Consider the following 576,716-nt stretch of genomic DNA (forward strand, 5'->3'; position numbering starts at 1 on the left):
CACTTTATACACAGCCTTTGTACATTTAATATAATTAATTTTATTGTATTAATTTATAATGATTGACTTACAAACTACACGAAATGAGCCAATAGAAAATAGAAAATAAAAAATACTTTTATGATTAGAAGAAAAAAAATTGTCACATTTTCCGTTTATAGCGTGTCTAGAGTGTTGTAACTGTATAACAGTGTGACTAGAGTGTGGGCAATGCATTGGCAATCCGTAACACGGGAATATACACCCGTCTTACAATTATTTTGGTTTTAATTTGCCTGTATTTTGAACAGGGCTTTTTTGTATATTGTCTGTTTTGTAAATACAGGACTTTTTAATTTTGGCCGAGCACTCGCACTCGAAGGACCAAACGGTTAAACTCAACAAAGATCTGTCATTCCTTACCACTGGTGGGGGGAAATGAAACGTCTTATATCAAGTGAGAAATCTTTCGTTCTAATTTTTATTTGATATTTTCCTTGCTTAAAGTCTGGTGGCGTCAAATCTGGTGATCTCGGTGGCCAGTCAACATCACCATTTTTCGATATCAATCGCCCGGGGAAAAATGGTCGCAATAAATTGATTGTTGGTCGAGCTGTATGGCATGTAGCCCCGTCCTGTTGAAACCAGAAGTTATCCATGTCATTTTCGCGAATAATGGGTATCACAAAATCCGTTATCATGGCTCGATAACGCTCACCATTGACTGTTGTCGTGGCTCCATCATCGTCTTCGAAAAAATACGGTCCGATGATCATATTCGCGCAAACACCGCACCAAACTGTTACTTTTTGGTCGTAAAGAGGCTGTTCTTCAATTAATTGAGGATTTTCGGTGGCATAAAATCGGCAATTTTGCTTGTTTACGCCTCCATTCAACGAGAAATGTGCCTCGTCTGACATGATGAGTTTTCGCCAAAAGTCAAGTTCGTTTTCAGCCATTTCGATGGCCCAAGCTGAACAATTTCAGCGCGTTCTTTTGTTCTTTACACATATATGTGTATATGTACTGAGCTCTGGTTGCTCAGAGCTTCTTTATTTATAGATTTCCTTATCCTAATTCATGTAAGTTAATACCATCGTACGCTTTGAGTAACACACTCGTACTTTTATATTTCTTTTCTCGCGACTTCGCGATACTTGTTTGCATTTTTTTGTTGTTGTTTTTTTTTTTGTTTCGGTCAAACAGGAGTTTTACGATGCTCCTGCCAGGATCGCCAATTAATTATGTCGTTTGTTTTTGGGCAACTACGGGCAACTGCCCCGTTTTCTTTATTATATTTTCTTATATACAATATTTTGCTTAAGCCTAGATACAAATATTAATCTTACGTTCTAGGAAGTATATCTACAATCCACTTGAGATACGACATATGTTACAAGTGGAAAGATTCATCCTACAATGAGTTACATTTTTGGACCACCAAAGGCGGACAGTATTAGCAAAGTACTATATGGGTTACATATTTATAACAGATATAGAATATTGTACAGAAAAAACAGTCTTTGCTTAAGTCTGTACTGTGAGAGTTCACTTTTGACTCTGATTTTCTTTATTAAAATTTCTTCCCTCAATACATTTCTTAATTATGTATATATGTATATGTGTGTATGCTTAGTGTGCATACACATGTGTAAATATGTATTATATTTTTATTGCATTTTTCAGATACCAACGCATTGATATTTTATAGTTTTTTAGATTAGTGCATCTAACGCACTTATACACATACGTACACACGCTTGATACTTTCTTATCTGTTGCTTGTGTGCATTAATATTTCGAGTATGTATATTTTGTATTTTAATATTAGTATTATGTATACTCTAATTTATGAGTTTTCTTTTACGTGCAATGATTTTCACATTTTTATGAGCAAGTCTCATAGTACAATTTTGTTGCTTACCATTGCACTTGACATTTAGTGGACTGTATATACTTTTTAGTTAATTTATTGTTTACATGTATATTTTTATGTATTAATGTAGTTGTGTCAAAAATATAATTTTGTATATATAATTCTATCTTAAGGTTACAAAACTTTGAAGTTCATATCTTTATGAACAATATGTTCATGTAATCTGAACTGGTGGTATTAACTTGTATGCACCACATGCATAGTACATACACATATCTTAATACTAATCTACTGTTCTCTTTCATCATGCAGTTTCAAAGGCAGCGGTTTGATTTAATGTATAACCACCAAACAGCTGCAACTGTAAAAAAAAGTAATTTCATAATTTTATTAAGCTTTTGTCTAACTTTATTTGTATACTAATGTATCTACTAAGTGCCACTAAGTTTAAACAGATATCGTGTGATATCACGGCCAGCAATGTTTAATCGTTTTCGTAAATTTATTCCAATAATTTTTTCTCGGCTTGTTAATCTACCAAAAAGAGGGTTTTAGTTAAAAACATTCGCCTTGATTTCTATATATAGGTATAGTTAAAATAATTATTCGTAATTAAAATATTTATCAAATACGAGCTTACTTGTTGAAACGCCAAAATTAACCAAACTATTGCGCATTTCCCAGCTTCTGTTATTAATTCTTCTTCTTGAAAAATTGTGTATCGCCTTTTCACTTTTATCATATTAATATTTCGATAAACTCTACGCATGTTAATTTTTACATGAAGTAAAAATAGTCGAAAAAGATATTTTTGAGCTGCACCGAGATGTGCCCTTTTTAGTAAAAGTCTTAAGACTAACTTGTTACATGGATCTTTTCTATCATTCCCTTAGCTTTCAAACGATCTGAAATAGTTTGTTGTGCAACATTTAACATGGCTGTCAAATTGCACAAAAATGTGTACTCCCACAAAATCACTCGCGGTCACTAACCCACGCTACCCACGATCGCACAAACCATTTCACCGTACCGCTACACACGCGAATTATGAAAACAATTTTATACGACCGGCTCTTTAGAGTGTCAGAAAAATGTGTGTCTTTATTTCAAAGATTTTCTTGCTTTTATAGTTTTACAAAAATGCTTATCTTCTAATTTACAAAAATTCTTATCTGTGGGAAAATTCCACAGTGCTGCTTATCCTTTATTTGCATTCAATATTTATTTAGGATCAGTGTTTCTTCTCATATCTTAATTTTACATATCTTCTGGTTTTCTTAAATAAATGTATTTTCTTATCTACCAGACTATCTTCACACCATCTGTGTTTGCTGTTGTTCTTGGGTTAGCATGGGATGTAACTCGCGCGAGTTAATTTATTTACTCGTTATGAATAAAATAAATATATAATTTTAAGTCAGCCAATGAGATTGGTTCTGACTGATCCTTTATTTGTATAATATTTCAACGTATACACATGTACTACAATATTGAATATATTACACTTATCTGTACAAGTGTTACAAGTGGTAACTTGTTACTCGGCAGTCGATAATGGTAAAGTCCTCGAGGCTATTGTTCCAGTTGCTTATATAGGCTATGCTTATCGCTGCTCATACTATTGAGATGCTAGTTGTTTACTAGTAAATAACTATTTGGGTTGTTATTGTTTGTTGTACTGATAGAGCGCTTCTATTGTTCTAAGATAAAGTTGTTTTGATGATTTTTCTTTAATGTTTACTGAAAGACAAGGTTGTGGTTAAAGGTTAAAGTATTAACTCGCGCCAGGCAATAACGGTGCCAACCAAATCGCGTAGACAAATATCCGCACAAAAGGAAATCGTAAAAAATCACCGAATATTCACTTTGAAAATCACAACGATGCGCACGCACGTCTATCCGCGTCGACAGTCAACTAAGGAATGACGCTCTTCTTCTTACTGATGTTTCTAACATTCATTTACACTATACAGATTTACAAAAATATCTTATTTTTCTTATACAAGATATTTTTTTATTGTCTACATTTCAAACTTTTAATATAATTGTTTGATTTGTATCATCGAACATTGAACCCAAAAAAGAATTTGTCATTCCTTACCACTGGTGGGGGTAAATGAAACGTCTTTGTTTGAGTGAGAATTTATTCATTTTAATTTTTATTTGATTCAGTTTGATTACAACCATTGCAGCTAGTTTTGGCCTCTATCTTTGATGGTGTTTGAATTGTAATATCAAACGTGTTAAACCCAAATAAGAATCTTTAAGTTCTTATCGCTGGTTGTACAGAAAAACAGTCCTCAAATTTCTTCTGTACCGTGAGAGTTCACGTTTGACTCGTAGAATCAAACTGTTTGATTTGATTTTAAAACTTAAATAATGCATATGAATGCAAATTAATTATTCGGTTGGTGTACAAAATTTTTCCTTAAGTGTTAATGTTTTTTCTTTGTTTTATACTTTTCTGAGCTTTTACTGATACTTGTTTTAATTTCCACTCAAACTTCAGTATGCCCTTTCGCACAAGGTTTTACATACAGAGATTTTGTTTTCGTTTTTGTTATATTGTTTGGTCCGCGAGATAATGTTTACATTAAGTAAAAATAAGTCAAACGAATATATTTTGAGCTGCACCGAAATGTGTACTCTTTATTTATACTCATTCTTGCTTCAATTTATACAAACTACAATATTTACTTATTACTAGTTGATAGTTTGTTTAGATACAGATTATATTATTTTTTTAAGTTTGTTTGCATAAATCTTAGTGCTTATACTATTGAGATGAGTAAACAACCAGTTAATAGTAAATAGCTATTCGGGTTGTTATTGTTTCTTTTGATAATGCACTTCTATTGTTCCAAGTTAAAGTTGTTTTAATGATTTTTCTTTAATGTTGTTTGTATACTGAAACATAATGTTGTTTTGATGATTGTTTGTTTAGTATATTTTGAAAAGATAATATTATAAGGAATACGTTCCTTAACTCGCGGGAGAATTAGTTGAATCTCCTGGCAGGATCGCCAATTAATTAGTCGGTTTTGTTTCGTGGGCAACTCCGTCGTTTTATTTTATTTTCTCTTCTTAAATACAATATTTTTCTTAAGCCTAGATACAAATATTAATCTTACATTCTAATAAGTATATCTACAATCCACTTGAGATAGACCATATGTTATAAGTGGAAATGTTCATCTTACAATCTATGAATTACACCTTGGGACCACTTAAGGCGGATCGTATTAGCAAAGTACAATGTTTCAATAGCGACCATATGGGTCGTATTTATAACTCAACAAAGATTTATCATTCCTTACCTCTGGTGGGGGGAAATGAAAAGACCTTCATCGAGTGAGAATTTATTCATTCTGATTTTATTTTTAAATTTGTAAACCTTATGTTAATACTTCAATATAGTTTCTTACAATCCTTACCTCTGGTGGGGGGCAATGCAAGACTTTTATTTAGGGAGAATTTATTCGTTCTGATTTTTATTTGGTATTTTCCTTACTTATATACAAATTTTAAAGCTATCTTAAATCTATCTATGTAGTAATTGTTATTAATTGACGAATACTACGTTAGCAATGTGTTAATTTATTTATTAATACATATTTCGACAGTTTATTTTGTACAAATATATATATAGTAATTTCACTTTTATTTTCAATTTATTTTTAGACGTAAACTGCTATAAATACATGCCAGAGTTAAATGTAAAAATGTTCGGTATCGGTATATATGTGTTCTATTCCACTTTTCATTTTCAACTGCCGTCTTTTGCCACGCGTTCGTCAGGTTCAACATTGTCAGGGTTGCATTAAATATGTTCGTTCAACATTGTCAGGGTTGTATTAAATATCTAAGTCTTTCGACCACTGCGGTGTTGCCGTCCTACATTTATATAAATAAAAATGGATTGTTGTGCGTTAGTCTGATTATAACTCGAGAACGGCTGGGCCGATTGAGCTGATTTTGGTTTTAAAATGTTTGTCGTAACTGTAACTGTTGCTGTAACTTTTGCTACCGTGCTGCGCCCCATAGAAATGCAACTATCCTTGCCAACAGCCTTTTGGAAACCACCTTCTGCTAGGAATCTTAATGTTGCCGCGAGGTGTAATTGCACTGGAATAGACGTGTGCTTTATGTAATTGTCCACAACGTTAAGCAGCATAAGGAAAGCGTCTTTGTTGACCCTGTCACCTTCCGCCAAAAACCTCAGTGTGGCTGCCAGTGGTAGTTGCGCAGGAATTGATGAGCCCTTTATATGTGGAGCAACAACGTTCAACAATTCAAGAAACGCATCCTTGTTGACGCGATAGTTCGACACGAAACTATTAAATTTTTTATTAACAAAGCACTTTACAAATAGTAACTACATACTTACACTTGTTCAGGCACATCCAATGGGTTGCAATGGTCCCGTAGTATCCTCCTACTGTAAACTTCTTCTGTATTCCTTTCATTTTCACGTAAAATAACCGCCAATATTGCTAATGCACTCATTTTTCTTAAAAGATTGTTATTTATTTTTGGTAAATTGACAGCTATCAGCTGTTAAGTTCATTTTTGCGGTGAATCAAAAACGAGTTCTAAAATGAACAAAAAGTTCGGATTTCAGAACACCAAATCCAAATTCACTCGGATTGAGGTTTATTTTCAAATTCACTTTCACTCGGATTCCAGAACCTGCCTGTATATTTATATTTATATTTATTATTTATATTTATTATTTATATTTATTCTATATTTTTTTCCATTATATTTTGTTTTATTTTGCGGGGATGAACTTCGGCTGGCGTTGTAGAACATTTTCATTCCACAATATTTTTTCATAATTCTTCTTTTTTCTCGGCTGGTATAAATCTTCAGCTGCCGTTTTAGGACCTTTTTGTCCCAAAAAATTTTGTTTTTATTTATTTTTTTTTTTAATATAATATTGCCGGTAAAATCTTCGACAGGCGCTTCAGGAGTCTCTGCTCCCAAATAATTACATTTTTTTCCTTTAACTTTATTTTTTGGTTTTGTTTGTTTTTTTATATACATATATATATATTTGTGAGTTTCATGAAACAGGATATATAGTAATACTCACAGTAAACAATTTTTTATACTTAATATTAGTGGGTTTATTTCCAATTTAATTAATAAATATAAGCCTTACTTACAACTAATCTTTTCTCCGTTTTTACGGATACTTGTTTTAACTTTCACTCAACTTCAGTATGCCCTTCCGCACAAGGTTTTATATACAGAGATTTTGTTTTTTGTTATATTGAAATTTTTTTATTTTCGTTTATTATTTGGTCCGTTTGAGAATTAGTTGAATCTCCTGGAATCTTTTTATATAATACTACACATCTGATTGTAGATTTATGTTTCGAATTTTGGTGGTGCACTCTGTGAAGCTTGCATCAATTTCTTTCGTAATTCTTTACATTCTTGAGTGGTATGACCGCCTGTCATGAGATCATCCATATAAAAATCATTATTAATGATGTCATGCACGTTTTTATTATCTTTACAGTAAATGTTACCAATCTCTTGTAACGTTCTCACTGCTAAAAATGGTGCTGCTGCTGTACCATATGCCACTGTTGTAAGTTTGAATTCTTTTATTTTCTCTTGAGGATTTTCTCTCCATAGAATATAAATTAATAAGTTGTTTGATTTTTGAGTAACTACGGGCAACTGCCTGTGGTCGACTGCCTCGTGTTCTTTATTACATTTTCTTAAATACAATATTTTGCTTAAGCCTAGATACAAATATTAATCTTACATTCTAGGAAGTATATCTACAATCCACTTGAGATAGGACATATGTAGGACATATGTTACAAGTGGAAAGATTCATCTTACAATCTATGAGTTATATTTTTGGACCACCTAAGGCGGACAGTATTAGGAAAGTACCATATGGGTTACATATTTATAACAGAAATACAATATGTTCATGTAATATGAACTGGTGGTATTAACTTATACTCTCTGACTTTTATTTGCCGATATCTTTTCGACATCAGCACTCATTACATAACGCCACATACGCCAAGTTTCTCGATGGTTATATCTTCTACGCGCAGCTTCTCAAATGTAATTTCTTCGCTCAGCTTGCGAATGTGATCAACGCATTGCTTTTCGAAACGTCTATCTTCCGATATGTCATCAAGGAAATGAACTTGAAAGCGTATATCTTCTACGCGTAGCTTATCTTTACTATTTTCTAAATTATCTTTTTGTTTCTTTAATATTTTCAAAATGTAAGTGACACAAAAAGAAAGATCTTCTATTTCAACATTACGATAAGAATTGTTGTAATAGAGTTGCAATTCGTAGAAATTTCGTTTCATATTGCTCCATAAATACTTGAGACGTTTTTCGAAATGTTCGATGTCAGTTACGTCTATAGTATTTATATTTATTTGTGCCTCTGTAATTGTAGATCGAATTCTTTCCGATCTTTTTTCAATTATCTGCTCTATGAGGTCTATCAGTTGCTAGTTCCTTTTTGAACTCCTGGACTCGCTTCGTATAATCTTCAGCTCTTTTTTCTATATAGTCTAGATTTATTTCCTCAAATCGAATATCTTCTAGGCGCAGTTTCTTCTCAAATGTTATATCTTTTACGCGTAGATCGCCTTTCCTTTGTAACATGTCCGCAGTGTTCGAGATTTCAACTATTTTTTTAATGAACTGTTCTTATTCTTTAAAAAAGTCGTTGGAGGTAATTTTCTTGGTCGCCTGGTTGACCTTGCTGTGCCTCGATTCACAGCCGCAGAATAGTTTTTTAAATAACAGTATTTACACCGCGTTTAGTTTCGTACTAAAACGGCTTATGTGATCAAATGAATATGCGGGAATATGGACCCGTCTTACAATTTCTTATTCATTTGCCTATATACATTCATATATAATAGGACTTTTACATACAGATATTGCCTGTATTTTCCTTATACAGGTCTTTTCTTTGGCTGAGACCACAATCCGGCTCGAAGGACCAAATGTTTGATTTGTAAGATCAAACGAACTCAAGTAAGAATCTTTAAATTCTTACCGTTGGTGGGGGAAAAATAAAGACCTTATTTGAGTGAGAATATATTCATTCTGATTTTATTTTTAAAATTGTAAATCTTATATACTATTTTAGAAGTCTAATTAAATATATATATATATTTACAGCACACCACATAGGGTTGTTTTCAACTATACAATACAATGCATGTGTGTGTGTGTGCTGTCATACAAGTATAATTTATGTTGCTTGGTTTGGGTTGTTTTCAAGTGTACATGTGCATTTGTAATCAATATCTAATAGTAGTGGACCGTATGATTTTACAATAGTTAGAATATTTCTTATCTTATCTAAAGAATATAAAAATGTTTTTAAATACAATGTTGTTGTCCATCCTTTGGCAGCAACGAACATGTTCAATTTTGAACACATACAAATGTATATACATGTTACAAGAAAATCGACTTTGAACCTGTTAAATGAGACGCGTTGGGTTCGGTTATAAAATAGTACTCAGTTCTGGTTGCCCAGAGCTCCTTTATTTATAGAATTTCTTATCCTAATTCATATATGCACCACATGCAGAGTGAATTAAATAAATGATTAAACGCGGTGCTCTGCGCTCAGTGGTCAATTTATTCTCTTAGATAATAGGTATGCTTACATTAAGTACAGCTTCATGTCCCGTTGTCCTGGCGTGGAATTGTTGACTTCTTTTTTCTTCCCGATTGTCCTTGGCGTGGGATTGTTGACCTCTTTTTTCTTCCCGATGCAGGTATAAACCGTCTACGTATGCTAAATAATACGGCAATGATAAATACCTATTTATTTTCTCGCGAGTTCGCGATACTTGTTTGCGTTTGCGTTTTTGTTTTTCCTTTTCTCAGTTTTCACTGATACTTGTTGATTTTCAAACGGTAACACGGGGATTTTTTGTCCCCTTAAATGGTTACCGCCGAATCTTATTTTCACATTATGGTCCAACAAGAGTTTTGCGATACTCTTGGCAGGATCGCCAATTAATAAGTTGTTTTGTGTTGGGCAACTACGGGCAACTGCCTGTGGTTGACTGCCGTTTTCTTTATTATGTTTTGTTATATACAATTTTTTGGCTTAAGACTAGATACAAATATTAATCTTACATTCTAGGAAGTATATCTACAATCCACTTGAGATAGGACATATGTAGGACATATGTTATAAGTGGAAAGATTCGTCTTACAATCTATGAGTTACATTTTTGGACCACCTAAGGCGGACAGTATTATCAAAGTACCATATGGGTTACATATTTTGTTCTAAACTAAATATCCAATCCACTTATGACGGACCATATGGGTCGTAAGTGTCATGTTACATATGAATGACAAATATAAGATATGTTCATGTAATATGAACTGGTGGTATTAACTTGCACCACATGCAGAGTGAATTAAATAAATGATTAAACGCGGTGCTCTGCGCTCAGTGGTCAATTTATTCTCTTAGATAATACGTATGCTTTCATTAAGTACAGCTTCATGTCCCGTTGTCCTGGCGTGGAATTGTTGACTTCTTTTTTCTTCCCGATAGTCCTTGGCGTGGGATTGTTGACCTCTTTTTTCTTCCCGATGCACGATTTTTCGACTTCACTTAATTTTTTTTTTTTTTTTTAGGGTGCTGTTCTATTATCCTGACATAAGGATTTTGGGAACAGACTTACAAAAACTCGTTGGGCGCTATTTAAATAAATGATTAAACGCGGTGCTCTGCGCTCAGTGGGCAATTTATTCTGATTATTCTTTTTCAAACTACTTGTACAGAAAAAACAGTCTTTGCTTAAGTCTGTACTGTGAGAGTTCACTTTTGACTCTGATTTTCTTTATTAAAATTTCTTCCCTCAATACATTTCTTAATTCTAATTTCTTAACTATGTATATATGTATATGTGTGTATGCTTAGTGTGTATACACATGTGTAAATATGTATTATATTTTTATTGCATTTTTCAGATACCAACGCATTGATATTTTATAGTTTTTTAGATTAGTGCATCTAACGCACTTATACACATACGTACACACGCTTGATACTTTCTTATCTGTTGCTTGTGTGCATTAATATTTCGAGTATGTATATTTTGTATTTTAATATTAGTATTATGTATACTCTAATTTATGAGTTTTCTTTTATGTGCAATGATTTTCACATTTTTATGACCAAGTCTCATATTACAATTTTGTTGCTTACCATTGCACTTGACATTTAGTGGACTGTATATACTTTTTATTTAATTTATTGTTTACATGTATATTTTTATGTATTAATGTAGTTGTGTCAAAAATATAATTTTGTATATATAATTCTATCTTAAGGTTACAAAACTTTCATGTTCATATCTTTATGAACATACTTCTATTTATACTTATGCTAGTACCGACGCACAGGTCAGTTGTTTTCCAAATCTTATGTGTACCTATCTACTTCTAACAAAGGAAGGGAATATTTATGGTTTTGGGTCTATTTGTATTTATACTCTATTCTGATTTTTACTGATAATCATAAGTATTTGTACACATGTGTGACTATCTATAACTAGTACTTATAACTATACATAAATATCTATGTTTTCTCAGCTGCACTTAGGTTGTAAACAATGTATCTGTAAACATGTACATATATCCAAATACATGTGTAAGTAGAAAAAAAAACACACGAGATTTAGGTTTAACTCAAATTATATAACCTTTAATTCACTTCAAGTGCTTAAACAATAATGATTTCCTAATCATAAGCTTACTTATTCGCCACCCACACTACGAGCTCCTATCTCTGATTATAAGAGGCGTAGTGTGAGAGAGGCGTTTAGGAGTTGAGTTACACACGTACATATGTAGTCGACATATATAAGTATATATGTCACTTGTAACTGTCTATAACTCATTAAATATTACAGTCTCTAATGAATATACCTGTTCAAATATATTGAGCAGGCTTATCTTCGCCAGTGTTGAGGCAGTACAAAGCAAATACATAAACAAACGCATAGCGATACATACATTTATATGAGGCACGTATGCATTTATATGCAATACGTATGCACTCAACAATAAACAAACAAAGATATTTACTTAAGATAACTTATTGAGCCGTTTCTATACAGATTTACAAAAATATATTTTATTTACAATTGTAGCCGTTAAGAACTGTTCAGAATTCTGAACAGAACTTAAATGTAAGATTGTGGAATATTTCCAAATGCATTAACACGCCACGCGCTCGTGAGCAACTGCCATCGTTTTCTTTATTTTGTATTCTTATATACAATATTTTGCTTAATTAATTTACATTGTAAGAAGTATATCTTCAATCCACTTAAGGCGGACCATATTGACAAAGTACAAAGTTCCATCTTACATTCTAAATTCTAAAAAATACATCTCCAATCCTTACTAAACTTAATTTTTTGTAATTCGACATATAATATTTGAATTATACAAATGCTCCAAATGCTTTTCTATAATATATATTAAAACTTTTAATTAAACAGACAACATACAAATCACAATGCTTACCTTTTTCTCCTTGTTAAGCTTTTTCGTTTTCTATATATAATAGAAATTAATTATAAAATATCAAATTATCAAGTAACGAACTTACCTCTTTAAAATCCAAAATAAACTGCGCTTTTCGTTTTCTTCTTCTTGAAAAATTGGGTATTCGTCTTTCCTCTTCTACCAAGTTAATATTATAATATGTTTACAATGTCGGTGGCTTTTCTCTACCTTACTTACTTAGTGAGCAGCTGAAAATGTTTCAATATTTTAGTGCAATCTATTACCTCCGTTTTGCAGGGGTCTTGCAGGGAAGGTTCGTTCACAACAAATGTTCCCTACACATTTGTACCTTAACACAACCTACCTGGTATTTGTGTTCTAATGTACATGTGACAAAAATATCAGTTTCTGGCTCTGTCTCTTGGTAGCAATATATTAGTCGATGCTAGCAAGAATTACAGAACTTTAGATTACGGCAGTTTCTTCTAAAGACATGGCGGGTAGTGTCGGATTCGCTTGATTGTGCCTACCGACTAAAACCCCCCCACACCAGTTGTCAACTATATGATTATGAACCTGTAATGTATTTTGCGACAAAAGGAGAAAGATTCAGTTGTGAGCGGTAGTGGCCCTCAAAAGAATTTGACGCTAAAAAGCGAAGCTCGAATTTTTGGTTAGGTGAGAGCTGAAGGATTTGTCAGGATCCATGGCCTTCTTCAGTAAGAAGAAGAAGGTTAATTAACTTATATATGTTAAACTAATGATTTGAAGCAGTTTATTATCGATTGCTAAATGTGTGTTTAAAAGAAAATCGAATTTATACCTAAATATAAGATTGTGGAATTCTTCCAAATGCACTGTCGTTATGCTGTTATGGCTTTATGTCAACTTCAGTAAGATGAGATGGGGGGGGAATTCTTCTAAAGACACCCTGGCGGGTCGTGTCGGATTCGCTTGATTGCGCCTACTGACTAAAACCCCCCCACACCGGTTACCAACCATATGGTTATGAACTGTAATGTATTTTGCTGGAGAAGGAGAAAGATTCAATTGTGAGCGGTAGTGGCCCTCAAAAGAATTTGACGCTAAAAAGCGAAGCTCGAATTTTTGGTTAGGTGAGAGCTGAAAGATTTGTCAGGATACATGGCCTTCTTCAGTAAGATGAAGAAGGTTAATTAACTTAAATATGTTAAACAAATTATTTGAAGCAACTCGATATCGATTGCTAAATGTGTATATACAAGAAAATCGATTTTATACCTAAATATAAGATTGTGGAATTCTTCCAAATGCACTGCCGTTAACCATCTAGGAATTTTTATTCGTTTTATCTCTGGTATATGCTGCGTAAACTCTTGCCATTCTTTTGTTAAATTTTCGTCAAGTAACTCGTCCCAGTTGAGTTTCATCAACCAAAGTTTCTGTATAAATAACTTTGCTATAACGGTTGTTGGTGAAAGCCATCCCATTGGGTCGAAAATTCGCGCTAAATAAGACAAAGCTTGTCTTTTTGTAACCAGCTTTTCGTATTAAATCCAAACATGTCTTTGGTAGGATCCCATTGAATACCCAATGTCTTTATTGTTTCGTCTTCTGCTATTTTTATTACTTCATTCGCGTTATTTACCGGAATTGTTGCTATGATTTCACTGTTGTTTGACATCCACTTCCTTAAGTGAAATCCATATTTTTGTAGTTGTGTCAAAAATATAATTTTGTATATATAATTCTATCTTAAGGTTACAAAACTTTCATGTTCATATCTTTATGAACACTATCTGACAGACTTTACGCACTGATTTGATTTGATTTTATTTTTGTTGAGCAGCTCCTTTTATACAAAATTCTTAGCCTATGTTTTTAAATTAATTATCAGACCAACGCATAACACATAATAAGTGCGTTGGTCTTATCTAATACTATGTTCGGACCGACATTGAAAACATTTTGAAAACAAATTTGTATGTTGTGGAACGTAAATCGTTCGGACCGACCAATTTGTGTTTTCACTGAGTTTTCACTGACAGTTCACAAATTTATTTATTTGTTTACATTTGAGCAAAGAGAATGGTAAGTTTTGAAATCATTAATATTTGCTTATAATTATTCTCGCCGTGAAATGCACACCTTGTTGCTGCAACTCCATTGCCATTTCCTCTACTATGTGGCTGTTCTTCCTTGAACCGCGAAAAGCACTTACTTTGCTCTGCCACAATTCAATTAGTAGGGCTTCTGCCCTATCACTCCAACAACTTCTTTTTTTATATTTTTGTTTTTCCATTTTTCAAATTAATAACAAGTGACAGCAGCTCTATTTTTATTTGGAATGAAAACAAATATCAAGTGACAATTTAGGGCCGGCAAAATATGTCTTCCAAAAAAATCGATTAAACTAGAGCAGGCACCGATTATTATGAGTGGAATGTAAGTTTTCAATCAGTTTTCAGCGAAAACTGTGTTTTCGTTTGACAGTTTTTACATGGACGAAAACACAAGTTTTCATGCGAAAACCACTTTTTCCCACGAAAACATGTTTTCGCTGTCGGTCCGAACATAGCATAAAAGTACACGTATATACACGTACGTATACATTTGCTCGTGTGCATCTATTGCATTTCTACCCTGCCAACCATGAGCGGGTAAAACACCAGATAATCAGCGGGTAACATGGTGGTAAACGTGGTGGTAAACATATAGAGTGTTTCTTAGGCCGGGCGGATATTTTACCTACTCACGTACGTATACATGTGATCATACATCTCTGTTGCGCTCATTCAGCAGTGTCATATCAAAAAAGATATCTGTCCTGCTCTAATATCCCTAATCGACGGCTGATGCAGGGTTGAATTTTTTAATTCCTACTTTTAAAATTTCAAAAAAAAAAAACTTTTAAATTTTTATAAATTATATAAATAAAAATATATTACATTTAAAAAATAATTATTATCTGAAAAAAGATTGAAACAAAATAAAGGTTATTTATACCTGAAAATAAATAATAATTACATTGAATTTGTAATATCTAAAAGAAAAAGAAAGATTAATTGTATAAAATGATAATAATATCTGAAAGAAAAGATTAATATTATCTGAAATAATAAAATAAAATATGTATATTAAATACAAATAGAATTTACTCTGAAAGCAAAGATTAATTAAATAAAAATAGTGATTAAATCTGAAAAGAAAGAATAATTAAATAAAAATAATAATATCTGAAAGAAAAGATAAATATTATTTGATCATTTAAAATATAAAACAAACATTTGTTTTCACATATTATATATATGGATTGTGCAGGCCGCCTTAAACGCATAAAATACATACGTACGTACATATGTACATATTTATTTTTGCGTATTATATTGGACTGCGCAGTCCAATTTCAAACAACACACACTTTTTTCACATACTTACTGAACAATTGATATTTGCTGCTTCCGATGGTATTGCTGCTGCTGCTATTTCCAATCCATTCTGATTTCCAATGCTATAAAAACAAAAGAAATAATTATTTGCAAATTATTTAAAAAAAAATCACATAAAATTCACTTACTTACGAATGACATGCGTTTTTCAATCGTTTTTTTATTACCCTTTTTGAGATTTTCTTCTCGCACTATTGACAATTATGTTTTCTCCTTCGCACTCATTCAAATAAATCAAGAAATGAAAGAAACTTTTTTTCATCGCATTTAGGTAAACAAAAAATAACCCGAAAATGTGCATTGTTGTTAGTGTACAGAGAAAAAATGTGTAGTTGTATTGCCTACCTCAAGCGGGTAGCCGTGGTTGGCAGGATATTTGTTTGTTTATATAAGGATGTATGTGTGTGTGTGACTAAGCCCAGCGGGGCATAGAAGGCCTTCATATGGCCTTATTCATGTCGGAATTGTAAGGTAGAAAGCGCTTACTCCGCCATATAAGCTTCATATCTTTTTAACATTGCATGTCCTACATCGTGAGGCCTCACCTCAAGCGACGTAAAAAAGGAGTAAATGAGGCCTCACCTCTGCTATCTCTAAAAGGAGTAAATGAGGCCTTATTGTTTTAATAAAAATAAGCTGTTTAATAATGACACGAAAGACTTTTAATTCATCAATATATTATTTTGATTTATTATCGTAGGTTTTTTTATACACCCTATTTTTTATGAATTGTATCGACTTTTTAATATCATTTTCGTAATTTGGAAAGCCGTATTCGGGGGACTTCAGAGCATCTAAAATTAGAAATAGCAATTGTGAGTTGTGAATTTATACATTTAATTAAAACAAACTACCAAACACAAATTTTCCAAATAAGTTGGTTTTTTTAATGATTTTTTCTTCTGCAGCCCATCCCCATTGTACTCTAACAAGCACTCTTCTGTGATGATAAATTGTAGAGATTTTGTAATAGGTGTTGAACCTATACATTCTTTAATGCTACAAATCTATTGAAATCAGGAAAGTAAAGGGTGATTTTTTAAGAGCTTGATAACTTTTTTTAAAAAAAAAAACGCATAATGTTGACCGCGGCTGCGTCTTAGGTGGTCCATTCGGAAAGTCCAATTTTGGGCAACTTTTTCGAGCATTTCGGCCGGAATAGCCCGAATTTCTTCGGAAATGTTGTCTTCCAAAGCTGGAATAGTTGCTGGCTTATTTCTGTAGACTTTAGACTTGACGTAGCCCCACAAAAAATAGTCTAAAGGCGTTAAATCGCATGATCTTGGTGGCCAACTTACGGGTCCATTTCTTGAGATGAATTGTTGTCCGAAGTTTTCCCTCAAAATGGCCATAGAATCGCGAGCTGTGTGGCATGTAGCGCCATCTTGTTGAAACCACATGTCAACCAAGTTCAGTTCTTCCATTTTTGGCAACAAAAAGTTTGTTAGCATCGAACGATAGCGATCGCCATTCACCGTAACGTTGCGTCCAACAGCATCTTTGAAAAAATACGGTCCAATGATTCCACCAGCGTACAAACCACACCAAACAGTGCATTTTTCGGGATGCATGGGCAGTTCTTGAACGGCTTCTGGTTGCTCTTCACCCCAAATGCGGCAATTTTGCTTATTTACGTAGCCATTCAACCAGAAATGAGCCTCATCGCTGAACAAAATTTGTCGATAAAAAAGCGGATTTTCTGCCAACTTTTCTAGGGCCCATTCACTGAAAATTCGACGTTGTGGCAGATCGTTCGGCTTCAGTTCTTGCACGAGCTGTATTTTATACGGTTTTACACCAAGATCTTTGCGTAAAATCTTCCATGTGGTCGAATAACACAAACCCAATTGCTGCGAACGGCGACGAATCGACATTTCACGGTCTTCAGCCACACTCTCAGAAACAGACGCAATATTCTCTTCTGTACGCACTGTACGCATTCGTGTGGTTGGTTTAATGTCCAATAAAGTAAACTGAGTGCGAAACTTGGTCACAATCGCATTAATTGTTTGCTCACTTGGTCGATTATGTAGACCATAAATCGGACGTAAAGCGCGAAACACATTTCGAACCGTTATTCACCCGTTATTAATTATATAGTTTCGCGGGTGGGGGATTTCAAAAAAGTCTTTAGTCGAGCTGAGAATATTTCACTCTTATTTAACATTGTGAAATATATAAAAGATTTAAATAACGGGTGATTTTTTTGAGGTTAGGATTTTCATGCATTAGTATTTGACAGATCACGTGGGATTTCAGACATGGTGTCAAAGAGAAAGATGCTCAGTATGCTTTGACATTTCATCATGAATAGACTTACTAACGAGCAACGCTTGCAAATCATTGAATTTTATTACCAAAATCAGTGTTCGGTTCGAAATGTGTTTCGCGCTTTACGTCCGATTTATGGTCTACATAATCGACCAAGTGAGCAAACAATTAATGCGATTGTGACCAAGTTTCGCACTCAGTTTACTTTATTGGACATTAAACCAACCACACGAATGCGTACAGTGCGTACAGAAGAGAATATTGCGTCTGTTTCTGAGAGTGTGGCTGAAGACCGTGAAATGTCGATTCGTCGCCGCTCGCAGCAATTGGGTTTGTGTTATTCGACCACATGGAAGATTTTACGCAAAGATCTTGGTGTAAAACCGTATAAAATACAGCTCGTGCAAGAACTGAAGCCGAACGATCTGCCACAACGTCGAATTTTCAGTGAATGGGCCCTAGAAAAGTTGGCAGAAAATCCGCTTTTTTATCGACAAATTTTGTTCAGCGATGAGGCTCATTTCTGGTTGAATGGCTACGTAAATAAGCAAAATTGCCGCATTTGGGGTGAAGAGCAACCAGAAGCCGTTCAAGAACTGCCCATGCATCCCGAAAAATGCACTGTTTGGTGTGGTTTGTACGCTGGTGGAATCATTGGACCGTATTTTTTCAAAGATGCTGTTGGACGCAACGTTACGGTGAATGGCGATCGCTATCGTTCGATGCTAACAAACTTTTTGTTGCCAAAAATGGAAGAACTGAACTTGGTTGACATGTGGTTTCAACAAGATGGCGCTACATGCCACACAGCTCGCGATTCTATGGCCATTTTGAGGGAAAACTTCGGACAACAATTCATCTCAAGAAATGGACCCGTAAGTTGGCCACCAAGATCATGCGATTTAACGCCTTTAGACTATTTTTTGTGGGGCTACGTCAAGTCTAAAGTCTACAGAAATAAGCCAGCAACTATTCCAGCTTTGGAAGACAACATTTCCGAAGAAATTCGGGCTATTCCGGCCGAAATGCTCGAAAAAGTTGCCCAAAATTGGACTTTCCGAATGGACCACCTAAGACGCAGCCGCGGTCAACATTTAAATGAAATTATCTTCAAAAAGTAAATGTCATGAACCAATCTAACGTTTCAAATAAAGAACCGATGAGATTTTGCAAATTTTATGCGTTTTTTTTTTTTAAAAAGTTATCAAGCTCTTAAAAAATCACCCTTTATAATGTTGTTGTCCGTCCTTTGGCAGCAACGAACATGTTCAATTTTGAACACATATATTGCCTAGATTTTATCATTCCTTACCACTGGTGGGGAGAAATGAAACGTCTTATATCAAGTGAGAACTCTTTCATTCTAATTTTATTTTTAAATTTATTTAATTAAATATGTGTGTAAGTATGTATGTACCGCACACCACATTGGGTAGTTTTCAACTACATACAGTTGCGAGAAAAATAATAGCAGTCCCTTGAAGGACATACTATCTACCACTGTAGTTTTACTATTTTTAAGTGTTTTAATTTTTTCTTTTTGCTAAAGCGTTTACTAACACTAGTATTCGCAGTTAGTCATGTTCGAATAACGGTAGGTTGGCATCATATTTTGATATTTTAATTTCACTGACGCTAAGTGGTTTGTATGGCGAGCACATTAATAGCAGCGTTTAATTGTTCTCTGAATATAATTGAAAATTTAATATATAGGATTTTTAAAAGTAAGTAATATTATCATTTACAATATAATAAGAAATTAATTATTGTGTTCACGCAATTTATTTATTTAAAGTGGGTCGTGGAAAACATTGCAGCACGGAGAAACGCAATTTGATAAAAAATCTGATAAGTGCAGGTAAAACTTATAAAGAAGTACAGAAATTACTATGTTGTTCTGCAAAAATGATTTCCAATGCTCTTAAATACCAAAAATCATCTGAAACACGTGGGCGTAAAAGGATTTTATCAGCATCCCTGGTGAAACGCATAGTAAGGACTAGCAGAGCCAATCCATCAAAGGCAGCTACACAAATTAAAGATGAGTTAAATCTGCCATGTGGAGTCCATACAGTCAGACGATGTTTGAGAGATAATAATTTGTATGCTCGGAGCCCCCGCAAAGTTCCTCTTTTGAAAAAAAATCACATAGACAAAAGACTAAAGTTTGCACACGATCACTTGTTGTGGCCACTCCAAAAGTGGCGAAATATTCTTTGGACCGATGAAAGCAAAATGGTTCTCTATGGTGGGAAAGGATCAAGGGAATATGTAAGACGTCCACCTAATAAAGAATATGATCCAAGGTATACAAGGAAAACCCTTAAACATGGTGGATCATCTATTATGGTATGGGCATGTTTTTCCTATCATGGTGTTGGTCCGATACGGCTCATTGAAAAAATAATGGATCAATATCTGTATGTGAATATTTTGCAAACTAACATGCTTCCTTATGCCGAAGACAGTATGCCACTGAAATGGATCATGCAACAAGACAATGATCCAAAACATACTAGTAAAGTGGCAAAAGAATGGTTTCGAGAGAATAGGATTGAGGTTATGGAGTGGCCAGCTCAATCGCCAGACCTCAATCCAATTGAGAACTTATGGACTGATCTAAAGAAAGCCGTTTGGGATGAAAAACCAACAAATAACAAGGATTTGTGGGAAGTAGTTCAAAAGGCATGGTATAACATTCCATTGGAAAGATGTCGTCGCCTTGTGGACTCCATGAAGGACAGATGTGTTGCAGTCATAAAAAATAATGGCAATGCAACTAAATATTAATGTGATCAATAAAATTAAATATCAATTACCATTTATTTTTGCCGTAATTACCTCTAAGTTATAATAAACTGAAATACTGCTATTTTTTTGCTCCATTAATTTTTGTACTTGGTTCAAAAAAAAAATTTTAATAAATAAAATATCAACTTAGCTTAAATTTATTGTGTGCAGAAACTTTTCTTTACGTTGTGGTAAAACCCCCTGTGAATACGAAGTACCAATTTTGTAATGTAAAATATGTACCAACAGTTTTCGAAACATGGGGTGGCCACTGCTATTAAAAATCTCGCAGCTGTACATGTGTGTGCGTGTGTGTTATCATATAATTTATTTTGCATGGTTTGGGTTGTTTTCAAGAGCACATGTGTATTTGTAATCAATTGCCCAAACCTAAGTAGTTTGTTAGAGTTTTAATTCTGTTACTCAACTGAGCTATATCTCGGTTAAATTTGTGGTTTGTGTAGCATTAATCTAGTTACATACATAGTTACAGTAAAATTATTGACTACCACTTTCGAAAATTTTAGAATTATGTTGTCCACTTTACAAAAAATTATATGTGACCTCGTCTACGGAAAGGGGGCTTAGGTGTCAAAAAATCAAAAAGGCTTTTTAGTTGATCCGAATGGAAGATGAGATGCTTTTTCACGTGATAGAATCCAAAAAGTCATAACTTGTTTGAAAGTTCCCTAAAAATGTAGAGAAAGAAAAGTAAAAATACGAAAAAATATAATTTTTTTGTAATGAACAAAATACATTGAATTATAAGCTATAAAGACATGATTATACACTAGAAAAACGTATTATGGGCCAAAAATAATAATGCTGAGTAGTTTATGTATTTTTCTTTGTTGTCGTTTTCCTTGAGATCTTTTTACGTGTTGATCCTGAGGAAGATGGACCTGGTTCCTCGTCTGGTTTGAGAACATCTTCACTAGTTTTTGCCTTCCGTTTCTTCGATGGCAAATCTTTCGGCAATGGAGCCACAATATCTACTTTAGATATATCCGAAACTAAGCTGCGAAGATTGTGATAGATGTACCACTGACGATCCAAAGATAAACCGGCTGGTTGTATAACTTTCGGCATTTCAGGATCGATAAGTTTTAACAGAAGCTTAAAGGACTGCACTTCTTCACTGTCTGCGAATTTCTTTGTTTTTACACAATCCGTAGAGATTATGAAATGATGGTATTTCGTTATTCCAACAAGTGACTTGTTTAAAATAGCTGTCGCATTCATACCAGACGACTTTTTCAGGCGATACAGCTTTATTATAACCCCCAGGTGATGATGCCTCGACACACTGCAGTAAATCTGCATATGGTCGATGTTACTGACAGCATACTTACTTTTGAAAATACCGAAGTAACGATCAGGCGCGAACTTAGTGTGCCCTGTAAGTAGAAAATTTAATAAAATAGTTTTGTTAAGACCCCGAGCCAAACGCCATTGCAGGTATGATAGCACAGTGTTATTCTTATTCTGCCCAACACAATTGTCACAGAAAAGAACGAGTGTTTCAATGTCTTTATAGTAGGTTTCCAGGTGATAATGCAGGATGTTCACAACACAGTTCGGTCCTTTAACAACGTCATCTTTTTCATCTAGCTTGTAATTGTACTGTAAAAAAAAAAAATTATAAGTAAGATCCTGTAAAGGCGAGCAATTTGAGTTCCTATGATTCAGTTTGAAATTCTAACCTGAACTTTTTGTTTTTCGTCTGTAATTCCGAAGTCTCCGCACCTCTTGGTTGCTTTGAAGTATGCTGTACCAGGTTGTTGTGGACTGACAGGGTAGTGCACGGTTTGGGCAAAATCAAATGACAGAACGACTGCTGTAGGGTCAGTATTTCTACACCAACTTTGATAATATTCTCGTTGATTTCGGGCTCTGTGGAGGTGATCAAGAAATTGGTTAAGCTTCTGTTCGCGTTCAATGTCAGTAACACCTTTGGCTTGCGCAATCGATATTGCGTTTCCTATTAAAAGAAAAAATACTGAATTTAATCTCAACGTTTGATACAACTATAAAATGAGCAAATAATGAGCTACTTACCACGGCAGACATCGCAGAGATCATCCGCTGGTTGCATAACTGTAACGTAGGGTATGTATTTAGACCATATCCGCCGAAAACTGCGATTACTCATCTTCAATTCGTCATCACTAAGTGAAGAAATGTATTTTCGATAAATTGAGGACTTCGTCTCGCTGGATGACAGTTTCATTATCCGAAAATCCTTAATTTTTGGGAGTCGTCCGGGCAGTGGAAGAGCCATTAAATCGGCTAGAGACTCGATGAATTTAACAGCTTTTTCGATGTCAGTCGGTTTAAATGACTTTGGATGTGTACTCGGTTTATTTGCCAGTCCGTGTTGCCGCACTGTTACACCCTGTGCGGCAAAATGGCGTACTAAATGTTCGTAACGCTTCTTCCCACACGCATGTACAAAAAGGAAAAACGAACGACCAACAGGTACTCTGTAGAAGGTAAATGTAATTTTATGCCTCATAACTTCTGTATCCTGCCCTGTCTTCCGCCCAGCAAGCTTTGCGTATACACTTTCTAGCTTTTCGTTACTCATAATTCCAGCTTCGATGTGACTTAGTATCACTAAGTCAAGTTCATTTTTCGACATCTCTAAACAATTGTTCCGCGTACTCTCGATCATTTCCCGTGGTATCAGTGTATGACATTTATTATTACAACAATCTTTTGACAGAAATTTTGTTACCAGCTCCTCCTCCTTTACTTCAACAACAGACAGGTCAATCTTATCAAAAGTTTGTTCGGTATCATCTTCTGCCTGAGATATACATATACATACTTCGTCTTCATCATAATCGCTCTCTTCATTGTTTTCATCATCCTTTTCATGGAAATATTGTCCGTATACGGCACTGAACTCCTCATCAACACTCATGTTTCATTTCATGCGAAATGCGAAGACGATAATCAACAGAAACACTTACACAAATGTGATAACAGAACCTCCGGAAAGAGAGACGAATGAAAAGAAGACAACAGCAGCTGCGCGGTATTAGAATAAACGTCACTTCTTCAGTGTTACTTTTTTAAATGTTTCACACTAGCAACTTACACTATGAACTATAATAATATTCCGACCAAAAACAACACTTACTGAACGTCCTTGAAGCCTCTGGAAAGAAGAACAATTAATGAGATAACGAGAAACTGACGAAACGAGTTGACAGCTGTTTCGTAGAAAACTAGTTTTCGCACGTTAGCTCTCTTTTCGTAGACCAGGTCACATATAAAAAAGGTGCATGGAGTCCCTACGCGCGGAAGAAGTTATACTTCTTAGTGATATTCAGAAGCAAAATGCGAAACATTCATATATACTTATATGTACATAATTTGCATACATTGCCAAACAAATAATGCACAAGCATACTAACATACATATGCGTACACATATGAATATGTCACCAACAAAAAATTGATCTTCACAAGTCAATATGGCAGCCAAATTGGCGAAGAACAAGTGTAGTACATTTTACAACAAAAACGATTTCATTCATGAACGCAGGCGCAAATTCCACAAGCGATCTAGCTTCATTCATAAAAACAGTGGCCGTAACATCTCCCCGAGCATGCCTTTGCCAACAAGTCGTCTTTTCGCGACGATGGCAAAACCTAAAAATCATAAATTGCACAACTTTCTGGTGCTTCTCGCAAAAATCTGCGTCGATATGTATTCACGATCATACGTATACAAATTAATAGTTAGTTTTGTTTTCGAGTCACCGCGGGCAACTGCCTCGTTTTCTTTATTACATTTTCTTATATACAATATTATGCTTAAGTCTAGATACAAATATTAATCTTACATTCTAGGAAGTATAACTACAATCCACTTGAGATAGGATGTTACAAGTGGAAAGATTCATCTTACAATCTATGAATTATATTTTGGGACCACCTAAGGCGGAAGGTATTAGCAAAGTACATATGTATAATGTTTAACTACGGACCATATGGGTCGTAAGTGTCATGTTACATAGTTATGACAGATAAAGAATATGTTCATGTAATATGAACTGGTGGTATTAACTCCCCCACCTCTAAATTGAAGCGTCCCGATTCAAAGAGATATAGTACGTGAGGCTATAGAATATTTTATCAATTTAAACAGAACCATTTTAACATCTTAATTTATATGTACAATTTATTTAAATTTGACTCTTAGATACATTTTATATTATCTTTGACTTGTAATTATTTTTTGATTGAAGTCTTTTTAAATGTGACAATATTTAGACAAAAATTTCTTTTTCTTGCATATTAATTTAAGATTTGATATTATCTTTATGAATTATTATGTTTCTGTTTTGTATTTTAATTGTATTTCCTAAATCTTCTAATACTACTTGTTTTTTGTATTTGGGGTTTAATTTGTTTCTTTCCCCATAAATTTTTTCATATATAATATCTCCTTTTTGATAACTTTTTTGAAGCCTTTTCTTATTATGATGCTCTAGCATTTTCTCTTGTGCATTTTGCAACACATTTTTCATATTTTTTACCATTATTTTTTTCTTTTATTTTGCCGGTATGAACTTCGGCTGGCGTTGTAGAACATTTTCGTTCCACAATATTTTTTCATAATTATTCTGTTTACTCTGCTGGTATAAATCTTCAGCTGGCGTTTTAGGACCTTTTTGTCCCAAAAAAAATTTGTTTTTACTTTTTTAATAAAATATTGCCGGTAAAATCTTCGGCAGGCGCTTCAGGAGTCTCTGCTCCCAAAGAATTACATTTTTCTTTCCTTTAACTTTATTTTTCGTTTTTTTTATATATTTGTGAGTTTCATGAAACAGGATATATAGTAATACTCACAAAAATATAGTTAAATTTCTTTTGTATAAATCTATTCTAATAACTTCCTATTAAGAATATTTGAATGTTGTTGCCTGTCTGTATTTAAATATTTGTTTTGATCTTTTCTGGGAAAAGATACCCTTTTATTCTGGAGGGTCTGGAGTTCAGAATCGCAGAACTGAGTTTATATTATAAACCGGTATATATATGTATATTGCGGTAGTGAATCGCGGTTTTAAAAATATTTTATTATTTGGCTGGTCGAGCCTTCATTTAAAATTTTTAATATTTAATTTGATATAATTTGTATATATTTGATATACAATTTTTTTATTTTTATTTTTAAACACAGACAGTTGTGAGTGTCATGATTATTATTTTTATAATACTAAAACAACATAACTAAACATTTTGTACTTAATGCAATTAATTAATATAAGAGCTACTTACAACTATTTTGTTGTTGTTGAATTTGATGCTGCTGTTGAATATGTTGTTGTTGTTGTTAATCAGGTTGCTGCCTTTAAAGTTTGTTACTGCTATTTCTGTTGCTGCTTTTACTGCTACTGCTGTTGCGTACGTTTGTTTGCTGTTCGCCCGTAATACGTGGCGCGTTCGATTGGCAGTTGGCACAAACACACACTCGAAATTCTCTCAGTCTCTTTTTGGACTTAGCGTTTTTTCAAAATTTTTTTGTTTTTACTTTTCTCCTCAATTGAGGATACTTGATTGTTTTTCAAACGGTAACACGGGGATTTTTTGTCCCCTTAAATGGTTACCGCCGAATATTATTGTTACATTTTGGTCCAACAGGAGTTTTACGATACTCCTGGCAGGATCGCCAATTAATAGTTTGGTTTGAGTTTCGTGGGCAACCACGGGCAACTGCCTCGTTTTCTTTATTACATTTTCTTATATACAATATTATGCTTAAGTCTAGATACAAATATTAATCTTACATTCTAGGAAGTATAACTACAATCCACTTGAGATAGGATGTTACAAGTGGAAAGATTCATCTTACAATCTATGAATTATATTTTGGGACCACCTAAGGCGGAAGGTATTAGCAAAGTACATATGTATAATGTTTAACTACGGACCATATGGGTCGTAAGTGTCATGTTACATAGTTATGACAGATAAAGAATATGTTCATGTAATATGAACTGGTGGTATTAACTTACATACATACATATTTACGCATGTTTGTAGGCGAAGCAGCTACAGCGGGAAGGGGTGACAATCGAAGGCCATTACTTTACTTATGCCATAGAAATTCTATTGCTACGAATATGGAAACGACAACGAAATAATGCAAATAAATATGCATATTTCTAAAGGTCTTTAATTTTTTTTGAAGAAATGAAAGGAATGAATGATCCTGAGAAGTATAGTCTTAACTTTTCAACGGCCAACGCAGAGTATTTCAACCAAAAGGAATTTATTCATTAAAATTACCACTCAGAAGTCCGTTGTAATAATATAATTTATCTCGTTTTCTTTTTTATTTATATATGTGGGATTTGCCACCACAACACGCTTCCAATTTAAATGACGACACTACACAGTTTTTAGAAATACGCTTTATTGTTTAACTTTTATTCAAATTACAGTTTGTTAATTATAGTTTTTAATTACAGTTTTTACAGTTTAATTACTGTTTGTTTAAAATTGCAGCTCGCAAAGATATTTAAAATTATTATATTAAAGTAATGTGCGGATTACATTTTACTTCACAAAATAACGAAAATATTAGATCAGTAATACCGAAGAAACACCTTCCGCCGATGACACCAGTTTAACGACTGACTCTAGCTTTCTTTCTCATTGTCTTTCCCACCTACCCATCTTCGTTGGCGGAGTTGCCACCAATCTATATTCCCACATATATATTTAATAGATGCATAAGAATTTATTTTGTTTTCTTTTTTCTTAAATAAGGGCACTTCTGAGTGTCATGATTATTGGTTTTGCAATACTCACAGTGAAACAATTTTTCATACTTAATATTAGTGGGATTATTTCCCGTTTAATTAATAGATATAGGATTTGCTTACAACTAACTGTTAAGTAAAAGTTATTGTAGCGATGCGTCACTTATTCCTTACCTCGTATACAAAAAAACACTTCTTTTTAATCCGTACTGTGAGAGTTCACGTTTGACTCTTCTTAGCCATTATTTTGTTATGATTTGCAGTAAACTCTTTCATAACAGTCTGAATATGATCCATATATTCCAGACATGAAGCTTTTCTTATCTTTCCGCTCAGAATTTTCTACTCCTCCAACGCAGCTAGATCGTCCAACTCCTTCTGTCGCGTTCGCAAATTCTTCATATTTGCTTCTTTATAGTTAGTTTTTGTAGATATATATATATTTTTTTTTGCACTGTTCTTGTTGTTATAGCCACAAGGACGCTTTTAAACTTTCTTTTAACTTTTACGAAAAGTTATTTTTATATATGTATATAGCCTTTGCTATTCCGGCTTACATTTATTTTTATTTGGCTAAGTAATGCTCTTTTTCTTTTAAGAGGTTTTTAGTACTTGCACTTGCTCGATTCTTATTCAAAACGAGGATCGAAGGTCCAAAATGTACAGAAAAACACTTATTTTTAATCCGTACTGTGAGAGTTCATGTTGGACTCTGAAAATCTTTATTTAACCCATATTATCCCAAGGTGTGATATTACATAGAAAAATGTTTTTTTTTCTATGTCTATCTAGTGAGTAGGCTCTAAATAACATGAAAATAAGCTTTTATCAAAAATATTTTCTATACTGGCTGAAATTCAGGACCGCACCTTAAATGGGGCGCTGGGAAAATATGCCTTCGGGTTTTGTATGCGAAGTCGGTTATTATTTTGAATGGTTTTTATTAGTAAATAAAGAATAAGTACACAAAAATTATGATAAATCACAATATATAAGATCAATTATAAACGTAAGCTAAAAATCAAAGTTGATATGAGAGAAAAAAAATTACTTTATGGTATGAAAAGCTTGAGAACAATGTTGATGGAGGCCAACTCCACATTTACTGCATTTGAATTTCGTATTCTTGTGACATTCGCGGCATCGAATTTGAGTTTCGTTTCTAATGATATAGTGTTCCTTCCCATCCAGCCTTACCGAATCTGGCAGCTTACTTTTCGTAGTTAACGGTGTCTTGCCTCCAATGCGTTTTGCTATGGATGTAGAAGGTTTGCCAAGTATCAAATAAGTCTGCACAATGTATCTTGTAAAAGACAAGAAATCATGAGCGTCTTTAGCTTGGCCTGCTGGTGAAACTCGGTATAACTGAAAAGCATTATTAGCACAGGCATTTATGGGGAACATTATCATTTGCCAATACCATCTCTTCAGTCTTATTGAAATTCTATATTTTCCAACATTTTGGTCGAGTCGATCGACTCCGCCCATATATTTGTTATATAATAGATAGCAATGCGGTTGATCTACGTCTACTCTTTTATTGCCGCACCATCTCTTCACCTTACCAATCGGATGAACACCGCTTTCCGTTGAGGCAATAGTTACGATGTTGTTGTCGTTGTAGCGCACTAAAGTCATGTTGGATGATAAATCCGTAATTTGGTGGTGCGAACCCGTGATGTCTTTTTCATCTCCTTGATGTCTTTTAGCGGGGCACCTTCTGTTCTATTAGCACGTAATGTACCAGTGATAACATGACCCATCTGACTTACTTCGTCTAGTAAACGTAAAGAAGTGAAAAAATTATCAATATAGAAACTGTAGTGGTTATCACTTGGCAGTTTCGAAATCAAATTTGTCACTACAGAGCCTCCAACGCCTAGATTTGGATTGGTGTTACCAGTTTTAGCTCCTTGGTAAGGTTCTCCATAAATAAGATAACCCAATCGTGTACACAGTGACCAAATCTTATAGCCAAAACGTATTGGTTTACCGTGAATATGTTGTTTTGCGCCATGTTTTCCAAAATAAGGTACCATAGACTCATCGATAGACAAATGTTTGTCTCCGGGATAAAACTTTAGCCATCTCTCATTCATAAGATTCCACAGTGGCCTTACTTTTGCAAACTTATCGTCAGAAGGTAGGCGGTTGTTATCGCATGCATGAAAAAAACGTAAAAGCTCTTCAAAACGATTACGAGTCATGCATGATGCAACTCCTGGATGATGAGTGTCAATACTTTGATCCCAGTATAATCTATAGCGTGAAGCGCTATTGTAGCCTGACAAAAGCAAAATACCGATAAAGTTTTTAATTTCTTCAACAGTGACTCGAAAATTGACATGTCCTTTTGCAATTGCATTTTGTTCCGTGCTAGACCGCAGGAGCTCGAAAACTTCTTCGTCAAAAAACATCTCAAAAAAATCTAATGGATTATCCTTATCTAAAACGAAATCAGGTTGCATCGACTCCCTTTCAGGGTTTGCAGCTATATCTTTTTGTCTCCACTTCCTCGTGACAATAGTCTTAGATTTTTTTGCAGGTGGTTCATTTGACTGAGACGCGGACGGCTGTTGTTCCTGTTCATCCTGATTTATAAATGGAATTCCATCTACGGTTTCCAGGACCCCATCTGCTGATGGTAGCTGGCATCGCACCTCAGCTTCTGCTAGTAGTTGCCGACGCGTAAGATTACCTATTTCTCCCGCTTCTTCGCTTCCGCTGTCTTCATCGCTGAAGTCATTGTTTTCAGGTGGTGTGATAAATATATCTGCAGACAGTATATTATGATCATCTTCTAATGCCGATATAATTTCGTGAACGTTCAACCTGTAAATAACAAAACATATAAAAATACGGTAAAATAGTTCTAAATATAGTTTACTGAAGCTGGGAGTACAAGGGCCCGTAGCAAAAACCACGGTGCCTCCTATTCCCAGCGCACCTCAAATGGGGCGGTACACAAAACTTAGTAAAATGAACACATAAAAGCAAATTTTCGTCAAATTCATGATGTTAACTAATAGACTAGTTAAAACTTAAAAAAAAAAACGAAAACGGTAAAATTAATTATAAGTATAAAAAAAGTTTTTACTTACCCTCTCCTGGAATTCATGATGGCTGAAATTCACAGAGTTTAAATAATTCCTGAGAGATAACCGAAAACAATAATCACTTTCAACAAGTTTTAGGTGATAATGACATACGTCAAGAACCCAAATAAATTATAGCCTCTACCAACACAGAATAAAATTTGCGTAATCTGAAACAAAAAAGAAGTGCACCTTAAATGGAGCGCTGGGATAATATGGGTTAAATTTGTTTCGTCAATACATTTCTTCTAATCTCTTAACTAGATGCATATGTATATGTGTGTATGAATTAAATAAATGAAATAACGCGTGCTATTCGCTCAGTGGTCAATTTTATTTTATTTATTCTTTTTCAAACTACATCTATTTATACTTATGCTAGTACCGACGCGCAGGTCAGTTGTTTTTCAAATCTTATGCGTACCTATTCTACTTCTAACAAAGGAATGGAAATATTAATGGTTTTGGGACCATTTGTATTTACATTCTTATTGTTCTTATTTTTACTGATTACTAGTACTTATAACTATACATAAATATTTATGTTGTCTTAGCTGCACTTAGGTTGTAAACGATGTATCTGTAATATACATATGACCAAATACATGTGTACGTATAACTGTCTATAACTTATGCTTAGTGTACATACACATGTGTAAATATGTATTTTATTTTTATTGCATTCTTCAGATACCTACGCAGTGATATTTTACAGCTATTTAGATTAGTGCATCTAACGCACTTATACACATACGTACATACATACGCTTGATACTTTCTTATCTGTTGCTTGTGTGCATTAATATTTGGAGTACAAACGTGCGCCTATACTCTCTTTGAACCGAAACTACGGACTCCAGCGCGTGATAGCGGCGGACAATCCAAATTCTTGTTTCAGTGTCCCAGTTATCCATTTTTGTTAAATGTAAAAGTCAATCTGCAAAATAAAAAAAAATAACCAGATTCATTAAATAGAAAAAAAGTTATTTAATTTTTTTTGGTAGCGGCTGTCATCAGCCACCCTGTATGAATGTTTTGTATAGTAATATTTAGTGGACTGTATATACTTTTTATTTAATTTATTGCTTACATGTGTATTTTTATGTATTAATGTATTTGTGTCAAAAATATAATGTTCTACACATAATTCAATCTTAATGTAATAAGACTTTCATGTCCATATATTTATGAACAACCTTTCTTGAGCTGAGAATTATTCATTCTAATTTTATTTTGTATTTTCATTAGTTTTGCGAGTTTGCGATACTTGTTTCGTTTTACATTTTTTGGTCCATAAGGAGTTTTTTTGTTGTCCCTGGCAGTATCGCCACTCCCGTGGGTAACTGCGTGGTTTTCTTTATTTCGTTTCTTCTTAAATACAATATTTTTCTAAAGCCTAGATACAAATATTAATCTTACATTCTAAGAAGTACTACTGTGCCCAAAAAATAACGTGACATTGTATTTATTTTGAAAATTCTTTATTTATTCTTCCACATCAATTTCATCCCCTTCAAAGTAATCCCCTCCCGATGCAATGCACTTATGCTAACGGTTTTTCCAATCTTCGAAACACTACAGTTCCTCTGCTAATTTAATTTGGTTCTCCATTTTCCCAAAAATAAAATAACTAATTGTAGATGAATGAAAGAAAATAAAAATTGATCTTACCTTGGTAGAATGTGGATGTGATCTATTGCAGAATACTCACTTCCGTCCTGAAAATTTCGATGTGATGTTTCGGTCTGTTCGACACTTCGTTTTTTTTTTAATAGTATTATAATCTATATATAATATAATATATATATGTAGGATTTTATTTAAAAATGCCGTTTACTTTGTAATTCAATATAATATTTCTTTAACAAATTTAATCTTAAGTAGAGTGATCCGTGGCTGCCGGTGGTCTTGCGTGGTCTGCCTGCTTGTCTGTCTTATATCGTCTTCGTACCTACTGTTTCGTTGTCATTCCAGTCCGTTCGCTGCTGTCACATTTGTTCCTAGCGTTGCATTTCTGTTTTATTCTTATTGTCCGTTTACACAGTCCTACATATATATATATATTTTATTTTTTAAACAGACTCCCGTGTTCTTAAATCGTAGGGGTCACCAAAATGTTAAATGAGACGCGAAGGGTTTTAGTTATAAAATAGTACTCAGCTCTGGTTGCCCAGAGCTCCTTTTGTTATAGAATTTCTTATCCTAATTCATGTAAATTAATTATGTCGTTTGCTTTTGGGCAACTACGGGCAACTGCCTCGTTTTCTTTATTACATTTTCTTAAATACAATATTTTGCTTAAGCCTAGATACAAATATTAATCTTACATTCTAGGAAGTATATCTACAATCCAATTGAGATAGGACATATGTTACAAGTGGAAAGATTCATCTTACAATCTATGAGTTACATTTTTGGACCACCTTAGGCGGACAGTATTAGGAAAGTACCATATGGGTTACATATTTATAACAGAAATACAATATGTTCATGTAATATGAACTGATGGTATTAACTTGTATGCACCACATGCAAAGTGCATACAAATTAATAATTTGTTTTGAGTTTCGTGGGCAACCACGGGCAACTGCCCGTGAGCAACCCCCGTGGGCAACTCCGTGTGGTCAACTGCCTCATTTTCTTTATTATATTTTCTTATATACAATATTTTACTTAAGTCTAGATACAAATATTAATCTTACATTCTAGGAAGTATATCTGCAATCCACTTGAGGTAGGCCATATGTTGTAAATGGAAAGGTTCATCTTACAATCTATGAATTACATCTTGGGACCACTTAAGGCGGATCGTTTCAATAGGGACCATATGGGTCGTAAGTGTCATGTTACATATTTATGACAAATAAAAGATATGTTCATGTAATTTGAACTCGTGGTATTAACTCCCCCGCCTCTAAATTGAAGCGTCCCGATTCAAAGAGATATAGTACATGAACTATAGACTAATTTATCAATTTGAACAGTACCATTTTGAAATCTTAATTTATTTTACAATTTATTTAAATTTGACTCTTAAATATATATTCGATACATTTTATATTATCTTCGACTTCTAATTATTTTTTGATGGAAGTCTTCTTATATGTGACATCATTTAGACAAAAAATTTCTTTTTCTTGTATATTGAAGGTAAAAGATTTAAGATTTGATATTATCTTTATGAATTATTCTGTTTCTTTTCTATTTTAATATTTCGATTTAAACATATTAACGTTTTTAATTTCCTCCATATGGCCCAACCTTATGTATTCATTCATAAATTGTTTATATAGCTCTCTCACAGTTTTATTATTTTTCAGTTTTTTCTCCAGAGAAATAAATCTTCTTTTTGCTTGTAAAGAAGGGTCACCTAAATTTATATTTTCTTTTTTGAATGGAAGAGCTACAGTAAATTTACCATCTATATAAATTTTAAAATTATTATTAAAATGCTACACACTGGTCTGGTTAACACATTTATTTTCAACTGATTCTATTTCCCAAAACTTTTTAAGTTGATTGTCTAGTTTTTCATGGAAATATGTTACAACACCACAGTGAACTAATTTGGAGCTTAACTTGGCGTGCGCTGTCAAATAAAGCGTGCCTACCGAACCTTCTACGTCACTTTTAAAATAATTTTCTTTTGTATTTTTGGGATCTTTGGACAATTCTAAATAGTTTCGTTGAAACTCTGACCATTTTTTGTCCAAACTAGCTAAAAGTTTTTCCAAATTTTCTAAATCTTCATTTATATCCATACTCATGGACTTAAAATGAAGTTTTTGCAGTTCTTCTGCTAATTTTATTTGGTTCTCAATTTTCCCAAAAATAAAAAAATAATACAATAATAAATAATATATACAAATGAATTAAAAAAATGCAAAATGTTCTTACCTTGATAGAATGTGGATTATTGCCGGAAAAATACGTGCCGCCAATGAACACAACACTCACTTCTCACTTTAATATTATTATATAAAATGATATAATTAAAAAATATATATGTATATATATATATATATTTTTTTTTTTAATATTAAAAAGGAAAGTATTTTTTTTTTTTTTTTTTAACGCACTTTTTCACTTCAAAAAAAAATATTTTTTTTTTTTTAACACTAACTTTCACTGTTACTGCACTCGCGTGTTTCAAAAATGTCGGGGTCACCAATGATTAAAAATAAGACGCGTTTGGTTCGGAATGTAAATATGTACTCAGCTCTGGTTGCCCAGAGCTCCTTTATTTATAAAATTTCTTATCCTAATTCGTGTATGCACCACATGCAGAGTACATACACCAATCTTAATACTAATCTACTGTACATACCGAAGTATGTACACATATCTTAAACATAAGTGTTCTCAACGGCATACAAATTAATAAATTGTTTGGTTTTCGAGTAACTACGGGCAACTGCCTGTGGTCGACTGCCTCGTTTTCTTTATTATGTTTTCTTATATACAATATTTTGCTTAAGACTAGATACAAATATTAATCTTACATTCTAGGAAGTATATCTACAATCCACTTGAGATAGGACATATGTAGGACATATGTTACAAGTGGAAAGATTCATCTTACAATCTATGAGTTATATTTTTGGACCACCTAAGGCGGACAGTATTAGGAAAGTACCATATGGGTTACATATTTATAACATAAATACAATATGTTCATGTAATATGAACTGGTGGTATTAATAACACACTATTTCTTATCTTTTAATAGTTTAGGATCATTTCCGTTCCTTTACATTGCATGCATTAAATATTACAGTCTCTAATCAATATGCCTGTTCAAATATATTGAACAGGCTTATCTTCGCCAGTGTTGAGGCAGTACAAACAAATACATAAACAACGCATAGAGATACATATAATACATTTATATGAGGCACGTATGCATTCATATGCAATACGTATGCACTCAACAATTAACAAACAAACATATTTACTTGAGATATGTACATATTTAGGCAATTGAATACAAATGTGCATGTGCACTTGAAAACAACCCCATACCTTGTAGCATAAGCAATACCCAAAACATACATATTTATGTATATGTATTTTTGTGTGTTAGCGATAATGCATATAAATATTTGACATGAGATCCGTTTCAATACAGATTTATCTCATTTGCAATTGTAGCCGTTAAGAACTGTTCAGAAATCTGAACATACTGCCCACGTTGAAGTGTTTACACTTCAAAATAATTCAAGTATTTATAAATCTTGGGCATGTTAATTACATTTTTAATTACAAGATTGGCGGATCGAACTCGTTATAATTTTTCTAATATAAACTATTTTTATTGTATACATTTTAAATTTGTAATATAATTTTCATTTGCTAATATTAATAACTAATTTCTAAATATATATCCTCCTATGGGATATACGTTCCTTGCTGCGTTGCAGATGCGTCGTAGGATTATTATTAAGATTACACCACCAGCAATTAACAGGATTAGGTTGGTGGTATTCATGCCGTAATGCACCATATGATGCCATTCTAAGTCCAGTGGAAATCCCCAAATGGTAGTTGGTCGCGGGATGTCAGGTATCTTGAATGCTTGTATGGATCCTTTTAGCTTAAAATGTTTTAGGGGAGGGAGATGTGTTGTGAGGTTAGTTCCTGGTATTTCAAACTTTATTCCGGAACTTTTGAGATTGTATGCCCAAAGGTTTACGCTCTCCGTCCTCAAAACGCAATTGGTGTCTAAAGTTATGATGCCTTGTCCATTTAGAATGGTAGTTTGATTACTACCATTGCAGCTAGTTTTGGCTGCTACCTTTGATGGCATTGAAAATATCCATGTATTAGGTGAGGAGAGCTGTAACCAAAATTCTTGCGTTGGCATAATAGTGGTATGCCTGTTTTATTTTTTAATAATGACATCTCACAAGTCTGCATATGTCCTACGTTAAAGATAAGATGCACTTGTGGACATATTGTCATTCTCACCATACGTTGACATCTGTACAACATTTCATCAGTCATGCTATAGAAAACCGTTTTATTTTCATTGAAAGTAATGCGACGATTTATTTCTTTAATGCTCACGAAATACCCGTCATGCATTGTGGGGTATGGGTATATTGAGTACATTTGGAGTTCCGTTTTGACACATTTGGTGCATAATTTGTTTTTCATTACTGCATACCATTTGTCCTGTGTAGAAAGGGCTTTAAATTTATGACAATAAAATATATTGTGTGCAGTATTGCATCACATTATGCATTTAAATATTGGTGATGTTTTTGAAGCTTGTGCTGCTTCTAGTGCATTCCCTTCATGATTCAGAAACGATTGTAATGAATTTAAGCTAGGTATTTCCTTAGGGTTTTTAAGGGAATTTTCATACCTAAGTCTTAAATTGTTGTCTAATTTTTGCACAAGCGTATAATTTAATAAAGCTTGCAACAAATTATCTGCAGACAAACTGAGTCTTTCCAATGCTTGTGTACTTTCAGAAATTTTTCTTGAAATTTTCGTACACTAAAAGCAGTCTCAGTCACTACTGGTGCATCTAAAATTTGTTTGAAATAAGTGTTTGCGAGTAACCTTTTATTCGTAAATTTTTCATTAAGAAGGTTCCAGTCAACTGAAAAATTGGTCGAGGTTGAAGGCAGATTTGCAATGCAACTTGCAGCCGATCCTCTTAATTTAGTTTTTAAAATACACATTTTATATGTGTCTGAAACTTTTTGAGAGACTACGAGTTGCTCAAACAATTCTTTAAGTTTGCCACTGAGCGTAATCTCCTGAAAAAATGGGAATGTCTACTTGAGGCAGCGTAAAATTAGTAGCATTTTTTTGCTAATGGATTTTAATTTGAGCTTGTAAAATCTATTTCTTAAGTCATAGAATTTACTCGTTAACTCATCATTTTCGTGCTGGCTAATAAATTCAAGCACAGTATCACGAGTTTTTTCTATAAGTCTCTCTATGCTGTCTAGAGAGCATATTTCCTTCAATTCGCAGTCTTCAATATTCTTTTCTAATTCTGTTAATAAAAATTGAAGCCTGCGAACTAAACCAGGATTCGGAAGACATTCCATTTTCCTGAGAGCACTATTTGCTTGCATAATAGGGATCAAATTTTCTAAATCTTCATTTATGTATATCCATACTCATGGACTTAAAATGAAGTTTTTGCAGTTCTTCTGCTAATTTTATTTGGTTCTCCATTTTCCCAAAAATAAAAAAAAAAAAATAATATAATAATAAATAATATATACAAATGAATTAAAAAAATGCAAAATGTTCTTACCTTGATAGAATGTGGATTATTGCTGGAAAAATACGTGCCGCCAATGAACACAACCCTCACTTCTCACTTTAATATTATTATATAATATGATATAATTAAAAAATATATATGTATATATATTTTTTTTTTAATATTAAAAAGGAAAATATTTTTTTTTTTTTAAAACGCACTTTTTCACTTCAAAAAAAATATTTTTTTTTTTTAACACTAACTTTCACTGTTACTGCACTCGCGTGTTTCAAAAACGTCGGGGTCACCAATGTTTAAAATAAGACGCGTTTGGTTCGGAATGTAAATATGTACTCAGCTCTGGTTGCCCAGAGCTCCTTTATTTATAAAATTTCTTATCCTAATTCGTGTATGCACCACATGCGGAGTACATACACCAATTTTAATACCTACTAATCTACTGTACATACCGAAGTATGTACACATATCTTAAACATAAATGTTCTCAACGGCATACACACTATTTCTTATCTTTTAATAGTTTAGCTCCAAAGCAAATCCCTCCCATTTTGTTGCAGCCTGAACTTTGGTGCAAATCCCTCTTGCAAATTGTGGATTTTCTTCCATTAAAGCTACCAGTTTTTCCAATTGCTGTTTAGTGCTCACGACTTTCGACCTGCATAAAATTAACAAAAATAGTATAAATTAATTATTTGTTACCATAAAGCAATAAATAAACGCAAAAAACATTTTCACAAATTTCCATTCACTACGCTACGCTGTCGATAAGTAAATTCTGTTCGACAGCCATTTCGATGCTCAACGAAAATTTCGACAGGGTTGCATAGCTCATAATACGAATTTGACATTCGATTTTCGATAGCCAGCGAATAGCGAAGATCGAATGCAGCTCATAATAGGGGCCAATGACTTATTTCGAAAGTTCGGTTTGAAATAATTACTACACTGTTATTTAAATTACGAATTTCGTTTTCAACACGGTTAACTTCCTCAGTAATAACATTGGCTGTTTCTTTCACAAACTCGAGTTTTACTGGTCTACAAAATCTAGTGGATGATGGTGTTAAATTTTTCCAGTACAGTAATTTCTCATCATTATTTTCAGTTAAAGTGAGGGGCACAAGAGATGTTAAAAACATATGTTTATCAGTCATATTTCCATCAGTGAAGCTTTGTTGGTATACACTATGTCCTGACGAGCCATCACAACCCCATTTCGAAGTTAGCTTCAAATTTTTTGGGATATCTATTAAATAATTTTCAGATTTGGACATTAAAATTCTCTTAACTGTGTGGTTTAGCAAATCTTGCAAACCAACTTCACTGTAAGGTCCTCTGATCGCAAATTCTTAGGATAACATTTCTTCTTAGCAGCAAGAACCTGCAAAAAAAATATTTTTTAATTAATGTGTTGTGCTGTGTAATTAGTTCAAATAATATAATATATACGAGTATTTTGTTGTTGTTGAATAACGAGAGACAACTCCAAAAAATAACAACAAAGCAACAAACCGAACAATCAAAAAAACAAACAAAACAACGAAGCAGGCAAAAAGCAAAGCAGCGAAGGCAAAAAAAACAAAGCACGAATCAAGCAAACAAACAACGCAGTTGCAGTTGCAGTAGATTAAAATGCTAATTACTTATGAATTGCCAGCTAATTGCAGCTGATTTTTTTTTTCTATCGATTAAGGAGATTTTATAGTTTATTTTGTGTATGTAAGTGGCTAACCTGCGCGAGTTTCCACGATATGAGTTTAAGAAAACAATTTTATTTCTACGCCGAAATGCGTGTCTTTATTGATATTCTTAAGAACTAATTTTAATATAAGATCTTACAACTATTTATACTAATGAAATGCGGCTGCCTGTTATCTGCTTGAAACTTCTTTGTTGTAATTTGATATCCGTTATCTTGCTATCACTTGTTTGTTATACAAGTAGAAGAGATGCGGAGGTGGTTATCGCAGTGGATTATTCCATTGCCAGATGCTTGTCGTTTATATGTTGAGAATGCATTTCTAGATAATGCATGTTTGGTTGGTATTGTAATAATAGTCCATTTCTATTGTTCGACTGATAGTGCATGTCTATCATCGGTTTACATAGTTCGTTCGGGATGTATGTATATTAAAAGATAAGATGTATGTGAGTGTGTGTGTGTGTGACCCGGAGCGAGGCTATGTCGTTAACTCGCGCCTCGGTGTACATTACTTGACTCTCTATAACTTATCAGTTTTTCCTACTTCGTCTCTGTCTGTTCGTTTCATGTTCTGTCGTTCCTCCGTTCGCCTGCGTAGAGTTGCCACCTACCCCAATATCCCATTCCCACATATATACAAGGTAGATAAAAGATTGGAACCTTTGTACATTTTAAATCCGAGTCAAAACGGTACAAAATTTCTGGTTCTTCTTCTATCGTATAATCTTCTAACAGCACATCACGCTGAGGAGAACTGTACGTAATTTCGGGCTCTCCTTCTTTTAATCTCGATTTACAAAGTTTGAGATTTTGGAAATATTCCGCCGTTATTTCAAAATACAATTTTTCAACTTCAAGAAAAATGTTTGAAAAGTACATTGTGTCAAAATTGTGCATTTGAAGAAACACAATTTTCAAATGTTTAATATCATCACTTTTTATTTTCGTGATTTTGTGGAGATCATTCATTACTTTTCTGAGGATGTTAATAACAACGCGTTCGGGTTTGGATTTAAAATAGTACTCAGCTCTGGTTGCCCAGAGCTCCTTTATTTATAAAATTTCTTATCCTAATTCGTGTATGCACCACATGCAGAGTACATACACCAATCTTAATACTAATCTACTGTACATACCGAAGTATGTACACATATCTTAAACATAAGTGTTCTCAACGGCATACACACTACTTCTTATCTTTTAATAGTTTAGGATCATTTCCGTTCCTTTACATTGAGTGCATTAAATATTAGTCTCTAATTAATATGCCAGTGTTGAGGCAGTACAAACAAATACATAAACAACGCATAGAGATACATATAATACATTTATATGAGGCACGTATGCATTCATATGCAATACGTATGCACTCAACAATTAACAAACAAACATATTTACTTGAGATATGTACATATTTAGGCAATTGAATACAAATGTGCATGTGCACTTGAAAACAACCCCATACCTTGTAGCATAAGCAATACCCAAAACATACATATTTATATTTACGACTGTATTTTTATGTGTTAGCGATAATGCATATAAATATTTGACATATGAGATCCGTTTCAATACAGATTTATCTCATTTACAATTGTAGCCGTTAAGAACTGTTCAGAAATCTGAACAGAGGAGTTGAATTTTCCTCTTGAATATGAAGATTCCAAGATCCAAATCACATGTATCTGATTTGACTTTATTTGTCATGATGTTAATATGCGGGAATATACACCCGGCTTACAATTATTTTTGCTTTAATTTGCCTGTATTTTGAACAGAGCTTTTTTGTATTTTGCCTGTTTTGTAAGTACAGGACTTTTTATTTTGGCCGAGCTCTTTATCCGGCTCGAAGGACCAAAAAATGTTTGACTTATGTTGTCAAACATTGACCTCAAAAAAGAACTTGTCATTCCTTACCACTGGTGGGGGGAAATGAAACGTCTTATCTCGAGGGAGAATATATTCATTCTGATTTTATTTTTAAAATGTAAACCTTATATACTATTTTTAAGTTCTTAGTTATCTAATTAAACATACATATCTATGTATATGTGTGTAAATTAATTCCCGCTACAAGGGAATTAAAAAAAAATATAATTTTTACATCCGCGAACGCGCGGATTAAATGAGAACACTTGTGGTTATGGTGGATTGCAGGATACAAATCAAATCTTTATTTCTAAAATACTAGTATTTATACAATTTGGTTTTATTTAATTAAAGTTAAAGCTGAAGTGTAAGCATCAGCTTCATTGAATCCAGAACAAAGTGTTAAATTACAATTTTAGCTGTGACAGCAAATTCCAACAGAATGTTAAGTGGTTTATTTACGATTGTTATTGTTATGCCTTCTTGTGAGGGCGAGCGATATGGATTTTTGGATACAGAACGGAAAAAGCATATCGATTTCTTAAATAATCAAAAACGTTAATTATATTTCTAATTTATGAGGCAGTGTAATTGCAGAGTGTAAAGATTCAATTTTGTTTACAGTTATGGTAAGGTTTCTATGCGGAGGCTATCGTTAACTTGTATGCTTAGTGTACTGTTAATAACTCAATAAAGATTTATCATTCCTTACCTCTGGTGGGGGGAAATGAAAAGACCTTCATCGAGTGAGAATTTATTCATTCTCATTTTGTTGTGATTGTTAATATGCGGGAATAAACACCTGTCTTACAATTATTTGTGTTTTAATTTGCCTGTATTTTGAACTGGGCTTTTTTGTATTTTGCCTGTTTTGTAAGTACAGGACTTTTTAATTTGGCCGAGCTCTTTATCCGGCTCGAAGGATCAAATGCTTGTAACTTCACAAAGATTTTTAGTATTCCTTACCTCTGGTGGGGGGAATTAAAAAACGTCTTTTGTCAAGTGAGAATATATTCGTTCTCATTTTATTCCGTATTTTTCTTGCTTATATACAAATTTTAAAACTATCTTAAATAACTAAATATATGTGTATGTATACAGAAAAAACAGTCTTTGCTTAAGTCTGTACTGTGAGAGTTCACGTTTGACTCTTCTTAGCCATTATTTTGTTATGATTTGCAGTAAACTCTTTCATAACAGTCTGAATATGATCCATATATTCCAGACATGAAGCCTTTCTTATCTTTCCGCTCAGAATTTTCTGCTCCTCCAACGCAGCTAGATCGTCCAACTCCTTCTGTCGTGTTTGCAAATTCTTCATATTTGCTTCTGTATAGTTGGTTTTTGTAGATATACTCGTATATATATTTTTTTTTTCACTGTTCTTGTTGTTATAGCCACAAGGACGCTTTTAAACTTTTTTTTAAATTTTACGAAAAGTTATTTTTATATATGTATATAGCCTTTGCTATTCCGGCTTACATTTATTTTTATTTGGCTAAGTAATGCTCTTTTTCTTTTAAGAGGTTTCTAGTACTTGCACTTGCTCGATTCTTTTTCAAAAAGAGGATCGAAGGACCAAATGTTTAGAAAAAAACAGTCTTTGCTTAAGTCTGCACTGTGAGAGTTCACTTTTTACTCTGATTTTCTTTATTAAAATTTCTTCCCTCAATACATTTCTTAATTCTAATTTCTTAACTATGTATATATGTATATGTGTGTATGCTTAGTGTGCATACACATGTGTAAATATGTATTATATTTTTATTGCATTTTTTCAGACACCAACGCATTGATATTTTATAGTTTTTTAGATTAGTGCATCTAACGCACTTATACACATACGTACACACGCTTGATACTTACTTATCTGTTGCTTGTGTGCATTAATATTTCGAGTATGTACATATATTTTGTATTTTAATTATGTATACTCTAATTTATGAGTTTTCTTTTATGTGCAATGATTTTCACATTTTTATGAGCAAGTCTCATATTACAATTTTGTTGCTTACCATTGCACTTGACATTTAGTGGACTGTATATACTTTTTATTTAATTTATTGCCTACATGTGTATTTTTATGTATATAATGGATTTGTGTCAAAAATATAATGTTCTACATATAATTCAATCTTAATATAATAAGACTTTCATGTTCATATATTTATGAACAGGTCGTAAGTGTCATGTTACATATTTATGACAAATAAAAGATATGTTTAAGTAATATGAACTGGTGGTATTAACCTACATCTAAATGTGTAACTGAAAAATGTAAGCTTGTTGAAAGATATTTGAGCAATGTGTATATGTAGACTAAGTTATCAATTTGAATATTACAATTTTTGTATGCGATTACATCATTACCGTTAATAATAAAGTTGTTAGAATTACAATTATGATAAATGGTTTTATTTTTTGCATTGATTACATAAATAAGGTTTGTATTAATTTATATTACTTTTGATTGGTTATGGTGCCTGAAAATTATCCGGCAAGTGTTAGAGAGATTTCAATAGAGTTCGACATGTCTCGCGGGTCCGTTCGAGTGATTTTTGCAGATATTTTGGGTATGAAATGCATTCTTGCTCGACTCGCCCGATAAAGCATAATTTGCATAATGAATTTGTTCCGGAGGAATAGACGGTGAATAAAGAGTTCTATTTGGCCGTATTAAGGCGTTTGCGCAACATTCGTTGAAAACGGAATTGTGGAAAAGCAATTCATGGATTATAAACGATTATACGAGGTGTGTTCAAAAAGTATCGCGAATCGTAATTGACAGTTTTCTTCGATTGCAGGGGCGTGGTGCATCATAAGTTCTTGCCACAGGGAAGAACGGTCAATAAGGAATATTACCTGCAAGTTATGCGCAATTTGCGCGAAGCAATCCGTCAGAAACGCCCGGATTTGTGGATGAACAAAAATTGGCTTTTGCACCACGATAACGCTCCTGCTCACACATATCGTTGCTTGTGCGCGACTTTTTGGCCAAAAACAACACACTAATTATGCCGCAGCCACCGTATCCCCCAGATCTGGCCCCCTGTGACTTTTTCTTTTTCCCTAAACTGAAGAGGCCCATGAAAGGACGACGTTACGCTTCTCTTGACGAGTTAAAGACGGCATCGAAGGAGGAGCTGAAGAAGATAAAAAAAAAATGATTTTTTTAAGTGCTTCGAAGATTGGAAAAACCGTTGGCACAAGTGTATAATATCTCATGGGGATTACTTTGAAGGGGACAAAATAGATATTCATGAATAAATAAATAATTTTTGAAAAAACACAAAATTCGCGATACTTTTTGAACACACCTCGTAATTCACTATCGCATCGAGCCACGATTGTGACGGAATTTAAAGTCAAAGACGCAATCAATACCATCGATCAATCATCGTACTTTGAAGACGACAAAATAAATATTGATGAATAATTAAATATTTTTCGTTTTATTTACAAATTTCGGGTATTTTATTGCCTCAATGTATAACACGAATTTGATAAAAAGGTACTCTTTTACTGAAAAGAGGGGTATCTGTAGAATTTTGGTGAAATCTGTCAAATCTCTTTACAACTTTTACGTTTAAAATTATTAAAAATGTGGTAAGTGTCTAACGAAAAACGTCAGAAACATTAAATGTAGCGGCAAAGATGATTTAGTAGCCTCGCATGTAACGGGTGATTTTTTTGAGGTTAGGATTTTCATGCATTAGTATTTGACAGATCACGTGGGATTTCAGACATGGTGTCAAAGAGAAAGATGCTCAGTATGCTTTGACATTTCATCATGAATAGACTTACTAACGAGCAACGCTTGCAAATCATTGAATTTTATTACCAAAATCAGTGTTCGGTTCGAAATGTGTTTATCGACAAATTTTGTTCAGCGATGAGGCTCATTTCTGGTTGAATGGCTACGTAAATAAGCAAAATTGCCGCATTTGGGGTGAAGAGCAACCAGAAGCCGTTCAAGAACTGCCCATGCATCCCGAAAAATGCACTGTTTGGTGTGGTTTGTACGCTGGTGGAATCATTGGACCGTATTTTTTCAAAGATGCTGTTGGACGCAACGTTACGGTGAATGGCGATCGCTATCGTTCGATGCTAACAAACTTTTTGTTGCCAAAAATGGAAGAACTGAACTTGGTTGACATGTGGTTTCAACAAGATGGCGCTACATGCCACACAGCTCGCGATTCTATGGCCATTTTGAGGGAAAACTTCGGACAACAATTCATCTCAAGAAATGGACCCGTAAGTTGGCCACCAAGATCATGCGATTTAACGCCTTTAGACTATTTTTTGTGGGGCTACGTCAAGTCTAAAGTCTACAGAAATAAGCCAGCAACTATTCCAGCTTTGGAAGACAACATTTCCGAAGAAATTCGGGCTATTCCGGCCGAAATGCTCGAAAAAGTTGCCCAAAATTGGACTTTCCGAATGGACCACCTAAGACGCAGCCGCGGTCAACATTTAAATGAAATTATCTTCAAAAAGTAAATGTCATGAACCAATCTAACGTTTCAAATAAAGAACCGATGAGATTTTGCAAATTTTATGCGTTTTTTTTTTTAAAAAAGTTATCAAGCTCTTAAAAAATCACCCTTTACATACTTCAGTTCAACAATTAAAGAGCGGCAGTGGCATTGCTCACATTTCGGTGAAAATAATATCTCACCTACAAATTAATTTAATTCAATTTCGGTATTTAAGGGGTCAGTAGGGTAATCTGACCTGTTTTTTTGACATTTTTTTTCATAGAAATTTTTATTCTACAATAGAACTTTTTTCACATTTCATGAGGTATATCGTAGAGTGTAAAAATAAAATTTCGGAATTTTTTGATGACATCTGTCGGAGAAATGGCTGGGTGAATGAGATGCGTTTTTTCACTGGCGGACACGATTTCTCATGTTTGGTTCATCTGAAACACAAAAACCCAATTTATTCTAAAAAAGTACGTGAATGGTTATCGTCCTTACTAGAATCATGAAAAAATGTTTGTTTTTTAATTTTTCCCCATGGTTTTTTTACAAAAATTTTGTCATAACATTGTCAAGCATTTATAAAAAATTATGAATCTAGTAGGGACGATAGGCAGGCGTTATACGAAAGACAACTGGCGTAATTTCTATTTCCATCAAGCTCGCCCGCTCTCCGTCTGCTTTACAGCAGATTTAAGGTAGGTGAGAAATTTGTGGTGCGGAACTAGCATTTTGACTGATTATCATTATCATCATGATTGTATCATGTACATAATGTATAAAATAAGTATATAAGTACGTATACAATAAAGAAATGTTACTATTTAATCATTATTAAATCAGAGTTGTTATATCATTCTTGCCAATTTGTGAAGGTATCATAAATTATATTTTTTGAAATAAATTTTAGCTAGTAAATGAAAAAACGTTTTTTATTTAAATTGTAATTATACAATATTAGCACAAAATTCAAAAATTATCTCCCATTAAGTTATATACATACACAATTTCTCCTCCCAAAAATAAAAACCCTTTCCTGTTTGTCGAGAATAATTTCTCTTTTCCTGACAAAACTTTTCTTTTTCACCTTCTGCTTTTGGCCATTTATTTTTAATTTATTTGTTGTTGGTCTTGTTTTACCATTTTCACTGCTCATGCGATTTTATCACTCATCCGCTCCCGTTTAACGGTCGTCACTGGCGCTGAGCAGTTAGCGTTGCTTGTTGACCGTTGTTGTTTGGTGGCTGGAGCATACACACATTCGTAAGAAATTTTATTATGTTTCACTGTCACTTTTCATTAATGAAAATAACGACCATACATTAAAAGCACCAAAACAAAGTTTTAAGTACCACCGAGATCATTAAACAGAAATACTAGATATGGTACATACATACATATACATATGTACAAGTATGTATGCCATGTGAAGATATGTATGTATGTAGGAGAATAGAGCATTGGGCGCAACGTACAACTGGTTGTGATGGATTGGATACATAATATGTGTCTAATATTTCCAATTCTTTTGGTTTATTTTAATACAATTGATACTTCACCATGGATCAAATCATGGGAAAGACCCCCGAAAAGAGGATCGGCACACATCACCTCTTAGTCGATTTCAAAGATGCTTTGGACTGCACGAGAGCACGAAAATGAGCTGACTTTATGCCGCTATATCTGAATTTGGTATCTCCAGAGTGGATAATGAAGAGAAGCAAATGGATCTGGCAGTGAACGAGAGGAAGGCAAGAATAACGAGCTGAACATACCATGACTTCATCAATGAAATAAATCGATATTTTCCCTTGGATGAATATGTTTATCAACTGGAAGCTAACAGAAAATTGCTTAACATTAATATTTTGGAAGAACAGAATAACCAGAGGTGAGCTATTTTTTTGTCAATATGTTCAGTTCAGTGTTTTCTTTTTATCTCCGCTTATGTTTTATTAACAACTTTGTTCAGAATAAATGTTTCACCGTTAATAATGTATGATGCATGGTATATGTATAATAGTTCCTAGTGGGCTGAATATTTCTATAGTCGGTATGCCATAATCTTACTGAAACGAGCTTAAATTCTAGTGAATAGCTACCACATCTTATTATGGATTAATCGAATCATAAAGTAATAACTATTGAAGAATTTAACATTCATTGTAAATTGTGTGAATCACAGAGCTATGTATGTGGGAAACATATGTTCATTAATAGTCTTGTCGGCTTTTCTCATACTTAATATGCGTTAACGACTTTGTAGAATAGTTGAAATGCAAATGCAAAGCTTTCAAGATCTTAACAAGTTATAATCAATTATTAATTTAGTACATTGAACTGTTATAAACTGTCGTAAACTGACTTACCGCCATTAGCTCATTATCAATAAGACGTTTTGTTTTGCAAAACATTTTCCTTAAATCTTAATGACTCATGGCATTTGAACTTTAAATAAACCAATCATATAGAAACGATTCATATTTTTGCTTTCCAAGAAATATTTATTTAACATTGCACAGGGTACCTCAAAAATACGGTTTTTGGGGATTCAAGTTTTTGAAGAAGTTGATTACTCTATAGCACAGATAAATTTCTTCTTCATTATCTACTCTTACCATCCGGCAGCTTATTTAACGTAAGGCTGCAGGTAACGTTTTTATACACGTAACGTCAATCTATAGTCGGGATGACTATGATACATATTTAATTCGGGGTTCTCACGACAACAAATCGTGGTTCTCGGAATGATAAAAAATGCATCGACTCTATAACAAAACCAATATTTGCCAAAGATGAGTAAACTCGAGGTAATGTTAGCCAACAGTGACGATTATCCTAATAGTTTCTAAGAGCTACTCCGGCCAGTTGCTGTTTTTACAAAAGCTGTGTTTGTTGTACTATAAAAGATGTTGTTCGGAGCCAAGCGCAGCCAAGGCAACCATGCGGGAACACCCCTGATCTATACAAAACGGCTGTCCACGATATACATATTTTCACCTGAAATGAAAAATAACGTAACAACATTTACGGAAATTTATGTTGGCACTAATGAAGCACGAAATAAAATGGAACATGAGTGAAAAAAATGTTAATATTGGTTAAAACTGGTTTATATCTGAGTGCAGAACCTGAAAATGTTGAACATATGTAATAGTATGTATGTTATTTGAGGTAGTGAAGCATAATCAATAAGGCACTCAATTTCGAATTTTTTGATGATACGTTATTTTGCATTTCAGGTGACGATATGTACATACATACCAGTTTCAAGAAACACCTCCACGGATTATCGATGTCGATGTTCGGCTTGATCACGTTCTTTGAATTTATTGGCACGTAAATTTCTCATAACTTTTGGTAAGTATGCTCCGAACATCAGTTACTCAACTTGACAGCGGTCCTGTAAAGGGTTTTAAATAATTATACAATATTATTAGATACTGAGATGGAAGGAGGTTGGCTGTAGGTTTAAAGTTTAAATTTTTTACATACATTCTGTTCATTAGGGAGCATTGTGAGTCCATGAATTGTGTGCAATAGACCAAAATAATAAATATTGTTTTTGTAAAAGCATCGTATCTATAAATATATTATACATGGTACACACATCGAACGTCATAGAAACAGTCAACAGATACCATTATCATGAACACAAAACCATCCCACATCAATTTTATGCTTCATTGGTTTCAAATTCAATGACAACACCATTTCAAAAGTCGCAACAATGTGCATAATTACATTTATGTGTGTATGTTTGTATGTATGTGTGTCTGCATGCTAATCAGTTATTGTTGGTGCAAAATACAAATATAAAATCGGTAGAGACTTGGTCAACCACAAAAGCATGCGAACGTTGGCCAACATCGAATGTGCATTCAGAAACACACACACACATGTGTGCCTATGCGACGAGAGAGCGTTTTCAGCCGTCAGTGAGAGTGATGAAGTGCCTATAGCGCGCGAATGGGCGCCAACAACTTCGGCCAAGCGCTTTGAGCCGGGTTCAAATCAGTTGTTAACACTGCATGGCTGCGTGCAGTAGCGCGACTTTTAGCAAACGTTTCGACCAACGGCAAACGGTTAAACAATACGAGACGCGTTAGTGAAATTTATTCTACTTCAGCGAGTTAGCGAAGGTTAAAACGGTTGGTGTACATTTAAGAAATATAGTGTGATCTATAACGATTGTTGCGTGGTGTAAACTCGAGAAAAGATAAAAATCAGCACATTAAGCTCATTGGCATTGCTCTTATCAACTTTGTGTTGTTGTGGTGTTTTTTTCGTTTAACCTATGATAGTGTTTGCGCATGCGCGTGCTATTTAATCAGTGCGTTTTGTTGTTTATTTTTGTCGACGTCGAAGAGGTGCGTCTGTGGCATGTAATATTGACATCTAATTGACTGTGCGTGATCTCATTGAATTGTCATGATGGCTGTTTAGTGCCTGCGGCTGGCTGAAATTGCGTTGAACATGCACTGCAGTTGCTAAACGATATTATTTATCTATAGATTCATTTTTTGTTGTTGTAAAAGATTTTGTAGTGCCTATAAGTAGTTTGGTGTGAATATGTTTTTGGTGCGATTTCTTAATGCAGCAGCCAGTTGTTGACTTACAGCATAAACCGGCGTCTTTCACAATGGATCTACCCGCTTGTACATTCAGCTGCACATATTTGTATGTGATTACGGGCATTAATGTGGAACCATCTAGATTAAAATTTTTGATATTTCGTTTAATGGAGAAAACTAAGCTAGTTGAGTTAGAAGTACAGTGACCAAGAGCAAGATGTCTTCCAAGGCTTCGGAAGGGTTGGAATGCCGGCTTTGGCTAGGTAGCTGTTCACAAGAAAGGTGGTGCGAGCCGAGACGTTGTCATTGTGCAACTTCGAATCGGCTGCGATCTCTTGTCGGACCCGCTTGACCCTTCGTTTGAGTCTCTTGAGGACTTCCACGTAAAACTTGGCGTAGACGGTTTGTCCAGGACGGTGGCACATCTCATACAGCGATTTAAATGAAATTGTATCAGTGAAATTCAGCCAGACTCGACAAAAGAATACGTACATATGTGCATGGGAAGTCGGGGAGGCGATTTTCCTTATGTTTTTGTGCATATATAATCCCATTCTACGTACTTTATTATTATTGAACAAAAAATTGCAATTCAAAGACTATTCCAATCTTGCGTTAATTTTGAGGCACCTTTTATATGATGATGACAAAATCAGTATCATCGTTTTTCCACTTGTAACGTAATCAAAGTGAAATTTTCGTATGCATTTTGCAAAGTGTCACTATTTCTATACCCACATGTCTATGCGACGCTTTGTTTTGATGTAAGCGCACGATTGCTCTCGCTGCATTGACCGATTTTCGAGCTGAGTTTGCGAAACTGCAGACAGTGGAGCACCATCAGCCGCATTAACAGCGCCAACAATAAACAGTATCAGTTGTTTCTTTAAATTTGCAAAAGTTGCATGACAACTCGAGCTTAAAGCGATCCAAAACATTATACAAATATCTACTGCAACCAACACACATACACATTCGTATAAGTATATTTGTGTGTATTTCATTTGCTCGTTTTGCTGTGGTTGCATGCTGCGGCTGCGCCTTACCTTCGACTTCTTTCAACAAGGCAGCTCTTTGATTAGCGCGAAAAAAATTTAGAGCAAATTAAATCGACAATTAGCGACTGTGAAAGTTGGCAATGAAATCTAACAAAGAAAATCAACCGCTTGCAACGTTCACTCCCGCTGTGCAATAATTTAATTAATTTTATCTTTTTAATATGAAAATAAGTTGGGTACGAGTACTTCACATCGTTAGTAACCTGTAGACTTACGTACTTTAGGTCAAAAGTTCAACAATTGTTCATTTTCATGGTTTTTTACGCTTCAAAGCTGATAAAGCTGTCCTTCATTATAGCCCCAACGGTCGTTCGACTCAAGCCAAAGTTGGACTTCGTTGGCTTTTTTACAAAATCGGTTGCTGTTTGGTTTCGCTTTAAAACGCGTAACGCATATTAATTCCAATACGAGCAAAAATAAAGTGGAAATAAGAAAAAATAACATGAAAATACATTTAATTAAAAAATATGCTTTTTATGCTGTTGTTAATATGCCGCTGGCCACTTGACTTCAGTCATAGGCAAGATTTTCAATTACACCTGTCTGTCTCTCAGCAGATCGGATAGCTTGTCTTGTGTTGTAGCTAATGCAGCGATCCCGGTGAACTGACGAATAGCAAGACCTTTGTTTAAAAATATGATTCATACATGAATACATTTGCTTTTGTTAGGGCTAGTTAGATGCCTGGGGTCTGTGTCTAATTGAAGTTAAAAGGGTCGAACGAAAAAAAAATCTATTAATTATTTTTTACACGCATTGTAGATGCCACATCATTTAGCAATTTGACATGCTTGTTGCTTTATACGAGTACATAAAATGAAACATTTCATTTACATTATGAAAACGATACACTTAAATATGTGCTCGTATATTCTCAATGTTAGTGACACACCCAAAAGTGCAGCCAAAGCTTTATTTATATGAATAGGAAATGAAAATAAATATACCATATACAGAGGAAAGTAATATAACTGATTTTCTTCCACAGCGACTGTATTTCGGAGTTCTTAGCTATCGAACGAGCAGCTGGTCAGTTGTCTCCGAGGACCTGGAAAGTCAGGATAAACATTTTCCCGCGACGTGCTTCTGTGGGTAGTGCAAGCCGAAAATCCAGCGTTCGTTGGAGCAGAGATACGCGTTTAAGTTCTGTGTGAAACTCGATAAATCTGCGACAGTGACGTTTGAAATGATCAAGCAGACTTACACAGATGTTGCTTTAGCAAGAAGTGGTGTGTTTCGGTGGCACCAAGCCTTTTTGGAGGGCCGGGAAGAGGTCGCTGATGAACAAATCCAAAGTGAAAACTATGATCATTGTCTTTTTTGACATCAAAGGCATCGTCCACCATGAATTTGTTTCTGAACAAACCGTCAATGCCAAGTTTTACGTGGAAGTCCTCAAGAGACTCAAACGAAGGATCAATCGGGGCCGACAACACGTCGTAGCCGATAGCAAATTGCACCACGGCAACGTCCGGGCTCACACCATCTTTCTTGTGAACAGCCACTCAATCAAGGGCGGCATCCCAACGCTTACGTAGCCGCCCTACAGCCCAGATGTGGCCCTCCCCGGACTTTTTTATGTTTCCTTGCCTGAAAAGGCCGATGAAAGGCAAGCATTTGGTGACGACAGAGGGGATCCAAGCAGCATTATCTTGGCTTTCAAGGCTATTCTGGCGAATGCCTCCCGTGGCGCCATCAATACTCCGAAATCGCGCTGGCAGCGCTGCATCGACGCAGAAGGAGCCTATTTTGAAAGTTTTTAAAGAATTGTAACGATTGGTTCAATAAATTATTTTAAATCGTTTCCGGAAAAACTCTGTATCTTTCTATATACATACATTCCATTCCATTTTCTACTCATACAACTACAGATATTTGAACATCTCTTATTGCATTGTGGTAAAAATGATTACGTTAGTAAACCTCTGTTCGATTCGAGATTTCATCCTTTAGCTTATGCCAAAGACTAATCTATTTATCTAATTGTTGACAATTTTACGAACCGTTTATCTAACAATAAGATGAAATTTTCGGCAAGCATCTGTCGGTGTAGTATTTTATCAACTATTTAATAAATAAATTTGTATATGCTTTCTTAAGAACAATGGAAAAACTGGACATTTTCCGGGACAGAATACACTAAAAATCTGTTATTCTTGCTTTTAATTAGAAACTATGATTAATCTGTCACTCTGTGGCTTTAGTATAACACAGATACATATATGGATATATGGCTAACTCACATACAACTTCTGCTTCGCTTTGCTTCAGACATTTGCTTTGACAGATAAGTTCGATGCATACTTTTGGATGAGTTTGTTCATCGAAGCGAAACAACGCAATGTGAAGCAAAATGTTAGACAACTTTCTATGTTCTCATATTTTTACGCTTTGCAATGTAAAAATGTCATTTTTATAAAAGAAAAGTACGAAAAACAACTCGTGCATTCTGACACACGCTTTTCGTTCTTCCGTTTATTGTCAAAGTATGAACTGTCAAGCAAAGCGAGGAAAGTTGTATGTGATTCGACTACTTACTGCTGTTACCAGAGTACTGTATCATCCCACTACTTATTCACATAATCATAAACCCTCAAAAAGTACGCGCATACGCAAATGTTATGTAAACACTCATTAGTAAGCGCAGTAAAACTTTCATAACAATTACTTTCATAAAGTTTTCAAAGAGTATTTAGTTGAATGCAACCGACAGACTGTGAAATCTAGCGTCCGCCTCTTAACACTACACAAATGACCCCGACTGCTGTGGCGGCTCCTCAACAGCTTAACTCATACACACACAACAGTTTTTGGGGCTTTTCTCGTTGAACGCGCTTGGAGCAATTAACACACAAGTTTCATTCAGATTGTGATGCTGCAATTATAGCTTAAATGTGACACTTTTGCTGTTGTCGCACAGCGCAAGCGCTAATGCGAGTACATTTAGGCAAACCAAAAAAAAAATCAGACATTTGATTTTGTTAACGGGTGTGTGCAAAGCGTGTCTATTTGCGACTTACCAATTTGCAATTCGCACAACTTGCGAAACCGCGGCATTGCGCGAGTGCCAACTGATTGCGACGGTCGCTGGTATCAACGCTAAACGCGCATTATCGCGGTGACAGCGCTAGGCATGGTCAGTGCGCATGGGCCAAGTTACACTTTCACTTTGGACATTTTGGGCTCGGCGTTGACGCGTTGTGCGTAGATGGCTGTTGATTAGTGTGGGGCCAACGTGAAAAGCGTTTGAATAAATGAAATAAACGCCAAAAAAAGCCTCACCGCCGTACCGTACGTAATAAATGCACAACGAACACGAAAATTGAAATACTACTTAAACGCATAAAAGGCTTAAAATTGAAAAATCTGTGTAGAAGAAAGACGTGTGCATAAACGAAGCTAAACAAACAAAATAAACAAATAAACATGCATAAGTACAGGCAGACGAACATATGTCTGTATATATTTACATATGTATTAGGAGTAATGGAGCAGCTCCACAGTGACTGGGCGAAAAACGTAGACTCACTGAAAGTTTTCACATTTGTGTATTTTTTTCTTGATTTATGGCGGCGGTTTGTGATAAGCGCCAACGAGTTCGTGTGCCACTGCGGCCTGTTTTTGGGCGAACTGTGATCTTTTAACTATTAATCCAACTTGTTTTTCCGTCAATTAAAGTACGAAATGTTAAGTGTTGGTGGAGAAAACTAATATTTTTTTTTTAATTATTTGCCAGTTTGGATTACACTTCAGCTCTTAGAAATTAATACAATAACTCGGTACACATTTTAATTAAAATTCACTTGTCAAATAACCGGCCTTGCAAGCTTTAAGCTTTATATTAGAAGCTTTTCCATGATATACTTAAATATTTATATGCTAAACAAGCTTTGAGCAAAGCTTCCGAGGGGTTACCGCTACCAGAAAAAAACTGTTTCTTATAAAATTAGCAATAATTTTGGAAGCGATTGAACTCACGACCAGTAAAAAGTTAATTGGAAACGTGCAGGACAATAGTATTATATGGCATAGGTATAAACCACTTGGGCTCTCAATATAAGCCTATTAGATCATTGACTTTGATGTCGTTCGATAAATTAAGGAAGGCTTAAGGGCTTATATCCGCTTGAAAGTTAGGAAAATGCCGTTCTTTTTGTGACATTATTTTTAAAGAGCCATTTTATTTAAGGGGTTACTTGGGTTTCCTGGGGTAAAAACAGCCTGTTTTCAACAATTTTTTTCTCATATGAAAAACTAAATATTCTACTACACCTTTTTATTTTTACAAACTACTCTGAAATTTTTGGAAAAAAATATTTTCAACTCGGGCATTGTGACGCCATTTCAGATAACCCCTGCACAGTGGTTCCATTTGTATGGAGAATAGCGACAAAAATAGTTAGAATAGAGATACTGACCTGCAATATACATAGCATATTTCTGTTCATGCTAGTACGATATTCTGAAAAAATTGCAATTGTATAACGCCCACTTTTCATATTCTACATACATATATAATTCTAACGTTAAAATACTTGAGCATGTGATAAATTGTGTTCCAATTCCCGGATTTATTATTAATAAATAGAAAGGAAAACAGATGTGTCATTTAGTTTTATAAAATAAAACAATTTATTTTTTACAGTTCAAATAAAATTTTTATTAATTTGGAAGAAAAATAAGGACGTTGTAAACCTCAATAAAAAATTCCTTTACGTAATTAGTCTTCCAACAATTCTATTGGAGATTTTAATAATGCGCTTTTCTTTTTGCATGGCAAGTTTCGTTGACCTGTAATAAATGGATCTGAGCTCAACAATAACATATTAAGTAAATCCGTATTTGTTGCAATTCGAGAAATTTTCCTCGTATGTTGAAGCCTATACCTCTTAATATCCTTGTTTTTGGCTTCCGCAGCTTCCTCTGATAGTTCTCCAATAGATATTATTTCACTTTCGTTGACTTCGGAACCATGCACTAGGAAATTGTGAACTGAAGGTGGAAGATAGAACCAAGGGTACTTCTCTACAAGCCCTTTAGCAGTTTCAAGTGCGAATTGCTTAAATTTGTCCGCGTTTATTTTAATCTCAGAGAGAGATAGTGAGACAACAACAACTAATTCTACATTTGTTTATTGACATTACTTGCAAAAACCAATGCTATAACACGCACATTTGATGTACAAAATACACTTTGAAACTAAAAAGTTAGGTTAGTTTAATGAACTTTATTTAGAAACCTGCAAATCCCTGCACATGAACTTAATACTATTTTAAACTATATACAGTACTTGTCCAATAAATTACGAACGAGAGCAAAAAAACAAAAATATATATATATATATATGGCGACAAAATATTGAATATTATTCAATACAAAAATATAATAATTTAAGTTTAATGTATATAGCTTATAAAAAATAATTTTTTTCTAAAATTAGCCAAATATTTATGTTTTTATTAATGATTAAAGTTAGAACTATTTTTTACTTCGTTCGTAATTTATTGGACAAGTACTGTACTTTTATCAACATTTACACACTAATCCGGTCACTGTATTCGGTTGACAAAGTTACTAAATCTCCAAATACTTTTAACAAAGAACAAAAAAACTGAATCAAAAAGACACTTCATTAAAATTTGTTATTCTAAAAACAACAGTACAATTTAAAAACTTGTTATTACTGGAAAATAATACTATTACCATTTACTTTAATTTCCATTTTCAGTATTTTTATTTAGACACTATTTTAAATTAAAATTTTGCAGTTGAATTTACACGTTGCTTTCGCTTTTATTTTTGTCAACTATTTATTTCTGTGCAAGGCCGTACATATGTTGCTTTCACTCAAGAAGTTCCGTTAGAAATAATCAAAACAAACTCAAAATACATAAATTTGATGGCATATGCAACTATTTATTTAGCTACAAGCCCAATATATAAACATAGACTTTTTTATTTTTGTCGTATGGGAGGAACCACCGTGCCCTGGAAAAAAGGTTCGCCCGCGTTGCGTTGGCAAGATAATTTGGACGAAGGAAAAAAACTGAAATGGATTTTTAGCAGACATTTTAACAAAGAAACGAAAATTACGCAACATTTTTTTTTCAAATAATTGTAAGAGAAAAAAATCCTTCTTCTTCTTTAAGAATTGTATCTCAAAGACCTGTTATAAAGATCGGTTGATTAGTTCTCCAGAAATCTTGCAATACGAGAAAACCAGTTTGGAGAAAAACGCCTTTAAAGACGGCGCACTTAGTCTAGCTAGCCTAGAGCGCACAAGTTCTCAAAGCAGTATCCCTGAGTATTAACTATTGACACGGATCAACTTGAAAATTTAGGACAATATTCTAGAGGTGTTGTGGAATTTAATAAAATAAAATAAAAAAATCAATTTTTTGAAACCCACAAACCCATGTAACATCTTAACTCTAGTTGGAGGGAAGTCCTTTAAGCTGTCTCTAAACAGTTAATAAAACTAATGATTATATTCTCGGACGTATAATTATATTAGTTTTATTAGTTTATAATTAATATAAAATAAATATTATTATACATATACAGGTCTTTTCGAATCAAAAAGGTATACAAATGTAGTTTAGAAATTGATTGCCCATAATTACAAAGTTCGTACCATCAAATCAGTTATCAGGACACATATGAATAGCTTCCGGCAACATTCGCTATTATATTTTTGAAATACAATCCAGTCGGGTCAGAAGATATAAATACGAGTAATATATAAATTTATATATTGTTACGAATTTACTCTTGCTAGCTTACTTTGTTAGGTTCGTATCTCTGGATTGACAAATAAAATCAACACTGTTTAATTTAATTCAACAACTCTTTATTTCACAACTCGTCTACACTATAGCAGTTTACTCTTAGCACTGATTGATTACGTTGGCGCTGCCACGGCTTATATAGCCACGCACTTCTCGCTGATGCCGACGTGTCCTTCTAGAATATCGCGTCTGGAAATTACCAGAACATACGGCTATACGGCGCCAGACGCAAGCAGACAGTCGCGGCGCCAGACTCAGCAATTGTTTACTTAGACAAGCAGACAGTGCGGCGCCAGATGTCTATTGTTTCGACGAGCAGACAGCCGTGGCGCCAGATGTCTACAACAAGACAAATGCTATTCCATATACCTACAGCTATTGTTCATAATCAGGGATGCATATAGTAATACAAATATAACTTAATACTACTTTTGTAACACTGCCCTCCACTAAAGCCTAATCGTCCCGATTAGGCACAAATCCTCTTGAACCAAATGGGGCGAGCCTCTCCAAATGTACTACTTTCATTTTACATCGTGCTTTCCCATTTCTTTGTATGCGGTATACTACGTCATTAAGTCGTTTCATCACCATATAGGGTCCTTCCCAGGCTGTCTGCAGTTTCGGGGACAAGCCTTTCTTTCGAAGTGGATTGTACAACAGGACCAGATCACCTTCTTCAAAACCTTTTGAATTTGCCGCTTGATCGAACCGGTCCTTCATCTTATTGCTCATCAGATGCGTATGCTGTCTTACCATTAGATGCAATTCATTCATTTCTTCCTTTAAGGCAGAACAATAATCTCCATCATTTCTTACAGCTGTAGGATTCGTTCCAAACTTAAGATCAGCAGGGAGTCGCAGATCAGATCCGAAAATAATCTTTGCTGGCGTGTAACCAGTTGTCTCGTGCTTCGCTGAACGATACGCCAGCAGGAACATCTGGATGCACTTGTCCCAATTCCGTTGATCTTTATCGACGATTTTCCGCAGATGTTCTTCGAGCGTTCGATTGAATCTCTCTACCATCCCATCTGATTGTGGGTGTAACGCTGTTGTCCGTGTCTTGTGGATGCCCAATAATGTACAGACTTCTTGGAAAATGGAAGATTCGAAATTCCTGCCTTGATCTGAGTGTAATTCGACGGGCACTCCGAACCTTGTTATCCAATTTTCTACAAACGCTTCGGCTACTGTCTTCGCTTCCTGGTTTGGTAAGGCATATACTTCTGGCCATTTACTGAAATAGTCCATGACAACCAGTAGATATTTGTTTCCGGCCGTACTGGTTGGGAACGGACCTGCAATATCCATTGCGACTCGTTCAAATGGTGATCCCACGTTGTACTGTTGTAGCCTGCCGCAACTTTTGGCTTTAGGACCTTTAGCTGCCATGCACTCTACGCAATTACTTATCCATTCTGCTATGGAATTTCGACAACCGATCCAGTAGAACCGTTGTTTAATCTTCTCTATAGTTTTTGTTATTCCAAGGTGCCCTCCACTAGGTCCATTATGATATTCTTTCAATACTTTTGGGATCATGGACTTCGGTACTATGATCAGCAGACGAGAATGTTTGCCATCTTCGCTTTCCCAGGTACGATGAAGGTATCCATTAACGAGGTTTATGCTGTTCCATTGGGCCCAATATGCTTTTGCCGTTGGACTCTCGCTACTTATTTGTTCCTTTGGTGGTCGTACCCCATTTTCTTTGGCTATTATCAGCTTTGCAAGATCAGGGTCCTCCAGCTGATTGATTCTGATGCGGTGAGGAGTCCAATCATCTTCAGGTTCTATATTCAGTGATCGCACGTCGATTATACCTTCTTTTCCTTCTGATTTGGAGCAATGTTTAAATTCCAGTGGACAAGGGCGATGTGATAATGCATCCGGATTTTTGTGGTGAATCCTCTTTCGGTGTTCTGTTGGTTGTTTCCATTTTGATGGGTTTACTTTTATCTTGCAATTTCGGGCAAAGTGACCCGCTTTTCTACAGTTGAAACATCTGCTTGTTGTATTTACTCGCTGTGCAGCAATTGTCTTCAGAGTCTTCAATATTTCTTCCATCAGAGCCGGTTGTTCCATTTAAATCCTTTGTACTTTGTGTGCTGGTTTACTTAGTAGGGAAGCTGTTTCCTGTGTGAGGGCGTGCGAAACCGTTTCAGCAAACGTTCTTTTTGGCATTGCATATGTGGCGCGTTTGGTGTCCACATCACGAATTCCATTTATGAAACATTGAATTTTTACCCTCTCAATGTAATCCACAGGTGCATCTGCATTTGCCAAATGAGCCAGTCGTTCTATTTCAGTTGCGAACTCTTGCAATGACTCGTTCATTTTCTGACCCCTATTTTGCAGTTCGATCTGGTATATTTGTTTCCGGTGCTCACTACCATATCGTCTTTCTATCGCACTCATCAATGCCTCATAGTTGTCCCGTTCACAGTCTGGAATAGTCTGAAGGATTTCTGCCGCAGGCCCTTTCAATGATACAAACAAGGACGCCACTTTGTCCGCTGCATTCCAGTTATTGGCCATTGCTGTCTTTTCAAACTGAAGTTTGAAAATTTGAAATGGAATACTTCCATCGAATGTGGGTGCCTTCAATCTTGGATTATTTGTTGATGGTGCAGGGCCATGCAGTTGCAGTTCTCGCATACGATTACTCAGTTGAAGAAATTCTGATCTTAAATTTTCTTCGTCATTTTTTATTGTGCTTAATTCGTCTTCAAATTTTGAAAATTTCTCTTGCACTTGTGTATTATTTTCTGTAATCTGTTGTACCAAACGCTTTTCTAACTGCGTATTATTTTCAGTCATTTGTTGTGTAAGGCAAGACTTTAACTGCGATGTATTTTCAGCTATTAGCTGTGCCAGACGATTTTCTGTTTGCACTGCATTTTCTGCCATTTGCTTAATAGCCACTAACAACGTGTTCATGTCTACACTTGATGATGTTCGTTGTTCTTCTACTTTCTCTTCTACCTTTGTAGAAGTTTCTGGCCCAACAAATTCGAACTCGTCCACATTAATTCCATCCGCTTCCATTGCTTCACGTAATCGTGCCTGCAGATCCGCCTTTTGCCCGCTTATCGGCAAATTACGCTCCTCCAGTTCCTTTTTTAATTGCTGAATTCTCAATTCTCCGAATTTAACCATCTTGAATTTGGATTATTTGACAATCCCACTTCTGACACCAATTGTTACGAATTTACTCTTGCTAGCTTACTTTGTTAGGTTCGTATCTCTGGATTGACAAATAAAATCAACACTGTTTAATTTAATTCAACAACTCTTTATTTCACAACTCGTCTACACTATAGCAGTTTACTCTTAGCACTGATTGATTACGTTGGCGCTGCCACGGCTTATATAGCCACGCACTTCTCGCTGATGCCGACGTGTCCTTCTAGAATATCGCGTCTGGAAATTACCAGAACATACGGCTATACGGCGCCAGACGCAAGCAGACAGTCGCGGCGCCAGATTCTGCAATTGTTTAACTAGACAAGCAGACAGTGCGGCGCCAGATGTCTATTGTTTCGACGAGCAGACAGCCGTGGCGCCAGATGTCTACAACAAGACAAATGCTATTCCATATACCTACAGCTATTGTTCATAATCAGGGATGCATATAGTAATACAAATATAACTTAATACTACTTTTGTAACAATATGTATATAGGTTGATGCATATTATTTCTTATAGAGCACACATTTTTATGCTACTTCGTTTAATCAATTTGGCGCTCACTTTTCGCATTTTACTTTTGCTTTCGATTATAAATTTTTTTTTATTATTGTTTTTGTTTTTATTATTTTTTACTGTAGCTTGCTCGATCTATCGATATTTCTCGCTTCCTCTTTGTTTTCAGATTTCTAAATAGCATTGACTTGAATGGTGCTCCGAGCTAAAATTGCATAATTAGTTGCCTTGAATATGAACATATGTACATACATGTACATATTTTCTTATTGTGTAGCAATAAATGTGTTTAAAAATACGTTAGAATGGCTAGTGTGTCTCATTAAAAAAAAATATGTGAAAATTATAATTTTTGTGTGCCTTTCATCTGTCGAATGTTAAGGAAATAAAAACAGCAACAATTCAATTGGACTTTTTTGGCTGAATTAGAAACATTTTAAGTTTTCAAATCAATATATCAAAGATAGTTATAACATATAGAGCTAGTTATATTATATATGCATAATCCACCAACGAATATCAGTTAATATATTCCTCGATTTATTGTACTATAAATTTGCAATGATCGAGGTGCAATTAAAGGGAGAGTACTGTAACAGTTGAGGCTCGACTTAGCCTCCACCGTGTAGTTAAATAATTATTTTGCTTTCGAGCAAAAGGGGAATAAGCAGGCGCGTAAAAATGGCCTAGTGAGAGTAGACATATATTATATTGTAAGTTATGTATGTGCGAGCGGGGAATCTAGAACATCTGTCACCTGCCAAATGCCACACTATAAAGTATTCATGGTCGCATATACACCCGAGCGATTATTATTTTATATTCACGCGAGCCTTCTTCCACAAATAAAACGATATAAATGCGCATGTGTGCATGTATGTGTGTACATGCGCTTAAAAATATAATATGAAATCCTTCATGCCTGTTCTTCAGCGAAAGGCTTCAGTGTCACAACTGGCACCAGTATTGCACAATATTTCCAAGTGAGGCTCTATTCAATGAAATAATGTTGTAATGGTTTTTCACTAACTAATTTACATTGAAACGTTAATTCGTTATAATTCACAAACGTTATCAAGCAGAGTGCACGCAACTAACTCGGCGATTGTTTTAATTTCAGAAATAATAATAAACAAACATACAAACGAACAAGCGAATGCCTAAGTGTGAATTTGAACTAAAACTGAGTAGAAATGTGTTAAACAATTTTAATGCAATGCTTATTCCATTGTAACGACTGTGAAACGCAACAACGTGTCCAAAGTACTGCTGTGCACCTTCATAAAGTGATTGTTACTTTTTTCTAAAACAAAAAAAAAATCATTTTAATTCAGAAAAATGTTGAAATTTGCCGTGAAAAACAATTTGCAATTGTTTTGTGTCCTGTTGTGTGCGATCTGTGGACTTATCGGGAATGTCGCCACGAAGCCGACAATCAACTTCAGCCTGCCACAGAGCTTTCCCTCATTCGCCTCATTCACGCAGCAGTACTTCGAGAGTCGTAATTTGCGTCAGATGAAAACGTACAGGTGAGTGCTTGCATTGAACAAATGAAAATTGCCCCGTGTAGTAATCAACAATTAACAATTTAGACAATTAGATAGAATGATAAAGATAACAAGTTAAATGTTCTCACCTAATAAAAGGTGTATAATCACCTATGCATATTACAAAGTGAAATTATAAGTGGGCGTTGCATTTTAAGTGCACCATTTGCTAATGTCACATGCTCTCTATCCCTGCTGTGGTCTTTGCTGCACTAACCGCCCATTAACATACAGGTTATACCATTGTGTCAAATTGCATGTCATTATTTGGCTACTGAAAGCTCAAATATCACTCGATGTGTTGTGGAGGCGATTAAATGGTTAAACTATAGAGCACATTTATACAGACACGCGATTGTTCAAAACAAGATGAGGTTGCTAGCGAGACAGCCGCACTCATGGAACTAATTTCATATTGGTCCCGAGAAGTGGTAAAAAATATTTTTCGAAAATTCCCAATAAATTATAAATTTTCCAAAGTAAATGTTTCTAAAAAATTTCGCATTAAACCTTTTTCAATTCATATGTGTAAAGTGATTAATCTTTAGAATAATTTATAAATAGTTTCAACTAAATCGCAGTTGAGTTTATTGCAATGCCAAGTAACTTACATATATTTATAAAGAGAATTTTCATTTTCTTCCAATAATAATAGGAATATTAATCCTACACAGATAAGAGAATATTTCTTATTTTAGTGTTTTTATTTATGAAATGTCTTTATCACGTATTTACTTATTTTTACATTATTTATTTTTAGTGGAAAGCGGCTTACAAATGACTCGTTAATAATGATCTACTATCATGACTCTACCATTGCCGTGACCGAGTTGGGACCAGAGAAGCTGTTGTTGAGTTGCGAACTGATTGAAATTTAGTGAGTTTTAATATATATAATAATTTTTTTACATAGTATATTGTTTTAAAATGCCGATAAAAAAATAGCCTTTGCATAAGTCAATTAATTTATAAGTAAAATAAGTAAAATTTATCATATATGATTTCATGATTACTCGGTGATTATCCAAACCTTAAGAAAATCTTTTCAAAGCAAACTCAGCAGACAATCTTTTTAACCTAATAGAATGAGCTTAGTGTGGATTACAGCGCGAATCCAATATGTTTTGCTCCTACTTACTTTCATTAAGAGGTTACATGGGTTTCCTCGGGTAAAAAACAACATTTTTTTCCCCATATAAAAAATTACATACTTTATTAGAATTGTTTATTGTTACAAACATACACTATTAAAAACTCCTTACAGGATCATTTAAAGTGAAAAAATACGTATTTTGGAACTTGAACCAAAGAAAAAATGCGGAAAATTGGATTTTTGGCAAACATTTTTACAAAAAAATTAAAATTCCAGTAAAATTTTCGCGAGATTTTTTTTAATAGTTGTAATTGAAAAAAAAAATAAACCTTCCACCAAGTCTTTAAGAAGTATCTCAAATACCTGTATAAAATAAGTTTAAGTATCTCAAATGCCTGTGTAAAATTTCATCAAGATCGGTTGAGTAGTTCGAGAAATCTTTCCAACCGACTTCAAAAACAGTTTCGCGTTTAAAGCCGTCGCACTTAGTCTTGCTATCCTCGAGCGCACAAGCTCTCAAGGCTGTATCTCGGAAACTATTACCCCGATCAAATTAAAAATTTGGGGCGATATTCTAGAGTTGTTATAAAATTTAATAAGACGATAAAAACATTAGATTTTTTGAAACCCGTAAACCCAGGTAACCCCTAACCAATATTATTATGGGCGAGGCTAATAGATCATACGAAATTACATACTACTCATTCCATAAAATGGTGCAACTCTTATTTCAGTAGACGGCATATTTTCTTTTATTATTATTTTATACTTACCAATGGTATATTTTTATACTCTGAACAAGGTATATTAAGCTTGCCACGATGTTTGCAAAAAGGAAAATTAAGAGACTTTATAAAGTATAAATATAAATGAGCAGTGTGATGAGCTGAGTTGATTAAGCCATGTGCGTTCATCTGTATATACGAGCTAGTCCGTCAGTTTATGAAAAATCGATCTGAAAATTTTCAACCCGTCCTTTTCTCACCAAGATGCTGATCATCGAAATGGCCGATATCGGACCACTATAGCAAATTGGAAATACAAACTGAACGGTCAGAAAAAGCACTTGTTTCTGGAAATTAGGCGTGGATTATGGCCTAGGGCAATGATGCAAACTCCGAAGATTTTTTTCAGATCGAGTTACTATACAAAGTAGTAGTAGTTATATACATACATACGTATATAGTATAGTTCTTGTTCGGAATCGTTTGCAATTGGGAAGGGTATTATAGCTTCGGTGCAACCCGTTTTTTCTTGCTATTATACTAGTTAGATACACATTTTATCGAATTATTTCTTTTTGTTCTCAACTTCACAAAGCTTTCATGCTTATTGTACTGTGCAATCGTTTTTTACGAGGGAATAAAATCGCGTGACGAAAATTAATTTATATTTACTAGTTTTTGATAAAAAGCAAATATGTAACTCGTTGGCATTAACTTTCTAGAATAAAACCACAAAAACTATGATTTATGTTGCTAAAAAATGTTTTCTGCCCAAATGTTTTTAAAAAAATGGATCAAAAATATAGAATTTCGATATGTTAGTAGAATGTCTCTATGCAAAGAAACGTCTCGACTTCGGACTGACGTATGAAACGACTTGGCGCATTTTACGTCCAAATCTTAAATTGAAAGCGTACAAAATACAGCTTGTGCAAGAAGCCGCTCGAACTTCCCAAGCGACATCGCTTCACTCTATGGACTCATGAAAAGTTCAAAGAAGATTCGACGTTTTCGAATCAAATTTGGTTCAGCGAGGAGACTCATTTCTGCCCATTTCAAGAGCTGCCATTTCATTCAGAAAAAATAACGGTTTGGTGTGGTTTATGGGCCGGTGGAATCATCGGCCGCGGCCAGCATTTGAAAGAGATAATCTTAAAAAAATAAATGCCCAAGAATGTTCTTTCTAATGATAATAAACATTCCCCATTAAATTTGAAGCTTCTATGCTCTTTCTTTAAAAATGTAGTGAACCTCGAAATGGATCGTCCTATACAACCAAATTTCTGTCTGAAATCTAACTAAACTGAAAAACATCAACCTTATGACAATTAACACGTGGATCAATAAGTGCCGGGACTAAATAAGAAAAACACATTTTTTTGGCAAAATTCGACTTTATTCATCAATATAGTCTCCTTCAAGAGCAACACACGCAGTCCAGCGTTTCTTTAACATTTCAATACCTTTCTTATGGAACGATTTATCTTTGGTCTCGAAATAAGCGTTCGTTTTGACGATGACTTCCTCGTTGGAGTAGAATCTCTTTCCTTGGAGCATTTTTTTTGAGGTCTGCAAACAGGTAGTAGTCGCTGGGGACTAGATCCGGTGAATATGGTGGGTGCGGAAGCAATTCGAAGCCGAATTCATGCAATTTCGCAATTGTAGCGAGCGACTTGTGTCATGGTGCATTGTGTTGGTGAAAGAGCACTTTCTTCTTTTTCATATGGAGCCGTTTCTAAACGATTTCGTCCTTCAAACGCATCAATTGGCCAATGTTACGTTCGCTATTGATGGTCTTAGCTTTTTCAAGGTAGTCGATGAGCAAAACTTCATGAGCATCCCAAAATTCTGAGGCCATAACCGTACCAGCCAATATTTGCGTTGGCCGCTTTGGACACTTCTCACCGACTGCAGTCCACTCGGCTGACGACCGCTTTGACTTCGGAGTGTAGTGAACGATCCAGGTTTCGTCCATTGTCACATACCGACGCAAAAAATCCGGTTTGTTCCGGCGAAACAGCTTCAAACAGCGCTCAGAATCAACGACACGTTGTCGTTTTTGATCCACCGTGATTTGAAAATATCAAGACAAGCGGCACTTAAATCACTGTAACTCGTGAGCCAAACATCAGAATGACATGAAATTTTGACAGTTATCTTGTGAAGGTTGGTACTTATGCAAAATCATACGGAACTTTTGTTGGCAGCGCCATCTATACGTCAGTCCCGGGGCTTATTGATCCACGTGTTATGTAACGATTTTCTGACGGGGCTTTTATTGGCCCAGAGATTTTGTTTTATAAACTGATACTGGGTTTGCTGAAAATTCTAGTTGGTACTACTACAAATGTTTAAAGCAAAGTGAGCCAATCACCCTGTAAGACAGTCGGGAGACTAGTTGACTTTTTTGTACCCCAATACATTTCAACAATAAATATATATGAAAATTGATGTAAATAATCTTGTACCGTTTGTCATTCTCCCCAACTAGCAATGACAGCGATGGAAAAACTTTACTCGAAGGACTTGCCAAATACAATCGGCCGCTGCGAATAACATTCGAGGAAATGCTGAAACTCATGAACCAATGTGAGCGTGTCGACAAGCTGACATATGCTTCGCGCAATCGCGGCAAGTCCATAGATGTCAGTGCGAGCAACAACAGTCCCGCGAATAATGGTGCTTCAAATTTGGCGGCAAATATATTTCCGAAAAGTCCATTTTCATTATTGAGTGGCATCATACCGGGTAAGTAATTAAAGCACACACACAACAATAACAGCAACTAATGGAGGTTAATGCATGCCATAACAAATACTGCCCAAGTGTGACGTACGCGTACGCGATCTCCATAATTGTAGATAGACTTTGAATATTTCAAGCGAGTGCCGATCGTAGTGAGTACAACGAGTAAAATAAAATTTATTATTCCACAGGCACAAAATGGTGTGGCACCGGCGACATTGCGGAAACCTACAGTGATTTGGGCACTGAAATGGATATGGATCGATGCTGTCGCCTTCACGATCTGTGCCCGGTGAAGATACGTGCCTATCAAAACAAATACGAGCTGATGAATGACTCCTTGTATACAAAGTGAGTTTATATACATAAATGAGATTCGTACTTATATGTAAATGTATCTACCTCTATAAGCATATACTATATATATATATGTTTTTCTATATATGTATATGCATATACTACATCACTATTGTTTCTACAGATCTCACTGCATTTGCGACGATATGCTGTACTCATGTCTCAAAAGTGCCAACACGTCGGCGGCGCAACTGATGGGCTCAATCTACTTCAATCTGGTGCAAGTGCCCTGCTTGGCAGGAAGCAATGACAAATATCGCTTTCGAGCGGCCAAAGAGGGTTTCTAAAGTAGAAGCTGAGCGTCAGTCTTTGGTATATTTTATTTATAATAAATAAAATTATAAAAAACGTGCAAAGCAGGAATAGCCAAACTTTTGTAAAATATATTTATATTATTTTTGTACAAAACTTAATTTGTTGTTATGTATGATTTGCGTTAGCACTTAAGGACTAGCATAAAGCGGAAATACAAGTTTTTATTTATTTTATACTTTTTCACAAAAAATAAAGAGATGGTTATTTATTTATAAACAAAAACATGCATGCATATATAAGTTTTTAATGAGTTCCTTCAGCGAAAAGTGAATAACTTAACTGTCAAAAATCGGAGCTTTGAGAGTCGATTTACATTAGTTTCGTAAAGTAGAAATTGATCAGCTAAAGAAGAGGTGTTGCGGTGCCAAAAAACGGGCGCCATTGGACGCCCCAACACCGCGTGAGTCGGCCGAGCTCTTACCGAACTGCTTACTTATATTCTATCGGCTATACGCACTCTCCAACTATATTAAGTTTGCGTCGGTGTTTGTAACACCCAGGAGGAAACGCCGAACATCCTATAAAATATACATACAAGCATATCTAAATGATACATTACATGCATAGACATATCCCTCTTTGTGGTTCAGACGTTCTTATGTTAAAAATATATGGTTACATATATTGAAAAATCAACGGTATTTTTTTTTGGAGTTTCTTCTGCAGAACTAAAATAATACCTGTGTCAATTTTCACGTCTTTCCGTGCTGTAGTTTGAACGTTCTGCGGGCACATAACGAAAAACAGTTTCATTTTAATATTTATAATATTTTATTATTATTTTGTTTTAATTATCAACCATTTTCGTTTTCCTAACGATTAAATATTTGAAAAATTTGTCCCTCTAACCCAAATACAGTTAGCTTGTACATGTGTAATGAAAGTTCAAAACAAAATAAATTATTTAAGGGAAAAAACTGTAATTTGCTACTCCATTTGACTTTAAATTCCCGTTACGTTTTAACTTTCGCCCTTTCGGCCATTAAGAAACAAATTACATTTTTAATTTTAATTTCTTTATTATCATTTTCATTTTAGTTTTTTATTGCACAAATTAGTATTAAAGATAAATAAGTAAAAATTTTAACTGCCTCAACGCGTTTCATACCATTATGATTCATAAATGATACGCGCATACGTATGTATATGTATATAAGTATGTATGTAAATATAAAATATATTTTTGTAAATTAGTTAAAGCTTAGCTAGCTTTGGACTAATTCGTCTACAATCCTTTTTCCCTCATTTTTAGTTCTTCGATTTACATTTACAGGTCTATGGTTCGAATGTAGCTTTGTTTTATAGACTCCATAAATATGTTTGGACAAATTAGCTTATGAGTCTGTTAAAGCACTATGATTACTCTCGTAGGTGTTAGTTATTGCTTGAACACTTCGCAACTTCTTAAGCCCCCTAATAAATGTTTACTAAGCTTATTGATTGTTTATATGTAAGTAGGTACAAGTTTACAATGCTAACAACAACACGAGACCGTTGTTTATTCAACAATTTCCAATTCCGCCTTTAACAATGGTCATAACTTAAATTAGTTGTTAATAGTTGATTGTTTTGGGGTATTTACGGATGTTGATATAAGGAATTAAAATGGAATAAGTTTATGAAATTAACACATTATCAAAATACCGCAAACCGTGCATGAAGAGTTAAAATTTTAGTGAGACTGCAAGATGTGGTCTGGCTCAGAAACATTCTCTAAATAATTGTGCGCCTAAAAATATGCAATTTTTTCTGTTATGTGTTGCTAAAACTCGTTTATATACATAAAAGTCGACATACTATATTACAACAAAACTAGTTGCACTAATTTTCTAATTTTACAGGAAATAACACTGGCTAAACTTAACTTAGTGCTGTTAAGGAAATATAATTTTGTTGCAACAGTTAAAGCATATATAGTATATTAATATTTGATATAAAACAGCATGACTTATACATATAAACTAAATAATGATTATTTTACTATTTTTTACGATTTGTTTTTGTTGGTATACAATATAAAAAGGTTAAACAATTTGTTTTTGTTCAACGAAAATATTATGCAAGTGTTTTTACATATACTCAATTCCACAAACCATTGCAATTCAATGTCAAATGGATTCGAGCCCTTTTAAGGTAATATTTTCTATAACCGACCATAACATATACCGATACATACAAACATGCATGCACTCACATGTATAAGGAAACGTTAGAATTTTTGTTACATGGAAGTATTCAGATTTTACAATTTTACACATACTTTTCGCTGCTTCCACTTTTCATATAGTAAATAGCAAATTAACTGAATTATGCCAAAGATTTTCAGCTTTTTTTCTGAAATGTATCAGCGACCCTCCAATTGTTAACAATTCGTTTAGAAAATACTAGCGACATTTGGACCAGGCTGTGAGTTTGTGGGCGTTGGCTGTGTTGGCCGATCGATGTCCTGATAGGTGCGCTGTTGCGTGGTGGGGAAGACCGAACCGGTTTGTAGGCTGCCGCCGCGGGAATTGAACTCACGATACAGTAATATGACAGTTATTGGTCGTAGTACTAAATTGATGATAGAGAAAGCGACTGCCCAACCATCTGGAAGTTAATAAGAAGTTTAATTTTATGTTGCAAAATGTTACGTCATCGAAAATATATTGGTATGTAAACTTACTCATGAAATCGAAGTAGACTATAATGTTTATTAAATCGAAGAATATGCTTGAAACATTGATGACGAGTGCCTGCAAGAAAAGGGAAGTGAAAATTGCAATAAAACTTTGAATGTTTGTCGAAGAGAGTTTTGTAAACTGTGCAACCAACTGCAATCTAATCTTATAATGAATTGTCCCGATAAATACAAAATACTTTTCGTTATTATTTATATCATCAATCAAAAGTTATTTATAAAAAATTTTTCGATACAAAAAGAATTACTTATAATAGTCTACAAATACCTATGGATGTATGTTGTACTTATTGAGACGCAGTAAGCAATGCAGATGTAGCTTTCTAGAAGCTCAAAAGTAAAATTTAAAACTTTTAGTTGTTAACTCTGTTATATTTATATTTGTTATGCATTTTATTATTATTATCATACTTATTTATAAGTCATACTTTGTGAACATAAGAAAATATTTCACTTTTACCGCTGTGATATTTATTTATGCTTTTTGGGGCAGTCTCAAATTATTAGCAAACAAAACAGATTAACCACAAAAGATAAAAATGTGGAATATAAAGGAGAGGAAGGCACACTATGATAATATGTGATAATACTATTTTAAAACAAATATGAAGAGTCTAATGTTTGCTTGGCATGACATGGTGCTTAAACCAGCGCTACAAGCGCGTTCCAGTTTGGCTACAAATTAAGCAAGAAAGCAGAATATTTAAATTTTAAATATATAAGCGGTAAAAATAAAATATAAATTGATTTCAGTATATAATTACCCGCACTTAAACTATAAATGGAGTGAGCATGGCTTAGACGCTACGGTGTAAGTGCAAAGCGCCGGTGACGTTGTCGTCATAGCTTATACTGTAAGCGATACACCTACATGCATGTCCGTACGTATGTATATATGTATGTATATAGCACCACGTCATTGTGCTTACGTGTGAAATTTTATGCTCCACTAACACGCTTGCTCGTCACTTTGGTTATATTCAAATTCGAAAGTGGTAGTGGTAAGGAGCAGTGCGTTCAAGAGGGGCGGCAATAAATACAGTCACATTTTGTATATATACATATGTATGTATACAATAGCGTGTTTGACTGGCTTCATTAATTTAAGAAAACGAAAGTCACTTTTGTTGGTCGGTCTGCAAAATTTCTTCCCTTACACTACTAGGGACATGTAGCTCCCTCGCACTAGGTACAAGTGGTGTAAGGATTTTTAACGTCGGTTACCAAAAGCAAAGTGTGCAACACGCAATGTTAGCGATTTTCTTTCGAATTTATTAGCATTTCACAAGCCAGTCGACGGCCAAAGAATGCGATACCACAATAGTTAGGGGGTTTAAGAAAGAAGAAAGGTTGACCATTTGAATATTTCTCTAGCACCTTTAATACTTCACATAAATCAACTGAATTTCTCACACAAACAAAAATCGATAACAATAGTAACCCAGAGCGGAATAATACTTCGCTATTTCATTAATTAAAGCTATTTTCGAGTAATTTTATTAGAGAATATGCAAAGGCATGAATAAAAACAATTTATATGTAAAACACATATGCACGTAATTTACGTACGATGTAAACTGGGCACTTGTAAAGTGACTGATATCTATGTACACATACACAGACATATGTATGTATATATATGTACATATTGTCTTCCAAAACGTTTGAAGTTAAAACCTTAAAGTTGGAAGTTCACGTTACAACAAGTCTTTATTAACACCAAGTTGTTATCACCTGCGCAACACTAACCTACCTAAATATGTATTACACATTATGTACATATATACATACATCTATGAATATACACTTACGCATGTAATTCAATCATTGTATTTCAATGGAAGTGCTGCTAAAGATGCTACACTTTACATACATACATACTAATACGTTGTCTCGTTGCGAATAGTTTGAATAGTGTAATAGTAATTGAGAATTACTTTATTCATATGCAAGTAAATAACTGAGAAATAACCTTACGTTATCGAATAATGACTTTACTAGAACAATTGTAGGAATTCTAATTGTTGGCGTTGTTGTAAGCAAATACATTATAAGTTTAAATAAAATATAATAAAATTGAACAGTCCTAATTTTTTACAAAATTTCAAACGGTGCGTTTTTCATGAATTAAAATAACTTACATTTATTAGGTAGGTGTACAATACATTCAATAAAAAAATTGAAACTAATGTGTCCTCGCCTGTGTTCTAATTCACACGGGTCACATATTGAAGTGATTTGTAGTAACAACGATATTTACTTATGCATGTAAGAATGTCATATATGTATGTATGTATGTATATATAATATAAACTGCTTTTAAAGTGGCTGATCGGAAACTTACAAACATACTTACATACGTGTATATAAGGCGGACGACTTCATACTTACCACTTGTGCTGCTTCAATGGATTCCTTGCAATGTATTGTCCAGAACATGGCAATCATAAATAGGAAATTGTAAAACTCATAAGCACCATGGCCCCAGGTACCGAGCATAGCATTTGTGATGAAGAAGAAGTGCACGAAAGCGACCAGCTGTAAAATAAACGTGAAATAAAGTAAGCTTTAGAGATAAAACTTCGGTTACATTTAAACCGAGGCGACGTATGAAGGAAAATCCGTGGTGAAGCCATTCAAATTCAAGCAAGTTGAATGTATTTCCACACATGCATATACCTATGTGAATTGAAACTTCATGTGCAGTGAGGGTTGAGAAATTTGCATTTCAAACTATTGAATGTCTAGAACTACTATGTATTAAATGTTTGTGGCTGCGATTTCATGCACAAGCAAAGCCGCAAGAGAGCATCAACACAAATAATAATCGTAGGTGATTGCAATGCAGGGGGCCTTTAACGGTCGTTGTGGTCTGCACCACAATGTTATTCAATTCATTGCATTGAATGAATGCGATTGAGTCACCGCTTATGGACAAGCGCATTTAATTGTTGATGATTTAAATCCGTACTCAAATCAACAAAATTTGAAAAATAAACCCAAACAAAAGTACGTTTACTGATAAGGTTACGCCTCTTTCTAATGTTATTGCCTCTACAACGTATACTATAAATAAGTATGTAGATGACGTGTATACATATGTACATATGTATGTATTTATAATTCGGTGATGCATAATTCTAGTATAGAGTTGAATTATACATTGATTACTTCTTATCACTACAAAAAAAAATAACGTTCAAAGAGGTAATTTACATCCTTTCAATCTGCAACAACAACAAATAAAATTCAGTAACCACTTAACGGCTCAGTACTTGAGAAAAAATGAAGCTGTGGTTACGAAGAGCTCGTTTGGGCGTTATTAGCGAATTTTGTTGTTGAAATTTTATACATATGTACATTAGTGATGGGCGATGTTGTGATTTTTAAGGAACACTGCTACTTGTGACTGTGACTTTGTAGTAGCAGTGATTTTAAACTGTGACTGTGACTAGAATAAAAATTGTAACAGACATAGCCCAATAAAGTAGAACAAAATTGTTTCCTTTTTTCATTTAAGTACGATGTACATATTTATTAGAATAAACATAAATTAACATAGTAAATTTATTTTTAGAAAATCACCAAATACAAAGTATATACATAAAAGATAAAATTAAGTAGTGTTAAAAATATTTACATTAAATGAAAAAGAAGGCAAAAATATCACATTTTGCGAAAACAGCATCCATCTTTAAATAATTGCCACACATAACTCATTTTGGTTCTTTTTGACACAGACATCTTTAATTTTTATTAAGTATAAGCAAACTGATTTGTAACAGTTTCGTACAAAAATTAATGTAAATGATTCGTTATTTTTTAAGACGCACATATTTAAAGTCGCACTAAATATATTTTCTGAAGGTTTTTTTTCAATATAAGGATACTCAATAGAAGCTATGTAAAGTAAACGAAAACACACTTTTAAAAATATTTCGTTACTTATAAAATACTTTTTATAAGTTTTTTTAAATTACTATATAAATTGATGCAATTTTAAGATTAAAAGTTTTATAATTGGCTTTACTACAGCATTGAGGTGTCTGTAATCAATTTAATTTGTACATGAATATTACCCGTTTAAAGATAAATTCAATTTTTATATGTTAACCATTTATACTTATCTAAAACTGAAAAAATTCATAGCTTTAATGAATATGAATTCATCACAGTCGCAATTTTTTATATTCCACAGTGAATGCTATTTTGTCACAGTCGCAATTTTTCTTATGATACTGTAACTGCTACTTTGTCACAGTCGCAATTTTTTATATTCCACGGTTAATGCTATTTTGTCACAGTCGCAATTTTTCATATGATAGTGTAACTGCTACTTTGTTCGATAATTCCTGTCACTGCTACTTTAGGAAACTTGTCACAGCTGTGAGCAGTGATTTTTAAGTAGCAGTGACAAAGTCACAGGTACTCAAATATTTGCCATCTCTAATGTACATATATGCATACACACATTACTTACCTTAACCCGCACAAATGATGATCCCAATAATTCGTTTATGTCAGCCATTCTGCTTGCGTGTTAGTTAAAAAATTCTGATCTAGTTTATCTCAAACTTTTTAATCAACGCAACACTCTCGACGACGGTTCTTTTTTTGTCTGCTTGCACAGTAATCGGGAAAAAGCAACAGCTGTTTATATTTTTGCAATTATTTGGATATTGCTCCACTTTCTTTTTTCTCACGCGCGCGTTTAGACCGCACAATTTGTTTGCCTCTCAAACCAGCTACAGGTGTATACTCGCAAATTATTGTGGCGTTTATTTGCGCTCTTTACATACAATGCGCAGAATCTATAGCTAATAAATTATATATTTACGTACGTAATAGAACAATTCCAAATGGCACTAGAATGAATTAAATTAGCCTTTACGCGAGGAAGTCCAACTAGATTCTGAAATTTCTCGTTGAGAAATGTCGTAATCACGGAATTCATTAGCAAATGCGGCGTTGCCAAACAATAATAAATATTTTTCATACACTACGAAAAATTTATTCTTAAAATTTTTAGCACTCTGACTATTTCGAGATGTTCTGCTGATGTGTTCGGTTCTTATGCCATAAATGTCAAAAAAACTTCGCGCAACATTATTCAAAGATGCTTTACACAATTTAGATGTTTTCAGTAACATAATCACCATTTGAGGTACGAGTATGTAGGTAAAGTCCATCAATAACATAAATGTCAAGTTGCGTGCAGACCTCATATTAGGATATTAATTTATTCACAATAAATTATAAACAATGGAGTTTACTTGTCATTTGACATATTGTGTCTTATCAGAATACTTAACAGGTGATTTATATCACTCCAATTAGTTTTGTACTTTGTCCGTGTGTGTTTCGGTATTAGATATAATTTTTAAATTTATAAAATATTACGTTTTACAATATACTTCAGGAATGCCAGACATTAAAATCACGCAGCACATGCTTAATAATATCGAATACGATCGTGATTCCTCTGCGCAAAGTGAAAAAGTTTCTGGAAAGATGGCTGACGTTGGTTGCAAATGCACACCAACAGTTTTAATTGTTTGTGATAAAGCTGATCTAAATGCTGCCGCTTATCACTTAGCACAATCATTGCAGTCCCCTTTAGCTGCTGAAGTTATAGTTACTGTGCTTGTGGCTGAGTCGATTCGTAAACCATTTTTGGAGCGCTTGCAGCCGCAACTCACAGCGATTCCGGCTGAGGCTGCGCAGGATGTAGAACGAAATAGAGTGTTGGCTTTGATAAACAATCACAGTTGGGAAACTATTTCAGTCAACGAGTTGGGAGTCAATTCACCGGTGCTCGTATGCGATGTGACCCATGATCATCTGGGAACCGGTTACAATGGAATTGCCACGTTACACACTTTTCGCACTGTACAGGAAGCCATTAGCTTGTGTGGAAAAGAAACGTTAAAAGCCGTTAACGCATCCATTTGGACAAGCCATCATGCAAGTGCCTACGAAATAGCATTAAAGATTGCTTGCGATAATATATTCATTGACTGCCATCAAATATCTTTGGAACCATTGCAAAAAACATCTTCAGCTTCTGGTAATGCATCTTGTGCATTGGTTGAAAACAATTATCACTACGAAACACTTATATTAAAGAATGGAAGAAAAAATATAGTATTCCCTATTGGAACCGCTATCACCAACTAAAGGATATGGGAGCCACATGATATAAGCTCTGATGTTGCCTTGGATTTGGTATTTGTAATTGCTGTTTTTGTAATTTTGTAACTAACTTTTAACGATCCACAAATATAAATAAATTTTTGTATAAAATCTATGGTTATATAAAAAAATCTAATCGGAAATTAGTGTGTTCAAAATTTTTTACATCTACTTCTATGAAGAATTATAGTAACTCCCAATTCCAACTCCTTTTAAAACGTAGTAAATCAGATTTGTTCTTATTTTATACTAACATGATTAACTTTATAACAATGGACTTATAAAAGTAAATACACAGATCGAAATAATTAATGGGCGCTTGGCAACTCTATATTATCAGCTGTTATTGCTATTCAACTAGTTTTCCTTTCTCTTTTCTGTTGATTTTTTTATTCTAAACAAAATTTCATTCGTGTTCATTGAATTTAGTCAAGTTCGTAAGCTGATTGTGTGTAATATGTTTGCTAATTTCTAAATTATTATTTGATAAGTTTTAATTAGTTGAGTGGTGATAAGCCGAATATGTTTCGCACAAAGAACTCGCGTGGCGTCGCTACTGCCGTAGACGTTGATGTAAGTACTGGATTTGTTCGCAATTATGCAGCGGAAGATTACGGTGATGACGACAACACTTTCCATAATGACCCAGACAGCAATCGCAGAGCAGCGAACAGTAATGAAGATAGTGATGTTTCCGACACAAATGAAGGGAGCTCTGTAGATACGCCTCTTATTGGTGGAGTTGAAGGTTATTACTCATAGACATATGTATATACTAAAACGTACAAATATCGAACAAAATACATATTGAAATCGTGTGTATTGTTAAATCTATACTGTTTTTTTTTTTTTCAATTATAGATGATGGCGAATTTCCTAAAGCTCGACATATCTTCGGTTTAATGGGTTTTCTGGGTTTCGCAGTAGTCTATGCAATGCGCGTTAATTTGTCTGTAGCAATTGTGGCTATGGTGAATCAAACAGCAATACCTCAAGATAACTCTACCAGCGTCGATGATACGTGCCCAGTACCCACACCAACTAACACTACTACACCGTCGAAGGAGGGAGATTTTTTGTGGGATGAGGCCACTCAGGGTCTAGTTTTAGGATCGTTCTTTTACGGTTATGTGCTGACACAAGTACCTGGCGGTCGTTTAGCAGAGCTAATGGGTGGAAAACTGATATATGGCTATGGTGTGTTGATAACTGCAATTTTCACACTCCTAACACCTATCGCTGCATATTGGAGTCTACCAATGCTAGTGCTTGTTCGTGTGTTAGAAGGCATGGGCGAAGGTGTTACATATCCAGCAATGCATGCAATGTTAGCGCACTGGATTCCACCACTGGAGAGGAATAAATTCGCCGCCATTGTATATGCTGGCTCGAACATAGGTACAGTGATCTCAATGCCACTAGCAGGATGGCTCTGCTCTTTGGAGTTTCTTGGAGGATGGCCGTCAGCATTTTATATATTTGGCTTACTTGGCATAGTATGGTTTTTATTTTGGATGTATCTCGTGTACGACAAGCCAAGCGTACACCCGCGTATATCTTACAAGGAGCGTGATTACATAGAGCGCAGTATTCGTTCAATGCAACCACGCAATTATAACGAATTATTGACCGAAAACGAAAATGATGCAATACAGACAACGAATGAGGTGATACCATGGAGTTCCATTTTCACATCACTGCCTTTATGGGCGATCTTAATAACACAATGTGGACAAAGTTGGGCCTTTTATACACAATTGACAGAACTACCCACCTACATGAGTAATATTCTGCACTTTGACATCCAATCAAATGCAATGTTAAACGCGATACCTTACTTCACAAGCTGGATTGTGGGCATTCTGTGTTCCGGTTTGGCCGATTGGATGTTGGAACAACGCTATATTTCTCTACTCAACTCGTACAAATTATGGAATTCAATAGCGTCCATTATACCATCGATCGGACTATTAGCCACAGCGTATGTGGGTTGCAGTTGGGTTTGGGTAACAGTAATGTTGGCCGGCGTTGGTTCCTTTGGTGGCGCAGTATACGCAGGCAATCAAATGAATCATATTGCGCTAAGTCCACGCTATGCGGGCACTATGTATGGCCTAACTAACTCGGCGGCCAACATATGTGGCTTCTTGGCACCGTATGTGATTGGCGTAATCATAAACCATCACGAGACACTGGCACGATGGCGCATTGTATTCTGGCTGGCGGCAGCTGTAAATATCGGTGGAAATTTCATCTATTTAATATTCGCTAGCGCTACTGAACAGAGTTGGTCACGCAACCCGCGTCCTACTACAGCCCACACTATACGCTCCTAAATTGATGTCTCAAATCGGCATTTGGTTAAATTGTCGACAATTCCGTGATACACGAATGGATGCTATTATTTCTTGAGTACCTACGCAAATGTGTGATAATTTAATATTTCCATTTTAACGAAGGAATTCTGCAAGCTGTGTAGATATATGTATGACCAATATAATACCAAAAATTTCACAAAAAGAAAAAAACTATAACTACCAATTGAGTAGGTGTGCTCAAATTTTAAATTCCTAAATTTGTATGTATTGAAATTATTTATATAAAGTCTGTGGTATAATTTTACGTTGTAATCGTTTCCATCATTCATAAAGGAGAAAAATTGGAATTGAAAACTCACTGTAAACTATTATATATTACTTTTTCTTTGAAAGTATGTAAGGTTATGTACTCCTTTATAACTGTTGATAACGATAAATCATTCCAGTTATTTTATAAGTTTTAAATGAGAAAATAATTTATGCTGTTAATAAAGTGAAACTGTGCTCTTGTAAAAAATTGTTTAATACTGCGTTCAATTTCATTTGAAATCACTTCTGTACCTGCAAATTAGACTAATTTGCTGACGTTAACAGAAGAATGAATTTAGATTTACCGTTTTACTGCATTTCAAGGCTTTTTAGTGGCAAAGCAGGGTCATTTATACAAACTCTAAAATTTCGCCTACTTAGAAAAATAACCTGTTGCATTTTGCGCTTAATGTGTTGGTAAGAATAAAAGAATTGACACAAAAACAAAAAATGCAAAACAACGGCACCACCTGTTGCATTTTGCACTTACATAAGTGTTGACATTTAAAAATTATTTGACACAAAAAGAAAAAAAATTGCAAAACAATTCCAACTCATGTTCTCATCCATATACTCTTGCTCAACACGTGGCTGAGGCTAATTTGCAAATTTTTTGGAAACAAAGAAAACAACTCGCCGTTACGTTTGTGAAATTACGATATTGTTTCATTTTTTATTCTTCAGTGTTTGTTATCAATATACTAAGTACATAGTTTTTGTGTGTGTGAATGCATTTTTATCTTTACACATATACATGTATAGGTTTGTTGTTTTTTTATCTGCGCTGTGCACGACTTCATAATTATATCTTAATTTTTTATATTGAATTGTGCCGTTTTTAATCGTATGTAAGTATGTACACTTGTAGGCATACATACCATATGTATGTATGTATGAATGGTTAGATCAATGTATGTATGTGTGTATGTATTTGCGTTATACAAATTCGCAAATGAGGGTTTGTTATATTTATATCTTAGCTTGTTATGCGTGTGTGCGTGTGTGTGTTGACGTACGATATTTACCTAATTCATGTTAATTTTACTCACTCAAATTAACATTCTCTTTGTTTATTTTATCTTCGTATATATACGAAGTTCAATAATGCTTTAAAACATTTATAAAAAAATAAAATCATTAGATACTAATTCTATTCTGTAAGCAAACTGCTTTGAATATTTATATGCCTTGGCATTATTACACTGCGCTACCCAATCAAATTTATTGTATACATTCTCAATTAATAGCTTTTTTATGCTTATATAAATTACATATGTATATATATGTATGTATATATATATTTAATAAAGTTAGTTTGTTAGTACGTTTATGTACTACATAGCGAACTTTCTACCACACGCTACACTTTTCTACAGGATTCATCGGCGAGCCGAGTTTGCATTTGTACGCTTCGGCAAAGTCTTTTGAGTTCGAGAGTGGCGCTAGTACGCGTATGAAACCGGGTGAGTGCACCGAAGAGCGTATCTTCGTGACGGCGTCTTCGGGACGCATAGAGCCGCACCAGATTTGTGCGTAGTTCAAGAAAAATAGTTGGTCGTGCGTGAGATTTAGACCTGGTAATTCCGGTTCGGGTCCATGCCGCTTAACCCACTTTTTGTAGGCCTTTATGTGGTGTACAAAAATCATATTATATTTATTGTTTTTTTTGCAAATTATCATGGAAAAAGTGTTGCCTACCCGAAAAGCCTGCTTAAGTCCACCATTATCCGCTATGTTTTCACCTTGCGTCATGCGACCGTTCACATACATGCCCACCTCCTCAATCTTATAACGGGAGTACTGATCGATGATGCATTGCGTGCGTTCGCGGAAAGCTTCGATGGTGGCATTGTTCCACCATTGCATCATGTTGCCGTCCTTGTCGAACTGTCGTCCTGTGATGTATTATAAAAAGTGTTAGTATTGAGATAACATAAAGTTTAGAAAGACGCTAAAGTTTTGAACCATCATACAGTGTATTGATAATTGCACTTCAGTAGTTTGTTAAAACTTAAAAATATTTTCTAAAATTTTCTTTACCTTTATCGTCGAAGCCATGGGTTATTTCATGTCCGATCACGACACCAATGCCACCGTAGTTAACCGATTTCGGATAATTGTTGCTATAAAATAGTGGTTGGAATATCCCTGCCGGGAAGACTGTAAAATAAAAACGATAACAGATTTGTTTCAGTATGAACTTCAAATAGCGCTTACCGATATCGTTTTTGTTCGGGTTATAGAATGCGTTTACCACGGCCGGCTCCGTCGTCCATTTCTCCTTATCGACTGGCTGATGCAACAGTTGTAAATTTTTGTCCGAATCCCATTTCAGTATGTTAAGCACGTTCTCCATGAAATTATCGGGCACAATTGTGAGCTTTAGTTAAAAATAACAGCAAAGAATTGTAACAAAAACGCAGTTAAATTTTAAGTTATTATAGAATAATATTTGAAACTTAAATTGCACCTTTTCCAAATCATTTTTATCGCTACCGTATGTTTGTATGTATATACTCACAAACTCACATTTTCGTACTCTTTTTCCAGCTCCGTTGCATTATTGAGAATTTCCGGATAACCGATGCGTTCGTTCATAGCGTTCGCCTTCTCTCTAGCCACCGCTCGCGTCTCGTCGTCCATCCAGTGATTTTCCGTTAGTAACTCATTGAATGCTTCCCTCAGTGTATGTATCATTTCAAGCGCCGTATCCTTACTCTCCTGATTGAAGTTGTCCCGTATGAAGAGCGCACCCACCGCCAAGCCTAGTTTTTTATTTGTCCATTCAACGCACTGAGACCAACGCATACGCTCCGATTGTACGCCCAGCAATATTTTGCGGAACTCAATACGTTCGCGTTGATACTCGTCGATCATGTGTGCCATTATGGACATCACCAAACGCCAAATGACGTAGTTGTGTACCACGCGACGATCGGCATTCTCGAGAATTTTACCCATTTCGACGAGGTATGGCATGGCGTAACTGACCAGCACCTCATCTGGCAACAATTCGATATCGGGTCCTAGTACGGTTTTTAGAAAAACTGTCCAATTCAGTTGCGGCACTTGAGCTTGCAACTCAGGCAAAGTGAGTTTCGTGTAGATAGCGCTCGTGTCGTGTCGATCCGCTTCGGGCAATGAAGCATTCACCAGTTTGATTTCAAATTGCAACACGTCGTCTAGCTCTTGCGTTGCAGTCTCGGGATCAGCACCCAGTAGTATTGCGGTTTGCGTCATATACTTATGGTAGGCCTTCAAATCGTTTTCACTGCTCGGTTTCAGGTAGTAATCGCGTGATGGCAGCGCCAGCTGTAGTTGATCGATTTGTAAGATGTTAGCGGAAGAGTTCTTATCGTCGGCACCCACATATAGCTCGACTAGCACCGGTTCACTATAATTACCACGTATAAGTCCCATTAATTGCTCGATGGTCATATTGGGCGGTTGCCAGTTCGGTGTGATCACTGGCCAACCGCCAAGCGACTGGAGCACCTCTTTTAAGCGACCCTCGCCTATTTTGCGTATCTGAGCTAAACATGCGAAAGAAATGAAGGTTATTGTACTTAAACAGCTTCGAAAGGGAACGCAAAAAATGTGCTCAACTTACGTAAATCCATACAGCTCTTATAAAACTGTTTGGCCTTGATGGTGGCTTTGTTGTCGTCGACCTTAATGGACTCCTCCAGTACGCCCTTCAACACCACTTGCTGTTCGTCGGACAAAACCTGAAAATATTTATGAAAATATGAACATTCATATATACATACATATATAAATGAATATCTGTTTTTTCTAAATAGAAAATTTGGAAAACTTACATATTTACTTTGGTGATCGCTTACTGTTTACTTACCTCGAATGTGCTTATCGAACTGCGATCTTCGGGTATGATATGTATCTTATTCCACGTACCACATGCGTATTGAAAAAAGTTCGTACAAGGGTCCGCCGACGTGTCCATGGCCGAAAGTAAAGAAGCAGCTGAAATTATTCGAAAATTCTTGTTTAAGAAAATCGGTAGTTACTATATAGTTAAAACAGATTACGCTACAGTTTTTGGGAATTCTTATTTCTATGTATAATTAGTAGTAGTGTAGTTCTTCAATAAAGACAATCTAGACTATCATGGCTAGTTTCGATCGATATTGTCAGAAAGATAAGCTAATGCACTATTCCCATAAAATTATTAACTTAGACACTTCTTTAGCTCTTATGAGAAGTTGTCAGCTGTGAGTTTCTTCATATTCGAAAAACGATTCGAAATTCTAAATAGGTGAACAGCCTTCTCCTATAACTTTGACTGCTACAAGTGTTGGGGTTTGATCCAAGACCTTCCGGGTTGTCTTCATGTACTTAATCTCTTCGTGCAGTTAGTTGAATATGTGTACGATATTTTCGCACCAGTTTTTCTACGTACCGCACATCTAGAGTATGTTCATTAAGACAAAAAAGCACCTGGAAATTGCAATTAAATTCCCCGGACAAATGACGTTTAAAAATCATGTATTTTGCTAAATTGATAGGACTGTTCCTAATTACAATACCAAATAGAGCGCGATCTGTCAACCAGTTTGTTTATAGCAGCTTAAGTCGGTGCACCTACGTGGTGCGCTGCGATTTTTACAATGGATAAAAATATCGAACAAAGAATTTCTCTCAAATTTTGTATTTCTAACCAAAATTCCTTTGCGAAATACTAGTAAATGATGGAAAAAGCTTTCGGTGATCTAAAAACACAAGCCGAAGAGTGGTACAAAGGCTTTAAAGACGGTCGAGAGATCATTGAAGACATGCCTTGTTCTGGACCACTTCCAACCTCTTCAACTAGATGAAAAAAGGATATGGTACTTGAAATATAAGTGTTAGAGAGATGGTAAGAGAGCCCGACATCTCCAGCGAGTCTGTTCGTACGAGGTATGACAATTCAGTAATGAGACCGATTCCATAAAAACCGTATATTTGAAAATTATTCTACAACTCTGCCATCCCCTTCAAATTAGTCGCCTTGGGCAGCTATACAGCAATTCCAGCGCGGTTTTCATGCTTCGTAACATTTCTGGAACGCTTCGACACGTCACGGCCACCTGGATGTCCGTAATCGACTTAAAATGGGTTCCTTTGACCACCGATTTTCTTTTAGGAAACAAAAAAAAGTAACAGGATGATATGTCGGGCGAATAAGGCGGCTAATGCAACACGGCGATCTCTTTAGAGGCCAAATACTGGGACACGCTGAGGGCGGTGTGGCACGGCGCGTTGTCGTGATGAAGGATCCAGTTACGAGCGATATCTGGGCGCATCCAATTGACTTGTTTTCACAATCTTTCGAGTACTTGGCAATACTAGACTTGATTCACAGTTTTCCCCGGGTGGAACGAATTTTTTGTGGACGATTGCACGGCTATCAAAAAAGACAATAATCATCGTTTTCACCTTCGACTTGCTTATGCGAGTTTTTTTCGGGCGGGGGGCGCGACAACCATTGTGAGCCTGGGCACGACTAAGAGCACTATCACCATACACTCTTACAATTTTAGCGTACGTTTCCGAAGCTGTTTCGCCCAATCTGGCCTAAAATTTTATGGCGACGCGTTGCTCTTGATTTCATTTTTCCATTTTCATGATGAGCACTACAAACACACATCTACTCAACTTGACGCAGCAGGCGAACTAAACAAGCTAGAGCGATGGTACATACTATTATCAATGGAGAGGGGAGGGATGCCGAAAAAAAAAGAAAGGGTCACAGGTTTATCACAAGCGCGGCAATAAAATCAGTCTCATTACTTAATTGTCAAACCTCGTATGCTTTTCGTGGATATTTTCGAAAGCAGCTTTAAAATCAGTGAAGGCTGAAATAGCAGTTCACTTCCCTGAATATACTCTGTATTCAGTTTTTCACGAAGTTTGTAACACCCAAAAGGAGCGTCGGAGACTCTATAAAGGCCCTATTTAAATGATTAGTATGTTGAGCTGAGTCGAGTTAGCCACGTCCGTCTGTCTGTCGAACTAGTACCTCAGTTTTTAAGATATCGTTTTCAAATTATGCAAACGTCATTTTCTCTTAAAGAAACTGCTCATTTGTCGGAACTGCCGATATCGAACCACTATAACATATAGCTGCCATACAAACTGAACGATCGGAATCAAGTTTTTGTATGGAAAACTTTCACATTTGTCAATGTATCTTCACAAAAGTTGGCACAGGTTATTTTTTAGATAATAATCTAATATACAAGAAATTGTTTAGATCGGTTAACTATAACATATAGCTGCCATATAAACTGAATTATCGGATTTAAATGCTTGTATGGGAAACTTCCTCATTTGACGATATATCTTCACGAAACCATCGTTTTTACCACATTTGGCTCCGTGTGAATTTTTTTCATGTTCCCCAAACTAAATTGCCGCTCCGTGGAAACCGTTTTCAGTGGATCGAAGAGATAAAACAAAATTCGCTGAAGAAGCTGAAGGTCATCCCAAAAAGTGCTTATGAAAAGTGTTTCCGGGACTTGAAAAGTCATGTATCACATCTGGTGAGGATTGCTTTTGAAGACGACAAAATAAAAATTGTTTTGAATAATTAAATATTTTGCGTTTTATTTACAATTCGCGGGTATTTTTTTGTCAGGGCAGCCGCTTTGTTCTTAACCTAACCTCTGTGCGACTCTTTAGTACTGCCTCAAGTATTCACTACTACTTCTATTAATTTTCTATTCTACTTTTAATAAATTTAATTGAATACGAAACTAATAATAATAACAATATTGCAAAGTTTTAATGCAATAATTCAATATTAATTGCAGAGCAAATTTCTTAAAAGCGTTTCTTTTATTTTTATTTGTTCCTTTAATGTAATAAGTGCTGCAATATTTACGCATATATTAGATGTAGGAGAACAATTTTGTATGTACAGACCCTGTAGGAAAAGGTGGCAGCTTAGTTCGAGAGCACAAATCGCTATTATTGCTTCGCGTTCATACTATTTACTTTGAAATAGAAATGGATGAATTAAGCGGTCCCAATTGACCCGGTCTGCTACCTTTTCTATAGTTTGACTCTAGTATAAAAAGTCTAAAACTCGCTAATCTCGGGTGGTTTAGTAAATCAGCTCGTGCTGTTGTCACGAAGTAGCCGATAGCGTAGGGCATTCGGTGCTATGAGGACATCGTTCGAAAAATAGCAAGGCAAAAAACTGAAGATTTTATGTCGTCCAACTTTATCATATAATTTCTTAGTATTAATTTTCTTTTTGTTTTAACCTGTTTTAATTTAATTTTCCTTTATTTATTTTATTGCACAATTTTCTATTCAATCCAATGCTTAAAAATGATTAAAATTTCAACATTTACTCTATATTCCTACATTAAGACGTTCACATTTTAAGCCGACTTTAAACTGGATGCCTTGTAGTACGAAGCTCTAATCTCTGCACGACACTGGGCGACATTAAAAGGCTAGACCAAGTATTTGGCAATCACCTTGTAAAGCCTTTGTAAACATTTTAGTTTGAAATTCCATAAAACTATATGTTACTGGCGAAATTAGCCTAGTTCTCAGGCTCTACATTTGGCTGGTCAGTTTCTTTCGCTGCATGGCATTTGTGTAAGTTTTTACCTAACAATTCTTGCTTTGCATATTCATATTTATACGCGTATATACTCATAAGCACATATTTGTTTGTAAATAGCGCACGTCTGCTTGCTTCCCTCGCCGCTTTTTGAAATTTGTTATGAGCTAAAGTTTTAAAACAAGGAAATACGCAAGTGTCGGTGTGTCTTTAATCGAAAGAGGTCAGGGTAAATGGGTTGTGTTAGTTCACATGTGCACCAGATCCTAGTATATGCACGCAGCCAAATGCATATAAGCATTATGTGAGTATATACATATTTACAGACCATAGTGTGAGTGCGCTGACACAGAGCGCTTCTTTATGTTACTCATACGCCCAGTGGAGCTGTGGAACATTATAAGGTACGTGTGCGTGGATTGCAGTATGAGCAACGCACACACATATATATGAATAAATGTGTGCATGTGTGCATAATTGTTTATAAAAGGGGAAGTATTTATATTAGTTTTGTGCGTGCATGTTTGTGCAATTGCCCACTTGTCAGCATGAGAAACCGCCAGATTGCGACTGCTACATTTCGTTTGGCCGTTATCTTGCGCATCGTAGAGCAAAACGCTTGCGACAGGTACCACAGTTAAGTTTTATTTTTAAAGTTGCAAGTTCGCTAAGTAACTTTATTAAACGTGTGTCTAACTTAACTGTTGTTGGAGTCGATTTTTGCTCTCTATGCAAAAGTTGGCAATACGAGTGTTTAGAAAAGGTATGTGTCAGAAGCCTACACATGCTACATGAACATAACAAGAAAGATGAATGTTGCCGCTTTCAATTTAGGCAATCTGTGAGCATACAAGCGTAGCAAAGAAGACTTTGAAAATTTCCCACACACACACACACACACAATTGCAGGCGTTTTTACGAGCAAATGGAACATTTTAACATGACAGCAACAGAGGTAGGCGACAATAATAAAAACAACACGGCATGCCAACAACCTTTTGACAACAGCTATGACAGCAGCAACAACAAGAACGGCAACATTGACAACAATGGGCCGAATCAGTGGCAATGGCAACAACAGCCACTCAAAGCCATTCCCACACACGCATCCATATGTACATACATGCACATATATGTGTATGAGTGTGTAATTACGTGCATGTGTATGTCCGTGTGTGCAATCATCAAATAGCCCGCTGGAGAGTTGTGCTGAGGAGGAAATTACATGTTTGTGCCACCAATCAAAATCAAAATGGCTGGCAATGTCATGTTGGAACATATGAAATGCATTTTGAATTGGACGAGCATTTACCAGTTGTCAGTTGATTGTTGGTCGTTGGTGAGCGTATTCTTACTTCATCCATTCATTCGCTTGACGCCGCGGCGTACGGCCAGCTGTAGCGGAGGGCCAGTTATAATGAACAATGTGGCGGTGATGAACATTGTTGACAACAAAGGTTGTCGTAGTTGTCATCGTTAACATTATTTGTTTGTCATTGTTACTTTTTACTTGCTAGTTGTACTTTCTAATTCCTGGTTGCGTTGTGGGAATTGAGTTGAATGCTTTTTTGTTGTTTGGCGTGGATTCATATGTGTTGCAAGTTGCAATTTTATTATTGTAAATAATAAATTTTTTTTTTATTTTTTTTATGATTCCTATTTTGTTGTCTGCAACATGCACTTGGCAACAGTTTAGTAGAATATCATGTGCCTGTCAAGATTTGGACAATGGTGTACATTTCATGATTTTGCGTGTCTCTGCAATTTTTGTAGATTGCTATTTTCTGTTTATCTAAGTATGTTATAAGCCTATCCATAAGCCTTAGGAACACCACATGCGTTGTCATTATTATATATATTTTCTTAATTTGTAGGCGCTTCCGAGTATATGTAATCAAAATTTATTAATAACTTTTTTAATGTCTTACCTGTCCGTACACAATCCTCCGTTAAGCAAATATTTCGTTGAGGAAACTTCACATCTGGAAAAGATTATGAAATATATTAATTTATGACAAGTTAATGTTTTGTTAATTATTTAAGCTGAAGCTAGTACTACAATGATTTTGTTTTATAAAGTAATACACATACATTTTTTTATTTTAAATATTCATTGTTTTAAAATAAAGGGTGCTTTTTTTAGACACGTAGTTGTCATGATGAAATGAATGCATCTGTTCTTGTTGCAACCAAAGGTTTTCTACATCAACCTCCTCTAATTCCGGTACGAAAATTCCATTAATCATGGCTCTATAGCGAAGCCCATTGACTGTAACATTATAGCTGATATCATTTTTGAAGAAATATGGCTCCATAGAACCAAGAAAAATTGACTTTTTGAGGATGTGTGGTCTCAACAATAGCTTGTGGATTATCATCACTCCAATTGCAAAAATTTTGTTTAGTAACGTCCCCATTCAGGCAAAGGTGAGGTTTATAGCTGAACATTCGCAGTGCACGATACATGGCGCGAATTAAACCATTATCCAATTTTGCATGATACTTTGAAAAAGTATTTCACATGAGGGTATTTCATATCTTTTGGTCTCGGAATAAGATGACATGCAATCTGATAAAATTCGACCCGGATATATTAACAGCGCACGCAAATCGAATCAAAACCTATTTTTTTACAAGATTCGTACAATAATTTTTAGCAGAGGATCTCAATATTTCTCATTTCTCAATACATTTCGGTTAATGTTTTGAATATGATACGTGTCAATGCTGGGTTCGCACCATAAAATGGATTATTTTGAATAATTGGTTTGAGGGATATTAAACGCAGCCAAGGACCCTACATTAACCAACGCACCATACTGGTGACAAGGCGTGTGTTTGTGAACACATCCAACAATGATGCTTCAAGAGTGAGTTGAAAACGAAAAACCATGTCAAAGTCAAATCAAGATGATCTCTCTTTTTTTTTTTTCATTAACGTGGAATGGTTCACTATGAACTCATTCGGTCAATAAGAAATAGTGACCATTTTTAGGCGTCAACATGACGTAATTTGTCGTAAACAAACGAATTTTGTGGGACTGACTTTTTGGAAAAACGCTAAACGAAAGTTATCGCTCAGGTACCGAGTTTCCCAAATTTGGCACCCTGTGATCTATTTCTTCTTTCGACACTGAAAAATTCGATTCGAATTACGGTCCATAAGTTCACTGAAGCCATTAAAAGCCATTCGAAGTGTATTAGGCATGCTTAAATTGGCTCAAAACGAGATTATTTTTAAGGTGAAACAAAAAATACTTGTCAGTCTGGGTCTAATTTGATCATATACTACAAGTTCCAACAATACGTAATTACTGCACAATCAAATTTTTTATAATCGAAACAGGCAATAAAAATCATATTTTTCTAATTGACAAAGTAATATTTCAGAAATTGTGTTCGGAAAGGAAATTTTCAAGTAAACTGAAGTAAAAAATAACCAAAGAAAAGCAAACCGAAGCTTTCCAAAGTAAACAGGACTTTTTGAATCTAGCGCCCCAGGTGGCGCCAACTATATGTTGACTGGTGCGTTAGATTTTTCTATCTTTATTGATTGTCCCCTGACAATTTCATGACATTTCATTGATTGGAAGTGAAGTTTAAGTGTCAGCATGTTTGTGTTATCGGAGCGAGGATGAGCTTCGAACAAAGAGCCAACATTAAATTTTGTTTTATGCGTAGAAGAGTGCACGACTGGTTTCATCGTTTTCTAAATAGTCGTGAGCACATAAAAGATGATCAATATGTGGGCCAATCAAAATCCGTGATCACCGGAAATTCCATCGAAACTGTGCGTGAATTCATCAAAAATCAGCCGAAATCATTATTGAAATTCATGGAAATGAAATCGAACATCTCCAAAACATCGATTTATCGCATTTTGACCGAACATTTGGGCTTACGAAAGGTGTGTACACGGTTTGTTCCGCACAAATTGACTGACGACCAAAAATTGCTCCGAATCCAATCTCATCGATCGACGCTTGTGACCGATTATTTGACCAAAAATCATATTTTAACCATTAACCACTCCCCGCATTCACCCGATATGGCACCGTGCGACTTCGTTCTTTTTGGAAAAATGCATTTGCCCAAGGAAAGCTTTAGGCAAACGTAGAGGCCATTCAAAAGGCTTGCACCGGCATACTGGCGGTCATACCGTCCAACGAGCTTATACACTCGTTCGACATGCTTTTGAACCATGCAAAAAGCTGTATTGAAGCATAAGGAGGCTATTTTGAATTAAATAAATTGATTTTGCCAAAAAAAGCATTAATTCTGTTTTTTTGTTTAAGACCTGTTTACTTTGGAATACACCTTGTAATATCCTTCAAATACAAACTTTGTTATGACCGTTCAGTTTATATGGGAGATACATGCTATAGTGGTCCGATATTGGCTGTTCCGACAAATGAGCAGGTTTTTGGTGAAAAAAGGACGGATGCAAAATTACAGATTGATTTGCCAAAAAATTAGGGATTAGATCGTATACATGCAGGCAGACATCCAGACGAACAAGATTAAATCGGCTCAGCTAATGCTGATATATATTTATTTCAAATGATCTCCGACTTTTCCTTCGAGGTGTTACAAAAATTGTGGGAAAATTAATATACCCAGTTCATTGTTTAAAAAAGAGTAGTAACGATTATTAACCTATCCGAAATTCTTCGAAACGATTCAATTATCAAAGCTACATTTATATTATTTTCACTATTTACGAGTATATCATGTATTTTTTATTCTGTTTAGACAAATTTTCTACAATTTTGTGTTCCCAAACTTGCAACTCTCTCTAAAAAAAGTACATTTTCCTTCTCTCCATGCACCTTACTTCGTTTACTGAAAGTAATTTTTTGAGCTTTTATGATAATTTATACAAATTATTTGCTGGCCGAACACTCCTAACGGAATAACTCCCGCCGTGGTTACAGTGAAGTAAATGAACGCAATCTGGCCAATCTATCCTCGAGGATTTAAATATTATGGCATAATGTGCTCTACGCAGGCTTCTGGCAGAGTAAATGACAAGCGAATGCAATTATATTCCCGCACTCGTACACGTGCACCATTATGTGATCGGACGATGTGGCAAGTGACACCAATGGATATAAACGAGATTTTAATACTCTCGACATGAGCAAAAACAACCAGTTGGCGGCGAGGACATCAGCTGCAAGCTCATAACACACTGAGGGATGGCAAGTAGCCACAGCTTGACGCCATGGAGTCGGACAGGCATGTCAAAAACGTACATACATATGTATATAAGGGTAGTTTGATAAGCGCGTGACGTGGTTGAAGCTAAATGTTCTGAAATGAGCGAGTTCATTCCAATTTCCACATATAAGGTTATCTTAATAACGACTTTTACGAATCTTCATTAAACCTGGATATTTTAGCTTGTGGTTGATGTTATTTCATTACGATTCATAAGAGCTCTTGGTAATGTTTATAGGAGAGTATAAGGTCTATTTAACAATGTGGACTTCTTTACATAAAACCAAAGATTTTGGAAAGTTTGCAGTATAAGTAGTTAATATGAAGACGGGGTTGTTAAACAAGAGAGGAAAATGCAGGAAAGGGAAATCCACGTCGAACAAAAATAATATATCGGAAATAGATACTTTTGATTGAAAAAAAGCAAACAGTTAGTTCAAAGAGTCACATATGAACTTATAAAACCACCCTCGCAAATTGTCGGTCTGTCACCCGCAGTCTGTCACACACGCTTGCAATATGAAGCAGTGTCAGTTACTGAATGTGTAACAATGTTAAATTTAAACAAGTAAGGAAGGGCAAAGTTTGGGTGTACCCGAACGTTTTATACTCTCACAACTTGCAGGAATCAATGCCGTAACCTTCAGGTGCAAAAGATATATGGGATTTAGGACAAGTTTCAACTCGATCTTACCCATTTTAGGTACAAAGATTCACTGTTGTTGGAAAAATGCGCTCTTTCACTTTCATTAAAATAACTCCCACACTGCCTGATATACATATGTAGTATAAAGTCAACTGGAAATTCGAAAACCTTTATATTAGGCGTATGGAGGCTAAAGGAAGTATTGGTCCGATCCGCCACATTTTTGACTCAAGGGTATATTATTATCAAAGATACATGTTCCCCGAGATAGGCCGATACTTTCGCCAAAATGTCAGCCATACGCACTAGGGCCAACATATTCGGAATGTGGAGGCTGAGACAGTTTGGGTCCATTTTTCAAAATTTTTAGACTCGAGATGCCATATCTCAAAAGTTCATATTTTATATAATATTGATTTCTCGCACTTTTAGTATTTTTTAAGAAAAACGTTATATTATATGTGGAGAGGACGGGCTTAGGTAGCGGTTCTTATAGGATTTATTCTTAGGGAATTTTTTTATTGTAGCTTTAGTGGTTTAGGAGATACGTACATTAAATCTAATAAAGCGCGGGTCAAGCCCCTTTTTTTAATTTCTAGCCCGCAGGGACCTCTTGCTGCTGTAATCCCTTGTACTAAATTACAGTTTTGACCTTTTATATGTTTTAATGACTTTTTGTAGGCGTGGTAGTTGTCAGATTACGCCCATCTACAAATTCGTCCTCCATTTTTTTTTTTGCTAAGGAACACGTGTTCCAAGTTTCATCAAGGTATCTTAATTTTTATTCAAGTTACATGGATGGACGGACGGACGGACAGACAGTCACTCGGATTTCAAATCTATATTTATACAACCCTATAACTGTAGTTTTAGGTGATATAAACAACTGTTAGGTAAGCAAAACTATTGTACTCTGTAGCAACATGTTGCTGGAGTATAAAAACACAAACAGACATATACACATGTAAAACGCTGGTGGGATAGACAAGCAAACTGAGGCTATAACTCGTCGAAGGTGAGTTAATTGAATTGTTGTACGCATACGACCTGTCATGCAAACCGTTATATATGGATGTTTACTCCTCTCGAGAGTATCGCTTTAAACGATGTTGTTCATTGAAAATCGATAAAAGTACGCTCATACCTTACCAACAATTTATCAATGCGCTGCACTAATGGACAACAAACGCTGCTCCATGCACACATACATACATGTACAAATACATACCCTCATATGTCCGCTTGAGTGTGCACATGTACATGTTACAAACTGATCGGCACACTTCAGCTCAAACGCTTACCGGATATGAAAGTGGAATATTGGCTATGAGCATCCGCACACACTCACGCATGGATAGGTTATGTAAGTAAATGCTTATGTGTGCGCGTGATTGGCTTTGGCGTGTCGATGACGAGCGCCGTGATAGCAGATTGAGTGGTAGCGGAGCGTTCCGTACATTAAAATCAAATTAACTCTGTTTAAATTGCTCGAGCGTTCGCTGGGTGTATATCTAATTACGAGGAAACATATGGAATTCGAGCAACTGCTGCGTAACAGTGAAAACGCTCAATTGCATACGTGATTTGTTGATGAGTTTGCGGAACTTTTATGGAAAACGGTTTGAAAAATCAATTTTTTAATCTGAAAAAAAAAAAAAAATATTTTAGAATGTGTAAAAGTGTGCAACAACAATTGATTGATACTACTGTTGCGCAGTTCTGTGACGTCAATGATATTTAATTGGGCTGCTTGAGTCTCCTTCTACTTATAAATGTTTATGTATTATTCTCGCTCCACATTGAGGTAAAAAATAATAAAGGTGCTTGAAGTTTTCGTTCTGCGGTTGAAAACATATTAGGGTTCATCTATAAGGTCACCAAAAATGTTATGGATGACATATAAGGGAACAAGATGGAGTGAACCAAGGATTCCACGTTAGTCGGACTTCGTAACTGGAACCGATTCGAACCGAGTATTTATCTTAGCAAGGCTACAAACTCGACATTCCTTACAATTATTTGTGGTATACATTCTAGCACTCCAACAGAAGTTTTTTCTTATAAATGGGTAGTCGAAAAAGTCGTTTCGTATTTCATTGTTGGCTTGCGTGGCATTCTCCTCTTTTTATACAAAAATTTCAAAACTTTGCGAATTTCTTCATTATTTTCACATTTTTTTAAACAGCTGTAACTTTTTTTCAACTTCGCCGCATTTATTTTTTTATTTAAATAAGCTTAAAATCTTACCTTTCTAATACATATGGTATGACACTTTGTGATTGGTGGCACTGGAGATATGCGACTGCAACGACATCTATTGACAAAATACGAAAAGACTTTTTCGACTACCCAATATTATTATTAATTGTAAGTCATAGTTGTTACTGAAGGTTAGCTCTTTAAAATTACCATTAAATTATCAACGTTTTCACTTGGCACGTAGAATTAAATACATGCATACAAATGCACCTGCATGCAAATCTCTACTTCGCAGTGCCCTGTAAAAGACATTAAGGCAGATGCAAAGGAAATGGAATTTCATTCGATTTTCCGGCAAACTTAACCAGTCACGTTCACTCTTTATTGTACCCAACGCTGCTTTGATCAAAAAGTTATTATACTTTTTTTAGATTCGTTCGAGCAAAAGCCAAAATGTACTTTGCATTCGAGGTGACGAACGATGCACACAAAGAATCCAAGAAATCAAAGGTTCTAATGATTGTTTTCTTATATAAATTCCTGTGCACGCGAAACTTTGCTAATTTCCGTTTTTGAGAGAGTAAGAAACGGCACTCTCTTCTCTTGTGACTTACAAGTTTTGTGAGGGGACAATAGTCTTAACTGAGAAGAGAAGTAGCGGTGTTAAAAAGGGGCTTAAGTGACCACCAAAGACGTCAAGTCAAGGTAACTGGTCGCTGTGGGTGAAATAATAAGAAAGCGCAGCGATTTGTGTGAAATATAACGCAATTATCGATTTCAGTGTTGTTAATAATCTTTTTAATAATTTAAAATTTCTTTCTTTCGGTTATTGATTTCTTCTCTGACTAAAGCGACTAAGTGGAGTTCGCATTTTACAAGATCGTATATACATTATGTATATACTTATAAAAAGTTCTTGGCTGTCCATAAGCTCTTATATATTCGCTTCCGTTAAAATTGAATCTCGTGAAGCAATATTCGCCAGTAATTATACACACACATGTACAACTACATATATATGTATGTAAGTATGTATGCATATTTATAAAATGGAAAAGAGCTTCATTGCGAACTGTTTGTTTGCTACGCGCTCACAGCTTGGCTGTTTGCCTACCTGTTGGGCGCGTGCGACAACTGTTGCATGTGTCGTCATCAGCCCTTGTCAGCTAAGCACAAGCGCCAACGAAATGAGAAGCGGCAATAACAATGGAAGAAGGTGCGGATATTAAGTGTACGCTTCACTGGCTACCACAAATGTCTATATGTTTAGACGTCGCCTTTCTGACGGTCGCTCGCTTGCTTGCTTAGTTGCTTGCAGTTTGCATATGCATATACTCGGCTGTGTGTATGTGTGTGTTGGTATATTGAGGTTTGGTGATAAACCGATTTTGTAGCATATAATAGAATTGTGTTGAATGGAATGGAATAGAATGAAATGGAAAGGAAAGGAATGCAATTACAACAAATTGAAATGTTTTTCGATTTTATTGAGCACTGACCCAGTTACTTCTCCGACTGTCATCGGTATATATTATATATGCTATATGTGTATGAATGCAGTGCAATTTGAATGTTTTCAAGTGTGAAGAGTAACAAAATAGTGACAACATCAGTTAACGGTGACCTTAGTATATAGATGATATTGACCAGTTGTGAACATTTGCTGTAAAACGGAAAACAGTTCAGTTTGATTTTTTCGAAAAATATAACTAGATAATTTTGATCCTCACATATGTCAAACAGAGTTGCCAGTTAAACTGATCAAGTATCTATTAGATTCCCAATTTTTTAATATTTGAGAAAAGTTTCGGTTGAAAAACTTTTGAATAGAGGTTTTTCATTCATTATCACATAAAAAAAAGAAACCCTTATATAATATATAGCCCTTATATATAAGTATACCTTTATTTCTTATAGCATTCACTTCTTTTTAGCCAAATTGTTTGGTATTAAAAATGTTTGAAGTTGAAATAGGGTAAGTGTAAGTTAAGAAGGAAGAAAAGATCTTTTATTTATATATTGGTAGTCAGAAAAGTCTTTTCGTATTTCTAATCAAACTTCAACTAATTTTTTTTCTTTATACTAATAAATAAATAAATATGTACCATTTTGGTCAACCACTTTTTGCCATATTTCCGCTAGAGACATTATTCGATCAGTGTAAAACTTTTCTGGTTTCTCGGCGAAAAATGCGACAAGTAATTTTCACAGGCTTCTCTTGAAGCCAACTTTACTCCATTAAGGGAGTTCTGCATTGATTGAAACAAATGATAGTGGCACAAGGTTAGGGCTATATGTTGGATGCATCCAAACTTCCCAGCCAAGCTCTCCCAGTTTTTCCGAGTCATCAAAGATGTGTGTGGTCTAACGTTGGAAGACGAAGCCCTTTCTGTTGATCAGTTATGACCGTTATTTCGACTGCTTGCTGCAATCTCATTAGTTGTTGATAGTAAAATCTAGAATCAATCGTTTGACCAGGCTGGAGCAGCTCGTAGTGGATGATTCCTTTCCAATCCCACCAAACACTCAGGATGTCCTTTCGAGGAGTCAATCCTGGCTTTGCGACCATTTGTTGTGCTTCACCACGCTTGGATCATGATCGTTTTCGCACATTATTGTCAGATTTGAACCCCTTTCTGTCTCCTGTTACCATTCGCTTTAGAAATGGTTTGCAGATGTTAATTCGGTCCATTAAATGTTTCACAGACAATTCACGTAGTACCCAAACATCGATCTTCTTTTTGTAGCCAGTCTTTTGAATGGTTTAAAACCGTTTGATGATAAATGTTAGATTGCTTAGCGATGTCATGGCTGCTTATATGACGATCCTGGTCAATTTTTTCCATAAATTCATTGACTTTTTCAACGACATTACGAATTTCTTCATTCTTTTCACTCATTTTTGAACAACTGTAACTTTTTTTCAACTTCCCCGAACTAAATTTTTTTTAAGTAAATGAAACTTAAAATCTCCTATAACCTTTCCAACACTATACGTTATGGCACAGTGTGATTTGTAGCACTGGAGATATACGACTGTAACGACATTTATTGACAAAATACGAAAAAACTTTTACGACTACCCTATATTTTTTATAGGGTTTCCGAAGTTCCCTTCTGTATGTTACAAACTTTCTTGCAAACTTAATATACCTTATTTAGGGTATGAAGATACAAGGGTTGCCATCTACCGAGATCAGATGGATCTACTCAAGAAAGTAATGAAATTAATAATTTTATATTTATTGAAATTACGAGCATTTTCCTTTGAAGTTGGAACCTTTTTGAGTTAAGTGTTGTCATCTGTATAAAAAATTTCTTCATAAGTACGTAAAAATGCTATTTCTTCTTCTTCTTTACTGGCTCTCCAAAATATTAAATGTTTAAGCGAACCAGGAGGTGCATTATGCGTTTAGATAAGTATAATATATAAATAATGTTTATATTCTCTAACAGCCGCCAAATTTGTTTATATCCAACACGCAAATGCCGTTCGCCATAAATTGGCTGCTTATATTCTAACATTATCGGTTTGATGTCTGTCATATACATTTTACGCATTTGTTATATATCAACACCAACATATGTTCGCAGATAAACACACATGAGTACATATATATGTACCTAAAAGCTTTTTTATCTGTGCTTTGATATAATTTAATTATTGTACATTATATTTAAGTACTTATAAGTATATACATACATATATATAGACATATATGTATACAGTACAAACATATAGATGAAGTTTATGATCGAAGACCGAGGCAATGTTCCGTCATTTATTGGTGACATATTAACAAATATGTCTGTATATCGCTCATAGATTTGCGATTCGTCTATATCTATGTCCAAGCCCATTGATTACACATATTGATTGATGAGAATGGCTGAAATGTCGAGCGATGAGATACTCCACAAACAAGATAAATTTGCTTTACCCCTTTGTTGCAGATAACTTATCTTGATCGGAGTAAGAGTGTGTGTTTAGTTCACTGCCAGCTTTTATTAATTATTTTTTTTAGTCATTAACATTTTATACGATAAGGGTTATTGAACTATCATATTTGAATTTTTCTTTACTGCTCTTTTTAAAAAGTACACGAAAATACAAAAAAAAAAAACTTAAAACTTGTTAACGAGTTGCTTAGGAAGCTACTGAACCAATATTATTATTCATCTTCTGCGCAATAGCAGAGATTTGTAATTGGAACTACCTAATATTCATATATTTCTTCAAATAAAGTTATATAAAATATCTATATGATGTCTAGTTCTACTAAAACTCAAGCTCTTTCTTATTTGTTCGCTAAAAACCGTCAAAAACTACAAAGCATCTCCGGCAGAAGCATAATCGATTTTTCCCAAGAACAATTTAGCTTCGCATGGTGGAGTACTATCGACGTTAAAATGTTATAAAGCCATTTCGATGTTATAACTTCTCGATTTTTGTATTCTAGATGGCACCTGTGGTCGTACAATTCCTGCTTTAACCAAAAATATCGCACACTCGATGCATTAAAGTAAGACTGTGGTGGATACATGGCGTATACGCAACATTTATAAGCACATGAGTCCCCAACAAATGAGCATACATTTGGCATGTGTATGTGTGTGTATATAGGTGCATACGCAAGCAGTTTTTATACATTCATAAATATAAATAACATGAATTTATTTGTTATGATTAGCATTATCTGCAAACGCCGTCCTCAACGCCACTTACCTTTAGGTTCCGTGTCCTTACTACTGCTACTGACGCTCACCGCCGTGCCTGCCATGGGCAACGAATGACAACGATTACTGCTCGCAAAGTAGATCGCCAAGGCGCCGATCGCAGCGCCAAGCACCGTGAAGGCCGCAGCCAAAATAAGCAAACGCCGCCGCTGCGTAGGCTCCTTGGTCAACCAGTCGCTGTGCTGGTGGGGATGGTTGCGGTGGCTGAGATGCATCGGTGCTGTGGTGCTCTGATAGGGCGAGGGTACGTTGCGCTGTAGCGCTGTGCGTGCTGCGCCACTGCCTATACCGCCACCTAAACCTGTGCCCATGTTTGTACCACCAACGTCGCGACCGCCACCGCTATCACTGCCCAAGTAGACGACCATAGGCAATTTGACGTGTGGTCCGTTGTTCGCGGCACTGTTGTTCAGGTTTCGACTATTCTGCTGCAGGCTCAATAGTTTGTCGTCCGATAGTGCAGTTGTGGCGACGCCGCTGCTGTCCTCCAGCAGTGGCGAGTTGGCCGCTGTGGCACCGCTGTCATCCATGCTGCTGCCGGTGCTTAGGCCGAAGATGTGCGGTGTGCGCAGATAACCGTTATTCAGTAATTTATTTGTGTCTGGCATTGCGGCGTCTTGTTGCTGTGTTGTGCCAGAGCCGGTTGGCTAAAGTTATCTCTACGGCGTTGCTTGCACAATATTTCACTCCGAAGCGAGATTTGTTTTAGTTCTAATTATTTGGAACTTTCACAGCTGCGCTCATTGGTTGCTAATTATCTTAATCACTGTTCGGTGTCAGGAGACTGCTGGTTTGTGTTATTTTTTGATTTATCGAACGGTTGATTTATTACAAGTGCCGTTTTTTATTTCACTCGCTTCTACAAATAAATATATTTACTGTCTTTGATAGAACTTAGATATGATTAAACACATTTTATTTTCGGGTTTATGCTTTAAATTGTTTATTTTACACTTATGTACCATATGACATACGCGAAAATAAATATTTTGATGTGTTTGTGTTTTTTTAGTGTTTATGATTTCAAATTACGAACGATTGTTTTTGGTAATTAACACTTTAGAGTTTGTAATTAATTATTATAATTTAACGAGCAAATTAATTACCTTATTTACTAACACATATGCACACATTCACTCATGCTCTTATAATATATAATTAACTGAATTGATTGATCGATTCACATGCCGTTATTTGCTTCATTGAAAGCTTGAGTGAAAGTCGTAAACTTTAACCCCCAAGTCTTATTATATTGTGATTAAAGTTTCTTAGTAATTACAAGTGAATTTTAAATGTATCTAATTAATAATTGGTTTTAAACTTTTTAATAAATTAAAGAAACTCCTACAAAAAAAAATAAGAAAAAATATTTCATTAGAAATTCTAAAGTTCATATTATGAATATCTCAAAAACATGCTTTTGAAGAATTTTTTAATTTTTTGAATAATAAATTATTTTGGAAAATAGTTCCCGCGGCTACGCTAGCATTTAACCCCTTGAATAAATATCAAAGATTATTAACAATAATAACGCGCTCATCATCGAATTAACATTTTTTGTTTTGTTATATTTTGGAACACACATATCATATCTGCCGAAATAAATTTTTTCAATTCTGAAATTTATTTTACAAACAGCATTTGCATTTCAGTTTTTTAAATTGAAATTTATTTCACCGAATATAATTGCAACATTGAAGGTGATTTTGCAAAAAAAAAAGCGTTCGTTAGATCCACCAATAGGAATAAACGAATAACTGTGCCAATTTTTACGTCTTTTCGTGTTGTAGTCTGAACGTTCTGTGGGTAAATAACGAAATAACTTTTAATTTTTATGAGCAAAAATTAGTAAGACATTTCTGTCCAACGTTTTCCTCAATCCTCGAAACAGTTGTTAAACTCAGTTTTTGGAATACCTTTCAATGTGCGTAGCGATTCATCTTTAATGTCTTCCATTGCTTTTGAGTTTGAGTTTGTTGAACAGCCAGAAGTCACACGAAGCTAAATCGGGCGAATATGGTGGTTGCGGCACGATGTTGATGAAAATTTGGGGAAAAAGTCACGAAGATTCAATGAAGTATGCGACGGTGCATTATCGCAGTACAAAAACAAAGACTTTTCAGCCCATAACTCTGACCTTTTTGTACTAATAGCTTCGGACAAACGACGCAAAAAACAAAAGTATTCCTTATTGATAGTTTGGCCAGTCGGGAGCAATTCCACATCTCGTAAGCATAGATCCAAGACTCATTGCCAGTCATAATATGTTTTATGATATTCCGGCAATCGGAAAGTACTGTTTCACAGACGTTACAGCGACGCAGTTTTTCGAAAAAATTAAGCAATTTTGAAAGCAATCATGTTTTCACTTTTCTTAGGCCTAAATGATCTTTTAAAATGATTTTTACTGATCGTTTCGATATTCCAACGATGCCAGTAAGATCTTTGACTGTTAATCGTCGATTCCCAAGCACCAATTCAAATATTTTATTGACGTGTTGATCATCAGTTGATGTTGATGGCCGTGCTGGACGTGAATCGTTGTCAACACGTTCTCGACCCTACTTAAATAATTTCTACCAAACAAAATCATCTTGCTACCGATAGAGAATTATCATCGAAGCTTTTTCCAACATTCTGAACGTTTCGGCACCAGAAATTTGATTTCGCACACAAAATTTAATGGAACTTCTTTGTTGAATAATTTCACTCATCGCCGAATGCGCTTAATGTACTTCAGAAAGACAAACGTAAACAAAACATTAATGATTATTTTGATGTGAAATTTGGCAAAAATATCACTGACAATCACAACAACCTAAAAAAAAATATTTCGACGAATGGGTTTACGCGCGAAATTTAAATAAAGAAGTCTTACTACTTTTTTGCTCAATTTTTCAATTAAATAAATAAATTTTAACAGCAGTGGGCCGTAAATGTTCAACGAGAAAAAAGTTGAGCATCGAGATTTAATGAGTGAAGATTTTATATTTAATAATATTAATTATTATTAAGAGACGATTTTAAGAAGTACATAAGTAAGTTTTCATGACCATGTGTCCACTTGAAACGCAAAGTTATTTAAAGATTTAAAAATTCCTAAAAATCATAATTCATAAAGCGATTTCCAATCTACATATAATCGTGATTAGTGGCATATTTTCATAAAAAGCGCACTTTGATAAAGTAAAGTTCTTATTAAAAATAGCATATCCAATTTATAAATATATATTGCTGGCATGACTCTTAATTACGGGATTGAAGTCATATCTAACAAGTGTGTGTGTATAAGCACAAGACTCATAATTCTTCATTTTTAATGCACAGATTTTGTAGTTCACTTTCCAAATACGCAGAAATGCACGAAAAAAAATATTGAACTGAATAAAGGAATTCACTATTTATTTCCTCGCAATATATCTTCTCTTTCTTATGCTTTTTACTACATAATTCACTTCTCTTTTACTTAACGTTTTCCAATGAATTTTCCTGTAGCTGACACATCCATTTTAGTGCTCAGCAAGTTTATGTCGATTGAACACATTGTTGTAAGTTTGTGCTAAGTGACAGCAACAAATTGCTTTTGGTAAAAAGTGCTATTGTGACGGCAGTTATTTTCATTCCTTCTCTGAGCTCTGATGTGAGCATAACTAAAGCAATTCTATGCAATATACATTGGCAACAAGTAAATTAGAATTTCCTCCGAAATACTAAATTGAGAAGAAATATAATCCTTATCAATTATTGTGGTTTGCTTTGGTGAAAATTTCGGAACGAAAGAAGCGATGCAGAGGTCATATGAACTGCTGAACAAACCAATGACGCAAATTATAATCCAATTCATAATAATATGTCAACCAAACAATAAACAGAAATAAAAAATTTCGTTGAAAAATTTCACTTATGACTTAAAAACATTTGTTTGCGGTTAAAAAATACATAAAAGCAACTTAAAAGCTTCACTTCTAGCAGTTAAAGTAACAGCAAGATAAGATTTTATGCTCGATTTTTAAGCAGCGATCAGGGTCGACTTGTCGGCACAAAATTAGAATCGTATTGCTTAAAAAGCCACTGAAATACTAGAAGCCGCACACACAGCGATATAAAGTATATTTTCGAAAATTGCAAACAATATGTTGTCACAATTTAAAAAAAAGCCACGCGAATTTTTGTGTTCGTTTGGTGGGCGCGCGTGTGCGTGTGCATTTCAGAACTTGTTTCCAGTTGCAAAATACTCGTACATATAAAATAATACCGGCTGGAACTCGCTGTTTCGCTTAGCTGCCGGCACACATGTTCTTTTTGTTTTTATTTACTTCATATCAGTCACTTCAGTAAATCTGGTCGGAAGAGCCACCAATTAGCAGCACAGTTGAAAGTAAAAACAAAAAATCCAAAGCAGTGGCTTCATTGAATAACTCGAAACGACTCATGGAGGAGCGATCGCTCCATAAATTACTGACGGACACACAAGCAAAGTTACTGCAGCAGCCAGCCGCGGGCGCAATGAATAAATCTTCATTAATATTTGCGAAATTATACAATTGCTATGTTTTTGTAATCGTTGTTGTTACCATACATAGCTCGAATAGCATTTGTTTGGTTTTGAAATTTTGGATGTTGCCGCTCTTTTCAGTCGCAGCGTTTTGTATGTTAATTAGTTGTTTATTTACTAGTTCTTCATTAACGCTTTGTGGACTTAATGAGTTTAGAATTTAGAAACACTGTTTTCTTCAAATTTCATTTTCCTCTTAATTAGCGTACTACTAGGCTTGCGGCTTGCTTTACGGTAGCGGCTATTGACTCGCGAATCCGTTTGTATTCGTAGAAATTATGCGCTGCAATTGTTAAGCAACTTCGTTGGCTACTAAGTTGCTAATTAAGAGAGCTGGCTCCACTCACACAAATTCACCAAATGCACTCATTCACTTTAAAACTGCAATACTGTTGCAACTCGTTGCCACTGCTAGTCACCAGAATGAAAGATTGCTTGAGTTTGGTGTTCTCCTTTGCTTCACTTTCGGCGTACTGCACTCGCGTGGCGCTGCGTTGCGACTGAGTGCTGGCATGGCACATCCTTAGCTTTTAAATTAAAAGTGCTGAGAGCTTTTCTGAGTCGCGTGTAAGCCATATGGAGCCATTAAAACGACACAGCACCGCACTCGCCGCAGCAGTAGGAGCATAAAAACAACAAAGTGGCAGAAGAAGCAGCAGCGACAGTAACAGCACAGTGATAATGTTCACACAAACATATTTACATGTGTATGGGTGTATGTATGTTTGGATAAACACAGCGCACACTGTGTAGAAGAAAAAGTAAACAAGTCGAACTGGCAGTGAAAGCAGTGCGGGGCGGAACCAAGCCGAGTAAGCCATTATGTTATCCTTGCTCATTTATGTGCTGAGCAGAAGAGCAGAAGAGGGGGTCCAGTGTGGTGCCTCTGTGCACTGTGTGTAACTCGAGTTGTAATAAAGAGTTTGTTTGCGCATGCTTTGCGGCTGATACTATTTGTAGCCAATTAATAATATGCACATGTAATTGGCAAATTATACGAAGCTAAAGCAACAAATTCACTTTAATTAAAGTTTTAATTGTTTTATTTGAGAATATCGAACTTTTTTCATTATTCCATTTTTTTATTCAAATGAAAAGAAACGCATTTGTACATACCAATGGTTTGGCATTTTTTAGAAATATCAACAATATTGACATAGCCAGAGACGAAGCAATGTTGAGCCTTCTTAGTCTATGTTTGAAAGTGAAGTATTAGTTGCTTTTTACAAAATTATTAATTAATTATAATTTTTGCTTCCAGAACAATGCGGAGATGATCCAGAGTAATGTAAAAATGTTCGAATAATTTATTGATTTGGCTTAGAAACAAGAAGTCATAATAGGACATTATTATAATCATGAAAACTGGACTTTGCTGCAAAATTAAAGACTATATAGGGTCGACGAAAAAGTCTCTATGTATTTCTAATCAAATTTCAATACATTTTTTTATATTTATAATGAACTTTATTGAACCAAATATGTACCATCGACCACTTTTTGCTATTTTCCGCTAGAAACATTATTCCCTCACTATAAAACTTTTCTGGTTTGTCGGTGAAAAACAGCGAAAAAGTAATTTTCACAGGCTTCTCTTGAAGCCCACTTTACTCCATTAAGGAAGTTCTTCATTGACCGAAACAAATGGTAGTCCGTTGGTGCAAGGTCAAGGCTATATGGTGGATGCATCAAAACTTCCCAGCCAAGTTTTCCTAGCTTTTCCGATTCATCAAAGATGTGTGCGGTCTAGCGTTGTTCTGATTCTATCCGTTTTTTTCGATTGCTTGCTTCAATCTCATCAGTTGTTGATAGTAAAATCGAGAATCAATCGTTCGAATAGCAGCTCATAGTAGATGATCCCTTCCCAATCCTATCAAACACTCCACCAGCTTCACCACTTTTGGACCATGATCTTTTTCGCACATTATTATCGTATTTGACCGTTCCACTTTTCGTCTCCTGTTACCATTTGCTTCAGAAATGATTCGATTTCATTTCGTTTCAGCAAAGAATCGCAGATGTTAATTCGGAAATATACAAGTACGACTGCAACGACATCTATTGACAAAATACGAAAAGACTTCTTCGACTACCCAGTATTTAAGTAAAAGTCCTGAGTGCATAATTATGCCACGAACTTATAGATATGTGCATCTATCTTCTACACCACCAAATCATCTTGAACACTAACTTGAATTATATGTAGCAAGTGCTTAATGAATTGTTGAGCCACACTCAGAACAAAGCCAGTTTTAGATTATTCAATTCTGCTTGAGTTTTTGTGCTGACGTTCAAGTGCTTAAAGTGTGGTTTCATTTAAGTCCATAAGTGTTTTATATTTAGACACATTAATTTTGTTGTGCATTAGTTCCTTTGGTGAGTTGTTTATTAAGTGTTTGTATGAATTTAGAATTATTTGCTATCTTATTTTAGAGATCAACCTTGAATTATGCATAAATTAAATAAATTTGCTTTGTAAAATCAGCAAACTAAAAAAATATCAGCATGTTAATAATTCGAAATAGAGGACGGAGAACATAAGTAAAAAAATATTTTGGTGTATGAATTTAATTAACTAGAGAAGGAATTTGCTAACAAGTTTATTTACTTAACTCTAAACTACTTGTTTCTATTTTCCAACGCAAATTTTCAACCTTTCCTTCTACAATATCTGGTATGTTAGTGAAAAATATCATACGTCAACAACAAAATTTCAAAATTTTTTTTACTGCACGGAAACCGTTTTTAAAGTATACCTTATTGTTAATTGGATAGCCCAAATTTTTTGAAACGCTTTTTTCTTTATTAATGAAATCTACTCTGTTAACTCTATTATGTAGATTTTCCTCTGAATTTATTTTAACTCAATAGCGCCTAATTGTAGGCAATCCTTTATATTTATTCTTTCCATACTGTTGCCTACATTTCTGCGCCAAGAAAAATAAGCTAGATGAAGGGCGTAGCAAGCTTACTTCTTTAAGGAATTAGCAATACATTCAAAGAGAAAATGTGTTATCAGAAATTCCCCTAATATACTGTTATAACAAATGTACATGTATGTGCAAAATTTTATAATATTTAATAAATCACTCGCAAATTGTATAGATTACGGCGTTAACCATATATCTATTGCCTTGTGTTCGAAAGTCCCTATATAAACATTCTGAATGACAAGTAAATGTGTATTGTTTGTACTACCAGCAATACCCTAAAAATTTTGGAAACAAAAATACTCGTATCAACATTTAATTCTTCTTCTTCTTTCATTGCGTTTGACTTAATGCAGCAAGTTTGTTGCCAATGCTAGTCGAACATATTATTTATTTTAATATACTACATACTTAGTTTATAAGGTAATGTCTAAATACACATTTTTGAGTCTTGAATATAGAATCTGTTCAATGTTTATCGCACTTCTAGCGAATATTTACGTATGCCCGTGCATTTATTTTGACGGCGGGAACATGTTTATATACAAATGCCGTCTATTACTCACGACTATACATCTACTATATATGTATGTATACATACTTACATATATAAATATATACCGACATATGTATACATATATATACATATATATATTTTAGACTACATGCTGACTGCCGATAGAAAAATCTTATCGATTCTATCTCGTGTATGCGCATGCTTTAGGGATTAATTTATGGACTCATTGACAGACATTTAAAAAAAAAAAGTGATCACTCCCAACAGGTGCCAGTATACTATGTATATAGGTATACAACAATTTTGATTACAATAACAAAGTGAATCGATAACTGATAACGATATAACTGCGGTGATTTGTTAAAATAGCTTAAGTCGACTTCAGCTACGGCAGATATTTGATACCAAGCAAAGCTAAGAAAGCTTATCTTTGAACACTATTGCACGGAAATTTGAGGATTCCAGTTTAAAAGTACCGTTTAAGATGAAGCAGAATGTCAAATTTCATATAATTTGTTCATAATCACTAAAATAGTCTTCAATGACTTAAGTCGACTTAAACACTTTAGCATGTTGCATATGCTTACAAACAATAACACAGCACGACTAGTGATGGACAGACATTGCAAAGCCGCATCGTAAATTTGATTTACTGCAAAGACTTAACCGTAAGTACTTGTAGAAGCCAATACGAAAATAATGGGTGTGAAAAGGCGAAACCGCATAAATTCTATCTACTGGAATATCTATATGTTTATACCTATAGAAAGAAGATACTCGTATATACAAATGTACGTTGAACATTGTAGTTAACGACAGCGTATTTTATTATTATTTCTACTCTTGCATTATGGTCTTTTATATTTTTATAGCGGCACATAATGGACGTTTATACTTTATAATAATATAAATGTATATACAAGTCTTAAGGCAGTGTTTACAAACGTTACTTCATTGACTACCACATGGAAACGTGTAGCCGCTGCCACCGACACTTGACTGCCTAAGGGTACAGCCTCTTATATACATCATGCATACATACATACATACATACATATACTTTTGCGCTTGAGAGCCATTAAGCATGTATTTCGTTGCGCTTGTGTTAGTGCTAAGGCTCGGCCGATAAGGCAACAACCTGTGGGCTGGATTGTTGCGGCTGGTCGGCGCGCCCACACCAGTCTGCACGGCGTATGAGTGACTTTTTTATGGCATCATGAACATTCAACAATCGTCACTTACGGCACATCACTTTTTGCCGACAAATTCGCCGCATGCGGCGTCGCTGTGCTGCTGCTGTAAGCCGCCGCACTAATGCCAAATTATAGGCTTTGCATTTTGTTATCAAATCATTGCAGGCTGTCGTTAAAAGCGAAATGTGGTATAGTTGAGTGGATTCAAATAAGAACAAATGTATTTGCATTAAAATGAGGAAAGTCGTCATCAAGAATTTGTTATACTGTCACTTTTTGCCGCCACGTATTTAATCTGCACATAATTTATTTGTCTTTTGTTTACATATTTTTATATTTAATTCTTCTATTTTCTCTGATTTTTTTTCAACAAGATTTTCTTAGCTTTTGCGCCAAAGGTGATTTATTTTGTTTGTAGACGCCGCGGCTATTTTCGTCGCTGGTGCGTTCACTCTCTATTTCTTTGTGACATAAATAAATATTTTTAAATTTAATCTCTGCGGCGCTCGCTTTTTGGTGCTGGTGGTTGTGGCTGCCTGGCGCTACATGGCGCAGTGAGGGCACCCGCCTGACACCGACAAACATGTGTTTCAGATTAATCTCCGTTATATGTTTATACCGTGTCTGATGCTGCTCTTAACCCCCTGGTGGCAACAAATTAATTAATATTACTGGCGTGTGTGAACTGGGCACACATACATAAATACATACATACATATGTGTGTATGAGTGCGAGTGTGAAATCAATATGCTGAAGCAAATGTGGACTTACCATAGAACCGTGACTCGAGTTTGCAGAAATTGCTATGAAATATTTTACTAATGATGATTATTTATGATTTTGTGGAACAAAAATCTTCCCATTTCTTTGTTCCTTACATAATTTTGACAAACTTTTGGCATCGCCTAATTTAGTATCAAACCTGTGGAACTAATTTTCTTAAATGTTGTGGGTAAGGCTTTGTACTTACATACATATATGTATATTGCGAAAAGTTTCCATAAAATTTCATTATCAAAATTTTATTATCAAAAGAAGATACAAGTAAAATAGAAGAAGGTCATACTACTACACAAGTTATTCTCATAGACGCATTTATTGTACACCTTTGAACATGGACAAAGGACTTACACAACCTAGAAATAAAAATGGCCTATCCTACGTGTAACTTTCCAAGGATGAAAGTTAGGCTTGGAACATTTATATACATACATATAATAAACAGGATATAGTAAGTTTGCCAAATGCGTCTGTCGAACTCTATATACTTGTACATATGCGAGCTAGTCCCTGAGTGAGATATCGAACTGAAGTTTTGCTCTTGCACTCGTTCTTTTCTCCTCAAAAAGCTGCTCATTTGTTTAAATTGTTGATATCGGCCCACTTTAGTATAAAGTTTTGTGTAAGAAACTTTTTTATTTGACAAGATATCTTTATGAAATTCACATAGATTTTTATCCAAAACAATGGTGTCATCTCTGATCATTAAAATATATAGCTGTGCTACAAACTGATAGAGCAAACTCAAGATAGAGATCGTCATAAAATATTCTTTTTTTTTGTTAAGCAGCATTTGATGCCTCCGACGTTAACGTTTTTCTTTGTTTAATTTAACATTGACTTTTTTGTTGCAGGAATGACTCAGTTTAGAGAATTCATTACACTGCGCATTGTCAAGCTGTCAAAGTTGATTTATATACAAAGCTATGCAAACCCGTACATACTTCGGGCATATGTGCCTGATTATATACTGTTATTTGCATGCTCCAATATGTGCGCTGAGTATTAACAACATTTAATCACAACAATGAAGCCGAAACTTCACTGAATCGTTTTTGGCGCAAAGCAACGTAAATAAAACGCACAAAAACAACAACAACAAGTCAATGGGCCTTGGTAGGTCGTGTCCCTTGGGACACCCTTGCGACGGCAGCAGACACCGTACGCCGCTCGGCCAATAATGCGCAACAGGCGATTGCCTAATTTGCGAAACTGGTTTGAGTTGTTGCGCATTTTTCGCAGCTGTTTGTCCATGATTTATCGTCGACATATGTTTGCTTTTGTTGGCACGCGCTACGTGCCCCAGCGCGCTGAACGTGGCTTAAACGCACAAGCACCCTAATCTATTGCGGCTTTCAATTCACAGTTCCATTTAACGTGCATTTAACACAAGTTTTTGCGGTCAATAAAAATCGCTTCGAGGGTGGTGGGGGCGGTGGCGAATCAGTTACTAATCAGTTGTGTACCACACTTATGCCCATACAGACATATTATATGCATAGGCTGCTAGCCAGCCACCAAATGTATGTGTATACACACACGTAATATCATACGCGAAGCGGTATTAATAGATACATTTTAGGCGTACAAACATATGCATACTCATCCATACATACATATATACAAATTTATTATTTATTTTTTCACTTTGCTATTTTTTTGTTTTGCACCTAATACACATTTCACTCAATTTCATATGTTCGTAGACATGTTTTTACATGCATATATGTAAATGTAAGTGTGCCGCTCAATTCGCCACCGAATCCGAATACATACATACATACATATATAACAGAACTTCGCTCTATGTGGCTGTTATCCTTCGTGTTGGCTTATGAATTCGCAACCATATTCAAGCAATATGCATACACAAGCCTAAGCTTTCGGTTTTTACGTGCACTCTTTTAATTTTGATTATGAGTTTTACTTTGTTTTCACGTTTCACTATGTTTGCGTTTAAGAATTCATACAACTTTCCATAGATTATTATTTTAGCAATATTTACAAGTATATTTAGTGTGTTTTTATTGCTATTGGCTTTTGTTGCGTTCGTGAAGCCAAGCCGAATCGTTCAACCATTTCGCTCGATTACCCGCAAACGACTGATTCCACGGCAGCGCATCTCGATTTGGCTCAAAAGCATACAGCCATCGTTGCTGCCGTTTTTAATGTTCGTGCTGTTGTTGCTTTTGCTGCGGCTGTCGCTGTTCTGAGTTGGCCACGCACTTGGCCATGACATACACACACATATACATATGTAGGTAAGTACATACGAGTATATGCAAGCTTTATAAACGATAATAGTGGGGTTGGTCGTTGCGCGCCAGATGATTACACTTGTTTTCTATGTTTGTGTGTTCGTGTGTATTTAGAGCGCCCATATGCTATCTATGCAAATATTTAAATAATTATCAATGTATGTACATACATACATATATGCGCTATGAAATTTGTGGGGTTGGGGGTCAAAGTTATCGTTATAAGAATATAAAGACAGGTAACTAATGATATCATCAAAGTTTTTTACTATAACTGTTTTAATTTTCAGTCTAACACTTGCGTTGAAAATGTAGACTACCACAAAACACACGGCTGAATATTTTTTAAATTGCATTTGTATTTAATTATATACCAGATTACCGTTTATTATAATCTAACTTACTACATATGTATTAATTGAATCCTAACACTCTCTTTGTAGATGACAAACGTATCTACATTTTTAGAACTGTTTTCAATAGTTCAATAACTGTTAGTTAGTTACATATATAGAACTGTCAGCAGCAACCATACATCATTACTGTTTTAAGAAACTTGTCTAATTCATATACAAATTAGTTGATTAAAATTTAAATTATATATAATTATCTAAGTTTATGACTTTTTGTGAACATTAAAAAATAACTACAATTTGTGTACTTTTATTTATTTTGCATATAAACTTTAAAACAACATTTAAAAACGCTAACGCTTACCAGAATTCGCTCCGTAATTACTCAATATGCTTCAAGCCGGTATTTGCCAGCATTTCAAGTTTTGGATATTTTGTGGGAGTTTGTCACTTGTGTTACTTACATGTTTGTTAAGATTTGTTTACATATTTGACATTTCTTTTTATTCACTGTTTCTTGTTTCTTCTGTCGTGTGTAATTTTTATAATTTGTGTGTCCTCTCCTATTTTATAATTTAACTAAATTTCCTGTTTTATTTAATTGACAAATTTTTGCAACTATTCACGTGGAATACTGCAGAAATGATAAAGTGCCTAGTCCATTTGTTTTTGCTGATTGACATTGGGTGTTTTGTGCTACACGCCGTTGCTAAAACAGAGCAAGTTGCATCGGATTCTGTAGATCTGTTATTGGAGCCACGATGTTCACAACTAAAACGACATGATATCGAACCTCACCTATCTACGAAAACTCCTTATCGCGTTGTGGCAAACTTGGACGATAAACCCATCACGTATAGTGGTACGATAAACACAATATGGAAACTTGAAGCTACTGTAATAGAATTAATATTTAATTTCATCATTTTCTTAATTAGAATGTCGACCAACTCGGATTTGGTCAGTGATAAGGCATGGTACGCGTAATCCCAGCAAAGAGCACATTGAGGGAGCAAAATCAAAGTTAGGTCGATTGAAGGAGGAGATTTTAACGAACCCTCAAACTAAGTTATGCCCTGAAGAATTGGCTCGATTGCGTCGTTGGCGTTTTGATGTTAATAGCGAAGAAGAGAAATATCTTACCAGTGAAGGAGAACAAGAGTTGGAGGAATTGGCAGAACGAATGCAAAAACGTTTTCCAAACCTTTTAGTTGACGAGTATGATCCTAACCTATATTATTTTAAATATACGAAGACGCAGCGCACACTAAAGAGCGCAGAGAGCTTTACTTCTGGTCTTTTTGGAAGAGAAAACATTGCACCGATAGAATACCCAGAGGCTGTACATAAGGACCCAGTTTTACGGGTGAGTGTATATGTTTTCCTAAGACCTAATCTTGTTGAATGTGATAGTTTTTATTTTGGAAAATCTGAAATCCTATTCCACATTTATATTATAATAGTGGGATGGAAATATTTCTTTAAGTAGTGTTAGGGTTAAAATTTGTATGCTGTGATAAATAATGGCAACTCTACCGGCTAAACTCAAATGTTATTGACGAAAGGGGCAAGCAAACACAAAAGATGCGAACTGCCAATTAAAGCAGAATAACCAATAAAACTTAATACAAACGTCAAATGCGGTAAGGAATTAAAAGAATGCTGCGTATTTTTCAGTCTAACGTGGTTTTCAATTAAAAGTAAAAAAATTGTGGTAATTAAAAGTTAGAAACGCATTAAAGTCGTTAAGTGCATACAAAATGCGCAAAAGTGATGTGTTATAAAGTGAACGCAGCAAAATTTCTGCTTTGTTATTAGTCTCCATCTACAAATTGCATTGCTCTGTGTATTGAACAGTTACGGGATATCGGACTTAGGTGGGTCTGAGATATCCAAAAAGCGGCTTCAAAGTGTTGAGCATTATATACCGATCGACAAAAACTTTTGGACGCAGCTATATTTTTACATAGTGCAGAAGTTTTATATGCAACTCAAATTGGGAAGTTCAGCCTGCTAATTGGGAAAATAAGTGTCACAGGCAAAATCGGCCTAAAGTCGGTCAGGGTCATTTATAATCGACCTTTTGACAGACTGTTATTGATATTTGCAGTATATCAAAAGGAGTAAGCTGTTCCCGAATTTTTTTTATATAAATGGATAGTGTTCGCAACTATGGACGTCTTTCTACCTCAATGGTTAGCAGCAGGAAAACGTCGATGTCTGATAATCCACAAATGTTACCGATTCTGCAACAGTTGACAAATGGCTCCTTTGGTATTATAGTGCCTGACAAACACTGTCCACTCTGTTTTCAAGCTAAACGGCATCAAGAGAGAATAGAGGGCATTAAATGCAAAGCGGTGGCATGGCGCATACGAGAACGTATGAAAACCGCTAGTGTGGTGTTAGTGCTCTGCCTTAACATAGGCGTTGATCCACCGGACGTTGTTAAAATACAGCCATGTGCACGCTTGGAGTGTTGGGTTGACCCGTCTTCTGTATCAGCACCAAAAGCTATGGAACTGATAGGTAATAATCTTCAAATGCAATATGAACGATGGCAGCCTCGTGCGCGTTATAAGAAATGTCATGATCCAACATCAGAAGATGTAAAGAAGTTGTGCACTTCATTGCGGCGCAATGCGAAAGGTGAGCGTATACTATTCCATTACAATGGACATGGCGTGCCAAAGCCCACAGCAAATGGAGAAATTTGGGTGTTCAATAAAACGTTCACACAATACATACCTTTAAGCATATTTGAGTTGCAAAGCTGGATGGGTGCACCATCAATTTACGTATACGATTGTTCAAACGCCGGCATAATAATAAATTCGTTCCAGCAATTTGCAGAACAACATGAAAGAGACTTAGAGAGATCTAGTCAACGCATTGGATCTGGTCAGGCGTCTTCTCTGCTGACGCCATTTGTAAGCTATAAAAACTGCATACATTTGGCCGCCTGTTCGGTCAATGAGATATTGCCGATGAATGCCAACCTTCCTGCAGATCTCTTTACTTCCTGCCTAACGACACCCATCAATATTGCACTAAAATGGTATACAATGCAGGAGAAATTCGAATTAGTACCGCTCATTCAAAGTGAGCAGGTCGATAAAATACCCGGAAAAGTAAATGATCGACGGACAATGATGGGCGAGTTGAATTGGATATTCACCGCAATAACCGACACCATTGCATGGAATACCTTACCGCGCGAACTATTTCAGCGCTTATTTCGTCAAGATTTGCTAGTTGCCAGTTTATTTCGCAACTTTCTACTTGCTGAAAGAATTTTACGTTCCCATGATTGCACACCTGTTTCGCATCCAGCATTACCTCCCTGTTTTCGGCATCACATGTGGTCTGCTTGGGATTTAGTTGTCGACTACGCTTTACAGCAATTGCCTGAAATACTGGAGAAAGGTGCACCATATCGTCAATTACCATTTTTCGAACAACAACTGACGGCTTTCCAAGTTTGGCTCGATCGTGAATCCGAATCAAGGTCTCCACCAGAGCAGTTACCCATAGTTTTACAAGTTCTGCTGTCACAAGTACACCGTCTACGTGCACTAGAACTACTAGCACGCTTCCTCGATCTGGGTCCATGGGCCGTGAATTTAGCACTGGGTGTGGGCATCTTCCCTTACGTACTTAAACTTTTACAAAGCTCTGCGAAAGAGTTGCGTCCAGTGCTGGTATTTATATGGGCCAAAATACTTGCTGTCGACCCAAATTGTCAAGTGGATTTGGTCAAGGAGCATAAATACTTTCTATCAGTACTGCAAGATACATCAGTTTCCAAGGAACATCGCACGCTCTCCGCATTTGTATTGGCTTGCATAGTAAATGACTTCCTGCTGGGTAAAACGAGTGCTTTGCAGGGTTCATTGGTGTCGATTTGTTTGGAGCAACTGAATGACGAAAGCTGGCTGCTACGTCAATGGCTGGCCATATGCTTAGGTACAGCAATGATATCTATTTAGTTTTGTTTAAGATTTGCTTCTATTTTGATGACTCGGAGCTTCCTAGCTGATGTACTGTTAACCAAGCTCATCAAAAGCTGTAGCAAATAAAATATCCATACATTTTCCAATTTTCTAACCATTTTTTTACTATTGCACTCAGGAATGCTTTGGCAGAATTTTGAAAAAGCCCGGTGGTCTGGTGTGCGCGATTTGGCGCACGAAAAACTGTATCCTCTACTTAAGGATCCCATACCGGAAGTACGTGCGTCTGCTGTTTTTGCGCTGGGCACTTTCATTAGTTCAGTCACAGATCGAGAGGAGCACGCAAATAATATTGATCGCATAATCGCCATTACTCTCCTGGATACAGTGGGTGAAGATATGTCACCTTTAGTGCGTTTAGAGTTGGCGGCAGCTCTACAATGGATGGTGCTGTTATTTGAGTCGCAGTTCGTCACTGTTTATATGCAAGAGCAAATGAGTAGTTCGAATCCCGCTTTGGCACTAACCACATCCGTGAGCGGTAGTGAGCGCAGCGCCAGCATAAGTCATGGCATGACAAGTACACCCAGCCCATCGATTGTACACCACTCGACGCACAGTTTGGAACGCCATGTGTCTATGCGTCGAGGCGCTAGCTCCAGTTCCATATCAAACATGGTCTCCAGTGCCATACCATTTCAGTCGATATTTTTGCGACTATGGCAAGGTATTTACAATCTAGGTCATGATCCTTTTCCGGAGGTGGCAGAAACGGCGCAGAAAATCATTGCTTACGTTCGTGACAAGTCGGTTGATTTGATCACCGCCAAAGAAGCTACAAGTGACAAGTGCAATTCAAGTGTCAGTTTGCCACCGAGTCCGTCAACGCGTGGCAATTTTTTGAGTGGAGAGTCACCGCCAGTATGCGGTGGTGGTGTGCAAGTGGGACACCCAAATATCAGCAACTGGGCAAACAAGTTCCGCAATTCAAAGTTGCTACCTGCCAATGTAATAAACAGTGGCGAACGCAAGATGCGGACGACCTCGATGGGCGATGAAACGGACAGTTGCGCACAATTAAATGGTAGTCGCAGTACGGGCATGTTAGGCGTTGGCAATGCCGTTGGTGGAGTTGCCGGTTTAAGTATCAATGCAGTAGGTGGCAGTGGTAGCGGCGAGGGGTCACGTTCAGCACATAGCAGCACGAGCGAAAACAACTACGAGCCGAAGTTTGTGCTTAAGCCAATTCTGCAAACCGAGTTCATATCATGGGCCAATTCGTACTTCATGCGACCTGGAAAGAATCGCTACGCCTCCGCAGAAGGTACAGAAGGACAGCAGGTGTTCCCCGCCGACACGAATTCGCCTGAGTTACGCTCTCGCCACTTTCGTTTTCATCGTAACGAGCTGATACGTCGGCAAGCGAAAGAGCAACACATACGCGGAAGCCGCATCGATACCCAGATATGCATGCTGAAGACCCAGCACACGCCTGCCATTGTTAAATTACTGCCATACGAGCCGCAGCTAGCTGTAGCCTACAAAGAAAAGGTGCTCGTTTACGATTGGGCTCGGAATTCGGTGCGATCCTATATACCAATGGCGGGTAGCAGTGCGGCGACGCGTAACCATGTAGGCGAATCCGGTGGAGCGTCCTCGTCGCCATCAGCACACTTGCAGCATCATCAGCAGCAATATTTACAGCAACAACAACAAAGCTTAACATCTCGCGTTAGTGCCATTGAATTCTTGAATGCACAGGACATCGGTTTGATACTGGTCGGTCACGAGGACGGAGTGGTGCGAGTTTGGCAGCCCGGCACAGACGATCATCCAGAATCCCAGCTAATCACTGCCTTCGAGGGCATACCCGCAATGAACGCCGCCTACACTAGTTCCTACGGCAGTGGTGGCAGCGGCAGTGGCAGTGGCTCTGGTTCGTCCTCTCTGAAGCACCGTCGTGATATGATGCGCACGGGCATAGTCACTGCTTGGCAGCAATGTCGACAGCACTTGGTGGTGGGTGGTGGAATATCGCGTTACCTACGCATTTGGGACGTTGAACGTGAGCTGAAGCACTGTGACATACCGATTGGCAGTGAGACGAGCGTACAAGTGCTGGCACCATTCTCATACAATCTAAACAGCAGCATTGTGGTGGCGGGTTGTGCTGATGGGAGTGTGCGCCTATTCGACAAACGTCAATCGCCTCAAGAGTCGCGGATTTGTGTCTTCCGCGAGCACACCGGTGCCATATTATCTGCTTGCATGAAGGAGAATCAACCAATGCTAGTCACCGGCTGTTCACAAGGTCGAATGCGTGTCTTCGATTTGCGGCAAGCAGCTGCAGTGCAGAGCTGGGAGGCGAACGTTGATGTGGCCGTGATTGCTAGTCATCCGTCAGCAGATCTCTTGGCGTGCGGCAGTGCCCAGGGCATTGCGCTGCATCAGGAGAACGGCCGGGCGCTCAACACATTGCGCGGCAATGAGGGCTTTATGGGCACGAAAATAGGCTATCCGACCTGTTTGTCGTTCCACTCGCACAAGGCCGCGCTGGCGGTGGGTTGTGTCGACAACACAGTCGTCGTTTACGAACCTGCTGCAGGTACATGAATCGGGAGATGTGATGATCTGTCAATTTGACAGTTGGTTTGAACAGACTTTTGTGAAAATAAAAGTTTCATAATAAAATGTTTTCTTATGATTTTGTTGTACTAGTTCGGTGTATGTATGCATGGAGACCTTACTTAATTATTTGATTTTGTTGCTTTCTTTTTAGTTTTTACTCTAATCTCTTTGTTTCATTGCAGTTTTATAAACTTTGCAACAAATGGAAAATCGATGTTGATAAAAATCCAAGGACATTTGACAATTCAGAGCGTTTCCTGCGCGAACCCGAAATAATTGATGCCGTTAACTACATTCGTCGTCGCACTCAAATTCAAAATATTACAGCCGAAGACGCAAAGCTCATGTATACGATATGCGGTTTTGAGACAGCTTGGTATCGAGGTCAAGAACCTTCTGTGTGGTGCAGTCTATTCAATCCGGACACAATCAAAGCATTCGAATTTTTCGAAGATCTAGAGTATTTTTGGAATGACGGCTATGGTTATGAAATCACCCATCGCATGGCCTGTGCAGCGATGAAAAATATGTTTGAACATATTGAGTGAGTAGTTCTAGTAGTAGGAGTAATATAGTGTAGGGCGAGAGAAAATATTCGAAATTAATAAATAATGCATTATATTTTCCTTATTTCGGACACATTCTCAAACCCGTTCAAGTCTTTTAATAGTTTTTAATAAACATTTTCTAAAAAAAAAATTGCTAAAGATTCTTTTTGTAGTCACTTAAATAATCTTCTGTACTCTAAATTGATATTTAAATGTTACCATTTTTTTTCTTCTTTTTTGTAGTCCAAATTCCAACAAATCGAATGCTACATTTTACTTTACTCACTCTGGTACTTTGTTGAAGGTTTTGGCTCATCTTGGTCTTTATAAAGATGCCGAGCCTTTGACATATCGTGATTTTGGGCGTGAACGCGTCTGGCGTACTAGCCTGATCGACGCATTCGCCACGAATTTAGCTTTTGTGCTGTATGAGTAAGTCAACCGAAACACTAAAATTTAATATCTGTTTGAAACCAATAATAATCCCCTCCACGGCTTAGGTGCAATAATGAAAATGGCCCAATGGTATTAACGTTGCATCAGGAACGTCCGATTCGCTTGCCCGGCTGTCCACAAGATCAAGATCTCTGCAGCTTAAAAACGCTAAAAGAACAATATGAACAACATGTGTCGAGTTGTGATTTTGATGAGCTTTGTCATATTCATCGGCATGACGAGAACTAAACAGTTTATTATAAAGAATATAAAGAAACACCGATGAAAGTGGTTATCTGCGTACATATACTCCTTAAAATACCAGTAATTAAATTAAGTTGTTGTCCTTGAATAATCGGCTACGAATTGTGAATTAACTGTAATTTGTGTTGTGTGCTTGGAAACTGTCAAATGTCTTGGATTAACAAATGTGCAAAAACACAAATGAATAAGAAACTAAACAGCGACACAACTAATTTAGCTTATACACATACACATAATAAATTGATAACGACGCTGAAATGCATATACACACAAATAAGTTTACAAACATATTTACATAGTTATATAGGAATGGTTTATATAAAAAAAAGAAAGAAACACATGTATAACGAAACAAAAAAAAAAATTAATATTAAGCTAACATATACAATATGCATAAATATTTCGGCTCATATGTAAATATACGACGGCTAATGTACACTTACATACGTACATTTATGGAGTGCAATTAAGTTAAATAGTGATTGTAGTGATTATCTTATGCAAGAAAAAACGACAACAGCAGCTTTATTGTAACTTATGTTTAAGTTACCGCAAAGTGAAAAATTTGTTTAATTATTATTTGATAATTTGTAAATTAAAGTGCGTTATATATTCTTGAACACACAAAGCCACACCGAGTTTTTGTTTTTTTATACATATCACAAAAATTTTGTCGCATGGTTTTTATAAAAATTTGCCAGTATGCGGAAATTTATTAAAACTAATCGCTTAGTGTTGAATAAGAGCGATTTAATATATTCATAACTGCAATTCATGCTTCTCAAGATGAGTGCAAGTATCCTTTTAGTTGCTAGTGTGTGGTAACTTCATAAAAAAGCAGTCAAATTTAAAATATAACCTCAAAATTGCATTACGTGAAAAGCTTACATTTGGAGTTGTAATTTTTATATAACTATTAGACATAATTTGCGAAAATAGTATAAAATATGGGACGTGAAATATGCATAACTCTAAATTTAATATTTATAAACAATATTATATATTAATTGATAAAATGCCTATTGTCAGCCAAAAGTAGAAAGGCGCATTTTCGTTTAAGAGCAATTTGAAATTTTATGCGTGAGGTGCTCATGTATGCAACAATCGCCTGATTTAAAGAACAAAATATAATCATAAATAATGACATAAAATTGCCGCCTAAGCCAGCATACTCAAAACTTAACGCATACAGAAACCATAAGGACAACAGTTAGTGAGTGAACGCTGTGCAAAAGCAATTGAAAAAAATAATTACAAATTGACTTGAAATGAATGGCTGAGAAATTAAAAAAATGCACACATTTAATGATCCACTAAACTCGCAGTAAACCTTATTGAGTATTTGTTGCGGTCGAGTAATAGTCAAAATAGATTTTGTTGGTTATTATTTTTTTATTCTTTTTCAACTGTTATTTCTCAGTTAAACTGAAACAAATCGAACAAAAGCATAATATACACAAACCGTTACATTTTATAGAATTAGTTTCCGCCGTCAGAGTTTAACAAATATTTCATAACTGTTAATAGACCATTATTGTTTCCAATTCCCTTGTAAATTTGCCTCCCCATTAAACGCCCCCTCTAAGCTTACCGCCTAAAGCGTAAATAAAGTGTTCAATAATAAACCTGTAATAATTTAAATTCCGTGTAAAGTGCGCCTTTTATTGATTTATAAATACATATACACACACATAAATATTAATAAGATAAATATTATTTACTTGTGGTAATTACTTGCAATGTATAAACTACTTAACTAACATTTTTGAAAAATAAATTAAGAAACAAATATGGAAGCAGGTGTTTATATGAAAAATGAAGGAAATGAGGTCCTGGAAATAAGAGACTTAAGCACCACTCAAGGCTCGCAACTCATGTGGCCAAGCGCCAAAAATCCTTATTAAAAATTGCTGAAGTCTTCAGTCGTATGCTGAGCCAACTCAGATGAAATTGTTGTAGCGGCATAAGATAGTGCCCACATATCTACATATTATACAGGTATATACCCAGCCTTGTGGTAGGTTAGTCATTCAGCACTTTTGTCTGCCGTTGTCTATCCACTCGGCTAAGAGATCACAACATCTTTTATTATCAGCTTTCTCGGTTAGTTCCGTCTTTTCCTTTCACAATAAAAAACGTTTGTATTTTGTTATTGTTATTGTTGCCACAGTGCAAGTCTCCCACGTGTTGCACGCTCTTTCGTCTCACTAATGCGCAGTCGCTTACAAAGAGTAGAGGAAATGTCAAAATTTTCACAACAATAATCCTGAGGGCCCAACATTTTTTCGGCCCCAAATTGCTTAGTAGTTATTTAGTTGTTGCCACGAAATGCTGCACTTCAGAAACAAGTGAAAATCGTAGAGAATTTCTAGTATTAAATACTTAGTACTTATTATGCATATGCAGACCCCCAAAGTGGCATTTAGTGGTGGTGAAATTGACGTCGCAGCTAGTTTTTTGTTTGCCACATTTCGTAGTTTTCTTTTAGGCGTGTAAAGTGAGAAAGTTTCTGCAAATTAGAAAGCACTTCCGCAAATTATTGTATGCAAAGTTTTTCGGTCAATATATCAATTATTAGCACTCCTTAAAAGTGTATATACACATATACACACAAATACATACATATGTCTGTATGTAAAAAGAACTTTTCTTTGTGTACACAAAATAAAGCAAGAACTATGGCAGTGTGTGGCACAAAAAACGGCAACAATTATTAAACTTGAATTCGCACATCTTCTACACTGACAAAATCACACACATTTGCATACACATACATACATATGTATATGCAATATTGCTTGCAACATCACCTGACCTGTCGGGTGTGAATAAGGCTTCAAGGAAGTGGCAGTGGCAACTAGCAGAAACAAGTAATATAGAGTAATCGTAGTAAACTGAGTGACTAAGTGTGCTTACACTCGTACATTTATACAGTTATGTTTACATAAGCGTATGTTGTAAGTGTGCGCTCTTCCGCTTCCACTAAGCGTCAAGATGACACTGAAATGAAAAGGATCATGACCCACTTTTGATAAGCGCGAAAGAAAAGGCAAACAAATTGACAGTAAAAAGAATAACAAAAACAAAAAAAATCACTCAAATGATATTTGGAAGTCTAAAGAATAAGAGAATTGCTTTGGCAAGAAATGTTGTAAGTGCCACACACACATACAAATTCAAAGTCCTCGTAAAGTGGCACAACATTAGTGTAAAAAAATAATTACAATGTAGACTACACTAACGGTAAATTGAACTTACACTTGTTAATCTCCCACCAAATGCCAAAAAGCAAAAACAAAAACAAACGAAATTACAAAAGAAAATATTTTAGCAAATAATCATTTTAATTAATTGAAATTATACGGCAAAAATTACACAAAGTACAAAACACATTCGAAAAACAAAAGAAAAACAAACAAATTAAACCTACACCGTCAGAGTCACCCTTTGGTGGAGCCGTGAATCCTTTTTGATTGTGCAACGAAGCCACTGCAATGCATAGAGTAATTACAGTTTCGAATCCGTATTAGTGCAGCTAATTACACATAAGCCAACCGCAATTAAAAGTAACAACAATAACAACACAAAATGCTGTAGTGCAACTGCTCGCTTGTCACGCTAGCGCATAGAAAGGCAGCCGATCAAATAAAATTTGTTGCTCCTTCGAGTTGGTTCCGGCGCCGGTTTTAGCACGCAACTTCGGCTTATTTAAACACACAGACATCCACTTATATATAAGTGCATATATATAATTATTTATACATTTTGGTGATAAACTTATACGCTTCCAACTATGCTGCCTTGGTGGTGTTATTTGCTGATTACTGGGCTGGTGCTCTATGCCCTCTTCGAACTTCATTACTTCCTGCGAATGTGCCTTTGTGTGATTCTGGCGCGCTTCGTCAAGCGAAAGTGCCATATTTTGGAGACGACCATTGTTGGCGGTGAGTTTTGCTGAAAAACAACTAATATTTACTATAATAATGACAAGTAAAGTGCTATTTTCGTGCTCACCCGAATATTTATTATAGCACGAGCTTGTGAAGCCGTTAAGTTCATTTACTTAATTTGCAAAGCATATGCAGAATACGAGTAGAAGAGCAAAGCATAAGTTAGTATAGTTATTATATATTACGTCTAGGTGTTGACTAAGTTTTGGTCCGAAATTTATACACGAGAAATCCCCTTAGCTATATCCTAAACTATATCCATCACCGTTTCAGCTTGGCAAGTGACTAGTTCTTAGAGTAGGTCTGGGCGATGCAGGTAGGCGGCGTCGAGCTAAATCAAAGGTATATGTCCATATATAACTTTGTCTTGCATTTGAAACAGGAGGAGGAGGATGTATAGCCATCTCTGCCGTTGCTAAGGTACCTCAGTGGTAGATATTAAACGCTAGGGGTAGAGGTTCCCTGGAAAAGGGTTGTCGGTTCGGCATTAAAGACCAGGTCCAGGTCCAGGGGAAAACCCTTCAATGAGGCGTTGAACGCGAAAGTCCATGTTAGACTGAGCTGCAAGGCCAACGGGAAAAAGAAAGAAAAAGAGAGGTTGGCTTGGGCTAACGAAAAATGCGAAAGGCAGAGCTTACAACACATCGCGACCACTGCGCTCGTTCAAGGATCCTCGTACTACACGTTAGTGAGATTATTCTATCATAGTGGTGTTATTCCTTTCATTGAGGTTGTTTTTTACGTGGCGGGTTCCAAACCCAGCGCCCAACCCTGAGGAGGGATACACACCATCTCTTCGTCGATTTCAAAGCTATTTTTGACAGCACATTAATATCATTGAGATCTAAATTTGGTCGGAAATCGTCTGATTCTTCGTTTGGAGTACGAAAACTTAGCTTTGAATATATGGATATAAAATAATTTAAATGTATTATTCAAAAATTAAAATTATTGAAAACATGCCATAAATCTGCCCTCGAACACCCTAAAATTTGTTATAAGATACTTTGCCAGATGGTTGTCAATGATACTTTTGACTTATTTGAGCTTAAACAGTGGAATAAACATGTTTTTACGATACGTTCATTTTTAAAACTAGTGGAATTAGCATAGAAAACAGAAACGGGAAATGAAAAGGTTCTGACACATTTGTTGCAAAGTGCCATTAAAGAATGTGTACTAGACACTTTCGGTATTTCAGCTGCGGTTGCCACATGGGATTGACACGTGCACTTGCGCTTACGTAAGCGCCATTACGGGCAGTATTTGCCATCGTCTGCATTCTCAAAAGGGCCTATAGGCAAAGTTTAGTTTGCAAATAATACTGGTCTTTAATATTGTAATTAAACAAATATTCTAGTGTTCTTTATAATGCTATAAAATAACTGAGTATACAGATTATGTAGTTCCGCTTCTAATGAATATCCACAGTAATAAAAATTTCTCCAAACACTTGACAGTGGGGTGTGAGTATCGCATTCGTAAGCGTTACTTGCATGGCGCTATTCTCTGCTCGATTTCCATTTGCGTTTGCCTAGCAATAGTAAATGACATTCTATACTTCCGAGGTTTCACTTTTTATTTTCTTTGTTTGTGTAATAAACGAAAGTGTTCGCCATTTCGCCATTTCTCCATCAAAACCATATCTACATACATCTATGTATGCTATGTGTGTGTGTGTGTGTGCTTTGGAGTGAATATTTCTCAGCCACTTTGACGTTGACATTTATTATCCCAATCAGCTTTGGTGGCAAGCAGCGCGCGGCGTGAGCCGTAACCCTGCGAATGAGGCATCCTATTACTCATTTAAGTGATTAGTTTAGTCAAGTTCAAGGTAATGCCGTTGAAGGAATGTAAATTTATGAATAAATGTTATTATTGACACCAGCCGCGCTGCATTAGTATTTAAGTACAACACATTTGTATGCATGAGTGTTGTTGTAATACTGAGTTGTTACTTTTAAGCGCTAGGAAAGCGTAGAAATCGAGCAAAAATGTCTGTAGGGATTTGGCGCTTACACTGCGTATACGTAACTATTCACTTGCTGAGATGATGATTTGTTCGGGACTGCTATGCGTATACGTAATATTAGGGATTCACTTGATATATTTTTAGTACTAGCATTTTTAATAATAATATTATTTTTTTATACCCTGAAGAGGGTATATGATGTTTTTAAAACTCAAAATGAAACGTTTGAGATCCCATATATGTATACAAGTATATATTGTCGAACTAGTCCTTCAGTTTTTAAGAAATCGATCTGAAATTTTGCACATGCCCTTTTCTCCCCAAAAAGTTGTTCCAGTGTTTGTATGCAAAACTTTTTCATTTGACGAGGTATCTTTACGAAATTTGGCATATATTATTTTCTCATACCACGCTGTGATATCTGAAGAAATTTTCTATATCGGACTAATATAGCATATAGCTGCTACTGGTCGATGGAATGATAGTGCTTGTATTGGAAACTTTTTCATTAGACAAGATGATTTAACCATTTCTTTCTATTCATTCCATAATATTTTATTCGCGGATAATAATTTATAATTTTTATCTAGGTCTCTGCCTCACCAACGACATTGATTGGCTGCTCTATCACATGAACAATGCGCGCTATTTGCGCGAACTGGATTTTGCCCGCGTGGATTTCTACGAGCGCACAGATTTGTATCGCACCATAAAACGGAAAGGTGGCTCAGTTTTTCAGGGGGCAGCTACCATACGTTATCGGCGATTTATCAGACCTTATCACCGTTTTCACATACAATCGCGAGTGAGTACAAGCTATAGAGCAAAAAACTAATACCCAAATATATATACTTATTTTGTTCGCTTCCTCCTTCTTCGCAGATCATCTACTGGGACGATCAATCCGTTTACATGGAGCATCGTTTCGTGCGGCCCTCCGATCAATTCGTGCACGCCATTGCAATTTGCCGGCAACGCATAGTCGATTGCTCCGCGGAGGAGGTGATGAACGACCTGCTGGCACCCAAAAGTATGCAACTGCAAGCGTCGCACAACACGGTGAGCTCCACAGTGAGCCTGGACAATAGCGCGGTGACCACAACAAATCTGGATGTGGCCGAGAATGGGCAGACGCACGTCAAATTGAAACCCGATGTGCCGCCGGAGATACAGAAGTGGATTGAATATAATGATTTGTCAAGTAAAAATTTACGCTCGAATTGCTGATAGTTGCGTTTGGTCGAAATGCTGAGCACTTTGCTTATGATCATGAATGTCTAAATACTCGAGTAAAACCCTGTACATACATACATACATATGGAATATGTAACTGCACTTATTATATAGCAAGGATATGCCTAGATGAAAGAATTATTTATTTTTTGAGCTCATTTTAATATGAAAAGTCTTTAAGCGAAATATTTAATTAAGTTTATAGTTTTTAGTTAATCAATTTTTTTTATAGTGGAATTATAAATGAAGCGCTAAAGCGAAGTAGCTGTGTATGCCAATCTCTAATATAATCTACCTTTACTACTTGTATGTGTAAATGTATGCAAAAGAATACAAGTAAATTTGTAGGACATAATGCTAAGCGTTTTATTTTGAAAGATAATAGGGATGGGTCCATATTTTTTTATTTATTATTAATGTGTATGTGAATTTGTTTGTTCCGCTTTCATGCTGAAACGCCTTAACCGATCGTCCTAAATCTCTTTTTTATTTATCATACAATATTTGGCTTTCCTGATTACCACCAATTTCCTGATTGCAGACAGAGATAGAGAGAGGTCGAAATGTGTGAGTATGAAGAGCTTGATAAGCTGGTCGACAGGTGTAATACTCGAAAATTCTATGAAAAATGCGGCGTCTAACAGAAGGAGCATCTTGTAGAACCCCCCGAGGTGATGTAATAATCGTTGCCAAGAGAATACTATAATTATGGCTGGAACACTTCTCCAGCCTGTGGAATGGCAGTGAATGCATACCGCTAGGGCAAGGCGAACCCGTTTCCCTAATCGATAACGATGGAGCAGCCGTTCCGAAAATAGCAGTTCTTCTCGCCTGAAGAACAACAAAGCGACAAGGATCGATGGATTGCCGGCCGAGCTATTCAAATACAGCGGCAAAGACCTGATAAGGAGCATGAATCAGCTTCTTTCTGGAACATGGTCTCACGAAAGCATGTCCAAGGATTGGAACTTAAGTGTGCTCTGCCCAATCCACAAAAAGGGAGACCCCACAATTTTCGCCAACTACCGTGGTATTAGCCTCCTCAAATTTGCATATAAGGTTCTATGAAGCATGTTGTGTGAAAGACTAAAGCCCACCGTCAACAAACAGATTGGACCTTATCAGTGTGACTTTAGGCCTGGAAAATCAACAACTGACCAGATATTCACCATGCGCCAAATCTTGGAAAAGATCCCGTGAAATGAGGATCGACACTCACCACCTCTTAAATCCTTTCTCAACGAACAAAAAACAAACTCTATAAGTCGCTGCTATATAGTGCAGAGGCATGGACAATGACGCCATCTGATGAGTCGACGTTTCGAGTTTTCGAGAGAAAGATTCTGCAGAAGATTTATGGTTCTTTGCAACGGCAACGGCGAAGATCACTTTCGATGGAACGATAAGCTGTACGAGCTGGCTAGGTCATGTCGTCCGTATGGATGAAAACACTCTAGCTCTGAAAGTATTCGACGCAGTACCCGCCGGGGGAAGCAGAGGAAGAGGAAGACCTCCACCCCGTTGGAGAGATTGGAGAGGGACCTGGCTGCAATTGGTATCTCGAATAGGCGCCAAATTCCTAAAAGAAGAAACGATTGACGCACTCTGCTATAACCTCATAAGCGGTGTTTACGCAAATAAAGAAGGAGAAGAAAGTTCAATTCGAGCGAAGCGGTTAAAGTTAGTTATTTAACAATTAGAGTTTTGGATTCAGTGTCAGAAGAAAATAAAGATTGCAAATCGAAACACACAGCCCTTAGCCGATTCATATCAACATACAAATAACAATAATTGTGTAAATCAGCAGAACTAGAGTGTTATACAATCCGTTATCTTTGCAAAGACTATACATATGAAGGATATTTGGACGAATATATTCTAATTTAATATCTTCAATTTTAGCACATGCAAACTTATTGCTATCTAGGTGGAAGTAGGCACATTATCTAATAAATAGACATCTTAAGACAACTCGAGCTTAGACAAATCCTCATCTACATATGTACTATAAACACTTCGTGGCTCATAACCATGGTTCATATTTAAATAACTGATTAAACATCGATTAATCGCCTGGTTTCCTACATTTTCGATGGTTTCTCTGGATTCTGACCAGAACATTCCGTACACTACAGACTTTTTTGAACGGAAATAGTTCAACCTGCAGTTTTGAACTGTTGAGTATATCTCCGAGACATGAAGATGCTTATGTAAAAATTTTGTCAGTAATTTGAAGGCAGCTCAATACTGGTATGTTTTCTAATTAATAAGCTTATGACAGATAAAATAGTTGTAAGAACCCAAGTGATATCATCTTATATTTCCAGCAACCTAACAGTGTAGAGAATCATTCGCTTCCTACATTTCTTTAGTTAGATGGAAACCTACTTTTATATTTTAAGTAAGTAACTGCAATACTGACAGTAGGGTAGTCATAAAAAAAGAGAATCGTAAATCATGGTATTTCTCATCATTCATACTCATCAAAAAGTTAAAGGGGCTGATGAAGAAACTGGTTGCATCAAAAATGCAACAACAAAATTGTTTTTATTGGCTCGTATTGTATGAGAGAAGTGAGTAAACCACATACATACATACATATGGCAGCCGACGGTTGGGCACACAGCTGAAGAGCACACTCACTACACGCTCTCTGGACTTTTACTTTTCTTTTCAACCTGCTTGGTGCTATATAGTGCTGTTGTTATAGACTTGCTGCGATTCACTTAGTTTTGGCGTGTTGTGGAAAGCGGACGTGTGAAGAAGTAAACAACGAAACATAAAAATCAGGTAATTCACTATTCATGAGTTTAGAGACTTGAGTGTATAGGTGTTTACGTATTTTTTCGACGCGAACTTGACGTGTGTTGCAATCCATTTATTCGAGCTTTTTGAATTGAATTCGTATAAATTTCGAATATTAAAATAAATTTGGGGCAAATGTCAAATCGATTAATTAAGTATTGCAGCAATCGACTTGTTTATGCAAACAGCTGAGTTGAGAGTTCAGACAGGTGATTACAACAAAGAGCAAGCTTGTAGAGAATAAAGTGCGCCGGAATATAGTCAATATTTTTGTTGTATTTTTCGCTGATTTTATTAAAAAATAAACACATATTTCAATTTCTCAATTTACTAAATGAAAAGTTAGCAATTTTGCTGCATTTCATAAGAGTTGTGGCCACCATTTAAGGCGTGCATTATTTACGGTTATCTGTTGTTATGTGTTGCGACATACTCCAACTGCTGTGTGCACACATACGAGTAACACATCTCAGTTTGTAGTTGTGTGTTTTTGCTTGCTCATAATTGTTGCATTTATTTTATCTCTCTTCAGCGAGATGTCTTTCCTAGTTATACTGCTCATACTCTACATCATTTGGGATGTTAACTACTTCATTCGTTGCGTTTTCACTGTGCTGGCCGGACGCCTTTTCCAGAGTAAACGCAAGGTCACTGATACCACAACTATCTATGGTAAGTTCATGCATACAAAGTAATACATATTTACATATTAAATTTAATATTTATCGAACTTGCAAAAATAGGTCTCTGCACCTCGCAGGATGTGGATATCTTCATACGGCATATGAACAATGCGCGCTACCTGCGCGAGCTGGACTTTGCACGTTTCCACTTCTATGCGCTGACTGGGCTGTATGAGCAAGTGCGCGAGCGCAAAGGTGGCGCCGTCCAGGGCGCTTCGAGTGTGCGCTATCGCCGCACCATACCCATTTTCCATCCGTACAAGATCCAAACCAAGCTGATTTGGTGGGATGAAAAGGCTATTTACTTGGAGCAATCATTTGTCACGCTCTCGGATGGTTTTGTGCGCGCTGTGGCGTTATCAAAGCAGTGCATCACCAACTGTGACGTCACCGAAATAATGAAGACCTTCCCCGAAGCGGCAACACGTCCCGAAATGCCGGCGGAGCTGAAACTGTGGTTGGACGCGATTGAACTGTCTAGTCAGAAGCTGCGCAAGGATAAATGAGCGTGAGGCGGAGAGAGTGCTCTCCTTCTTAGTTTTATAAACTCACTATTTGGGTGTTTAGGCTTATTTTTGTACCTTTTTTTAACGATCCATTACTTACTAAGTGTGTGGACAGTGATATCGAAATAAAGTTTTTAATTATAAAAACAATTTCCTTTATTTTTTTAATGGGATGCAAAGTTCAGAGTCGGAGCTTATAAAGCTTTTAAATACCAAAATTTGTTAATTACGGCTGAATTAACAAACACCTTTGACTTCGAGCAATTATGAGGAAATGTGCATGCGTTTCACAGGTATTTACCATATATGTATTATATATGCGCATGCATTTTATACTATTAGTGTTTATACAAATATGTAATGGACGAAATGTAACGGGTGATTTTTTGAGGTTAGGATTTTCATGCATTAGTATTTGACAGATCACGTGGGATTTCAGACATGGTGTCAAAGAGAAAGATGCTCAGTATGCTTTGACATTTCATCATGAATAGACTTACTAACGAGCAACGCTTGCAAATCATTGAATTTTATTACCAAAATCAGTGTTCGGTTCGAATTCGGTTTATCGACAAATTTTGTTCAGCGATGAGGCTCATTTCTGGTTGAATGGCTACGTAAATAAGCAAAATTGCCGCATTTGGGGTGAAGAGCAACCAGAAGCCGTTCAAGAACTGCCCATGCATCCCGAAAAATGCACTGTTTGGTGTGGTTTGTACGCTGGTGGAATCATTGGACCGTATTTTTTCAAAGATGCTGTTGGACGCAACGTTACGGTGAATGGCGATCGCTATCGTTCGATGCTAACAAACTTTTTGTTGCCAAAAATGGAAGAACTGAACTTGGTTGACATGTGGTTTCAACAAGATGGCGCTACATGCCACACAGCTCGCGATTCTATGGCCATTTTGAGGGAAAACTTCGGACAACAATTCATCTCAAGAAATGGACCCGTAAGTTGGCCACCAAGATCATGCGATTTAACGCCTTTAGACTATTTTTTGTGGGGCTACGTCAAGTCTAAAGTCTACAGAAATAAGCCAGCAACTATTCCAGCTTTGGAAGACAACATTTCCGAAGAAATTCGGGCTATTCCGGCCGAAATGCTCGAAAAAGTTGCCCAAAATTGGACTTTCCGAATGGACCACCTAAGACGCAGCCGCGGTCAACATTTAAATGAAATTATCTTCAAAAAGTAAATGTCATGAACCAATCTAACGTTTCAAATAAAGAACCGATGAGATTTTGCAAATTTTATGCGTTTTTTTTTTAAAAAAGTTATCAAGCTCTTAAAAAATCACCCTTTAAATAGTCCATTAATGCTTCAATTATTCTGTAATTATGGATGAATATTCAAAGGGCATTGCAAAAGCAAGCACACATGACGATTACTAAGATCAGGAACTTTTTGTAAATGGAAAGTACTTTATAATGTGTACTAAAAGAAGGTTTTAATCATAGAACATACATTGTATTGTTAAATATGACGTTGCTTCAATACTTGCTCCGATCTCCCGTTTCTCTGTTATAGCCTGACAGCTTTTATGGCAACTTACAACTAAATCTTTCGCTCCTAACTTTCGATTCAATATTTTCTTGCAGTATTCAATCATGGCTATTTTGAGGTAGAACATTTCAGTAAACCCTTTTTATACAATTTTATAATTCCAACACCATTACAGTTTTCTGTGAAGCATCTCAAAACCCTAAATCAATGAGTGTTTAACACTCTTTTGAATAAATGTTTGTCCTTTTCTTAGCCGAACAATACAAAACCTGACGCATTTGTAAATACTATATTGTTCCAATCACTGTTGATGTTTTTCTGACCCAAATTTAACCAACACACATTGAAGCGTTTTTAAAAGTAGGCTTGATTACAGTCTTGCGGTTCAGATGATTCGTTAGAAAGGCTTACCGCGGCATGACACATTAAGAAAATAAAAAAAAAAATCACCGAATTGTATGCGTCAGTGATCGCAATTGATGTGTTTATTTCCAACAACAGTTTTTCGCGAAGAAATATTTTTTATAAACAATTTAATCAGAAATTTTGGTAAAAATCATTTTTTTTGAAAAACCGTTTTTCAAATTTAATCTTATTCCTACGATTAATTGCTAGATTTAACAGTACTTTAACGAAATATATTTGGGTTTTCAATTTCAGAAAATTCAGTTCAGAGATATAGTGGTCACCGCAAAAAGTCTTTTTTAAAAGGGAGAGAGAGATCAGCTATAGTTGCTTTCCAAATAAATATTTTTACTAATATTAAGTCTTAAAATATACTATAATACTACATATATTACATACACAAAATTTTGGATTAACAGTTTTAAAAGCTTTCTCTGAAAAGTTTTTGGAATTTTCGGTATTTTACGGCATTAGAAAAATGCCAAATAGTTTCAGAGATATGAAGGTATTTAGGAAATTTTTAAACGTAGTGTAATTGGCACCCAAAACTTAGAAAGCGTTTTTCTGGAAACGCTTCCGATACGGCTAGACCGATCACATTGAAGTTTTCACTCGGCCATTCCAGATATGTATATTGTTAGGTAGTGGTTGGAAGAATACGATTTTTGAAGCTACTCTGAATTGTAAAATTTCCTACTAAAAACAAAAGTTGTCAATTTTTTGTCAACAATCAAAAATTTCGTATATTTTTTCGATCATTACCTGTACTCGTTATTCGCGTAAATTATAATTTTTTGTTTTTTCGATTTTAGAAAATATTTTAAGTAGAAAAATTTTTGTCTCATAACCTTTGTTTGGATGTCCTCCTGGAGATCGACTATTGGAAATTCAAAAATGTTCCAATTTACCAACTATTAAGTTCTGTGAAATTCTTTAGAAGAATTTAGTTCATTTGTGCGAAAATTAGTTGTCCAAGGCACCCTTAATATCGAAAAATGGTCCATTTAATAAGAGTCAGGTTATCACAAGGCTGAATATGTCTCCAACTGATCTGTAACTGATACAGACCTTTATAGAGATATTATTTTCCTTTTCATTACTTTACAACGTTTTGATTACTAGTTGTCTGGCTTAAGCACATTTCCCAGTTTAAAATGTTGTAAGAGTTCATATCTTTAAAACATCTACATACATATGTATGTTAAAAAAATTGTTACACTTTTCATGAAAAAATGTTCGCCAACAATTGTTGGCCACTTTACAATATTGGAAAGTTATGTTGTTGAAGCTATACTTTTACGCTACAAAAAAAATATTGCTTACTTAAAACATGTTGGATGGTATGATCAAACATGTCTGATAAACACAAAAAATAACAAAACAACTAACGCTAAAAATGTTCGCTTTAGCAATTTTAGCGTGCTAACATTTGGGGCTTGATTTGGATGCGAGACATCAACGCCAACGTCAACACTGTCAATCAAGCAGCAAAAGAAAAAGCAACAACTAAGCGGTGCAAAAACAAATAGCACGCTACAGACAACAATGCGAGCGCTCTGCCAATGCAAGTACCCACAATGTCAACGTTATCAGAGGCAAAAGAGAGCAGCAAGCAAGCTAAACTGAAGTAACGCAACAGTCGCAGTGGCGACTATAACAACAGCGCCAGTAGCAGTGATGCGCGTCCCCCTTTGGCGGACTCACGTTGGGCATAATGCACACCTCGGCGTATAGTGGCTGCGGCGAGTGGAGTATCTCGCAAACGAGTATCTATTTATCTGGTCGACCGTGCACGCTGGCCGCAGTTGACTTTTGACGCTATCAAAGAACTTTTAATATATTCAGTTGTTGTTGAGCGCTCGAAGCGTATAGAACGGTGCGCGTGAAGCTGGCATATTTTAGCGGCTAATTCTTAAATAATTGTGTGGACATATAAAAATCTGAAAATTTGTTATTGTTTTTACGGTGTTCGATCGCAGTGATTATTGACGAGTGTTGGAGGCGTGAGTGTTGGAGGAGTGATAAAGTGTATCGAGAGGTAGGGGAGTTTAAGCTAAGATTAAAGTTGCTTGTTGTTTTTGTATAAAAAATTATACTTTCAATAGCATTCTATGAATAAATTGAATTTTATGTGAATGCAGATCATATTAATATTAAAATTATTCTGTTAAGCAGAAATTCAGAAGGAAAAAAAAACATAAAGTAGAACTATGGACAATTTTGTATTGCTTTTGAAAAATATATTGGTGCTGAATAGAGAAAATATTTTTGAAACTGTTGCATAAGCCTGGCGTAGATCCTCATCTCCTCCCTCCTCCTCAAAAATGAAATGTGTGCCTTAATTTTTCACAACAACTGGAGTAACCCCCGTGTTATAAGGCAAGTTCGAATGGATACAAGATTTTATGGGAAACTTTCTATGACAAAAATACGCTCGGAGCTTCCCTTCAACAACGAAAAGTATTTTTAGTCAGAACGTGGATTAAACACGGGTCCTTCGTTCTAGTAATGATATTTATAATAAAATTTTCAGATGAAAATATTTTTGAAAATTTCGAACTCTTATATCCCATAAAACTAAATAAAACAATTTAATATTTGTATCCTTGTTTCGCGCTTTAAGAAGCTCGATGTGAGCAGGCTTTCATTCGTCAATGTAGTAAGGCCTTCTGCTCCCGAGTAGACTGGAAATTGCTCCGTATGTGAACAGAAAAATTATTTTATTTTTAAACTGCGACATGCGAACATTACTAATCAGTTCTAATTAAGAAAAAATTAAAACAATTTTTTATTAGTTGTGTTTTCCTAGAATATTTTTATTAAATATTGCATTTTACGTCATCACACACACACGAACACATCCACACTCGCAATACAATTTTTTTCTGCACAGCTTTTGTTTTTCTAAATTAACGGATGCACTAAAGCGGATGCATCCCATCACTGTGTGCTGCATGCTGCCGTTGTGGTTACTGTTGTTGTTGTGCTAATGTTTGTTGTTTATCTATAAATATTAGCTTACCGCAGTAGCAACTGTTCATGTCGCCGCATCTCACTTAAATCACTCACATGTGCAGCTAATGCAGTTATTCCACACACTTAATAACACTTAAAAAACAACAACAAAAACAAAATAAATAAATAAATAAATACAAGTATATAAATATTTTCCAGCCCGTGTGTTAAGTATACGCCCCACTGTGCTCCCCGCCGCACGCGTTTCTTCGTGCAATATCCATTACGAATCTTTGCATGCATGTGTGTGTGTGCGTTTGTGTGAGTTGTCTTCGCTGATAAAAAATGAGCGAATCAGTACAAATGCCAAGATGCAATCAATTTATTAAGCGATGAGCGAACAGCCAAAGTGCAGTCACATCTTTTTTCCATGTCAAAGAAGCCATGCAAGTGGTTTGCTTGTATTTTTGTTGCCTTTTTTGAGTTTTTCTCTCGCATAGACGCTTTGTCAAATCGGCAACAGGTGCGGTTGATTGAGGAGACATAATAAATAAGCGAAGTTATGTCTCAATAAAGGCGCTTCAAATTTAATTAACAAAATTCAAGTAGAAAAAAGAAAAAAAAGAAGTCAATCTAATCAATTATTGAAAAAGAGGTCAGGGATTCTATTTTTAAAATACACTCTGCTGAAAATGTTTAAAATATTTGTGGAGTTCCCGTCAACAAAAACAACTTGTGCATTTCCTTCATAAATAACGATAAATTTCCATCAACTTTCACCTTTGCGGTGAAGTTTGGCATCTGCCGAATTTCGTATTTCCCTTGTTGTTGTTGGTGATCGATAAATTGCAAACAAGTCTGGTTCAATGCAAGCGTTTATTGCCGCCAAACCAGTTGCAGTGTGACACTGCTTTTCCGAAAGCAACAAAATACTTTGTATCGTACAAATAAAAGGCAAAAACAAAGCAAGAAAATTCAAAATAAAAGCAAAATGAAAGAAAATTGCAATGCATTGGAAAGAGCATAAGAGAGTTGAAAGAAAGTTGATTACTAGAATTTGCGTCAGTCCACCACAACTATTTGCTGCTTCCGCCATTGAGTACAGTTAATGAGGCTACTGCTTCTAGATCTAGAGAACCCAGTCGACACTATCAACGTCTATCAATAATTTTATAAAAAAAAGTAAAATATTATTTTTATTTTTTTATTTCACGAAATTTTTGGAAATGGTATAATAATACAAAAGTTGTTTCTAGATTTGCCCTACAAATTTGCTAACTGTCAAGATTGAAGTTTAACATAAGTTGTTGCTAGTGGTATTAGCACTAGCTACCCTGGTCTTGCACCATCGGACTACCATTTGTTTCAATCAATGCAGAACTCCCTTAATGAAGAAAAATTGGCTTCAAGAGAAGCCTGTGAAAATTATTTGTCGCAGTTTTTCGCCGAGAAATCAGAAAAGTTTTAAACTGATGGAATAATGTCTCTAGCGGAAAGATGACAAAAAGTGGTCAACCAAAAAGGGAAATATTTGGTTCAAGTTGATTAGAAATACGAAAAGACTTTTTCGACTACCGAATATTTTATGGTAATTTAGCCTTAATAGCTTTTAATTGAATAACAAACCAATATTTGCTTCTTTTTTGGGGCTTGATCTAACCTCATTTCGCTTGAGAGCGACTCTGTCCATTGTATCCTAACCTAAAAATTGTCAAGTTGTTTTTTACATCATTTGCCCAGGCCGACACTAAACAGTTGCTCATTTCGTACCCAACAACTACAAGATATTGGTTGGATGAACAAAAAGGTGAAAACTAAGATCATTTTTAAAAATCCGATCTAAAGAAAATTATTTAATTGCAATTTCTACTGGGCGGTGAGATATTATAAGACAATAACGCGATTAAAAGTGCTGATTTCAGCATTGGATGCTGACTGAACATTCGTTATGCCAAATTAAGCTGAAGCTTTTATCTGAGCACAAATAATAATAATAATACTTAAACGCAGAAAACTACCATGAAAATGTTATACATGACGTACAGACACGAGCACCCGCCAAAACAAACACTACGCTCGACCTTATTTCTACATAACTAGTTAAGAATTAAAAATTTGTTGCATGCAACAATATAATATGATTAAAAGCCATATTTGTGGTAGTTTCCAAACCATTATGGCAAATATGTAGAAAAAACTGAGCACAACAATAATAAATGCAAGAACTGACCAACCAACAAGCGAATGACCTTTCAAGTGCATCAAACAATTATCTTTCTTTGTGTGGCAATAGCGCACTTGCGCTTCAAGCCGCCTTATGAGTACGCTCTTCTGCGGTCACTTGAATGCACGCAGCGCAGAAATATTGTACGTAGTGCCGTGCCGCTAAAGACACTTGCATATTTGGACAACAAAAATGTGCTATTGTTGTTGTTGCATGCAATACTGTGGCAGCCACACATGCAGCTGCGCGTCCAAAGTGGCAGCTCCGTACATTGTCTATGATTGTGATAAGTTGACTTGACACTTGCAGTCTGAAACCGGTTGCGCGATTGAAGATGCCGCCCGTTGCTCAACGAAGCAAAAGGAACTGGAACGGTGTGTGTGTTGTTATACTTATGCTTAGCGGTCGTGGGCCATAATTGCTCAAAACAGTCGCCGCAAGAGTAAATACTCTCAATAATAATAACAACAACAATTACTTTTTGTTGATTATAAATTCTGCAAACAACGATTACAATTAGAGTACGCCTCCAGCTGAATGGAATTCCTTAACAGCACTTTTGCATAAAGTTAATTCACTCAGCTTTGAAGTGTTGAAGGATCTTCAACATTTTTGTGTGCGTACGAAGTCAACATTATTTACCGTACTTGTTTGCCTTTGAATAAAATTGTGTGTACATTTGGTGCTTGACCTATTTACGGCGGGTTACTGAAATTGCAAGGAAAAGTGTTTAAACTGCCGTTCATTTTTTATATTGATGGTAAAAATATCTTTCAGCTTTTAGCTTGACGAATATGAAAGACATAAAATATAAGTTAAGAATAGATTAAATAATTAAAAAATTAATTTAAATCTTTGGTATAAACTTCGCTGATCTTGTGAGATAGATAAGAGACAGGTTAAAAAAATACATTTCCATTCGAATGACCATTCTTTGGCATTTCTTTTTTGAAGATTATCTCTTTCAAATGTTACGTCTCGGGTGGTCCATCCGTTGAGTTCAACTTTCGATGACGAGTGAGAGCATTTCGACTGCTAATTGGCGAATGACACGCGTGATGTTTTACTTAAATGGCTGAACCGAAGCGATATTGTCCGCATAGACTTTAGACTTTACATATCCCGCATGAAAAAGTCTACGGTGTGATATCACATGATCTTGATGGCCTATCGACCACACAAAACATGAAATTATCTTCTCACCGAAGAGTTTCTCACTAAATCCATTCATTGATGGAAGTGGCGGCGTCTTGTTGAAACCGAATGTCGCTGAGATCACAACTTCCATTTCAGACATAAAATGGTCAGTTATCATGGTGCGTGACAGTTATGTTTACACCGGTTTCATTTTTGAAGAAATATGGACCAATGATAAAACCGGCCAACAAACCACACCAAACCGTTATTTTTGTATATAAAATGGCAGCTCTTGAAACTCTTCAGGTTGCTCTTTCTCCCAAATGCGGAAAATTTGCTTGTTTACATACCCATTTAACCAGAAATAAACCTCATCGCTGAAGAAAATTTGGCTCGAAAACGTCGGCTCTTCTTAGAACTTTTCAAGAGCCCATAGCCCATCACCTCGCTGATGTCGCTTGAGAAGGTCGAGAGACTTCAGTTCTTGCACAAACTGTATTTTGTATGCTCTAAATTTGAGATTTCGGCGTAAATGCGCCAAGTCGTTCCATATGTCAGTCCGAGTCGTTTCGAGCGGCGCCGAATCAACTCTCCACGGTTTTTCATGGAAACTCTCAGCTACGGTTGCTATATTGTCTTCACTCTGTGCTGGACGTGGTCTAGTTGATTGAATGTTATCCAATAAAGAATGAGGGTCTCAAGATATTTGATGGTGTTGCGAATAGTACGCACAGTAGGCCGATTATATTGACCATAAGTCGAGCGAAGAGCGCGAAACACTTTCTTCACACAACGTGAATTTTTTGTAATAAAGTTTACCAATTTTTTCAGACGTAAGGCTTTCCATAATTAAATGCCAAACAATACTGAACAAAAATAACGTGACAGCTTGACACCACTTACGCGTGATCTGCCAGAAATAGGCTTTGAAGAAAGTACCTTTACTTGGACTTCCCCCGTTATACGTCAAACTACAAAACATGGAATAAGGTGTAAAAAAATGAAAAATATCGTGGTTGAGATCACCTAGCAGGAATTGTTCGATTTACCTCACTCTAAGATTTCGCGAAACGGAAAACTGTGCAATCCAGTGGAACTCTCTTAGGATGAGTTATTACTTAATGGAGCACTAAAAAAATTAAATGCTCTGGTGGCCTTCTTGAAAATGTAGGAAAGTATAAGGCAAGACCTTGCTTATCTGCTATCAGCAAAACTAGTGCAGCACTCAACCTCTCTCAGTAACTACAATAATCTACACATATCACATATATATATATATGTATATAAGTATAAATGTGCGCATTTCCATTGTTTGTTATGACCCTCAAAGGCAGCCGCATCAGCGCGGACTAAGTCATGGCCACTCAACGTTGTTTGGAACGAGAAAATAACAGAAAAACACGACTGTTCTAGCTGCTATCTGCTCCCTTCATTGCGAATCGTAGTAGAAAAATGTTGTTGTTTTTCGCCAGCGACACTTCCCCGCCTTGGCTGGGCAAATTGCAATTTACAATGCTTAAAATGTTATTATTCCAAACTGTTATTGAGTTAAATTAGAAAATAAGCGAGTGAGCTCGGCCGCGATCAGCCGCGCTGTCGTATGAGCAACGATGGGCGGGCAACCGTACAAGCGCACAACCGGCCGGGTGGAAGCGAGTTAACGCTGCAGCATTCAGCAGCTGGCGACAGTTGGCGACTTTCGCGCAATAATTCCAAACAAACAGACGCACATATGTGTGTCGCTGTAGAAATGCGATTTTTGTTTCTAAAAATTCACAATTTTCTTTACAATTAAGCGCCGCTGTGTGTGCTTACCAGCACTTATGTCAACACACACACGTGTGTGTGTGTGTTCAAGCGAGCATATAAATTACACCGTGCAACTGGACGGTTGAATGATCAACTGAATTTTCGACTCGTCGCCGACTATGGCAGAGATTTTTCTTTTGTGACCGACCACCGGCGAGCGATCACAGACAGTCGCTGCTGACCTCTGGTCCGTCTGTTTAATCCGCCGAAAGCCGTTGCAGTGAAGAGTTTGTGCGCGCACGCGTCTTCGTTTCGCTTTATCATAATCAGCAGCCATCAGCCGCACAGTTGACTTGTGCTGTGGGCCGGGAGGGGTCTAACTGAGCCATCGCGTTTGACCATTAAATTTAGTGCCGCGGATGAAAGTGATTTGCGCTGCTCGTTTACCAAGTGTACTATACTTTACGCGTTTGCTTGCGGTTCGTGCACAGAGCAGACCTCGGTTTGAATTGCATCCACAGTTTATAATTACCTACGTATGTGTGTGTGTGTTGGTTCTGTTATTACTGTGCTGTAATTATTGTTATTTTGCGTTACTTTGCTCAAGTTCATAAATTAAAGTCAAAGAAAGCAGATTTTGTAATAAGTGTTTGAGAAAAGAGATATTACTTAAATGCTTCATGGAAATATACAAATATAATTATAGACATACATATACTATGATATGTATGTGTGTAGCTATGGATATTGCGTCTTCCTATAGAAGTTATACAGTGTTTATAACTGAAGAGAAATCTGAAAGAAACCAAACTGGTCAAATAGAACTGCAAAATTGAAGAATTATTTGCCTTCAAAGTGCTTTTGCGAAGTAATTTGAATACTTTGAACACGCAAAAGTCCCGTGATTCAATAACCTATAAACAAATGTTTTGAACTATGCATTATATAATCACTCAACTAGCCAAAGCAGTTAATAAATATTATTTCCTGCTTATAAATTAAAAAATTAAAAGTAGTTTTATGTTCTTGATTTTGAAATGCAAACACTTTCTGAAATGTATTGGTTGCGTTCAAAAACTGGTTCGTTTCGCAAAGCGATTAAATTATTTCCAGAAACCAGAAAGATTTTGTCTGCTATAAGCAATTGCACTTTGTACTTAATTTTTGCCTTTTAAGAATGCTGTTCGCCTGTTGCCGGGTAAGCTTCCGCTTTGCATTTTTCAAACGCGTGATAAAACATTAGATAATAAAGATAACAATTGTTTTTATTTTGGCATAATGATAATAATCTCTCTGCGAATTGTATTGTCCATATGCCGTGTACGAGATTGCTATGTTTTATGATTGTTTTCCATTTATGCGAGAACACTTTCCCTTAAGTCTTCAAAGGCCACTTTATTACCGTTGAAAATATAAAGAAATATATTATTGACACTCCTTAGGTTTCCAGTTTGTCATTGGAAGTGTTAGCAGTTGTTTTTTCTCTGCATTTTCTGAATAATTTTTAAGAAAATTGGACTCTAAATGGCTCGAATGTCCCTTACATTAGCTTTGAATGAATACAAAGGCTTCGATGCCCAAATTTAAGATTGTTTATACTCTGATTTAGAAATCAGTGATACAAAAGTCTGGCAAAAAATGTTAATACTAGTGAAGCTGATTTCCAGCATTTCGATTCCAGTAAAAATGTGCACTTAATTGTACTTGCAAGACAACACTTCAAACGTTTGGAGACCTTACAGTATGAAACACTGGAAGAGTTGTCGATAGTGAGGGCGCAGAACCTACTGAGTTCACGTTCACCTGAATGATGACTATTTCTCTTGACCTACGTAACACCGCTCTATAAGGACCATAACTGGTCTATGCGTGGCCCACAAGCCTACCAGATTAACCTAACCGTTTCTCGTTCGTTGTCGATTTTTTTGAAGCATTGGCTCGACCAGGGTGTGTGCTCTTGTCTGGCATTTATATCTACTTCCTAATAATTAATAAATACAATAAACTTAAAATCATGGGCATTTCGTTTTGTCACTTCGTATTTCATGCTTCGTCAGGAATCGAGCTCAATTGTTACAAAACAAATCCACTTTGGCTGCTCGACGTTGGTACCTTTTGGTCGATTCAGTAATCGCGATGAATTCGAGAAATATTGTCAAAAGTTGTCAAAGGTACCTTCACTAAGGTCTCATCTTGCTGGTACTTTAGATTAGACAAGTAAGTGAGGATACACCGTGACCTAGGGTCCATTGTGCCCTCTCCTAACTCACAACATCTTAACTATCCCCAGCAAATTGATAAGTTCCAATAAACTGATTCCTATTGTTTCCTCCTGCACCAATAGCGATTTTATCTCGTATGCAGAGATGGCTTTGAGTGCCGCTTGGATATCGCTTAGTATAATTGTACGCTTATAGCAAATGGTACTATGAGAGTAAAATTTGGCAGCAAGATGCATTCCACTTAATCAATTCACTTGATTGATAAGGATTTAAAACTGTCCAATAGGTTTTCACTGGATCAAACACCGTTTATCTGCTAGAAAACTATACAAGTATTCCTGTACCAATCCCCATCTCACATCTGGGTGTATATAACTCAAAGCATTCCTGGCGTTATTGGAATAAATATAATTCCAGCGCTCAATGTCGATATTTTTGTTATTTTTTGAATGCGTGTTGATAATTACTTAGCAAATAAATTACGCTTAGGTTGACTATATAATACTGAATTAGAACCCACTTGCTTTCAGCAACGGTCTTAGAGATAACTGCTACTTACTGCATATCTTATAAATATCGCAACGCTGACCTATTCAAAGTGATATGAGAGAGTAGTGATTTGTTAACGCACAGCAAGATAAATATTATATCAAATGCGGCTAATCTGCTAGTCTGCGCTGAAATAGTTCGCAGTCACGTAAGTGTAAAAGCGCATATTATCAGCTTAAAGCGTTTGATTAGATCATGAGATAGCTACATAGTTTGCAAATATAAATGAAAATGTAGACATATGCGTACTATCAGCGTAATAGGCGAGCTAAGCTGAGGTAATCGTAAGCACATGAGCTCGCTATCTGCACTAAGCACGCCTCCGACAACACCAACACCCACAAAGCGTTTTCGTGTCATACAGATTATGTAATAAAATATATAAAAATGTATAAATTTAAATTTGCTATCATAGACAGAATGCAGTACAGACCCCTAGTTTTCGCTGAACGGAAGTAATTTTTTACTATTATCGTATTATCTATTGTGGCATACACTCTCAAACATATAGGGCGTAAGTACTCCTCTGTTTTAGGGTGTCATCTACGTAAGTTCTAAATTCTATAAATTCGCACATAAATTTGCATTTGTTTGCATGTAAGTGGCAGCTGCTGCATCGCAGCGGAATCGCAATTATGATTTGTTTATGTTTTATGGGTTAATTTATGGTGAGTTGACCTTATTCTGATTGCTTTAGCTCACTTACGTGTGTGTGGCATCAGCGTTAATATTTGCGAGGAATTTATACTGCTGATGACGGAATTTATGTAATAGACTTACTTAAAACTATTATTTAGCGAATATACTGAGCGAGACAGATTATTTAATAGTGAATATGAGCAGATAAGTAAAATTCCTAATTTATTTTAAGCCTTATCTAAAATTGAACGCAAACAATTTTTTCTTTCTCTTCAGCAGTTTATCATATAATCTTTATAATTCAGAATGAATTATCATCTTTTATTTTCAGCTATATAAATTGAACAGATAAAACCACTTATTCAAAATGGGAAATGCAGGATACACATGCATTCGAAGAACATTCTGTTGGCTCAATATAATATTATGGGTAAGTTTACTGAAGAAATTATGAAATTATCACAGTTCAGAAAGAATTCATTTTATTGTAATGCTGTGTGATCTACATATAAACATTTCGGTCTTGGATGTTTTTTTGTGTTTCTGTTAATGCTCTCTGAAGCTTATGGTATCTGTGGGATTGCGGCGTATCCAACGATTGAGAGATATGGTCTTCGCGCTGCCTCAATAAATTTTTGGATTGGTTAATTTGCAGTCAGGCGACATTTTTGTAACCTTGCTATAGTCTTCCTAAGAGTATGACCTATCCAGCGCCATTTTCGTTTCTTTACTTGCTAGACTATGGTATCTACACAGATAAGAACGCTACAAAATAAAACAAAAACAGTTTGGAATAGCAATGAAATTATTTATTCCTGTGAAAGTATATAGCTATTTTGTATGGAACTCGATTTCTTTTTCATGGCCACCACGGGCACGTTTGCAGAAGTCCAGACGCTGAACCCAATTTTCGACGGTTTTCAAGTATAAATCGACCGATATTGCTGCAATTTCATGTTCGATATTCGTACTAAGTTCATCAATCGTCGATGGCTTGTTGGCATAAACCATAGTCTTGAAGTAACCCCTCAGGAGATAGTCTAATGTCGTCAAATCGCACGACCGAGGGTGACAATTGACTGGGCCTTTTCATGATAAATATGAAATCGATTGTGATATTCGCTGTCTGGCTTGTGGAGCCGTGGACCCACATTTTTTCCAAGTCCATATTATCCAATTTGAGGCAAAAATATTAGGTTGACATTGAGTGGTAGAAATTTACCATTCTCAGTAACGTGCCGGTCTTGATCATCACGGAAGAATTACGGACCAATAAACGGCCAGCCCATAAACCGCCACAAACCGTAATTTTTTGGGATGCAATGGTGACTCATAGAGTACGTGTGGATTGTTGCCTGACAAATAAGGCATATTTTGCTTATTGACGAAGCCATTCAGCCAAATGAGTCTCATCACTGAAGATGAATTTTAGATGAAAATCCGGATCATTTTCAATTTCTTGCTCAGCCCAATTCACGAATATACGACGATTCTGGTGGTCAAGCGACTTCATTTCTCCCGTCAATTTGATCTTGTAAGGATGTCAGCCAAGATATTGTCACAAAATTCGGCACAACGACGTCACAGAAATTTACAACGGTTGAGAACGACGTGTGAGAGACTGATTTGGGTCTTCCTAAATTGATTAGCTAACTGCAGCAATATTTTCGACGGTACGGGCACTTCTTTGTCTCACTGACACGGAAATATTTTGCCCTGTTCCTGTGGATTAAAATTTTTCCACTAGACTCTCAATTGTTGATCTGACAGAGCGATCTTAAATTAGACGTAGCGCTCTTAAAGTTGAGTCCACTGACTCCGAATTTCGTTAGTAAATTTTAATAATTTCGACTCGTCGTTGAATCATATATCTTTTTATGATGAAATGGTAAATCTTATTGAAGAGAAATGTCAAAAGAGCGCGAAAAAACATGGCGACGTTTGCTGTTTCTAAGGGTCTACTATTGAAATACCCGTCATATATTCGCTATTGTATTTGGATTAACTTTTAATAAGTAGTCACTTCTTCTCTTTTGGTTTTATTCCTATTTCGAAATTTAAAGAAAGCAATTGACTTATGATAATATCCAAAACAACAGGATGGGTTAGGCCACTTAAGTAAAAATGATTCCTTATATCCTTTATATTATGCCATTTGACAAATTCTGTAGAGTTGTCAATCTTTGGCCGCATAAAAATCGAAGCCCGTTTGGGTTACGTGGACCAAATTGTGTTTGGAACGATGGTAATGAAAAGTGGTTGGTTACTTTTTAAACATACGGTTGTTAGGTTTAAAAAGAACATTAAGAAACGTACGCGTTAACCAACAACGCAACCCATTTTGCTCTCGAATTACCAGAAATTTTCCATTTTTTGTAACTTTCTAGCATCCCTACAATAAGTAAGTTCTTCTTAATGGCATTCTGTGCATTATCAGTTTACCAATTTTACTATGCTTGGACAATGGCGGTGAAATGTTACATAGATGAAAAAAATATTTAAATGTTTTATTCAGATCCGAATTCTCTTAAGTAAAAAGTTAAAGGAATACTCCTTTGCGTACACACAGTTATCAGAACTTTTATAAGTTTTATTCAGATGGTCAACCCAATTTTTGAAAAGTTCTTAGAAAATATGTGAATTTAATAATAATTAATTATTTAATAATCAATGTGGGAAAAATCTAAACATTTTTGGATGTTGTGAGATGCTGGCTACAACAACTGCAAACAATAGTCAATACTAACACTGAAACAAAAGCGAGAAAAGCGAATCATGTATCCAATGTCAACTTAAAAATTCCCATCTATTGAATTATAATTTTTTTGAGTGATGGGAATTGTGCTGACGCTCTGCAGCAGCGAATTAAATGCCGATTCACTTGATTACAGCTCGCTGGCTGAGGTGCTATTCACCTTTTGTGCGTGTGTGTGTTTGTGGTTTGAGCAGTTGCTGTTCGTCTGCAGCGGAAATTGATGTATTTTCCGATTTTCAAGCTGTGGTGTAACACAAAGTATGGCAATAACAACAATAGTGCACCAAATAAGTTAACGAAGCAGAGCGCATATGATAATGTGTTAAGTGATGTGATATGTTATACAATAGTCGCAGAGCCGCCATCAACATCATCGCTGTGGCATTGTAAAAACTTCGTAGACTGCGCTTTGTGATGCCTGTTGCTGCGAACAATAACTTTTTTGGCCTGAGACAGTTGCATTGTTGCAATGACCGCCATTGACGCGTTGCCGCTAATGAGCGCCACACATGCGAAACTGCATTTCAAGCATTTGTTTAATTTATTTTTGTAACGAATTTATTATTTCATTGAATTATTACTCCTCACAGAGCTTGAGTTGCCGAATTTAGCAACAAAGCGGCATCATATCAGGCAGACGTGCCACCACATTGACCTTAACGACTTAAAATTGGGCAAAGCTACTTTGCATTTCAATTGCCTTTCCCCACAAATAAATTAAAATGTATTTTTTTTTTTAAGTAAAAATTTATTTTTTCGCTTCATTCACTTTTTGTTTCTGCTTCCTTATCGTTTCAGCTTTGCAGTTGTGCTTTCTTGGGTGTCGGCGTGTGGCTACGTCTGTCGTACGAGGGCTATGCCACGCTGCTGCCCGATCACCAGGTCTTGAGCGCAGACTCGATTTTCTTAGCGATCGGTGTGATCGGCTTTGTTGTATCATTCTTTGGTTGCTGCGGCGCTTGGGTGCAATCGCGTTGTCTCTTGGTGTTGGTAAGTTGGCGGAAGCGGAAGTGTTCGAAATGGTTTCGTTTCAATTAATAAATCTTTGACGCTCTTTTCACAGTACTTCCTGTTGATTGTCATGCTTTTCTTGAGTGAATTCCTCATCGGTGCGATTGCTTTTCTGTTCCGCGGCGGTTTGGGACGCACCTTTGCCAACGAGTTGCGTTTCGGTATTGAACGTCATTATAATGCATCGGATCGTGGCAGTTTGATTGCCCCATCTGTCGCCGCCATCTGGGATAGTGTGCAACAATCTGTAAGTGTTGCAAATATTTTTTTGTTAAACTTTGATTGTTACTCTTTACTTCTCCAACAGTTCGAGTGTTGTGGTGTGTCCTCTTATGAAGATTGGTACGATATTCAGTCGTGGAGCGGAAAACGTTGGGTGCCTGAATCATGCTGTCGGCCATCGGAGGCGCGTAGCATATTGACGGAGGGATCTGGAGATAGTTTTCTGCGAGTTGATTGTGGGAAGTGAGTATAACGTGTCGAAATATACCAAAAAAAATATTATTTTTTGAGTATTAATTTTCGAAAATTACATCGTTTCGAGGTGACTTGATTTCTGTTAAGTTTTCTTCAAAAACTCTTAATCGAAATTGTAGTGAGTAGAATTTTTAAAGCTATGTTTAGCTATGATACTAATGGTAGAATACTAATGGTAAAACTAAATATGCATCATTTTGGTCGACCACTGTCATCAGTGTAAGACTTTTCTGGTTTCTCGGCGAAAAACTGCGATAAGTAATTTTCACAGGATTCTCTTCAAGCCAATTTTACTGCATCAAGCGAGTTCTGCATTGACCGAAACTAACGGTAGTCCGATGGTGCACGGTCAGGGGCTATATGAAAGATGCATCAAAACTTCCCAGCCAAGCTCTCCCAGTTTTTGCCGAGTTATCAAGGTTGTGTGTGGTCTAGCGTTGTCCTGATGGAAGACGAAGCCCTTTTTGTTGATCACTTCTGACCGTTTTTTTCGATTGCTTGCTTGTTGGCAGTAAATTGAAGAATCCATCGTTCGACCAGGCTGGAGCAGCTCACAGTGGATGATTCCTTTCCAATCCCATCAAACACTCAGCGTCAATTCTAGCTTTGCGACCATTTGTTGATGATCTCTTTTGCACATTATTCTCGTATTTGATTCATTTTTCGTCTCCTGTTACCATTCGCTTCAGAAATGTTTGGATTTCATTTAATTTCAGCAAAGAATCGCAGATGTTAATTCGGTCCATTAAATTTTTCACAGACAATTGATGTTGTACCCAAACATCGAGATTCTTTTTGTAGCCAGCCTCGATGGCATGGCTACTTATGTGACGGTCCTGGCCAATATTTTCCATAAATTTCCAGAACGGAAGCGAGCGAGCGATTGTTGTGCTACATGAACTGATACAGCATTGCCTCCGTAAACTCCACAAATTTCATTGGTGGCTGGCGTGGCATTCTTACCTTTTTTATACAAAAATTTCAAAATATAGCGAATTTCTTCATTATTTTCACTCATTTTTGAACAGCTGTAACTTTTTTTCAACTTATCTGAATTTAATTTTTTTGGTTATACGAAGCTTAAAATCTCACATTTCCAACACTATATGGTATGACACAATGTGATTGATGGCACTGAAGATATACGACTACAGCGAAATCGATTGACAAAATACGAAAAGTCTTTTTCGACTATCAATATAAATTAACCAATAATTATAAAGTAACTGTGTCTTAACTTTCTCAATATTTCTCTGCATTTAGATCCGAAAATCCCGCGCTCTGGTGGAGTAAAGGCTGTGCCCACTCCTTGCAAGCCTGGTTCCAGGGGCAGCTGAATATCGTTGGCGCTGTCGGTTTAGGCATTGCATTCGTACAACTTTTCGGCTTAATTACATCGATGCTGCTATTCTGCACTGTTAAGCATAAACGTGAAACTGAAACATACAAATCCTATTCGCCATCGATTGATCCGCAGACACGAACGAGTAGCTGGGAGGACTGAAGCCGACTTTAGCAGCGTGCTAAGAGCAACGATAGTATTCTTATCATATCTTATTGATTAAAGACATTTAATTAAGATATTTATATAACACGATTTGAAGCAATGAATAACGAATAGCATAAGTAACTAAAATACTTGATAAATGTATTTAGTAGTAAACAAAAAAACAAAAACAAAAAGATATGTTTAGTCATACAATTTTTGCTAACTTGTATGCAAAGTGTGCCAAAAATATTTGTTAAGTGTCTTACCCTGTTCGGCGTAGGCAATTGTAGGCTATTTATTATAAGATACTCTTTAATGTTCGAGAGCAATACTCCTTCTAACTGGAAAAATAAGTGAACGGACGACGACATTTATTTAAATCAACTGCATAAACTGCCAGTTAAGATACGTACTAGATATTTGCAACAAAAGACGAGTATTATTAAAGATCTATGTTTAAACTCTTTATAGCGTTAATCTAGTGGGTGTCAAAAGTAAATTGAATTACTAGATTTATAAGTGTACAATCGGACTTTAAAAGTATGTTTTAGTTTTAAGTAATATGCAAAGCATCAATTTGATATTAGTTGTCTTCGATTTGCCAAAACTCAAAACTTGGAAAGTGGTGAATCGAACAAACTAGTTGCATAATCAAAAAGTAATAGAATATAAATAAGTTATATCAGGTTAATTAGTTATCCGTAATCCATCTTCGTTGTGCTTTTCCCTTTTAAATGTTTGAGAGAGTAGATCACAATAGTAATGTTGGTTGGCAAGTCGATTAGAGCTTTTTTTTAATTTTATGTTCAAAAAGACTATATAATATTTAGAATCCTTTGAAGCAATGCAAAAAAGTTATATAAAAGCAATTTATTAAATAATCCAAAACTCCAATTCTTAGCCAAATAATTGCAGCTACAAAAAGATAAATTAATTTAATAAATAAATAGTAAATGAATTTAAGACTATTCAGCATACATTTACATGCAGCTCGAAGAAAAATTTACCTGCATTTTTTTAAAAAGTGAAAAAATTTCATATTACTTTACAATTAACTACAATTTTAGAATAATTATTAACTTGATAATGGTAAAACATTCCTACTTGATTTGGTTCGGCATTGATGTTTCTAAAATAATATTTTGATTACTCAAAAAAGTTGCTCAATAACAATTGAAATTGCTTGTCTTATAGAATTTATCCATCTAAACCAAAAAAACAACAATTATATGTTAAAACAACTAATAAATTATTTATTGAAAATTAAAAATACAATAAAAATAACATAAACAATCAACAACTACTTGTAACTTAAAGATAACTAAACTTTACAATAATATCGGTGCTATTTTCATAATCCAACAATTTTGCCACCAATAACATCCAGCTGTGCCGTAATGCCCTTCGAAATAGAACGAGCGATATCCTTCGGTTTCTACAAAGACATGGAATTGTTTGAAATTAATGTCAGCAATTGATTTTTTTGTTTTGGTGAGTAATAAAAATATACAACTTCTGAACGGATTTCGAATAGGTATTAAATGATTGTTTGCAGCGGAGGGAACGATGTGGTACACAACTTTCTGAATAGTGCAGTAGTTGGTTTCTTTTTTTCATGGAGAGAAGTTAATCATAGGCAATATCAGATCACAGTCACCCCCAGATTCTGTTGAATGTGATTTTGAATTTCATTAACTTCTCTTAACTTAAATTGGATAATTAGAGCTTCTAAAAGAAGAAGCAAGGTAGCTATAATAGCTGCATTTTTTATAGCATAAAAGTGTATGTAAAGATCTTTATTTTGATCGATCAGTTTGATGGCCATTATATGCTGCAGTGAACTGATTTTAACTTGACAATATCTCTAACTGAGGAATTAGTTCTCGTATACACCGACAGTTTCTCCGTCTAAATCCGTTTCCTTCTGGGTATCACCAACTTCGTGGAAAATTTTACGGATTCTAAATTTTGAAGTTGATCCGAGAAATAGTTTCGGAGATACAGCCTTGAGAACTTGTGCACTCGAGGATAGCAAGGCTAAGTGCGACGTCTTTAAACGCGTTTTTTTTTTTGAAGAAATTTGGCAAGATTTCTCGAGAAATAATCAACAGATCTTCATTAAATTTTACAAAGGTCATTGAGATACCATTCCTAAAGACTTCGAAGAAGGATTTTTTTCGATTACAACTATTAAAAAGAAAAAAATGCGAAATGTTTACTGAAATTTTAAATATTTTGTTGAAAAACGTTCCAATTTTCAGTTTTTTTTCCGTCGTCCAAGTTCTTATTAAGGTTTAAACTAAATCACGTATTTTTTCGCTTTAGATGATCCTTTAAGGCCTGCCAACGCGGGGGTTACCGGAAATGGCGTGCAATGGCCGAGTATAAAATATTTTTTTCCAAAATTTTCATAATAGTGTTAATGGTGTATGTTTGTAACAATAGAAAATTCTAATAAAATATTTCTTTTTTTAAATGAGAAAAAAATTGTTGAAAAAAGCTTTTTATACTTTTTTTTTTTATATACACAAACATAACACTTTTAACAAATAATAGATTTTTCTCTACATTTCTAAAACACCAACTGAATATACTGAAATCTCCGTTTGAATCTTTCTGATAACAAAAGCTTGGGTGTTATATATGAAAATATATAGAATTCAGAGTAATTTTATCCTTATGACATGGAAAATCTTTACCTTCAATATTTTAGACCTATTTAGCTATATTTTTTTGCACTGAACTTTTACCGATATAAGCTCAGATGCTAAGAGCTTTTACTCCACTTATCAATTTACTCAAAATACTCACATACAATGGGTATTTTCGCATTCGTAAAGAGAATATATGTATGTTCATGTGTATGAGTAAATAAATACATGTTTCTTTCTATTTCAAAATTGTCAAAATAAAAGCTTCACTTACCTGTATTAAAGCGTTAAGGAGATTCGAAAAAGCCTCGTAACCGTTCACAATTGAGCGCGCTATGCCATCAAACATATCACCGTTATTGCCATATTTCTCATGCTCACTAATGGTGTCCACAATAGGTTCCAGCTGCAGAAACCAACAAAAAGTCGCATGTACATGTAATGTTACGTATGTATGTATGTATGTAAGTACACAAGCAGCAATTTAGCATTGACTTTAATAATTGGTTTGTTAAACTCATACTCACATTGGTCAAATCGGCCACCTTCTTCTGCGTCTTGTCATATGTGCTAAGCACCTTCGACGGTATGCCTTCTTGTTCCAGATTAACTGACTCGGCAGTCTTTTCTTGCGACGGCAACAAAGAGATCTGTCACGATACAATGTGGCATTATTAGAAAAGTCGATAAATGGCATGACGGCTCGTAAGCGCATCAAGTTACCCTAAATCCACCCGAGCTGCTGCTACCGCCTTCCTCGGCTTGCGAATGCACCGTGTACTCCGCCAACTGCGCTTCGTCGACGCGAAAGTCTGGACTACTGTCGCCAGCCGTCGCCGTGTCTTCTGCGATGGGCGTGTTTTGGACGGTGCCACCATTGACCTCAAACAAAAGCTTGGTATTGTCCACTGCAGATTGCGCAAGCGCTGCATCATTGTTGTTGGTAATCGGATGCGCTTGTGTGTGGAGCACAAAGAGCAATAAGAAAATCTTCAACTGTGTCACAATAGGCAACATGTTAAGCGCTTCAAAATCAATTTGGCGTATTTAACTGAATTAAATTTAAGAAATGATATATTTACTCTCTGCGATAACTGTTGCGATGTTACAGCGCATGCGCATGCGCACGTTCAAGCACGAAAATTCGACTGAGCCGCTGAAGGCAACGGTTTTATTGACTTGGCCCGCGACTTGGACATTGCCACACACGGTAAATATATTTCGGTAAATACATTGAGACTTACATCTGTATATTCATGTGTGTATGTTAGTGACATGGTATTGCAGTTTCGAAAATGTAATGCTTTTTTGCCTTCATTGTTGTTGTTATAAGGCTATTGTAAACTTGGCTTTCAGCTGCTCGCTTGAACGCGATCACATTACTTTACTGCTTTGCTCAAACAAACACACACACATACGTGCATGCATGAAGTCGCTTGCGCGTGCGCTGTGTACCCACTGACCAAGCTTCGAAAAGTTTCGCATCCGTAACGAGCTGGAGTTTCAGGTTGCTGAAAGTAGTTGGAAATGAGGAAGGAAATGCAATGACTTGCAGTCGGCGGACAATTTTGGTGGAAGTTTTAAATGAAATTTTAATCGCACAAATATTGCTCCAGTGGCCCACTGGTCTGGTGACTGTCATTATCAAGCAGTTTGACCAAAAGTGGTCAGTCATGAGCACTATCTCTGCTTTAAACGAAAGCAGGCCATTCATGCGCCATTGTTGTCATTATCATCATTACTTTACCGAGTGAGGCTTTTTACACTCATACATATGTTGGAGTCTATATATACATATGTATATATCTACAGTTGTGATGAAATGCGGAATTCACACATGATATCTGTTGTCAACAAGTTGCGTATGCTGCAAACTATCGCTAAGCTCTCTAGAGCATCTGCTCTCTCTGCATTTTACCTTTAGCTTCTATGTAAATACGTTTCTGCAGTCTCATTCACTTACTTTATCACACTTATATTTGCTTAATATATAATATATGTACACCCAAATATATGTATGTATATATGTAAATAAATGCTCACACACAGCTTTATTTTACTATGGAGTTTGCTGCTGTTGTTGTCACTGCATATGGTCATGCAAATTGCGATTGTGTAAACAGCTGGTTTGCCTCGGCGGCATCGTAAGCGTCGGAGCCGAGCGCGAAGCTTGAAGATCATGGCGCTCATGATCACTTACTTCGTGATGATCGTGATAATTGTGTACATCGCGATCATCATGACGAACGTTTTGTATTTTCTCATGCTGATGAGTGTGTTTGTTTCGAGTATTTTGTTGCATTCATTCATTACTTGAGCGTTTTTAAAGGCTTAATTAAGGGACTGATATTTAATTGTTTTCTATTTAATGACAAGTGATGTAATAACATTTAAAATTAAAATCCGTTTTATATAAAATCATTATATTTCCACCGAATGCAAATTTTATTTAATGATGGTTATTCTTCAGGTGCCATTCTTGAAATATTTCTATTGCAGTCTTTTTTTAAATAATCCATATTTTTTAACAGGTTTAGGCACTTAGGCATGCAAACTGATACTTAGGTGCCTAAACCTTATGCAAACTGATACCTAGGTGCCTAGGTATTAATTTCTATTGCACTTTCAGACTTTATCTTTTAGTTTAAGTTCGCTGATGAGCGTGTGAGCTTAAAAGAGCACTTTTGTGAAGAAAGCTTGATTTTGCGAGCTTTATCAATGAATGCTCTCTATTTACTCTATATACAGTAAACATACTTTTAACGGACATCATGAAAGTGCTAAATTTGAAGCGACGCGGTTTGATAGAGAACTTGAAATAGATGCTGCTTACAGATCCATCTGTGATATGTTCGATTGATATATTCTTCAGGGCTTATCCTGAAATTTTTTTAACATAGAAAAAATAGTAACTGGAAAAATAAGGAAAAGCAACGATACTCATCGCAACGGTGTGCTGATTTCAATTTAAAATTGGGATTTTTTCCCTATGTGATATTCCATTTCTAACTCATTCACTCAGCGTGATTCTTCAGAATAAATCGATCGATCTGACAAATCCATCAAATATGATACAAAAGCTGCTTGTAACGTTCCGAAATCGAGGACAAATATTCATACACGACAAAATTGACGAAAGAACTGAAAGTTGACGAAGAAAAACCAAGAATCTGCGGCCGACAAACAAAACGCAAAAATTTCTCCTTGAGAACTTGCGAAGAATACTACAGGATCTCAGTGTACATTCCTCTGTTGTATACAATCGGCGAAGATTTGAAGACGTGCTTTTCTAGGGAAGTATTGGATGAATTTCAACTCATTGTGCTTTGAAAACCAAAGAAAAGGAAAATATTATTGACTGTTTTATAGATAGATTCAAAAGCCTTTTGGTTAATCGTCCGACGTTTGAAGCTCAAAAGTAAACTTGAACTCTTAACACTCTTTTTCGACATTTCGCCGCATGAAAACGTGGCTGAGGGCGAACATGCTTCGAGATAAATTGATCGGCCTGACGTTGCTGAACACGCATCATGGCATTGAAGTCACTGCAGAAAAAGTTCACGAAAGATTCTAAAAACTTTGCAACGTTGTGTTTTGTAAAATGTTTCTATTCAATACACGAACTGCCTGTATTATCTGTATTATATGTACATTGCAATAAAGTATGTCACCCGCACGTTCACAATTTATAATGTGTTTTATTTTTAATTTAGCAGGATTTGATATTAGAAGGTCGATTTGAAATTTTTCCACAAAGATATTAAATTGTATAAAGACTATTATTAAATATTATATTTATTATTATAATCTTCATATTTTAAGTGAACCTATTTCTCGATCCGCTTGCGAATATACTCGGAACATTCGCAGTAGAATAAAAGTATATCTACTGTAAAGCAAAAACCTTCAGTACAAATGGCTGCACATCATGACTAACTAACAGTTCCATGAATATTTATTCGAATGGTTTTCCTATCACTGCTATGTATTTTGTTACAGGCTTTAGAAGTTAAAATATGATAGTAGATAAATTAAAAAGCTGTAATTCTTCGTCATATGCAAAAAAGAAAAAATCGTTAATAGATGAATTGGACAATACCACACCTTGAAGTGGCGAATTGATTCTAGTAATTTTAACTAATAAATCCAAATCAAAGTATAATGTCATATTCCTTTTCATTTCAATAATGCTACATTTCTGCAGTTTTTAAACATTTGCATATTTCTTTAAGAAATAACAGTATATTTTCTTAAAATCAAAATCAATACCCTGTATGTCTCATTAAAAACTATGAACTTCAATCAATATGTCTTTTGCTTGAACGAAAAACTCGAAAGCAAAACATAAACACAAAAAACCAGAAATGTTTCGTATACAAAAATTACTGCTCGAGGAATTTCGTGAAATCTACGAGCCTGTCATCGTGGAGAATCCATTCACGCAAGTGACCGATAAAGGGCTGGGCATTAGACAATACCACATAGGTGCGTTCACTCAGAAAGTAACGGATACAATATTTCAAACGTTTTTTTTTGTAACTACAAAGGTCTCACGCCAACGAAACTCGTATTCGGTTGCGACGACTTTGATCAGACCGATCTGGACGACGTCGGTTACCACAATATGGACCCGGAGATCGAAACCTTCCAATTGGTCAGTCTGCTGCCGCTGCAATTTCTACAAGTGAAATTCTTTCGCAAACAAGGACGCTGCATTATGCGTCTTTGCATTGTGGGCGACGAGGACAAGCCGATGTTCTTCGAGTTCGGCGGACACATGTACAAAAATGTGAGTATTCTTGTGCGCGGAAGTAACATTATTTGTATAGATGTATGTATGCATATGAGAGTGTAACTTTGCAGTTGTTCTGGAACACGTGGCGTGAGCGTATCGCCACCATACGCCTGGCGCAGCCCATACTCTTTCACATTTCCGGCTGCAGTCCGTTCTCAAGCACCGATGTGCTGCTCGAAGAGGAGGAGGTGCAGGCGCTGGTGCATTCGCCACCGCTATCGATAGCCAGTAATTGCGTGAACTACAGCCAGCAATGAATTTCGAAGAGAGTTCAATAGGTGGACATAAAATACGATCATTTGAGTGTATGTATGTATGTATATGGTTTTATTACAAAGTTACAAATGTGATAACAATAGCTTGTGATTAAGCTGCCTTTTGGAAATATATATTTTATATGTATTAAAGATACGAAATATTTAAATGTATATATTATATATTCTACATTATATACCATATGTACATAGATATATATTTTCTTAGCAAATTTGTGTGGAGCTCCAAGACTTCTTATTTATTTGTGGTTATTTACAGATATGCTTCATAAAATAGTGAAAGAGAAGACATGCACAACCGAAGTTTTGTGCATTTTTCGCATTTTAACAGTTTTAAGAAGCAAATATTATTTACAATTGCAAGTTTTTTTTTACAGAAAGTAGCGTACGTCGTTAAAATAATCCTCTACAACTAAACTTAACACTAAGTACAAGTTTTTCTGTGTACCCAAATATTTTAGATATATGGCTAGAAAACTTAGCAAACGACGGAGCGCAATTACTGCTTATATAATACAAATAATTCAAGCAAAATGTGGAACTACTTAGTTCCCTTTACAGCTTCGATTCCTTCATCATTGGACCCAGAAGTTTTCGCATTTTATATTTGCCTCAAGCTTCAATTCCCGAATGTGATGGTTTTATCCGAGTTCTTTGACCCGCCGCCCCCACTGCCGCTATGGCGATTTCCGTTCTTCAGAATGCCATTAGTGCCGCCATTTCCGGTACCGTTACTCAATCGCATGGGTGGTGGCGCGGTGTTGGCCACCTCATTTATGCTCACACCGTGCAGCTTTCTGGCCACATTCTCATAATTCTCGTAACTGCTGCGCAGCGGACAGTTGCTCTGATGCTCCAGCAGTTCCGCCGATTTCTTAAGCTTGGAACGTGTCAAAGTGTGTTGTAGTTCCGTTTGCAGTTGGTCGGCGGTGGCTTCTAACGCAGTGCCGTTACTGCGTCTCGGCGTGCCCACGAAGTCGAATTTGGCTGGCTCACGCCGCTGTTGTGGCTGCTCATATTCGCCGATTGTTATGGAGCCTGCGCGCAGGGTGCGTCTGTTGTTGTTATTATTATTGCTGTTGTTGTTGTCGTTGGTTGCATCGCGTCCATTTGTGACTATATTCGTGCTGGCATAGCCGTACGACGGTCGTACACTACTGCTTATTGTTGTTGCCTTCGTGCGTATTTCCACATTGTCGTAATCGGGCACGGGGGTGGCTGGCGGCTTCGGCGGTTGTTCTGTGGGTGCTTTAAGCGTCGTTACGCCATTATTGTAGTTGTTGTTCGTTTTCTGCGGCAATTGCTGTTGTTGCGCAGTGAACTTGTTGTTGTTGTTATTTGTGTTATATTGTACCGGTTGATTTCTTGGTGGTGAGCTGGCAAACTGCGGCGGCTGTGGGGGAGTAGACAAGCGGAAACTCATTAAAATTGTTGATTATTTAAAATTTAAAAGCTGATTAATTAAGTAAATATGCATAAATATGCTATTGGTTGTATGTGTGTCTTGTTTTTAACGTGAAACTGTGTTGTATAGCCATTTATGCTGAACACCTCAAACTAAGCCAAAGAGGCGTGAGTGTCCAACAGGGCGTATGAGTGTTTTTTCTTCGTTTGTTTTTTGCATAACATTTTAGCGTTTAAGTGTGTTAGTGTGTAGGTTCATTATCGGCGTTCGTGTTCAATGTCTAAATTTTTGTTATTACAAGTAAAAATATATTTTTATAGGTTTGTGGAAGCGCTTGAGTAATCAGTTGAGTAAAACTTAAACATTAAAAAAATGCATATTTAAATAATTGTTTGTTTGTACTGGTGGGGGAACAGGTATAATTATAAAAATAAATTGCATTGAAATGTCTTGTAGTTGTGCGCCACTTTGGAAATGTTTATTTTAATAAGTTTCTCTAAGACAGCGAAACTTTATTATAATTACGATTATAGTTAAGTATTTGTTGTAATAATCGAGACTTTCAAAGCAATTAAGGAACCTCTTAGGAAGCATCATGGTGTATTTTTGTAAGGAGATAATGCTACTTCCAAAAACGATTGAAAAATATTTCGAATTTATTATCACGAAATACATATATGTATGTATATCGTCACCTAAAAGGCAAAACAACGTATCTTTATCTTAAAAAAAAAATCGAAAATCGCTGTCAGCTGTAATAACCAATATATTGGGTAATCGAAACGTCTTTTCGTATTTTTAATCAAACTTCAACTTATTTTTTTTTAATCTATACTAATAAATAAATAAAAAAATATGTATTTTTTTGGTCGACCACTTTTTACCATTATCGCTAGAGATATTATTCCATCAGTGTAAAACTTTCAACAGTAAAAATTGAAATTTCGAAATTTTCAGAACGGAAACAAGGCTTCCGTGGCATTCTTCTATTTTTTATATAAATATTTCAAAATATAGCGAATTTGTTCATTTTCACTCATTTTTGAAGAGCTGTAACCCTTTTCCAAGTTCTCCGAATTTATTTTTTTTGTTAAATGAAGCTTAAAATCTCACCAAATACGAAACGACTTTTTCGACTACCCAATATAACAATTTTTATAACCCAAACTCAAATTTTGTTTCAATATGAGAGTATAACGTTTTTCTTTCGCCTGTAAACTTATGAAAAGTGATGTTACGTTATTTTGCATTTTAGGTGACGATATATAAGAGCGATTCAGCGCAGGCAAAAAATTTTACGGATATTTAAAAAATTACGGCACGTGTAAAATTTTTGTAATCCATTTATTCGAACGCTGATAACAGCTAACGGAAATTCCTCACTTGAAAGCGAGCCCAACTGGCGTTTATGAAAGTGTGTACTGCCGCTATTTCTATACAGGTATCTCAATCAATTACCCAATACATTACTAATTTTGTGAAACTTATGATATCAGCGGCAATTATACTGAGCTGAATGGTGTTGTTATTGGTAGAGCTCTCACTATTGCCGGAAATAGCACTTTCATTGCTAGATTGGTACATAATTGATAATTGGTGAGATATTGCTCGAGAATTGTGTTTGTGCTCACAGCACCAGTATTAGGAATGATCGGATATATGGACGTACGTTGAGCGGATAATGACATTTTAGCTTATGAAAAAGTGTTACTAAGATGACTTAGCATGAAACGAAAGGTTTTACGGTACACATTTGTTATGGAAATTGAGTTATATTGTTTAAGTAACCAATTGGGAATGTGAAGCCAACAGCGGTACTTTAAAGGACGTACATATCTGCGTGCCCCATTATATATTTTTACTTCAGCGCCTTCAATGAAACTACCTTCACTACCTACAAAGCTTCACTTTAAGCTCATAATTATGATCAATATGGCTTACCGGTGGCGGTATCTGGAATTGCGTTCCGTTTGCTATCGGACCATTGTCGTTGCGCAGCATGCGACTAGCGCGATGATTGACATCATCCTCCATCATGGTTGTTTTGCGTAGCGCCTCTTGCCGTTCCTGCAGTGGAGAGAAACAAAGTGTTGGTCAAAATTAATTTACAAGTTCATGCGATACAAAACAAGGCGAGAAAATGTAAAGGCAAGCAATTGTGAAGAGATAAATATTCATAAGCATAGATACTTTAATTGCTCGCGCGAACTGTGTGGCCACATATGTTTAGAAATGCATAGGTACATATGTACGCCAACACACAATCGCCTACTTTCAGTGGCTGTGCCGTTAGCTTACGTGCCTCGTAGGTGCTGAGTGTGACGAGACTGCGGCCGCCGCGTGCGGGACGCATTGTCGCATAGAGCGACTTTTCCTCGTCTTGTTGCATGGCGGCTACCGTGTGCGCTTGATGTGTACAATTGTTGACAAAGTGGCGGCTACTAATTAACTGTTATTAAGTATTGCAATAGATATGCGAGAAGCGTCGCCGCTTAGATGTTGAATTTGTCGACGCGTCGAGTCGCGCGGCAGCAACTGATTGACTAACTAAGTGATTGGCGCACTGATGTTGACTAATTGCAAAAGTTGACGCTTTTCCTCATGCCGATTGTGAAAGCACAAAACAAAAAAACAAATATGAAAACACAAGTAATGCTCGCAGTTTTAGCTTATGACACCAGCGAATTTGTCAATATATTTTTCAATTATTTAACAACAGCAAGAAACCATAAATTAGAATTTGATTATCGCGCACTTGTTGTTGTCGTTATTGTTGTTGTTAGTACTTGTAGTAGTGTTAAACAACTACTTGCGCTTGAGTGACTAATTACTCTGTTTGGCTTTGATGTTCTGCAGCGTATAGAACATGCGCAATGTTGGCAAGCAGAACGATGGAAAACAACAAATACAACGGAACTGCACTTCTCAATTTGTCGACTAGATTTTTCGAAATTTTCTGGTACACAGTTACACTTCTACTACAGCTGGCGATATTCGGTTGCGCGCGCGATAAGATAACGCGCAGTGCAATACACACAAACACGGTTATGTATGTGAACGCTCTTGGCGCACGAGCAAAGAACAACACGAGTCAAATTATGATATACAACTTATATATGCGCTGCACTGCATATGTGCGCGTTTGCCGAGAAAATACCGTATATTTCCATTGTCTATGATTTTGGCCAATATATTCGCTATTCACTGAAACTGTGCTTTGGCAGCGTCTGTTGCTGTTGTTGCCTCACCGCACGGCCGATCCACACTGAAGGTGTGCTTGACTGCCAACAAGCGCGTTCGCCTACAACATTCCATCAGCTGGCCGCACAGAATGATATCATTGTTTTTACTTAGTATATGAGCACTCGAACGCGCCGCGCCGTACACATGCGGAGTCTAGGCTTCTTCGCAAACAACTCGAGTTTAGCGCGAAGTAAATTTGAAAAAATCACAGCACAAAGATAAAAACCAAAAAAAAAACGCAAGTACATATGAAAATAAATAAGCGAAATATTTATTTATAAATATTGCTGTGCAACCACAACAAACACCTGTTATATGCCGCTGCACTGACACCCAAACACATGTCAAATAGACGCTGCGCTCTAGGCAATCAGCGCTCGCAGCTTGTTGTTTGTTATTTTGTTTTTATTTGCTTGCTTTTATTTTCTTTTTTATTTTTACATTTATTTTGTGCATACAGCGACCGACAATATAATATTTGTGTATACTTGTAGACGTAGTGGTACAAGAACAATGCGACTGAAAAAATCAGTTAACTGCACACGTCGTTTCGCTTTAGAATAATGCGCCAAAGTTAGTAGCGACTCGGTTGCAATTGTGCTTACAATGGGACGCGACGCGGCGCGGCTGTCGTGACTGTGTACCCCCAAGCCAAAACAACAGCAACTGATGCTCAGCGCTAGCGTTACACCGTAGACCCTATGCCACTAGAAAACTATTACAAACGGCGTATTTAAGTGCGCCACTGCTCAGCAACCTAAACGCCTCTGTGCGCACAACAATAGTGTAGTAGCGGCGATGCATGCAGCTATGTGGTGCAGTTAGCTTCTTGGCTCCTTCATTCATTCACTCAGCAGCGCTTTTCGCTTGGCTTGTTCGTTACTCACATATCAAACTGCTGTTTACCGTTTACTGTCGGCTATGTGACGCGCACAGCTATTGGCATCATAAGCAGGCACCTATGCACATAGTCAATCTCTCTTAGCTTGCAATGATTATTGTTAGACGGAATGGCGTTTGGTCAGGTGTTTTCGGGTACTTGTATTTAATGAGGTGTATGGAGTTAGTTCAGGATTGTTGCATACTTAGAAGATTATTTAAATTCAAACACCCATCTATACGGATGTGTCGAAAATGGGCGATGGAATGGGTGCGAGAAGATACTGTTCAAAGATAGGCATAAGACAACTTTTTAAGTTGTCGGACCTCTGCAGTATATTTTAAGCTGAGGTCTTTACTATTACAAAAGCCATGAAGCTGACCCATAATATACTTGCAGGCAAATCCAGAGTCAACACCTTCGTAGACAGCCAAGCCGCAATCAAGGCATTAAACTAGTATCACATTATCGGCCAGAAGTGTACTGGGAAGCAGGACCGCAGTGGAAAGTGTTGCCAGAAGTAAGAAATTTCATTTCTACTAGGTGCCATGGGCATGTGCAAAACGGTACATCTCGAGGTACACAAAATTCCTGTTGGCACTCGATAGAAGAGACTGTGGGAACATGATGGGAATACAAACTGGTCAATGTCTGGTGGCGACACACGCCCGCAAGATGGGGTTAATAGATCGAGAAGACTTCAAGAAATGTCTAGAGCAAAGCACCAGGGAACAATGGAGCATCTCTTGTGCACTTGTCCCACGTTGGCTTACGCTGTAAACATCTAGGGTCTCCACAGTATGATACACTAGAGGAGGTATCGATAGTGAGGCCGTAGAGTGTGTTGAAATTCGCGCAAAGCGAATTGGTCTATGTGTGGCTTATTGCGGATATCTCGTATCTCATTTTAAAAGAATTTCTAGTTCAATTTTGGGACCATCGTCTAATTTTGTAAGGAAAATTATTTAATTGTAAAACCTGCAGAAAGGATATTCGTTTAAAATCTTGAGCGTATTCAAACTTGAGAGTGAATAGAAATACATACTCGTATAATTGTCAACGTGCGCGAGCGAGAGCTAGACTAATTAACTAATTAAATATTGAATCTGCGTTTTCATTACCATATTTGTGCTAATTCTCAATTTTGGGTTGTCATAATGAGTCATCATTTAAAAAGTTATAGAAATACTATAAATTCGTGTTGAGTAGTAGATCGTATTGTACATCGTTAAAAATTTTCGACAACTCGTTAACTGCCATTTAGCATGTGTATATTTGTATATTATGATGTACAGAAAAAATCTGTCAATTTTTTTATTTATGTTTTTATTATGGCACAGCCTTTTAAGAAGAAGTATCGTTCTCTAAAAATTTTGCAATTCACCTTTATGGTAATTTGTAATTTTTAATAAAATTATATAATTATCTGGCATCGATACACAGTCACAAATTTTAACCGTTAACGCCTTTTTTGATACCCTTTTAATATTTTGAGAATTTTACGAAGTAAAAAAAATTTAAATTTCATAATTATTTTACTCAAAATTTTGAAACAGTTGTGCGCTGAGCGCGATGAAATTTTATTGCGGTCATTTCTAAAAATTTACTTAAGAAATCGTTCCACCATAATGTAAACATTAGTTGTGTAGATAAATGGCTTTAATTTCATTTGAAGGTACGCAGTTTACTTTTGCTAAGCTAATGTAAATAGTTTTAACAAATTGTATGTTACTTCTATTTGCAGCTCGAAAGCCTAACAGTACATTAATAATCATTAAAGTTGATAAATAATAACAAACTAACGAACTCATTGGTACATACATCAATATATACTATACACTCGCACTGTTTAGGTAGGCAAGGAAAAACCACTCATAAAAACACTTCCGTACAAGAAATTGGTTTTGTACGGCCAGTTCGTATGACACCTAAATATGGTAAAGGGGTTTTCAATAGGGACGCTATAAAACTATATCGACAAGAACAGCAAACAAGGCTATATTTTTCTCGCTCTTTTGACATTTCTCTTGACTAAAGTTTGCTTTTCCATCATGGAAAGATATGCGATCTAACAATGAGTCGAAATTATTAAAATTCAGTATCGAAGTTCGGAGTCACTGACCTCAACTTTAAGAGCTACGTGCAATTATAGTCGTCATAATCATCCTGTCAGAACAACAATTGAGCGTCTAGTAAAAAAATTTGAATGCACAGGCATAGTACAAAATGTTCCCGTGCCAGTGAGATAAAAAGTACTCTTAGTGTTGAAAGTACTTCCGTCCCTAGCGCATCAATTGAGGAAGACCCAAATCAGTCTCTCACACGCCGTTCTTAAGTGTTGGGCATCTCTGTAACGTCGTTGTCGCAAATTTTGCTAAAGGATCTTGACCTATATCCTTACAAGATAAAATTGACATAAAAACTAGTTTTGGTTTATGTGCCGGCGGCGTCATCGGGTAGTACTTCTTTCGTGACGATCATGACCAGCACGTTACTGTGAATGCAATCGCTACCGCTCAATGATAACCGAATATTTTTGGCTCGAATTGGATAATACGGACTTGGACAATATGTGGCTCCAACAGGACGGTGCCACAAGTCACACAGCGAATGTCACAACCGATTTATTGAAAACCAAGTTTGGTGAAAGTGTTATCTCATGAAATGGAATGGAAGAATTTCATTGTAATCCCAAACCGTTTTTGTTTTATTTTGTATTTATTTTGTACCGCTCTTATTGTAAAACTCGTTATATCGATATATATATATATATAGAGTGCTTCGATATTTGTGGTTCTGACAACTGAGCACGTTCTTAGGAAGAGGACGTGCAAAATATCTCGATATTTCGCATATATCCAGACTGATGGCACTATGGACATGGTTAAATCGACAGAGTTCGTTCCGCTGAACGAACTATTATGGGTAAGCGTAAAAGACCTACTAAACTTAATCCCGGGAGCCAGGCTACAACCAATGATTTTCTGCCATGAGCGCATCTAAAGAAACTAAGGTCAATTGGTTTTTGCAAATAAGCTCCAGCTGAGCTCATCTGTCTCCATATCTAGACTTTTCCTACTCATCGGTGGCAACTTAATGTATTACTTAGGCACAAGGTACGCCATACTGAAAAGCGTCAATTTTGTTGTGAAAGAGGAGATGAAAATGAAAATTGTGACGCGCTTACAACACTTACCTTGCGTTCAGTCTCTTGGAACCCGTTTTTGAACATGCGCTGGTGGGCACGTTTAAACTCGTCCATCAGCGCGCTGTGCTGATCACCAGCGCCAACACCGACACCGGCAATCGCTGAGGTACCAACTGTCGGAATGTTTTGACTACTGCTGTTGTTGTTGTGGCTGCTGTGACTGTGGTTGTTGCGCTCGCTGCCATTAACATTGTTGCTAGCAGCGCGAGCACTCAACGCGGCTGTCGTAGCGTTGGAGGCCGACAAGGGCGCGGGCGCAGGCGCGGAAGTCGCCGTTGGGGATGTTGGCGGAGCAGACAATGAAAGCGACGATGAAGACGGCGACAGTGGTGTGGTGTGATAGTGCGGTTGTTGTTGCTGTTGTGCCTTTAGTGCCAGCGGCTGATGGAGCGTGTTGTGATGATGAAGTTGCTGCTGCTGCTGCTGTTGTTGTGGCGGCTGTTGCCTACACTGGCTGTAATGGTTCTGCTTGCCGTTGATGTTTATATAATTGCCTTGGTTGTGCGCGTTGATATTGTTGTTGTTGTTTGCGTTGTTATTAGCTGTTGCCGCGTTGAGTCGCTGTTTCTGCGAGGCGATGCGAAAATTAAGCGTGCGGCGCGTTGCAAGTCGCGTTGCGTTGCGTGTAGATTGTTGAATTGAGAAATATCGAAAGTAGGTTTTTGTTATTTTTGTACATTATGGCTTTCGTAATTTACTTACACTCGCTGTTTCAGTTGCTAAATAATTCACTTACCTCTTTGCGTTTTTTCAGCTCCTCGGTTATGGCACTGGAGAGCGAGCTGCTGTCGGCTTGGCGCGTGTTGCGGTAATTCTGTGTACTTTGCTGTTGTTGCGACTGTTGAAATAGCGTGGTTTGTTGCTGTGGTTGCTGTTGTAGCTGTGTGCTGTTGTTGCGTAGACATTTGTGGAATTCCGGATGCTTCGTTGGCGTTGTGTGGCTGGGCAAAGAATGTGTTGGCTGCAGCGTGTTGTGGCGATAGTGACTGTTGAATTCAACGCGCTGTTGTTGCAACTGTTGAATTTGCTTTTGTTGCTGTTGCTGTCTTTTTGTCTCGTCCGCCTGTTGACGGTGCACTTCCACCGTCACCGTTCTGGTCTCCCGTTCCTCTCGCGTCATATACGAAGCGCCACTAGAGTTCATCGGGACCATTGGCGGTGGTATCGGCAATGCTTCGTGCGAGCCGACAGTGTTCACTGATCTTGGTACGCCATACTCACTTGTGATCCGCGAGCCATTCGCTACCGGTTGTGTGCTACTAACGAATGTGTTGTTAATAGATGTGCCCTGCTCCGACAATTTAATAATAGTTTTATTGACTTGTTGCTGGCTTCCGACTGGTTTCTTTTCCGGTGCATCTCTATTATGCTTGTTACAGCCGTCTTGCTGATCAGCACATCGCTGTTGATCGACGTACGGTGCTGCTGCTCCTGACGACTCATTCCAAATCGGTGCGGTCGTTGTTTCTTCGCGCACCGCTGTCAAACGCTTTGACTTCGCATCCGCCCAGCAGGGGCTTTGATCGCCTGTCACCGAACTGGCCGAACTGTTGTAGCCGCTTGATTCGCCCGGAAATAGATCGCATCCGGCTGCTTTGTGTACGATCATCTCCAATTTGCTAGCACTTTTCATTACCGCCACCGCCTCGCTAAAGAGCACATCGGAGAAGTCTATGCTATTGACACTGAGTATTTGATCGCCCTGACGTAGACCAGCTTCGCGTGCCACACTCTTTTCTTTGGTGAATTGCACAAAAATTCCGGGTTTCCACTCGGGACCTTTGCAAATACCAAGTCCGAGTGTTGTACGTGGTGCTACATCAAGCGTGATATTGACCTCTTTGTTGCGTGTTTCGCGTTCGGGCGCGACTTTATAAGAACTCTCGGAGGAGGCACTGCTGCCGTTCGTGAAAGTTTTTACCGCGTGCCAAGATAATTTGTCTGCGTCTTTGCTGTAAAACAGTCGTACCAGAAGTGAGTTTTTAGATTCAATAAAGGCATAAATAACGTATTTATTAAATGGCACTTACTACTTCTAGCGTTGGAGAATAAAATAGGCTAACCTTATTATTAGAAAAAGAGATATACGTTTATATTAGGTTGACCCAAAAACTAACCTATCGAATTTGTCGATCAAAATTTAGAAGTTTTGAAAACTGTGGATACATCCTATCAGATCAAACTGTACGCGCAAACCTAATCGATAAATATTTTTCCTTGGATTCATATCACCTTTTTTATGTTCTTGTGAAGTTTGTTGTCCACATGGCAATTGGATTGTGTTTCTACCAACAATAAGATTGCTTGAAATTTTACAGTTTCAATAAAATCACTACTACAGGGCCGCCGACATAGTTGCAGAAGTCTTTTGGGGAGTTTTCTTTGTCACGAATAGAAGTAATTGAAGGTCGCGAAGTATTCGAATAATTGCCCCATAAGAGTCCTCCATCCACGTCGATTAATGACGATAAGATCGGAAAAGTTTAAGCAACACATTTCGATTAATCTTTATAAATTATTAAGATTGATCAGGTGGGTAGTCATGTCCTAACAAAGTTTTTACTGGGCCCTTGTGTGACTCTTTTCGTACAGAAAACCCACATTATTAGCCACTTATTTTCATCCATAAATGGCGACTTGAACTGTTGCAATATTTTCATATACAAAATTAGTTCTTGGAAAGTCAATTCAATTGTTTTCAGATTAAACAGTTCCTTGGATGGTTGAGTGGCTAAAAGGGAGGCGTATGAGCGCCGGACCGTAGGTGGTCGCATTTAAACCATAATTAGGCCCATTGTTCTCCCTGGCAGTTTCTTCAGAGAAACGGGTGTGACAGAGTCCGACTCAATCAATTGAATGCATTGTACGAAGTGTGCCGATGTAAGAGAATATCAAGGTCACTTTTCGAATGAAGCCGATTAGACTGTCAATAATTTTAAAGGCAACACCAATACATACATATATTGGTAGTCGAAAAAGGTTTTTTCGTATTTTTTCAATAGGTGCCATCGTATACATATCGCCTATTGGAAAGGTGATATTAGCAGATTGCGATATACTGTGTGAAAATTCGACGTACGAGCTTACGTTCGATTCTCTATCTTTTTTATTTTTGGAAAAGTATCAAACACTAACTACTATTAAAATAGGTTGACCGACAATTAAAAATACTTTGAAACTTATAGTACAATAAACAGTTGTTTAATCGACTCCGCAACTTACTCTTTGATCGGCAACATTCCCACACTCCTCACTTTCATGGTAATTCTATCCTGGTTGGTTATGAATTGTATTATCTCCTTGTGAACGGCGTCGTCTACGCGAAAGCCATTTATTCGCAGAATTTGGTCACCAATCTGCACAAAAAATAAAAAAAACATAAAATACTAGTTAAAATGTCTACAAAAACACGCCGGCGCATGCGTTGGTTAAATATGCGGGTATGAATGTGTTTACGGCATCGCGTAGTGCCGTTTGAAATGCGAGAAGCGTTAGCTTTTGTCTAGAATGTACGCAGCCGCACGTGTGCCACATAAATTTTCACAAACAAACGGAACAGAATGTTAACACATATTCACACGAAATCAGTAAGCGTTTTTACCGCACAAACGATAGGCCCGACGTACGTGTCGGACGCACCCACGTAGCGACAGCTTGTCTTATTTCACTTTAACGACAGTGGCAAACTCACGTTTCTCACTTTTTCAGATATAAATTGCTGTCGCTTTGCCTGTTTTTTGGCTTCTTAGGTGTAATTTAGTTGCAGCAATCGCCCGAAAGTGGAGCAACCTGAGGGGCGCTGCAACCCGAATTCGCATACTTACACGCATTCCCTTAAGTTCGGCTTCGCTGTTCCGCTCCACACTTGATATGAAAAATCCGGTGCCAAACTCTTTGCCACCACGTACGGTGAACCCGAACGACGGACTGGTGTCGGGCGTGACCAAAATGCGGCGCGCATGCGGCCGTACGAGACGCAATATGCGCAGGCGTGTGCTCGCTACGGCCGCAGCCGCCGCCGCCGAGGAAGGTATGCTCATGGCGCACCAGGAAGAGGTAGTGGCCAGTGTCATAACGTCACTCGACGAGCTCGCCGTGGAGCCTTGAATGCTGCTACAATCGGTCAACATGTTGTATGCTTCAATAACTGTCTTCGTATGTGATGTTGTTGGCGTTGGGGGAAAATACCCGCGATATGTGATGCTGCTGGACTTGTGTTGTTTCGCCGTTTAACTGCAAATGGAAATTCGAAATTTGTTATATGGAATTAATAAAAATGTGCTGTGTGGCAGCTGCGACGGCAGCGGCGTCTGAAAGGCGTGAAAATGTTCGTGATAAAGAAAATTATAAATTGACTAAAGCGCATCTGCAGCTGTGCCACATTGTTTTTGTTGTTGTAAGCGATAAGTTGTTGTCATGGCAGACTCAGCAGCCGACAATGAAATTTCTCCCGCACAATTGTATTTACAATTGATGTTGTTGTTGCAATTATTGGCGCAGCGCACAGTTGTGCGGTGATGCGTTTGAGCTCTTTGTGCAAAATGCACATCTGTGCGCCAACATGTGCTCAGCGCCTGCGGCGACGGTCTATGGCGCGGGGTACAAATTGGCAGCGCGGTCTCGTCACTAAATTTGCAGCTGCATTCAGGCAATTGTTGGCGGTCTTGTTGTCGTCTGTCAATGCCCGCAATGTTGTTGACACCCTCACCGCTATTAATGTCCGTCTACCAAAATGACTTTTCGGCAATCGCGCTTGTATGCAGATGTATGCCCACATTAGCAACACCTTCAATGTATACAACAACAACAACAATGCAGCACACCCAGAAACAATAAAATTCAAGTTGTGGCAATGAGGGCGTATGCTGACCAAGTAGGTTGTTCGCAAACCTCATTTTCATTAGCAATTAAAAATCAATATGCAGAAGATTAAACAAATGCTTGCTAGTCTTAAGTCTTAAGTACTCATTTGGAAATGTGCGAGTTTTAGTAGGTTAAGTGGTCAGTTAATAGAAAACTGAAAATATTTGTTGATTCTTTAAGCGATAACTTGTGTATTTGAGGAACATAAATTTGTTAAACAATTGTGTCGAAGATTTTGTGGGTAGAAAAGTTGATACACTTTTCGCGTAAATATTTCAGTTTACTTTCCTTAATGCAGTATTTTTCAAACTAAAATTTCTTGAGAATTTTTTTTTTGCCTTACTTTAAAAGTAAAGATGTGCTACCTAAGTGTACTTTACAGCTAAAATAACATAACCAGTCCTTTGATAATTTATTCCTTCAAGGATAGCTTCTGATATTTTCTATTTTATCAAAATTTGGTCGAAGAGTTATCGAAAATCTTGTAAATTGACTTCAAAATAAACAAACTTCAAACCCTATTTGACTAAAACGAAGTGAAATTATAAAAATTAAATAAATTCGAGTAGGCTTGTTAATTAGGAGTCGAATCAATATTCTAGTAAATATGTAGTATTATCAATAAAAATTCCTTAGAGATGATTTTTTCGTAGCTTGACAAATTTTAATGAAATCTTTATTGTAGATATTGTATCGTTATTTTATTTAAATCGATTTTTAAAAACCGTTTCGAGTTCAGATGCCTTAATTATTTTACTGCTACACAACAGTCCTGAGTTACATGGGTTTACAGCTTTCAAAAAATTTATGTTTTTATTGTCTTATTAAATTCTACAACCTAGAATATTGTGGTAAATTTTCAAGTTGATCCGAGTAATAGTTTCGGAGATACGGCCTTGAAAATTTGTGCGCACTTAGGCTAAATGCGCCGTCTTTAAATGCGTTTTTTTCGAAACTGTGTTTTAAAAGTCGTCATGAAATTCTACATAAGTCTTTGAGATACAATTCGATTACAACTATTTAAAAAAATGTTGGAAAATTTTATTTTTTTGCAAAAATGTTTGGCAAAAATCCAATTTTCCAAAAATTCAGGAATTTCTTTGTTAATAGTATATGTTTGTAACAATAAAAAATTATAATAAAATATTTCATTTTTAAAATAAGAAAAAATTGTTAAAAAAGACCGTTTTTTACCCTAAGAAACCTATGTAACCCCCTTTCCACATATTTTACATCAACATACATACATTTAATTTTGTGAGGTTATTTTAAAATCTAAACGCAATTGGACTATAAATCACAAGTCTTTACGATGCCAAAAAACTTGTTTATTAGGATCTGATTTTATTATTCTAATTCAACTAGATGGCTAACGGTGCAAGATAAAACTCGTTTAAGTATTGATTTCACAATGTTGGGGCACTCTAGGAAAGGGCTAAAGACCACGTTCAATTTATGTACAAATCATTCAATACGAGTATATCAAATACTTATAACATTAGCGCTCGGAAACCGGTTGAATACTGATCAGTTGAAATCCCAGAATTAATTTAAGCAAACCTAGCTGAGGGCGAGGAGCTGACTAGTATTTTAAAAAGTAAGGAATTTGCGTATAACCGAATATTTCAAACTCCTGTAAATTGCACGGCAAACTTCTTTTCGAGTTTGAGTAATTTGGAACAGTTCAAAGGCATTATTTTGGCAAATTTTAAACGGAACACATTGTTGGCTCTCGATTTGTGTACTGGAAAGTGAAAGAATAAAATGAAATTTAAAATTGTATTATTTAGGAAGTATGTAGATATGGTTTTAGTCCGATTTCGCAGGTTTTCATACTGTAGTTTAGGAATGTCAGGATAACATCGTCTATCATATGTTGTTCGAATTGAAATCAGTCGAGTGGGATATGGGTTTTTAACTAAATGTGAGTGATGACACACTCCATCGTAAACTCTTCTAACATTGTTCTCAATCTGCTATACTCACTTCTGATTCTCTTAGTTAATGATTTTCTGCTAGATTGCTGAAACCCCAAATATTTTAAAAAGATGTGAAATAATTGCATGGCACGTAACCTCCGAGATGAGCACGATATCAGCAACTTCAAAAAAGATTTGACTACTCTTGAATGCTAGTTTCTTCACGTACTCAATTAACAGCGTTACTAAACATTTTTGGGCTCTTACTATTTGCATTTAAATGCTTTTTATAGTGGGGGGTAATAGAATTGTATGCTTCTGCCAAATTTCAAATACTTTGTTATGCGTGGTTCTGTTTTTCGGGAGAAATGGGAAGCTATGTATTTGATCAAACTAAATATTTCTAACTTTTTAGTGGCATAAACCGTGAGGTCAGTATCTTTACGAGAGTGTCATTACAATATTTTCACAATTTATCTATCCTTTTTATGGTAATAATATTCCATTAAAGTAATAAATTTTTGTAAACACATTGTCGAAACATATGTCGCATCGATGGATCCATAGAAAGTGTAAAAATATGATTAATTTTGCAAATGCACACCTGATATGGAAATAATCGTGTAAATGTTTATTTGCAAAAAAGCTATACTGCATATGATTGCATGGGCTTTACAAGCAGAGATGCCTCCAACTCTAACCGCAACATGCAAATATTTCGATAAATGCGAAATAAAATTGCAAAGACGATGGCCGGACAACAAAGACGGCAGTGCGATAGGCTGTATCTCGTTACTGTCGCCTCCGTAGAAGTCACTAGTTGGCTGCCTGTGCCGCCTGCTGTCGTGTGTCTGTTGTCTATTGTCCGTTAGTAAAAGTGAAAAAGTCACTTTCTCCGTGTCGCGCACATTTCTAACCTCGCCTGCTGTTCGTGTCATCCGCCGTGGCGCCGCACAGGCTAACCTCAATCAACAAGGAGCATCTGCTTTTCCACCATCCCCATTTTCCTAGCCAGTTGTGCGAATTATTTGCACAACAGTTGCTGCTGTTGGTGGCTGCCGTGGCGGCATCTTCGTTGCTGCGCCTGCGGTGGAAATCACTTTGTTGTTTGTTTAGATGAGGCGCAATAAAGTCACATTGTTGCGATGAAAAATGTTGGGGCAACACAAGGTGGCGGCGATAATGTTACGACATATCGGCAAAAACAAGCAACGCAACGCAGTGATGTATTTGCGACAGCAACAACGACAGTAATGGCGTGCAGTGTCGTCATCCGTTGCATGCGAGTACTGTCACAGCTACAATGGAAGCGTGAAGATAAGACGCTTACGAACGTTTTATTTCGACGAAAAAGACATTTTCGATAATTTGACTCTTGGCGAAGCTTGGCAATGTGTGGGCAGTATAATGTAAATATTTTGATGTGAAAGTAAGTGTTTTACGAGTCGTGTTGCGAGTTGCATCTTATTGATTTCTAATAAGGCGAAGTCCAACATAGTGGCTCCGCTTAATGGTTTGCTGCACATTTTCATCTAAAGAAATTTGCATTACACTAAACATTGGAAATGGATATAAATCTTATTTCGAATGTTTAATGGACTCTGTGGGAATATTCGACAACTCCAATGGAATTCGAAAGAGGCTAAAGCATCTCCTTTATGACTTTTAACACCGAAAAATAGACTAAGAGCTTCGCAAGCTTTTCCCACGATAGACGGATCTAAGTATGCCGAATGCATCCAAATTTACGTGCATTCAAGGAATGCTCTCAAAAAAGCATTTTACAAAACTACGCCGCTATAATTAAAGCAAGAACAGCTGGTTTGTGGTTTTGGGACTTTTGCGAATCCCATTGACAAAAGCATGATACCGCGAAAGATTTCTTATCACGAAAATTCACGTTCTGTAAAGAATGAATTTCGAGCGCTTAGCTCAACTTATGGTCAACATTAACGGCCTAATGAGTGTACTATTCGCAAAACCATCACCTATTTTGAGACTTAGCATTCATAATTGGATAATATGTGTCCGAATAGACCACGTCCCAGGACGTAGTGAATAAAATATAGCAGCTGTAGCTGAGATTGTCCACGAATCCGTGGCGAGTCGATTGGGCGCCATTCGCAGCAACTCAGACTGACGTATGGAAGGACTTAGAGCATTTTACATCGAGATCTTAAATTAAAAGCGTACAAAATACAGAACTGAAGCCAAGCCGAGACCTCTATGGGTTCTTAAAAAGTACCAAGAAGATTGGATGTTTTCGAGCCAAATTTTGTTTAGGGATGAGACCAATTTCTGGCTCAATGGTTACGTAAACAAGCAAAATTGCCGCAGAAATTGCAGTTCGTGATCTCGGTGACATTTAGGCGCCTTTTTCCACACATCGCATCAGTCAATGCATTTATTGAGAGGACACTTTGCTAAACAGACAATTTTCCGTTTTGGGGCAGGTCGATTGGCCAAGATAGTGTGAAATCACACCGTCAGACTTTTCCCTGTGGGGATAAGTGAAGTCTAAAGTCTATGCAGATGCTTCAATTCAATTTACCATTTGAAATGCTTGAACGAGTCATCAAAAATTGGGCTCAACGGATGGACACTCTGAGACGTAGCTGCGACCAACATTTGAAATATATAATCTTCAAAAATTAAATTTGATGTTTCTGTGTTTTTTCTTAAAAAAATAGGGAACCTCAAAATGGATAACTCCTTCAACCTCTATCAATTCTAATCATATTTCACTTAATCTGTCTATTTGATTTATACCAGTTGTCACGATTCAGCTTGGCGAATCGAAGACGCTGGTATTATCCAAAAAATAAATGATAAAAAATCATAATGTCCACCAAGCTTTACGGCCATTCGACAAAACCCTATAAGTTTGCCATATTAACAAAATTACTTATTCATTTCTTTTATGTATTCGCACTTGTGATCAGATAGAGATTTACTACATAATAGCTGTTATTATGTTGTAATAATATTTTCCAAAATAAAAGCACAACAATACATCACGACATGCTAACGATGGTTGTGGTGAAGCGACTTTCAATAACACCCCACACTTCACTCCCCAACGCGCCGTTCGTCGTGAGGCAAAACAACATAACCGCAACGTGACATTGAAACGGCAGAAAGCAATTGCTTATGAGCGTCACTGTCAGCGCGCGGCGGTCGGAGCCTGCGCGGTGAGCCGTCACACTTATCAACTAAATGACTAAATGGCTGCCTGTGACGGCGGGTAAATGCAAATGTTACGACAACAAGCGCGGAGACAGCGCGCTTAGCGACGCGAATGTGATTTCACCGATGAGCGAAAAGAAGAAGCAGAAACCCCGAAGCAATGTAAGCAGCGCGGCGCACATGATTCTGTCACGTCTGCTCGCGCGTTACGTGTTACATGCTACATGTGGCATGCCGGTGGCCTGTCACCATGCCCAGAGGCTTTATTGTCTGACTGACAGCAGCAATCTTTTTAATGCGCACATCTGCTTTTGATGCGCCACTGCCAGCACAGGCGCGCGTTGCTTGCATGCAACTTGTGGCGTGTGTGGCAAGTGCTAACGGCGCACCGTCAGCCATAAATTAAACGCTGATCACTGCGTTACGTTTCGCCTGTGAAGCGCGCATTGCTTCATAACTTTATTTATTTCTATTTTCTACTCGTCTACGGTTTTCGGAAGTAAAAGTCTATGTGCAACTGAAATATTTACCGTTTTTCGGAAGCGTGCTTGCACTTGCAACGCCTGCGGTTGTCGGTGCTACTTGTGCTGTCGTTGGCCTGATTTGTGCCGCTGTTGCAGGTGCAGAACGAGCGTGAGAGCCATCATCTAACCACTTTGGTTAGTGTAGAAACAAACAGCCGAGCTCGTACACACACACATGCAAGTACATGCGAGTGCGCATCATTTGACAAGCAGTAAAAGCTTTAAACGTTTTAGTCTTCACTTTGACTGGCTTGGCTTTCTCAACTGAGCGTTCTTCTTGTTTTTCTCTTATATTTTTCGGAAATTTCACTAGTTTTGCGCAATTGTCGAAAACCTCCCATAAAGCTGCCGACATTAATTCGAAAGACTTAAGCAACAAACTAAACTGCTAGCTGATGTATGCAAGCGGCGACAGTTGGCAGCTGGCAGCTGATTGTCTTACCACAAATCACTTCTGCCGCAATCTGCTTGTGTCTTGTTGTGAAATGCTGTTTAGAATGTCTAAAAATCCGAATTTAAATAAAAAGACGAATTGCCATTAAATCGTATTAAAAATTGTGAAATTTTGAAGAAACAACTGAGAAATACCTTACAACTGCACGCACGTACCGCAATTTTGGCAATAAAAAATTCCACGTAAAAGCAATTAAAATACTTAAGTTATGTCTTCTCGTTACGATTTGTAAACATAAATTGCTTATCTGCTTTTTTAGTGTTTTTGTGCTTTTTGGGTGCTGATTTTGTGTAACTCACAGCATCTTCCGGCTCTTTCGCAGCCGCTCATAGCACTAACTCGGTCAGTGGCCAGCCATTCACCGAATTTTCAGCAGTTTTAGCATTGCATACTTAATTGCCATGACCGAAAGCTACAATGAGAAAAAAAGCAATAAGAAAAGCAACAACAACAGCAGCCGGCAACGGCCACACATTTCTAAATGCAAATTGAGATTAATTAGTTTTGGCTCACTTGGATGTTGATGATATTACATAATCGCTTTGGAAAACGCAAAAAAGTAGCGAAAATTTGAAATGAGTAAAACTCGACCAAACAAACAGATTCAAAACAACCAAAAAAGAAAGACTTAAGGATTACGTACACTGTAAGCAAAATGAAACTGTTATGTAGCGCTTGTATGTTTCAGTGTATGTCTCTCTGGTGGCCGTTAGTATAAAGAAGGCAGCCAGCAATAAAACTTAATGTTGGAAATGAGAAAATAAAATTGAATACACTTTCAAAGCAAGAAATACATATTAAAATGGGAGGGAAAAAAGCTTAACTAATAGATGGTGAAATGGCATGGACTCAAAGTGGGTCTATTGTGTGTCTACACACCGCTTGTTATGCATTTAAGCAGTTACGCTTTTATTAAACGTTCAATGATGGAGTTTGAAAATGCGGCGTTAATTGCCAAACGGCGCTGCACGAGCGGCGATTGTGCGCTTTTCATGAGCGCTTCTGCCAAAGAGCCATTGTCCAGGCAAAAGCGCGTACGATGCATTCATTAGCCACTTAAAATAAACCAATTCCCAGACGCTTGCTGTAGCAGCTGCCTCTTCAAAGTATTGCTAAATCACAAATGTGAGTATTTACATTTTATAAGCATATATATATGACTATATATCTATATAACTAAAGTCTTTTCTTGGAAATAATAATTTATTTATTGCTTCACACATACATACATATGTGTCTATATCTGATATTTCCTTATTACAAAAGATCTTTTTATCACATGTGTGTTGGTAAGTACATGCAATTTGCATATCAAGTGTTGTTGTTTCGATCAGAAATCAATGGCTCTTATAGCTTCAAACAATTGACCTTTATTGTATAGTTGTGGCTTACATAAGCGTTTTTATGATTTCGCAAGAACTTGAATACTTTTAACTGATGATTGCAGCAATAAGTGACTTTGTATTAATTAACTGCTGTTGACTATTAATTAGTTTTCATCATTCCCTTCTTTATACGTATACTAAGAAAATAATTCCCAAGTGTTAATCGCAAGTTAATTGATTTTTTATCATTTACATACGTATGTACATATAACATGTGTCCGTATAATATATTACGTGATTTTATGGATTAATAATTAAGAATTTAATTTAATATATTATACTTAATTCATCATAATAGTACCGAGGAAGGTATTTCTTGAATCATTGGTATTTATTGCTAATCGCTCACTTTTATTGAGACACCAACCTATGCACAAAAGTTTGCAGTACCTGAAGAACTATATAAGCGATTTATCCATAAATATACTCAGGCCAATTATTGTTAGCACAAGTTGCCCATTCCATGGATATTTTTAGTATAAAGGTTCCGAAATCCCCATGTATCTGTGGCGGTTATACAAGGTATAGTTCAATGTCGACCATTTTCTGGTGAGAGTTGATACATGATATTTACTAGTATTCCGGTATTTTTATTGATGTTTGTATTATCCAATGTCGATTGGATAAATCTTAAATAATTTAAGGCGGTTTTCAATGCAAATAAAACATAATTATGATCCAAATTCATTTCCAAGTTGTAACATAAGCACTAACCAGATATTTGCCACACGCCAAAACTTTGGGTAATAACAAATGCTCCGTCAGAATCGGAAAGGACCTCTCGGAGCCGTGCGATACCAAACGAGGTTTCAGATAAGACAACTTCTTCAATATGCTGCTGTAGAAAATAATTCGGGCTGCAGACTTGAATAGAGAAGCTACAATATTTTTCAAGAGTATACAAATGCTGGCTGATATTGATTTCATTGATCTCAACAACCGCCACGTTAGTTCTGCTTTCTCCAGACTGGACAAGGAAGCAAAGCAAATGGGTCTGGCAATGAACGAGGGCAAGACGAAATATCTCATCAAACAAACAGTCGTTGCACTCGAGACTTGGCTCCCACTTCACTGACATACAGTCATAATTTCGAAATCATAGATAATTTCGTCTATCTTGGAACGTAACACCAACAAAAATGACAAACGTTACAAATTCTCGACAGAAAGCTTTTGCGGCAGTTTAAGGTCCTTTAGGCATTGGCAACGGCGAATATCGCATTCGATAGATTTATGAGCTCTATGAGATTAATTGACATTGTTCAGCGAATTAAGAGACAGAAGCTGCGCTGGCTAGGCCATGTCGTCCGAATGGACGAAAAAACTCCAGCTCTGAAAGAATTCGACTTCGTACCTGCCGGGGGAAGCAGAGGAAGAGGAAGACTTCCACTCCATAGGAAAGACCAGGTGGATAAGGACCTGGATACACTTAGAATCTCCAATTGGCGCCATGTTGCGAAACGTAAGAAGGGCTGGCGTGTTGTAGTAAAGTCGGCTATAAACGCGTAAGCGGTCTCTACGCCAATAAAGAAGAAGAAGAACATAAGCATGTAATGCAAAGACTGCGAACCGAATTTGTTGAAAAAGTGCGTTGCTATTTCCAATGTCCAGTTTTTGAACTGATGTACAATCAAACTTATGTTCATACCAGAAAGTTTGCTGAAACCCAAAACATCTTCTTCAAATAAGGATAACGTAATTTTGACAGGTTCTGGTGGCCATGTTTGTTTACGGATTTGTATAAAAGTGTTTCAGTAAGGTTACCCTTCACATTGGTACAACGCTTGGAAATTGTCCAAGATTATTACGCAAACTTATGTTTTCTAAAAAATTCTTCTCATTTTTTCTAAATTTTCTCAGATTCCGATCGACATTTGGTTAAGTCATAAATGACATAAAATTATCTGCATAACGAAAAAGAAGTCATTTTGACCAATTTTAAGTATTTTATTTAATTTTACCATCATGTCGATCTTTTTGGTAGACCCTATATGTAAATACTTTCTTGCTCAACTTCATGCGGCTTTCGATAGTTTCAATAAATTCATCGTTAATGTGTTTGTAGGCGACTGATAAATATATTTTAAGTTCATCAAACCTATGTAACACACATACGCATACGTATGTTTACTTATAAATATGTACATAGTGTGTATACTATGCATACTGCATTTGTGTATCATACGTACATATACATAAGTGATGCTTATACTGGCTACATATTTGACCTAAATCTTCTTTTTGTAATTCTAGATTTGCTATAATCCAAGTATAATAGAAAGTTCTGCAAGTTTTAAGCCGCCGAACGGTTAATTAACTTTAAGAGAAGCTTCTTTGCGGGATAGACACAAGCAGTGCGTGGCCATTACCTGCTGAGCTATTAGCTATTTAGAAGTCACTTGAAAAAAAAACAAAATATTTTTATGAACGGACAATCAATTTGGCACTTGCTACATCATAGCTCATGACTGATGATAAATCATGTTTATGAAGGTTTGTGAAGCTGAACTCTTTGTTGTCATAAAATAAATTTAATTTGTGGCTACGTGAAACAGAGAAACCAGCACTTTAATTACGATTACTTCTTTGTTGTTGTTTTTTACTTCGAAATACGCGCTGGCCACGAAGAAATTTTAGTGACACTTTCTACATTGCTGTTGTTGCTGTTGCTGATTAATTACATTTTAGAAATTGTTGCTCGGCCACGCTGAGTTATCTTACAATTATTATGCCATTACCAAGCAGAAATTTTCTTTTATTGTTTCGTCTATTTTTAACATTTGAATGGCGGACACAAAACAAATTCCGTAAATAGACGAAAATTCACGTACTTCCGCAGAAAGTTGCAAGTGGGGTAAACAAATCAGTGACGCACAGGCATCGAAACGTGGGACAATATTTCTGGGTAGCTGATACATACCTATGCATTAGAGTATATAAATACAATATATAATAAAATATAAGTATATGTAAGCAATGTGGACAGCCTCAGTCCAGCCAAGCGCTGAAACCAAGATATCACGCTTAAAGCTTTAATGTAATGTAATTGTAGTAGTTGTTGTTGTTATTGTGTTGCATTGAACTTTCACTTGATTTGCAAAAATGAATGAACGACCAAATGAAAACACGCTGTGACAGAGGAAACGAATTAAAAAGCGCAGGAATGCCATTTACCCTGCACTCGAGTGTGTGAAGCGAACGCTCAAGAAGAGAATAAAAATGAGCAAAGCTTGAAAGTAAAGTAAAGTAGCAGCCGGGTTGCAATGTCAACTGAAGGCGGTACGAGTAAAATGAGGCGAAGCAAGAGACAGCGCGGCGAAAACTCGCTTGGCCCACAGGCAAATTTAAATTGAAGTGCTTCTTAATTGCCAGTCGACGCGCAAGACTATATAAAAGTTACGCGACAGAACAGTAAAATATATTACGTTTTAATAATAAAAACATTTGCTATTTATTGCGACTTTTACAAGGCTTGCAATGAGTGACTGGTTTTCAGCCACAGCAAAAGCTATGCAAATTCCTAGACTGGTCGTGGTCGTGCTAACAATTGTTATACAATTTTTTCATAATTTGTGCTTAAGTAAATGCTGAAATCAGCCACTTAGGAATATTTAATAAGCAAGGAAAAGTAAACAACAAGTTCGCTGCTTGAGTCTTTCGTTTCTGGGGCCACTAAGAGAGCATATACGTACATATAGCTGCTTTTGTATGGTTGTACGTCCATAAAGCCGTATATAAAGCGATTTCCCTTTCTTTAAAATGCAGGCAAAGCTTTACATTCAATTTATTGCAGCATGCTTATGTGGCTATCGTTATACTTGCCGCAATATTTCTCTTTAATATTAATAATTGTTTTAATACAAATTTAGCTAATTCATATAATTTCACGCCGGTTGCCAGTTGACGCTTGAAATTACGTGAAAAAGTGAAATTATGCGCCAAGGCGGCCAATCAACAATATTGAAATGCGAGAGAAACAAGCTTTGGCCAAGCGAATGGCCGCCGCAGAACCAACTGTGCAGTAAGGCGTAACGGTGATAATAACGGTAGTGGCAGGAGTAATACGAATTGCAGTTGCAAATGAAGAACAACAACAAAAATATAGTTTTTTTGTTTTACTTTGCGCAGCATCCCTGCTCGCTGAGTTTCTCTTAAGTTTGTCGCACTTAACTCTATACATATATGTGTGCGTATCTTCGTTGCTACCTACTTGCTTGCAACTGATATTTATTTGCTTATTGTTTTATTTGTCTCATTTTATTTGAGTTGCATTTCGTTTCGCTTTTATGCGTGAAAGTCATAAAAATGCGTGCGATCTACATTCAAGTTCAAGTTTGTCGCTGCCCCCGTTGCTGCCGCTGTCGCCGCCGCCAGCGCCTTGATAACTACTGTTGCTGCAACTGCATTGCAATCAATAACAACAAGTGCATTCGACGGCAAGTCTACCGTGACAATAATATGCAACAAAACAAAAACAAACAACAACGTAAAATAATACCCGCCAATAATATGTTTGTGTGCGTGTGTGTGTGTGTATACACGACTGCTTAAGCCCATAATGACATTTGGCGTCGTCGCTCAGGTGTCGATCTTCATCGATGCGGCTGCAAATATATTTTATTTGTTGCCTTTCCGAATTTTTACTACTTCTCTTGCGCTTCCCCAAGCAATAAAATCCGTGAATAATCGTAAATATATGCGAGCGAATACGAAAATATGTATACATGTATGTATATTATTTCTCATGGCCTTTATTTTTCGTTGCAACATACATGTATACATGTGCTTATGGATTTTGTGTCAAAAAAGCGAAATCGTAATGAATGAAATTTGTGGAAATGCACAACAAAAACATAGTAATGAGTTATGCGCCTGCGTCTTCAGCAATAAGCTTGTTCTTCTTATTCATGCGCAAGTACATACATACATATATAAGTAAGTATAAGCACGTATTAGGTCAGATCGATTTTGTATGCAAAATATGACGATTCGTGGAGACTTTTAGTGTTCTTTTTACTACTTTCATTTACCTGGAAGATCGACATAGATCACTGCAAATACTTGTATTATATGAAAGTAAGTATTATATGTGCATGAATTTTTGAAAATTATTCTTATGGAATATTAATGAAGAAAGGAACTATAATTTGTATTCATTCGAGATGTTATTTCTGGCTAATTGACGAAAAATTAATATTTATTTGGTGTTATTAGGTCGAAATTTATGTGAACTTTGATGTATATGAAATCGGCAATTAGAGCTGTCTTCTATTCGCCGAACGCAAGAGTATAGCAAACCTAGCAAGTTAATGGGGTTTTCAAAATGAACGCTAGAAAAGTCGACCGATAGGGACAGCAAACAACGCCATATTTTTCCCCGCTCTTTTGACATTTCTCGACAATAAGGTTTGCCATTTAATCATGGAAGGATATACGATCCTACAATGAGTCGACATTATTAAAATTTACTACCGTAATTCGGAGTCAGTGGTCTGAACTTTAAGAGCGGGGTTTTCAATAAGGGTGCTACAAAAGCTTTTTTTTTAATAAAACAAAGATGGTTTGGGATTTAATTGAAATTCTTTATTCCTCTTAAAGTACGTTCATCCATACTACATTAGTGGTCATTGCTTCTCGAAAAAATTGCGGTTTGGTGCGGTTTATGGGCCGGCGGCGTCATTGGACCATACTTCTTCCGTGTTGATCAAGACCGTCACGTTGCTGTGAATGGGAATCGCTAACTGCTCACAATGATAACCGAATATTTTTTGTCCGAATTGGATGAAATATGTGGTTCCAACAGGACGGCACCACAAGCCACTCAGCAAATGCCACAATCGATTTATTGAAACCCATGTTTGGTGAACGTGTTATCTCACGAAATGGACCAGCCAATTGACCGCCTGGGTCGTGCGATTTGACGCCGTTAGACTATTTCTTGTAGGGCTACGGTAAGTTTATGGTCTATGCCAACGCATATTGATGAACTTCGTACGAATATCGAACGTGAAATTGCAGCAGTATCGGCCGATTTATGCTTAAAAAAACGTCGAAAATTGGGTTCAGCGGATGGACTTCAGCAAGCGTGCTCGTGGTGGTCATGCAAATGAAATCGAGTTCCATACATAATGGCATGCAATGTCCTTTCACAGGAAACATTTTATTGAAATCCCAATTATATCAATTGCTAAAACATAAACAGCGTTGCACTTTTACACTTGTGGTCACGCAAACCTTACCAATATACTTTCTTAAAATTGTTTAGCTTTTCTGTGCTGATACACAAGCGGCCGATTTTATTTTTTAAAGTGATACACCTAGTGTAAATGAAATTAAATTAAAAAAATTAAAAAATATAATTTTTTCATCGCATATCAGTGTCTTACATTTCGAGCTCATTTTGTAAAGCTCACTATCATTCAGTTGATTTATCTATAGGTGAATGTGTTTTGTTTTTAATTTTTAATATTATTGATTAATGACATATCATTAACTTATTTCGAAATTAAATATTTCTATACCGCAAAAAGTATCGCCATAAATTGCAGTCTAATATGCACAATGTTTGAAAATTTTGAGTGGTAAGGTTTGCGTGGCCACGAGTATAACTTAGTTCTTAGGAACCCCTCATGGTTAAAAAAAATGTGTTTTAACTTTTGGCAGCAATTTGCAAAATATATTATATTGCATATACTATATCTACGATATAAATATTTTACAATATTGTCCGAGTGGTTGAAGTTGGAGATACAAGATTATTTGTAAGAACAATTTAAATGAGAGTAATCGGCTTCCAAAACTTTAAACGAATTTTTCTTTCTTACGACTTTTTTTTAATAATTTTGATTTTTTAAGCCACTCCGAAGTTTCAATTTTTCAAAAATCTGAATCCGGATCATTAGCTGTAAACATTTATTACCACAATATATTTTGTTGGTTCTTGAATTTGCGATAATTTCAGGCAGAAAAATCTTCCTCACCGTCAGATGCCGTTTTTGGGAGATCCACCCAGAGATCGGCCACGTCTAATACAAATTTGTTTTAAATCAATCGCAGATTAGAAATGTACGTTAAATTTTGTAAATTAACATTATTTTGAATTATTTGCATTAATCCAACTTTATATGAATTCCTTTGAAATCATTATTGGGACGCAATGTGGCACTCATATTACAGACGCTTTCACTTTTAGCAATTTTTTGTAGATTTCCGTAAAGGTTTCCGAAAGCTTCTAATTTCCTCAACACAATTACTATTTTTAATAGGGTCTTGCTAATCAAGCGGCGCAAATATTCGACAATTTTCACCTGACCTCTTTATTCTTCTTGCTCAACCGGAAGTTTTGAAAATTTTTCGAGACAATAATGTTAGTAAAGCTCTCACTATTTTCTGTCTAGTGATAGCTCTCAAATGTCTTCAGTAATTATATATAAATTATTTCTATATTTTTTTCTGATTTTAGACCTACAATTACTTCTTGATTCTTCATTATAACTGCGCGCTGCGTAGCCTGACCGAAAAAAAACAAAAACAAGAACAAAAACATATTAAAGTAAAAGCTCATCTAAGTGAATTATCATTTTCTCCCGACATTTTTGTTTCCACATCCAACCATTTTAATATTATTCTTTGTCTTAACTACTTTCGTTGTTTATTTGTGTCGGTTAATTCTCGTACATCCGCACCAATTTGTGCTCAACGCTATTGCCCTTATTCACTATTTGTGCTTTTCGCCGGGTCATTCCGGTTTGACGCCGGACCGACGCATCGCACGGAAACACGTGAAAAGTCACGCACTCACACGCAATAATTACCGTAGATTCTGGGGCTGAGCGAACAGTGGCGAGAACAATAACCAAAACACCAATTGTGACTACTAACACCACATAACAACAACAACAATCCATTCGCACCAAATTAAATTTATGTTAAACAATTCATTTGCGTTGTTTTCGGTCGTTTACCTCTCGGCTTTTCTGCGGCTTATTTAAATTAATTTTTGTTTTTTTTTCACATTAATTTTCTATATTTTCCATTGTTTTAGTGAGCGCACTTCGTTCGTTTTTCAAATAGCACATATCTGTGTTGCGTTTTCTTCACAGTGCCGCTGTTATGATGGTTTATTGCCTCCTGTTGTTGTTGTTGTTGTTGACGTTGGTCACCGTGGTTTCTGGTGTTGTCATCGCAATGGCTGTCGTTGTTGGCCTCAGTCGCTACAAAAGTGTTGGCTGCCGCTGGTGTTGTTGTTGTTGGTGATGGTGGTGGTTATCGTGACCGCGTTGGTTTCAGCGGTTGCTAATTGTTGATTATACATTTGTTCGTTGGCTTGTTTGATGATTCGCTGAGTTTGTTTTGGTTTCGCGCATTGCGTGGTTTGCTTGCTGGGCTGGCGGTCATCGCTGACTATGCTTATTTATTCGTTTTGTTTTTGTGGTGGCAGTGAAATTACAACGCAAGTATTTGAGCATGACGGACGTTAACTGCGTATATAAGCATGTAAAGGCATTGATGGTGGCCATAAGTTGTGGCGGCTTTGTAAATACTTTGCATTCCAAATCACCGCAATGTACTTGAAACACATTTCCATGTCACGCCTTCAATAAAGTTCGGGAAAAGCATGGCTTCGGTGAGGAAATTAGGAAGCACAAATAATACGAAGGTTTTGTAATAAGCTTTATCAGCCTGAATGATGCACCATTGGAATAAGCAGCTTTAGTCTTAGTGATTTTCCAAAGAACTTTTAACTGAAATGACCACACTAGCAAGTCGCGACTACCCGAAACACCAATGCGTGGAAAGAAGTTGCTTGGAAACTAAAACATTTACATATTGCAGAAGGCTTAACTCGAATCCTCCTGGTACTTTTATTGTCTGGGATTTCTGAAATATTTAAAGCGATGACTTTTATAGGTCCAATGATCACTTACGTACCATCCTTATTTTAAGGCATCATTCCTAAACCGACTTTTGAGGTGTGACCATATGGTCACACTGGGCATGATATGGGGTAATTTTTCTCATGTTTTTATTTGCAGTAAAGCAAAGATTTATCCCACATATTTCAACTAAACAAGTGTGAGTTAAAAGAAAATGATTTCAACAGTTATTTAAGTATATATTGAAAACTATTTTTATTAAAATAATATACATTAAAAACTATTTTTCATAAAAACATTTTATACCGTATCGTATTTAATAATTAAGATGGCATATGATATTTCTCAAAACATTTTACGCAAATCCCAACGTTACATTTCGAGCACTCGGTTCTACCAACAGAAACGCACAAATCGGCAGCACAACGTCTTCTTTTTTCGCATGGACGAACGAAATGATTGAGCCCATCATGTATCAATGCCTCCTCTGCTGTTCCTTTCAAACACCTTTTTCGAGGACCCTTTGATTTGGGGCGGTCACCAAAGTGTTTACAATAGTAAATGGCTATTTGTCGCCGAAACTCGAGCTGAGGTATTTCTGGGTAGACTGATCTGTGTAGCAGCCAACTATTTTGTACCGAAACGTCAACTAGCCACGTAAAGATACTATTCCACCATTTCTTTCCTCTTATACTTATTCGATACAAGCCCACATTCTGATCCATACGATTTACGCCGCTCATATATTTATTGTACTCCCTGATAACTAATGGCCGTGGAACATCAATAAATTTTTTTTGCTTCTGTGAGTATCGAACTGCATTTGTTACCGGGTTTTCGCCATATGTAGTCGAAGCGATGCTAACAACTGCGTTATCATTCCATTTTGTGAGAAAAATATTAGCTTCTTTCAATTTTGTAGACTCAATATGACCACGCTCCTTATTTTTCAATATTTTTTTATGTTCAATCGGGCAACTTTTTCGCAGCCGATTTTCCCGGATCGTACCTGTTGCGGTATATCCTCGAGCTTTCAAGTAAACTAATAGAGAACACTGGTGAAAAGATTGTCAAAATAGAAGGAAAATGGTAGATTCTGAACCGCTGGTGTAAAAACGTCTATCATATTCAGAAGTGGAGCTGCGCAGTATCAAAATCTTTGCTCGTATGTTCTATTGACACGAGGCTTATTTCCTTGATAAATTTCAAAATTAACTAAATATCCCGATATCTTACACAAGGACCAAACTTTATAACCGAACCGTAATGGTTTTCCTTTGATGAACTGCTTGCATCCGTGACGCCCAAAATATGATATCATGCTCTCGTCAAATGAAAGCTGTTGTTCCGGATGGAAATGCTTCAGCATATTTGATTTTAAGTGGTCGGTTAAGGACCGCAGTTTCCACATCTTATCTCCGTCAGTTATTTTTTTACAACTATCCTCAAAGTGTAAGAATCTCAAAATTTCCTCGAATCGATTTCTACGCATAGCTAAGTATACCATCTCATTGCGCATGTCATTGTCAACGCTCCAAAATGATCTGAACGTACTTCGACCATTGTATCCACTGACCAACAAGATGGCTACGAAAACTTTAAGCTCCGCACTGGTAATTTGAGGATTTGGTTTACTAAGAAAAATTGCATATCTTCGCGATTCGTTTATAATGTGCTCTATGAGTTCATCGTCAAAAAATTTTTCAAGTTGCTCATGAGGCTTCACCTTACAGTCTTCAAAATTTCGTGAAGGGAAAATGGGGATCAATCCGTCCGAGTTATCTTCTACCCACGTAAAATGTGATTCCTTACGTAACAGTGGAGGTGGCACTGAAGACGGTGTAGGTTTCACTTTTCGTAAGCCGCTGACATACGTTTCAGGTTGTGATGAGGACGGTTCTATTGACATTTCGCCCTGTTCCTCTAACAAATTAGTTTGCAAGTTCTGAGTAGAGTTTTCTAATATGTCGATCAACACAGAATCAGCAACTTCCAAGTCATCCTCCTCATCATCATTATCAATCGTTAAAACCCTTTTGCCACTGCTCATCACTAACTCACAAGGTGCCTTCAATTGACCAACACATATATCCTCTGGCTTACCTACGTCGTCTTCATCACCATCATCTTCTCCACTGATTGCACCATTTTCGTTGTCCGGAAGTAAGATACTCGTATATAGAGCAGCGGACGAATCTTCTTCATCGCTATCACAAAAGTCATTTATATAGTAAATAACCTCTTGTGTGTTTAAACGTCTGAAAATTTGGAAAGAATTCACCACAAATTATAAAGTTTTCAATTCATTTGAACGAAAATTACGTTACATAAAATGAGCTTTTAATCTAGCCCAGCGTGACCATATGGTCACACCGGGAAAAAATACCGTTAATGGTCAACAAGAACATTTTATTTTTTTACAAAATATAGTTGTCATATATTTTCACTTTATTATTATTCAAATTGAAACTTAACTTCTTTTAAAAACAACACACTTCAAAAAATATTACGGTACTTACCTTTTGTTTCTATCAAAATTCGCATTTTTTGCCATCTTTTTTTGTTTCAACTTTTTCACACCTGCTCACTTCGAAACAAAGACACTTTATGAAAAATTTTAGACGCAGTTCGCTTCGCGTATGTGTATTTACATGGAAAAAGCTAGTTCAAAGGAAATTATTTGGGTGAGCTCTGATTTTTTTTTAAATTCAACTACTACTTCTTGCGTGACCACATGGTCACACTGGGGTTAACTGAGTTAACCTTATGAGTAAGAAAGGAATGAGTGATCACGCGTACATAAAAGTTCTGACAAGCATTAAAATATGCACGATATTTGATTTGCCGGGTCTATCCTCATTTGCTTCTTTCTATCAACTAACCAAAACTTAATACGGCTTTCACCAACCGAATGGATTTAGTGCTGATAGCACAGTATAACTTAAAATTGGCTCATAACAAGGTGAAAAAGAGGATAATTTCATAGCTCTACTACAAATTATATAGATAAATCAAATTTTTAGAGTGGACTAGGCAGGCTTGTTAGATATCAAATAAAAAATCCACAAAAATAATAAAATCACCCCATAAATTTCAATTGATTTTTAATAATAAAAGAAGGTATGCAACAGGTGAAAATCAACAGTATACTTAAGCTCACAAAAATACCCACAAATCGCCGTAATAACTTTTGTTCTACGTGAGTAATCGAATTACTTTGTTTTTATTTGGCAGGTTATTTTGATTGTTTTTTTCTTGTAATGAATACTTGGGATACCGAAAAGAGTGTTTGATGTTGGTAAACATATTTGCCGAATCTCAAAGTATCGCAAAAAGATCGAACCATTGAGATCTGTTGCATTGTCAATTCAGTCAAATCCAAGAGTTTCGACTCGCAACTTGGAGTTAGCAGACGGCCATTTCAATGGAAAATTCAAGATGGCTTTAGTCAAAAAATTATTGTAATGGCCGAAAAAGGCAATGATTATCAAATTGCCTGTCTATGTCTGATGAGGCTCATTTTGATCTAAACGGAAAGGTAAACAAACAAAATTGGCTTAGATAGAGTGATGTACCTTTTTCAATAGCGTTTGGTTTCAGCAGAATAAAGTAACTGCACGCATAAACAAAATGGTTAATGCGGAGTTCCAACAAAAATGTGAAAACAATTTAATATCAAGAATGCACTTTCCGCTGGTTCCCAAGGTCACCTGACCTGACTGCACCAGGCTTTTTTATGGTGTTATGTCAAGCAAGAGGTGTACAAAGGTTAGTAGGGTAGATGGCTGATCAAAGATCGCATATTGACTATATAATATATGTAGTCCTTTGTGAGGTCATATAACTCCTGTGTTCGAATTTACAAATTAACAAAAACGCTTAGTACCCAGTACCATTTTGCACAGGAGTTTAATTTATATTACCGCCAGCTCGGTGGGATATATATCCTCCCAACTTAAGTCTTGACCTTACAAATGCGGGACAGTCAAAAAGCAAGTGTTGAGTTGCTTCCACCTCTTCTTCCTCCATACAGTTTCTACAGATGGCATCTGGTAGAATTCCCAGACTTACTGCGTGGACTCCGAAATCCCCAAAACAAGGAGAAGATAGCCTTACTGAGGGGAGGTGTACAAACCAACCATCTAAATGAATTGAAACGCCCCATTGAATTGATAAATTGAACGATCCCGGCTTCGACCCTTCAGGCAGCAATGAATAATTTTCGATTTAGGTTTCGCATATGCTATACAATGAAAAAAGTGAATGTACCATAATGATTTAAATTGATTAAAAATAGTTATAACGGTTTGTTTTTGTAAAACGATTCATACTTCACTTTGTAGTAATATTATCTACTAGCCTGCACGTAAGACTTACAGAAAAGGCAATTATTAACATAAGCATCGCTAGACAGTTTTTCTACAGTGATACTAAAGAAATAATAGAACAGGGAAAAGCGTAAACTACGGCTGCTTCGAAGCTATAATCAAAAATTCAAAACATTCCATACAAGAACTTTATTTTTATTGGTCAGTTTGTATGTCAGCTATATGCCATACCCGTTCGATTTTGGCGGTTCCGACAACTGAGCGGCTTAGAACTTCGTTGAAAACTCAATAGACCCTGTGCAAGGTATAAAAAGTCTACGGAATTTTCTATGACTGATTGAGTTTAATACTTCTTATATGTATAAACATATTAATAATATTCCTAACTAAATTTCTTTAGGCATTTGATGTTGGATTAGACGCTGAAAAATAAATTAAATTAGTTCAACTCAAAAACAGTTTTTTGAGCGCGATATCTCGATATAGACGTTCAAGATGTAGTCCACGTAACAAGTATATTAAATGCAGCACTGAGTATCCACGTTCACATTAAGATATTGATGTTAATCTGCCAATATTAGAAACGAAAACCGATTATCCACAGCGAATGCGGAAATATTTCCAACGCATAGCACAAAAAATAAGTATTCGCCATGGAAAAAACACTAAACAGGAGTTTAATTTCATTAGCCGCAGAACAACTGTAAAAGTCATTTAATCATTAGTTTATAAACAAAAACAATGGGAATGAAGCGCAATGCTATGACGTTGCAAAAGCAGAATAATACAAACAACAACAAAAAACACCTAAACAAAAACCGCCGATTATGTGGAAATATTAGTGGTGGTATGCATATCATTTGCTAGCCGAGAGCCGTACCAACACACGCACAAGCTGCGCCTCAATTTCGTCGCACAGTGGAAGAAACAACAACAAATGCACACGAGTAAGCGAAAACATTAAGAATATCTGCCAGAAGCGCCTGGAGTTAGCAGTCATTAGTTGCCGGCATACAAATAAATAAACACGGCACACACTTGCCACGAGAAACGCCACCAACAAAAACAATGATGCAGCTACTGCTGCTGATGCGGCTGGGAACTTGAGCTCAGCTTTGCTTACATCTGCCAACAGCAGTGCCAGCAAAAGACGCGCCACGCCGCTTAGTAGCCAGCCAAGCAAGTATGTGAGTTTCTAGTCCGCAAGCAACCAAAGCTCAGGTGTGGGAATATTTTCGCGGCAGCCGCCACAATGACTCGCTGTCTCGGCGACCAAGCAGATTCGCTCTGGCTCTTTCTGTTGTGTGTACTTAGCTTGATTCCAAGCACGGGGATTTGTCGTTGCTTGGAGCTATCGCCATTGTTGTTGTTTTGTTGCTATAATTATAAGTGTTTTTGTTGTTTGGTGTTTTTGCCATTGTTTGTTAGAAATAATAATAAAAGTTCAATAACACTGCTGCATGCAACACATGTCATGCCGCGTTGAGTGGCACGCTGCACTCTATTGTAGTGGTTGTTGTAGGGTAGTTGATAGTGTTTGATTTGTGTGAGTGGAGTTGTTATTGCAGGTGTTGTTGCCGCAGTGTGCACGTACTTCATGCATGAGCGAGCGCTTTGGCGGGCGAAATTTGAATTTACTAAGTGACAGAAAAAATGCGCTCAGGTGAATTATATAGCCGTTACTATATTTATTGCTTACTTATCTGCTGTGGATGCGACTTAGGTGCATACCAATTCTGAATGAGGACTTCCCGGCGATTTATCTCTTCTTCGTGCTTTCATTGCTCACTTTGTTTTAGTTTTATTGTATGCTTATCACAATAACTATTTTTTTGTGTGGCGTGAGGATGGTAAATTCGTCACTTCAATTGCTTTATTATATCTTTCATTTAGTATTAATACATATGTACTTGTATAAGTCAGCCTTTCCTCTTCTTCTTTACTGGAAAAGAAAAGGCTTACGCGATTATCGCCGAGCTAAGAACAGCGCACCAGTCGTTTCTTCTTTTCGCAAGGTGGCGCCAATTGGAAGTTTTAAGTGTATCCAAGTCCTTACCGACCTGGTCTTTCCAACAGAGTGGAGGTCTTTCTCTTCCTCTGCTTCCCTTGGCGGATATTGCGTCGAATACTTTCAGGGTTGGAGTGTTTCCATCCAATCGAACGACATGACCTAGCCAGCGTAGTCGCTGTCGCTTAGTCCGAAGTAGCACCTGTTGGCAAGAGTCATTCTGCGTTGGATTTCGAAGCTGATATTATTGTTGCTGTTAATGCTGGTTCCAAGATAGACGAAATTATCTACAACTTCGAAGTTATGACTGTCAACAATGACGTGAGAGCCGAGTGCCACGACTGTTTGTTTGATGGCAGGAGATATTTCGTCTTGCCCTCGTTCACTACCAGACCTATTTGCTTCGCTGCCTTATCCATTCTTAAGAAAGCAGAACTAACGGTACGATTGTTCATGCAAATGACATCAATATCGTCGACGTACAGCAGTAGCTGTACACTCTTATATATAATAGTATCTTCTCTGTTAAGTTCTGCAGCTCGAATTATTTTCTCCAGTAGTAGATTGAAAGAGAGTCGCCTTATCTGAAACTTCGTTTGGTAACGAACGGCTCGGAGAGGTCCGGACAATATTTGAGTTAGAATGCGCCAAAAAATAAGCGTTTATTCGATGACGGTCTCGGCAATTTGTTTTCACAAACTAAGGACTTGATTTTGATCGCTCAGTTTGTATGTCTATCATGATATATGTATGTACAGCTCCGATCTGAACAATTTAATTCGAGTTTGTACCATTGTTGAAAATTGAACAGCTTCTTGTAGAGATTAGGGCGTCTGTAAAATTGATATCTTAAACAAACGGACGAACATGGTTAAATTCAGCTTGCTTCCTGATCATTAACACATTTATTTGAAAGTATATTCCACGTCTCTCCCTTACTTCTAGATTTTACAAACTTCCAGGCGAAATTTGTATAACCTGTTCACAATTTAAAAAGACGATAAAGAACTTATAAGACCACATAAGATTCACACTCAAAATAAACGAGAAAGTGACACTGTACATTGCCTTCTTCCTATACTTAGAAGTCGTTATGGGCATCTGGATAGTTTACATGAGTTGTCTGGTCTTCCAGCTACAAATTGAAACATGATAGTAAAATTCTTCTTTTTTTGATCTTTTGAGCTCTTCAGAGCAAAAAGCTTGCTCTAAATCGCATGAAACTAGCCCATGAGAAACATGAAATCAAGAAATTTTCAGCTTTCTTCAAAAGCCTTGTGAACCTACATGAGATGAGATTTGTTGAAACAGTACAAAGATTACTCAGCAGCTATCTTTTTTGAACAAGCGCCACTTTAATGTGCCTTTGCAAAAACTTATAAAACCACGAAAAACTTGCAAGCTCTATAGCTGGCAGGGGAAACAACAACAGTATGAATAGTGAATACTTGCTTTTTGAAAAGAGAGATGGAGCCCACGGCAAGAGGCGAATGCCTCAATATTGCGGCAGCTTAAAATTTTTCACTTACATAATGAGTGGGGAATGCACATTCACTAGACCACCAGACGGCCACAGACACAAGCACACACTCACAGAAATGCCACGTACAATCGATGTTGCACAAGCGCATAGTGCAACAGCCACACCGCAGCTGGCCGCCGGAGAGGGTGGCACATGAAAGAGTTAAGCAGCAAACTTTAAGTGACAAACAAGCGTTTCATTGCACCTCAGCCAGCGCTGGCGATTGTGAGAGGGCGCAAATGAAGCGAACTGATTGCCAACTGCTGCAGCAATAAAGTAATTGACGTCAATTTGCAACAAACTCAATAAGTACGTGTGTTCAGACGGCGGCATGTGGGACACAAGGCGTGAAAGTGCCACACAATCAGCAGCTGCAGTGGCGGCGCTTGTTGATGCTGTGCCTACGATAATTTTTATAGGTGTCCAACGCAGTTCGCTGACGACTGTTGGTTGTTGAAGGGAATCAACTGCGGTTTGTGGCAAGTAAAGTCAGCTGGGCGCAGCTATGCAACACGCTCAATTTTACGGATTTAGCAAATGGGTGTCGAAGACAGCAAAAGTTGCAACAACCAACGTTAAGCATAATCGAAGTTGTTCAGTAAGAAGGCACAATCTAAAATATTGGCGTGAAGAGAATTCAGAGAGTGCAATTCGTTGCTCACATAACAAATAAAATCTACTCTGCACTCGCACCAAAAACCAAATAGAATACTGGATGGCAGTGGCCAGCAGCCGGTTTGCGAAAAAATTTGCATGCAGCAGCACCAGTTGCTCCCCAGCTGCACAGCTGCAGCAAATGTCGCACCAAGCCACAGGCAGGCCGCCAGCTAGCCAAACTGGGAACTAGGAATACGCGCATGCCCAACGCGGCTCCCAGCACCACACCGCTTAGCTGCCTGGTTTCTGCGGTCGCACGAAATAAACTGGCGAACGAGCGCATTCCTGGACACAGCCACGCCAAAACTTGATTTCGCGCATAATTTTTCATTTCATGGCGTACGAACGGCAGCAGTGCATCCAGTCTTAGAATAAGAAGCAAAGCAGCAGCGGCTGAGCCGAGAATACATTATAAATAAATGCTAGACTATCTACAGCTGCGCGCAAGAGAAGGTCATTTGCCCAGCGAAACTATGCAGTAGCTGCAGAAGTCTAAATATACATATATAAATATTTGCATGTATGTGTGCTGCATATGACTGTGGAAGAGAGTTATGCGCATAAATTGAAAACTTTCTGTAGATTTAGCATTTCACGGCAAGGCGATGCAGCAAGAAGGCATTCGGCCAGCAAGCCAACCGAAGACCGAGGTGGACAAATGCTTACTGTATACGCGTCCGCTGAAGAGTCGATGCTTGACTGAAGTGATGTGAGAATGTGAAGATATAAAAAGGTAAAGGAAGAAATTTGCTTACTGGGATCTACCAGGATTCATAATCATACCAGCGAATGGTTGCTCTACTTTTCAGAAATCATTTTAATATGAGTAACTAAATCGCTGATTGCCGTTGCTGAAAAAACTTAACTAACTATCAGCAAGCAAAGCACAATAGACACGTGTTCAATTTTTCTATGCGGAAGGTTATATTGAAAACAACAGTGGCAGCTGTAAGGAAAAAATATTTAATAACCCGAAATATGCCACATATTAGAATATCTACATCAAAATTGTAGAGGTCGCAGCTGCGCCTTACAACTAGTTGGTCCTGTAGTTATTATTTTCGCAGCTGTCGATACGATATATTAAGGAATTATTGATCATATTTGATTCTGTTTTTGGGCTTGCTGTGAACAAAACAAATTCTGATCATTGAGACATTGTCGTCGGAAGAAATTAACATCCCACCAATTTTCTAGAAGATGTTGTTGTTATTTACTGATTTGTTTATTTTTGACTCTTTCCGAATTCCAATGACTTTTTTAACAAAAATAAAAGCAGCTTTGTTGATCGTTTTTCTTCTTTGTTTACCAAAATTTTCCACAGCTACATTAGGAAGGTACTTTGGAGGGGATGGAAGGGTCGAATCAGGTCTCTCAATGATAAACCCGTCAAGTATGCTTCAACCAGTAAGACGACAATTTTCCTCGAAACGTAATGTAAAAGTAAGCGCGACTGTCCATGGCAGGTACGAAAAGCTGGTAGAACGATGAAGTTGAACCTTCATTCGCTTCTTTGATATAGAATGATTTCGCATATACAAATATTTCTCAATGGGTCGGTTGGAACCGCCTAAACTCGGCATTATCTGCGCACATATTATTCGCTGCACTTTGGCTGCGATTCTTAGGCGGCATTTATAGATTTTAAAACGCGGCTGGCAATTTAATATACTCGTAGTAGCAGCACTTCTACTTGCTAAGACCACAGCTGCGCCTGCGTTCGGGTCTACAACTGCGCTCGTGTGTTGTACATATTTCTGCCTTTAATAGCTGTTGATGCGGCGGGCCTCACGGGTTGGTAGGCCAATGTGTTTAATGTGTGTTTTTGCGTCGTTGCGCAGATATTCGACAATCGCCGGCCAGCTATGCGGTTACTGGGCTTACTGGTTTTCCGAGTTGGCGCGGCAATTGTTCGCACGATTTTCGTTTTGCCCACTTTGCTATTTATGCATTTCAGTATTTATATCTGTGAGGTTTTCTTTGCAGCCTCTATTTCATTTTTATTTCTTTTCTCAAGCTAGTCGCAGCAGCATAAGTGTACGTGTGTGCGCGCGTCAGACGGAGTTGGTCAGCGTTTGGCCGGTGGACTAGTCGGCTGTTTGGATGCTTGTCTGTTGGCTGTTTGATTGCCGGTCTGGCGTGCGTTACAGCGAAAGGGGGAAGCCAAATGCAACGAATTATTAACCCATCAAGATTTATCTATTCCATATGATTGATTCGACTGTTCGGTGGCGATTTATAAGCGATTGCGGCTATAACAAATTTACTCATTCAGCGATCAATATAGCTGCTCACTTATCAATCGGGTGATTATTGATTGCTCGATAATTGAAATGGAAAATGCGAGTGAATATGTGGCACTTAGTGGAATTGTAGGATATATGTGAATATGTGGGGCGAGATAATTTTTGTTTTGGCAAACTTTATTATTTAATGGATCAGATTATGCTGAAGAACACAAATTTTATTTAATTTATATTGAATCAATATTGCTTAAGTATTTATCTCAGTATATTTTTTGAATATCTCTAACTATTTGTAGAATCAATTTTAATCAGAGACACCTCGAAGAAGACTAACGGTTTTTAAATATAATTTTTAGATTCCCTAGTATTATATGTGGTACAGACTATAACAGCTTTTTTAACCTAACGCTTGTTAGTAACACCTAAAACTAATCAATATACATAGAGTTATACATATACATATTGGGTAGTCGAGAAAGTCTTTTCGTATTTTTTCAATAGATGTCGTTGCAGTCGTATATCTCCAGTGCTACCAATAACATTGTTGCATACCACATACTCGTAATGTTGGAAAGGTGAGCTTTTAAGCTTCATTTAACAAAAAAACTAAATTTGGGGAAGTTGAAAAAAAGATACAGCTGTTCAAAAATGAGTGAAAATTATGATGATATTCGCTAGAATTTGAAATTTTGTATAAAAAAGTGAAGAATGCCATGCAAGCCACCAATGAAATGTGTGAAATTTACGGAGACTTTGCTGTATCAGTTTGTGTAGCGCAGCAATGGTTTGCTCGCCTTCGTTCTGGAAATTTCGATGTGAAAGAAAGATACATCTCGCTCTGGTCGACCTATCGTTGATAAAGTAGTATGAAATTATGGAAAAGATTGACCAAGACCGTCACATGAGCAGCCACGACATCACTAAGGAACTTAACATTGATTACCAAACGATTTAAACCATTTAAAAAAGGCTGGCTACAAAAAGAAGGTCGATGTTTGGGTATCACAAGAAATGTTTGTGGAAAATTTAATGGACCTAATTAACATCTGCGATTCTTGGCTGAAACGAAATGAAATCGAAACATTTCTGAAGCGAATGGTAACCGGAGACGAAAAGTGAATCAAATACGAGAATAATGTGCGAGAAAGATCATGGTCCAAGCGTGGTGAAGCTCAACAAATGGTCGCAAAGTCAAGATTGATGCCTCGAAATGTTATGCTGAGTGTTTGGTGGGATTGGAAAGGCATCATCCAATATGAGCTGCTCCAGCCAGGTCGAACGATTAATCCTACATTTTACTGTCAACAACTGATGAGATTGAAACAATTAATAAAAAAAATGGACAGAACTGGTCAACAAAAAGGGCATCGTCTTCCATCAGGACAACGCTAGACCACACACATCTTTGATGACTTGAAAAAAACTGCGAGAGCTTGGCTGGGAAGTTTTGATGCATCCACCATATAGCCTTGACCTTACGCCATCGAACTACCATTTGTTTCGGTCATTTCAGAACTCCCTTAATGGAGTAAAGTTGGCTTCAAGACAAGCCTATGAAAATTACTTGTCGCAGTTTTTCGCCGAGAAATCAGACAAGTTTTACACTGATTGAATAATGTCTCTAGCGGAAAAATTGCAAAAACTGGTCAACTGAAATGGTACATATTTGGTTCTTTAAAGTTTATTATAAACATAAAAAAATAAGTTGAAGTTTGATTAGAAATACGAAAGGACTTTTTCGACTACCCAATATATCAGAGTGATCAGCATGGTAACCCGAGTTTAATTCAGGTTATCTATTTATGCATCTATCTCTTCACACAAACTACGTGTTTCTTGGCCCCTTAAGGAGACTGGTATTGCAAAAATCACAATCCACAAATTACCGTTAATAGAAAAATATGAAGATATGATAAAACTAATGCACAAGTTAAGCCAAAACTTAACTTTGGTACAGAGCTTTCAAGGGGTGAGGCGTATCTTTGGTTTGAAAAATGAGCATGTTACTGTTATTTAATAGATTCAAAACAACAAGAAACTACTAAATCAATATCAACCAGAATAATATTTCTTTTTGGCATTTCATGATTCATTGTTAAAATTGGTGAATGGGATTAATACCCACACCGGCTTAAAGTAATTAAGATTTTTGTAAATTTGTTTTTCTCCGAAATATGTTCATAAACATTTCCGTCATTCGATTTTAATTAAGCTAATGTGAAAATTTTCGCATTGTCAGTTTTGGTCCAGCTTGGCTTGATTGGTTTTTTACTGACAAATTGTTCGGACGATGTGCCACATTAGTTGCACATTTACCTCAAACACAAAGAGATAAAACGTTGCAAAATAGGAAGACAATATCGGCTATTACACTTACATACCTACATAGGTGTACATGTGTGTGTGTGTGTGCGTTTTTGCGCTAGCAGTCAGGCAGCAGGTCATCAATGACTAAGGCATTTCGTGGCTGACGCCTATGAGCTATCGCCGTTTAGTAATCTTTATGCGCCGCTCGGCAGCCATTGCAACCGGCAGTTTGGAGTCACTCGGTCTGTCATTAAATAAGCGGGGTAATTAAAATGTAACTAAGATGAGGCGGCAGTGTGCGCAGTATTGCAACGCAAGCGGCTCACCGAGTGTGCGTAGACTTTTGCAACCGAGTGTGCGTTAACAACAACGCACACACAATTCCACATACAAATGCACGGTGTCCTCATTAACAATTGCACTTTTGACAACCGCGCTGCGTAAGATTTCGTTTTGACTTTTCACGCAGCTTAATTTGACGTCCACGCGTTGCCTCGCTTTGCTTAAAACTCCAGCTATAGCTATAAATGCAAACATACATACACACTAAACACATAAGGCGGAAAATCACACATCTGCTGGCGCACTGGCATGCAAATGTAAGCACTTGCGCGATTCGTTTTGCTTGCCTCATTTATAGACGCATTTATGGAACGGACAAAAAGTGATAAAACGCATTTGAAAAGTGCAGCAAAAGACAACAAAAACGCCAACAAGCTACACAAACACTGTGCTGCAGCAAATCTTCGTTCGGTTGCATGTGTGTGTGTTGACTTGTTGGTGGTGAAACCCTGCTCTTCGCAACTGGTGGTTAGCTGGCTTTATGTTAGCTTTGCGCTGCGGGTCTTCATGTACTTTTCCATAAATATTTTCTGCTTACTTTTATTTAATGATTTCCCATTTTAATTATGCATTTTTTACTGTTCTTTATTAGCATATTTTCTTTTATGTAATTGCTTCTAATGGCAGCGAGGAACTGGAATTTGAAAAAATATGCTTTTCTATAGAATCGTGTGTAGTTAAAGACTTATGCTGAGCAGAAGCCATTAATTAGAAATCTTATTAAGAACCACTGCAGGAGAGATTTTTAAATTCTACAAATTTTCCGTTATTTTAATAAAGAATGGGGGTTGGTGATTCTCGCATTCTTCATTTGGGCAGAATAGTTTACAATTTTTACGCTTCTTTTACACTTTTACTTTGTGTTCTTTCTATCACTACTTGAGGAGTTACAAGGGTTTCCTTGGGTAAAAAACAGACTTTTTTCAAACATTTTTTCTCATATAAAAAAGTAAATATTTTATTCGATTTTATTTGTAACAAGAAAATTCTGAAATTTTTGGAAAAAAATACTTTAAGATCGGCATTGCGACGACATTTCCGATGACCCCTATGAGAGAAAATGCTCCCGCGTTGGCAGCATAAGTCCTTACAGGACCATCTAGAGTGGAAAAATACGTGTTTTACTTAAAGCCTTGAACGAAGGATAAAATACTGGAAATCGGATTTTTGGCGGACATTTTTTCCAAAAAAAGAATAAAATTTCATTGAAAATTTCGGGGCATTTTTTTTGAAATAGTTGTAGTTGAAAAAAAGTTCTTCGTACAAATTTTAAGAATTGTATCTCAAAGACCTATGTAAAATTTCATGAAGAACGGTTGAGTAGTTCTCGGAAAATCCTGCCAACCGACTTCAAAAACACAGTTTCGATAAAAACGCGTTTAAAGACGACGCACTTAGCCTAGCTAGCCTCGAGTGCTCAAGTTCTCAAGGCTTTATCTCCGAAACCATTACTCGGATCAACTTGAAAATTGAGGGCAATATTCTAAAGGTGTTGTAGAATTTAATGAGATTCGATTTTTTGAACCCCGTAAACTCATGTAACCCCGTAAACAAAATTGCTTCAAAATTATATTTTTGTACTAAGAATAAGAAAAGCAGTCAGATTCCATCATAGAACTTATTTTATTTTGAAAAAAAAATCTATATTTTTGGCACAATATTTTATGCAGTTGATTTGCATTTAATTTTCCATTTTATGATATTTGTTTGACTTCCCTAATTTCTGCTCAATGATCACCCTTAGCGTCAATAAAAATATAAAATATTAAAGTTGTTGTAATTTTTATTTGGCAGTTGCACAAGATCGGTTTGTTGCCCTTATTTTACAATAGTTTAACATTTGAGCTATACACACATACATACATACATTCACTCACTGTAAGCAATTATCTAATTTGTTGTACATTTTATTGCACGCTAAAACGATTAGCGATTTTCTCAACTTGAGTCGAGTGTGTTGTGAAAATAAAGTTAAAAGTTATTAAATTCACTTTTCATCTACGGTCATAAATATATATGAGTTTATGTAACTGCAATTGGAAAAAGCCATAATTCGTGTTTTGACCTCGTTTAAATGAAACACTGGTAGAAAGTCAGTTTAGTGGGAAAGTGAGCAAACTTACAAAAATCTTTTAGTTTTGAAATTTTTTAGAATAGTAAATAATAATTTCTGTATTTTATATAATAATATTCACAAAATAATGGAAGGAAATCAAATCCAAAATTACGATTTTGTAAAAAAAATATTAATTATCGATTAATTTAGATTTTGAGCTCAATATCCATATTTAAAAATCGAACAAACTTCGTTTTCGAATAATAAAAATGGTGTGGAGTATCTTGAAATTCATTGTAATCGGTACAAAGTTATTCTTTCAATGTCTAAATATACTTATCTTTATTCAGGAGAATTGTGCAGTTAGATTGGGTTCGAATTCAAAGAGATTGTTTATTTTGAGCTTTTTCCAGACCATACTACGATTAATCCTGAAATATATTGTGATCAGCTGAATAAATTGAGCGATGCATTCAAAGAGAAGAGACCAGAATTGATCAATAGAAAATGTGTACTGTACCACAAGGATACTGCGAGACCTCATACAAGTTTGATGTTGGCTTTTGCAGCTTGAACTCCAAAATATTCTTTAGACTTGGAACCTTCGGACTATTACTTGTTCGCGTCTTTGCAAAATTTGTGGGATTGGAGAACGTTAACCTCAAATCAATACGTCAAAAGCCACTTGAAACAGTTTTTTGCTTGCTAAGAACCAAAATTGTATGAGTGTGGTATCAATCTCTTGCTCGAGAGATGGTAAAAGATATTCGTTTAAAGCGGAAAATATATAAATATAAAAATGTTTTGATATATAAAATGTTTTACACAATAAAAAATCGTGTTTAAAATTGCACTAAAAACGCAATTACTTGATGAACAACCTAATAAATCACTTGCAAATCGATTTTGAAATGAAACTAAGTAATTCTACTAAAAACCTCCACGCTAATGTTCTGGTATCTGGTCCACTCTTCAACTCTGCTTGGTGACCTCAATGTACTCACAACGATTATGCTTCATCGACACAAATATTGATAAATTTCAATAAATATGGGTTATGCGCTATAACTTTATAAGAAAAATTGGAAAGACGGAAATGCAATCGCAATTAAACCATGACTGTGAGATTATTATTTTCCAATAAAATAATTTGCTGTTGTTGGGGTAATTAATCACAGACAAAGTTAGTTAAGTCTTATGTTGTGGTGCCCGCCAGTTATTTTACTCTAAACGTTATCACCTTTTGTGGGCATTAGTGTGGCAATGTACATCGGCGAGCATTATGCGGCACAACTAAATCAAATAAAGCTGCTTGTAATGAGCATTTTGGGGCTGGATGTCAGTATGTGAGAAACAACAGCAACAAAAACACCAATTTGTTGGCACACGACCTCGGTCTGGCCGCAAATGCCTCCAAATGCGGACGACCTCGATTTTGTATTATTTCACACGCACACGTTTGTAAATATGTGTGTATATGTATGTACTATTTATGCTGTTGCATATGAATTTATGAGATGATGACTGCTTTTTGCACTTTTGAGTTCACATGCATATTTATATACAAAAAGTAAATATGTTTATATACATATATGTAGATGTTGACATATCGCCGTTAAAAGTGAGATTATTTGCGAAAAAGTGTGGAAATTATAGCGCATAAACTTACGATCTTCTATTTATTTTTCCTAATCAATTTACGAAAGATTGTTTATTATTGTTGATTTACGAAAAATTGTTTTTAAAGTCACAAATGTAATTAAACTTAAGAATTTTTCTGAAAATTTATGTCGGTATGTTTTTATTGATTTCTGAGAAACTCTATTTGACATTAAGGGGTTACATGGGTTTCCTCGGGTAAAAAACCGCTTTTATAAACAATTTTTTGTCATTAAAAAAATTAAATATTTTATTACAATTTTTATTGTTTCAAACAAAGCAATTCTGAAAATTTTGGAAAAAAATATTTCAAACTGGGCCATTGTTTTAGTTAATACCTTAACTTAGAGTTTGGACCCAGGAAAAAAATGAAAATTGGATTTTTGGCAGACATTTTTACAAAAAAATTAATATTTTAGTGAAAAATTCGAGACAAATTTTTTTCAAACAATTGTTATCAAAAAAATCCTTCGTCCAAGTCTTTAAGGATTGTACATATCTCAAAGACTTGGGTAAAATGTCATGAAGATCGGCTTAGCAGTTCTCGAGAAATCTTGCTAACCGACTTCAAACCACAGCTTTGAGAGAAACGCGTTTAAAGACAGCGCACTTAGCCCATCAAGCCTCTAGAGCACAAGTGCTCAAGGCTGTATCTCCGAAACTATTACTCGGACTAACTTTAACAACATTTAGGATAATATTGCAGAAGTGTTCTAGAATAAACCCAAGTAACCTGTTAAGGGTACACCTAGTGTGAAATAGAAAAAATCGATTTTTCCATATTTCGATATTTATCATTAAACGGTTTTTTCTGCATATTCTGCATGCAAATAGTATTCCACACAAAAACCTATCCTTGACTCATGACCGGATCAAAAAAATTATGGATGGATAATAACTTCTAGTCTGACGAGAGTATTAATATGGCAGTGGACCTGTTTTTTGGGCCTTCGTAGGAGAACTCAACATAATTTAATTTTTTTCTTCAAAAATGTTACCGTTGTCAGTCCAAAAGGTGGCGCTACTATTGATATAGACATATTATACTTTTTAATTAATACTTTTTACATAAATTTCCGAAACCCTGTAAACGGTTCGACGTTGTTGATCTGATATTATTTCATTGCCGCTTGTGGATTAGGATATTTTTGATGAACCTTGCAGTCGCTTTAGCCAGGTTTAAAATACTCTGCATTAATTTGGAAACGCGTTTTTTAAGCCGCCCTTGGAAATATTATTCTAAATTTCAAATGGAATACTGATTTTCTGCGCGGAAAAATTATTACCTATTTACTATTATCACTATCTGACTTGAAAATTTTGTAAGTTAAAGTGCTAACTAGCTATGCTAACTATCTTTAAAAGCCAAAAATGTATTATGAGTTTACAAAACAAGTAGTTTTCAAAATTTAGGGGCGTTTCTAAATGTCTGGTTAGCAGAAACCTGTCAGTTAAGTTCTGTTAAAAAAGGTTCTTTACCGAAAGAAAGAGTCTTGATTAAGCTCGACAGAAGTTAACTGAAAGATGGTTGCTAGCCAGATATTGAGAAAACGATCCTCACAGTTTCGAAATATTTGCTATAGAGTTGAAATAATCGTAGATATGTACATACATATGTTAGTTCTGAAAACATTTGCAAAAGTGACACTGATATATTTTAACCCAACTACCATTTAAGTTTTAAAAATTTAATATGGCGCGCTTCGCCGATATATACATATCTAATAAATTGTAATATGTACATTGTTTTCAGCAAAACCCCACACTGATGCAAGTGCAGCGTAATTTGAGTCGAGAGTCAAACTTACCACATTTGTCAAAGCTGTCACATGTTTGTTTGGAATTTGCACAAATTCGCGTTGACGCCAAATGGAATAATATTGCACAGCTTATTGTTGTTTTTGTTATTTTTATTACCGTTAAATGTGAGTCTAATTGGGTATTTCGCTATTAATTCAGCCAACAAGGTTTTTGCTTTTGTTCTAAAGACATAAAATTTTTGACAGTGAAACTGAACACCACTTAAATTACTAAATTAACGGTTTTAGCAGTATTTTTTTTAGCACTAATTTGACTTGCAACACTTTGGTTATCGTTGCTCGAATTCCAAGCATTTGCTGCAGTCCACTTTCAAGTTTTCGATGTGCAGTCAGTCAGTCTTTTATTGCACTCTTCGATGAGGCGCGCCGCGCCGCTGACCCCTTTGTTGCAGCTTTTATTGGCTGTGGCAGAGCAGCAAGTTAGCATTTGCAAATCGCTTTTGGGTTTTCGACGTTGCAATTAGTTTTGCTACGTTTGCTGCAATTCGTTACTCTTGAACTCGCCATCACACACTCGGTTGCACAAACTGCACCAACAGATTTTTTTAAGCACACAAACATTCTTTGCAATTCGATGATGTTTCGCTTCTAATTAATTACGCGACATACATAAGTATATACATATGTTTGCATGTGTTTACCACAAATTAAACACTGTTGTTTATGCTCTTTTTTGCACGTAACCCAATTTCGCAATGAAAAAATGTTAGTAATTTTTTTTGCTGATTATTTCTTCTACCACTTTTGTTATTTTAATTATTTCCGCAATATAGTCCAAATATTTGTTGAAACTTGTGTACACATGCGCTTCCGATACGCATCGTTAACGTTAAAATCCACCACGGCGGCTTTGTTTGGAGTTTAATGTTTTGTACTTGAAGGCTTGCTGCCACTGCATAGACCCATCAAAGTCGGCTCGCTACTTGGCTACTATTATGATTGTTGTTTTTGTGTTTCTCATGTGCCACTACAAGTGCTGTAGTGTTTTCCGTCAACTGAATTTCCACCTGCGAATGCGTTGAAATGTAACCGTCAACTGAATGCTGAGTCAGAAAGTCGAAAGAGCTCAACTCGCGCTTGGCCATCAGCGCCAATTTCAGTATGGGCGCCGAGCGCGCTGTTGCAGCTGAGTTCGGTTTACATTTGGCGGCACGACAGACTTCGCTGTTTGTCGCCAAACAACATACCATCGCGTCTTTGGCGTGGTTGGTAGCGCCGAAATCTTGTAAATGTTATTACCATGCTCTCCGTTGAGGAAAAAATAGTATGCCTCGCTTGACCACTACTTCTTCTCTTCGTTCTTCATTTTCCGCTACTATTTCTCAATAAACCTTTCTCTTCTTGTTCTTGAGCCGGCAATAGAAATTACCTTTGGCTTCTTCAGCACGGTGCGTTAAGCTCCCGGCCCTTGTTGGCTGAGTTGAAGTCCGGTTCATATTCCTTTTTTTCTATTAATTTTAGAAACTTTTCTTAGTTTATTACGCTCATGTACATATTCAATATTTTATTACAAATAAATGTTTCGATTTTAATTTTTTTTTTTTTGAAAAGTGATAAACCAGTGGTGTTTCATTAGAGACTTCAGTGCTTGCGATAATTTTCATTTAAACAGAAAGGATGGAAATTATTATTGGTTTTGGTCATTAGGTGACAGTCAATCGCTGAAATTCAGCTATATTCTGACAATTTATTCTGTGAGTAACGAAAAGTTCCATGATAATCTACGAATATCATACTCGATCGATTTAAAAAATCGAGTTTACAGAAAAATGCGTTTAAAGTTTGGGGTGCTGAGCTGACTGACTTGAACACTTTGACACAAGTGACGGACGCATATCTCTGCTCCGAGAGAGTTTCTCAGTCGCGTTTGGGGATTTACCAACCTTGCAGAGGTCATCGTGAAAGTGGTTGTAAAGGGATCTTCGCCAGCTTTTCTTGTCACAATAGTAGACGCCAGATGAGTGTCGCTGCTGACAGCATATCGTCGAACCCCTTTCTGGTGAATGGAACTCCATGAAACTAAGTTTTCGGAAGATCCCTGAGCTGCTTTAATAGAAATGTTGCAGTCGATATGTTGTCGGTTTTGTTGCTGTTGTTTTTTGTTTTTTCTTTCATCTGTTTCGTACGAACTTCGGCTCATTTTCAAGTCTTTGGTTATAAAGCGGAATGCAAAGGTCCTTCGCTTCAGAGCCCCATGACGCGGTACAATCATCGTACTTAAGGCGGCCGTGTATTGGCAAAGCTCTGTTCGAATAATGTCGAATTTACCTTCTGGCTGTAAACCATCCAATCTCTACTATATACAACTTCTATATAAAAACTTTGTTTTGTAAAAATTAAATCATTATTTAATTATTTCTACAGTAACTCTATGCACTCTTATTTTGCATTATAAAATTAATTTATTAGTCACTATTTTTTTATTTTAAACACTGTATTATATCTCGATTAATTTCAAAAGTTTTATCGAACAAAGAGTTCGTTGTCATCGACTAAGTGTATCGATATTTATTCTGTATTCCTAATTCATGTGCTGTTTAGCATTAAACCATTTTCAACATTTTAACTCATATAATAACATCTAACAAAAATTAGCTATGAATCAATTTGAGAAAAAAGAAGTTATTCAAGCGGTTCTTATTGCCGACAATAATGTGGAGCAGTTACGACCATTTTCGGATAAAAACTCCACCGTAAGTGAAATTGTGAAAAAAACCAGGTAGCCACGTCGTTAACAAATTTTCTTCTCCTATTTCCAGGCGCTGTTACCTTTAGTCAATGTGTGTCTTCTAGACTACGCATTGGATGCCCTCAATCGCAGTGGCATAGAAGAAGTGTTCGTCTATTCTAGTTTGTACTTGCAAAGCGTCCGAGAGCATATTAAGTAATGTATTTCTATTTTACGATCACTTCCTTATCGCAAATTATCTATTCAATGTTTCAATTTCAGGGAAGGCATTGCATCACTCAGTTCGTGGTCGGTAAATATGACAGTACATGTGATTGGCGGTGAAGGCTGCCGTTGTTTCGGTGATGCTATGCGCGATTTAGACGCTAAAGCGCTTATACGTGGTAACTTCATACTCCTCGGAGCGGATGCAGTAACTAATGCAGATTTGCGACCAATTTTCGAACAACACAAGTGAGTTATAAGAAAAATTAAAATATATGTGTATATAAAAGGAGCTCTTTACAATCACTGCAGGAAAACTGTTAAATATGACAAAGGAGCAGCGGCAACTTTAATTTTCAAAGAGGCTGCAACCTGTAACGTGCGCACTGGCAATGAGGTTATGATTGCGGTCGATCGACAAAATAATCGTCTTCATCATCACCAGCGTTTGCGCTTACATGGCAAAGAATCGCATTTTGAGGTCCCCTTGGAAGTATTTCTACACAATTCAGAAGTGTCACTACTTCATAACCTGATCGATCCACAAATTGCTATTGGCTCCCCATCAATGCTATCCTTGTTCAGTGATAATTTCGACTTTGAAACTCGTGACGATTTCGTTCGTGGCATACTTATTAACGAAGAGATTCTTGATAGCCGTATCTATGTATCATTGCTGCCGCGAGGTCAGTATGCACGCAAAGTGAATAATTGGCTGACATACTGCATGGTCAGCCAAGACGTGATGAATCGTTGGGCGTACCCATTGGTCCCAGATATGGGTATAAATTGTCTTGCTCAGCAATATGTTTACTTAAAAAACAACATTTATAAGAGTCGAAAGTCGACGGTCATAAAAGCGGCGTTAAGAGAAAATGTCGCCGTTCAGGCCGGTAGTCACGTGGAAGCTGGTACTTCCGTGAGTTGCAGCGTTATTGGGAAGAACTGCAAAATTGGGAAGAATTGCGTGCTGGTTAATGCTTTTCTCATGGATGGTGTGCACGTTGCCGATGGCTGTAAATTGGATTGCTGTGTAATTGGGGTTGGTGCTAAAGTCGGTGCTGGATCTGCTCTCACAGAAGGTACCGTTGTGGATGCAAAAAGTGTCATACCCTCTGGAAAGGTGCTCAAAAACGTTATAATAAAGTGTGCGTTAGGCGAAGACGGTAAGTACACATATTTATTTATTAATTTTTTTAAGCAATATTTGTTTTTTTTTGTCAGATGATTTAGTAGAAAAACTGGGTGAACAAGCGTTTATCATAGACGATAAACAGGATACACAATCGACATATGCCTCCGATTCCGAAGATGATGTACCACCCACCACAGCCACTGGTATACCGAAAGTGGCTAAATTGCCACCAATCTGTGATGAGAGCGACTACACATCGAGCAGCGACGAGGATGAGTCACGTGCGGTCACACCACTTGTCGACGACACAAATAGTAAACGTTTTCGTTTTCTTAAATTTCTTCTCAAACTAATACCTCCTCTTGCTCTTGCTATTGCTATCCACTTTGCTTTGCTGCAGTCTTTTTGGCGGAAGTGATGGACTCACTGGCACGCGGATTCCAGGAAAAATCAAACCCAGACTTCCTTATTTTAGAAATTAACTCCTCTCGTTATGCGTACAACATGTCCCTAAAAGAGGTGAATTTCTATGTGGTGAAAGCTATATTCAGTCTTGAGGATATTAAGGAGCCCGCGAATCAAAACGTTCTTGTAGCCATAAACAACATATTAAAACAATTGGGACCTGTTATGTCGAATTATATAAAGACTGAAGATGCTATGTTGGATTGTCTGCGTGCATTGGAAGTAAGTCTTTTAAGTGAATGTCCAAAATTATATACACCCTAACCACATTTCACATTACCAAACAGGACATCTGTGAAGAAAATGAATATGTACGCGCCAAAATCTCGAAAGTAGTACATTACTTGTATGACAAAGATTTCGTGAGTGAAGATGCTATTATCTCTTGGTACGCACAACTCGATGTGGACGAACACCGTACTTTGCGTCAGAGCCTGAAGGAACTCATCGAATGGCTCAACCAATCCAGTGAAGAGGAGGACGACGATGACGACGAAAGTGATTAAAACACATCTGAACTGCTACGAAATCTAATTAAGTTTATTTTTAGTATAAATACATAGAATTCAATAGACAAGAAAGAAAAGAGCGACAAAACAAAGAACAAAAATTGAATTTTAAAAGCAAAAAGTAAAGATTGTCTAATAGTAATTGTTAGAACATTACTGTTAAATTAAATTAATTCATTCATATTTTTTTTTATTGAGTCGTGAAGTCATTAACGATTGCTAGCAGCCCAAAGCATTTATCTGTCAATGGGACCACCACCGGCAGTCGATACGGCTGAATTGCTCATCATTACGCTATTGTTGGCGGCGAGCATGCGCACATGATGCAAATGTATTTGCACATTTTTCTGGAACGTTTCAACATTCACTCCACTCAAGCTGGAACGCACTTCTTCGATGCAGCCCTCGAGCACCTTCGAGACTTCCGCTGAATTGCCATCATTGCCCAAATGTGAGGCGACTAGTAACACGGTTGCTAGGTTCTTAATGAGTGCCAGCACACTCTTGTTCTGCACTGTATTCTGATTGTTACGCTGCACAGCATCCTCTGCGGCTTCGCGGCATTTTTCACGCAAGTATGATGGTGCCAGCATTGCTTGTACTTGCGGATCGCGCGTTAGGTCACCAGCGAATGCCTGCACATCATTTAGATAATCCTGCATGTCGCGATTCATCTTCTCCATTGAAATGACGATCGAGGCATAGCGCCTTTGAAATTCTTCGCTCAGTTGTGGCACTGTCTCATTTGTGTTTTGCGATTCGTCTGATGATGAGTTGGAATTATTGTGTGCGGCAGCCAGTTGTTGCGATGCCTTTAATTCTGCCTCGTTATTCATTTCGCTTAGGCGTTGCAACTTAGAGCGCTTGGAGGCAAGAGCTCGTTTTAAACGCACTAAAGTCTCCAATAGTTTGGCCGGATAGCCGTTGATGTTGTCTCTACCGAGCACTGGATCCTTGAATGGACTCTCGATGACCTCCTGTGCCAAGACTGGATCACTCTTATTCAAATTCATATTCAAAGCGGAGCGTACATTGCGCATACTACGCATGGGCGATGAGCTCACGCCATTGAAGACGCTCATCAGATTAGGTCTGTTGTCTCTGGTGATGCTTTGGAGTGGAAGCATTTCGTGGAAATTTTCCGAAACGATTTCAAAATCTGGAATTGAGTGCGTGCCGAGACCATTCCGGTCGAATGTGATGCGGTAAGTGGATGTCATGGAATCGAAGGCATCCACGGTGCCGCTAAAAATACCATCCTGTGGCACGCGCAGCCGTGCCGTCACTTTGGTGCCGATGGGCAGTGGTAACGGGATCTTGTCTGGCAGATCGCGTATAAAATTCAAATCTTTAACGTCACCCGATTTGCGACTCTGCATGTAACGTATCTTCTGTCGGCGGCGCTCCAGCTCACGTCGTTCCTCGTCGAAAAATGCTTGCGAACAACGTCGAGGCTTACCCATTAAAGAGCGTATTTTACGCCATTCGGCGCGCGTCAGATGGCGAGTGCAAAGATTTGGAAAAGATTCAGACAGACAAACTTGAAAATCATTCTCACCCTCGAACAGTGCTTTGTCAAGGAACGAATAGAACCACTCAAATATGACCCAACGATGAGCTTTGGGTAGTTTCAATAAATTGCGCAAACGTAAGCCGATGCTCTGACCAATCTTTTTATCAGCCGGAATAATGTGTGTCAATGTAGTGGTACTCGTCGCTGGTGCAATCGAAATGCCACTATGGCGTGTGCTTGATTTTGGTGTGGTATTTGCCGATGAACCGGCAGCACTAGAATGTCGCTCACGTGTCGGTGTGGTCATTTCAGCACTCTTTTTCTTCTCATCCGAGCGCATGTAGCGCGAGACGACACCTTTACGTTTTTTTAAAACCTTAGTGGGTGTTTTGTGGGGTGATGCGTTTGCTTTCATTGGCATTTTTCGTGGCGAGAGACTCATGCGGAGCGGTTTGTCATCGTTAATAATGTCGTCATCGAAAAACAACCGATTACGTTTACGTATGCGTGCCGGCATACCGCGTGCATTTAGCATTTGTATGGGTTGTTGTGGCTGCGGCTTTGGTGGCGGTGCCGAGCCAACACGACGCAATCCGAGTGTGGCCAAACTGAACTCAGGCGGTTCGATGTATTCGTCTTCCGAGATTGTGGGACTCGAAGCCTTGCGGGACTTCTTTGACATCGTCTCCGAATCGTCTGACATTTTGAGCTCGATGTTATTCTAAAAAAGAAAAGTTGTTGAACTCAATTAATAAATTGCGATCAGTGTTTCGCATTTGGTAAGTTGCATAATAGATGTTTTAAGAGCATGTAGGTATTTTTTATTGTATCTTAAGCAAACAGAATTACAAGGTATTAGCCAAGCCCACGACACCTTCAACTCAGCACCATCACTAAACAATATTAGAGGTATTCACAGCCCTGAGTTTAGTTCTATATGAGGATTCGATTTCTTTAAATACTCCCTTTAAAATTTGAATGTATTAATGTTGTAGCTGCAGAAAACAACACTGAGTTAATTTGGCAGAAAATCCAGGAAAATTCCGGGTTCATTACGGTTACCTAGATCCGATTTCTGTGAAGATCGTATCGTAATGTAAAATAAGAGTCGGAAAGTGCGTAAAGAATTGAGCATCAGCGGAACTAAATTTACTGCATCTGAAATTCAGATTCTAACGACAGTAAAATTATTGATTTGATTACTGAAGAGCTAAAATCTCGAAGGATTTGTGTATAATTTTTCACTTTGTTTATTTTCGTGCTTTTTACCGGTTCTTCAATGAAAGCTGTCACCAAGTAAAGACACGATGCTGGTTTTTTCGGTATAATTAATTAATACTTTTATTCAGGGACATTTAAAAGTAAGCACAATACAATTTCATTAAATTTAATTTAATTTCTTTAATACATAGTTTTGTTTCATAAATTTTTTCGATAGTAGTAAGTAATGTAATTTTCAATTATGGATATGGAGGAGGCAATCGATTGGATATATACAATCGGTTGGTTCATACGATGCCTACATAACTCCAAAAAAACACGCGGAGATAGGGGATACAATCCATTAAAACATTTAATTTAAATTTATATATGTATAGTATATATAAATATAAGTATATATGCACACGTATGCATTATAATTATTTTAATTGCAAGTGTAGTAGTTTTACAGTTTATTGTTTTAGTTTCTACCGTGTTTTCGTTACCACCACATAAAATTCCTCACATATATGTATGTATGTATGTTTGCAGGTATATGTATATATTTATATATATTCCCTTATTTTTGCAAAATTAACACAGTAAATTCATAGAAATTAATTTTACAAAAGAGCAAAATAAACTTCATTACTATGTATGTACGTTTGTAAATATAATATAATAACAGTTTAACAAATATTAATAACAGCATTTACATATTTATTGTAGTTCATTCTTTTTTACTAATATCGTATTTTTTTTAATTTCGTTTATGTATGTATGCAGTTTAGTTTTATTTATAATTTTTATAATTTTCATAAATTTTGTTAATTGTGATTTAAATACATTTCGCATTTGCACTTGTGTAGTTTCGTGTATATTATAGTTTATATTGATCAGCTGTTTAGTTTAGCGACCAACACGTGTGTAGGTATGTATGTATGTGTGGACATACATTGCAAATGTGCGTACCACCATTAGACCTCTTTATTTCTTGCATAAATACACCTAAAATTGTATGCAACACAAACGTTATATACCCTCCACGCATGGGCGAACAGTGTCCCTCGGATGGGAGTTGAATACAGAGAAACAACAACGACGAAGAAATTCGCAACATAAAATCAAAACGTCAAATTTGATATGAAAATTGATTTTAGAACCAAAAATAAATAAAAACTTACAAAAGCACTTCCGAAGTGCCCTTATTGTATTAAAATAGAGTAAACAGTAACAAAAACAATTAAAATCACTTTTGTAAACAATACACTGTTTTTCTTTTGGAAATCATTACAACTAAATACACTTTATAAGCGCTTTCAGTTTTGCTTGCAGCAAATATAGGAACCGTTAAGCGTATTAAGTTAGACTTTGCCGTACAGTTAGATTAACAAAAAACAAAAACTGATGCTTGAAAATACTGGTCTCTACTCACTGCCTCACGACAAACTGTTCGCCCGTCCGCCCAGCCGTTCGTTCGCATATTAAAAGCCTTTAAATCAAAATCCCTAAATGTTAACTGCCTAGATGCTCGTACAGCTTTGACTGCATCGCTGCCGTCCTTATGTTTTCTATTCCGTCCCAAACCACGCCGCACAACCTACACGTTGAATCGCGTCTCCGAGCCGTCGGCCAACATTAGCGTGACTGTGCGATTGTTGATCCACACCAATTTCGCTAGACGCATCGGATTTAAGCGTGATACATCGGGTATGGGTGCTGTCGAGTAGCCTTTGGTGCAACGTGTTTGCGAATTGCCCAAACCGAACATGCCGGTACTCGTCTGCCAGAAGGATAGCCTGTTCTCGCTGCACGAATAAGAAACAAGGAATTTGCCGTCCGGCGAAAAAGCCAACGAAGTTATGGGGTGTGTGTGCGCTGGTATCATCTGGCACTTGTTTTGACGCAGTTCATAGATTGCCAGATGACCGTTGTGTGCGCCGACGGCAATACGTCGCGTTTGCCCACAATGTGATATTTGATTGAATTTGCAAATCGATGGACATACCTCGGCTAGGCCGCGCGCCTTCAACTCATTATTGTCCACACAGTGCAGGGTAATGTCCATCACCTCTACAAGCAAGCTGGCTATTTCTGCTTGCATTTTATCAATGAGCATTTCAACGCACAATAGTATTTCCGCCTTGGCTTTATAAAGCACTGACTGGGTGAGTGGTTGGTTAATGGATTGTGCATTCTGTTGCATAGTGTTGTAGCGTGCGACCTCGCGCGCCATGGTCGTTATGAAGGCGGCGGGCCTTGCGGTCGCAATCAGACGAAGCGCATGTCGCGCGGTACGACACGCATCCGCCTGTGGTGTCAATGGTAGTTTGTAGTTTAGATTAGGTACCGATTTGCCGGCACACGCGATTTCCAACAGACCGAGCAGCACTTTGCTTACATCTAAATATGGTTCCCATACTGTGAAACCGCGTCCAAGCAAATCAATTGCTGCACGTCGAAGTGGGGTGTACTTTGGTAGTTTTTGTGAAGGTGGTGCGTAAAGCAAATGAGCTAAAGCCATAGACGTTAATCGGGCCAAGTTATTGGCTATGCCAAAACCTTCAGCTACCGAAGATTTTCGTCTTTCCGCAGTTGCACGCTGTGGTGAATCTTGTGAAATGTCCTGTCCGAATTCGGCGCCGATTACCCCCAACAGTATGACAGCCGTTGTCTGCTTGCGTTTCAATTCAGACAAACTGGACGGCTTGCGTATGATTTCTTCTTCCTCCTCCTCATAGTCTTCGTCCTGATTGTCAACTGTGCCGGTATGTCCATTCGTACCATTGCCACTGTTGCCCTGGGCCGCCGCCAACACCTGTGCCTGTGCGATGGGTTCGGTGTGCGTGTAGAGCGGTAAGTACTGTGCCCAACTATCCACCAGCTGCTTGCGCCCCTTCTTACCCATGCGCGTCAATTCGCCAAGTAGAATCTGTTGGGCCGCCTCGCGTATCTCAATGCAATGATGTTGCCAACGCTTGGCCATAGCCTCAACTTGTGGCCGTTTGAATTTTCGTGGCTCTAATGCCTCGATCTTGTCGGGCAATAGGAAGCAATGGTGTGTGGACAATAAACTCCAGCCCTGTTTGATTTGCGATGTGTGATGTGCTATGAGCTCTTCACGCTCCTCTTCGTTACTCAGTGTAGATTCGGTACGTTGGGCCAATCGCTGCAATTTCTTGCTCTTTTCGCTATCGGGAAGAAAAGATGCGGCGTTCATTGACATCAAAGTATTGGACATGGCCACCAGTGCCAATATGTGGTTTGACGTCAACGTCGTGCTCAACTCCCAATGTAAACGTGATGTAAAGACAGCAGTTAACTGCTCTTGGCGGAGTAATTCAGGCGGAATATCGCGTTTCTTCGAGCTACTAGGCGTGGGTGGTATATTGTCGGGTATTTGGTAATTATTCTGCCACGTGGGCAATAGCAGCGACATGTAACCAGCCTTGGAGAGCACGCCAAATGAGACTGGCACAATCGGACGTAGCAGACCCAACTGTGATTCACACACTTTATCCAAATGTGGATCGAGCCCCCATGAGTGTAAAAGTGATAGCAACAACTGCCCCACTTCCATCACATGTGTCACCTCCATTTTCGAAGCTATTTTGCTACGCAAGTCATCAGGCTGATCTTGCGTCTCCACGACTTTTTGAAAACTTTCGACTTTAGCTTGCACCTTCTTTTCCATCGCCTCCGTTTTCTCTTTGAATTTCTGCACTAGGCCGTGTTTATCCTTATCTTTCAATATTTTCTCCATATCGCCAGCTTTGTTTTTCACCTTCCCAAAGAAATCACTAATTTTTTTGGATGCATCTAGGTGCACTGCCTTATCTTTCGGATTGCTTAGAACCACACCCAGCGCCTCTAGAGCAGCTGGTGTCATTTGTGCATACTCTTCGCTATGCAATTCAAATATTAGTCCTTCTATGTCGAAAAATAGTATATGACTTTCCGCATCTTTAGGATTGGTGCGTAAACCTTGAATCACAAGCGGATTGCTGCGGTGCTTCATTAGGAAATCGAAGTTACCTTGGTTGTGGCCCTGTAGTTGCTGCAACTGATGTATGCCGCGTTGAGTTGCATGCCGTATGGCGTTCATGTTCCGGGACTTTATGCCACGGAAAAAGTGTACAGCCGGATTGGCCATTCCCATTTCCGAAGTGGCCGCGGCTGCACCACTGTGTCCGCCACTACCATCTTCGGCAGACTGTTCGTCGCACGCCAGTAGCACCTCTTCAGCCAGCATACCATGTAGCACGCGATCCAAGTGTCCCGTTTCCATTTGCCACACATACACAGAGCCGTCTGAGCAACCAACGATGAGAAAATCGTCCTGTGGACGCCATTTTATGGATATTACTGGAAACAGATGACGACTCGCAAGTGTAACACATTTGCGTTCCTGTAAGCTTAATAGCGTAACCGAGTGATCTGATGCAACTGAGCAGATGCATTTCAATATGCGGTTACTACAAGTCTCTGGAGGCACCAGCAGTTGTGTGATCTCGCCAGCATGCACGCAGAAGCGGTGTAACAAACTGCCACTATACAAGTCCCACAAACAAACGGCGAAATCGACTCCACCTGATAGTAAATGAGACTTCTCGTAGCGTGGATGCACCAGTGAAGGGCACAATAGGCAGTTGACACGCCCGCGATGGCCGTAAAGAATTTGATGCGACGGCCAATCGCTAAAGTTTTGCTTGATGCCTATTAACAGCTGCATCATAACAGTTTGGGTGGCAGGCACGATAACAATGGTGCCATCTTCACGTCCAATTACCAACCGACTTTGCTGCGGTAGGTAAATGCTTGAGGTTAGTTTTACCGGCGTTTCAGTGATACGCGATAGTTGATCGAGTATACCAACGGGCGGTGGATCCATAATAGACCAGGCCTCTACTAGCGAAGTACAGACAGTAGGCTTAAGCACTCTTGGTGGCATTTGTTTCGCTTGCAATATGCAGATGTTATCCAGTGGCACCTCCGGAACAGTCCATACGGAGATATAGCCTTCGGAATCTCCACGTAACAAATAGTGTTGCATCTTGCCCTCCTCGCGTTGATATCGCAGCAACTTCATTGCGGGTGGACACGACAGTACTTTATCGCCTGGTTGCTGTAATACATAATACAAATAGGGTGCATCACGTACCACTGATTTGGCATGGAACTCTTTGTTGTCTGGTATACAATTGGCAGGCAGCTTGTAAATATAGCCTTTGCCCTCGTCAGTCCACAGTATGACGCGATCGGAAGTGATGAAATCACCACCTTGCCAACGTTCGCGTGTCGGTGCGATCACCGAACAGAGTACTGTAAAATCTCCCGCATCATATATTTGCCAGTACTTGGTGCAAACGATTAGCACTGTGCGTTGATTTTGTGCACAACAATTCATGGTTATGGCATTCAAGCAACGAATTTCCTTCGATTCATTTTCATAGATTGGTTCAGCGTGTTTATTCTCGTTACCAATTAGCGTCCAAACTTTCACGGTACCTGTAGTAGTGATTGCCAAAGCGACATCGTCTTTGCGTTTCATGGGGCGCAAAACGTGTAGGGCCGAAATCCAGTCCGGCTTTACTTTCGAACTGAGCTGATAAATGATTTCCAAACTAAATGGGTCCATTACGATTATCTCTGGGTAATAGCCAATGCAAAAAAGGCGCACGTCTTCGCTGTTGGCTGGATGATAGCTTTGAATTTGTGTGTGCACCTGTGGCAACTTCACCGATTCCATACATTTGCCATCGATTAGATCCCATGTGCACATTTCTCCATTTTCCGAAGAGCTCACGAGAAAATTGTTTTCAGGCAGTATGGATGCACGTACCAGGCACAAAACTGGTGCCGAGTGTCCAACCAGTAGACAGCGTGGTGACATTTTCATAGTCAACGGGTCAACTTGCCACAAACAGATCTGACCATCGTAGCAACCAGTGACGAGTGTTGATTGATCATCGGATAGAAATACGCTGGACACGCAGTGGGTTGGTGCCGAAGGGCCCCAAAGCACCACCGGCACCACCAAATTTGTGCTAACCATGTTGTAGTAGCGATAATACTGTGAAAAAATCGAAACATTATAGCAATGTTTGAAATTAACCTAACGTAATGTTCTGGCATGGACGACGATAGATGCAGTTGCAAGTGCTTTCTTTTATTTTTTTAGTTTTTAGTATTGTAAAAAGTAATTAAATATTTGAAAATGTTTTCTCCCGATATTTTTTACCAACTATCAAACGATAATATATTTTTAACGCATAAATATTGATATCCAAACTTTCTTAGAGTATGGTTTACTGTATAGGCAACGCAAGCTTTAATTTTTTTCAGCACTTCAAGCAGTTGGTCTTATTTTTAGCATCGATTACTACCTCTTCACTCGTGATGCGTCAGTAAATGTGTTGGTACGAGTAAGTACAATTCCGCACACCACACACCACAAATCACATTTACCTTCGTCTTAACCATTACATTTTTTTTTTCAATTTATCTTTTTGAAGGTACAATTAAATTTCCAGCACGACGCAAACACATTTCGCTGGGTTTCAAGAAATCTGATAAGTGATAAGAGCTCCAAAGCTGCCACCGTACACATTCGCAATTGATAAGCAAAGGCCGATAAAAAGTGTAAACATATGTGTTACTGGGTTCTTCTACGTGCACGAAAGGTATACCCATATACCATGTGCAAGCGATATACCAATGACCATTGGCTATATACGTTTGAACTGAATGGATGGTAAGGAAAACTTTCACTTTACAATAAATTGTTTACAAATCTGATATTAATATAGACTAATTGGAGAAGATTGGGGGAAAAAACGAGATTGATTGACATATTTAAGCCTACCCAAATACTGTAAATAAAACATAATTAATGAGTGATTACTTCAGAACATTAAACATGATTAGATAGCAGTTTTGTTTTAGAACTGGAAATAAAAACAGTAATACTATGTTCCTTGATAGAAGTAACAAATGTATAGAAAGCCTACGGGGCTTAAATTTTGAATAAGATATACGAACAGTTTTTCGCCAATAATTTACGAGTTACATAACTGCAGAGTAAGCAAACTAATGCCAGTAACTCGTTGGATTTCTGAAATGTCAAGTGTAGAGTATACAGTTGAAAACTAACCGATAAAACAATGGCTTGAATATTACGAAATTTATCATATCAAAAGGACGTATTGCCTTAATATTTTTAGGAAGCATTTAGTAATTCACAACTTATGAAGGTGAAATACTTGTAGTCTATTTTTCGTTAATAGCGAAAATGTGTAAAGTGCCACTTTCAATATTGCAGTATCATTAGTGCAAGTAAGTTGTTAAAACTGTTTAATTTTATGAAGAAATGATGGCTTCTTGCAATTTTTGTTTTAAACATACTGACACTGAGCCATTTTAAATAATTTGTTTATTTAATTGAATAACGTCAAATTAGTAGCCTTAAACGAATATGTGAACGTACGTCATGTATTAAACATATGCGAAAGCACGAGTTACATTAATTAAACTTGCCGCGGGAGCAAGTAAACGCGGCAGTGGCGCCCGGAGTTGAAACCATCTTTTAGCTCTCTTCATTGCCAGATGTTTTCCCATTGTACACTAGTTTACCTAGTATATGTACACAGAAAACACACAAATTTACGGGTATGTGGCGAAATGTGTTTGATCGTAATGGTTGCACACTCCCAAAGTAAATTAATTTCTTGTGCTAACATCGCAATTGTCCGCTTCTACTACTATGCCTCCTTTCGTCGCCTCCGCGGCTGTGCGTGTCTCCCAATGTCTATCACCCTCTTCCTTGTGCTCCCTCGTCGCTCCTCCTCGTCTAGACACACAAACAGCAGCGCAGCGACAGCGCCAGTTGCAGCAGTTATGGAACTTCAATGTCGCGCAGTATGCTCCGCTCCTCCTTCTCCACGTTCAGCGTTTGTTTGCTTTCATGCACTCCTCAACTTCCTTTATTGCTTAATACACTCATTTACGTTCTTTATTATTACGACCTCACGCAATTAAACTAATTATTTTTGCAAAATATTCCGAAAAATTCCTTTTCTATCACTTTTTTATTGTCTCTTGACTCGAGAAAGAAATGAAAATATCGACCGAGCAGAAAAATTATCGATTGACTTCTGTGCAAAATGTCAAAACTGACAACGAATATAAAGCAAAGCATAAATTGTTACGTTTTACTTACAACGTAAGTTGCCAAGCTTTGTTTAATAAGCTAATAACGTATCTGCTAAATAAAGTTTTTATATTATAATCATTTTCAATTTAAGTAATTCAAACTGGCATTTTCAGTTAGAAAAAGCGCTCTATAAAATGTACTTATCTTCACACACCAATAATTAGTTGAAACAACCAAAATATATAAGTACATATGCATGTAAAAGGACGCAGTGGACTGTGCCATTAAACAAACATCAATATTCAAAATCATGTACATACATACATATCTACCTATATAAAACATTTTATAACTTTATTTTTATATTATTTTGAATATTGATATACATATATATATTATACGTATCACACAACTATGATATATATTATATATACAAATCCGAAGTAAATACATTGACAATTAATTGCCAAAATATAACTCAATGCAACATACATAGATTCCATGTGGATACATTTTGCTTTAAATATATTTTTCAAAAACATAATATAATCACTTTATACCTCCCCTCTTTCTTTCTGAGACCGACGCATTAAGTTCGTTCTTCTTTCTTTTAATAATGTTAATGGGATGAAAGTAAAAGCTGGTTCTGAGTTTGTAGTAATCATTACCCAATACGAATTGTTTTTGAGAATACTCTTTTAATACTGACAAACAAATCAATGAGATGAGCTAAGAATGGGTCAATTGTAAGACCGTGATAGATTGACTAAGATGTTATTTTGGTAACATAAAATATGTAAGGCTGAAGAGACAGTCGTCGAAGTTTAGAAATATGGGTCCGATTATAGTGCATAAGCGCGACTGTGTTTGGAACGTTCAGATTCGTATCGTGCAGAATGTAGCAAGTATTCACGAAAAATATACAGTTGTATTCGTATGTGAATCTTCTTAAAACTATAGCCAATACTGAGTGCATTATAACAAAACAAAGTATATGGGTGTTATACATAAATCGAAATAGTTAGTAGAATCAATTCCAGGTAACGTAGATGTATTAAGTGATTGGTTTCAATCTAAAGTATACCACCGCATTGAGTTTATATTCAAGTCAAATGTATGAACCATTGCTACTGTGTCTGCACATTACACGCACGACTATCCGTCCAGTCCGCATACTGTTCCAATCGAGCATTGCTCCACAATATTTAAAGGCATAGTTATTATTACTGTTTGCCAACAACTTTTTCTATACGTCCTTACAAATCCTTACAATTACCGATTTTCCTTATCTCTATGATGGTAATTCGAAAATCCAAACGTTCCCCATGCTTTTATAACATCTATCTTAAGAAGGCGTTAAACAAGTTTTCAAAATAAAAAAGGATTCACTTACCTTTTATTCGGAATTGATTTTTAACTATTTATCTTAAACTTGTTGCTTTGCACGAAACTTTAAACAAATTTCAAATAATCTTACTATTTTATTGAATTTCATAGTTTGAAAAAGAATTAATCGCCACCATTGACATTTCTATTTTTCATTTGGGTACATTCAATGCGTACCCACAGATATGCATTTAAATATAAACTTTGGATGCAGTATATATTTTGATTATTTTGCATAAAAGTGAAATATATGTAAATTTATACATTTTTAGGCTTATTGAATTTATTTGAACCTATTTTAATAAATTGCACTATTTTACTAATAAAATATTTAAAATATTGCAGAAGTATTGAAGAATATTTAATTGTGAGTAGGAAATAAATCAACCCTGTTCGTCGTCCACTGAACACACGCGAATGGTTATCAGATGTTCCGGTTGTTTACATCTAAGTTGTCATATTTGCGGTTTTGCGGTGTGGCAATTTTCTTTATTTACAAAAACATTAATTAGATTAGTGTAGATAATTCAAAAAAATACATTTATAAACCATAAGATGTATAAGAAAATATGTTACTGGAAGATAGGAGTAATATTTGTATATCTTATTATCACACATGGAACTCTAGAAACTCAAGGTGTTAAGTTTTATTCAAAGGAGCGCATATTGGAGCTAAGGTTGTTTCTAAACATTGACTAGTGCATATAAAAATTAAAATCACATTTTTTTCTCTTAGAGAAAAGGTACGAGGAATGTTCCAACATGCTTATGATGGTTATTTACAATATGCTTCTGACTACGATGAGCTACGACCGTTAACTTGTGACGGCATTGACACTTGGGGTAGCTACTCATTAACACTTATCGATGCATTGGATACACTCGCAACAATGGGCAATTATACAGAATTCCGACGAGTTGTTAAAATTCTAGAAACTGTAGATTTTGACAAAGACCTAAATGTTTCAGTTTTTGAAACAAACATACGAATTGTGGGTGGATTGCTTTCAGCGCATATATTATCAAAACGCGCTGGTGTGCCCTTGGAAGAAGGTTGGCCCTGCCAAGGTCCATTACTACGAATGGCAGAGGACGTTGCGCGTCGACTACTGCCCGCATTTGATACTGCGACTGGCATGCCATACGGCACTGTGAATTTGCGTTACGGCGTGCCGAAAGGGGAGACTCCAGTTACATGTACAGCTGGCGTAGGCACATTTCTGATTGAATTTGGAGCACTGAGCCGTCTTACAGACAATTCAATTTATGAAGATGTCGCGCTCAATGCAATCCACTCACTGTGGGAACGACGCTCAGCGATCGGACTTTTTGGCAACCACATTGACGTGCAAACAGGACGATGGACAGCACTTGACTCCGGAATAGGTGCAGGAGTAGACTCATTCTTTGAGTACTTAGTAAAGGGTTCCATTATGCTTAATAGACCCGAGTTGATGGAAATGTTTCACGAAGCACGGGAGCACATAGACAAGTATCTCAAAAAAGAAGACTGGTATGTTTGGGCCAATATGAATAAAGGCCAAATTACTTTACCTGTTTTTCAATCACTTGAAGCTTTCTGGCCAGGCATCCTAAGCATGTTTGGCGATATAGGACCAGCAATGCGCACACTAGTAAAATATAGCACAGTGTGGCGCAAATACGGATTTTTACCAGAATTCTATAACATTCCATTGGGAGAGGCTTCGCCAAATAGAGAGGTTTATCCTCTGAGACCAGAATTGATCGAGTCAGTGATGTATTTATATCGTGCAACGAAAAATCAATTTCTTTTGGAACTGGGTGACGACATAATACAGACAATTGAGTTCAGCGCCAAAACACGTTGTGGATACGCCACGGTGAGTATGCTTCTTATATGTAGAGTAAAATATGTTATTAAGGGATGCTTATATGTCCTAAAAAATAGATTCGAAATGTCGTTACACACGAGAAAGAGAATAGAATGGAATCTTTCTACCTCGCAGAAACCACAAAATACCTCTACCTTCTTTTCGATGAGAATAATTTTCTTCACAACGACGGTGCTGTGGGTGATCGCCTGCAAACTCCATATGGAGACTGTACTGTAAATGCAGGTTCCTATATATTTAACACTGAAGCTCATCCTATCGACATGTCTGCGTTGTACTGCTGCCATGACATACACGATGACATTTTCGACAATCTAGATCATCGTATATTTAGTGACGCAAATATGCTAAAAACTGAGCGTGAGCGAATAATAGTGGAGCGAGAGATTAATGAGGCATTCACTTGTGGTGAACAGACGTCATTCATAAAAGAAATAAAACAACAAATCGCTAACACACCCACTACAGAAGGCAAAATGAAGGCTGTATCCACCGCACCGGTGGATATAGATGTGTTCGATGAATTTGATAACCCTGCTGGTGAGAGGCTGGTGGAGAATTTCGAGCGTATCAAGAATGCACGTAAAGTAAAACAAGAACCCGTCGGCACTGCTGAAGCTGTTGAAGAAGATCAAACTATATCAGTCAATCATCTGACTGTCACAGATTTGGACGAATTCTTTGCCATGAATCGCGAAGATTTCCTACATCCCGAACTCGCGCTGCACTACGTGCACGGCTTTATGCGGAACTTTACACTGGACGCACGATTTATATCGGGGCTTCAGCTCTTGCACAAAAATGTAACGGCTGTGTTGGGCGCAGTGGTGCAAAAAGAGTATGAGAGTCGAACGCGCACACTGTGGGAACTCTACGATTTGCAACAACAATATTTAGCAAACATCGATTTAATTGCACGTCTGGATATACTAGCCTTCCGTGATACCGATTTCGAGCTGCTTGATCGTGTGCTTACTGCGCTGAATCTCAGCGCCACTGATGAACTAGAACTAACTGATGATAGCGAAAATGCTTCGTTGCACGTTATGCTACGCCAAATGACCCTACTGCATGCCGACTACCAACAAGCACTGGTCAATACGACTGCCATGCAAGAGTTCCTATTGAAAATACTGATTAATGGCACCGCCGATAAGAAACGCACCTTCACGCCTTTGCTGAATATAACCGAGATACTCGCGTTATTCGAAGAAGACGACGCCAAGCCAAGCTACGCACCACAACCGCTCTTTGCACACGTGCGCAGAATAGTTGAGTTCAAGAAACGCATAATGGAAACCTTTGACCGCCTACAAGCGCTAATGACCGAAGATGGTCTTACCAAAAAGCCAAAGGCCGTCCTCACTGATGAAGCGAGCTCTACAGCTAAACCGCCCAAGGAGGGCCAAACCCCTGGTGCAACAAAGGAACAAAACAAAGTTGCTAAGCAAAGTGAAGAGAACAGCGGCGGCGGCGAATCTGTGTGGTCGCAGTTGGTGCACACGATTTTGCGTAAAACCATTAACCAGCGCCACCAATTCGATGAGGCGCTGCTGCACGAGAAGGTGCGTACCTCGCTGCAAAGCTACCCAAAACTGAAAAGGCTAAATGCAACGGCAAAGGCGAAAACGCGGCGCGGCTATGAAGTTTTCACCTGTGACAGCCCAAATTTTGTTGATAAGTTCGCCTACCGCGAACACTATCCATAGCACTGCTGCGGCTCCGGCATTGTTATCAGCTTAACGATGAATTTTGTATTATAGTAGTTATGTAGCCTGAAGACTTGCAACGAAATTTAAGCTAATCTGTATGGAGGTGCTGCAACGCCTAAATGTAACGCTTGCTTTAAGATTCATTGTGGCACTCGCTCCTCAATGTGTAATATTGTAGTTAAAGAGTAGTTATTGACTTAACGTTATTCCTAAAGTATAGGGTGATTTTTTAAGAGCTTGATAACTTTTTTTAAAAAAAAAACGCATAAAATTTGCAAAATCTCATCGGTTCTTTATTTGAAACGTTAGATTGGTTCATGACATTTACTTTTTGAAGATAATTTCATTTAAATGTTGACCGCGGCTGCGTCTTAGGTGGTCCATTCGGAAAGTCCAATTTTGGGCAACTTTTTCGAGCATTTCGGCCGGAATAGCCCGAATTTCTTCGGAAATGTTGTCTTCCAAAGCTGGAATAGTTGCTGGCTTATTTCTGTAGACTTTAGACTTGACGTAGCCCCACAAAAAATAGTCTAAAGGCGTTAAATCGCATGATCTTGGTGGCCAACTTACGGGTCCATTTCTTGAGATGAATTGTTGTCCGAAGTTTTCCCTCAAAATGGCCATAGAATCGCGAGCTGTGTGGCATGTAGCGCCATCTTGTTGAAACCACATGTCAACCAAGTTCAGTTCTTCCATTTTTGGCAACAAAAAGTTTGTTAGCATCGAACGATAGCGATCGCCATTCACCGTAACGTTGCGTCCAACAGCATCTTTGAAAAAATACGGTCCAATGATTCCACCAGCGTACAAACCACACCAAACAGTGCATTTTTCGGGATGCATGGGCAGTTCTTGAACGGCTTCTGGTTGCTCTTCACCCCAAATGCGGCAATTTTGCTTATTTACGTAGCCATTCAACCAGAAATGAGCCTCATCGCTGAACAAAATTTGTCGATAAAACACATTTCGAACCGAACACTGATTTTGGTAATAAAATTCAATGATTTGCAAGCGTTGCTCGTTAGTAAGTCTATTCATGATGAAATGTCAAAGCATACTGAGCATCTTTCTCTTTGACACCATGTCTGAAATCCCACGTGATCTGTCAAATACTAATGCATGAAAATCCTAACCTCAAAAAAATCACCCGTTAGTATATTTGTATTTACTCTTTTTTTTATTAAATCAGGCTTAGAATAATTTCTGCAATAAAGTGGTTTCAAATATTGAAATTCTAAACAAGTACTCGCACTGTGGCGCAAAACTGTGTTAAAAATTTTGATAAAATATGTATTTTTTTCTTTTGATTTTGTTTGATTTGGCCTTAAATCGGTTTTTGATATTTAGCATTTTTTTTACCGTTATTATAAGCTTCAATTTCATTGTGAGTAATTTAAGGACAATCACAAAAGAACTTCTCTCATGTATGAATGTATGTATGTTTGTGGCTAATAATGTACCGTTATCTACACTGTTAGTTGCATGCACAGTTGTGAACAGGGATTAATAAATAAAGAAATACTATTTTGAAATTTAAAATTGAATATGAATGAAAAATTTATTTTTGTGCTTGCGTTAATTTCTTCTTCTAGCTGTTTCTTTGATTTTACCATACCAGATGATATTCACCTCACTTGGACATTGTACAACATTTCAATTGTCCTCCTGATAAATTGTCCGGTTACTTATATTGGACTGTCGTAGGGATGGTGTTAACAGTCGATGTTGTTGTAACGGGTGCCTAATCCCCGTTAGGATGGTAAGGACTAGATAAGTTGTCATCGGATTAAGGTAAGGATTAGATAAGTTGTCATTGAGATCATCCAACGGTAGGCCCAGGAAACGTGCTGTTTTGACGGGGTCGGACTACTGGGAGAGATGTGTCAGATGTGTAGGTTTAGCAAGGCATGCAAAGAGTTGGTGAAAGTCATGCGGTGACTCGTTGCACGCTGTAAATATGTTTGATATGTCAGGAACAGTAACGAAGTGCGCAAGGGTTACTCTCGATTCTCGCGGCAAATCAAGCTTGTCGTCTGCAATGGGTGGTTTTTAACTCCAAGTACGCTATTTACTGGAAGGGAGTCAGTGAAGGTGTTGATAGCTCCACTGTGAATGGCGGACTGTACCTGTCGGAAGTTAGTTGCGTCCGAAGTGCGGTCGAGTATTGTTTTATGTCGTCGACCTAGTTGATAAAGGACCTCTTAGTGCTCCTAGGAGGCGGTTCCCCTTCAAGCAGGTGATTCAAGGGATGATTTTTGCGAAAGCACCCCAGCAGAAACTTCTTGGAGTGGAGTTCATTATGCTTCTCAACTGGGAGCATGCGAGCCTCACTATGTAGATAGGAGACATCAAGAGGCATCCCATTATAGGCCGTAGTGCAGTGTTCTGGTATGTCTGAAGCTTCCTCGTCTGCGTTTCACTGCATCCAGGCGACTATATTGGTGCAGTGTGGTTAAGAACCGGCCGGCCGATTGCCTTGCATGTTGCCAACAACGTTTCTTTGTCTTTTTCCGATGTGCTGGTGGTGAAATTTTGTACTCCTTCGACCAATTTGTGAATATGGTTGCTATAAATTTAGGGGGGAGGTAAAATGTTAAGCTCCGTGCAGCGAGGAAGTGGGAAAGGTCGGAGAGATAGTCGTTTACGTTTGAGCACATGCCATCGATTCCATTAACCGAAGTCATTATCGTGCAATCATCAGCGTACGAGTTATCAGTCGATCTTTGTCGCTGCTTAAAAAAAGGTGTGCTGCATTGCTTTCGGTCTTTCCTGTAGATGGAACTGACAAAAAACAAGAAAAAGTGTTAATTTCAGTTTGTATGGTCCGATATTGGTGGTTCCGAACAATAAGCAGCTTCTTTAGGAGAAAAAAAAACGTGTGCAAAATCATATCAATATCTCAGAAACTGATTGACTAGTTCGCCTATATACAGACACAGGGATAGACAGGCGGACATGGTAATATCGGCTCAGCTCGTCATGCTGATCATTTACATATATATTTCGTAGAGTTTTCGACATTTCCATCTGTGATTATAAACTTCGTGGCAAACTTAATATACCCTTTTCAGGATGTACGAATCTCTACCAGATGATATTCTATTCTAGTATTGATCAGACCAACGACCTCATATAAGACTATCAAAAGTTTTTGTTGATAGTTAAGGGTTAATGCATTTGTTGCTCTGTGCAGCGTAGTGCCTCCGATGGGGGAGTCTATAAACTTTCAATTTCATTTCATCACTAACAAAAACTTTGTACTGTCGTGAGCATGCACGCACTCAACATTCCAACAAACCATAAACGACATTTAATTTACAATTCTTTCGTGCATACAAATGCGATTTCCCTCCACCTTCCCTCTTCCATGACCTCTTGTCATGAAACAAAGTCAATTTCGTTGTAATTTGTGGCATGCGAAAAGTTCGCTAATAATACATAAATGGGACACACATAACGGGGAAAACTGAAAATTTCGCCAGTCAGTTTGTTGCCGAACGCGCGGGAAAGCACCACGCGCCGAGGGCGAGCTCTGCTTCGCTGATATTTGTTGTTTAGCAGCATGAGTGTTCGCATAACTCCACTGATTGAGACTAAAAATGGCGACGGAGAAGAGGAGGAGGCACCGCCCAAAGCCGAATTGCCGTACAGTTTCGAAAAGGAGCTTATAGAAAATCAAAATCGCCACTTTTGCGGACATTACACGTTTGTGCCATGCACATTAGGTGCGTTATAAACGCTCACTCAGGCACAAAACCTTGCTAATTTGCTTAATTTGAAACTCTCGTGCTTTTGCAGTCGAACCGTTGGCAACGAAGTTCTACGCGAGACACGATCAAAACACTTTGGATGACGAAAAGTATGCGAAGTTCGTTAAGCAGTGTGGTAGAAGGCGTGCTCGGGGCATATTGCCGCATCTCTCTGGCGAAGTGTATGGTTGGCTGCCGGCAGCTGTGGGGGACAGTGTGAAGGAACTCAACTTCATTTGTGCACCGAAAATACGCACCAATATGACAATACATGGCGAGCGTGTAGTCAGTGAGCGCGTGACGGAGCGACCGCCCTTCAATGGACTGCGTTTTATTGTTTGAAATTTAATTTTGTACCAAAAAGAAATAAAATTGCAGTAAATTTATTAAATTTCTTTTATGGACCTACCTCACTGCTCTTCTTTCAACGTTTTGTGTGGGTGACCAGATGTATGTACATATGTGTGTATGTTTCTGCTGCATTCGACAATGTTCGTGATTGTTTCTGACATGCAAACCCGAGAAGCCACAGCAACCGCAGTTATTATTATTATTGGGTAGTCCCTCTAAACCAACGAAAAGTTTTTTGTTTCTTCTTTTTTATGGTTATGACTATAAACATATGTACAAGTATATGAAGGCGTGCATACATATGAACAAACAAGTGAGTCAGCTCTAAATGTCTGAAATTGCTATGTGCAGAATAAAATGTTTGTTTTTGTGCCTTTCAGGTGTTGGTTCATGGGAGATTGAGTGCGGTTTCTGGCTTTTTACGAATGTTACGTATACGACGGGGCTTTCGCTGATCCACATTTGAGATTTACTTATAAGAATGAATATTATTTATTTACTTTGGTCAGGAAATAGATAAATATGTTTACTTAAGCTCGTAATTTCAATTCATGGAGAAAATAAGGAAATCTAAATTTATTCTACAACTCTCCAAACATAATTTTTTAATTGTCTTTGTAATAGCAAGGCGATCAGAGAAGTGAAAAGCTTTACTTTGGAAATGAAATTTTTTTTGGAAAAAATGTTGTCCTTACAATCATAGTCACTTTGTTTTAAAACTGTCCTATAAATATCGTTTTATCAATGTTCCGCTATTCTTCAACTGAAAGCACTGTTCTTGTTGCTCAACATCCGGTTCTACGTTACCGGAATTGACCCAAATTTTATCCGGCCAAGCGTTGTTTTTTCGGAGATCTAACCCCATTTGGATCGACAAATTTTAGTTTAAGTTTGTCATTACTGGAGCAACTTCTTGCAGCAGGGTTGCTCCGTATCCTCTTGACTCGTGCTGGCATTGAGTCCAACCCGGGCCCGGAAGAAATTTTCTGCGTCTGCGCTAAAAGGCACCATTTAAATACCTTTTCGTTTCAAAAAGAAGAAAAAATCCGTATGTTGTTGTTGTAGTTGCAGAAAGCATTCCTCAAACAATTAAGGATGCTGACTTGTTGAGAGAACTTCGCAGCATAAACATATATGTCTAAAAAGTTCTGTAGGCTCGATTGTCGTCGGATCCGTCGTATTGTTCCATGGTTTCGGCTCACAGAATTAGCGATACACCCATACAATAAAAACAATCTTGAGCTGAGTCCTGTTTCACAGTTGAATCCCAATAGTCGTTGTCTCTGGTTTTATACTTCTTAGTTTATTTAACAAAAGATTCAAACGTTATAAAGGGTAATCCACTTCGAGGTTTCCTACTTTTTTAAAGAAAAAACACAGAAACTTCAAATTTATTGGTGGATGTTTATTATCATTCGAAAGAACATGCTTTGACATTTATTTTTTGAAGACTATCTTTTTCAAATGTTGACCGCGGCTACGTCTCTGCTGGTCCACATGTTGAGACCAACTTTCGATGACTCGTTCGAGCATTTGGACTGATAGCTGGCGAATGAAACGCGAGATGTTTTGCTCCAAGACCAGAATTGAAGCGAGACTATCCGCATAGACTTTAGACTTTACATATCCCCGCAGGAAAAAATCTAACAGTCTTGGTGGTCAATCAAGTGATCTAAAATGTGAAATTATCTGAGGTGTTCTCTTAATAAACCAAATTGCATCAAATAGTCAGTTATCATGGCGCGATAAATGTTTCCATTCACGGTAACGTTCTCACCGGCATCATTTTTAAAGAAATATGTACCGATGCTTCCACCGCCCATAAACCACACCAAACCGTTGTTTTTCTGGATGAAATGGCAGCTCTTGAATCTCTTCAGCTTGCGTTTGATCCCAAATGTGAAATTTTTGCTTGTTAACATACCCAATGAGCCGGAAATGGGCCTCATCGCTGAACAAAATTTGGTTCGGAAATATCAGATCTTCTTTGAACTTTTCAAGAGTCCATAGCGTTAAGCGATGTCGCTTGGGAAGGTGGAGCGGATTCAGTTCTTGCATAAGCTGTATTTTGTATGCTTTAAATTTAAGATTTCGAACCGACTCTCCACAGTCTTTGTGTATACTTTTAGCTACAGCCAGGGTTTCATTTACTACTCCGTAACAGCAAAATTTCTAGAATTATTGCTATGCTACAGCTACCGCCGCTCTGCACAACAAAATGAAATGCTACCGGAGTAGTATAGTTTTTTAAATGCCGGTTACGGCTTTTCTATTTTCCTCACTGAGGACGTGATCTATTCGGTCCAATATTAGCCAATATGGAATGCCGAACGAACCCCAAGAGGAGTGATGGTGTTGCAAATAGTCTGTTCAGTATGACGATTATGATGACCATAAGTTGAGCAGTAATAATGTTAAACGATTTGTAAACGTTGTTCAGGACAGCTTGACACGACTCACCCGTGATATTTCAAAACAAGGCTATTGAAAAAAGTACTTCTATTTGGATTACCTATATAAACATAATAATACAATTCACTTTCTCCTAAATTTAGTAACACAATGTCAAAACAAAAACAAACTCAATCGGGTATAAACACCAAAAGCGTTCAACCGAAATTCCAAAATATTATCTCACTAAATGTTGAATTAAAATATTAGAATGCCTTCTGGGCGGCATATTCGCTATTTTTGCCATTTTATACCCAGCGCCAACATTCAGGCGCATATAAAAGCGGTTAGGAAGCGATATGGCCTTTCAGTTAGTGTGGTATTTTCTATCCGGCAACACCTTGGTTGACTCGCGATCAAAGCCTTCCTCAATTTGTCGTGTCTTCAAGCGCAAATATTAAAGTTTAAAGCAGTTTCTGCGAAACACACGGTTGAGCAATAGAAACAATAAAAATTTAAGCACGCGCGCACATGCGTTGTTAAGGTGTCCGTAAACGGTCAAGAGGTGATTACAGGCGACGGCGTTGTTTGCCTACAAAGTGCAGCTAATTAGGCGAAATCAAAACAAACTTTGGCCGTAATTCCTTACTCAGCCAACGAACGGTGTGTGATGTTGCAAGTGACGCTATTGGCATTGTCGTTGCTGATCTGTACGATTGTTTGGTGGCAACGCAATGCCTGGTTGCTGGTGTGGCGCCTCAACGGTTGGCGTGGCTTGCTGCAGCAGCCATACTTGTGGTTCATCCTCATCTTTTATCTGGAGCCAAATAGTTAAGTTCACAAACAAACATAAATGTAATAGGATTGCATTTATATTTCGGGATTAGAGAACGAAAACAAAATATAATCATGGAAAATCGCTTATTGCTTTCCAAAATGTTCCTCCGTTAAGATCTACGTTCTGAACGCATCTGACCTCTGAGTTAATTTTTTGTGTACCGCAATAAAAAGAAGTCATTCGGTGCCCAGTCAGGACTATACGGCGGTTGACTCATCAAAGCGATGGTTTGAGTGCTTAAAAATGCAGTTGTTGTGGGGAAAGAGTGATCCGTCTTCGGGGTTGGCTTTCCTGATTTCTTGAAACACAATTGGCAAATAAATGGTTGGAACTTATTATTATACGTACTTATAAATGGCAGAACTGTTTCACTGTTCTAGGCGTATGGTTGCGATATGTTCACTCTTTCCCAAAATTCAGGCAACTATTAGGTTGGAAGTGCTCCGTGCGCGAAGAACTTTTGTTGGATTCAGCTCATCTTGAATTACCCATGTCGACTGTTCTTTTCGGACTCATACGCGTAAATTCACGACGATTTGCGATTTATTTCAATTTTTTGGTCGAAATTGTTTCGAGGTTTGTACAAAAAGTATCTCGGGCTATATTATCAGGAAAGTTGATATATTTTTTCTAGTTTAGTAGGACTGTGCATAATAATTGCCAAGGTTGAATTATAACTTGCGTGCTAGTCTGTTGTTTCTTTTTCAGTGAGAGCGGTTTCTACGTGGCGGGTCTCAAGCGGTTTGGGCGCGCTGTCTGCTGCAGTAAAGAGAATAAGAAGAATCAACTTGCTTAATTTTTTTGTTTTGCGGAAAGAATATTATTGTGTGGACCCGTTGGAAATCTTGTGTAAGATCTTTGATGATGAAATTAATACACAAAAAAAGCGTTTATATGTGGTACAACGCGTTAAAGACGGATTTCGCTCTGGACGACCGTCAATCTCTACTGACGAGGACTTCGTCGATTTGTTGTTGAAATATTATTTAACTCTGTCTAAAATATTTTGAACACTGTTTTGTGTCTCAAACGCGTCAAGCCTCGATTGATGTCAAAATCGCTCAAACGTGGTGTAACACTGTATTGGTTCTTCGCGAATTTTTTGCCCGAAACTCGAGTCATATCGTTCCGCAACTAGCGTTGGCTGACTTGGGTTCCTGCGACTTCTAGCTATTCAGCAAACTCAAAAGGTCAATGTTGAGACGCCTTTTGGACACGATTGAGAATATAGAAACTGATCCAAAGAAGCTTTTGAGGCTATAGACTTTCGAGAACTGGAAAAAGCGTTACAAAAGTATGTTTTATCGGACGGGGATAAGTTTGAAGGGGACAAAATGGATATTCATGAATACATAAACACTTTCTTAGGAAATATATTTTTCCAACTTCTTTATTTCGCATTACAATGTCCATCAGAAACATGAAATGGAATACTCGAAGCATTTTGTTTGTATTTTAACATGCGATTTAATATTTTTTAGAACTCCTCCAAGTTGTGTCTCACATACGTCCTCACTTTCAACGGCCACTGGGCATCGTCTTTGGCAATAAAAGTGTCATCTATGTCGATGATCCCATAACCATGGAACAGTTCTTCAATGCTCCCGAATGCATTGACAAATCGTTTTTCCAAGATGGTTTTTGCTTGAAACGTGGACTTCTACATGCTAGGGGTAATATGAGAACACATTAATTTTAATATTTAATAATGATTTTTATAATGTATCTTCATTGGATACCTTTTGCATGGGACGAATTTATACCTATTACCTTCGTCATGTATTTTTTACAATTTAGGTGCCGCTTGGAAATCTCGTCGCAGGCAGCTGGATCCTGCTTTCGGTTCGAAGGTCTTACTAAGCTTTATCGACACCTTCAACACTGTAGGAAATCAGCTGGTGCACAAATTTGAAACGGAACTTTTGGGCGCTAATATTGAATTTGAAACACTTGACGAAATGTTTAGCAGAGCAGTGCTGGAGGTTTCGTGTCGTAAGTGAACTGAGCTCTAAAAAAAAAGTGAGAATATAATAAAAAATATACTTTCAATTGTGTTCTATCATCTATTAGAAACCACCATGGGCACGGAGACCAATTTCACGGCTGCAGACACACAAGGCATTGCAAAGACCTATAGTGAGTAAGTAGAACAATTTTTAGTTAATTTGCTTCAGTTCAGTTAATATGTGGCATATGTGGGTTTTGATTAGACTCATGGGTATATCAGCACTGAGAGGTACAAAGCCCTGGTTGCAGGTTGACTTTCTGTTTCGTTGGCTGGATGCGCCAAATTACAAACGTTGCCAGGAACTCATGAAGCACTTGGAGGACTTCGTAAGAGTTGTAAGTACAAGTGGTTTTGACTTGATTACAAGAAAACAAACTTTGAATATTATGTAACCTGATGTCACATTGACGTTGCTGTAAAGTTTCTACCAAAATTTGCGATAGTACTATCTTTTGATATCCATTATTCTTACTGTTCTGCAGATCGTGCAGAAGAAGCACGCCGAGTGGAGGGCGAGCGGTGAATGCCATATTGGGCACATTGCCACCGACAGTGGAGGCGCAAATGCTGATGGTGCCGAAGATCTAAGGAATATACGCAATATATCTTCGGAGAATTCATCACGAAAACGTATTTTTATTGAGCAAATATTTCATATGGTTGATTCTGGGGAACTGCGTATGGAGGATGTTATGGACGAGGCACTATCCATGCTGATGGTGGTGAGTATGAGTCGCGAGTTTGAAACTCAGTTCAAACCTCTCCTAAATGTCTGACAATCATATACATATCCCATGATTTTTAGTCATTTGAGACGATTTCCACAAGCGTTCTGGTCATCATGCTGCTTTTGGCTATGCACGAGGATCACCAACGCAAATTACGCGAGGAAATCGCCGCAACCTTTCCCCAAGCGCAACACATCACCAATGTTGATCCTGTACAGTTATTACAAATGAAATACCTTGATGCCATTGTTTACGAGTCATTGCGTCTACTGACCACAGTGCCTTTTAATATGCGCGCCGTGAGTCGAGATTTCTTTATAGACGTCTCTGCGCCCAGCGGTTCGAAGTGGCGCGCCAAAATACCCAAAGATACAGCAATCGTGTTTGATGCGTTCAATATGCAACGGGATCCAAAGTATTGGGGGCCACATGCACAAGAATTCTACCCCGAACATTTCATCGCAGGGAACTCGAGCGCAGCGGGTCGACATCCGTACGCGTTCGTGCCATTTGCCAAAGGTCTACGTTACTGCATCGGTGAGCTCAAAGTTTCAAGTGTGTGCTGGCTAATTTTTGTTAAAATTTTTTTTTTTTAATTTTTTCAGGAAATCGCTATTCAATGTATTTGGCAAAAATATTTATAGTGAAGTTGATTCATCACTTTGAGTTTGGCACCCCAACGAAGCTGAGCGACTTGCATTTCGTCAATGGCATTTCGCTGAAATTTGGCAATAGCGAAATCATCAACTTTCATATAAAAAAGATTGAGCGGACTGGCGTTTAAGTTTCTAACGACTTATAAATTCATAGAACTGATAATCTGGTGTTCGTAAAAAGGATTTCATAACGGCTTTATTTCGTTACTTAGAAGATTGCACGATATCGCGTTTCGCAATTTAAAGTTGGTAAGGCCGTGAGCTTAGAGTTGCTTGGCTTTCTAGTAATTAAAATAGGCTCTTTTATTGACATAATGTTTTTAGAATAAGATTTAGTGGCAATATATAAAATACGCGGTAATAATAGCTACTTCGAACTTCTTATTTGTTTATCAGTACACTGTGGGGAACTTGCCCGATTTCATGGTATTTAGTCATTTTATCAAAGTTTATATATTTGGGTTTTTTTTATGTAAACATATTAAAAACACATGGCTCCATATGACTCCATACCAAAAATGTTAATTAACAGTGCACTGTTAAGGCTATGCACTGTTAAAGTCAACTGTTGCAGCCCAAAAGCACGTGGTTGAGAACAGGCAGTTTTTGGTTAGCTACTTTGAAAGTGCGATACTTAAAAGTTAAACAAGTTATTAATTCAATTTATGATGGAAAATAATCATACGGGTTTGTATTATATGTTGTGTGTACTAATATTTTGATATGTGCCTGTCTTACTAATATTTAGCCAATTTTAAAACAGGTCTAAAAGGTAATTTTTTGGAAAAAAAAATTAACTTTACGTAGACTTACAAAAAATACATATCGTTGTAACAATGTAAGTCCAGTATATGTCGTAGAGCCATGAATTATGAATAAAAGGCAATTTGTCTCAATGTGCACAAATGCGCACAATCTGCGTAATTTATAACCAGGCCTATACTGACCAAGGATCATGTGATTCAGATGCATGCCTATTTGCCTCAACCGTAATGCCTCTTCGATTAACACACTTCTGGACTTGTTTTATGGAATAACCGTACTCCACAGTCGATAAGATTTTGCCGCCCTCTCAAATTGGAGTTTTTGAAAGAAACAAAAGAAGCCATATTAAAAGAGGACCCGAACATCAAAGAAGAAATTAAGAAACTTTTACCATGCAAAATAATGTTCAAAGACAGCCAGTGCATTTACATAAAATTTCAACTTCATTTGACTGTCATAGATGGAAAAGTGCTCAATGCACTGACAAATACAACGTCTTCTCAAGCATGCCCAATATGTAATGCAACACCTAAGGACTTCCTTGCCAACAAAAATTTTAAGTGCCTCGACTTTGTTCCACTTTTAGATAATTTAAAACACGGGTTAAGTCCGCTTCATAGCTGGATAAGATGTTTTGAATTTGTATTACACGCCGGCTATAAGTTAACTGTTCAGAAATGGCGAGTGACAACATCTGTGGACAAAAAAACGATTGCAGATCGGAAAAAGGAAATTCAGCGTATGTTTTGGGAGAGGCTAGGCTTAAGGGTCGATAAGCCAAAACAAAATGGATTTGGCAATACAAACAATGGAAACACGGCACGGCGAGCATTTACCAATTTTGAAACATTTGCAGAAGTTACCGGAGTTGATAAAGCAATAATTGTGAACTTAAGAGTTATATTAATTTGCTTGTCTTGTCAACTGCCTATTGATTTGGAGAAATTTGAACAATTTTGTTTTAAAACTGGGGAACAAATTGTGGATTGTTATCCATGGTTGCCAATGACGGCAACTGTTCACAAAATAATTGTCCATTCAAGGCAAATTATGGAAAATACAATACTTCCCGTTGGATATCTCGGAATAGAAGCGTCGGAAGCACGCAACAAAATTTATAAAGCAGATAGACTGCATCACGCACGAAAGCATAGTCGTGTTAATAATTTCATGGATGTTTTCAACAGAGCCTTAGATACTTCTGATCCTGTCATTTCTTCAACAAACCTTATGAAGCGAATTCGGAAGCATAAAAGTATGGAACTTCTTTCAGAAGTTTTAAGCCTTTTGTTGTGCAATTTTGAAGGCCAGGATCAAATTGAGGAAATTGGAGATGAAATCGACGATTTTTATTTTATGTCTGACGAAGACCTTGAGAATGAAAATATTTTATAAACTTATTATTGTATTATTTGGTTGTCACTTTATCAACTTTTCTATTTGAATTAAAAAAAATTGTTTCTCGTCCTGGGAGGGCGGAACCACGCCCATTTAAACAAAAACTATTTCCAACAGAGTCCATATCAATACTAAAAAAAACCGTTTTGAAAAATCTTATTTATTTAAAAAGTTTTTGATTAATTTATCCAAATGGGAGGGCGGAACCACGCTCATTTTACCAAAAACTATTTCCAACGATCTCCATAAGACTAATACAAAAAACCGTTTCAAAAAATCTTATTTAGTTTAAGAGTTAATAAATAATATTTCGTCAGGGAAGGGGCGGAGCCACGCCCATTTTTCTAAAAACATTCCTATCGGTGTCTATAACAATAATAAAAAAACCGTTTTGAAAAATCTTACTTAGTTTAAAAGTTATTAATTAATACCATGAAATCGGCCAAATTCCCCATAGTGCAGTACTTGAGGGTTAAAAGTTTTTAATAATTTCACAGAAGGCATTCTCCGGAATAGCCTTGAGAGCCGAGATGTATGCTGTTTGGATTCCCTCTGATGTTTCAAAATGATTGTCTTACATCGTCCTTTTCAGACAAGGAAACAAAAAAAAGTCCGGGAAGAGGCCACATCCGGGCTGTAGGGCGGCTGCAGAAGCGTTGGGATGCCGGCCTTGGTTAGGTGGCGGTGTGAGCAGGGGCGTTGTAGTGGTGTACTTTCCAATCGGCTGCGATGTCTTGTCGGACCCGATTGACCTTTCGTTTGAGTCTCTTGAGGACTTCCACGTAAAACTTGGCGTTGATGGTTTGTCCAGGAGGAAGAAATTCATGGTGGACCATGCCTTTGCTGTCAAAAAAGACAATAAGCATCGTTTTCATTTTGGATTTGGTCATACTTCCCTTTTTTGGGCGAGGAGATGACGGCGTGTGCCACTCGGAAGATTGTCTCTTTGTCTTGGGATCAAACTCAAAGATCCATGACTCGTCACCTGTGATTACGTTATTCAAACGTCTCTGTCGCAGATTTACCGAGTTTCACACAGAATTTAATCGCGTACCTCTGCTCTAACGAACGCTGCATTTTCGGTTTGCACCACTCACAGAAACACGTCGCGCGAAAATGTTTGTCCTGACTCTCCAGGTGCTCGGAGACAACTGACCAGCCGCTCGTTCGTTAGCTAGGAATGCCCTCTACCGAATCCAGTTGGTGCGCGCACAGTCGGAAGTCCAGTCGCGGCGAAAGAAAATCAGCCCTATTACTTTCCGGACAAATCCTGTATATGTTTGTACATCCTGATCCATTTCGTCTACTAAGATTCACGCTCCGATTATTAACAGAGAACTCAACGAAACAGTTAGATCTTTTAGATGTCATTTTATTTTTTAACTTATTCTTTTTTATAAGGTACAGCTTAAAATAATTGAGTCTTAGTATCGCACAAAGTTTTCTTAAATATGATATAAAACGCGTTTGATTACAAATATGATTTTACGATTAAGCTAACATTCATTAACACTTTGGCTTTTGGCCTTCTTACTCGAAGGACCGAATATGCTAAGTAGAACGGGCAGTAAAATAAGACCATGCGCTGCTCCAATCAGTACAATGCCGAGGTACATGCGGAAGTAGAATACTTGGAACACTTGTGACTTGGAGAAACCCAAAACGATGATGCCGGCAAACTTCGTCAGCGTAATACCGGAGAGCACGCTGCTGCCTGTTACTATAAGCGCTTGCTTTGCGCGTTCTTGTGCGCTACCGATGCCATTTTTATACGAACGAATGATATGAGCCACGAACTCCACACCGATGCCAATGCACACGACTAAATTCACCAACGAAATTGCGTTGAGCGTAATATTCCACGCCCACATCATGCCGAGCATATTGATTAGGATTATTAGCACCATTGCAGTGACCATCAGTGCTGATGGCAGATCCAAACCGGTGATAATAAGTGTTACCAGGAATATGGTGGCCAGTGTTATGCCGAGAGAGAATAATGCATCATCCCAGATGGTCAGATACTGTTCATAGAAGATGAAGAAAATACAATAGGGGAACACGGTGACGTCAAGTTCTTTCTCAGCAAACATTTCGTTTATGCTGTTTGCGATGCGTCGCGCCTCACGAAGTGCCGAGTAAAATTGTATGGACGTGGTGGACGTGGTGGAGTACTGCATTAAGTAAGTATCCAAAATAGTCGAAGAGCCTTGTTCGTCGAGTGTGTAAATGATAGCCTGTCGTAAATGAAATGTAAAGCGTTTATGGGGTCAATATCATAGTGGAGAGAAAGAAAGAGTAAGTCAGTTTTGGAATATTAGTATACTCACATCCGCATATGAAGCGCGCCCGGCCTTTGCACATTCGCTGTCTGGCAAATCTGATACGAAGAAAGGTATGTATTCTTGGAACGTTTCTGGCGTAGGACGTAATCCATCCTCAGAAAACTCACGGGTACAAGCGACGCAATCGTCTTCTTTCGAGTCTGCAAAAGTAGGACCGCGATAGAAGCTAGTAACACTAGTTATTGTAGTCATGAATACTTACTGCTCGGACAGAAGGTACCATCCGTAGCGTTGACTTTGCAACAATCGTCTATACCAAGCCAATCAATATAATCATCTATCCAAGAGGAAGCTGAACGAGCAAGGTAAGTGCTGTAAAATGTTCGGATATAAATAACATGAATAAAAGTGGATAAGGTAAATGTGCGAGTTCTTACATGTCAGGGTAAAGTGACTGCTGATAAAGTTGCACTGATACGGAGTCATTATTGCACTGCACACCGCCACATATAACATTCTGGTGATCTCGCAACGTATAATTCAGACCCGGCTTCAGCACCCAATACACAGGCGCACCCATCGACAAAAGTTCATTCATGTACTGGAAATATTTAACGACATGTGAATCGGTTGGCATTGACATTTCTTGATCCAAGCCAATTTCGATCGAAGGAGCCGCCATCAGCGACAAGCAGGTGATTACGGTAAAGACAACTAAAACAGTAATTTTAACCGGTCTACGAAAAACGGAATAAATCATAAATATTTAAATTCTCTTTTCATTTAAAATATTATTAGCAGATTGACTCACTTGGAAAGCAGGAAAGGTGCGTAGAAACTTTTGAAGACCTTCTCCAAAATGCCCACATTCTGTTCATCACTAAGTTCTTTTTTGTTTGAAGCCTTCACACAACAGAAGAGGTCGTAGCGCCCCGATTCGGAACGACGTTCATCCAAGGCCATGAATGCGACAAAAGCGGTGATTTGGAAGAAGAAATTTAGTAGAATGGCCGCTGCCGCATACATGGCAAAGGTCTTTACAGCGGGCATGTTAGAAATAGCGCCTGTAAATACATTTATAAATAGTTGGTCGGTTTCATTTCTGCCAGAATGTTTTGCACTTACCTATGGCAAAGCAGGCAAACTCCGAGCCGGCAGTTTGTAAAATCGATGGACCAACTTGACCCATTGCAACGCCTATCGCCTCTGCTACATCCTTATACTCTCTTCTGTCCAAACGATGATAGGCGTGCACCATAATGAAAATATTATCTACACCAACGGCCAACACAAGGAAAGGTATGACCTCAATTGCCAACATGGTGGTGGTTACGTCCAGATAACTCCAGAAGCCCAAACTGCAAACAACTGAAGCAATTACAACGATAATACCGGATATGGCAAGAACTATTTTCGAATCGCGGAAGAAGTGTTGGAAGCTGCGAATTTTTCCCAATGCTATCGTGACGTAGACAAACATGACGACATAGCTGATAACGACAGTAGAAACTTCACCCTCGGAAAGCTCAACAATTGCATCTTGTATGGATCTCTCGGCGGAGAACGCAATTTCCATTTGATCACTTGTATAGTTCTTGAGAAAATTGATAAAAGCTAGTTCCCACTCCATGTTGGGTTCGAGTTGAGTTGAAGAAAGTTTGTTTTTGCCTAGAAAAGTGAGCAACAAACCAGTGGCAAGTTGGAAGTCAGGGTTCTCGTCCGCCGATACTTTGGGCATACCACCCACCGCGATAGCAGGTTCAATTGGACCACCATAGGGACCGAAACATGACTCCAACATGGGCACGCTGTTGAAAAATTTGAATAATAACAAAAACTACTGAAGTATTTCATAAAACTCACCGCAAACAATCTTCCAATTGGTTGAGGTAAGTGTTTGTGTAGCCGTTACTATCCACGTATTCTCTTTCAAATTCGTCCATATCATTTTGAAAATATCCATAGATAGATTGCACTAAGCAGTTATCAATGGTTACCTTCTCTCCAGTATACACCATAGGGGCATAGCAGACATCTGCCAAAGTCACACCATTCTCCGTGGTCAAATTTTGGATTTGTTCTTGTAGAAGAAATACCTCTTTGAGGAAATTCTTTTCGAACGCAGGACCAAATGTTTCTATTCCCGCCGAGGTGTTGTGGGTGAACTGTAATAAAAAGTTTTTCATTACCGGTTTTGTTATCTTTTTACTCGTATCCACAACTCACCGTAGTTTGGTTCAATGGTTTGATAAATATCTGATTGGTTCGGTAAAAGGGCCCGAAGTGTTCATCAAAATAATCCTTTTCCAGACGGGTTTGACTCTCTTTTCCAGCCCAAAGCTCGATGGGATCTGTAGTGACACTCAAGTAGATTATACCATAAGCGAGACCACCAATTATCCAAGAGCAAATGGCCAAAATCAGGACGGGATGTTTAGCACAAAATTGACCCCAAATGAGGAATAGTTTTGAAAGTAAGGTATTTACCCCGTCGAAACCCGCACAACATGAAGAAATACTTATTTTCGGTTTGAAGATATTTAGTGAACCGCAAAGTATGAAAACCATCACAATCGCACCAAAAACCAGTGATACTATGAATGTTATACCATAAAGTCCAGCAATCATAAAGCCTTCCTCTTCACCAGTTGGCGGATCCATGTATGGACACGAAGCGCTACAATCGACACACGAGCAAGCATATGAGCCCTCTAACGCTTCAGAACAATTTTTCACAGGCATAATTAATCGCACCTCTTCGCTGGACTCATTCAAAAACTCGTAGTTAATAGGAAAGGGTACGTAATCACTCAAAGTGGGGTCACCCATGAAATTGAACCATTTACGGTGATCGCAGGTTTTCGCATTATAAGCGCCGCAGGCCAAATCCATGGACGGACGACCGGTCTGTGTGTGCTGAATACCGGCGCAGCTGTCGTAGACGGCTTTCACTGAATCGTCGTCAATTCTGAAATCGACCTCTGCGACATATTCCTGTTCCTCGTACCAGTCAGTGTGTGCCACCATAAAGAGACTCTGATTCTGGCCGCAGGTCATGCCACAAATGGAGAGCGCCATGTTGTAAGTGCAAATCGGGCAGCGAGCAAAAATGCCGTCGGCTTGAAGCATACTTGTTGTCATCGTTTGAATTTGGGCAGCATCACAGCACAGCTTGAGTGGTCCTAAACGAATAAAGTTGCGATAACTAAACTTGTGGAATCGTTATGTGTAAACTAAATTTTACCTTCCGGGTCGGCCGCTTTGTACTCAGCATACCAATGCGGACATCGTTGTTTAAAGGCGGCTTCAGCGCTCTCATCATTCAGTGGTTGTGGTTCAATATCCGCTGCTTTATTCAACCAATGGGCACCAACCGTATGGCTCTGACCATACCAAATGCAACGAGGTTCTTGCTCTTCCTGTGCCAAGCTAATTCTCAATTGGCTAGTTGCAGCAATTAGCAGACAAAGTGTCGTAAATATCACAGTATTGCCTGTAAAGTTCCAAAAATGCTTCCATAAATGCCATATACAGACACAAAAAAAAATATAGCATATCCGCTTGTGGTTTTTGATAACGATAAGCATCGCGTTTTTGAAGTTAGCTACCTTAATTTGGTCTTATCGTTTGCTCCTATCCAATTTATTATGTTAATAAAAATTATAGTACACACATAGTGACGCATAGCTCATATATTGGGGTATTAATAGTGGTTAAGTCTTCGATAGTAATTTGAATTCCGGAAATTCTGGTATTCCTTTTAGGTTACTACGTGGTGTGTAAAAATCAAGTAATTTCGGGTTTTATGTGAACATTCCAATGCAGAGTTGTTAGAAATGTTCGATAAATTTTATTTTTGTAACCTGAATGGGTTATATTAAGCATGCCACGAAGTTTGTTACACCCTATAAAATGTATATTTAAATGAACAGCGTGACGAGCTGAGTCGATTTAACCGTGTCTGTTTGTCTATACGCAACAGATCTTTTGGTTTTCGATATATCCATCTGAAAATCTGCACACGTCATTTTCTTCCAATGTTCATTTGATACTCCGCCATTATTGAACCACTGTACTTGTAGGTTATAGCTGTTTCACAACTGATCGATTGAAATCAAATCCTTGTCGGAAAACTTTTTATTTAACGATGCCAAAGGAACGATATAAATTCCGAACATATTGTTCAGATCAGACTATAGTAGCATATAGCTACCATTCAAATTAACCGTTGAGCGGTTTTCAGATTTAGTTATATCCTGATTCAGTTTTATCAAAACCACAAGTCAACGAGTGGTACAAAGCCTTCAAAGACGGTCGAGAGATCGTTAAAGACATGCCTCGTTCTGGACGATCTTCGACCTCTTCAACTGATGAAAATATTAAAAAAGTGAAAGATATGGTGCTGGCAAATCATCAGGCAAGTGTTAGAGAGATGGCAAGATAGCTCGACATCTCTTCCGAGTCCGTTCGAATGATTTTGGTGTATATTTTGTGTATGAAACGCGTTCTTGCTTGACTCGCCACAATAAAGCTGATTTTTTTTTTTAAAGAGCACCGTAGTCAAGTCTTTTTGGACATGAGCCTAAAAAAATCAGGACAAAGCGGCTCAAAAATCAAGATGATGCTCATTGTTTTTTCTATATTCGTGGTTTGGTGCACTATGAATTTGTTGAGGAGGCACAGACAAAATTCTATTTGGCCGAATTGAGGCGTTTGCGTGAGAACATACATACGTCGAAAACGATCGAAATTGTGGAAGTAAAATTTATATATTTTATACTATGATCGCATCGAGCCACGATTGTGGCCGAATTTGAAACCAAAAACGCAATGAATACTCGTACCATCGATCAACCACTGAAATCACCAGATTTGGGGCCGTATGATTTTTTCTTTTTTTCACCCAAACTGAAATTGCATTCACGGAGCTACCCGTTTTCAGTCGATCGAAGCTGAAGAACAAAATTCATCGAAGGAGATAAATTAAACCTATAAGTGTTTCGAGGACTGGAAAAATCGTTGACATCTTTATATATAAAGACCTTGTTTGTCTGCGATGGACTCCCAAACTACTGAACCGATTTTAGCAAAATTTTTCAGACTGTGTTCAGTTCGAACCAACATAGAAGATAGGATAGGAAGATAGCTCTAGTAAATGGACGCTCTATTAAGCGGACAACCACATTAACCATGCACATTGGCCGGTCCCACAGTTTGTTTATGTTTATTAAGTACAACCTAATAAGTAGACAACTCTACTAACTGGACGGAAAGGCTGTTAAACAGACATTGAGAAAGTAGCCTTAAATTCGTTATTTTCTCCAATGAAATTTTGAAGGCGACAAAACAAATATTGATGTCACAAAATAAAAATAAAACTAAATTTTATTACAATATTACTCAGTTTACAGCGGATATATGAATGCACGTTTATATATGTGATTTTTCTAATAACTTCAATTTTCACCAACTACTTTATTATATGCCGTTCACTAATACTAAAACACTTAAGCGCTGTTCAACATACTTCTCATTTTGCTGTTATTAAAAATATTATTTAAATAATTTTATGTTTGGCTTATTTTAGAAAACAGGATACCGCAATAATCTGCGCTTATCCTCCGCGTAACCGAAATTTATGCTCAATTATAACCGTAACACATTCCCAAATTTAACGAGAGAACACGACTGGCTTAATACCCATCCAGATGCAGACTGATTCGATTAACATACACATTACATTTCTTTTGTGGTATTATCAGGCACATTCAATTTTCATTGCCTCTAGTGCACGATAAGATTTTACTAATTGCCGTCTTAACACCTGCAACTGAGTTTTGGATTGTGACTAATCAATCGATATGTGATAACATTAGCATACATAAATACCTAATCCAATGCCGATTGGCGGTAAAAAGAGCTTTAGCAACAGATTTTCATTTCGTACAAGAGAAGTGTGCTATATGAAATAAATAAAATGCGATATTACATTTTCCTAAAATATGCATTCCAGCTTAAATCCTACTTTTCTTATGTTCATATGGTCATTTAAATTGAAGGAATCCCAATAATTAATTGTTACAGTTTGCAGGTGTTTTAAAGCCTTGCAACTCATTTTATGGCTACATATATGTAAATATATTTGTTTATAAAAAGTTCGTATGCTGTTGTACAAACATACAAATAAACGAACATGCCATCTAAGAACCAGCTGCTTATCAGGAAAAAACCAGGTGTTTAGTGAAAAACCTTTAATGAACAATACAATTACCAAAAAAAGTATAGATGTATGTGTTAAAGGTGAGCTGATTACATGGGCATTTATTGCTTCACTAACGGCACTCTTATAGTGGAAGAAGTTCATAAATAAGTTAGCAATGAGAGACACAAACTTTGCTGAAGTAATTAACTAAAACCGGTAGACTATAATCTGTATCGCCCGCAAAGACACCTAAATTGATAATATATTAGAGAAATTTGTTGTAAAAACTGTGTTGCTTTCACCAAGATCGTGTCATATTGCTCTAGTACTTGTATATTATCAACTAAGGTGTCTTTTGCGGGCGATAGAGATTCTAGTCATCCTCCAACTTTTCGTTAACGCTATTGTAGCACGATTTTCAAAATAGGTCTCAATGCCGGCTATTTTTTCCAATGGTCATTCTTTTGAGGTCTGAGAACTAAGAAAAGTCGTTGGGGAGGAAACGGTGCATGTGACATAAATTCGAGTCCAAATGCATAGAGAGTTCCTTCAGAGCCGTAGGTGCCTGTCGAAAATTTTGTGTTGAATATTCTATAATTTTAGAATGTGGATTATGCAAACTTCAAAGCAAGCTGCGGTTTTCAAATGTTGCCGACAAAAATTTCACACTTACATCTCTTACATTCTTATTTTGCCATGCATGTAGTTTTTGCCGCGATTCGACTTGCGAAGTCACAAATCCTATAGACATTCGTCCATCGCAAGCTTATGACAAATATTAGGTTAACTAGTCACGCTTTTATGTTTTTTTTTTCAGAAAGTAAGTCTACATTTCCTCTTTCTTGTGGAAGAGCTCATGGCCTTAAGACGCTAGAAGCTTGGGCCTTAAGAGGGCCAGAACTTAAAAAGGGTTTATTAACCTTTAAGTGTTAACAACGAATTTAGAATCAGTGTGAAAGCTTTGAAGGTATTTGGAGTAGTACCCTGGACCTCCTATCTACAAATACGATTCATGCCAATTTTTATTCTCGATCAATGTACTTATGAGAGATACTCGATATCTCAACAGTGAGACAGTAGTTTAGTTGGATTTAAATGTGGTTTCAAAAGAGTAAATTAAAAAAAAAATATTATGCTGTTTAAATAATTAATAAAAGTATAATTTTCCTATAACATAATTTCAAATGTTTTAATCTAAAATAGGCAAGAGCCAAATACATATTTCAAACTAAATTTCTCTCTTTCGGCACATAACTGTACCTAACGGGGTTTGAGTTTATGGAACAACAGAAACACAGAGCTTTTTTGAACGCGCCTAGAACTATGCAACACATTCTCAAATCCATCAAACCAATATATACTTATGTATATATGCATACATATATCTGCTCAAACGTTTATGTACACCTCATGCAACTAAAGTTCGGATTATCAGTAAAACAATAATTTATATATGGTTAACAAATACAATCCAGCTCTGAGAGTATTCGACGCAGTACCCGCCGGGGGAAGCAGCGCAAGAGAAAGACCTCCACTCAGTTGGAAAGGCCATGTGGATAAGGATATTGCTACACTTGGAATTTCCAATTGGCTCTAAACATTGAAAAGGAAGAACGACGGCCGCGTTGCTGCAAAATCGGCTACAGCCGCGTAAGTGGTATCTACGCCACTCAAAAAGAAGAAACAAATACATATTTATATCTATATAATATTTTAAGGACCTTTGTAAATTCTCTTCGGACCAAATTTTAATTTGGCATAAAATTTCCGGTTTTAGCGATTACAGGTCTCATTACTATTGGGTAGTCGAAAAAATCTTTTCGTATTTTGTCAATAGATGTCGTTGCAGTTGTATATCTCCAGTGCTACCATTCACATTGTGTCATACCATATAGTGTTGGAAAGGTGAGATTTTAAGCTTCATTTAACCAAAAAATAAAATAAAATTCGGGGAAGTTGAAAAAAAAGTTACAGCTGTTCAAAAATGAGTTGAAATAACGAAGAAATTTGCTACATTTTGAAATTTTTGTATAAAAAAGGGAAGAATTCCACGCAAGCCACCAATGAAATATATGAAGTTTACGGAGACGATGCTATATCAGTGTATCAGTGCGTGTTGCAAAACAATGGTTCGCCCGCTTCTGTTCTGAAAATTGCGATGTGAAAGATCACCTCGCCCTAGTCGACTATCGTTGAAAAAGCCGATGAAATTAAGGAAAAGATTGATCTCTAGCCTGGTCTAACGATTGATTCTACATTTTACTGTCAACAACTGATGAGATTGAAGCAATCGAAAAAACAGGTCAGAACTGATCAACAGAAAGGGCTCCTTTGTCTTCCATCAGGACAATGCATCTACCATATAGCTCTGACATTGCACCCTCGGATTGCCGTTTGTTTTGGTCAATGCAGAACTCCGTTAATGTAGTAAAGTTGGCTTCAAGAGAAGTCCGTGAAGGTTTTCGCCGTGAAACCAGAAAAGTCTTACACTGATGGAATAATGCCTCTAGCGGAAAAATGGCGAAAAGTGCCCGACCAAAAAGGTACATAAGGTACAAAGGTTCATTAAAAATATAAAAAAAAGTTGAACTTTAATTAAAAATACGAAAAGACTTTTTCAACTACGCTATATTATTAACTAGGAAAAACATGTCTGGCCGGCCCTGTCTGCAACTTATAACTTTTTAGCAGTTTCACCAAAATTCTGTACGAATCATCACTTTACAATTTATCAAACCGTTAATATTTAATTTTACATGCAACAACTATGAATTTCTTTCCACACCCCTACCAACCCCCTGGTACCATCCGAAATTGATGGCTAAAAAAACAACTGCTTTAAGATAAACTAAATTGCGTTTTTATATATTTTCTCTACAAATAAGTTATTAAAATAAAACAGATTTTTGCTGCCCGAACTATAACATGCAGCCCGAAACAATTATTTGTGAAACACTTAAAACTAAAAAACTAATTATATACATATCTACATAAACGAAGATGCGGCACACAGCGACGCGACAATAATCTAAGAGAAAAACTTATTTTAAAATGATTGCTTAAAAATTCGAGTTTTATAAAATACATTGTAAAGTAAAATACTATAAAAGATAACAAGAGATTCGTTATTAGCACACGAACGACATGGCAACGCTAACGGTAGAAAAATGCACGAAAATAATACAAATTTAAATGTAAAAAGTTCCATCTTGATAGAACTAAATGAACCACAACCTATTTAAGTACATCACACTCACAGCGTTTCTACTGCTGCCTGCTTTGGCAATAAGTTTCGGATATTTTCATATCGTAGCTTTAAATTGCCGAATAAATGTTAATGAAAATGAAATTAAAATATCGTAGAATTATGGTGTTAACACAGCAGTCTCTTGGTTTAGCGCTCTCCCTCATAAGCCTCATTCGTATGACCATTTCCTTGATTGCCGGTGTAAGTTTCGCGCTCAGCTTCTCTTTGCTTGGGGTTGTTGGGCGTAACCACGACTTGGTTGGCCTCAGGGTCCTCGCCATGCTCCACATATTTGTATGGAATGGTGAGTAAAATGAAAATGAACATGTCGACAATCATGAGACCCGCAAATAGTGCGAACTCAGCGGCCTAAGGAAGGGAAATAAAAATTTGCTTAGATATTTTCTGCGAAAGCAAAGTTGTGCAAATAAAAGACTTAGGAAACGAACCTGCGACTCGAAGAATTTCAGTTCGGCTATAACCACCACCAGCATATTGCCGATGGAGACGGAGAGCAGCCAGCAGGCCTGCAGCACGGACGTCATGCTCGGTGGCGCCTGGGTGTAAGAGAACTCCAGACCCGTGACAGAGAACATGATCTCAGCAGCTGTGATGACAATAATCTGCGGCAATTGCCACATCATGTGGATGCTGTTAGGTGGTGTTATGACATGTGTCTTGGAGGTCTAGACGTAAGACAAGAAGGATAGAGCGAAAAATAATCATTGTGGATCAATGATATTAATGAGATGCGCTAATACTTACGTAGCCATCTTTGAGACTGCCTTGTACCAGCAGTGCGTAAACGCCACCGCTCTTCGTGTCGATGGTGGCAATCTTCGTATCCGCCATTTTCAGCTTGATCTCACCATGCACCACATTAACCACTTGTGAGGCATTGCGCAAAATAAGCGGCACTGCCGTATCCACGGCATCGGTCAGAGTGAACGCACTGTCCTCGGTAGGCACATTCAAAAGCACGCGCACCGTGGGATTGCCCAGCTTCGTTTTGCCCATGGAGTCCATGAATTCCTGCACACCGTCAGAGTAAATAAAGTAGCTTGTCTCCATGCCAGGTGTTAGACGGAAGGTGCCGGAAAGGTCCTTACAACGTTTGTCTGCCGAAGTAGCGTTGAATGGATATACGACTGCTTTCGGCACAGGCACGGCTTTATTCTCCCACAAGTCCAAGGGCTCCACGGCACTCGGATGATTTGGCAACTCCGTGGTGAAGCGGTAAGCACACGGCATGCCATTGTAGATGCGTACGTTGGCGCTTAGCTCATTCAGCGGTGCCGGATCAATTTCGTTCAGTTTGACTTCAAGAGCAGCGGAGAGCAGGAAGGCAATAGCGGCTAGCAAACCACCAAGTGTGAGCTTTTGCAGTGGGCGCTTAATGCCAATCTTAGCCAAAATCGGATAGAGCACGTAGGTGAATAGCGGAATCATGCCAAGTATGAGTAAGGGATTGACGACCTGCATCTGATCGGGTTTAATAACATAACCGAAGGTTTCGCCATTCATGCGTGTCGCCTGGAAGGTCCAACGTGAGCCTTGCTGATCGAAGAGTGCCCAAAAGACGGGGAAGGGCAAAAACAATGTTAAAATCTTCAACAATACTTTGGTATCAGCGACCATTTTTTGACCGGATTTCGCCTCGGCATAGTCCAACCAGTGTTTGCGTGGATTCGTCTTACGCTCGCGCCGCCAACCACCAATAGCATCGGAAATACACTTTGACACACCGAATATCATGTTGCCAGCTGGTGGCTTAACCACGTAGAGCTTGCGCCCCGCAACGAAAATGACCACCGAGAGCAACATAAGCATGGCCGGCACACTGAAGGCGAGCGAAAAACAATTCTTATCGCCGAAGCAATGCACATCCTCACGGAGTATGGGTGTAATGGTGGTCGAAATGGTGGAACCGGCATTAATGGCGAAGTAGAACAGCGAGAAGAATGTGGCCAACTGCTTGGCTTGTTCTGGCATGCGGAACTGATCACCACCGAATGCCGAGACGCACGGTTTGATGCCACCAGTGCCGAGTGCGATCAACGTCAGGCCGAGTATAGTAATTTCCCTATAATTTTGTTAAATTAGATTTTATAGTTTTCAAAACAATGTTGAGTATACTCACTTCACAGGTAGCTGCAGCTGCGGTATGGCGCCCACCGAAACTATCACGCCGCCCAACGCGTACACCATCGACAAGTAGAGAATCGTTTTGAATTTACCCAGCCAGCTGTCGGCGATAATGGCGCCAACCAATGGAAACAAATACACCAACATGGTGAATATGTGGAAAAGCACAGTCGCCGTGTCCTTGTCATAGTGCAGCTTCGTGGTGAGATACAACACGAGTATGGCTGTGTGGGAAAATTGCCAAAATAAAAGAAATTAATATTTTTTTTTTTGGTTGAATTCAGTGAAAGTAGGTGAGTTCATTGACCAAACACTTACTTCGTAGGCCGTAGTAATTGAAGCGCTCACAGAATTCATTGCTGATAATGAATGCCACCGATTTGGGGTACTGCGACGGCTGAAAGAAACGGTTAAAATAAATTTCGTAAATATTTACGAGTACTATGAATTACAATGTTTTTTTGTTTTTTTGTTGTTTTGTTATTTTATTTTTGTTATTGCTATTTTTGGTTTTTTTTTCATTTCAGCGCATATGTAATGTGTTTGTGGCTGTAACCGTTCGTCTGTTTTGACAACAATTAAAACTGGTATCGGCACTTGTGACCGAATATTGATTGATGAGCATACACACATACTTATGTATGCTGATGTGTGTGATGCATGTTTTGTTACAATGAAAAGATAAAGCAAGACAAATTTTTGCGCAAGCATCTCAGAGCAGTGAGACCATACTATTTGTGATTACTTTCTGTTTTTTGTCTTATGGAAATATTTGCTGTAATTACACAGCTTCTGATGACTAAAAGCTGATAACTTATTGACATCCATTTGCTATGAATATTTGAAAACAGTAAAGTATTTTGAAGATCGATTGATAAAATCAGAGAAAATTATTTCACAAGTGTTTGAAAGCGATAATTATAGTAGCTGTTGCAGTTTTGAATGATTGAATATTAAATTATATTGTAATTAGATACTAATAAGTTAGAGTATGCTAACTGCTAAGCGCGAGGAATGAACGTTTTATTTCAGCAGGTCGTTGCCGCCACAAAAAATATATATGTATGTATAAAAGGGCATAGATACTCGTAATTATTAGTATATTAAAAAGCTAATCATATCAGCTTCTCAACTAATTTCAAAACCGCCAACACTTTTTCATATTGAAATAGAAATCCAGTTATTTTGCATTAAATTTCATGATCACCACAATTTCATTGGAAAACTTAGCATTTCTGTTATGAATTTCACCACAGCATTTTTGCATAGCTGTTTTAGTCCGACCCGGTAACCATAACCTATACAAAAGTTTACCGCAAGCAAGTTGATTTATGGTTACGGGGAATGTGATTCCCTCAAATGATTTAGCATTTGACAGCTGTAATTATCACAGCTAATTGCAAAAACAATGCTGCGAAACAAGTTAAGGAATTCAAATAATTACCCTTATAAGACGATGTGGATATAATATGTAGTGTGGGTGTTAATGCATGAGCACAAAGCTGAGCTGTAAATATGACAGTTTTATATTTAATATTTTCAGCGGTTTCTAAGAAAATCTACCATGCAAGCAATTATAGCAATTATAAATGCAGCAACATAAGGTGTTTGGTTAAAAAGGGGCTAGAATGAGTTTTTATACCCTGAACAGGGTATATTAAGATTGCCACGAAGTTTGTAACACCCAGAAGGAAGCGTCCGAGACCCTATAAAGTATATATGTAAATGATCAGTATGTTGGGCTGAGACAATTTAGCCATGTCCTTCTGTCTGTCTGTCCGTCTGTACATATACGAACTAGGACCTCAGTTTTTAAGATATCGTTTGGAAATTTTGCAAATGTCATTTTCTCTTCAAGAAGCTGCTCCTTTGTCGGAACTGCCGATATATTGGACCACCATAACATATACATAGCTGCCATACAAACTGAACGATCGGAATCAAGTTCTTGTATGGAAAACTTTCACATTTGACAATGTATCTTCACAAAAGTTGGCACAGGTTATTTTCTAAGATAATAATGTAATCTCCGAAGAAATTGTTCAGATCGGTTAACTATAGCATATAGCTGCCATACAAACTGAACACATAGTTACTAAACGAAAAGCACTTGTGAAGGGTATATTAGCTTCGGTGCAGCCGAAGTTAACGTTTTTTCTTGTTCTATTACCTATTTGCAAGTTCGATTACGGCTTATTCAATAAAGCCTTTGACTTGAGCTTAAACTAATAAATCTATGTTCGCCTGAGAGCGCCTGAGGGTTTCTTAGCAAGTGGTATCAATAGAAAATGTGTCCTTTAAGTGTAGATCAGAAGACGCAACCAAATTTCCGTCTTGAAGACCTTTATCTACTTCAGTTTTAAATTATTTGAATTTTCCACGCACTGAAAAAAAAAATTATCCAAAATATTTTCTATATATTACCTATTGTATGCTATTTCCAGCTGCAACAGCTTACATTTTTACTTTTTCAGTATTTCAGTACCTTAGTAAAAGCTGTAAACAAAATAAACCACTACACGCTCACAAGTTTACACTGCGCCAAGTGTATTTTACAGTGAGAATGAGAAACATTCATAATGTGAAAATTTCGCGTACGGATCCATAATTATTTTCGAAATAAAACGGTGATGTAACTCGAAAGTGGAAGTGAAGTGTAAAAGTATTTATAAGCGGGCATGTCTGCTCGTATACAATTTCCTACATAACAACGAGTGTATAAAAATAATAATTAAATGCGTTTAAAGGCGCGCGACTTTCAATTAAAATTTTATTTTGAGGTACGAAGCGTCTGTTTGGAAGCAAATTGGATATCTTATTTAAGACTGTCTGCAACAGTTACGACTAACAGTATTTAATTTAATTAATACAATAATTTTCCAACTGTAATTGGCTACGCGGATATGCCAAATGCTCTTCGGATGATTTCAAAATAAATTTTACGAGGTTATGCAGAGATGTTTTCATGAAATTTTTCGGAGTAAAGGTTGTATTTTGGCATACTCCCTATATAGACTCAGTTTTTGCTTCTCAAACATAATCTCACTTTTGATCTTTACGATCATTAAAATTAGGTGGAGTTTGAAAAATCTTGCAAGATATCGCAAATTATATAGTTTAGTAGTTGAGTAACTTTGTGTTGTATGCACAGAATACAATAGCAATAATAGCACCGTACTACAAAAGTCGAATTATATTGATGTGAATATAGTACATATGTCGATCGTATACGGCAATCCAGTCAATTTTTTCAGATAACTACGCTAACAGTACCAGAACAAAGTAGTAGACGTACCTGAAACTCTAAATTATTTGTTAGTCTACATACATAAATATCTGGGTTAGAGCGCGCTAATCTTTATCTATAAAGTAGAAAATGCGTGAAATGTTCTACGGATCTTTTTGAACAACTTTCCAAAGAAACTACGGATCAAAAACCAGTTTCGAACCAAAGATTTTTTAGGCAAATTTAATTTTTAAGGATTATAAAATTTTCTTTCTCAATTTTTGCGATATCCGAGTAAAATTTTACACATGTGTAGCTGTATTTTCAACTGTCGCACCAATAGGGTATGATCATTTGTCTGAATAAGCTTGATCGGACGACTATATCTCATATTTTTCATACAACATGCAATTTCGAAAGTTTGATATTCGGATTATCTTTAAAAGCACCGTAAGAATACATTCAAAGCAAATTATCGCAGGCATAAGAATCGGAATCCAGTATAAATTATGTATGCCTACCAAGTTTCTTGGTCAAGGTAAGTGACTACGAACGCAGCCACTGTAAAACTAGTGATTTATTAAATACCAGCTTTTTGTATACAAATTTATTCACTGCTTGTTTTAAAATTATTGTGTGACACGAATTTTAATAATTGTCGTGATGCATGATGTGGTTTGTGGGTGTTTATGCGGAAGTCAGGCTTTGAAATAGTGTGACATTGACGAATACGTCAAAAAAGTAAAATTAAATGTAAATGTAAAATTAAATGTTAGAAATTAGACAGAAAAAATAACTATAAATTACTTTAAGTTTATCAAGATTAACTAAAAAAGTACCTGATTTTACACTCACGTTATATTAAGTTTTATGACTTTTTCAGTTCATAAGAAAATGCAGTTTGTTTATAATTTATTCAAATTACTGACACCTGTATAAATTTCACTCTCAACCGCTTGAGAATTCCACATTGTAAACAATTAACATAACCCGTTATACATTTATATTCATATAGAATGCTTGTCGAATTGTTGTATTTCAGTTAATTTATGCATGCATTCAGCTTAAGACGCTTACTTCCCGCATTGCGTTCCAACTCACCCGTTTCTCCAAGCGTTTATTGCTTTGTTGCTGCTGGGCGATTTCTTCGCACTCGGCAGCGTTCACACTTTCAATCAAGTCAGCCATTTTGGTAACTATTGTTTTGGCATAAACTACGGTTTTAAGCTTCTAAATGCATTAAACATAACCACTTAAGGGGTAAGTGGAAGCGCGGAACACTCAAAATAACCAAAAAAACAAGTAAAAAATGCTTAAAGCCACTTCAAATACAACAGAATGTTACGCAAGTACACAAAGTTTGTCAACAAAAACGAAAATATTGCTCGTTGTTTGTAGTGCCCTGCCTGCAGCCTTCAAGCTCAATGCATTTGGCGTAACTTGGTTGGACTTAACAACTTCGCGGTCGAATGCAGACTGTGTAGCTACTGCGCATGATTGACGACGCTAATGTGTGGTCTCTAACAGTATAAACAATGCCAATTGGCGTTGCTGTTGTTAGTTTTGTTTTTCGCGTTTAGATAGTTTTATTATTTCTTTGCTCTCTTACAATTTTATGAAAACTATGCTTTGCCAGTGTCTGTCTTTTGGTATACATTTGAGTAGCTCTGTTTTGGTGAGCAGGTGCAGAGAGGAACGAAAAAAGCTCTACAAAACAAAATAAAAATATTAAATAGTTTTTCTTTTTTATTGAATTTAGCTAGATTTCTAATCGTCTAGCTTTCAGAGCTATGTATATATAGTAAAAATTAATATTTAAACCCTGAACAGTTGACTACGAAGTTTGTAACACCCAGAAATGTCGAAGACCCTACAAAAAATTTATGTAAATGCGCTAGGTCGATTTCACCATGCTCATTTGTTTGTATATATGTGATTTAGTCGATAAAGTGTGTCAAGTTATTTTATTTTTGAAAACAAAGAGCCAAGAACATCCGTTTGAAGGCGAGCTAAAGTGAGAAGGTGACCATCCTTCCTCAGTATTGTGCGCTGGGTTTCGGACCCCACGTAAAATACGCCCCAATGAAAAGCAGAAAACAGCCTCGGACGAGGTTTCAGACAATGCAACATCTTCAATCTATTCTAGGAGAAAATAATTCGAGCTGCAGAGCTAAATAGAGAAAGTACAATCTTCTATAGGAGTGTACAGCTGCTGACGTATGCCGACGATATTGATATCATTGGCCTCAACAACCGCGCCTTAAGTTGTGGTTTCTGCAGATTGGATAAGGAGTAAAGCAAGCAGTCTGGTAGAGGACGAGAGCAACACGAAATATCTCCCGTCATCAAAAGTAAAATCGTCATTTATCTATGACCCACACTCAGCACTCAGCCTTTTAATACGGAACAAATGACGCTAAAGTGTTCTTCAATAATACGTAATTTATCTACCACCTTGAAGGCTTCAGTTTATCAGGTGTATGCATACAAATAATAAACAAAAATGGCAATCGCACGTAAAGCGATAATCTTTCTCTTTATCAGACATCCGTACAAATACACACACACATGCGCACGTCTACGCGTAAATAAAAGTGAATTATCAGTTCGTGATTATTTGCATTGAAAAGAAGTAAATCCAGTTGGCGCATGATTGCATGCTTATAATAAATGACACTGGGTACTTGACCTTAAGTCACCCCTTAGGCTTGTTTACATACACCGTATATGTAAATCAATCACTTGGGTTCCCCAAATTAATTGGTGCGCAACAAGAAAACAACAACTCAGCAGAACTATTAGAAAAAATGCGCAAGGCACTGAAGGACCCACAATTTAAATTTAAATAAATACATAGGTACATATAGTATGTAATATTTTTTGTAGTCACTCACGTGCGAAGAGTGCATCGGCCGCCTGACCCTCATTCCACACGCACAAAAATGGCTTGCTTTATTGTCGATGAAAAAGGTTGTTCAGCGATTTGAATGTGACAAAATGTTCACTTCCTCTATTCAGTACTGTTATGGAATATATAAATTTTATACTGTTGTTGTTGTAAATTCTATAGCCCTAACTGTCGTCACTAATTTGAATGCTAGGCAGCAGTAAGGTCACTCAATTGCTGAGGTGCAGGGAACGGAAGCGTAAACAAAAGACTATGCAATTGATAATTAATAGAACGCGTCAATAAAATTGAATTGAGTTTATTTAGAGAGAGCCAAGTTGATATCGATAGCAAGCAGGCAAAATATTGCTAAAGAATTTAATTGAATTATTTAATTGTCGGACAATACTCAGGGTTGAAATTGAAACCGGAAAGCAGCGTCTGTCGGAGAAATTGAAAATAATTGATTGAATAAAGAAAGGAAAGGATGTGAGAATGTACAATTATCTTATTTTTTATTTTTTATTTTTTTGCAAAATTTTTAGAACTTTTGAGAATTGAGTTAATAGGTTCGTTAGCAAAAGTGCATTATGCAATGTCTTATGGGGTTACAAGAAAAAAATCATTTTTTTTTGTCTTATTAAATTTTAAAACACCTCTAGAATATTGTCCTTCAATCTTGAGAACTTGTGCGCTCCAAGCTAGCTAGGCTAAGTGCGCCGGCTTTAAGCATTTTTTTCTCGAAACTGTGTTTTTGAAGTCGGTTGGCAAGATTTTTCGTGAAGGATTTTTTTCAACTACAACCATTTAAAAAAAAAAAATGTTGCAAAATTTTCTCTGAAATTTTTATTTTTTGGTAAAAATGTCTGCCAAAACTCCAATTGTTTTTCATTCGTCCAAGTTCTAAGTTAAACGTATTTTTTGTCACTTTAGCCGATGCTGTAGGAAGTTATCCTGCCAACAAGGGGTCACCGGAATCGGCGTCGCAATGGTCGAGTTTAAAATATTTTTTTTTTTAATTTCAGAATTTATTTGTTACTAGTGTTTTTAACACTAAAAACTTCTAACAAAATATTTAATTTTTTATATGAGAAAAAAGTTGTTGAAAAAAGGAAACCCCTTAAATTAAATATAAATATATAAAATTCAAGAATTCAAGTTATCATAATGAAATTTGGTAATATACATACAATGCTTGTAAACCATAGCTTTTCGAAACACTAAGACACCTAAATATTATCAATTTCTGCAGCATTGAAAAATTAAAAACATAACAGAATTTTGAGACGCCTATTCGTTGAATTCCAACATTCCAACACATATAATTCAAGTTTCAATGAAGGCATTGAAAATAAACGATTTCAAAATATTTTTTAGCCACTATAATTGATTTTCGAACTCTCCCATAGAACCCCCATTTCGAATAAAGTCTATCCGTCGAAATTTACTTCAGTTACGTTTTATAAAAAATTAGTTGGCTTAGAATCGCAACCTTCCCTAATTTTACCTTCACCTTCTTAAGGTCAAATGGCTTTCAAAAGTACGAATTTAACGTTTTCTTACATTTTAGATTTTTTAATTTTTTTTCTGACATTTTTCCAATTTTTAATATTTTATTAATAAAACTTTTTTACACTATGGAGAATGTTGCAAGCGTATAAAAATATACATACACACTTACAAACAGTAAATATGTAATCTGTGCATTTTAATCTAATTTTTATTCGAATCACGTTTGCAATAATTATAAAACTCGTTTGTGTCTCAGAACTAAATCCGATTTATACGTGTGAACTGAACTTCGCTTGGCATGTCGTTAAAGTAACGATCAACTTTTGTGAGGGAGTGTTAAACATCAGCAAATAATTCGGTTTGTATTTTGCAATATATTGGAAATATTTGAAACATTTATTGTTGCTCCCATAAATCTTAGGCTTTGTGCAACGTGTCAACACCTCAATACACTTACGAAGAACCTTCTTATATATTTTTTGGTGTGCACTCTGTACCATATAGTTCATGCAAATGGTAATTACTTTATGAGAGGATTCACTTAAAATTTTAAATGTCATTAAAACAACGCTAATAGAGCTTATGAAACTAATGAGACTGCCATAAACTTTCTTTCTTGTCAAATAAAACATGTTCTTTAGAAGAATTAAAAGCGTTGAACCATAAAATCTGCTCTTTCCAAAAGTGTTATAAATATAGCATTTAAAGTATTTATGGCGATTAGATAAAAGTAATCACTAAAACTAAATGAGTCTGCAGAATACTCATATTTACAAAAAAAAGTTGCATTGACAAACATTTTTAGCTTTCTCTGTGTGAAATAGTTGAGTAATTACTCGCAATAACTACAGCGTTACTAAAATAATTTCTACCAGTGTAGCCTTTACGATGTCATTTCGAATAGCGTTTGTTATGCGTTAGTCTCGCATTTTATCTCAGCCATTATCTGGTATTTAGCTGGATATTTACGATTATTTTACTGTCGTTGTATTTATTTATTATATGTATTTTGTGGCTGGAAATAAGTTTTAGTATTTGTTTGCGTGATTTGGAAGATATAATTTTCGTTGGCGTAAGGTCGGCTGCTTAGAAAAGTCAAACATATATTCAATAATCGAATTTGGCGACAACAAATCACCCAAAATTGTGATTGATGTTGCTTACGACACTTCAAAATATTCATTTATAATTGAATTAGCTGATTAAATATTGATTATGCGAATATGCTTTTAACATTTTTTCATGTTTTGTTGCTTCAAAGGCAATAAACTTTGAATACCGAAATATTCGCGCTTCCAAAAATAAAATAACTGAATACATATCTACAAATATAAGCAAAGAAGCAGTGCTAACGGGTATTTAAATTGAAAAAATGCATTTCGAATTGCTTTGCATAACTTCACGTCTGTCAGAAAGTATTAAAAAATAATAATAAAAATGAAATTTTTCAAGCTTTTAAAAAACATTATTATTTTGATAGAAATACACTGATGTAAAATTGTAATCAGACTGTAGAGGAGAATTTATGCTTTGGGTGGCATGTAATTCTGCAAGCATAGCTTAGGAAATTGAAATCAGATCCTCACATATCATTTCCCATCCAACTATTTTAGTCTCAACTATAGTGAACATACTTTCCTTCAACTCAAGAAAAATTAGAAGGTATTTGAGTATCTACTCTTATTTTCAAATGTAAAAAATTTTAGTTTTTGATACATATATTACACCGAGACTATAAATAGTAAGAAAATAGTCATTTTTAAACAAAAAAAAAATCTATGAAAAGGTTCTATATTGTATATTTATTAGGACCTTACTGCATTAAATACAAGTCTAAACAAAAACTATTATATTCCGTATCAGCAGGTTGCAAGAGTATAATTACTAATCAGTGGTTGTTGAAACGCCTTCTGGATCAACCACTACAGAGTGAGGACATCAACCTTATAATAGAGTAAGGACACTAACCTTATAAATTATCTCTGGACCATCTAAATATAACTTTAGGAGAGCAAATCTATAAATCGCACCAGAAGTAAAAGAATTATAGACGAATCAATGTTTAACAGAAAACTTAAGTTGCTGAGACATAGAGTTGGATATTTTGGAGACAGAGACCGCAATGAATAAAATGTTAATATTGAAAAGGAAAAGTGGAGTAGAGATAGGTAGGTAGGTTGTCCTTGTATGTTTATTCTTTTAACTAGAGTGTTAAGCAAATATAATGAAGTGATAAAAAATTATTATTATTCTGCACTAGAAGCGATATGACAATGTTGTATGCATTTCTGTGATTATCTAACTAGGTTGCCGTTGGGCATATTTCTTCACCGATAACCGCAGAATGTAAACGGTTCCAAGTTATGCCTACATTTTCATTTACGTGAGTTTATTTAATTAGTATTTCGATTAGGCGCTGCGTAGCGCCAGTGGTTCGTGCTTTCAGAGTGTCTTAAAGAGTGTTACTAAGTATGAGATATAAGAAAGGCACGTTCCAGAGTCTAAAATAGGCGCGTGTGCCATGTTACATACATCTTTACACATATTTGAAATAGTTGTTGTATTGTGTTACAAAATTTGATAAAACACAATTGCTTACCGCTTTTTCCGATATCTGTAGGACGCTGCTAACCATGATGCTGCTGTTTTACTGTTAAGTCTACTTTGACAGCAACAAATTACATGCAATATTTTTCACAGCACACTTGAGCTAACAGTAATAACGCGCTTTGGGTTCTCAGTCAAAATTTCAGTAACTAAGATCACGTGAAAAAGACACTTCATACACAAATTCTTCACACACAAAAAGTAAAACAAGTTCTTTTAAGTGAAAAGTATTAAAAAACACGGTTGCTTAAAGGTTAAACGCATAAAAAATCACATTTAAATAAAAACTGCACTGACGGCAGATTGAAAAGCTGCTGTTTAAGGTCACAGCACTTTGTTTGCAGCGTGTAAATAAAATTTAAAAATATTTTGTGTTGTTTATTTCAACAAGAGTTACTACATCAAAACCAACATTTTCTCAATGCTTTAAAAGTAAAACACAAAAACGAAGAAAAAACATGGAAAATTATTCTAAATATAAATTAAAAGCGTTTTCCTTGACGGACTGCAACCGTCAGCACCGCTCAACACTTGTTACACGAATAACGCGCTGCAGACTGCAATCGCAGCTTTAAAATGGAGGCGGCACCACCAACATCAATAGAGCAGCAGCGCCCAAGCAGAGCCGGCGACAGCGGCAGCGACAGCACCTGCGCCAGAGCAGCAGTCACGGCGCTGACAGCAATAAACAACAGTAATTGTTGCCGCTCCGGTGAGCTACCAGTCAGCTGTGGGCGCCGCAGCCCAGCCTCCCCCTCCCGCGATTGTTTGCGCCGCGCTCAGCTGTCTTATTCTCTGTGGTTTTCACTTTCCCCACTTTTAATTTATTCATTTACTTTGGTAAATATTGTCTCGCACTCTCTGTTTACAAGAAATGCTTAGCAAATAATGTGACTTGGAGATGTTGTGATTTCGTGTAGTTTTTTAATAGTTTGTGCTTGTAAGTCTCACACGAAAGTTTAAGTGAATAGTTTGACTGAAGCGCGCTTTGAGAGCGGTGCATTCACATGTTGGGCGCCGGCGATTCATGGAATTTTCTTAGCACGTTTGCGCTGCTGGGAGATTTAATTGTAAACCCAATTATGTGAACATGATTTTGAGGCTTATGAGTGGATTCCTTCATGCATTTTCTTAAATAAGAATAATAGGGCGTTTTCTAGAAATCAAATTCGAAATAATTAAATATAGTACGAGTATATGTATATAAGAATAGAGCACGTGTATTGAGCTCTAAGTTATTCTGCAGGCAGGCAGGCAAAGTCCATACATTTTCGTCAAAATATTTGAAGTGTAAAATATTTGTCAAAAGTTATTTGGGCAGAAGGCATGTCTTTAGGAATCTAGAGATAGCCAAACTTAGGTCAAATCTCATATTTCAACAAACATTTAAACCACTTTTCTTAATTTACTCTAAAATTTGAAAACGGACATCATTAGACCATATTCATTACATCATCATAAAAGCTAACAGATCCATTAATTTTACAATAGATAAAACAATCAGGAACGAATATGTTGAAATAAAACTTAGCTTAAAATATCGGTTAATTGGAGAGAAATCTTAAGGGAATCAAGTAGACAGATTTTCCTAACAGTCATATAGTCAATAATAAATATGCCAAATATCGGTTCAATACTTCCATTAAACCCATATAAGCCCGTTCGTCGAAACATATTTTTTCTGGGTTGGAATAACTGTCATTGAAGTCTGTGTCACATCAAAAAAAAAAGAAACAAAATGAATACAGCAGTTGCTGTTTACTATACGCTTGTCTTTCTAAAGTACATCAATGCATTCACCGATTTTTACGATGAGGGAAATTATTAAATTTGATGTGCAGAATCAAATTTCTGGTGCCGAAACTTTCAGAATGTTGGAAAAACCCTTTGGTGATAATTGTTTTTCGCGAAAAAGTGGTTTTGATAGCTACAAATTATGCAAAGAGGTGTTAGAACGCGTTGCCGAGGAGCCACGCTCAGGACGGCCAACAACCGTTTATCAACACGTCAATGAAATAAAAGAATTGGTGCTTGAGAATCGACGATTAACAGTTAGTGATCTTACCGGCATCATTGGAATATCGATAGGATCAGTGAAAACAAAAAGGACTACATTTTTTCAAAAAACGGGTCGCGTTAACGTCTGTGTAAATGATCTTCGACTACCAGGAGGTCATGAAATGTATTATTACTGGCAATGAGTCTTGAATCTACGTTTACGACTCGCAAACAGACAATCAATCGGCCGAATGTCGTGGCAAAGATGAGCCAAAAGTCGATAAAACCACCTCAAAGCAGGTCAAAATCTAGATTATGCTGACAGTTTTCTTCGATTATCGAAGTGCGGTGCACTCCGAATTCCTTTCAACAACTCTTGGTTTCTGCACCACGATAATGTACCGTCGCATACTGAATTGATTTTTCGTCAGTTTTTTGCCAAAATTTCAACCGATATTGTCCACAACCACCGTATGACTTCTGGCTAGCAAACTCAAACGACCACGCCTGGGAAATCGTTTTGGGTCAATGGTCACGTTTTGAGTGAACGTAAATCGGTGCTTGCGTTGAAGGCGATTTCGGAAATTTACTTTAACAACTGTTTCGAGGACTGGAAGAAAGCTGGCAAAGGAGAATTACTTTGAGGTGGCTTTGTCATCCAAGAATTAATTAAGATATTTAAGATTATGAACAAAGCCTTAATATTTTTTAGTTTTTAGTACAATACATAATACGAAAGTGTGTCCTAGTAAAAGTGGGTGGAATTATTTAGCCGAGCATAGTTGAGTTGTATGGCAAAAAGAGACCATGATGCTCTATCCTCTAAATACCCAATATACTTATTTCCGATCCTCTGGGTAGACATACTATAAATCACTTTATGTCGCGGTAAGAGTTTATGGAATCACTTTTCCGTATTTTTGGTTGATTATAATCGTTCCCTAATTTCGCCTATTAAAATAAATTTTTGGTTAAAATTAGTCATTAATTTACTGTTACCTCGAAATTTTTTCCCGGCGTTAATTCTCAAAAATCGAAAATGTATTCAGCTCTTTCTTACAGGTTGTGGAGATTATCATATTAAACATACGTTTTGTAAAACCACAGAGCAGAGCTCACAATTTAAGGAGTTATTTCTTGAGTGCTTCTTATTATGTAAATTGTTCGCCCTCTGCAGCACAGCTTTTGCTAAGTCATACGCTAATGTTTATAAGCACTCGTCACAACCTATTTAAGATATCAAAAGCAAGCGTCATTTGTGTTTATTAGTTTAATATACACGCACACACATATACACACACTAATAGGCGAATGCAGTGAGATTATTGTTATCGCTGATCACTTGCTTAGCGGTGCGGCTGGACTCGGTTTTCTAAACACCAGCTGTCCGCTTGACAAACGGCCGGCTTTACAAATATGCATTTACACATATTCACATATATATACACATATATATGCAAGTATTGTATGTTTGCCACAACCACTTTGTGTCGCTCGGCTCGCCGGTTGACGTTCGTTATTGACTTTGAACTTTTTCAATGAAAGTGCACTGCAAATGGATGCCAAAGGCATAGGAATTCATACACTCACACAAATATGTGTATGAATGTGTGTGCAATTGACGTTGCGGGTTTTTGTCATGTGTGCCATTGTGCCGGCTTCAACACCCAAGCCAATTTAGATGCGTCCCATTTCCTCGTCATTATTATTTACGATTGCTTTGATGCCTTTGAATTGGTGAATGCGTTGGTGTTTGTCAGTGTTGGTGTATAGGTAAGCACAATCAAAATTGAGCTTGTGTTGTTGCGATTTGTGTGAAAAAGTGCATTCAAATGAGAAGTGAGTTCAACGCTGCTGCGATTGTTTAATGGCGAGAAGTGTGTTTCTTGCCGTGGAAGGTGCTGGGTAGACGTCAGGAGGTCCGCCACATTAACAATTTGTATTTACTCGCAATTGAGTTCTCACATTTTAATCTAATCACACGATTTTCTCACAGCTCCCGAAGAAAATTAAGCTTGCTCGCGTCATTTGAATATATTAATGTATGTATGTATGTGTGTGTGTCGATATAGCCAATTCAATTAAATACATTACTGATATAAAAGTGTAATAAACGACGTATGAGATCAGGGATCCCCATTGTCTTAGGTCAAGACGAAATCAGATAGGGGTTTGCGAATAATTTCTCGGAATTTCAAAACAGTTTTTATAAGTAAAAGTACAACTGAGAGTAACCTGCTAATACCAGTTCCGGCTATCAAATTGCTAAAGTGAAAAAGATTATGTCTGCGATCTACTTCATAAGCATACAGGCGTCAATCTAGAAATGACATTTTTTTCTTTCCGTTGAAGTGAGAGCTATGTTGAAGAAGATCACAGTTCAACTCCTTATCGAAAAATATAACACATGAAGCATTTTAGTATGGCTCTCTGCCAGTATTATGAAAGCCTTTAAACGTATTTTAAAACATAATCGAAAGCAAATAAATCGGAGCCTGAATTGTTTACAGAACTGCAAAATCACATTTTTTTGCCTTTAAAAATCTTAACCAATTAAGTTAAAGATAATCAAAAAGGTTAACAGTGCGATCATATAGTATTTTCCTGAATGCATTTCCTACTCATCAAAACGTTTTGTAATCATCGATATATGCACATAAATAATCGCATACAAATGCCGTATGTATGTATGCAAACGAAATTGCATTTTAGGAATTTGAAATTTCCGCTCATAACGGTATTCGTCTAAAAGTAATTATTTCAAGAATTTCTAAGCAATGCACTGTTGTCGTCTTATCTGCTAGGGAAGTGCATCTCTGGCGAAATTCATAACGTTTTCATATGAAATTGTAAATATGTATATGTATATGTACACGTGAGGCATGAGACAATGACGAGTCTAGATGAATTAATTTCTAGACACGATCAATGACACTGTCAATTAGCATTGAGTGATAAGTGAAATTGATTGCTTGCATGTAAGGAAATAATTAGCGAAGCACAAAATTGTAATTGCAACCGCACCTAATGGTAGTTTTCAATATATTTGCGTATTTCGGTACTCACCAATTGGTGGAGCTCCTTGAAGCAGGAGTAGATGCTTTGGCTGCTCAGGTCTTCAGCTTCGCTTACGCTGCAGTGTCCTTCGAAACAGCGGGGCGTGAACACCCCGGGACCTGCAGAAATAACAGACCAAACATGAAAACTAACAGATCTTACTTGTTGTTACTGGAGCTTACCATAACTACGCTTGGAAGTGCGTCCGGTTCTCTGTACGCCGCTCGATGTGCTGGAATGCTCGCCACGAACACAGCCACAGCCATTCCCGTGACACAATTTGCTCAGCAAACAAGTCCCTAAAAATGTTAGAAATTCTAATACGTAATCAAGTATACATATGTATATGACTCCGATTTATGTTCCTACCTTCGTAGGAGTTTTCACTTCGTCTGGACATCGCATAATTCGTTTGTAAACGTTTGTGTTGAAAACTTTCATTTCTGATTTTCAATTTTCACTCAAAATACGAGAGAAATGACAAGTTTTTGAAACAAACATTCTGGTTGTTGGATTCCAATGAAATCTCTTTCTCTTCTCCCGGCAAACAGAGACAATTATACTGTTGTTGTTTTACTTTACCTGTAATTTGGTTCGATTTTTGAATACAAATCTTGAAAATCCATATTTTTCGTTGTAAATAAATACAAACATATGACAAATGCGCCATTGTGATTTGCAAGACACCATAAAATCCGTTACTTTGGTTGAAAATATGAAATAGTCATATAATCAGGTTATGTAATCGAATTTATGAAATCTGGAGCATAATTAGCGGGAGGAAATGCACGAGTTGCTTTTAATGTGAATTCGAATTGCACTCGCTCTTATGTCTGTTTGTATGTATTGAGCGGGAATAAAAACGTGCGCCCACACGCCTTCAGTTCAACAAACTGCTCGAGCCGAGGCAACAAAACTACAACAATTAAACAAAGCTTCTATGCAATTGCGATGATTTATTGTATTCTTCCAACTAAGAAACCACATTTATACGGGTGTAGGTGTGTGCACGCACTGATTATTATAGAACTCTGACTACTTTCTATGCAAATAACCGTTATAACATAATAGAAGCTAAATATAGCCCTGTGAGAAGAAACCAATTAATTTTATCATCAGCTTGATTATTTCGATGATTCATAAACCGTTGCGGTTGTTGTGTTATTCGTATAGAAAAAATACCACGAGCCTGTAACGGTTATAAATAATTTGAACAACATTTAATACTTCAGCAGTTTTTTCCAAACATCTCAGATCTTATACGAAATATTTGGCGCAGAATTTTTTACTTGAGGGATTGGCCGAAACTATAAATCGATTTTTCCGAAGTTGATAAAAGTAAATAAATTAAGTATATATATAACTTTAGATAGTAAAAGTTTAAATTTTTTCTATTTCAAACAGTGGTAATGCACATACTGTTATTATTAAATTGCTCAAATGCCAGAAACTTTTAGCGGTATACATTGTATTTTCATAAGTTTCTTTGCAAACCTTTAGAACCTCGTTAGCGATATCTATTGTTGACTTGGATTGCTCGATATTTCCCGAAATTGTCCTTGGGCGTAAATATACGATTCGATTAAAGTAGATCCATGACTACAAAAATATAGCGACCTCAAAAACTTTATAAGTGGCATTGGCGGAGGTATTGTTGAGTTAAATTCAAATTTGACCACAAGAGTGTATAGGGCTTCGTGACAAGCGAAACCCGAAACTATATTTCTGAACGTATTGTTGAGGGATCTTAGATCCTCAAAAGATTTCCCCGGGCCCTTTATTAATAATTTTTTTCTTTTATAAAAAAATAAATATTTTATTCGAATTTTTTAATGCTACAAACATACACTATTAACAAAGAAATTCTGAAATTTTTGGAAAAAATATTTTTAATTCGGTAATTTCCTATGACCTCTCGGAAAAAAATATTGTGCCGGTGTTGGCAGGAAATTGTACTGAAAATTTCGTGACATTTTTTTTCAAATAGTTGTAATTGAAAGAAAAAAATCATTTCTACACGTCTTTAAGAATTGTATCTCAACGACCTTTGTAAAATTTTTTGAAGATCGGTTGAGTAGTTCTCGAGAAATCTTGCTAACCGACTTCAAAAACACAGTTTCGAGAAAAACGCGTTGAAAGATAGCGCACTTAGCCTAACTACCCTTGAGCGCCCAAGTTCTCAAGGCTGTATCATCAAAACTATTACAGAGATCAACTTGAAAATTTAGTACAATGTTGTAGAAGTATTGTACAATTTAATAAGGCAATAAAAATTTTAGATTTTTTGAAACCTGCAAACCTGATCTAATTGTTCAAGCATAAAATAATACTTTTCGAACCACGACTGATTTTTGGTTTTAGCGATAAGTGCTGTTATTGGTGCAACCTCGTAATTAAGAAGAACTTTTCCCTTCCAACAAACAATGCACATAATTCTGGTTCTCTCTTTGTTTCCCTAACCCAAATAGAGCAGCAAATCCTTTTGCTACAGTGTTGTTCCACTAAACGTGCGTTTAATTCCATAATACCTCTTACCATTTGAGACTAGGTGTATGACGTACAAAAGATCTTTCAAGCACTGATTTTTAGATACCGATTTGTAAGGAACTCTGTGCAAACAGTGACAGCTGTCGCCTGCCATCTGCTTAATTCCCACATTGTGGGTGCTTTTATGGATATGTTTCGTTCATTGTAGTTGTCAATAGGAGGGGTGCAGTTGAATATTAATTGAAAAGCTACGTCCGCTAATGTCGATCGCCATACTGAAACGCATTTCACACGTTCAAATGTTGTAGTCTCCATAGATGTAGATGGTGGCGTGTGGCGACATACTTTTCTATTCTCATTATCGATTCGTTGGAATTCCTTGTAGATTGGAAGTAATATCGATACAAGTATATCTTTATATATGCAGTGTGTTTGAATGCAAGTGTTTGGTGATTATTTATTGACTTTTAGTTGAAAGACGCGTAATTGGCTTGGCATTAGTGCTGTATACTTGAATTTGAGAAGATTAACTTCAACTTATCGAGCGGAAAGTGTGGCTCAACTAATTGCATCTATTTAAATCGATGTATTGTTCAACTGATAAGACACTTTTTAATGGGTTCTTTTAAAAAGTTGACCATGGAAACGGACTTGTTTCGCTGCGGATATATGAGGGTCTCACGGAATCGGATACCAACTTTTTCTTAGTCATAAATATTTCGATTTTTACTTGAAAGCCTCTCAAACACGTCGATGTGATTATGGTATTCCTTATATACCGTTATAATAAACTATTCAAGACACGGAAATATTATTTACGAAGAAAGGCGATAACGTTATAATTCCATCATTAAAACGTATGTTCTTCAAATTATAAATAAACTGTTTTTTGAAGATTCGCTAAGTCTTGTTTAAAATTCTCAGAAGAGCTTGATAAATGTATATAGCGTATACATGTATAGAGTGAGGTTTTAAAGAGGGCAAATGTTTTTTGGAATATCAAAAATGAGGCGATTTGATCCGAACTTTGTATATAAAAACTCAATTTTTAAAGCTATATAAAAGTTTGTTTTCATTTAATTTGTGTTTGAGGTGCACTGCACTTACATTTTATGACCAACAGCTTGAAATGTTGCCAACAAAGTCCTTAAAAATATTCAAATATTAAAACACCAAAGCATACTTACATTCTAATCAGTTGAACATCGCTTTATTGTGACTATAAATCAATTCTATCACCTTCGTTTGCAATTTTGTCCGAACTATTAACGATTGAGTAATTAATTCTTGTTGTAAATTATCGATCAAACTGGTGTATTTGGAAAACACTTTTGTTTTTTCTATAGATATAGGTATCGGTTGCGGACCAATAAACTAATAAAACAGTAAAAATGTAGACAAAGTGATTATTTAGTACTTTAGTTCAGCATTTTTATTGATACAGGTACTTGGCGCAATTATGCTTGTTCTTCCAATTCCATTAAATCCTTAATTGCGTCTACTCTTGAAGCATGCAAATAAGTATGTATGTATGTATGTGTGTATGTATGCATGTAATTCTGATAAGCCCTGATTGTTATCATTAAGCCATCTTAAAGAGGACACTCATACGCCGCGGTGGTGATCGAAAGGGTGGCGCGAAGCGCATTTATGGACAGAAAAAAGTCGAGCAACAAACTAAGCTACTGCCGCGCCGCTCTTCAACATTTCCGCTTACACTTAGAATGTAGACAATGTACACAACATGACTTGGCAATGTTCGACATCGCGCTGTTGCTGTTCTCACTTCTGTTCTGTTGCTGCTCCTGCGCCGCTGCTGAGATGGCGTTTACTAACTGCTATGTTATTTGCCAGTTTTGTAAGAGATAGCTTTTTTGGCTGGCTGCTGTAATATTTGCGATTGTGACAAGTTAATTTGATTGATCTTTTACACCCACCTTCTTTTGCTTCGACCTCTTTGCCAAAGCATGTGCTCACCTACGCGCGTGAGAATGTGTGCGTGCATGTGTCCTCGATCCTCACGATTGTCAACAATATCTTTGAGTAGTTTTATAATCATGCCGCTAATAAATTCATCAGCGCCGATATCTTGCTCTAATCACCTCGTTCTTTAGCGGCTGGGCAGCCGTCCATCGACTATTGATTCGCTAGTTTTACTTCTTCTTATCGTATATTGGATAAATGGTATTTCAGTTTCGTATGTACGTCATCACAACATAAACGTCTAACATAAGAATGCCAGCTTCGGCGCGAGTTCAGCGTTCCCTTACTTTTTCTTATTATTCTGCGACAAATACATATCTGGCAGTGGAGCGTATTTATGGGTATGTATATATGTAAGTCGATGAAGCGATATGGTTTATTTGTTACTGATTGTTTTCAAACTGTGTCGGAGGTGTTTTAAAAATTCATTCTGTTAATCGTCGTTAGTGGATTTAGACGTGTATTTTCCAAAATGGCTAACAAATAACAAGTTAAGGCCAACTCGGTGCGCGCGTTTACACTTGGCGTGAACGTCGCGATTTGTCTCAATAAAAAGCAAAAGTGGATTAATAAAGAGCACAATGTATAATTAATAAAAGTGTTGAGTAAGGACGATTACTTGACCACAGAAAAACAATTTTAAGCATAAATAAAAAACACTCTGCAACAAAATGGCAAAGAAAAATGGTATATTGAAAAACACTTTATCAAAAATTATAAATTTGTAAACAATGTAAAAACTCTAAGTTTCCAAGCGAACGAATTTCAAATGAAATCACAGTGTAAATATTGAGTTCATTTATCTTAATCTTCTTATCCCTGAAGATGTTCCAGGTTTAAATGGTTAAAGTACCATACTTCTGGAAAACTATTTTTTTATTACAACAATCGCGCAGCAATTGCACTATGTCACCTATATTCACATTGTAGGAGGAGGATCTAGAAGAATTGGTTCTCAGCAAATTTGATTTATATAGCTTCAGTGGCTTGTGAGATATGTATATTGAACATATCATGTGGTCACTTTAAGATTTTTTTAAAGTATAGATGACCATCCATTAATTTTTATTTTTTTCAACTCTGGTTTTAACGTTTTTAAGTTAAAAAAAATCGTATTTTGGAAATTTCGTAATTACTTTTCTGTTGAGTTCGCTTAACTGGAAATATGTTTCTTCTTACTAAGAGTTTTCTCCTTTAAATTGAGTTCAAATTAGCATGATTTTCAGTTTCATTGAGTTGGCTTAAAATAATTCGATTTATTTAACCAGAAAATTTTATAAATATTTTCTTTATTACCAACAAATCCTACAACTAATTTGCAGCCAATACTCGTAATACACCTATCTTTTGTAAGCGAGTTCCGAAGGGGTGTTCATAGTATTTTAAAACAACGATAAGTCTTAAAAGTCAAGCATATTCGACAACTTCAACCGTTGCCTTTTTTGTTGGTCTTTAAAATGTTGTCATTGATAGTATTTAAAAATTCTACAGCGTTTATGTGTCGAGTCTGAAAAACTACATTTTAATATTAACTGGTAAATAACCTTTTAAAGCTCGAATAACATTGTTTCGTTTTTTAGATATAGTATAGAACCATTGCGAGCATTCTTTCGCCGATTGCTTAAAACGAATAAAACGAGTTCTTCATAAATGTAAACAATTTGAGTGAAAAAATAAACGAAATATTTAAAATTTTCGAACACATATGTACATAATTACATAGAGACTGTTAAAACAGGCAAGAAACTAGTTACGAATGATATTTATACCCTGAACAGGCCGTATTAAGTTTGTCACGAAGTTTGTCTGAGACCCTATAAAGTATATACATATATAAATGATCAGTATGTTGAGCTGAGTCGCGTTAGCCATGTTCGTCTGTCTGTCCGTCTGTCTGACGGTCTGTCTGTTTATATACGAACTAGTCCCTCAGTTTTTAAGATATCGTTTGGAAATTTTGCAAATGTCATTTTCTCTTCAAGAAGCTGCTCATTTGTCGGAACTGCCGATATATTGGACCAATATAACATATAGCTGTCATACAAACCGAGCGATCGGAGACAACTTCTTGTATGGAAAATTTTCACATTTGATGTGGTATCTTCACGAAATTATATACATAATATAAATCTTCAAAAAGAAAAAAATGTATTCAAATACAAATATCTTCTGCTTCTTCGATTATCAAATATCACTAAAATACAACAATAATTTTCTACTAGGTGCAATATTATATAAATAACAAAATTATGAACAACTTAATACTTATCCTTAATCTAATCTTCTTAATTGTACATATTTGCAGATAATAAGCCTAATAATGGCGTTGCCCAAGGCACAGAACCAGAAAGAACTGGAAATGGAAAATCGACGGTCGATGAAATTCATGAGCTTACAACAATTGGTGAAAAGTCACTGGAGAATTCGACAGAACCTGCGGGCAATGACGAACCTGCTTCCAATGTTTCTGAAGCTGAGGGACAAGTGAAGGTGAATTTCATGACATAGATTAAAAAAAAAGAACACCTGACCAAACTGCATAGAACAAGGGAAAGAACTCTCGGTCAACCTTGTAACTTGCTTGGGCGCGAAAAGAATGTTTAAGTTCATGAGAGGAACTTGAAAACTTCTGAATATATCACATATCTCGTTTTAATTTCCTTTATTTGAAAAAGTCTTTACGACAATCTAATCCAAGTTGCCTTACTTAACCTTATAATATTTCAATCTAAAATGCTAATAAAAGCAAGTTGCTTTCCTCCTATAGTCTTCATGCACTTTAGATTGAAATCGGTAGCATCCAGAAAAGTATTATATTTTGTCTAAATCGGCAGAAAACTACGCACTGGAGGACCATCTTAATTGTCACTTGGTTATCTACCTAATTTACGTGGCGTCTTCGTTATACAAAATTCCTTAACTTGATAAAGACTCAATACATATCATGATCGATTGTACCTCATACATTGAAATTAAATCGTTAAAAAATTCCTCGATTTATTTTCAGAAATTACCGTTTCCGAAATCAATATTCTTCATCATCAGCTATGAGTTTTGCAGAGGTTTCCACTACTACGGCATGCGAAGTAAGTGTCGAACTATCTTTCCTTAATAGGGGTTTGAACTTTCTTATTGAACTATCCTTCATTGTTTTCCAACCCCGTGCAGCCATTCTGGTGTTGTACCTGAGTCGGCAGCTTGATTATGACGATGACACCACTACAGTTATATTCCATGTCTACGCTATGCTCGGGTACTTTCTGTGCGTCTTTGGTGCCATTATCTCAGATAGTTGGCTTGGTAAATTCAAAACGATCTTATATCTTTCGTTCATCTATGTTGCTGGTTCAGCGTTAGTTACTCTTGGTGCGGTGCCACCGTTGAATTTGCCTGCTACGACATTTACCATGGTCGGCTTGGGATTAATGTCTTTGGGTTCGGGTCTCGTGAAACCATCCATCTCCGCTTTTGGTGGTGATCAGTTTAAATTACCCGAGCAAGTGAAGCAAATGACCACCTTTTTCTCAATGTACTACTTTGTGGTCAATGCTGGTTCATTGATTTCGATTACAGCAACACCAATATTACGCGATGATGTACACTGTTTCGGCGAAAAGGACTGTTATTCGCTGGCTTTTGGCTTACCAGCTTCGTTTGTGGTTATCTCGATAGGTGAGTGCTTATTTTACAGTTGCAATTATTTCAACTAAAATATGAGTTGTAGTTGTCTTCGCAATCGGTCGTCCACTTTATAAAAACAAACCGCCGGCAGGAAATATGGTCGTATTAGTCAGCAAAACCATTGGTGTAAGTTCACCCTAATTACACTAGCCGACAATGGATTTTGCTCTGAAATAAAAATTATATATTTTGGTTCCTGTTAGTATGTATATCATTAGAAAAATAATAAAAAAAAATCCTTAGGTCCAATTAGGATAATATTATTGAAGTTATACTTCTTATACGAGTTCGGAAAAGGTTGCGATAGTTTCAGGTGCATGGAGTACATATCAAAGAAACCTATGAAAATATCAAAAATCTACTACAAAAAATACAGTATGCTAAACATTCTTGGAAAATTTGTTCTGATTTAAAAGTAGTTGGGATGTTACTAGGTATGCAAGCTGGTTACACAAAATTTTGCTGTTTTATGTGCGAATGGGATAGCAGAGCTCGAAGCAAACACTATATCCAAAAAGAGTGGCCAAAAAGAACAGACTATGTACCTAATCAGAAAAGTGTGTCCAATGTTCGTCTTGTTGAACCCGAGAATATTATTTTGCCACCCCTTCATATAAAATTAGGCTTAATGAAAAATTTTGTAAAAGCAGTGGATAAAACGGGAGAAGGTTTTCAATACCTTAAAAGTATATTTCCGAGACTTAGTGATGCGAAATTAAAAGAAGGGATTTTTGTGGGGCCAGACATACGACGAGTTATGAAGGATCAAAACTTTGTCTCTAAACTAAATACGCTAGAAAAAAAAGCATGGCTTTCATTTGTTGAGGTTGTAAAAAATTTTTTGGGTAACACCAAATCACCCGATTATGAAGAACTCATATCAAGCCTATTGACGGATTTTCAGGCTTTAGGGTGTAACATGTCCCTGAAAATACATTTCCTACATTCGCACTTGGATTTCTTTCCTCCCAATTTAGGTGCAGTCAGTGATGAATATAGGGAGAGATTTCACCAAGACATATTGAGTATGGAGAAAAGGTATCAAGGCAAATGGAATCCTAGCATGCTGGCAGACTATTGCTGGTTATGCTTACGTGATAATCCTGACTACCAATACAGCAGAAGTTCAAAAAAGTACAAGAAAATATAAATTGAGGGATAAAAATTTGTAATATTCAATATATTTTTTGCAAAAACTTTACTTTTATTTTTCTCTTAACCTGGACCTAGCAATTTTTTTTATATTCAAATTATATATGTACCTTATCAAAGCAACATAAAAAAACAAGTTTGGTTTCAGAGCAGAAAAAAAATGTCAAAATTGTCGGCTAGTGTTATCTAATGAAGTTAGGAAAATAATATTTTGATATACTTACATTCTTTAGAACGCAATTGCTACCAAATGGCGTGAGAAGAAGACCAATCCTCGCGAACACTGGTTGGACTACGCCGATAAGAAATATGACCGTCAATTGATCGAAGATGTTAAAGTGTTGATGCGTGTTCTTGTACTCTATTTGCCTTTACCCGTTTTTTGGGCGCTCTTCGATCAGCAGGGTTCACGTTGGACTATTCAGGCAGCACGTATGGATGGCGACATGGGCTCGTGGAATATCAAACCAGATCAAATGCAATTGTTAAATCCTTTATTAATTCTGGTCTTCATTCCTCTTTATGAACTTGTATTCTATCCTCTGCTTGCTTTCGTCGGCATTCGTCGTCCATTACAAAAGTTAACACTAGGTGGCATTTTTGCGGGCATAGCTTTCGTTGTTTCCGGGGTCGTGGAGCTAAGCCTTGAGGTAAGCTAATTTCTATTTCCTTATGTTAGTAAATACTTTATCTCAATTAAATATATTTCTATAGGACACCTATCCAATTTTGCCAACAGCTGGAAATGCACATCTTCGTGTCTACAATGGCGAAAACTGTGACTATGCCATCACCTCTAATTTGACCGGTTTAAATTTCGACATTGCTTCGCTTGACATGTTTGTGAACCGCAGCATCAATATTGACTCGACAAATCATCTGTATGTCGAATTTGAGTTCACTGAGAAAGCTGGACTAAACTGCTTCGAATTCCCAAAGCAGACCTTTGCTTTCGATACAACAACAGCACATTATTTGTTTTTGAATTCGAAAAACACCACACATCCGCTAATATGGGGCCAAGACACTATAAGCAAACCCAGTCGCGGTTATCCGTTCGTGCGTACTTTGGCGAACGTTCAGGCAGGTCGGCAAATTGAGTGGAGAAATAAGAAAGGCTCCATCGAGCACACAGAACCCGCCAATTTGCGCAACGAAACCGAGCTGAAGTCTGGCGATTATGATGTTTTGGTCGATAACACGTTAGCTGCCTCGGAGTATCTCAGTGTTGGTGGAAGATACACAATCATAATAAATGAAGAAACAACTGGTGTTTATAAAAGTAATGTCGTAATTATAACAGAACCGAATTCGATGTCTATTTTCTGGTTGATTCCCCAATACGTAATTATGACACTCGCTGAGGTTATGTTCTCCGTAACTGGCCTCGAGTTTTCATACGCGCAAGCTCCAGTGTCGATGAAGTCGGTACTGCAAGCCTGTTGGCTACTTACAGTTGCCTTCGGTAATGTGATCGTTGTGATTATCGCCGAACTGAAACTTTTCGATTCGCAAGCCGACGAGTTCTTCCTCTTCGCTGGTATTATGTTCGTCGATATGATCATCTTCATGTTTGTTGCCTATCGGTACAAACCAAATAATCCCAATTCACAAAGCGAAGCAGAGCCATTGACGCCGGCGGAAACAAACAAGAAAGCTGGCAATGACAATGTGGCTAAAACGATCGACGATTAGGCTGAGTTTCTTTATGTTGATTCGTACAAGTAAATATGTAACTTAATATTAAGCAATACGAGTATTAGTTTTAGACTTGGTGAGTTTATATTATAATTCACGGTATAGGAAGTAAATATTTTATAATAGTAATCGTAAGCAATAATAACAAAAATAGTGCAAATAAAAATAAGACGAAAATCGCAATAACAAAAAAAGTTTATATTTATTTTTAACTAAGAGAAGCTTGATCGGTTCGGAACTTTGAACCTCCCTCGAATCTCCTTAATCCATAAAGGATCTTTGACTTAGAGAGACTTCAAGTTATGGAAGGAAATTTATATGAATTTTTACTTCTTTTGCCAATTCAAGAGTTTGAGTTATGAACAATTTCGACTTTTAGAGGTTCGTGTTATGAAAGTTCAACTCTATTTATCTAACAATATTTCAGAATACAAACCTATAAAACCAGCCTCGCTTTTCGGTTTTCGGTGAATTTGCCGATGTTTGTTTTGATTGTGTTCATCAGACGGCCAAAATTCACACAAGACCTGGGGTTAAAAGAGCTCTTAAGCAATTTTCATTGCCTTTTGGGCGATGACAACAGTATAAGAAAAGCAAAGAAGTATGTTGGTGCGATCTGCGTGAACAAGTGAGACGTGAGTTTTGCGCTGCTGCGATTGCTAAATGGCCAGAAATGTTCTTCTTGTCGTGGAAGGTGCCGAAAGGGAGCCAAAAGTTCTGTCAGCGCGATGACAACCTCATTAAGAATTTGTACTTATTCACAACTGGGTTTTCATATTTTAATCTAATCACACGGTTTTCTCACAGTTCCCAAACGAACTTAGGCTTATCGCAGTTGAATGGCGGCAAGTCTCTGAACTTTGCTCGCGTCTTTTAAATATATTCAATTGTGCACGTGTGAATATGTTTGTATGTATATATTTAAATTGGCAATTAAATTAACAACTTACTGATAGTCTTGCAAAAATATCATAAAAGTATTAGAAGCGTCGTTGGCACGGGCGCTGCAAATCGATTCCAGGTTCTGACTCACGTTTTTATGACTTGGAATATTTAGTTAATTATTACAGCATGTGACTAATTGGGGTAACAATAAAAATCTAAAGTATTTGAGACTGCTTTCTTTCATAAATTAGAGAGATTGTTTAAATTTATGACACCTTATCGATTAGCCATACTAATATACTATATAATGGAGAAGAGGAGGATACTATTAAACATCTTAACTAATGCATAGTATGGCTCTATATAGGAAAATAATCATAACTATCGGCGAGGGTGACGTCTCGGAGGTTCCACAGATTCAACTTTTCGTACTAATGACCTTCATCAGAAGCACAGATTGGTTCAGTGAGGAGCCAATGAAATGAGGGGAAGTTAATAGCGGTGATATTACAATGAGCCTCCTAAAGTCGAAGGTATGTCGTTAGACAGCCACTCTATATACATAAAAAGTATTTATGGTACAGGCTTCAATCAATTTTGTAAGACAAAATATAATTTTCAATGGCTTTTTGGTGTGGTATGTCGAATAGCTTGCGGTCACTATTTTAATTTGTTAATTTTAGAAGGCAGAATTCATAACGGTATTCGTTTAAAAATAATTATTTCAAGAATTTCTAAGCAATGCATTGTTGTCGTCTTATCTGCTAGGGAAGTGCATCTCAGTGCATTGCTGGCGAAATTCATAACGTTTTCATATGAAACTATAAATATGTGTGTTTGTACACGTGAGGCATGAGACAACGACGAGTCTAGATGAATTAATTTCTAGACACGATCAATGACACTGTCAATTAGCATTGACTGATAAGTGAAATTGATTGCTTGTATGAAAAGAAATAATTAGAGAAGCACAAAATTTTAATTGCAACCGTATTTAACGGTAGTTTTCAATATATTTGCGCATTTAAGTACTCTCCAATTGGTGGAGCTCCTTGAAGCAGGAGTATATGCTTTGGCTGCTCAGGTCTTCAGCTTCGCTTACGCTGCAATTGCCTTCGAAACAGCGGGGCGTGAACACCCCGGGACCTGCAGAAATAACAGGCCAAACATGAAAACTAACAGATCTTACTTGTTGTTACTGGAGCTTACCATAACTACGCTTGGAAGTGCGTCCGGTTCTCTGTATGCCGCTCGATGTGCTGGAATGCTCTCCACGAACACAGCCACAGCCATTCTCGTGACACAATTTGCTCAACAAACAAGTGCCTGAGGATTTTAGAAATTCTAATAAATATTCGAATATATATGACGTCGATTTATGTTTATACCTTCGTAGGATTTTTCACTTCGTCTGGACATCGTATTATTCGTTTGTAAACGTTTGTGTTTAAAACTTTCATTTCTGATTTTCAAAATTCAAATTTTTGAAACAAACACTCTAGTTGTGAGATTCCAACGAAATCTCTTTCTCTTCTTCCAGCAAACACAGGCAGTTACATTTTTGCTGTTTTATTTTATCTCTAATTTGGTTCAGTTTTTAGGAAACACGTCTTGAAAATCCATATTTTTCGTTGTAAATAAATACAAAACTATGACAAATGCGCCATTGTGATTTGCAAGAAACCATAAAATCCGTTTCTTTGGTTGAAAATATGAAATAGTCATATAATCAGGTTATGTGATCGAATTTATGAAATCTGGAGCATAATTAGCGGGTAGAAATGCACGAGTTGCTTTTAATATGAATTCGAATTGCACTCGCTTTTATGTCTGTTTGTATTTGTGGAGCGGAATAAAAACGTGCATCCACACGTTTTCAGTTCAATAAACTACTGGAGCCGAGAAAACAAAACTACAATAAATAAACAAAGCTTTTATACAACTGTTTGTTGTATTCTTGCGACTAAGAATTGCAATCGCTTTCATGTCGATTTGTATGTATAGGGCGGGAAGTATAAGAGCATATATACGTGTATATGTGTGCGTATGTACTGATTATTATTGAACTCGGATTATTTTATATGGAAATTTTTAATTATAAAAGCACATTGCTGGCAAATTCTTCCATTTACGTTACAACTTTAAGGGAGGGAGAATACTCCAACGCTGAAGTGGGCATTCAATATACATAAATTGATTGAAATAGTACCCACGACCTTGCCTAATTTCATGAAAATATCTCGTCGAATGAAAGATCGTTCAGTTTGTGTGGCAGACATATTCTATAGTTGTCCGATATTGGTGATTCCGACAAATGAGCAGATACTTCTATCTAGTTTTTAAACCTTGGTTTACTCGGTATGGAACTGAATTTTCTAAGTCCTAAATCTAGGGATAACACAGGCTCGGTCCCTGACTAAATAAGACCAATACTGTCAACTTCCACTACCGATGTTATCAAGCATAAAATCTCTAGCAAAAGAGCTGTCATTTATTGAAGCAACCTCGTAGTTAAGAATAACTTTTCCTTTCCGGCAAATCACATATTTTTGGATCTTTGTTTTTAACCCGAATAGACGACGGTATGAATTCTTTTTGCTAAAATGTTGTTCCATTAAGAAGTGCGCAAAATTCCATAAAAACTCTTACCATTTGAGATTGCTTGGACAATAGATCTTACAAGCGTTGATGTGCGTATAATTCTGAGCTAAACACTGACAGCTGTCGCCTGCCATCTGGTTAATTCCCATATTGTCGGTGCTTTTATGGATATGTTTCGTTCATTGTAGTTGTCAATAGGAGGGGTGTAGTTGAATATTAATTGAAAAGCTACGTCCGCTAATGTCGATCGCCATACTGAAACGCATTTCACACGTTCAAATGTTGTAGTATCCATAGATGTAGATGGCGGCGTGTGGCGACGTACTTTTCTATTGTCATTATCGATTCGTTGGAATTCCTTGTAGATTGGAAGTGATATCGATACAAGTATATCTTTATATATGCGGTGAGTGTTTCGGTGATTATTTATTGACTTTTTGTTGAAAGACGCGTAATTGGCTTGGCATTAGTGCTGTGTACTTGAATTTGAGAAGATTAACCTCCACTTATCGCGCGGAAAGTGTGGCTAAACTAATTGCAACTCAACTCAAATCTATGTATGTATTGTTCAAATGATAAGACGATATTTTATGGGTTCATTTAAAAAGTCGGCCATGGAAACGGACTTGTTGCGCTGCGCATACATGAGAGTTCCAGGGAATCGGACTATCTACGTTTTCGATGACAAGTGCTTGTCGTGCGGTACTTATGTTCATAAAAAGGGTATTTATAACATAAATGTGTAAACGTATGTATGTTTCTTAAATCAGTGACGTATATAAGGTGGGAACATAACTGGTGAAAAAATATTTTGATTAAATTTTACGAAAATTTCAATAATTAAGAGTGTTTCAATATAGGCTTCAGTGTGACACCTATTAATTATTAAATTATAGCGTTTTGTTAATCAATAATAGTTTTGGCCTGTACAGGGTATATTAAGTTTGCCACAAAGTTTGTAACACCCAGAAGGAAGCGTCGGAGACCGTATAAAGTATATATATAAATGCTCAGTATGTTGAGCTGAGTCGATTTAGCTATGTCCGCCTGTCTGTTTGTCCTCAGTTTTTAAGATATCATTTTGAAATTTTGCGAACGTTATTTTTTCTTCAAGAAGCTGATCATTTGTCGGAACTGTCGATATCGGACCACTATAACATATAGCTGCCATACAAACTGAACGATCGGAATCAAGCTCTTGTATGGAAAACTTTCACATTTGACAAGATATATTCACGAAAGTTGGCACAGGTTATTTTCTAAGATAATAATGTAATCTGCGAAAAAATTGTTCAGATCGACTCACTATAGCATATAACTGCCATACAAACCGAACGATCGGAATCAAGGGTTTGCATGGAAAACTTCCTCATTTGACAAGATATATTCACGAAATTTGGTACAGATTATTTTCTAAGATAATAAAGTAATCTCCGAAGAAATTGTTCAGATCAACTCACTATAGCATATAGCTGCCATACAAACTGAACACATAGTTAATAAATGAAATGCACCTGTGAAGGGTATATTAGCTTCGGTGCCGCCGAAGTTAACGTTTTTTCTTGTTTTTCTATAAAGAGGCATATGCGGGATATGTTCTACGGATCATTCCGAATAACTTTGCCTAAGAGACACTGGTCTAAAACCGGTTTCGAGCCAGCGATTTTTAAGGTAAAATTTGAAAAATCTGAATAGCCAGTTTCATGCTAGATATGTGATATAGTTGTCCAATGATTCGAACAAATGATCAATAGAATATCAAAATGCAAATAAATAATGCAAATTATTAAATTTTTTTCGGATTTCTAAAAAACTGTCGAACAAATTTGTATGAATCCTAAAAAACTTCGCATTAGAAATTGCTGCCTCGAAATCAGTTTAACCCATAACCTTTTACATAAGGTTGGCCAGAATAATCATTTTTCGCATACGCAATTTTTCTATTTTTTTGGCTCCCTGTAAATCGATCCCCTCTAATATATAATATAGTGGCTATAAGAAGCACATGCATAGGTAAACCTCGGTTCAGTCGAACGTAACCTTTCTCTTTTTAATGGCCATTTTGAAACTTGAAGCCTCGTTGTTGCCAACATACTCCCAAATCTCAAGTACTTATACGTCAGAGCTCACTTACATTCACATCAATTTAGCATCGGTTTATTGCTGCTATAAATCCATTTTATCACGTTCCTTTGCTATTTTGTTCAAACTATTAACGCTGGTGTAATTAACCCTGTTTGCAAATTATCGATCATTGTGGTGTGTTTAGCTCTAGAAGCTCTTTCCAATTTCATTTTTAATTTGATTTTAGCTGATCGATTCTGAAGGCAATTCACTTTTTTCAATTTTAGCAATTTCCATATCATATGTATGTACCAAAATTCCCTCCCGGGAGCAATATTAAAGCATTTCACGTAAGAATAGCACAGTATATTTGAATGCGTTTTAACTCTACCTCGCCACGACGATAAATCGGTTGAAAAGTTGAGTGGAAGTTGAAGACATTTGCCTCCCATCAATGAATTCTTAAAAGTTTGTATGTAAATAGTAAAACTTGTATTTATTTGCACGCACATTATCGAATATAAGTGCTTTATAAACATATAAGTATTGTCCATTGTGGTATTTGTTGGAAAATACGTGTTGTAAATTACTCTAGTCCGCGCTTATCTAACTGTGTTTTCTCAACGCGTTTTATATCGGCCACCGATTACACCTTAGAAGAATTACGTTACAGAAAAAATTATTATTAAAACATTTTCTTAAATGTTTGCAAAAAATAATTGAAAATCACTGTGATCCTGTAAGCTAAGCTACTTGTATAATAATTCCTGTACAATATTTTGTATCAAAATTATTATTTTGTATTGACTAAATTTAGTGATGAATGCATTGCTGATACATGCACATTGGTTATCGGCCAATACACTAATAAATTAGTAAGAAATGTGAATGTGCTGGGAAACACAAGGTCAGACAAAGCGATTATATGGTACTTTTGTTTAATTTTTTAATTGATACAGGTACTTGGTGCAATTATGGTTGTTCTTCCAATTCAATTAAACACTTATGTATGTACACGTAGCTCTAATAAGCGCTGATTGTTGTCATTAAGCCAGCGTAGAGAGACACTCATAGATTTGATAAACACGGATTGTTATCATTAAGCCATCTTTAAGAGACACTCATACGCCGCGGTGGTGGCCGAAAGGGTGGCACGAAGCGCACTTATGCACAGAAAAAAGTCGAGCGACACACTAACCTGCTGCCGCGCCGCTCTTCAACATTTCCGTTTACACTTAGAATGATAGACAATGTAAACAACATGACTTGGCAATGTTCGACGTCGCGTTGTAGCTGTTCTCACTTCTGTTCTGTTGCTGCTACTACGACGCTGCTAAGGTAAGATGTTCATCGCTTTTTTCTGGCTGCTGCCTGCTGTAATATTTGCCATTGTGACAAGTTAATTTGATTGAAGTCTTTAACACTCACCAGCTTGCTGCGACCTCCTTGTCAAAGCACGGGCTTGCTTTACGCGCCTGAGAATGTATGTGTGCGACGCTCACGATTGCGAGCAATATTTCTGAGTACTTTTATAATCGCGCCGCTCATAAATTCTTCAGCACCGATATCTTGCTGTTATCACCTTGTTCTTTTGCGGCCGCTCCGCGCCTGCCAAGCCGACCATCGGCTTGTGATTGCTTCATACTAGTTCTTCTTATCAAAAATGATTTTTGCTCTTTTTTACTAGCCATTTAATAGTACACACACACCAGTGTATGTATGTATGCACATGTATGTTAGTTTACACCTTTGTGCAAAGTTGTTGTTTTCGGAGTCAAGTACCTGATTACATATAGAGACGTGTGTGCAGTATATGTATATTACCTGCGAGAGAGTACGCTACAATGTGCTGGTACTTAGAAATTTACGTGCTGTTGCTGTTTTATACCCAGGCTTAATGTGGTGTTAATGAGTATTTTGGTTTGCTTTTCACCGATAAATTATATAGGACATATATCGCTCGTACAGTAGACTTAGTTCTGCAAGTATTGCCTGACCCAGGGTATGACAAAGATGCACTTTTTGAAAGAGATAAATAAATTTTAATATGAAATTTCAAGAAGGTTTTAGGTTTGCAAAGATTTCATGATTACCTGCTATCTTTTTATTAGTCTGGAGAGCGTATTTTCAATTTTTATGAGAATTAGTTTCTTTATTATTTCCTTTATCTTCTCCAGAACCTATGGATTGATGCTTAAATTGTGCATTTGAGGTTTCCCTAGAGAAAAAAAGCATATTAGAATGAGTCTGGGCTTGAGAAATAGATCGTCAACGGCTTCGGTTAACAAGTTTTGCCGAAAAATTGTTTTGCTACTCTATTTTGCTGATTGAAAATACAAGGTTGGACCACAAAATTGTAAATATCTCTTTGGTGCTTCCTTTAAAAGGGAAAATTCTTTCATAATGGAACGCAAATGATGCAAAAAAAGTTGAAAAAATACGGGTATTAATTTGTTCACAAATTTTGAGTTTCGTTACTTTCTTGGAGCGATCCATGCACGGCCAACTCTTTGAGAGTATAATTTAAAAATGTACTAATACGAAGCTTGCTCATAACATTTCTTTAGAAAAAAATTATAACCGGTTAAATCGACATAAAATGTTTGATATAACATACTCAACGTCTCAATTGTCCGCTTCCGCCCGTACTCAGCGCCCCCCTTACATATTTATTACTGTGTCGCCGCAAATGCATATCTGTATCTGGAGTGTGTTTGTGTGGGAGTCTGTGCGTGTATGTTGGTGTCACGATGTGGTTCATTTGCTACTGATTGGTTTCAAAATGTGTCGGCGTTAATTCTGAAAAATCAGTCTGTTAATCGCCGTTAACGGACTTAGACGTGCATCAGTCCAATCGGCTAAAAAATTACAATTTAACGCCAATTCGGTGCGCGCGTTGACACTTGGCGTGAATGTCGCGATTTGTCTCAATACAAAAAATACAAGTGGATGATAAATACAGAGTGCAATGCATAATTGATAAAAGTGTCACGTAAGGACGTTTGACAGACAACACAACACAAATTTTAAGGATTAAAAAAACGCTGCAACAAAATGACGGAGGAAAATGGTATATTGAAAATGATCATATTAAAAATTATATACAGAAACATTATAAAAGCACTAAGCTTCCAATTGATCGAGTAAAATAAATAAAATAATTTATAAGTTTTCAAAAATAAAAGCGCAGTTTCAAGTGTAAACTTTGAACTGATTTAACTCTCTGATGGCGCCTCCCGTTTAAGTGCTTTAAATCCCACATTTCTAAAAAAAATAATTTTAATTAAAGCAAGAAATGCAATTTCGAGTGACACTATTTTATCTGAAAAAAATAAAAATAAAATTGTCGACAAAAACTCAAATAATTTAAATGCTATGGAGCTACATACCTCTCTTATGATACTACTTGCTTAGATATGTATATGTATATAGCAAAAGTTTGACGCAGATATCGTCATCTCTATTGTAGTACCATAACCACAATACCCAGGTGGTTGTTTGTATGCGTAAAATCAGAATCAAGTTAACTGAACTTCATATGTATATCAATCGCGTGTTTACTTTTTCATTGACCAAATAAAGTTAATGAAAATCGAAAGCAACTAGTTGTGAACTTGCGAATTTGCATATATTTATCGTATTTGTATTGTGATCAATGTAAGCTCTCAACTGAATTTGTTTTTGTTTTTCGCACAAATCGGAGATGTGATTCCCAGGTTACTCTCTCGCGTTTTTTGTTTGTTGAGATGAGATTTGCGATCAGCTGTTAAACGCTGTCGGGTAGCAAGTCTAAATTTTTTTTTGTAAGCAAAGCGCCGAATAAAATATGTTCAGTTTAGATTCTAAATGCTCTCTATTTCCGACAAGACCGTGTGTCGCCTCATGATTTACCTCTAAGCATCCGTGCAAAGTTTGACGACTTGTTAATTTCGAGAAATGGAACAATTTCAGTTGAAATTCAAGTATGTTGTTTGTAAAAGTAAACTTCTCGAATTATGAAAAAAAACATCAATTTTCTCAAGACTTTCTAAAAAAAGTATTTTAATTTTTCTTAAAAGCTTAATTTGATTAAAGTCTTTTACACTTATGAAACAATATTGAGATATACAATTTGATAAATTAGGGCGAAAATTTTTAAAATTTTGCTTCTGAATCAAAAGCTACGTAAGGAAGGACTAAGTTCAGGTGTAACCAAACATTTTATACTCTTGCAACTTGCAGAATCAAAGCTGTTTAAATACTTTCAGGGCTTGGCAGTATAAAAAAATGTAGCAAAAGGGTTCAACTTCATTGTTCCAAGCAATGGTGGATTAACATCAATTTTGATATCAAATATTGGAAATCATAATCTTGCTTAATTTTATTGCTATATTTTACTTGCCGTCAGCGAAAATTATACTAAAATCGTTGAGGGCATAGAATGGAAGAACTGATGTAATTTGAGAACATATCTATTTATATAAACGAAAGTTGTGTTAGTTACACCATTTATAACTCAAGAACGGCTGAACCGATTTGGCTGAAAATTGGTGGGAAGGTAGCTTAGAACCAGGGTAAGGACATAGGATACCTTTTATCTCTTTATGTCAAAATTTAATACAACTCATAAATACAAAAATTATATTTCAAATAATAAGCATTTGTTCAAAATTCATGTTTGTAGGAATCATTTGAATATATGCGTACAATTTTAAACAGATTCTTCCTCAAAAATAATACAATTGCTAAGTATTTGGAATAGTAGAAAAGAACTGCAACCAAATACGCAGTGAAATAGATTATAACTGGCTCAGTAATCAGTCGTTCACGTGCATCCCCAAAAGACTGATGTCATAACCTTTCCAGCCGACTTTTTCGTACTTCCACCGTTGAGAACCGGTCCATCATAAGCAGTTCACTATAATGACTGTCGATTGCTCTCCAGTGGGAAATTCAATTTTTTAATCAGTTATTCGTTGTTTTTGTTAGATTATGAACTTTCGAGGCACCTACTTTGCTCATTTCGCCTGTTTCCAGCTTAGCCAATATCTTTTCAATGGTGAATTTCCCTGAGCCCAAACAACAGTATTTTCCCCCAAAAAGCAATGCTTTATTAAGACACGAAATGCTTTATGATCCATTTTTTTGTAAACTAACACCAGTTGCTTCACAGGAATGCTATAACTCATTAACTAATAGTTTTAATCCAACTAATAGAAATCACATAGATGGTAGTAGTATTATCTATGTATCAGCCACAGTGAAGCGTGAACGGATCGTCTAGTATTGAAACAACTTTATGGAGTAAAGTTAGTCGTGAGTTTCAAAATCGTGAATATCAGTTATATGGGGTCAAAGGCAAGTTTTCACCCGATTTGAACCATCTTGGGGACAAAGTTACATTGTTGTTAGTAAAACACGATCTCTCGTTTTCATTAAGATAACTTATGTACATATATATGTAATATAAAGTAAACGTTCGAAAATCTTTATATTCGGCATATGTGGGCTAGATCCGATTTATCCCATTCTTGGCACAATAGTATATTAATAACAACTGGTATCTATATATTCTGGAATCTATATCGTTTTCATGATAAAAACAAAAGAAAGTGTTTTCCACCCACAAAATGGCGGAATTTTTTGGCGGAAAATAACAGTTTTCACTTTACATGGCCGCCAAAAATATTTAAATGAAAAAAAAAAATATCAGAGAACGATGGAGGAAGATTTGATTACGAGGGCTGCTATATATATTTCTGGCCTAATAATGAAAATAGGCATATTTATCAACGCAACTGTTTTTTTTTTTCGTTCGTTGGATTGGGCTCGTCATGGAAGAACCACACGGTCGATTGCTGTTTTGTTTCGGGCTCATACGCATAGATCCATGATTCGTCACCTGTGACGATCTTATAAACGTCTTTTGAAGCACCGCTATCGTATTTTTTCAGCATTTCTTTACACCCATCCACACGAGCCTTTTTTTGAGGGATTGTCAAATTGTACGGTTCCAACGAGAACAAACCTTTTTTATGGCCAGGTGTTCATGCAATATCGAATGTATGCTGGTGGGAGAAATGTATAGGCATGCCTCTATCTGAAGGTATGTTACATGACGGTCTTGCATTATCAGTTCACGTACGGCATCGATGTTTTCTGGCACAACGGCTGTTTTTGGAGGACCTTCGCGGAATTCGTCTTTGAGTAACAGTTTTTCACAGTGCTATAGGATGGTGCTTCATAGCCATACAAAGATTTTAGTTCATCGATGCACTCTTGTCGTGATAATCCACGTCGAAAGTTGTGAAAAATGATCGCACGAAAATGTTCACGAGTTAATTCCATTTTTTGGCCGAGATGAATTTTTTAATTCCCTGTAAATAAAACAATTCACGATTAAATGACAAAACGTTCTGAGTGATATTATGCTAAAAAATGTCAAACTTTCCAATGGAAATGTCAGATTGCACCTGGCAACACTTAGTGTTGCCTAGTCCAGAAATATATATAGCAACCTACGTATAATTTGACTAATTTTTCTTGGTTTTTTATTTTCGGATAATTTCCAACCAAGTTATGGTGAACACCGCAAAGTGGTTTTTTCTCAAGATGTTCTTAGAGAAGCTCTATTTTAGGCTTATGCTTCAATATTTCTGCATGAAAAAATTACCCTAGATTGTGAAAAGTATACTCAGTAAATTACAAAGGACCGAATAAAATTACTCGATTTTTATATAAGAAATAAATTCGAAAAAAAAGTCATTTTTTACCTTAAAACCATAACAACTTTATTACTTGTACTTCCTTCTCTTGATATGCATAACGCCAAATTTAAACGAAATTTCATTTGAAAAATAAAAAAATTTACAAGTAAATAAGAAATTACATCGCCTTTGTCGAGTGCAAATAATTTTATAAGTATAAACTCACCGTGGAAAATACTTTACTTGCCTCATTAGACTTCTCTGACAATGACATTTCGCCAAAATTTTACTTGTCATTTTAAAATTTGTTTTAATTAATTTGTTTTTTATATTATTATGGTAAAGTTGTAAGGTATTTTACTACAATGATAAAACCTTGACTGTCTGAAGGTGAAACTAATTCCAAGTATGAAAAAAGAGTTGATCAACAAAGTAATAAAAAAGAGATCTTATTATTAGTAAATATATAGGTAAAACCGGCTGCAAATCTTAGTAATTTAATATTAATATAAGGTACATATATGTACATATACGCAAGTATATCATTTTGCAGTTGCGCTTCGCTGATATTGTATTATATAGAGCAGTGCTAATCCCACGGGAATGATTAGTCATTTAATGCGCCATTTTAGATATACTCGTATGTATGTTTACACAATAGTTTGCAACGCCATGCGTATATCTACAAATACACTGACGAAACAAAGAAAATGCAATTCATTCTTTGGAAATCACTTCAACTGATTTCATATATGGTTAGCCCGTACTCATGCGTTTGCAGATAGATTCTTTTGTTGGGTATATTAATACATATATTATCCAGTACCTACTAGTTTGGCAACCTAGAAATTCTTGGGCGACCGTAGTGTCCAACTTACTCCAACACATTTGCAATGGCCAATTTTTATCGTAAGCCTTTTCTATGTCCCACTTGGTAGTGACGCACTCGATACCATGGTCGCACATATTGAAAAATTTATTATGATCTTAAGTATCAATTCATGAGTTGAAACACGTTGCTACAAAATTTTCATTTAATCTGTTGGCTAATAAATTATACACCAACTTTATCTGTGATTATAAACATTTTCTTATCGCTTAGATTACAGTTAATTTATAACTATGTATCGATATAGTCAAAAACTTACCACCTTCGGGTTATATACATTATCATACGAGTGCAAGATTAAATTTACTTTTTTGGGTAAAAAATAATACATATTTGTAAGAATAGGTGAATGAATAAGAACGATTATTTAGTTCAATTTTTTTAACTTTTTATGCAATATTAACCTTGACATTTTTTCAACATACAATTTTTAAAATATGATAAGATTTTAGGTACTGCAACCTTTTTTGTATAGTGAGTGGGACAATAAGCTCGATTAATATAAATTTTCTCGGGTACTGAAGGTATAATAGTTTACATTTATTTAGTTTTAACCATGAATGGGGTATATTAAATTTGTCACGAAGTTTTAGAACTCGAGAGACCCAAAAAAACATGTATATATAATGATAAGCGTGACAAGCTTCGCTGGTTCCTCATTTTTTGCTATAGCGATCTGAAATTTTGAATACCTCCATTTATTCTGAAGAAGCTGTTTATTTGAAAACCGTAAATATCGTATCACCATATTATATAGCTGTTATACAAACTGACCGATCAAAATCAAGCCGGTTACGATTTCATATTTAGAAGTCCAGACGCTGAACCCATTTTTAGACGGTTTTCAAGCATAAATGGGCCAATACTGCTGCAATTACACGTTCGATATTCGTACGAAGTTCATCAGTCGCCGCTGGTTTGTTGGCATAGGCCATAGACTTGATGGAGCTCTAAAGAAAATAGTTCAACGGTGTCAAATTGCACAACCCATTGATTGGGCTATTTCGTTATATAATACGTGCACCAAACGTGGTTTTCAATAAATCGATTGTGACGTTCGCTGTGTGGCTTGTGGCGGCGTTCTGTTGGAATCGCATATTGTCCAAGTCCATATCATTCAATTCGGCACAAAAATTTTCGGTTATTTTTGAGCGTTAGCAATTCCCATTCACAGTAACGTGCCGGCCTTGATCATCACAAAAGAAATACGGCCCAATGACGCCATGACTCATGGAGTTCGTACGTATTAACTTTCACTGGATTAAACTGTTTTCCGAACCGAATTTCGACAGTAAATTTTAATAATTTCCACTCGTTGTTGGATCGTATATCTTTCTATGACGAAATGACAAACCTCATTGAAGAGAATTGTCAAAAGAGCGGGGAAAAATATGGCGTGTTTAGCGAGAAGCCGTAAGAAAAAAGTGCGATGATGAAACCTCTAGATCGTTAGATGAAGATATTGCATATTTTTCAATTATTATTTCCAACGCTAGTGTCTTTACAAATAATTCCAGAAAGTGTAATACATAATCAAAATTACTAGTATTTTTGTTAAAAAATCGTCTTCCTATAAGTTCCCTAAGTAGATCGTAAAAACCCCGCTTACGTTAGACCTTAGTGAATTCCCCTCATTGCTTCACTGTTAATGCGAATAATTACTTTGCAAGGCCGCTATCAATATTGACGTGCAATAAATGTGTGTTTTTACACTCGAAACAAATGAAGAACCAGTTGGCACTAGAATTTTCGATGACGTAACGATATTTATGAATGAATATTGCCAATTTTTATTGCAGTCATAAATTCGTACTTTCACAAAAGCACATATCTAATCTCCATAACTATCATTTTATAGCTTGTACGCGACAGCGATAACTCAAAACTAAGCAGGGTACACAATAAGCCACATCCGTCGACGGTTTTCGAGTACTTATACTTGTATCTCGGAACTTTTCGAAAACGAACGGTTAGTTACGACTGTCATAGCCATAAACACTCTTGTTTGATAAATATACAGAGTGTAAAACAAGTGGCAGATTATAAATACATTTGTTCATACGTATGTAACAGTGTATGGAGATAAAACTAGATGGAATATGATGTGATTTATGAAGTGCATGTTTAAACATTGGTTATTGAATTGTTATATAGAAATTTCCCCAGTTTAGGATGATAATCTGCATGCCACCTGGTTTGACTCGCACGCTGCAATATGCGTTGTGGTTATTGACTAGACCAGATTATTTTGGTAATGCTATCTGTTCCAAAAATAAATATTTACACTTTTAGCAAATATTTATATTTATATTTATTACTATATGGACATATAGGAGTCATCCAGTCTCGCTTTTCTGCCGTTAAAGAATTTACTAGTCATTTATTCTTAGGTATTTGGATTTCAATTTAGTTGTCTGCCTTGAGTTCTTAACAGGTCATTTGCAAAGTCACCGGCCTAACACAAAGATGGTGCTACTGAGAGTAAATACATACGATTTTTTTAGATTTTATCCGACAGTTGTCGGACCACTAGTTAGTGTATAAAAAAACGAACTTTACAAAAAAAATGTGTTTATCTATGGTCGGCCGGGGACGTCAATTGATTTGTTATAAAATCAGTTGTTTTAGAAAACTTAATTTCATAGCTAATTTTTGAATATATATAGATTATATTTTGTCTTTTTTATACTCTTGGAATATGTTGTGACAGACTTTAATAGTTTAGGGTTATGTACATATATGATCACGATAATGAGAAGAGTTGAAATACGGGTGACTGTCTGTCCTTGCGTCCGTGTAACTTGCGTAGAAATTGAGATATCTTGATAAAACTTATTATGGGCGTTCCGTAGCAAAAAAAAGTACGAGTTCGTAGATGGATGTAACCGGACCACTGACACGCCCACAAAACGGCATTAACCGAATGTTCTTTATTGGCGTAGACACCGCTTACGGTGCCACCAGTTACATTCTTTTACATAAGACTGCATCAGCTCGCGACTTCTTGTCTTAGACCAAGTATTCCCTCGGTAGCGAAAAAACATTCCTTTGTAGGCGAACTTAAGTGAAAAGGCGCAACATCTTTCTGCAGGGTTGTGCGCTGGGTTTCGGACAAGCCACGTAAAAAAACGACCCCAATGAAAAAATAACTCCGCTCACTCCCCATATAACTGGATTGTTAAAAGTTACTAAAAGTGTGATAAATGAATAACTAAATGTGCCAAAGATATTAAATTTTACTCTCGAGATGGTATGAGAGGGCTTTAATGTAGTTGGGGTCAAAATTGGACGATGAGCGTGGCACTCCCCTCCCAGTTTAAGACAAACTCACATATCTCGAGATCCGCCCGACCGATTTCTAAAAAAATTTGGTACGTGACATTAATCTGTCCGTTTTAGGTCACAGCTAGAAATTGGGCGAAAACAGTCACGACTACTGTGGACCGAGTGCTTATAGTTAATTTTCACCGAAAGAGTCCTTTACTAATAGTAATATTGTATGCATGTGTTACTTACAATACTTCCCCAATATACCTAATATAAAGATTTTCGAATTTCCGGGTGACTTTATACCGCATGCCTATACTTGAGTTATCTTAATAAAATTGAGAGAGTGCGTTTTTCATATAATGGTGTACATTAGGGTTTAGAATGAATAAAATCGGGTGAAAGCTCGCCTTAGACCCCATATAACTAACAAGTTAAGGTACTTCCCTCACTTTAATCCTTGCAAGTTGCAAGAGTATAGAATTTTCGGCCAAACCCGATCTTAGCTCTTCCTTACTTCCTATACATACAAATTTAAAATAACGTTTGTTGTGGCTAACAATAGATAACGGTACGACTTAAACCCTGAGTTGTACATTATACATATATGTACTTTAATCTAATCTTTCTATATATTTGCAGAAAATAAGCCTACTAATGGCGTTGCACAAGGCACTGAACCAGAAATAACTGGAAATGGCAAATCGGCGACCGACGATATTCATGAGCCTACAGCAATTGCCGACAAATCACTGGATACTCCGATTGTACCTATATTTGGCGCAACAGCGAAGGATAAAAATGGTGCGGTGGAGGACAGCAGCATCGAACCTGTTTCCAATGTTTCTGAAGCAGAGGGACAAGTTAAGGTAAAAACCGTAAGATAGATCTTAAAACCACATAAATCTAGCAGTGTAGTACTGTAATCAACTATAACTTACAATGTCCGCCAACAATCAGCCTACTATAAATTCAAGAGAAAGTTCTGAGAAATACCTGAGGCTTTCCATTGATTCCTAAAAAAAACTTAATAAAAGTTGTCTGTACTTAATGCGTACTTTAAGCTGCCAGCAATCTCTTTGAGATTGTTAATTGCAAAATGGATTTATTATCACAGTAAATGTATACTCCCATCAGACCAGTGAGTCAGCAGTTTTAACGCTGTATCTTTGCAACTTCTGGCTCACTGTTTATTTATTCTAAACAATAAAATACTTAATTAAAATTTAATATTTTTAAATTCAACGAAAGCACTTATCAAAAGCCAATACATGTCAGACATCACGTTCGATTGCATTTGCTGATAAAGTCTTTGTTTATTTTCAGAAACTACCATATCCGAAATCAGTATTCTTTATCATCAGTAATGAGTTCTGCGAACGCTTCAACTACTATGGCATGCGAAGTTAGTATCAAACTATCTTGCTCTAATTACATTCTTATTAAACTCTTATAATAATTATTTTTCGTTTAGCAATTCTCGTGTTGTACCTGACTCGGCAACTAGGTTATGACGATGACACCTCTACCGTTATATTCCACATCTTCACTATGTTTGTGTATTTCTTATGCGTCTTTGGTGCTATAATTTCGGACAGTTGGCTTGGCAAATTCAAAACGATCTTCTATCTCTCGCTCGTCTATGTTGCTGGTTCAGTGTTGGTTGCTCTTGGTGCAGTGCCACCATTGAATTTACCTGATACGGAATTTACCATGATCGGTTTGGCATTAATAGCTTTGGGTTCGGGCGGCATAAAACCGTGCGTCTCTGCATTTGGTGGCGATCAGTTTAAGATTCCCGAACAAGTGAAGCAAATGACCACCTTCTTCTCACTCTTTTACTTTTCGATCAATGCTGGTTCATTGATTTCGACTACAGTAACACCAATTTTACGTGAGGATGTGCACTGCTTTGGCGAAAAAGAGTGCTATTCATTGGCCTTTGGCGTACCGGCTATTCTTATGGCAGTTTCGATAAGTGAGTGCTTAAATTTACAACCAAAATTGATTTTCTTAAAACACTTGTTTATGCCGTAGTTGTCTTCGTGTTGGGTCGTCCACTTTACAAGAGCAAACCGCCGGCAGGAAATATGGTCGTATTAGTCAGCAAAACCATTGGTGTAAGTTCACTCCAATTATCTAATGAAGTTAGGAAAATATTATTTTGATATACTTACATTCTTTAGAACGCAATTGCTACCAAATGGCGGGAGAAGAAGACCAATCCTCGCGAACACTGGCTGGACTATGCCGATAAGAAATATGATCATCAATTGATTGAAGATGTTAAAGTGTTGATGCGTGTTCTTGTACTCTATTTGCCTTTGCCCATTTTCTGGGCGCTCTTCGATCAGCAGGGTTCACGTTGGACTATTCAGGCAACGCGTATGGATGGTGACATGGGCTCGTGGAATATCAAACCAGATCAAATGCAACTGATAAATCCTTTCTTAATTCTGGCTTTCATTCCTCTTTATGAACTCGCTTTCTATCCTCTGCTTGCTATCGTCGGCATTCGTCGTCCATTGCAAAAACTAACACTAGGTGGCATTTTTGCGGGCATAGCTTTCATTATTTCCGGTCTTGTGGAGCTAAGCCTTGAGGTAAGCTAATTTCTATTTCCTTATGTTAGTAAATACTTTATCTCAATTAAATATATTTCTATAGGACACCTATCCAATTTTGCCAACAGCTGGAAATGCACATCTTCGTGTCTACAATGGCGAAAACTGTGACTATGCCATCACCTCTAATTTGACCGGCATAAATTTCGACATTGCTTCGCTCGATATGTTTGTGAACCGCAGCATCAATATTGACTCAACGAATCATCTGTATGTCGAATTTGAGTTCACCGAGAAAGCCGGTCTAAACTGCTTCGAATTTCCAAAGCAGACCTTTGCTTTCGATACAACAACAGCACATTATTTGTTTTTGAATTCGAAAAACACCACACATCCGCTAATATGGGGCCAAGACACTATAAGCAAACCCAGTCGCGGTTATCCGTTCGTGCGTACTTTGGCGAACGTTCAGGCAGGTCGGCAAATTGAGTGGAGGAATAAGAAAGGCTCCATCGAGCACACAGAACCCGCCAATTTGCGCAACGAAACCGAGCTGAAGTCTGGCGATTATGATGTTTTGGTCGATAACACGCTAGCTGCCTCGGAGTATCTCAAAGTTGGTGGCATATACACAGTTATAATAAATGAAGAAACGTCTGGTGTTTATAAGAGTAACACCGTTATTGTAACGGAACCGAATTCGATGTCTATTTTCTGGTTAATTCCCCAATACGTAATTATGACACTCGGTGAGGTTATGTTTTCGGTGACTGGTCTTGAGTTTTCATACGCGCAAGCGCCAGTAACAATGAAATCTGTACTGCAAGCTTGTTGGCTACTTACAGTTGCCTTCGGTAATGTGATCGTCGTGATTATCGCCGAATTGAAACTCTTCGATTCACAAGCCGACGAGTTCTTCCTCTTCGCTGGCCTTATGTTTGTCGATATGATCATCTTCATGTTTGTGGCCTACGCATACAAACCAAATAATTCGTCTCCTCACAGCGAGGCTGAACCGTTGACGCCGGCGGAAACAAACGAGAAGGTTGGCATTGACAATGTGGCCAAAACCATCGACGAGTAGGCTGAACTTCTTTGTGTTGAATTGTACAAGTAAATATGTAATTTAATGTTAATTAATATGAGTATTGGTTTTGTACTTAAAGAGTTAAGTTAAAGCATAGAAAGACAAGACGTAAATATTTTATAATAGTAGCTGTATATAATAATAACAAAAAAAAAAACAAATAAAATTAGTTGTAAATCACATTAACTTTTAACCTGGTACTCATATTCTAAAGGGCTGATGAACTTAAATTTGCTTGTGGTAAGATATTGCGTAGTCGAAAAAGTCTTTTCGTATTTTGTCAGTACGTGTCGTTCCAATCGTATATGTCCAGAGCTACCAATCGCATTGAGTCATACCATAAAGTGTTGGAAAGGTGAGATTTTAAGCTTCATTTAGCTAAAGATTTGAGTTCGGGAAAGTTAGAAACAAGTTACAGCTCTTCAAAAATGAGTGAAAATAATGAAGAAATTCGCAACAATGCGTTCTGAAAATTTCAATGTGAAAGATGCACTCGCTCAGGTCGACCTATCGCTAAAAAAGTAAATGAAATTATGGAATAGATTGGCCAGGACCGTCACATAAGCAGCCCTGACATCGCTAACGAGCTTAACATTCATCATTAAACGGTTTTGAATCATTAAAAAAAGGTTGGCTACAAAAGGTGTCATGAATTGTCCGTGAAAAATTTAATAGATCGAATTAACGTCTGCGATTCTTTGCTGAAACGATATGAAATCGAACCATTTCTGAAGCGTATGATAACAGGAGATGAACAGTGGGTCAAATACGACAATAATGTGCGAAACGATCATGGTCCAAGCGTAGTGAATCTCAACAAATGGTCGCAATACCAGGGTTGATGCTACGAAAGGTTATGCTGAGTGTTTGGTGGGATTGAAAAGGAATCATCCACTGTGAGCAGCTTCAGCCTGGTCGGACGATTGATTCTACGTTTTACTTTCAACAACTGATGAGATTGAAACAAGCAATCGAAAAAACTGATCAACTGAAAGTGCTTCGTCTACTATCAGAACAACGCTAGACCACACACACATTTGATTACTCGGCAAAAACTCGAAGAGCTTGGCTGGGAAGTTTTGAAGCATCCACTATATAGCCCTAAGCTTGTACCATCTGACGACTATTTATTTCGGTCAAAGCAGAACTCCCTTAATGGAGGAAAGTTAGCTTCAAGAGAAGCCTATGAAAATTACTTGTCGTAGTTTTTCGCCGAGAAACTAGAAAAGTTTTACACTGACGGAAAAATGTCTCTAGCGGAAAAATGGTCTACCAAAATGGTACATATTTGGTTCATTAAAGTTCATTTAAAAAAAAAAAAAATAAGTTGAAGTTTGGTTAGAAATACGAAAAGACTTTTTTCGGCTACCCTGTATTTTATGGTATATGATATGTTGTCAAACTAACTATTATCGGGATTAGTTACAGGTTCCTTATACTTTTAGCATTAACTTCATTATTTCGTCGAGTTTTAGCCATAAAAATGTGAGCCAGAACGGAAGTGGCTGTATGTCATCACTCGATGCAAATATTTTAACAATTTCGATATTTTGTGGAAATTGGAACTTGCGGATATCACCGGTTCCAGTGCTACCCTATATTCTTTCACTATGCGAGAGCATTTATTAAGAGAATGTTAACTTTTTTGAACTGGTTGATTTAGTTCTCATTGGAGCTTGGGATCTCGAGATGTTTTTCCTTCAAATAAATTGATTCTTCAGTGAAAAGTGTGGAATTATATTTTTTTATTCTTATTAAAATATGATTTATTAATTATTTATTTTTCCGTGCTCACAAAATGCATTTCACTTATTAAAAAGGTATTTAGACATATGTAATTATAAAATATAAATATTTCTATATGTTTATTATATTCAAGGTAAATTTGGTAGAAGTTTCTTTGTGATATAACATATCATAGTTAATATCATGAAATTATATATTTGTGTTAGTGGAAGACTATACAAACGTTAATACTTATAGTATTTAGCGAGAGAATAATTTCACTCAGATTATTTGTAAGCAACTTTGTTTCAGAACGAAGCTCAGCTTCGGCAATTGTGACTCCTTTACATAATACAATACGGAAACAAATACGAAACAAAGACAGAGAAACATACATACACATTTTACATATCGACAAAACACATTTGGTAGAGTTCTTCCGGACATAAAAACACAAAAATGTGCACATAACCGCTAAGAATGCTTTAAAACTAACTACAATAATTACGCGGATACACCCAAAATTCCTAATTCGATTAAAAAAAGCCAAGGCTTTAGTATACTCGAAAACTGAAACAAAAAAAAACACAAAAAGTACGATACAATAAAGTCCTATGAGAGCAAAATTAAACCTTATCACAAACAAATATCGCATAGAGTAATTAAGTAAATATGTAGTTGGACTATAAAATTTGTCGCTGGTAAACAAGGTCGTTGCTGCCGGTCGAACGCGCTACATACGTTATGTAGGTAAGTACAAATAGCTTCGACTAAATGAGCGCAGAGCCACAGCCTTGAACAGTTGCATTAGCTGGCGACGGCGACGGAAGCAACGACGCGCTGGATGGTCATGTGACAGTCTCCGTTTCCACGTAACCATTATGGATGTAACCGGTGGAAGGGCTGCCCATCAAGCTCGACTTGCCCAGACCATTGGCGATGGTAGGTGGCTGTTCGCTGGAATCCAAGATGCGCTCGAACACCGCATCCAGACGACAATGGCTGACTGTGTAGTGCAGGCGATTTTCATATTGCTTCGACAGCGTGTTCAATTCACGGAAAAGATCGGCCAAACTTAACACTTTGTTGCTCTGTGGTGGCACCATTGCCTCTACATCATGCTGTTGAGCAAAAAAAAAAAATTAAAGGTTACAATCATGTGATGTATGTACTCCGAGAGTGCTTACCTCACGCGGCTTGACGGTTTGGATTTTGAGACTAAACTTTATGGAATGCGGGTAAGTCTGGAAGTCCACGCACTGCGGCAGGCGCATATGTATGGCCTGTAAGTGGTAAATTGGTATTAAATAAACATGATTTCTGTTCAATTAATGCGACTTACCTTCTCTACCGATTCGATCAATTGGTTGTCGCCATAAATTACGACATTGTAGTAACCGCCATACTGCTTGTTCAAACTCTCCGGACTGCTGCAGGTCAGGATTTGACCGTCCTTGAGCACGGCGATACGATGGCAAATTCCATCGATCTCCGACACCGAGTGCGAAGTCAGCACAACCGCGCGTTGTGTAGCGAGTAGATCGTGTATGGTGCGATAGACAATGGCGCGCGTCACCGGGTCCATGTCGCTGGTGGGCTCATCCATTAGCACGACGGTGGTGCGACCGCAACAAGTGAGCGCCACTGTCAGCTTACGACGATTGCCGCCACTCAAATTCTTAACCAACACATGACGGTACGACTTCAGTTGGAATGACTCCAGTACGTGTTCTATTAGCTGTCAAAAGTAAGCCAGAAATTCAAATAAAAATTTGTCAAAATACAGTCTTCTATTTTTGTTTATTATAAATAAATTTAAGTGTTTCATACTTTAAAATTTCAAAATTTATCAAGGCAAATTTCTCTGAACTTATTTCCTGAAACTCATCCTCCCCTAAGAAAAAAGCACAAGCCAGCTAATTACAGTAGTGTAGCATCATCAACAGAACAGAAAGCATCAGCCAACACAACAAAGCAAACGTCAAGGAAAACAATGAACATGGCCAATTGCTGTAAGGATTGTGATAGATTGCAGCCGCGGTCATCGGGCAGCGCACCGGTGCGACCTGAGTTCCAGCAGCCCACCATGTACGATCACTTTCAAAATTTTCAACGCTTCAAAATGCAAAAACAAGAGGCACAGGCCATTGAAAAGCGCAAGGAAGAGCTGCTCAAAATGAACACCAACTTCACGAATTGGAATCCCAGCTGCAGCAAAGAAATGTTCGATCAGTTCAGCACACAGGATGTGGCGTTGTTCCGTCAGCAAATTCGTTTGGCACAAAATGGAGAGCGTTCGATATTAGAGAGCCTCACAGCACCAACTGAGGGCGGCGCATCAAGTATTGGTGGCACTGCTACAGTCGCAGGTACTGGTGCTGGTACCGGCACTGGTACAAGCGTCGGCGACAAGTCGCTGAAGAAGAAGGACTCGCTGCTGACGATCTCACGTACACCCGTACAGTGCCCCATTGGCGCTTGTGGTCGAACTATAGGCGTGACCTCGGTGCTGTCGCACTACCTGCGCGATCATAGCGAAGACTTTGGTGTGCAGTGTCAAGAGATTTATGGCGGAAAGCGATCAGTGTTGATTTTCGATGCCACTACTTTGGATTTCCGTGATAATGTGTGTTTGGGTGTGCTCGCCTACGGAGGCGTCAAGGAGAAGTGGTAAGTACTACCAATAACGGAATTAGTTTGAGTGAGTAGTGATTTTTAATTCCATATTCCGACTTTAGCTCAGATCCGCCCGCTCAGCGTGGCATTTGCATACACAACGCCTTCCTGCCAAAGCCACATGAACATCTTGACGCACATTTGCCCATACTGATAATGGCTTGCCGCACGTCTTGGAGTGCTATGCTGAAGGATAAGCAGCTCGAAGCTAAAATAACAAAGCCAGAGGATTCGAATCAGCACCTACTCGTGATTTGGCTGGTGAGCGTGCAGTCCACCAAGCCAATTCATTGCACTCTGACCGCCTATGATAGGACGATGACTTCGTCGCGCAGCGTCATCGCCCAGGTGCGTCAGCTCAATGAGTCCCAAAACCCGAGTGAGTTTCTGGTTAACGATTCGAACAGTTTACGTCTGAGTAATGGCGAAATCAATATACTTTCACATGATGGCAGCGATTGCGTTCACCTGGAGGTTATGATCAATGAATACGACCAATAAAATTTGTTCTTGAATTTTCGAAAAGATGCAAGAAATGATAGTAAATGTGTGCTTCTTTTATGTACTCGTATATCTCATAGTGATATAAATATGTATGTACTGTGTTTTCTTTTAACCACGCACGACTTTCATTGCATGGGTAACGACTAGAAGCGAGTGCCTTTCGATAAAAAAAAAAAACAAATAGCATTTTACCTTTTCCATATTAGCGACGCGTCGCAGATTTCCATAGAACCGTATGCATTCCTCGACAGTCAGCAGGGAGTCCAGCGGATTTGTTTGCGGACAATAGGCAATCTCGCCCTAAGAATACAAATAGTTGTTAGTAGAAGTTGGTGTTGTTCTCATAGTGTACTTACATTGAAGTAGTTGATGGCGCCCACATTCGGCTGCAGCTCGCCGGAGAGCATTTTGAATATCGTCGATTTGCCGGTGCCATTCTTGCCTAATAAGCCGAAACATTCACCGGCTTTCACTGCGAATGTTACGTTCTTTACAACATACTGTCCGCGATCGTAAGATTTGCAGAGGTTGTCTACTTTGAGTACTTGTGGTGTCTCGTCTTTATCGGCGCGTTTTAGCGAGTTCTGTATGGACACGATTTTTAATTCCTCCGCCTGCTTTTCAGCATACTTTTGATAGAAAGGCAGACGATTTACTAACGATTCGCGCCACTTATAAATCTGACCGGTCTCCAGCAAAACGTTCAGTACGATGAAGAAAACACCGATTATGAATAGGGCCAGCATATGTGGACGGAGTAAATCACTTGAAACTGGATGCTTGTAAGAATCGATATCGTATCGTTGGAAGACGAGTGAGACCATATAATTTTTACAGATCTCAAGTAAACCGTCGCCTAAAGCGTGTTGTGGAAAGATGAGGAAGGCACGGTTAAGGAAATAGCGCCAATTATCCCATACTTCCGAGTCACCGATTACGCCCAGCAGTATGATATTGGCCATGGTGAAGAGTGGAATTATGATATTCATACAGAATATGGTCACGATCGCCACGCTGGAGTCGTTGAAGCATTTCTCAAACACATGTACACCTGGTATACAGGCAAATCTAGAAATTTGATTCGCATTAAATAAGAAAGTCTAGTAAAACCGTATTATTGCTTAAAACTTACGCAAAGAGCAGTGCTAGCACGAATATACCGGAAACATTTTGACGAGCGACAAAAACTGGCAATCCGAATGCGAATATGATGGCGCCGCAGACCAATATGGCGATTACCATAATCTAGTAAACCAAGGGAATTAGAGAAAATACAACTGCTGTTTTGACAAAAGTACTCACCAGAAAATCCCAAGCAAACGCTACACCCCAGTAGGTGGCTAAGTTTACACCACACAGTTTCTGTTGCAGTTTCTCACCTTTTACGCGTTCGTTTACCAGGAAAACGGATGATACAGCCACCACCAAACTGAATGCGATGAGTAATATGAAGACCATGGACGAATCGCCAGCTTGACGCAAACTGTGAAAAAATTGAACAAGGTTTTGTAAATAAGCTCCGATTTGGAATGTCATTCCTCTACTTACACTGAGGTCGTACTGAGCTCGGCGGCGCCAAGTTTCCATGGTTCATTGAAGCTTGTGATGCTGAAGTTACTATCGCCCATCTCTACTTGCAGCAAGCGCGTATTCAAATCGTTCAACCAAGCCATCATAGCATGATAGCCTTTGTTGTTGTACCAAACGATAGCATTCGTATCATTGAAGGAGTAGCCACCATAACGTTTCTCATGATAATCATTCATTGATTGCAAGATCCAATAGAAGGCCGTGCTTGAATTTCTAAACTCCTGGCACGGACTCTCAGCGGAGCACTGCTCGGCCAAGCCTTCATAAGCCGCATTTGTCAGTGTTTTGTTCAGTTCCATGCTGAACATTTGTGTTGTTTTCGGATACAGTTCGCGAGTGAAACTAATTGTTGTATCGTAGTCATCTTCCAAACGATATGTGACGAACCACATGGCGAGCAACTCGAATAGCGCAGGCAATACGATAACGCAAAGGAGAATGCGATAATTTCTGCTGAAGTGAACGATGCGTTTATGTAATAAATTCTGAACGGCAGTGAGCACACCTAACGAGCCACTGTTCACTATATTAGCCACTGTCGAGTTTTTCAGTTCAACCTTCTTCATGTTAAACCTTGTGTTTACACCCTTGCTGGCGTTTTCCCTGTCTTCGTGCAAGTCCGCGAATATTTGCTCCAAATTGCGACTTTCAACGCGTAGGTTGGCAATGAGTCCAGCGTTCTGTAAGTTTTGCAGGTAATCAAGGTAAGCCAGTGATTTGCTGGAGCCGCCTTGATCGTAAGGTACTTGCAGACGAATGTCGCCACTGTCTAACCAATCGGGTTCTTTAAAGCTGGAGAGCATGTCTTTACCCATAGTGCGGATTTCAGTTATAGTTTGGCTATCGCTGCAATGGAAGAGTACCTCAAAGCCGGAAGTACAATATTCTTTGAGTGTTTCTGGGCTATGTTTCACTATGATTTTGCCCTGTCAAAGAGATTTTCCAGTATTAAGGTTTGAATTTGTTCAAATATTTCAGCATACTTACGTTCTTCATGATAACCATCACATCACTTAGAAACTCCGCTTCGTCCAAGAAGTGTGTAGCAAAAACAACTGCACGTCCTTTTCTCAGGCGTTGTATCAGTTCCCAGATGTCCTTGCGCGCTTTGGAGTCGACACCATTGCATGGCTCGTCCAGAATCACAACGTTCGGTGAACCTGTGAGTGGTTTGTTTTGAGAAACATTGACATAAATGTATACTCCTTGTCTTACCAATAAAGGCCAGAGCGACGCAAAGTCTACGCTGGTAACCGCCCGACAGTTGATAGGCCTGATAATTCTCATATTTGCCGAATTTCAAGCTTTTAAGTGTTTTATCCACCTCCGATTTGTAGTTGTGTTTCAGCTTGATCGACGCATACAATTCCAAGTGTTCGCGCGCTGTTAGATTTGGTATTAAAATATTGTCTTGAGAGCATACGCCCACCTTATCGTACTCTTCGCTACTTGTCATTGCCTGTGAGAGTATAACACGCCCCGTCGATTGCACCACTTGACCCGTAAGCATTTTGCTGAGGAAGCGAAGAAGATAAAGATTAAGGGATCAAAAAGTAATTAAAATTGCCTCCTTACATAATTGTGCTCTTTCCTGCGCCATTGCGGCCCAGTAAACACGTGATCTTATCTCTGGACAACGACAGATTCACATCGCTCACGGCCACTTGCTCGCCATACAACTTGCTCACGTTTGTCAGTGTTGCACCAACACTTGCATCCAAATCATCGCGCTGCACTTCAATGAATCGATACTCATCTGCATTTGGAAAATAGTGATTACTGAAACACACTTTCTTTCGAAGTTCAAAACAGCTTACCATCCATGAAATGTCGCACCAAATAACCGATAGCGCCATAGATTATCGCATCCACAATCATCATAATGAATGCGAATCCAAATTCGCCACTCATACCTTCTTGGAAGACTTGCACAAAGCTCAAACCGATCTCTTGTAACTCCATACGCATAATATGGCTCCAACCATGCGAGAATGCCGTTGTGAAGGACAAGTTGATGCAGAAGTTCTCGAACGAATTGAGGTGAGAGTCAAAGAGCAGCACAATGATGTAGGGGCAGTAGGAGATGAAGAAGAGCAGTGCCGTGGCCACGGCGCCAATAGTGGCCGACGTGAAGAAAGTTGAGCACATATAGCTGTAAATAGAATAAAGAAGGTCGTTGTAAGCTCTTTCGAATATTGCTTGAAAACTGTAGGAGCGGAAGTTTTTAAACCTTCGTAAATATCATTTCAATTAAAACGTTTCATACTACACAACTATTACTTAAGTCACATGTTCTGACAAACCAAGAAACAAATCTTCGTATCAAACTATGAGCATACCTCTAGAAGAACGGGAGTATTTATGGAAATAGAAACTCACCAAAAAGAGATCAAAGATGCACCAAATATAACCAAGAAAAACATGACGAATATGAAGGAGACAAACTGCAGCAGACCACCAATGTACAAGATAAACGTTACACCCACAAAAATTACAATAAGCTCCACAAATGTAACAATAACCCAAGAAGTGAGTTCCGAACACGGCTTCAGGCCCATGGAACGCATGATCTGTAAATGAAAATAAGAAAAGTGAAACTCACTAATTGTTTGAGATTAAATTGCTCGATCTACCATTGTATTCCGACTCTCACGCATCCAAATTAAGTGGCGCACACAATTGGCGATTTGTGCTACCAGACCCAGAAAGAAGGCCACTTGTATAGCCTGTGCCAGGTAAATACCCGTCTTCATGCTGCAAATATACATAATTAATATAACATATGCTGTGTACTGAGGGAGACACTCACTCATCGTGTGTGTAAGCGGGATACGGAAATTGCTTCGTGTACATCTGCAGTCCATCCACTCCGTACTTGCTCAGCGTGTCTGCGCTATTGCCGCCAAAAACGCTAAGTAAATCGAGCAAAGCTTGGCGTCGCCTGCGAGTGTTCACCTTCAGTTCATCTACATTTACCATAGTCTCCATCGAACTTGGTCGGCCGTCATCGTTGTGTGCCTGTGGTAAACTCTCTTTCGTCGGTGTCGTCCAATCGTCGTCTTCGTCCTCATCTTCACCAAATCCACTACCAGTCTCAATTTCAATCGAAATGGGACTGTTTGTGCTCAACTCGAAGGAGCTTTCCTCAGTGACGTTTTTATGCAACAACTTCTGGTGTCTAACGATGCCCATGTCGATGGCATTCTTTATCTGCACGAAACCACGATGGTATTTCATGTCGCGTATCATGCTGCGCGACGGACCCGGAAACCAGAAGCGGTTCTTGTTCTCAAAGGTCGGTTGTGTGTTTTCGGTGTCCATGTGCAGTTTGTAGGACACATCATTACCGGTTTTGTTGAAATATGCTGCCGCGAAGAACAAACGCTTGTCGTTCAATTCGAATGCAGTGAGTTGTAAATCCTTGGCGGTCGCCAATGGTACAAAGCGATCCACGGAAAAACATTCCAGTATATTCTTGATGGTCATCACAATATCGTATACGAGCGGATCGGTCCGTATACGATTTACAACGCCAACAATTTCGTCGACGTTTATATCATCGCCGATGTAGGAGCGTACAGTTTGCGAAGTGGCCAACTTGAGCAGACTATCAAAGCCTTTTTGAAATGGACCGTCTTCACGCAACTTGGTGACAATATCGGCGACTGCAACTGATAACCGTTTCAAACGGTTCAACTCCTCGAACGTCGTGTTGGCCTGGAAAATATTGAAATTTATGCTATCAGGGGAACTAGTGGTACTAGAAAACACTTAATAATCTGGTAACTGTTCATTTGGGCTATTTGTCAGTCAAAACTAAAGTTTTTGAACTGTTCAGCAGTTAAAATTGGAGTTGCAATAGTATGCCCAGTTAAAAATCTTTCGACTTTTTATAGGTCTTCACTCACATGCGTCATAATTGATAGAGTATCCTCATTAACAGGCGCAAATAAAATCTTGCCGTGTATCAAGGGTTTCACCACATTCCATGTCAACTTGCCCGTCGTGGTTGTTGTGATATTCAAGTACAGTTGCTTACAATATTTCGCTGCGAAGTAAGAATATATTCTTGTGAAAGTATAAAGTATTTACTCGGCAAGCACGAACTTACTGGGCATTACATTGATCTCGTCATCATTTATTTTGCTGAAGTCTTCGGTGTCATAGAGAATGTCATTTACAAGGGGTATGGTATCGGTGCTGGGGAACGGATGACCACACATAAGGTAACCAGCCTTAACAAAAGTTCTGCGATCTGGAAGGATAAGTTGGATAAAGATATGGCAATTTGAAAGACTTGAAATCTGTCATTAAATCTAAATTTCGATACGATCATGATGTTCGAGTTCGAAAGATCGTGTTTTGTTGAGTAAAGTGGAAGTTTTTGGATTACAGAAAAGTCTTCAAATGGAAAACAAATATTTAAAAATATTCATTCTAACTAAATTGCAAAACATTTAAGTACCTGAAAAGAGTCGATTTATATCGAACGTGCCGTTTAGGAAATCCTCCACTTGGGGCACCAGGTTGATAACACTGCCGACGCTTTCTGCAAGTAGTGACCACAAAACAAACATAAGCATGCGTTAATACTCGTAATTAATATTTGCGATTTGTTGTCACTTTAAAGATTAAATTCCTTAATTAGCACACAACTTCACGCTCACTGCCCTAAGGACAGACATAGGCGACAAAAGCTTTCTGAAGTGCTTGTTCTGTGCGGTTTTAGCGATAAAATTAATTAAAAGTGCATAGGCATTTAATTTGTTTTTGGAGTTCGCATGCATGTGCGTGAGTACTTACGGCGTATCTGGTTGAAATGGCCGCCCGTGACCACAGCCGTTACGGCATTTATGAAATTCGCCTTTTCCGGCAAATCGATGACAGCGTTGAACATGCGATCGTCGGTGACAAATATATTCACGATATCAACAATTGGCTTCATGCTGAAATAATTAATGCCACAAAATGTCAGACACAAGTAGTCACTTAACTTCTATATACACAGCGTGTAAGTATGTATGAATAAAATATGCTTGAGTAAGAGATAAAAATTAACAAAGGTGAAACTAAGTTGCTTATGAGCAGGCATTAATCACGATACAATGAGTCCGCTTCTGCGTCATTTACATCCCTGTGGATTTCTATAAGCACCTTTTCAAGATTTATATCGTTTACTTACGGTGCATTCTGCCAGCTTGTTGTCTCTTCGTATGGCGTCGTCTTCATACAATTATTTTCCAAACTGCAGATATAAGAGTAGAAACTTGGTAGAACCTGATTTTTGGTGGGTAGCAATCGCGTGGGAAATTGGCAGTCTTCTATGTGTTCGGGACCGAACTTGAGACGTATGAGGTAGAGCAGCATAAACACTAAGCAGGGCCAAACCACTTGCACAACCGTCATAACCTGGCGGGGTGCGAAGTCAAATACTAGTTACCGATATTCTGGTGATTCTATGCTGTTTTGAGTAACTTACCGGTTGACGCAGTCGCACAAGGCCGTCTTTGCGCAGCATCGCCCGTAGCTGGCTGGCGCTGAAGGATCGTTTCAATTGCATTTTGTTTCTTTTTGACTTTTCGATATATCACAATTCCGGCAACATCGGCAAATTATATTTGTAGAGTTGATTCAGTGTTATGCAATAACGGTTATTTCGCAGCTTTTTCGTCCCTCTTAAAGCTAAAAATATAAAAATAGTTTCTGTGAGCTTATTAAAAAATTAAACACAGATCAAAATAAGCTAAGTTTTGTAATGCATGAGGAATGCTTATTTGCTCATTAAACATATAATTTGTCTGAGTACTTATCGCAAAGCTTAGGTTCTCTCTGATAACCCCGTTTGGAAACCAGTTTGTAGTAACCTCGACCCTTCCCATGATTACTTATTAAACATTTACAATGTAATATGTATATAAATAAAATATATTTGTTTCAACTTGTAGATTTATTATAGCACTAGCTTCTGCTTACAATTATCTCTTTCATCTATTATTATCACTAAATGTAGTAGACTACATCATGTCATGCTTTGTAAACAAAATGGTCAATGGCACCGATTATTCATTATGTTCAAAGTCTCTTTTTTTGTTTAGTAATAATTTTCTTCAACAATTTGGGAAAAGTATTGGTTCTTAAATATTGGTTCTTAAAAATATATTTATTTTTCAATATAAGAATGGTATAAAATATGATGTGATAGCTATTGACCATAGAGCTGTAAAATATGTAAGATTTTCTTAACTAAGAAAAATTATCAATTGAAATATTTTTTTTAATATTCACTGTAAGATTTACTAATAGTTCTGTATTTCAGTGCTATGGTTCATTTTGGAACAATTTTCACTTTCAAGATAAATGAAAAAAAACTGAGTCATTGCATGGGTTAAAGATTGGACGTGGCTTTTGCGAACAATGATTCAAACGCCGATTGCAGCAAATTCTGAGGCAACATTTCGAATATTCATTTCAGAACGTAGCGCATTGATTTCTTTAAAATTTATATGAATCATACTAAAAGTAATTTCTAATATTTTTATACTCTTGCAACATGTTGCTACAGAGTATAAGAGTTTTGTTCACCTAACAGTTGTTTGAATCACCAAAAACTAATTGAGATACATACATAGGTATAGTGTTATATAGTTATATATATATATACATATATGAAAAGATGACGAGAAAAGTTGAAATCCAGGTGACTGTCCGCCTGTCTGTCGGTGAGTGCAAGCGATAACTTGAGTAAAAATGAAAATTTTTTTGATGAAATTATGGCGTGTTCCTACGGTTTGTATTACAAAGACGTATATAGTAGAATTTAAATGAAAATAGTTTTACAAGTATAAAAAGTACAGTATTTTCAGAAGAAGCTGTCCTCGCATTATTTACTTCTTGACCATCGCATCAAAAGAAATGTGTAGGAATATGCTTTTCTTCTGCAAAAGTTGATACCAAAATCGCCTTTCGTCTTGCCAACCATTGTAGTGTATTCCTAACGAAGATCATAGCAATTAAAGAGAGCGCTCTTGCTGTGACAAGAGTGTGCTCAAGACAAGGAATTTATTTATATGCACAGTGAGCCAGACGGCTTTAAGTTTACTAAAGTCACTTCGGATTTCATCGAAATTTGTAAAACAATGGCTTGACCTATTAGTGGATCTAACATCCTATTTTACTATAATCCTGCAATGGGTTTCAGGACATATGGTAGTAATATCCCTGAGAATAGTGAAGCAGATGAACTATCCGAAACAGACCACAACCTATAATACTCGTAAGACTCTGAAAGAAAAGCATTTATATGCCTCTGCTTAAATATTTAATCGACAAATATGTTATAAATATAGCTAAGTCACGGTGGAATCAGTCCCTAACGTTATAAGATATCTAGTAGGAGTACTAAAAATAATGCTATATAGGGGCTACTTTTGATGCTATAAGAAGGTAGAAAGGTGGAGACTATTAAATATCTTAGCTCATGTAGGAAAAGAATCGCAACTATCGAGCGACGGTCTCTTGACGACGCTTTGGAAGCTGCACAGATAAAACTTTTCGTACTAATGCACTTCATCAGAAGCACAGGTTGGTTCAGAGAGGAGCCAATAGAGTAAGAGAACTATAGTCTCGGTGGTATTACAATGGGCCTCTTAAAGGTCTAGATGTGTCGTTAGACACTCTATCTACCTCCAAAGTATTTATGGTACATAATTGAATCAATTTTGTATGACAAAAAATAATTTTCAACTTTTAAATTACACAGTTACCGTGTCTAAGTGGTAAAAAAACATACTGTCACAAATCTTCTGACGACAAGAGTTGTTCTTATGAAAATATGCAAATCCAATGTAATTTTAATAATTTTTAATATTTTGCCTGTGGTGGACCTTCTGGTGGAAATGCTCATATATTATTCTGTGAGTGTATTTATATTGTATAAATATATTATGTGCTGTAGTTTTGTCTTAACAACGGATAAATAGGTAAATTTTTAATGAAACTACCTCGATAATAAGTAACTCTGCCTCAAAAATGCGTTACATCATCTTCAAAGGCGTCTTATAGTGCTTTTGGTCCTACTATGAATACAATTAATGACAAAAATTGTTGATTAAATTAAATGATCTAATAAAATTGAGTTTGACTTTGTTTTTCTCTCATTTGATTTGCTCCACGTAATTGTAGGTTGATTTTAAACAAAACATATTGTCAGTTGAATACAAATTGAGATATTAGTTAAATTGCTCTATTGTGCGAGAAGAATTATTGACTGAATTACTCGGATTGACTTGTCTAACCTGCGCACAATTAAGGTGATTACATAAATTTCCATTTCGTTAAAACTTAATGTTTCTACTTGATCAATAGTTTGTTTTATTTTCGGATGGCATTTGTTTCACGTTTTCTATACTTTAATGGCCTATTCGAACCATATTCTTAAAATCTTAAGGCAATTAGCTGACTTCGAACTCACCAAACTTAAAAAAATATGATATTAGTAGATGAATGTGTATTTCATAGCACTAAATTTTAGTAATATGTACTAAAACACCTCATTATCGAATGGATTTGACTTGTGCGTATGTATAGAGCATTGCCCTCCTAATTGTAAATATGCTCTCCCTTATCAGAGCGAGTACTTGGACATATGCAAATCATTTGCATGCTTGTTTGGGAACATGCAAAGCCTATTAAATTTATAACTGCTAAAATAGCTGCGATTGAATGTTGCATGGAGCAGAATAGTTAGCGCGCGTAATTACAAAACTAGAATACAATATTTTATAAGCAATGATAATAGCATCAATTTGTTGCAGTTTAAAATGCTGAATAATTGTTAATAAGTATTGTTTTTAATTGTGGATACGGAAGTGGAAAATTTATTGCAGTGATACGAGTAATAAATATTTAATAATAAATATTATATATTGTCCAGTCAGTGGAGAAAATAACTTTTTTAAATTAGGTGCCATGACTTTGTGGGGTATAATCAGAATAGAAGCCATGTTATTTGCTATTTTTGCTTAAAATATTGTGTTATATTTCCGAAACTTTCTTTAAATGTTCTTTTTTAAGTTAAACTTTTTACATACGAAAAACAAAAAAATTAACTTAAGATGCACCGAAAGTATAAAACCCTTCACAGATGCATTTCTTATAGTATAAGAACTGTATTTTGAACCTTGACTGATTCTTGATTTGAATGGCAGCTATTTGGCTAAATCGAATCAGCTTGCCACACTAATCCACGTTCGAATTTGATAATTAAACAAAAAATTATTTTTTCATACGTTTCATGTTTCTAAAAGGTGATCCATTTCGAGGTTCCCTACTTTTTTTAGGAAAAAATTCAGAATGCCAAATTTAGGAGGAAATGTTTATTATCATTCTTTGCCATTTATTTTGTGATGACTATCTCTTTTAAATGTTGGCTGCTGCTACGTCTCAGATGATCCATCCGTTGAGGCCAACTTTCGATGACTCGTTCGAGCATTTGGACTGATAGCTGGCGAATGACACGCGTGATATTTTGTTTCAAGGTCTGAATCGAAGCGGGATTGTCCAGATAGACCTTAGACTTTGTATACATATCCCCACAAGAAAATCTCTAACGATCTGTATGGTCAATCGACCGGCTCAAAACGTGAAATTCTCTGCTCACCGAAGTATTCGCTCAATAAATCCATTGATTGATGCGATGTGTGGGAAGTGGCGCAGTCGTTTTGAAACCAAATATCGCCGAGATCACGAGCTTCAATTTTCAGCATCAAATAGTCGGTTATCGTGGCGCGATAACGCCATTGACGATACGTTCCCATTTTTGAAGAAATATCAACAATGATTCCACCGGCCTAAAAGCTACTCCAATCCATTGTATGTTGAGTGTATTTTGTCTGCTTTCATAAAGATCTTGATTTAAAATACGCCAAGTCGTTCCATATGTCAGTCCGAGTTGCTGTGAACGGTGCCGAATAGACTCTTCACGGTTTTCGTGTACACTTTCAGCTACGGCTGCTATATTCGGTCGAATATTATCTAATATTGAATGCTGTGGGTGATGATGTTACGAATAGGAAAATCAGTAGGCCGATTACGTTGACGAAGCGCGCGAAACTTATTCTTTATAGGACTTGAATTTTCGTAAAAAAGCCAAAGAATACTAAATAAAACCAACATGACAACTTGACCTACGCGTGATGTGTCAAAAAAAGGCTATTGAAAAAAGTAGCTTTACTTGGATCATCCGTTATTATCAGATTAAAAAATGTATGTTTTGAGTTTGTAAATTCTAATCAAAGGAGTATGAACTTTTTTGGTTCGTATGGCTTTCGTATTCAGGGTTAGATTAAAGTTGAGAATTGCTCGACGATTTATAATCAGGTTTTTTCTAACAGAAATCCCCAACCGGTGCACTTTAAATACAATATTTTTGAGTTCGAAGCCCATTTGTCTTTTGCCTACCTTCGGTACGCAAATACTTAAGTACACGAAGAAATCAAAACACTGTTCTAACATTCAAAGATTTAGGGATATTTTTAAGTAAATGATAAAGGAAAATCAAAGTCGGTCTGGTTTGTGAACAAGTACTTGCGATTTTTAGATTACGCTCAAAGCTCACAGTATGTCACACGCGATTGAAGCAGATAAATAGCTTCCCAAATGTAAAAAAATATGAAAACAAGTCAAAGCTGGAACTGTTCCCCGCCGTTTTATAGCAACTGTTAAAATATAAAATTCAATTATCTTCAATGCAAAATCTTATCATCTAATCTTTATATATATATGTATATGATATATTGAAGAAACACACTAATTATATGTTATTTAATAAAACTCTTTTTAATAAGCTCGTTACACCTGTTTTCGTTTGTTTTACTTAAATGACGCTTTCACGCTTTTGCAATTGCTGTTGTTATCGTTTAATCTTTAACCCTGCTTTGCTATCATTAATTTGTGACAGAAATATGGCAGACAACACTGGTCTGGTCACTACTGTTTGTAAGTACAACTTGTCCTTTTAATTGTCAATTAAAATCAACAGGTCTTTTTCAATTAAGTTTCGAAAATAAAATTATGGCTAAAATAAATTGTTTTTGCATGCAAATTGACTGGGAATTATCGAGCAAGAAAAGCGACTAAAATGATGTTCTAACGCCCATTGCTAATAATGAGGTTAGTTTAATTGCTGCGACTAGTTAATGCCAGCTTAAATATGTGTTGCATTATGTGCCTGCAATTTCTCGCTTTTGCCTTTGCTTTTGCTTTTGCTCGATGCAATTAAAGCGCGAACTGGCTCAAAGTAGCAAAGTGTAAACTTTGATTTGGAGCGCTGCTTAGTTGAGCTTGTATCGGTAACTAAGAGTATGAGTGTGTGTGTAAATGCATAGCGCCAGCACGTGCCAGTCTAGCAGCATCCATTACAACAACAACAGCGAGCGCAGTGTAATCTATTATGGCATTCGAAAGTTAGTTCGCTCATTCGCAGTTGTTTTTGCTATTGCAATTTTTTTGCGTTTCGGTTGTTTGCCATTACATAAGCGCATCGCATGTACGTACATATGTGTGTGCGCGGCGATTATGCGATCTATAAATGAAAAGAAAACTGAAAATTATTTGCGTTAAGAAAAACTAGTTAATGAGGTCAGGAGCAGCCAACATTTGTGCAACACAAGAAAGCAAGCAGAGAGCGAGAGAGTTAAAGCCAAGCAAAGCAGATTTGCAAACGAGCGTAGAAGCAATTATCGGCTGACTCGGTGCCTGAGCGATTGACTGGCCAACTGCCGGCATGGGTCTCTCGGTGACTGGTTGCACTGTAGTTGCTGCTGTTGCGGGGAACTTATGTGAAAGTAACCGGTTTTCGCGATTGGCGGTTTTTCAGCAAATAAACGACTTTATTACTATTAAGTCAAGAATATATAAACAACAATTAATTATTGTGTATAAGGTGTTTAAATAACATGGAGTTTATAAATGAATAAATGCGAAGGCAAATCGGTAAAAGGTCACCACGGGATGGACGGATAGCGAAGTCCAGTGTGAAAATGTGTCGCTCAAGCATTGATTATTGAACTAAAATTATGAAAGTTGCACTAGATTGTAATCAACCATAATATCATTAATTATCTAATAACACAATTCTTCGAGCCCTACAAGTTAATAAGGTTAATATTGTCTAATAGCTAGTAAAGTACCAGTTTTGAAAGTTTTTAATTATTGTTCTGTAATAGTTTCATAATATCTGATCTATGAAAAATAATTAAAAATAACTGATTCCATATATGTTTTTTCAGGAATGTTGAAAAAGGTTACAGCTGTTTAAAATGAGTGAAAATAATGAAGAAATTCGCTATATTTTGAAATTTTTGTATAAAAAAGGGAAGAATGCCACGCAAGCTACCAATGTACTACTTTTAATTATTTTTTTATAATTTTAAGTTTTATCTTCGAAGAAGGCCGAAATCAATGCAGCAGTGAAGGACTTTTGACTTTTAGCGCCGTCGAAGATCACATATAATATAACTTCAAAAATTTCCAGTTTTTTTACTTTAACAGTCCATAAGCCCATAACTTATATATTGTATTGTTTTGGAAACGCTTATTCAATATACAAGGACACTGAATGAACTGTACAAAGCCTCTACTCATTAACATTTTCTTTGATCCATCCAGGTGTCTTTTTGGCGAAACTTGAAACTCTCTGCTCGTAGCTTTTTATTTTAAATTTTAATTTGAACTTTCCGAATCATTCCGTTATAACAGCCGTATTCTCTCAAACTGCAAAAGATCACTAAAATTCTGTTCAAATTTTATTTTAGCTTTTTAATCAAGCTAAAGAAGATTAAACAGAGAAATTAGTTAGAAAATTTTGCAGCTTTTACGTTTGCTAAATGACTAAATTAAGCAGCCATAATGCATAGAAATCCTGGTCGGTTGGGAGAAAGAGAGATACAATACGTATATAGTATACAAGGTGCATTCCAACGCAAACAGGACATTTTAAATTTAGCGCCCCGTGGTGGCGCCAACTATATATCAACGGGTGCGTTCTATCTTTCTCGATTATCCAGTGAGAATTTCATGGCATTTCATTGATTGGAAGTGAAGTTAATGCGTTTTAAGTGTCAGTATGTTTGTGTTATCGGTGCGAAAATGAGCTTCGAACAGAGAGCCAACATTAAATTTTGTTTTAAAATTGGTAAAAATTTCACCGAAACATTTCAATTGATGAAACAAGTTTATGGCGATGATTGCTTATCCCGTAGCAAAGTGCACGAGTGGTTTCAATGTGTGACGAGGACATAAATGATGATTAACATGTGGGTCAATCAAAACCGTGATCACCAGAAATTCCATCGAAACTGTGCGTGAATTCATCAAAAGTCAGCCAATATCATCAATGAAATTCATGGAAATGGAATTGAACATCTTCAAAACATCCATTTATCGCATTTTGACCGAACATTTGGGCTTATGAAAGGTGTGTATACGGTTTGTTCCGCACAAATTGAATGACGACCAAAAATTGCTCAGAATCCAACATTCTTACCGTATTCACCTGATATCACCGTGCACCTTTTCGGAAAGGAAAGCATTATGCTGACGTAGAGGCCAGTAGAGGCCATTCAATAGGCTTGCACCGGCATACTGGCGGCCATACCGTCCAACGAGCTAAAACAGTCGTTTGATATGCCTTTGAACCGTGCAATAAGCTGTATTGAAGCAAAAAGAGACTATTTTGAATAAAATAACTTGATTTTGCCAAAAAAAAAACATTTGTTCTGTTTTTTTGTCTGTTGTTTACGTTGGAACGCACCTTGTACTTCGTTTTGACATCAAATATATGTTATGATACAAAGAAGTCTGCAGCTGCTAACGCTAATTTTAATTTCTAGACTTTTTTCCATAAATGTCATTTGAAAGCACTTTATGCAAATGTATTACAATAAAAATGTACAAACAGAAACGTTTATTGAAGGAACTATAAATTTAAAGGTTGGATAAAAAAAGATATTCATTTGAAATTACAATATTAGTTATTTTATTTCCACTGTGAATATAAACACACGCCATAATAACAGTTAATTTAGTTTAATTGTTTACTAATAATTGAAAGAAATTACTTTTAATTTATAATTATTTAAATAGTTGTGTTTATATTAACAATTAACTAACATGTGTTAGATCTCATATATGATATTTGTGCGGGATTGATAAGACAACAACGCAAAGTGAATTGTTTTATTATTATAAATAAAAATTTGCACAAGAAGGTCTTTCACTGTTGTTGTAGGTCAATAATATTTTGTTGTTATATTTACGTAACGTTTTATGTGAAGAATGATACAAAAAAAGCAATAAATATATAATTCAATAACTATAATAAAGGGTGATCCATTTCCAGGTTCCTTTAACATTTAAAAAAAAAGAACACAGAAACTTCAAAATTTCTTCGATTTTTACCGGACCGAACTGATGTTTCTTCTGAATGAAATGACCGCTCTAGAATCTCTTCAGGTGACTTTTCGTCTCAAATGTGGCAGTTTTGGTTGTTTATATACCCATTGAGCTAGAAATGGTCCTCATCGCTGAACAAAATTTGGCTCGAAAACGTCGGATCTTCTTGGAACTTTTCAAGAGCCCATAGAGCGAAGCAATGTCGCTTGGGAAGGTCGAGCGGCTTCAGTTCTTGCACAAGCTGTATTTTGTACGCTTTCAATTTAAGATCTCGACGTAAAATGCGCCAAGTCGTTCCATACGTCAGTCCAAGTTGCTGCAAACGGCGCCAAATCGAGTCTCTGTGGTCTTCCTGTACACTCTCAGCTAAGGCTGTATTATCTTCACATTCTTTACAGAAAGCTTTATAAGCTTTCAGAAAAAGCAAATCAATGAAATAATCCAGCATTCAACAAAAAATATATAAATTCTCAATTAATCTACAATTCACGTTAGATTACTTAGGTTAAAAAGTCGATTCTGCAGCAAAATATTATACAATAAGAATCTCAGTTGAATGGCCAAGAATACTCATTCGTCCTAAAGTGATAGCTAAAACTACATGTACTTAACTTTCTTTTGAGTTATGTCTTTTTTCATGTAAGGAAACGATAAATTTCCAACCAGTATCTCACAGTTTAAATTTCCTGCTAAGTACTAAGCAGGAAAACGTCAAACGAAACAAAATGAAATCGTAAGTACTTAAGAAAATATTGGCATAATTAATCACCTCAAACAAACGTCAGAGTCGTACACACAAACATTTGTTAATGACAATTCACAAAATAGCTTTTAACCGTTTTGCTTGTTTTATTTAGCCAGAGTATGCTGAAGTATAGTATGCAAAGAAATTAAAACAATACTTGTGCTTCCACGAAATCTTACAGTATTTTGTTAAAGATGTTTCACACCTTTATTGCCTAATTGCTCATAAACTTGCTAACAAAATGTTTATTTGTATGTGTGCATCAGTAAAGACGTTTGTTGTCATTATATTATATATTTATATATAATCTTCATTGGCCAGTTCTATCGCGAATCCCTACGGAAACATTTATCAAAAGGGAGCTCGGACAGCAGCAATTTTCACCTCTTTCAAACGTTAGTCGTGACTGCGTCTCAGATGGTCCATCCGCTGAGTCTAATTTTCGATGACGAGTTCGAGCATTTCGACTGGTAACCGGAGTGTGACACGGGTAATGTTTGATCCAAGGCCTGAATCGAAGCGGAATTGTCTTCGGTCGGAATTGGTCTTTAGACTTTACATGTCCCCATACGAAAAACTCTTAGGGTGTGATATCAGACAATTTTGGTGCCCAATATACCGCTTGGATTTCTGTTGAAAATGTAACTTTATGAGGCGGAGAAAAGAGTGGTTGTCTTAAATCTCAGTACAAATATCAATCCTGAGTCCATATAACAGCTTAAAAAGTGGAAAGTTGTTATTAGACAATTTTTTAAAAGTCAGAAGGAGCTAAATAGGTTTAGTTAAAAAATTGATTTTTTTTTTATTCATTTTCATGTTGATCCGAGTAATAGTTTCAGAGATAAAGCCTTGAGAACTTATGCGCTCGAGGTCAAGTGTGCCGTCTTGAAATGCGTTTTGCTCGTGTTTTTGTAGTCAGTTGGTAAGATTTATCGAGAACTACTTAACCGATTTTCATGAAATTTTGCACAGGTTTTCGAGATATAATTCTTAAACACTTGGACGAAGGTTTATTTTCTATTACAACTACTTGGAAAAAAATTTCGCGAAATCAAATAAAAACAAAAATCAAATTTTGCAGTTTTTTTCTTTCATCCAAGTTCTAAGTTAAGGTTTTAACTAAAACACGCATTTTTTCACTTTAGAGGATCCTGTAAGGAGTTATCCTGTCAACGCGGGCGCATCTTTTTTCCGTGGGGTCACCGGAAATGGCATTGCAATGGTCGAGTTTAAAATAATTTTTCTCCAAAAATTTCAGATTTTCTTTGTTAATAATGTATGTTTGTATCAATAAAAAATTCTAATAAAATATTTAATAAAAAATATTGAGAAAAGGCGGTTTTTTACTCCTTAATCGTCGAAGCCATTCCACGCCAAAGCTGCTTAAGAATATTCTAAAACTACAAAACCTTATCGCTATGAAATCTACTGTTGTACTCAACGACTTTCAGATAATAACGTAAATACGCAGAGTTGAGTAAATAACTCGCATGTCAAGCACTTTTACGTATGTACGGATAATTACCAAGGCAATTGTAATTGTTTGAGGTGAGCATGACTTCTAAGGTAACTCCAAGATACACGTGAGGCGCAAGAAAATAATTACAGATTCTAATTCTAAATTACAAAAGTCATATACTGCAGCTGTGTGTGCGCTTAGAAATGTATGTACATACATTTATCCAAATGATTCTTAACAGATAAATTTCATGGCAATTGTTCGGTTAAGAGTCATTTGGAATCTTACTGGAATATGAAACGGTTGATATGAAAAATATTAAACAAAGCGGAAAATTGCCATGCATATAGAATCGCACACCTTTAACAGCACACACACACTTATAAAGATACACATTAGGCCGTATAAAACTTCAATATTTGCAAAGCAATGACATTAACCGTGAAGAACGTGACAGGCGTGGAACAGGCTATAAAGTCGAAAATAATAATCGATTTCACTAATGAATTCAGCGCTGAGGAAGCACAGCAACAACTGACTACCTGTATTTATTAATGGTGATAAAAATTTAATGATAACTTTATCATTTTATACATGCCGAGCCCCTTGATAAGGCGCTTAAGAATGGCATACTATTTTTGAGATGACGCAGCCGAATTTATAATCCACCGAAGATGATCTCCACGCTGAATAAATAGACATGACAAATTTCAAACTCTAATCCTTTCTTTTTTCAATTTACAACTTCCTTACTTGTTTTTGTCATTAATTATTAGTTGAAATTATTTTACGGAATTTGCCGCTGTCAAAGATAAATTTGTTTTCAGCAAAACTAGCTTCCCAACTGTGATGATATCTTTGACATTCTCTGACACATTTCTGCATTGATTCTCGATTTTGTTGAATAAATAATTTAAGAATTTGCGTAAAGTTGATCGCGTCTCACCCGTAAACACCCGTAACTGGGATGCTAAACAAGTTCTACGCATTGTGGACTGTAATTACAGCAACTTTTATGTTGTTTACTGCTGATAAACAAACACAGCTCCCTTGGAGCGAAACCAAAACCCGGTTCCTAGAGCTGAACACACGTTGTGATGTCGATTGTCTGATGCTGCGCAGTAATGTGACGCTTGAAGGTCAGCTGGTTTGTAAAGAATCCAGAAGTATTTCGCACGTAACGCCGTACTTAAGTGGGCCGCTTTTTGTATTTGCAAGACTTCAGTGTCTATAAAATTACATACATACCTACTAACATGCGAGCAGTGATGAGCTATAGTGATAGAGGGCTACTCAAAATTGAAATTGTTGTTATCGCGTTTTCCCAACAGGTTTGCTACGTATACACCTTTATTGATCGTAAACACAGCAAGGTAGAATGCTGAAGGGAGAAGCGAATTTGTTGCGCGTTTAATGAGCAGAGGAATGAAAGATGCAGCGAAGCGTCAAAATGATTAAGAATAATAAATACTTATTGACAACTCGGACAGAAATTTAACTAGTTTTAAAAACCACTAGTCCAAAAGTAATTCTTCATTACCTTAGTATTAACAAATCCATAACCAAAAATCATCTTATTTTGGTAGAAGTATGTGGTAATCTTGCTCTAGCGGGGCGAATGGAGGTAATTGTGGCTTGGAAGAAGAAGAACGTTTTGGGTGGCCTAAAAGTTCGAAAATAAGGAACCGAAAGCTTTAATGCATAAAGAGTGTTCCCAAAAAAGAACAGAACCTCTGAATAGACCTAGAGTCTTTGGGAACTATTTAAGTAGCTATATTAGAACGTTCAAATGCAGCCGGAAACATTCAAAAGCTAGAAAATGAATGATAATTATGCACATCAGAAATGTTGCTTAAAAGCTAATAAAAAAATCGTTTTTGATTCGGATTGCGAGTGGCGATGAAAAAAAGGGTTCATTACGAAAACCCTAACTACAAAATATCTTATGTAAATCTGTCAAACATGCCGAATCAATGGCAAAGCCGAATATCTATGATGCCGAGCGAATGTTCTGTATTTGGTGGAAGCAGAGGAGCGTACGGTATTAAGAGCCTCAAAAACGGAATAAAATCATTAAGGGGGAAACCCGCCCAGAATTCGCGACTAGTTGTGAAGCAATCATTTTCCATCATATTTGCGCTAGACCTCATGTTACAAGACCGGTTAAAAATATTTGGAAGCAGATGGTAAATTTTGCTTTATCCGCCTTACAGTCCCGACGTTGTCCCTTCTGACTAACATTTTTTCTGGTGGATGTGGAACGCCCTATCTGGAATACGGTTGTCACATCAGAACAGAATATCAAAAATTTGCTTGTATTATTCTTCGCCGCCAAGCGTAGTTGTTTTGGTGTGAAATCCCAAAATTGCCAGAAAGTTGGAAACCAGATGGTCAGAACTTTAGTACTATATTTTTTTTATTAAAATATGTTCACATTTCAAAAACTAAAAACGCACGAATTACATACGTAGGTTTAGACCCATTACTACCTGTTGATTGTATGAAAAAATATAGTTGGTTAACTAGTAAGACCAGCGGAGAGTACTAATTTTATACACACTAGTTCAAATGCTAACAATATAATCCAAAACTGTGTACCTTTTTTTATTACTTAATTCAAATATTATATGAATTTTGCCTGCAGAGTTAGGCTAGTTTTAAAATTACTCCTAAAAATGAAATTTGGAATTAAAGCTCACCAGCGCATGTCTGTACATTGTTCATCGTTATGTAGTCGAACTGTACGCGTACACTTTGATTTGTTGTTCATTCGGTTCTGGTATTTTTATTCTGTCGCAGCGCTATTATTAAGAGACCATGTAATTAGCTTTTACGCAGAAATTTCGCAGCGGGTTCATGCGAGTACTTTGGTCGTCAAATTAGTCTAGCGGAAAGTTTAGTTGGCTTCGTAACAGAACAAAATCTGTTTTCAATGAACTTTACGGACGAATGCGCTTGTGTTGGCGTATTGAACAAGCTGAGTCTATTTAAATATGAAAATTTTGTGGACTTAAACTACAACAAAAGTTAGTTGGTTTTAGAAAAATTGCAGTACTTAGGTACTTTAACAAACAATGTGTGTGTGCTTTCATTAAAATATTGTTGTATTGAGCACTAGCACTTCTCATATATTTTTTTCGTGATTGTTTTTGCAAAATATTTTGAAATTTGAATGACAAAAAAAAACGTTTTTTAAATTTATGTAATGGTGACTTCATAAACTAGTATTGTTTTTTTTTTTAGTTTTAATGTCCGATACGATTCATAACATATTAAACAATATACTAAGTTTATGTTGGTAGTATAAAGTCGATAATGGTAACTATACGTATATAATGAGAATAAACAACAACTGTATACTATGGACAGTGGAAATTTTTTTTCAATATTTTCTTAAACTGTTACATATTAAAAGAAACTGCTTTCTTATAACTCGAGCAATGAAAATGGTGTGTTATTTTTATTTAAATAATCTCTTAATATCGTGTTTATATCTACATATATAGCGCCCTTCTTAAATAGCGATATCAAAATTTGCAACAATCGGTAAGGTGAACCCTTTTTACACGCACATTAGGGTGGGCCATTTTTTTTTCTATTTTTCAGTTTTTTAGGAGCAAAATATTTTCTACTAGATTATGAAGTTTGCAATTCAAAATTATTTTTCTTTCATTGAGTTAAAAAATTAAAAAAAAAATTGCCTTAAAATAGTCAAATTACAACCGTTAATATTCGTTAAACGGTTAGATTTACGAAAAAAAACGTAAGACATATTGAAGAGCATTTCATTTCCTACAAAATCCACAAAACGAAATATGTTTGCAAGTAGTTGAAAGGGAGATACACATTTTTCTATCTGTTAATAAGAAAAAATATAAAACCGTTAGGATTCCGTTACAACTAAAAGCTTATACTTGCAGCGCCTTTTTTAAAGGTGCATAACAACAATTTTTTTAAAGGAAAAAAATTTTCGATTATTTATATTTATTTACCATTACAAGGTTATTCGAATTTGCACGCTAAACTTAAGTTCAAACGAGTTCAAGAGCATCGTGAAGAAAAATATCAATTTTTGTATGCAAATTGTGAAAAGTAAACAGAGAAATTGGAATTTAGATTTCGATGGCAAGCCGTAATACCAATTTTGTTTTTTTATGTGGGTATGGCTAAAAACTGGATTTCGAAAGTATAGAAAGTAAAAAAAAAAACCACAAATTAATGTTTCAATTAATTTTATGGCAAAAAGAAGAAGTAAAAAATTTAATTATAAATATTAAATATATTTTATTCGAATTTTTTTGTCCGGTTTTTGTAATTAAATTTTGTTATAATATAACAATAGAAACGAGTTCCGATTCAAATGTTACTTTTTATACCCTGAACAGGATATGTTGAGTATGGCGCGAAGTTTATAACACCCGAAAGAAATGATAAAGAAAATTCAGTGACCCCATAAAATAGTCTATTGAGATATATATAGATATCTCCGTCTAAGCGATTGTGTTTTCCCGAAGTAGTCCTTCAGTTCATGAGATATCTCTTTCGCGTACATCCCTTCCACTCCAAAAAACTGCTCATCGGAATCACTAATATCGTACCTAAATAGCATATAGCGGTCATGAAAAATAGCTTATCAAAATCAGGTGCTTATACGGAAAATGTTTTTATTTCATAGATATCTTCACGAAATTTATGATGGACCATACATACATACAGCTCTTAAAGTTGAGGCCACTGACTCCAAATTTCGGTAATAAATTTTAATAATTTCGACTCCTTGTTGGATCGTATATCTTTCAATGATAAAATGGCAAAACTTACTGAAGAGAAATGTCAAAGGAGCGGAAATAAATATGGCGTCGTTTGCTGTCATTATAAGCCTACTTTTGGACCCTATTGAAAAAAACAACCTATTAAAAAAAACAATTGTATACGTAAGGCAACGCTATAGTCTCTGATCATATTACATAGACTGTCCGATCAAAATCATGATAAAGTTTTTTTTTTATTCGCCTTTGTTATAACTAATGCAACTGTGAAGGGTATTTTAGCTGCGGTGCCGACGGCGTTAATGTCTTTTCTTGTTAAGTCATAAGACACTTTAAATGGGAAGTGGTTATAATCAAGGTCAATAGTGTGAATTTTAGGTATATCATGAAATTTAGTAATATAATAAGAATATAACAAATATACAAGTACATACACTCATAAGTAACGACCTATCTCAAGCAAAAATGTAATCAACTGTTTTTTTTCACACACATATCAAAGTGTGACGATATCTGTTTGATCTATCTATTAACTAAGAAGATATAAAATTTTCTTCTTCTGCACCATAGACTCAGTGGTGGTGCGAATCGCCATTTAACCTTGACTCGTTTGCTTAATTTATTTTATTGATTAAGCTTTTGTATTTCTTATTCAACTTATGATCGGCATCGAAGTGACTGAATCTCAGCAATTTATTGACAAATTTCATTATGCGATATCTTTCACAAACAAACCGAAATGATTATGTATGTGTATGTGTGTGTGCGCATATTGCAGTTGCTTTTATTTTCAACACACACACACACTTGTATAGATTAGACACATCTTCATTATTTTTGCGAAAAAAAACCCACGAAATGAAATCGGAATTTATCTATCGTAAAATGAATATTTTGATGAGAAATAAAAGTCAGTTGTGTTCCGTAAATGAATGTGTAGATGCTCAGCAATTCTTAAATTTGCCTTCGTGCTTGCTAAATGACAAAATACTAATTGCCTGCAAATATCACACTTCGATGTTCGTGCGGAAAATGCGATTCGATGAGCAAAGTAAACAGCAGCCAGCAAATAAAGCTCCACACACATACACATATATGTACACTTACGAATCTCGAAATTATAGATTGCGGCCAGGAAGCTTTGCTTCACTTAACCCAGCTAGAATAAAGAGTCAGACGCGCTTGACAGTTAAATGTACAGTTAGACGAAAAAATAGCATAGCACACACGCGCAATGTAACGGTTGTCACTGCAACAGCAGCGGTCGCCACTTATTGCAGCCCACTCAGCTGCATGCGAGCTGCAGCCGTTTTCATTCAGCTTTGTTTGTTAGTGTTCAAGTTCACTTAGCTGCATGCAAGCTAATGCACATCTTCACACATTTGCATATCCTTGTGTGTGTATATATATTCGCTGTTAAAAACCGAGAATCTGCTTTCCCGCGATCGTTTTGCGGCGTTCAATGCGTTTTATATAATCTCGCAGCTCATAAATATTCAAATGCGTGTGCCTGCATGTATGTGTGTGTGTGCCTATTTGTAGCTGGGCAGACGTGTCTAGCGACGCATTTTCTTTTATTTCGCGAAGTAGCCAACTTATAGAAGGACAACTTTAGCTGCTTCCGTCCAGCTGCACACGTTTTCAAGTTTCTCGCTTAAGTCTTTTGTTCGTCGTCTGATAAATTATTAATTAACAATTCAGCGATACCAGTTGCATTCAATATATTGTATATTTTACTGGGACAGTAAAACCTTAGCTTGTTTTAACTAGGTGCATATTTCTTGGTCATGCTTGGTTTGTCACAGTTTTCAAAAAATGTGGTCACAAAAGTCAATATTTAAGTATTGATTGTTGTCATGAGGTATTCTTAGCATACGAGTAGTTAGTTATAAATATTATAAAGTATTTGTAAATATTTTCTTTACACTTTCTCGTATATTTTAGAGGATTAAGGAAAAAATACTCTAAAATTCACTTATTTTTGGATCCTGAAAAAAAAAAAATTCTGTAAAATAAAAAATTTGGTCCAAATAAAAAATAAGTATTGTTTCACTATGAATTTACTAACTAAATTCTGAAAACAAAAAAAAATTTTTTTTGCTATAAAAAAAAATTATCCCTATAGACAAGTGTAGTTTTTGAGAATTTTGGATAAAAGTTGCTAGCCTAAATACTTTTAATATAAATTTCTTTTAGCTAGAGTATAAAATAAAAATGTTGTTAATTTACAGCAACAAATCAGTGTATTTTAAAAAATTCATTAATTATCATCATGATGTCTTCTGAAAACTTGCATAAGCACATCGACATGGATTACAAAAAGGCATCAAGAAACAAGTTTAATATGTTCATCATTTAATTATATATATTAGAAATGAAGTCGGTTAGTATCAATATCAATTTGGGAAAAGATTACACAGTAATTTAACAGATAATGGCTTAAAGCAATGACAGACTCCAGCGTTAATCCTGATTAATGCAGTTAATCCGGATTAATTCAGGAATATAACTCCGTTGCTAACTCCCTTTAATCCTCAAAACTTTAGAGAGTTAGCTGCATTTTCGTTGACAACATTGTTAAAAAAGGCCAAATTTAATCTATTGTGAATGAAACTCTCATAGCCTACATAGTCTGTCACCTACAAATTTGGATCTGATTAGGTGCGCAGTTAATCCGGATTAATGCTGCCGTCTTTCAAGGCTATTAGTGACGAGTTTCCAATGAAGGATTGGTATGCTCAGTTAAAATTTAGTTAAACGAGCACTGAAGAAAGTGGACATCCAAAACATATTGATACCAAACATCAAAAAAGTCCACAAAATAATTTTGGAATACCTTAAAAAGAACTTGTTCGAGTAAGCAGGCGCTCTGAAGATATCAACTGAATATGTATATCATATCCTTTATGAATATTTGAGTATAAGAAAGCTCTGTGCAAAGTGGATGCCGCGCGAGGTCACTTTTGATCAGAAACAATGATAAGTTAATGATTTGGAACATTGTTTGGAGATGTTCAACCATAATAAAAACATAAAAACACGTCGGTATGGGGCAATGGATGGAACATGGCCCCACATTTTCACTCCAAAGCTAAATCAACAGACAAGTCACACGATGAATCCGCGCCAAAGCGTGGAAAAACGCAATAGTCGGTTGGCATGTATATGGCGTCTGTATTTTGGAAAGCGCATGGAATAACTTTTATTGAGATCATAAACAGCGACTATTACATAACGTTATTGGACAATTTGAAGAACAAAATCGCTGAAAAATGGCTGCATTTGAAGAAAAGGAAAGTGATGTTTTACCAAGGCAATGCATATTATCAGAGGTTAGTGAAAATAAGTGCAAAAATCCATGAATTGGGTTTCCAATTGCTTCGGCTTTCACAGTATTCTCCCCCAAGGGCAATTTCCTGTTCTCAGATTGTCGAAATTGAAACCTATTTTGTAACAAAAGACAAATCGTACTAAAAAAATTATATTGAAAAGTTGGAGGGTCGCTATAATCAGTGTATCACCCCTAAAAGGAACTATCTTGACTAAAAAATAAACGAAATTTGCCAAAAATTTGTTTCACTACCGAGGACTTCTTATGTGTTATACTTCAACATTTATACTCCGAGATCTGCTTTAATATCAAACATGTAACTTTGTACATATAAAGTAACTATATGCTACGAACATGAATATATCTACAACTGTTAATAATCCCCATAAATACATAAATATGTACATGCATGATTATTTAAATAAAACCAATCGAGCAGAAAAAAGTTAAATAGCAATTCGAAATAAAATCAAAATCCACAACACAGCCGAGTATAGAAGCACAACAAATAAAAATTGCGAACACGCAGAAAAATTAGCATGCGGAAGCGTTCGAGTCGAAGCGGCGAATATGCGCCACACACAACGCCCAACCTCCCCTTCCTCACTCAAGCAACAAGCACCGAACGGCGTTGTGACGAAAAGTTGTAGAAAAACGAAAGAAAGACATAACAAGAAAGACGCGTGTTGAAATGGTAATGAAAACAAAGCGTGAAAATAGCATAAATAGCACAAAAAGCGAAAGCCAAAATGAAAACCAAAACAAAAGCAAAAGTCAAATTCACTTTCCACTGGCCAGTAGTGGCCTCTAGCCCACAAATCGGCCGACAAGCACACAGAGCGGCTCTCTTATCGGCAGTTCGACTACTTGGCCGCTTTACCGGTCCGTGTCTTGCAGTGTGTGCGCCTTGATTGATTCCTCTAGAATTCATTATCTGCAACAGGTGTTGTTGGCGTTCGCAAGAATGTTGTGCCCCGTTTACAAAAACAAATTGGCGCACGTTTTTCCATAAATAAAATAATTAACACCGAATGCTTTTGCTCGATATTTGCCTACATTCGTCTGTGCTAAAAACGCCGGGAGTTATTTACTTAATGTGTATTAAGCAGTTAAATATTTATTTTTGCCTGTATCTACTTTACGATGGACGGCGAAATTGAAGGGCGATACAAATGGGGTGTCATATTGGAGCAGCAAGTGGGCATATACTCACATATATATTCATATATACATACAGAACAAATTGTTTACTCTCTGATAAATAAACCAAAAGAAGGCATTGTTTTGCTTTTGCTGAAATCTCAAGTGCCTGAACAATCGATGAAGCTCAATTATATACATAATAATATAATCAATATACTAATTTTACTAAATTTGTAGGGCAAATGTGTCCAATATCGATCTGTACACATCACAATGAGTATAAGTGCTAAAATATTCAAGCCTATATCTTCTAAATATTTTTTTATGTTACATTTAAAATTAATAACTAAGACTAAGAAACTTTAACCGATACTTCAAACAAATTAATGAATATTAAATATTAATATTGAATAATCTTAATTAAAGAAGAGCATAATTTAAATATAATATATATCTTAAAATTCCATAAATCGGAAACATAAAATTAAAGAATTTAAAACAATTTTGTTAAAAAATTGGGTTCCCCAATCCTTCGAGCCGGATTTGAACCAGCGACCTATGGATTTCTACTTCGTTTTTCATACACTCTACAGTCCACCGCTCTACCAACTGAGCTATCGAAGGTGTTGTATGTTTGTAAGCATAATTGTGTTAACAAAGTGGTATGTAAAGGTGAAGCGCATAACTCAAGTGAGGAGCTGAGATAATAAATGGGGCTAAGCTCTCAAATGATAAGGTAACATGCCGATTGCATTTGTTTATTGTTGACTATAGCTATATCTATATATATATATATATTTATGTATATACATATATATGGTGCATTCGTAACAAAACGGCAATTATGTTGACTGATTTATTTAATGACACTTCATTTTGTAAAGGTGAAAATAACTTCAGATTTGCAACGGTTGAGGTCGGGAGAAAAATTTATAACTCATTATACATAATCTATTTTAGGCAGTTATTTTGTTCGATTTGCCATTCTCAAAGCTTTGATGACTTTCAGACAGCTTTGAAGTTATTGGAGTGGCAATATTATTTTATAGTACATTTAAAATCCAATTTTCATAAATATATGAATTTCGATCTAAATTGGAGAATAGAAAGTCAAAAATAAATCCAATGTTCCACTAATGGAACCCTCAAGCTGTCCTCTTTTTACTACTATGAACATGTACCGAGACCTTTAATAAGTTGTTGTTGATTGTTGAGCATATTTCGTAAACAAATTATTGTGAGCAAGAAGAAGTAAGACTTTTTCATTTAAATTAAACCCGAAACCCCATTCGTCGACATATTTTGTTCTAGATTGATATGACTGTCAGTGACATCTGTTTAGTCTGCGCTTGCCTCGTGCCAAACAGTTCAGAATGTTCTATTTTTTTTATTGGTACAAACTATCCATTTCAACCACATCCAGGACGGCCATCAAAATCAACGAATGATCAATTCGTCATAAAATAAAGGAATTGGTGCTTAAGAAACGACGTTTAACAGTCAGAGATCTCACTGGCATTGTTGAAATATCGAAAGGATCAGTGAAAACCATTTTGAAAGATCATTTGGGTCTAAGGAAAGTGAAAGCACGATTCATTCCAAAATAACTCAGCTTTTTCGAAAAACAGCGTCGCGTTAGCGTCTGTGAAATAATGCTTTCCGAAACCCTTCCGTTAACTGAGTTTTGGATACTCTTCAAAAACTCTCGTAGGTAGGTATGTAGGTAGGAGTGCTGCCAGCAAGGGCTCAATTATCGCTGGATTTACTGTAGTGCTATCGTAGGACCTGATGATCTTGCTAACCCGTTTCTTCACTGCCCCTAAAGCATTTGTTGCTCTCAGTGAAACCTATTAATATACGCTACATGTTTTTTCGGACAACCATTGATTGTTTGGTACCTGATAGGTTCCAAGTATTTTGTGTTGGGTTTGTGGGAAACCGTTTCCATATTTCCTATAACATGCGGCGAATATTGTTATAAAGCAGGTCTATTTTTAACGCATGCTCACCAAAAAGCCAGTGCTCCGTTATAGAAACTGTAAGTCTGTACACACTATTGGTTCTCTTTCTGTCATATTTGGGGCATATCTGCTTTGTTATTGTGCAACTTTTTATTGAGTTCCATCTGCCATGAGCTATTTGTACAAAATGCATATAAGGCTCTCTTTTTATCGTCACAGCGGGCATGGTCTGACTCCGACTTCGTCTAAATAGAACTCAGCTGCTTTTTCGTTGCCGAAAATATTCCTGTGACCAGGAAGCCAAATTATGGACAAATAAAGTTGACCTGCCAGTGAGCTTAAAGTCTTTCCACAATTATAGACTACACTCAGATTTATCTGTGGTGTCGAGAAAGCTATGGCTGTCCATAAACATGGACATGCTTTCTGTATCCTCCCGCAGTTATTCAATAGAACTCCACCGGCCTTCTCTGTACCTAGCAGTTCCGCTTGAAAGATGCTGGCTGAGTTTGATAGGCGGATTGAAAGTGGGATGTCAAGTCCATTCTTTGAATAGCAGTTTTGTTGTAGAAACCTGAATATCTAGCCATTTCATTTTCAAAATTTATCGCTTCAGAAATAAGCTTTTGTGTTTCTTCCATTCGTATTTTTACTCTATTTTTTCTACAAAATTAGTTTTGGAAGTATTTAACTGGAAGCGTGTTTTGTTTTAAACTTCTCAACTTAATTATTATTTAAATTACCTGAAATGCTTGCTGACTTCAAAGTTTTCTGCAAACAAAACACAGCGTTTAACTTGCGGAAATAACGAAAATATGCAGAAAACCTGACTGGGCATAAAAAACGATGCCACGATCTAGTGCTAATTAACATATTGCGCAACATTATTGACTTGAGTAAAAGTTTATGGATTAGTCAGAACGAAATAGTCGGAAACAAAAAATAAATATACGACGTGAAGACACGTTAGAAAGATAAGTATGAAATAACGGGTAAATAAATAGACTCAATACTTGTGTGTGTAGTTATTTTTGAAACGGAGTTCTACAGTTCTAATCTACAATTTCAAAATATTTGTATATGTTACGAAATTTTAACAAAAATTACTGTTGTTTACAGTTTAGAAAATTTACCAATTTTGGAATTATATTTTTATATATACATATATATAATATTTGAGCGTCAACAACTACAAAAAACATTTTTGCATATAAAAGTAATAAAAATATTCCCAATTATTTGGAAGCTGGAAAATTTTGAAATTGACTAAATAATATATTATCAAAAACAAGTTCCAATAATAAATGTGTATATGTTTATCTAGAACATACGAGTTCTACACAAAACGGCAAGTCATCAACACTCTTCAATTTCTTTGCTTATTGATTATATAAATTTCGAATAATATTGGATGCAGACACATTAATAATTTCCAAATAATAGTACGTTTTAAATGCAATATCAAACTGGTTATTGCTTATCGAGTTTTGCGCAGTTGAAGCGCTTTCTGCTCGGTTCTTTCATAAATCATTTAAATTCTGTTGCATTGTTGTTGTTGCGCATTGTTTATTTAAGCTTCTTAAAGCACCTTGATGCCGTGACATTCAGACGATTTACCTGTCGTTGGCAATTTTTTTCGCCGCTTTGAAGGTTTAATTGCACTTAATTAATATACTGCATTAGCTGATCGCAAATTAGATATTCAACAAAATCACTTTCAGAATCACATTAGCGGCTTAAAATTAAATACTAAATTGATTCGCAGCAATCTTTGGAAGCGCTCTTATCACATGCATTGTGTTGGAGTGCGGTGTTGAGCTTGGATTTGATATCGACGTAACAAATCTGTTTTGAATGCCTCGATTTTTGAGCGAAATTTCCATTGACTAAGTTAGGATTTTTGTAAATTGTAATTCTAGATACCTCCACGTTTGATTTTTACTAAAACCTTAAAATCTTCCATTTTCCATTTTTCGAACATTTTCATCACAAACCAGCCGATAATAATCAAAATATTTGGTAGTCGAAAAAGTCCTTTCGTATTTTGTCAATAGATGTATTTCAAAAATTAGTGAAAATAATAAAGAAATTGGCAATATTTTGAAATTTTTGTATAAAAAAGAGAAGAACGCCACGCAAGCCACCAATGAAATTTGTGAAGTTTACGGAGTTGATGCTATATCCGTTCGTGTAGCACAACAATAGTTCGTTCGCTTCCGTTCTGGAAATTTGGATATAAAAGGTGGACTTCGCTTTGGTCGACCTGTCGTTGAAAAAGTCGATGAAATTATGGAAAATACTGACCAGGACCGTTATATAAGCAGCCATGACATGGCTAAGGAACCTAAAATTCATCATCAAATGATTTTGAACGATTTAAAAAATGCTGGCTACAAAAAGAATCTCGATGTTTGGGTACAACATCAATTGTCTGTGAAAAATTAACGGACCGAATTAACATCTGCGATTCTTTGCAGAAACGAAATGAAATCGAGTCATTTCTGAAGCGAATGGTAACAGCAGACGAAAAATGGATCAAATACGACAATAATGTGCGAAAAAGATCATCGTCCAAGCGTGGTGAAGCTCAATAAATGGTCGCAAAACCAAGATTGACGCCTCGAAAGATTATGCCGAGTGTTTGGTGGGACTGAAAAGGAATCATCCTCTACTACTACTCCAGCCTGGTCGAAGGATTGATTTAACATTTTATTGTCAACAAGTGATGAGATTGAAGCTAACAATCGAAAAAAAACGGCCAGAACTGATCAACAGAAAGAACTTCGTCTTCCATCAGAGCAACGCTACGCCACACACATCTTTGATGACTCGGCAAAAACTGGGAGAGCTTAACTAGGAAGTTTTGATGCATCCACCATATAGCTATGACCTTTCACCATCAGATTACCATTTGTTTCGGTCAATACAGAACTCCCTTAATGGAGTCAAGTTGGCTTTAAGAGAAGTCTGTGAAAATTACTTGTCGCAGTTTTTTTTTGTAATGTTCCAAACTAAGATATGAACCATTAGCCACCCATCACGAGTCTGCGAAACACAATGTTTTATGAATCCATCTGCAAATCGTGCGACCCCACATGTGCTGTTTATGATGCTCGTCGCACCGTGGCGCGAAACAATAATCTACCGTTCGACATGTGTTTTGTGTCACTGCCAAGTGTCATTTGTTTTGTAGCCTACCATTTGTCCGTTAACAACGATTCATGACTGTTTTACTACAAATTATTATATGGAAGTATAAAATGCAGTCGTGCACACACATACACAGGCGTAATCACTGTCATTACTGCAACAAAAGCAATAACAATTAAGGCACAATAGATAATGCAAAATAATTTAAAAGGCTCATTGTAAAAATCGAAGCAAAACAAACACAATAAATAATAAGTAAATAAAAACATTTAATAAACAGAGATTTGAAAGCGCAGAACCCTTAATTGTCGCAGTCGGCCGGTCGGTCACTGCAGCGCGCTTCGCTGCCATTACACACGGGCTGTCACATGGAAGGCACTAGAGAGAAGGGTTTCGGCGCCGGGGAGAGGTGTTAAATGGCAAATGATAAATGGCAGGTGTGATGTGAGGAAGTGCAGTGAAAAGCACGGCGGATGATGGCGGGCGACGGCGTGAGGCGGCGCTGTGTCGTTACGCTTACTACTCTTTTTGTTTAATATTGAATAGCTAAATTAACAACAAATCCGGTTTCACTTTTTCTATGCGTGCGCGGCGCTGTCGGCCGAAAGCGGCACAGTGCCACGGTTCGCTATGCTCAACTGTGATATAATAATTAAAATCGTGTTCATCTACTAATCGTAATCGTTTTTAACAAACATCAAAATATTATAAAAAAATTATAATAAATTGCTGAAGTTTTAATTTAATTATGCTTTAAATGCGAGTTTAAAAAAATACTTTTTGGAATGCTTCTATATGTTTCATTAGTACATCGTTATCGTGGCGCGAAAGAATATTGATTGCACACTTATTTTGTTGTTGAAGTCAGTGGACATTACAATTAAACACCTAAGCTTCCTTTCCAATCTAAATCTATGTCTCAATATATGTTATTATACCCCTAAAGTGGCATTTCAAATTTAAAATTATTTCCGAAAGTTATAGTTGGTTTAGTGACGTGCCAACTGGATTTGGGTTGTGTTCTAAACTTAAAACGCATTTTTTTTCGAAACTACTGATGATACCTCAAGTTCTAATCAGCCGATTTACTTGAAAGATGGCATTAATATTCTACAAATATCTCTCTATCGTATGAAGCAATAAAAAAGAAAAAAATCAAATAATAAAAAAAAAACTCGGCAAAGTTAAAAAGTTAGTGAAAAATCTACTTTTATTTTTGGGTAGCTGCCATTTTATTATTTTTTTTTAAGTTTTTCAGTCTCTTGAGATAGCCACATTTATACTAATCAAGAATCTATTACTGCTTTATTTTTCATATGACTACAAGTTAGGGTAGAAATCATGCCAACTAGGACACGACCTTTTTTCACTCTTTACTTCAAGAACAAATAACTCAATGAACATTTTTTTTTAATAATTTTGCGTGCTCTTTAAATATAAATAAACTAATTACATATAAATAAATGGATTTTCTTATCCAATGACAAAATACAGCTCAAAATTCGGGCCTCTAGACCAAAATACCCCCATAAAACTAGAGTTATATAACTCTCTGAAAATGACAGTGAAAAAACATGAAACTTTTTCACTTTATTTCGAAATGAAAAACAGTTAGAAAACAAGAGTGTTTTGCATTACTTTGGTGGTAGATGAAAACTTAAATCTGTAAGAAAAAATCGTTTTCTGAGTTCTGTCATCAACAACATTTTCATAAATCTTTATGTATAAAAATTAGGTGTCACGTTGTTTGTCCGCGATGGACTCCTAAACTACTGAACTGATCTTTGCAAAATTTAGCACACTGTGCCCAGTTTGAACCAACTTAGAAGATAGAATAGTAAAAACATTTCAAAAATAAAAAATACAGTGAAAGTGATATTAAATGGACGCTCTGTTAAGCGGACATCGCCATTAACCATGCACTTTGGCCAGTCCCACAATTTGTTGATGTTTATTAAGTATAATCTATTAAGTGGACAACTCTAATAACTGGACAGAAAAGCTGGTAACCAGACATTGAGAAAGTGGCCTTAAATTCGTTATTTTTTTTTAATGAAATTTATTTGTATGCACATATTCAAAACTAAACTTCAAGTACAATCCCTTGGATTCTTATACCGGCAAACACGTTTTCGCCTTTATTCGTAAATAAAATTTTCACTGTATTGAATAGTTTATTATACGAAAAATAGTATGAAGTGTATACCCCAGCAACGCGTGGCCGGATCCACTAGTAAATTTATATAAAAATGATATGTTGAGTAAATTTTGGAATTAAACTACAAAATATATGAAAAAGGTCTTAACTACACTTTTAAATAATTTTGACTTTTAATTTTCTAATAAATATTTTTTTGTTCAAAACCAAAATATGAATATAGACTTAAAATATAAAATAAAAATTTGTAGTATTTTTGAAGAATTCTTGTGTTCATAAATTCATATACTCGTACAATATTTATTTGTGGAAAAATATTTTTAAAATTTTTTAAAAATATAGTTTTTGAAAAAAAAAACAATTTTAATATTTTTGTAAAGAAGGAGACATTAGTAAAACATAAAATAAAAAATAATAATTTGTAGTAATTTTAAAGAATTTCTGCATGCAAAAACTCAAATATTTATTGGTGGAAAAATATTTAAAAAAAATTAAAAAAAAATAAAATTTTCTAAAAAATCAAATTTTATATTTTTGTAGAGAAAGAAACTAAAACTTAGAGACATTAGCTAAATTGAAGTTTGAGCACTTTGTTATACTGTGCTGACACTATGCGCACTTATCACTTTCGAACGTGTGATGCGTTACAACATTACAAGAGACGTGCGAGCAGTGTTCGCAGCAAAAACACTACAAAACTAAAAATAATGAAAATAATGGCAATAATAAAGCGAATGCAAGTAGAAAATGACGAATGTGCTAAAAATATCGGCTAGCAATTGGAAATAACGGTCAGAAATTGCGCTTAAAATATTCAAATATGCCGATAAAAGCACTTACCGAAAGAATAAACAACAACACAGCTTTGAGAAAATGATGGAAAATAACGCGTTACACTGTTTATACGCTTCGCTGTGTGTGTGCAAATATTTTTATGAGACTTTTTGTAAAATCGCGTTTTCGCACACCATGAACTCACTATCAATTGCACACCCTAATTTACACGCTTTTTGCGTTTGTTTTGCTTTCCGTTTTTCGTTTTTTCAGATTCTCGCGCGGCCGTTGAGTAACTTTTTTCAATTTTACTTTTCTTTGTATTTGTTATTATTATGTTTTTGTAGACGCTGCAATGCAGTCCAATCTTGAAGTCAACAACTATGACAGTTGCACTTGCCTTTCCGCCACTTTTCGGCGTACAAAGTTTCACACGCTTCGTCACTCCACTGAATCGAAGGCTGGTGGCCACAGAATGCAAAGCCTTTTACGGCTTTTTACTTGTAGAATTTATTTTTATGTTGTTTTGAATTATCACGAATATTTGGCAGAATTCACTTGCGACCGATTTTCGCTATTTCCACACTTAATTTTTTTGAATTGCAAAACTCCGCTTTACTAAATTTGCGAGAAGCTCGGAAAAGTACCAATTTGCTAACAAGCCTGCCTGTTCGGTTTAAATATATTTGTAGAGAACGCGCGCTTCACTGAGCTTTCGGTGCTTCTTCCGCTTCGCACGTCCACCGTCACTAGTTGCCGCAGTTGAACTGAGCTCCGCTTGGACGGTTGGAAAATCATCGACTCGGCTTAGCCAGCAACGCAGCACCGCACAGCATAGCGCCCATTCGCGCGCTGCTCTGCCTAGTTTTCATCGCCGGTCTGCACCGCTCCGCCCCATCGCTCGCCGTTCGGCACACTCAGTTCGATCGATCGCTGCTGATCATCGCCGCCGGTGATCATCATTATCACAGTTGTGCTTTTGTCTATTCTTGTTCACTTTGTTGTTGGTTGGAGTTACTGCTGCTGCTGCTCCTATTCTAGACAGCTGTAGTTGGCGGTTGGCGCTGGGCGGTTGGGGGTAGGCGGTGAACGAAGACCTGTTTGTTGTCTTGCGTTTGAGTTTGGCGCGTTTTGCGAATTTGCCGGCATTCAAATGCAACGACTCCACCTTGCTTGGCTTACATGTTGGTCGGAAAGATGTCTGTGGTAGGCAACACATCTCCGCTTAGCCGAATGCATACGACATTTACATGCCTGTATGTACCTTTGGTAATGTGTGTGCTCTGTCAATATTGTCGACAAAGCGACGTTAAGCCGGCACGATCTTTCATTGTGCTTTATAGTTGTTGCTTAAGCTGATAAGTTAATTGGGGACCTTTGGAGCTTAATGCTTAATAATTTCAATTGTAAGTTCTGTAAAACAAAGTTAATATTTAATCACTGCCTTTAAGGAAATGAAGCAAAATTGAGAGAATAGAAACTGGCATATGTTTAGAGGGATATTTCTGCTGATAGTTTGTATCTTCCAGAAATGGTTGCCGAATTGGGCGAGGGCGTTGCTTTAGGACAATGAACTGCATGTTTGCTTGTCTTGTTATGTGCTTTTTCCTAAAATGTATGCCCTTATTCTGATCTTTATTACAAGTAAAAACGAACTCAACTTTTTACCAATCCCTATTAAAGTCGAAAGTAGATTATTTGATATTGAATATATTGAGAAATATTACCAAAAAATCGACTTTGAGTAAATCAGCAGGTTTTTCGTTTTGACAATATGGGCCACAGCCGTCACTTTGACCACATTGCCTTGGTAATTGCCATAGTTTAAGTCATCACAATTACAGCTTATTTTAAGGAGAATCTCCTATTTTGCCTTCAACGACAATCAGCTTAGTCGTTGTTGGACATGCCTGAGGTGACAAAGGTGTATTAAAATCTACACCGATGTCCACGCAAGGAACTAAGCGGCTTTACTTTTCATTTCGGCTCTATGTAAACTTGCGGAACATACCGTTTTTGCATAGAACAGTGAACGCGATGTTTCTCTCCATGAAATTTTACTCTTATAAGACGTTTCCGAGGCTGTTGTTTCCTTTTCATTGGGGACGTTTTTTACGTATCGGGTCGTGGCGTTATTCGTCTCCTCACTTTAGCTCGCCTTCAAACGAATATTCTTTGGTTACCCAGAGGATACTTGGTCTAAGACCAGAAGTTGTGACCCAAGAAGTCTATAAATAATTCAATATTTCTCGTCCCGCTATATGGTGCAGCGGTATGGACGATTACAGCATCTGATGAGTCGATGTTAGGAGTTTTTGAGAAAAAGATTCTGCGGAAGATATATGGCTCTTTGAGCATTGGCATCGACAAATATTGCATTCGATGGAACGATGAGCTGTATGAAATATACGACGACATTGACATAGTTCAGGTCACGTCATCCGAATGGTTGAAAACACTCCAGCTCTGAAAGATTGCCACGCAGTACCCGACGGAGGAAGCAGAGGAAGAGGAGGATCTCTACTCCGTTGGAAAGACCAGGTTGAGAAGGAGCTGGCTGCACGTTTTAAGAGAGAAAAGAAGTGTTGCTATACTTGCTTTGGCTGCTTTTCTATCGGAATTAAGGGGTTGTTGGTCTCGGTGTACAATTTTCCCTAATTTAAAGCAGCTTTAATTCTAACCATTAGATTCGGGTAGGAGTTAAACCTCCACAGGTTTCCAAAATAAAGGTTCGTGTTTTTATTAAAATAAAGATTCTCTCACAGATCTTGGAAATTGTCTCTGTGGAAGTTAGCATATGAGTCCACAAATCAATTTCGCAGTTATGCTGCTCAAATCCACTGGAATTGGCAGCTGCTGAACTTGAAACAACAAAATACACGTGTCTCTAAGTGTATATATTTTTGTTTAAATTTTATAATCTCAGTTTAATACAACAGATCATAGCTGTTATTAAGATAAACACATGTTTGCCTAATAATGTGACAAAGTGTACTTATCGTACCTTAGATCGAAGATTATTAAAAGTAATTGCAAACTTTTCATATTTTTGAAAACACTTGTATCAATCAAGCGCACCTGAAAGTCGAAGTCGCTGCCCAAACATTAAAGCCAAGCACACACAACCGCGGCTTTTGTGGACACACACACAATCCGATGTACGCATTCGGCACCATCTAATGGGTGATTCAAATAGAGGTACTTTTTTCAAAAACTTCTTTTTGACAGATCACGCGTGAATCGCGTCAAGTTGTCATGTTATTTTGCTTCAGTATTGTGTGGCATTTCATCATGAAAAGACTTTGGAACAACGTTTACATATCGTTCAACTTTATTACGAAATTTCACGTTCTGTAAAGAATGTGTTTCGGCGCTTCGCTCAATTTGTGGTCAATATAAATGGGTAAGTGAGCGTACTATTCGCTACATCTTCATTCATCTTGGGACCCATTCATTATTGGATAATATTGGACCGAATAGACCACGTCCAGCACGCAGTGAGGAAAATATAGCAGCCATAGCTGAGAGTATGCACGAAGGCCGTGGAGAATCGATTCAGCACCGTTCGCAGCAACTTGGACTGACGCATGAAACGGCTTGGCGTCGAGATTTTAAATTGGAAGCGTACAAAATACAGCTTGTGGAAGAACTGAAGCTTCTTGACCTTCTCAAGTGACATCGCTTCGCTCTATGGACTCATGAAAAGTTCCAAGAAGATTCGACGCTTTCGAGTCTAATTTTGTTCAACGATGAGGCTCATTTCTGGCTCAATGAGTATGTAAACAAGCGAAATTGCCGCATTCGAAGAGTAGCCTGAAGAAATACAAGAGCTGCCATTTCATCCAGAAAAAACAACGGTTTGGTGTGATTTATTGGGCGGTGGAATATATATTTCTTCAAAATTGATGTCGGTGAGAATGTAACCGTCGAAACCGACTGTAATCGCGTCATATTAACAGCCTATTTGATGGCTGAAATTGAAGCTGATGATCTTGGCGGCATTTGGTTTCAACAAGACGGCCACTTTCACACATCACGTCCATCACTTCGGTGAGCAGTTAATTTCACGTTTTGGGCTAGTCAATTGGCCACCAAGGTCGCATGATATCACACCGTTAGGCTTTCTCCTGTGGTGATATGTAAAATCTAAAGTCTATGCGGACAATCCCTTTTCGAATCAGGCCTTGGATCAAACGAGTCATCGAAAAGTGGGCTCAACGAATGGACCTTTCAAGACGTAGCCACGGCAAACAGAAAATGTTCTTTCGAATGACAATATATATTCCCTGGAAATGGATCACCCTTTAGTATTATTTTGCGATTTTGTTCTTTTCATTTATTTTTATTATTTATTTAATTTTTTTTGCTGTTTTTTGTTCAGCCTAGAATAATTCTATGTGAAAATGAGCTTCATACTTGGCTGAATGCGAAAATCAAAGCCATTAGCGAATGGAAAATGAAAATGGGAAAACATCATAATTAGAAAATAATAAGTTTCAGCAAAAACAACTAAAAAAAGAAACTATGCCATTTAAAAAATAATATCAAAAAAATAAAATAAATTGCAAATATTGATAAACTACTAGATTTAGGCAATTAAAAAATTAAATAAGCTAAAAAATAAATATTTTTGTGACAAATTACAAACCTGTTGTGTCATTATCTGCCATTTTTTTATTTAAAAATTTCGATTCTTAAATTAGTAGCTAAGAAATAGACACAAATTAAGACTTCCCAAATTGCTTCTGTTTCGCAAACAACTCAAAAATATAGCTGTGTGTGTTTAATGAAACGTTTCGAGTCACATTTCCGCATGCTTCCCCAATTAATTGGTGTCTATCGATATCGGAAATATTATTTCGAATTGCATGCCGCGGCTAAGTGGCAGAATTGTTGCCGCCCCCACTCGCAATTATAGGAACTCGGAATGATGCCTCGTCACCTATGCAATTTCAGCAACAAAGTTCTGTGACAGAGTGTTAATTAATTTACTTAATCACTTAATTTATTTTTTACATTTTCGCTGACAAGTGTACACGCATCAAGCATCAGCGAAGAACCGTGTAATTTTCGTGTTTTGCGATTCGACAATTCTACAGTTGCCAATCCGTGCACTTTATCCCTGGGGAATCACTGACTTGCGCGCTTGTCTTGCGCAACAATTTAAATTCTGCTCCACGCGCATGCTGACAAGATCTTTATGGCAGCGCTGCACTTTACTCCCGGCAATTGTACGAAAACATACAAACAAACAAATATAGAATTTCAAGAAAGCTTAAAAAACAAATAATTTTGTATTAAAATTAAAAAGTGTTGAGCAAAAAGTTCAATTCTGTACATTTATATGAAGCGAAGAAAACACGAAGAAAACATGAAGACAAGCGCATCGGTGACAGCGGACCGAAGACATTAAACATTTGCGGCGAGCCATAACTCAACAGGCAAAACACGTTTCGATTCGGCTCCCCGTAAATACACCTGGTTGCCGGCGGACTATGCTACCTAAATTGCTGTTGGCTGATGCCTGCCGATAACAGATCTGAATTTTGATATTTCAAATTTAATTCTTCTAACAATTATATACTCACACACACACATACATACATACAATGGTATGTAGGCACATTAATTGTTAATATTTTTTAATTTTCATGTGTTTCTAAAGATGTGAAAATGGACTTTGGCTTCCGTGAAAATATGATAGATTAATTCTGAGAAGTTAGAAATATCGCGACTTTAAATAAATATTTAAGATTTAATTATATAATTATGCCAACATGACGTACAATAGTCGCGCTGGTTGTTCAAGAAGCGATAACGATCTATTCTCTATAAAGGAGCTCCAATCCACCCGATTTATGCTTTCCCGCTGACTGAGAAGCTTTTTCTGCATGCATAGTTTACTATAGACCGATTTTTGACTTTGAGTGTAGTGAACAGGGTTAAGATAAGATAAGTAAAATAGACGAGGTTCGCATCGCGACCTTAGATCTATTGTGTCTCTCCTAAATCACAAAGACTCACCTCTTCTTTACTGGCGTAGACACCGCTTTCGTGGTTATAACCGAGTTAAACAGCACACCAGTCTTTTCTTCTTTTTGCAATGTGGCGCCTTTTCGATATACCAAGTGCAGGTCCTTCTCAACCTGGTCTTTCCAACGGAGTGGAGATCTTCTTTTTCCTCTGCTTCCTCCGGTGGCTACTGCGTCGAATACTTTCAGAGCTGGAGTGTTTTCGTCCATTCGAACGACCTAGTGAGCGCAGCCGCTGTCTCTTTATACGCTGAATTATGTGAATGTCGTCGTATATCTCGTACAACTCATCGTTCCATCGAATGCGCTATTCGCCGTGGCCAATGCGCAAGTGACCATAAATCTTCCGCAGAACCTTTCTATCGAAAAGTCGTAACGTCAACTCTTCAGATGTTGTCATCTACCATGCCTCTGCTCAATATAGCAGGACGAGAATAATGAGTGATTTATAGAGTTTTTGTTCGTCGAAAGAGGACTTTGTAAATAAAAAACTCACCTAGCCCAGCATATTGATAAAGTCCAATGTACTGCTAGGTGCTAGTGAGGCGATGTGATCCTTATTTGGAAACATTGATCTCAGGGCCTTTATCCTGCGTCTGCAGACTGCTTTGCAGTGTGTGTTCTGGAATTTCAGGCTCCCTGTCGCAGAACCGGCACTTTGGCAAGAAGCAGAGCCCATGTATTTAAACCTGCTAATTCTATAACCCCCCATTAGCAGCTTGGCATGGCGTATGCCTTGCAATTCTTACCAAAACCTCTCTCTGCCTAATTCTTCTTCCTTGCGGAGCAACTTCTTTATGGTATGAGGATCCACCGTGATGAAGAGTTCCGATCCTACCATATTAGTGGATGCTGTGAAGCGAGCAGTTCATTATCGGCTACACTTTTGTAACCGGGAACCCAGGCGGGGTGCATTTGGTTCCGTTTCGCCAGGCTATTCAACCGTTCTCTACAATCCTGCACCAGTAGCGATTTGAACTCATAGGCAGAGATTGTTTTAAGTGCCGCTTGACTATCGCTAAGTTTGGTTATATGTTCGTTACGTTAGTTGCGCTGGAGGTATATCTCTATGAATCGACTTATTTCAAAGACTTCTGTCTGAAAAATGCAAGGAATCAACCTGCTCCAATTCCCTCCAACGTTTCTTAACTGTCGGTGTACCTCTTGATTATGTTATCCTTAAGCAGCAGCACGAGAGTGGAATTATTCCATTCAGCCTTGCTGCTAAGGGTAACCTTGAATTTCATAGTGAAGTTTACCCTTTTGGTTATGCTGTCCTTTGGGATAAGAGCCCATGCTATTACCCTACTTAATTCTAACATCCACTGGGATGAGATCACCTTACCTCTGCCACACCCTTCTGTTGTCATTTTGAGTAGTGTGTGTTTGGCCATTTGATCGAATTCTAGGAGAAATAAACATGGGAACATTTTGTTGCTGAGAAGGAATTCGTTACTCAACGCCTAAAAATCAAGTCTAGGGTTGTTGAAAGTCAGATCTTATATGGTTAATTGTCGAAATGTTTATTGTTCTACGCTTAGCCTGACTTTCATACGATTTGAAAAGAACTTGCTTATTGATATGTATAAAAGTATCACTAGAAGAAGATAGACATTCACAACTGCACTGCACTATGAGGAGTTGACGAACGATTTTTTGGTGGTGGTATGTCCCTCACTAAGAAACTGCGAAAGAGCTGAAATGCCGCTAAAAAATGGTTGAATGCTTCGAATTCCTCGGATAGATCTTCATCTACCAAAACAGTGCGAACGTAAGGACGATTTTGATTGAGACTTCGGGATTTAAATGATTTTGACTGAAACCATAAGTAATATATTTTGTGGTAGCTGTGCTGATCCAGCACTTTTGTAGTCACGGCAATCATTAAAGCCGCCAGTATCGAGTTTATTAGCACTAAATAGGGGACTCCTGATATTCCGGAAACATTAAGCCCGGCCGACGAGAGAAAAATCGAGTGTAGCGATAAAAATATGGGGACCCCCACCCTTTTGCTTTCAATTAGTCGCGCAGAAATTGCAAAACTACAAGAAGGCTTTCTATATTTTCAACTTCAGCGTTGATGTCTTGGATCCGGAAAACATTTTTCACAAATAGCTTGATGGCATTGATTCTGGCAGACCAACTTGTATTAAAAAGACATCGAAGTGGGTTGGGTACTTGAGATTTCAGAATTTCCCGTTGTGTGCTGGTGCTGAAAATTTTGAAACATTTTTGATCGGCACCAAAAAAGTTATTACTAGAAGACAGCATGCAGCCGAGCGATTCCAGCCTAACTCAACGTGTGGACACAACAGGGACGAAGAATTGAGGAGGGAGCAAGATAAAGGAGCGAATTGAACAATCTATGTATATCGAACTGGCAACACTCGCGGTGCAAGTCTGTACTCAATGTCTTCTGGCGCATGCGCAATTGCGCTACAATTTTTTCTCGGTAAAGAAATTATTTTCTTCTAAATGATTCTATTCTTAATTTGGATCTCTCAATTTGTATGCCGGCTATATGCTATAGTGGCCCGATCTGAACAATTTCTTCAGAAATATGCCTTGAATGAAAGGAAGACAGCAAACATTTATTTGAATATTACTAAACATCATATTACAGTTGTCGTTATACATACATATGTGTGTCATATTTATTGTATTATTCTTATAGTAAAATATACAAAGCGCCCACATATAAATCAATATATACGCATAGAATAAATTGAGCGATATTCGCAAAATTATTAATCATTGTTCTAAAAAGCGTTTATATTCCGCTAAAATTTGCTCCTCCTGCAGTAGAGGCAAATCGAGGTAGTCCTGCTCATTCGATGTGATATCCTCATTGAAACGTTCGTATGCCTTGAGAGATTCCATTTCGTTCTTCACCTTTCCCAAAGCCGTATTCACAAGCGAACCAATGCCGCTTGATGTGGAAGGCGTATCGTCACGGGCGATGGCAATTTTTGCTGCTTCAGATATGCGCTCCATCTGTTTCACAAGCTCCTCTTCGTTTCCAAATATTTTAACAAGAAAATCAAGCGCCTTCTCCATATCGTTGGAGGTTGTTTCGAGAGCAACGCGTGTCATGTCTTCGTTAAAACCAAGTTGTTTTAGCTGAAATGGCAATTATATTCAAAACCTCCAATACAGTGTAAATATAAAATAACTCCACGTACCTGTTCTAATAAGTCAGTATCCGCATTTTCTTTCTTTGGCAAGTTTTTCAAGAGTTCGTCACTATTGGTTTGCAACAAATCCAGCTGTAAAGTGGCATAATCTTTAATATTCTATACATTAATGTCACAATTTAGTCATTTACCGCTCGCTGCAGATCATTATTACACTTTTTTAGCGCCGCAACAACAAGATCATGTGAAAATCCCATTTCCATTAGAGTGCAGACACTGCGCGGGTTCACCCAATCTTTGTCGCTGTTTTTCCGCGTTAACTTCGAATTTACTTTGCGCTCTTTATGCGAACGTTCACGCGCGTCGCGTTTCTTCTCCCTACGATCATGTATAAAGTTGATAGCCTGCTCCAAATTGCCACTACACGCACGCAAACCCAAACGCGCTTCAAACGGTTCATAACCCATTTCAACCAGTGTTTCAACAGCGCTGTCGTCCACTTTTAATTCGCGCAATTCACGGCCAGCAACCTCTAACCGTTCGTAGGCCTCATCACGTCGATTCTGGTGGAAAAGTACGACACCCTGCAGCAGGTGGAGGCGCATCAGAAGTGCCCGCTCCGGACATGCATTCCCTTTGAGTGCAATGAGGCGATTCATATTCTCACCGTAGCTACGACGAAAACTTTGCTCGCAAATATCCAAGCGTCGTTGAGCATCGGGCAATTGCGTTACGTTCTAAAAATGTGATGGAAGCTTTATGTTTATTTAATTCTTCACTTTTCATAGTTGCAACATACCTTGAGGCATAAATAGCACCAAACAATATCGAGATTTACCAGGGCATAGTTGTCTACTGACTCTAGAAATCCAGAATTGCAGGTAGTAAATTTCTCATCAGCTTCGAGCAGCAGAATCAATGCTTCGTCGTAATGTTGTCTTTTGATGGCGGCGCGCGCCTTTTCACAGAAACCCATCGCCATCAAAAGTGCACGATTCTCATTTGGAGGTAGGAACACAGGATTGCCATCTTGATCCTCCATCTATGAACAATGTTTTATATACATATATTAAAAGTTTATGGTTAGTTTGATTTTATACGCACCTCAAACAACTGCCGCTTTGAGTCTACTATTGCTTCGACATCCATTTTAATTTTTCGTATGCGATCATACATGGCATCTTTGGAATTTGTTTCATCACGATCGATCTCACTGATAATAACCATTAGCTGCTGATTATTTTTCAGACCTATAAATTTAGATATTGAAATTTTAAGAACTGTGACATTTGATTTGAAATGAAAGCTTACTCTGCGCATTGAGTGTTCTATCTGGATCAATAATTTTCCCGGCAGATATGCATTTGACACGATTTGGGTCATTCAACTGTAGTTTTTCGGCAATACGACTTTGTAATTCCTTGCCCAACGCATTCAAATCGCATTTAACTTCGAGCATATTTTGCGTACCTTCTTGGTTGTTGATGCGCCTAACGCTGAACGTAGCGAGTCCTACACGCAGCCAAAATATTGAACTAGTTCTTAATAGAAAAATCCTCGTTTACTTACCAGTCTCATTGAACTCTTTTCGTGCAGCCAATTTTCGTAAAGCACCATCTTGCAGCTCTGTTAGCGCTAGTTTGCAGTTTGATATACTGAGGCTCAAATTCGTGCTAAAATCTTGTGCGAGCAGCTGAATTTTAGAACATTTAATTTAATTGTCTAATTTTTATAAATGTTAGAGTAAACTCACATCAATTTCCGATTCTATGCTGCCAATATCTGAGAAATAATATGGTTCTTCCCACAATTTAATGCCCAACAGCTGTAGTCGTGCTCTAACCTGTATGATGACATTGTCTATGTGGGACATGACGTCGTAAATATTTAGAGTTTTAAAAAAGACGGTATTTCTCCTAGCCTGTTGTAAGTGGAATGACAATACAAATATTTCACAATTTCATCGGTAGAAAAATTTTTCTGTATTTTGTTTTTATATTTACCTTCTCTATTTTTTTTACCTGATCATCAGCTATTGACAACAGAATTTGATTCGTAAACATATGGCCATCACACGCAGGGTTGCATGTAGTGTTACCAGAAAATCTTAACAAATAAAAAGCCCCCAGCGGTTTGTCTAAGTCAAGTGAACTACTCCATATAAATTGAAAGAGAATAGGAAACACATGATATCAAAACTATTTCTTATTGATTTTTAAGTTTTTAATTATTGCTTAAGAGAATTTCATTCTTCCGAATAGAATTTCTTAAAACTGTTTTCCAACTTAAAGAAGAAATAATGGTATTTAAGTGAATTTTTTCTTTTTTATACACATGTATATTGTATGTACAATTTTTAATTGATATATTTCAGCATTTTGTGTCAGTTATCACACTATTATTAATTAAAAAATAATGTTTTTTTTGTTCTTGAATGTTTCTTCGTTTTTATTTGTAAACAATAGTTTTTTTAATTTACACATCATTGCTTACACAGACGTTGTGTTTGGATTGTGAGTTGGGTAATGCTTTCATAAAGCGTGCACTGAACATACTTCGCGTTCAAAACAATTTCATATTTTTACTGACATTTGTCGTTACGCATGAATGCTTATCAACGCGGAAAGGGGTCGTTGCACAAATATATTGTACACTGCGCCCAGTAAAAATTCAAATTGTGTTGTAGTGGACAAACAAAATTCCAAACAAGTGACAGTGAGTTTTCGACATTGTGGAAAGAAAAGAAGAAAATTTTGAAACATACGCATAAAAATTGAAGTTTATGAAGGTGAAAGAAAGCTTTTCGTGTTGAATTCTATCAACATGGCTAATGCGAACATGGATATGAGAGCCAACCTGACCGATTTATCTAAACTGCCAGTCAAGGAGTTCGAGAAGCATTTCCGTGACTGGATGGAACGCGACGATGTGGCGCGGTCATTACAAGCAAAATTGCGAACCGATCTCATATCAAACTTCAACAAAACTGCATTAGGTGAGTGTCGTCCACATGGATAAAGGGACTGATATCATTAAAGAGGTTTATAAATGCATGATTTGGAATTATGTTGTCTTACACATGTATACTTAGCAATACGAAATGGGATTTCATTCATAATTAGTTTTGTTTACATTTCTGTTTGAGCCTTCATTCATGGCGTTGCCATAGCAGCAGTCTTTATCGATAATATTTTTGTCGGCAATGCAGTGTCGAGGTATTTGCATCAGTGATGGAAAAATACGTTGCGAAAATATTTAAGAAACACGGAATAATAATATTATTTTATTTCAGGACGTCAAATTTTGGCACAAACTACAACAACCACCACCGGTGGTTCCGCGCAGCGCCTGACACTCTCGCCATTGGTGTTGGCGCTAAACACGCTCGTTGCTGAATTTCTCTATGCACAAAACTGCCATTTTTCCTTGTCAGTCTTCTGCACCGAGGTTCCATTTCGAAACACACTTCCGGACTTTGAGAGCTCGCCGCACTTCCGGTTCAGCGGTGAAGAAATCAAAGAAATTTTAGAAGCCATATTTAGTAAAGCACCTCAAGAGACTCCATTTAAAAATAGTATTATTAGAAAATATGAACACAATAAAAATATATCACTGTTGATGGTGATCCTCCGATATTTATTGAGACAGAAGGAGGAATACGCGAAGAGAATTGCTTCTATTAAACCTGGCACAGCAACAGAAGGAACGCAAACTGTCGAACAGAACAATACAACACAAGAACCGGAACGTCGGCCGCCACCAAACGACTCATTAAAAGCAAGTTATGCGAAAAATGAGATACCGAGCACCAACATAAGATACCTCAACAAATATTTAGTGATACTTTCCACCAAAGTAAAGGAAATGTCTGAGCAACTAAACGACTTGCGATATACCCGCGGCAGCTTACCGTCTACACGTCTTGCCAAAAGCGTAAGGACTCGTCGTTACGAGAAGTTAAACCACAGTTTAGAGCGAGTAACGAGTCAACTGAAGCATATGACGCACACCAAACGCAAGAACAAGCAAGTGGGCGCAGTTGTCTCAGCAGTCGACGCGTTGGCGACACAGTTTACCAAGTGCGTCGAAAGTTTCAGATCGGTTTCGAAGGAGCTGATCGCCAGCAATGAGAAACAAAGTCAATTGCAACATATCTTGCCAACAAAGCCAGTGCTTTCTCAAGCCGCAGTGCAGGTAGATCTTTCCAACGGACGGCCGAACTGTGCGGAGCATAAAAAGGCGACAGCGGAAAAATCCTACACCGATTGGGTGCATGAGATGCGACATACAAGGAACGGACAGAAGTTTTTAGATAGAGTAAATATTTCACCGTTATTTTGTATAACTATTACATATTTACATTATAATTGTAGATAGAAGTTTCACTAAAGAAAGCGCTAAATAAGCAGCGCGAGCTGCTGCGGAAGGAATCCGACCAGAAACTAAGACACCAAAAAGAATTGCTTAAAATACAATATAAGGAAAAATTAATGGAGGTAAAGGTTTTTAAGAAAGATTTCCAACGTACCTAAAATAAATTAGTTTTTTCCGCCAACAGCACGTCTCTCGTCTTCCACAATATGACTATTCCAACGAAGCGCGAATGCTCAACGAGAGTATTGGACAGCAATTGAAAGAGTTCGAGAGTCGACATGCAGAACTTCTGCAGAAAATTGAAGATGTACACAAGACTGAAGCCAATAATTTACCCACTGCCGAAGCAGAAAAAGAGGACGCAGCGAATGCTAATGCACAAGCCGATATGACAGATGAAATCGTGCGCAGAGTTGTTAAGGAAATGGTACTACAATATTAAAGGACTCGAAATTATTGGAATGTTTTATTTTTAATTTACCGTACATTCTTTAAGGAACCCAAAATCAATCCTAGCGATCCTCAGGGCTCTAACAATATGCGGGAAATCACTGTTTCTGACACCCGAACTCGAGATCCCTTGTTAAAGGATGTGGTGAATACACAGAAGCAACTGCAGAAGATGGCCCAGAGCATTGCACAGCAAGAGCGAACTGTGGACCAAATTGTTTACGAGGCTAAGTGAGCAATACTTTTGAATTTTCTTTAAGTTTCAACTACAATCTACCTTTGTGTAGGATGCGCATTCAAGAGCTTGAGAATGAAAGCAATCAACTGGAACTGAATTTCCGAAATTATCTGGACCGACAGCGTTTGCAGGCCGAAACTATGCGCGAAGTAGTGTCCAACCTTTCCGAGAGCAATAAAAAGGATATCCCAAAAGTTGCCGACAGCTATCGCAAAACCTTAAAAGATATCCGAACATCTTCCACGCTCCGTGCGGAGAACGAACGACAGGATGTGAAAACCAAAAGCCGCCATAAAACGGTCGAATCGAAAGATTCTCTAATAGATTTAACTGACCAAGAAAACAAAAATCCGAATTTTGAGTATCGCAATGCAATTTTGGAAGCGAAAACCAAACTGTTTAAAGGTGATCGACAGTATGCTAAGATGGGTAGTGACGAGGAAGAATTCAAACCTTTGGGTTTTGAGCCATACTATTACAATCGGAATTTCGGTACTAGCGAATCCCAGAGTAATTTGATATCGGGCAATGCCCACTCATCTCAATGGAATGAAAACGCTACTAGGCATTTGATATCTGAACCACGAACGGAAGACAACAACAACAACAACACCGATACAGTGAGTGCCAGAAGCAACGGAGCTCCGCTCCATAGAGCTTATGCAGTCCTTCCAAATACTCCACAGGCAAGCATACCCACAATTAACCAACTGACAAGTAAACCAACTACCAGCGTGGCTGCTGAAGCCTCTAGAACGTCTGCTACGAAACCAATCACTACAGCGCCAGCGGCAACTATGCCAACAGTAATTGCCAAAACTACTTCGGCATCAACTGTTGTCACAGCTGCCGTTGCTGCGAATGGAGCCGATCGACACACCAACGAGCGAACACCGGATGTTTTTCATCTGGAAGCTGCTTCGCAAACATATAGCTACAATAATGACATTCAGGACAATCAAAGTGCGAGTGATCACAGCAAAAGAAGCGACAAAAGCCATAAATGTGTCGAGGAGGAGGCATCGGATACAGTTAGTAGTACGCGTAGCGTCAAAAAGGGAGGGAGTCCAAGAGGTAAAGTTGAAGATCGTGATAAAAATATCGTTGAAACTACTGTATCCACCAATCCAGTGGAGGCTACATTGAATTTGTTGGAAACTATGGAGCGAATGCATCGATTGTTCACCGAAACCCCAACAAGCGTAAAGAATGAGGAGTTGTCACATTCAAGTCCCGACCGATTACAAAAAGACAAAAGTAAACCTAAACAAAGAATACAACAAAATAATCAACAAAAGCAACATGTACTGAGCCCAAAAACTAGAAAAGGTGGCAAAACTCCAACTGTGACCAACGAGTCCCCCAGCACGTTCCATAAATACAAACAGAACAAAACGGAACGAAAGGAACGCCGAACAAAAACCATAAAAAGTGCAGAAACTCCGAAATCTAGTGGTAGATTTGTGGAAGCTTTGAACACATTTGCCAGTTCTGATGTGGATGCACGGAAGATCTCAGCGGAAAGATCAGTGCCAGCAACAAGGCCGCAGTACTATAATATTACAAGTTCAGCGACGGCAATCAACGTGCTGGCACCAACAATTTCCTCAACAACCTTCTCCATATCCGTAGATGATAACCTAAAAGAAGTGGTGAGCGAGTCATCGATCGAAATCGCTAGCATGGTCGAGGCAGTTGATGAGGAGATAGAGTTGGAAGAACTGGTTGCGGCGGTGGAAGAAGAGGAAGAGGTCGAAGAGGAGGTAGATGAAGAGTACGAACCAATGGGTACTGTTAAGGTGAGCTCATTGCCAATGCCCGCTATCGAGGAAGTGTCACGTGTCAGTTCTTCCTCTAGCAGTGCGGTTCACATGTCTGATTGCGGCGGCGGTGGCGGCGGCGCGGAACGCAGAGAGAAAAGCGATAGTGGCAGCGATTTCTGGGAGTAAAACTCCTATAACGGAAGGGTGAAGATGAGCTGCGATGTGAACAGAGATAATAAAGCAAGCAAAAAAGTTTTCAAGCCGACAGTTGATAACAGAACCTGAATCATCACTTAAGTTCGCTAATTACCAAATTTTAATTTTAATAAATTTTCAAAAATTCATCTAAATTTATCAATTTAATGTTAAAGAAAATTCTTAAGAAATTATTTGTAACAATTTACAGAATATACAAATCAAATTGTAATTAAGAAAAAAAAAAATTCTTGTTTCTGAGTTGTCAATGTGTTTGCTGAGAAGTTCTTCGCGTTTGGTTTTGTGGTCCGTCAGATTTTACAGCTTGAACTGCCGATGAGACATGGGGAACCTATTATGTATTTGTGGCTGAGAATTCGGTTCAGAGCGACTCCGAATATCAGCTGTTGTCTTGTTATGAAATAGCAAATTCCTGTCCACACTTCCATAGTTTTACAACAAAAAATTTTGCTGGAAAGTAGCTATCAAAATAAAGTATATCGAAAGAAGGAATATTTGATGGAACATTTAAATAACATTCCTAAGTCCTGAATGACCATCCACTTCGAAGGCGACAGTGTATTTCAAGGCTCATCTTGAGTGGTAGCTCAAGGTTCTTTGTTGTTTTTCTAACAGGTACTTAATCCCCGTTAAGATTGTAAGGATTAGATAAGTTGTCATCGTCGTCATCCAACCGTAGGCCCAGGCTTAGAAAACATGCTGTATGAAAGGAGTCGTACCTTAGGGAGAAGGGTGTCAGATTTGTAGGGTTAGCAGGGCATGCAAAGAGGTTAGTGTCATGCGGGGACTCGTTGCACAGTAGACATAAATATGTATATTTGATATGCCAGTGCCGATTCTGGATAAGTAGGAGTTTAACCTGCTACAGTATCTAGAACAAACGTGCGCCAGGGTCACTCTCGATTCTCGCGGCAACTCGAGCTCCCCGTCTGCAATGGGTGGTGGTTTGACTCCAATTACGTCATTCACTGAGAAGGAGTCGGTGAAGGTGTTAATGGCTCCACTGTGAATGGCAGTCAGTTTTTGTCTGAATGTTGGTGACTGCATGGATGATTTCTGCGAAAGCACCCCAGCAGAAACTACTTAGAGAGGAGTTCATTATGCTTTCTTACTGGGAGCATACGGCCTCACTATGCAGGTCTTCGCTGGGAGATATCTTGTAGCTTCCTCGTCCGCGTTTTACTGTATCTAGGCGACCATATAGGTGTGGCGTAGTTAAATAGCAACATCCAATTGCCTTGTGTGGTATATTGCCAACAACGCTTCTTTGTCTTTTCCCCATGTGCTGGCGGCTAGCGACATGAGGATTTTGTTACGGCTCTGTACTTTGGCAATAATCGCGGTCGTGTGAGCAGCGAATGAGCACAGGCTGTCGAAAGTCACACCTAAAATCGTAGGGTTATTGACAGTCGGAATCTTAACGCCGTCGACTGCAATATTAAGGTCAAGATCAGAATGGAAGTCATGCTGTCTATTCGAGTTCCTATCTATTGTAGAAATCCTCTGTTGACCACTCGGGTGAAGTGGTGGCGCAGTGTGCGAACTAGGTGCAGATTGCACAACCGTAGAGGCTAAGGTTGCAGTAGTGCGTTGGCAGCATGGGGCCACGTAACTCAGGGTCCATTCTCTGTGGGTTTTAAGGCCTGGAGTTCGGATGGAGCCTTTTGGCGCTGATGCAGCAAATTCCTCGGACCCGAGTTGGACTTAACGTCGGCACTAGTTAAGAAGATACGGAGCAACCCTTCTACAAGGCGTTGCTAGTGATGACAATCTAATACTAAAACTTACCGATCTAAGCGGAGTAAGATCTCCGAAAATACAGCTCAAGGCCGGATAAAATCCGAGTCCGGTAACGTAGAACTGTCGTCTGTTTTAGGTCACCGCTAACCATAAGATTCATAAAACGCTCTCCACATAACCTTGGATGAGCTTTGGAGAGTGACAAGTTTTAAGTAACCTGACTTATATCGAAAGATAGAAACACAAAGCGTATTGTTTTTCCTAGCTGTGGTTTGCCAATATAAAATCTGCGGGGGTTTGAGTTCCGAAGGATATATAATTAGCACTTTTGTTGTAATCACATGTACTTTTATTCTATTCTTGTGCATAACATATAAATTACAATACATTCCTTTAAATCAGTGCAGTTTCTTAGTTACTAAATTTTGTTAACCATAAATTTTCTACAGTCCCCTAAGCCGAATCTCGATTGGCAAATGTTTTCGCCATCGTTTGTCGGTACTTCGCGACTGCGCTTCCTATACTAATCTGGCAGTGCAACAATGTTTTCCTAAGTTTCAGTTTTAATTACACTAAGCCGACCATTTGGCCAGTTTTGTTGGGGTGATAGGGAGGGGCGGACGTAACAACCATTTGGTAATCGACAATCATCAATTTCCGCTTTGTGACGTACACGACAAAGCGCCGCTTGCGGCTACTACCATTCAACTGATGCTTTTGCTGGCAGCCAATCCAACAAAGTCCTTTCAGTTTGCTGCCGGCTAGCGGTATTCCAGTGAACTCCCTCTCAGACAGCAGTGCCATTAATCAAGTCATAGTGGTCAGTGTTGTTGTTGTTGTTATTGATACCACCATTGCCATTTTGTCCACCCATCATGGATATGCCGCTGTAAACACTGGCATGCGAACGCCGTCTTTCACGCTCAAGTTCCTCGGGGTCAAATGTTTCGCCCAATAAAGCGCTGGGTCGGCGCTGCTCATCGAAAGCGTAGGCGCGCTGAAATTTCGGCGGTACGCTGACCACACTGCTACTCCCGCCTCCACTGCCAATGCCACTGTCGGCGCCGCCGCTGGTGTTACTGCTGAAGGAGCGTGTCAAAAGCGCGTGCGCCAAGTGGGGAGCTGTTGCATGGTGCGTACGCGTCGTGGGTGCGCCCAGTTGTTGTAGTTGCTGATAGTTGGGTGCGTAGCCGGATGGTGAGGACGGTATGGCGGCAGGCCAATGCACAGCTGGTTGCTGAAGTCTTCCATCATTGTTGTTGCTGTTGTTCTGTGGCCGTTGCTGGCGTCGTTCGCCATAGTTGCTGGTGTTGCGTGCCGCAGCGAGGTCTTCGCTGGATTTGTGCAACGCAAAGGCTGAGTTGTAGATGCCGGCGGCATGTGATTGTGACAGATAAAGATTTTGCTGTAGTAGTTGTTGCTGCTGTTGTTGATGTTGCTGTTGTAACATCATGTTTGTTAAGCGACTCTGGCTGCTGCTGTAGTTGTTGTGTAGTGCTGAAGCGCTGGCGTGTAGCGAGCCCGAGCCAAGGCTGTTCTGCGAGTTCGTGTGGCTTTTCAAAAAGGATCGTGGCAAAGTGCGGCTCTGAAATATTTGGACGTTGGGTTGGTAATCCTGGTGCAGACGGTTTTGTGAACCATAGTAGGCACTCTTGGCAGCCGCAAAATAGGGTTCTCCGCTGCTAAAGCTAGGCGGTGGAGGCCAGATTTCCACGGCGGAATCGCTGCGGTCCACAGCAAATGGGCCCTTCTGAGCAGTCTTTTCGGGCTGATATAATGCGGCCAATGAAAGATTAGAGTTGATTTTACGCAGATGAGCCGGCTCGACGAACATGGAGGAGCGACGAAGGTTGCGATATGTTGGATTGGTTACATACTGAGGATTATCTGAAAAGAATGTTATTGATTGAGGCTCTGCATGAAAATTAGAGTAGAAGCTTAAATTAAAACCGAAAGTTTTTAAGTGTGGCATGCCCTCATTCAATTTATAGTAATTTGACTGTGTGTGTACTACATTGCTCACCTTGAATAACGTAAATGTGCTCATCCTCGTCTTGTAGCTGAGAAAATCCACCCTCGCCTTCCTCATCCTCATCTGTTTCCCGCGGATTTTGACGCTCGTCATCCACTTGGCAACCCTTTCTGGCAAAATCTCGACGTCCACCGCCACCTCCATTATGTTGTCCATTACCAAAATGACTTGTGGCTTTGTAGTGACGACGCTGTTGTGCTTCGTCGTCAGATGTCGCCGCCGTATCCTCCTCGCTGGCAATGAAGTAAATGTTTTTCGGCTTTGGACGCATGCCAGCACGTTTGCAGAACTCCTGAAAGAGTTCATCTTTAGTCTTACGTATGCCCCGCTTCAAACCACACAGTCGCTGTGGCTCATCATCATCGTAGCAGCTGTCCGACTGGCTGTCGGCCAATTGACGTCGGCGTCGTTGACTCCTTTCATTTTCGCTTTCAGCGCCGCGTTCACTTTCGCTTAATGTCACCACTGCTGGGTCAAGAGGTCGTGTGTTCGTCGCCATGTTGCGTCGATTTCTACGTTCAATGTGCGGTGTGGCGTGCCGAGAGTTGTGACTGGGGTAGATGTCTGTGGTGGTCGAGACGCTGCGGGTGAGCGGATAATCTTGCGTGAAGTCGCCAAATTGTGTGTACTGCAGCGGCATGCGAGGCAAGGTCTGCGATACGCCACCCATTTTCACGGCTGACGGCGGCGGCGGTGGCAGACCAGCAACCGAGTCAGTGTAGAGTTCATTAAGAGATTTGGCAAAGTTTTTCGAATGCAAATTGCACTTTGGCTGCTGTGACTTCTCGAAATAATACCTGTGATGGGTAAAGGGAAAACAGTTGTTGTACAGAAATGACAAAGTGACTCAATGTAACAGTCAGTCAATCAGTCAGTTGGTCAGCAAGCTAAGTAAATACATGTATATGGGCAATGGGGCAAAAATATTCCACCTGCGTTCCAAATCACTATTGACGAACGCCTCTGCTGCATTCGGATGCTTGCGACAGGGCACAAAACCGTGGGTGTGTTGCAACAGCTGCTTGCCATTCAATTCCATTTCGGCCGTGGTCGGCGGCAGACACACATTGTGCACCTGACGATGGCTATTAGTGCCTAGCCGTGGGCCTTGTTGAGGTTTGCGCACAGTGGGTGCGACCGCTGCCGAGGATGTAGAATGCTTGTAGCTTTTGTAGGTGTGGCTTTGTGGGATTTCGCCCTCTTTCAGTTTTTCCTGCAGATTGGTGATGTTGAAACAAGGCAGATGCTGCAAAGGCAGAGGTGTGAAATGTTCAAATGCATGTGTGGGCATTGTCCAATAAAGATGTGTGCTTTGAGGATATTGAACGGATGAGGAAGCGCTTGGTATTGTTTAAAATGAAAATCATTCTCAGTGCAATATTGGGATTTGTTGCGGTTGAGCTTTCGATTAGTGTTGTATTTGTAGTGAGTTCTGTATGGACAGCGAGTGGGGTTAATGCTGTACCTGTATTGAGTTCTAATGAAAATGGAGTCGCAAAGTGCTATTTTTTTTAATATAGTACTAGTGGCTTTATTTCACTAGTAACGATTTTGAGGCTGTACAACTAAAAGGCGGAAAAGAGCTGAGATTTTAATGGAGATTTCGGCTTTTTGACGCACTTAATGCTAGCTGTGTGAAGTGGCTTTAAGCTCTTTACGTTTAACTTCAACTTTTTTTGCCATACTCACGTTGTAGTATCCGATTTCTTGTAAGCTAATATAGAGAAATATGTTTAAAAGTCCCACAAACTCCGTGGTTATAAAGCCGATCACAAATAAGAAGAAACTTTGTCCGTAGGTGACCTTAAAGAGTGGCGGCTGCAAGCTGGACCGCGAACGCAGCTTCGATCCGATTTCCGCTTTTAGTATGGAAATGTAGGCAATCAGCCCGATGAGCATTAATAAACCTAAAATGAATCATTTCAGGCATTCATAGATATTTTTTAAGGTTATGTATGCTGAAAACAATTTTCTCGAAAAAAAATCTATTTTTTAATTGCCACAAAGTTTAATTAAATAGTTTATTTATGAATACAAATATATTATATATCTGCATAAAGCAGTTTTACTCACCCGACACGATGAACATTATGCCCGCACTGAAGTAATATAAATTATTCTGATGCGAACAGGTTGGCACAAGGAAGACGATAAAGCTGATTAGAAGGAACACGCCCGACGCCAGAAAGAATGGACACGATTTGGTGACAGTGTCTGCAGAATTAAAGGAATATCTCTTAAATTTTAAAACGTATTGAACTCTGATTTATGTGCTTTCCAATAAAGGATTTATTGATAATGCACACACACACGCTGGCATACATTGGAAACGGGCAATTATTGGGTTCTAACAATCAAATAAGGCATTTGAAGAGTTATTGCAACATAAAAAAGAAAAAATTACACAATGTAGGAAAGGCTTCTGCATATGCTATCTTATACATATATATGAATATATTTGCATATGTATACGTGTTCTCTAAATTAAAGTTTATTTTCAATTGTAATTGTTTACTTGTGCAATCAAATTTATTGGTTTACCTGCTAGGCCTGAAAAAATATATGTTTTTACGTACACGCTGACATACAGATTTGCGTGTTTTTTGTTAATTTAATCTTTGGATTTATGAATTCTAACGATTGCTTACTTTTGTTCTTATTTCTACGTTTACAAACACGCACATATATTTAAATTATTAGAGAAGTGTGCTAAATGGTCATGTATAAACAATTGTTCCGATGAACATTGCAAGATTTATTGCTATTACAACAGCAATAAATATTTGTATGCATATAAAGGTAGAGAACCAAAATTTATATATTCAAAGCTAAATTTTTTTATTAAAATTAATTAAAAAGGAATATACTTGTACTAAATGCTTTGCCTGTAATCTAGAGGAGGCTAAATATGTTTTTTGAAGTATTTGAAATAAATATGTATATGGTAAGATCACAATGAAGCTACGAGACCTCACTTAATATAAAAAATTAAGTCCAAGAGAGCTTATGGGAAATTTGTAATGTGATCAGTCTAATTTTCCACAGGCGATTTTAACAAAACATTTTCTTTATAATGTTATTACATTAAGCTTAAGAGGTGTTCTAGCTTAGAGACCCGACCATCGATCATTTTTGGCAATATATTAAAACAAGCCTATCGATATTTTACTATACATTTTTTTATCATCTGCTTATTCTTATTTTCGGAACATACAAAATTTTTAAAAAATAAAAATAAAAAATATTTTATAGAGTTTGCTTCCCTAAAATAGAGATGGAAAATCGTTAGAGTCCTCGTTCTCGTCACGGTTTCTACCCTTGAGGTTTCAAAAAGGAAACAATGACAGTTCTGAACTAGTGCAATATCATTAACATATTTACCAATTCCCAATCTACAATAAAGGTAGATTTTTTCACTAATTTTTAACGCTTATGATTTGTTTACAAAAATTACGAATAAGAAAATTTAATTTTTTTGGTTCATGAGATAGAGAGATCTTTAAAGAATGTTCATGTCAAACTTCAAGCAAGCCAACAGAAAATAAGAAAAGTAGTTTCGAGGAAAAGTATTAATTTTAGGGGTGACTCAACTTTAGTTAGAACTTAGTATAAAACGGTCTTAACTTTTAATGCAAATTTTAATTTTCACAAGTCCTTTTCATGAAATAACGGGGTTTCCAATAAAAGCGCAACAAAACAAAAACGCTTTGGGATATCAATGATATTCTTCATTCCTGTGAAAGTACATTCGATGACATTTTTCGATTTCTTTTGCTTGGTAACCACGGATACGTTTGCAGAAGTACAGACGCTGAACCGAATTTTCAACGGTTTTCAAGCATAAATCGTTCGATACTGCCGCAATTTCACTTTCGATATTCGTACGAAGTTCATCAATCGAAATGTTGCTCAGCCCAATTCACGAACATAGAACGATTCCGTTGGTCACGCGGCTTCAGTACTTGCGTCAATTTGATCTTGTTATGAGGTCGGCTAAGATTTTTTCGCAAAATTCGCCACAACGCTGTCACAGAGGATGCCCAATGCTTGAGAACTACGTGTGAGAGACTGGTTTGAGTCTTCCTCAATTTATGGCACTTGTTTGTTTCACTGAGACGGGAACATTTTGTATTGTGCCTGTGAATTAAAATTTTTCCACTAGACGCTCAATTGCTGATCTGACAGAACGATTATGAAGACCATAAATTGGACGTAGTGCTCTTAAAGTTGAGGCCACTGACTCCGAATTTCGGTAGTAAATTTTAATAATTTTCACTCGTTGTTGGATTGTTTGTCTTTCCATGATAAAACGGCACATCTTACTTAAGCGAAATATCTCAGGTTCTACTAGATCGATTTGCTCAAAATTTTAAGACCTTAGAGATTTGTCGTAGTTCTAAACATTTCAACATTCTAGATTAATATTTTTTCGCTTTTTGGTTTCAGTTTGCAAGGAAGGTTGAAAACGTAGGTAAGGTCACTTCATAAGCTGCTAACGGGTGATTTTTTTGAGGTTAGGATTTTCATGCATTAGTATTTGACAGATCACGTGTGATTTCAGACATGGTGTCAAAGAGAAAGATGCTCAGTATGCTTTGACATTTCATCATGAATAGACTTACTAACGAGCAACGCTTGCAAATCATTGAATTTTATTACCAAAATCAGTGTTCGGTTCGAAATGTGTTTATCGACAAATTTTGTTCAGCGATGAGGCTCATTTCTGGTTGAATGGCTACGTAAATAAGCAAAATTGCCGCATTTGGGGTGAAGAGCAACCAGAAGCCGTTCAAGAACTGCCCATGCATCCCGAAAAATGCACTGTTTGGTGTGGTTTGTACGCTGGTGGAATCATTGGACCGTATTTTTTCAAAGATGCTGTTGGACGCAACGTTACGGTGAATGGCGATCGCTATCGTTCGATGCTAACAAACTTTTTGTTGCCAAAAATGGAAGAACTGAACTTGGTTGACATGTGGTTTCAACAAGATGGCGCTACATGCCACACAGCTCGCGATTCTATGGCCATTTTGAGGGAAAACTTCGGACAACAATTCATCTCAAGAAATGGACCCGTAAGTTGGCCACCAAGATCATGCGATTTAACGCCTTTAGACTATTTTTTGTGGGGCTACGTCAAGTCTAAAGTCTACAGAAATAAGCCAGCAACTATTCCAGCTTTGGAAGACAACATTTCCGAAGAAATTCGGGCTATTCCGGCCGAAATGCTCGAAAAAGTTGCCCAAAATTGGACTTTCCGAATGGACCACCTAAGACGCAGCCGCGGTCAACATTTAAATGAAATTATCTTCAAAAAGTAAATGTCATGAACCAATCTAACGTTTCAAATAAAGAACCGATGAGATTTTGCAAATTTTATGCGTTTTTTTTTAAAAAAAAGTTATCAAGCTCTTAAAAAATCACCCTTTAGTTTTTGAAATTTTTAACTTGTTGTAAATTTGAATTTTTCTGTATTCTTCTAATGTTAGTAAATACCTAATGGATAATGGATAGTAAAAATATGAATTGCCTTTTTAACGACATAAAATTAACTGAAATTCATGACACTAGACTAAATACCCCCCTAAACGTAAGGTTGCCAAACATGTAAATCCTGTTGAAACACTAAGAACTGTGAAAATCTCAACCATAATTCCAACTGCTAAGGTTATGACAATGCAGTATGTTAACATTAATCGAAAACAGCGCTGTCCACAAGCTTGGTTGGATCAGCTGTTTCATACAGTTATGACATCATTAACTTGATCTTCAGGAAGTATTTCAACTTTTTTTTAGAAAAATTGGGTTATGTGTAAAATTTGTTACTCTGCTGAGAAAAATATATTTTGTTAATTTTTTAGCCATTTTGGTAAACCTATAAATAACCTATAGTTATATGTATGACCTTCAAGCACATCTAAAGAGCTAGTAAATATCTATCCTAAGCATTTTCGTGTTAATACTCTTCTCCTGTGATTCCACTTAGCGACAGTTGCGCTCTAACCTTACACACCGACTTTTGAAAAATATTGAAAAGTGGCAAATTATGCCCTGAATATCCTGTATATTTTGCCATTTATCAAATTTCAGTACAATTTATTTTTAATTTGCATAAATATTCAATAATTTAAACTCTCATTCACCGCCGAAGCTATAAAAAGTGGAGAGATTATCAAAAATGCGCGTTCATCTATTATTCGCGAGCTGAAAATGGGCAAGATTTAAAATATTAATGACTTTACTAATACAAGTATAGCTTCATAAATACGTGTGTATACATTTGTTCTCACACAGTTTGGCAGTTTTGAATTTTCTATCATTTTCAGCTTACGTTGCGGGAAAAAAGTGCAAAAAATCCCAGCTAATAGTCTGATCTAATTTTCTTTGAACTCATAATTTTAATTACAATGTAATTAAAATAACACTGATTATTTGAATGCAACTACAACAATAACAAATATTTGTTTGTTTAAATTTTTGATTTGAGTTCAACATTTTAAAGCCCAAAAGTGCCGAATGTCTGGCCAACACAAGCGTTGACACATGATTTAATTGCCAGAATTAATTACTCGCACACTAATACACACATATAATATACATGTGTGTGACAATGCGGGTATATTTTGTATCAAAAATTATGAAGTAAAAACATGAAGTATCCTGCAACCGATTCCCTTGGAGCAGCAAATACTCTATTAGAGCCTAAACCTTGTTTTGGACAGTTCAGAGAGAGGCATTTGAGAAGCTTTTTGTGACTTCTTTTCCTGTTGCATTGTTAAATCCTGAAATGTATCCAACTCCAATACACATATTTATGTGCTTATGTATGTACTCTCATTCGTTCCTATACTTTACATGTATTTATGAAGGAATGCAGCAGCAAGTCTTATTCGAGAGGAACAGCAACACCCTTTTGCAATTGCTTTATGCTCTAATTAACAAATTGACACGGAACAAAAACTTGAAACTCGTTTCGAAAAGAATGGATATGGATACATGGCTACATAATATGTACATATGCATGTAATGTTTATATGTAAATTCAACGAGTTCGAACGAAGCAGTCAAGGATGCGGGAGCAACACAAGCGGACAAAATATCTGTTAAGCGCTTAAAGCTTTCTTCTCCTCTTTGTGATTATCTTTTGTTGTAAAAGCAAACATGAAAAAAAGAAAAAAATTTAAGTTCGTTCGTCACGAAACTATAATACCCTTCACATATAGAAAATATTTCTTGCAAAAACCTTGATTTCGAAAGTTCAGTTTGTATGAATACGCTATAGTGATCCCATAACGACTGTTCCGACATATGAGCAGCTTGTTGGGAAGAAAAATGCAAAATTTCAGATTGAAGTCTCAAATATACCCCGTACCGGGAATATAAAATCAGTTGAGGGTCATCAATTTTATGTTTTGTGAACGTTTAAGGGATTTATGAGAGTTTTTTTTTTATAAAAATTGAACATTTGGCACTAAAGACTAGTGGCGAGCAGCTCATGATTTCCGGTATTAGATCAAGTATCCTCTGGTTAGCCAAAGAACATCTAACTGAAGGCGAGTCAAAGTGAGAAGTCGAGCCTTCCCTAGTCAGGCTTGTGCGCTGGGTTTGGGACCAGCCACGTAAAAACGCCCCTAATGAAAACTAATCAACAGCCTCGGATGAGAGACCTTCACTTTGATGACGACCATGGCAAACTCACTAAGGATTACGATTTGAGCGCATGCACCTAGAATGTCTGGTCCTTTAATTGGAGAGGTGCCACTGCCCAGCTGGTTGATGTCCTCGTGAAAATAAAGGCTGACATCACCGCCGTCCAAGAAGTGCGGTGGGCGGGACAAGAACTGAGACAAGTAGGTCCTTCTGGAATATGCTAAAGAGGCGATTTAAAGGACTGCAAATTCGGTCTGGGATTCGTAGTGGGAGATAGACTCCGTGGCTAAGTGGTGAACGTCTAGCCACAATCCGCATAAAAGCTTCTCTACATATCGCTGATTTGTGGCCATACCACGACGGAAGAGAAGAACTGTGGGACCAAAGACGCCTTCTATGAGCGCTTGGAGCGATCCTGAAAGCTGGCTCCAACACGATGTCAAAATCGTGCTTTTACGCCAAAGTGGGCAAAGAAGGTATCTTTCGCATAACACCTTTCCCCAACTGGGTTGAGGCTGATCGACTTCACCGGAGTCCGAAATATGGTTATCTGTAGTACTAGATTCCATCATAGAAATGTTCATCAAGCTACCTGACTGTCTCCGGATCGAAAAGTCACCAACCAGATCGATCAAGTTGTGATAGACGGAAGGCACGTATCCAGTGTTTTAGACGTGCGTACACTCCTAACATTGAGTCGGACCTCTATTTTGTTGGAGCCAAGATACGCACGTCCACAAACACAAGGAAAGTTCGACTTCGAGACGCTGCAATCGCAATAGAGAGCCAATTTTCTACTCGACTTTCACTCTTGCTCTCTGAGAGCTCTCATTAGCAACTCAGTATAAAGGAACTGTGGGACGGCTCCTTACGGACATCGGCAAACGAAATCATTGGTTTTCAGAAAGGACAAAAGAACAGCTGGTACGACGAGGAGTGCCATGTCGCCCCGGAGAGAAAACAGACTGTCTACCTCACAACGTTACAGTTGACCAAATGCTGGAAAATTCTACGAAAAAATTCGGTGACTAACAGAAGATTTCAAGACCGGAGTATACTGTTGTAGAACACTCAGAGGGGATCTAGTAACCGATGCCCAGAACATACTAAAATTATAAAGGGAACACTTCTCCAGCCTGCTGAATGGCAGTGAAGGCATAACATCAAGAGAAGGCGAACCCGATTCCTCTATCGATGACGATGTAGCAGATGTTCCATTGCCCAACCATGAAGAAGTCCGAATAGTAACTCAAATGAAGAGTCGTTGAAGTGAAACAATTTTCTTGAATCTTGAGCGTGTCTCGCGATCGGGAAGCCTTCATATCGTCTCAAGTAGTGTTGGAAAGCTTTCCAATTGTTTTAAGATTTGTAGCATTTGAATAACTTAATAAAGCCAAAACAAAGCAATAATATTCAATCGTCTTCAGTTGGCGTCGATTTTTCTGCGTACCAGTATTTATGACTTGATCAGGTATAAAAGTAAAGCATTTGATAATTTGTATGATGCTCATACAGCTCATAGCCACTTGCAGTTCAAAATGAGGTTATGTGTTCTGCTTTTTGTAATTGAAATATCAGATTCATTTCTATGCATTGCTCTCAGTTAACAATATTTTTGTGCGTCATATATGTGCACATACACACAATTTGAGTGGAATTTCTATTAGATTAAGCCATTTCAAAACATTTTCAGAATTTTCACTGCGTATGTGTATATATTTGTGTTATTTTAATTGAAGTAATTACGTCAAACTAACAATTCCCGCAAAAAGTTCTAAGAGTTTTTCCCCGCTGATGTGTAAATATACATGAGCATATACATAGCTATTTATAACTTCTAATACAAGTACCGTTACAATGATGATGTGCTTATGCAGAGCACCGTTTTGAATGCTATTACAGACCTTTTTATTCCGCTGCTTTGCTAAATTAAATTAACTGAAATGAATAAATGGTCAGCGGCGCAGCGAAGACCTCACAACACACACATGCCTGGACGCGCCTCAAACACCTCGCTGTGCTGATCGACAAGCGAACGTCCCTCAATGCGAGCGAGGTGTGTGTGTGCGCGTGTGAGCGGGTGTGAATGAACACACACTTCACGTGCGGCCACAAAGGGGAGCTCAAAGCGGGGAAACCACTAACAGCTACTTACACGAGCGCCATTCACTTTGTACACTCCACTTGCCTGGGTGAGTGTGAGCGTGTTCGAGTGTGTGTGAGTTTAGTGCTCGTGTTGTGTATACGCCTGTGTGCACGGTGAAGAGTATTGACACTTCCGCTCTAATTACTATGATTTTTATGTGCTCTGCTATGAAGCTAAAAAATTCAATATAAAATCGTCGTTTAGGTTGGGTATTGATTGGAAATGACAATCAACTGTCTGGCAGTGCATTACCCCGTGGCACTGTTTCTCATACGCCCGAGTAACCCCAAAATAGAGTGATGACCAACTAATATGCCAGCAGGCGGTCATATTTTCGCACACATACATATGACCATGTGTGTGAGCACGTAAGTGGGGTTGCTTGTATGTGTGCGCGTGTGTTCGTATGCTCACGTGCGAAAGAGTGAAAAGTGAAGAAAAAGTGTTGTAGTGTGCATGTGTGTGTCTGTATAGTGCTTTGTGAGCTTCTTTGTGGTTAGTGTTGAATATCAAACTTGGCGCGCGCTTTGGAGTGAGTGTGTGGAGCGTGTCTCTTATTTGTATGTGAAGCGATTTTTGTGTAGGAAAATATGTGTGCTGCATGTTTACATTGTAAGTATTTAAAGTTTTAAAGTTTTTTTGGAATTCACGATACATAACGGTTATATAAGTTACTCGAATATTGGGTAGTCGAAAAAGTCGTTTCGTATTCTACTACTATAAGCTGCTTCAGCCTGTTCGAACGATTAATTCTACATTTTACTGTCTACAACTGATTGAAGCAAGCAATCAAAAAAACTGATCAACAGAAAGAGCTTCGTCTGCCATCAGGACCACGCTAGACCAAACACATTTTTGATGACTCGGCAAAAACTAAGAGAGCTTGGTTGAGAAGTTTTGATGCATCCACTTTATAGCCCTAACTTTGCACCATCGGACTGCCATTAATTTCAGGCAATGCAGAACACCTTTAATGGAGTAAAATTGACTTCAAGAGAAGCCTGTGAAAATTACTTGTCCCAAATTTTCACCGAGAAATCAGAAAAGTTTTACACTGATGGAATAATGTCTCTAGCAAGAAGTGGCAAAAAGTGGTTGACCAAAATGGTACATACATGGTTTATTAGAGTTCAATATAAATATAAAAATAGTTTAAGTTTGATAGGAAATACGAAAAGACTTTTTCGACTACCCAATATTAATGCTTTATGCATAGCAATAATTTGCTGTTACGCAGAAAGTAAAAATAAATAGATAAAAATTATATACATAAATGTTTTACAAATTAAAAATTGATGCAAAAATGCTTAAGCGCCTTAAGCCGCACTGAAACTGTATCAAATAAAATCCAACGCATTTGTTAGCAACTCTAGGACATGAGCACTCTTTAACAGCCTTGCTCAAGTGGCAAGGACACGCATGTCGCGCACACATGCGACATGTGTACGCTGCAATGCAAGGATAATGTGTGTCAGGAAAAGGACATATAAAAACAAAACAACAACAAAACCAACTACCTTCAACGACAAATGAAGTAATTTCATTATATCTTTTTTGTTTCAAAGAAACATATGTGTGTGTGTGTGTCTACTTACAACAAGCGTAGGTTACTCACACAACTAGAAAATTATACACATATGGTACACACATATTTACAAGCAAAAATAAAAACAAAACATGCGAAAGAGTTGCTGTTGTGCGAAACGGCATCCACTTACATGGAATCGCGGGCGTGGAATCGTGCGGATCAGGCTGGTAACCCTCCTTGGGGAAGTAGTCGATTTTTATGCAGTTGTATGTGTCCACTCCTAATTTATTGTGTGCGATTTTTGTTCATGGTTTCAACATTTGTTTTCCAGCATTGCATTGGTGGTCGTTAGCATGTTGTTGTTGCATTGTGTGGCGAGTGGTTAACATTGTTGTCGATGTGGTTCATGTCATTATTTCATTATTATTGCATTGTTAGCCGAATGGCGCAAGCACAGTTAAATGGTTTCCATTTATTTATTTGAACCGTTAGTTGGCGGTTGTACACACACACATTCCGTTATTTTTCCATCGTTATATTTAGTTGTTGTTAACATGAAACGAAAGTGAAAGAATGCGTTTAAGAGTTGGAAATAAATTCAATTTTATAGAAATGTATTTTACAGTTTTATTTATTGATGAGTTTATATAATATTTAAGATTTTTTGTGCAAAAATAGTGCAAACAAATGAAGGTTGAATCGCTATAAAATTATTTATAGTAAAATGTTAAAGATGCTTAGGTCGAAATAAGTAAGTTTAGATATTCCGATTAAGTTATGAAATTTTTTATAATTAACTATTTATTTCCAATCTTACAGTATTGTGCTAAGCTGATCAGAAATCTAAGTGAAGTTAAAGAGGAACCTTTTCAAATCAGAAAACTCGCGTTGTTTTGCGAATAGAAATTTCATATAAATAAATATATATGGCTCAAACAGCTCACGACTTCCGATCTTAGACCAAATATCCTCTGGGTGGTCAAAGAACATCCCTTTGACGGCGAGCTAGAGTGAGACGATGAACCATCCCTCCTAAGAGTTGTGCGCTGAGATTGGAACCCGTCACTTAAAAGACGCCCCCAATGAAAACTAAACAACAGTCTCGGACGAGAGACCCCCTTTTTGATGACGACCCCTGCGAACACATTCAGGATTACGATTTGAGGGCATGCACCTGGAATGTCCGGTCGCTTAATTGGAAAGGTGCCGCTGCCCAGCTGGTTGTTGTCCTCGTAAAAATAATGGCTGACATCACGGATGTCCAAGAAGTGCGACGGACGAGACAAGAACTGAGACGAGTAGGTCCTTGTGGCATTTATTACATTAGCCATATAAAGGAACGTAAATTCGGTGTGGGATTCGTGGTTGGAGAGAGACTATCTCGCTGAGTACTGGCATTCAACCCGGTGAATGAACGTCTAGCATCAAAGTTCTTCAACATATCACTGATTTGCTCGCACACCCCAACAGAAGAGAAAAACGATGTGATCAAAAATGGCTACTATGAGCACTTTAGAGCTGCCCCCTCCATAATGTAAAAATTATGCATGGCGACTTTAACGATAACGTACGGTCTATTCAGCATCCAAGATGACACATCCCCAAACGAGTTGAGGTTAATTGACTTCGCAAGGGCTCGAAATATGGTTATCTGTAGTATTAGATTCTAGCTCAAAAAAAATCATCAAGCTATCTGACTGCCTCCGGATCAAAAAGCCAACAATAAGATCTATCATGTTGTGATAGACGGAGGACGGAAAACGTACGTCAACATACACAAGGAAGGTCCGATGTCGAGAAGCTACAATCACAACAGACATCAGAACGATTTTCTATTTGACTTACACTCCTGCTTTCTGAGAGCACTCGTCAGCAACTCGGTGTAAGCGAACTGTGGAACGTCATTTCAAGCTCTTTATGTAGAGCTGGAACCGAAATGATTGGCCTTCGGAATAGGCAAAAGGACAGCTAGTACGATGAAGGGTGCCGTGACGCAGCGGAGAGAACACAGACTGCTTACCATGCAACGTTACGATCGACCACATTATATGCAGGATGGGATAGATACCGAGAGCAGCAGAGGGAAGCGAACGAACAGCAGACAAAAAAAAAAAAATAAGAGATGCCGAGATGCCTGAGTAGGAAGAGCTTGACAAGTTGACAGACAGGGGTAAATAAATAGATAGACTAATTTTGAATGTAATATGTGAAATGATGGACACATATCATAGACTTCCACCTAAAGAAGTCATGTGTCTGTGATACGATAAAAAATGTCCGCAAACGATTTTCAATTGAAACCTTAAGAATTTGAAACAAAGTTGTCTTTTACGTTCTCAAAATTTAACCATTTAAAGTTAAGTAGTCGCATAACTCAAGTCAACGGCAATGTAAACTGAGTTAATTCCCATACATTACCATTAATTTAACGTCGTGCACTTTCTATGTACATATGTATACTCTAGCTGTCCATAGCTGGAACTGCGCAACAATTTAATAAACTTCAAAAACCACCAACCGTAAGAAAAATGACAAGACCGAATGTCTCACGCTTTTTAATTACTTTGCGGCGCATGAGTAACGGTTGCTGTTACGGAGAGCGATTGCAGCATTGAAATTGATCCGATGCACAACAACAATGAATGCGAGAACAATGAGACAGCTTATCAAAAATGCAATTAAGTGTGTAATTATGAAAGGGAAACCACGAAAACGACGAACTGCATACAAAGAAAAAATAATAATAATTAACACGAAGTGTAATAAAACCACTTAGGCGGAAGGCGTGCTCACAAACACACGCATACCAAACATGTGCGTGAATGTGGGATTGTGAGGTTAATAACCACCGTTGTTGGTTTCGCTTTTGTGGTTAGCGTTTTGTTCTTATATGGGAGTGGAATGCATATTTATAAGAAGGCTTGTTAATTATTGTCAAGGCCGCCCCTAGGCAATTTGCCGCCCTAGGCAAAAACCAAATTCTCCGCACCTTCTGAGTATTTTTTCCTTAACATCAAAATTTAACAAAATTTATTTTGGAAAATTATTCATGTAATTTCCTGCTTCGGGTTTCCTACTCAACTTGCATTCCTGATCTCTGAGAGCACACATCAGCAACTCGATATAAGGGAATTGTGGCACGGCATTTCAACCATTGGTTTTCGTAAAGGCTAAAAGAACATCTGGTGCAATGAGGACTGTCGTGTCGCAGTGCAGAGTAAACAGACAGCCTACGAGTATCTCACAATTTTACGAGCGAACACATCGCGAGCAGGGTGGGATTTCCCCAAAATGCCACCCCAGGCCATTGCCTAACTTGCCTATATGGACAAGATGAAGCACATAGACTACGAGAATTGCTTTTAAGCTGAGTTTTAAGTTTTGTTCATGGATTCTGATCTCCAATAACAGCAGGAATGTTTTTAAGGGGGAAATCAGAATAGTAAAGTTTGCTCTTTCTTACCCTTCTCTTCACTTCTTTTCAATTCACTTCTAATTCGAATTTCATATAATTAGCATCCTTTCATTTTATAAAAATATAATATTTCCCTCTATTTATTGGAAATCGAGTTACAATTGCGGAAGGGGAAACAATTTTCTAGCGGTTAACCAAGTTCTGAGTTGAGTTAACATTCATTTTTCTTGAGGAAGCAAAGTTTGCTGAGATAGAGTTGCCAGACAGCCAGAAAAATTAACACTTTGAACCACTTTTACTTCAAATGTTAGGAAAAGCTACACTGAAAGTCTATATTTTTCACTGAAATAACTAATGGACCAACAAAAACGGAAAACTTTTCGTAAGTTGTGCCATTAACACATTTTAGTAAATTACTACCTTTGAATTGGTAAAAGTAAAATCTTCAGATTGAACAACGATAACTCTGCTCACTGCTCACTGCGGTTGGCTCTCCTCACTCACTAAGTTGTCAATAATTTGCGTTCTCTGCCAGTGGCCAGCCACCAATCGCCGTACGCCAGCAAAGGCAGATAACTCACTTGTGTAGCTTCCGCATATTGCGCGGCTGCTGCTGGCAGCGCTGATTGTTGACGGCCAACTTTGGCGGAAGCGCAAATTATGGCCAACCAAGAAAATCGAGTTGCAGCAACTTGGCAATCTTTCATTTCTATCTTTATGGTAAATTGTATGAATGCAGAAAGTAGTTTTAAGTGGCGCGCATTCATTCAGTTTGAATGCGTCTTCTTGATTTATTGCAAAGCGAGCAGATTTAATTTGATTCATAATGCGTCATTGCCTCATAGAATTTCCATTCGATTTCGATTTTGCGATAAATGAAGTTCTCTAATGGAGTTCGCAATAACTATGGTGGCAACAAGCCCTTGCAGCTTTGATTGATAGTTGGAAGACTTTGTATGGATATTAATAACAAGTTATAGTACCAAGCTGTTATATAGGCTAAAGCTGTTAATTTTGTTGGCGATGCCAAAATAAAGCTCGCTCTTATTCATGCATAGGTGTTGGAGTTTGGCTGAGTTATTTTGAAGTCATTCAGTATTATTTGAAGGGTACAAAGTTCTTAAACAAATAATTAATAAAATATTGCCATGAAGCTTATGATAACATCAGTATCCGCTTTTAAGACCTTACTATAAAATATTTGTTTCAAAATTGTGCAATATATTGTTCAATAATTGAATAATTTGTACATAACTCCTGCGCCGCCACTTACCTTGCAAGGCGGTGCATAAGATCCACAGACTGGATTTCGTGTATTTTGTTATGTAGGCTCCATCGTCCATCATATTAAAATTGGCGGTGCCGTTATAGTTGGCATTTGGCAGTTTTTCTTCAGTGAAAAGCCACTGTGGGCCGGCAATGGCCGCCATCACAATGGCAACTGAAATGCTGGAAGAGAGGAGAAAAAATATCAGAGGGCATAGTAATGAGTTACTCCTTAATTGCTGAGAACGAAAAAAGAACATAAGAAAATAAAAACTATTTTGCAATTTTGAGCACTCCTAAAATCTTGCTTAACCCTTACGTTCTGAAATGTTAAAATGCTAGATTCAGCGCTTTAAAGAAACTTATTTTTTATAGAAAACTGAGGCGTAAAAGCATTGCTTTTGCCTAATAGCCGCTTATGTGCATACCTTTATACCTTAAAAGGCTAACAATGGTTGTGAGTCACAGCACAAATATGACTACCGATGCTTCTTCATACTTGTAGAATTCAACCCAAAAAATGCTCGAGCACTTAATAACTGAAATAGTCTACACAAAGCCCAAGTTCCGAAAAAAGTGATGCTCATCACCCACATCTCTCATTTTCGCATTCTCCGCCAACTCCTTCATTCTTCTGCTCTCGCTTTTTACTAACCAAATCTCAACTAATTAAGCTGCGAGTGTGTTTCCAGTTTAAAATAATCTTCCTCGCTCCCAACACGCTGCCGTATAAAAAGCGTGTGCTTCTCCAATTTACATATGCACACAAGGCGCGTAAGTAACAGCAAATGCATATGTGCACTTATCAATGTATAGTACATATGTGTGCGTATAAGCTGCAGAGCGCCTTTTAGCACAAAGTCATATTTCTGCTCGCTTTAGCCTTTTTCATCGCTTGAAAAATGCAAGCGCGCCAAGTGAGCTTTTGCCTGCGGCAACGGAAGCAAAAACCAGCAACGTTTTTTATTTACGGCTTTTTATATTTTTATTTTTTTAAGGTACGCGATTATGTTACTTCTGCAACTGGGGCGGCGCGGATGACTGCGGAGATACGTTATAACTGTTTGTAATTAATTTGATTTTTGTTGCTTTCATTTGACACCGCATTATCTGAGCTCTTTAGTGTAAACTCTCCGCATATTTCATGGCATTAATTAATTATCTGCGCTAGAAGAGTTCATTGAGATTTAACACACTTTCATATATTGTGTGAACTTCTGCGTATACGTGTGTGAGTGACTTTTCCATGACAGTTTGCTGTGAGCTTTATTTGAACGTTGCTCTGAACTGCAGAAAAATGGGTGGGTAAACTTAAAGTCTTTTTATGAGATTGCAATAATCAAACTGTTAATTAAATTCACATTTTTATTAACGGCAATTAATATGTGGCTTGTTAATTTATTGGGTTAAATTCATGACTTCATTAATTGCAACATACAATAGACGTCAACCCTTCAAATACGCCAATCGGCATTTTAGTTGTTACATATTTTTGTAGCAATGGTTCATTTTTAGAGAGTTAATATATAGAAGTAGTATATCAAAATCGAAAAATTGCTTTAAGTCTTCGGAATTATAGATATATCTTCTCCAAAAATTGTCTCAAAGTTTTGTAGAATCATTTCTTGCTACAGTTTTCGCTGCAGAAACAGATCAAATGCTGTTTTAGTCGAGATTGTCGTTAGTTTCTCGTTTATTCTATCAACAACTTATTTATCTGGGAAGAAAATTGGTTTTTTGCACTTTTACCGATAACATTTGACCATTTACCGATTAAATTCTCAATTATTTTTCGTGGCTTGGAGCTTTATCTACATTGAACTTAAAATTTTTCTGCCCAAAGGTCTTGGCGTCTGATTACATAATTATTATTATCTACGAAGACGCCATTGTCACCATGTCCAACTCAAATCAGCTAAAATGGCAATAGTACAAATTTAACTGTATGTTTTATAGTTGTGTTTCCACTGCTTTTAGAAACAAAAAGCTATTCATTTTACACAAGTTTCCTTTCACTAGAATGCCATATTGGCATTAAAAGTCTTAGTAGACATTGTATAAAAACAAAATTGACAACCGCCTTCACTGGTACGACGAGACTGTCAATAAATTTGACAAAATAAAAAAAATCGAGCTTTTGAACGTTGACTGATATTTGTATTTTTTTAAAGGGTGATCCATTTCGAGGTTCCCTAACTTTTTAAATAAAAACGCAGAAACTTCAGATTTTATGTGGAAAGTTTATTATCATTCGAAAGAACATTTTTTGGCAGATTATCTCTTTAAAATGTTGGCCATGGCTACGTCTCAGATGATCCATTCGTTGAGTCCAATTTCCCAGGACTCGTTCGAGCATTTCGACGGTTAACAGGCGAATGACACGCGAGAAGTTTTGCTCCAAGGCCTAAATTGAAGTGGAATTGTCCGCATAAACTTTAGAATTTACATATCCAATATTCCAATAGTCTAAAGATGCGATATTGGTGGCCAATCGACTGGCCCCAAAACGGGAAATTCCTGTTTACTAAAGTGTCCTTTTAATAAGTACATGTGATGTGTGGGAAGTGTCGCCGTCTTGTCGTTCCATAAGTCAGTCCGAGTTACAGCGTTCGACTAACCACCGATTTTGTGTCCACTCTTAGCTATGGCTGCTAAATTTTTTTCACTTCGCGCTCGTCGTGGTCTATTCGATTGAATATTTTCCAATAATGATTGCTGGGTCTCAGGATGGGTGATGTTATTGCGAATAGTACGCTCAGTAGGTCGATTATGTTGACCAAAAGTTGAGCAAAGCCCGCGAAAAACATTCTTTACAGAACGTGAATTTGTGTAATAAAGTTGAACGATTTGTAAGCGTTGTTCAGGCGTAAGTCTCTCCTTGATGAATGGCCAAACAATACTGAACAAAATTAACATGACAACTTGGCAACTCAGGCGTGGTCTGTCAAAAAAGGGCTATTGAAAAAAGTAGTATTCAAATAGCAGAAAAACTTTGCTTTTGCTTTTTTTAATGCTATCTATGAACTCAAAGAAGGCGAATGTCAATTCTTCTCTAACAAGCATAATTTAGTGACGTTGATCAGGTTTTCAATCGATCCGATCCGATCCATCTGTTTAACTAACGTTTGAATAGGTACAACGAAGCTCTTTCTACTATCAGTGACTTTAATGAACAGCTGCTTTTATCGAAAAACGGCCTAAGGAAAATATGTAGGAAATTTCAAACAAAAAAGGTCTGAACACTCATGTCATAAAAGTGCTTTGTTTCAGAGATGTAAGCGATTTAAAAAAAATGAAAATTTCAAGCGTCCGTAAAGAAATAAAAAAAGAGTTTTAAAGTGTTGCATGTCTTTCATTTCTATAAAAGTAATTAGTACACAACATCAAGTTACTGTGACGCCAAAAGTATGCATGCGTCCTCCGAAAATAACAACAACCACAAAATAGGTATGAGTACTCACCTCGCGGCAACAGGTGTCAGTATCCACAAATAGCCACCGTTGCCGTAGCGTTGTTGCAGGCCATTGTTATTGCCGCATTGTCGCATGCGTTGTTGTTGGTAGTGACTCATCCGGCCGCCCGGCCTCGTTACGAGAAATTCTCGAGACTTATGCATTTGCTGCGGTTGAATGCCATTTAATTTATTCGATTTCGAGTGCGTGGCGTTGGCGCTGGCGAAACCGCCATTCAAATCGCTTGTTAGCGATGAGTTGCTTCTGCTGCCGTTGCGGTCTGCTGCCGCCAGCGCCGTCGCCGAAGGGAGGCTGCCCGAAATCGTGTTAATGACACCGGATGCGGTAATGCCGTTCAAATCCCGACTGTTTTTGTTGTTGCTGGCGCTGCTGTTGCGCTGCAGTGCGGCGGCTGGCATAGAGCGCGGCAGCGTGCCATAAAGCGATTGTTGCGATTTCTGTTGTTGTAGTTGCTGTTGGAACTGCTCTCTGCGCCCAGTCTGTGTGACGCTGCCGCCGAAATTCGCTCGTTCAATTGACGCCGTTGCGGTGAGTTTATGCGGCTGCAACGAATGATTGTGCAACATGGCGGAATTCGCAATGTTGCACGGTTGCATTGTGTTTTGTGTGCTCTCTGTGTGTGTGTTCGTGCCGTTACTTATGCCTCCACTAGTCGTGTTGTTGTCCTTGGACAATGTGTGTTGTTGTTGTTTGCTTGTTAATTCGCCAACTGCGCCGTTGGCACGGATGTTGTTTGCCTTTGTTGTTGCCGACGTAGTTGCATTTGTCAAAGTTGAGGTATGAACTAATATTTTCGGTTTTTGCTGTTGCTCGGATTGTTCTGCTGGCTGTTGTAACTGCGTTTGTTGTTGCTTTTTCGCATCATCACCATTTTTATGAATTTGCGGCTTTGTATTCACATTTTGCGAACATGAGACGCGAAAGACATTCGGCACTGTGGTGTGTTCGCGCATAATAATTCCACACGTTTCGCACACAATGACACCTCGCCAAGCACACACACGCACATACGCATAAAAATTTGTGTGCCGTTTGTTAAATGCACGTGAGCGTTTGTAGTCAATGAATTTTACAGTCGCGCCGTAAAGTATGCAACACACATGCGCACAAACACTTTATCGTTGCGTTTCACCGAAATTAGTTGAGTTTTACTAAAAAGCAAACAATAAATTGACATTTGGTCTCATTTACGTACAGTTTAAGGAAAAATTTGTTGCTGTTATGTATGTTTATTACTGTTATAGTCAATGATAATAGTTTTAGTAAAACTCAATTTATACAAAAATAATTATATTTTTCAAGAGAATATAATTTTGAATTTTTCCGTAAAAAATGTGAAAAATAAACTTAAAAAACCTGAATCTAGACTTAATTCCCTTCACAAGTGCATTTTTTATATTATAAAATCCATAAAAATTTTTATATCTTGATTTTGAGCGGTAATTTTGTATGAAAGCTATATGCTATAGTTGTCCGATCTTAACAATTTATTTGGAGAATATAGCGCTGCTTCGAGTAATAATTTTTGCCAAATTTCGGTAAGTTATCTTGTAAAATAAAACCATTTTTCTTACAAGAACTTGCTTTTGATCGCTCAGTTTGTATGGTAGCTACAAGTCATAATGATCCGATCTCTCCGATCTCAAATAAAAAAGTTTTCCATACAAAGACTTTTTGGTTCTGATCGCTCAGTTTGTACGGTAGCTAAGTGCTTTAATGATCCGATGTAGGCGATTACTACAAAGCTTATTGCGGAGATATTTAATCGGTTTCATTTATTTTTGGTACAAACTCGTATTATATTATTTTATATTTGGTATATGGGCGCAGGTTCAATTAAAAACAAGTAAGGAAGGGCTAAGTTCTGGAGTAACCGAACATTATATACTCTCGCATGATAAAGTGATAATCGAGATTTCATTATCCGTCATTTACCTATCATCATTGCTTCCTATATTATACAGAGGAGGTATCAGATGGAATTCAAAATGGCGTTATATTGGAATAAGGCGTGGTTGTGAACCGATTTCACCCATAATCGTACATGGCACCAGGGTGTTAAGAAAATTTTATATACCGAATTTCATTGAAATCGGTCAAGTAGTTCCTGAGATATGGTTTTTGGTCCATAAGTGGGCGACGCCACGCCCATTTTCAATTTTTAAAAAAAGTCTGGGTGCAACTTCCTTCTGCCATTTCTTCCGTAAAATTTAGTGTTTCTGGCGTTTTTTGTTAGTCGGTTAACGCACTTTTAGTGATTTTCAACATAACCTTTGTATGGGAGGTGGGCGTGGTTATTATCCGATTTCTTCCATTTTTGAACTGTATATGGAAATGCCTGAAGGAAACAAATCTGTAGAGTTTGGTTGACATAGCTATAGTAGTTTCCGAGATATGTACAAAAAACTTAGTAGGGGGCGGGGCCACGCCCACTTTTCCAAAAAAATTACGTCCAAATATGCTCCTCCCTAATGCGATCCTTTGTACTAAATTTCACTTTAATATCTTTACTTATGGCTTAGTTATGACATTTTATAAGTTTTCGGTTTCCGCCATTTTGTGGGCGTGGCAGTGGGCCGATTTTGCCCATCTTCGAACTTAACCTTCTTATGTACCAAGTTTCATCATGATATCCCAATTTTTACTCAAGTTACAGCTTGCACGGACGGACGGACGGACGGACGGACAGACGGACGGACATCCGGATTTCAACTCTACTCGTCACCCTGATCACTTTGGTAGATATAACCCTATATCTGACTCTTTTAGTTTTAGGACTTACAAACAACCGTTATGTGAACAAAACTATAATACTCTCTTTAGCAACTTTGTTGCGAGAGTATAAAAATGATAAAAGGTACACCATGTCGTATGAGCAATAAATAATTTATAAAGCATGTACTACGCGTACTCAGTACATTTGATGCATAACATGAACTGCGTACAACTTTTAAATTAACTTTTTTTAGGGAAAAACTAAGAAAGTAGAGGGTATTTTGTGTGAGAATATTCTTTTCTTCACAGTTGGAGGTTCACTTGTTTAAAGCAAAATATTAAAAAAATCGTATGTACAAGTGAAAAGAAATATAGTTTAGTTACGGTTTTTATATTAATTGGACAACCAAATTGTGTGCTATGAGTTTTTACTTAAAAGTGGCCACGTGCTGAGCTCAATTTTTGAATTGATTCATATAGAGCCTAACAATATTGTCCGCAGAATTATCATTTTCACGCTTCAAGCGTTAATCTTTAGTAAGTCATGTCACTTTTAATAGGTTTGAACCACAGCGACGTATAACAGATGGACATAGTCATCAATTCTGCAAGTATATCGTCCATTTCCACAATACAACATTAGGAAATATTTTTTCTTATTTTTGAAATTCAAATGACATTTTTTTTGTTGCTGAAATCGTATAATATTTATATTTCATTATTAAACCTTTTTACCCTTCACAAATTAAAAAAAGTTAAAACTTACTAAAACCGAAAACACAACAGTTGAGTTATTAGTTTGATGCAAGTATTTCTCAAGTGAGATTTGTATGAGAAATTGGCAGCAAATATACAAATAAACGCTCGTGCGATAACTGTAATTCTAGTTAATTATGCTCTCTCCGACAATTTAATAATTACTTTTGCCTGCTGCTGAAAGTCTTCCAACAATTTGTATAAAAGCAGCGGAAGCACTAAGCATGTTTATGCAGTAAATGCTGAGTGAATGGTGAGTGTACGGTCAAGAGCACGATATCCACTTTCGCATTCACGAGCAATTAAGTGTGTTTGCAATCGAGAATGCAATCAAACACGTGTGCTGCATTCCTAACTGTAATTAGATGGAACTAAATGGATGGAGCTAGTAATTCATTAATGCATGTGAACGATCCTTGGTGCACTCGCTAGTTAAGGGGCTGCTTGGCGTTCCAGTTGCAGTCAACTCATTAGGGGAACGCTGGTGTCCAATGCTTCCACATTCACTGAGGGCGACAGCAAAATCACCGAGGGGAGTTAATTATGCGTTTAATATAAATGCAGTTGACGCGCTTTCACTATTTATTTGTGAATTTAGAACGCTGTTTACGCGTGCGAACTCATTTACAAAACATTATGAACTTATTATTATGTAGTTTAATGGGATAATTTCCGTAATTGGTTTACACACGCCCTAACGGATATTAAATATTTGTTTTTGTTGTTGTTTTTTCATTCTCATTTATAATATTTTTAAACACTCGAATTCAGCGTCGAATATAGTAGAGGAGCACAGCAACTGTGTCGCGTTACATCGTTTAATGAAACTCAGCTGTTTTCCGCTTCCCGTTTCCGGTTTCCGCTACGCGCTCATTTTTCATTTTTCACACACGGCTGCCTGCTACAACAGGCTGCACGTGTGTGCGTGCTCAGCAACACACAGACTCATATGTAGTTGTAGGTGCCGTTACACCCACGGTTCACTCAAAAAACAGACACTCACCGATGTGGCAGCACGGCACTATGACGCGACTAAGCTTTCCGGGTTCACGTGCGCTGCGTTCCAATGTCGTCGACTGACTGTTTGCAAAGTGATGAAAGGGTTTGTTTGTTAGCAGCGGAAGCTGTGAAAAGGATTTAACAACTTGCAACATGTTGCATGTTTGATGTGGCGCAATATTGAGAGCAAGTTGCATGCAACATGCTCGTTGGCGCAAATTTGTTTGTCAAACACTGCGCCACTTTTTGCAGCTATTTGCTTTTATAAGATGATAGTATCGAAATTTATCTTACTAAGTATGTGTCGGCATAGCAATGGTGCAATACAAGCTGATAAAATAGTACCGTGTGCGTATGAATGGTAATCTAACCTTACCAAAAATAGTACCGTGTTCGTTTGTATGGTAATCTAACCTTACCATACAAACGAACACGGTACTATTTTAGAGTTTTTCTTCTTTGCTTAGAAAGTTCTCATACCTGGGATTTCTGGGATTCATACCTTGATGATGCTGAATTGCCGAAAAATGGCTTATTTAGTGAAAAAGAGGAGGACTCTCTACATTTACGATGTATAAGCTCACACCATTGCTGTCACCAAGTCCAAATTGGTTGAATTAGGCTACAATGTGCTACCCCTATTCTTTAGAGTGTCCAGATTTGACTCCAAGTTATTTCCTTTTATTCTCAAGCTTGAAAAATTCATTCGATGGACAGAAATTTGAGTGAAATGATGAGGTTATCGGTAGGCTACTTTGACGGTCCCCAGAAATCGTATTCTTCAGACGGGTTAAATAAATTGTAGAATTGCTAGATCAAGTATATCGAGTTACAATAAATTAAAGTCAAATTTTTTCTCTAATCTATTATTATAAAACGTCAAAAAATTTCCGGACCGGTCTATTTTAAATTCATAATTTTCTTGTTGTTTGTCTGGGAATTTTAGCATGAAAAAAAAATTAGAAAAAACTTCAAGCAAACTTGTGTTTTTAATCGCCTAACGGCCACGAAATTATTGAAAATGTTGCACAAGTGTTTGGGATTTTTTACCTCTAGATGGATAAGAGCAGAATGAAATGACGCTAAAGTAACAAAGGAAGTCCGTAAAGGTACGCCGCAAGGTGGAGTGGTATCTCCACTTCTATGGACATTAGTGGTCAATAAGCTGCTTAGGTACTAGGAAGGCAAAGCTCCTAAGATAGTGGTATATGCGGACGACATTGCCTTATTAATAACGGGTAGGTTTCCCTACTTAGGGTTGTGCGCTGGGTTTGGGACCCGCCACGTAAAAAAACACTCCCAATGAAAACCAACAATAAGCCTGCTGTTGTTGACTCGACTATAATCGCGTAAGCGGTGTCTACGCCAGTAAAGAAGAAGAAGAAGAAGGTGTCTACAGACCACTAGCAGTATTATGACCACCACTCCCAATAGAGTCCAAATTTGGGCAACGCAAGCGGGTCTAGGATTGAACCCTGATAAAATTGATTTGCTTGTGTTCACCAGAAATAAAAATAATCTTCTTGGAGGTTCCCTTCGATAAATGGAACAAAACTCTTTCTCAAGGACCGGACCAAGTACCTTGGGGTATTCTGGGACAGCAAACTGCTGCAGAAGCACAACGTCAAAGAAAGAGTAAGAAAAGCTAGTAATGCTTTATATGCATGTGGACAGATGATCGGCACAACTTGGGGCTCACTCTCCCTCTCTCGTGCAATAGTGGTATATAGCTATTGTAAAACCAATTATGCTCTACGGTGCAGTAGTACAGTAGACAGACGTACGGAAATCCACCTACCTTGCTGTGCATAACAGGAGCTTTAAGAACAACTCCAACATAGGTAATTGAACTGGTACTAAACCTGCCATCTATAGACCTCTTCGCTGAAAACTGCGCAGAAAAATCAGCTAGATAACAACTGCAGGAGTATTTACATATATGGTACAACCTAAGGGCCTAGATCGGTGGCTAATGACGTTTGGAATATACTGTCCAAAATGAGCCATACACTGCAGTACTTTTTAAGCTGAGATCTTTGTTATTGCGAAAGCCGCGGAGCTGGCCTCTAATGCAGCTTCAGGCAATTCCACAGTCAACATCTACGTAGACAGCCAAACAGCAATCAAGGCAGTACCTTTGTATCGCATATCGGCCCGAAGTGTTTTGGGAAACGGGGCAACAGTGGAAAGTGTTGCCAGTAGAAGGCAACTTCAAATAGTGAAATAGTGGCGAGATTTCCGAATAGTGTACAACTAAAACCTGAAAACATTACCAACATTGGGAAACCCATGAATTGTCTATACGATGATCTGGACAGAAACATGGTGAAGTCCTGTGCAAAACGATAGATCGGAAGTACACAAAATTCCCATTGCCACTTGATAGAAGAGACCTTAGGAACATGAGTACTAACTGGTCACTGTCTGGTGGCGACACACGAACAAAGAATCGGACTGTAGGTAATGTCCAGAGCAAGGCACCAGGGAAAGAATTTGTTCATTGGTGGGAACCACCGATGTCGGATCATTATAGCATATAGCTGTCATATCAACTGAATGATCGAAATCAAGTTCTTCCAAGGAATATTTTTTTTTGTGAAGAGTGTTTTGGCTTTCCGAGTCAAATTTTGGAGTGTGGCTTGATAATAAAATGGCATAGATCTTTTTATGACTTCATCTAGTCTCTTTTAATGTAAGATGTACGTCTTGAAAGTACTTATTTTGGATGCTAAGATATCTAAAAGAAAGTCATTGTGCGAATAACAAAAATAATTCCTTGTTGTGGAGCTTTATCTTTAGTCCTAGTAAGCGATCGTGCAGTATTTACTTTCTAAAGCCCAAATTGAATATTTTTCTTTACTGATTTGTATAAATATATTTTGAATTTGTTAAAATATTATAATTGTAATTGAAATAACCAAATTAATACAAGTGCAACATAATCAGAGAAGACATAACTGTTCCAAGTGCTACCTCCAACTCATGTGCATATGTATTTGCACTTACTTATGACTCAACAAAGGAATCTCCGCTGATAAGCTTCCATTTAATTTGCAATCTGCAGCTCCGTCTTGCATTATTCATTAGCACTTTACGACTTGATAGTAGCATACGAGTATGTACATTTCGCCGTTGGAATGTAGTATCTCATTGACTGTAAAGAATACAAAAGCAACACACACATATGTATGTACATGAAGACGTGAGTATGATAAGTGCTACTGCGCTTGCTACTCGGACTTCTTCTTCTAAGTAAATAATTAAAAGCTCATTGAGCTGATTTCATTAAAGCATCAATATCGATATGTGTGTGTGTGTGAGTGAACGTGTTTGTGTGTGTGCGTTTGTATGCGTGCAACTTGTGCCCATTCAATTTGAGGCAGCCTATTGAAAGTTATTCGCTTTGCTCACCTTCCTTGCGCTCCAAGCTTATTGTCTAAAAGACACACACGCACACACACATGTACGCATGTGCAAACGTGTATAACGGTGCTTATTGTGCAGCCGGCATATGTGTTGAATGTGAATCGGGTCGTAATTTCCAATCGACTACATTTCTGACGCATTGTCATGTGTGAAGTCGCAAACGAAGTTACACGCCATCCAACATATTTCTATGCGTTTTGGGGTCACATGGCCATGAATGAAGCCATAGCTAAAGCGGGGATGCGTGCTTGAGTGTTGGTGTGTTCCCGCTGCCACTCTTAGCGGCGGCATTCGCATTGAAATGAGAAAGGCTGCTTGTTAAATTGGACAGCTATGCTGTTGCTATTTATAATGTATTCATACGCGAACACCAGCAAACACATACATACATATGTGCATCTGTAGTTGTGTGTGTAAGTGGGTCAGCGCTGCCTGCTGGCGGGTGGAGTTCCACACTTCGACGGGAGTTCACGGCTTTAAACTTGAAGTTGGTACGAAAATAAACTTGAAGTTTTGGAAAAAAAATTTAATGTAATATTTTGTGTGTATGTGTGTGTGTTAATTTTATAATTTAAAATTTATTTTTTAACTTATTTCCAGAAAAATATTTTTTTTTGTGTTTTTTATTGCTCGTCCTTTCCGCAAGCATATAATTTCAATATTTTCTGGCAGAAACAGCAACCATTACACATACACACACACATACATATATGAGCTACTACGTCGAGTTAAACGCTCACTTGCCGTCTGTATGTTCGCCGCAAAATCTCCGGCAATGCTAACGGTGCACAATTGCTGTTCACTTTTGCATTGTAAATGCGGCAAGTCCTTGCAACATACGTTGCTGCCACATATTACTGTTATTGCTGCCGTTAGCGCCCGCGCCATTTCCACGCGCCGCAAGCCAATGTAGCAGGCTTCGCAAAGTAAGCTCTTCGGGGCTTTTATCGAATGTTGAAAGCTGCGAGCTGATGCATGACTTTAACTGTACTCTGCGTGGCGGCAGTGCTCAGGGCAAGCGGGGCAATTTCAAGTGTGTCGAAATATAATAACTCAAAATTTATTTGCATTGAAATTTCATGGAAAATATTACAAAAACACCGCTGCTGATATATTCTTGCAAGACACTTATGCAGAGCGAGATTTTTGCATTTAAATGAATGCTTTACATTACGTACATACAAACATATATGTCACATGTGTGGCAAACAATCTGTGTACCACTCGAAAATTGGCCGGACATCTGCTGCAATAATACTTATATACATACAGACATGCAAGCCCGGCATTATTGTTCTTCTCAAATGCAATTTCAACTGCTGTGACGTCACAAAAACATTGCAAACTTGATAATCATTTGTTTGTTGTTGCTCTGGTCCACTCGTTTTTGTTCGCTTACAATGTGAACGAGTTGTGTGTAGGGACTACAACTGTGACATGTTTACCACTTTGGTGGGAGTGCCGGCTGTGGAGCAAATTGCACTCTTTGAAATCCCTGACTGTTTGAGTTTAAAGTTGGTGTGTGCTTTGAGTGCCCTGTAGGAAAAGCCGTCCGTTGCAAATTTTTTACCAGATTTGGGCAATTAGTTGTTTGGATTACTTGCAAATTATCAATTAAATTAATGTAAAACTGAAGATTTAGCATGGTATATGTATAAAAAGAGGGGTCTCTCATCGGTATTTTTTACGTGGCGGATCCCAAACTCAGCGCACAACCCTAGGGAGCGATGTTTCGTCTTCTTACTTTAGCTCACGTTCAAACGGATGTTTTTTTGGCCACCCAAAGAATACTTTGTCTAAGACAGAAAGTCATAAGTCATACATAAAATAATCATTTCTGGTCACTTCCAAGTGAATGACGCTCAGAGAACTAATTTCCTCACTTATGTGAACTTCTATACATGGCTCTGTCCTTCAAGGCCATAACAATCATGCCGTTAGCTCTGCTTTCTCCAGATTGGACAAAGAAACGGAGTAAACGGGTCTGTTAGTGAACGGAGGCAAGACAAAATATCTCTTGTCATGTCCCACGTCATAGATAATTTCGTCTATCTTGGAACCAGCATTAACAACAACATCAACGTCAGCGTTCTTTAATAAAGAAGAAGAAGTATTTTAAAGGTGTGAAACTATGAAAAATAATAAAAAGTCAGACAAAAGTTAGATCTTTCAACATTTGAACGGCGAGATTTCCCCCTCAAGTGCTCACAAATTGTTGGTATGTAGTACCCGACCCAAAAAAATCGAAATTATTCGAAATTGCTTTCCATTAAAACCCAATTTTTGGGTCATCCTCTATACAAAAGTATGCTATATATACTATAGACTACTATTGCAACAGAGTTCGCTACCTGATTTACAGTTTACCCAACGGGCATGTTGCGGCAACACAGTTCCGCGTGTTTACTTATAAACAAATGCTCATGTGCGTAGGTAAAAGGTAAATCGTAATAAGTGACAGGAAGCGGATGTCACTGTTGACGTGGAAGTCAGTTTTTGCGTGGCACATTGTGTTCGCCTGTGGTTAAGTTGCGGATGAATGGCAACCGTTTCGAAAACAAATTTCGATCGCTGCAACATTAAAATCCTTTGAATTACACATAAAAGGCACTCATGTATGTATGTAAGTATGTAAATGTTTGTGTTGGACCAAAGACCAATCGAAATGATTGCTATTCTTTGATCAGCTGTGGCTTTTCGTAATTATCCGTTTTCATCATAAAAGTGAACATTTATGCGGCAATTAAGAGCGCTTCAGAAAAAAATTGGAGTAATAAGTTGTAAATTAACTGTTATTTATCGCAGTTCAAGCAGTACAAGGGAACAAATGACTTAAAAGTGAGGTTTGACTGAAAAGAAAGACAAATTGAAGGTAATTGAAAATAAGCGGATATGCCAGGAGGTATCTTGAATATACCAACAATATCGCTTTCGCATTGTGTTAAGCTTGGTATTTTGCTTTCAAAGTCCTTTGAATTCTTCTTCAACAGTCTACTTCTTCAAAAACAGAATACTAATACTGAGGAAATTTTTCATAAAATTCGAATAGAGAAAATTATATCGTCACCCATTAAAGGAGGCGGCTGCCGAAAATTACCTCACCACTTCTCGGCGAAATCAGTTTCTATAGAAAAATACGAATTTAACTGACAAACAGAGTTGCCAACTGCAATTTGTTTGGAAAAAATTGTGCCAATTATTCTAGTAAGTTTAGTGCCATTCCCCATACACTGCTTATCGCGACATGTATCATATGTTTACATGATACAAAGAAGAAACTCATTGGTTAAAACTCACTTTCGAAGTTGATTTCAACATTCTTCCTAGCACTGAAAAATCTATTAGAAATGCATTTGTAAGCTAAGACGTTGTTAATGACTAGAACTACAAATTCCATGTGCTTGTAAAAACGTATGTGCACCTGTACATGACATGCACATTCACTTTGCTTTCTTAACGCCCCAACGCCCAGCAGTAAATTCCGAAACACATTTGCACTGATTTTGTTGTACAAATGACGGTGAAATGGAAGTAAAAGGAACCTCAAGAGGAAGTCATAACTGTGAGTACTAAAATTTAGGATAGGGAAAGTTGAGAAGAAGCGAGTAAATTAATATGGAGGTCATAGAAACCTAACCATAAAACTCTAAAATATGTTTGGAAGGCACAACGAATTGGTAAACTATATTTTACCACACCTCCTAATATCAGTTAGTCAGGGGAAAAATATCGTTTGCTTTTTTTCAAAAACTGTACGTACTTTTTTCTACCATTAAGTAGGTTTGAAATATTTATTGCAAAACCATTAATGCGTTGTGAGGTTAACCTGGCGATTGCTTTTCTACTTTAACATGAGTTCTGGTTAACCCTATCGTTCAAGCAAGATTAAAGCACATAACTAGAAAAGCTAGTTTATTTCATAACTCCTTTCAATCCATAATTTTAGTTAAATATGTGCAAGTCAAAACTATTCAAACTCATTATTTTCAGTGTTTCATTTAAGGACATTGCTTGCCAGTATTCAGTTTTGCTGCAACAAAAAGGTTTTAACAATACGTGGTTTAGTTTTAGGTATCCAAAACTGTCTACGATGCCCTTAAAGATTTAAGCAAAAGATTACTGTCAAGAATATTTGAAAAGAGTTTCATATCTACCTGCCCCTAAAGTCTCTACAAAGATCGAAATTGGTAAGAAAGTGTAACAACAACAACAAATGTCGTTCAAAAATTCCAGATCACGATGTGGTAATTAGACAGCTAGCTACATACCAGTTATCGAACCCCTAGACGACGGCACCGGCCAATTGCCTAAAGAAACAGCAGATGAAAACTCCGTTAATATTGTACCAAATGGTACAACTGTGAAGAAGGAAGAATTGGAAAAGATGCGATGGAACACCGCTTCATTTACCGCACGTGACTTTCTTACCTTGTTGTTTGATCGCCAGACACTGGCCACTTACACAGTCAGCGGCAAGCTCTTGCCCTCCTTTCTTTACCTTCATGTAAAGCCTCTACTGGACCCTTTAAAGGTGTTCGATGTGTTTCATTGCATTCAAAATAAGTTCAAGTGTAGCGAAGAGCATCTACGTCATAACATTACCATGAAGTGCGCCGACGTGGTTATATGCATCTAATAAAATTTGAATAATACAAGACTCAATATATAATATAATAAATCTAAGATCTTAAATTGAAAGCGACCAAATTCAGCTTGTGCATGAACTAAAGTCGCCCGGCCTACCCAAGCGACATCGCTGCGCTCTACTCTTGAAAAGTTTCAAGAAGATCCGAAGTTTTATAGCCAAATTTAGTTTAGTTATGAGACCCATTTCTGGTACAATGGGTATGCAAACAAACAAAATTGTCGAATACGAGACGAAGAGCAACCTTAAGAGATTCAAGAGCTGCCATTTCATCCAGAAAAACAACGGTTTGTCGTGGTTTGTGAGCCAGTGGAATCATCGGCCAACATTTGAAAAATATAATTTTCAAGAAATAAGTGCCAAAGCATGTTCTTTCGAATGATAATAAACAATACCCATTAAAATTGTTTCTGTGTTTTTACTTTAAAAAATTAGGGTACTTCGAATTGGGTCATCCTTTAATATAAAAAGAAGAACCTTCTTTGAGTGGATTAACAAAAAGTGGTTTTTAGGGTGATCCGTGGAGTTGTAAAACTCCAGACAGAGGCCAGAAAAATTTACTGTATGATTTAGTATTCTGTAGGAATTTAGTGAAACCTATAAAATCACCAAAATGCTGATACACCATGAGAGCAATTTTACTTGAAAAGACGATAAAGCGTTAAGCGGCACCGGAAATGCCTTTGCAACCTTTATTGGCTTAGCAGTTTACTTAAGCCAATTCCGCAGACTTTGAGGCGATGAACGAGAGCGTCATGAAATGGCAACTTCACGGCGCAATCAGCAATCAGCCGCAGCTCAACAACTGTCATAGGCGACAGGGCTGGCGTGTGTTGATCTATGTGCCCGCCAAGTGGTTATTTGTCACTTCTATGTTCTCTGCGCGAAAAGGCGAGTGACTTGCGATGGTTGAGACAATGTTGCTGGTGTGCGTTTTTGTTTTGCGGATGCAAAATTATTGCAGGCAACGAAATTTAATTTGAACCACTTTGCAGCACTGTTGCTGCTGTCGGTTGTGGCTGCGCCCGTTTTGTACACGCTTTTACTTTATGCCTTGCCAGCTTAGTTCCGAGAGCTCGATTTGTGTTGGATTTTTTGGTTTTTGTTTTTTGTTGGCGGCACAAATTGCATTTGCGAGATTTGCTTGTTGCTTGCCTTGTTGGAATGTGGCAAATTTGATTTCAGCCACAGTTATGTGTTAGCGCTGTGCATCTTATGCTGCACGAGCGCTTGTATTGGATACATTCCCTGTGGATTCCCCGATGTATTGGCATTTGATGTTGGCCGAAGGCTCAGTTGCTATGCTGGCACACTTTGAGAAAAGTTTGCGGAAATCGCTCAATGCGCAATTATTGACAATTTGGAAGTTGCAAGAAAGCAAAGACACAACTTCGATTGGCATGTGCGTGCAGTTGTGAATGCTGCACCTACCGGCTGCGCCAGCCGCATTGCAGCAGCGTTGAAATTAGACTTTAATGCTCCTTATTTGCACAAAAAGGAGGTTCGCTTCACTTGAGCGCTCGGCACTGCCTAGTTTGTGCTGTGCTTCTACTTGCTTTTGTGGACCTTTTTGCGGTTTGCAAATGACACGGTTTTGGTGTTGACTTTAGATAAAGTCTTATGCGAGAATAGTTTGTAAGCGATATTATTAAACTCTTGCTACACTTTGCTGCAGAGTATAATAGGTTTGTTCACCTAACGGCGGAATTGCTGGAAAGTACAAAACAGATGAGTGTATTATAGAAGCCACCAGTGGCCTAATTTAATCAGATTGACAGCGAGTCGGCAGTCCGCAGTTCTCTTGAACTTTAGCGTTAGATCCATAGATTTCCCGCTGTTCAATGACCAAATATAGTGGGTCTGCAAAGTGAAATCCAAAAGGTTTTATGAACAACTTTCACCTATCGAAGGTCATCTCACTGCAATGATATGCATTCAGGACACTATCGAATAGGATAGATGCTTACTTGGAGTGAGGTCACATACCTTGTCGGACGCAAATCGGCAAAGCTGAATGGAAAAACGCGAGTGGAATCATCTATACTCATCCTTTACTTCTCATACGTCCAGCTTTGCCGGCCGAGTTTAATTTTTTTTGGTAGACACACTTTCGGCGAACCTGGCGAAGTTGCTGGGGCTGATATTAGCCGCTTTAATCGATGTTTGGTGGGTACAAAGCAAACTTAGGGGTTTTGGCAATCACAAAGAACCAGCAATTATCCGATTCTGCCGTCATCTACATATGTATATATTCTTCCGATTACTTTCGCTCCTTCAACAGTAAAAAGCGATAAGTCAGTTCCATTGATACTAAATTGTTGTTGCACACATTCTTAGCTCAAGCAATAATACGGCAAAGTAAAGTCATTATGTTAGTGGCGGTTTGTGGCTTGCGGTTGTTCACGGGTGTACCGTAAGCTCAAGATACACTCTCAATTGTTGACTTGCAACCGCGTAATATGCGCGAAACATTAAAGTCACTTGAAATGCATCAAATTTGTTATGCAGCGGTGTACAGGAGCGAACAGCTACTTACACTCACATACATATATGCATAAATGTATGTATCAATGACAGCGGTATGCAAATTTCATGCATCAGAATATGCAAAATATGCAACTGTCAGGAGCATGCGGAAAATAAAAGTTATCACATTACCTACATGTGTATGCATAGCATATTTAAAGGGATAAGATACATACATATATATAGATATCGTTACCTAAAATACAAAACAGCGTATCATCAAAAAACAATAAAATCGAAAATCGCCGTCGGGTATAATAACCAATATGTAACGATTTTATAACCAAAACTCATAGTATGTTTGTTTCAGTATGAGTGAATGATAACCAATATATAACCGTTTTATAACCAAAACTCAAATATTTTTTCAATATCAGTGTATGATACCCAATTAATAACCATTTTATAACCGAAACTCAAACTTTATTTGTTTCATTATGAGTGTATGATAACCAACATGTAACCATTTTTTAACCAAAACTCAAATTTTGTTTCAATATCAGTGTATGATACCCAATTAATAACCATTTTATAACCGAAACTCAAACTTTATTTGTTTCATTATGAGTGTATGATAACCAGTATATAACCATTTTATAACCGAAACTCAAACTTTGTTTGTTTCAATATGAGTGTATGATAACCAATGTATAACCATTTTATAACCAAAACTCAAATTTTGTTTTGCTCAGTATGAGTGTATGATAACCAATACGTAACCATTTTTTAACCAAAACTCAAATTTTGTTTCAATATCAGTGTATGATACCCAATTAATAACCATTTTATAACCGAAACTCAAACTTTATTTGTTTCAATATGAGTGTATGATAACCAATATGTAACCATTTTATAACCAAAACTCATAGTATGTTTGTTTCAATATGAGTGCATGATAACCAATACATAACTATTGTATAACCGAAACTTAAATTTTATTTGTTTTAATATGAGTGTATGATAACCAATATATAACCATTTTATAGCCAAAACTCAAATTTTGTTTTGATCAGTATGAGTGTATGATAACTAAATATAACCATTTTATAACCAAAACTAAAATTTTATTTTGTTTCAATATGAGTGTATGATAACCAATATATAACCATTTTATAGCCAAAAAATTTTGTTTCAATATGAGTGTATGATAACCAAATATAACCATTTTATAACCGAAACTCAACTTTTGGTTCTAAATGAGTGTATGATAACCAACATATAACCATTTTATAACCAAAACTCAAATTGAGTGTATGATAACCAATATATAACCATTTTATAACCAAAACTCAAATATTTTTTCAATGTGAGTGTAGGATAACCAATATATAACCATTTTATAAACAAAACTCAAATTTTGTTTCAATATCAGTGTATGATACCCAATTAATAACCATTTTATAACCGAAACTCAAACTTTATTTGTTTCATTATGAGTGTTTGATAACCAATATATAACCGTTTTATAACCGAAACACAAATTTTATTTTGTTTCAATATGAGTGTTTGATAACCAATATATAACCATTTTATAACCAAAACTCAAATTTTGTTTCAGTGTAAGTGGTTTCTATTACATAGTTTTTCCTTCGCTTGTAAATTTATGAAAAGTGAAGTTACGTTATTTTGCATTTTAGGTGACAATATCTACTTTCCTGAGCATCCATATACCCCACAGGGGAATTCGCCGAAAGGTGGCGTGATGTAACCATATAAAATTGCAAGTCATTTTGTGTGCTATTGCTTGGGGTTATGTAATGATCGCTATATATATACATACATATTTGCATTCATAAAATAAAAAACAAAAAAAAAATTATTTAAAAAATAAAAATATAAATTGTTGTGAAGATGCAAATCCTTGATGAAGTTAATAATTTAGCGCAAAAGTGAGTTTCCTCGCGGACACAAAAACAATTAAATTTTTAAGCTTCTCCGAAATTGTCGCTGCACACCGCAAACTCATACACACACACACATGCATATAAAATGCGCCTGAGGCAATTAGAATGCTGGCAAACATTACGTTTTCATGAAATCACCAGGAATTGCTGGCGAAAAAGAAAAGCTAAATAAATAAAATACATTTGTTTGGAAAAAAATATGCACTAACTGTACACTAACTGCATAAAAACGTCGGCGAAAATGAAGTTGCAAGCAACACAGAGCTGATAATTTTGTGGTGGACCGCATGCAACTGTCGCGATGACAACGAAAGCTGTGCAAAAAGCGGACACAAAAAACTGTAAACGGTTGAGTGCTTCCTTACCGTGCCATTGTTGACGTTGTTGCTGTTGTTGTTGTTGCAACAATGCTGCTGTTTGCGAGTAGACTTTCGACTCTCTCATACACAAAGGCGCTTGACTAAGTCGCGCTACAGTGCACTTTCTGTGTGTGTATTTGTGTTTTTACCGTTAAAGTGGATTTTCACCGCTTTGCTTTCTACTATAACACAACAACAACAACAAGAAGTGCCAACATCTAGTTTAACGAAAGGCAGGTTTAAGTGTGGCCGCGCTCCCTGCCGCAAGGCGCTCAAAACGTGGCACGTGTGTGTTCGATTTGCCGCTTTGACGGCGTTTGGCAGGTGGCTGCTTTAAGTGCCGCGCTTTCACTGCTAATTTTAGCGCAGCTAACTGCTTCATACCAAATTCCATTTCAATTTGTTGCCTTCCATTTTATTTCATTGGGGTTCGTGCTGGAAATTTGAGCTTTTGGCGCGCGTTCTGCCACGCTTTTTGTGGCTTCTTACTTGGCGATGGCTAATAGCAGCTAATTTCCGGCTGGTTTTTATTGCTAAGCTTCAGACATTGTATGCGCTTGTATGTGTGCTGTTGATGGGCGCTTTTTCGTGTGTGTGAAATGCTTACAAATGATTTAGCGTGCTTTAGTGTCTCACTAGCGCAGGATTGATGAGCTGCTCAGCAATAATGACTTAAGTGAATGGGTTAAGCCGCGCGGTACATGGAAACTAGGATTAGAATTTAAGATGTTTGATACTAAATATTTATTAAAGAACTGAAGAAAAGCTTTCTTAGTTGTATCCCGATTTCCATTCAAATGGCTTGACCATTTATAAAATGGACAATAATTTGAAGCCTCAGACGATTTTTGTAGTTGAAAAGCATTTCATACTCTGACAGCTTCATTACTAGGAGGACTGCCTTTTATATTTGGAGATTGAGGAACAAAAATAAATATTAAATATCATTTTTCAAAATGGCCTCTATTCAGATTTTTTTTAGTAACAACAACTTATTTGGACGCCCTTCACGAAATATGTATGTCTTGGAGTGAACTACGACCTCGATTAAATTCACCGTACCATCATTAAACACTGGTTCTTGTTGGAGCTTCAGTGAGTATTGGTGTCGAACTTGTTTGTTGCAGTTTGCTTACAACATGTTGCATTGTCTTGCAAAGCAGCGCTAAAGGCATTGTCCTTTAGTTTTTACACGCTGCTTATTTGAAGGTGTTCTAACTAGGATTTTTTGACACAGATAGCTTACTTAGTTATTCGTAATCGCTTATAGCGTGATCTGAATTATGACTGAAGTGTGTGATAGACCAAGCTATGCGTTAACAGCTTCAGATATTTAAATATATTTTTTATTTCAGTTGAGTTCATTAATCTTTTAATTATAGAATAATAATTTTCTAATAATTGATGGATGAATATTGTTTTCCATTTTCATACCGCCGCTTGAAATTATTTCCTGTTTGTGTGCCACAATGTTTTCCTACAATTTTCACACAAACATTTCCACATACAAACCCATTGTAGGTCTGAATAGTGTCTAAGTAGGGAAAGTGTGTAACGTACACTAGCGCAGGGGAGTATCTACTTATTTGCTGGCCGGCAAAAGCACTAGATCCGAACAAAAATTGCAAAATTATAAAATATTTATGGTTAGGGGTTCATATATCCGTCCGAATGCGTCTGAATATATGCTCGATAGTTCCTAATTGTTTTAGATATCGATATGAAAATTTGCACACGTTCTTTCCTTCCCAAAAAGTTGCTTATATAGCCATGGACACACTCGCTCTTGAAAGAAAAATCAATTGTTTTTCCTTGGATTTATAACTTATAGATTTGAAGAGGCAAATGTTCTTCTGCTTCTGATCATGGCCCTGGTTATAGTTCTATTTATATTTTTTTATTAGATTTTGGCATATCTAGGGTATATCTAGGGTTAAGAACTTGTCTTGGCGACCGACGTACAGTTTATTTATTTATCTTAATTTTGTTGCTCCAAAGCACGTTTTCCCAATATTGTCACTGTGGCCCTATTCGAACGCCAGTCGAGTTTTGATGTGGCTTTTTTTAGCGAGTAGTTTCTAGGTTTTCTAGAAACATTCCTACCCACTTTTCATGCATATTTCGAACATAATTGCTCTGGTAATTATCTGATTTTATCAGCCCTAAAGATCGAACATAGACTATCTCCAATTTTTTTGTATATCTAACCAACTTTCATGTACGGAATCGTTGCGAATATTTGAAAAGGCTTATAGAGATTCAGTTTTTATCAAAAACACAAAAGTTTTCAAAGGCGGTCGAGAGATCGTTGAAGACATGCCTCATTCTGGACAATCTTCGACCTCTTAAACAGACCAAAAATTAAAAAAAAAAGTGATGGTTATGCTGCTTGAAAATCGTCATCCAAATGGCAAGAGAGCTCGGCAACTCTTGCGATTTCATTCGAATGATTTTCATGGATATTTTGGGCACGAAATGCGTTCTTGCTCGACTCGACTCTTTTTTTCAAAAAGAGAACGGTAAATAGGTCGCTTTGAACATGATGGATGGTGCGAATTCCAATCCCACATTCGCAGAGAGCTTAATAGCTACCGATTAAGAATAGCTTTATGAGTTTGACATGCAAACAACTCAACAATGATCGGAATGGAAAACGTTTTCAGTCAATTGAAGAGATAAACAAAGTTGGCTGAAGGAGTATAAGGCTATTACCAAAAAGTGCTTGTCAAAAGTGTTTCGAGGAGTTATAAAATCGTTGGCATGGGCGTATTATATCTCGTGGGGATTTCTTGCAAGGTGACAAAACAAATATTGAATGAAATATTTGGCATTTTTATTTATTATTTGTGCTATTTATATGTCCATGGCTGTATGTGTGAACCGATATCGAACCACTATAGTGTATACCTGCAAACAAACTGAACGATCAAAATCAAATTCTTGTATGGAAATTTCTTCTCTTTTGAAGGGTATTATAGCAATCTAATTAAACGGTTTTTATTATATTTATTAATTTAAGTCCACAAAATATAAATTAGGAAGGTGAATTATTTTTGATAATTTTTTTTAAATTGTTTATTTTAATATACATATATGCGTAAGTAGGGCTTTAATTGTTTGCAACAATGTTTTTGACCTAACGTATAAATTACTAGCCTCCGTGTGCTTTTTGCAAGACAATTTAGCGCGTAGTGCACTTCTCACATATAGAAGTACATACATATGTACATTTGAAAGCAAACATTCGTGTGCTAATACTAAACCAGCCATGTTCTGATAGCTAATTGGGTCGAACTTTCCAATTGACTAGATATTTGACGCGCTACGATACACTGCTTAGCTTGTAATAGGATAAAGCGAGTGCGCTTAGGACACACAACTGAATGGTATTACAATGTAAGTATTGTATGAGTGCAAAAATATGGAAATAAATTATTTCTCCTGGAAATTCAAAATGTAAATTTCTCAGAATTTGTCAAACTATTTTGCTAATTTTTGTTGATTTTCTTTGCATTTACTGGAGTCGCTTCAATTGATTTTATTAATACTCACATTTTTTTAAGGAATTTATTATATTTTTAATTTATTTTTAATGTATGTGTGGGTGTGACATTTTAGATTCCACATTCACTGAACCTAAATGACCATCTTGCATATATAGCCTGTATACATCGTCGGAAGGTGTATGGCCGCGAAAGTTGCTATTAGACTCAGAGAGTCTGGGTTCCCAAACGAACAGTTATCTGAACACTCGGTAGACTTACTGCCCGGAGTACAGCCTCCTTCAGAGAGGAGACCATCCATTCAGATAGCAGAGCGGTGATTCTAGCCTTGAACTCATTAACAGTTCGTTCAGGGCTGGTCAAAGGTGTATAACCTCGCTATCGAGTGTCTTTGTGAAAAGACTGGTACGGGTTCCAGTGCGCAAACTGTAAAGCTGTGAGCCAGCAAGAAAGGGCATCCTAGAACCGCTATCGGTAGAATGGGAGTGAATCGATAGATAGCGCTGGACCTTATCAATATATGCGCTGTCACAAAGCTATTTTTGGCGCAAGATCGATCGAAAGAGACCTAGTGAACTCTTTGCCTTCAGTAAGACTAGCCTCTCTTTAGTTTTAACACCCAATGCGCCTCGCAGTAAGGCTCGGAAATCTTATCAGATGCCATCGGCAGAAGATGTATGAAAGAAGATGAAGTGAAAACCACTCAATACTTCTTTCTAGACTGTTCCGCGTTTGGGAGGTCAAAACTTGGGAGCATATACCTTCAGACACCACCGAGCTGGAGAACTACTTATGGAGGAAAGAAAGAGAGCTGGTATATAAAAAACTGCCTCGAGAGAGAGCGCCAGCGTCCACGGGAGTGATCATATTCGGGCCAATGGATTATCTTGGCTGTAAAAGTGCTAGAATAATATAGTTGGTCGGAGAGGAATGTCAGTTTAAGACTTAAGATGAGTCCTGTACCTCAACCGACAGACACCGTATTTTTGTTAAATTTTAAGTAGTGAATTTTGATGCAGTTGTAACTCGATTTCTTCTCAATGAAATCAACGATGCCAAAAATAATTTAATTACATTCCATACATACTCGCAATTCCATGCTTTATGCTGCAAATGGCTCATACTTTATGTAGATAAGAGAGTTAAAGTGGCATTTCGTATGCGTTGCGTACTCCATTTCGTTTGAAGAGGAAAAGCGCACAGTAAGTAAAGCAATAAAGCAAGCCAAATGATCAAACAGCCGATTCTGCGGTGCCTACGAATTGAAAGCGGTAAACTGAACGAATCGGTTTACATGAAATGCACGTTAAATGCAAGTATGTGTGTGTGTGCATGAGTGCAACTGAAACATTAAGAGAAATAAAAAGCGCAATCAGCCGATCAAATGCGAACACGACTGACAACAACAACGCGACGGTGCTGCAAGCCAAGAGCTGGAGAACAACTCACAACTCAAAAGCGCGCTTTATTACATTACTTACTTGCTTAATAAACTTGTGTGTGTGAGTGTGTGTGCACAGTAGCAATTGCATCAAGCAGTTGACCGAAGTGTTTCTTCTTTTTCGCGAATTTCGGGTGATTGAAAAATTGGTCGAAAAGCGGAAGATTAAGAGTGAAAGCATTTAAAGTGCGAGCATTGTGTGTGTATGTGTAGCTGTGTGTGTGTATAGTGGTGTATGAATGCAAAGTGGAATTATGAATGCATATATATACATATATGTGCGTGTGCGTGTGTGAAAGTGAAGCGCGTGGGATTAAAAATGATGCGACGTATGAAGCAAAGAGCTTTATGAAAGGTGCCTGGCGCATAAGTTGCTATCTTGAAGGCACATCGCACGCCATAAAAGTATTAATTAAAACCATTTCAGTGAATGGTGAAGAATATGTGCTTCGAAAGCAAATGTGAATACAAGAATTCAATGCAAGACCACTTTAGTGTTCTCTTTCATTTAAATATATAAATACTCCATTTTTGGTGATATAATCGGTTAGTGTGAAGATATTTAATTTAATATTTTTTAAAAATATTTTTTTAATATTTTTTCCTTCAAATGTAAAGACACCAATTTCAATAACCTTTTCCAGAAATAATCATTGTAATTTTTCCTACTCAAAACTCCTGTTATTCGAAAAACTTCCGAATTCAAGGAAAATAATTGTCCCAATATTGGCGCCAATTACAACTGCCAGCGAGTTTCTTAGCTATCTTGATTACGAGCAATTTTCATTTTGTACGCGTGAATGTGAATGCAGCGAACAACAACAACAACAATAGCAGAAAATATTATTTTAAATTTCGCCACCGCGTGAAATTACTGCATAATTACACGCCCAATCCTTGTAAAGACAAAGTTTTACACACGCTTTTCGCTTGCTTACACTTACACATACATACCTACTTTCGTATATATGTGTAATGCCGGGAAGTACGTGCTCTAATATGCGCTTACTTATAATTTCAATTTGCATATGCTCATAAATTGGCCGATAATGGAACTTTGAAACAATGCTCTGTGCACAACTTTTGCTTCGTCGAACGTAAACTGGTTGGGATTGAACTAGAAAGCTACAGCACTTGAAGCTGTGATGGATAAAGGATGAATTAATAATTAAAAGAAATTATAATTTATAAATAATTATTTATTTCTGTCCGACTATATAATTTCTTTAATATTTATTGCTTATAGAAAAACTTGAGCTCCAAAGATTATAAATTCTGTAGAAAATTACCTCCATCATGAATCCGATTTCACACAAAGTATATAAATCTGAAACAAAATTGTGGAAATGCTATTTGATATATTATTTATCCAGCGCTATTATTTTCTAAGAAAACTAGTTCTAAAAATTACCAAGAAAATTTGTAGCTTGGTTCACCTGTAGTAAGTGTAACAGCATATACTCGTATACTCGTGTGTCAGTATAGCATTGAAAACTATGCCAGCGCTTCTACTTGGAATTAAAATAGTTATTGCCAACAAATTTACAGTTTCAATGCGTTGATAATCATCACTTCGCGGAAGTTAGACAGCAGAATTTTATACTGAGAAATCAATTCAACAAATTTTATGATAAAGAAGCAATTTTAAATGGCATTCGTTTATATCCATAAAGAAGTAGCATGCATTTGATGCTTCTTAAGATTTGCTTGAGGCTAATTATAACGCTAGCTACTATGCTCGAACATACATTTACATATGTATTTATAAAATAAGCAATATATATAACTAAGCCATTACGCATTAAGTTGAGGAGTTCAAACTTTTAACTTATATATTTGGCTGTGTAAGTAGTAATTGACAATATTAGTAAATTTCAAATTTCTCTTACAGTTATTTGCTGCAATTACCCACATTTGACACACATTTCGTACAAACGTTTACTCTGCTTGCGAATTTTATTCGAATGCCCGCAAGCAGCCATTATATTGAAGTTATTTATCGCCAATTTCGCTTTATTTCAATTTCTTTCATTTATTTTCTAATGTTAAAACTCATGAAAAACCATCAAAACACCACTGAATTAAATATACTTTTTTCTCATCAAAACTTAATTTGATTTCAGCTCATTTACCGCAAGCTATCGAAAAACTCAATTTATGTCAAGGTTGAAAAGCAACAAAAAATATTATTTCCTTTAAAATGAGGAAATCATTTCAATTTCAACCCAAAAAATTAAAGCAAAAATTTGTGTTAAAATTCTCGAGTTCATTAAATATCAGCGGTCTGTTTCTATTTTTGCACACATGCCTGTAAATAACTGCAAACGGCGTTTCTCGACTATTTTTGGGACTCGAGCTTAAAATAACTCAAAAAGTTTGTGAATCAAGTTAAAAATATTTATTATGTAGGGAACATGGGTGCTCATACGCCGTGTTGTACACAAAACCTATATAGTTGCCCATACGCCATGCTATCCTCTTGAATGGTGGTGTGGTTACTCATACACCATGCACTGTTCCTCAAAGGCGATATGGTTACTCATACGCCATGTCTTCCTGTTCATAGGCGATATGGTTACTTATAGGCTCGATATGGTTACTTATACGCAAAGGTGTTATGATTACTCATACGCCATGGTTGTCCGAAAGGTGGAGGATAGCAGACATATTTTACACATGTCTGTGGCGATGCTCTCTAAATAAAATTTGTGTGTGCTAGTGTACAACAACAATGCTAGACATAAACAGGCACATATGGAAAACATGAGAATGGGAAAACAATATAATATAATAATATAAAGAAAGCTATTTTACTGTTCATGTAAGGGCGCATACAATTAATTACTGAAATCGGGGACACATGAACAAGTAAGTAAAGTAATGTGATAACATAATAAACCTTTTCATTGAAATTCATATTTTTGAACAAATAGAGCTATACTTTATTAGCTCTTCGATTAAATTATATTTATGAAAAATTATTTCCAGTAAGAGATTTATAATTCTATGGTATTAGCATTTGCCTTAAGTGAACGCTGAACCTTCCAGAGTTGTAGCATTGAAATTGTGTCATTTTTTGATAACAAAATCGAGTGCACGAAAGCCTTCCACTTTCATTCTACTGCACAGTGAATTCACACGCAGCTGTCACATGGAAATGTCAACAGTAGTGGCGAGAAGAATTTCATTTCGTTAAGTGTTAACATCAATGTCATTTGTATAGTTGGTTTTGTGCCGTTAAGCCGACATACGCCACTGCAGAGCATCAACGCCTTGCTATAAGTCGCCAGTTTGTGCCGCACTTGTCACTCATACGCCACGGTGCTCCACAAACTAACTCATGCAGTTGCGCTAAATGCATACACACAACTATTAATATATGACACACACACACACATATTTATATATATAGAGATATATAAAGGTCCTTTTGCAGCATATAAAAAGCCTCGAATAAGTACTGCTCTGATAAGCCCCTTCAACGCTAACTTGTCGAGCTCAACAGCGCTGCAGTACTCCGACAGTCGCCGCGCACCTACCGCGCAAGTCCCGCTCACTGCGCTGTTACTATCTGTCGGCATGATTGGCATGCGTTTTGCCTCAGTAACGGGCAACCTGAATTTCATACACTCTCTCCTTTATAAGCCTCTTTTCATATTTTTGCATTCTCACTATTATGCAACATTTTGAAAGTTTTAGCAAAAAAAAGAATGGCTGAAAAAAAATATATAAAAATTGTGACATTGTCCTCTTAGTCAAGATGAAAGTTGGGTGAATAATTGTCCGTATGCGTTTGTATATAACAGTTAAATTTAAAGCTAAAATTATTAAAATACTTCCAACAATTCTTTCAGTTAGCAAATTATAAACTATCAGGTTTTGGGAGAAGGAAAAACCATAGTAAAATTTTAAAATATTTTCGTCAAAATAATATTATGACACGACAATAATAAGTTTGAGGTATTCAGTGAAGCAAGTTTATGTAATATTCTGGTATCTTTTATGCTAGATTTGTGGACAAAAAACGACTGAGGATGTGAATGCTCCTATCATGTGAATCTGATTCCATTTGACTTTACTTATGATGTTATTTCTTTAGTAAAGTGCCTTTGTGGGATACAAATGTTGTACCCAGATTCAAAGTATGAGTGTAGGGGCTAGCATAAAAAACCATTATAAAATCGGGAAATTAAACGGAAGAGAAAGAGTAACCTGTACAAAGGTTACCGGGCTATTAAGTGTTGCCCGCCCAATATGCACCTGCATCAATTGAAAGTAGACGTGTATACTTTGAAAGTGGCAGCAAATTCTGCTATCAAAATAAAGGAATTTGGAGCTTGGCTCTCGAAAGATTACATAGTGCCATACTGAATCAGTTAAATTTAAATAAATCAGACCACATCTTCGTTAATTTAGATTTCTGTAGTCATATAGTTCGGGTGATTACCCTTTAGACTTGAATGAAAAAGAACTTTAGTAGGGGAAAATGATATAACTTCTGTGTATGTATACCGATAGGCCCAAAATGTACTGCGAAGTACAAGGAGGTATACTCGAATGATCTTTTCATTAATTTTTCAATCCGCCTACCAAATTCAGCCAGCATCTTCCAAGTGGAAGTGCTAGGTTAAGAGAAGACTTTCTACACAGTTCTATTCATTCACTATCGAAGGATATAAAAAGCAACCATATACATGGACATCCAGGCGGCATTGATATCCTTTTCGACACCTCAACTTAACGCTAGTGTGGTCAAGAAATGCAGGAAGGTTTTAAGCTCACTCACGTCAACTAATCTTGTCCGTAATTTGGGTTGCTAGTTACAGGAATATTTTCGGCAACCAAAAGGCAGACGAGTTGGCAGAGTTAAGATGCTTTTAAGAAATACAAGGCGGAATTAGTACCATGCCCACTTGAAATAAAGAAATAAGTGCTTTATATCCATTTTGAGCATATAGCTCTCTCTTGGCAATAGGGGAGGCACTGCTGCAATAATATAAAAAAAAAAAATTTTTAATGCTCTTTGATTAATTTCAAAGTAAACTGGATTAAAAAATATTTCTGTTTTTTTCCCGCTTGCAACGCCGATATTTAATATAACATGTAAGATATCCGAGTAATATGCTTTAAAGTAACAGTTGTTGCCTTTCGTTGGAAATTTGTTCTTGAAAATCAAATACAAGTTATGATAAAATAAAAACTCAATTTCACCTCAAGTCAACTGAATATTTTGTCAGGCTTTTAGTCAAAGGAATCCGAATTATAACTTTGTCAACAGAAACTAAAACCTAAAAACTACTCTTTCACACAATGGCATGAAAAAGCTACTTTGATATGCTCTATGGGTCTTACTCTCACCTTAACAAGGCATTTTAAATTCCATATACGCTAGCAAAATAAATAAAATTGTGGGCAAAAAGTTCTGAAAAAAACAAAATAAACTCGCTTGACAAATAAAGGTAATTTGATATATACACACGAATTAGGTTAGATGAAAAATTGCCACATTTGCTGGCACAATTGTGCTAAAAAATAAGTTATAAAGTAAGCTATGTTGCCACACATGCATACATGCACACACTTGGCGGAAGAAAGAGGAGCTTTGCAGTTGCAGATAAGCTGTCGGATCACCGGACAGTTGAAAGTAAACATACAACACTTGCACTGGCATACCCGCAAACTCACACACACACACACGCGCACATAACTGCAGATGCACTTACGAAATAATTTGCAGGTATACCGACTTGCCACACTTGAGGCAGAGTCAGCATGCCAACCGAAATTGACATATTGGCGGGCAACATGTCCGAACTGAGACTGTCTGACGTGCGTGTGGACGCTGGGAATGCAGCAGATAATTTTCACGAGTAGGTGGCCGATTGCGTTGTGCACATTATTGCGACGTGCACGTTTCTACGCACACACCAACACACGCGTGGCAAAAGTAACAACAGCAACAGCAAAAGCAACAGACGCCTGAGCAAATAATGCAAATCGCTTGTTGGAAATGCGAAAGACAGCTGAGAGCAAGCGAGTATGAGACGGAAGCAGGGCAAACCGGCGGAAACGGAAATTGCAGTTCTTACAGGAAACTGTTGCAAAATGCAATTTATATGGCAGGGAAAATATATACATGTTTCGCATTCAAACTTTCCCACACAGCGGCGGCGCTGCAACAAAGTAAAAGTGTTGGCCGAGCAGTTTTCGAAACTGCACAGCACACACACATGCACACATGCGTAGAATATGTGGCGGCAAGTTTGTGTGTTACTTTGTTTGCATATTTGGACAGACATACGAATGCATTTGTGGTGCGCGCGCCGTGTTGCAGCAACGCTTTGCATGCAAAGTCACTTTCGGTTTCGCAACTTTCTTAGGCTGGAAAAAGCTAACAGCTTAGCCTTATTACTTAACTTTTCGCTATTATCTGCTGTCGCTCTAATTGAGCGGAAATGCTTGAAGTGTGGCGAATGTGGTTACATAACCGCAACTGTCCAACTTTCGCAACTTTGCCGCAATTGCCATTGTGCTTAAATTTCTCTTAACTCTGTTGTGGAAACATCAACTGAAGTCGTTTTACTGTTTGGGCATTTGCATGTCGCATGTGGTCTCGGGGCAAGGCACAGGCATGCGTAGAAATGAACGTGGTTCTTTCAGTCTTGAAGCTTCATCAACACAATGCAACAAATTGTAAATATTGTCCCACAATGCGGCTTTGCTCGCAATTGTTACACGGAACTTTCGGACATCATTTTAGAGAAAGGGGAAGGAAGAAGACGTTGGACTGTTTTTCAAAGCAATTTCAAAAAAAAGATGTAGTTAGTCTCTACAGAGGTTAGAAGCGACTTATTTAGGAATCTTCTGAAAAAAAAATTTATTTGTAAATGTGTAGAGTTGGGAGTATTAAATTGAATGGTTATACAGGTGGGTTTCTGCATTCTCAGGAACCATATTCTGGTTTTTAAATCACTGCTTCGCGAAACTTTTTCTGTTTCCTTCTCTACCTTTATAACTGCGAGGTGGGTGGGTCTGGTGGAGTGGTTGTAATGAAATGGAACTCAGCTTTTCCAGGAACGGTTCTGCGGTCGATTAGAAAGCTCCCGAATAGAGCTAATGTCTTGAATTCTCCACCTACCCTAACTAGCTAGAGCCTTCTAGACCCCGCAGCGCTACCATTAAGAAACCCATATAAGTGCAGAATCTTACTTTTGAAGAAGATTTTTTTGAAAGTTGGAGAAATGGACTCAAGGAGTTGTATAAGAACTGGCCAGAATGCAATGAAGATGTTTGAGTTCTTAAAGAACAAATTAAGAACCGATCAGGAGGTCACAGAACTTATTCCGCAATCCTATGTTAGCAGGTAGGTTCACTTAAAATATTTCAGCTCGTCTGTGACCCCACATGTCGGATGTGAGTGAGTATCTTAATGGCGAAGAGAGTTATAAACATTTGTATCCATGCTAATAACACCGTTTTGTCAAAAGTGTAAAAAGCTAACTTTCGTAACAAATTTTGATTTTGAAATTTGAGAAATAATTTTTCTGAAAACTGCGTCATTATGATTTGCATTAAGCCTTTGCACTCCTTTCCCGCAAATGAAAAGGAAAGACAATACACTTTAGGAGTTACTATCTCTCTTTAAGGTTACAGCGGTGTTTACAGTTATTTAATTTTATTTGCGCATGGATATTAAAAAGTGCAAACTTTCATTGCCATTGCAGTCCTTGGCCACTTCTTTCAAACAAAAGTGGCATCAAAACTTAAATTTCCCAAATGCGCCGTTGCGGAGTCGCGCAAGCAGCTTCTCCGTTACTCGCTGTCTCCCGCATACTGCTTTGTGGCATTACCTCTGCCACGCTTCACTCTTCTACTTATAGCTACTTTTCATTTTGCTTGTATTTGTTGTTGTTCTTTCTTCTTCTTTTTTTTCAAAGTTTAAGCGCAACAGCTCGCGTTGCTAATATTTGAGTTTTGCGCTCCGTTCGGTGCTGCGTCAAACCCGCTAAGTCCGTTGCAAAGTTTTTCCGACAGTCGAGCGCAGGCAGTTTACAAAAAAAGAAAACCAAAAAGCAAATAAGACATACAAAAATAACAACAAAATTACAAACGCAATAATGCAAAGAGTTACAGAGTCGCAGAGCATGGCGGTGTGGCGGCGTGCGTGAGTGAGGCGCGAATAGATTTCATTAAAAGATTCCTTTCACGTTTGTTAAACGCTTTGTTGCGGTCGCTTTCGTTTATTTACCTACCAAATCCCACAATTTTGACTGTTTGTTTTGCTTTTGTGTTCATATGCGGTGTCTCGCATGTGTGTTTGCAACGGGTTGCCGCCTGCTTGCTGCTGTGCGGAGCGCGTTGCGAAATTATATATTTCTCTCTTTTGTATTCTTTGTGTAATTGAAATGCAAGCATATTACCATTTTTGCACTTTGTTCGCATGTGAAGACAGCACTTTCGCTCTTTGACGAACTAAAATTATGCTTTGCAAACCCCTCAAAACTACCCGATCATCCTATGAAGCTTGGTGATGCTTAGTGATATATTTACCTGATTGATCATTCACAAGGTCAACGAGGTCGCTCGTCAAAGTCAATTTTAAAATTATAATATTTTATACATAAATTCCACCTTTTAAATTTGTCCCAAGAAGGACCCTAGCACTGAATACCCCAGACTTTATTTGTTGATATGAGGCTTTCATAAGTCTTGGTCGGTTGTTTGCAAGTTGCTAAAGAAACGGCTTTGTTGATCTAAGCAAAGCATAAGTTGTTTCCAAGAAATCGAGAATTCAAGCCGGTAGTATAAAGAACAATCCACCGTGGCTTGAAAGATATTTGTTATTTCTAGCGGATGTGTAACCAAAGATACTTGCTTATTTGTAACTCTCTGGAGTTTGTCAATACCCAATTTTTGAAGAACCATTTTTTACCTTTCTCGCTGCATTAAAGGCTATGGATTGAGCATGAATATGAAAGTGGTTTTATATATACAAATATACATGGTAGGCCATTTAAAGTTGACCCATCTGGCAACGCTGTAACTTTTAACAGCGCTGACAAATCGGCTAATGTCATACCGCGTTAGAAGCGTCATTCGAAGACAATTTATACCATGGAACAGTACACTCCAAAAGAAGACGCCTTAATTTTGGCAAATGGGCCATCGAAATGGCTGAAAACGAACTTGACTTTTGGCGAAAACTCATCATGTCAGACGAGGCACATTTCTCGTTGAATGGAGGAGTAAACAAGCAAAATTGCCGATTTTATGCCACCGAAAATCCTCAATTAATTGAAGAACAGCCTCTTTACGACCAAAAAGTAACAGTTTGGTGCGGTGTTTGCGCGAATATGATCATCGGACCGTATTTTTTCGAAGACGATGATGGAGCCACGACAACAGTCAATGGTGAGCGTTATCGAGCCATGATAACGGATTTTGTGATACCCATTATTCGCGAAAATGACATGGATAACTTCTGGTTTCAACAGGACGGGGCTACATGCCATACAGCTCGACCAACAATCAATTTATTGCGACCATTTGTCCCCGGGCGATTGATATCGAAAAATGGTGATGTTGACTGGCCACCGAGATCACGAGATTTGACGCCACCAGACTTTTATTTGTGGGGTTATTTGAAATCCAAGGTATACGCTAATAAGCCAAAGACCTTAGCTCAACTGAAAGCCAACATTCGACGTGAAACAGCCGCCATATCATCCGAAACATTGGCCAAAGTCATGGAAAATGTCGAAAAAAGAGTGCATTTAGCTGTCAAAGCTAAAGGTGCCCATTTACGCGATCTAATTTTTAAATATTAGCTGAAACAAATCCCCTTGGACCAAAATAAATTATTTTTGAAATGAACAAAAAACATTGTTTTCTTTTGTTCTTTTTTTTTAGAAACAAATGGGTCAACTTTAAATGGCCTACCCTGTAATATACAAATATCGTGTATTGACTTTTGTAGGAGCTTTCGAATATAAGAAGACATTTTGGGAGCTAGAGTTATTTGCTTTATTTTGTTTTTGGTGCCAAAATATTGAGTACAGGCAATAACTTGATGTTCAGTGGTCAGTTTGTATAGTAGCTACACTATATAGCTCCTAAGAACACTTTTTCTAGAAAATATGCCATTGTCTTTGATAATAACATGTCAATTGAAAGGTCCCCGGCCTACCATAGTAAATAGTTTGCAATACGATTTGTCCTTGGATCCAAAATAGACTGGGGACTAGATCTAGAGAATACGGTGAATAAGGGAGTAATTCGAAGTTCAATTCATGAATTTTTGCCAATTGTTTCACTGACTTGTGACACGGTGCATTAGCTTGGTGAAACAGCATTTTCTTTTATCTTCAAATGCAGCCATTATTCGTGATTTTGCCTTTAAATGACCCAATAAGCCTATATAATAGTCGCTGTTGATGGCACTTCTTTTTTAAGACAGTCAATTATCGCATTCCAAAATAAAGATGCCATAACCTTGCCAGGTGACTGTTGCGTTTTTTCACCCTTTGGAGCGGATTCATCGTGGACTCAGATGATCGGATAACGGTCGATTGGACTTCGAAGTGAAATAATGGAGCCATGTTTCATCCGTTGTCATATAGCGAAGCAAAATTTCGGCCTTATTTTACTCAAGTTTATTATAAACACCTATGTTTACAATTTAATACAAATGGCTAAAAGAAATGGACTTCGATAGGCAAATTAGAAGAAAATTCAGACTTGTTTCGATCTCATGGAAAATTGAGAAGACTGCTGGTGACTCATATATGGTGATATAAGCACACGAACCTTGTTCTTGTAAAACATATCCTGAATAGGTCTTGCAGAACGAATAACTGCATGAATTATTATTGAAAACGTTTGTATAACACTAAAGTTTTCATAACTTATATTTCAACAAAAGAGCTTTCAGCATTTAATGGTAGTTACCCTCTTAGCAAACATATAAATATCTGCCTGGTCTTATAATTTTGCACCGCAGTGTATTTAATGAGGCCGCTACAATGTACGTACGGTGAAGTCAAACAAATTACGGTAAATAATGCAATAATTCCAAGCATTCTATTACACAGTGTTCCTTCGAACTTTAGAGCGCTTTAAGCTCTTGGCAGTTTCATACGAAATAGTTTACAAAAAATGTATAACAGTAAAAAACGATGTAAATTTTTTTACTGCCAACCAGAGAGGGTATGGGGCACAAAAAATCGCCGCACATTAGCACCGACAATATAATCATAAACTCTTTTATGCAGCGCAAGGCACAAGGTCGGACAGGTGGCAGCGCAACGCAACTTTCATCTCAAAAAACACGCTCAAAGTGCACAAACCTTTAACGCACACACATACACATGTGCATATGTGAAAATTGTGCAAACGGTATACAGTTACGATTTGATGCAGCTCTTGGTGTTTTATTTTGCATTGTTATTCTGGTAGTTTGCTGCAAAGTGCTCGAGGTAACACGAAATAGTACCGTTAGCGCGCTGCGAGCGTCACTTGCTCTGCTGATTATCAGCTCGGTTGGTGGACGCCGCAAAATGTCACACATGTGTGGCTGTGTGAGTAGAGCGCGAGCAAATAGTGTGTGTATTGAAGGGTGTGCCAATTTGTAGTTGTGAAGTTTTTTTTTTTGATAAAGAAAAATTAATAATAAGTTAGGCATAAGAGTAAAGAAGCTTAAGAAGGCTAGTTGTTGAAATTATTTTTAGAAAGAGTTGACTACAAGAGGTCAGTTACTGAAATATTAAAGTGAGGATTTAAAATTTACCGGATTTACCGTTATCACAAGCAGTGGCGGTTCCTGAGTAGAATTTTGGGGGGAGAGGGAACTATATAATTACTTGTTGTGGTGGCATGATAATTTTTGTGGCTCAGTGGAAGTAAAGTACATACAACTTTTAAATCTTGGGGAGGGGGAGGGTTATTCCCCTGCATTTTCACCCCCCATGGACTCGCCCCTGATCATAAGAGTTGCCACATGTTCGATTGTTAGCAATTTCCGTAAAATTGGAAGGTACTACAAACATGGGGGCATAAAACTTACCAGATGGATTTTGGATAAGGGTTGCCACCTGTTTTAGAACAAAATTAAATTAAGAAAACATTGTAGATACTTCATGTCAGGTATTTTGTTGAGAAATGGACCTTTGACATGGGTATTTTTAAACGTTTTATATTACCGATGACTTAGAAAATGTGGAGCTCTTTATTTTTTTCATATTCAGCCTTAAAAATAATGATCTGACATTTCATAAAATTGAAATCCCAACAGATATTATTAATTTCGGTTGCTTATAATCTAAAATCACTAACGCATATCAAAAAGTGTAACCCAATTGACACACCCTGTTTTGCACAATGGCCTTTAAATTCGCTTAATAGGTGCGCATAGTCGACGCAACGCTTTTTATGCCACTTTACTGGAAGCTTTATCACTACCTGAGACGGCAAGTGTGCCGGTGTGCGGCTGCGCCTGTAAATGTGTGGCATACTTTGAATTTGAATACCGCACAAAGGGATGTGTGCAGCGCTATGCAAAGCAGGTTGGCACACACTAACACAAATAAGTGAGCACCTATACACTTTTACCGTTATAGCTGCATACAGGAGCGCAAGCGCAAGATTAAATTTCGTAAATTGAGTAAATACATATTAAAATAATGGCCGGCAACCAGTTCGCAAAAACTTTCTAACAACAATTAGTTAAGCTGGCTGCTGAAAAAATAATCGAAAATAACCGAAACTTTGTTTTGCATAACTAAAATTCGCAGATTTGCGTTTTTGCAATGATAATTGAATTGGCAAGTGCAATTGCGTGGCAAATTTGTCAAAGTGACCTCGAAATATGCAAATAGCAAAATACCGTTATAAAATAGCGGCAACTTTATTAAGCCGAATTTGCAGCGAAAAGCAATTACTCGCCGCATGCCGCAACATTGAGGTAGCGCACCGTCTGCATGGCACGCGGCGCGGCTAATTGCTGCATTACTTAAGATCTCGCACTTTGTGACAAATTTCATTGTGCCTCACTTTTCGCTTTTTTCACTTGCCGCACAGCTTTCGCTCGTCATTATTTGTATGTAGTGAAATTAGTTAGCTGCCGTGCAGTTATGGCTTGCATACTTTCTGGCGCTTTTGCCACCGGCAAATACGATTAAGTTGACTGCTGTTGGCTGCCGCTGTCGCTGCTGCGCAGTTCATAAAGGAAGTCATTAAACGAAAGTTTTCATTAACTACGAAAGTGCTCATAATACGCGAATTCCGGTGCAGAAGGGTCGCCAGCTGAGCAGGTTCCCGGATGAAGCAATCTTGTTGCAAGTGAAAAAAGTGAAATTAATTAGTAAAAATGTAATCATTCTGAACGACATTGCTACATTGCTGCCTTGCGCTTCACATGACAAAAGCTCTGATGCACTTGCAGTTGTAGTGAGTTCGTGCGCTCTTTCCAGGGGGGCACTCACTTTTGATGAGGCAACGCTTCTTAATAAAATAAAAGTAATGGTATTTATTTATGAAATTCAATAGAATTTGGAATTTCAGATAATTATTTATGCACAGGTATTCAAATATATAACTTTAGACTATCAGAGACAATGCTTCTTCTGGAAACGAAATAGTAGATGAGAAACTTTCTAACCAGTTTGCAGGGAAGTAGCCATGAGAGAGGTACTGGAACACCTCCTCTGATAAATAATGTTCGGATCTAATCTAAAGCTCAGCTTCAAGGGAAGTATGAAGTATCAGAATTAGATATGAGTTCTCTATTAAGCTTCGCAAAAAGCATTGACGTCCTTCACCTCGTAAACGTTAGCTTGTGTTAATAAACCTCCATCCAACACTACAAAGAACTGTTGGTCTACTGAGCATACTGAGCCTTGGCCTACTCAGCATACTATGGTACGGCGCGGCAGACAGTCAGTGTAACTTTATCTAACCCTCCTTTCCCTTATTCTCATTATATTTTTTCAATGACAATTTCGTCAAGTTTATCCTTCTGCTTCTCATAGTGGTTATGATTTACATGCGCTTAAGAACCCCTTTACTTGATATTTCCATTATACTCGTACTATACTCGTAAATTGAGTTTGTTGCTGCTAAAGCTAATGAGGTAAGTTATTGTCAAATCATCCTACCGTAGACCATTGAAATGTGCTGTTTCGGACCAAATGGAGAGGTGTTTTAAATTAGTAGGAATTAACGGGCGTGCAAAAAGGTTGTTGGAATAATGCGGGCACATTGAATGGCTTAGGACATATATTCGGTATGTTCGGATCGATTCTGGATAAATAAGAGTTTAACCTGTTGCACTATCCAGAACGGAGTTAAGCAAGGGGTTCTCTAGATGCAGTGTAGGTTTAAACTCAAGTTATTGAGTTGTAGTCTGGTCGGTTGATTATTATATCTCGTCTACGTAATTTATTATCACTTGATGCCCATAATAGGCTTTTAGGAGATGCTCTCCAAACGGATGACTGCAGAGATAGTTTCTAGGAAAGCATCCAAGCGTACGCTGATGATATTGGTCGTCGGGCTGGCGACTAGGCTTCTTCTTCTTTACTGGCGTAGACACCGCTTACGCGATTATAGCCGAGTCAACAATAGCGCGCCAGTCGTTTCTTCTCTTCGCTACGTGGCGCCAATTGGATATTCCAAGCGAAGCCAGGTCCTTCTCCACTTGGTCCTTCCAACGGAGTGGAGGTCTTCCTCTTCCTCTGCTTCCCCCGACGGGTACTGTGGCGAATACTTTCAGAGCCGGAGTGTTTTCGTCCATCGGGACAACATGACCTAGCGAGCGTAGCCACTGTCTTTTAATTCGCTGTACTATGTCGTCGTATATCTCGTACAGCTCATCGTTCCATCGAATGCGATATTCGCCGTGGCCAACTAACTAGGCTAGGTGTAGATAATTTCGGCTATCTTGGAACCAGTATTAACACCAACAATAATATTAGCCTCGAAATCCAACGCAGAATAACTCTTACCAACATGTGCTGCTTCGGAATAAGTAAACAATTTAGAAGTAAAGTCCTCTCTCGACGAACAAACACCAAACTCTATAAGTCACTCATTATTTCCGTTCTATTATATGGTGCAGAGGCATGGAAGCTGACAACATCTGATGTTTCGTAGTTACGAGTTTCCGAGAGAAAAATTTTTTGCGCATTGTCCACGGCGAATATCGCCTTCGATGGAACGAAGAGCGGTATGAGATACAGGACGACATTAACATAGTTCAGCGAATTAAGAAAGCGGCTGTGCTGGCTAGCTAATGTCGTCCGAATGAATGAAACACTTCAGTTCTGAAAATATTCGGCGGGTATCGGGGAAAGCAGAGGAAGAAGAAGACCTCCACTCCGTTGGAAAGACCAGGTGGAGAAGGACTTGGCTTGGCGAAAAGTAAGATCGTCTGCCTCGCTGTTGTTAGTTCGACTATAATCGTGTAAGCGGGTTCCACCCCAGTGTACAAAAAGATCCTAGCAGAAACCACGTACGATGTTTTTTATTATTGTAACACTCTTTTTATCGGGTGCTCCAAGTAGAGGTATTTTTTAAATTGCCTGACGTGAGTCTATCGAGCTGTCAAGTAATTTTTGTTCAACATTGTTTGGCATTTCCTCATGGAGAGACTTACGCCTGAACAGCGTTTACACATCGTTGAACTTTATTAAGAAAATTCACGTTCTGTAAAGAATGTGTTTCGCATGCTTCGCTCAACTTATATTCAAAATAATTGGCCTACTTATCATACTATTCGCAACACCATCACCCGAAAAGATCACGTACAGCACGCAGTGAAGTACGAAGACCGTGGAAATTTGATTCGGTGCCGTTCGCAGCAACTCGGACTGATGTATGGAAAGACTTGGAGCATTTTACGTCGAAATCGTTAATTGAAGGTGTACCGAATACAGCAAGAACTAAAGCCGCACGATCTTCCCAAAGGAAATCACTTGATACCGGTGAGAACTTAACCGTCAATGGCGACCGCTATCGCGTCATGATAACCGACTATTTGATGCTTGAAATTGAAGTTTGTAATCTCGGTGACATTTGGTTTCAACAAAACAGCGCAAATTCTCACATATCGCATCAATCAATGGAATTTGTAGAGAATCATTCCGGTTGATTGGCCACCAAGATCATATGGTATCACAGCGTTAGACTTTATCTTGTAGAGATATGTAAAGTCTAAAGACTACAGGTATGCAGACGATCCTATTTCGATCCAGGCCTTGGATTAAAACATCATGCGTGTCATTCACCATTACCAGTCGAAAATTAGATTCAACGGATGGATTATCTGAGATCAGCTTTTATACACAACAGACTCATTGACTCATTTTTGATTCGTGCTTGCCAAGCAAATCTTATGGTGATTAAGAGCTCGTTTCTTATTTTGTTTCAAAAAGCATATATTCCAAGAACCATTGTCACCATCCGCGATTTTCTCGTAAATCCGAATTCTGTAGATTGACCCAGTAGCCGCTTCTTCATGTCGAAGAGGTATTCCACATTTGTTTAACAGTCTTAAGTCGATTTCGAATTAAGCCTGAAGGGAAACTCGAATGGATTTTGAAAGTTACGCTCATCTTTCAGGACTCATAGACCCTCAAAGAGCTTTCAAAAGGAGCAACAACTAATGTTACTGAAAATGCTCAGGTGAATTTACTTTGAACCTGTCTTTTCTCTCAACTCTTTTAACTCTAATGTTGTATAGACGTTCAAGTTCAAGTTGGTTGTTTTGAGTACTGAGAAGTAAGTACCTTTTTACCTGAGAATCACTAGTGTTGTTCTCATTCCTTTCACTCCCATTGTCTTCTAGTGGTACCACATTGAAAAACAGGTGTAGAAAAAACCAGAATCAATAACAAAGGCAATTTAATAAGAACTTAAAATCATGGCTTCAACTCGCATTGTGTTCAACAATTGCCAGCAATTTAATTCACACACAATTGAGCTTTAATTTGTTGCAACTTCAATGACCCTTGAATCAACACTCCATTACAGGTTTATCGCTCACTCAAACGCTCCACGCCTCTCAAGCAGATATGAATCGCGATAAATAAATAGCAGATAGCGGGCAAAGGAGGCAAGGCGGCAAGGAATTGTGGCGGCGAGTGCCCACAGCAATTTGGCATTTCACTTGACGTGCCGCTTGCCGCTTCCGTTTCCAGAATAAAATGCAAACATTAGTATATAAATGCAACAAAGCAGAGCCACTACCCACTACCGGCTTTGTTGACGTTGTTGTTGCTGCTGTTGTTACTGTGCTAGCTGGTCGGTTTATTGTTATGACGAGAGAAGTGTTTGTTTGCGCCAAGCGCTTATTGTTGTTGACTGCAATTGTATTTGTAAACAGAAACCGGCACACATCCGCAACTCTCCTATTGCACTGACACACACGCACACAGCTACACACACTTCTGTGCAGTGAAGTCCAGTTGCATGTGGCATTTATGCTGGCTTTCAAGCGGCTGCGAAGGCGTCAAATGCCACAGTGGCAAGAGTTTCACCATCACAGACCATTGCACACAATTGCACGCACACTAACACACATACAATTGCTCGCGAAAATATAAACACTCATCGCTGTTGACCTTTGTGGGCAGTCAGTGGCACGCAACCAATACATAGGTATTCATGTATGTGAGGCAATAAGTGTGTGCATTCATAAATGAAAATCTTGTTTTGTTTATTTCAATACTGTACCGTTATTATTGCGTGCTTTTCTGCAGTTGCGGTGCATGTTTGGGTGCACACGCGCACAATTGTTGCATTAGGCTTACGTGCATCACTCTAATTGGACGCGGCTTTTAGTGATGGAGGTGGAGAAGTCGTAAACGTCATTCTACTTTTTGCGATACAAAACTATTGACCGTTACTTCTTTTGAATTATCTCGCGATTTATTTATTTACATTGCAAATGCAAGCTCTCCAAGAACCATAACATCTTATGTCAGATCCAAGCCATTTTCATTCGATGTATACCACAAACGTCTCAGTAAAATCTTCATCTGATTTCTTTTCCGGTGTTCTAAGATGAAAGTTTACTAACTGATTTAGCGTCCGATCAAGAAATTCTCTGGTAAAAAGATCTATAATCTATTTTCTGAAGTGCTCCAATGTAACTTTGTACTCCGCGTCGGTACTGTCCCGTAAAATTTTTCGACATTTTGCGATCACTGCGGGCACTGACGATCTAGTTGTGTATAAGTTGGCTCACTAGTGCCATTAGAGCAGCCCAGCTCTCATTGCAGACTCTAGTGCTATTGCCGCTTACCTTATTTCTAACTTGACAAGCGGAGTCGGTTCTGCGAGACTTGCTTGCGTTTTGGCTTTGAACCTTTGAATCACCAGTGAGCTCAGCAAGCGCTGGTCAACAACTAGAACTTGTGTTACTGAGAGATCCATCTAGCCTCGAGTGAATCGTAAGAAGCCATCCGAACTACAGGCTCTTAGCAAAGTCAATCTCTCCGCATTTGATTCTGACTGGACTCCAATAGGTTTACACGCGGTGTGGCTAAATATCCTTATGGAGGAAGGAGGGATGGAATCAGCTTGTCACTTCCTTCTCAATTGCCCACCTTTTGCCAGACTGAGAATAAAATATTTCTGTAGCCGCGGCTTTGGTAAACCTAACGATGTTGCTGGAATTGATATTAACCGCCTTAATAAATTTGTGGTATGTCCAAAAGGATTCGTCGATCGATTAACCTCACGGCCTAACCTAAACTAACCTAACCTGACCTTGACAATGTACCTTAGATTAAAAAATTTATCGAAATAACTTTACAAAGAGCAAAAGTAATCTCTGCACTTGATCTTGAAAACCCGAGTTTTTCCCTCGGAAGGACGGGTTAGATTAGATTAGATGGCTGATCAAAGATCGCACGTGGATTATATGTAGTATTTTGTGAGGTCATAAAAAATAAGAACTCCTGTGTTCGAACTTATAAATTTCCATACAACTTTTGCAGATGGCATCTGGTAGGATACCTAGCTTTACTGTGTGGACGCCAATAGGGCTACGTCCCGTTAAAAACCCCAAAACGAGGGAGAGGGTTTACTGAGGGCAAAGAGATCACTAGATCTCTTGCGATCGATCTCGAGGTAGAACGCTTTTGCGACAGCGCATGTACCCATTGTAATCCAGCAATGGCCAAGCTTTCGCGAAGCCCAGCTATCCAGTAGTAGAACTCAAGAGGATACCGGAGCACGTGCTTCCATTCTACTGATAGCGGTTCTATGGTGCGTTTTCTTGCTACACTATGGCCTAGCAGCCTTAGTAGTCTTATCACAAGGACACTCGATGCTATTGATAGCGAGGTTAAACACACATTGAATAGCCTTGAACACACTGTTAATGAGTTCAAGGCTAGTATCGCCGCTCTGCTATCTGAATGGATGGTCACTTCTCTGAAGAAGGCTGTATTCTGGAGTAATAAATCTATCTCTATCTTTACGACTGCAACTTCGGCCTGGAAGGCACTGCAGTAGTCCGGAAATGTGAAGGCGAAGTTGATAAAGAGCTCTTGACAGTAAGCCCTGAAAGATTTTAATCAAAGTCCTATGAGTATCTGCCTCTTAAAAAAACTTCAGCTAAAATTAAAAATAGGTGTAGCCTCAACAATTGTTTTTCATGGTCTCAAGTAAAAATTTCATATTCCCTTATAAATATTAACCCAGAGTAAAATAAAATTTCCTTCGAGCCGGATTTGAACCAGCGACCTATGGATATCTACATCTACTTCTCGATTAATTTACACTACAGTCCACCGCTCTACCAACTGAGCTATCGAAGGTGATAATTGAATAAAATTCTTAATCTATGATATATGAGAGAGAGAAAGAAGGAGGAAGAGAGAGAGAGAGCGTGAAAGCATCACTGCAAAATAAATGCAATTTTATTTATATATAAGTCAATATACTTCCATGACATTGCAGTGATAAGAATTTTGCTAAAAGCAACAGAAGTTGTCAAAATCTGAAAACAAAATTCTAGAATTTTAAAAAACCGTTATCACAAAAAGTTTTCATCACCGCAGTAGCGAATTTTTTGAACACAAAGAACGCGGCATTGTCAATTTGGCGATTAGATAAGAAAGCCAACAACAACAGCAGATGACTTTCGGGTGTTTAATGCTTAAATGCGCGCTTAAAGTGAGAAAATGTGAAAGTGCAACACAAATAAGGTGAGACGTTTGGCAGGAGGGACACGGGTAAGCATGAAAAGATTTAAGAGCTATCTGGTGTGCTCTTAAGAAAAATTGGGTTATGTGTGCGCCGCTGCTGCTGTTTGATGGCGCTATGAATGAGTAAAATTCTTCAAAAACTTTTGCCGAACTATGAACGTAAAGAAGTCGCTCGTGTGTGTGTGTGCATAGAGGTGTGCTTGGGTGTTAAGGCTGTGAGGCTGTGAGCCGAGCTAGAATTACATGTAAGGCATGATATTATGTTTTTTACAGTTAGGCAGCCAAAGTTGAACTGCGCTAATGTAAAATTACAAGCATATGCATGTGTGTGTGTGTGTGTATTTTATAGATTACGGCATTTTTGTTGAAGAATCTTTGCAAACTCTGGCTGACTTTACAGCACGTCGAGATATATGGCTTGTAAGGGATATGAGGCAATGATATTAGGCTGTAAGTAATGCTTGAAGTGGGTTGTATGAAAGGAAAAATTCAAATTAAAACTATATTGCATATACCAGTAAAATTTAGACTTATAATTTGGCGCTGCCGGTTTGGATATTCACATTTTCTTAAACAGGGTTGCCAGCTGTTAAATTTTTTTACCTGTTTGCTACATAAATTTACGTTTAAACACATTGCAAAACAACTAAAAATATTGTATATCGTTTAAGTTTACCAAATAGTGTTGCCATCACCCTTTTGAATTTTTTTATTTTGTAAGTTTCGTATAAAAAAAAAAATATTTTTAAATTATTCCATTTGGCAAATTAGTTTAAATTAATTATAATCAAAAAATATATATATATTTCTAAATTATTTCAGTTTTTTTTTGATTTTTTAAGCAAAATTTGTGAACAAAAAAATCATAACCCTGATGGCAACACTTTTTTCTTGAATTTGTGAATTTACTCGTATATTATATATAACTTACACATAGCTGACTAAATTTGAATGTGATTTTAAAAAGCAATTAGTTAATGGCGTAGAAATTAAATTAATAAATTTCTGAATTATTTTGGTGAGGGTTGCCAAAAAGACAAGAATTAATTATTATCCTCAAACCTGAGTGCTGATTTTCGGGTTTCCTACAATTCATACAAAACAAACATTATCTTCTAAAATTTCTTGAAAAAAAATTATTTTAGAATACAAATAAAAGCAAAAATTATTTGTCTGTACTGCGTTCCTCATTACCCCTACTGCCGCTTTATTTGTGCAACTTTTCTCGTGCACCTTCACTCGCTGATATTTACGCTTTATTTTTATTTTTGTTTTTTATTTTTGTTTGTAGAAAACTTGCGAGCGTTAGCTAATTTGTAGCATGCACTTCAATTACCGTTACAGAATTGCAACATTTTTCGTAGCACTTTAAACTTTTGCTGTTGTGCAGACAGCGCCAGACACGCGTTAAGTAAATAGCTACTAAGTACAGTTTGCTTGTGGGATGGTCGGCAGCAAGTGCCAAATATATTTGTAAGTATGTGTGTGTACTCATTCGAAGCCAAAAGTTTAAGTTTAATACATATTGTACTTATGCGTAGAATCCGTTTATTCTGAGAGAACTTTTGTCGAGAAAGGGTTAAAGGTGTAGATTAACCGCAATATAGAGGCAGTAATCAGCAACTGGGGTCGAGCCTAATCTCCGGAAAATACTAAAAGGTTGAATTTTCTAATAGGTGTTGGCCAGGTAATGAAAATGGCAAAGCTTTAAGCGATTTCTGCTTTGAAAAAGCTCCTCATGAAGATAGATTAACCAATCGGGATGTGGCAAGTCCACCACTTTAACGAATAACAACAAAATAAATGTCACAAAAATGTGAAAAATCCTAACCTGGAACACGAAAAACATCTTAACCCTCAAACATGTTTAATATACAATAAATGTTCTTCTTCTTTATTGACGTATTGAAGGATGGAGGCATGTGTAGATGTTCACGAAAGTGAGGAAAGTTCTCTGAGCGCCGTTCGCCTGGGAGTCTCCATAAACAATTCTTTTACATATGACTCAACCAGCCCATGACTTTCGGTCTTAGACCAAGTATCCTCTGGGTAGCCAACAACATCCGTTTGGGACCTACCACGTGAAAAAACACCACCAATGTAAAGGACATAAAAGCCTCAGATTATGTATGGTCTGAGTGTTTGTGTCAGCTGTTGACATTAGGGATGTCGGGGTATGGGGATCAGCTGGACCGGCGTTTGGTATGTTTACATGTTAGTCGTTTAGGAGACGAATATGTTTAACTGATAACTAGCGTTAATTTCTTGTATGAATGCTTTGTGCGTATGGGGTTAAACCTGTGATCACCAGTCAAGAACAGTGTGGATCTACTTTCGGCTACGAGATCTGACCGGAGACTTAATTGTGGTACCACCGGGAGCCGGAATCCTTGCAGTTCGCTTCAACCTGCTCATGAGTCTTCAGGTAGTATCGCGATTGTTGTGGTTAAATACCATAATGCCGAAAGAACTCGCATACCCAAAGAACGGCAGAGTTTTTAGATGGGCTTTGAACCCTATTGGGGTGGTCATTCCACATTGTCAATTGGCATGCCTGGCATTTTCAGGACGTTGATCAACGCATCTCGCATTAAATACAACGGACGGATCTGTACGTCCGTTCGTCTCATATAACCGAACTAGATCTCTAGAGATTTTGACCTGAAACAAGAACACATGAGCTCTCCTTGCCAAGAATCTGCCGGACCATTACAGCATACATCTGACATAGAAAATCAAATTCTGCTAAGGAAACATTTCCAATTGATAAGATATTTTTCCAAAATTTGGCATAGAGGATAGTTCAAGCAACGCCAAAAAATCTGAGCAAACTGTTCAGATCAGATTATTAAGTATAGCAAATAACTATTTATTTTATCCTTATTAAGGGGTTACATGGGTTTTCGGTTTCAAAAATATAATTGTTTTTTATCGTCTGAATGAATTCTACAATATCTCTAGAATATTGTCTTAAATATTAAAGTTGTTCCGAGTAATAGTTTCAGAGATACAGCCTTAAGAACTTATGCGCTCGATTTTAGCTAGGCTTAGTGCGCCGTCTTTAAAGGCGTTTTTCTCGAAACTGTGTTTTTGAAGTCGGTTGGCAAGATTACTCGAGAAGTACTCAACCGATCTTTATGAAATTGAGATACAATTCTTAAAGACTTGATTGAAGGGTTTTTTTCGATTACAACTATTTAAAAAAAATTTCAGGAAATTTTCACTGAAGTTTTCATTTTTTTGTAAAAATGTCTGCCGAAAATTTAGTTTTCAGTATTATTTTCTTCCTCCAAGTTTTAAGTTAAAGTTTTAACTAAAACACATAGTTTTTTACATTTCAGATGATCCTATAAGGATCTTTTTTCCGAGGTGTCACCGGAAATGGCGTCGCAATGGCCGAGTTTAAAATACTTTTAACAAAAATGTTAGAATTTCTTAATAGTAAATTAAAATGATTTTCAGAAAATAAAATTTCAACAAAATAAACTTAAATGTTAGTGTATAATTAGGAGCCTGCTAGCCAACAGCTAATTATATGCTCTACTCCTTTTCCGTGTTTTTATTTCGCTTTCGCTCCAATACGAGCACTTTTCAAACTCTCATTTAACTTTCACGCCATTCTAATGTCTACTCCAACATTTGTTTTGCTTCACGCAAAAGGCTTGCCAACTAAAACACACACACACACACAGGGGCTGAAGCACATATGTGTGGCAGGTGTGTATAATTAGCACACCAATTCAGTTGCCTTTGAGATAAAATTAGGTGAGCCTGAATTCATAGAACGGCTAAAATAGAACTCATTACCTTTATACACGAGGGCTCTCACATATCTACTCACACACACACAAACACACGCGTGCGCTTACATGTTTGTCATGCACCGCTTGCAACCTCTTTGCAATGCATGCATGCGTGTGTGTGTATATGTGTGAGCGCTTGTATATTTAGCTGTGAAAATTGCAGCGTTGCACAGCATACGCGCCACAATCCCGTTAATCGCCTAACAAACTCAAATATTCGAAAGTAGGTTGGACCGCAGCCGAGTGCTCTCTGCCGCTGAATACAAATACAAATTAGCGCAATAATTCCACCAACTACTTGTGAACATAAGCAATTGATTGTTGCCAATTTTTGCTGTGTTCTTCTGCTCTGCGGCCGAGCCCATTGCTTTGACTGACACACTGTGCGCAGCTCTGTTCCGCCTCAGTGGCTGCGAAGGACATATCTGCACTCATTTTTCCCAGCGCTCAACGCAGCTTATCGTTATTGGATTTTGTTGCCGCAGGCAGTTCAGTTACACATGTGTGTGTGTGTGTGTGTGTGTGTGGGCCGTTGATGTTGCGGACACTCTTCAGAAGCAATAGAGTTTCAACGCAAGAGGAGCACTGACATGAGGCTATTCAGAGAAATACAAAGGCAACTTAACTCAATGTGAATAGTTTGCTCTGCAGAAGTTTCTTTTCTACGAAAAGCTTAAGTTAAAGCCAAGATTGAGCGCACTTTCATTTGCAGTTACAACAACCACATGTCACACGCATGAATTCAGAATACGCTGCGCTGGGAATACTTATACATATGTACATATATGCATTAGGGTGGGTAACAAAATTTTTTTTTTTCTGTTGTTACACTGAAATAGCAGTCATAGACACCTTTACGAAAATCTCTCATATTTGGAATCTTCATTCCAGTCTTCTGCGCCTTACAGTTTTCTATTTTTTTGTTATCATCAGATCGAAAAATCCATATTTCGCTTCCAACTTGAAAAAAATCTCTACAAAATGCGTTTGGAGACTTTTTTGGAGGTGTCGAAGAACCTGTTTTCAGTGTAATAAGCAAAAAAGATTTTTTTTTGACCTACCCTAATATACTTACACATATATTTCTATATCAATACAGTTATATGTAACTATACATGGATAAAAACTTTAAGTAGCAACAACAACGACACACTAGCTTATGAGCATTGCCTGTAAGATTTCGCAAAGTGCGCGCCGAACAATCACAAGTGAAAGTTCCGATGTGCAGCAGAAGACAAATCTTTGCAAAGTGCAGAAGTTTAGATAAAATTCACTTTCATGGCTGCACTGTGTGTCACTAACATATTTTCAGTTCCTTCCACAAAATTTATAGCTGCCATTGTGCCCGAGCCACCTCGTTGACGCTCTGCGCAGTTGTAACACAAATACACGCACACATACACACACAAACGCTGGCAAGTGAAGTATTTACTCACAGGAGCCTCACAATGTCTATGAAATATTTAAAATGATAAATTGTTGCATTTGGAAATTTAATTATGCAGCAAGTTTGCTGCCTAGGTGGGGGCGTGTGTGCAAAATTTATATACAAATACTTACAACGCTATAACTTTAAGTGCTTGAAGTAAGAATTTCAACTAAAAGTAGTACAAATAAATAACATGTTTTACGAGGCGGAAAAAAGAAAGAAAATAGCTTAAGAAATATGAAAAATATACAAAAATTAATCTTTTTTAATATAAAATAATATTATATAACATTTTAATATAAAAATTAAATTAATTCCAATTCTTAGTAAATAATTATTTCATTAATCTTCTCAGCCTTTTTTTTGTTTTTTGTTCACCAAAAGTTGCAGCACAAAATTTTTTCCCGCCAAAATGTCTTGGCCTCAATATTTTTACGTAAACACTTTTGTTGTAAACACTTATTTCTGTATTCTTAGCGAACTTTCACCCACACAATATTTTCAAGAAAAGTACCGTCACGTGGCAATGATGCCGGCAAACTGTTTACGAAATGGCGCTTCATTTCGGTTGGCACTGTCAGCGAGTTGCAGGCAGTTCGCTTGCAACATGTTCGAGAAAGCAAGAAAATACACGTTGTACGAAGTTGTAGTTGTAGTTGCATAAGTTATCATAGGTCCGTTGTTATTAGAAAAAGTATGGGCTTTTGACGTTAACAAGGGCCTCAGAGATACAAATCGCTTTTCAGTTAGGCTATTTTGAGTATATTTCTGTTATAAATGTGAACTACTTACATCTCTCATGAGGATGGAGATTAAACGATTCCAGTTGAATGAATTGATAACAATATTACCAAAATGATAAAGACATTCGATGACATTCTTCTTCGCGCTGTTGATTTTGAGAAGTAAGGATTTTGTTAGTAGAATAGAAAAAACTCGACACAGAAACAGAGTAGGGAGAGTCTCAGTCGCGCCATATATTCTAGGTTTAATTTGAAGAACAATAGTGGACTCTTCTCAGAAGTGAATCCTTAACTCTTCCCATCGCAATGATCATTATGAATACAGAGGAGAATGAGGAAGCAAAATTATTTGCAAAAGTGTATAAGTATGTAATTCAACGATGCCCTATATGCATATAAGAAGATGATGGGGTATATGTGGGGTCTGTGATATGGCCTAATATATCGGTGTTACACAGCGATAGTTAATCCCATTTTGGTTTACGGTACTCTGGTGTGGTGGACCGCTCTCAGCAAAATCGCATATAGAAAACATATGAAGCGGATACAGTGATGCGGCGTACTCTGCAAAACGGGAGGGCTAAGAACCACTCCAACGGCTGCATTATAAAGATTACTCAATCACCAATCCACATTGCATTGAAAACCACAAAGTACAGTAAAAAACAAAAAAAAATTGGGGTACTTGGTAAAATAGACCTAGGAAGCTGGTTGATTTAGGAGAAAAGGTTTAAGGTCACACTAAATGAATAGCGCGGAAGCATACGATTCACCAGCGGAACCCATAACATTTGTACAGACGGGTCAAAAATGGCTAATGGAGTGGGGGCCAGAATCTGTTGCTCCGAGCTGAATGTAAGGCTTTTTCTGCAGTATTTTCCAGACGAAAGTATATGCGATCGGAAAAGTGAAGAGAAGCGATGCACATCGTATTACGTCAGAGAATGTGATTGGATGTAGAGAGGCAGTAGAAGTAGCCGGAAACCGGCTGCATATATACTGGGTTCTAGGCCACAAAGGAATTCCCGGAAACAAAATAACCGATGAGATTGCGAAAAGTGCCATCCGTCTGCTTGCCGCACCAGTACAAGAAATAAGGAAGTAACTAAAAACTGTATACAATGAAATTTCCGAAAGCCCTGATAGACAGATCTGGGTGAAACTAAATGCCTTAGAGGCATATACTTGTACATATAATTGCTAAGATCATGTGCAAGAGTCTCAAAGGAAAGCACGCATACTTTTTACTCACACGATCTCGATAGGACTGCTGGACATTTGTTGATCTATTAACAGATTACAACCTTCTGGAATCCCAAGTAACAACTATACGTGCAGAGAAGTAGGAATAAAAGAGACGCTGGAGAACCTCCATAGCACTGTCGAGCATTTACTAAAACTCGTCTTAAGATCTAGGAGCTTCGCAGTTCAAGAGAGTGGATGAAGTATAAAAATTAGATAACAAGTGGCTCTTAAGGCTCGTAAAAGTGTGGATGTTTTGTATGACGACTACTGCATTTAATTCTGGCAATACTACAACAAAATAAACAAAAAATAGAGAAGTGAGCAAAATGTAATAATTGCCATCGCATTAATTAATTATTTTTTGGTTATTACCCAATTTGATTAAAAATTCTTATCAGAACAACAACAAATAAAATAACAGGATTGTAATTTAAGTAGCAAACGATAAATCAATGGCACGATGCCCTTATGCGAGTAACAAACAGGTCCTTACCGACTAACAAGCATTTAATGAAGAAACTCACAGCAAGACAGAATAGGTTCAGTGCACACAAACACACATACAGACAGATTGGTGCAATCATGGTTTCCAACAGACAGAAGTTGAAAGCTGCGAAGATGGAAAATGCACTTGACCGTGACTCTGGGCGTTTGCACAAATGCAAAGCTAATGCAGACAAGCTGGAAGATGGAAGCGCCATAAATTATTCACAAGTGAAACGATATTGCTGATCAGCAGGGAGACGCCAAACAACTAAGTGCACGGACATGCTACACATAACTGGCTGGAGTTGAAGAGGGAGCGGGTGGGGGTAGTGTATAGCAATGGAACAAAGCCACGTTGATGCCCATTTATATACAAATATTCATGCATGCTGTGCGTGTGTTTGTGTATGTGTGTTGCATAAATGCAGCTAAACGCAGTGCTTATACTAGCTCAGTGGTATTAAGGGGAAAGGGTTATAACGATTTGTTTGCGTAAAATCCCCATTGAAATAGCTACATTTGACTCTGATTGTTGTTGTGCTACTCACTCGCGTATAACTGTTCCTTTGATGGGGTATCAACTAATTAAAATTAACTTTTATAGAAATATCTTTGCGTAATCTAACATAGGTCGAATTGGAAATGGATGCTTTGAAATTACTTCATATCCGTTACACAACTGCATTAATATCCGTTTCAGTCCCTATGCATATCAGTCGAAACATATGATTTATGAAGTGGATTTCGGAAGATTATACCCAAATAAAGTTTCGCACATTGATCACACTTCAATTCGATTCCAAAATTATAAATACTATAATTTCATGCGACAATATTTAATTTCTGATCTCTAATGTTAAAATTCAATGATATTCATACACGTTAGGGTGAGTCAAAAATTAAATTTATATATCGTATTTATGGGTTAAAGTATATTGAGGAAAAATATAACTCTTTCAGTGTTTTTAGATCATTTGAGCGTTACAAATTTCCTAGTCCTTCAGAAAAAGTGAACATAGACCCCGCGGGAACGGCATACAAAATTTATATCAAAATGGCAACTGAAGAGCTTCATCATATCCACCTTCTCTGCCTGCTCGATGCATTTTAAATGACGCTGCTGAGGTATTGGCTAGTATGGGGCCGATTCACAGCCAGCGAGACCAATTCGCGCGTCTACTGCAGCAAAAAGAGAAAAGATAATGAAAAACATCGCAATGTGGCAGCCTATGACAAACTTCGTGCAAAGGACGATGGACCCACACACTGATTTCGGACATACATTCGTTGATAGACATGGGGACCTGTATTTCCAGCTGACCCAAATACGCGGTGGAAATGGATTCTTTAGATGCTACCTATACAAATATCGTCATGACTTCAGTCCATATTATCCGACGTGTGCAGAATGCATAGAAGACTCCCCCCAAGACCCCAATACTTCTATATTCAAATGATACATATCCACGTCAAAGTATTCTTATTGAATATATGCAAAATATATACGACGAATGTGCACTTGCAGAAACAAAGAAAATACTTAGAATAAAATAAAGTCGTGGCTGAGTGCACTTGATAGACTAAAGCAAGAACATGTCTCATGGCTGTATGTATGTATGATGAAGTGATGAATAAATCATCGATACTTTTATTGAAGAGTTCGACGAAAGTTTCCGTTATGCTCAGTCAAAGTTTCAATAAACTATAGAAAGAGAATTCAAAATGGATTAACGGTAGTTATGCATATTTATAAGAAAATTGTGTAGTACTTATTGAACATACATACTTGTTTGTATATACTAGATAGGTGTGTTGCATTTGCTTAGTACATACATCCTGACTAAGAAATCTACAGCAATTTATATATGAATACGAGGTTTGACAATTAAGTAATGAGACTGATTTTATTGCCGCGCTTGTGGTAAACCTGTGACCTTCCCTTTCTCTTTTTTCGGCATCCTTCCCCTCTCAATTGATATATATACCATCGCTCTAGCTTATTTAGTTCGCCTGCTGCGTCAAGTTGAGTAGACGTGTGTTTTTAGTGCTCGTCACGAAAATGGAAAAACGAAATCAAGAGCAACGCGTCGCGATAAAATTTTGCGCCAGTTTGGGCAAAACAGCTTCGGAAAGGTATGCTAAAATTGTAAGAGTGTATGGTGATATTGCTTTTAGTCGTACCCAGGCTCACAATGGTTGTCTCCGCGCGCCCCCCGCTTGAAAAAAGCTCGCATGAGAAAGTCGAAAATGAAAAAGGTGAATATTGCTTATTTATAGCCGTGGAATCGTCCACAAAAAATTCGTTCCACCGGGGAAACTGTGAATCAAGTCTACTATTGCCAAGTACTCGAAAGATTGCGAAAATGAGTCAACAGGGAGCTGCCAGGTATCGCTGGTAACGCGCCGCCATCACGACAACGCACCGTGCCACACCGCCCTCAGCGTGTTCCAGTATTTGGCCTCTAAAGGGGTCGCCGTGTTGCAACAGCTACCTTATTCGCCCGACATGTCACACTGTGACCTTTTTGTTTCATAAAACAGAATCGGTGGTCAAAGGAATCCATTTTAAGTCGATTACGGACATCCAGGCGGCCGTGACGAGGGTACACGCGGACATCCCAGTCGAAGCGTTCCAGAAATGTTACGAAGCATGGAAAACGCGCTGGAATCGCTGTATAGCTGCCCAAGGGGACTAATTTGAAGGAGATGGCAGAGTTGTAGAATAATTTTCAAACATACGGTTTTTATGGAATCAGTATCATTACTTAATTGTCATACCTCGTGTACCATATATATAGCTGCATATATATATATATATATTGTATAACTGTATATAATATGAATGTTACAAAAATATAGCATCCCGTTGCATTCAATAAGCGTCAAAAACACATGTTAATCCGAAGTTTTGTTGCACCACATCCGTTGGGTGGTTTGCGTGGCCAACGCAGAGGTCAATCGAACGACTGCTTCCGTTTCCGGCACGTGCATGTTGAAAGCTTTGTTAACAACAAAATAAAAACTAAGCAATAAAGCAACAACAAAATAACAATTCAAACATTTCCTCTTCCACGCCCCAGCCGTTATCCTCGTGTCCGTTTTTGCTGGCAACGCTTTATTTGTTCAATGCAAATATTTGTCTGCAAATGCAACTCTGCTCTTTTGTTTTTGTGATTCTGCCTTTTTCATCTTATTGCTTGTTTAGTTGCAGACGATTGCACACAAGTGCCGCTGCCACTCAGCTGCCACCGCACGCCAGCCATGCACTCATAAACAATGGGGAAGACATAGCCAGCAGCGAGCAGACAGCAAACGGCCAATCTCTCTCGGTTGTTTCTAATTGTGGGTCATTTTATGGCGTATAAAATGGTGCTTTGCTGTCACTTGTGGCCATCGCTGTATTGTTTCAATTGTGTGCACGTTGAGTTGCTTCAGTGATTTACCGCTCCTTCGTGCCTCACGCTGAGCAAATTAAAAACAATACCGTTATCAACCTCTAATGTAGCACTTAATGACAGCAGATCAACCGACAACAATGAGAGAGTTTTGGCGAGCTCTTAGTAGTTGCTTTTAGTTTTTATTGTGGAAGCAGTTTTGGAGAAATGTCGAATAATTGGTGAATCCTCGCTCTTTTGAGGCAATAGACGAACTGCATACTATGTTACTTTTGAGCGTATATAAATAACATTAGTTCTAACGAATACTATTGAAGAATAAACACGTATAAACTCTGACTGTTCACTTGTCGGGTAACTGCGAAGTGCACAGTTAAAAGAAAATAAAATAGACAAATGAACGCTAGTTTTCTTCAAGGAAGATATTTTTTTTCAGGTTTCAGCGGTTCAACAATGCCGGACTCGTCGTCACTTAATTTCAGCTAAGCCCGTTCAAAGCTTTGTGAGTTCCTTATATTTTAATGTACTCAAAATCGTTGTGGTCTTTGAGAAATTCTTGGTTCTTATGGCCAATAATATCAATATTAGTTGTGCATTCTTATAAAAGATTGCGCCTTCTCGATTCATCACTGCAGCTCAAATTATTTTCTCCATCAGTAGTTTGAAGAAGTCGCACGAAAAGGAGTCGCCTTGTCTGAAACCGCGTTTGGATTCGAACGGCTTCGGTATGTTTTTTCTGATCCTGACGGAGATTTTGGTGTTACTATTAACTTCGCGGGGATACCAAGTTCAGGCATAGCTTCATAGACCTATCCTTTTCATGCTGTCAAAAGCAGCTTTGAAATTGACGAAAAGGTGGTGTTGACACTCTCCTTCTCTTATCGGGAATTCTCCTAGATTTGGCGCATGGTGAATATGTGATTAGTTGTTGTCCTATAGCCAATTGATAAGGACGAATCGGTATGTTGACGGTGGGTTTTAAACCTTCCTACAGTACTCTCTATAGAATCTTCTAAGCGATATTGAGGAGGCATATCCCTCGGTAGTTGGCACACACTTAAATTCCAGTTGTCGGACCTTATTCTACAAAGAAGCTGACGTATGTTCCTTCTCAGTTCTTCCCGCCGTATTTAAATAGCTCGGCTGAAAATTCATCGACCCTCTCCGCTTTGTTGTTCTTTAGAAGGGTTATTGTTATTCGAACTTCTTCATGGTCGTACATTGGAACGTCTGCTCCGTCGCCATCGCTCCTCCTTACCACTTTCATATTTTATTTGGGTACTATTTTTTTGTAGTATGCTGAAGCTTCTTCTTATATTTGAGAGATTTTTCGTCATAAATATGTTCTACTAGAGGACCCGTCCACGCTTCACTGTGGCTGATACATAGATAGTACTACCACCATCTATATGATTTCTATTAGTTGGATTATAACTATTAGTTAATGAGATATAATATTTTGTGAAGCAACTTGTGTTAGTTTACAAAAAAATGGATCATAAAGCATTTCGTGTGTTAATAAAGCATTTGGCTTTTTGGGGAAAATACTGTTGAATTTGGGCTCAGGGAAATCCACCGTTGAAAAGATATTTGCTAACCTGGAAACAGGCGAAATGAGCAAAGTAGGTGCCTCGCAAGTTCATAATCCAACAAAAACAACGAATAACTGATTCTGAGAAGTGTTTAAGTGCTCTCTAATCGGAATAAAGCAGAAATTTTTCGTCAGTGATAGAAACATAGCTCCATCATTTCCCACTGGAGTCCAATCGACAGTCATTGTAGTGGACTGCACATGATGAACCGGTTCTCAGGCGAGCAAAAACGAAAAAGACGGCGGGAAAGGTTATGACATCAGCCTTTTGGGAAGCACGTGCTATAATACATACTCAACGACTGATTACTGAGCCAGTTATAATCTATTATACTGCGTATTTGGTTGCAGTTCTTTTCTTCTATTCCAAATATTTAGCAATTGTATTATTTTTGAGAAGACTGTTTAAAATTGTACGATAAATTTAAATGATTCCTACAATCATAAATTTTGAACAAATGCTTATGATTTAAAATATAATTTTTTTATTTATGAGTTGTATTAAATTTTGACATAAAGAGATAAAAGGTATCCTATGTCCTTACCCTGATTCTAAGCTACCTCTCCACCAATTTTGAGCCAAATCGGTTCAGCCGTTCTTGAGTTATAAATCAACTTTCTTTTATATATATAGATGATGTGAGTAAGCAAAACCAAAACAAAAAAAAAAAAAAACAAAAAACAAGAAAACACGTTAACTTCGGTTGCATCGAACATATACATAATACCCTTCACAAATTAAATGTGTTCCTTACAAAAACTTGATTCCGGTTGTTCAATTGTAGAACGGCTATAAGCAATAGTGTTCATATATCGGTGGTTCCGAAAAATGAGCTTCATTGAGGGGAAAGAATGTGTGAAAAATTTAATTTCAGGACGCTATGAAGAAGAAGACATTATACGAATGGTGTCAGAAAGTCCCAAAACAATAGTGTAATTCTTAATCAGTGATGAAATTCAAATCATTTCATTATAATATTAGATTTTTCTAAATGTTCTTTAACTAAAAGAAGAAAAATTAAAGATCCAAAATGATTGTGAGGCAATATTAAACCAGCCTATACCCGACTAATACGATCCATTTTGGGCTTTACTCTGGCATGCGTACTTCTGCCAGGATTAAGGAAAGCAATTCATCGAGATCATGTAGTTTAAAGTGTTGTATAGCAATCCTATGCCTGTTTGATAGCACAGATTTTCATCTGGCTCATTATTAACATTCGTGACTATCACTGGCTTTACCAATCCAATGGTTTAAATTCTTCAATTTTGAGAAGCATCCGAAATCCTGAGCAAGAATATATGCAGTAAATAAATTTTCCACTTTTAATAACGATGTTTGTTGGTCCTAAATAACGGCTTGCGGTTGTTCTACCATACAGGAAGGGAGTTTGTTACCAACTTGGCACTCAATTGCATTTTCTAGAATTGAAGGCATTGACACAGGTAACGCTATAGAAATATTATGACTCTTACTCCCACAGAAATTCAGTTCAAATAGCGATCCAAATATTCGCTCAGAAATTCCTGTGAACCTGCGACATATACCACGGGCCCTTCTATTCCCTATGCCATCCAAAATAAGCCAAGCAAAAAGCCTCTTCATAATGCTCACACTGCTCCTCTTTAAAATTTTTAAAGTAGAACGGAAAGTTTGTCGGTTGCTTGACCTACTAGGCTTACACAGCTTTAAGTTCAACGATTTTTCAATTTTCAAAAGCTTAAGGCTCATTTCTGGAACTTCCGGTAAAGCTTTCGTGTAATAAATGCTAACATTTCCTGCAGATGTCGCTTCACATAATACTCTAAAACTATTTGTCTACCAAACCCTAAGCTTTGCTTCCAACTCCAAATGGAGTAAGACATAACTTATATACGAGTATGCCGTTGCAGCTTTTGTTGCCACATTTTGCCGCATAATCAAAGCAAACCAAGAGACAAACCAGCAGCACGTGCCAAGCGAATTTGGAGGAAAACAAAGCCGAAAAACAAATAAGAAAAGCTTTATTCGTGCACGTTGCCGTTAGCCACAGCTGCGCTGGACGCGGCATGCAACCGAATTACGTGTATCCGCAGCCTGACGCGTTGCACGCACGTGCGCTGAGACACTACAACCTTATTTATAAATATTCAACGCGTTTGTTAATTTTTAAATTTTATTTATTCTATTTCCTCACACGCTTACTTCCACTTCCTCTTCATTTCTCTTCGTTTCTGTTTCTGCTTCATTTGCCTTTGTGCTCGCACCGGCGCTGGCGTCGGTTTCTTTTGCCGGCATTGTGCTTTCGGCGCGTAATTAGTTCACTGGGGCATGCAGCAAGCACGCACGCTCACAAACACACACACAAACAATGGTATGACGTCGTGCGGGCATAACGATATGAATATTGCACATTCCTCCATTCCTTCATTCCGCCATTTGGCAATTCCACATTCCTCAGTCGCACTGGAAGGCGCGCAGGAAGCCAATGCGGATTTCCATGCCGCTGCACGTGCCACACCAGCGCCGCGCTGTTCGCTGTTGCTGTTGTTGTTGCAGTTGCGCATTGCTGCCACACACATGCCACATGGCTACGCGTGTTGTTGGCGCGCTTTTTGTCACAGCGCGATTTCCTATGCTAACAATTTAAATGAAGCTAAGTGATTTACGACTTGGAGTCATTTCGCTACTTTTCTTCGGCGCTTTGCTCCCCTTCTTCTTTGCCACAGTTTTGCGTACTTATGCCCCATATTTCAGCGTTTTTGCCTTCGGTTTCATCAAATCGCAATTTTCCCGCTGCATTCACTTGCAGCTGCGGTCTCTGCGGTGCTGCGGCTCAGTCGCTCCCGTTACTCCAGCTGCGCTTTGGGGAATCGCATTTGCCATATTTTCGCAACAAAGTCGTGCAACTCTGCAGCTGCTGTGTGCGTGTGTGTGCTGCAACTTCGTTTTTTCCCACTTTCGCAATTCTTCAATTCTTTTGGTGCGCTCTGCTCCCGCGCTGCCTTTTGCTGTCGTGCTTTGCTGCTGTGGTTATTAGTTAGCCGGCAATTGTTACGCCTCCACTGCGAGTTCTTAACCTGCGACCTACTAACCCGCTATTTGCTGCAATTTCACTTTCACTTTTGCAGCTGTGGCAGTTGCTGTTGTTGCTGGAGTAACTCTGGAAGAACTCCTCGTTGACTTCGTCGTTTGTTGACTTGTGCGGTTTTTTCAAGCTCTGCCTTTTTAATTTCGATTTGTGAAAGTCATGCCGCGACGGCAGTCTCCCACTCTGTGGCATGCAAAGTAATCAGCATTTGTTGCGCATAAGTATACAGACCGCCATGGCGTATACGCAACCCGCATGGAGCAGAGCAATTAATTGGCTGGCAGTCATTTGGCTCGCAGTGTGGTTATCTGACCCGCTTGCAAATAAAATTTGTTAAACAAAAAGTCAGAATTTAATTGCAACAATCCTTTGCCAACACCCACACACACACACACACAGTGCACAGCGCAATGTTATGTCGTTTATATGGCGGCTACTTATCTCCGAAATGTATTTGCTTTCCGCTAAGCTTTTTATTCCTTTGCTGACGTATAATTTTAATCGAACGGCATTGCCATAAATTGGCGACTGCCGCCTTCCCCGCCGATTGCCCGCGCTGCTGTAATTTGCCGGCAGCACTGATAAGCGTTGAATGGCTTCATTTGCGGGCTTTGTTTGTTGAATGAATCAATTATTTGCATGCGCACAAAATAATATATGACACAAGCACACACACAAATAGAGAAATCTAACACACACACATACAAAAATACTAAAATATACACAGTAACGTAATATGTACACACTGCGTTGCATTTGAATTCGCTTTTGCCTCAATATTTACATGGCCAAAGTGCAAACATAATTGTGGTCACTGAATATATTTCAGAGTTCTCTGTAAAGCTCATTTTGCCAGCAGTTATCAATTTATTGTACCACACATTGCCATAATTTCAATCATAATTTTCAATAATTATGCTCTGCTCGGAATAACGGCATAAATTGTTGTGCTCCTTGTTTGCTGCTGTAAGTTTATTTTTGAAATTGTTGGCGATAGTGTCCACTGTGGTTGAGCTATTTTCAGCTTAACATTTATATCACGCTCGTAAATGTTTTCACACACTCACACATGCAAGCGTTCTTGCCATTTGTGTAAGTTTAGTTCAATATATACCACAATGCATTTATCATTTCATTTCTGGTTTTGAGATATTTGCTAGGGCTTTCAATGCATTATTGCTATTGCAATTAAATTTAATACAAATATGTTTACATTTATTTCAACAAAAAATCTTATTAAATCTTGAAATTAATTTTTCACAATTTTGTATGTTGTCTGCTTTATTACTATAAAAATTCCAGGAGATCCAACAAGCAGTACTATGTTATCCGGTGAAACGCGCTCTGTTATCTGGTGTTCTAATATGGTTGTTTCTTCATTAAATTTCGGGCAATACAAGAAATCCTGCAGAGAATTTGTACTCCTTTTTCTCAAAATAACACGTAACTCCGCCATATCTGCATATGTAGATGATTCCACCAGACCAAAATCCGCACCATACAGTGATTCGTGGTATGTGCATTGGCTTCTCGACGATTACGTGCGGGTTTTCTGTGCCCCAAATGCGACAATTCTGCTTGTTAACGTAACCGTCGAGGTGGAAATGAGCCTCGTCCGAAAAGATGATTTTTCGGTAAAATTAATCCTCGGTCAAACGATCTTCTGCCCAATCTGTCAAAATTTCCCAGTTTTTTTCTAATGAACAGCGACTCTTTTCGTAAATTTTAGACTTTTTAATGAATATCTTTCCGAAATGTATTTGACGTTTCCAGTGTCGAAATATAGATAATTCAAATTTAAAACGTTGGATGGCCTATCCGTTAGTTGAGATAGTTGATTAACTTCTTTTCCATGGATAACACTTATTTGTTACCAATTAATAAAGCGTCGCATGTCTAACTCTTTCTGTTTGCTTTTTATATGAACTTTCCAGCATAGCTTAGAGTCAAGTGTTATCCCTAAGTATTGATCGGAGCACCGTTGATGAAAATTGGTTAGTGCTGTATTCTGTTCTATGGGAAAACAATGTGTACAGACTTCATTGAATTTTTATACCTTGAACAGAGTATATTGAGTTTTCCACGAAGTTTATAACACACAGAATGAAGCGTCGGAGGCTCTATAAAGTATATATATAAATGATCAGTATGTTAAGCTGAGTCGATTTACGTAGACTTGCCCGCCTGTCTGTATATATACGAACTAGTCCCTCAGTTTTTAAGATATCGTTTTGAAATTTTGCAAACGTCATTTTCTCTTCAAGGAGCTGCTCATTTGTCGGAACTGCCGATATCGGACCACTATAGCATATAGCTGCCATACAAACTGAACGATCGGAATCAAGTTCTTGTATGGAAAACTTTCGCATTTGACGTGGTATCTCCACGAAATTTTGTATAGATTATACTCTAAGGCAAAAATGTAATCAGCGAAGAAATTGCTCAGATCGGTTCACTATAGCATATAGCTGCCGTACAAATCGAACGATCGGAATCAAGGGCTTGTATGGAAAACTTTCGCATTTGACGTGGTATCTTCACGAAATTTGACAAGGGTTACTCCGAAAATTGTTCAGATCGAATTACTATAGCATATAGCTTCCATATAAACTGAACACATAGTTACTAAAAGAAATGCAACTGTGAAGGGTATATTAGCTTCGGTGCAGCCGAAGCTAGCGTTTTTTTCTTGTTTTATACTATTTCGTTGCTTATTATATAAATCTCCTTGTTTAACGCTATTTGATAAATATGATTTAATTGGTATCATAATGTTGTTTCAGTAAAATCGATTTCCATTTCGAAAGCAGACCTTTGTTGGAAACTTTATCGAACACTTTGCAACTTCCAAAAACACGGCAGAGCAGATTTTTTTCTTAAAAGCCTTTTTATTATGTGTTATTATGGGAATTCACTCATCATCCTCGCCTTTTATATGGTGCAGAAGAACGGATGAAAACCACATCTTATGAGTCGCCGTTACGGGATACCGAGAGAAATGTTCTGTGGAGGATTTATGGTCCTTTGCGCATTGGCAACAGCGAATACCGCAGTCGATGGATCAATGAGCTTACGAGATATACGACGACATTGACATAGTTCAGCGAATTAAGAGACAGCGACTACGCAGCCAGGCTATGTTCTTCGAATGGATGAAAGTACTTCATTTCTGGGAGTAGTTGACGCAGTACTCGACGGGAGAAGCAGAGGAAGAGAGAGACCAGGGGAAGACTGGCGGTGTCTCCGCCAATGACTTCTGTGGTTGTGATCAATCGTATAATAGTTAACTAGAAACACGAACTGAATTATGGCATCCATTCTATGAGTTCATTGAGACATTTTATGATAATTTTCTCAAGAAGTTGCGATATTGTCGGCAGAAGCGAGGTTACTTCGTATCCTGGTTTCTCTGATTTTTTAATCAAGGTAATTTCAGCGAATTTCCAATAAGTTGGCTCGTGTTTAAGATGAAAAAACGCTTAAACAATAGTGTTTATTTTTGCTTTACTTATTGAACTAAGTTCTTATAAAACCTCGAGAAATTTTTTGATTTCTTCATTCAGCTCATTGCTACTTCGCTTTCTTGACAGGAAACAGTAGGATAATCTACAAGTGTTTCATATGGGGAGAATATGTTGGCTTAATAATAAGCGGTGTCTATGGTAATAAAAAAGAAGAATAATCCGAAAGTACATACTTCCACCATTATCGAGCATTTCGACTGGTAACTGGCAAATAACATGTGTGATGTTTCGGTTAAAAAGCTGAACCGCATAGCTTTTAGAATTTACACATCCCTACAGGAAAAACCCTAATACCACACATCACACCGACAATGAAAATTGGTTAGTGCTGTATCTTAATCACACAATTTCGGTGTGATCTCACACTATCTTGGTGGCCAATCGGTCAGGCCGAAACATGAAATTGTTTGTTCACCAAAGTGTTCTCTCAAGGAATCCATTGATTGATGCGATGTGTGGGAAGTGGCGCCGTCTTGTTGAAATCAAATGTCGCTGAGATTACGAACTTCAATTTCAGATAACAAATTGTCGGTTATCGTGGCGTGATAATGGTCACCATTAAGGATTACATTCTTACCGGCATCATTTTTGATGAAATATGGACCGATGATTTTTCGGCCCACAAATCACATTAAACCGTTATTTTTTCTAGATGAAATGGTAGCTCTCACAACTTGAATTCGTTCCAAATGCGGCAACTTAGCTTGTTCCCATACCCATTGAGCGAGAAATGGGTCTCATCGTTGAAGAAAATTTAGCTAGAGAACGTCGCGACGGTTCTTCTGGGAACTTTTCAAGAACTGGTATTTAAATATTTATTTCAATTAAAAACAGCTCTTTATTATCTATTTTTAAAATTATTTCACCAAAGCAACTGTTACTCACCACTTTCCTTTTCTTCCTTCATAATACAAAACGCAACAACTTTTCTTTAAATACATATGTTTCATATAATTTCGTTTATTTATTTGATTTCAGCTTTTTATTTACAATTCAGAATTCCTTCGTTATTAAATTCAATTATCTTATTTATGCTCGAAGTTATGAAAATTAAAATTTATTGCATTTAAGTGAACGTTTCTATAAAGACATTTTGGTTTTGTTTTTGTGTTTGTATATATGTTTCTTCTATATGTACATTTTATATACTAATTGATTGGTAAAATTATTGTTTGCAATCTTTGCCAAGCCGTCTTGCGAGTAATTGCAGCGCTTCTCAAATAATATAGCTTTACAGTTAAAAAATCGTTTTCTCTCTAAGGTCTATGAGTACATTTTCCTTTCTCTTTATTTACTTATTAGTTTCTTCTAGGCATAAAAACTGCTTTATTAACTAGGCGAGTATATATACACGAATCTTCGCCGAAGCTGTTCTCATTTCTGCGCGCCACAAGCCACAGTTTTCTCAGCTGCGAATGGCTGCAAGTGTTTTGCTCTTTGATTATCGTTAGTTTTATGCTTTTCTCTAGTAAAATTATTATCTTTTGCCTACGTTTAGTTAGAGTATGTATATATTATTTGGTGTAAATTGAAATAGATCTTAGCTGCCCTGTTAGTAAAATAAAAATATCATTTGATTTTAAGAAAAAACGAGTATAAATGAAAAGGGGCTTTGTCTCCTTTCTCCATATTAACCGTAGTAGTTCATTGGTGGTTGAGTGGGGTAACTTTTGGGACCTTGAGAGCTCGAGGAGTACCCGGAGGACCCAGATGAAGAGCTGGAGGATGGATTCTCACTAAAGAGGCCACCAAAGTTGCGTGAGCCCAAGATTTCGCTGATCGGATTGCTGCCACCGGCACGGTTAGCGCTACTGCCGCCACCGCCGCCACTGAGCAAGCTGCCCAAGAAATTGCTGGCACTGCTACCACCACTGCTGCCGCCACCACCGCTCAGAAGACTACCCAAGAAATTACTGGCGCTGCCGCTACTTCCAGCACTGGTACCGCCTCCACTACCACCCAACACACCGAGTAGACCACCAAGAATATTGCTGCCAGATGAACCGCTGCTTGAGCTGCTGCCACTACCACCGCCATAACCGCCGCTAGGTTGATAGCCACCACTTGGTTGGTAGCCGCCGTTGGCACCACCATTAGCTCCACCACCGCCGCCGCCGCCTCCTTGCAAGCTCTTCGTAATTTGGCCCGCAATAATACCAGATACAGCCTGACTCACTGCCGGATTGGAGAAGAAGCTGGAGAAGAAGCCGCCGCCTTCCTTGTCTTTCGGTTTCTGCGGCTCGCTGCCGCCACCATAACCCGGGGCATTTGGCACGTAGCCACCGCTGCCGCCAGCATTCGGATTGTAGCCGCCGGGTTGGTAGCCGCCTGGTTGATAGCCACCGGGTTGATAACCACCCGGCTGATAGCCTCCTGGCTGGTAACCGCCTGCTGGCGGCTGATATCCGCCCGGCTGTGGCTGGTAGCCACCGTAAGGGTTTGATGCGCCTGCAGGCGGGCTATTGGGCAAAGTGGGATAGAGACTGTGTCCACCGGAACCGCCGCCACCGGAATTGCCGCTGCTGCCGCCACTGAAACTGTTGCCATCACCAAGATCGGGCACCGGTGCGCTCGGATTGTACGAGTTGTGTGTGGTGCCGGTGCTCACTATGCGCAGGCGCATTTGCATTGGTCGGACGCATGTGTTACACGTATATGCGGGTGTGTGTGCGTGGATGAGTTGAAAGTGTGGTATTTACATTGGCGCGGTTTGCAAAGCAAGCGGCAGTTTTTAGTTAGTTTTTAGTCGTTTTAGCCACAAATAAGCAGCGCGGAAGAGCGTGGCGTGTTGGAGCAGAGATTTAGCCACAAAAGCGTTAAAACAGGAAAACAAAGAACAAAATGTAAAAATGCGTTACTAATATACAACAACAAAGCAAAAAGCATTATTAATTAATTAAATACAAAATTAAACAGAAATTCTACTAAAATTGTATGAAGATGAACTAAGCTACTGAAGAACTAGTCTAAAATGTGATGGCTTTTGATATACAAGTAAAGCATGACCACAATTCTTCTCAGTATGATGCAGTCATAAAAAGTATGATATATTTGAAGTTCATATATAGTTCAAAGTCACCCGGCAAAAAAGAAAAATATAAAGGAACAGTCTTTATCTTTATGAGCGACTTTTCCAAAGCAAAAATACTTTCAGAGACAAGTCACTGCACACCGAGGAGTGACGGCAAGAGCTTGATTGCTGAGATTCGTACTCCAACTACCAAGTCATGGCGGGTCCCGTACTATAGAACTAATATATGTCATTTAAAGTTTGTCAATATAACAAAAGACCTGAATCTTTTGTAGAAACGAAGTTGAGTCGAGGTCACAAATGAGAGCGATAGGCATCATGGCTGGTGATGAGACTTGAGTTTATGAGTATGCCCTCAAAATTGTTCAACAATTTAGAGAGTGGCACTCAAAAAATTGGCCGAAAACAAAAACAGACAAAATTCCCTGAAGCACTTAAGGCCTTATCAGTCGATGCCTAAAACAAGTGTATAAAAAATTTATATAAGCTTTGACTTATTTTTTGTTTGTATTGACTCATTTGAAAGCAATGTTTAGGATTTGTATTAAAATACGTGAAAATGTAGTCCTACTCTTTGTCAGTCCGGGTCAAATTTGATCAGATAATAATATTCCGCTCAAAAACAATAAAATACTTTTTATTTTAAAATATACTATTGAAATTAATTTTTCAATTCGGCTGCGAAATTAAATAGAAAACGAAACGGGGGTTAGACCGTTGTAAAGGTGTTTCCAGTAAGAGTGATATGATTTTTTTTCCAAAAAAAAAATACGCTAATTTTAAAGATTTTATTTAGCTTGAACTACAATTGACATAGCATAGTTAAGTTCTGAAAGTAACATGATTTAAATGGCCTCCACGACTTTTTTCGCAGTAACTAATTCGATGAATCCAATTTTCGAGTAGTTTTTCCAATAAATTAAGTAGTCTACAATGAACGGCACGTTTAATATTGACTTCTAAAGCTTGAAGAGAGTGTGGTTTATTGCTAAAGATCAATAAGTTCAAATAGTCCCACAGGAAGTAGTCTAATAGTGTTAAATCAAAACTTTTTGGTGGCCTTTCGATGTCAAAATTTCTTGGAATAATCGAAACTCCAAACTTTTCTCGTAATAAATCGATTGTTGCACTTGAGGTGTGGCACGTAGCCCCACCTTGTTGGAACCAGCTGTAGTCAACATCAATTTCTTCTAATTGCGTTCATAAGTTGTCTGTTATCAGCGATCTATGCCGCTCTCCATTGATAGTAACGGTGTCAGCAGCTTTATTTAGAAAGAAGTACGAATCGATAATTCCACCAGACCAGAAAGCACACCAAACTGTCAATTTAGGTGTATGTAAACATTATTAATGTATAATTTGTGGATCTTCTTTGCACCAGGATTGACAGTTTTATTTACAGTACTTAGGTAAAAGTGAGCCTCATCGGGGGAGATGATTTTCTTAAAAAAAAAATCATTGTCGGTTTCAAGTTGTTCCAAGGCAAAATTAGCACATTCACAACGTTTGAGCTGTTCCAATGGCTTCAGTTCTGGAGTGAAAACAATTTTATATGGTTGCAAGCCCATATCCTTTCACAAAATTCGCCAGGTTGTGGTTTGAGATAGTCTCAATTCTTGGAAACGTCTTGGAATCGACAAACTGTGGTCTTCAGCTAAACTTGCCTGAACGGGAGCAATATATTCATTACTTCGCGCGGTTCTTTATTTTATTGGAACTTGAACGTTTTGTAAAGAAAAATTTGGCTTGGAAATTTCAAGAACTCGACTCGCTATAGCACAGGTGGACGATTACTACGACCATAAAATGGCAAAAGCGCACGAAAACAACATAACATATGATAACAGATTTGAATATTTTGTAAACGTTGTTCTTGCGTATAATTTTCCATAGTGAAATTGTAAACATTTTTAAATACAATGAGAAAAAATAACAGATCTTGTCACATTAAAAATGGCCGAAACGACATCTAGAAGCCATATCATCAAGTTAGTTACATCATATCATCCCTACTGGAATCCCTGATATAAGGGTTTTACTCGTGTAAAACAGCGCTGAAATTCATTTGAAAATCTTCAGGGAATTATTGAAAACTATACCCAGAAGTCCGTCGGCAGGTTCTATAATGTCATACATCACCAAAACCCATCACATTTTAGCTATTTTCTTTATTATGCCTCAAAAAGCGTCAGAATCCATATTAATTAATTTCTACAATTATTAAAATGCTAAACTACTTGTATGAATATGCTTACACTTAGTAACAAGTAATTGTAGTGCTAAAATGTCGCTTTCGGTTAGGTCTAACGCACTTAACCCACGTTTGTTTGTATTTACTAAGTAAAGCCATTACGCTAATAACACACTCGCTCGCAAAGTTACGTTGCCACTTAATTTTATTTCGTTGAATTTTGTTTTCCTAAACTTTTAGTTGCAAACTTTTTGTTTTTATTTTTAATTAAATGCTAAACAACTTTTCAAGTTCACTAAATATTATAAGTCTTCGGTTGTGTTTTGTTAATTGTTAGTTAATTATATAGCTAAACGTTTTAGTATTTTTCGCATGTTACATATGTACAAATTGAGTTAAATATTTTTATAATTTCGTTAGTAATAATTGCTATTGACGTCATGCGCTTTTGTTGTTGTTATTGTTAGTTATTTTGGTTATGCTTAAAATGAACACAATTATATGAGAGGCATAAAATGCTAAATTCAATACTAAATGCCCAGTATGTTGCCGTTAAATATAATGTTATATGTTATATATGTATGTACATACATACACCCAACTGTACATATTTCGGTTAGTATTTTGTTTATAGTTTAGTACTTTGCTATTGTCTATAGTAAGTACTTCCGTTAGTTGTCAGTTTTTAATGCCGTTATGCGTAAAAAAATGTTAGTAGCTTTAACGGTAATTATTTATATAATTAATAAATTAATTTGATTGCATTTGTTGAGTTCAGTTGGCAGCTTTTGCTTCAGTTTCCGCTTTTGCCATTTTTCTTACATTTTTTTTGTATTTTTTTATTTTGTATGTGTAAGTGCAAATGAGTAACAACGGACGGAAATATAAAAATAAATTTACATTTTTTGTTAATTTTTTTTTATGAAAAAAAATATTTTTATTAAAAAAAACTATTTTATTTAATTTTTTATAAAAAATTAAAAAAAAAATATTTTTATTTGCTTTGAGTAACGGTAAGGTAGGTTTTTATTTATGATTTGCATACAAAAATATTTGAGGTAAACAGAATATCTAGTACAATGGATGCTTTAACATATTTTTCTTAAAATAAAAACAAGTTCGAGAACTCTTTAAATGCCAACACCTTGCAACAATATTACTAGTCTTTATATATATATATATTTTTTGTTTTTTTGATATTGCTTTTATATCTATTTACAATGTTTATTTGTATATGCTTGTTCAAACTTTTTTGATTTGATTTGATTTTGATTCAGTGGTTGCCATATGTTGCGCAGAATTTTAAGTTTTGTTTTTTAAATGCTTTTATTATCATTAATTTTTTTGTTTTTAATGAGTTTCTCTAATCATTTCAAAAAAGCTAAGCTTTCAAACTGACTGACTGAAAATTGAATAGAAACTATTTTTCTCCAAAAGCACCAAAAAGCTTCACATTTAAACGCCAACTTCTTCCAAAAATTTCGGTTCTAAAATTTCTAAAACTATACCGTTAAAAATTGAACAACCCTTATGCGAGTTATATATGTAAATTTAGTTATAACAACAAATAGCTTTTTATAATTTTAGAGAAACAAAAGCACTTTGGAAATCTTGCAGTAATACGAAATTATATTGCATACTTTTCGGCATATATTGAATTGAGATTTTTATTTTATATTTTTCATTTTGTGGCAACTCTGTTTGGAGTTCTTTTATAGTTTAGTATCTTACATTGGTTCAACGTTTCTAGTGGGTCAATTCAGTTGTAAATTTTCCTCCCCGAATTGTGGAATTTGTTAAAATAATATTTTTTGTATGGAGATTTTGTATTTCTTGCTGAAAAATAAAAGAGTTTTTCGTTTAAGACATTTGGCATTACTTTTAAAATACAAATTCATGTATGTATATAATTATTATTATTTGCTTAAATTAACTATACAAAGTTGAATTATATTATTATCATTTTTTTATTCAACTACCTTTTTGCGTTTTATTTGAAAATTTTTTCTTTTTTATTTAAAACAAAACGTTTTTGTGTTTGATTTTCGCTAAAAATTCGTTGTGTTCAAAATATATTCGAAAATTTTCTGAAAATCGCTTGCTAAAACTTCTGTTATGAAAGCGATTTTATTTCAATACAAAAACCATTATAATTTTAACACGATTATCGTATTTCCAATACGCTTATTTATTTAGCGGTTGAAAATATGTCTGAAATACTTTGAAATTCTGCGAAGAAGCGCAGCGCACAAAGGTATGCTAGGAATTTATTTTTTGGGGAAAAAGTAGTCCAAAGTTTGCAGTTAACTTACATGAGTGAAACCATGTTGGGGGTTTTTGACTAGCGCAACCAAAACTTTTATCTACGACCATAAAATACCCATAATATTATATGTTTCATAACCCACATTTCCTATAGTAAGTATACCTTTAGGAGCCCACTGAAATTTCTCAAAAATAACACTAGTTCACAGTAATTTTTCGACTGTGATATTAAGGGCTATATCCCGCGTAAGCGTTGTCTACACCAATAAAGATGAAGAAGACTATGTTAGAGGCTGTTCTAACTAATTTTGGGAAAGTATGATAGTAAACATTTCCTAACACGAAGGATTTTTTTGTTGTTGGCAAGGGGTGGAGGTGTCAAACAGGCACTGCTTACTAAATTAACAAAAATAGCTGTACGTAATGGAAAATTTTTGGACGCAAATCCGTAATAAGGGCAACTCAAAGACCCCACAGACGTCAAAGCAATTTTCTGCAGAGTTGTTGAGTACTGTAAATATTGCGACTCTAACAATTATCATATTTTCAGCAACGGCAATTTCGACTTCACACAAATATACCCTTATTTGCATTTTCCGGGTAGAAACAAAGCAGTGCAATCCTAACGGTATGCAAAAGGAATGTGCTCAGCTAGAATTAAATATCTCTCCAAACGAGTGGAAGAAATTCTCGAAAATCGATTACGAATGTGTGCACAATTTAATTGCGTTTCCTTTGTGAGTTGGACAAATAGAGAAATGCAAATACTTCTAAGACCACACGCCCACACAACAGCAAACGAGAGTTCAAGCAACAACAAAATGTTGCAAATCTGAATAACAGTACCATCAAATACATTTGAGAAATTCAATTAGCAGTGGAAGAAATGCATGAGCAACAACAAATTTCCGAATTCCGAAATCAAAGGATTTGAATTTCTCGCAAAATTAATTTTCCAAGCAAAAGATGAAAGAGCTGAGAGCAGTGCAACATTTTCAATATTTATTCAAGTATGTTCGTGCAAATTCAGACAAAAGTATATGCAGTTGTAGTTCAGCTAACTGTTCAGTGTTATCAGTGTTAGAACCAGCTGGATTGCGTGGTGGTGGAGGCGTTGTAAAAGCCGTTGCCAAACGATTGATCATACCCAGGACCGTAGCCCATACGAGGACCGCCGAAATTTGGTTGACCCATCGTGCCACCGTTCTGCCAAACTGAGGGGGGGCCACCAAACTGCTGGCCATTGGGAAAATTGCCATTGGGACCGCCGCCGAAACCGTTTCCACCACCAGCTCTGTTCCATTGATTCATTGGCCCATTTGGGTTGTTATTCCTGCCGCCGTATCCATACCAGGAAGCATAACCATTGGTGCCGTTTACTCCACCGCCAAAATTTCCATTCCCACCTTGCATATTCATACCGGGACCTCGAGGTGCTCCATTCATTCCCATACCGCTCGGTCCTCCCATTGGACCGCGACCATTCGACATGCCCATCCCACCTTGTCCGTTCGGCATGCCCATTCCACCTTGTCCGTTTGGCATGCCCATTCTTCCTTGTCCGTTTGGCATGCCCATTCTTCCTTGTCCGTTTGGCATGCCCATTCCTCCTTGTCCACCCATCGGTCCGCGCCCATTCATTCCCATTCCCATCCCCATTCCGCCTTGACCCCCCATTTGTCCAGGTCCGTTCATACCGTTTTGTTGTCTAGGTCCGTTCCCCTGAGCTCCCATTCCGGGTGCACCACCCATTCCGGGACCTCGACCACCTGACCCAACCTGTCGCCTTTGCCGATGGCTCATCATCTCGTTTGCTGCGTGCGCTGAGCGATGTAGATAATGTAGGATCGCATCTTCTGCAAGGTTTAGGAGAAGAAGGTAGTGTTAAAATTGAGACGAGAGAATGGCAAACGGAGTGCCGTGTCTTTTGCAATAATATGTACATTTTTCCACAAAAAGTAACCCTTTTTATACATCAATAATGCACAACTTCCTTGGAAGCTTATAGCAGTGTTGCATTGATACAATTTATTTGACTTTTGACCTACTTGGTCTGGTGCACAGAGTGTGTGTTTATGTGCCGTTAACCGTAATTATTGTTACTATAATTATTGTTGCTATAATAATCGTAATTGGCGCCGTAGTTATTGTTGTTGTAAGCGTTATTCCCATAGTCATTATAGGCGTTATTATTATTATTGTAATTGTTGTTGTAATTATAGTAAGTAGGCCGCCTTGTCGGGTAGACTTGTGGCGTGTAAGGATAGAGACCCGATGGTCCATAGAAAGAAGGTTTGTACCCAGAAGGCAGGTATCCGCCACCGATGGGTAAAATGACCACGGGTTCTACAATAATCGTCTGACCGCCACCATTTGAAGAAGGAAAACGAGGTGGCGGTAATCCAGGTGCTGGCAGCTGTTGTATTGGAGGTGCCATCATAGGTGGTGCCAGAGGATTAACTGGCGTTACAGGCCTCACGGGTATCATTGGAGGAGCTGCTGGATTCAGTGGAACCGGTCTAACGATGGGTGGCCCAGCTAGCGGTGGTATCATAACTTGTGGTGATCGCACTAAACGGTGCTTTGAAATGGAAAGAGGGAGAGAGCTTGTGCTTTCGAATTCACTGTCTTCACAGTGCTTTAAAGTGTCCTTCGAAACTGTGTAATCAACTGCAATGGAGAGAGGAGTAGAAGGACAATAGAAATTGTCGAATGAAAATTGATTATTTGAGAATATTGAAAGGGAGCATACCAAAGGAACACTTATTAAATATCAGGTGCTGTTTGTAGGACTGTTGAGTGTGGAGGTTGAAGCAGAAAGCAGGGTAAAGAGCTCCCTTTTATAACAGATTTTCATACGTTTTTGAGAATTTAATTAGTGAGTGCCTTAGAAAGTGATTTTTTTACATTCAAGGGATTTCAGTTACAAATTTGTAGTGAGGAATCTAGAAAGTTATTATAACATATTTTTTGATCTAAAAATCTTAAGATATTCGAATTAGAGTTTGTCTATTTCTTGAGAAAAATTAATGGGATCAATTGTCAAGTATCAGTTACCTAAAAGTGGTAAGGAAATAAGATAGAAATTCAGTGAGAAAACTGGTTTGAAACCAAGATAACATAACATGGAAAGCAAGAAGAGCAAAGTTTTCTACAAATGAAGAAATGTCAATTTTCTTTAATCAAATTTTGAATTCGATGTGATCTTTGCTATTGCAGCGCAGACTTCCAAAGTATTTCAGTGTTCCGATTAGAATTTGTTCAAACACTTTATATACAATAAAAAAATATTGTTCATTACTATGGTATTATTATAGTCCGCACCGTTATGTTTCCGTTTCATGATTTTGAATGGATATTTTAAAACTACAGCAACGAAAGAGCAAAACAACAAAAAGGTAACCGAATCGAACTGAAAACTAAAATGTAATATCGTTTAACCCATTAAGCACTTAATAAACGTTGACCGTCGATAACAAAACTATAACAGCGCTGCCACAACGACGTCGCATGCAACATTACGTGCTGCGACCGCAGGCCAAACGCTGCGACACCAGCGCCGTCAATAGAGCGTAACCGCATGCAACAATGGTCAGCGTCTGCCAACTAGTCGCACCGCCTCGGTGCGCTGCGCCCGATGGATGTCCCTGCGTCTGGCGATTGTACGGGTTCTGGTTCTGATATTGCGGCGGTGGTTTGTTGTACATATTCGGATTTTGATAGCCCACATTGCTGTTGCCGTAATAGCCGCTCGGCGGGGCCAAACCGCCTCCGCTGCCGCCGAGTATGCCGTTGCTGCCGCCTGGCGGGCCTCCAGTGCCACCCGGCATGGAGTAGTAAGGCTGCTGGCCGAACACGAACGACGGACTGTAGGGGTTGACGGGCTGCAGTCCGACTGGGTAGCCGGGATTCAGTACGCTACCTGGATGATTAGGTTGGGGAAATTGTTGAAAAGATGGTGCTTGTGTGGGTGAATTATAGGGAAAAATTGGCAGATTGGGTAAGATCGGCACCGACTGCGGTGCGCCGAACACATAGTGCGGGTCAATGCCACCGGTACCGCCATTCGGGCGTAACTTTTGGCCATTGCCGGGCGCGCCGTTGCCATTGCCGCTGCCATCGTGACCGTTGCCGTAATTCGAGTTAACATTATTACTACTCTTGCCGGCATAACCGTTATTTATGTTATTAAGACTGCCACCGGGCGATGAATTGCTGCCACCGTTGGACGATGACGAGCCGCCGTTGCCGGTGTAGTATGTGTGCGTGTTAAGCGTGGGGTTTGATGAGGCGGATGAGAAGATGGCGTGCTCGGGACCAGGCTTGAAGCTTGATCCTGGGCACGATAGCAACATTTAACACGTGTTACGATGGAGAGTGCGGCAAGTGGTGAAATGACATGGTTTATTTACGATTTTTTTTTATAATTTTCGTTTTTTTTATGCAGCAACCAGAGAGCCGGTGAGAGAGAGAGAAAGAGTACAAAAGGCGTTTGGTTAGTTAAGAGCAGTTAGAGCGATGAAGTTGGTTGGTAAAAATATATATGTATGATTACGTTAGTTATCATAAGTGCTACACTTCATGCAGGCGATCATTAGAGTTGTAGAGACATGCGTGGAAGAAATTAAAATGTAGAAAATCTCAAAAGAAAGATTTTTTAAAGTGATTTTATAAGTGCAATCCACAACAAATATTACAATGCATGCTTTGAGGCATGCAAGCATATTTTCATTTTCGGTTGCAACAACAAATACTATTATATACTTAATATTAATGATTATGATTTCAATGCTTGGGTAGTGACTGCAGCAAATAAAAATCCATAAAACCAAATAGTTGAACCAAAAATATAATTTCTTGAAGAAAGCAACAACTTTTGAAATATAATGAAATAAACGTGTGTATGTTATTTGCTTTTGACGTTGCCAGAGTGAATAAATTTGCGTTATTTCCGTGATTTTGATGAGTTTTTGTGTTGTGATGTGTCCATTTTTGCGGTGAAATTTACAAGCGTTCTCAGGCCAATTCTTAAATGTAGCTTAGCCATATTCATTTCAAGCGTTTTTAGCCATTTCGATTTGAGCTTTTTTCTGAAAGCTTTCGTGAGTGTCCTATGAAGCTGTAATTAAGCTCCTAAAGCTCTTAAAAACTAAAAGTTCTCTAACTAGTTAACTGGATTTTTGGGAATTAATAAAAAAATGATCTGTGTTTGATTTGATAAATGTTGATAATTGTTAAAATCAAAATGTTCAGAACTCAAACATATTTTGTAGAAGATATCATAAAATTTGTAATACACATTTGTGGCATTTTCAAGAGCTTTTAGTAAAGAATTATAAAAATCTTAATTTCTTTAAAAATATAATTGCTTTTAACGGGTTTTTCAATAAGATCACTACAAAAGTTTTTTTAAATAAAACAAAACGGTTTGGGATATCAGTATACTCGATGCCATTGTGTATGGATTTCTTTAGCTTGGCCACCACGGGCACGGTTGCATAAGTCCAGACGCTAAACCCAATTTTCGAACGGTCGAAATCGATCGATACTGGTGTAATTTGACGTTCGATATTCGAACGAATTTCATCAATCGTCACAGGCTTGCTAGCATAGATCAAAGACTCGACGTAGCTCCACAGAAAATAGTCTAACGGCGTCAAATCTCACGACCCAATCGGCCAATTGACTGGGCCATTTCGTGAGAAAACACATTCACCAAACTTGGTTTTCAATAAATCGATTGTGACATTCGCTGTGAGGTTTGTGGCGCAGTCCTGTTAGAACCACATATTGTCTAAGTCCATTTCATCCGATTCGGGCCAAAAGTATTCCGTTATCATTGAGCGATAACGATTCCCATTCACAGTATCGTGCCGGTCTTGATCATCACGGAAGTAGTACGGCCCAATGACGCCGCCGGCTCATAACCCCCACCAAATGGTAATTTTTTCGGGATGCAGTGGTGATTCATGGAGTACGTGTGGATTGCTGCCTGACCAATAACACATATTTTGCTTATTGACGAATGCATTCAGCCAGAAATGAACCGCCCAATTCATGAACATCGATTCTGGTGGCCACTTCGACGTAAAAGAGAAGTCCAACGCTTTAGAACGACGTGTGAGAGACTGATTTGGGTCTTCAATTGAAGTGTTGAGGCTTCTGAATTCGAATTTCGGTAGTATATACTAATAATTTTGACTCTTTGTTGGATCGTTTATGTTTCCATGATGAAATGCCAAACCTTACTGAAGAGAAATGTCAAAAGAGCGGGTAAAAATATGACGTCGTTTTCTGTTCCTGTCTACTTTTGTAGCGTTCCTATGCAAGAACCCTTTAGTTCGAGATTTGACATTTTAGATACAGAAATTGTTGTGTGTTTGACTTAATTATTCGAAATTATTTTTATTTGAACCAACTGATATTAATTTAGCAAGACGAAGAAGAAGGAAGAATACTAAGGTCTAGCTACGCGAAGTATCTTAGCTTTTAGGTGCAAAGTTCGAAAACACTATTTTTTTACATAAAAATGTATCTTAAATCTTTCTGCACTTATTTTACAACATTTTTGTAAAACACATAATTCTTTTTTAATTCCCAAAAATCAAAAATAAAATAAAGTAGCCAAAAATTATGCCTTGCGGTTGACCTACAGGTACTAAGATTGAGCATCACTTCTTCAGCAAAAAATAAAACTAAAAAAAAGTGAAAATAAAATAAAACAAAATGATAATCACCTGACGGATTAACTGGCGCCGACGACGAAGAGCTGGAGCCGGACTTCCTTTGACATTTCGGGTAGCTGCCGCAGTCCTTGCCCTCGCGCTGCGTGTAGCTGCACGAGTCGCTGGTGATGACGCACTCCTCGCTGGGCAGACAGCCAATGTCGTTGCAGCCGCGTCCATACTCTACAGTGGCGCGACAAAGCCGACGCCGACAAAGTCAGTGTGGGTAGTCGATGGTTTTTTTATGACGAGACAGTTATTGTTGTTGTTGTGATTGTTGATTTGATAACATTTGCAGGACAAAAATAAAATTGATACAATAAAAAGTGAAGTAGAGAAAAATATAAAAGGACAAAATTAAATACACAATAGTAAAAGAGGAACTCAAGAATGGGAGTAGACAGTAAAAGACGAAAAAATGTGGTTGTGTGTGTGCGTGAAAAGGAGAATGAGTGGCAGAGGAAGGCAGTTTGTTTTGTGTGTGCGGGATGTGTACTCGTGTTTGGGGCCGAGTGTGCTGAGCATTGCGAATGGGCTGATAATAAATAATATTATGACATGTTGACAACACTGACGCGCGTGAAAATTACTCAAATATTTACAAAATGTTGCGGAAATTGATGAAAATGTGTAAATGCGTGAAATATGCTTTTCTGTGAGTGTGTGCGTATAAGAGTGTGTGTGCTAAAATGTTGGCTGGTAGTGTGTGTGTGTGAAAGTGTTTGCGTGTTTGTGTGCACGTGACCGGAAGTCTGTTCGAGGGTTCTTTGTTTGTTCTACACGCTCGAGTGGTGGTAGTGGGAAAGGTTTTCGGGATTTCAGGCAAACGTGAAAAGTGGTTGTTGGTGATTTGAACATTTAAATGATGATGAGACATGAGAAATGGTAAACTCCTTGAACGCGTATGAGAAATACTTTTGAAAGTTTTAAAGATTTAAACATTCCGGAGAGTTGGTATGCAGCAAGAGTAAAGGGGAAAGAAGCGATTCAAACGGCGAAAGAGTTGTTTTAGTTAATTCAGACTATTTTAGTTATACAATTTTAGGAAGAAATTTTTTTCTTTTCGAAAAATATATGGAAATTAATTTTTTTTTAATTTTCAAAATTTTTTCAAAATCTTTTGAATTTTGAAAAATATTTTTTTTTTGTATTTCCACTAGTATTAATAAAAATAACATTTTCTCGATATTTAAAACTTTTTTTAAAATAATTTTTACCAACAAATAACTTCGAAATGCGCTACTCTCCCTCATGTTGCATACCACATATTGAAAATTTTTTACTGAAACTCATGAAATTTTGTTAGTTTCAGCAGATCTCAAATAACTGTAATATAATGAAATACTCAGTGGTGCTGAGATGAACACTTAACGACTTATAAAACTGTTTATGTGCTTCACTCGCATTTAGTTCGTAATTTCGTACATACTTGAGAAGGAGTTGACGCTGTTAACGACGCACAGCAGCAATAAGACGCCGGCAGCAAGACCAGCGGTGCCCATTCTCGGCCACATCTTCGCCTAGCTATGCTCCAAGTCGTTTTCTTTTGCCTGCTTGTCTTTCTATTTTTCCTTACTCCGTTCGGTTTCCTCTCGATTGGTCGACCACTTTATGCTCTGCTGCTTTTGCGTTCGCTTTGACTTATTACTGCAGTTTCAATATATCTTCTGTCAAATATTTTGTCTCCCTGTCCCACACTATTGAAAACCAGCAAGTAATATAGCCCGCTTCTAGGCGTGTGAGCTTGTGCAAATTCTGCAATGAAAGAGGAGCAAATATATTTCTGTTAAATTAGATGCAATGAAATATGAACATCAAACAAATAGCGAGAGAAGGAAAAATATTCAAAATGTAAACACAAATCTTCAGCAGAATGAAAAATGCGAAAGTATGCTGGAAATGTCCAAATAATATGAAGCTCTGTTCGGTTGTGCTTCGCTTTATACTTTTTGGCAACGCTGTTATTTGCTTTTGTAGTTGTTATTGGAGTTCGGTTTGGTAAATATTTGCGCTGTCGCATGCGGATGGCTTTCTCTGTTTGCATTTCTATTTGCACATATTGGTATGACACTTTGACACGCTGCCTTATTTACGATTGCGGCACTGCGACAAAGCAAATTAATGAAAAAATTTGATTTCTCTGGAATACAAAGCGACTCCCATCACTTGTTTGTTGCGCTGCGACAACTGTCAATTTGAGTTTTTCGATTATCGTCCTCAATAAAACCACGGTACAAATAAGAGAGGCTTTTTAATTTTTTTGAATTTTGAGTTTTCGTTTCAAAAAATTTTACAAATATATAAAAATCGCATTTGGCGTTGATTTTGCGTGACGTACTGATTTAATATTTAATTTAAATGCTGATGTCGATTTATTTTGAAGCGGGTCAACTTTTTGCATACTCGGTTGATGATGAATCTCTCTGTTCGATAAAGTTGCATTTTTATTAAGGAGTTACATGGGTTAAAGGTTTCAAAAAAGTGAATTTTTTTATTATCTTATTAAATTCGACAAAATTTCTAGAATATTGTCCTAAATTTTCAAGTTGATCCGAGTAATAGTTTCGGATATACAGCCTTGAGAATTTTGGATTATGGATTACAAAAATTTAAAAAAAAATAATGTCGCAAAATTTTATTTTTTTGTAAAACTGTCTACCAAAAATAAAATTTTGAGTTTTCTCTCTTTGTCCAAGTTCTAAGGTTTTAACTTTCACTTTGAACAATCTTGTAAGGAGATATCGATAGCTTAGATATACAAATATACCCCCTAATAGGGGTTTTCAAAATTATTATTTTGGCAAACAAAATGGCTTTAGTCTCGAGGCAACTGTCTAGAATTTAACTTAAAACTTTAAAAGCGTTTCGATTAATTTTTGAGTAGCATCCATTTTATAATATAAAAAAACTGGTTTTTCAGTTCTATAGCTTCTTGAAATAGCGATATTCGTGTTAACCAAGAATTAATAATTTTTTTTATTTTTCAGATAACGAAGAATAGGAGTCTTGGCGACGAGAACGTCTTTTTTCCTTACTTCAAGGAAATTTGTAAAATGTATTTTTTATCCATTACCAAAAACTTTTTAAAATTTAGGCTTCTAGGTGAAGGTTATTCTATATTAAAGAATTCTTCATTTTGCACTGCATTATTATTGGTATTTTTTAATTTTTTTTTAAATATTGGCTTCTACTTGCGCTCTTGGACATCATTTCTTATCATCTCTGGAGAGTTTAAGATCTTTCATTTAAATGTTTTTAATATATTATAATTTGTGCATAATATTACTATTTTTTTGCAGGGAGCTGGGTGCTATTTGATATGTATTTTAATATCAGAAATTATTTAAGTCTGAAGGTCGTCTAAGGCCCGTTATAGCATAATAATAATCCATATTATCCGCTTGAGGCAAAAAAGTGGGAATTTTAGGTTGAATCTCACATAATTTGAAATAGATCGAAGATATATTAGGATTGATTTTATGTGAAAAATATTAAAAGCCAGGAAAACATGTCAACTTCAGTTGCGCCGAAGCTTCCACGCAAGAACTTGATTTTGATCTACCAGTTTGTATGGTAGCTATGTACTATAGTGAACGTATTTGAAGGATTCCTTGGGGGATTGCATCATTTTCTTAGACAATAATCCACGCCGAATTTCATGAAGATTTATTGTTATATGAAAAAAAAAATACCTTACAAGTACTTGATGTCGATCGTTCAGTTTTTATAACAGCTATATGCATAGTAGTTCAGTATCGGCGGTTTTGTTAAATGAGCAGCCTCTTGAGAAGAAAATAAAGTGTGAAAATATTTCAAATTGTTGTCTTAAAAACTGACAGACGGACGTGGCTAAATCTACTCAGCTCAACATCATTTATATATGTATATACTTTACAGGGTCTCCGACGACTTCGTTGGGTGTTGCAAAATTAGAGATAAACTTATTATATACTGTTCAGGACAAAATTTGCGGGATTTCCAGTTGAGAAATTTCATTTGCGATGAGCCAACGAAGATTTCTCGCAGCTGAACCCTTTACTGTGAACTTCTCGTCTTCCTTTAATTTCCGTAAAATTCATGTGGTTACAAGGTGTACCACATACGATTTTTTTTCGAAATTAATTGTAAAAGCTGAAAATGTGCATAACCGCTCTCACTTGCGCTGATAAATTTTTTCCTAATGACATAGAACCTCAATTTCACGATCCATGTCCTTAAAACTCCTGAGATGATAGCAAAAGATAGAACTTTGTTCCTTTGGCTTAAAAGCAAACGATGTAGAGACAATTTTCTAGTATTAGAAGAAGGAGGATTTTCTGCTTAAATAACTTTAGACTGATTGAAGTGTAGAAAATTTCAAAGAAAAATTACACAAAAAAACCCACTCAAATATTTTAAGTAAAAAAATTGTAAATATTATGTTATTAAATTACGTTACTCACGACTACTTTTTCAGTTGTCCAACTTCGAGGAGTTTTAAAAAATATCTGCGAAATTTTTAAAAGCGGTTTTAAGTGTATTAAAACCAGTATATAAAAGCAGTAGCAGTCGACACAAATCATACAACAAAAAATATTAATTTATTCTATTTAAAAATTAAATGTCTCAATAAAGGTATCAGATCTCCAATTCGACGAAGAAAAAACAACAGTAATAACTATAAAATCGAATTAAAATTATCAAATAAAGCAACAGGAAGCTAATTGTTTTCATTTCGCATTAAGCATCCGGCTTTTGCATATACATACATACACAAACACACAGAAAATTACCACAGAGTAGAAATCGCGCATATTAAGAGCAATAACTATTTAATTTTATCAAAAAATATAAACATTTAATGTGCACGATTATTAGCGGATAACCAAATATACAAAAACACAACGCACGTGCCAATTAAACCACACCAATACTAAGAAAAAATCAAAATTAAGGGTTTGCCTGTGTGAGCGGGAGGCAAACATAACGCTGATAAATGACTTCGAGCGTCAATGGCCGCCAAATATTCGGCAATTTTCGTCGAAACGCACACAAAAAACCGGGCTTAATGTTGCCTAATGCCAGCTGATGGTATAATCTGCTTGTTGTTGTTATTGATTAAGCGTGAAAATGGCAACGAAAAAAAATATTTTAGCAAGTTAATTGAATCTGTCGAAATGCCAATACATTTGGCTATGTGTATTAGGCCTAATTATATGCTTTGACAAATGATTGCAGATAACAATTTTTTTATTTCTAGTGACTTTCCATTGAAGTAATATATTTGTTGTTATATTTATAGAAGTGCAGAAGTAATGAGTTAAAGAATTGTGGCAAGAAGCTTTGCTGAAAACATGTAAATGTGTTTGGAAGGTTTCTCAGCTGAGTTGAGCATGTCGAGACTTCATTAAATCACTTAACTTTGAATAAAAAAAATTTATAGAAGAAATTCTCAAGACCAAAATTACTAAATCTCTTTTTGAGCTTGTGAGCTCACTTAAGACATAGAATTTTTTGTGGAGCAATTTCTTATAGACAGTTACGTGAAAAGTCCACTATCAGCGTTCTTCAAAGGTCACACAAAATGTTTCTTTGAAAATTAAGTTCGCTTCAGTGTCCTCCTTTGTGGAATATCGGTTATAAGTGTGTTAAAGAAATTACTCGATTCAGAGGAAATTCTTCCATTGCTACTAAGCAGTATCTAAATTACTCCAATTACTTCACTACAACTGTATTATATAAGCTAGCATATGTTGGTGTTCTCTGGTTGCACTTTCAAGTATTCTTCGCCACAAGTGAGTATGTGACCAGAAATTGTTGCTTTGTTGCGGCAGCAGAGCGCATTCGTCCGGCCACAGCTGTTGTTCAACTAAAAATGCCCGGAAGATATGCACAAGTAGGCTATAAGCAATTTTCTTGGCTTATTTGCATACACATCCGCTGCCACGGTTGCCTTGCCACTTGGCTGCTGCTGACAGGAAACGGATGCAAACTCTTCTACAAATTCACTTAAATGTCATTTCGGCTCGAAGCATCTCCCTTTACGGTGAATGTGTGTTGCACAAATTTGTTTTGTTTCGCATCTGCTGGTCTCTGCTGCCACATGGTTGGGCCTTCGCAAAAGTTGGCAGTGTATAGCTTACGTGCCGCAGGCAATAACAAACGAATTTCGGAGTTGCCAAAAATGCAAGGCATTGCTCTGGGGAAAGGAAATAGTTTTGGAAAAATAGGCTTTCTAACTCTGCAATTTCTTTTCTAATGTGCTAAACGTCATATGTTATATTTTTGCAAGATTTTTTAAAGTCTTTACGTATAAGCTAGTGAGTGTATGGCAAATTTTTAATTTATATATATTTCTTTATATAAAAGTTGTATACTAAAATTTAAATTTTTTGTGTTAAATTTTCGAAGAATTTAATATATTTCTAATTGCCTTCAATTAACTTCTCAATCCAAAATAGCTCGAATTGTTGCTCAACAGCTTCAACAAAAGCATTTAAGCGGTAAGTTGAAGACAGAAAGAATTCGTCAGCTCTGAAAGAAAAGTTCAATTGAGCTGCTGGTAGCCCTCGAAGATAATTAAAAGCGTTGCGACATTTTCCTGCTTTGCTCTTTGTGCCAATTTAGTGCGCTCTTTTGAGAAACTTTTCATCCGCATCAAACTGAAAAGCAGACAAGGTGTAGAGCGAACAGTGTGATGGACAACTACTCGGTTTAATGCCAGTTTTAACGAATAGCTGAAAATATTAATTTATTTCACTTTGTTCGGTGTTAGCAGCGGCGTTATTGATTAGAGAGAAAAGAAGCTTCCGTGTAGCCCTCCAGTGACATCTACAAGAAGTTGTCATTATTTTTATGCAACAAATATATTTATAAATTCGTTTATGGAATATTTTCTGAAGAGCTCTAGAGTCTTGCTTAGTGTTTACAACTTTATATGCAGGTAGTATGTACTAGCGTGCGACACGCGGTATGAGTAACTTCTAAAAAAAGTAAATAGTGGAATATCACTATGATTAATCGAAAAATCATTATTAGAAACATGAATCCTAAAATATATTTTGGTTTTTTGAAAAAATCATTATTAGAAACATGAATCCTAAAATATATTTTGGTTTTTAAGCTACTGAAATAATAAGTTTTTACGTTTACTTTTAATTCATCTGGTTACTGTGCAAGTATATGCAATTATTAGATGAAATGAAAAAGCCTCGGCCTGATACATAATAGCGCTACTAGATTTGAATCCATATGATTTTTACTTAGCCCCACACTTCAAAGGAAGATAAATTGGACAGCTGTCGGATCTTTAGTATGTGAATTCTATCATTTTGAGTGAAGCAACTTTTGTTATTGTGAAAAAAAGCGGATAAACAAGAAGTTCGCATGCAAATAAAGCATTGCATTATAGGCGAAAAATTCTGTTTAAGCCAAGGTTTGGATTGATAAATATTAATTAGAGTCTGCGCTAGAAAAATCTACTGTTGAAAAGTGGTTTGCTATGGTTGAACGCAGTGGGCGCCCAAAAGAGATTGTTTCCGTCGAAAACATCAAAAATTTTCACAAAATAATTTAAGTTGACATTAAAGTGAAGTTGTTCGAGATAGCAGGCACTGTAAAGATATCAACTAAACGTGTACAACATATTATTCACAAATATTTCGGCATGAGAAAGCTCTGTGCAAAGTAGTGGTTGAGCAAGCTCCCTTTTGTCCAAACACAATGACGTGTTAATGATTCGGAGCAGTGTTTGGAGATGTTCAAGCGTAATAAAGCTGAGTTTTTCTGTCGATATATGACAATGGGTGAAGCATGGCTCCATTATTTTACTCCGAAGTCCAATCGACAGTTATCGGGTCATCCGACACACAGGATGACCCCGCTCAAAAGCGTGGAAAAACGCAACAGCCAGCTGGAAAAGTTATGACGTCTTAATTTTGGAATATGCATGTAATAATTGACTACCTTAAAAAAGGAAGGAAAATTAACAGGGACTATTATGTAGCGTTTTTGAATCGTTTAAAGAACGAAATCACCGAATAACGACAGCGTTTGAAGAAAAGGAAAGTGCTGTTTGAGCAAGACAATGTATCACAAGTCAGCGAAAACAATGGAAAAACTCCATTCATTGAATTGCTTCCTCAAACATTGCATTCTCCAGATCTGGCCCTCAGCCACAATTTCCTGTTCTCAGAACTCATAATAATGCTCGCTGGGAACAAATTTTTTTGTTGAATGAAGAGTTGTTCGCCAAAACTGAGATCAATTGTTGACAAGCCATACTACAAAGTGGTATCGAAAAGTTCGAGAATCGTAATAATCAGTTTATCATCCTAGAAGGAAACTATTTGGAATAAAAAGACCAAATTTTGCCAAAGAAATTTGTTTTACTGTGGTAGGTCGTGGACTTCTTAGTTGATCTGTTAAATACATATAGTCTTTGAAAGATTTTAAAACATTCCGAAGCTTTAAAGTATTATTTCCAAGTACATATACATAATAAAGGGTGATTTTTTAAGAGCTTGATAACTTTTTTTAAAAAAAAAACGCATAAAATTTGCAAAATCTCATCGGTTCTTTATTTGAAACGTTAGATTGGTTCATGACATTTACTTTTTGAAGATAATTTCATTTAAATGTTGACCGCGGCTGCGTCTTAGGTGGTCCATTCGGAAAGTCCAATTTTGGGCAACTTTTTCGAGCATTTCGGCCGGAATAGCCCGAATTTCTTCGGAAATGTTGTCTTCCAAAGCTGGAATAGTTGCTGGCTTATTTCTGTAGACTTTAGACTTGACGTAGCCCCACAAAAAATAGTCTAAAGGCGTTAAATCGCATGATCTTGGTGGCCAACTTACGGGTCCATTTCTTGAGATGAATTGTTGTCCGAAGTTTTCCCTCAAAATGGCCATAGAATCGCGAGCTGTGTGGCATGTAGCGCCATCTTGTTGAAACCACATGTCAACCAAGTTCAGTTCTTCCATTTTTGGCAACAAAAAGTTTGTTAGCATCGAACGATAGCGATCGCCATTCACCGTAACGTTGCGTCCAACAGCATCTTTGAAAAAATACGGTCCAATGATTCCACCAGCGTACAAACCACACCAAACAGTGCATTTTTCGGGATGCATGGGCAGTTCTTGAACGGCTTCTGGTTGCTCTTCACCCCAAATGCGGCAATTTTGCTTATTTACGTAGCCATTCAACCAGAAATGAGCCTCATCGCTGAACAAAATTTGTCGATAAACACATTTCGAACCGAACACTGATTTTGGTAATAAAATTCAATGATTTGCAAGCGTTGCTCGTTAGTAAGTCTATTCATGATGAAATGTCAAAGCATACTGAGCATCTTTCTCTTTGACACCATGTCTGAAATCCCACGTGATCTGTCAAATACTAATGCATGAAAATCCTAACCTCAAAAAAATCACCCGTTATAATATATATGTTTAAAATAAACAAGTATTCTATTAAAAATTAAATAGTCTCTAGTATACTAGAATACCCGAAACTCCTCTCAATTTCGCAACAGCCATTGAAAATTGCCTTCAATATATGTAACTTATATCTTATAATAATAATAGAAAATCTTGCTATTTAAAATATTACCTAATTACTATAACCATTTTCTATTTTTACACAAATTTCCCAATTTTCTTCATCAAGCAGCGCAGCTAATTTGTGAAAATTATCAGACACAACCAAAAATCATTGAAGAATTTCACCAGCGCTACCACTAAAGTTTGGACAACAACTATTTCAACTAAGCCACATCATTCCAGGAGAGTTTTGCTTAAATGCACAAATGATTTCATTCGCACTTGGAAAAGTTTGCCTTGGCATGGCAGTTGCACGGAAATAATTGCCAGTTTCAGTTGCAGTTGCATTGCCATAAAGTTTTGGGCACGCGCAATTTCTTCCTTCCTGCCGGCATAAAAGCATGAAAGCAGCCGAAAATGAATAAAGTTTGGATTTCCATTTCGGCTCGATGTCCCTACGGCGACGGCCGGTGTTAATGTGCAGCGGAGAGGGCGCTCGCGATTTCCTTCGATTTCAATGGTAATTTTGGCAGCCGAACTTTGGCTTGACTTGCAAGCAAAATTGTAAGTTCAAGAAAACAAGCCGAGAAATAAAATTGCGCCGAACTCAAATTACTTAGTGGGTTATTGGAAAGTTTGGCGAATTAAAACAGAATAAAAGGATTAAAACATAATACATTTGTTGGAAAAAATGAAGAAAATAAGAGTAAATTTATTTATTTCTATTTGCTAGCAAAGTTGACACACCAGAGTTAATTAAGTTTTCAGGAGCAGCGCCGAAAAGTAGGCTACCATTTGATTTCCCCTTCTCACAAAAGCAGCAGTAGCTGAGCTCAAACTCCCACGTGATTATCTTTGTCTGCTCCAGCCTCATCCCTGTTACTTGTCCTGCTCTTTTGATTCTACTCCCCGTTATTGCCATTTTCGTTTATTGATCCTTGTTTCCTGCATCCTTGCGCAACAACAATGAAACTTCGCTCCTTTATTGCCATTCGCTCTCAATCTTCATTTGATATAACGGGTGATTTTTTGAGGTTAGGATTTTCATGCATTAGTATTTGACAGATCACGTGGGATTTCAGACATGGTGTCAAAGAGAAAGATGCTCAGTATGCTTTGACATTTCATCATGAATAGACTTACTAACGAGCAACGCTTGCAAATCATTGAATTTTACTACCAAAATCAGTGTTCGGTTCGAAAATTTTTTATCGACAAATTTTGTTCAGCGATGAGGCTCATTTCTGGTTGAATGGCTACGTAAATAAGCAAAATTGCCGCATTTGGGGTGAAGAGCAACCAGAAGCCGTTCAAGAACTGCCCATGCATCCCGAAAAATGCACTGTTTGGTGTGGTTTGTACGCTGGTGGAATCATTGGACCGTATTTTTTCAAAGATGCTGTTGGACGCAACGTTACGGTGAATGGCGATCGCTATCGTTCGATGCTAACAAACTTTTTGTTGCCAAAAATGGAAGAACTGAACTTGGTTGACATGTGGTTTCAACAAGATGGCGCTACATGCCACACAGCTCGCGATTCTATGGCCATTTTGAGGGAAAACTTCGGACAACAATTCATCTCAAGAAATGGACCCGTAAGTTGGCCACCAAGATCATGCGATTTAACGCCTTTAGACTATTTTTTGTGGGGCTACGTCAAGTCTAAAGTCTACAGAAATAAGCCAGCAACTATTCCAGCTTTGGAAGACAACATTTCCGAAGAAATTCGGGCTATTCCGACCGAAATGCTCGAAAAAGTTGCCCAAAATTGGACTTTCCGAATGGACCACCTAAGACGCAGCCGCGGTCAACATTTAAATGAAATTATCTTCAAAAAGTAAATGTCATGAACCAATCTAACGTTTCAAATAAAGAACCGATGAGATTTTGCAAATTTTATGCGTTTTTTTTTTTAAAAAAGTTATCAAGCTCTTAAAAAATCACCCTTTATGTGGAAAATATTTTAATTACTTTGGATATTGGCAGACGGCAGCCGGTAGCCAGCTGCAGCACACAGCAAGCGCACTTGACCGACCAATCTGCTGGCGATGCACACACGTGCGGCATATATGTATGTGGATGTGGCACGATTGCCATCATAAACACTTTAGCATGAACACCTTCAGGAAATGTGACAAATTTTCTTCATCCACTCGCACGTTACTTCCACCTGCACTTCTCCCTAATACTTGGAGTCCTTTTCGATTTCGCTTTGTGCTCATGTGTGCCTACAAATGGGTCTTACTGTGGGTGTGTGTGTGTGAAAGTATAAGAATGTGTGTCAATTAAGCAAGCTGAGCATTCTTTCGTGTTTAATTGCTTTCGATATATTCACCTGCGCCGACACACCCACTCCGGCTCCGGAAAGCTCCTTGCTTGGCGCATTTCGTATGGGTAATAGCAGGCTAACATATGTCTTACTCACACATGCACAATAATGGCTGCAGCTTAGGTATGTGCAGGGAGGCATGTAAACATTATTTCATGCTACATAACTCGTAAATTCGAATGAAATGTCAAATAAAATGCTTGTGTACTAAATTCTAAGCCGAATTCATTAGGAAGGACGCTGCAGGTGGTGAGAAAATTTCGAATAAATGTATTATATAATGTAAATATATGGTGTGTGTATTTAGCTTGTCTTAAAATAACGAATTCAATTTTAAATTCTTTACATAGATGATTTTATGGACATGCAAAGCTACAAATTAAGATTTTCGCCTTACTTAGCGATTTTTGTGGTTGTTTGGCCTCTCACCTATTTGTAGTTCAAGTCCTTAAGGAGTTATATGACCAGTTAAAAGGCCGAAAAAGCGAATTTTCCAAAATTTTTTCGAGAAAACTTTAAAATTTATTGATCCAAAAATGATTATCTGCACTATGGCATTTTTTGACTGTGTTTTAAGGCTTAGTATTAGTAAAAATATTTATAGGGAAGGAACTACATGTGATCTCCGGGAGCTGCTCTCAAAAAAGACGTTATTAGTTACTAAATAACAGAAGAGTACGAAAAATAATTTTTTTTGACCAAATGGCGGTTTTTTTAGTTAAATCGATCTTCAACCAAAATTTCGGAATTAAATTGTTTATAAATAATAAATTTATAAATAAAAAAAAATATTTTACTTACTAAAAATTATTTTTAAGAAGGTCGTGTTAATATTTGAGACTAATCGGTTTAGCCGTTTTCGAGTAAGGTTAGTCACTGATTTTGAAAACAAAACTTGCCAGTCGCTGTTTTCCAAATATGTTTTGCAATATGAGGCACAGCGTTGCCATGATGGAAAATTATTGCAAATTCCGGGAATTCGTTGAGTTGTTGTCGACAGCGTTCAGAGACGGGAGACTGCGGAAAGTTTCCTCCCCAAAAAGTTAAAAGTTATACATTATTTCCATAATTAGTAATACTCCTCGAAGAAAGCGTTGCAAGTACAAAATTATAGAGCTTCCCTTCAAAATTCTACTCTGAATCCGCCCCTGGTAGCGTTCCCCATTCATGGCTTAACCCGGTTTAAGATGGTCATAATACAGAACACCCTTCAATCTTTGGCGTAAAGGATACTCGGCTTTGTCGAAGATTTGTCTGGTTTTTCAGGTTTTGCAAATGATTTTTTCATGTAGGGTTTGTAGTAATAAATAAATTTTTTATCTTCTGTCAAAACACCGGCGGCATTGAAACGTTTTGATATTCCTGCATATGAAATTTCCAATGATTTTGCGAGCTCTTCTTATGTTTGGCAACAATCCTCATCGAGTTATGCTAAATTTTTTTTGGCCACCCAGAACGTTACTTGTCTTCCACAAAATATCACCAAATCTTAAATTATATTCAATGTGACGTCTAACAAAAACTTTAATTTTTAACACAAACACACATACACGCAGGCAAGTTCAAAGCTGGCAGCAAAAGTGTGGGTGACATCATTACAAAATCATCAAATTTTAATTTGTTTCGCCCCAAAAGCGCTACAAAGCAAATTGTTTTTCGTTCATGAGCCTCCAAGTAGACTTTAAAGCACCCCTGCAATGCTCTTTGCACGCACACTGACACACCGACACATCGCTTGTTTCCCTGTTTTAATATATTTGCGCTTCAAGTATTTTCAGAGCAAACAGCATAGATTCGTGCATGAGCAGCTCTCACACACACATACACACCGACAAACTCTATATTAAATATATATGTGAAATTAAATATATGTGCACTTCCAGCTCTTGCAAATGGCATGTCATATTTGAGAGTGTATGTGTGTGTGTTGTTGGCTACGACTGTCTGGGCATTGTTCAGCGTTTCTGTCATTTGTTTGATGTATGTCAGTGCACTTACTGTCCGTCGCCGTTGAAGCCGATGTCGTTGACATTGTTCTCCATGTCCGCCTTTTGCTTTGCTTTGCTTTGTGGCACAACATTTCCAGTGTTTTATGAGATTTTTCGTCATATTTGGCTTTGCTCGTTTGTTTTCGCTAAACTCACACACACACACTCACTAACACACGCTCACATCAGCGCCAAATTGCTTTTGTTAACGCTTGTTTTGCTTTCATTCTCTTATTTCTGCCATTTTCCTTTCGTTTACTCCATGCAAGTGCTTCGTCTTCAATATGCAAATCCGCTGCCTCGAAGTTCACTAAACGCCACGGGGAGAGGGGAGCAGTGCATAAAAGTTTGTCGTAAGAAAAAATCGTATGTCACTCTACCGTAGTCTCCATGTATGTATGTGTGTGTGTGCAATTGTTTGAGGCTCCTCATATCGTGTATTTGGTTTGTGCCCATGTGTGTAGCACGCTTTAAGGCGTGGCTTTGCTGCAACTGTGACGACATTGACTCGCGCCGCTGCTGCTGCTGCCATCCATTTAGGCTGTCATTTTGTGATTCTCGCTTCTGCCAGCTGCACTTAATACACACTCATGTGGAGATGCAACGTATAAATGCGGAAAAATTACGGTTTTCAGCAACCATCCAGATTTATTTATTTTTTATTTTTCAATTCAAAATCGTGTTCAATTCGCATTCTGCAGTCTCAGCCTACTCACAATTGACAGCCAGTGGGACGTTCTCCAAATCATTGCGCTTTTTTCATTTCCAGCGTTTGACATATTCTTTTTTTTTGTTACCATTTATTGTTGTTGTCATTTGGCCACTCTTTTATCATCGTCTGTCAATGGCAATAGCTGTCAATTTAGCGCGTTTAATAAGCATTCTCGCATAGATTGGCAGCTCTCCATTCGCCATCCAAAATCAAAATTGCTATTAGGCCCTATTTGCGCTGGTCCATTCTTCGCCGAATGATTGGCAATTTCAATGCGTTGTAGCGGCTGCCCAAATTGCCGAAAACAGGCAGCAATCAGCGTGATTCGGACATATTGCCATGTCACAGTGGAGCAATAAAGTTGGAAATAAGTTTTGTAGTTTTGAATAATGAATAGTATTTAGGAATCCAGGCAGATTTTAAATCAAAATATATTATTCATTGAAAATCAACAAGTTTTTATATACTTAGTATTTCTGAATTATTAAAAAATAATGACGTCATTCATGTCATTTCATGGCGAAATCCGGTGCAGAGATTGCTTAGAACTTTAGTCGGAAGAAAATGCGAAAATGTGATAGGAGGTGCCTTAGAAATGAATGAGTACATTCATTATATAGCCAGCTACTAAGTATGTATAAGAAAGCTAATGCTTCGTCATCTGTGTGTTTTAAAAAAATCTCTCGCTCTCCCTTAACAAATACAAGTTAGATTAAGATACCTCAAAATACTTAAATTTATTTAGCCATGTTGGCCTGAACGTCCGTCCCCTGTTCCCCAGTTTTTGTGGTATCGGTCTGAAGTTTAGCGCACGTCCCTTTCTCCCCAAAAAGTTGTTATATTTCGTAACCTCTAGTACATAATTAGTTGTTGTTTTCCTAAAGGACGTTGCACAGTATATATATATATATATATCATTTTTCGAAACTTTCTGAAAGTCATTCTAACGGGTGGGCCATCTAACGTTTTAAATTTGAATTTTCTATATTTCGACATTGAAAACGTCAAATACCATTCGGAAGGTGACAGATATTCAGTAAAAAGTCTAAAATTTACGAAATGGGTCGCTATTCACTAGAAGAAAACTGGGAAATATTGAAAACTTTTTTCCAAACCGAGGATGGTCAATTTTACCGAAAAAGGATGCGGCACAGAAAACCCGCACGTAATCGTCGAGAAGCCAATGCACCCAGCACGAATCACTGTATGGTGCGGATTTTGGTCTAGTGGAATCAGCGGCCCATTTTTCTTCGAAAATGAAAAAGGAACCGCCGTAACCATTAATGGTGAGCGATATCGTGAAATGTTAACCGAATTCTTCTTCAACCAAATTGAAGAGGAAGACTTGGACAACATTTGGTTCCAGCAGGACGGCGCTAGGTGCCATCCAGCAAACGCTACACTCAATCTTTTACGCCCTATCTTCGAAAACCGCATAATCAGCAAAAGAGGTGATGTGAATTGGCCTCCCAGAAGCTACGATTTAACTCCGTTGGACTATTTTCTGTGGGGAGCTGTTAAAGATAAATGTTACGCCAACCATTCAGAAACAATTCAAGATCTAAAGTACGAGATTTAAGCTGCTGTAGCTGCCATAAGGCCTGAAACAGCGAGAAAGTACTCCAAAATTGGGTGGATCGGATAAGCTACTGTAAACTCAGCCGTGATGGTCATTTGTCCGAAATTGTTTCCCACTAATAAATTTCATTAAACAACCTTTTAAATAACTAAGTGTTAGACCTTTGAAAAATATTAAGCCGTTTTTTTATTGACTTTTTAAATTTAAAATTTTATATGGCCCACGCTGTATATACACGCAAGCGACTTTATTTAAAAAGCACGACTTTTTATTTCTAAAAAATAAGCAGCACTTGTTTAAAGTCCGAAAATCAACGTCTATCAATCAGTTATATCTAATTAAATTATTCCACTTTTCGTCTACATTTGTCGAAGGCTAAGGTTTCTCTCTTGGGTTTTAACTCCGGTAATAATGAGCAAACTTCTGTGTTTTGTCCTCCGGCCACAGTCTAGTTTGAAACTAGTAAATCTCTCTACGACTCGAACAGTTTAAATGTAACTGAAAAAATATTTCGTTCAATAAATTTTATGTAAGTTAAATATTCCTTAAAAAGGTTCTTCAACTTGACCGTTTCAAAGCTATTAATGGCTGAAATTTGATTATTTGAACACACATTGTTTTCTTCAAAAATTCGATTTTTTGTGCTTAAATCTCTTTAAAAATTATCTAAGAACATGTACCCAAAGTAGTAGATGGTAATTCGAAATATTGTCAAAGCTAGAAGGGGAATAGTGACCGAGCGTTTAGCAGATATATAGTACAAGTATGAGCGCTTGAGCAGAAAGCGAAAACTTTGACGGGCGATTTCTCGGAGTTTCATTTATAAAATTTATAAATATGGATCTTTTTGAATTTTTTGTTTCCGATAGAAATTGCGACCTGCATCCTGGCCGCCGTCTGACAAATACACATTCGAGATACATCGCGCAATAGCTTCCCAAAGGCAAAATATCAAAGAGTTCGTATCCAAAAAAATTTCGGATGATGTTTAAGTACATAACTATAAACCCTAGAAATTTAGCTTTAATCAATTATTTCTTTCCCTCCCAAAAAAATCTACAAAAAATCTATTTTTTGAAGCTTCTAAAGCAGAAAAATTCATCGTTTTGTTGGAAATTTACTGCTCTACAAAAAAGATTTCCAATAATTTTTTGGTTTAGTGTTTACGAGATAATCATGGTCAAATTATTTTCTACATCCACTCTTTTTATTTCTCTATTAATATCATTACTTTTTTGCAAAAAAAAAAAATAAAATAAAATTTTTGTTCGGCAATAGTACTTCCTATTTCGTTTGTTTTTATTCAATTATTTATGTGAATAACATTTAAAGCTTAAGAACATGTGCACTTAAATTTGCTGTGAGCAAAGAACAAATGTAGAATGCTAATAGTCTGGCATCCGCTTGTCAGACATTTCAAAGTTTTCCGAGGCTTTTGTTTTTCTTTTCCAACAAATATGCAATTCTTTAAATCTCCGACTGCCCACACATCTAACAAACCCTTGCCAACAACGAGATGTCACTGGCCTCTGCTGCAATACCACATACACACCGCACACCCACACACAGACACTCGGTTAGTCATAAATTCAAATAATCAACAAATGTTTAGTGAAAAGCAGACGAAATGTGCACGAACTCGCCGAAGCGGCGTGGCAGGGGCAGCGCTTCTTTTTTGTGACGTATTATTAAGCTCATTGAAGTGGCATAAATTTGTAGCACCCAAAGCTCAACAATGCGGCTTTCACCATACTTCCAATGTACTTGCTCATTACATGTACACATGTGCATATAACAATACTGCGATGTCTGACAAGTGACTGCTACATGCCGCTTGCCGCCCGCCGCATACCACATGCTATGTGGAACCGCACAACAAGAAGCCGAACTAACAATAAGTACAATACCCACACGTTCGGAGTGCATAGAGCGAAGTGAAATTGAAAAATATGTGGTGGCCACTCGAAGCGCAGAGTCTGAAGTGCGGCGTTGGCGCCTAAAAGCATGCTTCGTAGCATTGCAGCTTTTCGGGTACGAGTGCGAGTGCGCGTGTGTGTTGGAGTGAAGTGCTCTTGCAGGTACTTGGAAGTAGGTGCGCGCAAATAAACATGTGGCACAACAAAAGAATAGCGCATGGAGTGGCAAACGTATAGGAAACAACAAAATACTTGCTGTGCTCTTAGAAATATAAAAACAAAAACAACAAAAACATGTGTGTGTAAGACGTATGGGAAGGCTTAACCGGAAGCTGTTGAATTTACGAGGAGGTGCACAGCAATGACATCTAATTTTTCACTCTACTAAATCCTAAATACACAGAGGACCGCGGCAGATTTGGAGAAGTGAAAAACAAATGGGCGGGATCAAAGGTGAAAATGCTTGTAGATGGCAGCGCGGTAAATAGTTTTGTAAATACATATATGTATATACACAAAATTTTTTCACATTTTACTCAAAATACAGAAATCGCTTGTAAATTGTGGCAGCCATATTCTTGGATCCGGATCTGGTGTTTCGGACCGTCACTTAGTACACATATAACTAAAGAAATATTTCAAAATTTCAACTTTGCGTCCTTATTCACTTTTTTCTTTAATTTCTGCCACATTAAAGGCTTAATGAAAACCGTTAATGCTTCCAGAAATTTGTCGTCAACTTAAAGAAGTTGCAAAAGTTCACTATTTACAGCTTGTTCTTCTTCCACACTTTAGCGCTAACAAGCAGCTACAACAACAACGATGAAAAGTATTGTACACATCGGCCGTGGCAAATGTTGTACGAACAAGTGTTAGTCGAGTGGCACAACGGCAAGACAACATGCAACTTCAGAGGCCGCTGGAAGTGACAACGCGCCGCGGAAGAAGAAGCTGAAAATTACAAAGAAAGAGAAACTCCAATAGACACAATCCAACTTTCGACGGTTGCTGGTACGTTATGTAACGGGCATATTACGCGACGTATGACTATTTGGCATTAACAGAAGAGGAAGTGGTAGTTTTTTAACGGTACTACTAGCGAAGCAATTGTAAAACGTGATGTGGCAAGGATTTTAAGTTCTCAATACACACAAGATTTAGAAGAACAGGAACTTATTTGTAATGAGTTTGCAAAGTTGAAATTAGAATAAACCTGAGTTTAATGAGAAAAAATTTTAGAGAAAAGGACATTTAAGTCTCCTCTATTGTATGGACGGACTGACTCCTAGTCTGTTTTAAGCTTTTTAGTATTGTCATAATTAGAGCTGACGCTTCGCTGACAGCTTTTCATTTATTAGAGGACTGACACATACTATATGGACTAACATCATGATTAATTTAAATATATTTCTAAAGCATCCATGGCCACTCAGTATTTGGGTTAGGTGAAAATTCAGGTGTCCATGTGGTCTGTTCATCCACGATGGGATGTCTGGGATCAGTCTATGGGTCCATTGTCTCTCTGCTCTGATAGCTGATATACTTGTAGTCGCGCGAATTCGTCCACCTGGATGTCAGTAGGAGGCATGCTGCCTAGAACTTCAGCAGATATCGTTCGGAAGTCACTTATTACTCGGATTGTAGAAAGCCTGTGGACTGAATTTATTGGTCTTGTATAATATCACAGAACTCATTGCTTTTTTATTAAAAACCTCCAGTAGAAATACACTCTTCACATCCATGGAAATTAGCGCGCACTATTTTTTTGTGCCATCTTTCACTACTTACTGTACATTTCGCAGTATCAACGACTTCTCTAGGTGCGTCAATAGGGGAGCTCTTTTTCTTATAAAGCCGTATTGTCTCTCCGATAATCTGCCAGCTTTTTGGATTGCTAACTCCAAGCGGTTTTTTAGTATGCTTTTGTAAACTTTTCCAATCATCGAACTTACACAAAGCTCGATAAAATGAAGATTCTTCAGGTGCTCCAGACACCTCATCTTCAGTGACTAACAAAAGTAAGCTTCTACGCTTCCTGGCGCAGCGTATGAAGTAGAGTAGTATGTCGGAATCAATGACCCGACTACTCTCTTGCTTTAAGAATACAGCTAATATTTCAAATCGCTGGAAGGCTTAATCGTCCAAAAGCTATTATCGGTTAAAATTTAATTATTTTATGCTACTTTTTTTCTTATGAATTTTATAAGCTATTGAAAAAAACATAAATCGAAAAACTCTTAGTTTTGTACGTAATTTATGCTTTATAAAATAATTATTAAATAAGGTAACTACTTACTAACTTTTAATATGTGTTTTAAAATATTTTTTAATATGTGTTTTAAAATAATTTTTTAATATCTGTTTTAAAATTATTTTTTAATATTTGTTTTATTTTTTTTTTAATCATTTAATCATCGATGATGCACCGAAACCTATAAAAAATATCAAGGTTGATGAATTTGTGTCCAAATATGAAGATATGAATCCGGTTCTACGTCACCGGAATTGATCCGATTTTATCCGGCCACTTGCTGTACTTTCCGAGATCGAACTTGCTCAAAAAACACAAATATGAATCCGTCATGTCATGAAAACAAAAAAGTTTAAACCAAATTCCAAACATAATTGTCAAATTCCCTGCAAAATCAGTTCAAGGCAAAAGTGTGCTCATGCTAAAGTGGCAATGAAAACTCGAAAACTCTATATTTGAGCCAAGTTTTATAAAGCGATAAATTCACATATACATATGTATACACAAGTACAAACACATTCGTTAACTGCTGTTTGAAAAATTTCCTGCGCCCATTCGGTTTTATTGCGCTAACTGTACCGGTAATGTCACCGCGGAGTAACGGCGCATGGCAAAGTTTGGTGGAGGGTCGCCCCTCTTGAGTTTGAAAGTTTAATGAAACAAAATTAAAACGCTGCCACAACGGTAGCCCATGGCGACAGTAAAATTTGCAATGTAACCAAACATTGCAACATAAGTGGCATACATTGTTGCAGCTAGGCACAGCAACAAGGTAACGTTTGATTATGCATCGGTGGTAGGTTTTATGCTTTAGGAGCATTATGGTTCCGGCGTGTGTAAGTTTTATTGAATTTTTGCATTTTACTACAATTTCAGGCAGTTCGTAACATGCTCCCTGTTTCAGACTTCAGACTTTACAATAATATAATTAATAAAATTAGTTTCGATGAAATTAACTTTTGGTCTTCACATGATTTAGCGAACACCAAATATTGCTGAAATCCGTTTATAATCATCTCTAAAATATTTTGTGGTTTTTAGGTAGATTGCTTTTTATATTTCGGGATTTGGTAACCAGTCTGTCAACTTACAATTTCATCGTGAAGCTTGAAGTTTTCGATCCTATACTCGGGGCGCTATATGCTTTGTCTTCAGTAACTTAAAAAATCATCTCTGCCAAAAATTGGAACTCAGCAACAGTGCATTGATGAAGCTCTATAAAAGACTAGTGTTTTTCGAAGGATTTGAGAATTCAATTGTGGTCGTAATTTCCCCAAGACAAATTTCGCTACAGCTGTCCAAAATCAATATATCAATCGCTCAAAAAAATACTCTTGTCGATCGATCTTCAACATCGTGCTGAATTATCGATTTACGCCTATGAGTACGAATGTAAACTGCCCTCGAAAGTGTGGGTATTTCAAGATTAGCCGAGTCCGAGAAAAGTTGGTCGCGCGTTTTCAAATATGATTGCCTGTCTCTTGGAAAAACTGAACATGTCACAACCATACCATTGGAACAACGTAGAGCAGTAAGTTCTTAGAGTTACACTGCCAGTTGTCTTTCAAGGGATTAAAAAACTAACCGTAAGAGATGGATCTCTTTTCACCACCACAATGCTCGCTCTCACACATCGAGTAAAACAAGTTGATCTTTGAGCACTTAAAACAATATAGTTCTGCCTTAGATAGATAGACAAAAATGATTTGAGGTCTTGCATTGCGATCTCGGTCTATTGTGCCCTCTCACATATTTATATGATCACAAAGGTTCGGCATTTTGAATAATTACAGGAGCTTGCTGGGAACGACTGAAGTGATGTGATACCTGTCCACGTAGATGGATTCTAGGACCTTGAGCCTGCTTCTACAAATTTCTGGAGAATCTAAAATCAGGTGATCTGGAGTTTCCTGTTCCATGTCGAAAAACAGGTAGTTTGCGCAAAAGACTATGCTCATGTTGGACAAGTGCTTCATGACCTGCAGTGTCCGTGATTTGGAGACGGAATTTCTGAATTTGAAAGTCCTGCCTTTGTAACCAATAACTGTTGTCATTCCCATACGTAAAAGACAAGCATATACACCATATAAATATGGCAGGTTAACGTTTTTCGACGGGTGATATGTTCAAAAGTCATGAAATATTTGCATTTCAAACTTAATTTCTGCAAATCTACCCAAAATCTCAAAAATTTTATTTCATTTTAAGAAGCATTTCTTCTTAATTACATTACTTTACTAAATTTTAATTTCTATCCCCTGTGCTCTTTTCCAATTTTGTCTCATTTTCCTCTGAAAAGTGATAAGCGACCTGATTTTGTTCTCATTAAAATTTTTTCAGATTTTCCTTTTTTGGAAACGTGTTTTCTTTTAAACGGTGTAGCCGTGCGGGCATAAATGCTTTTAAAAAGCATGGCAACATTGGCTTTTGAAGTGGCAATAATGCCGGCGACAACGGCACCGCTTTCGACGATGAAATGGAGCAAGAACACCCGCAAAACAAGCGAAATAAAGTAGCTTTGTGAGCGATGAAAGGAAATAAGAGCTGAAGTCCTTGCTGAATGAGGCGAAAAGTGGGATAAAAATGGGACTGAAGTGCGGTAAGTAAGTGCTGTTGATAATAAGTGAGAGCCTGTTACGCTTTCTCGGACGGATGGGATCGGGCTTTTTATAAATTATATGAGGCAGTTTGAGTACTTTTTCGTTAATATTTAGCAATTTATTAAATTTAAAAGTTATTTATTTTATATAACTTTAGTATTGTGCTCTTATATACTTATTTTAATATTTTTGTATTTGAATTCGCTTTATGTTGAAATTTCAATATTTAATAGAATATGTTCCAACTGCTCACCAGCAAAATACAACAATTTAAACAATAAAAAAATATTTTTATTGCTTTTTCTTCGCGAGTTACGCCTCATTACAGATTCCTGTCTTCTGCCGCTCAGTCTTTGTGCTCCGCTTCTATCTCAAAACATTCCAATTTTGTATGCTTCGCTTCGCATTTTGTGTTGCAGCAATAAATATTTTTAATATTGCGTACAAATACAACAACAAGCTGGGACACAGCCGTATCAGCTTCGAAAAGCGAAATCTTTGCGCATAGAAACGTCGCGCCCCTCCACAAAAGAGGGAAAGACGCCAGCAACATTACGAGCTTTTATGATATTAAAATTTGTTTTTGTTTAAGGATGTGGAGGACATTATGCTTGCTGCGATTATGAGTGGTGTTTCCAAAAAAAAAAAAACAAAAAAAAATTGGAATCCGTCGCACAGTTAATGTAATTTTAATCCAAAAAAAACAGTAAGTAATGCGGACCGTTATAAATAAAAATTTGTTGTAAAGTTTATGCTGCGCAATTTGCGCGTAACCCAATTACTGGGCTTAAATGATTTTTTTTTTGGTTGCTGTTGTTGTTGTTGTGGTAAAGTAGCATTAAGTGTAGATGATTGAGGCGTTTTTCTTTTATTTACCGTTTGCCTCCGCTCGAGTGCGTGTTTTACTTTTGATAGCTTAATTTCGTTTATTGTAAAACGTTGTGTTTGTATGTGTATGTGTGAGGTTTGCGGCATAATTAACAGCGTTTGGCAGTAATACAAGCACTTTTGTGTGGAATTTATAGCTTCAAAGTGGATCATTATGGAGAAGAAATATGAGTTTATATAAGATAAAAAATTGTTGAAAAAATAATTTTTTTTATCCAACGAAACCCATGTAATGTTTTATTGGAATAAACTATTTATAACAAGAATTGTGTTGACAGTTCAGCCTGTTTTTTGGTTATGGAAATTTCCTGATTTTTCTCAAAGTTCACATATATTTTTGATGTTAGGTGTTTTCCTGATTCGTGATTGATCCAAAATCAATCCAACTGGAACAAATATTTGCAGATTGCGTACCCAAAAAACTCCATATCATCACCTCATAGATCAACTAAGCTTGAGCTTACCCTAAATTTATTAAGACGGGTAATATGAATTCCAGCCACTTTGCTAGGATCTGGGAAAGTGACAAGATGTCGTACAGCCTTGGCAAAGCTTATACGACATAATATTTAGTACTACTGCGTGTATACTAATTGGACAGTGTTCAGTCAAAACACCCACAATAGCTTCGAGATTGATATTTTGGCGGACTTCATGGTTCACTTGGGACCAGAAGGATTTCACACACGTTCTGCTTGTTTCAGCAGTGTCTGCCAAGCTCGAGCGCAAGATAACATCGGACAGCCAACTCGCTTCTAATTGAATAAAATTTGGCTAAGGCTGCCCTCCCTCGTTTGGCTTTGCTGTTGTCGGTGATTCCGCTGTGAGCGGGCACCTAACATGAAACTAGTATGGAAAAAAAACTTAAAGATGTTGCTAATGAGGTCATGTACTTCTTTTAAGCGCACAGTCAGCGAGCTCAAAGCACGCATAGACGCTCGGTTATCAGAGAAAAACTACATTTCTTTGAAGGAAACTGCACTAAAAGTAGTATATCTTCACATAAAGGCAAAGCAACGTATCATCAAAAAAATCGAAATTACTATTTTTTATTACTTACGATTCAGTAATCTATATATATATAGCCATTTTATAAGAAAAACTCAAATTTTGTTTCTAGTGGTTTCTATTACATCGTTTTTTCTTCGCTTGTAAACTTCTGAAAAGTGGTGTTATGTTGTTTTGAATTTTAGGTGACGATATCTACCGCTACCTCGATTGCAGTCACCTCCGCTTGAAAGTCGATACAGTGTTCTGTTAGCCTTAAACTAGAGTTGATGAGAACCCCGGCTGAATACTCTAGCTTCTATACCTCCACCTCTTTCGCTCTTAAGTTCGATCCCTCTTTGAAAAGGTTTACAAGCTGAGCGAAAATTTACGAGTTGCAGCAAATAATCGAACATCATATTAAACACATTATCTCACACAAATCTTATATTTTAAATTTTCAACAAGCACACTTTTTTTGCAATCATTTACCGCAAATGAAAATCCATTTACTCAACGCGCGCTTTAAAGCGATTTCCTGAAATAATAAACATTTTTGCACATTCATTACAGTTTGCTGTTGTAAATGAAACTCTCAGATTAAAAGCTATTTTTTACAGTTACATTTCTTTTGTGCTAAAGCCACTTTCGGCATTATTTTCAATTCCGCAATCCACTTTTACCCACAAGTAGCGCGCTGTGGAGTATATATTCCACTTACACAGGCACTACACAGCAACAATTAATGTATGTGTATGTGTGTGTGTGCGGTTTATTTATTTTACACGCCAAAAATGTGCGTTGGACTCATTTTGTTTGCGTTCGTTGGTTTTCATTTCGCTGCTGAAGTGCTTGCGCCCGCGCGCCAATTGTTATTCTTCAGCTCAGTGCTGAGCACCAGCGCTCGCTGTACGTGAATGCTTGTGTGTGTATGTGTGTGTGAGTTTCGGCGGGTAATTTAATGAATTTTAAATAAGTTTCAAACAGCCGTTTGGCAGCACAGCTGCTGGCACGGCACTCGGCGCCTGTCCATGCTGGCGGGAGCATTGAGCCAATTGCTTTCCGCAATTTGAGGATTAGGTGCGCCAATTTACGGTACCGTTATTATGTGGGCGCCGCAAGAGCTTGTGAGATTTATTGCGACATGAATTTTTTTGGTATTAATTTTTTCAAAACTGTGCGGAGGAAATTGTTGTGCGCAATTTTTTTACACCACGTTACTCATACGCCATGGCACGTGGTGACGGTGATGTGGGTCAGCATTCATAGCTTAGTGGCAGTTTAGCGCTCATTTTTTTTCGTTGTATGCTGGCAAAATATGCACACATATATTACAAAGGATGGGCTTGGCTGGGTATAATTGTAATGTTGTGAAGTATTTTTTACTGGCTTGGATTAGTAAACCTCATACCTTCTAGATATATTAAATAATCTCAAAAGGGTCCAACTAATTCGGAAGTTTTTATCATTAAAATTCAGCAAAACACTTAAAGCTCCGTCTCGATGTTTTCCTTCCTGCAATGAGCTTGTGTTTCTGTAGAAATGGGCAAATCTCAGACCAAAAGAGTCGATGTAACTTCGCCCAGAAACGTCTTCGCCTTGTAGTAACTCAATTTATTACTTATAACGTGCCTTACTAAATAGCGTGTTTTGCCATTTCTAAATTGATTGCGCCGTTACAAAGTGGTCAAATAAATTATGCTGCCCCGCGGTTCTTCTTTGCTACGGAAGGCAGCGGCGATAAGGAAAAAAACGAGGAAAACTTTCTATAAACACAAATTTCCAAAGTCATTGCCTCGCCAAGTAACGGTGCTCTATGCCGTCACTTATTAATTGTAAATATGTTTGAAGGAAGAAGCCCCACCTCCTTCTCAGTAGCGAAATGTCCAGTGTCTAAAAGAGTCTTCAAATTATTTGTTGTACTTTGCAGCACAGTGCTCTTCGTGCGCCTGCCGTCAACTCGTCATTGCCTTTGTTGTTAAATTTTTGTGTTGTTTTTATTGTCATCTTATGTCTGGTCTGCGCCTGATCCGGTCCTCGCGTTTTCGCTTTGCCCATATCCTCGTGCTTTGGACGTCTGTTGCTTTGTCTATATGTCTGTGTGCGTTTGTGTTGGACGCTCTCTTCTTTAAGCTGGTTAAAAAGGCGCAATTACTTGATTTTGTCGGCCATGCTTCGTGTTGCTATTGTTGTTGTAGTTTGTTGGCGCTACAGGAAATGATGTTATTGACCTTACGGGCCTTCATTTTGTAGCACACTCAAGTGAAGTGGCGTTCCTTGGTGAGGAGGAAGCACCGTTTACGAGCCGACTTGCAGCAGTGTGGCCACTTGAGGCTTTAGGCGTTTTGTTGTCGCCGCTACTTGTCAATGTGATGGAGGGCAATAAATTCATGTCGAAGTCGAAATTAAATTTCCAGCGGTAAGTGTGAAGTCGGAAATTTTTTAATAGACGAATATTTGAAATAATAATTTTATTGTTGAAAAAGGTTTAATTATGCAATTTTAGTTTATGAGGGATTGAAAAATAAATATTGAAATTTTTGTTTCGCATTTTTTTTCAATATTTCAGGTGAAAAAATTGTATTTTTGGGAAAAAAATTAAAAAAAAACCGAAAAACATGTTTACGTAACTGGGTGTGTGTGTTATCACAGTTTAAAATTTAAAATATTTTTGCATTGGGTTGCCACCTAATTAAAAATTCTATTTCAGTAAATGTTATAAAGTGAAGATAAATTACTTTAACTCCACCAAATATGATACTAAATTCGTTTGGAAAAAGCTTACAGTTGGAAACATTTCTAAGAGAGTTGCCAGCTGTTTGAAATTTTACATTTAAAAATGTCTAATTATTGATTGACAGTTCAATTTATAGAAGTAAATAGTTAAATATGTGCATCAAACTATGCAGGATTTGGAAGAGGGTTGCCACCATGTTCTAAAATTTTAATTTTTATAATTAAATAAATCGAAAAAATTCAATTTTAAAATAAATGTAACGAATTGCATAAATTTTACACAGTTTAAAATTTGGAAAAAAAAATGTTCATTGGGTTGCCACCTAATTAAAATTTGAATTCAATAAATGTTGTAAGGTAAAGGTAAATTGCTTTAACGCGTCCAAATATATTACTTAAATGGTTTGGCGAAAGCTTAGAGTTGGGAACATTTTTAAAAGAGTTGCCACCTGTTTAAAATTTTACATTACAAAATGTCTTGATTTACAGTTCAAATTATAAGTGTACATACTTAAATACTTGCATTAAAATATACATGCTTTGGAAAAGGGTTGCCACCTGTTTGAAATTTCTATTTAACATATAGTTAAATAAATCGAATAAATTCAATTTTAAAATATTGAAAATGTGTGTTTGAGAAGAATTTTAAAAAATTCAATTCAACCAAGCTTACGAAATAATTCCTATCTCGGAAATTTGGTATAAATTGCTTAAGATAATCCTTTTAGTATCCCAAATATAGAGTTACTTTAAATATAACTAACAGCCATGTTATAATCCTGTGAACAGTTTTCTCAATCAAATTTCGTCATGCTATAATTTAATGACATTTTGGTCTTCAGCATTTAAGCGCTTCTCTACGGCTTTGTGCCCCGTGTCTTCTTTCAATTTCCTATTTTCTTTGTTCAGAGTAACACACATGTGCATGAGTGTGTGTGTTTAAAATTAAATTTCCGTGGAGTATTTCGTACGCATCCTGCTCGCTCGCTTAACGCATTACCAACGCTTGTTTACAAAGGCAACAACACAATAGCTTGTGCCGCACAAGGCACACTCGTGTGTGTAGGACATGCTCTCCGACAAACAAGCATGTTTCCTTTAACGCTTCAACTCATTGCCACAATGACCGTTTTGTTTATTGTGTGTGCGTTGTAGATTAAAGAGCTGGTCCGGATTGTCATTGGTTGGAGGCTCCCCTATGCCGAGTTGTTTACATATTTATATAGGAGTGTCTTGTGGAAAAATATTTCATTATGCTAGAGCAGATATGTTCAACAGTACGTCATCCTCGATATTCCTAGAACTTTGTGGCAACTTTCAAACATACTTGGATTGTCTGTCGTAACTCATCTAACTTTTGAGAAATGGGAAGAATGGTAGGCAACTACAAGCTCACCTCAAAACCTCAACTGTTCACTAAAATGTACAATGTTTGTATAAAACCAAAGAAACCACCTGAAGAACCTTCGACACTGTGGGTAAAGTGTACTAAAATAGAGAATGACTTCATACCATATTGTCCGACGTGTACAGAGTATGTACATAAGGCTCTGAACTGACTTTTCAAAAACAAGGAAAACTTAAAACAACCGTTTTGCGATATAATTTAACAACTATCTACTAACAACTATCTACTCCACTAAAGAAAAGAGTTTAACAACTCTCTTGTGTCAGTCGACTGAGGAATGTAAAGCTATTAGCGAAGCGTCTGCTTTCATAATGACAATACTGACACTTTTTCAACAGATTAGGTGTCCGTCAGTCCTCACAATAGAGGAGACTTAAATGTCCTGTGCCTCCTACGAAGTAATACTTAATCATTGGTTCCGTAAGAGCGTCTGGAGTTGGGAGTAGATTAGATTGAGCGGATTAATGTTCCGTACCCCGGCTTTCGATGCTGTCCCCATACTATAAGAAGAAAAATCCCTTTTGTTAGACACTGTCATACAAATAGTCAAATTCAGACGTGTGCAGGTCCTGCTAATCCGGCATCGAATTACTGAAATTATGTGATAACACCAACTGTTCGAATTCCTACAGGGCACCTTGCGGATACACGTCCCATTGTGCAGTTGTGTAAATAAACGCATGCATCAACGTCCCGGAAACGTGCATAAGTATGTGCGGCTATAGAAGGGACGTTACAAGCCGTATTTACACACTTCAAAATAACATATTATATGCATACATGCCGCTTACATAATGCTTGTGTAACGTAAAGCGCATACGTGCAACACACGCGTTGCTGAACTTATTTAAAGTTGAAAAATTTTTGATTTTTTTTGACGGCGCGTTGTGATCACTCGCTGATTGTGCTGCTTGTTGCACCGCAGTTTCTGGTTTGTGTACGGTAATGCAGTCGCAATTGTTGTTGCCACATGCCACACGCTGATGCCGCACACCGTGCGCGCTTCACGGATCAATGCGCGAAAGCAAATTACTTTTTTGCATGTCCGTGAAAATTAATTTGTCGCCGATTATTTATTGCTTTTCGATATTGTCCTTCACACGCCATTGTCCGTGTAGTGCGCGTGTGTGCCTGTGCCTGTGTGTTAGTGAGAGTGCATGGAATTTGAATGGCGCTTGTTTGTATGTGTCTTTATTTCACGCTTTTACAATGCCGTTGCATTAATTACAAGCGCTGGCATGCAGAAGACTTCGCAGACACGTTTAATATTATTTTATATTTATATATATATAAGTATTTAAATATATTCTGTTATATATACGATATTAAATATTTAAAATAAATCCAAAAAAATTGAAAATGAGTTGTGGCATGTTTAATACGAATTTCTGTACTCACAAAAGCAACAAAAAAAAATAAAAAAAATGCTTTGCTTCGCTTTTATATTCCCTGTCATGCCCTGCCTCGCTTAGTATATTCCACAAACACACAAAAAGCTAACCGTCGTCACACGCGCTGCACAAACACAATGCCGCCGCTGCTGCTCACTTTGCAGTGCCTCTTCCGTGTACCGTTTGCTGTGTTGTGCCGCCTAAAATTATACCACATAAAATTTAATCATATTTTGTTTACTCGGCCCTTTCGCTGTTTGTGCTCGGTTCGGCCATTTTGCCAGTTTCATTGCTCCAGCCACTGTGCATTTCGGTTCGCCGCAGTCATGTTTACAGTGCCACATTCCTTTTCATCAGCTTCTGTTTTCATGAAACCCGTTTTACTAGCTTTATATTTCTCTATTTGCTTTGTGGCTGTTGGAATGCTTTGCTACATGCCGCGCGTGCACGTGTATGAGATCACACACGAGCAGAACTATTCATGTGTCTCCTAAAAAATGGCTTTTTATCTGTCTTTAATGAAGCGATTTATTATATCTGATTTACCCTTGTATCCTTTTAAACAGAATTTTATTTTATTATTTTTCATATGTTTTTATTATGTGCTTGCTGTTGGCTGTACTTTTATAACTGTTTAGCTTCTGTATATGTTTTGTTTGGTGACCAGTTTCAATGGACATAAAAGTGTCCATTTACCATTTTCATGCATGTTTGGAGGCAAAGCGGACCGTTCGTCCCGCACAAGCAGCTCCAAAGCCGTATGAGTTGCATGTTCTAATCTGGACACATTTTGGACTCTTTTTATGTGCCGTTGTTTAATGTGGAATACGCTATAATAGTTATATAATTGTGCTACGTTACTGATTAAATTTAAGTTATAAGTCAGCTTGCTGCATTTTCCATGAAAACATGCAATTATAAAGATTTTCATGAAAAAATATAAATTATTTTTAACAAGGCGAGATTTTATTTTATTTCTTTAACTGGGCAGCTAAAAAACAACCTTGTAACAGACTTCGCTTTGAAATTCCTGTTGTTCCTGTGAAAGAACATTCAATGTGTTATCTATGGAACTCAACTCATTTTGCTTAGCCACCTTGCAGAAGTCCAGAGACTGAACCCAATTTTTGACGGGTTTTCAAGCATAAATCGGCCGATATCGCTGCAATTTCACGTTCGATATTCATACAAAGTTCATAAGTTGTCGCCAGGTTGTTGGCATATACAATATACTTGATATAATCTAACAGAAAAAAATCCAACGGCGTCAAATCGCACGACCGAGGTAGCCAATAGACCAGACCGATTCAAATTCAAACAAATAATGGTGATTCATGGAGTACGTGCGGATTGCTGCTTGGAAAATAACGCATATTTTGCTTATTGACGAAGCCATTCAGCCTGAAATGAGCCTCATCGCAGAATATGATTTTTCGAAGAAAATCCGGATAAATTGCAAGTTGTGGTTCAGCCCAATTCACGAACATACGACGATTCTGTAAGGATGTAGGCCAAGATCTTTTCGCAAAGTTCGCCACAATGAAGTCACAGAGATGCCAAACGCTTGAGGACCACGTATTAGAGACTGATTTATGTCTACCTCAATTGATGCGCTAGCGGCAGCAATATTCTCGACACTGTGGATACTTCTTTGTCTCACTGACACGTGAACATTTTGTATTCTGCCTGTTGATTCAATTTTTTCCACTAGACGCTCAATTATTAATCTGACAGAACGATTATGAGAACCACGATTATGAGAACCATAAAATTGTTGGATCGTATATCTTTTCACGATACTATTTTACTAAACCTTACTGAAGAGGAATTTCAAAAGAGCGGGAAAAACATGGCATTGTTTGCTATCTCTATCGGTCAACTTTTGTAGCGTCATTCTGAAAAAACTCTTTATGTTATGTCTTTCCCAACTAGGTTGCCAATTTTTAGAATTAAAATCTAGTTAGTTTACAGACAAAACTTAGAGATACTATATTCAGATTAAAATGATGAAGTGCTTGAAAAAGTCTTAGACTGTTTTTTGTGAAACTATCTCTTGGCTTGATGCTCTTTTGTGCAGAATAATCTTGTATCAAGATCTTTGGTATAGAAAGATCATATACTAAAGAACATCCAACTATCTGCTTATGCAAATATCAGCGGGAAAGGATCATCTCACAAAAAAGCAGTCCGGGACTTTTCCGAGGCAGTGATAAAATCCATAAAAAAATTAATAAATGTCCATCACAGCCATGAAAAATATCTTTTAAAACTGGTAACAGTGTTTGTTTTAGTCAAAAATTTGTATCTATTATACGAAATCGAAAAACCTCTTGCCTTAATACAAAAATAGAAAAAAAAACAAATATTTATAACATCCCAAATTTTATTCCATTGAACAAATATATCTGCAAATTAAACATCTAACATTTCAATTTCAAACTTAATTCTCTTTGCTTTTGAACGATCTGGCCACATCGGCGCACGTCATTACGATCAGCAAGCCAATCTCCATTTCCGTACAACCGAATCTTTTCTGAACACAATAAATGATATCGGAGACCTTCGCAATATCCAACGACGGCTTCGACAGGCGATTCTGGCAACAGAGTGCGTGCGATGGTCTGCAGAGCGTGTGGGTGGCCAAAGTCTGCCGGTCGAATATCAAAGTCAACAGCGTACGTGTGGCAACTGCAGCGTTGAACCATTGTATACCATCAAACTCCTTCTTTGCCACAATTGTGCCGTTTGGTCCAAGCATAACTATGTTTTCAGTGGAGGCTGCTGCTTGGAGCGGTTTTTTCATACGGACTTCGTATTCGCGGCGACATATCAACTCGTTTTTAGTTATGAAGCGGCTATCAAATGACCTGTCATACAATTCACATGGTTGGATTTGGTCGTTTGATGGCATGATGATGTCTTCAGCACTCAAACGTTCGTAGTATTTGATCAGGCGTACAGCCTCCAAAAGGGCTTCGTATTTGCGGCGACTGATCAACTTGTTTGTATTTCGTGGGATTTGCGCTTTTCCTAACATGATGATGTTTTCAGTATGTGAATTCGTGAGATATTGACACGTTAGAAGACTTTGTGAGTGTGTGAGTGAAATTCAAAGGACTTCAGGTTTTATGCTATAAAAACAGGTCGAACGTACGAACAGCAGGTATTGTTTTGAGTCCTTTTTAATTGTTTTGCCCTTCGAAATAAGGGCTCTTCATCAGCTGTCGTTCAGGTAGCTTAGGGTGATAATTGTTGTTCCTTTCAATTATTTGCCCTTCGTGTAAAAAAGGCTTTGGGAACAGGTTATTTAACTACGTGTCTTGTCTCATGATCAAAGGCGTTAATATGTAAATTTTGATCTCTTCTGTTTTAAAGAAATTTGGGACAATATTTACAAGGTATTTTCCAGTGAAAGATCTTTCAGCTTTAAATTTCCACAAAAATAAGATAAAAAAAGGTTATCAAAAACAAAAAAAAATGTAAACTTCGGCTGCACCGAAGCTAATATACCCTTCACAGGTGCATTTCATTTAGTAACAAAGTTTGTATGAACAATTTTTTCGGAGATTATATTGTTGCCTTAGAAAATAATCTGTGCCAATTTTTGTGAAGATACATTAACAAATGTGAAAGTTTTCCATATAAAAACTTCATTCCGATCGTTCAGTTTGTATGGCAGCTATATGTTATAGTGATCCGATATCGGCAGTTCCGACAAATGAGCAGCTTCTTGAAGAGAAAATGACGTTTGCAAAATTTCAAAACGATATCTTAAAAACTGAGGGACTAGTTCGTATATATACAGACAGACAGATGGACGGACAGACGGACATGGCTAAATCGACTCAGCTCAACACACTGATCATTTATATATAATATATACTTTATAGGGTCTCCGACGCTTCCTTCTGGGTGTTACAAACTTCGTGACAAACTTAATAAGCCCTGTTCAGGGTATAAAAAATAGCTATCGAGTTAATGAAAGATTTCAAATTCATAACAACATGAGTTTCTAAGCACGACTATCATGGAATATATTAGATAGTCGAAAAAGTATTTTCGTATTTTGCCAATAGATGTCTTTCCAGTCGTATATCTCCAGCGCTACGAATCACATTGTGTCACACCATACATTGTTGTCTTAAGTCTTAAATTCGCGAAAGTTAAAAAAAGGTTACAGCTGTTCAAAAATTAGTGAAAATAATGAAGAATGAAGTTTGATTAAAAATACGAAAACATTTTTTCTTTCATTACGCGTTCGGTTCTCTTTTCGTTGAAATCTTTTTCTTATTTTCAACAAAAATATTATTGATTTGGGTTTCATCCAGCAAAGGTTAGATTAACTTAACCTCATCCAAGAAAGCTGCTTTTTTTATGAAAAATTTGTTATCTGTGAAGGGTATTTAGCTTGGTAGCAACCGATGTTACCGCTTTTTCTTTTTTTTTAATTTTTATTGTTTGTTTACAAAACAAAAATACACGAATTTAATCCTCACAAGGACGCCATATGAAATCCAGCCCATTCAGCAACGCCGCTCAAGCAGCTACAAATAATTTTCCGAGTGACTTTTACTTTTTTGACTATTTTCATACATTTTTCCAGTCTTCCAAGTACTCACATAATTATCACTAACTACACATACATACATTTCGCATATGCGGCTTTTCAGGCGAAGAATCACAAGAATCACAGTACAAAACATACAAAAGCGCCATGTAACTACTCTCTTGAGTGTAATTAACATTAAGAGCTTTAGATAAGATTAGTTGAGGTAGTTGAGTCTTCTCCAGAATATAAATGCGCATTCATACTAATGCGCCGCGCACGTAGTCAACGACACACACACACACATACACATAAATAAATAAACATTGCGCTTGCAGGTTGTTGGTTGAAGAATCCATCTCGGCAACTAGTGCCTAAAAGTATGCAATCGTCGTGGCTGCGTGCGAGCGCAGCTTATTAAATGCTGACGAGTTTTCGTCGAGCGCACTCTGCCGTTTCGGCTACGCGGTCTAAGCGGTTTCACTGCTAACACATGCACTTATCTACTCATGTGTGTATGAGTATGTGTATGTGAGTGTGTTGGTGTGTGCGGAGGCTCTTTATGCAGCCCACCTATTCAAATGAATGCTTTAACCGCATTCTCTAACAGCCTTAAAAGCTGCATTTATGCCTGTGAATATGCATGCATATGTGTGTGTGTGTGCACTTGTACAAACCGTGCAAAGAGCTAAACGCTGTTGATTCTATGGCATTCATTTGCTTGCTCCTCTACACGGCACAAATGCGGAAACGTTTGTTTGCTCTGCTTCTGTAGTGAAAACATGCCTGCTTGTGTGTCTGTGTGTTTGTGTGTGGTGCGCCTATGCATATGCAATAAATTGTTGTAAATTAATTTATTCAACTTCTAAATGAATTGCTTTTTTGCAGCGTCTCTTGGTGTTGTTGCAGCTGCAAGTTGTTCATGTGTGCCCACTTGCACACACACACATGCATACATATGAGTAAATTTGCACTTGTATAGACATGCTCGGCTAAAAGCGCAATATGTTGATGTAATAAATATGCAAATTGACACAAGTCGGTGTCGTTCGGCTCGGCTCGGCTGGCGGCCAAGGAGCGCGGCGTGCTGCTACGAGTGTTTGCTTGTTGCGGCAGCTGTTGCCTTAAAGCCGTCGGGCAAGTGATACTTTAATTGCCAGTGTGATTTTCTCGTGTGATTCTCAGTTATTTAGTGCAACAAATGCAAAATGAAGCTTATTTAGTCCTCCTACGCACATCATGTCTCCAAATAGTCACTTCATTGTTGCAATATTTAGTGCTGTTATCAATTATCAGCTCTTCACAGCATGTGCAGTGAGCATTTTAAATTGAGTTGTCTGAAATTTAATTAAACTTTACAAAAGCCGATTGCCCGTCAAAAGTGAAATGTTGACTTATCCTGACTCGACTGCAGCATAAATGGATTTGACAAGCTCTTGTCATGAATATGTCACTTAAAATTGTTTGTGTTTATATTATACTTCATAAACGCTTTTAGTAAATTTCACAGAAAACTTCAAAAATTGCTTTTAACACATTTAAATAGCTTTTAGATGATTTTGTTTGAATAGATTTATGAATATTCATTTCTCGGTTTAGTCAACTTACCTCAACTTAGAATTCGCTTGTCAATAGTTTTTCGTTAATCGGCTAATGGTTTAAGCTGCAAGAAAGAAATGATATTGTTAAAAACTTAATAATTATTTTGTTACAACATTACTCTAAGAGACCAAGGAAGAGCATTGTTAAAGAAATCTGAAATTTTGACTTGTGAGTTTTTGATAGAAAATTAGATTTTTTTCGATATTAGGGCAACATAAAAAGAACAATAAACACTTTGTTTAAAAAATACAGTATGGTAAGATTACACCAAATCTCGTGAAAGAAAGAACTATTTTGTATAAAATAAAAATGAAGTCCCAAAAACTTGGCTCTTCGAATTTTTCACATACATTTTTAGGTTATATAAAGAGACTTGCATATAAAAATAGATCCTTTCATTACCTACATATAACTTTTTTCTATAAGACTAGTAGTTTTTTCGTAAATCGAGAAAACCCGTTATTAACCCTTGAAAATTCTGCTACGAACCCCCCTTCTTTTTCCCGACCACAGATCGCCCGTAAGTTATTTTTCTTTTAATGTTTGTTAATTTCTCTTTCGTTTCCATTGAGTTGCAACTTGCTATGAACTTATTTATTTGTAATAATTTTCAAGGCTTCTTCACTAGTTTATAAGAAAATTTGAAGAATATTATATTTAGAGTGTTTTTGACTTCCTTAAAAAAGCATTTCAAAGTTACGCATACCAAACGTATCACACATGAGAAAAACTACGATTCTAATTGGTGCTAAGAAGTTACAAGACCGGAAGATACTCTTGTAACGGGTGATTTTTTTTGAAGTTAGGATTTTCATGCATTAGTATTTGACAGATCACGTGGGATTTCAGACATGGTGTCAAAGAGAAAGATGCTCAGTATGCTTTGATATTTCATCATGAATAGACTTACTAACGAGCAACGCTTGCAAATCATTGAATTTTATTACCAAAATCAGTGTTCGGTTCGAAATGTGTTTCGCGCTTTACGTCCGATTTATGGTCTACATAATCGACCAAGTGAGCAAACAATTAATGCGATTGTGACCAAGTTTCGCACTCAGTTTACTTTATTGGACATTAAACCAACCACACGAATGCGTACAGTGCGTACAGAAGAGAATATTGCGTCTGTTTCTGAGAGTGTGGCTGAAGACCGTGAAATGTCGATTCGTCGCCGTTCGCAGCAATTGGGTTTGTGTTATTCGACCACATGGAAGATTTTACGCAAAGATCTTGGTGTAAAACCGTATAAAATACAGCTCGTGCAAGAACTGAAGCCGAACGATCTGCCACAACGTCGAATTTTCAGTGAATGGGCCCTAGAAAAGTTGGCAGAAAATCCGCTTTTTTATCGACAAATTTTGTTCAGCGATGAGGCTCATTTCTGGTTGAATGGCTACGTAAATAAGCAAAATTGCCGCATTTGGGGTGAAGAGCAACCAGAAGCCGTTCAAGAACTGCCCATGCATCCCGAAAAATGCACTGTTTGGTGTGGTTTGTACGCTGGTGGAATCATTGGACCGTATTTTTTCAAAGATGCTGTTGGACGCAACGTTACGGTGAATGGCGATCGCTATCGTTCGATGCTAACAAACTTTTTGTTGCCAAAAATGGAAGAACTGAACTTGGTTGACATGTGGTTTCAACAAGATGGCGCTACATGCCACACAGCTCGCGATTCTATGGCCATTTTGAGGGAAAACTTCGGACAACAATTCATCTCAAGAAATGGACCCGTAAGTTGGCCACCAAGATCATGCGATTTAACGCCTTTAGACTATTTTTTGTGGGGCTACGTCAAGTCTAAAGTCTACAGAAATAAGCCAGCAACTATTCCAGCTTTGGAAGACAACATTTCCGAAGAAATTCGGGCTATTCCGGCCGAAATGCTCGAAAAAGTTGCCCAAAATTGGACTTTCCGAATGGACCACCTAAGACGCAGCCGCGGTCAACATTTAAATGAAATTATCTTCAAAAAGTAAATGTCATGAACCAATCTAACGTTTCAAATAAAGAACCGATGAGATTTTGCAAATTTTATGCGTTTTTTTTTTTAAAAAAAAGTTATCAAGCTCTTAAAAAATCACCCTTTAGAACCCTCATAGAAGATCTAATGACTGATGCCCAGAGTACCCTAGTGTGCTATGGCCCAATCCATAAAAAAGGAGACTCCACAATCTGCGCCAACTACCATGGGATTAGCCTCCTCAATATCGCTTATAAGGTTCTATCGAGCGTATTGTGTGAAAGATGAAAACCCACCGTCAACAAACTGTTTAGAACTTATCAGCGTGGTTTTAGACCTGGAAAATCAACAACTGACTAGATATTCACCATGCCTCTATGCCGCGATGTCTGAATCTGGTATAACTTCGAATAATTCGAGCTGCAAAACTAAACCGAGAAGGTATAATCCTCTATAAGAGTGTACAAATGGGTCTGGTAGTGAACGAGGGCAAGACCAAATATCTACTATCATCAAAAAAACAATATTCGCAATCGCGACTAGGAATCCGCGTCACTGTTGACAGTTATTACTTCGAAGTCGTCGATCATTTCGTCTATCTTGGAACCAGCATCAACACCAACAGCAACGTTAGCCTCGAAATCCAACGCAGAATAGCTCTTACCAACAGGTGTTACTTCGGACTGAGTGGGCAATTGAGAAATAGAGTCCACTCTCAACGAAGAAAAACCAAACTCTATAAGACTATATGGTGCAGAGGCATGGATGATGACAACAACTGATGAGTCGACGTTGCGAGATTTCGAGAGAAAAATTCTCCGAAAGATTTATGGCCTTTTGCATGTTAGCCACGTTAGCTAGGTCATGTCGTCCGAATGGAGAAAAACAGTCCAGCTCCGAAAGTATTCGACGCAGTACGTTACGAGTGTTTTTGAAAATATACTAGTACATATGCGATTTAAAAAAATAATTCATTTATTTTTATATTTTGTACAAAAGCTCATATGTGTATGTTTTATTATCACATGAATCAACAATAATTTCTGCTTATCGGTGCGTCGCAATCGCAATCTAACCTCATATTGTGCCACAAAGTTTATGGCGTTAATATTTCCAGAGCACTTTCACCGCAGCACAACCGCACACTCAGCCACCCAGTGGCACGAAGCATTCACTACAGAGTTTTCTACACAATTCATAAATAGTGCAGGCAGCATTTGTTGGCATTGTTGGTCTTTCCCCAGTCCCGCTGGTGCTGCTCTGGTTTGTGGCGTAATTGCCCCAACAATATTGCCACAGTGTTGATTTTTGCACTGTTCTACTCCACTTTCAATTCCGCTGGGGTTGCCACTCAGTTCACTCGCTCATTCGCCACACACCCCACACGCTCCTCTCTCCCCCTCTCTCCCGTGCAACGAAGTTGTGTTGCTGGCATGCCACGTCATCGGCGAGGCGACGGCCAGCAGCGCTTAACAAATACAAATACAATAATAACTAGCAATGACTAAAACAATGGTCAATTGGTGGCGCTTCACCACTTGTGCGCTTGTTGCTCTCATTATTCCGTGTAGCGGCTGCAACAACAACAACAACAACAAGAGCAGCAGCGTCGCTTTTTGTCGCCACTTTTACCATATTTCTGTCTAAGCGTATTCTTTGCCATTCGCTTGATCCTTGTTCTAATGGCCGCTTTCGCCGCAGTAACAGACGACAAATGAAAAGCGCAACAACAAAAATGGTGAAAGAAAATACAGAAAAGGAAGGAATGAAATGGCGTAATGAATAGCCATGGCGGCAGAAATGAATTTATTGTTTTTATCGTCGCGCAATTTCCAGTCCTACTGCTTGCCCCTGCCACGACTGTCTCGAGCACGAAAGTGATGTCACCTTTGCCAAGGGCGCACAAGTGGTCAGTAACACCACGAACTGCAAAATGCTGAAGTGGCGGCGCGGCGGCGGGGCGAAACGCTAACTGTGTCCTCAAAGAATTGCATGTGAAAGAGAAATGCCCGAAACAGAAAAGCCATTTGCGGCTGGGGAAGGGATCGCACCCTGCATCAATAATCTGTTAATTGGGGCTGCGAAGTTGTGACGTGTTCAGAAATTGATAAATGCTTTCTACGAATGTAGTGACGTGACAATCAGATTTTTATTTAAAATAAACCGCTTATAGCATTAATTTATATATTTATTTATGATTTATAATAAGCCTTAGATGCTTATTCAACTTGAGCGATTTGAAAGGTTTAGGGTGTTTTTATACACGATACCCTTGATTATAGTAGTTATTGTCTCTTGGAGCTTTGAAATTCGGGTGAAAATATATTATTTCGTAATTTAATGGACAGCCTAACACAGGGTTTGTCCGAAAATTAACAGGACTAATTTTCTTCCGCCGCGACTGTATCTCGGAGCGTGCGCGCACCGACTGGATTCGGTAGAGAGCGTTACTAGCTAACGAACGGTTGGTCAATTGACCTTGAGCACCTGCAGAGTCAGGGCAAACATTTTCGCGCGATGCGTTTTTGTGAGTGGTGAAAGCCATAAATTCAGCGTCTATTAGAGCGGAGGTACGCGATTAAATTCTGTGTGAAACTTGGGAAACCTGCAACAGAGACGTTTGATATGACCAAGCAGGCTTCCCCAAATGTTGCTTTAGCAAGAAGTGGTGTGTTTCCGTGACACCTGACCTTTTTGGAGGACCGGGGAGAGGTCGCTGATGAAGACCGGAATAATGAGCAAGTCCATTGTGTTTTTTGACATCAAAGGCATCGTCCACCAGAAATTTGTTCTTCCTGGACAAACTGTCAACGCCAAGTTTTACGTAGAATTCCTCAAGAGACTCAGACGAAGGGTCAATCAAATCCGACAAGACATCGCATTGGAAGTTGCACCACGACAACGCGACGGCTCACACCGCCTTTCTTGTGAACCTAACAACCTAACCGGCATCCCAACGCTTCCACAGTCGCCCTACATTCCGTGGCGCCTTCAATGCTTGAAAATTGCGCTGGCAGCGACGCAGAAGGAGCCTATTTTGAAAGTTTTTAAATGGTTCATTAAATTTTTTTAAATCGACTCAGTCCTAGTACTTTCCGGACAAATCCTATATTATAAAAAACCAGAAAGAACCCTGTAAAAAGTATTTATACAAATGATTAACTTTGGAAGGTGAGTCGATTTAGCCAGATTCCTATGTCCACCTATCCGTCTGTCAACGCGGGAACCATTCTTTCAATTTTAGAGACATCGATGAGGAATTTTGCACACGTCGATTCCCTCTTAAGAATCCGCTCATTTTTTGGAACCACCGATATCGGACCTTCATTGCGTAGTAAGTACTTGTATGGAAATATTTTTTTTAATTTATTTGTCGAGATATCTTCATAAAATTTGACATGCGTTATTGCCTGAGTCAATAATACAATTTTTGAAAAAATTGTCCAAATTGGATAGTTATAGGATACAGGCGCCATACAAATTGATCAGCCAAAGTTAAGTTCTTCTATTTAACATTTTTCATTTGAGAAGATATCTTTACCAAATTTGGCGCAGATGTCTTTCTTAGATAGCGGTACAATCTCCGAATATATTGTTCAAATCGAACCACTCTAGCATATAGCTGTCATTGAAACTCTCTTATCAAAATACAGATAAAAATATTTTTACACTCATTGCTATAAAAAATACAGCTGTACACTTTCGGTGCCGAAGTAGAGGTTTTTTCTTCTTTATCAGATTTTCACCACTGTGCCAGTTGCCATTGACGACGTTCAGTCAACCGTAAGCCACAAAAAAAGTTTTAATTATTTTGCATGCGAACAATTTGCCATGCAATTTGACTTTGCACTATAATCGCAACAAGAACAACAACAACAAAAACAACAATAATAGTAGTAACAATAACAACACAAATACCGTAATAACCAGTAAGTCAAAACAATGGAGGCGCCAACGTAAAACAAAACTGGAAACTATGATGAAGATAACAATTTTGCCCTAACTATGCGCTTGCTGTTGTTGCTGCTGCTGTTGTTGTTACACTTGCCGTTGGAAAGTTTCGCCTTGCACTGCGGTTATGCCACAACAATTCCACCAATACAGTGGACAACTGCCAGGAAACAGAAATTGTTGGCAACACTTAACACGCCAAGCGCCATCAGCAAGCGGTCATCAATGAAGGCAACAACAACAACAGTGCAAGCACACAAGCCACTTTGGTGGGAGCAGGGGAGCGTTAGCGCGAGAGGGTGTTGCCAGTGCAGCACGTATGAAAGTTAGCAGCGGCTTGGTGGCCTTTCCAAGGAGAGCCGGGTGCATGCGGCGATTGTTGCCGCCACACCACTCAGCCGAACAACAGTAAATACACATCTATGTGCATATGTATGTGGTGCAAACAAAAAGTGCACGTACTAAGTTGTTGCAACATGGCACGTATGTGTGTTTGTGTTGGTGCATTTGTTTGTCCTTTTGCCACAACGATCTGGGTTATTGGAACAGGAAGGTGAGACCAACAAATATGCAAGGCAAACAACAACAACAAATCAGAGCAAAACAAAGCAGCAAAGCACAGCAAAACGGGCAATCGGTTGCTGGCCATTGAAATCATTTCCATTTGACTGTGAATATTCATTTGTCGGTGTTAGTGCTCACAAACACAAACACTCACACACATACACACATGCAGGTTTCGATTTCAAAACTATGAATGCATAACTTTTTGCAATGCAAATAACTCATTTTTCAAGCGGCGGAAAGGATTTATTAGCAAGTGCAATGCATCGCTGCCGCCAATTCTATTTTTCCACCGGCAAATCAACCATTCATTTATTCACACAAATTTGCATGGAAATCCCCGCTTTATTGGCAAACACTGCGCGAAAGTGAAAGCTCCAATTACACCCACACAAGCGCTCAATCTAATAGCGCGGCGCTTGAGCAGTGAAGGTGTGAAGGCAGAAGTGTGTCGGTTGGCGAAAATAAATAATATTTGGCCACTTTTGACGCTGTGGCGCTTTGACAAATTTCATTTTTCGATATGAGTCAGCAACATCTGCGCACCTGTCAGAGACGACGGCTGCTGCTGACACACCACCGATAAGCGTTCGTATTCACAAACGATCTGAGGAAGGCTTTGTTCAATTTTGACCTCATTGCGCTCGAATGTAGTTGCCTCTTGCGGCAAAACAATTAAATGTTTTTGTGCGAAATTAATAAAAAAATTTAATTATTTTCACTTTTTAACCAAAAATAGTTGAAGTGCGTTATAAAAACCCGTTATTTGCCACGTTTAATGGATGTAACTCTAATTTTATTTATTACCAAACCTTAAGAAGATTCAGCTGGCATATTTTGTTCTCGTCCAGTGCTAATTATTACTCTCTGCACTTTTAAAAATATTAAATAAACTCTCTTAGAGCAAGTCGAGGCTATTGAGAGCACTTTGTAAAATATACTCTGTCAAACAAATATAAGAGTACAGAGAGCACTCAGTGTCTCTTTTAGAGTGTCTGCTCAGCGCAAAAAGTGATCGCTTTATAAAACGCGGAGCATTGTTTGCGTATAACTGTAGTTTTATATGCGGAATTTTTCACAAGTTGATTTATATTATAATATATACATATGTAAGTATGTGGACACACATATTTTTACCTATTTTTACCTATTATATTAACGTTGAACTGAATTCAAAACTGCTTCTAAATCAATGCAAAAATGCAATTCCATTCGCCGATTTGGCCGGAAGACCTTGAAATTCCCAAATATAAACAGACATGCAAACATATCCGTCTTTTTATATAAACTTCATGCATTGTAAGTTAAGTCATATATAATATACATAGCTATATAAAAATAAAAGTCATATATTATATAAACGTAATATATAATAAAAGTATATAAATTCTGCGTATTGACGTTAATTAATCGACGCTTTCGGTAGTATAAGGTATGCATTGCATGAATATAAACCTGTATGTGTTCCTTCGTAATGAAACCAGTTTCTGTTGAAGCTCGAACAGACGTTTCGTGTGACTTGTGCTTCCCCAGCTGTTCATGACGGCTTTCGTGTTTATTGAATGTCAATGCGGTTTTAGTTATAATGGCTTGGTTGTTCGCTTGAATTTAATTTTTTTCTAAGAAAAGTTTTAATAAATAAATTTTAAATTCTTCTAAGGTATCTAATGATAAACAAAATGCTATTTTCCAGAATGTAAAAACATACAAATAATACGTTTTACCGCTTGAGGAGTATTCTTCTAAATATATATTTAAAATCTAAATACAAAAATACCATAAGCAAATTCAGTTAACAAAAATTGTTTATAAAAATCGAAAAATAGAATCCCAATTCATCTGAGGAAAGATTTTTAAGCAACTATTTCTTACTTTCTCACGTCTGACTTGGCAAGTATAGCCCACTAAAACTTTGCCAGCGTAGTTCTAAATTCATCAAAATTCATTAAAATGAACTTAAAAAAAAAGTTCAAAAGATTGTTTGATATTTTTTTTTTTAACTAGGAAAATAAGTATATATGACATTTTTAGTACCAGTTTTTTTTAAGAAATCTTATATTTCCGTCTCGAAAGATATTGAGCCAATAGATCAAAGTTTTTGAAGGTGCTAAGATCAGTCTCTGTGTTCAAAGGCCGGAAAGCCCCAACAGATGGCGCTGAAGTAGATATTTTTCTGGAAATCGTACAATATTTACATTTCCTACTACACGATCCCACTTTACAACTGTGAAGGTTCAAAGTAAACGTAGAAAAAGATGGCTGTCGTAAAGGTTTGTTACTACGCGCAACACTCTGAGCATCTACATGGATGGCTCGAAAATGGACGATAGAGCTGGTATGTAGTATTTTAGGTTGCCGGACTTCTGCAGTATATTTCAAGCTGAGGTCTTCGCAGGTGCTGGTCTCTAATGCACCTGCAGGCAATTCCAGAGTCAACATCTACGAAGACAGCCAAGCAGTAATCAAGGCAATAACCTCATATGGGCCAAAAATGTCTTGGAAAGCAGGACAGCAGTGGAAAGTGTTGCCAGAAGCAAGCAACTTCATTTCTACTCGGTGCTGGGCAACAAAGGCATCGAGAGCAATGGAATACTTGTTGTGGACGAGATAGCCAAGAATGGTCTACGGCTATCATCCGAAAACGTGAACATCATTGGGAAACCCATGGATTGTCTATCCGACAATCTCGACAGAAGCATGCTAAAGAAAATCAAAACTCGATGGAACGAGCAACCAGGGTGTAAGACTGCAAATGTTATGTGCCAAACGGTAGATCGGAAATACACAAAATTTTTATTGGCTTTCGTGCCTGTTCATTTGACCAGAAATCTCTCTGGAATTTAGATTGGAATATTATTCAGATCTGTCAACTGTAGCATATAGCTGAAATAAAAACACTTGGCCGGATCCACTAGTATAGCATAAAACAGAGATAAGTATATCCATTTGGTGCCTTAGTGTAGACTAAACGACAGAAAGAAAAAAGAATTGAATGCTTCTACTTACAATAATCAGACTTCAAATATAATTAAATTATTAATTTATTTGGGAATTATGAGATTTTGTTAAAATCTTTTAAAAGAAAAATGTATATGGCAGAAGTGTCATATGAAATACATATTTAGGGTTATAGTGTTCATCTCACACATAATATCGCCGACAGCTGTTAACTCCAAAAACTTTCTATGATAAGTAGCAGTACTTAATTGATTCACTTAAAAATTATATTCATCTCATAAAGATGCCGAAAAGATTAACAGTGAAAGTCCTTTCAGATTAACTTTGCTTCTTCGTCTTCGTCTTCATCTTCAACTCAAAACGATTTCTAATTTTCCAAGTATGATTTACTTCGCAGCGCTCCAATTGCCGCCGTCAAGAGTAATGATTAGTTAGATTAATTTTATTGCTTCGCTAATGATGACAGCATTGATCTCCATAATAAAGCTATAAGTAATCCAAGTACACGCACACACACACACTCAAATTTACATAGAATACAATGCGAGGCAGTTCACAACGAATCAACGAGTGTCAAGCAAGCGCGCTCCCCTCCCTTCACTCATTCACGACACTTGCCACGCTTCACATTGTGCGCCATTTGTAATGGCACCAGCCGCTGGCAGCGCCTCTTCCACTCCCTCCTCGATTATGAGCACTCTTGACAGGCGCACAACAGAGGCTGGATGGAGCAGAACAAATTGTGATGATAGCGATTATGCTTGAGTGATAAGCGTGTTGCATAGTCGTGTTGTTGTTGTTGTGGCTGTTGTTGTTGTTATTGCCCCTGCGCCTATTATTGTGTTCGTTTTTGATGTATTTTTCATATTTTTTTCTTCTTTTCGAATTATGATTTATAAATGACAAAGTGGCAGGCACCATTACCTACATACATACCGTTAGGCATATGTTCCAATAAAAGCACACACACACGCGCACACATACATGCATGCCCACACATTCGCGTGTTGTTCGTCTAATGTGATGAAGTGTAAATGGCGGAAAATGCCCGCGTTGTCATTTGAATGGCACGGCGTCACACGAAATGCTGGGCGGGGGCGGCGTGCGGAGCGAGGTCTCTCCGATTTTTCAATTCATATGCAAATACAAATCGCTGCGACAGAGAAAATGAAAATTTAATGCGCAACGTAATTTCGTATGCCTTTCATTCGTGCTGTATGTGAGTTCATTTATGTGTGTGTAGATGTCAGGTGGTCTCATAAGTATAGAGGTTTATAGCAGATCAAAGCGAGCACATCAATTACAATTTTTTCTGCTATTTGAAATGGAATTTTGAAATGCTTTAAATTGGATTTAAAAAGTTGTAAAGATACTCGTTTATGTACATATGTAGACTTCAGGAGGTTATTTATTTGAAGAATTATTTGGATTGAGTAGGGTTATTAGAATTACTGGGGATATTCATAGTACGTTATGTGTGGAATTTATAAAATTTTATACGTAAAAAAATAAAAACTTTCACATAAAGCATATTAGAACACTGATCGCATCGTCTTCATGGGTTTTATAAAAATTGTTTTCGTTGAAAGATCTTTTAACAATATTTTTAGTTGCTTGAATATCTCAAAAAGTTATAGTGCAAACCTTTCCATACGGATGTACATACATAATAGTTAATGTAAAGTGATTCCGTTCAGAGACTCCACATATATTTTTCCGCACCAAAAACTCTGCCACAACCAACTAATGAATTAAAAAGCGTCGCCTCTGTCACTAAAGATCCACATTTCGTTATTACGAGCTTGTCAATTGCAGCGCCTAGCGACCCTTCCGCTCTTCTCATTCCCCTTCCTCACTTGCCACTTTAATTTGGCAGTCACTGTCAATTCGGTTCGCATGTCGCTCGATTCGCTGGCGCAGCTGATATCGATCTTTGAAAACTGCCGCCACACACCCACACATCTACATAAGTATAGATATGTATGTACTCTATATAACAGTACATACTAGTATATACTTATATCTTTTCACACACACAGCATCCGTTTGCCTTCGGAAGGTTAATGAGGTCTCGCCACTAATGGGGCTTGGCTGTGTGGCGGCGCGTCGTCGACGTTGGAAAAATAGCGGAATGTCAATGTCGCTGTCGCTATCGCTGCCTGGTGGAAATGACACTTTTCAACCAACCGTTTATTCGCCGCTTTGCAGCGCAGTCGACAGCGGCAATGTGCAGGGAAATGGCGGCAAATGCGCGCTCCGTTTGTGGCCAACTTTATCGTTTGCCAATCTTGTAAATGTCGTAAATGAGCGAATGCCTTTTTTATGTTTCATTTTCAGCGAAAACTATATTTTATGAGCGTTGAATTTATTTGTTGTGTGGTTCGCTGGTAATAAGTGTTTTTATTTCGTGTAATAACTGGTTGTTTATAATCAATATTGTGTGTAAGAAGCGCTGAACAAATGAATAAATGCAAATTTCGTCGTGATATTTATCTGGATCAGAATGCAATCAGAATTTGCGTCTGGCCAAACCATTGATGTATTCTTGTATATTATATTAAACGAAACACTACAATCGTAAACTTAAATTTATTTTATAAGAGAGATTATTTCTAGTATTTTACTAGTTACTAAGCTCAAAAAAATCTTTCTGGATTATATGTTGGATTTATTTTTTCATAACAACTCCTTTTGGACAACTCAGACGTGTTTTCGGGAAACATTTGGCTTGAAATTTATTCAGAAAACCACTAATTGTGCTATACTCGTACTAATTTTTTGCTTGTTTCAGAGCTTGGAGCTCACATATATTTTGGCATTAGAGACGTTTTCATTTAGGGTTTACATGAGTTTACGGGTTTCATTTATTCGATTTTTATTACCCTACTATACTCTAGAACATCTAGATATCAAATAAAAATAAAAATCTATATCTAGATTTTCTAGAATATAAATTTACAAGTCGATTGGAGTAATAGTTTCGGAGATACCGCCTTGACAACTTGTGCGCTCGAGACTATCTAGGCAAAGAGCGCCGTCTTTAAACGCGTTTTTCTCTAGACTGTGCTCTTGAAGTCGGTTGGGAAGATTTTTCGACAACTAATCAACCGATCTTCATGAAATTTTACACAGGTCTTTGAGATACAATTCAAAAAGACTTGCACTAAGGATTTTTGTCCGACTTCAACTATTTGAAAAAAAACGTCGTTAAATTTTCACTAAAATTTTAATTTTTTGTTTAAAAATGTCTGCCAAATATTCAGTTTTCAGTTGTTTTTCCTTCGTTTAAGTTCTAAGTTAAGGTTTTCGACTAAAACACGTATTTTTGCACTTTAGATGAGCCCGTAAGTAGTTAACTGCCAACTTTTTCCGAGAGGTCACCTGAAATTTTTTTCCCAAAAATTACATAATTTCTTTATTAATAGTGTTTTTTAGTAGCAATAAAAATTCTAATAAAATATTTATTTGTTTTATATGAAACAAAAATTTTAGAAAAAGGTTTTACCCAAGGAAATCCCTTAAAAAAGTTTTATTAACACTGCAAATTTCTTGAACCACAAGTACGACTACTATTTCCAAAAAAATCTTTACAGAAATACTATTGTTCTGCAGTACGTCCATCTCACAAATTTTAGTAAGATGTTAGTGTTGTTTGTTACAAATCGAGAGGATTTCGACACGTGTTTCTAGTACATTTCGAGATTAGGAAAATATCAATAATAACATATATTTATAATGATTTACAAATATATGTAAACATATGTATACCTAGAACAAATATATACTTATATGTAAACACACATGTTTATTTCTCCGTCTTTATATTCATTTGAAATTATATTTGTTCTAAGTAACAGCATCCGCAAAAACCGATAAGCATTTCCAATTAATTTCAATAAATAAATACATATATATATATATATGTATATACAAAATACATGATTTTGACCCGCAAGAAAGTTTATCAGCGAGTGCTGATTATTTGTAAAAATATTCATATTTTCCAAAATATAATATTCAGAAGCTTTAAAAGACATATATTCTCGTGTTTCGAGTAAGATTTGTATTAATTTTTTAAAAATTTATAGAAACACATTGACGCAATAATTTTCTTGGCTTAAAATGTACTGAAATTAGAAAATTGAATGCAGGAGACAACGTCATTCAAGGAGAGGAAGTGGAAGTTGGTTGGTATATATGTATCTGAAAATCATTGCATGTAAGTCACTATGTGCAATAAAAGTTAGGTAAAATATACGATGTGGTTCAAAAAGTGTGTCTTGAGCTTTTTGAACTACATGAGGCGTGATTCTGCATGTATTAAAAATTAAAAAGAAAGGTTTTAATTTTTTTAGAGAGTTCGAAAACCGCTATGCACTATAGTATAGCCAAGTGTTCATTTCATCATCAGCATTTAAAAGTAAAAGAAAAACCTTTATTATTTTTAAAAAATGTTTATTTGTTTGCTGTATATGAAATAGGCAATACCAAATAAATATTCTCTCAGATAACGTCGCTAAAGTTAATGCCAATTTTTTGTTTTATTGCGAAACTGTCGAAAATTGCTCAAAGTCAATGTCCAGCATCGACATATGATTGAACTTGAAAGGCCAACACGTTTCTCGATTTTTAATGAAATCAATTTATGAATTTTTTGTGAGCTTGTGTGCGTAGTTTGTAGAATATTTGAGAACAGTGGGTTGCTCAAAGAAAAATTCGCTTGCGTGCTAGCGTGCTTTTGTTTTTATTTAACTAATAATAATGTTTGCTGCTATTATATATAAAAAAGTGTACGTTGTTGAAAAAATACTTTGTATAACATTCCTAAGCGAACTTATTTCACCAAGTAGTGCATATATAAACAAATATATATATATTTATTTTTTTTCGGTATTTTTTCACTTTTTAATTAGTTACTATAATTTCTTTTTACTAAATAAACTGAAAAAGCTTTGAACAATTTGTGAAAAAATTAATTTAGAGTGAGTGTGCTTTTATCTAAAAAGAAATAAACAATTCTTCTATACATATATGTATGTATGCCGTCTCTGAACACAAATTTTGCTTATATTTTGGGTGGTTCGTGTTTGCTTTTTATCGTAAAGACAGACTGTTTTGAGACTGTGACGTGATCAAATAAATTTCTTCTTATGTTTTTGAGCATCTATATAGATACAGATATATATACATATATGTATATTTATACACACTGCTGGTCATTAAGTAAGATATGTATGTATATAGGAACATTCATACTTATGTGAATATTTGGCTTTGCATTAAGTGATTGTATTCTTCTGTATTTCTTATAATTTCTTAAGTAGTCTCTTGAATCAAAAAATGCTTATGTATTGTATATATTATTTTCTATATTATACATATGTAGATACGTATTTTTTTTTCTCATATATTTTATTGCTTCCAAAAAATCATTAAAATGTATCGACATTGTCATTTTAACGTATAGTGTCTAGTATTTTTGATTATTATCACATTCTTTGCATATGTTATATCACACACTAATTACAAAAGAGTCACAATTCTAAAAATGGCAAATCTTCAGGAGGCTGAGGAGGCAATTAACTGAAAAGTAGACCTAACGGTGATTTTCCTGTCAAGTATTGAAAAAGGGTTGACTTTGAAAATATTTGAGTTGCGACTCTTTTGTGTTGTCTACGCCAATAAATAAGAAGAAGAAGACTCTTTTGTATTTAGTGTGCCATATTCTACATATCCAAGCAATATACTAATTATGATAAATAAATGACAAAGCCACTGTTTTATGAAAAATAATGTATTGAGAATTGATTAGTTTATATACTAATAGAACTTTAAGACATATTAGGTTATAGAGGAGCCTTTACAAAGTCTTTTCAAAAGCTCTTCTAACTCCACTGATTAATGAAGATGTGTTATTACAGAACGAAATGAAGAATTTATTAACATTTGCCGTCTGTTTGGAACCGGTTCTTAATTATTGAGCTGTGAAATGAATACTAAATTGAAATTTTCTTAAATGTGTTATTAATTAGAAGTGACTAGAAGCTAATTATCTGACGTTTATTAAAAAAAGAAAAGGCCTTATAAGTTTAGACATTAGATTTTTCTACGAAAAACCACAAAAATAATTTTCTATATTAAAATGCAATCAGAAATTGCTTGCAAATCCTATCTTGAAAAAATTATTTTGTGGAGATGTATCTATTTTTTCTTCCGTAACAGCTCCTTTTTGACGTCCTAGAAGCATTTTTGGTTTGAAATTAATTTAGCAAACCACTAATCGCCTCACTAAGAGGTCAGAGAGCACTCATTTACACATGTTTTGGTATAAGAAGCGTTTTTTTCATAAAAAAGTTTTATTATTATTAATACGCCAATTTTTTTTAAGTACTCAAATATTCTTCTGGAAAAATCACTGAAGTTATCTACCCGTTATAAGTACTAAACATGTTATTTCTGCCTCTGATGGTTGGATTAGGTCCTTTTAATTAGAGTTCACACCTAAACATTCTTCCACATTGTAAAATTATTTGACGGTATCTTTTTCATGGCTGGTCAATCTGTCTTGTTTCTAAATAATTTTACTTCTAAGAAAAATTAAAATTTTGAAAAATTCTGTTTTTTACCCGAGGACACTCGTATAACCTCTTAAATATGGTCAAATGGAATCAGACTCACATAATGGGAGCACGATCGTTCTCAGTCGTTTTTTGTCCCCAAATCTAAAATAAAATATGCCAGAATATTCCATAAATAATTTTAAGGGCATGTTTATACATATTTTAGGAATATAATAAATTAAAAAAAATAATGTCCTACATTGCTGCCATGATTTCGGTTTTTTTCGTAGATGAAAAAAGTTATCATCTATAAGGTTTTGTACCTACGTTTGCATACGTACCATATACAAAAGCGGCAGCGTTTTAAAATAAAGTTGAATTTTACAGTATATTGCGGTGCCTTATGGCCAAATACAATTTAAAAATTTTTTAGATAAAATCGTTTAAAAACAAACCGATTAAACTGATTGAACTGAGCTAGTAGATTATTGAAGACTGTAACTTACTCGTAGAAACTCTATGAAATAACGATTTAAAATTTGAATATGTTATTTTTAAAGACATAACCCGTCGAAAACTCAAGTTTAACTATTCTTTTTGTACGATGAAAGACAATAAATGTACAAATTCATTGTCATGGCAAATACAGACTTTAGCTTTAAGCTGATTATCGTTGGAAGAATATACTTATTTTTTTTTGAAAAGTCAATAGTTTCATTTACTACCACTAATGAAGTTACAATGTTAAAACGAAATATATCGCTTCACTATTCTATAGAAAAGTTATGCATTAAAAAATAATGAAGAATTTTGCGTTTCATTCTCGAAATTTGTATTAAAAAAAAAATGTTTTCTGAAGTAAATAGAATTTTTTGGTATAAACGCAACTTATTCCCACACATACAGATGCGATGCCATGCAAATCTTTCCAAATGACTGATTTCTAAACAATTTTTGGGCGTTTTGTATTTCTTCTGCCGGCATTTGGCCGCTTTTATCCGGACTAAGTGCAGCAAAGCAACTGAAGAAATTACCTACGCAGCCACAAACACACACATACATGAGTGATTAAATGTATGCATATTCGAGACTCTGATTATAGATAGCCTGCTTACTCATAAGCAAACATGCACGCAAATACAAACACACACACACACACACAAGTGTAAGTGTGTGGCGGTGAGTGCACGCAGCCGAGTCATCGTCGCATTCATCGATTCACAATGCGGGCTCTGGCATTTACGGGGCATTTCGAACAGTCAACATTGACTGCCGGCCAGTGTGCACTCAGCCAGCCGAAGCCACAACACCAAATAAAGCAGCAGCAATATTTGGCAACCACAACAACAACAATGACAACAGCAAGTGTACACTTGCAGCAAAAACGATGTGAGTCAGCAAGTGCTGAGATTGTGATAGCTCAGGCTTATCAAAAGGAAAGCAAATATTTTGTATTCTTTTTGCTCAGTTCTTTCATTCACACAAATACCCGCTGAGCTGGACATTTGAGGCATTTATTTGCCAAATGTATATTCGTGCGCATCCGAGATGTCTCGGCATTGTGCGTTCCCCGAACACACTGGTGCTCATTGTGCGTGGAATGTAGCCAAAGGGATGTGTTGTTGCCGAACCCGCTGTGCGGCACGTGCTTAGCCATTAGAAAATATTGGAGTTGATAAGCGTTTTTATGGCTGTGCGAACATGCCTTTTTTATGCATATTCCCCTTTTTATGGCCTCAATTCGGAGCAGTATGAAGCGCCAATGACAGCGGGTTGGCGAAATGGGCTTAAAATGTGCCCAAACGGCCCATTCGCTATTAAATTCATACATTTGTCTCCGAAATAATTTTGTGTTTAAGTTTGCTTTCGTAACTTTTTCCATACTTCCGTCAATGCTGCCACGTGGCATGCACTTGCCCTCCATTTCCACAATTGCGCCTAAAAGCTCACTGCATTAAAAACCTAAAGACTGTCAAGCATCCTTTTGCGTACATCAATTCCGATTTGGTTAGAGCAAAAAATTATCGAGTTGCATCCACAGTATTTGCCACAGCATGCCAGCATAACCTGCCGATGTTAGTTCTTCCCCCACCGTTGCCCGGCGCAGCTCGTTGCGGCGCACAACTCATGCAACCACACATCCTTCAGCCATTATTTGTGTCCTTGCGGTCACAACAAGCAGCAACAGACAACACTGCATACACACATACATACACAGTTATATGTTGTAGTGTTTATACTAACAAATATGCGCATATATGTATGTGTGTGTGCTTGTGTTATTGTGCTTTTCTGCTCTCCACTTTAATGTAATACAGCGCAAGTCAACCGCAGCAACTGCCTTGCACTCGCACATTCACGTGTGTGCTGCCGACAGTGTGTCCTTCAACCTTTATTGTCTTTCTATGTCACTTCCGCAAGCTGCCTCGCACTTTGGCCGCTCGGCCGGGGCTGCCAGCGTGCGCTTTTGTTGCACTTTTCTTGGCTTGCATTACTTACCGCAGACCAAAATACATTCTGCTTTGTTTATGTTGCCGTTTTGTTGCTATTATACATAGTTTTGTCTCACATATCCCTATATACATATGTATGTGGTAGTATAAGTGCGTTTATATAACTCTGCTGCTGACTGTGCCCGCCGTTTGTCTTTCGCTGCCGTTCGTCTGTTTTATCTCATTTTCTAGTCTTATTCATCGTATTCGCAGTGTAATGTTGTTGTTGTCATGCTGCGTTGCACTCAGCATTCTAGTCCTTCGAAAACACAAGTTGACATCGTTTATAAATTCAGACGTGTGCGACAATACCATTTTATTGTGAAGTGCTCTTTTCGAGAGCGGAGATTTTTTCTGCATTTCGAATTTAAAAATATACAAGAATATATTGGAAAATGAAAATAAAATAAAATATTAAGGATTTAGGTATACTGAATAAATTTTAGCCACGAAGTATGCCCACACTCACTCAGCTTTATAGAATATTTATTTAGATGTAAGTATTAATTGATGATAGTACGGTGTGACGAATTCATAATATTTTAACATAAAATTTTAAATTAAAAAGACAAAACTTATGATTAATTGCAAGATGTGTTCCAAAAATAACCGTACCTTATATTTAAATTATAAGGCATACGTTTCATCGGTTTACGGGTTTTAAAAAATCGGATTTTTTATTGTCTTGTTAAATTTTGCAAGACCTCTTTAGTATTATCCTAAATTTACAAGTCGATCAGAGTAATAGTTTCGAAGATATAGCCTTAAGAACTTGTATGCTCGAGGCTAGCTAGTCTAAGTGCGCCGTGTTTAAACGGGCTTTTCTCGAAACTGTGTTTTTGAAGTCGGTTGGCAGGATTTATCGAGAACTACTTAACCGAAATTCATGCAATTTTACACAGGTCGGTGAAATACAATTCTAAAAGACTTGGACGAAGGATTTTTTTTCGATAACAACTATTTGAAAAAAAAAAATTTTCATTTTTTTTTGTAAAAATTTCTGCCAAAAACCCAGATTTCAAATTTTTTTTCTTCGTCCAAGTTCTAAGTTAAAGTTTTAACTAAAACACGTATTTTTTCCATTTTAAATGATCCAGTAAGAAGTTATCCTGCCCACGCGTCGCATCTTTTTTCAAAGGGCTTATCGCGGCAAAGTAGCCGATTTTAAAATATTTTTTTCCAAAAATTTCAGAATTTGTTTGTTAAAAGTGTATGTACATATGTGTAAAAATTCGAATGAAATATTTCATTTTTTATATGAGAAAAAAATTGTTGAAAAAAGTTTGTTTTTCACCCGAGAAAATCCATGTAACCCCTTAACCAGTGACTACTTTCTATTTTCTAAACTGACCAACACGAAAGAATTTTTTATGATGATTTCCTGCCATTAAAGCAGCCCAAATTGAGGTGTTAAAGAGCATTTCTATAAATGAGATAATGAAATCTACGCATGGTTGACCATTCGAAATGTTATATTGAGTCTAATTTGAGGTTTTAGAAGACACACAAGAATGTATTTTCATGTACTTACATATCCATACAGACTATGATATTCTTCACAATTGTTTTGATATTTTTGAATAAAACGTGATTATATTTGTACATTTGGAATATTTTTAAAATATTGGGTCGTGCATTATGTAACTTTCTTTGTTGGCAACAGCTGATTTTTTTGAATTTTTTCACACAACTTCACGCTTAATCGCGTTACTGTTGAATATTTGAACTGCTTATATCGTAAAGCTTGTTTGTAAAAGCTTTTTTTAAATTTCTTTGTATTAGTTTTTTTGGTGTCCTATCGAAGATGGAAAATCGGAAACGGCATTTTTGCATCTTTTACTATTTTACTATCGAGAGGTAAAGCGATCTTAAAAGTCTGAACCAGCTCAAACTACCTCGAATACTTATAGTCACATAACAAGTTTATGTTGTCTGTTTGTTATGATTTCAGAGCGATCGTTAATATTGAGTGTTTCTCTGAGAAAACCACGATTAATTTTGAAGTGTATTGTGATCAGCTGGACAAATTGAGCGATGCGCTAAAACAGAAGAGGCCTAAATTGATCAATAGACATAGTATACTGTTCAACCAGAATAATAGGAGCTCTTCTGTAGGTTGAATGACATGTGCTATTACACCTATCATATTCTCCAGACTTGGCACCTTCGGGCTATTGATTGTTCCGATCTCTGCAAAATTTTTTTGGGTAGAAGAACCTTCACCACAAATCAGTATATCAAAAACCACTTGGAGCTGATTTTTGTCTGCAAGGATCAAATATTAAAACAGCGTGGAAAGATAGCAAAAGTTACTGTATCAAAATCGAGAATATATGTATAATTTCATAAAATATTTTAGACAATTAAACATCGTGCTTAAATTGTAGTAAAAACAAATTACTTAATGAACGACTAATAATATTTTTAATAATTTAATAATTTCCGCAGTATAAATATATAAAAATGGTTTAACCAGAGTACCATTGATAAAAACGAAATGATGATAAATTTCAAAAACATTTGTGCTTGTTGGATACCATTTTAGTTTCTACACAAGATCCATCACCATTAATTGCCATAATTGCCAGAAGACTGCTCTTCTATTTTAATTTAGATTAACATTTTAAATGTCAACGAACTTTATAAAAAGGACAATTTTATTCAAAATTAAAATAATTTCTTCAAAGTATTACCATTAGCTATAACCAAAGTAAGTTCTTATGGAGTAATGGGTGCCACTTAACTCAACGTCAACCTGTCATCTACTTTTCTCCCTATATTAGCCACAAACTAAGCTAACAGAATAAGTCTTGGTGCTTTAACTATATAACTTCAATTTTGTGCGCACAAGCGCCTTCAGCTGGCATTTTCTCATTATCGAAACCTGAATTAGTTGTCAGCTAAATGCATTTCCCTGTATTAATAAGCACTTGCATTAGCTCGCTTACAAATTCTTAATTTAAACTTCCGTTAAAAGCATAAAGAACGGTATACTTAAATACAGCTAATCGTATGTGTAATATAATAAAAGCTTGTATGTCTGTAAGTGAATCAGTTGCCTGTGTTGTTGAAGGTTTAACTAATTTTTGACAGCTCAATTCAAACAAACAATTAACCATGATACTTTCAGTTATATTTTAGTTATATAAATATATGTATACGAGTATATATGCATGTATAATATATTTAAGCATTATTATACAAGTCACAATTACATTTTAAGTAGCTCCGCGCGTCGCAGTTCTGGCGATAATTACTTTGTTTTGAATTTGTTTTGGAATAATAATGAGCTTTTAATCGTGCACAATGCTGGCGCTTGTTTATACATATGTATGTGTTAAAGCAAATATACATATATATGCATAAAATGATTAGTTGGTTTCTATAATTATAAAGACTCGTATCATTTGATTCTTATAATTGGAAGATGGGTTTTCTAAGCGTCTTCGCATTTAAGGAGCTTAGGAAGTTATAAAGCTTTACTAAACCTATAATTAAACAAATTTGAGCAGAATATTTATGAAAATCTTTTTGAATTGCAAAACACTTCACAATAAATAATTATTGCAATTTTTTCTGAAAGAGTAGTTCTAACAAAATTTATTGCTGCTTCTAATGCTGGTAATTACGTAATACATTGATTTAGATTGATTTATAATTGCCTTTCAAGCCCAACAAATAATTGCTCTGTGTTCCGAATAAATCGTTTAAAATAAATTAAAAATCAAATTGTTTATTTTATTGTATAACGTTTTAAATTGGGATTGGTTAGTGTAATGCGCAGAATAAATTTATTTTGTGTGAAATAAGATTTCTTCTTTTTTTTTATTGACGTAAACACCTCATACACAATTATAGATTAAGATTTCGCTCGTTTGAATTATCGCTTAAAATATTTCGGAACAAAATTTAAGTTGACTATTCCATTTCGGTTAATATCAAATAAACAATAACTGTTTAATTATTTGTTTTTGTGCCCTGAACAGGTTAAGTTTGTCACGAAATTGTTATAGATCGAAACTTCTGTGAAAGTACCTAAAGCAATGTACAAATGATTAGCGTGATGAGCTGTCTGTCTCTCTGCCACTATAGCATATATTTAATGTTTTGAAAAATCCACCAGTGGGAGGGTCGGTACTGTGGAAGTTTAAAATTTTTTTTTAATATATTTTGTATTTAAACATTTATTTCTGAAAAATAAAGAATTAAAAATGAATTTATTAAGCAAAACGGTTTTCCGGTTAGAAATAGACCAACACTGAAGCCTTTACCGTAGTTGAAAACAAACAAGTAAAAAAGAGATTTTCTTTTTAAGAAATCGTTGAAGTCATGCCTCCTTCTGGACGACTTCTTCAACTGATGAATATATTTAAAAAAAAATATATGGCTATAAAACGCGTTCTTGCTCGACTCGTCCCGATAAAGCTGAATTTTTTTCAAAAAGAGTTCCGTGAACAGGTCTCTTTGGATATGCATTGATGAGACATAAATTTATAAGTTTGAGATGGAAACAAGTCAACAATCATCGGAATGGAACCCGCTTTTAGTCGATTGAAGAGATAAAATAAGATTCGCTGAAGGATTCCAATCCATGCAATGCCTTTCCAAAAAGTTCTTATGAAAAGTATTTCGAAGACTGGATTGTTGGCATAAGTGTATTACATCTGGTGGGACTATTTTGAAGGCGAAAAAATAAACATTGATGAATAATTACATATTATGCGTTTTATTTATAATTTCGGGGTACTTTTTTGTCACAATTTATCACACTAAGTATCGACATTTAAAAATAATTAGCAACAGAAATTAATTTATGAACAGATTCTTGACACAGATGGCATGTCAGTAATTGAATGATTAATGTTAAGAAGTAAAGCAAAAATATCGCAGAAAGTGGATTAAAACTTTAAACACGAGTGAAAAAATTCAGATGTCTACTTTATTTTTATTAGTTTTACATTTTCTGAAGATTATGCTCAAAGGTCTGTGTAGCACTCGAAGGAACATTATTTTAAATTTCTGGAAAGAATACGGATACTGTACTTGAAATTGAACTTGCCAGCATATTAACCTTAAAAAGTAGAATATTTGCAAATTCAAGGCGAGTAGTATAAAGAAAAAGACTGCAGTGAGAACTACAGTTTTGATAACAAACAAAAAAAAGAGAAAAATGTAGACTTTCTTTAAGTAAGCTGGACACATTAGATTGAAGATAAGTAATTCGCGTTTAAGAACTATTTGTAAGTGCTAGTAAGTAAGAGTATTTTTCACTACTAATTAACGCCTAAATGAGAAAACTGAATCATGCTCACAAAGCTAATACACCGACACGTAAAATGCAACGTGACATCACTTACCATAAGTTTACAGACGAAGGAAAAACTATACAATAGAAACCACTAATATTGAAAAAAATTTAAGTTTTGGTTATGAAATGGTTATATATTGGTTTAATCTGTCAGGGGAAACCGAAAAATTTATGCCACAAATTGTAAGCAATAAAAAAACTAAATTTCGATTTATAAAGGTTGGGTCTGGTAAGCTAATGAGTCAAGTATAAACCAGTTTTGGTTCTTCGCGATATCGGCTGGAGTTCCATTAAGAAGTCCAAGCGGAGTAGTAATACTTTAGAATGACTGCGCTTGAACAGAATCAGTGGCCTCACTAATGCTACCTTTTACAGTGTCTTATACTGTGGGGGCGCCAATGTTTAAAGCGTAGCCTTGTTTACGAAGTTATAAAATAAGTAACAAAAAGTACTCACCCTTCAATTATGTCGCTATATCTTCAGCCAGTCTATATATGTCTGCTTTTAGCAGCAGTATTTACACAAATTGCAATTTCTGTTGTTAAGAAAATATTAAAAATTATTACGTTGCGACACTTAAATGCGTTCATAACAATGAACTTGAGTAATTAAAAATGCAAAACTCAATGTTATTGGCGGCGCTTCGCACTGAGTCACTGGTCAGCTGCTAAAAAATCAGCAAAATAAATAGTATTTGCATAAAAATTGTTATAAAACGATATTTGTTTCGCAGAAAAATAAAATAAAAATATTTTTTTTTTAGATTTTTTAGACTTAGATTAAATGCTTTATAGAATAAACAGGGCAAACGATTTTTTAGTAGAAATATTTTTTTTATTAAAAAAAGATATAAAAAATATCAAAATTGTCATTGTAAAGTTATTTTAATTTTTCAAATTAACCAAAACTTGCATCTTTTAAATCTTCACTGCAACTAAATCCCGCAATTAGTGCTCTCACGTAAGAACTTATGAATAATTGCATTTAATTACGTCTTCCGCGTAATGAACGCCACCCACTTAAAGCCAATTGCAAACGATAGCAGCGACGCGCTTCGTAATTGACGCCAATAAAGGTGCAGGCAGTATAACGGGGCTTACGAGTCGCAATAGCAGCAACAACCAGTAACTGCAGCAAAAGTGACGCAGCAATAACAATAATAGTTTGCACGTTTAAGTACACGAAACAATTACGCGCCGCTTATAAAGAAAACAACAACAAAAACAAAGGAAGCACAAGCGTAATGACTGTTTTCGAACTTTCTGTAAAGAAAAACGCGAAAAAGCTGATTCTCGATGCGGCTCAACGATTCAAGTGCTACAGCCGCAACAATGCGGCTTATACGATCACGGTTTCAAATGTTGATTTCACTGATCACACACACACACATACGTATACTATGTAGCGATTTTTTACATAGCCGCTGAACACACGAGCGGTCACACATCTCCGCTTTTGATTACATTCACACACTTAATTTGTTGGTTTATTGTATTTTCGTAGTCATTTTGGACGTTTTCATTGTTTCGCTACGTTGTCTCGCATACAATTTTCAGATAATCCATAAACTTTTTTCTTCACCGAAAATTATTTTCATTTTACACTCACTAAACATACGCACACAACAGACTTTTGTATATGCTAATTTTTTGAATAAATAAATACGCTTACGTCTTTGTGATTGACGCTGATTTCACAAATTGGCTCAGCCAAGAGCCCAACACGAATGCACTGTTCGCTTTGGTTATCCGCGCCACGTACGTTTCACGGCGACGAGCGCTCCAAAAATGCCACTTCACACAGCAAATAGCAAACAACTGCGAGCTGTCACAGCCACCGACTGACTCTGCTACTGGCAATGGCTTGTGGCGAGCGCGCGCTCACTTTGGCGTCGAATAGTTGATGCTCCCGGTACACCGTTTGCTCTGTTGCTCTGAGAGCTGCAGTGCTACCAGATTTCGATTCACTTTATTTATCATTTTACTATATACTTACTATGCACTGGGCACCTACCTGTGTACTTGCTGAACTCAATAAACGTTTTCCACGCTTCAGTCCTCTATTAACATTCTGCAAGCAACTGCACATGTTCTGTACATGTGACAGTTTTTTTTATCATTTTACTATATACTATACACTGGGCACCTACCTGTGTACTCGCTGTGCTCAATGGACGTTTTCCACGCTTCTATTAACATTCTCTAGTAACAATAACAGTGCTCTGTACATGTAACAGTTTTCGTTTTATACCCACGGTAGCGGTTCCAGTTCATGTTAATGACAACATTTGCAGCAGTGTAAAAGCACAGAATGTTATGAACATATTAACATTGTGTACATAGTAAAAGTTGTGGAGAGCAAATGAGCGGCAAATAATCCAATGCTTCGAATAAGACTGTTATTTATGTTAGCCGCGTGATTTTCAATGCCACTTGCACTTGCAATTACACAAGCATAGAGTTTAGCAGTTTGTACTACATATAACAACATTTTCATGTAGTAATGTTGTGGTTAACAGTGCGCTGTTAGTTTTGACAACGAATGCAAGCATTTCAAATGTGTTAAAGAAAATGTTGCCTGTTGTGTGAATTAAAAATCAGTTTTCACTGCAGTTTGTCATCTCTAATGAGTAATTTTGTAACTCGCCACAGAATTGCTTACATTTTGAAATTATATTAAGTCAAATATGTACCTATTTATAAAATCTTTACACCAGACCATTGGAATATGATAGCTATAAAGCAGTGATTATTTCCACATAAAATTGCTTTGAAATTATTATATAATATTATATACAAATATACGTACATACATATGTACATATATATGGCATTAAATTATTTTGAATAATTTCTTGGCAAAGCTCATACTTAGGATACAATACCGTATAGACATTTTATTTATGAACACAGCATTGCGACACAAATGTTATATGCTTCCTTTCATTTGTTACGCCTCATTTTAAAATATTGCTGCGGTAAATGTCAATTTCTTGTGCCTTGAAAGGTAGCCAATTGCCAAAAATGAACAGAACACAGAAAAAGAATGAAATCGAAGAGCCTTCTTCAGAGAGCTATTTATGCGATGCCTTAAAGTGTGGATAAAAACACTGTGAACACTAAAGGAAATTTACTGGAAGATTTACTTTAGTTTGAAGTGTATACATTCAGGCTGCAGTCCCTTCTTAAAGTCAAAGAAAGAAAGTGGAGAAACGTGATAACGATGACGACTTATACCTTTATATCGTATGTTCTCTTATAAGTTTAATATTAATAAAATTAATACCCAATTTATTGAAGAGAGGCAACTTTTCTGTATTAAATAAGTTTTTGTTTACAAAATATCCTATATTTAGCACTTCCTCGCATCTTCTTTATATTACACTGAGCACCTAAGTCAACAGGAAATTCTAATGAATCCTTAAACTTAAAAATTAGCATTTAAAGAGTCAGCGTTTGAAGCATCTTGTCAGTAAACACAGTTTGTCGTTAGTTAAGAAGTGAACTCTTTTCTAGATTATTGTCACTTACACTGAATATACTAAACAAATTTTAATTTCGCCTTTTGCAGCTTTCAGTATCTACTTGAGTAGCCACTAGTGCCCGAGCGCAACACCCCCACTGTCCGCTGACTTGCTTCGCCTAATTTATTTGTTACTTAAATACCTTCTTTATTTTAATGCCAAACACAAATAATCATAAAAACAACATAAACATTGACACTTTCGTCCTACACAAACAACAAGAAAGTCATGGGCAAAGTGCTTGACCAAAGACAAATCTCAGATAGGACATAAGAGAATTAACACAAGTAAATCTACGTCTATTGCGATGCGTAGACCCTTGAGGCCACACAGAAACACACATGCATACATATATTTATATCGCTACAACAAATTGGGCATGGCTGCATGAATGGGTGTGCTCGAGCGGGTCAAACGGCAGACCAACAGGCGACATTCAAACTAATAAATGACCGACACTGGAAAAGACAACGCCGTAAGCTGAATGAAATGTCACCCGGATATGCCATGATAGTGAGATTATGATTCCCTCGGGGCCAGCTTGTGTGTTCATCATAAAAGTGAGTTTGTAGATAAGTATATGCGGCCGTTATATGGTCGTGTGAGAAAATTAATTCATGTAATATTATATATGTATATTATATACCTATACATGATAATAATATGTAATTTTGTACTTATGTAAGTACATTTATGACGGTATTTTGCAAGATGGCTATGTAATATGTGCTTTCTTCACTCATTAGTGGGTTGCTGATGAGTAAAGAGTGTGAGATTATGTTAAGGTCAGTTCTTTATGTGAAGTTTTCTAGTAATACGAGAATAAGTCGAATTTAAGAGAATTTTTAAGTTGTTTCACGGAAACCAGAGTAATTACTTGCATTAGGAATAATATCAGAGTTTAGATTCCTGCTTGATAATCTATAGCGGCAGTGAGCTTTTTCACTGGTTATTCGAAGCTTCAGGAGAAAGAGGGAAGAAGAGTTTTTTTGGGGATATCCAAATCCACTTTTGTTTTAGACTGCCAGACTAGTATTGTGTCTGTTTAGAAGAAGTGGCAGCTTTTAAGGTAGCATCAGAACGAACTGCGGCTTCTTTTACGCAGATATGTGTTCACACCCTTAGCAAAGTTTCTATACAGTCCTTGAGCTTGCAGACAGTGAGCTGAAAGCTGGTCAAAGAGTGAAGCATCGCATTAACTGTAGCTTCAAGCTACTTTCATATTAATTTTGTTTGAGTGCTTGGTCACAGCGAAATGATCGGAAACTGTAACGTCGCTATAAAGGACATCTTAACCCAAACGCCTTTTGGATGAAAACTAGCTAGTGTTTCCCAGTCTTCGTGCTGTCGGGTGTTAGATCTATGGATCTCACGCGAGCTCAGTAAGCGTTGGCTAGCAACCAGTACATGTGGGGTTGGAGAGCCTTCTGGCGCAGAGTGGAAAGGAAAAGATTTAAGGAACTACCACCTATTAATAAGGTTTATATGGACATTATTCTATTGGCACTCCAGTGTTGAGGCTAAAGATTTTGAAGGACGTTACTTGTCAAAGTTGTAGACACTTTCTCCTTGAATGTCTAGATTTCGCCATACTTAGGTTGAAGCATTTCTGTTGTCATATTCTGTGAACCCGGCGAATTAGCTGAAGGAGATATTAGTTAGAGGCTCGAGTCAAGTGTAGAAGTTCATGCAGGTAAAGAAAGTTCTCTGAGTACCATTCACCAGGGAGTGGCCAGAAATGATTATTTTATTATACATACGGCTCAAGTAGCTCATGACCTCCGGTCTTAGACCAAGCAACCTCTGAGTAGCTAAAGAACATTCGTTTGAAAGCGAGGTAAAGTGAGAAGGCGAGCCACCCTTCCCCAGGGTTGCGCGCTGGGTTTGGGACCCACCGCGTAAAAAAACGCCCCAGTTGGATGGAAACAACAGACTCAGATAAGAGAAGATATAAGTCGGCAGCATAAACTTGTGGCTGGATCTAGGCATTTAGATGATAAACGACGGTATTCTTGATCCATACTTAAAATTTCTGGTCATTACAGCGGACGAACGTCTCTAGCAACCAAGCAACTCACACGAAAATCAGTTTATTTACCTAACCTAACCTAATCTGTAGACACGCCAAAACACACATTTTTCAATTAATTATGTTTCCATTTCTTCTAGAAGAAGCTTGGGGATGCCGGTTATGCTTTTACGTAGCATTATGAGTTATTAATTTTACTTTAGTTATCCTCTGTTAGAGAGTCTGATATGACTTCGTTTGAAATTTTGTATGAAAGCATCGCGCAGAGGAAACAAAAAAAGTTTAAATAAATATTAATTGCGAACATAATGGTCCCAGTTAAAGTAATAAACAGCAGCACTAAAAATCCAACACGTTTTGACTTAAAAACTTTCAATTGTGGCCCGTCAAAACTTGCTAAAATCTCGCACAAATAAATCTGTTCAAAATAATTGCTTTTACCCAACGTTTTAGCGCTTCCATTTTGAATAAATAGCATAATGGCGATACAAACAAGCGTTGTGTTGAAATGCGTGGCAGCACAATGCAGATCACTCGGCGAAATTCTGCTAAAAATCGCAGTGGGTAACGGGAAAATGTGTCAGCTGCAGCTGTGTTGGTGCTGATGGTGGTGTGCGGTTGCGGCAAGCCGCTTTCGTAGCATACTTTTTTGCGCGCATTTGCTGCGCATATTTGATATCAGCTGGTGCCGCTGCTGCTGCCGCTGGAGCTGGCATGAAGCCTCACGCTGCCGCGCGACTTATATGTTTTGTTGTATTTGTGCGCCCGTTTTATGCAATTTATTTCTTTTGTAGTTCATACTTTGTAAGTTTTTTGTGTGAATATTTTGGCATGCGCCGCTAAGTATGTCACATCCGCTTATGGTGGAGGCTTCGCCATGTTCGTCATCATGTGCGCGAATGGCAAGCGTTAGTTCTCGCTTCCTCCAGCTGAACTAATTACATTTTTAATTAAGTTTCTAATACTCTTAGGCTTGGCATGAAAGTGTTGGCTGTTTTTTCAAAAGGCTTCATAGACTTCATAAATAGTATACAAGCTTGTTGGGGATTTTAATATTTATTTGACAAATAAAATAAAAATTGCTTGTGATTTTGGGGAAAATGTAATGAAGTGGTTATTATTTATATACAAAATGGATAGTGATATAGGCATATTACATTTCCAATAGGTGGGTCATAGTCCCAAAAACCAACTTCAACTCAAATTGGAGGTTAATAATGTGATTGTGTGGCGCTGTTTGTTTCGACGGTTGTCACTTTCTTAAATGAAACCATGAAGCAATATGAAATTCTTCCAAACACAAAAATTATGTATTAATCGATATGAAAATTTTCGACAGAAAGTGACTTCATTAGTGAATTACGTTAACTATCAACCTGGAGACGTTGTTGAAAATCTCTTTTAGAATATTTCACTCACAATTCAGTACACTAACTAATAAGCTCCTTTTTTTTCTCTGCCACTAATTACTTGATATACACAGTACAAACCCCGGCATTATCTGACACCAATCGCATTTACTATTGCACCGGAATGCAATCCTAAAGCAAAAACAGATAACAAACTTTGCCCTTAGGCTCCGTATTTCCTTTGCATATACAATTTAATGTATCTACTTATGTTATCTTCCGCTCTTCTCCTCTTGCAGAACTTTCTCCGCGCTGCAGTAGTTCTGTAAACACTTCATAAAATGTATTACTATGTGTTACTTGAGTCCTTTCATTGTCTGCAGCGGAGTGGTGGTGAGCAAGTGTGCGCTGGAGGTCACTGAGTTTTCAAGTTCCCTGTTTACAAGCAACAGCAGTCACGTAGTTTCCTGTTTTGATTGCCTGCCTACAGTTCACTGGCTTGCTACTACAACTGTAGACTGAAGGTATGCTCCTCCAACACTGGCACTCTCCGCGGCGTAGAATTGCTTAGAAAACATGTAAACACATAAAAGTACATATAAGTATACATATGCAGCCAGGCTGTCGCTCGTGGAGCGGTAAATAAAATGCAATATGTGTAAATACCGAATATATTTATAAAGTTTCTAGGATAACGGTTTAATAGAGATCTTAGTCAAATGAAGCTATCAATAAACTCTTTAAATTTTGCATTTTGAAATATTTATTAATATTAATTTGAAATTAAATCAATCTTAAGGGTTATATCCCTTTTTGAATTAAAAAAAAATAATTTCTTCTTCTTCTTCTGATATATATAATATACATATATGTTTGGTAATGATTAAAGAAACAAAATTTTTAAGACATTCCGTCATCAGGACATGAAATAGTCTACTGTTTGCACTCCTTCCTACAGACGGCATTACCAAGAGAGTTTACTTTGAAAAGGTATTCGAAGTCCCATTGGGCAGCAAAAGTAAACGGGAGGACTCTGCGCTTGAAGATTACCTTTAATCAGTCCGGTAGGATCGGAGAGGTCTTCGTTATGGGTCCTCACACTTTAATGATTTTTCAAACCACTATGACAAATTTTAACAACATTTATTTTTGGAGAGGCAACATTTTATTAAGAAATAAAATTTTGACTGGACCTTCAATAACCTTCTCTCAACTCTTCGAAAAAAAAAATCCAGAAAATTCAAAGTTTTTTTCTGACATACAGGTTGACCCACGACAGTCGGGTCTACGTAATCGGAGCCTACCCGGATTTTTATCCGGCCAAGAACTGTTAACTCGACAGAGTTCTAGCGCAGAAACAACAACATCAAAAAAAATCTCGTATGCAGGAAATGTTCAACGGATAGTTCTGAACAAATTTACCTAAGAAACTATGGGTCTAAAACGGGCGTAGATGCATTTTAACACTCTATTGATCATTTGTCGGAATCGGTCAGAGCGGAAAACTATATCGCATATCGCTCATACAACGGACTATTCATATTTTTCAAACTTCGCTGGTTCGAAACCAGTTTTAGACTCACCTTCACGTGGTAATATGAACTCTGTCGACCGAGTAAAGGCGGTGTAACATTATCAGAAGCTCGAAGGAAACTCCTGCGCCCTATAGTCAGGAAGCAAACCGACAGACCCGGATTCAAGCTCGGATGTAGAAGGCTAATACTTTACTCATATTAAACCAAACGTATTAAAGAAACCAATATAAGCAAGTGTATATAACCCCTTAAGAATTGGGACCCACAGTCACAGCGACATCTCAGCGGAGCTCACAACTTTACACTAGGGTTTTTTTAACAATTTTTCTGAGCAAAACTTTGAGTTAAGATGGAAGATTGATTTAGATTAAGATTAGTCGTTTCCTCTACCTAAATAATAAAAAATGTAAGGAACAACTTGACGAACTATAGAGAGAAAAAATAAGTTTACCAATGAGAGAGAGAGAGAGAGCACCATTAAATAGGTTCAACTGCTTGTTCATAATTCCATCCAATAAATTCTATAGTTGTGATAACAACATATAAGCTATTAAATAGTATTAAACGATCACTAAGGATAATGCAACAATGTTTTGTACTATAAAATCGATTTCTCTAACCAAGAATGACACACTGAAGGCATTTATTACATAATACACAATTCAAATCCAGTTTCGAAGCAGTAAAGTATGACAGTACAAAATTTTTAATATCAATTACCACTGAAATTCAAGTAATCCATAACTTCCATCCGCTACATAACGGACAATGGCAGAAACGAAAACTTTATTCATTTTCTTAATCATTCCAACGGCAGCCCTCTTCATCTGAGAGGAAGCAGCAAAGAAATCGCGAGCGCTCCAAACTTTACTGAACTCTGCAGCAGCAACAACAATGGCGAACAATTATCAATGCAGCTTTGAAAGGAATAGTTTCGCACGCCGCAACTGAAACCATTTCTACGCGCTTCTTAAACGGCTCCAGGCACTGGAGCAATAGTGCTTCCGAATCCTTCCGCACTCGCCGGCAAATGTGGCGTGCTGAAAATGATTGCCAATGATTAAGAGAAATCTCAATATCCGCGGATGGCTTCGCAGCGTTGCAGTTAAATTATGCAAATGCGTCAGCAGTTTTGAAGATGGCATCAATTCTCGACAAAACTCCGCGGGCGGGCGTTCAGCTTCCTGAGGCACCAGCGCGAAGTTTAGCAAAAGTTTAAACGCGCGCGCGGCCTGCAGGAGTCACCACAAGCCGGCGTGTAGTGTGGTTGTCATGGTTTTGGAGAATTCTTAAGCAAATCACTTGCTTTTGGCTTTAGTATTAAAGACATTCAATGATTGCTTAACTAAGCAAGAGAGTTCAATGAATGAGAATAAGCTGTCAGGGATGTTAAAGCTTAGAGGACAGCGCCTAAGTAAAGTCTTAGGGTAGAATTATTATTTATAAAGTCAAGCTTAAAGATCATGTTAAAGAATCGATTTGGTTACGAAAAAGTTTCGGGGTACTAAGTCGGTTAGATTATTGAAGAATCTGCAAAAACCCGGAGGGAAAGATTATTAAAGAAAATTTACGGCGACTGTGAAGAAAAAACAAAGAAAAACCAGAAATTTTCAAATCGTAGTTTCTCTCAAAAAACGTTGGCCCATAAAAGATCACTAAACATTTGAGCTGTTACTTTCTATGAGTCCAAGTCCGCAACAATCTGAGAGACCGGTCAAGCTTTCCTCAAAGACTTTTGCTAAATCTAATATTAATATTTAAAACATCAGGGGATAAGCGAAATAAAAAGATCTTAATGGTGAAATCTTTGGGGAGTAGCATACTTTCCAGACCGGTAGTGATAACTGTTCCGCTCCGAGATTTTGGTCGATTTCTTTATACTTGTCACTGTTTTCGCTATCTTATGGCAATCGTACAACACCAACACTGATTATTCAAAAGTGTAGATATATTCAAAACTGGTTTGCTAAGCGCTGCAGAGCTTTTAATTACCAAACTTTCCGTGCATACCAATTAATTAAAATATCGCCTTCCTGCGCTGCCATAGGCCTACATCGCGTTAGTGTCTTAAATTTGTGAGCCTTATTTCAAATTTTTGGCAATAAGAAGTGCGGCCGGCAGGCGTTCAACTACTAATGACCCGGCGCATGTCATAATTTCCGTTGCTCGTCGAAACTTTTGCAAGCTCTCAGCCAAGAAACTTCTGCGAACTTAACGATTTTTCTGCTAAAACTAAAGTTCACCGACCTGTGTGCTGCGCCTTTGATGCCAATTTGTGCGCAAGCGACCCCAAGTGAAAGGTGAGCGTCGTCTTTGCGCGTCTTTGAGTTTCGCACTTGCGTAATTAGCGGCGGCCGAGTGGCTCTCCCTAACATGGCGGTCGCTACATAAGGCATGGCAAAGTAATTAGCGTCAGCCAGTTGTTTCTGCGAAAGTTTAAAACTTCTGCAAATGGAAATTTGAATGAAATTGGGGATTTGTGGCAAGCAAAGTAGTATGTGAAGTTTTTTTCTTAATAACAATTTTAATATTTTTCAAAATACATAAAGTAATCTAAGGTTGAAGTATAAGGAATAAAAACTAAGTATTTCTCCTGTTTGAACGCTGAATTCGAAAACCTCTATTATATCGGAGTTGAATTAAATAACGGGTGATTCAAGTTAAGGTACTTTTTTCAATAGCCTTGTTTTGACAGATCACGCGTGAGCCGTTCATAGCTTTCAAACCACAACCCTGGCTCATTCCACAAAATGATCACAAAATGGATGGCCTTTGCTTCTATTGTTGTGGGCGAGGGCTGATGGACTCATTCGAGTCTTTTTCGATACTCTATAGAAGCAATAGTGTCTGCGGTGCGCACTGTACGGCACCTCTGAGGGGCATCCTCTATATCCTTGTTATCCACTAGAGTAAACGTGTTGCGTAACCGTTCCATGATTGCTTGAATTACCGACTCCTTTGAGCAATTATCGGCCGAATATTAATTTGGCAATAAATTATCACGATTTTCACATATTGCATTGTATGGTACGTATATTAAGTCTGTTTATTATAAAATAGCAACCCACACTGAGTATACAACGAGTAACATTTGGCAAAAAGACCAACCCCGAGAAAAGTATTGCTTCATTGAACATCTAACGTCTAAAAAGACTTGGTAGTATTTGGAAGGCATTTTTATGAGACTTTCGTTATTAGAAGAACTTGCCTAAACGAAGTCTAGGAACTACAAGAGACTCTATGAATGCATGGGTATATTACCAGGGACGTTGAAAAGTAGGTTACCGTTTCAGAATTAGAGAAATGAGAGAATAATAAAATTGGTAAAGTATTGGTTTTCAATATGCTTTCGCATCCCACTTGCTTGCCGGATCTGAAATGCAAAGATATTTTCATGTCGTTAGCTTGAAAGTATAATAATTCCAGGGACGATATATGACTGGTGCTCCAAGGGGCTTTTTCAAATATTAAAGCTTGGGTATCTACTGATAGAATATTTATAAATTTAAAACGATTTATTCAAATCATTGTGTGCTCAAAACGTGGTGTAAGTATTTTCATACATTATTTTATATTCCCAAAAATTTTTTTGCCACAACCATTGATTACGAGCTAATCGATAAGTGGCATGAGAGCAACAAGCTTAATGACAATATGCTTTTTTATTCGATGCAAAAATATTCAAACTACATAAGAAAATAATAAAAGTTATCAGGAATTTTCCTTTCTATGTATAAAACATTCTCACATACATACATAGATATCCACTATATACTACAATTATATGATACCCTTTTACCTTTTTACCAAAACAAAAAACTCCAACTTTGACTCCACACTGCGGTTGTTGCACAACGTGTCCAACGGCAACACTTGTTACCGCCATTGTTGGCTAACTGTAACTTTCAACGTGCCACCAGCAGTCGGTCAACCGGCGGCAACTGCAATGCGCAGGAAATTGTGCAGCGAGAATCGAAAGTTGGGCACGGATATTGGCAATGTGTGACTGTGGCGCCCAAAAGCTGCAAGGGAAGGGAAGGGGTAGTGGAGCAGGACGAAGTAAGGAGTGGAATTTTAATATACAATGGTTTTATGAATGCACTCACACACACATATACACGTTTGTGGGCACCAATCTATGAAAAGATAGTTATATATATGCATATATGTGTGGATGTGTGTGTTTGCCCATGCATTTTAATTTTGCGTCCATTGCTTTTGTTTTTAGCACTCGCTGCGCGCGTGTTTACCTTTCGCGGACAATCTGGGTTATGAGAACAGGAAGGTGAACTTGTCAAATATGCAAAGTGAGCAATCGATTGTGGATATTGGATATTGACTGGCTTCATTTCGCCCACCGATTGAGGTGAGTGCATTTATATTTGTATTTGCACGCCGTGCTTTCAGCTCCGTGTAACGGTTATTTTAATTTGCAATGCATTCGTAAGCTAGTGTTTGTATATGTTTTTTGAAGGTGCGGCTCATGTGGGCTAAAATGGATTTGGTGTGTGTTTTGTGGTGCATATTATGCCACAGTTTCTTGATTTATTTATTTATGAAATTTTCAAAAAGCCTTCTTCGCCATTTAAATACGATTTTAGAATGGGAAATTGAGTAGCGTAGTTTTGGAAAATAAAAAAAAATTGCATTTCATTTACAACTAATTTTGAATAAAAAAAATAAACAAAATATATCATAAAATAAGAAAAGGGATACTTTTGAACATCTCAGCTAATTGTTCGGTTTGAATAAGGTAAAAAATTCCAAAATTCATCCAGCGCTTACTTTCAGCATAAAAAGTCAATATGCAATTAATTCACCACAAACCTACAAATATATTGATACAAACACTCATTAAGGCCACCAATTGATTTTAAACCTCTTAATTAAATTCCATTCATATGGCATTATTCATGCCGATAATTATTTGTTAATTAAATTAGTCGTTATGAAATTTGATTTGCTGAATGAAATACATTCGAGTGTGATTAATTAATTTTGAAAACTAAATCAATTGAAATAAAAAGAGTTTAGGCAAGTTTTATAAACATAACAATAAAAATTAATTTCAATATTTAGCATAATATCAAAATGAGCGTGTGCCTTGCAATTAATTTGAATCTTTTGAGCTCCTGGTATAATAATTCGGGAAAAAAATCATCTGCCTCGGTCTAATTTATATGTACTCGTATTATGTAGTATATAAATAGCTTAGGTTTCAGTGAAACCCAAAATAAAATTTAATTAGGCAATGAGTTGATGACGTCCTGCTCGATTTTTTAAGCTGTCTATTTCGAATTTTCTATAGCAAACATGTGTGTAATTATTTTTTAAAAATTAATTATATTACATATTTTTACTTACTATTATCTTTGTATATATATTTGCTAGTAAGTACTATTTACATTTAAAATTCAAGGCTTATAAAAATCAAATTATTAATTATATATTATTCTCTCAATGAAGGCATGATACATGATTAGCTGCTTATAAAATATGAGTGAATTACTAAAACCGTATAAAATCGTACATACATACTTATATGCTTTCAGTCTACTCTCCGCACTAATATATTTTTTCGAAAAAAAGAACAAATAAACACATAATTAGAATGCCTGCATTTTTCATTTATCCGCTCTCCCCTAATCGTGGAAGGTATGACATTTGCTTGCGTGCCTTCCGTCACGAGCACAACACTTTTGGATATAAATTATAGGTGAATTATGAGATGTGTTGGCTAAGTGATGAGCAAGAGTGATATGCGCTTTAATGGAGGTTGTTATTGTTAATTTATGTGACAGAGAAATTCACCTTAATCTAAGAAATATCTGTTTTGAAGGGGAAAGTGCTATTTTTACATGAAGACAACTGTCATAAAAATACAAATTAAGTGTTAATATCGTAAATTATAATTAAAAGCTCATTTATTTCACATTCGATAAAACAATTGATCCCTCGAAATAAATTTTTAATCAAATTATAGTAATTTACTGCCTTCCTCCGGCATTTTTATTATTATAATAACGGTAAAGACTTTATTAAATTTTAAATTGAATTCTTCCGCATTTATTTACTTTTGAGAGCTTAGAAAGCCCTGATCTTTATAAAAATATTCCACAATAAATATACACAATCTGGTTATATTTTTTCATTTCTTTAATATTTATGTCATGTTATGCCGTAAAATAAGAAAAGTGAGTGCTAAGTATGAGGAAAGTTTCGAAGCAGTCTTTCAAAAAAAGTTTTCCAAATGTCCGCAATGAACTATTAAAATATTTCAATATAAACTGAACTGAAACTACTGTAACATTACACAAAAACTAGAAACGTAGAACACAAACCAGGAAGGAGAAATCGCGTGAGAACAAAGATTCGTTCTCTTTTTGAGAAGAAATCACTGGTTAGTCTAAGGAAAATTAAAAAAAAAAATGTGTTTAAAAGAAGATAATAAGAACAAGAAGAAGTATATCCCTAAATAAAATACGGCACATACTTCACAGATCTGGCATCAAACGCAGCAGTACTGAAATCAAACCTCTATATGCTAAAGAACAATCAATCGTGAGTGGGGCAATGTAGCATTTAGAAATGAATAAACTTTTGTTTTAATCAATCTCTTAAGATCTGTTAAGCTAAGAATTGATTTTTGGGCTATTTTGGATATGAAACGCGTTCTTGCTCGACTCGTCCCGATAAAGCTAATTTTTTTATTTTTTCAAAAACAGTACGATTGCGACCGAATTTAAAGCCAAAAACGCAATGAATAACATCGATCAACTACCCTACTCACCAGATTTGGCTCCGTGGGTTTTTTCTTGTTCCAAACGGAAATTGCCACCCCAAAGAACACGTTTTTAGTCGATCGAAGAGATAAAATAAATTTCGCTAAAAGAGCTGAAGGGCATTCCCAAAAGTGCTTATAAAAAGTGTTTCGAGGACTGGAAGAATCATTGGTATAAGTATATTACATCTGGTGAGCGTAACTTTGAAGGCGACAAAATATAGTTACTTTTTTGTCGAAATAAATGTCAAACTAAATTTACTTAAATTTAAAAGAAAATTCTGTACTTTCTCTAACATTTATGTATATATTGTCTTATCATACCTATGATTCTGAATTCGTTATAAAAAGAAAAGAACCAACGTTTTTCGGAATTCAGACTATTTCGCACAACTACATCTTAAATCTATCACTATTAGCTTTAGCCTTTACAGATGAATTAGATTATATAAACGCTTCCTGCTGCAATAATGTAATAATTTAAACGAAGCAACACTGTGAACAGAGTTTGCAAATTTTCTTATAATAAAAGAAAATTAAAAAAATAAATTTAAAAAAATATATAAAAAATATTTAGAATACTTCAAAAGATATTTTACACCTACCAAACTCCACAAGAATACAATTGGCGTCCAATCTACGCTCCATAAAAGATTTCTGTAGTCAACAAAGCAAGCGTCTGACATGTAAATGCATTTGAATGGCCTCAGTCATCTTATCACCTGTGAATACTTCGCCATTCACACCTCCGCAGAAGCATTAACTGAAGTGTTTATTTGTATGGAAATTTTGCGTACATTGGCGCGTGGCTTTGGAGCGTCTGCCAGCACATTTGAGAGCAAGTAAGAGAAACAGGAGATCCAGAGCTACCGTTAGCTGGTAGTCAAAACAGGAAACTACGTGCGCCAGTGAAACACGAGTTGAAAGGTCTTATTGACAAACAGAAAACTTGAGAATGCAATGAACTCGAAGAGGACGTGTGGGATCAACACTGATTTCTCTGCAAAGAGCAAAAAGGAGTGGGAATTTTTTTACTTGAATGTCAAAAGAGTACTCAGTGGAATTAACAGCGCTTTCTGTAGATAATTTGTGATTGATTTGATAAATTGTTGTTATAGTGACATTAAATTTTAAATTAACTTAAAATGTTCTTAACCATTACAAAAGTCAAAGGTTGTATTTAATTAATTAAATTGATAATAAGCTTGAGCTTATTTGCAACATCTTGCCACTGGCACTTAATATATTTATCATTTCCATTTTTAATGAGCAGAAGTTGACTCTCAGCAAATTAATTATTCAAAACGCCAAAGGCATCCTAATTTAGTACACTTAAGGTACAGACATATTGATGAGGTCAAATCTGGCTATTTAAGTCATCAATATTAACTTAAATGGCATAAGTGATTGTGTAATGTATATATGAATGTATGTCTTTATAAGTATATGTATGTATAGAGTGTATGTACTGGGGTGTTTTCAAAGCACTGTACTGTTGCGACTATAATACAGATATATATTCAATTCCAGTGAGAATATTTTGCTTTTACATAATTTAATAAAAAATATTTGTTATTTGTTGGTAAACAAGCTAGCAATATTTCTTTGAAAAATAAGTATTTTATAAAAAAGTGTTAGAATTATATTTTTCAAATAGTTGGCTTTCCAAAAATGTCAATTAAAACTCTATTAAAACCGTTTAGTTTGCTGTTTACAATTATTTATTTTCAAGTTAATGGTATAAAAAATTTTAGACAGGTGGCAACACTTCCCAAAAATATTATATTCACAACCTTGTTAACTCCATACCAATATTCTATTTTTGTGTTTTTTTTTATAATTTTAGTGAATGAATGAAGTGAAGAGGTGGCAACCTTCTCAGAATAATCTTTTCATTTGCAATTTCTCCTATGTTTCCAATGTTTTTCAGTATTATGTTTTTAAGATATACAGGTATTCCAAAACGCAAAAATATTTTCGAGCCCCATGTCATTGCGGTGATACATAAAATTGTAATTCTTTTATTGTATTGGGCTGTTAATCATCAGTTGATGCTGATGGATGTCATGGACGAGGTTCGTCGTCAACGACCCTCTGAGTTTGGAGAGCAACGACTCGACCGACCCTCTTTGAATAATTTTTATGACAAGCGTATGCTAAACACTTATAATTATTATGCTGTGAAATTTTGCACAGACAGTTAGAACAACCCAGAAAAAAATATTCCAACGAATAGGCTTTCGCGCGAAATTTAAACTAAAAAGTCTTACCACTACACAGTACCACCAGTGTTATATATACGTACATACGCATTTATATTAATAGGCCTCCGAAAGCATTTTCCATTTCCGCATTTAATGTTTGCTCTAAAAGTGCTTAGAGTTCATATCAGAGAATTTTATTTAATGCCTTTTGCTTTTGCTTTCGGCTTATGGTATAATCCCAAGAATTTGTTTAGATTTATTGCTGTTCATTTTGAATTCTCTGTTGTGGCACTTAGCGTCGACTCTGCACACAAGCCTGAAGGAAAATAGCTCGAGGAATATTTTGGCTGCCAAAACTTGTTGCTGGAATTTCAAATCTCCCATTTATACTTAGACGGATGTTTTCACTTGTATAGAAAAGGTTGAAGTTCTACATACGAGTTTCTTAGGAAAGTGGAGCAAATGTGCAGAAAAAGAATATGCAACGTATGAATATGTTACATATGTATGTGATGGTGATGACATAATGAAAGCAATATTTAAGGCAAGCCAAGTACTTAGAAATTATTCTTGTGATGTAAAATGTCATTTTTGAAATAGTTTTGGAAGCAACTAACTCGTGAGATGTGTTAAGTTTGAGTGGCCTTAATGATTCAAAGAAGAGTTGTTCACTTTTGAAAGAGTTTAGAATTATCTTAAGAAAGGGTTGAGTAGCTCTTTCAGACTAAGCTTTCCAAGGTTTTCAGGGGCGTAGATAACGTTCTATGTATATATAACATAATTACATAAGAAGATATTGTTGCTATCCCGCTGTTTTTAAAATAAAAGCTAAAGATATTTCCGCCAAAAATTTCTTACTTAACCTCTTGATTTTTGTGGTGAATCGTTAATATTATACTGACATACTTCTTTTGTGATAATTTCAGACTACTTTGAAAGAAAAAAATTAATTTTTAGCATGTCTAACTTATCCTTAACCAACTATATCTAACTAAGATCAATATATTTTTCCCGCTTACTCATCATAGCTTCAATGATTATTCTTTGTTTTAAAACTTAACTGTAAAGATAATCCAACACCAAAAACCGATTGACAGCAGCCGAGAGCAATAAAACAACAAAAGTGTTTCGCATTTTCGCTATCTTTTATATCCGCAATATATTTAACTTGTAAATAATATTTTGTGTGCTTTTTCTCTCATGATTCCTTGCCATACTTCTTCCTTTATTACTCGATTTGCCCGCAGAATACCGTTGTATTGTGCAATAACTTGCAGCGAGCCACGACTTTTATAAGACATGGAAGTGCGCAGTGAAGGTCATTGAAGCGAAAGCGTGAAGAAAGCAGTGAAGTGCATACGGTTGAGTTCATTTATGAGCAAGTCCGCAGGAACCGGCTGCCAGGTGCAAGATGCACTCAGCCGGTAGTATGTGTGGCAAGTCCACTGAAGTGTGTTAAGCCGCGCTTGGGGTAATAAAATTGTGGAGATCGAGGAAAAATATGGACAAAAAGGGTATAATGATACACTAACCTCCACAGTGCAGTTTTCGTTGCTTTATTTGCAGTTAAGTAACAGCTTGTTAGCATTGAAATAATATTCATTATTTACAGATCATTTGTGTGTCAATATTTTGCTTAAAGCTTTCACGGAGTGGAATTAATGAAATTTTTTGCCTTGTTTAATTCTTTTTTGTTGTGTCGAAGTCCTGTCTTCATCGCAACAAAAATATTTTTGCTTACTCGTCATTAATATGAATTTGTCTGGCTAACAAAGGAAGCTTAATCCAAATAGCTGTGCATGTAATCTAATAAAGAACTCTGACTTTGTAATATCTTCCACTTGAGAGCTTTCTCACAGTACATCAACGCACAATAAATTGCTTAAGCCGAAATTTTATACCTAACTCTATTTTGCTTTTCTACGAACTAGAGAAAGGATTTTCTTGTAACTTTGTGAGCTTAAATTTTCGTACAAACTCTTCAAGCTTTCTCTGAATATAGTCTGTCTTTCAACATCAATTCGATTTCTGTAGTACAATTGGATTATTAGTTCGAAATTAGACTCCAACTTTGTTTTTAACGATTTTCCACTTGAGGTCTGCGACCAATGAAAGATAACTGATAAATTGGTTATATAATCCCAACCTAGTTCGTTCAACCTTAAACCTACGTGATCCGCTATCATGACGGTACTTAATTGAGTTTTTTGCGCAAGTAGAATGTGAATATTTTTCTTTGCGAACCAAGCTTTTATTACTCGTACAACAGTACACTAGAACTGAACTGCTCTGACAGTTTCAAACACACAGACATTACCAACATCCTATTTAAAAAATATATACAACTATATGAAAAATTTATACTTCCCTGAAGCTCTGAGAATGATGAAAATTCTAACCTGAAACAATTTCGGAACGAAGCCTCTGCTAACCTTTAGGTTTCTACCCCAGCATGTGCATATACATATGCATGTGTGTATTGGTAATTTATAACAAAGTGCGTGCCACGCAAAAAATCTGCTGTTCCAAGAAAATGACATTGTGGCTCCAGTCCATTTGTTTCTTCTTCTCTAAAAAAAGATAACAAAAACAAATAACGCTTACAGCAATGAAATGAAAGCTGGTAAAGTAATGACATGAGAATATTAGTTGGGCAAAAGCAAAAAAAGAAGAGGAATATGAAATTTATTATGAACTAAAAAATGGAGACAAAAGCAATCGTAAATGCGAAGAATATAAAACGCTTCATTTAATAGCAACCAGCAGGACATAAATGGCAAATATGCGAACTCGAAGATGCGCACATAAATAGTCTCATATGGACGCGTATATGAAAGAGTAAGCACTCAGTTGCTGAGACGAGTAGTTGGGAGCGAACAAGGTTTGTTACTCTCACCCTAAACAATCTTTCTTTTCTTTTTAGAAGTTGTCTACGAAATTGTGAACACATGTAAATATATTTGAATATTATTTGTGTAAAGTATTGGATAGGCTGTGAGGCGGAGAGGCTCATAAAAAAGAAGTGAAGAAAGCAAAAGTAATATGGATAGATGATGGGAAGTAAAGGAGTTACCCTTGATTTTAGGTAATAGCTTGTTATTAAAAAGTTTGTGTTTGTGTTATTAAATTTTAGATTTACATTCAAGGAGGTCTTCAGAAGCAAATATTTAGCAGCAATATTTTATATATTTGTATGTAAATATACAGTGCGATGGAACCTGATTCATTAGAGCTGCGAGAAATGCATAATTCGAAGTAAAAAATAAAAAGGAAATGTTTAAGTTAACGGAAAACAATAACAGCTGATAATACAATATTAGCTAAGAGTTACATTTTTTTGCATAGTTGCCACCTGTTTGAAGAAAAAATAAATGATAAAATTAACCGAAGGCAACGAACTGCATATAATACATTATTAGCTTAATATTGATGTTTTTGATGTGGTTGCCACCTGTTTAAAGAAAAAAATAATATTATAATGTTAACGGAAGACAAAACAAACAAACTTCAGACAATACAATAATAGCTTACAATTATTATTATTTTTTAATACGGTTGCCACCTGTTTAAAGTAAAATAAAAGTATAAATGTTATAGTTAACGGAAGACAACAAACAGATGATGACAGTATTAGCTTACTGTTGAAGTTTTTTTAAGGACATGGTTGCCACCTATTTAAAACAAAAAAAAAATAAATGATAATGTTAATGGAAAACAACAACCTGGTAACATTTATTTTTTTACTTTTTTTTTATATGGTTGCCATCTGTTTAAAAACTAAACACATTTTTTTATAAATTTTAACTTAATTACTATGATATCCAGCTATAGCGATAAACATTTGAAAATTTTTTTAAAGCGTTGCCAACCACATAAATTTTCATTAATGTTTCATAACAACTGAAATACGGCTACACTAGTATTTCAACAATATTTTTTGTTTTGTTTTTTTGTTAGCACATATGTTAGCAACTAAGTGGGGACGCTTGATCGAAATGTTAAGTACAAGAAACTACCATACTTAAGTCACACCCTAACATAAGAATCAAGTAGGTTTAAAAACTCCTGGTCAATATTTTATGGAATAATACCTGGCAACTTTCATAGAAATCGTCAGTGATCTAAAGGGTTTCGGCAGAAAATTATATTCAAACTAAACAATTGTAGTATTTTTGTCACTAGAAGAATTAGAGAACTCGTGTGATAAAATATATTGATTTCAACTTACGTCAAATTACATTTTCAAAATATCATTACCGAAAAAATATTAATTTTATGAACTGAATAATACTCTTCGATCGAATTTCTAACTTAAATTAAAAACTTACATTTTTCATTTAACATACATATATAGTATGTACATACACACCCATATATACATATTTCCATATATGATATTTAAAACCCGAATCTAATGCCTCTACAATCTGTGGAAAGTGTGTGTTTTCCAATGTGCGCTTTTGTTATTCTGCCTTTCTCTGTTGTTCTTTGCCATTCTGCAGCTGCACATCCTGCAAAGCATGAAAATTACCCCATTTAATGTCACGTGCCCTCAACTTTAGTTTGAAATATGAGCAAAATATTTTAATTTTATTGGCATACCTACCATTAAGGTACAACGCTGAACAACAAAATTTGCAACAACAACAAGAATTTATGCAACTGCTCGTACAAGCAGGCACATTCGTTATAAACCGTTACACCTCCGAGGCAAGGACTGGATGGCTTTAAAATTTTGAAATATTTCACATTTTTGTTGCAAGAGAAATAAATTTAATTTAATTTGAGGCAAAAGTTTGGCAAAATACTTGTTGTTGGGCTAAATATAAATAATGATTCAACATGCATTAGGTCTTCATAAACTCTCGATTTAACACAAGGCAAAGGTGTGACACACTTCTCTCGAGCATAGCTACTGGATTGTATGCTGGAAAATAATAATTTTTTGTGGCTTTTTTGTCGTAAGCTAAGGAAATACTTTTACTAATGAATATATAGCCTTCGAACAGAAGTGGAGTTGTATTTTTATGCTTGTATATAGTAATGTATATTTAATATATGTATATATATTATAAATGTACAAATATAGTCGGTATAACTGTTGTTTTAAATTTGCTTAATTAAAGCCATGGAAAATTGAGTAAAATTGGCGATTACAGAACTGAAAACAAATAATTTAAAGTATCATTAAAAGCTGAAAAGACTTGTGAATACTTATGGTTGAAGAGTTAGTGGATGGTTGCCACCTGTTTAAAATATTTGGTCATAAAAATTGATCAAAGAAATTAGTTTTTATAAGAGTTTGTGTCAGCACTACGAGAGACTGCCTTCAGGTGAAGTGCTATCCACACTATTTTGGAGCCTTGTCGTGATGACCTGCCAGATTTGCTAAGCGGCAATGGGATCTGCTGTCAAGGATACGCGGTGGCTAAAGGATGGAGTAACGGGGTTGGCCTGGACATCAACCCCTTCAAGACGACCGCCCTTCCGTTCACGAGACGTAGACTCCTGCCCGGCATCAGGAACCTAACGCTTGGATCAGAGAGGTAGATATACCCAATATAGTCAACTATCTTGGTTTCATACTGGATTCTACTCTGCGGTGGAAGCAGCATGTTGACCTGACCATGTTGGTTAGTTGCCTAAAGCACTAATGGGGGAAATCGGCTGGCTGATAAATCATGGAGATGCAAGCCAAGGATTGTTATGTGGTTGTACACCAAGATCGTGCGATCGATAATTACGTGTGAAGCTTGGGCCTCAAAAGCTTGGCAGATTTCGGTAGGGCTCCAACTCTGCATGTCGTGTGAAATGGACACTTGTGCGACGTCAGCATTTGAAGTTATGCTTGACCTCACATCATTTCACCAAATAATCGGTTAGTTAGCCAAACACAAATTGCTCCAAATGACAGAAGAAGAGTTTGGCAGAGATACTGCTTAGGGATAGTACAATCAAGTGATACACCGACGGCTCAAAAATCTCGGAAGGAATTGGTGCAGGAGTCGCAGGACCATGCACCAAACTCTCCATGCCTATGCCAAGGTTTCCAAACATTTTCAGACAGAAGTATTAGGTGCTTAGAGATAAACTTCCAACGAAGCTATCACCACAAACGTATAACCATAGCAATCTCTGCTTATGAGATCAAATCGCTACTGGTGCAGGAGTGTAGAGAACGGCTGAATAGCCTAGCCAATTACATTTCATCTGGGTTCCCGGTCCAAAGGTATAGCCGGGAATGTAATGGATGATGAGCTCGCCCGCTCCACTTACATGGTAGGACCTGAAGCCTTTAACACGGTGAGTCCTCATACCATAAAGTAGCTGATCCACAGGGTCAAGTATTGGCAACAACTCATGGCTCAAGCCTTGGAGCCAAGTTGCGAATGGGTCAGCAGGTTTAAATATGTAATCAACCTCCCTAGGGATAAATTTAGACCACTTTTCTCGTTCTACACTGGCCACTGCAAGTGCCTAGCGTCTTGCGCAAATTTCCAGCTCTGCGACAGAGAGCCTGAAACACCTACTAATTGAAAGCAGTCTGCAGACGCAGGATGAAGGAACTGGGATCCATGTTTCCAAATAGGGATCACAGCGTCTCACTTGCAGTATATTCGGCATTCTCAATATGCTAGGACTAGGTGAGACTTTGTGATTTGCCCTCTTTTAAAATATAAAAAAAAATTCTTCAAAATGTATATTGAATATTTATTTCTTTTTAAAGAATGCCCATAGCTGACAATCACTTCTCCGACAGTAATAAAGCAGACCTTGAATATCCGCAGTAGCAACTTAACATAAAATCGGCTTGTGGTTTTACATCCAGCTTCTAAGCCACCTTTGCGCCCTCTCCATTCTAAATCTGCCACAAGTTCATTTTCGATGCTTTTTCTAGAAAAAAGTCTGCTCAAGTCAACCGCATTAGTGGCGCTGCGCTCTTTCCGATGTGTCCTTCATGCGTTTATTGTGCCTTTTGCGTCATTTTCGTTACGCTGCAGCGGGCTGCCATGACTTCAGCCGCAAACGGCTGCGGCAGCATTTGCACATTTCGTCTGCATTATGGCCCATAATATTTTCGATACACACATAACGCAAGCGGTGTGAGCATACGCCTCATCTGTGCACGCTATTCGACACACACACAAACACCTGCTTCACACCATGAACTCGGCAGAAGCCGCTGCTTACTAGTTGACTGCAACTTGGGTCTTTTTGCTGTTGTTGTTTGTTAGTATTTTGGTTGTTTGTGCCTCTTGCTTTTGCTTCCGTTCTTCGCCACTGTCAACATTATTCCGCGCTGTTGCTTGGCCAAATTCGTTTAATGGCTGTGTCCTTCGCCGGCACATTTTGGCATCTTCCTTGGCTTTGCCCACATTCGCAGCTAGAACAAAGATGGCAAAACTAGCAACTTTTGTTGTTTCACTTTGCGTTGTTTTGTCTCTTGCAGTGAATGTCTACATTCTTTGCATTGACCTCATTAGGACACAACTTGCAACGGTGGAGCTCAGTGCATGGAGAACAAGCAGAGAAAGAGATGAAGATATGTGTCTTCATAAGTACGATTATTTGTTAATAAACATATGATTGTTCAGTTGCCTGTCCTTGACTCTATACCTATGTATATGTATATGTAAGAGAATATGTTTAAGGACATAGGAGAATGAATGACTTTATTCCACTTTTCACTAATTTGTCTTTTGGCATGATTTAAAAATATTTTATTCATTTCTGTTTAATTTATATATATTTAGGTAACGTGTTCATACTATATATGGTATAAATATAATATTTGCAAGGATATCCTTTAAAGTGAATAGTTTTGTGATGGCCTAGGAACTCTCCCCATGCAACTATAATTCCAATGTAAATATAGGACAAACCCTTGACTTTTGCATGTCATTCATACATAGTCAGAATGATTATTCAGCTTTAAAAGCACTTGTATCAGCTATGTTTGCTTGTATCCTAATTTTCGTTTTTTTACTGTCGCAGTTACCAAATTTAGAGTCAACTTCAGTTACAGAAATCACGGAACGTTACAGCGTTAGGGCTGCTAACAAGGCTATCACGTCCATTTTTTACCTCTGCCGTGTGGTACTGCTGAGTTAGCCTTTCAATTAAATTTAATATATTGGTTAAGCAATTATGTACTCTTTTAATTGTTTTGAATATATTTGATATATAAGAAGTGGCCGAGGATATTTCTTAAATTAAATGTTTAAACTTATTTAAGCCGGAGGACGAAGGATTTATTTATTATTATTAGCTGATGGATTCATATACTTAAGCACAAAGTTCGATATATTTGACTCAAAACAAAATTATTTTTCTTCCGTATCAAATAACCGTCTTTTGCAGGAAAATAAGCGTAAAAACTATAGCTATCCTACGTATGTTCGAAATATAGAAACAATTAAATAATTATAGTACATAAAAAAACTGAAGGAAAAGTTTGCGACAGATGTGCAAAGAGGTCTGTGGGGAGTTTGAGGTGTGCTGATTACGAATTTGAGATAAAAAATTGTCCATCACTTACAACTATTGTTGTCATTTTAGTAAATGGCGGTGGTTTGACCTTCACACCTCTTTACGTAAACACGAAGTATCCAAAGTCTTAGGAAACACATACAGTCGCAAAATGCTTGTAAAGTGGAGAAATCAAGTTTAGCCATCTCTTTGCACACCGGGCAAATATATTTATAGACCCAATATAGTTAAGATGTCTCGATTTTACTGACTCATTAACTCTATTTAAATTTAAATATAATAAAAAAAGAGCTTCCTTTTACATTTCGAGTTAAGAGAACAAAAAAAAAAACTATTTATTACTAATTGAAAATCGCTTTGTTGTTTTCAAAAATATTCTTTATTAATTTGCAACTTTGTTTGAAGCAATTTTTGAAGCACTTTTGCCGCTCTGATTGAGGTACCTGGGGAATAAATGAGGTAGTGCGGGAATAAAAAGAAGTCATTCAGTGCCAAGTCAAGACTATAACTATGAGTCGTCATAAAGTTGATGTTTTGAGTGCTCAAAACTGCAGTTGTTTCAGTCCATGTGTGACAGCTCACATTGTCGTGGTGAAGAGTGATCAGTCTCGACGGTTGGTTTTCCTGATTTCTTGAAAGAATTGAGCATTCTGTGTTGTGATATGTTTGCGACATGTCCAGTTTTGCAAGAAACGGACAATCATTTGCTTGGAAGTGCTTCGTCCGCAAAAAGCTTTCGATGATTCGGCTAATTTTGAAACATCCATACAGTCAACTGCTATTTATTTTGGGATGTTTTGAAGCACCCTTTTCGTATTTTTTAACTTTTCTCTCGACCAATCGACACGTGCCTTTCTTTGAGCGATTGACAATACTGTGAGATCTAAAATTAAATTTTTTTCAGTCTTTGAATGTATGCTGGTCTCAATAATGCTTACAGTTGCCTCAATCTCACTGTATGTTATATGACGATATTGCATTATCAGTTTTTGCACAGCACCAATAGTTTCCGAAACAACAACTGATCTTGGACGACCTTTACGAAACTCGTTTTGCAGAAATCAAGGATATAGATTGAATTCACCGCATCTTCGATAAACAGTGGTTCTTGATGGAGCCCTGTCCTCAAAAATTCAGCTAATTGCTGAGTCGATCCACGTTGACAGTTGTAAAAAATAATCGCGCCAAAAGGTTCGCGGTTTAACTCCATTTTTTGGCTGAAATGAATATTTCAAGTTACTGTAAGTAATACAAGTAGCTGTCGTATGTCACTAGGGTTGCCAAATTCCGAAATAACGAAGGTAACCTACGTATTTGAGTTATGGAAGTGAATTGTACTAGTTAATGATCAGTATATCGTCACCTAAAATGCAAAATAACGTAACAACATTTTCGAAAATTTACAGTGGCATGAATGAAATACGAAATAAAATGGAACATAAGTGAAAACAAATTTTAATATTTGTTAAAACTGATTTATATATGAGTGCAGAATCTAAAAATGTTGAACATATGTAATGTTATGTATGTAATTTGAAGTAGTAAAGCGTAATCAATAAGACACTCAATTTCGAATTTTTCGATGATACGTTACATAGTACTTCGAAACGTATTTTAAAAGCGGTATTCACACAAAACACAAATATTCACAATTTTGAAATTGTCAGAACCTTTTGTAGCGTTTGATAAATCAGTTCATATCAGTATGAGTCCTACATCGCAATAACTGGAGATAAACTTCTCTTACCTTTTAACATGAGCCTTAGAGCTTTTGAATTTGAAGTGGTTTTGATAACAAGTAGCAGAAGTTGTGAATAATATTTTTTTATAAAAAATGGTTTCGAATTGAAACTGGTATCACAATCCAAGACCAGAACTAAACGATTTCTGCTGAGAGTATTTAGCACTCGGATGGCAAAAAAAAGCATATTAGGTAATTTCAATTGCCATGCTTTTAGTTTAATGTGCTTCTCTTTTAATAATTTATAATTTGCATCAACCAAAATTTAGAAACCAATACACTGAATAATGATGCGCTCTTAAACCAGCGGCCGTGTCAAATGCTTAATTAAAATTCTGTTGCGTGCATTTTTGCGGTTTTTAAACTATTTTGTAGCGAAATTAAATGTGTCACAATTTATTTAATTAGTGTGAAATTATTCGATTTTAATTATGTGCGGAGCTTAGCATAAGTTCCAACAAAAACACGCATTGAAAATGCGCTTAACGAATGAGGCCACACAAATAGCCACCGGAAAAAGCAACAAAAATGTAACAAATTATGATTCAGAAATTGATTGCAGCAACAAATGAGCCGAATATTTCATTTTTATTGCCAAATATATACATTCACACACACATTAACAGTGATGGAAGCGTCTACATATGCGACTTTATATTGTCGTGTCAAAATTTCAGAAATGTGCCTGACAAATGGCAGCAAAACTGCAGCGGCCAACAACCGGAAGTGAAAGTTGACGCATGACAAGCGGCGGAAATGACAAAAAATACAGCTGCATGCATGTAACTGTAAATGAGAGGTAGTGGCTTATTTAGGGTGGAGCAAGTATTTTTGCAGCCCAGCAGGGAAAGGGGTCATAGGTAAAATGGCAGTTACTTTTGGCCGGTCACTTGGTCACTTGAGAACCATTGACAATTTTTAAGAATTTTTTCGGATTTTTCGTTTTATTGTTGCAAGCACTTTGGGGATCGTAGGCGATGTGTGTGTGCCTCTTTGTCTGCCTATGCGGATGACTATGTAGTTTTTGGCCAAGTCTCTGCCACTTGTCTGCCCACACGAAAATTGCGAGACAAAATATATTGCCTGTGCGGGAAAGTCTGGGAATATGTACGAAGACGTATGGAAATGTCGCCATAAATTTGGACTGACTTCCTTTTTTCTTTATTAATATGCCTGCTTCTTTTATTTTCATCGCAAACAGAATAAGCCCGCAGAGTGTAAGAAAAATATGATATGCCGCTTTAAGAGCTGTGGAACTTCGGTAACCGTAAATCATTTTTGGTTATATGAGAGTCTTCCTCTCTCATTGCAAGTGAATAAAGTGAACGCTGAATACGACGAAAGTTAAGATAATCGCTTGCGAATCGAACGGTAGAGCTATTTGGTGCGGGAATAAGGGATCCCGCCTTAAGGCTAAATAACGCTTCAGAATTCTCTTTCATTGAACCTTTCCCTAAAATAGTTGTTTAAGCTAAATTTAATCCCATGTCGTTTCCCATTTTTACTTCTAACCCCCTCCTGGTTCCGCTGGTTCGATCCATTAATTAGCCCGAAATGCATTTGTGAGTAATTCATTGCCGCTTGGTAGCTTTCATAATGGCTGTGTCAACATTGTTGGTCCGGAGATCTCATTGTTGCGTTTTATGTGCGCTGCAGTTGGCAATTAGTCGCTCCGTTGTTGTAATCCTTCGTGCGCTCATTACAACTCGCTCGCTGTTAATGATGGCGCTTGTAAATGCGCCTTAAAAGCTGCCAACGCACAAATCATCATGGAAATGCGAAACTGTCCGCCATTTATCAAACGTCGCTGTGACCCACAAAAAGGCTGCCTGCCCCAAGGGTGCGGTTGTGTTGGCGGCGCTGGCGGTGTAGGATTGCAATGGATTTTATTTCATTCAACAAAAGCTAAATAAATATTTGCGAATGCATTAATCAACTTGCGCCGCGAAGTATGCAACATTGTGGCGTTTTGTTTGAAAAAAGAAACAAAAATAACACAAACCCAACCATTTTGTACGTATTAATTATCAAAAATAAATGACATAAAAATTAATATTTCTATCCTTTGAAGTTTTGAAAAATTTACATAAAAAATGAAACCTACAAAAAATTTGATGTGTTGTATTAATATTTCGAAAAGTAAATATTTTCTCTTATTCACTTTGTTTTGATTAAAGTAATTAGATTGACATTTTTAGATATACATGTTTTTACTATGGAATTTTGTATGTATTCGAGTCTTTTCTTTTAAAAGAAAATCTTAAAAGCAATTATAGCATTCTATCATTAATTATTTGATACGACCTGATCATTTTACATAGACGTTATTGAAAGGTTAGATGAGTCTGAGAATTTTTCCTGCAGTTTTACTATGCTTTGGAACCATAAAAATATATTCCGTTGGTAGTTTAGTAGTGAAAAACTTTGTTTCCCTTTATAATCCACTCTTATTATCGCAGCGTTCGGATCAGTCAACTTCAGTGCCTAAAAACTCACACTAGCTTTGGAGTAAATTTATTAAATTGAGCTTGAAAAATGTGATTCCGAAGTTATGCCCAAAAGCGCAAGTTTGTATAAACAAATGCTTGCCGCATTTTCAATCATCACCAATATTCTAGATTCGTGCTAAAAAATGACGATCATAAAAACCCAACATTATTCGTAGAAATTCGCAGCAAAAGATTCCTTACAAGAACTTGATTTCGATCGATCAGTTTATATGGCAGCTGAAATGTATAGTGTATAGTATAGGCAGCTGAGATCGGATTTTCAGATCGATTTCTTATGACTTAATTTCCGTATATACAGACAGACGAACAGGACTAATCGACCGTCTTGCTGTTCATTAACTATATATTTGATAGGGTATCCAACCCTTTTCGGGATGTTGAAAACCTCGTAGCAAACTTAATATACCGTGTTCAGGGCAGAATTACTCTCGGTGATATTACATATGAATAAAAAATATTTTAATATTTATGGAGCTTTTGCTGAAAGAAGTCTGAGATACATATTAAAAGATATTCATACGAGGTGTGTTCAAAAAATATCGCGAATTTTGTGTTTTTTTCAAAACTAATTTATTTATTCATGAATATCTATTTTGTTACCTTCAAAGTAATCCCCATGAGATATTATACACTTGTGCCAACGGTTTTTCCAATCTTCGAAGCACTTCAAAAAATCATTTTTTTTTTATCTTCTTCAGCTCCTCCTTCGATGCCGTCTTTATCTCGTCAAGAGAAGCGTAACGTCGTCCTTTCATGGGCCTCTTCAGTTTAGGGAATAAGAAAAAGTCACAGGAGGCCAGATCTGGGGAATACGGTGGCTGCGGCATCATTAGTGTGTTGTTTTTGGCCAAAAAGTGGTGCTATTTTTTTGATAGGTAAAAATCGAAGACGATCCAAAACACGTGCAAGCAAAGCAGCTGTCAACAATTAAATGAACATTCAAAATGGCCGAGCTTGTCGGCATAAGCCATAAAAATTTCGAAATTCGAATATACGTAACCCGCGAAAATTCAAAATTCGCGATACTTTTTGAACATACATTATAATCTAAGCATGTGTAATTTTCAAATTAATATAATAAATCGACGCAGAATTTCCTTCAATACTATAAAAATTATCACCACGTTACTAATAGACTACTCAACAGAAGTTTATTTTTTTAATGACATGAAAAATTATGTAAAATTTTGAATGTACTAATATCACTGAACATGATATAGGGTAGGATGATTCCTTTCCAATCCCACCAAACACTCAACATAACCTTTCGAGAGGTCAATCCTGGCTTTGGGACCAGTTGTTGAGCTCCACCGCGCTTGGAGCATGATTTTTTCGCACATTATTGTTGTATTTCATCCACTTTTCGTCTCCTGTTACCATTCGCTTCAGAAATGGTTCGAATTTATTTCGTTTCAGCAAAGAATCGCATATGCTAATTCGGTCCATTAAATTTTTCACAGAAAACTCATATGGTACCCAAACATCGAGCTCTTTTTGTAGCCAGCCTTTTTTAAGTGGTTCAAAATCGTTTGATTATGAATGTTAAGTTTCATAACTTTTTAGCGATGTCATGCCTGCTTACGTGACGTTCCTGATCAATCTCGTCCATAATTTCATGGACTTTTTCAACGATAGATCGACCAGAGCGAGCTGCATCTTTCACATCGAAATTTCCAGAACGGAAGCGAACGAACAATTGTTGTGCTACACGAACTGATAAAGCATCGTCTTCGTGAACTTCATAAATGTCATTGGTGACTTGCGTGGCATTCTTCTTTTTTGTATACAAAAATTTCAAAATATAGCAAATTTCTTTATTATTTTCACTGATTTTTAAGCAGCTGTAACTTTTTTCTAACTTCCCCGAATTTAATTTTTTTAGTCAAGTGAAGCTTAGAATCTCACCTTTTCAACAATATATGGTAGTATATAATGTGATTGATAACACTGGAGATGTACGACTGCAACGAGATGCGAAAAGACTTTTTTGACTACTCAATATGGAATTGAAGAATAATGACACGTCAAATTTTTTTGTGATATCAAACCATATATTTTCTTAAAAAGTACAAACTTCAGCTACATTTTCAGAAATTATTGAAAAATATAGAAAAAATACTAATAAATATTTGGCTGCTGGAGTTCGATTGGTGGAGTAATATCTAGATAAGAGTCCGACACCTGTGTTTTTAAGGTTATATTACACCTTAAAGTTCGTTTATTAAGTATTTGTAACTTTCCGATTCATGGTTTCATAAAAAAGTTAGAACAACGCCCATAAAACATTTCCACGTTAGTTCTTTTTGATCATTCAGTTTTTCTCCAAATATCTTATTTTTTATCAGCTGCCGTCTTTGTAGACCTAAGAATATTGCTTCTTTGCTATCTATCTCGCTGAAATTGGAGAACTTCTCTTTCGGAAGGGTCTGTTAGCCGAAATCAAGTTTGGTTTGTTTGGACTTGATTTTAGTGCCTTTTGTTTAATTCAAACGAAAATAATAATTACTTATAGTAAATGATGTCTTAATCATGCACGATCATTCTTCACACACATAATAAACCTGAAGGGTTGTTGTAACACTTTCGTGGGATAAATGCAATTTTCTGCAGTCGAATAAATGAAAATAACTTCAAAAATACATCAGATCTGAATACACATGTAGCTGTTACAAAAAAAAACTGAACGGGATTGAAACGAAATTGTTATATATTATTAATAAGGGTACACCAACACAGGCAAACTTCGCCACAAACTTCGTGTGATAAAAACAGTGTTGAGTAGTGGTCTTCTTTTGCATAACATCTTCTACGCTTAATGCGTGTTAATAATTATGATCCTGTGTGTTTACTTTAAAAAATCCCAAGCTAAATTTTCCCCACGAAAAAGACCAAATCCGGCCTTTTTAATTATCATTTAACAATGATAGTTTTATTCTTTTTGATAAATCAAGTTTGTTTTGTGATTAAGTTTCAAGGCTAAAATGTTTTCCTGGAAAATATCCTCAACTTCAGAACAATAGATCGCTTGATAGTGCGGTCGGTCAACACACAAACAAAACCGAAAAATTGGCTACCTGCTTTTTAAGCTGCTAACAATTCGAAGGTCGAAACGATTAAGCAGGTGTAACAACAAATGTTGCTCGACACTTCTACCTGCTAAACAGGTGATAAAACTTGAGCTCCTCTGCATTTCGTTATCAAATCCAAACAATCATCGAACGCGTCAACATCTCCCAAAATCAAAAACCGAAAAAATGGCAAACAATTCTGTCCACAATATGCCAAATATTAATTCTTCCACAGAAGAAGATCGAGGCCTCTCCCTAGCAAGCAAGCAGTTAAAACGCCGTCGTGAGTTCGAAGCTCGTTTCATTGACGCCAAAAGGCAGCGCAGAGCAGAGCCAATCTTAGAAAATCCAGAAAACGATGTGGTAATTAGACAACTAGCTACATTTCACTTATTTATGCTAAGCCTCGCAGAAGCAGCTAGAGCGCAATTGTTAGAACCTAACGAAACTCAGGAAGGAAATGCGGCAGTCCCTACGGTAAGCGCAGCAGCAGACGAACCCCAAGAAGACAGTACCGCCCAATTTCCCAGAGAAACAGCAGACGGAATTTCCGTTATTATTGGACCAAATGGCACAACAGTGAAGAAGGTGGATTTTGCTAAAATGAAATGGATCAGCGCTTCACTTGCCACACGCAGGCTTCTTATGTTGGTGTTCGACCGTCAGACACTGGCCACTCACACACTCAGCGGCAAGCCCTCGCCCGCTTTCCCTAACCACCCTGTAAAGCCTCAGCTGGACCCTTTAAAGGTAACCGATGTTACCCATTGCATCCAAAATAGGTTCCAGTGCAGCGAAGAGGATGTACGTCAAATAATAACGATGAAGTGCGCAGATGTCGCCAGAACAAGTAAAGCAAAGGCAAAGGACAACAAAAATAAACCAAATTTGTCTTTAGAAATATAATTATCTTTTGAAATGTAATGGTTGATAAATAGAATTTGATTTTGGTAAAACTTGCAATGTAATGTAATAAAATTTAAATTTTGTTAACACTTTTTTAAATAAAATAAAGAAGTTATGTCAATGTAATTGTCTTTGGTAATGTGTGATATTGCTATTTTTAGTTGACGCCAGCAGTTGCCATATTTGGTGGCAATCTCAGTCGTCAATATGAAAATTCAACAACTTTTTCTCAGGTGAGCCAGTATGTGTTTGGCCGTTGCTTTGTACTAAATGATTGAAATATATTTCTAACGTCAAGTTCCAGACTGTTCTTTGAAATTAGATCTCTGAATGCTAAATAGTAGATGGATGACCCATTTCATTTTATCATAAAATAAGTTTTTCTGAAAATTATTGGCAGAAAGAATTAAGTTATAGTATGTATATCATTGCTACCTTCATCCACGACAATCGAAATTTTCTTTAGGCAAGTGAGGCTAAGTGAAAAGTTGTCAATACAATTTTGCTATTACGATTTGTCCTTTGCTACAAAATATACCGCAGTTTTGGCGATCACTTCTTCATTCGACGAAAATTTCTTCCATTAGCATTATTTTGAAATCCGGTTTTCATCGCTTTGGAATGGGCTCATTGCGTGCAGTTCACTCGGATGACTTTTTAATGGAATGATGGATCCATGGTCCATCTATTTCATCATCACGCTTGAACATCTCCAAGCACTGCTTCGAGTCGGAAGCTTACGTGGCGCAACCTTCAATAACTTTAACAAAAAAAGTATTTTGACCAAATACTATGGTGTGTTTAATAGCTTCTCTTGTTTTTTCCTGTCACGGCAAAACCCGTCCGAGGAAGGTCATTAATCGGTTTTTTGAATGCCTTTTCTGCGGCCTCGATCAGGGGGGAATTTACATTGTTAAATTTAATAGGCTACCTGAGTCTAAAGCACCTATTAATAGAAGGTCAAAACATTTAAAACGCCCTCAAACCTGCTACGCCAACTACCTGCTGTTGCCAAGACCTACCTGTTAGCCAGTGTAGTAGCAAGGGTATAAATAGTGAGATCCCTTGCACTTCACCTTCATACTCGCACAGTCTACACACGTGTCAACATCTCCCGAATTCAAAAACTCAAAATGTCAGTATTAGTCCGAAACAATGTACGTGAATTGTGGGCCGCGTCTTATCATGGACCCTCCATAGCTAGTACTCAATTGAAACGTCGTGGGGAATTCGAAACTCGTTCGAATGACTGCAAAAGGCTGCGTACAGAAGCGCCAATTCCACAAATTCCTCCAAATCTGGTGAAACATTTGGAAGAAAGTACAATGAAAGATGAAGAAAGCAAGACCGCAGATAATTTTGAAGCACTCAAAGCCGCAGCCGCCGCTGAAAACTTAGTTATGATTGGACCAAATGGCACAACTGTGAAAAAGGAGGACTTTGATGCATTACAATGGCTGAACGCTGCACTTGTCACACGCATGCTGTTGACCTTGATATTCGACCAGGAGACTTTGGCTACCCATACGCTCAGCAGACTCTCGCCCGGATTCCGTTGTCAGGATCGTCTAACGAAGCCATCATTGGATTTTGCAAAGGTGTCCGATATTATTTATTGTATTCGAGAAAGGCTTGGTTGTTCGGAAATGGAGATTCGCTTGCCGATCATAATGACGTGCTCCAACGTCGCCAAATCGTTCAACAAGTGAAAATTATGATTTACTTAGGCTATGCTAATAAAATATATTTAATTTAATAAAACTAAGAGACTGTAAATATTTGTGTTTGTTATTCTTGTTCATAGGTTTTTTGAGAGAGCGGTAAATGTCTTTGAGTTTTTATACTATGTAATAAATATAATAATATAAAATTAAGAAAAAATAGTTATTCGTTTCAAAAGAATCCTTCATATCCGTCGATTAGTTTATGGCAGCTGTATACGATAATGGTCCCTATCAGATCGATATCTCATGGCCTAGTTCGAGTATATACAGACAGTCATAACAAAATCGACACAGCTCATCTCGCTGTTCATTTAGCTATATATTTTATAGAATATCAGACTTTCCCCGGAGTGCTACAAACCTCGTAGCCAACCAGACATTCAGGGTATTCTCGGTGATATTATATTTGAAACATTTTCATATTATGTAATCTGTCATACATATTAAAAGACATTTATACATAATAACCTAATTACATCCTAATTATCATCACGTTGCTGATTCACTTCTCAACAAAATTTTATTTTTTATGAAAAAGTATGTATATCAAATTTGAATGTATCAGGGCCACTGGAACATAATATTATGTTGTCAAAAAAGTCTTGCGGCATTTTTATTGAATCAATTCATGTGGTGTGTCCTACATCGAGCTTCTTAGTGACTCCAATGGTTTATAACGGTTTGATGACTACTATGCCGGTCTCTTTCGACCAATTCAGCGATTTTAATCGCAATTTTCGACGACAGGCCTTCCGGAGCGTGGCGCGTCTTCGACCACCTCTACACCAGAACGAAAACGTTGAAACCATCGTTGTACGGTGGAAATGGAAACTGTATCGGGTCCATAAACTGCACAAATTTTATTGGCGGCTTGAGATGCATTTTTGCCTTTATCGTAGTATTGCTGTAAAATATACCGTATTTTCTCTTTATTTTGCTCCATGTTTGCGACGCTATAACTCAGGAATGACTTAAAAGAAACAACAATCAATCTAACACGTGCTAGCGCGTGAAAATGAGCTTTCCAAAAAGGTATATAGTATGACCCTATGCGACGAATACGCTTTTCAGCGCCAACTAGCGAAAATACCGCACGACTTTTTTGACAACCAATATATGTAGTCGAAAACACTTTTCGCATTTCTAATAAGATTTCAACTTATTTTTTTATTTTATAATGAACTTTAATGAACCAAATATGCACCATTTTGGTCGACCACTTTTTGCTATTTTCCGCTAGAAACATTATTCCATCATTGTAAAACTTTTCTGGTATCTTGGCGAAAAACTGCGGCAATTAATTTCACACAAGCTTCTCTTGAAGCCGACTTTACTCTATTAAGGAAGTTCCGCTTTGACCAAAATAAATAGTAGTCCAATGGTGCAAGGTCAGGGCTATATGGTGCATACATCAAAACTTCCTAGCCAAGCACTTCCAGTTTTTGCCGCGTCTTCAAAGATGTGTGTGATCTAGCGTTGTCCTGATAAAAAGCCCTTTCAGTGATCAGTATTAGCCGTCTTTGTCGATTACTTGCTTCAATCTCATCATTTGTTGACGGTAAAATGTATAATCAATCGTTTTCACCAGGCTGGAGTAGCTCATAGTGGATGATTAATTTCCGATCCCACCAAACACTCAGCAAAACCTTTCGAGGCGTCTATCTTGGCTTTGCGACCATTTGTTGAGCTTCACCACGCTTGGACCCAGATATTTTTCGCACATTATTGTCAATATTTGATCTACTTTTCGTCTTCTGTTACCATTCGCTTCAGAAATGGTTCGATTTCATTTTGTTTCACGAAAGAGACGCAGATGTTAATTAGGTCCATTAAATTTTTTCACAGATAATTTTTGTCAGCCTTTTTTTATATGGTTCAAAACCATTGGATGACGAATGTTAAATTCCTTAGCGATGTCATGGCTGCTTATGAGACGATTCTGGTCAATTTTTTTCATAATTTTATCGACTTTTTTCAAACAATAGGTCGACCACAGCGATGTGCAACCTTTCACATCGAAATTTCCAGAACGGGACATCAGATTTGAATACAAATGTAGCTGTTACAAAAAAAATGAACGGGATTAAAACAAAATTGTTATATATTATTGATAAGGGTGCACCACATAGCAAACCTCGCCACAAACTTCGTGCGATAAAAACAGTGTTCAGTAGTGGTCTTTTTTGCATAACCTTCTCTATGCTTAATGCTTGTTAATTATGATCCTATAATCCTCAACTTCAGAACAATAGATCGCTTGATAGTGCGGTCGGTCAACACACAAACAAAACCGAGAAATTGGCTACCTGCATTTAAAGCTCCTGACTATTCGAAGGTCGAAACAATTAAGCAGATGTAACAACGACAAATGTTGCTCCACACTTCTACCTGATCGAAAGGTGATAAAAATTTGGGATTCTCTGCATTTTCATTATAGAATCCAAACAGTCTTCAAACGCGTCAACATCTCCCCAAAATCAAAAACCGAAAAAATGGCAAACAATTCTGTCCAGAATATGCAAAATATTAATTCTTCCACAGAAGAAGATCGAGGCCTCTCCCTAGCAAGCAAGCAGTTGAAACGTCGCCGCGAGTTCGAAGCTCGCTTTCATTGACGCCAAAAAGGCAGCGCACCTCAGAGCTAGTCTTAGGAAATCCAGAAAACGATGTGGTAATAAGACAACTAGCTACATTCCAGTTATTTATGCTAAACCTCGCAGAAGCAGCTAGAGCGCAGTCGTTAGAACCTAATGAACCTCAGGAAGGAAATGCGGCAATCCCCTACGGTAAGCGCAGCAGCAACGAACTTCCAAGAAGACAGCACTGCTCAACTACCCAGAGAAACATCAGACGGAATTTCCGTTATAATTGGACCAAATGGCACAACTGTGAAGAGGTGGATTTTGATAAAATGAAATGGAACAGCGCTTCACTTGCCACACGCGCCTTCTTATATTGGTGTTCGACCGTCAGACACTGGCCACTCATACACTCAGCGGCAAGCCCTCGCCCGCTTTCCCTAAACCAACCCTGTAAAGCCTCAGCTGGACCCTTTAAAAGGTAACCGATGTTACCTATTGCATTCAAAATAGAATCCAGTGCAGCGAAGAGGATGTACGTCAAATAATTACTATGAAGTGTGCTGATGTCGCCAGAACAAGGAAAGCAAAGGCAGAGGACAACAAAAATAAACCGAATTTGTCTTTAGAAATAGAATTATCTTTAGAAATGTAATATTTGATTTTGCTAAAGTTTGTAATGTAATGTAATAAAATTTAAATTTTGTTAACACTTTTTTGAATAAAATGTTTTAAATAAAATGAAGAAGTTATATCAATGTATATAATTGTCTTTGGTAATGTGTATTTTTGAAAACTTATGGAAAAAAGATATTGCTATTTTTAGCTGATGCCTAGTTGTTGCCATATTTGGTGGCAATCTCAATTGTCAATATGAAAATTCATCGATTTTTTTTCGGGTGAGCCTGTATGTGTTTGGCCCTAGCTTTGTACTAAATGATTGAAGTGTAATTCTAACGTCAAGTTCTAGACTGTTCCTTGAAATTAGATCTCTGTATGCTAAATAGTAGATGGATGACCCATTTCATTTCATCGTTAAATAAAATTTTCAGAAAATTATTAGCAAAAAGAATTAAGTTATGTATATCATTGCTACCTTCATCCACGACAATCGAAATTTTCTTTAAGCGAGTGAGGCTAAGTGAAAAGTTGCCGGTCGTTTTTTATACTGCTCTCCAACAATTCAATACCATTTTGCTATTACCATTTGTCCTTTGCTACAAAATAGACCGCAATTTTGGCGATCACTTCTACATTCGACGAAAATTTCTTTCATTAGCATTATTTTGAGATTCATGGTCCATCTATTTCATCATGACGCTTGAACATCTCCAAGCACTGCTCCGAGTCGGAAGTTTACGTAGCGCAACCTTCAATGACTTTAACAAAAAAAGAATTTTGACAAATATTTATATCGGGGGAATGCCGTGTGTTCCCTTTCCTAATGAAATGCTAATATTCAAAAATCGGCGATTTTGCGAAATTTCCCTGGATCATTTGATGTGGTTTGGCCCAGCATCAACTCGTCGTTGTTTTTGGTCAAAAGTGAGCTCTCGCGGCACTCACTTTGCATATTCTTGAATGATATGTGGTACTCGTTTTTGAAAAACATCACTGTATGGTCGTCCTAAATTATATTGGGGAATTTTTTGATATTTTCGTTGGTACGAACTTCTTTGGGCGTCTGCGTTCACTGTCTTCGGTAATCGTTGATTTTCCTGTGACAGTGACAGGAACCTCGTTTGCTTCAATTGTATTTTTTCTTAACACAAGTTGCTTTACTCATGACATGTGCCATCTATGTGCAGGGCCGGGGATTTTTCACAATTAACCTGATGTAATACAATTTTAATAAAACGTAAATTCAGATGTGGATAAAACTCTGTTATAGTTGTAAGACATATTTACATGTATTGGTGAAACTTTATATTAAAATGTTGATGCATATGCGACCACTATCCGTAATTCTATGAAATTCCGAACTATTGGGGAACATGTGAACCGATTTGATCACTCTTTATTCCCAATTAACTTTTTTTCTATATGAACGTCATTAACGGATATATTGGGCACAGAATAGGAGAAAAGAGCGAAGATCGTAAATCGTAAAACATGTAATTCATTTAGGTAGTAGGTAGTAATATGAAATAAAATATCTCATTTCCTGAATTTTGTGTTTCTCTAAAAGAAATATTAGATTGACATATAATAAACTCTCTTAGTTTTTCTCTCTCGGAAAAACCCGCTCGAAAAAGGTGTTCAATAGGTTTTTTGAATGCTAAACAATTTCTGTAAAAGGTTTTGGTGTGCCTTTTCTTCGGGCTCGAGTACAAAGAAAGATGAAGAAAGCAAGACCGCAGACAATTTTGAGGCGCTCAGAGCTGCAGCCGCCGCACATAACTTAGTTATGATTGGACCAAATGGCACAACTGTGAAAAAGGAGGATTTTGATGCATTACAATGGTTGAACGCTACACTTGTCACACGTATGCTGTTGGCTTTGATATTCGATCAGGAGACTTTGGCCACCCATACGCTCAGCAAACTCTCGCCCGGATTCCGTTGTCAGGATCGTCTAACGAAGCCATCGTTGGATTTTGCAAAGGTGTCCGATATTATTTATTGTATTCGAGAAAGGCTCGGTTGTTCGGAAATGGAGATTCGCTTGCCGATCATAATGACGTGCTCCAACGTGGCCAGATCGTTCAAAAGCAAATGAAAAAAATAATATACTTAGACTAGGTTAATGTTTTATTTTTAATGTAATAAATTTTAGAGGCTGTAAATATTTGTGTTTACTGTTTTCGTTCTAAGGTTTTTTGAGGATTTTTATATCTTGTAATAAATAAAATGTATAAAACTAAAAAAATATATGTAGCTATGTTTTCATAGGATCCAGTTTTCCATGGAGAGCTTGGTTGAGAAAGTTTTGATGCATCCACCTTATAGCCCTGATCTTGCGCCATCGGACTACTATTTGTTTGGATCAATGCAGAACTCCTTTAATGGAATAAAATTGGCTTCAAAGGTTGGCTGTAAAAATTTGTCGCAGTTTTTCGCCAAGAAACTGTACAAGTTTTACACTGATAGAATATTGTCCTTTAGCAGAAAAATCGCAAAAAAATTAAAACAATTAAAGTAGTAATCTAATGTTAGTCTATACTTGGCAATAATTTCATATCTGGCCTTACGCCCTCTTCAACACCTTCTCAACACAAGAGAAACGTAATCTCATAAAAGAGCATAAATTTTAAGAAATCCCTCAAAGCACTTAGTATGAAGTACTTGCGACACAGAAATCGACTCAGTGATGCTTAGCAAATCTCGGCTGGTCACCTAATCACCGTTGCCTTGAATTTGATATTTCTTAACTACACTGTGGGCTTCAACTCTCGCACACGTTAGCTCTGATACAGCAGCGTCACCTAGAGTAGCGATAATTTGTTCACAGCATGACCCTCACATGACCACACACACACACATTAGCACTCACGATGGGCACACAAGTGTGTGGCTTTGCCTATTTTCAATCCTACTTTAGCTCAATGTCAGACAGAAGTCGAAAAGCCGGCGGCGATTACCATAAAGATAAGAATAAAAGTCGAAAAGTGAACCAATTACTGTCCGACGTTGGTGTGACCCAGATGACCGCAAAGCCACAAGCACACAACTCCAGCCGGCAGTGAAGCGCGAAGCAGCCTACCACATCCACACATACACTCACATTCAACAACACGGACACAGTTGCGCAATCCTTCAGCGAGTTCACAAAGCAAAAAGGAATTCACTGGAAATGGACTGCAATGAGCTGTGCGCTCCCAGTTCACACGAGTGTGCGAGTGGCTGATTGGTTGCCATGTGAATGGTCGGTTGACCGCCTGGATTGTCGGTTAATGCGCAGTGTGTCAGTTTGAGTTCATCAAGCAGCTAGGCATCGGCTCATGCGGAAATGATTTCATGATGTACTCTCGCATTGACTTCTTCGCATTGAGCCGCCGATCAGGGTCCAGGCAACCGACGGTCAGCTCATTTTGATACAAACGCGTTGCGATTGCGATAAGTTGTTGCTGATTGCAATTTGTGTTGCTTAAATTTGAGTTTATTGTGGTGACCATTGCAGTCGCACAAAGGAAATGTCCCGGACAAGTGGATGCCAAATATAAATGGATGTGAAAGCACGAACTATTCACGAGCTGAATGACCGCAGCAATAATGTGTTTGAGTTAAGGAAATTACATTTTTTTGACATTAAAGCACGAGTTTACATATTTTTGTTGCAACTATTTTACATACGTTCCGAAATTATTTCACACCATGACCGATGAAAGTTTTGAAAGAGTAGCAGCGACGTAAACACAAAAATAAATTTAAACGCGGTAATTATCGAGGTGATTTTCGCATAAAGCTACTCTTCTTTCTACAAGTATGTTAATGAATATATTTTGTCTACTCCGCTTAAATGTAGGCAACGATTTTACACCATTATGGTTATGTTCAAACTTTTTTCTGGAAAGGAGTAAAACTATACTACAACAAACAAAGCCAAAGAGTAAAATATTTAAAGATATCTTTATATAAAAATTGACAATATTTCTTTTTGAAGGAAGTGATTCGACATTTTCTTTAAAAGTTTTTGAATATTAAGTTAAGTTAAGAATATTATTCAGTTAAGCAAATTCAATTGTTAAAAAGTGACTAATTAGGTTCTAAATCGCCAACCATTGGATAAGTACCAAATAAAAATAGGATGGAACGTAAAAACCTTTCAAATTATCAACATATAACAGAAGTTAAGCTTTACTGACCCAAGCGTTATCGATAAAAAGGGCCACCGACTGACGAGCTTAGTGTGGTTCTGCATCAACTACCCATAGGCATCTATATTCACAAAATAGCAGCATGTTCTGCAATAAAGATAAAAGAAGAAGAATAGACATAGTGATATTCTAAACCATATTCAGTGTAAACGTCAATAAATCCCAATGCTGGATTTCAATAGATACTTCCAAGTGAGTATACTCTTTAGACGAGAACGTAGAAGGGCATAATAGCGGAGGAAGATACCATCTCAGTCTTTACCGACGGGTCTAAAATGGATTACGGAGCAGGCATGGGAGTACATTCCGACGATCTGGACATCTCTCTCTATCCATCTACGGAACACGGCTATCATCTGCCAAGCGGAAGTACGGGGCACAGAGAAGGCCTGCGGGGTTCTATTGAGTAACTACGAGAGGATACATAAAGCAACAATATACAATAATTCCAACATAGTTGTTAATTGCAAGAAAGTACTGAGCTCACTAGAAGACAAGCTCCACCAAGACTTGGTCTGGGTTCCCGGCCACAGGAAGCAACGAAAAGCAGACGAGTTGGACAGGAGCTTTCCTAAACAAATCCGAGGCAGAGTTAATATGGTACCAAGCCCGCTAGAATCGATCGGAAAGAGCTCTATATACAATTTCAACAGTTAGCAAATAACTGATGGAAAATGCAATATAACTAAACAGATGTGGCCAATATATGGCAAGAAAAAACTAACGACTTATTAATTATGGATGTCTACAAAAAGCATATGCGACATTAGTAGCTTCATCAAAACCACAAAAAGGTCTTTGACTAGTATATCAAAATGGCACAGCTAGTGCTGAATGGGCCCGAAATATAACAGAGCTGCACTCTTACTTACCTACCAACTCCGTTGGGCAGATCAGGTGAACTTTCCTTGCCGCACTGCTGCGCTGTTGTTAACTCCACGCCAATAAAGAAGAAAAATAAAATTTAAAAGTTTTATTGTGAATTATGGATTGAGTTTTAAGAAGTTTAAGTTCAGGTGAAGGTAGTTAATATCGAATTTTAAGCTAATGTGAATTCTGTTATGGTAAATTTATGTTAGGAGAAGGTTTCTTAATTCTTGCTTATACCTTTTTCTAGTGTTATAATTTTGAATCAATTTTAACATTCACCTTAGCTTTTATTTGTTGTTTTAACCTTTCTTTATCAATAGCAAAACTTCGAAAAAATTTATCAACATATAAATTATATAATGATGCGCGGAGAAACTTTCGTGAAAAATATCGTGCCAAACTTGTATAACGATTCCTATAAAATTCTTAAATTTAAAAATCAGTCGAATTCTCTCCCTGATATCTCTCTCATATATATTTTTTCAATGTAAAATGCCAAAACATTTCTTTCACAAGTTAATACCCCACATGGTCTATTTTGAGTGCGCTCTGTGTCACATGGCATCAAGTTGTCTGGCGAGCGTATAGAATTCGAGAAGTTAAGCACTTTAACTTGCTTACACACACTCACGCTTTTAACATTTTTCTACCTTTCGCACACACACACACACATATAATATATATAGCAACCATGCCATGATATGAGCACTGATTTCTCGGCACGTCGTCTGCTGTCTTGCGGAATTTTCTTGTGTTGCCACCCTTGCAAGTGGCTTATTTATTTGCCAACGCTGGTCACGTAGTTGCGTGCATTTACACTCTGCCATTACCTGGATTTTATTAGCTGCCTGAGTCAATGGGCCAATAGTGGGTGATGCGTTTAGTTGTGATTTGAGTGTGTGTGCGAAAGAGCGTGAGTTTGTCGAGTTCATGAGCTTTGTGCGGCTACGAATATGCTTCCACTGCTTACAAGTTTATTTGTTAGACAGTAGAAGTAAAGTGAACGAAAATATTTCGAGAAATGGAAAATAAAATAAATTTCATGCAAATTACAATGTAAATTTAGCTACTTATTTGAAGATATTAGAAATTATTTCAAAAATATATGCTTAATAATAATCGGTTTCAATGAAAATTACTGGAAAACTATATGTTAATTCAATATACATATGTCCTAATCACATGCCTCTACAAATGTCTGAAGGCTTGCATAAAGGCAACAGCAAGCATATTCATGTGTGCGTATCTGTAGTGCAGCATTGGTACTCAAGTCGTGTGAAATTCGATACACACTAAGTGGCTTGCGGTAAGCATTTGAGGGGCCTTGGAAAATACTAGTGTCGATTTCGAGTGCAATGTGTGGCATTTCAAATAATAACTGTATACATGCAGTATCAATGAGTAGCAAGAATACTTAAGTATTGACATTCAAGCTCGCAAGAGGGTAGCCATGGCGTATGAGTAACACATGTTGGCATATATGGCTGCTTATGCCAAGTGGGTGAATACAATTAACTAAATATTGCAGTAGAGAATGATATCTAGATATGGAAACTACAGTATGAACTGAAAATAAATGTGTATACAATTCATCAAATTAATCTTCTATCAAAATCAAAGCAAGAAGAAGAAGCCTTTGCTTCGATTAAGTGTGAATATATTCACTTTTCATCAAAACATAGTAAATAAATACCGTCTAAGCCCACAAATGACTACACCAACAGCTAACACATATTCTATACATCTAACTACTATCTTCAATAATAAAGAAAAACAATGTTAGAGTGCAAAAAATTAAGTTACACGCCTGTCTGGCTGCTGAGAATGTCGATTTAGCAAAATATTTATTCCCAAACAAGTTGTTTTCGATGTTGTAGACAGCCAACTTTTCATACCCGACCTGGTGCCTGGTGCCTGGTGAAAGAGAAAGAACAACATTGTAGTGCTGTTTTGGTATGAAAGTTTCTGCACATCCACGCACACATCCACAAGGCTTCCGCACAAATACAAGCACACTTTCGTGCGCACAAGAAGCGTGCTTTTTTCAAGCGCTCACAACTCTGGCGCAAAACAAAAAAGCATTTTGCCGCATTTCGACTGAAGTTACGGTTGCAGCAACTGGAAAGAGAAGTACAAAAATCAAAAATGAAAGTAAAGGGAAAGTTGTGCAAAATGAGATGTATACACTCACATTAAATTGTACTTAATTATGGAGGGTATTTGCATTTAAAAGTATTAAAACTGCTTCATATTATTCGGTTGATTTTTATTTAAGTGTGCATAAGTAGAGAATTTCTTTATAAAAATGGATGGTAAATGAATACAAGGGCATCAGTCGATATGCCTCAATTGAAAATGTCTCAAATATTTACCTATGTGGTTGGCGCTTTTGAAAAGTAGTTTTTTGAAACAGCACCCAAATTAACATTGATCTTATTTTTTAAAAGTATTCGATTATTTTGCGAAACTTTCGTTTGTTTTCAAAGAAAATTTGGCATTCCTACACCCTCTAACAACAAACTATTCAAAACCCTGCATCTCCTAGGCGCTGCCAAAGACCGTTAAAGATTAAACGAAAAAAACCAAAAATATTAAAGGAGCTTATGAAAAAATTCTTCGTTTATATTCTCATTTTCGCGCCATGAAGAAATACGCATATATATAGAAGGAGGCAAATATAAGTAATTGCTTTCCTTTTCACTTTCTTCTTTGCCCAGCTTCCGCCATTTCTTTACTGCAGTCTGAGTACAATGAGTGTGGAGCAGGTCGCCGATTGTGTAAACTTTTTTATTTCGCGATTATTTACTTGTAAACCTAATTGTTTCTTTTCTCAAACGCGATTTTTTCTATTCTTTTATTCTTTATCCATACTTCTACTTGCTCGACGCTGTGGATTTTGTTTGGCAACTTTTTCTTATTTTTTCTTAGTCGTAGCTCGGCTAATGTTAGTTTAATAGAAGTTTCCGTTGCATTATCAAATTAGTTTGGGGTTTCTTGCTTTGATTTCTGATTCGTCTTAGAGCAGCTTTTTGCTGATTTAAGAGGATTACTTTTAAGCAATGGCTTAAATGTAGTAAGTAGAATAAAATTGGATGCAATAACAGTAGTATATTTCAAGGAAATACAATATACATATTAGAATATACATATATACATAAGATTTGTAGAAAAAACTTGTAAGGAGGAGCGAAGTTTCAGTGTAGACTCTATGGTTACGCACTTTTCAAATCGTTAGGCTCTCCTCCCATTTTGTTCGTAATCGCAAATGATGCTTATACCAGCAACATATTGCAAATGTATTTGATGTAATCATAATTGGTGTCTACGCCAGTAAAGAAGACGAAGAATCATCATTTCACAAGTGCAGACGAATAATCGAAAAATTGAAATAAATCGTGCGTCCAGCAGTCGTAAAGGAGATATGATTGATTAGGACTTTTAATGTAAGTAAATAAGGCACGAGGCACATTAAGAAAAGAATAAATTCAAACGATTTGAGAACAAATATTTTACAAATATGCTAAATGTAAACACAAATATTTGCTGATTTGCTTATTAACCAAAAATGCGCCACCAAAAGTTCAAGTTATCGAATAGTAATATTTTTAGAGTCTACAAGAGTCTTTGAAACAAAAATAATACTCTGCATACATATTGTGGTGGTTAGAGATGGTTCTGGGGTCCGGTTGAGTATATCGATTCGAAAATGTATCCTATTCGAAATTCGAATATATCTTATAATTATGCGAAAGTTGAACCACCCTGTGTCAGGTGTATTTCAGGTTTGCTTTCTTCAAATAGATATTTAACGAATATTCTATTCGAAAACTGGATTAAATTCGCTAATCGAGTTACCATATATAAAAAATTCGAATTCGAGTAAATTTTTTTCTAATCGAGTTACAGAATAGGGTCACCTGGTTGCGGTGCTAGTTTCGATGTTTTCTAATTTTTTATGACATCAAACTGTCTGCAGCAAATAGCATACCTAAGATGTATTTTCATTATCGCTGTTATAAAACTTGTTATTGTATTTTTTCGGAAAAAGCATACATTTCTTATATTCTTCCTGGACCATGTATAAGGAAGATACATAGGATGACAACGATTGCTGCCAATGTGCAGAGCCGCAACACGGTCCTCAAGGAGGTAGTCGGTAGCACATGGGAAAGAGCCAAAGAAAAGTTTTGGGCAACATACAAGGCAATCGGCTGTCCGGTCATAAAATGCGTTGCATCGACATGGTCCTCTGGTTGTAGTGAAAAATAGACAAAGAAGCTTCAGACATGTCAAAATCGTGCGCTCCGTACTATTACAGGATGTCTCTTAAAGCCTACGGTCGAACACTTGCACAGCGAGGTCTTGGTTAAGGAACAAAACAAACTCCTCTCCAAGCCAAGCCTCATAATAACATTAAGAGGTCCTTCCTTGACTACCTCGACAACATCGGACAGTACGTCAGCCAGAACTCGACGCAACTCACTTCAGACACGCACTGATCGCCATTCACAAAGTAGCTATCGTGAAGGTCTTGTAGTCAAATTACCATTCAATGTAGACAGAAAGCTCGAGTCGTCTCGAGAATCAGTTCTTCGTTCTGGATACTGTAGGTTAAACTCTTACTTATCCAGAATCGACACCGACATTCCAAATATATGTCAAACATGCAATTAGTCCCCGCAGAACACTAACCACCCTTTTGCATGCCTAAAAAAATCCACTCATCAAACCGCTTTCTCCCTGTGAACCAACCCTGTCGAAACATCTCCTTTCCTGGGCATATCGTTAGAGGACTTCGATGGAAAACAACCCGAGCCTTACCACTATGCGGGGATTAGATAACCGCTCCAACAGCAACATGATACCCTAAATGATTTAGATTAACAAATTGATTGAAAATTTAAAAAAGTTTTCGAAAAATCAAGGAATTTTTATATATTGTTTTCGAAAATGAAAAATTGCGAGTACCAAGTTCCACAAAACTGAATTCAATGTAAAAAAAAGCAAAGATGATGTAGCACAAAATCTAAAAATTTAAATTTTAAACCAAAATCAGAATAGAAAAAAATCATTATTATTTGTTTCCCATTCCGAGCGACAATGTGGCCCCCAAAAGAGTACAATAGTGGCTTCAAGAACAGCTGTAAAGCACCAACGTCAGCGGAACCCCCGCAGTGAGCATGACCAGAGCATTGCTATTTTCCTCGCCCCATTGATTGACAGCAAAGGCAAAGCGGCAGGGGTCTGAGCGGTTCCGCTTAGAAATCCAAACACTTTGGGAGTCTGCCAACATGCCAAAAGGGAAGCAAAAATTAAATTTTCAATCGCACTACATTGGCCAGTTATCGCTAGCGGCGCCATGAATCGGCACAGCAATTGAACGCAGTGCTGATGTTGATGTTGTTGTTGTCATGATTACATTAGGTCTGTAATGATGAGTGGCGTCGCATTTCAAATGGGTGAATTTGAATTTTCAATTGCTATGCGCTGAATCGAGTGGCTGGAAATGGAAGCGAAGCACACACACACAAACTAACAAACAAACACACATGTTTGGAGAGCAGCACAATCGTGTGCAAAATTGTTTGCATAAATGCTTTGATGTGTGCGGGTGCAGAAGCGAAGCCAAAATGAAACGTCAACGAACCAGAATAAATGAATAAATGAGCGAATGTCTGAATGAGTGAGTGAACCGAACTTAATTTGGCTTGACAAGCGTGTGGCTACTACCTAGTCGTACTACAAACAAAATTTATTTAACTGACGCCTAACAATTGGCAAGTAGTTTACTTTAGGTGTTTAAGTGATTGTGGGCGATTATTTTAAATGGAGTTGATTATTTATTGAAATAAAAAAGACAGAAAATTAAATTTACAAAACTGGTTTTAATATTAGCTATATTTAATTTCAGTTATGGAGTGGGTAGCAAAGAGGGTAGGTTACGGAGCACGTCCAGTGTGAAATTTAGAAATAAAAAATTATACATTTTTTTCACATTTCGATAGTTTATAGCTTTGAAAATATCATACTGCAATTTTACATCTATATTTCAAATAGTCTTTCAGTTACAGCCATATATGTAAAAGAAAGCCGCTTAGTAGAATCTAGTTCAACTGATTTTGACAGGCAAAAAAAAGTTCAAAATTTGTCAATTTTTGATATATTTTTTATCGTTAATCATTGTTCTAATAGTATCTTCCAAATATTCTACCAAGAATTTTTTGTTTTTGAAGATCATCAGCGGAGAAGACCGTAATAGCTGTAGCAAGGGAAGATCTTTTTTTTATCGCAGTCGAGGGTAACTAACTCAAAACATATTTATTTTATTTACTTTTTAATTGTATTGTGTCTTCTTGAGATATACTTCGCTATAATATTTTTGTAAGTGGGGTCTATCATCCGAAGCGAGTTTCTCCTTTTCACTGAATGATTCCCCGGGGAGGAATGTTTCGCTTTCTCACTTTAGCTCGCCTTCAAACAGTTGCTTTTTGGCTACCCAGAGGATACTTGGTCAAAGACCGGAAGTCGTGTGCTGCTTGAGTCATATATAAAATAATCATTCTTGACCACTCACGAGCGCTCAGAGAACTACCCTCACTTGCGTGAACTTCTACACTTGACTGTATCCTCCACTACGCCAAGAAAAAGCAGTGTTTTTAATTTCCAAAAGTCGACGATTTTTTTGGGCTACCACACTAGCTGTACCCTTTAAGGAAATAAGTTCCCACGATTATTGGCAGGTATGATTAAAACAATTGCTTATTCTATATTATATAACTGCTCATAAGAGATACATACATAGGAATATTCACTTTAAGAATGACATTCAGAGAGTCTCGCATCTGAATATTATGACACAGGCATTTCTATCTAAGAATTTTAGTCCCTCACCCAATATGTTCGATTGACGATTGAAGAATTAACTTTCATAGCTCATAACAGATATGGAGATCGCACTTGAACTACCAAGGTTAAGCGTTTTTTTTTTTTAATAGAAACTTCCAATAGTTGGATGTCATAATTAAGGAGCTTTCAAACCTTAATTAATCTGATCCCTGGATGGTTAAAGACGTCACATCCAAGGTACTTCAGTCTAAATGTTGACTTACTGACTTCCGGTAATAATGTGGATCTTTCCTCCTCTAAAAGCAGAACTGCGCACGGCATACCTAATTTTTGTTCGAGAACATCGAAATTGGGCTCTAAAAGATCGGAAAATGATTATCTTCATTGATGAATAGAAAATAAATTTGTATGAGTTTGGTGGAAACCAGTTACATAATTTTGGTTGGTATTTCGTGCTATGTTTGCAGTGAATTGGCATATATGGAAATATTGACATACTAAACACTTTTTGGAGCCAACAATGGATGACTTTTTTATTATAGTCGTTGATTCAATATTTCAGAATGTATCTGCGCCGTGAAACCACGCAAAAGTGTAAGTATTATATTTTTTTAAATAATTTTTCTTTTCTCTTTCAAATAAATAATACAAAAAAATGTTTTTAAAACCACTTATGTTAGGATAAAAACTTAAAGAATTATAATTTTTAATTCCATAGTACATCCTCTTCAAAACGCCGTTATGTAAGAGAAATAAAATTCGAAATTCCGAGGTTGGGAGCCAATTTTTTATGAACAGCTGCATTTAAAGATTTGTCATCCCCTCCAAAGTTAATCTTCCAAAAGTCAGCTGTTAACTATGGTAAATACAAACCAGCACTAATTAGCCGACTATTCTCCATTGCTTTCTTTACCAACACAAATAATTATAAGTTTCAAAAAAGTAATTTCAAGTTGCAGTGACACCCTCGAATCGCAGAACTAAGTCAGACAAATGTTGCATTTTGCATTTTGCAGAGTTGAAGCGAGTTGCTGACGCTGCACATTTTGCAGCGCTCCAAAGAAGAAGCGACGCCAAAGCAACAGCGCTGTCTTGCCTTCACGTTGTTTCGCCGCAATTATAGTCTTCACTGCAACTCTTAATATTTTCAGGCGCGGAGCTGTTGAAGTTTTCGTGAGAGGTCCAACCAGAAAGTGGCACTGAAAAGCAGCAAATAAGCTTAATTATTTTGTGCTTTTTTATGCGAGGGCTTCATTACAAGCAACAAATGAGATTAAGCTATTACCCGGACTAAGCAGGAGCGCCACAGCGCTGACATTGCACAACAGACAGCGGCGAGCGGCAGGCGGCAGGAGTCGGCGCTGATCTCATTATATATGTAATTTATTGTGCGCCGGTGAAATGCAATTAAACACCGTGAAATTAAAATCCACCGCTGCGAAAGCGCAAACACCGCAAAGCGGAAGACGCGCCAAGTGCCAGTGTATGCAAATAAGATGATTGAGATTTATTTTTCATTGTAAATAAGTTTATTGTATGAAATAATAAAGGAGCGCGCTGTGTGTGTGACACGGCGTATGAGTAACCAAATACGGTGTTAATTAAAATGTGCGGTGTGAATTGTAATTGAAATAAAAGTAACGGAAAATTTGCATCACTACACTACGAAAGCTGATTAAAATGTGTGTTGATGACGTCAGAAACATAAAGAAGTTTTGTGTTTTGCATAAAATTATTTCGAGCTTAAAACTATGTTTTGCGTGTGGAAGCAGCTTAGCATAAGCACATCTCCACTATGCCTCAAAGCTCTAGAAAGACACCTAAAAATTGTACCGATTGTTAAGACGATTAATTAAGACATCGCAAAATTTGCAGCAACTCAGCAACAGAGTCGCAAATTTCTTACTGCTTGACGCTTTTTATACGCGTTGAAGATGAAAGCTGCAACTGAACTTTGCCAGCAGCCGTGAGTATGCAAGTGCTTGAGTGCGGATAAATAGCAAGACCGAAATGAGTTGCAGAAGCAATAAAAACTGGTTGTGAAGCCAAAAGCATTTGCGTTTCACTTGCTGTGCATAATAATATATGTAAGTATATTAGGGTGGCTCGTAAATTTGGTGAAATCTAATAACATATAAAAAATAAGAAAAGACCAAATGATGCTACTTTGAAAGAGGTCATTATGTCACTAGTTTTCTTCTCAAAAGGACAAGTTTATAGCTGTCATATCTTAACTTATTGATACTGTCTTGTGAATCTCCTTAATGTAGGTACTTTTACATATCTCTTTACAGTATTATAATCAAAATAATTTTAGCTACAAGTTTCAATTCCCTTCGCTTCATCCCCTCAACTGGTTAATATGCTTCGCGAAATGATTTGAATAAACAAAATGCCTTTGTATTTGTATGTACATATGTAAGTATGTAAGTACACTCTTTCATACATACTTGAAGCCAGTTGTACAAATTTTGCCCTACAAATTCATCTACTTGATATCATTCGCGAAATTTGTTGAGATTTATGCATCATTAGTCACATGGCTTCTGCTTCTTTCTCCAACGAAAAATCGCTTGTTGCTTCGCTCGCAAAGATCCTTTGACTGATTTGATGGCGCCGGGTGTGCGTTTGTGAATACGTTTGTGTGTGTGTGTGTGTGTGTGTGTGCATATACGAAAGCACTTTAATTAATGTTCAACGTGCGTGCCTTTGACAGACAACGTGATTTTTCACTGCTGACAACGCGATGAAGATAAATAAATACTTAGGGAGAGGATTCCTTACGTGAAAGCGAGATTTGACATCAAAATTTGAAAGTTGTTCAACAAACTGAGATTTGTAGTGAGCCCTATCTCTTACATCTCTGTGCACATACTTACCGTACTTAGAATATTTTAAGTTCAAAAAAAGGAGAAAAAAAAAATATAAAATAAAGTTCAAAATGAAAATGTAAAATTTGCTATCTTTTCTTAAGAAACAGTGTCTTGTTTCTTATAACGAGCATTGTTGATGACTGATTAAAAGAGGATGCACTTCGGCTATCATAAGCATTACTATGCTTTGGCTTTGGACTAAATTAACATCTTCCCGAAATCCGATAGAATTGAGTTTTCCTTGCTATTTCTCATAATTTTGGCTATAACATTAAGACCATGAACAATACCCAATCTTCAACCTGATTATTAGTTTAGCTTTCTCACTGTACCTATCAACCACCTAAGTTTCGTAAACAGAGTTTCGTCATCATGAGGCATGTAACAGGATGGCAGGAATAGCACCTCAGCCTTGCCATTCTTTTAAGCTAATTCATATTTAGTTTAATATATCAATGCATACTTTTACTTAACAGTATATGAATTCTTACCTTATTAGTTGCACTCGGGATATATTACGCATATACGGCGACAACTACATACCATGTTTCTCAAGGTTATTCATGGTTCCTGAACTAAAGCCGCATCGTAGCCGATCCTCTCTGGATTGAGAAATAGCGCAAGGTACCTTGCTTTTGCAAGTTTATCTAAGGAACCTCCATTGCTAAGATCGGGCTTCCTTTTCCGGGTAGGGTTGCATCTCGTATATTTTCATGTAGCTTCGAGGTGGTCTATAGGATCTCTTCTAGATTATTCTCGAACTCGAGCTCCGCCAAAGTATATAAGTAATTATTCGATGTGTTGTGGTTTTCAAAGCGAAAATACCCGCTGCCTATGCCCTCGCCATCTTTCCGAACCTGTCTTATAAAATGTCCTCGGCTGACTTGTTTATTTGTAGGATATAGTTCTGACTGCCATCCTCCTTTCCGAAGTAGGTGATCTTCAACACAATCTTCGTTCAACACATCAGAATTTCACTTCGTAGGAGCAGAAGTTCATCCCCTGGTTTTACCGTCGAGGTACAAACACCTTCGGTTTCGGAACGGTCAGAATGCAGTTCCGGTCCTCTATCTCGGGGACAGCCGTCTCCCACAGGTCTTGAAACTTAACCACCGTTTATTTTATCCATAGTAGAGAAGAGTTTTCCTTTCATTTTAAGACCGTGACACCGTTCAGCCAGCCCGCGCTATTGAAAGTTGGCATTGGTGTGTTCGGATCTCCATCCACTTTCGCGAAGAGCGTATCCAGAAGCTTCAGCTCTACTGCTTTTCACTGCTCTTGAATTCTTTGCCTCAAAAGGTTGCCCCGGTCAATGAGCGCTGCGAATAAGTACCCGTTGGTTATCTCACTGTACGATGCCGTCGCCCTGCAGGTTGACGACTTCTCTTGGCCTTGCTTGACGCTTAGCTTTGCAGGCATCTTCCTTTCGATTCGGTCGTTTGAAACGTCTAGTTCTAGATCTAGTTTTCAAACTTCAGATCCTTGAACGAGAATTGCGGTCGCACCTCTGCGTTGTAGAGCGGTTTGGCAGTAGTATTGCAACCGCTGTGAACTCTTCCATTAATAGCAGAGGTATGGTCGCTTGCAACACAACAAGTGCCTGCCAGTAGCAGCCACTTTTCCCATCGGCGCTTGGACTGATATGAGTATCTCTGCCATCCTTTCTTCCTTGGTTCAAGTAGAGTAACTTTACTTCTTCCTTCCCTAGTTTCGTATGCCAATGCAAGGCCACGAGAAAGAAAAACATGGATACATACCTCCGCCTCAGCTGGACACCGCCTGCATCACCGCATCACCTAATTATTATAATTAGAGATAAAAAAATCGTTTGCCATGGTCGTCATCAAAAGGGGGGTCTCTCATCCGAGGCTGGTTATGACCATTCACTGGGGGTGTTTTTTTTACGTGGCGGGTTCCAAACCCAGCCCACAACACTGTGAAGGGATGTTTCGCTTTCTCACTTTAACTCGCCTTCAAATGGATGTTTTTTTAGCTATCCAGAGGATACTTGGTCTAAGACCGAAAGTCGTGAGCATGTAAAATGTAAAAGTATCGTTTGTGGTCGCTTCCAAGTGAATGGCAATCAAAGAACTTTTCTCACTTGCGTGAACTTCTACTCATGACTCCTCTTGCGAAAGATTTATGGTCCTTTGCGCGTTGGCCACGGCGAATATCGCATTCGATGGAACGATGAGCTGTACGAGATATATGACGACATTGACATAGTTCAGCGAATTAAAAGACAGCGGCTACGCTGGCTAGGTCATGTTGTCCGGATGGACGAAAACACTCCAGCTCTGAAAGTATTCGACGCAGTACCCGCCGCGGGAAGCAGAGGAAGAGGAAGACCTCCACTCCGTTGGAAGGACCAAGTGGAGAAGGACCTGGCCTCGCTTGGAATATCCAATTGGCGCCACGTAGCGAAAAGAAGAAACGACTGGCGCGCTGTTGTTGACTCGGCTATAATCGCATAAGCGGTGTCTACGCCAATTAAGAAGAAGAAGAGATAAAAAATAAGTTATTCTTAATAATAAAGCCGATCATTTTTTTGTAATTGACAACTGATAATTTCTAAAAGACGAATATCGAAAGTATTGCTTCTCCACATTTGCCGGGTTTATAGTATCGGATCCTTCAACATACTATTTTTTTTTGAAAAAATTCTTAAAAACTGGGAAACGTCTTCTATTGCAGTTACCTTTCGCTTCGCATTTACAGATACAAGAAGGTTTCAGTTTATGTAGCATAAGTCTTTGTTATGTTGTTTTTCTAGAAAATTTCGCCAATTCTGTACTGTAGCTCTTAATAATCGTCATTTACATTTACATCCCCAGTTGAACCTATCGAGTGTGTGGATAATATATTATGATTGCTTTTCAACATTTATCAAAGGCAAATATATGTTCCTATGTATATGGTATGTCATATACGTACATAAATATATCCAAAATGGTTGCATCTATGTGTGTGTTACACCCGAAGCCAAACATTCTTCGAATGCGAGAAGAATGAATGGAAATTAATTGACAGTGCCAAGTGTCATCTGCACTTTATAAATGACAGTAGAATTTACTACAGTTAATTGCGGTATATCTCACAACTTCATGTAAAGTAAGTAAGTAAGGAATTGTGTTTTCAAATATACACACATATTTACATATGTAAGCCTAGTTTGCTTGGCACATTTCATGATGAAATATTTTTGATCAAGAATTAGTTCGCAATGTAATATGCTTCTGATAGGTGTAGAAAACATATTTCTCTATTATTTTTGTACGAATGTATGTTTGCAGATTAACCAGGGTATTCATATTCCACACAATTGCTACAAATATGGTTAGAGCATAAGCAAAGTTTGCTATTTCAAATATTTTCCTTTATGACATGAATGTAAATAATCAAGTAAGCAATTTCTTTGTAAGCCATCTCCCAAGGTATATATGTTAATTAATTTAACAAGCAAAAATTAACTAAACAAATTACATGCTGAGCCATCAGCGAGCGTTAAACAACAGCCATTCAATACATGCGCTTTAAACTCAAACTTTTGCCACACTCCCATCTCTCCACTTCTTCAACTTAATTTGTCGCTTTACTCACACAAGCGTGAAGTTTAATTTTCAAGTGGCAAAGACAATGATGCTGGAGCGGCAGCCAGAACTTGCGAAAGCGCGACACTAAGTACGACAAGAGACAAAGAAAACTTTACGTTACACAGTCACTATGTCATGGAGGAGAGGAGCAGAGGAGCAGACATGCAAAGAGCCTTTAAAGCAGTAAGTGACTTCCAAGCCAGCCAAGATAGTTTAATGACAGCTCAAATAAATTATTTAGCAATTTGCTGAGACATTGCGAAACTTTAAAATGCTTGTTAGCAGTTAGCGGCTTACTAAGTTTCGCTGCGCATTAAAGTGACTACACAGAAAGTTAGCTGACGGATTAAACAACTTAAATTTTATACATAACTGAAATGTAGTGCCTTCCAAAGCTTTTGTTTCTGCGCACAACACTGGCAAACTAAACTCAATTATTATCCGTCAAAACCGCAAACAAGCGGCTATTAATTCGCATACCATTTGCCCATTATAGTATATCAGCCACAAGTGTGAGTGTGTAGACACCCTGCGAGTGGTGCATTAGTAATTATGTAAATATATGCGTGCTTTTAAATGTACTCGGGCAATTAACATCAGCAATCAATGTCAAATTCACACTCCACAGCGTTTAGCTTCTATGCAGCGCCGCAGTTGGTGTGAAGCCGACGTGCTCTGGTACAACATGACGTATGAGTGACGCGCAAATTACACAAACGATTTGCTCAAATACATACGAATACTAATACATACATTAATACCATACAACACTTCTCGACAGGTTGGTATGATATTTCAAAGGAAGAGTCTAGTATGGTTTTCTAATATATTGGTGGAAAAAATATATTTTCAAAATTATTACTAAATACTTTAATATGAAAAATATTTTGCGATTTAAAGTAGGCAAGGAAGTCAGAAAATTTACTTCTACATAAGAGTGCTATTCGCCGCAATCCAGGGTATTGTGCTTGATGCTTAATTTTGAATTAGTTCATACAAATAAATTTCATTGAATAAAATATCGAATTTAAGGCGACTTTCTCAATATCTGGTTACCAGATTTTA

General features: G+C 37.0%; 30 protein-coding genes, 1 long non-coding RNA gene, 2 other non-coding genes and 1 pseudogene across 58 annotated transcripts; 16 read left to right on the top strand and 18 right to left on the bottom strand.

Moving 5' to 3' along the window:
- Nucleotides 1–9,501: 9,501 nt before the first annotated feature.
- Nucleotides 9,502–11,395, bottom strand: LOC125778497 (uncharacterized). The gene is made up of 3 exons (XR_007422751.1): nt 11,256–11,395; nt 10,462–10,657; nt 9,502–9,620 (listed from the first exon to the last, which is right to left on the bottom strand). It is a non-coding gene; the product is annotated as an uncharacterized LOC125778497 (long non-coding RNA).
- A 10,991-nt stretch (nt 11,396–22,386) lies between these two features.
- Nucleotides 22,387–23,110, bottom strand: LOC125778496 (uncharacterized). Its single transcript, XM_049456667.1, has 3 exons — nt 22,951–23,110; nt 22,596–22,873; nt 22,387–22,515 (listed from the first exon to the last, which is right to left on the bottom strand). Exons 1-3 carry the CDS (start codon nt 22,972–22,974, stop codon nt 22,500–22,502), a joined length of 318 nt encoding a protein of 105 aa, XP_049312624.1. The 5' UTR covers nt 22,975–23,110; the 3' UTR covers nt 22,387–22,499.
- A 5,580-nt stretch (nt 23,111–28,690) lies between these two features.
- On the bottom strand, nt 28,691–30,986 carry LOC125778494 (piggyBac transposable element-derived protein 3-like; annotated as a pseudogene).
- A 19,107-nt stretch (nt 30,987–50,093) lies between these two features.
- On the top strand, nt 50,094–69,206 carry LOC105223036 (uncharacterized). 5 transcript variants are annotated; one of them, XM_011200633.4, is made up of 6 exons: nt 50,094–50,224; nt 63,323–63,731; nt 64,510–64,626; nt 68,059–68,315; nt 68,504–68,663; nt 68,794–69,206. In XM_011200633.4, the coding sequence occupies exons 2-6, from the start codon at nt 63,541–63,543 to the stop codon at nt 68,954–68,956; spliced, it is 888 nt and encodes a 295-aa protein (XP_011198935.2). In that variant the 5' UTR covers nt 50,094–50,224; nt 63,323–63,540; the 3' UTR covers nt 68,957–69,206. The 5 variants fall into 5 exon arrangements, with proteins under 5 accessions (XP_011198935.2, XP_011198936.2, XP_049312103.1 ...); XM_011200634.4 differs by having other exon boundaries at nt 50,104–50,215; XM_049456146.1 differs by lacking the exon at nt 50,094–50,224 and adding an exon at nt 50,301–50,443.
- Nucleotides 69,207–69,983: 777 nt separating this feature from the next.
- On the bottom strand, nt 69,984–76,591 carry LOC105223035 (uncharacterized). Its single transcript, XM_011200632.4, has 4 exons — nt 76,145–76,591; nt 74,056–74,202; nt 71,650–71,719; nt 69,984–71,573 (listed from the first exon to the last, which is right to left on the bottom strand). The coding sequence occupies exons 1-4, from the start codon at nt 76,190–76,192 to the stop codon at nt 71,359–71,361; spliced, it is 480 nt and encodes a 159-aa protein (XP_011198934.1). The 5' UTR covers nt 76,193–76,591; the 3' UTR covers nt 69,984–71,358.
- A 308-nt stretch (nt 76,592–76,899) lies between these two features.
- Nucleotides 76,900–77,999, top strand: LOC105223034 (uncharacterized). 2 transcript variants are annotated; one of them, XM_011200630.4, is made up of 2 exons: nt 76,900–76,978; nt 77,084–77,999. In XM_011200630.4, exons 1-2 carry the CDS (start codon nt 76,927–76,929, stop codon nt 77,839–77,841), a joined length of 810 nt encoding a protein of 269 aa, XP_011198932.2. In that variant the 5' UTR covers nt 76,900–76,926; the 3' UTR covers nt 77,842–77,999. The 2 variants fall into 2 exon arrangements, with proteins under 2 accessions (XP_011198932.2, XP_011198933.2); XM_011200631.4 differs by having other exon boundaries at nt 76,941–77,028.
- A 140-nt stretch (nt 78,000–78,139) lies between these two features.
- Nucleotides 78,140–80,691, top strand: LOC105223033 (sialin). The gene is made up of 2 exons (XM_029549006.2): nt 78,140–78,604; nt 78,718–80,691. Exons 1-2 carry the CDS (start codon nt 78,379–78,381, stop codon nt 80,190–80,192), a joined length of 1,701 nt encoding a protein of 566 aa, XP_029404866.1. The 5' UTR covers nt 78,140–78,378; the 3' UTR covers nt 80,193–80,691.
- Nucleotides 80,692–81,122: 431 nt separating this feature from the next.
- LOC105223031 (neprilysin-1) lies at nt 81,123–113,008 on the bottom strand. Of its 9 annotated transcripts, none has more exons than XM_011200624.4 (10): nt 112,843–113,008; nt 100,851–101,720; nt 89,988–90,041; nt 84,340–84,467; nt 84,094–84,211; nt 83,013–84,016; nt 82,701–82,863; nt 82,524–82,643; nt 82,182–82,378; nt 81,123–82,106 (listed from the first exon to the last, which is right to left on the bottom strand). In XM_011200624.4, the coding sequence occupies exons 2-10, from the start codon at nt 101,467–101,469 to the stop codon at nt 81,834–81,836; spliced, it is 2,676 nt and encodes an 891-aa protein (XP_011198926.2). In that variant the 5' UTR covers nt 101,470–101,720; nt 112,843–113,008; the 3' UTR covers nt 81,123–81,833. The 9 variants fall into 9 exon arrangements, with proteins under 9 accessions (XP_011198926.2, XP_049312097.1, XP_011198924.2 ...); XM_049456140.1 differs by having other exon boundaries at nt 100,851–101,717; nt 112,622–113,008; XM_011200622.4 differs by having other exon boundaries at nt 112,622–113,008.
- A 942-nt stretch (nt 113,009–113,950) lies between these two features.
- On the top strand, nt 113,951–123,072 carry LOC105223030 (regulatory-associated protein of mTOR). 2 transcript variants are annotated; one of them, XM_011200621.4, is made up of 5 exons: nt 113,951–114,310; nt 114,387–114,814; nt 120,212–120,573; nt 120,821–121,009; nt 121,078–123,072. In XM_011200621.4, exons 1-5 carry the CDS (start codon nt 114,091–114,093, stop codon nt 121,259–121,261), a joined length of 1,383 nt encoding a protein of 460 aa, XP_011198923.2. In that variant the 5' UTR covers nt 113,951–114,090; the 3' UTR covers nt 121,262–123,072. The 2 variants fall into 2 exon arrangements, with proteins under 2 accessions (XP_011198923.2, XP_011198922.2); XM_011200620.4 differs by lacking the exons at nt 113,951–114,310; nt 114,387–114,814; nt 120,821–121,009; nt 121,078–123,072 and adding exons at nt 114,933–117,414; nt 117,580–120,006 and having other exon boundaries at nt 120,212–120,354.
- Nucleotides 123,073–123,584: 512 nt separating this feature from the next.
- On the top strand, nt 123,585–128,786 carry LOC105223029 (protein THEM6). The gene is made up of 3 exons (XM_011200619.4): nt 123,585–125,220; nt 127,789–128,003; nt 128,081–128,786. Exons 1-3 carry the CDS (start codon nt 125,070–125,072, stop codon nt 128,423–128,425), a joined length of 711 nt encoding a protein of 236 aa, XP_011198921.2. The 5' UTR covers nt 123,585–125,069; the 3' UTR covers nt 128,426–128,786.
- A 2,274-nt stretch (nt 128,787–131,060) lies between these two features.
- On the top strand, nt 131,061–132,575 carry LOC105223027 (protein THEM6). Its single transcript, XM_011200618.3, has 3 exons — nt 131,061–131,221; nt 131,769–131,908; nt 131,980–132,575. Exons 2-3 carry the CDS (start codon nt 131,773–131,775, stop codon nt 132,423–132,425), a joined length of 582 nt encoding a protein of 193 aa, XP_011198920.2. The 5' UTR covers nt 131,061–131,221; nt 131,769–131,772; the 3' UTR covers nt 132,426–132,575.
- A 3,562-nt stretch (nt 132,576–136,137) lies between these two features.
- Nucleotides 136,138–151,738, top strand: LOC105223026 (tetraspanin-9). 3 transcript variants are annotated; one of them, XM_049454584.1, is made up of 6 exons: nt 136,138–136,375; nt 146,144–146,242; nt 149,366–149,557; nt 149,631–149,825; nt 149,886–150,043; nt 151,319–151,738. In XM_049454584.1, the coding sequence occupies exons 2-6, from the start codon at nt 146,180–146,182 to the stop codon at nt 151,557–151,559; spliced, it is 849 nt and encodes a 282-aa protein (XP_049310541.1). In that variant the 5' UTR covers nt 136,138–136,375; nt 146,144–146,179; the 3' UTR covers nt 151,560–151,738. The 3 variants fall into 3 exon arrangements, with proteins under 3 accessions (XP_049310541.1, XP_049310542.1, XP_049310543.1); XM_049454585.1 differs by lacking the exon at nt 136,138–136,375 and adding an exon at nt 142,597–142,938; XM_049454586.1 differs by lacking the exon at nt 136,138–136,375 and adding an exon at nt 145,551–145,687.
- Nucleotides 151,739–152,360: 622 nt separating this feature from the next.
- On the bottom strand, nt 152,361–155,952 carry LOC105223025 (uncharacterized). Its single transcript, XM_011200616.4, has 4 exons — nt 154,919–155,952; nt 154,723–154,845; nt 154,470–154,601; nt 152,361–152,979 (listed from the first exon to the last, which is right to left on the bottom strand). Exons 1-4 carry the CDS (start codon nt 155,210–155,212, stop codon nt 152,896–152,898), a joined length of 633 nt encoding a protein of 210 aa, XP_011198918.1. The 5' UTR covers nt 155,213–155,952; the 3' UTR covers nt 152,361–152,895.
- A 2,458-nt stretch (nt 155,953–158,410) lies between these two features.
- On the top strand, nt 158,411–159,247 carry LOC105223023 (uncharacterized). The gene is made up of 3 exons (XM_011200613.3): nt 158,411–158,680; nt 158,743–158,984; nt 159,059–159,247. Exons 1-3 carry the CDS (start codon nt 158,560–158,562, stop codon nt 159,245–159,247), a joined length of 552 nt encoding a protein of 183 aa, XP_011198915.1. The 5' UTR covers nt 158,411–158,559.
- A 41-nt stretch (nt 159,248–159,288) lies between these two features.
- Nucleotides 159,289–209,197, bottom strand: LOC105223024 (putative uncharacterized protein DDB_G0282129). Its single transcript, XM_011200614.4, has 7 exons — nt 208,142–209,197; nt 171,826–172,234; nt 171,224–171,357; nt 168,738–169,953; nt 167,990–168,568; nt 162,612–162,737; nt 159,289–160,658 (listed from the first exon to the last, which is right to left on the bottom strand). Exons 2-7 carry the CDS (start codon nt 172,129–172,131, stop codon nt 159,885–159,887), a joined length of 3,135 nt encoding a protein of 1,044 aa, XP_011198916.2. The 5' UTR covers nt 172,132–172,234; nt 208,142–209,197; the 3' UTR covers nt 159,289–159,884.
- A 1,471-nt stretch (nt 209,198–210,668) lies between these two features.
- LOC105223019 (translation initiation factor eIF-2B subunit epsilon) lies at nt 210,669–213,332 on the top strand. The gene is made up of 7 exons (XM_011200609.4): nt 210,669–210,846; nt 210,913–211,037; nt 211,104–211,295; nt 211,359–212,212; nt 212,271–212,495; nt 212,582–212,868; nt 212,934–213,332. Exons 1-7 carry the CDS (start codon nt 210,751–210,753, stop codon nt 213,150–213,152), a joined length of 1,998 nt encoding a protein of 665 aa, XP_011198911.2. The 5' UTR covers nt 210,669–210,750; the 3' UTR covers nt 213,153–213,332.
- LOC105223022 (protein lin-9 homolog) lies at nt 213,166–225,573 on the bottom strand. 3 transcript variants are annotated; one of them, XM_011200612.4, is made up of 3 exons: nt 225,414–225,569; nt 225,297–225,364; nt 213,166–215,389 (listed from the first exon to the last, which is right to left on the bottom strand). In XM_011200612.4, exon 3 carries the CDS (start codon nt 215,369–215,371, stop codon nt 213,392–213,394), a length of 1,980 nt encoding a protein of 659 aa, XP_011198914.1. In that variant the 5' UTR covers nt 215,372–215,389; nt 225,297–225,364; nt 225,414–225,569; the 3' UTR covers nt 213,166–213,391. The 3 variants fall into 3 exon arrangements, with proteins under 3 accessions (XP_011198914.1, XP_029404861.1, XP_011198913.1); XM_029549001.2 differs by having other exon boundaries at nt 225,297–225,360; nt 225,414–225,564; XM_011200611.4 differs by lacking the exon at nt 225,297–225,364 and having other exon boundaries at nt 225,414–225,573.
- LOC105223020 (WD repeat-containing protein 7) lies at nt 215,982–224,040 on the bottom strand. The gene is made up of 2 exons (XM_011200610.4): nt 223,606–224,040; nt 215,982–221,941 (listed from the first exon to the last, which is right to left on the bottom strand). The coding sequence occupies exon 2, from the start codon at nt 221,921–221,923 to the stop codon at nt 217,469–217,471; it is 4,455 nt and encodes a 1,484-aa protein (XP_011198912.2). The 5' UTR covers nt 221,924–221,941; nt 223,606–224,040; the 3' UTR covers nt 215,982–217,468.
- A 260-nt stretch (nt 225,574–225,833) lies between the features above and the next one.
- Nucleotides 225,834–229,209, top strand: LOC105223018 (ER degradation-enhancing alpha-mannosidase-like protein 2). Its single transcript, XM_011200608.4, has 3 exons — nt 225,834–226,083; nt 226,143–227,268; nt 227,337–229,209. Exons 1-3 carry the CDS (start codon nt 225,962–225,964, stop codon nt 228,987–228,989), a joined length of 2,901 nt encoding a protein of 966 aa, XP_011198910.2. The 5' UTR covers nt 225,834–225,961; the 3' UTR covers nt 228,990–229,209.
- A 3,256-nt stretch (nt 229,210–232,465) lies between these two features.
- On the top strand, nt 232,466–233,135 carry LOC105223017 (uncharacterized). The gene is made up of 2 exons (XM_011200607.4): nt 232,466–232,717; nt 232,791–233,135. The coding sequence occupies exons 1-2, from the start codon at nt 232,555–232,557 to the stop codon at nt 233,081–233,083; spliced, it is 456 nt and encodes a 151-aa protein (XP_011198909.2). The 5' UTR covers nt 232,466–232,554; the 3' UTR covers nt 233,084–233,135.
- A 2,694-nt stretch (nt 233,136–235,829) lies between these two features.
- Nucleotides 235,830–240,094, top strand: LOC105223016 (probable cytochrome P450 318a1). The gene is made up of 8 exons (XM_011200606.4): nt 235,830–236,313; nt 237,803–237,994; nt 238,119–238,313; nt 238,392–238,461; nt 238,532–238,664; nt 238,812–239,051; nt 239,135–239,594; nt 239,663–240,094. The coding sequence occupies exons 1-8, from the start codon at nt 236,154–236,156 to the stop codon at nt 239,839–239,841; spliced, it is 1,629 nt and encodes a 542-aa protein (XP_011198908.2). The 5' UTR covers nt 235,830–236,153; the 3' UTR covers nt 239,842–240,094.
- Nucleotides 240,095–243,227: 3,133 nt separating this feature from the next.
- LOC105223015 (NPC intracellular cholesterol transporter 1 homolog 1b) lies at nt 243,228–249,883 on the bottom strand. Its single transcript, XM_011200605.4, has 10 exons — nt 249,689–249,883; nt 247,406–247,654; nt 246,388–247,343; nt 246,025–246,326; nt 245,287–245,969; nt 244,973–245,225; nt 244,599–244,898; nt 244,424–244,533; nt 244,207–244,361; nt 243,228–244,113 (listed from the first exon to the last, which is right to left on the bottom strand). Exons 1-10 carry the CDS (start codon nt 249,693–249,695, stop codon nt 243,373–243,375), a joined length of 3,756 nt encoding a protein of 1,251 aa, XP_011198907.2. The 5' UTR covers nt 249,696–249,883; the 3' UTR covers nt 243,228–243,372.
- A 3,317-nt stretch (nt 249,884–253,200) lies between these two features.
- LOC105223013 (peptide transporter family 1) lies at nt 253,201–284,362 on the bottom strand. Of its 5 annotated transcripts, none has more exons than XM_011200600.2 (8): nt 284,317–284,362; nt 271,225–271,341; nt 271,052–271,161; nt 256,074–256,152; nt 255,751–255,979; nt 254,376–255,693; nt 254,060–254,296; nt 253,201–253,979 (listed from the first exon to the last, which is right to left on the bottom strand). In XM_011200600.2, the coding sequence occupies exons 1-8, from the start codon at nt 284,345–284,347 to the stop codon at nt 253,758–253,760; spliced, it is 2,343 nt and encodes a 780-aa protein (XP_011198902.2). In that variant the 5' UTR covers nt 284,348–284,362; the 3' UTR covers nt 253,201–253,757. The 5 variants fall into 5 exon arrangements, with proteins under 5 accessions (XP_011198902.2, XP_049311841.1, XP_011198901.2 ...); XM_049455884.1 differs by lacking the exon at nt 271,225–271,341 and adding an exon at nt 284,138–284,254; XM_011200599.4 differs by lacking the exon at nt 284,317–284,362 and adding an exon at nt 271,412–271,457.
- On the top strand, nt 275,948–282,200 carry LOC105223014 (peptide transporter family 1-like). The gene is made up of 7 exons (XM_011200604.4): nt 275,948–276,199; nt 277,818–278,002; nt 278,520–278,598; nt 278,681–279,184; nt 279,237–279,319; nt 280,579–280,995; nt 281,060–282,200. Exons 1-7 carry the CDS (start codon nt 276,184–276,186, stop codon nt 282,038–282,040), a joined length of 2,265 nt encoding a protein of 754 aa, XP_011198906.2. The 5' UTR covers nt 275,948–276,183; the 3' UTR covers nt 282,041–282,200.
- A 1,637-nt stretch (nt 284,363–285,999) lies between the features above and the next one.
- LOC105223011 (peptide transporter family 1) lies at nt 286,000–302,198 on the top strand. 2 transcript variants are annotated; one of them, XM_019989202.3, is made up of 7 exons: nt 286,000–286,252; nt 299,078–299,304; nt 299,762–299,840; nt 299,910–300,413; nt 300,473–300,555; nt 300,622–301,038; nt 301,103–302,198. In XM_019989202.3, the coding sequence occupies exons 1-7, from the start codon at nt 286,102–286,104 to the stop codon at nt 302,081–302,083; spliced, it is 2,442 nt and encodes an 813-aa protein (XP_019844761.3). In that variant the 5' UTR covers nt 286,000–286,101; the 3' UTR covers nt 302,084–302,198. The 2 variants fall into 2 exon arrangements, with proteins under 2 accessions (XP_019844761.3, XP_011198900.2); XM_011200598.4 differs by lacking the exon at nt 286,000–286,252 and adding an exon at nt 290,387–290,663.
- Nucleotides 302,199–303,924: 1,726 nt separating this feature from the next.
- On the bottom strand, nt 303,925–343,293 carry LOC105223010 (ATP-binding cassette sub-family A member 13). Its single transcript, XM_049455882.1, has 22 exons — nt 342,589–343,293; nt 314,061–314,263; nt 313,764–313,990; nt 313,385–313,527; nt 313,047–313,130; nt 312,693–312,836; nt 312,490–312,629; nt 311,391–312,298; nt 311,215–311,335; nt 310,961–311,151; nt 310,399–310,733; nt 310,157–310,337; nt 309,797–310,095; nt 309,569–309,741; nt 308,540–309,507; nt 308,294–308,474; nt 308,124–308,236; nt 307,348–308,059; nt 307,184–307,291; nt 305,154–305,549; nt 304,999–305,094; nt 303,925–304,932 (listed from the first exon to the last, which is right to left on the bottom strand). The coding sequence occupies exons 2-22, from the start codon at nt 314,139–314,141 to the stop codon at nt 304,660–304,662; spliced, it is 5,874 nt and encodes a 1,957-aa protein (XP_049311839.1). The 5' UTR covers nt 314,142–314,263; nt 342,589–343,293; the 3' UTR covers nt 303,925–304,659.
- LOC105223009 (uncharacterized) lies at nt 305,556–307,177 on the top strand. The gene is made up of 2 exons (XM_011200596.4): nt 305,556–306,481; nt 306,550–307,177. Exons 1-2 carry the CDS (start codon nt 305,805–305,807, stop codon nt 306,986–306,988), a joined length of 1,116 nt encoding a protein of 371 aa, XP_011198898.1. The 5' UTR covers nt 305,556–305,804; the 3' UTR covers nt 306,989–307,177.
- Nucleotides 335,008–335,103, bottom strand: Trnay-gua (transfer RNA tyrosine (anticodon GUA)). The gene is made up of 2 exons: nt 335,067–335,103; nt 335,008–335,043 (listed from the first exon to the last, which is right to left on the bottom strand). It is a non-coding gene; the product is annotated as a tRNA-Tyr (tRNA).
- Nucleotides 343,294–351,115: 7,822 nt separating the features above from the next.
- Nucleotides 351,116–353,728, bottom strand: LOC105223008 (NEDD8 ultimate buster 1). The gene is made up of 9 exons (XM_029549004.2): nt 353,692–353,728; nt 353,442–353,609; nt 353,258–353,381; nt 353,000–353,200; nt 352,793–352,938; nt 352,488–352,730; nt 351,880–352,425; nt 351,737–351,820; nt 351,116–351,674 (listed from the first exon to the last, which is right to left on the bottom strand). The coding sequence occupies exons 2-9, from the start codon at nt 353,559–353,561 to the stop codon at nt 351,306–351,308; spliced, it is 1,833 nt and encodes a 610-aa protein (XP_029404864.2). The 5' UTR covers nt 353,562–353,609; nt 353,692–353,728; the 3' UTR covers nt 351,116–351,305.
- Nucleotides 353,729–354,140: 412 nt separating this feature from the next.
- On the top strand, nt 354,141–358,946 carry LOC105223007 (uncharacterized). Its single transcript, XM_011200594.4, has 6 exons — nt 354,141–354,683; nt 354,981–356,005; nt 356,062–356,184; nt 356,247–356,489; nt 356,559–356,743; nt 356,800–358,946. Exons 1-6 carry the CDS (start codon nt 354,512–354,514, stop codon nt 358,697–358,699), a joined length of 3,648 nt encoding a protein of 1,215 aa, XP_011198896.4. The 5' UTR covers nt 354,141–354,511; the 3' UTR covers nt 358,700–358,946.
- Nucleotides 358,947–360,707: 1,761 nt separating this feature from the next.
- LOC105223041 (uncharacterized) lies at nt 360,708–386,522 on the bottom strand. The gene is made up of 9 exons (XM_049456188.1): nt 386,454–386,522; nt 381,968–383,130; nt 378,514–378,689; nt 374,016–374,105; nt 364,575–364,715; nt 364,191–364,408; nt 363,434–363,747; nt 362,493–363,298; nt 360,708–362,356 (listed from the first exon to the last, which is right to left on the bottom strand). Exons 2-9 carry the CDS (start codon nt 382,930–382,932, stop codon nt 361,257–361,259), a joined length of 3,810 nt encoding a protein of 1,269 aa, XP_049312145.1. The 5' UTR covers nt 382,933–383,130; nt 386,454–386,522; the 3' UTR covers nt 360,708–361,256.
- A 37,449-nt stretch (nt 386,523–423,971) lies between these two features.
- Nucleotides 423,972–424,073, bottom strand: Trnay-gua (transfer RNA tyrosine (anticodon GUA)). Its single transcript has 2 exons — nt 424,037–424,073; nt 423,972–424,007 (listed from the first exon to the last, which is right to left on the bottom strand). It is a non-coding gene; the product is annotated as a tRNA-Tyr (tRNA).
- A 20,602-nt stretch (nt 424,074–444,675) lies between these two features.
- LOC105223006 (loricrin) lies at nt 444,676–520,068 on the bottom strand. Of its 3 annotated transcripts, XM_011200590.4 has the most exons (6): nt 519,885–520,068; nt 518,670–518,748; nt 494,421–494,475; nt 459,392–459,717; nt 457,975–458,145; nt 444,676–446,357 (listed from the first exon to the last, which is right to left on the bottom strand). In XM_011200590.4, the coding sequence occupies exons 4-6, from the start codon at nt 459,474–459,476 to the stop codon at nt 445,381–445,383; spliced, it is 1,233 nt and encodes a 410-aa protein (XP_011198892.2). In that variant the 5' UTR covers nt 459,477–459,717; nt 494,421–494,475; nt 518,670–518,748; nt 519,885–520,068; the 3' UTR covers nt 444,676–445,380. The 3 variants fall into 3 exon arrangements, with proteins under 3 accessions (XP_011198892.2, XP_011198895.2, XP_029404862.2); XM_011200593.4 differs by lacking the exon at nt 518,670–518,748; XM_029549002.2 differs by lacking the exon at nt 519,885–520,068 and having other exon boundaries at nt 518,670–518,765.
- LOC105223040 (early boundary activity protein 2) lies at nt 490,085–491,731 on the bottom strand. Its single transcript, XM_011200637.3, has one exon. The coding sequence runs from the start codon at nt 491,301–491,303 to the stop codon at nt 490,707–490,709; it is 597 nt and encodes a 198-aa protein (XP_011198939.2). The 5' UTR covers nt 491,304–491,731; the 3' UTR covers nt 490,085–490,706.
- Nucleotides 520,069–576,716: the final 56,648 nt, after the last annotated feature.

Source organism: Bactrocera dorsalis, chromosome 4 (genome assembly GCF_023373825.1).
Source record: "Bactrocera dorsalis isolate Fly_Bdor chromosome 4, ASM2337382v1, whole genome shotgun sequence".
NCBI classification, from domain to species: Eukaryota; Metazoa; Arthropoda; class Insecta; order Diptera; family Tephritidae; genus Bactrocera; species Bactrocera dorsalis.

What these genes read in the sequence shown, in the direction of transcription:
- LOC105223019 (XM_011200609.4), top strand. Translation starts at nt 210,751, where the DNA reads ATGAATCAATTTGAGAAAAAAGAAGTTATTCAAGCGGTTCTTATTGCC. An exon ending in AGCGTCCGAGAGCATATTAA is followed by an intron (nt 211,038 to 211,103) that starts GTAATGTATTTC and finishes TTTCAATTTCAG; the next exon opens with GGAAGGCATTGCATCACTCA. An exon ending in GTGTGCGTTAGGCGAAGACG is followed by an intron (nt 212,213 to 212,270) that starts GTAAGTACACAT and finishes TTTTTTTGTCAG; the next exon opens with ATGATTTAGTAGAAAAACTG.
- LOC105223041 (XM_049456188.1), bottom strand. Translation starts at nt 382,932, where the DNA reads ATGCGCGAACACACCACAGTGCCGAATGTCTTTCGCGTCTCATGTTCG. An exon ending in TTCCACGCCCGCGATTCCAT is followed by an intron (nt 364,716 to 374,015) that starts GTAAGTGGATGC and finishes TTAATTCTGCAG; the next exon opens with ACACTGTCACCAAATCGTGT. An exon ending in CATAATGTTCATCGTGTCGG is followed by an intron (nt 364,409 to 364,574) that starts GTGAGTAAAACT and finishes GATTCATTTTAG; the next exon opens with GTTTATTAATGCTCATCGGG.
- LOC105223031 (XM_011200624.4), bottom strand. Translation starts at nt 101,469, where the DNA reads ATGCCAGACACAAATAAATTACTGAATAACGGTTATCTGCGCACACCG. An exon ending in CCCGAACAAAAACGATATCG is followed by an intron (nt 82,644 to 82,700) that starts GTAAGCGCTATT and finishes TTTATTTTACAG; the next exon opens with TCTTCCCGGCAGGGATATTC. An exon ending in CCATGGCTTCGACGATAAAG is followed by an intron (nt 82,379 to 82,523) that starts GTAAAGAAAATT and finishes AATACATCACAG; the next exon opens with GACGACAGTTCGACAAGGAC.
- LOC105223018 (XM_011200608.4), top strand. Translation starts at nt 225,962, where the DNA reads ATGTATAAGAAAATATGTTACTGGAAGATAGGAGTAATATTTGTATAT. An exon ending in GAGCGCATATTGGAGCTAAG is followed by an intron (nt 226,084 to 226,142) that starts GTTGTTTCTAAA and finishes TTTTTCTCTTAG; the next exon opens with AGAAAAGGTACGAGGAATGT. An exon ending in CACGTTGTGGATACGCCACG is followed by an intron (nt 227,269 to 227,336) that starts GTGAGTATGCTT and finishes CCTAAAAAATAG; the next exon opens with ATTCGAAATGTCGTTACACA.
- LOC105223034 (XM_011200630.4), top strand. Translation starts at nt 76,927, where the DNA reads ATGGAGTTTACTTGTCATTTGACATATTGTGTCTTATCAGAATACTTA. An exon ending in CTTATCAGAATACTTAACAG is followed by an intron (nt 76,979 to 77,083) that starts GTGATTTATATC and finishes AATATACTTCAG; the next exon opens with GAATGCCAGACATTAAAATC.
- LOC105223013 (XM_011200600.2), bottom strand. Translation starts at nt 284,347, where the DNA reads ATGTCCAGACGAAGTGAAAAATCCTACGAAG. An exon ending in TCAAGGAGCTCCACCAATTG is followed by an intron (nt 256,153 to 271,051) that starts GTGAGTACCGAA and finishes CGTTTCTTTCAG; the next exon opens with CCGTCGCAGTACCCCAAATC. An exon ending in CAATTACTACGGCCTACGAA is followed by an intron (nt 255,980 to 256,073) that starts GTAAGTGTTTGG and finishes TTTCCCACACAG; the next exon opens with CCATACTCGTGTTGTATCTC.
- LOC105223023 (XM_011200613.3), top strand. Translation starts at nt 158,560, where the DNA reads ATGTTTCGTATACAAAAATTACTGCTCGAGGAATTTCGTGAAATCTAC. An exon ending in CATTAGACAATACCACATAG is followed by an intron (nt 158,681 to 158,742) that starts GTGCGTTCACTC and finishes GTAACTACAAAG; the next exon opens with GTCTCACGCCAACGAAACTC. An exon ending in GCGGACACATGTACAAAAAT is followed by an intron (nt 158,985 to 159,058) that starts GTGAGTATTCTT and finishes GTAACTTTGCAG; the next exon opens with TTGTTCTGGAACACGTGGCG.
- LOC105223017 (XM_011200607.4), top strand. Translation starts at nt 232,555, where the DNA reads ATGAGTGTTCGCATAACTCCACTGATTGAGACTAAAAATGGCGACGGA. An exon ending in GTTTGTGCCATGCACATTAG is followed by an intron (nt 232,718 to 232,790) that starts GTGCGTTATAAA and finishes GTGCTTTTGCAG; the next exon opens with TCGAACCGTTGGCAACGAAG.
- LOC105223016 (XM_011200606.4), top strand. Translation starts at nt 236,154, where the DNA reads ATGTTGCAAGTGACGCTATTGGCATTGTCGTTGCTGATCTGTACGATT. An exon ending in ATTGCAAAGACCTATAGTGA is followed by an intron (nt 238,462 to 238,531) that starts GTAAGTAGAACA and finishes GGTTTTGATTAG; the next exon opens with ACTCATGGGTATATCAGCAC. An exon ending in TGGAGGACTTCGTAAGAGTT is followed by an intron (nt 238,665 to 238,811) that starts GTAAGTACAAGT and finishes ACTGTTCTGCAG; the next exon opens with ATCGTGCAGAAGAAGCACGC.
- LOC105223014 (XM_011200604.4), top strand. An exon ending in AAGCTGAGGGACAAGTGAAG is followed by an intron (nt 278,003 to 278,519) that starts GTGAATTTCATG and finishes ATTTATTTTCAG; the next exon opens with AAATTACCGTTTCCGAAATC. An exon ending in TAGTCAGCAAAACCATTGGT is followed by an intron (nt 279,320 to 280,578) that starts GTAAGTTCACCC and finishes TACATTCTTTAG; the next exon opens with AACGCAATTGCTACCAAATG.
- LOC105223009 (XM_011200596.4), top strand. Translation starts at nt 305,805, where the DNA reads ATGAACATGGCCAATTGCTGTAAGGATTGTGATAGATTGCAGCCGCGG. An exon ending in GGAGGCGTCAAGGAGAAGTG is followed by an intron (nt 306,482 to 306,549) that starts GTAAGTACTACC and finishes TTCCGACTTTAG; the next exon opens with CTCAGATCCGCCCGCTCAGC.
- LOC105223026 (XM_049454584.1), top strand. Translation starts at nt 146,180, where the DNA reads ATGGGAAATGCAGGATACACATGCATTCGAAGAACATTCTGTTGGCTC. An exon ending in GGCTCAATATAATATTATGG is followed by an intron (nt 146,243 to 149,365) that starts GTAAGTTTACTG and finishes TTATCGTTTCAG; the next exon opens with CTTTGCAGTTGTGCTTTCTT. An exon ending in CTGCGAGTTGATTGTGGGAA is followed by an intron (nt 150,044 to 151,318) that starts GTGAGTATAACG and finishes CTCTGCATTTAG; the next exon opens with ATCCGAAAATCCCGCGCTCT.
- LOC105223020 (XM_011200610.4), bottom strand. Translation starts at nt 221,923, where the DNA reads ATGGTTAGCACAAATTTGGTGGTGCCGGTGGTGCTTTGGGGCCCTTCG.
- LOC105223036 (XM_011200633.4), top strand. Translation starts at nt 63,541, where the DNA reads ATGTTGAAATTTGCCGTGAAAAACAATTTGCAATTGTTTTGTGTCCTG. An exon ending in CGTCAGATGAAAACGTACAG is followed by an intron (nt 63,732 to 64,509) that starts GTGAGTGCTTGC and finishes ATTTATTTTTAG; the next exon opens with TGGAAAGCGGCTTACAAATG. An exon ending in ATTGAGTGGCATCATACCGG is followed by an intron (nt 68,316 to 68,503) that starts GTAAGTAATTAA and finishes ATTATTCCACAG; the next exon opens with GCACAAAATGGTGTGGCACC.
- LOC105223006 (XM_011200593.4), bottom strand. Translation starts at nt 459,476, where the DNA reads ATGTGGCCGAGAATGGGCACCGCTGGTCTTGCTGCCGGCGTCTTATTG. An exon ending in CAGCGTCAACTCCTTCTCAA is followed by an intron (nt 458,146 to 459,391) that starts GTATGTACGAAA and finishes GCGCCACTGTAG; the next exon opens with AGTATGGACGCGGCTGCAAC. An exon ending in GGCGCCAGTTAATCCGTCAG is followed by an intron (nt 446,358 to 457,974) that starts GTGATTATCATT and finishes GCCTGCGCATAG; the next exon opens with TGAGCACCGGCACCACACAC.
- LOC105223029 (XM_011200619.4), top strand. Translation starts at nt 125,070, where the DNA reads ATGCTGCCTTGGTGGTGTTATTTGCTGATTACTGGGCTGGTGCTCTAT. An exon ending in GGAGACGACCATTGTTGGCG is followed by an intron (nt 125,221 to 127,788) that starts GTGAGTTTTGCT and finishes ATTTTTATCTAG; the next exon opens with GTCTCTGCCTCACCAACGAC. An exon ending in GTTTTCACATACAATCGCGA is followed by an intron (nt 128,004 to 128,080) that starts GTGAGTACAAGC and finishes CCTTCTTCGCAG; the next exon opens with ATCATCTACTGGGACGATCA.
- LOC105223033 (XM_029549006.2), top strand. Translation starts at nt 78,379, where the DNA reads ATGTTTCGCACAAAGAACTCGCGTGGCGTCGCTACTGCCGTAGACGTT. An exon ending in TCTTATTGGTGGAGTTGAAG is followed by an intron (nt 78,605 to 78,717) that starts GTTATTACTCAT and finishes TTTCAATTATAG; the next exon opens with ATGATGGCGAATTTCCTAAA.
- LOC105223027 (XM_011200618.3), top strand. Translation starts at nt 131,773, where the DNA reads ATGTCTTTCCTAGTTATACTGCTCATACTCTACATCATTTGGGATGTT. An exon ending in TGATACCACAACTATCTATG is followed by an intron (nt 131,909 to 131,979) that starts GTAAGTTCATGC and finishes TTGCAAAAATAG; the next exon opens with GTCTCTGCACCTCGCAGGAT.
- LOC105223007 (XM_011200594.4), top strand. Translation starts at nt 354,512, where the DNA reads ATGGCTAATGCGAACATGGATATGAGAGCCAACCTGACCGATTTATCT. An exon ending in CTTCAACAAAACTGCATTAG is followed by an intron (nt 354,684 to 354,980) that starts GTGAGTGTCGTC and finishes ATTTTATTTCAG; the next exon opens with GACGTCAAATTTTGGCACAA. An exon ending in CAAATTGTTTACGAGGCTAA is followed by an intron (nt 356,744 to 356,799) that starts GTGAGCAATACT and finishes ACCTTTGTGTAG; the next exon opens with GATGCGCATTCAAGAGCTTG.
- LOC105223022 (XM_011200611.4), bottom strand. Translation starts at nt 215,371, where the DNA reads ATGTCAGACGATTCGGAGACGATGTCAAAGAAGTCCCGCAAGGCTTCG.
- LOC105223011 (XM_019989202.3), top strand. Translation starts at nt 286,102, where the DNA reads ATGATAAGACGATATTTTATGGGTTCATTTAAAAAGTCGGCCATGGAA. An exon ending in TAGTCAGCAAAACCATTGGT is followed by an intron (nt 300,556 to 300,621) that starts GTAAGTTCACTC and finishes TACATTCTTTAG; the next exon opens with AACGCAATTGCTACCAAATG. An exon ending in TTGTGGAGCTAAGCCTTGAG is followed by an intron (nt 301,039 to 301,102) that starts GTAAGCTAATTT and finishes ATATTTCTATAG; the next exon opens with GACACCTATCCAATTTTGCC.
- LOC105223010 (XM_049455882.1), bottom strand. Translation starts at nt 314,141, where the DNA reads ATGCAATTGAAACGATCCTTCAGCGCCAGCCAGCTACGGGCGATGCTG. An exon ending in CTCTATCAATTATGACGCAT is followed by an intron (nt 312,299 to 312,489) that starts GTGAGTGAAGAC and finishes AATATTTTCCAG; the next exon opens with GCCAACACGACGTTCGAGGA. An exon ending in GCGTCGCTAATATGGAAAAG is followed by an intron (nt 305,550 to 307,183) that starts GTAAAATGCTAT and finishes TACTTTTGACAG; the next exon opens with CTAATAGAACACGTACTGGA.
- LOC105223024 (XM_011200614.4), bottom strand. Translation starts at nt 172,131, where the DNA reads ATGTTGACCGATTGTAGCAGCATTCAAGGCTCCACGGCGAGCTCGTCG. An exon ending in CCGAACTTAAGGGAATGCGT is followed by an intron (nt 171,358 to 171,825) that starts GTAAGTATGCGA and finishes TTTTTTGTGCAG; the next exon opens with ATTGGTGACCAAATTCTGCG. An exon ending in AGCTGAAAAAACGCAAAGAG is followed by an intron (nt 168,569 to 168,737) that starts GTAAGTGAATTA and finishes ATCGCCTCGCAG; the next exon opens with AAACAGCGACTCAACGCGGC.
- LOC105223030 (XM_011200620.4), top strand. Translation starts at nt 115,602, where the DNA reads ATGGATAGTGTTCGCAACTATGGACGTCTTTCTACCTCAATGGTTAGC. An exon ending in ATGGCTGGCCATATGCTTAG is followed by an intron (nt 117,415 to 117,579) that starts GTACAGCAATGA and finishes TATTGCACTCAG; the next exon opens with GAATGCTTTGGCAGAATTTT.
- LOC105223015 (XM_011200605.4), bottom strand. An exon ending in CAATTGGAAGATTGTTTGCG is followed by an intron (nt 245,970 to 246,024) that starts GTGAGTTTTATG and finishes ATTTTTCAACAG; the next exon opens with CGTGCCCATGTTGGAGTCAT. An exon ending in CAGTCACTTTACCCTGACAT is followed by an intron (nt 244,534 to 244,598) that starts GTAAGAACTCGC and finishes AACATTTTACAG; the next exon opens with CACTTACCTTGCTCGTTCAG.
- LOC105223040 (XM_011200637.3), bottom strand. Translation starts at nt 491,303, where the DNA reads ATGTTAGGAAAAGCGCAAATCCCACGAAATACAAACAAGTTGATCAGT.
- LOC105223025 (XM_011200616.4), bottom strand. Translation starts at nt 155,212, where the DNA reads ATGTTGCCTATTGTGACACAGTTGAAGATTTTCTTATTGCTCTTTGTG. An exon ending in GCAGCTCGGGTGGATTTAGG is followed by an intron (nt 154,846 to 154,918) that starts GTAACTTGATGC and finishes GTATCGTGACAG; the next exon opens with ATCTCTTTGTTGCCGTCGCA. An exon ending in AGGTGGCCGATTTGACCAAT is followed by an intron (nt 154,602 to 154,722) that starts GTGAGTATGAGT and finishes TGGTTTCTGCAG; the next exon opens with CTGGAACCTATTGTGGACAC.
- LOC105223008 (XM_029549004.2), bottom strand. Translation starts at nt 353,561, where the DNA reads ATGTCCCACATAGACAATGTCATCATACAGGTTAGAGCACGACTACAG. An exon ending in GGTGCTATTTATGCCTCAAG is followed by an intron (nt 352,426 to 352,487) that starts GTATGTTGCAAC and finishes TCACATTTTTAG; the next exon opens with AACGTAACGCAATTGCCCGA. An exon ending in ATACTGACTTATTAGAACAG is followed by an intron (nt 351,675 to 351,736) that starts GTACGTGGAGTT and finishes TTGCCATTTCAG; the next exon opens with CTAAAACAACTTGGTTTTAA.
- LOC125778496 (XM_049456667.1), bottom strand. Translation starts at nt 22,974, where the DNA reads ATGATCTCTGCGATGTCTGCCGTG. An exon ending in TCTCTGCGATGTCTGCCGTG is followed by an intron (nt 22,874 to 22,950) that starts GTAAGTAGCTCA and finishes TTCTTTTAATAG; the next exon opens with GAAACGCAATATCGATTGCG.
- LOC105223035 (XM_011200632.4), bottom strand. Translation starts at nt 76,192, where the DNA reads ATGGCTGACATAAACGAATTATTGGGATCATCATTTGTGCGGGTTAAG. An exon ending in CCATTGAAGCAGCACAAGTG is followed by an intron (nt 71,720 to 74,055) that starts GTAAGTATGAAG and finishes CTTTTCTTGCAG; the next exon opens with GCACTCGTCATCAATGTTTC. An exon ending in AGTCTACTTCGATTTCATGA is followed by an intron (nt 71,574 to 71,649) that starts GTAAGTTTACAT and finishes ATTAACTTCCAG; the next exon opens with ATGGTTGGGCAGTCGCTTTC.